Source organism: Staurois parvus, unplaced genomic scaffold (genome assembly GCF_062004578.1).
Source record: "Staurois parvus isolate SC_StPar_1 unplaced genomic scaffold, SC_StPar_1.0 ptg000393l, whole genome shotgun sequence".
Lineage (NCBI taxonomy): Eukaryota > Metazoa > Chordata > Amphibia > Anura > Ranidae > Staurois > Staurois parvus.
This window is the reverse complement of record NW_028318189.1, coordinates 2,033,159-2,609,874: the sequence shown is the minus strand read 5'-3', so window position 1 is coordinate 2,609,874 and position 576,716 is coordinate 2,033,159. Positions and strand designations below refer to the sequence as shown.

Below are 576,716 nucleotides of genomic sequence, written 5' to 3'. Positions count from 1 at the left end.
TACAGCCTCTTCCTCCCAGTGGGCCATAAACAGATTTGTGGCCCTGTGGGGTCATAGAGTGGAGGTGAGAGGCCATTGCAGCCAGACTGCCTTGGATCACGTTTGGAGTGTGCTGTGATTCACCTGCACGTTTTAAAGATATGAACTATGGACACTGCATTTTGCACTAAGCCACTATTATCTACCTGTTAAGGGTTTTTTGCCTGTTCCCATATCCCCCGGTGGATGTGGGTTATCTACTATCATATTTAGTTTATTATATGTGTTTTCTGTTAGCGCTGCATCATTTTTATATATTAGTTCTCATTGTCCTTTTTTTGGTATAGGATAGATGCTGGCGGCTTCTTTTAGCTGAATATTGTATCCACCATAGAAGCGCAGGAGGATTTATATTTACTTGTTTGTGTCTCTTACCATCCTACTTTCTGCTGCAGATTATGGATATCTTTGGATTTATTGATAGTAGACCCATTAATATTGAAGAGGTTTTCTCCAAATCCCCTGATGATCTTAATAACAACCTAGACACTCAGTTTAGGAGACTAGGTCATCTTATGGAGAAAAAAGTTACCACCTGGTGGGATATGATTACACATGAGAGATACCTCAAGGACAAACTAGTCCCTAGACGTCTTAGGTGGGAGGTCCCCATTAGTGATGGGTTGCTAGATGCTGAAGATAAGGATGAGTGGTTTAATTTCTTCCAAGAAAGAGGGTTAGAATTGGTCAAGTTCCTCATTAAGAGGAAACAGAAGAAAATGAAACATTTAGATACATTAATTTCCGATATTAAATGTGAATTAGACCCCCTCAAAGATAATCCGGAGGTTATTAACCTTACGAATAGATTATATAAGGACTTGGAAAGAGTAGACCAAGAGGTCAAATGCAGGAAAATTAAGAAATATCATAGAGACCTGAATGACTTTCAGAAAGATCAGGTCTTTAAGTGGCAAAATACCTTGGCCGAGACCGAAGTAGCGTCGATTAGTACTACACCTGTTAAAGAAATTAGATTCACTACGAATCAGGGATCTCAAGATAATGGTCCAAAGAATCCCCATTACTATCCGCCTAATCGACCTAAGAATTACACCCCTCAAAAAGGGTGGCAACCACAGAATGGTGGGACATATAAGAAAAAACCTTTCAAAAAGGGGAAACAATGGAAAAATAATAATTTTACACAGGGAAATGATTACCAGCCACCCTATCGGGAATTCCCCAGACATGATTATAATATACCCCCTAGACATAATTACCATCCCTATGAAGCTCCATCCCGATCATATCATGGACCCCCATATGGGAGAAGCCCTGGACCTACACATGGAAGAAATTCCGGCTCACATTACGGTCGAGGGAACTACCAGCATCCCTATACCAGTAGCCCAATACCTATGTACAATCAATACGAACCATTAAGAACTCAATATATGGAATCTTCAAAACCCCAACAGAATGAAGGTTTTTTAGAGAGGGGCAGAGCCAATCTCAGCCCGGTTCGGAGAAGTTTCGACAGAGGAGGGGATGTAGAGGGGGCTGGAAGGCCAAAAAGAAAAAGAGAGTTGTAGGCGAAGGGGTTTTCAACCTTAGCCCAGTTACACTCACTACGGAAGAATTGCTATTGTTAGATAAAGGTCTGAAGTATGCTCCCCCGAGAGCCGCCAATATCTTTAATGTTTATGTAGATACCCTTAAATATGTTAGAAAACTCAATATTAAGAAACACTTTGTTGGCTTGCCGGGAGCCAGTAATGTTATATCCAGGGCAAGTAGTGATGCCTTTATCCATACTGGATTAAGGAACAAATCTCTATTTAATCCCAAAGTAACCAACAATAACCAAATAGAGGTTTTTAAAAAAATGGTTAATAATGATATGAAAAATCTGAATCTTGGGAAAGTAGGGCAAAATAAAGCACTGTATATCGGACAGCAGAGGTTGTCCAAGAGGGATAATATAGTCATTAGACCTGCCGATAAAGGGGGGAGCATAGTGATACTCTCTAAAGAATACTATGAGAACGAATTGGAATCCCAATTAAGGGATGCCACTACATACCTCCCCTTATCAAAAGACCCCACTCATCAATTTAAAAAGGATCTTGTCGTATTGGTCAAGAAAGGAAAGGATAATAAGATACTAAATAAAAAAGAAGCCCTTTATCTGGTTCCAGATGTATGCAGATTACCAGTTATCTATACTCTACCAAAAGTGCATAAAGATCCTTTGCATCCACCTGGGCGACCCATTGTTAATGGGATACAATCTGTTATGTCTAGGATGGGTCAATATGTTGACACATTTCTTCAACCCCTTGTGATTAAAACTAAGGCCTATTTGAGGGACACCAAGCACCTCATACAACTTCTAGATGGTATTAGTAGCAACGATGGTATGTTGCTTGCGAGTGCAGATGTGTCTGCTCTATATACCATCATTGACCATGAGGATGCAATGGACTCAGTGGGATGGGGTATCGGTACATATGGGGACCTTCAGTGGTCGCAGAGGAAATTTGTCTTGGAAAGTTTGGAGTACTGCCTCTCCCACAATTATTTTTGGTATGGGAAGCAATTCTATAGACAAATGAAGGGAGTGGCTATGGGGGCGAGGTTTGCCCCCAGTGTGGCCAATCTGTTTATGGCCCACTGGGAGGAAGAGGCTGTATACCGTGATCCCCCTAGACAACTACTCCTGTACAAAAGATATATTGACGATATTGTCATTATTTGGGATGGAGTGGAATCTGATCTATTGAAGTTCTTGAATCAGTTGAATAGTAATGACAAAAACATTAAGCTTTCATGGGAAGTAAGCGGTACATCTATCAACTTTCTGGATTTGTGCATTTCTACTAAAGATAATATCCTGCATACTAAAACTTTTTTCAAAAAAGTCGATCGGAATGGATATATTCCACTAGATAGTTGCCATTTCCCTCCGTGGCTGATGAATATTCCGAAGGGACAATTGGTAAGACTTAGAAGGAACTGCACAGATATTAAGGATTACTATGAGCAAGCAACTATTATGGAAGAAAGATTCTGCAGTAAAGGTTATCCTAGAGTTATTGTTAAAAATAAGATTGCTGAAGTGGGAAAGATGGAGAGAAGCAATTTTCTTTTGGATAAACCCAAAATAAAAGGTTCTGAGGATTATATGGCAATTATTTTGGATTTTAACAGCAATTATAAACAAATAGAAAAAGTATTTAAGCGACATTGGCCGATTTTAATGACAGATCCTGTTCTTTCAAAATTATTACCTCCGATACCGAAATTCACATATAGGAAGGCTCCTTCTCTTAGGTCTAAACTAGTCCGTAACGTACTAGACCCCCCCACTAAGAGTCCTAAAGTTACGTTTCTTGATCATAAAGGGTTTTTCCCGTGTAAATCTTGCTATGCCTGTAAGGCCACTAGGGGTCTTAATCGTAGATTGAGTTCATTCACAGCTACTAGCAATGGAAGGGCCTTTCAGATCGAAGACTTTATATCTTGTAAAACAGAGGGGGTTGTGTACGTCCTTCAATGCGGTTGTGGTCTGCAATATGTAGGACGGACAAAAAGGCCCCTGTGGGTTCGGCTGAGAGAACATGTTCAAAATATAAAAAAGGGTTTTCCAAAACATAGTTTATCCAATCATTTCCGGCTTTGCCATAACCAAGATCCCTCTAGTCTTAAATTTTGGGGAGTTGCAAAATTCAAAAAACATTGGAGAGGGACCCATAAAGTGAGGTCTTTGAGTCAGGTAGAATCTAGATATATTTTTTTGATGGATACGTTTGCCCCTATGGGACTTAATATTGAGTTCGATTTGAATTGCTTTATTAGTGATCGGTAATTTACTTTTATAATTTTTATGCTGGTTTATGTCTGTTATTATGCATTAGGAGTGAGAGTCCATGCATGATCATAGGGGAGCTATATATGTTATATATATTTTTGTTCTTATTTTTTATTCTTTGGATTTACCTTTTTTAAGGTTTTTAGTAATATATTTTTTATGTATTTTATTAGTTTTTTATATATATAAATATTTTCTTTATATATATATTTTTACACACATTGTTTAATGTGTAGTGTATTTTGGCATGTCATGCATTGATGGACATGCGTTCAGATCGTATCTTATTTTTATCCCTTTTTTAATAAAGCATGTGGTTTCCACATCTGGTTTTAATGTTTGTGTCCCAGTATTAACATACCTTACAGAGTAATTGGTTTTTTTTCCCAAATTACTATATCGTTTGGTCCTATTGTGATTATTAGACACAATGGGAAAGTATCTGTGTACATTGGACTACAGTAATATGGCCGCGATGGAACCGCCCCTTGTCCTTGATTGGTGCGGTCCTCGGTCTTTATAAGGAAGTACTGTCGGCCAATCACGCTGTCCTGACGAAGTCACGAGTTACGTGACGCAACGCGTCGACGTTTATAGCGTGGTGACGTATTTCCGGCGTGGCGCCATTTTGGAACACCTTCTGATCATGCTGTACACCCAATCCATGGGGAAAGATACTGCCGTTATGTAAGTGTATGTCTCTCCTGTTTTTCTTGGCTTACTGTGATTGTCTGGCCATTAAAATCAGTAATACACTATGAGGATTGTGTTTCTCTCCTCATTTATGAGCATACGAGCTTTCTGACATCTGAGGAGGGCACACTCTGTATGTCCGCTGGTCCGGCTGGAGGTTATTCTTATTCATGTGATGTCCGCCCATGCCATTTCTCTTTGAGGAGCTACTGGTTGGAAAGGACCCAGAGGTGATCTGCAATATGCTTTGTGGCCCTGTGGGGTCATAGAGTGGAGGTGAGAGGCCATTGCAGCCAGACTGCCTTGGATCACGTTTGGAGTGTGCTGTGATTCACCTGCACGTTTTAAAGATATGAACTATGGACACTGCATTTTGCACTAAGCCACTATTATCTACCTGTTAAGGGTTTTTTGCCTGTTCCCATATCCCCCGGTGGATGTGGGTTATCTACTATCATATTTAGTTTATTATATGTGTTTTCTGTTAGCGCTGCATCATTTTTATATATTAATTACTTCAGAGTGCCTTCAGTTACAGAGGTAAGTGAGGGCTTGTTGTAAAGCTCATTTGCTGTTTTTCTTTTTAGTTTATACACATAGTTTGATGTCTACAGTCTAGTCACAGGTTTCCTTCAAGAGCCAGAAGTACTTTGTCTTGACTATGGCTTAGGTGTGGAGGGATATGTCATGCTATTTTGGTTTATATATGTTAGAATGTGATAAGACATTTATACACGACCTTTTCTTATTATTCATGATCATTGCTGGTTTAACTTGAAATTCTGGAGACTTTCTTGTAGGTTTGCTTAATCCTGATATGTTCTTTGAATTTTGTATCCATTACATTGAAAATACTAGAATAAATATCCTTTCCATCTATTTTTGACTACATGTATAATATGATGCATATGTTTGATTATTTCCAATTCATGCTTAGGATTTCTCTTTTGTTCATTTTTAGAAAACAACATTTTTAAGGACTATAGCCATGGGTAAATAAAAAGAACATAGTGCTTAGTACATAGAACATATCAAAATTAGGCAAACCTTCCAGCAAGTCTCCAGAATTCCAAGTTAAATGAGCAACAGAGTAATAAGAAAAGGTAGTGTATAAATGTCTTATTTATGTAGCACCTCCCAGATTGATGCTAGGTGTAGATAGTTAGATTTAGGTGTCCGTTTATGACACAGAGAATAGCTGCGATTCAACGGATCTCAGCTATTCTCTGATCATTCACAGTTTATGACACTCAGGAGATCATGTCAGCCCTTCACTGGAGATCTGTGTTCTCCCTCCAGATTCTCCAGCCCAGAGCTGGAGAATCAGAGGGACCGCAAACTAAGCAGAGATAATTTACCTCTGCTTATTAAACTGATCTTTTACTGTAATCTCACGAGATTATAGTAAAATCAGCCGTTTTCCAGAGTTTGTAGACCGTTCTCGAGCGTTTGGAGATCGTTCTCCCTTCGTTCGGAGAACTGCTTCATAAACTGCATTCCCAGGAGAACTGTGTTCACCAAGAATGCCGGAGAACTGAGCAGCGATCTATTACCGCTGGTTCATAAACGGACACCAGAGTTTGTATTTTGAAAGGTAAATTTAGTTGTCCCACTGTAGGCAGTGTGGATACAATTGTTAGGTAAAAGTATAACATGCACACTGTAATTAGTGCTGCTGTGTTCTGCTGGTTAGGTCTGCTCAGTTTGCTCAGTTGCTGCCAGCCTGATAACTCCCTCTAAGACCCCCAAGAGACTGTGTGCTACTTAAACCCCTCTGGTACTAATAAGTCAGCTGTGGGTCTGAACTAAAGGGGATACCCGCTGGTGTTCTGAAAAGCCTAGTCCATTTAACCTCTTGCTACAAAGGACTCTGCTAAAGCTTGCTACTACTTTTACTGCTACTGCCTTAAAGCCAAAGTCTACTGTTTACGTCAAACACAGACATCTTCATAGCTTATCCAAGAGATTACTTAAAGTTCTCAGCTGTACATAGTTCTTATTTCTGGAGTATCCCACCTAATTCCCCATCCCTATCCAAGTTCTCCAAAAATAAGAACAACAAAAACAACACCCCTAGACTGATTATTGGAGACACGAGTGAATGAGCCTATGTGCCTGGCTGCGGAGCAAAATGTTTGTGGAAGGCCTGGAGAGTATTCCTGTGGATCCTACGGAGGAACACTGCATCTAACATATATAAGCCAAAATAGCATGACAGATCCCCCCACATCTCTGCCATAATCAAGACAAAGTACTTCTGGTGCTTGAAGTAAACCAGCCTTGCAGCTGGGCACATAGAAGATTATTGAAAATATAAATATCTATATATAATAACTTAAGACCCATCTCCCTGCTCCCGTTTTCCTCTAAGCTTCTTGAGAGCCTTGTCCACAACCATATGAGTTGCTACCTCACCTACATCAACCTTCTCGATCTTCTACAGTCCGGCTTCCGCCCACAACATTCCACTGAAACCAACCTACTAAAACTCACCTATGACCTACTAACTGCTAAACGCAATGGCCATTACTCTATACTCATACTCTTAAACCTTTTTGTTAGCTTTGAGTTGCTACCTCACCTACATCAACCTTTCTCGATCTTCTACAGTCCGGCTTCCGCCCACAACATTCCACTGAAACGGCCCTACTAAAACTCACCTATGACCTACTAACTGCTAAACGCAATGGCCATTACTCTATACTCATACTCTTAAACCTTTTTGTTACCTTTGAGTTGCTACCTCACCTACATCAACCTTCTCAATCTTCTACAGTCCGGCTTCCGCCCACAACATTCCACTGAAACGGCGCTACTAAAACCACCCGTTTCTGCTCAGTAAACTCCACTCTCTTGGCCTCCATGACTCTGCTGTTTCCTGGTTCTCCTATTACCCTTCTCAGTGCACTTTCAGTGTCACATATAACACCAACTCCTCCACTGCTGTTCCTATTTCTGTTGGGGTACACCAAGGCTCTGTCTTTGGGCCTCTCCTTTTCTCTCTCTACACCTTCTCCCTGGGGCAACTGATAACCTCCCATGGCTTCCAATACCACCTATACGCTGATAATACGCTGACAACACCCTGACAACACCCAGATCTTTCTCTTTACTCCCCAGCTCACCCCCTCAATTTCCTCAATCAATCTACAGAGCAACATATCAGTATGGATTTCACACCACTTCCTCAAACTCAATTGTTGTAAAACCAAGCTTTTAATATTTCCTCCTCCCTGATCCCCCACTCATGACTTTATCATTAAGATCAAGAGCACAACCATTTGTCCCTTCCCACATGCCAGGGTGCTAGGTGTAATCCTAGACTCTATCCTCTCCTTCGGGCCCCACACCCAATCACTGGTTAAATCCTGCCATCTTAACCTCTGCAACATTTCCAGAATTCACCCCTTCCTGACTAACAAACACCACAAAACAACTTATCCACACCTTGGTTTTATCCCACCTTGATTACTGCAACTCCTCCTCATTGGCCTACCTTTACACAGGCTATCCCCCCTTCAGTCTATTATGAATGCTGCTGCTAGACTGTCACAGCTTTCCAACCGATCAGCAACTGCTGCTCCTCTCTGCCAATCCCTTCACTGGCTTCCACTAGCCCAATGTATAAAATTCAAAATTCTAACCACAATGAACTAAGCCATCCACAGCACTGCCCCTAGCTACATCACCAACATCATCTGCAGATATCGTCCAATTGTTCACTCTGCTCCTCCCAAGACATCATGCTCTCTAGCTCCTTTGTAACCTTTTCTCATGCTCACCTTGAGGACTTCTCCAGAACCTCTCCCATCCTCTGAAACTCCCTACTCCAGTATGTCTGGTCAGCCCCCACCCTGTCCGCCTTTAAGCGATCTTTGAAAATGCACTTAGTCAGGGATGCCTACCCTACCTCCACCTAAGAACTCTACCTGAGTCACCTCCACAAGATCATCCCTTGCAGCTATCACCTTTTGTACCACCTCCCCCTTCTTTAGATTGTAAGCTCCATAAGCAGAGCCATCCTATTCCTTCTGTATTGAACTGTATTGTAATTGTACTGTCCCCCTTTATATTTTAAAGCGCTGCACAAAGTGCTGGCACTACATAAATCCAGTATAATAAGCTCTTTTTTCTCAGAGAGTAGGTGCTGGGGGGGGAGAAGTAAAGAGGTGCTAAATATTAGGTGTGATCAAGACTCAGAACTTTGCATCACACAAGGCGCAATGTTTACGAATGTGTAACACACAGATTGCAGGACCCAGGAGTTTATAGCAAAACAGGGTAAAGGGCTCAGGAATGCGTACTGTGCATATCACAGAGGACACAGAAAAAAATCAGCAAAAGGGATGGTACTTACATTTAAGAAAAAGTGTCCCTTGTGCTGCTGGCTACAGTTTTAATTGAAATCTGAAATCCTCTGCCCTTGTGACAGGTGTTCTGCCTGTGACAGTTTCCTTGGCTCTGTTATTTCATGCAGCATCAGAAGATTAGAGCTGCAAAGAGGTGTGTGTTGGGGAAGCTGGCAGAGGACTTAGGATTTCAACTAAACATCAGCACAAGGGACACTACACCACCTAAGTATTAGGTGTTCCACAAATGAGAGTCCCACAGACACATATAAACCTTAGAACAATAATTTCTTAAAAAATGAAACTCTTTTATAACATATACTTTTCTGCACACAAAATATAGACAAAGAGCTAACACTCCGTCTAAGCCTACCTTAAGGAAGAACGTCATTAAAATAGTCAGACTACTTAGTAACTGGAAACTGTTGAGACAATAAACAGTTTGGTCAGCATTGTGTATTTACAATATAGGATATACAGTGCAGGGATGCAGTGGCCTTAATGTAGGATACAACAGTGAAAGGCATGTGCCACGCAACACAGCATAGAGAGTATGGTCAGGAGTATGTAATGTACACTATATGTAGGTATGTATGTACGTATCACCTCAGCAACCCCCAGCTGCACAAATGCCCCCTCCTCCCCAACATTTATCTCTTCACAAATCCCCCCCTTTCCAGCTCTCTCATCTGCACTAATTTATTTCCCCTTCCCAGCTTTCTGATCTGCACAACCCCCCCCCCCCCCCCTCTTTTCCAAGCTCTCATCTCTGCACAAATCCCCTCATTTCCCAGCTCTCATCTCTGCATAAATTCCCAGCTCTCTCATCTGCACAAATCTCTCCCCCCCTTTCCCAGCTTTCGTCTCTGCATAACTTCACCCTCTTCCCCAGCTCTTTCATCTGCACAAATCCCTCCCTCCTTCCCAGCTTTCCCATCTGCACAAATGCCCCCACCCTCCTGTCTCACCTCTAATGTCTGTACAAATGTTCCCCCTTCCTAGCATTCCCACTTCCACCTTCCCTTTCCAGCCATCGTCCTTGCACAAATGCCCCCCCCCTTCCCAGCTGTCATACCTGCACACATTTTCCCTCTCCCTTCCTAGCTCTCTCATCCACACAAATCTCTCCCCCCTTCCCAACTTTCATGTCTGCATAAATCCCCCCTCTTTCCCAGCTCTCTCATCTGCACAAATGCCCCCACCCCCTTTCTCACCTCTCATCTCTGCACATATTTTCCCCCTTCCCAGCATTCTCATCTCCACCCCCCCCTTTCCAGCCATCATCCTTTCACAAATGACCCCTCCCCCTCCCAGCTCTCATCCCTGTACAAATATTTTCCCTCTCCCTTCCCAACTCTCTTATCCACACAAATCTCTCCCCCCTTCCCAGCTTTCATATCTTTATAAACTGCCCCCTTCTTCCCAGCTCTCTCATCTGCACCAATTCTCTCCCCCCTTCCCAGCTTTTTCATCTGCGCAAATTTCCTCCCCCCTTTCCAGCTCTCTCATCTGCACCAATTCCCTCCCCCCTTCTAAGCTCTCTTATCCACACAAATCTCTCCCCCCTTCCCAGCTTTCATATCTTCATAAACTCCCCCCCTTTTTCCAAGCTGTCTCATCTACACCAATTCCTTCCCCCCTTCCCAGCTCTCTCATCTGCACAAATCCCCCCCCGCCCTTTTCCCAGCTCTCTCAACTGCACAAATCCCCCCCCCCCTTCCCAGCTCTCATCTCTGCACAAATCCTGCCCCCTTTCCCAGTTCTCTCATCTTCCCAATCTCCCCTCTTTTTCAGCTCTCACATCTGAACAACCACTCCCACACACCACTTTCCATCCACAGCTCTCACCTTCCATTGGCAGCAAGCCTGGAAAGGAGCAAAGAGATCCCAAAGCACCACTCGTGTATGAAAAAAAGAGGTGGTGGCGGCATTGGGACCAAAGGCACCAGGGGACAGTGCAGCCAGACGTTCCTGAAAAAAAGCCCTGATAATAATAATAATAAATAAATAAATAAATGTGAAAGCAATAATTTTCACAATGGCTGTATATGCTGGGAAAATGATGCATGGACTAACTAGGGAATGACTGTGTCCTTCTTTAGCTGGGTGGAGAGGTGACAGTCACACATCATACTGGAATATGCCCCTTAATTTACCACTGGGTGATGAAGCAAGTAGATAGATAGAACCATAAAAACTGTAGTGCACAATAAAGAATCTCACCAGGACATATCAATAAGAACAACAAAGTCTTTTACAGTATTTAGATCAAACAGCTTTCATACACTATGCGAAATGACTATTAGTCTGAATTAAATAAATTTGTGTTCACATTGAGGTGTGCCATTGATGGGGAAATTATATATTACTTACTTCCTTATTAATGCTGGCCTCACAAATGTTTAAGAATGCCTCCAAGCCTTGGTTTGCCCTATTCCAATGTACTTCTTTACATGCTCCCTGGAACACTTATTTCAGTACTATTTTTGCCCTCAGGTGTAAATTAGCATGCTTTGAAATTGGCCATCTTGGAAAGAGTACCAGACTCCTGAGTCATCATGTGCATTGTAAAGCATTATTTGGGTTTAGGATGTGTTTCTCTTACCTTTTTGCCTGAACTCCAGTGGCTGACCAAGACAAACTTCGCTCTAGGTGACCTTCACCTGCTTCGATATTTGTACAACCCTTGACCGTGATTCTATTTTTCTATTCCTTCTCTGATGCTTGGCTAGCAGACTTCCTAGTGCAGACCATTGCCTTGACCCTGACTACACTTTTACTTACCCTTTCTGGCTCTATATAGCTATATTGACAGATTTAGGTTGATATACTAAAGAAATATAGGCTGTTTACTTAGTAGGGGGCGAATTTTCACCTATCTTAGAGCATGACACTGTGCTGAATCCAATTATCCAATTATGTGAAAGCAAAAAAAAGATGTTTTAAAATTTGGACTACTGGATACTCTTTTAAGTGATCTTTCAATTAGCTTTACCTGTTGTATTATGCTGAATGAAAATTAATTTTGCAAAGCAAATATACTCTACACCTTTACTAAATCAACCCCATAGTCTAAGCCCAACCCCATTCCTTCTGGCCTTTTCGCACCACCTTACTTTCAGGTACTGACCTGTGTCTGCTTTAACTCATTTGGAATGGGCCACTTTGTTCAGATTACATATATCTTGTGCTAACATGAATTTTTTTAGAAAGGTGGCTGAGAGGGAAGGGCACAAGTGGCAAACTCTACTACACTTCTGCACTTCCAATTTAAATTTTTGGTACCCTCTGTACTGGTACCAGTGGGTGTTTGATCCAAATATTCTGCATCAGAATGTTTTAGTGAAGATGTATTATTATGCTTGACATCTACAATATCAGTTATCTTTACACCGCATTTATTTTTCCCTGCTGCCAGTTCCTTTTTTCCTTTATTTTAATTATAATTTCTGTATTGTAGACAATTCCTCTATTTCATATTTTGGACTGGTCTTAACTCTTATTTATAATTACTCTGTGTCTATAATCCTTTCCCAACAGGATTTAATCTATTGGTTTCGCTGTTCTGTTTTGTTTCAGAGAAGCGTTTTTATCTGGCAATCTTAATTTTTCATGCAATTATTTATGTACATCTTTTTATAACTGGATTCCCATAGTAGCCTATATAACTGCATACAGCATTGGGCCAAGTGAAAATTAAGATGCTTTGCTCATCAGAGAAATTATTATGAAAAAAGTCTGCTCTGATACAAAATCCTGACAGACACAAACAAAAGGTATACATTTGCATATTGGCATAGCACAGTTTCCTCAAATCTGCATGTCTGTCTTAATCCTGGCTACCATTTTATAACTCAGGTGTCAAGGCCATTTCTGCTATTTTTCACTTACAGCTTTGAAAATCAGTAATTAAAGACCCCTTAAGCCATATATTTTATGAAAACACGGAGTGTGCTTGTTGGGTGGTACTTGGATATTAGGTCGGTGATGTAATTTGGGGCAGTATGGTGGACAGCTTTGTACGTCAGCAATGTTTTTGAATTGTGACAGTGGATGCAATGAGAGTATCCGGTGTCCTCTGTCATACTGAGGGGGGAAGATCAGGAGGGGAGAGGCGGCAGGAGCTGGAACATGTTACATGTTTCACCCTAAATATGGTGGAACATGAAACATGTTCCAAAAGGTCAATTTATCCACTAACAGACATCATACACTGCTCGAACAAAATTAAAGGAACACTTTGAAAACACAACAGATCTCAATGGGGAAAAAATATCATGCTGGATATCTATACTGATATGGCCTGGGTAATATGTCAGGAAGGTAAGGATGCCCCATCATTTGATGGAAATGAAAATTATTAACCTACAGAGGATGAATTCAAAGACACCCCAAAAAATGAAGCAGCAGGCTACTACATTTTGCTGAAATTTCCTTGCAGCAACTCAAAATGGTACTCAGTAGTTTGTATGGCCCCCACATGTTTTTATGCATTCCTTACAACGTCGGGGCATGCTCCTAATGAGACAACGGATGGTGTCCTGGGGTATTTCCTCCCAGATCTGGACCAGGGCATTACTGGCGGCGTAGGATGGACCGAAACATGATAACCTAGAGGTGTTCTATTGGATTTAGGTCAGGTGAGCGTGGGGACCATTCAATGTTATCAATTCCTTCATCCTCCAGGAACTACCTGCATACTCTTGCCACATGAGGCCGCATATTGTCATGCACCAGGAGGAACCCACTGCACCAGCGTAGGGTCTGACAATGCGTCCAAGGATCTCATCCTGTTACCTAATGGCAGTCAGGGTGCTATTATCTAGCCTGTAGAGGTCTGTGCATCCCTCCATGGATATGCCTCCGCAGATCATCACTGACCAATCACCAAAACGGTCATGCTGATCAATGTTACAGGCAGCAGAACATTCTCCATGGCTTTTCCAAACCCTTTCCAGTCTGTCACATGTGCTCAGGGTGACGGAAGAACAGGAGGAGCCAGCTAAGTGCAGTATGTGTATAAAGATAGTTTATTAAAAGAAGTTAAAAACACTCACAAGATGGCTAAAAGCTTCAGACTTATCAGATATGAGGTCCTTAGCTTGCTCCTTTAGCAGGATCCGCCACTATCATCTAGGCTGGAAGATGGGAAAATGGAGCCGGAACATCAGGAAGTGCATTGGAATCAGTGTGGAACACACGGGTGGAAGAGAAGTCACCGGAAGGAGGAGAGGATCGGGACCAGTGTCAAGCTACGTGCTCGAAGTTGCTTGCTGGACAAGGGGAAGGGAGGAAGGGAAGGGGAAAAAGAGCAGTAGAACTACAAGAACTAGTGGCTTAGTATACGATTACAAATAAAAGAAATACTTAACAGAAAATAACCTCATTCCTGGAGAATACAGCTATAGCTGAAAAAAAAAGCATATATGTACAGACATCTATAAATAAGGAACGTATAAGACCATGATTTGGATAGAGAAAAGCTTGTGTTATAAACACACTATAATAACGGCATTATCATAAAACAAGTATGAATAAATTATAACGCACATACCAGTATATATAAGAGAATGGGGGAGAAAAAGACAAATTCTATAAAAATAAATATAATAAAATAAAAAAATAGAAATAATGCTTAAAAAAATGGATCATTATGGTTACAAGCAATTTTTGAGAGTATACATATCTCACATAGACATTTATAAAAAGTTATAGTACTTACTAGAAATGTGGTGTAACAGAAAATGAACCCCCATAGACCTTATGGGTCCGGTATCCCAAATTAGAAAGATACCATATAGGTCCACTGTAGAATAATCAGATGGAAGCAGCGATCTAGACAAGGTGTAGATGAAAAACATAAAATACTGTTTTTCTATCAAGTAATTATTAAATAGCAAGAGGAGACAGGTGGATCACAATAGTGTATGTGTTTCAATTTCTTCATTTAACCTCCCTGTGGGGAATAAATCTGATGTTTCTTGTTGGCGCAGACGTTTAAAACGTTCTGCCGCAGGGAATGTTTCTTTGTAGATAGCCTCGATCACCCAGACTCTGAGGCCTTTATGGTGATGTTCAAGAAAATGTCTAGGCACACTATGTTTATCACAGCCACCCTCAAGGAGGCATCTTTGTTCTGCAAAACGTTTGCATAGGGTCCTGGTGGTTCTCCCTATGTAAAATGACCCACAGGGGCAAGACAAACAATAGATCGCCTATTCAGTAGAACAATTGCAGAATTCTTTTATAGTGTATGTTTTCTCTTTTGCCGTAAATACTTTCTATCCATGATGCACGAATGAACAAGTGAGACAAAGTCTCTTTTTACACTGGGACATGCCCATGAGCAGAATTAGGTAAGTGGGTTGTATGGAGATATCAGCTAAACTTTTGATTTTTACTGGGAGCTATTCTGCTTTTGATGTTCCTAGCTTTATGGTAGGACACCCTTTTTTTTTTTTAACCGTGTTTAATAAGCCATCTTTGTACACATACTGCATTTAGCTGATGCCTCCTGTTCTTCCATTACTGTCTTTCCTACAGAGCTGGTCACACTCTGCAGATGGCTGTTTCCTGTGCTTCTTTGGATTTTTTGTATCTTGTGGAATTCTAGGACTTATAAGGACTTTGTATGAGTAATTAGGACTTTTAAGGACTCCCTTATATATTGTTTGCATTACAATTGGTCCTGGTTAAGAGCCAGATCATACTGTTCTCACTGTGCTCAGAGTGAACCTGCTCTCATCTGTAAAAAGCACAGGGCACCAGTGGCGGATCTGCCAATTCTTGTGTTCAGTGGCAAATGACAATCAAGCTCTATGGTGCCGGGCAGTGAGCACAGGGCCCACTAGAGAACATCGCGCCCTCAGGCCACCCTCATGAAGTCTGTTTCTGACTGTTTGGTCAGAGACATTCACAGCAGTAGCCTGCTGGAGGTCATTTTGTAGGGCTCTGGCAGTGCTCATCCTGTTCCTCCTTGCACAAAGGAGCAGATACCATTTCTGCTGATGGATTAAGAAACTTCTTCAGCCCTGTCCAGCTCTCCTAGAGTACCTGCCTGTCTCCTGGAATCTCCTCATTGCTCTTGAGACTGTGCTGGGAGACACAGCAAACCATCTGGCAATGGCACGTGTTGATGTGTCATCCTGGAGGAGTTGGACTGCCTGTGTAACCTCTGTAGGGTCCAGGTATTGCCTCATACTACCAGAAGTGACACTGACCCTAGCCCTATGCATAACTAGTTAAAACCAATCAGAAAAGATGAGTAGGGAGCAAAATGTCAGTGTCCTCTACCTGTAAAACCATTCCTGTTTTGGGGGTCATCACACTGTTGCCCATCTAGTGCACCTGTTGTTAATTTCATTAATACCAAAGCAGCTGTAACTGACTAACAACCCCTCTACTACTTAACTGACCAGATCAATATCCCAGGAGTTTAATTGACTTGATGCTAAACTCTGATTAAAAAGTGTTCCTTTCATTTTTTTGAGCAGTGTATAAAGTTCAAAGGTAACTTCTTTGAAGTTCACACAAATGAAACACAGTGAATCCAAAATAATAATGGTCCATTGTATTTCTTGGGCCTCATTCAGGGAGTATATAACCATGCAGATAAACACGGCCCCTCGATGGGTGTTCAATTATGTACACCCTGTTTGAACAAGGCCTCAGTCGCATCTAAACAGTATTTACAAACACTGCTCAAAATGTATGTGTTTACAGCAGCTGCTCCTGCTGCTACTGTATTACTGTTCCCCAGCACAGTGCTGAAAGCACTACTGAGAATGTTAGCATTCTATTAAAAACTGAAGGAGATCAGTGAATGTGAAAGACATGTTCAAGAATCTACCCGCTTACTGCAGATGAGAACAAAATAAGGACAGCAAGCCACAGTACTGTTAGCAGCAGCAGTGCCTATACCACCAAGGCTCCAGTATAGGAAACAAAACATTTCCCTGTATGTAATGTGACATGCAGCTAAACCCTCCTATTCTGTAATAAGCCAGAGTGAATGTAATATTGAAGCTTTATTAACAAAACAGGGTGGGATGAAACTATTAGGAAAAACAGATAATAAGTACATATAATCAATATGTGAAATATACAAACACAATGAAATGATTACGTTGTGGATGGCAATAAGTCCATGCTCACCATCGATGCTACCTGTAAGGGATGTAGGTTTAGTCGACAACATGTGCTCCAATGGCTGTTTCCTTCTTTCTCAGTTTCTAAGATGGAGTCTGAGTTCCCAGGATGCATCTGTCTCTTTTTCTCAGATTGATGGGAAGTTTTATTAATGCTTAGCTCTAAACAGTCTCTAGTTTCTGTAAAGCAGTAAATTTGCGGTGGGCTCCAACTAGTGTTCAAACTTATTATTGCAGGCTGAATTTCCCTGCTGGAGGCAGAACAGAGGACGGTGTACAACCAGGGGGAAATGACCACATGTCTTGGGGATGTAATTGGTAGTCATCTAGCTGCCGGGTCAGTGAACTTACAAATAGAAGTGGGGGACAGCGGAAGCAACAGGTGTCTGCGGTGCCAGGAAACTAATGCAGACAGGTGAGGCTAGCTTCTGTTTTTTTGTACCTGAGTATCATGTTCTGATTTCCCCTCTCTGTAACCTGTACTCAAACTCTAAATTGACCCGTTCATAAAGGACACACGTTTACTAGTTTTAGCATGAGATACTCTTTTTCTTAGACGGCTTGTTCTCTAAATTGCTTTATAGGAAGACATAATGTATATACTAAGGAAGAACTTGCAGTAATGGCTTAACCTCTGAACCCCCTGAATATGTACCAAGGTTGAATATGAATAGTATATGTGGTTCTGTATAATTCCTGTAAAAACATAACAATGGACATATCATACAGTCACAATCACTTCTCTCAAATTCAGAATGAATGTTTTTTTCCTAAATGCAATGTGGTTTGTACAACCTCTGTTCCCTGTAGAGAAGAGTGAAGATGTGATTGCACGGCAGGTAGAAATCAAAGTTCTGCAAGGTTGATAACTTTGTACAAGAATCTCTACTAATACTATACGTTTCATGTCAGTGACAGAATATAAGGGGAGATTGGGTGGCTGCCAGCGACCTTGGAGTCCAGGGAAAGTATACAGGGATGATAAAAATATTCTGTAGCTCAGCGCTCTTCATACAGAGCCAATTTCATCTTTCCAAGCCTTTAGATTTCTGTCAGAAGGTGATCAGTATTGGCAGCATAAGCCTCTTAGCAAAGGTTTTCTTTATGAATATGAAATGATATGTGTGCCAATTTACTGTACCTGAAATAATAACATTCCTATATATATTCCTTTTAATAATATCTATGGTGAAAGGTTTAACTCAACCAAATGTAATATGTTAGCTATAGGTAGTGGGTTTATTTATTTATTTTATTTGTTACAGGTCCTTATATAGCGCTGACAATTTAAGCAGCGCTTTACATAAATATTGTAAATTCACATTTTAGCCTCCAGATTTATTGCCATAATTTCTGGCTCTGCTTCCACCTACTTTGGGGTACTGTTTCTTTCCACCTTTTCTGACCATCTCCTCCTGTTTTGGTTTCCAAATTGTAAATAAAATTTAAAATGTAAAATGGGACCTTCATTTTATTGGCTACATACTATATTTATATATATTTATTTATTATATTTGTGAAAGAGATTGCCTTAACATATATATATATATGCCGTCACCCGACACCCAAGGAAGGCAGGCACATAAGTAAGGCAGTAAGGGATCGTGGATAATTTTAAACAAAATGCTTGTTGTTTCCAAATACATGTGAGTGCATATGGGCACATAATAAAGGTCTTTTATGTAAGGATAAGACACTATGTTTATGTCTCCTTTATACTGAGGAATATTCTTGGGAGGAGATTGAGCAAGGGATTCCTGCGGTGGTGTGAATAGGAGAGGAGAGTCAAGTTTCCAGCAGCAATTGGGAGATACTCACCACTATTGCTGAGATGCAATATATGATCCATAGTTCCAGTAGGTGAACAAAAGCAGTTTTGGCCTTTTAGGAGGCATCAAAGGAGGTGAGCGCATATTGAGATCATAATAAGAAGTCACTTGGAATGAAGATTTGTTCATTTTTGAATTTGTCACGTTTGGACTGATCAATTTTTTTTTTTATTTATTGCAATGGTCACTTATTATTCAGATATAATTTGTTTCACGCTAACACAAAGGACTTTATCACTAATGTATATTTTTTGAAAGATAATTGTTTTATTACATGTTATAATAGTTTTAGGAGCACGGCTTCTATTGTTTGTAATTTTATTTATACACATTGAGTAAATGTTTTTTGTGCTGACGCACCTTGTCAAACGGAAGTAGTGGCTCACAAGTTTTTAATAAAAAAAAAGAAAAAAAGAAAAAACACTGTTTATATATAATCTTATTAATATTTGTTTAATTGGTTCTAAAGGCAGAAGGTTTTTTTCCTTAATGTATTCTTTGCATTAAGGTAAAAAAAACCCTCTGTGCAGTTCCTTCCACCCAGGCCCCCCCCCCCCTTATACTTACCTGCGTACCAATCTTGATCCTGTGATGTGCAGAGGCTCTCTCAGTTCTTTCCCTCCCCATAGGCTCAGAGACAGCAGCGGTAGCCATTGTGTATATCCATCAGTGTGTTTCGTGAAGATAAATGTATCTCCTCGGGAGTGTATGCTACTGTCAAGATATCTATAAAGTATAAAAAAAAGACATACATGAACTTCAAAACAGTTTTAGCAGAAGGTGGTACTGATATAAAAGATCACCAACTTCCACTTCCAAATCAGCTTGAGAAAAACAAAAGCAAAACATTAAAGAGGGATGACAACAAAGGACATCTACCTTAGGAGCCATGGGGGGGGGGGGGGACGGACCTGGGACCCAAAGAGGTAGAGGGCATGAAAGTGGCACAGGAGTAAAAAATGGATGATCTGCCACAGACACATCTAAAACCTTATAAAATATGTATAAATCTAAGAAATGCTTATATTTCTACACACTCAATGCACATTAAAGTATATTGTATTTGTTCAAAAAAATATTCAAACACATATCACAATCAAACAATCAAACAAAAAGATTACTTACAAAAGGTACCTCATACTACTCTGCTTCTAAGCAAACTGGAATAAAACACCAAGGAATCCCACAATACTAAAATCTATTGTTTCAAAATCAATATATAATTATAAAGTATAATACAAATCTACCTAAAAATGTACTATAACTCATCTACCAGTGTCATCTAATATTCTGGGAGCCTGCTAATATACTGTATATACAACAGTGTTACAAATAAGTCCCATGGGAACAAAATACAACAAAAAAAGTAAAATATCTGCAGTGGGAGAGGCCCAGATGCAGGGGCGGACTGACAACTCATGGGGCCCCCAGGTAATAGGGGATCATGGGGCCCCTGTGTCCTTGCCCAAACTCAAAAAAGCCTATGAAAAAGGTACCAGGGGAATCTCATGGGGCCCCCTACTGACCCCGGGCCCTCAGGCAGTGCCAGAGTTTCCAAATGGTCAGTCCGCCCCTGCCCAGATGGTATATCACAGGTGTGTTCTAGGATCCCTTTCTTATTGCCTCCTCCTCTTATAGGTCCCCAGTCCCACCACAACATCAGGAGGCAACTCCTTTCCACCCCCCCTAATTATTTGCCCATATGACTACATGGTCAAAATGGTACTGGGACACAAGCACCGCATTGTTGTGTAATGATGTCATGCGAGTGCATGCGTACTTGACATCATGATGTAAACAAGATGTGATCAGGGGTGGACTGACAACTCATGGGGCCCCTGGGCAATAGGGGATCATAGGGCCCCTGTGTCTTTGCCCAAACTCAAAAAAGCCTATGAAAAAGGTACCAGGGGCATTTTATGGGGCCCCCTACTGACCCTGGGCCCTCGGGCAGTGCCCAAGTTTCCAAATGGTCAGTCCGCCCCTGATTGTGATAAGATGACATCACAATGTCATCACAATATATATATATGGTGTAATGACACTGATGACTAATGCTGTCATTGCATTGGAAGCAATGAGATGCACATCAGCTCACCTCCTAAGGACAGAATCAGCCAGATACAGTTTGATACAATGTATACAACGAATCAAGAGCATTTTAAACATGCTTGAATCTGATATACATCTATAATTATAAGAAAGATCTAAACAAGGTGGCTTCATTCAATCTTGATAGATAATAATATATAATAATAATATATTATTATTATTATTATTAATAATAATAATAATAATAATAATAATAATAATAATAATATATAATAATATTAGTAATAATAACAATAACATACAGATGGCAGTCTGTTAAGGATTTTGTGGTACAGAGAATGTACAAGTGTGAAGAAATAAGTGATAGATGCAAACAAAAGAGGTTTACCACATCATATATATTTGGTAAAGGATTTTGTTTTCATCTTACCAGGAGGCAGAAAAATGACAGCAAAACATTAAGGGAGGTGTGATGCAGAATAAATTAAATATTTGTTACTTTGTGGATGGTAATGGTCATGGTAATGCAAATATTTTTATTTAGTAAGACCTTTTAAAAGGAGGATTTATGTTCCATAATTTATATCATGGTATCCAACTGGCAAAAAAGTAAGAGTCTGGCACCAACACAATATGAGATAAAATTGCAGTAAACGTCATTCGTAATCCATCAAGACATAAGAAAATCCATCAAGTAAAAAGGCTGACTCATTTAATTCCAAACACTCTGGGCCTTACTCATAATAATGGGATCCCAGAAAGATGCAATTTTACATTCAGACACAATAGGAGTTTAATAATGGAAAATTTAAAATGCCTTGCCCTGGATAAATTCCATATGAGGAGAGGAGATTTCAATAAAAAAAAAATGTGTGTATACAAACTGAATGGATGTTCTGATTGAAGCTTAACTCATTTCAAAGGCTAAATAACATTTGTTATTTCACCTTCTTAGGGAGAAGCTATAGATATAATATACAAAATCCTGTTAATAGTGTAAATAAACGTTCTGTTTGGTTTTAAATTTGATATATAAATTGAAATTATAGATAGTAAAATATGTACTGTATATATTTACATAGGAAATGACATCTGAACATACCACGGTAAAGTATGAATTTGCTAAAATATCCAATAGAATTATTCATTTATAATCTGATAGCAAAATTGCTTTAAGACATTTAAGGAATTGAAATGCATTTTCTTTGAAAGTTGAAAGATAGACTTTAAATGAACAATTATTTGTACTGAAAGTTTGCTCCATGTAAACAGTTTGTTTTTTAAACACGAAACGAAACTTGCACACAATCACTTTGTACTTTGCACCAAAAGTTACAATTCCATGGTGACTCCTTATTCTTATTGTATATACAGTGCCTTAAAAAAGTATTCATACCTCTTGAAATTTTACACATTTGTTCATGTTACAACCAAAAACGTAAATGTATTTTATTGGGATTTTATGTGATAGCCCAACACAAAGTGGCACGGAATTGTGATGTGAAAGGAAAATTATAAAAATGGTTTCCAAACTTTTTACAAATAAATATCTGAAAAGTGTTGCTTGCATTTGTATTCAGCCCCCTAAGGCAATACTTTGTAGGACCACCTTTTGCTGCAATTACAGCTTTTTGGGGATGTCTCTACCAGCTTTGCACATCTAGAGAGCGACATTTTGTCCATTCTTCTTTGCAAAATAGCTCAAGCTCTGTCAGATTGGATGGAGAGTGTCTGTGTCAGGGCTCCCGGTATGACCAGAGGGGTGTGAACTGACACAGGGAACCACAGGCTGCAGATATGGTATAAATAAGACAATTTATTAAGACTAACAATACAAATATAAACGCAGTGCACCAAACCCCAAGTTAACACAAATACATACAACAAGGTGAAACAAACCCAAACCTAAACTGATATAGATACACAGGTACATACACATATAGAGCACAACGTAGTCAGGCAGGCCGGGTCGATAACTATCGGGCAGGTAAGTACAGGAGGAGCAGGCGGAGAGTAGTCAGGGTCACAAGCCAGGGATCAAACAGGAGAAGTCAGCAGAGGTCAGGATCAGGCAGGGTTGGCAACAAGTCAGGCAGGAACAGGAATGCAGGTTACAAGATACAGGGGCCCATGGAAAAACACACACCAAGGCACAGACTGCAGGTCTGGCCATCCCTTAAATACACCACCTGCAATCAGCCCCAGGTGATGGCTAATTGCCAAAGTGAACCTCTGGTTGTTGAGAGCACCCGCTGGCCAGCCCTGGTACTGCAGCCCACAAGGCTCCGGTGACTGGCAGGATATCAAAGACTGGCACCGGACAGAGGCACTTCGGGCTGGACACCGGACGGAGGCACTTCGGGCTGGACACCGGACGAAGGCACTTCGGGCTGGACACCGGACGGAGGCACTTCGGGCTGGACACCGGATCACCAGGCGGAGCAGCGGGCCCCGGGCTACCAGGCGGAGCAGCAGGCACCGGGCCACCAGGCAGGGCAGCAGGCACCGGGCCACCAGGCGGAGCAGCAGGCACCGGGCCACCAGGCGGAGCCGCAGGCACCGGGCCACCAGGCAGGGCAGCGGGCACCTGGCCCCCAGGCGGAGCGGCGGGCACTGGGCCCCCAGGCAGAGCGGCGGGCACCGGGCAAGCAGGCAGGGCGGCAGGCACCAGGCAACCAGGCAGGGCGGCAGGCACCGGGCCCCCAGGTGGAGCAGCAGGCATCGGGCAACCAGGCAGGGTGGCAGGCACCGGGCAACCAGGCAGGGCGGCAGGCACCGGGCCCCCAGGTGGAGCGTCAGGCACCGGGCCCCCAGGCAGGGCGGCGGGCACCGGGCCCCCAGATGGAGCGGCGGGCACCGGGGCATCTGGCTCGACAGCGGGCATCGGGTCACCAGGTACAACAGTGGGCACCGGGGTTATCAGACATTGGATCGTCTTGCTCGACCGCAGGCACCAGGTCATCTGGCTCAACAGCGGGCATCGGGTCACCAGGCAAGACACCGGGCATCGGGTCACCAGGCATCAGGTCATCTGGCTCGACAGCAGGCACCGAGTTATCTGGCAAGGCAGTGGGCACAGAGTCACCAGGCGTGACAGCTGGCTATGAGTCAACTGGCATGACAGCGGACATCGGGTCACCAGGTATGACAGCGGGCACTGGGTCATCAGGCATTGGATCGTCTGGCAAGACCGCAGGCACGAGTCATCTGGCAAGACCGCAGGCACCGAGTCATATGGCAAGACCGTGGGCACCGAGTCATCTGGCAAGACCGCGGGCACCGAGTCATCTGGCAAGACCGTGGGCATCGAGTCATCTGGCAAGACCGCGGGCTACGAGTCATCTGGCAAGACTGCGGGCCCCGAGTCACCAGGCACAACAGTGGGCTCCGAGCCAACTGGTGGAACAGCGGGCATCGAGTCGTCTGGCAAGACTGAGGGCACCGAGTCGTCTGGCAAGACTGCAGGCACCGAGTCATCTGGCAAGACTGCGGGCTCCGAGTCGTCTGGCGGAACAGCAGGCACCGAGTCGTCTGGCAAGACTGCGGGCACTGAGTCGTCTGGCAAGACTGCGGGCTCCAAGTCATCTGGCAAGACAGCGGGCTCCGAGTCAACTGGCAAGACAGCGGGCACCGGGTCGTCTGGCGGAACAGCGGGCATCGAGTCATTTGGCAAGACTGCGGGAACCGAGTCGTCTGGCAAGACTGCGGGCACCGAGTCGCCTGGCAAGACTGCGGGCACCAAGTCGTCTGGCAAGACTGCGAGCTCCGAGTCATCTGGCAAGACAGCGGGCTCCGAGTCAACTGGCAAGACAGCGGGCACCGAGTCGTCTGGCGGAACAGCGGGCATCGAGTCGTCTGGCAAGACTGCGGGCACCGAGTCATCTGGCAAGACTGTGGGCTCCGAGTCATCTGGCAAGACAGCGGGCATCGAGTCATCTGGCATAATAGGATCATCAGGCTGGATCAGTTCATCAGGCTGGGTAGAGACATCATGCTGGGTAAGGACATCAGGCTGGGTAGAGACATCAGGCCGGGTAGAGACATCAGGCTGAATTGTGGGCGCCGAGGCACCAGGCTGCACCACGGAAGGCAGGTTCTCAGATGGCAGGCTGACTGGTTTGGATACTGGCAGGATGGTATTGGTTGGAAAGAATTTTCGCCTTTTCCTGGTTTTAGTTACCGGAGCACTGTAAGTAAGCGCAGGTTTGTAAACGGATGGAGCAGCTGAAGACAGAGAAGAGCTGGAGGATGGAACAGAGGAGGGAGCAGTTGCTACAGAGGACTTCTTTACAGGGTTTAAGGCAGGATAGGTGCAGTGAGTGGGAGCAGAGGACTGATATGTGGTAGTTAGCAGAGTATACTGGGTCGTCACTGGGGGTGCTGTCGGGGATGCAGGAAGAGTGCCTTGAGTGGAGGAATGACGTTGTAAGCTGACTGAGGCTGGGTGCAACAAGTCTGACCATGTCTGCAGTATGGGTTGAACAAAGCTCAGCTTACACAAAGCCTGTCTGGTCAAAGACTGCACTGCGTTTATACAATCCCTTAATACCTGTTGTGAACATGCAGCATAATGCTCCAAGAAGCAATCCACATCATCCTCTAATAACCATACCAGGGACTCTACCTGGTCTGCACTAAATGGTGGCAAAAAGTCATTCCTGCATTCAGGGGTACCAGATAAAGCCAACTCTGCACAAACCTGAATCAAAGGTTGCACCTCAGAGAATTCTGTGCCCTGATCTACTAGAACATGAGCGACCCATATACATTCTAGCAGTTGATCCCGGGTATACTCCTTCAGAGTCTGATAAGCATACTCTCTGTCATCAAAAACCAGCAGCAACAAATACACCACCTCATCAAGATGCATCCTTCCCAGCAACAAGCCAAGATGGCTTCCCTGTGCAGCCACTTCTGGTCAGGATGGCCTTGGTGTAATGTCAGGGCTCCCGGTATGACCAGAGGGGTGTGAACTGACACAGGGAACCGCAGGCTTCAGATATGGTATAAATAAGACAATTTATTAAGACTAACAATACAAATATAAACGCAGTGCACCAAACCCCAAGCTAACACAAATACATACAACAAGGTGAAACAAACCCAAACCTAAACTGATATAGATACACAGGTACATATACATATAGAGCACAACGTAGTCAGGCAGGCCGGGTCGATAACTATCGGGCAGGTAGGTACAGGAGGAGCAGGCGGAGAGTAGTCAGGGTCACAAGCCAGGGATCAAACAGGAGAAGTCAGCAGAGGTCAGGATCAGGCAGGGTCGGCAGCAAGTCAGGCAGGAACAGGAATGCAGGTTACAAGATACAGGGGCCCATGGAAAAACACACACCAAGGCACAGACTGCAGGTCTGGCCATCCCTTAAATACACCACCTGCAATCAGCCCCAGGTGATGGCTAATTGCTGAAGTGAACCTCTGGTTGTTGAGAGCACCCGCTGGCCAGCCCTGGTACTGCAGCCCACAAGGCAGGTGAGTCCCACCACTATTGGCAAGTCCATTCCTGACAGTCTGTGAGCAGTAATTTTCAAGTCTTGCCATAGATTGTCAATTGGATTTAGGTCTGGACCATGACTGGGCCATTCTAACACATGAATATGCTTTGAACATTCCATTGTAGCTCTGGCTGTATGTTTATGGTCATTGTCCTGCTGGAAGGTGAATCTCCATCCCAGTATCAAGTCTTTTGCAGACTCTATCAGGTTTTCTTCTAAGATTGCCCTGTATTTGGCACCATCCAGCTTCTCATAAACTCTGACCAGCTTCCTTGTCCCTGCTGAAGAAAAGCATCCTCACAACATATTTCTGCCACCGCCTTGTTTCACAGTGGGGATGTTTTGCCCAAGGTGATGTGCAGTGTTAGTTTTCTACCACATATAGCGTTTTGCTTTTAGGCCAAAAGTTCAGTTTTGGTCTCATCTGACCAGAGCACCTTCTTCCACATTTTTGCTGTGTCCCCCACATGGCTTCTCACAAACTGAGACTTCTTATGGTCTTCTTATGATGGGACTTCTTATGGTTTTCTTTTAACAATGGCTTTCTTCTTGCTACTCTTCCATAAAGACCAGATTTGTGGAGTGCACAACTAATAGTTGTCCTGTGGTCAGATTCTTCCACCTGAGCTGTGGATCTCTGCAGCTCCTCCAGAGTTACCATGGGTTTCTTGGTTGCTTCTCTGATTAATGCTTTCCTTGCCCGGCCTGTCAGTTTAGGTGCACGGCCATGTCTTGGTATGATAGGATCAGTTTCTGTCTGTAGCCCAAACTTGTCCTCGAATATTTTCACCACCAGGCCCGGGAGAAATAAAGCTCCAGACACCGTAGTGTAAAAGCTAAATCTCTGAAATTTTAATGTAAAACAAGAAGAGAAACTCAATAAACGTTACCAGTCAGAATGACCAATAAAATATTCTACCCTTATCAATGTAGATACGTGAAGGAAAGAAACTACAAATGGCTGAGTAGTACCATATAAGGTGAATCCGTTTCCAATGAAATGAAACTACAGTCAGGAAAACGAGAGAACAGCTAAGAAGCGAAACTCAAAAACGAAACTAACTGTTAACACATCTAGAAATGGAGGCATTATACAAATTGGATGCCAGTTAAAAAGATGTATCTCCTTACAGTTCCTCTCTTTTGTCACAAAGTGACAACACACCAAATTTCACAATTGTTGTTTCCAATATGCATTTGGGTTCTTTCAAAATGCATATGCAAAGTTTAGCAACAACATAAAACACAAATATTAGTAAAAGACATAGCAAAATCAGCATGCCTACTTTCTTAAACCATCCAAAAAGTTCCAGCCATCCTAAGCTATGGATCGAGCTTGAGTTTGTAAAGCATTTACCTGGACTTTATGATTCTCAGTGACTTCATAGTAATCTGGAATCTCAGCAGATGTGTTATGTATCCATGTACAACATTCATAGTCAGAAGCAGAGTGACACAGCCCAGTCAGTGCTGCACCCATTTGTTCTATTTTCATTTAATTTATGAGCACCCACTTCCTCAATGCCCGTAGTTCAACATTGAAAAGACATTCAAGTTCAACATTCAAAAAACCACCTCTAGTTATATATTTTTTTTTCATCTATTCTTACTGGTATTTACTTGTACAAAGTTACCATCTTCAGCTATCTTCCCAGCAACATTCTTTCCCTTTATTTGATTTATTGCCTAAATGAAAACACCATTTAGGTTCTATCATAACTCCCAACACTTCACATTTAGCCCTTGTAGTAACATTTATAAGGATAATACTCAGATTACCAATAAACATTGATGTCACATTTGTTTGGTGCACAATATAAAGGAATGTTTATGGTTTCAGGGTGGAGCATACTGAAAACCTAACAACTGTCGAATCCCGAGAGCTTGGCATACCTGTACTTAAATTTCAACAGTGACATATTTCCAGTCAATGATCTTTTCTGCTCCTTTTTTATTAGTTCAGTGTTATTCACAGTCTCACTGTTGTAGCCACAAATTGGTGGCCATTCTTCTTGGTGATAGTAGCAGTGGCTAGTTCAGATCAAAAGAAAGTTCTTCCAAACCATCTCTGGATGAAACAGCATCCTGAAGATTAGAGGGTGTTGATAGCTCAGTCTCCTTTCCTTGTTTCATCTGTTGCTCCTGGCTCTTTGGTGATTCTGGGATCCTCTTTACTCTAGAAGCATGTATCCAGACATTAGAATCAACAGTCAGAACAGCAGTTCTTCTCACAGCTGTCACTATGGTGGGTTCCCCGTACAGTGGATCTCCTGGCTTGTACAGGTGGGTTGGATCATCTGTGGGAAGAGGAAACGAGAGAGACATCACCGTATATACCATTCAACACCCTAATCAATTCCTGGACATATCTTTTCTGGATTAATTCTAAATCACCTGGCAAAACTATCAAAGGGCCTCTTGTCCAGGGTGTGGGGAATGGTCTGCCCATAAGAATTTAAAAAGGGGAGAGTTTAGTGACTTTATTAGGTGTCATCCTCATCTCAGCCAGAACAGCTGGCAGGTACACCTCCCATCCCTTAAATGTCCCACCTGTTGCCTTCCTTAGTTTTTCCTTCAGAGTCCTATTTGCCCGTTCTACTTGAGCAGAACTCTGTGGATGGTAGGGTATGTGGAACTTCCAGGAAAACAGACAGACCGCTCCAGGTGAGTACTGGAAGTATATATACACTCTGCATACCTGTTGGTGCCGGCCCGATCCGTGATCACAGGAACAATGCCAAGAAAGAAAGGTTTGTTGCACTAGCAATGATGGACAGGCAATCCAAGACACCACATCTAAAATTGCCTTGGAAATGGAATCAAGTAGTAGATTGAAAATGAATTGGATTGAAGAAACTAGGGGACAGAGTTCTACCTAAAGAGGGTGCCCTTCTGGGGATATATCAATACCCTTGCTCAGAATTTTGGAACAAATATCATGATTATATAAGATTGGTAAATATCTATTGACAATATTGTTCACTTGTCTTAACTCTAAACTATAAGACAGAACCAAGGAAGGATGACTGAATTTATCTGCTTGTTTTTTCCGAGTACCTTTAAGAATCTCAGATCTGTCTTTTTTTTTGCAATTAAATAAGCTCTATCAAGAGCCCACTTAGGATATCTCCTCTCTGTAAACCTTTGGAACAGTAATTGCGATTCCCGTTCAAAGTCCAAAGTATCACTGCATATGCAACATAAATAGAGATGAGCGAAGAAATGAAAAATTCGATTCGACTGATTCGGCGAATTCGTGGACAATATTCGATTCGAGTCGAATAAATTCGCTGTGAATTTAACTTAAAAAAGGGTGTTTCTAGGCTTCAGAGAGACTTAATATTAGTGCAGAACACTGTACCTTTAATTTAAATGCCCTTGGAGTCTGCTGGGGAAGAGAAATAATACTGTCTGTCAGTATGACATGCAGATGAGTGCCGTCGATCTTAGAATCACTGCACACTTCACTCCTTTGGCCAGTCACGGGGCCAAAACCAGTGTTTGGAGCCACAGTGTGGCGGTGGAGGCAGCAGCAATGGGAGGCCATACAGCAACCTATGACAAAATGGAAACCAGCAGGAGCGTGAGGAGACCTGAAAGTGGCACATGGCAGAGTGGGAGCAATGGGAGGCGGTACAGGGACCCAGGTCACACTATGGGCCCAGCAGCAGCGTGACCAGGCGGTACGGGGGCCCATGGCCGATATGGGGCTTGGTGGCACCTATGGAAGGCCTGTAATCTGCCAGCAACCTATGACAAAATGGACAACCGCAGGAGTGTGAGGAGATTTCAAAGTGGCACATGGCAGAGTGGAAGCAATGGGAGGCCGTACAGGGACCCAGGTCACACTGTGGGACCAGCATCAGCGTGAACAGGCGGTACGGGGGCCCATGGCCGATTTGACCTCATTCATCCCATAGTCCTGCCGACTCACGAATAGCGTGGCCTCCTCAAAGGGCCTGAGCAAGCGCAGGTGTCACACATGAGCTGCCAATGGCTGACATCTAAGTTACACAGGGAGTACCTTTATCCGCTTTTAACATCAGGAAATCTGTGATGGCCTTTAGCTGTTCGTAAAGGCGGTCTAACATATGTAGGGTTGAATTCCACCTTGTTGCAACGTCACAGCATGAGGAGTCGGTACGGGGGCCCATGGCAGATTACATGTCTGGCAGCAGCTATGTGAGGCCTGTAATCTGCCTGCACCCTATGTCAAAAAATTTAACACACCAGCAGTGTGAAGAGACCTGAAAGTGGCACATGGCAGCAGAGTGTGGCGATGGAGACAGCAGCAATGGGAGGCCGTACAGGGACCCATGAGAGACTCTAGACTTGGCAGCAGCATGAGGAGGCGGTATATAGGGGCCCATGGCAGATTAGGGGCCTGGCAGCAGCTATGTGAGGCCCGTAATCTGCCTGCACCCTATGTCCAAAAATTTAACACACCAGCAGTGTGAAGAGACCTGAAAGTGGCACATGGCAGCAGAGTGTGGCGATGGAGACAGCAGCAATGGGAGGCCGTACAGGGACCCATGACAGACTCTGGACTTGGCAGCAGCATGAGGAGGCGGTATATAGGGGCCCATGGCAGATTAGGGGCCTGGCAGCAGCTATGTGAGGCCCGTAATCTGCCTGCACCCTATGTCAAAAAATTTAACACACCAGCAGTGTGAAGAGACCTGAAAGTGGCACATGGCAGCAGAGTGTGGCGATGGAGACAGCAGCAATGGGAGGCCGTACAGGGACCCATGAGAGACTCTAGACTTGGCAGCAGCATGAGGAGGCGGTATATAGGGGCCCATGGCAGATTAGGGGCCTGGCAGCAGCTATGTGAGGCCCGTAATCTGCCTGCACCCTATGTCAAAAAATTTAACACACCAGCAGTGTGAAGAGACCTGAAAGTGGCACATGGCAGCAGAGTGTGGCGATGGAGACAGCAGCAATGGGAGGCCGTACAGGGACCCATGACAGACTCTAGACTTGGCAGCAGCATGAGGAGGCGGTATATAGGGGCCCATGGCAGATTAGGGGCCTGGCAGCAGCTATGTGAGGCCCGTAATCTGCCTGCACCCTATGTCAAAAAATTAAACACACCAGCAGTGTGAAGAGACCTGAAAGTGGCACATGGCAGCAGAGTGTGGCGATGGAGACAGCAGCAATGGGAGGCCGTACAGGGACCCATGACAGACTCTGGACTTGGCAGCAGCATGAGGAGGCGGTATATAGGGGCCCATGGCAGATTAGGGGCCTGGCAGCAGCTATGTGAGGCCCGTAATCTGCCTGCACCCTATGTCAAAAAATTTAACACACCAGCAGTGTGAAGAGACCTGAAAGTGGCACATGGCAGCAGAGTGTGGCGATGGAGACAGCAGCAATGGGAGGCCGTACAGGGACCCATGAGAGACTCTAGACTTGGCAGCAGCATGAGGAGGCGGTATATAGGGGCCCATGGCAGATTAGGGGCCTGGCAGCAGCTATGTGAGGCCCGTAATCTGCCTGCACCCTATGTCAAAAAATTTAACACACCAGCAGTGTGAAGAGACCTGAAAGTGGCACATGGCAGCAGAGTGTGGCGATGGAGACAGCAGCAATGGGAGGCCGTACAGGGACCCATGAGAGACTCTAGACTTGGCAGCAGCATGAGGAGGCGGTATATAGGGGCCCATGGCAGATTAGGGGCCTGGCAGCAGCTATGTGAGGCCCGTAATCTGCCTGCACCCTATGTCAAAAAATTAAACACACCAGCAGTGTGAAGAGACCTGAAAGTGGCACATGGCAGCAGAGTGTGGCGATGGAGACAGCAGCAATGGGAGGCCTTACAGGGACCCATGACAGACTCTGGACTTGGCAGCAGCATGAGGAGGCGGTATATAGGGGCCCATGGCAGATTAGGGGCCTGGCAGCAGCTATGTGAGGCCCGTAATCTGCCTGCACCCTATGTCTAAAAATTTAACACACCAGCAGTGTGAAGAGACCTGAAAGTGGCACATGGCAGCAGAGTGTGGCGATGGAGACAGCAGCAATGGGAGGCCGTACAGGGACCCATGAGAGACTCTAGACTTGGCAGCAGCATGAGGAGGCGGTATATAGGGGCCCATGGCAGATTAGGGGCCTGGCAGCAGCTATGTGAGGCCCGTAATCTGCCTGCACCCTATGTCAAAAAATTAAACACACCAGCAGTGTGAAGAGACCTGAAAGTGGCACATGGCAGCAGAGTGTGGCGATGGAGACAGCAGCAATGGGAGGCCGTACAGGGACCCATGAGAGACTCTGGACTTGGCAGCAGCATGAGGAGGCGGTATATAGGGGCCCATGGCAGATTAGGGGCCTGGCAGCAGCTATGTGAGGCCCGTAATCTGCCTGCACCCTATGTCAAAAAATTAAACACACCAGCAGTGTGAAGAGACCTGAAAGTGGCACATGGCAGCAGAGTGTGGCGATGGAGACAGCAGCAATGGGAGGCCGTACAGGGACCCATGACAGACTCTGGACTTGGCAGCAGCATGAGGAGGCGGTATATAGGGGCCCATGGCAGATTAGGGGCCTGGCAGCAGCTATGTGAGGCCCGTAATCTGCCTGCACCCTATGTCAAAAAATTTAACACACCAGCAGTGTGAAGAGACCTGAAAGTGGCACATGGCAGCAGAGTGTGGCGATGGAGACAGCAGCAATGGGAGGCCGTACAGGGACCCATGAGAGACTCTAGACTTGGCAGCAGCATGAGGAGGCGGTATATAGGGGCCCATGGCAGATTAGGGGCCTGGCAGCAGCTATGTGAGGCCCGTAATCTGCCTGCACCCTATGTCAAAAAATTTAACACACCAGCAGTGTGAAGAGACCTGAAAGTGGCACATGGCAGCAGAGTGTGGCGATGGAGACAGCAGCAATGGGAGGCCGTACAGGGACCCATGACAGACTCTAGACTTGGCAGCAGCATGAGGAGGCGGTATATAGGGGCCCATGGCAGATTAGGGGCCTGGCAGCAGCTATGTGAGGCCCGTAATCTGCCTGCACCCTATGTCAAAAAATTAAACACACCAGCAGTGTGAAGAGACCTGAAAGTGGCACATGGCAGCAGAGTGTGGCGATGGAGACAGCAGCAATGGGAGGCCGTACAGGGACCCATGACAGACTCTGGACTTGGCAGCAGCATGAGGAGGCGGTATATAGGGGCCCATGGCAGATTAGGGGCCTGGCAGCAGCTATGTGAGGCCCGTAATCTGCCTGCACCCTATGTCAAAAAATTTAACACACCAGCAGTGTGAAGAGACCTGAAAGTGGCACATGGCAGCAGAGTGTGGCGATGGAGACAGCAGCAATGGGAGGCCGTACAGGGACCCATGAGAGACTCTAGACTTGGCAGCAGCATGAGGAGGCGGTATATAGGGGCCCATGGCAGATTAGGGGCCTGGCAGCAGCTATGTGAGGCCCGTAATCTGCCTGCACCCTATGTCAAAAAATTTAACACACCAGCAGTGTGAAGAGACCTGAAAGTGGCACATGGCAGCAGAGTGTGGCGATGGAGACAGCAGCAATGGGAGGCCGTACAGGGACCCATGAGAGACTCTAGACTTGGCAGCAGCATGAGGAGGCGGTATATAGGGGCCCATGGCAGATTAGGGGCCTGGCAGCAGCTATGTGAGGCCCGTAATCTGCCTGCACCCTATGTCAAAAAATTAAACACACCAGCAGTGTGAAGAGACCTGAAAGTGGCACATGGCAGCAGAGTGTGGCGATGGAGACAGCAGCAATGGGAGGCCTTACAGGGACCCATGACAGACTCTGGACTTGGCAGCAGCATGAGGAGGCGGTATATAGGGGCCCATGGCAGATTAGGGGCCTGGCAGCAGCTATGTGAGGCCCGTAATCTGCCTGCACCCTATGTCTAAAAATTTAACACACCAGCAGTGTGAAGAGACCTGAAAGTGGCACATGGCAGCAGAGTGTGGCGATGGAGACAGCAGCAATGGGAGGCCGTACAGGGACCCATGACAGACTCTAGACTTGGCAGCAGCATGAGGAGGCGGTATATAGGGGCCCATGGCAGATTAGGGGCCTGGCAGCAGCTATGTGAGGCCCGTAATCTGCCTGCACCCTATGTCAAAAAATTAAACACACCAGCAGTGTGAAGAGACCTGAAAGTGGCACATGGCAGCAGAGTGTGGCGATGGAGACAGCAGCAATGGGAGGCCGTACAGGGACCCATGAGAGACTCTGGACTTGGCAGCAGCATGAGGAGGCGGTATATAGGGGCCCATGGCAGATTAGGGGCCTGGCAGCAGCTATGTGAGGCCCGTAATCTGCCTGCACCCTATGTCAAAAAATTAAACACACCAGCAGTGTGAAGAGACCTGAAAGTGGCACATGGCAGCAGAGTGTGGCGATGGAGACAGCAGCAATGGGAGGCCGTACAGGGACCCATGAGAGACTCTAGACTTGGCAGCAGCATGAGGAGGCGGTATATAGGGGCCCATGGCAGATTAGGGGCCTGGCAGCAGCTATGTGAGGCCCGTAATCTGCCTGCACCCTATGTCAAAAAATTTAACACACCAGCAGTGTGAAGAGACCTGAAAGTGGCACATGGCAGCAGAGTGTGGCGATGGAGACAGCAGCAATGGGAGGCCGTACAGGGACCCATGAGAGACTCTAGACTTGGCAGCAGCATGAGGAGGCGGTATATAGGGGCCCATGGCAGATTAGGGGCCTGGCAGCAGCTATGTGAGGCCCGTAATCTGCCTGCACCCTATGTCAAAAAATTTAACACACCAGCAGTGTGAAGAGACCTGAAAGTGGCACATGGCAGCAGAGTGTGGCGATGGAGACAGCAGCAATGGGAGGCCGTACAGGGACCCATGACAGACTCTAGACTTGGCAGCAGCATGAGGAGGCGGTATATAGGGGCCCATGGCAGATTAGGGGCCTGGCAGCAGCTATGTGAGGCCCGTAATCTGCCTGCACCCTATGTCAAAAAATTTAACACACCAGCAGTGTGAAGAGACCTGAAAGTGGCACATGGCAGCAGAGTGTGGCGATGGAGACAGCAGCAATGGGAGGCCGTACAGGGACCCATGACAGACTCTAGACTTGGCAGCAGCATGAGGAGGCGGTATATAGGGGCCCATGGCAGATTAGGGGCCTGGCAGCAGCTATGTGAGGCCCGTAATCTGCCTGCACCCTATGTCAAAAAATTTAACACACCAGCAGTGTGAAGAGACCTGAAAGTGGCACATGGCAGCAGAGTGTGGCGATGGAGACAGCAGCAATGGGAGGCCGTACAGGGACCCATGAGAGACTCTAGACTTGGCAGCAGCATGAGGAGGCGGTATATAGGGGCCCATGGCAGATTAGGGGCCTGGCAGCAGCTATGTGAGGCCCGTAATCTGCCTGCACCCTATGTCAAAAAATTTAACACACCAGCAGTGTGAAGAGACCTGAAAGTGGCACATGGCAGCAGAGTGTGGCGATGGAGACAGCAGCAATGGGAGGCCGTACAGGGACCCATGAGAGACTCTAGACTTGGCAGCAGCATGAGGAGGCGGTATATAGGGGCCCATGGCAGATTAGGGGCCTGGCAGCAGCTATGTGAGGCCCGTAATCTGCCTGCACCCTATGTCAAAAAATTTAACACACCAGCAGTGTGAAGAGACCTGAAAGTGGCACATGGCAGCAGAGTGTGGCGATGGAGACAGCAGCAATGGGAGGCCGTACAGGGACCCATGAGAGACTCTAGACTTGGCAGCAGCATGAGGAGGCGGTATATAGGGGCCCATGGCAGATTAGGGGCCTGGCAGCAGCTATGTGAGGCCCGTAATCTGCCTGCACCCTATGTCTAAAAATTTAACACACCAGCAGTGTGAAGAGACCTGAAAGTGGCACATGGCAGCAGAGTGTGGCGATGGAGACAGCAGCAATGGGAGGCCGTACAGGGACCCATGAGAGACTCTAGACTTGGCAGCAGCATGAGGAGGCGGTATATAGGGGCCCATGGCAGATTAGGGGCCTGGCAGCAGCTATGTGAGGCCCGTAATCTGCCTGCACCCTATGTCAAAAAATTTAACACACCAGCAGTGTGAAGAGACCTGAAAGTGGCACATGGCAGCAGAGTGTGGCGATGGAGACAGCAGCAATGGGAGGCCGTACAGGGACCCATGAGAGACTCTAGACTTGGCAGCAGCATGAGGAGGCGGTATATAGGGGCCCATGGCAGATTAGGGGCCTGGCAGCAGCTATGTGAGGCCCGTAATCTGCCTGCACCCTATGTCAAAAAATTTAACACACCAGCAGTGTGAAGAGACCTGAAAGTGGCACATGGCAGCAGAGTGTGGCGATGGAGACAGCAGCAATGGGAGGCCGTACAGGGACCCATGACAGACTCTAGACTTGGCAGCAGCATGAGGAGGCGGTATATAGGGGCCCATGGCAGATTAGGGGCCTGGCAGCAGCTATGTGAGGCCCGTAATCTGCCTGCACCCTATGTCAAAAAATTTAACACACCAGCAGTGTGAAGAGACCTGAAAGTGGCACATGGCAGCAGAGTGTGGCGATGGAGACAGCAGCAATGGGAGGCCGTACAGGGACCCATGACAGACTCTAGACTTGGCAGCAGCATGAGGAGGCGGTATATAGGGGCCCATGGCAGATTAGGGGCCTGGCAGCAGCTATGTGAGGCCCGTAATCTGCCTGCACCCTATGTCAAAAAATTTAACACACCAGCAGTGTGAAGAGACCTGAAAGTGGCACATGGCAGCAGAGTGTGGCGATGGAGACAGCAGCAATGGGAGGCCGTACAGGGACCCATGAGAGACTCTAGACTTGGCAGCAGCATGAGGAGGCGGTATATAGGGGCCCATGGCAGATTAGGGGCCTGGCAGCAGCTATGTGAGGCCCGTAATCTGCCTGCACCCTATGTCAAAAAATTTAACACACCAGCAGTGTGAAGAGACCTGAAAGTGGCACATGGCAGCAGAGTGTGGCGATGGAGACAGCAGCAATGGGAGGCCGTACAGGGACCCATGAGAGACTCTGGACTTGGCAGCAGCATGAGGAGGCGGTATATAGGGGCCCATGGCAGATTAGGGGCCTGGCAGCAGCTATGTGAGGCCCGTAATCTGCCTGCACCCTATGTCAAAAAATTTAACACACCAGCAGTGTGAAGAGACCTGAAAGTGGCACATGGCAGCAGAGTGTGGCGATGGAGACAGCAGCAATGGGAGGCCGTACAGGGACCCATGACAGACTCTAGACTTGGCAGCAGCATGAGGAGGCGGTATATAGGGGCCCATGGCAGATTAGGGGCCTGGCAGCAGCTATGTGAGGCCCGTAATCTGCCTGCACCCTATGTCAAAAAATTTAACACACCAGCAGTGTGAAGAGACCTGAAAGTGGCACATGGCAGCAGAGTGTGGCGATGGAGACAGCAGCAATGGGAGGCCGTACAGGGACCCATGAGAGACTCTAGACTTGGCAGCAGCATGAGGAGGCGGTATATAGGGGCCCATGGCAGATTAGGGGCCTGGCAGCAGCTATGTGAGGCCCGTAATCTGCCTGCACCCTATGTCAAAAAATTTAACACACCAGCAGTGTGAAGAGACCTGAAAGTGGCACATGGCAGCAGAGTGTGGCGATGGAGACAGCAGCAATGGGAGGCCGTACAGGGACCCATGACAGACTCTAGACTTGGCAGCAGCATGAGGAGGCGGTATATAGGGGCCCATGGCAGATTAGGGGCCTGGCAGCAGCTATGTGAGGCCCGTAATCTGCCTGCACCCTATGTCAAAAAATTTAACACACCAGCAGTGTGAAGAGACCTGAAAGTGGCACATGGCAGCAGAGTGTGGCGATGGAGACAGCAGCAATGGGAGGCCGTACAGGGACCCATGACAGACTCTAGACTTGGCAGCAGCATGAGGAGGCGGTATATAGGGGCCCATGGCAGATTAGGGGCCTGGCAGCAGCTATGTGAGGCCCGTAATCTGCCTGCACCCTATGTCAAAAAATTAAACACACCAGCAGTGTGAAGAGACCTGAAAGTGGCACATGGCAGCAGAGTGTGGCGATGGAGACAGCAGCAATGGGAGGCCATACAGGGACCCATGACAGACTCTGGACTTGGCAGCAGCATGAGGAGGCGGTATATAGGGGCCCATGGCAGATTAGGGGCCTGGCAGCAGCTATAGGAGGCCCGTAATCTGCCAGCACCCTATGTCAAAAAATTAAACACACCAGCAGTGTGAGGAGACCTGAAAGTGGCACATGTTTGAGGCATGATTCATGGCGGATTTAGTCAGTTGTGTCAGGAACTGGTGGTTTGAAATCCAGACTAATCCACGCCTGATTCATTTTCACAAACGTGAGTCTCTCCACACTTTGGGTGGACAGTCGTGTCCTCCGCGGAGTTACAATACCTCCTGCCGCACTAAACACGCGCTCCGATGCCACGCTACTGGCCGGGCATGACAGCCTTTCAAGGGCAAATTCAGCTAGTTGGGGCCAAAGGTCAAGTTTCGTTGCCCAGTAGTCAAGGGGATTGTCTACCTCGGTTGGCAGGGTGCTGTCCAAGTAGGCCCAAGCCTGTTGTTTGAGCTCCTGCTCCAGGTCCACCTGATGCTGCTGCTGCTGCTGCGGCTGGTTAGTAGTTTCCTCACTGCGCTGGTGAAGAAAGCTACTCATCATCGACTGCAGACTGAGGCAGCCACTGCTGGTGGAGCTGCCACTGCTCCTACCACCCCACCCCTCCCCTGCTGCCATGCCAGCGGAACGCAAGCGCACAGGGCCCACAGTGTCTGAGGATGGACGTTGGCGCACAAAGGCAGAGACCAACTGACTACATAGGTGGTTTTTATAGTACGTAATTTTGGCCTCCCTCTCAGCAGGTGTGAAAAAGGCCACCATTTTGGACCGGTAGCGAGGGTCCAACAAGGTGGACAGCCAAAAGTCATCCCTCTGTCTGATGGTTATTATTCGGCTGTCGCTACGCAAGCAACCGAGCATGCTATGGGCCATTTGTGCCAAGGAATGCGAGGGACTCCCTGCCTCCATCTCCACAGCATACTGCCACGGTGCGTCTGGGTCCTCTGTCTCCTCCTCCTCCTCCTCTACCAGATGCTCCTGCTCCTCCACTCCTGTCCGCTGAGTGGAAAAACCACCCATTTCACTCAATAATTCCTGAGCACAAATGTCCTCCTCTACCTCCTCCTCTTCTTCCTGTCCTGCCCCCACAGGGGTCATGTGGCGTTGAGATCTGTGCGCCACGTCTACCGCACCCTGACCAGCCATTGTTAACAGCATTTGTTCCAGGACGTGCAACAGAGGAATGACGTCGTTCATCCCATAGTCCTGCCGACTCACGAATAGCGTGGCCTCCTCAAAGGGCCTGAGCAAGCGGCAGGTGTCACGCATGAGCTGCCAATGGCTGACATCTAAGTTACACAGGGGAGTACCTTTATCCGCTTGTAACATCAGGAAATCGGTGATGGCCTTTCGCTGCTCGTAAAGGCGGTCTAACATGTGTAGGGTTGAATTCCACCTTGTTGCAACGTCGCAGATCAGGCGATGCTGTGGAATTCCGTTCTGCCGCTGCAGCTCAATGAGGGTGTTCTTTGCGGTGTAGGAATGGCTGAAATGCATGCACAGTTTACGTGACATTTTAAGGATGTCTTGCAGTGGGATGGTGGATTTTAGGAACCGCTTGACAACCAGATTGAACACGTGAGCCATGCATGGCGCATGGCACAACCTTCCTTGACGCAGAGCAGACACCATGTTCTTTCCGTTGTCAGTCAACATGGTTCCGATTTTTAGTTTGCGCGGAGACAGCCATCTGTCGATTTCTCTGTTCATTACACTCAGCAGTTCCTCCCCTGTGTGACTACGTTCGCCAAGGCATACCAGGTGCAGCACAGCGTGACACCGTTGCGCCCTGCACATGTGATATGCCGGTCGGGTAATGGGACTTGGCACGGGGGTGGCGGCTGAGGACACGGCGGAAAAAGAGGTGGTAGAGGCGGACATGCTTGCTGGACCAAGGACGTGCAAACGTGGAGGCAAAAGCGTCGTGACCTGTCCAAGTTGCTGGTGCGGCTGTGCCGGCACCACGTTCACCCAGTGGGCCGTAAATGACATGTACTGTCCCTGACCGTAGTTACAGCTCCACACGTCGGCGCTGCCGTGCACTTTGGCAGAGACCGACATGCTCAAAGACTGGCCCACCATCTCTTCTACATGTGAATGCAGGGCTGGCACTGCCTTTTGGGCAAAGAAATGACGGCTTGGCACTCTCCACCGCGGCGCGGCACAAGCCATCATTTCTCGGAAAGGTGCTGAGTCCACCAGTTGGAAAGGGAGGGACTGCAGCACCAGCAACTTGGACAGGAGGACGTTCAGCTTTTGCACCGTCGGGTGCGTGCTCGCAAACTGTTGTCTCTTGGATACGGATTCCAAGAAAGACTGTTGACGGAATCCGAGAAGAGGAGTAGCAGGAGAAGGAGCATCTGAACGAGCGGAAGATGCCAATGAGCGACAACTCCCCTCAGCAGAGGTGTTGGAGCCTTGACTGGCTGATAGAGGGCGATTGACGACGTCGGGTGACGGAGCAAGTAACGGAGCGGGTGATGGAGCGGGGGCTGGGGCAGGCAGAACCGCCGTATGTTTATCACGGTTTTCCCAGGCCACCGAATGGTGACGCTGCATATGCTGACGCAACGCTGTAGTCCCAACATGGGCCCCCTGGCCACGCTTGCATTTCTGGCCACATAGTCGACATACGGCTACGTTTACTTCCTCGGGCGGCTTGAGGAAAAATTGCCACACCACCGAGTAGGAAACTTTGCCCCCGCTACTCTTCACTGGCTGACTGCTACTTCCTCCGTGCGCAACGGCACCACTACTGGCCGTGGTGGTAGGCTGCAGTGGAGCTGGTGCTCTACTCCGTGGACGTTTGGCTCCACTGACACTGATGCGACCCTGCTGCTGTCTCCTGGGCAACCCACCGACTGTTTTGCTCGCTGCCAAGCTGCCACCCTCTTCTCCTGATGATGCGGAAGAAATTGCCTGATGACGACGAGGCTGCCAAGTGCGATCAACCTCCTCATCATCAAGTAGGGTCTCCGCCTCACTACTAGCCCCCTCGGCTGCGTCTGGGTCAGGAGACAGACCTGTCTCTAGACCGGCTACCGAGCCACTCTCCTCGCCAGTACTTGTTCGCTTGGCTGCTGAAAAGGCCGATGTCTCCCCCCGTTCCTGACCGCCCTCTGTTAGCTCTTCCTCACTGTACAGTGGGGCTGAGCCCACAGCATGCGATACTTCGCTTGGTGAGGGAACAGCAAAGGACAGGGGCAGGTAGAGGACACGTGATTTCAGTGGGCTTGGTCCCGGGCCATGCCAACTAACGGTTGTGTCTGACGTACCCACCGACCGTTGGCTGTAGGTGTCAGAGGTGACCTGGGAAGAGGAAGACGACCGAGCCAACCAATCAATGACGGCAGGGTTGTCGGTGGAGACACGACCGCTGGATGACACCGGGAGCACTGGCCTCTGGCTGCGAATACTGCTGCCTCGACCCCTTCCTCTGCTGCCACGTCTGCTCGCTCCTAAAACATTGCCTCCTCTGCCACTCCTCTGCATGTTGTCTGACATACTATTTAATTCAACGATTAGGTGTCCCTGAGTAACAATTCTCTGGCACTCAGTAACAATTCTGTCTGTCCCTGAGTATGAATTCTGTGGCCCTGAGTAACAATTATGTGTCTGTGCGAGTAACAATTCTGTGTCTGTGCGAGTAACAATTCTGTGTCTGTGCAAGTAACAATTTTGTGTCTGTGCGAGTAACAATTCTCTGGCACTCAGTAACAATTCTGTCTGTCCCTGAGTAACAATTCTCTGGCACTCAGTAACAATTCTGTCTGTCCCTGAGTATGAATTCTGTGGCCCTGAGTAACAATTCTGTGTCTGTGCGAGTAACAATTCTGTGTCTGTGCAAGTAACAATTTTGTGTCTGTGCGAGTAACAATTCTCTGGCACTCAGTAACAATTCTGTCTGTCCCTGAGTAACAATTCTCTGGCACTCAGTAACAATTCTGTCTGTCCCTGAGTATGAATTCTGTGGCCCTGAGTAACAATTCTGTGTCTGTGCGAGTAACAATTCTGTGTCTGTGCAAGTAACAATTTTGTGTCTGTGCGAGTAACAATTCTCTGGCACTCAGTAACAATTCTGTCTGTCCCTGAGTAACAATTCTCTGGCACTCAGTAACAATTCTGTCTGTCCCTGAGTAACAATTCTCTGGCACTCAGTAACAATTCTGTCTATCCCTGAGTATGAATTCTGTGGCCCTGAGTAACAATTCTGTGTCTGTGCGAGTAACAATTCTGTGTCTGTGCAAGTAACAATTTTGTGTCTGTGCGAGTAACAATTCTCTGGCACTCAGTAACAATTCTGTCTGTCCCTGAGTAACAATTCTCTGGCACTCAGTAACAATTCTGTCTGTCCCTGAGTAACAATTCTCTGGCACTCAGTAACAATTCTGTCTGTCCCTGAGTATGAATTCTGTGGCCCTGAGTAACAATTCTGTGTCTGTGCGAGTAACAATTCTGTGTCTGTGCAAGTAACAATTTTGTGTCTGTGCGAGTAACAATTCTCTGGCACTCAGTAACAATTCTGTCTGTCCCTGAGTAACAATTCTCTGGCACTCAGTAACAATTCTGTCTGTCCCTGAGTAACAATTCTCTGGCACTCAGTAACAATTCTGTCTATCCCTGAGTATGAATTCTGTGGCCCTGAGTAACAATTCTGTGTCTGTGCGAGTAACAATTCTGTGTCTGTGCAAGTAACAATTTTGTGTCTGTGCGAGTAACAATTCTCTGGCACTCAGTAACAATTCTGTCTGTCCCTGAGTAACAATTCTCTGGCACTCAGTAACAATTCTGTCTGTCCCTGAGTAACAATTCTCTGGCACTCAGTAACAATTCTGTCTGTCCCTGAGTATGAATTCTGTGGCCCTGAGTAACAATTCTGTGTCTGTGCGAGTAACAATTCTGTGTCTGTGCAAGTAACAATTTTGTGTCTGTGCGAGTAACAATTCTCTGGCACTCAGTAACAATTCTGTCTGTCCCTGAGTAACAATTCTCTGGCACTCAGTAACAATTCTGTCTGTCCCTGAGTAACAATTCTCTGGCACTCAATAACAATTCTGTCTGTCCCTGAGTATGAATTCTGTGGCCCTGAGTAACAATTCTGTGTCTGTGCGAGTAACAATTCTGTGTCTGTGCAAGTAACAATTTTGTGTCTGTGCGAGTAACAATTCTCTGGCACTCAGTAACAATTCTGTCTGTCCCTGAGTAACAATTCTCTGGCACTCAGTAACAATTCTGTCTGTCCCTGAGTAACAATTCTCTGGCACTCAGTAACAATTCTGTCTGTCCCTGAGTAACAATTCTCTGGCACTCAGTAACAATTCTGTCTGTCCCTGAGTAACAATTCTCTGGCACTCAGTAACAATTCTGTCTGTCCCTGAGTAACAATTCTCTGGCACTCAGTAACAATTCTGTCTGTCCCTGAGTAACAATTCTCTGGCACTCAGTAACAATTCTGTCTGTCCCTGAGTAACAATTCTCTGGCACTCAGTAACAATTCTGTCTGTCCCTGAGTAACAATTCTCTGGCACTCAGTAACAATTCTGTCTGTCCCTGAGTAACAATTCTGTCTGTCCCTGAGAATGAATTCTGTGGCCCTGAGTAAGAATTCTCTGGCACTCAGTAACAATTCTGTCTGTCCCTGAGTAACAATTCTCTGGCACTCAGTAACAATTCTGTCTGTCCCTGAGTAAAAATTCTGTGGCCCTAATAACGTTTCTGTGGCCCTAAGTAACAATTCTCTGGCACTGAGTAACAATTCTGTCTGTCCCTGAGTATGAATTCTGTGGCCCTAACTAGCGTTTCTTTGTCCCTAAATAACGATTCTGTGGCCCTCATTAACAAGTCTGTGTCCCTGAGTAATGGTTCTCTGTCCCTAAGTAACTTCTCTCTGTCCCCAATTCTCGTTTCTGTGGCCCTAACTCTGTCCCTGTCCCTAGTACAGAGCGGTCTGCCTCTGTTCAATGACTGCAGGCAAATGAAGATTTCCAAAATGGCCGCTATATATACCTCGACCATTACACAGTGCTGGCTGGCTGGCTGCTGATTGGCTGATGCGATCACATGTCGTTGAGGAATGCATTATGGGGCAGCGCGCCTTGTCTGCGCGCCTTCCCCGACATCCCCGCTCCGTCGCCGCACATGTCAGCCGCCATTTTCGGAAAAATTTCGATTCGCGCGTCCGAATTAGGCTGTTTTTCGGATTCGGCACGAATCGAAATTTTTCCGATATTCGACTCGAATTCCACTTCGGATACTTCGATTCGCTCATCTCTAAACATAAACACAAGAACTGTCCTTACGGAATACCTCACTCTGGAAAGAATCCCTCATGGCTTGAGAATCAAAAAGTTTCCTACTTTCGATCTGTTCAATGAAGATCTTAAGAAAAAATAGACTGAAGTACTTTCAGCTTGCTCATTTGATTTGCTACACATCATTATTGCATCTAAAACCATGGAAATTGATACATTGCAGTCAAAGATAACTGCAATACAACAGGAGCTTTTGCCTCTTAAAGAAATTCAACAATTTGCAGAGTTACATAAAAGTGAAAGATGAATTGTATGGAAAATTAGATAATCAGCAACAAGAAAGAGAAAATGATGCGTGATAAACTAGACTATGAAATGAATAATGTGTATATCTGGAAATATACATAGCATTTTTGGGTCCGCTACCAGCAACCATATAAAAAGTGAGTTAGCTTTTCAGATCCAGAAATGGAAATAGTAGATCAGACTATGGCTACTATGGTGACAGATTCATCATCTTCTGAGCAACCACATACTTCCAGAAATATACAAGGGGCTAGCATTCAAATCCCCCCTGAAAAAATGTCTCACAACAGTACAAAAAGAAGAAAAAGATGATACAGCAGGAATACAAAAAGACCCGGAGAAGAGGGAGGAGGAACTGACAATGAACATTTAGACCGATAAACCCTCTGAACGCATCCCCGCAAGAAGCAACGAAAGTATCTAATGTATTGAATATCTCAAGCAGAATTGTGACTTTAGATGAAATATCTTTATTGCCCAAAGGTTTTAATTTTTGTCTGCATAGACACTTTAATCTCTTTGAAACCATAGTTGTTATAACTATTTCCTGCTCCCACATAGTTATGGGAAGCAATTTTTCTTCCACCATCAGTGGAAAAACAATCCCAATGAAGAAATTTTTCAATTGTAACACCAAATATGTGATTTATTTAATCACCTGTCACGTTTGCCACATACATGTTCATGACAGGCTTCATGAACATTTGGGTGATATGATAAGCAATCGCTCCACCACTGTGTCCAAACATTTTAATTCTTTACATGAAGGTGATTGATCTGCAATTGGCATCCAAGCGAAAGGGTTTAAAACTCCTGTACAAAGGGATGATAATTTCCATCTTCTGTGCAAGCTGGAAGTGTTCTAGATTTTTCTTTTACAAAGAATTGTATTGCAGAATAGATAACATCAGAGAATCAGTCAAAAACAGATGCACTGACCGATAGAAATAAAACATACACAAGTTTTCTGATGAATAATATAGAGTATGTACTGATGGAAAGACAAAAAAATAAACTTCGTACACAAGTGCCGTATATAAAAAAGGAAAACAAAACAATAAGTTGCAAAAATGGTACACATTGAGAGACTAATGACATAATAAACTAAAAGAAAAAGTTGTCACTATATCTGCATACAGAAGGCGAGAAAGATGGAAAATGAAGCCTCACTGAATGCATATTGATACTCCATATTCTGGGCTCCCAATGGAGTCCGGCATATGGATATAATATTGCTGGTATGATACTCAAGGCAGAAATCACAATCAGCACAAATATCGTAAAGACAGACTAAACAGAAGGAAAGAGAGGAACGAAGAGAAAGGAGACAAAAAAAACAAAGAAAAGGGCTCCAGGGGGACCGCGATGGGAAAAAAAAAAAAGAAAATAATATGTAAATCTTATAACGACAAGAGGGACTGGTCGAATCTCGATGGTTGGGCTATTTCAAGCCAGGGACGCCAGGTCTGCAGGAACTTTGTATGAGTGTCTAACAGTATAGCCGTCAGCTTTTCATTAACCATGAGAAAGTTCATCTGATTTTTAACAGCCTCGAAGCTGAGGAGGGGAGTCTTCCAAGCCTTCGCGATCGTCAGCTTGGTAGCCATGAATAGATGCGATGCCAGCTGCCGTTCGTGTTCTAGATTTTTCATTTACAGACCCGTATTCCTCAAAGGTTAAATGCTGAATGGGATTATACTAATTTTTATGAGTAAGATTTCTTTTATTTCCATTTTATTTATTTTTTAATTTATTTGTGTATTTGTTATTCTATTTATTTTTTTCTTTTTTGTTCTCTCTTTTTTGAGAATGTAAGTGTGTATATTAAACATTGATGCTTTTTAGGTACGGCATTGACTAGAGGTGGTTTTCCTTTTCTTCTTTTTTGCATTATGTTTTTAGTGATGTGCTTTTCTAATTGCATGGATTGCTGTTTCTGAATGAAGTTAAACCGCTAATTGCAATCAGCTGTTACATGCTATTTAAAGCTGTTTCTGACAAGTGAAACTCAGTAATGACTAAGCACGTGTTCATGTGAAATGTGTTTACTGTTTCTCTGTCTTGTCTTGGAGCTGTGATGTTCTTATTACACTGTTTGTGAAGATTCCAATACAGGATTTTATTCTGCTACATCGTTGTTTCTTGGCATACAATATGTGGAACTTCCAGTCAATGCTCATCAGTTTGGCTACCTGTTGTGTAACCTTTGATGTGAATGCTGGTCCTTTGTCTGAGTCTATACTCACCAGACATCCCCATCCAGGGATGATTTCCTTTCCAAAAAATGTTTTCTTTATTTCATCTCTGACTACCTACCAACCTCTATTTCCTAAGCCATGGAACTGTACTATAAGAAGAGGAGCACTGTGGGAAGTGGAAATCCTATTATACCTCCCTTTGACATTAGACCATTTGGGGTTTATTTACTAAAGCTGGAGAGTCCAAAATCAGACTCCCTTCTGCATAGAAACCAATCAGCTTCTAACCTCAGCTTGTTCAATGAGCTTTGGCAATGAAACCTGGAAGCTGATTGGTTTCTATGCAGAAGGGAGTCTGATTTTGGACTCTCCAACTTTAGTAAATAAACCCCTTTGCGTCTAATGTCAATCCTTTTTGTTGCCAGTATGTTACATCCTCCTCAGTTGCTGTATATTGCAGTTCCTTGCTTACAAACAACAACAGTTGCATTCTACTCTTCCAGATGTAATGTATTCCGGCTGTCACCTCCAGCCACACCTTTTTCTGAGTGTCTTCCTTCAGCCATGTATGACTGGCTGCTGGGATTTAAGGATCAACTAGAACATGTATTGTAGGCACCTTTGTCCAGTCAAACCCTGAGTTCATGTCATATCCCACAATTCTGTAAATTATTAATTTCATGTCCTGCTGTGAGCACTGTCTGCCTCATGTAACTCTCTTTAAATAATTTATGCAGTTGGATTCTTTCTGAGGTCTGGACTATATATCCCATTTAGGGTCCCCTGAAAACCACAGGAAAACTTCCTTATCTCCCAAACACAGTCCCCCTATCACGCATATATGAAACTTATCATTAGACCCATCTCTAGGAAATTAACTATTGCTTTTCAGACCCAGGACCACTTGGCAATATTCTCTATGAAAAAAAAACACATAATAATCATCCCATTGCAATACTCTTATAACATATTCAGGGGCGGACTGACCATTTGGGAACTCGGGCACTGCCCCATGAGATGTCCCTGGTACCTTTTCATAGGCTTTTTTGAGTGTGGTTTGAGTGTGTTGGCGAGGACACAGGGGCCCCATGATCCCCTATTGCCCGGGGGCCCCATGAGTTGTCAGTCCGCCCCTGAACATATTCCTTACAAGGTACCATACTTTGCACTCCATAAGACGCACCTGACCATAAGACGAACCTAGGTTTTAGAGGAGGAAAACAAGAATAAAAATATTCTGAACCAATGGACTGCAGACATAGTACAAGAGATGACCAGAGACTGCGGACATACTACAGGAGATGACCAGAGACTGTGGACACAGTACAGGAGATGACCAGAGACTGCGGATATACTACAGGAGATGACCAGAGACTGCAGACATAGTACAAGAGATGACCAGAGACTGCAGACCTTTGGGGAGTGAGAATTTGACAGGTACCCGCTCCCACTTCCGCTGCGATCGCTTAGGCTATCGGAAGCGGAAGTTGTCCTCCCTCCCCGTAGTCTTCTGGGACACGTGACAGGTCCCACAAGACTATGGGGCCATTCACAAAGCGCAGCACTTCTTGCGCATGCGCAGTGGGCACCTGGCTGTAAAGCTGCAAGCTGTCACAGCTGGGTGCCCACACTAAAGATGCTGGCACCAGGGAGAGAAGACAGCCGGTGAAACCAGCGGTGATGAGGACACTGCTGGAACGAGGAACAGGTAGGACCGAGGAGCAGGTTCTGCTGCACAGAACAGCCAAGTGGTCGGCCCAGTATTCTAACATGACGGCGGTGACGGGGGGAATACCAGGCGGCTGCTCCATATTCGCTAAGACATGTCCCCCCATTTTTTTGGGGGAAAAAGTGCTTATGGAGCGAAAAATATGGTAATCTAAACAATTCAGGATTTTCTTGTCTTTCTTTCTTACCACTTTATGCAGAGGCTTAGGAATGATGGGAAGAGGTCCCTTACCGTGGACTATACCCATCTTGAGGCAAAACAGTTGTTAGGCAAAGCACTAATTATTACAGTGTCTGTACTTACTCTCTCTCAACTGGAAAGGCTGTAGCGCTGGCAAAACCTCTCAACAGTTTAGGAGTTTAACACTTAAAAGCACAGACACTGCAATAACCCTATTCTGTTACTTACTCAGTAACACAAATATTCTACATAACAATTTATTAACATGCAGCAAATAAGCACTTACTGTATACTTCTAAAATCTAGATAAATGAGGACTCATGTTAATTCACAATATTATTCCTGCCTAGGCAATTTTTCCCCACAGGTTCCAAACTTCTGACAATTCCCTTTGAGGTTCCAAACCTCAAAGACTCCCCACAAGACTAAGCGATCTCAAATGGGTAATTTGGCTACTATACCCAGGTTTCAAAGGGGTACGGTCAAGGTAAAGACTAAGACATATAGCTCAGCATACCTGATCGGCCACACCTTTGTCCCAACATCTGACACCAAATTGATAGGATCAATTTCTGTTTGTAGCCCAAACTTGTCCTCGATTATTTTCACCACTTGGCCTGGGAGAAATAAAGCTTCAAACACTGAAGTGTAAAAGCTAAATCTCTGAAAGTTTAATGTAAGTCAATAGGTGTTATACAGTAACTCAATAGGCATTGCCATTCAGAATGATGCTCTTATCAAAGAAGATACATGAAGGATAGAAACTTCAAATGGCTGAGTAGTACCATATACGGTGAATCCGTTTCCAATGAAATGAAGCTACAGTCAGGAAAATGTGAGGACAGCTAGGAAGCGAAACTCAAAAATGAAATGAACTGTTTACACATCTAGAAATGGAGGCATTATACAAAATGGATGCCAGTTAAAAAGATATATCTCCTTACATGGTAAGGTTTGCAGTTGTGTAATACTCTTTCCATTTTCGGATGATGGATTGAACAGAGCTCCGTGAGACTTTTTTTTATAACCTAACCTTGCTTTAAACTTCTCCACAACTTGATCCCTGATGTGTCTGGTGTGTTCCTTGGCCTTCATGATGCTGTTTGTTCACTAATAGTCTTTAACAAACCTCTGAGGGCTTCACAGAACAGCTGTATTTATACTGAGATTAAATTACACACAGGTAGACTCTATTTACTAATTAGGTGACTTCTGAAGGCAATTAGTTCCGCTAGACTTTAGTTAGGAGTATCAGAGTAAAGGAGGCTGAATACAAATGCACGCCACACTTTTCAGATATTTATTTGTAAAAAAAGTTTGAAAACTATTAATTATTTTCTTTCTACTTCACAATTATTTGCCACTTTGTGTTGGTCTATCACATAAAATCCCAATAAAATACATTTACTTTTTGGTTAACATGACAAAATGTGGAAAATTTCAAGGGGTATGAATACGTTTTCAAGGCACTGTATAATGTATAGAGTCACTTTAGAGGACATGATGAAATATAGTTTATACAGAGGACTACGGTGTAGGGATTGTGTATCATGGCAAATTTGCAGTTTGAATTTACATAATGAAGTAAGCTTGCACATTTTAATGTTTAAACACTGCAAATGCATGTCTTGATGCCTAATTGTGATCAGAATAAAAAAACAGGTTGAGTGCTAAACCCACTGAGTTGGATCTGATTCACAGATAACAATTTGCGGTGCACCTTGTAGTAGAACTAATTAACATACATATTGCCAACACACAAGGGATTTTTGAATTAATGTTCAAACAACAATTCAAGGTGATCACATCACAGCAGAAGGGTGCAACATTTTAGGGTCACCATTCTGCTGTGGTGTAGTCAACCTAAATAAACGTTTGGATGTTAATTTGAATATCTTTGGTGTGTTAGCAATATGTACATTAATTTGTGATGTTACCAGCTTCCAGCTGGCAGTTGCTGCAGCACCCACCTACCTCTTAGCCTGTTCCTGGAAGTATAGTCTTTTGTTGTGGTTGTTGTTGGAGACACTAAGGGAGGGTTATAACTCCTGTCAGATTTTCAGGATATTATGACATTACAATCAAGGGTTAATAGGACATATTCACCATTTCAATTTGCTTGTACAGAGGGTGCCTGCCACAGACACAGTTCCATGCACACAGTCAATACAGGCTTAGTCTAGGGGATGTCTCTTTAGAATTTATTGCTGAATAACATGAAACAGGAGTAGGGTTCAAGGGGTTTTCAGGATACTCCAAAATGATCAATTGGAAGACCAGCTTCTATTGTCTTATAGCACATGAAATTCCCACAGTAGGTCTTATTTCCCAGGAGCTGACTGCCACCCAGCTTCCATGGGTAGATCCTCAGTGAGGCAGATAAAACAATCCTTCTCCAGACCAGGACTTTAGGACAGTGCTCTTCAGGAAAATCCACTATTAGCCTTCTCCAGGCCCTCAGCCCAGCACCTGCTGAAGCCCAAACTGTAATTTTTGTCTCAGGACAGCTGTCTCCCAGTGGAACTGGAACCCTTCTAGCACAAGAAGAACCGTCTGGAAAGGCGGTTATTTATCACCTCCCAGCCTCTTTCTGGACACCCCTTCCAGGGATTGGCTAAGGCATGATAAATATTCATAACTGGATATTTGACTCCTGTCCTATATTCTGGAATCTTCTCCCAGAAGCATTTAGGAGAAATCATACACCCAGCTTAGAAAGCCCTGACCAGAAAGAAACAAAATATAACTGCTCCAATAACTGCAGTGTGGCCAAAAACTAATTTTAGCCTAACAACCTAATTAGAGGAGGGCGTTACAGCAGTATTAAATATAGAGTGCTCCTCAAAGGGCAAAAAGGAAGAAGTTTTGAGGCACATATCATTAGCTGCAATAATCCATGTATGAAGTTCAGATAAATGAATAATATATTTAATATTTACTCTGTAGAATTGTGATAAGATGGGTCCTATTACTATATTGTATTATTTTAACCTTCATATAACTCTGATGTACAGTAAGACTTACTTAAAGAGTTAAGTTAGACTTACCCTTCAATGCTTCCTTCTAAGTTTAGATACAGCTTTCAGTTAAAACATTTTTCAGAAAGTTTAACTTAGGCTACGCCAGCCATCCAGGACCACAAAAAATGTAAGGACATTTGATTGCCTTCTACAGTACCATTTATTTCTATAGTGAACATCTTTTGGTAAACATTAAGTCACTGCCAAGTTGTAAAAGAAATGCAGCTAAAGTTGGTTTGGCAGATGAGAAAAGAACAGAAAACACAGACTTTGCTATTTACAAAATGATAGAAGAATAAGAAAAAATGAAAGGCTTGATGAAAGCTCAGCCTGTGATGTTTACTGTAACATTGTCCAAAATGTACACTGGAAATATAAAATTAGAAAGGAATTCAGACATTTTTAGGACAGTTTATGTGAGTGATATAATGTGTATATAAGGTACAGTAAGTACTTGTGGGTTGCTTTGGCATTGCACAGCGTTTGATTCTCTCCATAACCACATTATTAGCTATGGTACCCCAAAATGTAACCATCTAGTATTTTTGTGTGTACAGCTAGTATAAAGGGGGATTCACTTGTATAACTGTGCAGGTTTACTTATATAAGATTTATACTTACTGTAACCCTTTAATTAGCCTTAGTACTTTGTCCAATCTGACTATTCAGCCTGAGATGAAGAAAGGAATCACCGCTAGCACTCAACCCGCTAAATAGGGAAGCTCTGCCAGTCTCCAGATGAGGATAACTGCTTGCTGACCAACCCATGCAGATAAATACCAGATCATGTACGTGTATGTGATCTGGCACAAAAGAGCCACCAGCCCACTGGCTGGCAGCTCTTCTGTGCCAGATCACATACATGTACATGATATGGCATTTCCGGGTGTAGGGCTCACCCGCCTTCCCATCTGTGCTGTCATTCGCTACAGCACAAGCCGAACAGTAGGTCAATAATTTATGGCCGAGACCTGCAGATTGGCTGAGTGAGTGACAGAACAGAGCTTTGTGTTGACAAACAACACAGAGCTCTGTACAGACAGCAGCGATGTGCTGGGTTTTTTTCCTCCCTGCAAAGCAGGAAATAACAACAGGTACATTGCTTAGCAAAAGCAGCACATGCTACTAACTGCCACTGACATCACCTGTGACAATAATACAGTGATCAATGTTAATACTATACACTGTCTCTGTGCTAATCACACTGGCTGGAAATGGGTTAACATCTAGGGACAATCAAAGGGTTAACTGTGTGTCTAAAATGTGTACACACACTGTATTACTGGCACTGGTGATGTCAGTGGCAGTTAGTAGTATGTCAGTTCCCACAAAGTGTCAGTTAGTGTCTGATCACCGCCATTACTAGTATAAAAAAATAAATAAAAATTCCAGCATATATTCCATAGTTTGTAGCCGCTATACCTTTCACGCAAACCAATTAATATAGACTTATTGTGTTTTTTTTTTATCAAAGGACATGTAGCAGAATACATTTTGGCCTACATTTATGAAGAAATTTGATTTTTGTTTTACATTTTTTATTGGATATATTTTATAGCAGAAAGTAAAAAATATTGGGTTTATTTTTCAAATATTTTGGTCTTTTTTCGTTTAAATAATATAAACAAAAAAACCTAGTGGTGGTCAAATACCACGAAAATAAAGCTCTATTTGTGTTAAAAAATTATATATATTTCATTTGGGTAGTTGCACGACCGTGCAATTGTCAATTAAAGTAGAGCATTGCCAAATTGCAAAAAATGGCCTGGTCATAGGAGCTAAAATCTCCTGGAGCTTAAGTGGATACATAGGGTTGTGAGTCTTGATTAGAAAAACAAGAAGTCAATGCATGAGTCAGTATTTCCTAAAGTGATGAAGCCTTTAAAATTGATTCTCCTCATCTAACACTTAAACCTAGAAAGTAACCCACTAAAGCCCTACCTCAACACTTAGGTTCACTACTCCCAACCACAATCTAGCACAAAGTAACACTAAACAATATCCTTATTCTCTAAAAATAATCCATACTCACCGTCTATTTAAAGGTGTTGTAAAGTTTACACATTATTTACCTTAATGCATTCCCTGCGTAAAGGTAAAAAATGTTTCAGAATGTATATTGCCCCTTCACCCCCCCTTATACTAAAGATCTAGGATCGAGCCCGCATTCGTGTCACAATAGGAAGCTGCTTACTATGGTTGCACATTTATTTATTTTTTATTTCAGGTATTTATATAGCTTTGTCCATTTACGCAGCACTTTACATATATATATATATATATATATATATATATATATATATATATATATTGAACATTCACATCAGTCCCCAACCCTCAAGGGGCGCACAATCTAAAGTCCCTAACTTACATTCATACATACACATACTAGGGCTAATTTAGACAGGATCCAATTAACCTACCAGCATGTTTTTGGAGTGTGGAAGGAAACCGGAGTACCCGTGGGTGGGATTTTAACCAATGACCAGGCAGAAGTGCTAACCATTTAGCCACTGTGCTGCCCCATTGAGAAGAGGAGGAGCCAGCAGCACTGGCAGGGACACCAGAAGAGGAGGATCAGGGCTACTCTGTGCAATACTGTTGTGCAGAGCAGGTAAGTATAACATGTTTGTAATTTAAAAGAAAAAAAAACACTTTACAAAAGCTTTAATGGCCCTGTAATCTATTTTCTATTAAATAGTTTTTTTACTGCATTTTCCTTCCTCCATGTAACGCCCTCCATGAGCTCCAGAACTTCTTCTTTTTCCCCCTCACTTCTATTTGTTTGAAACCAACAGTGTACATTAGTTGTGCACTGCTCTATACACACTACAAATCCCATAGTTTATAGTTCTTAGTCATTTAAAAACATATATCAAATAGTGACTGCTCTAGGAAGATCAAAAAAACCTGCAGATGATACAGTTTATTGAATATGATAGAGGTACGGTACACACAGTTTGGTCACAAGAGGATAAACGTTCACTTTGGACAGGATGCAGCTCTTTCAATACAAGCGGGACACCAGATACTGCAAAAACACAATCAAGAGAGAAAGAGCACAAATCACTCTAGTGCAATTTTTCCTTTTAATAAATAAGTTAGAATCACAATATGTTATGCGTTCACAAAATCAAATACTTAAAGGCTCATCAAAAGTACATGTCAGTCTATAACGTCCACCTAGATGAAGATCCCAATGTAATGATCTCTCCGCACGGTGTTGGACTGATGAAGCAAGCCTGATGCTACAGTATATCACACGTGCAGGCCATTGAATGGATCTGGCATTTAAAAGCAGGTTTGAAATTCGTTAGCTAGGTACTGCCCCAGAAGGGAGGTTCAGGGTTAACTTGGTTCTTTTGGCGGGATCTTTGGGTCCAACCCACTGCTCCTGTGGATATAAAAGGGAAGAGAACAGAGAGGGAGTGGAATGTGAAAATGTGGAATGTGAGAAGTGAAGCTACTGAGGAACCTGTGAGATGTAGAGGCATGGAGACCTGGTGTTTGCCCACCAGCCACTGGGGAATGCCACAGACCTTTTAGCACATGGACTCTATCTTTTCAGGTATGCCGAGGCAGCACATAGCCTGAGTTAGGATTAGGGATGTAGGGACAAGAACTCTTTGCCTGGTTTGAAGTCAATTAAAGGAGGGCAATGCAAGTAACTAACAGATTTCTACAGATGTTGGGTCACTAGCATATTGGGGTGTGAAGACACAGCACTTAAGAGTCATACTGATGCAGTACGACAAGCGGTGATCATGGGTAACAGAAGTTTACATTTCGTTCATGCAGCCTGTCTGTAGCATGTACCTGTTATAAGTGGAACAGCCTCTAGCAGCGATGGAGATGTTGCAGACACTCTATCCACTGCAGTCTGTCTCCCACAGCAGTGGGAGCGGACTGGCGCCACAGAGGTCCCCATCCTGTACAGACATGCGGAAGCTCAAGAGTCAAGTCAAGTGCACATGTGGAACCCGCGCTGGGTGCAACTTGGGTCCCATTCTGCTACTGGGAACATTAGTGGAAAACCCTGGACAGGTGATTGTGGACAAGGCTCAGCATACCCCTCCTAATTACACAGTACAGTGGAAGGATGTACATATACATGGGGACCCAAGAGTTAACTTGAGAGCAGTTGTTATACAAGTGTACATGGTGTACGTTCATTAAGAGTAGGGGTCTGCCTTAAGGTTGAGTATTCTCCAAGGCCTGAGCCTTGTCCCAGGGCATTGATGAAATGGCACAATAGTAAAGGTACCCCATATGTGTGGTAGAATGATCCTGTTACAAGTGCATAGCTTAGCCCAGAAGAACCTACGCCCTGGGGCAGACCTCTTATGTAACCTAGACTTGGCATCCAACCAGTTAACTGAGGAAACATGAAGGAGAGAAACACCAACCCTGCCCTGCCACCAACACATTCACAGCTTCAACACAAGCCCATGCCACTCACTGGGGATACCAGAAGGAACATGCAGTGACAAGGAGGAGGTGGGAAGCATCGAGTTGCAAAGACAACAGGGGGCTTCCTTTTGCAAGTCAAACAAGTCAATGTAAGAGCCACTATTTATGCAGGACAGTACTGATGCAGTTAATCCCATGTGCACCAAATATCAAAAAAGCTCTGCATTAGTACACATTGAGATGATGTAAAAGATACATTTAGAAACATAGTAAAAGGAAAACAAATAATATTTGTGACCAGATCTCTGTGCATATGCATATGGAGTTAACTACATCAGCACTGTGCTGTATAAATAGTGAAAATTCATTTATACTGGTTCTCTTTAACCAGGCAAGCTAAAGCAATGATCAAAATAAGTCTGCTTACATAATATTATTCTGCAAATATAGTAAATGTGCTATAAGCCTGCTATTTTGACATTGGTTTTCATTAATCTGTCTTGTGCAAAGCTGATCAAAGCTAATGTATGATTACTTACTTGAAGTGCAGCTCTTCATGAATAACATTATTAAAGCATGAGAGGAAGTACAAGCTCATCACCTTTATATCTTGCTTAATTGGATCAATTTTTGGCTCTGTTAGTTTAAAGGGCAATTTCCACAAACTAGTATGTTTCTGTAGTGCTATCCTCTTTAGTTTAACAGGCTCTTGCCTAAAGCTGTGCAGAGGCAGCCAGGCACACAGCAACAGTCCTTACACTCCGTCTCAATAAACACTCTAGGGGTTGTCGTTTTTTGGATTAGGGTGTAGGTTAGTGTGGGATACTCCGGAAACACCACATAGGAACAGGAGGACACGCTACACCTTGCTAAGCTTCTCTGAACAGTCTTTAAGCCAGAAGCAAAGTATGATAGCCAGAACTGAGACCTTGCAAGGGCTGTTTCAGCCAGATTCACCACTAGCACTCTTACCCACAGGACACCAGCACTCACTAGGGAGTCACTAGGGCCTTGAGCTCAGGTCCGTACTCACAATGTCACAGAATAGTCGAATTCTTCCTTCCAGTATCCACCATTTAAAAATGGGCATGGCTTAAAAAAGGTGTGGTTAGATAGTTTCTGAGATGGCTTACATAGTGCAGAATGTGATAATGTTAAATAGGGAATGTACAGTATGGAGTGTATGACAGAGGGTAGTATGTACAGGGAGAGGAGTGTGGAGTGTATGTCGATGGGTAGTATGTACAGGGAGAGGAGTGTGGAGTGTATGGCGGTGGGTAGTATGTACAGGGAGAGGAGTGTGGAGTGTATGTCAATGGGTAGTATGTACAGGGAGAGGAGTGTGGAGTGTATGGCGGTGGGTAGTATGTACAGGGAGAGGAGTGTGGAGTGTGTGGCGGTGGGTAGTATGTACAGGGAGAGGAGTGTGGAGTGTATGGCGGTGGGTAGTATGTACAGGGAGAGGAGTGTGGAGTGTATGGCGGTGGGTAGTATGTACAGGGAGAGGAGTGTGGAGTGTATGGCGGTGGGTAGTATGTACAGGGAGAGGAGTGTGGAGTGTATGGCGGTGGGTAGTATGTACAGGGAGAGGAGTGTGGAGTGTATGTCAATGGGTAGTATGTACAGGGAGAGGAGTGTGGAGTGTATGGCGGTGGGTAGTATGTACAGGGAGAGGAGTGTGGAGTGTGTGGCGGTGGGTAGTATGTACAGGGAGAGGAGTGTGGAGTGTATGGCGGTGGGTAGTATGTACAGGGAGAGGAGTGTGGAGTGTATGGCGGTGGGTAGTATGTACAGGGAGAGGAGTGTGGAGTGTATGGCGGTGGGTAGTATGTACAGCGAGAGGAGTGTGGAGTGTATGGCGGTGGGTAGTATGTACAGGGAGAGGAGTGTGGAGTGTATGTCGATGGGTAGTACGTACAGGGAGAGGAGTGTGGAGTGTATGTCGATGGGTAGTACGTACAGGGAGAGGAGTGTGGAGTGTATGGCGGTGGGTAGTACGTACAGGGAGAGGAGTGTGGAGTGTATGGCGGTGGGTAGTACGTACAGGGAGAGGAGTGTGGAGTGTATGGCGGTGGGTAGTACGTACAGGGAGAGGAGTGTGGAGTGTATGGCGGTGGGAAGTATGTACAGGGAGAGGAGTGTATGGCGGTGGGTAGTATGTACAGGGAGAGGAGTGCGGATTGTATGGCAGTGGGTAGTGTGTGCAGGTTGGTGTCAGTAGGGCAGTGGATGCTGTAATTAGTTCTTTATTTTTATTATTTTTTTTTTACAATTTAATATTTGATGACACAAAACTAAACATCTTTGGCTGCACTCATGAATGCTATTGCTGGAGTACAAAATAGAAGAGAGGAGAAAGAGAGATTTGGGGGCAGAAAGAAAAGGAAGGAAGGAAAGAAAGAAAGAAAGAAAGAAAGAAAGAAAGAAAGAAAGAAAGAAAGAAAGAAAGAAAGAAAGAAAGAAAGAAAGAAAGAAAGGAAGGAGGGGAGTGAGGAAAGAAGGAATGGAGGGGATGGAGGAAGGAAGTAAGAAAAGGGGGGGAGGCAATGGATGGAGGAAGGGAGGAAAGGAGGGAAGGAAAGGAGTGAAGAAAGGGGATGAAGGAAGGAAGAAAGGGGATGGAGGAAGGGAGGCAAGGGAGGAAGGGAAGGAAGGGGATAGAGGAAGGAAGGAAGAAAGAGGATGGAAAAGGGAAGGAATGAAGAGAAGGAAGGGAAGGAAGAGAAGCATTGAAGGAAGAAAAGGGAGGGAATGGATGGAGGAAGGAAGAAACTGAGGGAGGAAGGAAGGAAGAGAGATAGGAGGAAGGAAGGAAGTAAGAATAAGGAAGGGAAGGAAGGAAGGCAGGGGAGGAAGGGAGTGGAGAAAGGAAGAAAGGGGAGGAAGGAAGGGAGGGGAGGAAGGAGTTAAGGAAATAAGGAAGAAAGGGGAGGAAGAAAAGAAGGAAGGAAGGTCAGACTTACATGGCTGGTCCCCGGCTCACTGGCTCAGTCAGAAGCATTACAGAGCTGTCAACTGTTCTGTATTCAATTTCCCACCAAAACATCCTCTTCTGCACGGCACAGACTAGAGTGTGGGTGTGTACAGGGGGAGGCAGAGCAGATCCAGCCTCTCTTTCTCCTATTGTTGCTGAGAATGGGGAAGGGCTGGGCACTGAGGAGCACACAGGGGGGCCTACAAAGAGAAATTCTGTGGATGGCAGGGGATGATTGGTGCAGTGGTGGGGGCAGTGACAAGTACTGTTCTTCTTGTATGACTTTCAATGAAGCAGCTGAAAGCCACAGGAGGGAGAGGAGGCGATGCGGCTTGTGTGTGTTTTTCACAGTTTGCTGTTAGAAACACACATATGCCGTACACACTTCTTTATATGTGTTTTATTCGTGTTTGTTATAATTTAGATCACATATAAGTGGTTTATTACAGCGCCTTTCTATCTATTTACTTATAAGACTTTATAGTGTTGGTTCACTTTATAGTGGCAGCTGTTATTAACAGTGGTGTTTGGACTGCGTCTAATATTTTAGAAAACAAAATTATCCTATGAGGGCACTGTGTATCTGGAAAGTTAATGAGTGTATATATGCATGTGTAATATCAAAGGATAGTGGCAACTTCTACAGTATGTCTTCATTAAGGCCTCCAGGGGACAAGGTGTCTGTCAGGTACCTGACTGGAGGATGAGGTGATGAGAGGGCTCCCCTTACGGCTAAGTGCAACGCACCCCTGAGGGTAGTAACAGGGGGTGCAGTGCCCAAAGAAGCACGGGTTGCCAATGATGTAGTTGCCTGGTGATACCCGATAAGATGACACCTGTGGGTGGACAGGATACAGGAGTGGGCTCTCCAGAGGACTAGCGGATCCAGGCAGATGGGCAGAGCAGAAAGTGAAGTCAGAAGCCAGAGCCGGTGTCAAACACAGAGCATCAATCAGGAGTAAAGACAGGAGCAAAGTCAGGAGCAGGCCGGGGTCAAACACAGAGCACCAATCAGGAGTAAAGACAGGAGCGAAGTCAGAAGCAGGCAAGGGTCATGCACAAGTCATCAATCAGGAATAGCCAGGAGCAGATCCAAGGAACAAGCTGGGGTAAGAGCAAGGAGAGAAGCCAAAGCAGGTCAGGGTCAAGCCAGGTCGGTAACGAATAATCAGCTGGGTAATTTGCACAGGAACAGGAGGCTGACGATAATCCAGCAATTATTATGAGGGGCTGCAGTCCTTACAAAGGCCACTGGGTGCCAGCAATTATCACTCCATGCGTGTGCCAATGCGCTGTCGTGCACATGAATGCACGACTGTGTGCTGTGCGACTATGCACACGCGCACATTTTTACACAAATTAGTATGGCCATATTGGGCATAGGTGCATTTGTCAGGGCTTCCTCATTTCCTTCCCTGACAGTGTCTAAGATATACATAGATCCAATAGATCTCTGTTTGGCAAAGCCTGCCTCCAAGAGGTGTCTAGGCATGGATTCTATAGCCCAGATATGCAACTCTGCTGTAAATTTCTTGTGAGCCTCAAGAAATTCGGGGAACACTATGTTCATCTTTGCCTCCTCCTATGAGGCAGCGATGATCCCCTAACCTCTTTCTGAGGGTGCATATAGTACGCCTCACATAAAGGAGGCCACAAGGGCAAGATAAGCAGTATACCACAAAGTCAGATGAGCAGTTATAAAAGTTGTCCAAAATGTAGGTTTTACCATTAGTAACAAGCTGCTTCTGGCCATGTGCTTCTGGCCAAACTGACGTGTTGATACATGCCTTTGAGAGGAATCGTGGTCATAGAGGAGGTGGGACTGAATGGAGGGATCTTAAGTTTACTAGGTGCTACCTTATTTATGAGGTTGGGAGCTCTCCTATAGGTGACCCTAAGTTTACAAGAGATCACAGTTTTAAGATGAGGGTCTTCAAATAAGATGTTCCAATGGTTTTTTTTTTAAATATGTTTCATTTGATGATGTGTATGAAATTTCATAGTGAACTTGGTAGAATGATCAGATTCATCCTAAACTCTTTTTATGGGTTTGCCTTTCAGATAAAAGGTACAAGCTTCAATTAGGGATTCAGGGTAGACTTTTTCTAAAAATGTATTTTTTAATAGGGAACTTTGTTGTACATAATCAGAATCTTTGTTACAGTTTTGTCTTAAGTGACAAAATTGTCCCTTAGGGATATTGGTAAACCAACTTGGGTAGTGGCAGCTGCGAAAAATGCAATGATCCTACCATTTGTTTGTCAAGTCTTTAGATCCAAAAAAGCTAAGTGATTAGGGTCTTTAACATGAGTAAAATAAAGGCCATAGGGATTCTGATTATAATGGATGAAAAACTGATCAACTAGATATGTTGGGCCATTCCCAAATTAATATTATATCATTGATATAGCAACCAAAAAAGATGATGTTACCAGCGGTGGTATTCCCAATAACCCATCTCTAAGTTTGCGTAAGACAAATTATAATAGTAAGACTGGGTAAGGCTGATTCCTGGGACACCGCCCAGCCAACCTATGCTGATTCCCGGGCCCCTAGCCCCATCCAGCCTGGCCAATATATTCTGTCATCTAGCACCCAGTGATTTGTTATCAGCTAATTTACTGGGTCCTGCTACTGTCTAAACTGTGAAAAAATAAGAAACACAATGCCTCCAATTCACTATGATATTCAAGCTGTTTGCCAGACAAAAATCCCTCATTCCAGGATATTTTTTGAGTCCTTCAGAAGATGTACTCTGTTGAAACTGTGCTAGAAAAATAAAAGCCCATTCCCCTATTGCATTTTAGTTACTATTGAGGCTCTGTAATGATATTAATATAAATATAATTTAAAAATATTATTAATACTATTAACTCAAATAGGATTTAAACTAGCTGGAGATATATGGATTTACATTTTATGCTTTATAGAGGTTGGTTTGTATAGTTTTTGTATTTATTATATTTTTATTGACACATTGCCTCAAACCACTTTTATATTTAATCAATAATTATTTTAATTGAACCATGCAATATTATGATTTATAGGATCAAAGAAACAACTCCCCACATTCTACCTGATATCCCATTTAGGCTAAAAAAGGTGTCAATGCTCTGACGTGGACTCCTGTTAACTAGAAAATGTCAAAATCATCCAAAATAGTTGTCACTCAACAGTATTCTAAATAAAATCTGAAGCTTTATTGATGTAGAGGGGTAAAATCTATGAACATAGCTCCGCTTACGTTTTTCAGTCATTAAAGCCATTAAGCTGAAACACATACGTTGGGCTATATTCACGGATTTTAACTGTATGCATGAATTCAGCTTCATATTTTGTGTAAGATTCTGTTAAGTGCCAACTATTTTGGATGATTGAAATTTATATAATTATTATAGGAGATTTGGCCAATGAATATGATCAGTCTGCATGCCCAATACCTATTTTACTGTTGAATATAGTTTGGTGTATTTCTTGTATGCTAACTGAGACTTGTGGATGAAAATGTGTATTATATACTGTATATCTGTATAGTATTTTGTGGGTTTGTTTGAGATAATGTCATTTAGTTTAGAAACATGTAAAAGTGACTGCAGAAAAAGAACAAGTTGTCAACTGAGTCTGCTGTTTTTTTTTTTTTTTTGTTTTTTCTTTTTAATTTATATATGTTTTTGTATTTTTTTCTTAACTTTTTTTGTCTTGAGTATAGATCTGTGATGATCCCAAGCATGTTTGAAGCCACTTACTGTTAACTGACTCAGTACCTCAACTTAAAAAAATACTTTCTAAGATTAGATTTGAGCTTTCTTCCTATTAGTTTGAGGTATTTTCCCTGTGTTCTTGGTTTCATATTGAAAATAGTACCCTTTTTCACCCCTTTAATGGGGTTCTGGCCCTTAGTGGCAGTGACTGATAGAAGCAGTATTTGTGGCTAGCAGGCTGATCAGTTCATGACCAAATAAAACCCATATATTGGCTATTTTGCAATTCTGGGTAAATTCTAGGGATCCATGTACTTTCGATGAATGAGGAGGATGAATGATTTCTTTGTAAAAGTTTTAAAATCTTTATTTTTTTGTTTGTATAACACTCCTGAACAGAAAGCGCTGGTGTGCTCTGAAATGCGTTGAGGTAAAGAAAACTATGGTACATGTTGGACCACCAAGGCTTTTTACAAGTGATATATCTCCTTTGTGATTTCAAGAGCCAGCCCCTGTGGATGTTTTACCCTACAGTACTCTGAGGTGAGACATTCACTGTCAGCTACATGTTTCAAGTACTACTACAAGTGAATACACTTACATACAATCTTTTTCTAGCACTGCTTCAACAGAATACATCTTCTGCAGGACTCAATAAAATATCCTGGATTGAGGGATTAGTGTTTTTTTGGCAGTTTGGATACCGTAATGCACCACCGGTGCAATTTTGGCCACAATAGAAGGTGAGTATAACTGTTTACCTGGAACTTTATGCAATTATATAGATACTCTTAGAGGTGCTGTGTTCCATCTCTTTTTTCCTAGTTTCTATACCCCATGTGGTTTATTGGAATGAACTAGCAGCTCTGGAGAACTATTATTAAACGGAGTGTTTTTTTCCTGCACTGTTCTGTGTGAGGGACTATCTGCTGCTCCCCTTTTTCTTTAGGGGTATACTTTGTATGGACTGCTACCACCTAAAGGCCTGTCTTCCTACACCAATTGTCTGTATTAATCTTGGGTTATAGTGTAGGTTTGACAAACTCTCCTACTGACATTGGGCAGGGAGTAATCGCTTCTGATACAAACTCATTATACATACCCACATGGAAGAAAAATATATTTGAAATATATTTAAAAAATATTCTTCTCAAATATATTGACATATACCGGTATTTGAAATACTACAATTTTGGCCGTATTCAATATATTTCAAAATATATTTCAATACATATATATATATATATATATATATATATATATATACACTGCATGTTGAAATCTGTTTTTTATATATTACAAAATATATGAAAAATATTTTTAAAAATTTTTTTTTTTAAATATATTCTTCAGATTTTTGTTAACATATAAAAAAGTAATTTTAACATATATTTTTACATATATATGTAAATGCATTCCAATGTAGATTAAATGTATTTTTAAAGAAATACAGTATATTTGAAAAGGTGTTTTTAAAAATATTTTTCACATATTTTGTAATATATTGAATACGGAAAAAATTGTAGTATTTCAAATATATGTCAATATATTTGGGAAGAATATTTTTAAAATATATTTCAAATATATTTTTCTTCCATATGGGTATACCAATGTGTCAAGACAGTTTTTGACACATTGGCATAAGCCAATTTGTATATTTCAGATGTAATCTGGGTATTTGCCTGTTTTCACTACATATGAGTCGTGGTGCCATTTAAAATGAATATTGCAAATACACCCCAACACATTGGCATTCCAGTGTAGTGCGTTAAGCCTTCCATAGATGATTTGAATCTCAGAAAGTTCAGCAGGAACCAGCCGAGATTCACATCATCTATGGCCAAGCTGATTGTGTCCAAATCGATTGTTGTATGACTTAGGTACAACAGGCCTGTTGGGTTTTTCATGAGATTATAGCCAGCTGCTTTAGCAGCTATCAATAATCACTGTGCTGGGAGAACACAATAGCTTTATGGGAAGGACGGGGCGGACTGACAACTCATGGGATCCCTGGGCAATAGGGGATCATGGTGCCCCTGTGTCCTTGCCCAAACTCAAAAAAGCCTATGAAAAAGGTACCAGGGGCATCTCATGGGGCCCTCTACTGACCCTGGGCCCTCGGGCAGTACCCAAGTTTCCAAATGGTCAGTCTGCCTCGGGGAAGGATTCCCCCATCAACACTGACTTTGTTGATGGGGGAATCGAGCAATGGTTGCATTGCCTAAGGTTGCAGTAAAGAAAATCACATCACCTATGGCCAAATTTAAAAAAGCATCTTGTCCAATTTAGGTGTGTTAAAAGGTTAGTTCACAATTACCATAGAACTGCCTACACAGGAAAGGGGCATATTTAGATAAAAACATACTGTGCAGCTATGACCAAAGTTAAATTATGCCCTTGCTAACGGAGTAAGCCATTTATGTACCTACCAAAGCCTGGCCAAAAAACTCCTAGAGAAGTAAGCATTCTGTCCTGCTCTTTAGATAGGCCATTGTAAAGACATCCCCAGTTGATTCTCATGTGCTCTCTCTCAATCCCTTGTCACAATAGTTTTGAGTTTAGCATTTCTGCAACAGAGGAGATAGTGGACCACACATGTGCGTTGGTCTGAGAGCTCATTTTCAAGATGCTGGGGGTGAGCAGTAACAGCTGGGAGTGTCTTAATAATATCCTACCAACAAGGCAGGTAGGGGTGATGCCACCTCTGGGAGTGTTTCATCCAGGCTTCGGGAGGTACATAAATGGCTTACACTTGTAGCAAGGGCATCATACAATTTTGAATCAAAGCTGAACAGTTTGTTTTTATCTACAGGCGACCATTACTTGCATAGGCATCTTTTTGGTAAAGATAAACCAACCCTTTACAGTCTTTGCAGTAATGCACCAGATAAGTATTAGGAGGCTATATAGCTTAATTTGCTATACCCATAAAGAGCAAATAAAACTGAAATGAACTATATAAAAAAAACCAGAGGTATTATACTGTGCTGTGTTTTAATTTATTCCGAATTAGGAACTCCTGCAGTCCTGATAATGTAGCATACAATGTCAGTACAAATACTGTTCAACTTTTAATTTGGCACACTAACAGGCACTATGTCATGTGTGTTGCTTAATGAACTGAGGTGTCAGTTGAATTAAACTGCACTTCGTTGTGGTTGTACCGCAAAGCTGTTAAACTTTAAGCATTCCCGTCCTTTCCCACAAGACTCCACATGCTGGAGTAGAATAAACCCTCACAACAACCAATCGAATATAAATAACCAATAAAAGAGTTTATGAAAATTATGTAATTTAGCAATTGTTGCCAGCATTCACGAATAAATGTCAACGTTTCTAGACATTGTCAGAACAGATACATTTTAACACCAGGGTGGCAAAAGCAGAGAATATTTTTTTTCCAAAGCAGTTAGCTTCCTGCCTTGTAATCCCTAAGAAAGAAAATTATCAGCTATCATTTTTTAACTCATTCTGCCTCCAGTGATAAACTGCACAGCAAGATTATATAAATGTCATGCATCTGAATTTCTGTGTGAGCTCTGGAACAATTTTCAAGCATAGCTGTCACTGTTAGCAGTAGTTTTATCATATCTTGCATACAATGTCAGTTTTGTTTGAGGATATAGTGATATTTTGCATTTTCAAATTGCAGTTGTTTTTTTTAGAGAAGGTTTGAAGTTAACCAGTTTGTATGAGGCATCATAGACATTTCTACTTGCAGGTACTTTGATATATATCAAAAATATATATCCCAGCGCCAAAAAGAATCAAAATCAAAAATCTTTCTAGTGACCTAGCAGCCATGGATATATTTAATTTATTCACTTTGATACATATGTCTATGTGGATTTTCATAAGCTCTAGAGAAGAATGAAGATAGCACAGCTCTAAAATACTGTATATATTTACATAAACATAAATAATATTTACATACTTGTTGGCCCTTAAAGGCAAAATGCTACTGTTCAGGGGCAGACTGACAACTCATGGGGCCCTCGGGCAATAGGGGATCATGGGGCCCCTGTGTCCTTGCCCAAACTCAAAAAAGCCTATGAAAAAGGTACCAGGGGCATCTCATGGGGCCCGCTACCGACCCTGGGCCCTCAGGCATTGCCCGAGTTTCCAAATGGTTAGTCCGCCCCTGCTACTGTTGTTAGAGTAGAGAGTAGAATTTTACTTTATAGTGGAACTGAGCACCACAAACTGAAAACGCTATTTACTTAATTGTTCATATTCAATTCACCCATCCATCCATGTCTCCATGCTTCATTTTGTTAGGAAAAACACCCCAGTAGCTTTTCTAGCTGAGGCCATCTTAAGTAAGGGCAGATGATTCCTGTAGCATTTACTTTCTGTAATCCATCTGACTTTAGCTCAGGTATGCAGGCTGGAGGATGTGCTCATGGCTGCTGTTAGAAACCATGGGGCCCCATACAGCCAACCTGACAGGGCCCCCCACCCCAAGAAAAACAGTTTACTAGGCTTTATTTATGAATGAACACAGTGATTGATTGGTACCAATCACTCGTATTCATTCAGGAAAGGAAGGGGCTGGTAAATGTGACTTATTTATCGCACCCTTCCCCCACTCTCCAGCCTGAAGGATCCTATTTTGTGCTTGCAGCTGCTGGTGGGAAGGAGAGGAGGGAATCCGGCAGAACTGCAGGAGTAGGGGCACACAGGGGAAACTAGCAGGGTGAAATGTATGGTGCACAGGTAGGGTGATGGGTGCAGCGAGGGGGGGCAATTACTGGAACTGATCCCCTGTATGGTTTTCTTTACAGCAGCTGAAAGCAAACAAAAGGAAGAGGAGAAGAAGCCAGCTTTCAGCTGCTGCAGAGGGAGCCATACAGGGGATCGGTTCCAGTAATTGCCCCCTCCCGCCATACATATCACCCTCCCTGCCCACATCTGACTCACCCAGCTGCCTGGGTCCCCCTGCTGGCCTGGGCCCATACAGGAGGACTGGTGCTACCCCCTTATCCACAGCCCTGGGTGTGCTTAGTTGAGAAAGCACCTCATCATCTTCTCCAGATGAAAGAAAAAATGCCCATAAAGACTCCTGGCATGCTTGACATTATTTTGGCTTAGGTCAGAAACTAGGAAGCAACTAAAGAAATATATAAACACAGGTTAAAAAAAGAACATATAATATACCTTCCTATCAATGTACTAATGCTAGCAGCATCAGAATTAAATAGTTAATGTTAATTGAGAGAGTTTAGTTCTGCTTTAAAGTGGAATGTTAAAGTGGATTTTTTCTCTATCTTTCACCACCTATTCCTATATTTAAAAAATCCCAATTTGTTCCTATCCTCTTCACATTCCTTCGCTGTCCCCAACTCCCTCTTAATCAACTTTGAAGGCACTCATTAGGGCAAAAGTACACTTTATCGTGCAGGCTGAGTTCACAGTATGCCAAGACTAAGTGGCAATCACATACCATTATGCTTGTGGAGAAGAAAAAGACTAAAAGGTTTGATGAAAAATTGTATATATAGTATAGGGGTATAACTGATGGCTAGTTGAACTTTATATAAAAAGAGAGATCTCAGCAATCTGCAAACTCAGAAGGCTTCTGTTTTGCTTGTGTCTTTTATGTTACTTTGCGGTACAAGCCAAGGAAGCAATTAAAATTCTGTAGTGTAATAATTTGCTTTACTAAACAGAAATAAACTGCACATATGACTGCAGGATACACAAATCTTAGCATGAAAAGCATAACAAAATATGCCTACAACATGCGCAAGCTAACTATCTATGTGATATGCATACACTAAAAGTTACTTAACTTAGTTCTTTCTGGTAATGATGCCTGCTCAAGGTTCCAGGATCCTCCTTTAGAGTCCAGGAGAAAAACATCTTCCAATCCAATCTTCAAAGTCTTCCAATACACGGTTTATTTTTCCAAGTCTCCAAAACAGCTGTTGATTCTTTGTCTTTCAGAACAACTTTGTCTTTGTCCCTCACCACATGGTTGTCCAAAGTCTTTTCCCCTCCCCCCCATTTCATGTTACATCATATCTCTGCTGAGCTCATAAACCAGTCTCATTGGTTCATTTCAATAGTGGAGACGTAGCTTCTAAAACAACACATGGTCTTAAAATCTAACAATTTAACATCTAAGCTATAAAACGGTCTTAAAATCTAACAATTTAACATTATCTAAGCTATAAAACCACTAAATATCCATAGCAATACTGACTTATAGGGTACCTCGTTGCTAGGCATGTGTGGGATGAATGAAGAGGGAGATGTGTAGTGTGGGTGTGGCTTCTGGGAAACATCACCTCACCCACTAGACAGACTGTTGGTTTTTTATGAGGCTTCTTGGCCGCATGGGTAGGAGCCAGAAAAAAGGAGTGTGAGAGCCAGTGGCGGACTGACAACTCATGGGGCCCCCGGACAGTAGGGGATCATGGGGCCCCTGTGTCCTTGCCCACACTAAAAGCACACCCAAAAAGCCTAAAAAAAAGGTACCAGGGGTATTTCATGGGGCCCCCTACTGACCCTGGGCCCTTGGGCAGTGCTCGAGTGCTTGAATGGTCAGTCTTCCCCTGGTGAGAGCTGCTTTGGAAGGTTCTGGGGGAAGTGAGCAGAGATCAGGAGAGAGGGAGTGGATGCACCATCCAGGAGCTCTGAGCCTATGAAAAGATCTGCGCAATCTGCAACACAACTTTCTGCTCTGGAGCCTCCGGATATATGGGGAATCTTACTCACTTCTAGTCAGTCTTCAGAGGCAAGTTGTCAGTCAGAATTGTTAACCAGATATTTCATGCATACTTTGTACTGATTACTAAAACTGGGCTTCACCAGCAATCTGACAGCCAGTAATCGCAAACAGGACATCAGCCAGTTGCCTCAGAGAAACTCTAGGTACCATAGGCAAGTGATCAGCTAGTTAGCTCATGTGAGATGTCAATCAGTTAGGAAAAGCTCAGGAAAGCCCCTTCTACTGAGTACTAGAGACAAGAAGTCATTTGCTTAATTTAGTTGAATTAATATCTGAGTAAGATATCAGTCATCCACTTCTAGAGAGGCACCAGCTCTTCATCAGATAAACTGATAACTTCCTGAAGTGAGATTAGTAGCCATTGTAGCAATCTGCGATCTATGGCATTAAGGAATTTAATTAAGATAAATCAAAAAATTTCAGCTAAAAAGTGTCTATTTCTGAAGCTTTTGGTCAAGCTGTGAGAAATAATTGATTATATACAACATTTCTAACACACTATCTATATTAATCCCTTCTTCAATTTACTTCATATTATGTCAGTTCAGAATGCATATTTTTTCTGTTACTTAAGTTTGACAGAAGATATAAAGAAATAAATAAACTATATTTCATAATCTAAAAATACCTTCAAAAGGGCCCACCAAAGCAAACTGAGAACTGGTTCTGTAAATTAGGAATGCTTTTGGAAACAGAAGTGTTAGTTTATTTTTAATCAAATTACAATATAGAAAGGAAAGGAACAGAAGAGAAATCCAAATCAATATTTGGCGTTACCACCCTTTGCCTCCAAAAACAGCATCAATTCTTCTAGGTACACTTGCACACATTTCTTGAAGGAACTTGGCAGGTTAGTTGTTCAAAAACATCTTGGAGAACTAACCACAGATCATCTGTAGATGTAGGCTGCCTCAGATCCTTCTGTCTCTCCATGTAATCCCAGACAGACACAATGATGTTTAGATCAGGGCTCTGTGGGGACCAAACCATTACTTCCAGGACGCCTTGTTCTTCTTTATGCTGAAGATAGTACTTAATGACATTCACTGTATGTTTGGGGTTGTTGTCCTGCTGCAGAATAACTTTGGGGCCAATCACACCCCTCCCTGATTGCCATGTCATGGTTGATCAGTATCTGCCTGTATTTCTTACAACTGATCCTGTCCAAATCTCCAACTCCATTTGAAGAATGCAGCCCCAAACTTGCAAGGAACTTCAACCATGCTTCACTGTTGCCTGAGGACACTCATTATTGTACCACTCTCCAGCCCTTCATGAACAAACTGCCTTTTGCTACAGCCAAATATTTCAATATCTGACTCATCAGTCGAGTGCACCTGCTGCCTTTTTTCTGCACCCCAGTTCCTATGTTTTCGTGCACATTTGAGTCATTTAGCCTTGTATCCACGTCCTATCCATGAAAACATGAGGTGCAGAAAAATGACAGCATATGCTCTGGCTCTATTTATATCCAGCAGGAATATTGTATTCTTTATCAATAAAGCCCTGCAGGCAAATTCAAGCTTAACTAGACCGCCATAGATTTGAGCTATGTTATAGACTCAAAATAACTTTTTTATATTCTTGGTGGTTTTGTTATAGTATTATTTTACATTGCATTTCTTGTATAACTGGGCCCAGATATCTGTCTTGTTTTAGTGTATTGTGGGTTAAGAAATATAAACTTTGTATACTTTTACAAATTATTGTCCAAAATATTGTTCAATATATTTAATGACAATTTAAATTTGTGTGGTTTATTTGTTTTAAGGGTGTGTCAGAGTAATTGATATACCCCACTATTTAAACATTGTAGTTCTAGAAAAAACTATTTAATTAGTGGTTCCTAAAGGAGTGAGCCACAGGGCTGGGGGTTGTTGGGTGGGGGAAGGCAAGGGAAATCATATAGTTCTTCCTTACCTGAGGATAAAGTGAGGATAAAGGTAGGCATACACTACTATAAAAATTTTATTATTACCAACATACATTCTGAATATATAACATAACAATAATATACTTGGTTTCCTTTAAAGCAAAACAAACATTGTGTGACTGTTCATACATTAACATACAGTAGCATCTCTGACAGCATGGCTTGAAATATTCAACATTTGCACAGAGATTTATACCACATAAAATTCTAAAAGACATGAAATATGCATCTTTTATCTCCAGTGAGCCCATATAAAGACACAAAAATACCTATGATAAACAATTTAATTGCAGTGCACAGCAACTTTTTACAATCACTTCAGGAAATGTGTGATACTAAATGCTTCTCTGAAACAAAAATTTATTTCAGCTCAGTTAAACCATGAATACATTGTAAGCACAGTTGTCAGTATCCTTTGAAGATCATAAAGCAGTTGTGTGTTGGTTCTATGGCAAAGCCTAATCTAATTCAATATATTTACACATTGTGTTTAACAATTTTCAGTGTCTAGCTGCTGGATTCATGGTTCAGAAAAAGCTGGTGCCTGCAGTATAACAAAGACTATCTCAATTCTTTCCTTATCTGCGGAAAGGAAAATTAAAGTTTAAAATGCATTCTGCTCAGAATATTGTATTGGCAGAATATACAGAATCTCAGTTGCAAATGTGTCCATTGCTATAAATATTACATTTGCTATATGAACTTTCTGATCTTAAAGTAGTATTAAATACTCAGAATTTTAGCTTAACACATTAAGCACAATAAAATAAACATTCCCCAGTAAACCATTTGTTAAAATTCATATCCCAACATTTGCAGTTTACAACTTTTAATACTGCTGGCTCCTGCTCTCTTGGTGCTGCTTCCCGGAACCTCCAGTCTTTACAGAAAATAGTTAACAGTGGACAGGGCAAATCTTGAGTCAGTCTTTTAGCTTGGAGAAGGAAGGAGGGAAAAGCAAGGCGGTACCTTGCCATCCTAGGCTATGGGGATGTGTTTTTCTGTTGATGCATACAGTCAGTGTAGGAAGATGCAACTCTAGTCCCAACATGCAAGGGTGGCTCCACTTAATGTTGTACAGAGAAGACGCCACCCTGGAATAGGAAACCTGGGGCAGTAGTCATGGTACCAGTTTAAACTAAAACATAGGCAAAGATTAAAAGATGAAGAAGCTGCATACTGCAAAATGGTTGCACAATCTTTTTTAAATTAAAATAATAAATGTGTTATACTTACTTGCTCTGTGCAATAGTATTGCACAGAACAGTCCTGAACCTCTCCTTTTTGGGGTCCCTTGCCAGCACTCTGGGCTCCTCCTCTTCTGTGTCTGCCCCCAAAGCAAGCTGCTTGCTATGGGATCAGATGTGTGGGCTTGCTCCATAGACACACATAGTGTGGCTCAGCTCCCTCCGCACTGAATTTGATTGACAGCAAAGCCTGTGTGCCCAGGAAGGGAGGGGGAGGGGTGGTGGGAGCCGAGAGTGCAAGGTTCTTTACCTTAATGCAGAGAAAGCATTAAAGTAAAAAACCTTTAGTGTTTTGAACCATTTTTATAAGTGATTATGTAAGACGCTGAAAGTCTTTTAAAAGTCTTTTTAAAAAAACAGAGGGTTTAGACTCACTTTCATTTATTTATAAACAGCTCTACCGGAGCTCCTCCCCCTGCCGATACGTCACCGCCGGGCCCGCGGCCTGCTGTAAGCAAAAAATAAAAACCTCAGTGGTGACTACTATAAAAAGACGCCCACCACTCGGTCTTCGATGGATCGGATACTTGGGATGATTATTCCTATATGCGCATAATCCATGCGTTTCTGGTGAGTGCGCATTGCTGTTATTCCAAGGCAGTACATACCTCGGAAGTATATTCACTTTATCAGACAACACCGCGGATATTGCATAGACTTTATATATGTATATATATATATATACAATTTTTGTCTTCATCCAGTTATTAATTCTTGAGCGCTGCACTGTTCTTTGTTATATTGATATACGTATATTTTAAAGGTATTGTGGTTACCTGAAGTGTTCTAGCTGCTGTATACATTTGAGAGCGCTCACTACATATTGCTTTTTATCTATTGAAATCTACTGTCAACTTCTCAGCTACAGTGCCATGAAAATGTTTTCATAGCCCTTGAAATTTCCACATTTTGTCATGTTATAACCAAAAATGTAAATGTATTTTATTGGAATTTTATGTGATAGACCAACACAAAGTGGCACATAATTGTGAAGTGGAAGGAAAATGATAAATGGTTTTCAAAGTTTTTTACAAATAAATATCAGAAAAGTGTGGCGTGCATTTGTATTCAGCCCTCCGGAGTCAATACTTTGTAGAACCACCTTTCACTGCAATTACAGCTGCAAGTCTTTTTGGGGATGTCTCTATCAGCTTTGCATATCTAGAGAGTGAAATTTTTGCCCATTCTTCTTTGCAAAATAGCTCAAGCTTTGTCAGATTGGATGGAGAGCATCTGTGAACAGCACTTTTCTTCTTGCCACAGATTCACATTTGAATTTAGGTCTGGACTTTGACTGGGCCATTCTAACACATGAATATGCTTTGATCTAAACCAGCAATGGGCAAACTACGGCCCGGCGGACCTTTTAATCCAGCCCGCGGAGCTAGGCTCCTCTCACAGTCCGCCCTGAAGACCGGTGTAGCATGAAAATCTGTCTCCTATGAGGATCTGTCCCCTCGACGTATCTGCGCATGTGCCGGAGATCGCCGATCGGCTGCTAATGCCTGAAACTGGCACATGCGCAGATACGTCGAGTGGGACAGATCCTCATAGGAGACAGATTTTCATGCTACATCGGAACGGCGCGGGAACACGGCGAGAGGAACGCGCAGAGCAAAGGTAAGTGAATTGACACAGGGGGGACTTGGGGACTTAATATGGGGGATGAATTAATATGGGGAATGAATTACTATAGGGGGGATGAATTACTATATGGGGGATGAATTACTATGGGGGATGAATTACTATGGGGGGTGAATTACTATGGGGGGATGAATTACTATATGGGGGATGAATTACTATGGGGGATGAATTACTATATGGGGGATGAATTACTATGGGGGGATGAATTACTATATGGGGGATGAATTACTATGGGGGATGAATTACTATATGGGGGGTGAATTACTATGGGGGGATGAATTACTATATGGGGGATGAATTACTATAGGGGGGATGAATTATTATAGGGGGGATGAATTACTATATGGGGGATGAATTACTATAGGGGGGAATGAATTACTATATGGGGGATGAATTACTATGGGGGATGAATTACTATGGGGGATGAATTACTATATGGGGGATGAATTACTATGGGGGATGATTTACTATATGGGGGATTAATTACTATGCTTACTATGGGGGAATATTACTATACTTACTATGGATGACACATACACATCATTCATCTACTCTTGGTCCGGCCCCCGGGTCCAATATATGAACCCATTGCGGCCCTCAAGTCAAAAAGTTTGCCCACCCCTGATCTAAACCATTCCATTGCAGCTCTGGCTGTATGTTTAGGGTCATTGTCCTGCTGGATTGTGATTGGTGATTGGTGAATGGTGATGGTGATTCTAAGATTGCCATGTATTTGGCTCCATCTATCTTCCCATCAACTCTGACCAGCTTCCCTGTCCCTGCTGCAAAAAAAGCATTCCCAGAAAATGATGCTGCCACCACCATGTTTCACAGTGGGGATTGTGTGTTCAGGGTGATGTGCAGTGTTAGTTTTCTGCCACACAGCGTTTTACTTGTAGGCCAAAAAGTTCAATTTTGGTCTCATCTGACCAGAGCACCTTCTTCCATATGTTTGCTGTGTCCCCCATTTGGCTTCTTGCAAACTGCAATTGGGACTTCTTGTGGCTTTCTTCTTGCCACTCTTCTATAAAAGCCAGATTAGTGGAGTGCACGACTAATAGTTGTCCTGTGGACAGATTCTCCCACCTGAGCTGTGAATCTCTTCAGCTCTTCCAGAGTTACCATGGGCCTCTTGGCTGCTTCTCTGATTAACGCTCTTACCTGTCAGGTTAGGTGGACGGCCGTGTCTTGGTAGCCTGGCTTGACAAAGGAGGCGGAGCTTCTGAAATGCATTGCGGCCCGCCCTCCTCTCATTCACAGAACCTGTCACATCTCCCTACCATTCATGAGCAAAGCATGGAGAGACGCCAGGGAGCCCAACGCAATGGGTCTCTCCTCAGGCAATGCACTGATCATCAGCTCCACTCTTCTGGTGCCCCTGGCTCCACTGTCCCTGCCTGTTACACATATCAAGGGAGTTTTAGATGTAAGTGTTTTTATAATAAAGTTCAATTGTTTTTATCCACGTTGTTGTGGCACCCTGCTTGTTGTTCCTTTGCATGTCTCTGAGAGATTTCCCCATCCTTGGCGAGGAGCTGCTGATTTGTTGATGTGTTTCACAGCTTCCATTGACCATCCCCTTCCCATTCTGCACATCACTTGGATGAACTTACTGTTACACTGGAGTTCGTCCAGTACTTTGTCTTCAAGTTATTCAACATTGTGGAATTGCTTATTTCCAATCATTCATTCATACATTCTATCATTTGTGTGAGCGATGGATATGTTTGTTCATTGCACTAGAAGATCATCATACATACCATAAATATTATACACTGATTTGGTTTATATTTACCAAAGAAAGGTAGCAGCATATATTTTGGACTAAATTCATAAAGTAAGATTTACTTTTAACATTTTTACTTTTTTTTTCACTTTCAATAATTTTTTATTGAGAAAGAGACTGTAAGATATTATATAAAACATAGCGTAAGAAAAAATTTTTTATTAGCCAAGACAATGTTGGGAAGGAAAAACATCCAATAGCATAAATAGCATGTTATTAAGCAAAACGTGTAGCCTGTAGGGTAAATTGGTTAACAATGAGCTAGGTAATATTTGCAGCAGCCCACAAAACATTAGGCAGGTCATCACTTTAAGTCTGAACAAACAACATGATCTGCAATGAATTTATTGGAAAGAAGGAGAGAAGAGGGAAGTATATCCATTATAGGAAGGTGGGAGGAAAGGGTGAGTGGAGATGGGAGTGGGAAAAGCACAAGAAAGTAAAAAGAGGGGAAGGGGGAAGAGAATATATAGGATGTCCAAAACCAACCCCCCTTTAAAGCAGGACTCCTATAGCTCTCCACAGAAAGTGATGAGTGGGAGTATCATATCCATAGGGACCATATCTGAAAAAATATCTATTTTGTGTGTTCAGTAGGAAACTGGTTAGTTTCTCATTGATGGAAAACCCATTGACACGTTGACAAACCTCAAAGGAGACAATTTGTTTCTTCTAGGCTTTAGCGATAGTCTGTTTTGCCACTAACAGAATGTAGGTCACCAGTTTGAATTGGGTTTTAAAACTTGACTTTTTTGCTATCACAAGGGGACTGGCAAGCCCCCAATGTGCTAACATAGTGCAGGTTAATGGCTTCTCTGTTAGACTCCTAATGTCACCTATGCACTCTGTGGAAGCTGACTGTGCTTGATAACCTCTTTCCCTGGTCAGAGCAGCTGGATTTGACAGCCCCAAACCCAGAAGTACTTAGAGCCAGGGGCGGACTGACCATGTGGAAACTCAGGCACTGCCCGAGGGCACGGGGTCAGTAGGGGGCCCCATGAGATGCCCCTGGTGCCTTTTTCATAGACTTTTTTGAGTTTTGGCAAGGACACAGGGGCCCCATGATCCCCTATTGCCCGGGGGCCCCATGAGTTGTCAGTCCGCCCCTGTTTAGAGCTGAGCACGTCTGGGTTCATATTAGCCAGGGGAGATCAGCAAGCAGATGTTCACTCATCTCGCACCACTCTCCCTCCTGAAACCCAGGAGGGGCACAGAGAACTGATACACATGATGGGGAAATCAAGACAGGCAAATGCAGGGCTGTCATCCCTATCCTTGCTTTGCTACTTTGAGAGTCTCTGACCTGAAACTTGCATGTGCATATCAGATGTCACCTAATATGTACATTACATGCTTGGTCTCTGTCAGGGATTCACTATGTAGTGAAGCAAGGATTAGGATGCCAGCCCAGGTCCATACAATTAAAAAAAGCCAGCAGATCCCATATTTCTTCCTAAGAGGTTCCCTTTAACATTACCTCTACCACAGATTTCCTTGATAGTGAAAAAAGAATGAAACTAAAGCCTGTGCTAATAGTGCTTTGTACTCTGATCATGACTTTTGGTGTGTTGTGTACTGATGTGCCCTCTAATGTTTCAAAGTTACCTTAATGCTAATATCAACCTATTGTAAAACATACTTTAGGTGTGATTTCATATGGACTTCAGCTTCTTTAGGAGCAGTGTGAACAGCAAGCTTTTACAAAGCATTTACAGAGTTTTAGGAAACTTTATTGTAGCTTTTAAAGCTCACACAAGCTCCACTTTGTAAAAGTTGAACACAGACCTTAAAAAAAGTGCTGATTGCCACTGTAACCTCCCTAGCGGTCTGATTATGTCAGTATTTCTGTGCTCAAAGCGGTACATTTTTTTTGCATGGAAATATGTTGTTTTTTTATTGTAGGCCTGTAATTTTTAGGAATAACTCACTGAAATCTGTCCAAGAGTCTAGTAAACATCCCGGGTATGTTAAAATTTGAAACATGAAATCATAAATTATAATTTAATAAATAATCATAAAAAATAATAATATAATAATAATAAATTTAATTCAATAATACAATCAAACCAAAAACACTGAAATTTGAAATAGAGCTCCAAGTTCGCACATCACTGAGCAAAGTCGCAAAATCGTTTTCAGTGTCTGATGACGAATTTCCCCACAAATCATTATCATTCAATTCTGCAAGTGGTTCTAATTTACTATCGCTGTTCTCTAGCTGGTCTAAAACCGCTTTTGACCTAAAGGGACACTTTTTGGACGCCATGGACGTTTCTCAGTTTCCAGGCAGAAAGAACAGTAAAAATGCAGGCAGGGCACAGGACAAAGCACTCGGGACAAAATGTATGTGGAATGGTTTGATACAGTAATGTTTTACTATGTGATTTTAGTGTATTTAGTGAATGACACTTTTTCACATTTTTAAATTTCCCGTTGTTCCGTCCCCCGTACGTCCCGACGTCGCAGGGAACGGAACCCAGAAGACAGATGTCGGCTGGAGGACATTGCCAGGGACACTGCAGGAGAGACATCGCGGGAGCGCAGGACAAGGTAAGTGAATAAGAGATTCTGGAGCAGGGTATTCCCGAGTGTAGCTCGAGGTTACCGCTTGTGGTGCTGAAACTTTACCCCGAGCTACGCTCAGGAATACCGCCAGGGAGGTTAAAAAAGTGCTGATTGACACTTTAAACAAGCTGCTAACAGTCTTTAGCACTTCTTGAAGCTTGTTGAAAGCCTGCTGAAGCCTGGGAACAGCTTGTTTAACCCTTTCACTGCCAGAGTTTTGCATTATTTGCACACATTTAAAAAATTGCAAAGATTGCATAAACCCTAAAACAGTGTATATTTTCTGAAAGCAGACACCCTAGAAAATAAAATAGTGGTTGTTTCAAAACTGTATGTTACATGATATTAGCGCAATGGTGTGGGAAATGCAAAATTTCTGTAAAAAAACTAAACTTAATTTTAGGGCACACAAATGCAAAAAAAACTTAATGTTTTGATAAAATCTAAAAGATAAAGTTGCACTGACTAAACAGATACTCAACATGGCAAAATGTAAAAATTGTGCACCAGTGCAATGCCGACAAACTTCAATACCCTATATTTTTCATCACCAATGCTTTAAATGCCTCTACAACTCATCACTTTAGAGTTACCCAGGTACGTTGGTGCTAGAATTATTATTCTCACTTCAGCATGTGCTGTGATATGTAACATGTGTAACGCAATCAATGTAAATGTACATGCGTGTGCGGGTGGGTGTCCTCAAATACTGTTTTTAGGGGTATTTAAAGTGCTTCGGTTTAACGTTAATGGTTTAAAATTAACCCCTTGGCTCCACACCTCCTGGCCCTTTAAGAAGCTTGTGATGCCAGGAGACAGGGCAGGGTTTACAATTATCTTACTGCCGTGATTGGCTGTCACAATGGTCACATGATTGGAAAGCCTTCCTAAAGGTATTGGGAGCACACAGGGAGCATGCTCTCCGCACATGTTTGTTTACATTTAGAAAGCAAATATACAGCCTCTTGGCCTCTCGTCAAGACCCACCTGCTGAAAGGCCAAATATTTGTGCACTGACGGTGCCAAGAGTTTAGAAAAAAAAAATTTTCACTTAACTTTTTTCCATCACATAGGGGACAAAACGTCCCGTATGTGATGTTTTTTGGTGATAGGTTCTCTTTAATGAGACAACAGGGATTTAAAGCAGATCTCATTCCATCAACTTTGCTAAAAAGGGACCTAGAACTGATGTTTTACACATCATTTCCAGGTCAGCAAGAAGAAGGGCATGAGAATAGATCGATGTCCACTCTGCTCTCTCCCCTCTAACCCATGGCACCCACCTTGCCAGTCCCAAGTGGTGGAGCCTGGGATACATAGCGGGAGAATGCACAGAGGGACAGCTGCTACTGTGGGGGGTATTTGAAAGCTGTCAGCCGACAGTCAGCTTGTCAGATATACACACACTGTCAGTGGCTACAGCCATCAGGAGTGTTTGTAACCCCCCCCCCCCCATCCTCCTCTGTCACTTCCTCTGTATAACATTTCCAAACAGAACTTGAAGGTACTTTAAAAGCTTAGAAGGTATTTTCGAAGTTTGCCAAAAGCTTACTGGAAGTTTTATAAAAGTAATTGACATGTATCAGTCTGGAAAGGATTGCAAAGTCAATTCTAAGGCTTTGGGACTCCAGCAAACCACAGTGAAGCCATTATCCACAAATGGAGAAAACTTGGAACAGTTGTGAACTTTCCCAGGAGTGGTGGCCTACCAAAATTACTCCAAGAGCATAACAACTCATCCAGGAGTTCATAAGAACCCAGAACAACATCTAACGAACTGCAGGCCTCACTTGCCTCAGGCAAGGTCAGTGTTCATGATTCAACAATAAGAAAGAGACTGGGCAAAAAATGGCATCAATGGGAGAATTCCAAGGCGAAAGCCACTGATGACCAAAAAGAACACAAAGGCTCGTCTCACGTTTGCCAAGAAAAAAATCTTGACTATCCTCAATACTTTTGAACAAATATTCTGTGGACCGATGAGACAAAAGTTTCACTTTTTGGAAGGTGTGCGTCCTGTTACATCTGGAATAAAAATAACACAGCATTTCATAAAAAGAACACCATACCAATAGTCAAACATGGTGGTAGTAGTGTGATGGTCTACGGCGGCTTTACAGCTTCAAGACCTGGACAACTTTCCTAATTGATGGAACCATGAATTCTGCGCTCTATCAGAAAATCTTACCATCAGTTTGTGACCTCAAGCTCAAGTGCACTTGAGTTATGCAGCAGAACAATGATCTGAAACACACCAGCAAGTCCACCTCTGAATGGCTAAAAAAAAAAAAAAAAAAGTTAAGGTTTTGGCGTGGCCTAGTCAAACTTAAATCCAATTTATATGATGTGGCATGCTCGAAAACTCTCTTGTGTGGCTGAATTAAAACAATGCTGCAAAGAAGAGTGTGCCAAAATTCTCCTCCACAGTGATGGGAAAGACTCTGCCAGTTATCTTAAAGTCTTGATTGCAGTTGCTGCCAAGGGAGTCAAAACCAGTTATTAGGTTTAGGGGGAAAGTACTTACAGATTTACAGACATCTCTATATGACTGCACGATATTGTTATAATATATTATGTTGTGACATCAGGAGAATATGGAAGCCGGAAACTAAGGACTTGCTATCTTGCTAAATCTGACAACAGAGCAAGCAAAGAGAAAATATAATATTGCCAGGAAAAGGTTATCTGTTTAGCATATGAAACTGGAGTTATTTTACAAAGAGCATGATAGAAAAAAAACCAAGCCATTGAAATATATTTCATGCAAGCTGGACCTAGTAATCAAGGGTTCGCCTGTCTGCATCAGAGCAGTAGCTGCATGCAAGGTGCTACTAGACAAAGTTACAGACATTATTTTTTTCAATTTTGGCTGCAAGAAATAAAATTGCCCAATTCCCCCATCAACACAGTCAGTGTTGATGTAGGAATCCCTCCCTCAGTGCTCTCGTGTTCTGCTGGCAGGAAGCCTTCCCAGCCAACAGAACACAATGATCACTGCTAGAGACTATATCCGGTAGTGATTGCATTAAAAAAAAATGACATGCTATAGCCGGCAGTGATTGCATTAAAAAAAAAATGACAGGCAGGATAGATCGATTTCAGTGCAACTAGCCTGCCCATAGATGGATTGAATCTTGGCTGGTCCCTGCTGAACTGGCCAAAATTCGATCCATCTATGGCTGGCTTAACTGACTGACTCTTTTTGCTGCTTTTTCTTCTCACATTACAGTTCTGCTATACAGAGACTGCAAGGAGCTGATATCAGGACAAAAGTAGGTACTTACAATGCTTACATTAAAAAAATACATTTAATAACATATTAATAGTTACAATGTTGCATTAAAGCTATTGTAAGCCTCTGAAATGAAAAATGATTAAAACATATCCATCTATAGCAGGTGTGGGCAACTGTGGCCCTCCAGCTGTTGGTGAACTACAAGTCCCATCATGCCTCTGCCTTTGGGAGTCATGCTTGTAACTGTCAGTTTTGCATTGCCTCATGGGACTTGTAGCTCTACAACAGCTGGAGGGCCACAGTTGCCCACCCCTAATCTATAGTGTTTAATTGCCTCTATCCAAAACACCTAGTGTGTTTTCCTTCTCCTCTTTCCTTCTTCTTTTATTTCCATAAGTCACTTATGATAGTCTATGCCAATACCAAACGATCCTCTGAAACTGCCCCCCTGCCCCACCACCAGCCCTCCATTAGCACACAGTAGGTGTTTGACAGCCTCAGCCGTGCATGTTTCATTATGAGGCTCTGTAGAGGGGGTTGTTTCCTTTCCCTCCACTCAAGTCCCAGATTACACTCAGGTTTCTGCTCTATGCTGTGCAGTGTGTGACATCAGATCCTTAGCCCCTGCCTTCTGGAGCTGAAAAATGCTGTCCAAATTCTGCTAATTGAATGGCTGTAGAGAAGAGAAGGCTGTAGATTATCAGATACAACTTATATGGAAGGAATTGTTTCATCCATAACCCAATTGATGACTCCCCCTCTGCACTTCCCCCTTTGTAAACTAAACACCACTAACTCCTGTTCACAGTGAAGGAAATCGTGCAAAAAACATTGAATGCACTGAGCAATGCATTGAATTTGATTTGTTTACATGCCCTCACTTTTAGGGCTGATTTATACATGATGTACTGAAATTAGCAGGTGGTATCACATGTTGTTTAATGTGTAGCACCCTGTGCTTCAAAACAGTTGGGTGGTTTTGGGTCAAGAAAGGGTAATGCATGTTTTCTTTTCTTTCATTTGTATGTGTGTATATTTTTATATTTTATGCCTAGTACGCTACATTTCTATTTTAGAAACTATTTAACATATGTTACATGTCTAATTTAGAATCTATTTAAGTAAATTGAGTGTTTCTTGTGACATTTAACAATCTTCTCAACACACTTGTTATGATTGAGATGATAATTCCTTATGCTGATCAGCAGAAAGATCACAAAGGCAACATTTTCTATAATTGTGTAATTTTGGTTTCTTGAATGAGAAATAAAAAGTGCTTCAGAGAAAAAAACAGTTACAAAATTGCAAGTTTTTTGATGAAGCCCTTTATTGTTTGCTGAAACTTTAGCAAAAAGGGCTGTAATTATGTGCATAATACATTATTATGCATAAATGCAAAACTAAAAAAGATAGTTTAACCCCTTCATGGGCATTTTGTGTTTTTGTGACAGGAGTTAGAAGTGTTGTTTTTTTTTAAACAGTGGCCTTGAGTATTATGCACTACCTTGACAGTAAGCCTCAGTTCAGACTGTGAACTGCATATGAATTGCACAGGAACCGCACCACATGGTATTTAGTGCGGTGCAAAATGGGCCCATTCATTTTGAGTAAGGTCAAATCGCACAGCATGATCAGTCATATTTTCAATATCAATGCCAAAACTTCACAGTTTCTGCTAGGGTATGTAAACTTTTGAGCACAACTGTGTATATATATATATATACACATACACATTACATGCTAGCTACACTTTTGTCAGTTAAGTACATGTTTTAAAAACCAGATTTTTGTACATACTGTACAATCTTTTTTCATGAGGTGATTAAGGGACTCCGAGATCCTAGGAATTCTTAAACAGTTGGGTTATTTTTCTGCCTTCAGGAGGCTGGGACACTGGCAAACAAAAAAACCCCATTAAAGCGGCCCAGTATAAATCCACCACATACCGCCATGCCTCAGGTTTTTGAGCAAGCAGTGCATAAAGCCAATAACACAGAGAAACCTGCGTCCCTCAATGAACTTCAAGAAAAAGCTGCCATCAGGAGACTGGGAAGTTGGCAAACAAAACAAAATGTTAAACTAGCCCTCATATAACCCATATAACCTTATACTGTCATGCCTCAGTTTTGTTAGCAAGCAGTACATGAGGACATTAACACAGAGGGACAGGACCTGTATCCCTCAATGAAGATTTTTGGTAAGCAAAACAATCTTATTTTCTTTATCTCCCATTGAGGGACCCAGGAATCATAGGAATTTTTATACAGTCAGGTTGTCCAAAAGCAGTCCAGCTGAGGAGTGAGCAAAAGCTACCGAGAGATCCAGCAGTTGTTGAGTCTTACTACAAAGAGTATCTTGAGGGATATTGAACCAAGGTTAGATGAAGAAGGCCCAACCAAATATGTGAATTGCTATGACCAAGGAGGGGGTCTGAGAATCAACCTGGTGCTCCAAATCAGGACAGATAATCACCACTAAGAGAATGCTACTACCAGAAGGAATCATGGGCCTTCATAGTAAAGCAGAGGACAAACAACTCTTCACCAGAAAAAAAAGCTGTTACAACATACAAACTGATCCATAGAAAACTTAGACCAACAGCTAATGTGGTCAACAAAAAAATGTTTAAGTCCCAGAAAAAAAACAAATTCCTAAGGGGAAGTTTAAAATGACATACTATGTCCAAAAGAAAAAAAAAACATTTGTACAACTGGAAATAAGACTCAAGCTTAGCATACCTAGCTCTTGACTTCAGGGAAAACAAAGATAAAACAGACAAGCATGTCTAAAAAAGGCTATCCAGTCAACAGCCAGAGGCTTAAGTAAAATACCCTTAACCTTACATTCAGGGAAAGGAAGGTTCACAATGAGAATTATTTTAACTGATGGACAACTAATCACTTAAAGATATATTCATGGATGTGAGAGCCCTCACAGCATAAAATCTGAATTTCGAGAGGAGGAAGAAACCCTTAAGCTACGAAAACTGAGTAGTAGTAACCCTGAATCTTTCTTAATTTTGATGATGGAGTGGTCAATAACAACTGTATAGAATAATAGACAAGGGTAATGATATATTGTATTGCAAACTGGCATATTAGGACAGTAGGATCAGAAGGTTGGGAAACAGTTCTGTTATAGGTGTTTACAAGATGCGGTAGCCCACTGCAACCTGCCTAACCAGTTATTAAATATATGATTATCAGAATCATCCAGCTTACCCCTGTAATGGCAAAACTCACTGCTGAGCAACTAGGAGCAGAAATCTTAAAAATAGCACTAGAAATATTCACCTGATAGAGAATAGCATAGAGGAAAGAATCTAAGGAGATGTCCCCAGATTAACACAGCTCAATACCAGAAGAGGATCTATCTTCCAGTAAGAGAGAAAAAGTCTAGAATCCACTGCACTTCTTCCACTTTGTTAATATATTCATAAGAAATATTACATGCAATGTCGGGAACAAAAGAAGTTAATGTGTTTTGCATTTAAAACTAGCGCTTACTCATAACCAATTTATCTTCCAGTATTCAGGTCCCATGAAGACCTTCACACCTACATTATCCCTACTTCTTAGTCTGTAGGAAGGTAAAAGAGTGTCCTGCCTACTAACCCTCTCTGGAAGAACAGGGCTTCCAGCGATGGATACTTCCTTACAAAGAACAATAGAAGGCGCACTCACATGCAGAATCCCCACTCTTCAAAGTGGGTATCATCAGATGAGGGATCTGGAAGTCAAGTCCAATGAATCATTTCTGAGACTTCTTGATTTAAAAGACCAGCTTGGTGCCTTGCCCAAAGTCTAGTCTCTAACTCAGAGGGGGTGCCAAATAGAACTGAAAAACATATTACACTGAAATCCTCCTACAATCCCACAAATATGAAAGGAGAATGGGAAAATCTGAAACTGACTCTCTTCAGGGAAGGTCCCCTGAGCATTCCAGAGCAGGGTGCCATGAAAAGGCAAAAGGCAAAAGGGTGAAGATGAGGATCAGCACCATGAACAAGGTCCAGAACTGTCCAGATGACAGTAAAAAAACAGGTACTTACTAGGGAAGAGAGCAGTGGAAAATTAATTTCTGTTGACCCTGCAGGTTTTTCAGGAGAGGGATTAGGTAAAAAAAAAATACCACAGCAAAGAGAAATGTGAGGTTGAATGGTATATAATAATGAGTGCAGCGCTAAGGTCAAGGTAGAGTCATGAGGTCAAGTGGTATACAGTTTATAAGATAATGTCCTACAAGAATAAGAATCAAAGATCCCAGGGTGCAGGAAACCCCCCAAAAACTGGCAAGATGTACATTGGGTTGCATTAATATCAGAAACGTGAGAAGGGGCAGCAAGAAAAGCTGCCTAACTCAAGGGAAGCAGATGCTACAAAGGGAAGTCTGAGTATTCTTACTGGACTCTACCAAGGGACCCCATTGAATGAACAAAGATATCACCACCTGTAAAAGTGGGGGCGCACCTGCAGAGGGCTGAGCAAGAGCAAATGAGACAGAGGACTCCTGATCTCAAGACCTATGGCTTGATGAAGGATAGGGTTGCTCCGTTCTGTCCACAGGTCTTCTGCATTGAGGCAAGTGCACACTATAACCACTAGTGGCATCAGAAATGAAACTGTCAAGGGCAGATCTGAAGAAATGGCTTTCCTTAAAGAGCAAGTGAGTCAGAGGTTCCTTGGCCATATCTTTGACATTCCAGACATGTATCCAAAGTGAGAAATACATATGAACAGACATCACCCCCATACGAGAAGCAAAGAGAAAACCATCACAACTAAAATCGCAGCACTCCACGTATCTGTTCCAATAGCTTCAGGACACAATGGTTTGTCTATGAGATGGAGTTTTCCCCTTTAAGGCATTTGATCCACATCAACATAGATTCACAAATCATACGTCGCCACCAGGGTCGAAGAGTCATTTAATAAGTTAATTCAAACTGAGTCCCACTGTCTTTCATTGAAATTAATAAATGAACATCATTAACGTTTGGGGGTATGCTTGTTATGGTTGATGACTAGAAAAAAAACTCCATGATGCTGTCAGGAGAGACCTATGATTCTATAGGTGATTTCCAATCCTTGTACAGGAAAGTTTTAAATACAAAGTGTATTGGAAATGCCTTGCATCCATAAGAGTTTTAAAAACTCTCTTCCTGGAACAGCAGGATGATCCTCCAACTTCAGTGTAGAATGTACTGCATCATTCAGACTGGAAAAAACTCCTTGTAAATCAGAGTCATATGGAATTTGCTGAAATACATTCTCTTCAGGAGTAGTTTGCTAGAAATCTGAATCAGAGATGATAATAGGGGCCTCAGGCATACTTAAAAAGGGAAACCCAGTAGGGTCAGCATTAGATTTTGTCATGGATGATGCCAGAGCATGCTAAAAGACTCAGTGAGCAGATTGCTCCATTAATTCTGTAGAAACCAACAAAAGGAAGAAGTGGACATAAGAGAATCTTGTGGACACAGTGGTGGTCCCAGCCTCGTGCAGTGGAACTAAAGAAGACTCCAATGAATATGACCCTAAAATAAGTGGTCACGGGATCTATTTGTAGAAAAAAAAAATAATTAAATGGCTAGTAAGACAAAAAAAATATAGTTAGTTTTTATTTCAGCAAAGCCAAGGAAAAGGTGCACAAGCTCCTGGGACACTATCAGAAAGCTGAGGCATGACTGTTGCAGGCTGGGTTAAATGGGGGCTGGCCTAATGTTTTTTGTTTGCCAATGTCCCAACATCCACAGGTGCCATTTACGCTGACTATTCAAGAATTCCTTTGATACCTGTTTCCCTCAATGGATGAAGAACAATGTTTTAAAAACGGATTTATCTTTATGAAGCTAATGCTTGTTTACCAGCATAACCATTCTTTGCAAATGGCACACAACATAATTTATTTTGCAGACATTTTTTTCACTTTTAAGTTAATCATTGAACTTGCAGGAACAGTTTGAGAGGTAGGGGTTGCAATCAAGGCCACCTACAGAAGCTTTTATGGTTTATTCAGCTACCTGACAAAGCACGCTCATCAAAACCCAACATGGAAAATGAATATTGCTGTAATTCTCTTCTTCGCCCACTTTAATATCATATCAGAATAAGAGAAAAGTAGATACCAGCAGGAAACATTTTTGTTGCGGACATGTATTGCAGACAATTTACAACACGGAGATTGCAAAGATGATTGTATTAAAAACAGTACATAAAATTGGAATGGAGAGAAGTGGAATTTCACTTTAACACCTTAACTGGGGATAATAGGTGGTATGTGCTACTATAAAGACTTTAAAATTAACAGTGTACTGCAAAACACATTCTAATTTTATGAGAGCAGCAACTCTTGCAGATAGGCTATATTCAAGGCCCTGAATTTATGCAATATTTGTAAAATTTTTATAAGATGTATTGTAGGTTGGAAAAGAGAGTCTTGAGGATGAAGGAAATGAGCTTGTCAAAGTAAGTTATAGCTTTAAACTCTTTTAATTATTTTTGTTGTTATAGAGTCTATGTTTATTGTAGCAATAGGTTCTCTTTCATCAGTCACATATTTCTTTGAAATAAATATTTCAGGGAACATTAAAAAATGGTTTCCTGCTTCTGTTCTTACAGTAATATGCAGTAGTATCTCTGACAGCATGGTTTTAAATATTTAACATTTCACACAGAGAATAATACAAAATGTAATTCTAAAATACATTAAATACACATCTCTTATCTACAGTACACCATATAAATACACAAATCACCTACTGTATACCAATTAACAGGGGCGGACTAACCATTTGGAAACTCAGGCACTGCCCGAGGGTCAGTAGGGGGCCCCATGAGATGCCCCGGTACCTTTTTCATAGGCTTTTTTGAGTTTGAGCAAGGACACAGGGGCCTAATGATCCTCTATTGCCCAGGGGCCCCATGAGTTGTCAGTCCACCCCTGCCAATTAACTACAGTGTATAGCACTGTAGTTAATTGGCAACTTTTCAACAATAGTTTCAATAAATGTGATACTACATGTTTCACTAAAACACAAAAGAATTTATTTCAGCTTAGTTTAAACCACAAACAAATTGTATACACAGTTGTCAGTATCATTTGAAGCTAGCAAAGCAGTTGTGTGCTGATTCTATGACAAAGCCTAAAAAAAGCAATATATAAAACATTTAGTTTTAACAATCATCAGTGTCTAGCTTGCTGGATCTATATTGCAACAATGCTTACAGTATAACAAAGACTGAATATTTCATTTTTGTTCTTCTCTGCAGAAACGGAAATTAAAATATAAACCGTATTCTTCACAAAAAGGTTTTTTTGGCAAAATATATCTTCAGAATCTCTTGCAAATATATCCATTACCAAAAATATTACATTTTCTATATGAACTTGTTGATTGTAATTCAGGTATCTGAAATTAAATTTGCAACCCTTCTTAGCTACCTGGTGCCTACACAGTTGTATCTACATACTGTTTGAAGTAAATATGAGCAAGGTCTGCTTATTCAGTAAGGGGTTCTTTTTCTACCCTAATTCACTGCTCAATGTAAAAAAAGCTTTTGGGGGAAACAAAATTAGATGATATGGGTACGTTTCCGCCTGCTTCCAAATATGACACCTTAGTGAGGGTGGCATCATCATTCTTCTGGGGAATTCCAAGTTGCCCAAATTTTGCAAAAAGTCACCACTATACTTTACTGTAGCATCATCTTGCAAAATTCTGGGTACCTAGCATTACCCCAGATTTAATTGGAAGGAGGGTGACGTCACCCCCTGCTGTACAAAATATGTAGGAAAGGTAATTATATTAACTAACTCCCTCCACAGATATTTTCATGTATTTTTCTGAAGTAGATTAAGAGAGGGGAGGGGTACTCACTGAATGAGTGGACCTTGTATTTTGCGCAAAGTCTGCTCGAAGTTATCAGAGAGATTTGGGGTTCCTGAGCTACAGGTTGGGTGTTTCTGGTTTATGGGGCCAGATAAGGGTAGGCGTTGATCAAAAAAGCAAGTTTCCCATTGCTTTCTCTAAACAGTATACATTAGGCAAAGTAACAGGCTTTCTATATACCCACATGGAAGAAAAATATAGTTGAAATACATTTAAAAAATATTCTTCCCAAATATATTGTCATATATTTGAAATGCTACAATTTAATTACATATTCACTATATTTCAAAATATATTTCAATATAAAAATTTATATATATATATATATATATATATATATATATATATATATATTGCATGTTGAAATACATTTTTATTACAAAATATATGAAAAATATTTTTAACATACATTTCAAATATACTGTATGTCTTTAAAAATACAAATCATTTTTGGTATGCATTTACAAATCTATGTTTAAATATATGTTAAAATGACTTTTTTATATGTTAAAAGAAATATATTTTTAAATATATTGAATAGGGTCAACATTGTAGCATTTAAAATATATAGCAATATATTTGGGAAGAATATTTTAAAAATATATTTCAAGTATATTTTTCTTCCATATGGGTAGAAAGCATAATAAGTATTGTGAACTTACTATCCCCATGTTCCACTGCCATCCTGGTTAGCTGCCAAAACCCTTAGTAATTCCTGGTTAAGTTTCAACTTTCTATGACACGTGAGATTTACACACGGTGATGCTCATTTCGAGCCCTCAAATGACAGTAAGAGAGGGTGTTCATGTGACTCTTCATACTTTAGCACAGACATGTGCTTGTGTAAACAGAAATATGAGTGAATAGCTCTGAGTTTGGGGTGTTAAAACATTAGCTGATTTTAATACAAAAATGGAATTGTACATACATGTTTGAGTTCATATTCTCATCCTTACTATGGCATGTCACATATTTTCAAGATCCTGGCTACATACAAGAATCTTGTTTGTTGAATTCTGAATGTTTATTGGAATATGCTACATATTGAGCCTGCCTATACTTGAGCCTGCCCATACTTTTGTCAACCTTATATCTTTGTAAAAATGATAAAGTGACTATCACTTGATGTACCAATTGTATATGTTAAAACAAAAAATTGCATTTTTTCTGATTTTCCATCAGTGGCTTCTTGACTGGAGAAGCAATAATGTAGTGGCTGGTGCAGGAGTATAACACAAGTGCATCTAGCGGTCATGTGCATATAGCTTTAAAAATATTTTTAAAAAATAACTTATCCATATAAAGCTACAGTTTGTTTACAGCACAACCTTTATGTGTACTGGTACACAAAAATTTATTTTGCAGAAATGTTTTTTTTCACTTTTCAGGTTAATCACTGAACTTGCAGAAACAGTTTGAGAGATAGGGGTTGTAATCAAGGCCACCTACAGGATCTCTCATGGTTTATTCAGCTACCTGGCAAAATATGCTCATCAGAACTCAGCATGAAAAATGAATATTGCTGTAATTCTCTTTTCCACCCACTTTAGTACAATAACAAAACAGTAGGTACCAGCAGGGAACATTTTCCTTGACAAGTATTGCACACAATTTACAATACAGAGATTGCAAAGGATGCTTGTACTACAAACACAAGGCAAAGGTATACAGACAACTTTCAAACACATTAAAGAAGATAAGAAAATGAACAGTTGGCAAATAAATAAATAAATATATATATATATATATATATATATATATATATACTGCTCAAACAAAGGAACACTTTTTAGTAGTATAGTATAGCTATAGTAGTATAGTCTCAAGTCAATTAAACTCCTGGGATTGACCTGGTCAGGTAAGTAGCAGAGAGGGTGTTATTCAGTTTTAACTGCTTTGGTGTTAATGAAATTAACAGGTGCACTAGATGGGCAACAATGAGATGATCCCCAAAACCGGAATGGCTCTACAGGTGAAGGTCACTGACATTTTATTCCCTACTCATCTTTTCTGACTGTTTTTCACTAGTTTTACATTTGAGCAGTATATATATATATATTAGGGATGGGCTTGATATTTCAGTCGAATCCAACTTTGGCCATTCGTTCGCTGAACACACATTGCATTGTGAGAGCCATGATTGACCAAAGCAATGCACCTGACCACAGCTCGAATGTTCGGTGTTTGGATCAAGGGTCTGATAGCATTTTAGGGGGGACCCCACATTTTTCCCCAACACTTTCTGGGGGTGGATTTCCTCTTAAAAGTAATTCCAGGCCTAAAGGGCCTGGTATGGCTTTTAGGGGGAATCCCACGCACTTTTTAATTTTTTTTTTAACTGTGGGGTCCCTCCTAACCTTCTTATCATTCCTGGATTGGGGGGGGGGGCATGTTGTTTGTTTTTTTTGTTAATTTTTATTATAAAAATTAATTTTTTTAAAAAATATCAGTCCTGCTGCAGCAGGTCCTATACATTGTACAGATGTGCAACTTTGCAGGTAGTTTAAGGGGACCCCCCAGGTATGATATTTAAATATTCATTTTTTGAAGTTCGTGGTCAAACAAAAAAACAGGGTCAAACGTCCAATCACGAACCAAATATGGGGGTGTTCGGCACATCACTGATATATATACATATATATATATATATATTTTGTGTATTTTTTTCCATGTACTCTGCATAATCCTTTGTTGTTTTGCAATGTACTTGATGTAATCTTCTGAATCTCTCATTCTGTAGTTCTGCAGTAAGGGGCAGACTGACGATACTGAGTTATTATTAGGATTAATACAGCAACATGGGAGGACTGGAGTTCTATAGACTGGGGGTGTCTATAAAAACAATTTTATATTGACAAAGCACTTCTATACTTGCAAGGTATATGTTGGGCTAAATTAAGACCTATCTCCCTCTTAGTACAAACTATAATTTTTAAAATATGACTGTCCCAGAGTACATTTGCTCTTGCGCTTCTGCTAGCCCTTGCTTGTGAGGAAATAAAACAACTGTCCATATGTATTGTTCTCTATAATTATTTTTTATAAATTTTGAGATAGAAACACATAAAGACCTCACTTTTTGCATGAAATAAAAATGCCTTGTGCCAGACCTCATTGGACATCAACCTCATTGGAAGGCTTCTTATAACCCTAGGCTGGAGTCACATTTTTCTTTGCACATTTTATATTCATTATTAATAATCAGCATGGGGCGGAATTCAATAAAACTGCTGCACATCTTGTTAATTTCTCTTGTTAATGTTTTGCGCCTAATTCAAACCACATCTGTGACAGTTTTGGTTCTGACAGCAACTTGTGCCAAATTCAGGTAGTTCTAATTTGCTTTGTGTTTGGTTTGTCTTTGGGGTAAATCTGAGGCTCAGTAGCCTTTTTTCCCACCCTGCAGCTGACCCTCTGAAGCATCCAGAACTTTGGATTATTGTACACTTGTGTTATCCTCTGAACAAGCATGCGTGGTTGGTTGGGTTTCAGAGGACGTTTTACAGGCAGTAAGGAAACGTTATATTGCTTCCTCACTGCCTGATTTGACCTCTAAGAATCTGCGCCATTACTCTGCTACTGCAAGCATTGTAGACGATTGAAGGGGCAGCCTATTCAGTGAATACTTTTTGCCATGCTGAGAAGCATTGCGGCTGCAGCATGAGTACATCCCCATCCACTGCCTTTGCAGTCTTTGCTTGTATGTTACCATCTCCTAACCCTTGCACTCTGTAGGTTATATACTTTTTACCACTGCACTCTATGTGTTACCCATTCCTAACCCCTGATCTGTATACATTACCTACTCCTGACCCTTGAACTATCTACATTACATAAATGGCCCCTGCTTTCTATATGTTACCCATTCTTGACCCCTGAACAATGTACATTAGGCACTTAAGACCCCTGAACTATGTACATTACTCACTCCTGACCCCTGCACTCTATGCATTACCCACTCTTAACGCCTGAATTATGTACATTACCCACTCTTGACCCCTGCACTCTCTACATTATATTCTCCTGACACCTGCATTTTGTACATTATATGAACCTGATACCTGCACATACCTTTGTCCCCTGTGCTCTGTAAAAGATTTTATTTTCTCCGACTGTTAACACAATTTTTCCACACCCAAATTTTTCCACAGTGCACACAGCCTGTAGACTAAGGAGAGAAATGGTTGGGCTCAGGCCCTAGCCCTGTCAGGTAAGCTGTATGGGGCTTCATGATTTCAAACAGTTGCCCTGCATAAAACTTTGCCCAAAATAGGATAGATTCTACCTCCATTGCTCCAAAAACCACAGCCATGGCATTGTAAGCTACAGCCATGGCATTGTTAGATTGCACAACAACCATATGACCAGCCAGAAAGTAAGTCCAGTGAAGTGATGACTGATGAAATGTTGATTTGGAGTAATGATTCTTCCTGGGACCAGTGACAGGGGCTCAGATCTCCCTCCATTTCAGAAGACTCCATCCTGCCAATATACTAAAGCAGGGGGAGAAGAAATTTGCCTTTCATCAACACCCAGAACAGCAGTCAGCAAATCAGTAAAAATGTGGTTTAATGATGCAACTGAATCAACCTGTTCGGGTATGGGAAGACTTGTCCCATTCAGTGAGGGTGTTTTGCTGCTCCTTGAGTAGAGTTAAGCACATTGGGCTGTTTGAAGTTAGAGATCAACAATACCAGAACTTAAATACAGTGTTTGAGGGAGGAATGACTTTGGGAGGGAAGTTGGGCTACTTGTGTCAGAGTTTTTTTCAACTTCCCATGGGATAGAAATACTTTTGCCTAAATGCCATCCTCCAGGTTCTTCAGAATGATTGACACATGGTCACTGCCTACTGCAAAGTGAAGTTTTCCCCAATGAGCTGGAAAGACAGGAATGTGTAGTTATGCATCCCTTTATATCAATAGGTACCAAAAAGTCTCTGCGATGAAAGGATTAAAAAACTGAGAGAATAGATTCCATCCAGAACTCTTGAGGGTAGACAAAGGCATTGAAAACCTAATTCTTGTTACCTAATTACCTATTCTGCACCCCCTCATTTTATATGCTATGCTGTATGTTCCTCCCTATTCACACCACATCATTCCCTATACCACACTGACTCATTCCATGTGCCATGCTGTACAGTCCCTATTCTGCACTACATTATTATTATTATTATACAGTATTTATAAAGCGCCAACAATTCGCTCAGCGCTGTACATTACAATGGGAGACAATACATGCGACAGTACAATAACAATACAATGCGGTACACAAGGGGTTCCTCCTCCCATGCCCACCTCCAGGAACCACGATGCTTTCCTCCATGAGGGCCCTGCTCTTTGGAGCTTACAATCTAGGAGGGAGGGGATAGTGGTACAGGAGGAGATAGCCGTGGGGGATGGAGTGGTAGGAAGAGTGGAGGAGGTCTGAAATTAGCAAGGGGTGTGGTAGGCTTCCCTGAAGAGGTGGGTTTTCAGGGAGAGGAGAGTAGGTGATAGTCTGATGGGTTGGGGTAGGGAGTTCCAGAGGATGGGAGACACCCTGGAGAAATCCTGGAGGCGGGCATGGGAGGAGGAGACCAGGGAACTAGAGAAAAGGAGGTCTTGTGAGGAGCGGAGTGCGCGTGTTGGGTGGTACCTGGATATCAGGTCGTTGATGTAACTTGGGGCAGTATGGTGGACAGCCTTGTACGTTAGTGTTAGGATTTTGAATTTGATCCGTTGTGCAATCGGAAGCCAGTTGAGGGATTAGCAGAGGGGGGTGGCGGAAACGGAGCAGTTGGTAAGGTGAATGAGTCTGGCTGCCGTGTTCAGGATAGACTGAAGCGGGGATAGCCCACGGCGAGGCAGGCCAGTGTGGAGGGAGTTGCAGTAATCGAGTCGTGATATGATGAGGGAGTGGATGAGCTGTTTAGTGGTTTCTGGGGTTAGGAACGTGCGGATTTTGGTGAGGCTGCGGAGGTGGAGTCTGCATGAGTTTGTTAAAGATTGGACTTGGGGCTGGAAGGATAGGTTGGAGTCCAGAATTACACCAAGTACTCTGGCCTGCGGGGCGGGTTTGATGGTGGCATTGTTGGACATGATGGAGAAGTCAGTAAGGGGTGGTGTGTGGGCTGGGGGGAAGACAAGGAGCTCGGTTTTGGAGAGGTTCAGTTTAAGGAAGTGGGGTGACATCCAGTCTGATATGTCGCTCAGTAGGTTTGTGATTCGGGTGGAGACTGAGGGGGTGAGGCGAGGGGTTGAGAGATAGATTTGTGTGCCGTCAGCATAGAGGTGATAGTTGAAGCCGTGAGAGTGTATGAGTTGGCCAAGGGAGGAGGTGTAGATGGAGAAGAGAAGGGGCCCGAGGACAGAGTCTTGAGGGACTCCAACTGAGAGGGGGAGTGAGGGGGAGGTGGTAGCGTTGTAGGTAACGCTGAAAGAGCGTTGTGACAGGTAGGATGAGAGCCAGGAGAGAGCAGCATCTCTGAGGCCGAGGGAGTGTAGTTTTTTGAGGAGGAGGGGGTGGTCGACAGTATCGAAGGCTGCAGAGAGGTCAAGGAGTAGGAGCACTGAGTAGTGGCCATTAGCCTTGGTGGTTAGAAGGTTGGAAGGTTGTTGGCGGTTTCGGTGGAATGTAGGGGACGGAAGCCGGAATGTAGGGGATCGAGGAGGTTGTTGTCGTTGAGGTGAGAGCTTAGGCCAGTGTAGACTAGGCGCTCGAGGAGTTTGGATGTGAATGGGAGCACGAAGATGGGTCTGAGGTTGTTCGGGTCATTGGGGTCCAGAGAGGGTTTTTTAAGTATGGGGGTGATGTGTGCATGCTTCAGAGGGGAGGGGAATGTGCCGGAAGAGAGGGAGAGATTAAAGATGTGGGTGAGGGAGCGTAGGATGGAGGGGGGGGTCGTAGGAGTTGTGAGGGGATAGGGTCGAGGGGGCAGGTGGTGAGGCGGGCATCAGAGAAGACCTTGGAGACCTCCTCAGTGGTAGTAAGGTCGAAGGTGTGGAGTGTTGAGGGGGCTTCAGTGGTGTGAGGAATGTTGGATGGGGTGGAGGTCAGAGCAGTGGTGGGGCCGTGGGAGAGGGGTGATGAGGGGGTAGCTGTGTGAGAGGGGACGGGGTTGGAGGGAGTTTGAGCAGCGACGAAGTCTCTACGGATTGTGTCGAGGGAGAGGGATAATGAGGGGGTAGTTGTGTGAGAGGGGGCGGGTCTGGAGGGAGTGTGAGCTGCGGTGATGTCCTTGTGAATTGTGTCAATCTTGTTTTTGAAGTGATTGGCAATCTCAAGGGCGGTGAGTGACGTGCTGGGTGGAGGTGGGGGCGGAGAGAGTAGAGAGTTAAAGGTGGAGAAGAGTCGGCGAGGATGGGAGGAGAGGGTCTTCATGAGGGTCAGGAAGTAGGCTTGTTTGGCGGCGTGGAGGGAGAAGGTGTAGGTGTGGAAGGCAGATTTATAGCGGGTGAAGGCTGGTTGGGATCTGGTTTTGCGCCATAGTCGCTCCAGGGCATGACTGTGTCATTTGAGAGTATTGGTGTGATCAGTCTGCCGGGTCTGGAGCGGTCGGGGTCTGAATACATCATTCCATATGCCATGCTTTATGTTCCCTATTCCACACTGCCGCATTATATATAGCATGCTCTACATTTCCTAATCTGCACTGTCTCCTTCCGTACACCATGCTATATGTTCCTTATCTCACACCGTCATATTCTGTAGTGTTGCTGCCGGGGGATTTATTGTTGTTGGTGGTGAATTTATTATTGCTGTGGAGGGATTTATTGTTGATACTAGGTTGGCTTTTATTGTTGCTGGAGATTTTTTTGTTGCTGCTAGGGGACAAATTGATTCTACTGGGGATTCAGTGCTGCATTGCTGCTGCTATGGATTTATTGCTGCTGCTAGGGAGAGTATTGATTCTACTAAGAGATTTATTGTTGCTGCTAGAGAATTTAATGTGGCTGCAGGGGGAATCTATTGTTGCTACTAAGGTATTTATTAGTTAAAAGGGGTTGTGCTGGCAGTTGGATAGGGATCAGAGAGAAGAGTGATCCATGAGTGGTGGGGTACCTGCACCTATTCTCTGAGAAACAAAGCCCTTATAGTAAATACACACTGTTGATCTGTAAGGATTTCCACCTTTTAGACATGTGCTCTGAAAAAAAAAATTAATGGATTCTAATTCTTGTGTCACATTTTTTTTTATCTCTAAAGCTGGCCAAAGACTGATTAAAATTCGGTTGATTCAGAAGAAGATTGTACACCCTTTGAGGGTTAGGGACTGATGTGAATGTACAATATATATATGTAAAGCGCTGCATAAATTGACAGCACTATATAAGTACCTGAAATAAATAAATAATAAATAAGGATTGGCCAAATGTTGATCAGTGTGTGGTTACCCCTGCTCCACAGAAAACCTGCTGTTAGAATACAGAGGGAGATTTACTAAACTGGAGCACTCAGAATCTGGTGCAGCTGTGCTTTGTAGCCAATCAGCTTCTAACTTCAGCTCGTTCAATTAAACTTTAAAGATCCAGTGCTAGCCACAATCTTGCCATATGTTGTACGGGAAAGACTGAAGTGACTGGAAATTCTGGCACAGTGTTGGTTATTGTATATTTCTCCATAAATCCTAATGAACCATCATAATTAATGACGTGTTGTAAGTATATAATTCCCTTAGCAAAGTATATTCTTAAACATTGGTATGCATCTTCATCATTCAACTGTTGCCTCTTCATAATATTTTGTGTAACCAAAACCACTACAGCACAGTATCAGGATTTCTTTTTTAAAAATGTTCTAAGGCTCTCCTTTCATTTTGTGTCAGATTATCACCTTTGCAGAAATATCTTTCTTTGCCTCTTGGCGAAATTCAATAATGCTCTGTACATGTTTTTGAAATGTGTCCAATACTTTAGCTTTATGGGGTCAGATCTCTTAATCGTTTTAATCTTTACTTCTGAGGGATGCAGCACTACCTGCATATGAGATCTTTTAGACTCCATCTAAAGAATTCTAAATCCCTATCATGCTTATACTTCACGTGAATTAATACAACTATCAGTCAAGTGCAATTGTGAAGAATCATAGGGGGTTATTTACTAAAACTGAAGAGTGCAAAACCCGGTGCAGCTGTGCATAGTAACCAATCAGCTTCCAAGTTTAATTGCTAGGGCTTAATAGAACAAACTGAAGTTAGAAGCCGATTGGCTACCATGCACAGCTGCACTAGATTCCACACAGGGGGAAATGGGCTTGAGGTTCATTCCTCCCCCTTCTTCGACGCAATATTTTTCTCCCCACTTTTGTTACGCAATCTATGTTTGGCTATATATGATGACTTATAGGAATCTATAACACAAAGTATTTTTCATGGTCTCAAGTGAATATTGTTTTACCAGTTATTCATTAACATCTATCATGTCATATGGTTATTTAAATTAGATGCCCTTTTGTGTCTATGTTTGACTAATTTTTTCCACCGATGGGTGGTGTTTTAACCCAATAAAAGGTGTTCAATTTTATCTACTGTTTTCTCGTTTTCACATTATTTGTATTGATACAGTGTGGTAATTTCAAAGCCCCATTAGCTTTTGTGGTTAGATTTTTCTTTTCACTTGTCTGTCAAGATATGTTTATAGACATCATGGTAGAAAAATGGTTAAATCAAGCTCACAGCTGAAAGCTGTGAAGCAATAATGGCTTTAAGAGCTGCCAAAGGACTTTCTGATAAAAGTGATTGGGTGGCTCTAGGGCCGCATGAGCACTTTTACTGGGCTCTCAAAGGGGCACCCCCTGCCGGCGGTGTCAGTGGTACCCACAGTGGTTCCCAAGCTCTCACGTTCTTCCGGGGTGCTAGGGACCACAGGAAACTGATTCCCTGGTTAATATCCATTCCCTGATCCCTTCTGCGACAACTTATGTTGGAAATTATGTGTATTACATCACTTCCAGGGGTCACAGCTGTCATTTCTCAGCTAGTGTAGCCAAACATTCAAGGGCAGGAGTACCTGTCACCTGCCTATGCTATCACATAGGGGGATAACAAAGCCCCTTATGTGGTGGCAATAAATGAGAAAAGAAAATTGTATAAAATACATAAAAACACCAAAAAATTTAAAGTATCCCTGTCACCCCCACACACCTTCCAAAAAAACCAGTGTACACATGCACCACACAAGTGAGGTATCATTGAGAACGTTGGAGTGAGAGCAATAATTCTAGGGCCATAGTTCATAGTTATCTCTAAACTGATGACCTGCAAAGGCTTTTAAAGCATCACCTACGTAGAATTATGGGTACCATAGCTTTTTGCGATTCCATGAGCGTGCACAATTTTAAGAATTTACATGTTTGGTACCTATTTACCTGATGCCACCCAATCTTTTATTTTTTGCCAAAAATAGGTATAATATTATTTTTGTTTGCACTAAATTTTTCCTGAAAATATGTGTTTCATAAATAATGCACAAATATTGTGTGAGAAAAAATTGCAACTACCACCATTTTGTTCTCTAGGGTCTATGCTTTCACAAAATATATACTTTTTGAGTTTAGGGTTTAAAGTAATTTCTAGCAAGACATGTGCAAAATGTGGAAACAATGGCCATGTATTAAACATGTTTTCATTGCTGTGCCACAAGCAAGAGTCTGACAGACATAGATATGATCAAAAGTTTGTGGACACCTGACCATCACACCTGCAATATACAGGTTTATTAACCGCTTGCCGACCTGCCGCAGTGTTTTTACTGCGGCAGGGCGGCACCTGTACTCACAGCGCCGTCTTTTAACGTCGCTGTGCAAAAAAGGTAGGGGGCGCACGCAAGGCATGTGCCCGCCCTACCCATCCCGCCAATCATGGCAGGGTGTCCATCTACGGTTCCCGGCGGGTCATTTCCCGCCAGGTGCTGGCGATTACAAGTAATCACTGACAGATAGCACGGCTATATTGTTTACATTGCAGCTCTGCTATCTGTCAGTTCAGAGCACGCTGAACCTGAGAGAAAAGACTTTATCTCTCAGGATCAGCGTGTTCCTGTGAAGTACACACCCCCCGCCCACTAGTAAAACACTCCCCTCACACAGTTAACCCTTTCATTACCTAATAAAAGTTAACCCCTTCCTCCCCAGTGCCATTAGTACAGTGTCAGTGTTTTTTTTTTTGCAGTGATCACTGTATTGGTGTCACTGGGGATGTCAGTGACCCCAAGTCAGTTCCCCCCCAGTGTCAAAATGTCCACCGCAGTCCCGCCATAAGTCGCTGATCACCGTCATAAATCGCTGATCACCGCTATAAGTCGCTGATTGCTGCCATTATTAGTATAATTTAAAAAAAAATCCCAGTATCTTTCCCGCCATTTGTAGATGCTATAACTTTCATGTAAACCAATTAATTTACATGTATTGGGATTTTTTTTAAGCAGAGACATGTCGCAGAATGCATTTTGGCAGAAATGTATGACTAAATTTGATTTTTACATTTTTTTACTGGACATGTTTTATAGCAAAAAGTCCAAAATATTGTTTTTTTTTCTCAAAATTGTCAGCCTTTTTTTTTTATAGCGCAAAAAATAAAAAATGTACAGGCGATCAAATACCACCGAAAGAAAGCTCAATTTGTGGGAAAAATAGGATGTAAATTTCATTTATGTACCGTATTGCATGACCGCGCAATTGTCCCAAACTAGCGCAGCGCTGTATAGAAAAAAAATGGCGTAAATTGCAGTATCTATACCATAGTTTGTAGACGCTATAACTTTCACACAAAGGAATCAATATACACTTATTGGGATTTTTTTTACCAAAAACATGTAGCAGAATACATTTTGGCCTAAATTTATAACTAACTTTGAGTTTACTATATATTTTTTATAGCTGAAAGTAAAAAATATAGTTTTTCTTCAAAATGTTTGGTCTTTTTTTGTTTATAGCGTGAAAATTAAAATGCGCACAGGTGATCAAATACCACCGAAAGAAAGCTCTATTTGTGTGAAAAAAAGGAAGTAAATTTTGTTTGGGTGCAGTATTGCATGACCATGCAATTATCAGTTGAATTAGTGCAGCGCCGAGTAGCAAAAAGAGGCCTGGTCATTAAGGGGGATAAATCCTCAGGAGGGCAAGTGGTCAAATATGCCATTACAAAACCATGAGCATTGATATACAACTGAACAACACTTGGGCGCTGTGTTGCCTTCACAGGCTAATTGAATTAAAGTTACTTATATGGGACATGTAGTGTACCACTGCCATCTAGTGGCAAACGTGTATGGCAGTTCTCCTCTGGATATGTAAGCTCTCAGACAGGAAGTGACTCTTGGTTTAGGAAGCTCGTCAGCCATTTTATACTTCTATTAACTGTGGATGCAGTGTGCTTGCTTCTCTCCCAAGGGGCTTGAGACATCATCACCTGTAAGTGCCTTTCTTCTGTGTCATCTGTCATTTATGTTACACTAGTTATTCTATGTATACTGAAATGCTGTCATTGTATTGTGTTTCAGTTTCACCTATAAAATAAAGTTGGATTCTTTGGTAGACAACACAAGCAGTGGGCTTCTGTTTGCTGGAGATTCTGACAAGGGTTTAGCTGTCCGTTTAGAGCCACACATAGTCAGTGTTTTGAGAACGGAACAGTGAAAAGGTGCAGCGCAACAAGCCTGGAGATAGGAGTCACTGCACAGACAGAATGAGTCTAAGATCAGGAAGACAGTATAAGGCTGAAGATCAGTCACCCGGGACACATCAAGGCAGGGAGAGCATGCCAAGTGTCCAGCAAGATGATGCACGCTCACTCTCGTCTAGATCAGCAAGGTCCAGTCAGATTTCATCAGCAAGTGCCCTTTTAGCCAGAGCTCGCGCCAAAGCTGAGGCAGCTCGTGTTCAGCTAGAATTCGCTGAGAAAGAGGCCACCGTTATGAAGGAAATTGCTGAGAAAGAAGCCGCAGAGGCTGCCATTATAAAAGAAAAATCAGAACAAGAAGCAAAGTTGCATATTCTTCAGCGGCAGTGTGCAGCCGCCGCCGCCGCAGCAGAGGCCGCAGCTTATGCCGAAATGGAACGGTATGGAAGTGGGTCTATCCACGAAGGCCCATATGTGCCTGAGAAACCCCTCTCCTCAGTAGAACGCACAAGGGAGTATGTCCAAGAACATTCAAGCAGCAATGCAACAAAACAGTTCCCTAATCCAGAGTCAGCTGAATCTAAACCAAGACCAGCAGAATCCCTGAGTGTACAAAAACAAACCAATCCAGAATCAGCTGAATCTAAACCAAGACCAGCAGAACCCCTGAGCGTACGAAAACAAACCGATGAGGCCAGCAGTATCAGAGCGATTAAAAATGAATCCTTAGTACAGCAATCCAAACACCAGAGTACACAAGATGTCACTAAATATCTTATCCGTAAAGAAATGGTTAATTCGGGCTTTCTCAAGTTTGATGACTGCCCTGAGAATTACTGGGCATGGAAGTCTTCTTTTCTGTATGCAGTCAAAGACTTAAGCTTATCAGCAGCCGAGGTGCTGGACCTGATGATAAAATGGCTTGGGACGGAGTCAGCAGAACATGCAAGAAGGATGCGCAGGGTACATATATTTAACCCTCCAGCAAGACTTGATATGGCCTGGCAAAGGCTAGAGGAAAGATATGGATCACCAGAGGCAATTGAAGGTGCTCTAATGAAAAGACTTGAGTCTTTTCCCAAGCTAAACAGCAAAGACAACTTGAAACTGCAAGAGCTGGGTGATATTCTTTGGGAAGTCCAGTGTGCCAAAGAAGAAGGCTATTTAAGAGGACTTGCACATTTAGATACCGCCAGCAGTACTAAGCCAATAGTGGAGAAACTACCTCACAACCTGCAAGAAAAATGGGTGAGTGTTGGAGCCAAATACAAAGAAGAATATGATGTCCCCTTCCCCCCTTTCTTTGTGTTTTCTAGATTTGTACAGCATCAAGCAAGGGTCCGGTGTGATCCCAGCTTTTCCTTCATCACCAGCAGTCAACTGCCAAAGGCAGAAAAGCCACTTAGATCCTACAATAGGACTTCAGTGATTGCCCACAAGACAACGGTTCCCCCTGAGGACCCAGGCTGTCCAAGCAGCTACAAGGTAAACACTTTTGAAGGCCCTGACAGACTTTGCCCACTTCATAAAAAGCCCCATCCTCTAAACAAGTGCAAAGGGTTCAAAAGTAAACCCATCAAGGAAAGGAAAGACAAAACGGCATCTGCTTCAAGTGTTGTGGATTCACTAAGCATCTAGCAAAAGACTGCAAAATACAAGCGGATTGCTCAGAATGTGGCAGTAACACACACATTACAGCTTTACACCCTGATACATTGCATCAACCACTAGAGGTCGCTGAAGAGCAGAAAGATGAGGGCAGGGAGCAAAAGGATAATTCAGCTACCCCAGTAATGTCCAAATGCACTGAAATCTGTGGCGACAGTACAAGTCCACGCTCATGTGCCAAGATCTGCCTAGCAACAGTGTACCCCACAGGGAAAAAGGAGAAGGCAGTTAAGATGTATGTAGTTCTGGATGAACAGAGTAACAGGTCACTGGCAAGGTCAGACTTTTTTGATGCCTTCAACATTACATCAAGTGCTATCCCATACACCCTAAAGACATGTGCAGGAATGATAGAAACTTCAGGAAGAAGAGCTACTGACTTTACTATTGAGTCTCTTGACAAGAGAGTCCATCTCTCACTTCCCATTTTGATAGAGTGTGATATGATGCCGGATGATAAAACAGAGATCCCTTCACCAGAAGTAGCCCGTCATCATCCTCATCTCAATTCAATATCTCACCTTATTCCAGCTATCCAGACAGATGCCTCTATTCTTCTACTTCTTGGGAGAGACATTCTACAAGTACATAAGGTACGCCAACAAATTAATGGGCCCTTTAATGCCCCCTATACCCAAAGACTTGACCTAGGGTGGGTCATAGTAGGAGAAGTTTGTCTAGGAGCAGTACATCGGCCTGACAGTGTCAATACGTCAAAGACATCTGTGCTACTGAATGGACGCACATCCCTTCTAAGTCCATGCCAAAACAGCTTTGTTGTGAAAGAAACCCTTAACATCCCAAAACCATACTGTGACTTTCCTTCTAGTTACAATAGAGACATTAGTAGTGGCATGGAGTCTGACACTTTAGGGAACTCAGTATTCCAGAGAACAAAAGATGACGACAAACAAGCAATGTCTATAGATGATCGAGCTTTTCTCCATATCATGGATAAAGAGACTTTCCAAGATGAAAACAACAATTGGGTAGCTCCCTTACCCTTTCGCACACCAAGGTGTTATTTACCCAGTAACAGAGAGCAGGCCATGAAGCGCCTGAACACACTATGTAAAACCTTGCAAAGAAAACCTGAAGTGAAAAAAGACTTTACAGAATTCATCAAAAGGATGCTTGATAATAATCATGCTGAAGTAGCACCGTAACTGGATGAAGGTAAAGAACACTGGTATCTGCCAATGTTTGGCGTTTACCATCCACACAAGCCAGACCAAATAAGAGTTGTATTCGATTCCAGTGCTCAACATGGAGGTGTTTCATTGAATGATGTACTACTGAGTGGCCCAGATCTAAATAACACACTTCTGGGTGTCCTCTTACGCTTCAGGAAAGAGCCTATTGCTTTCACAGGTGATGTGCAACAGATGTTTTATTGTTTCCTAGTGAGAGAGGACCATCGTGACTACCTGCGTTTCCTGTGGTACAAGGATAATGTCAGGGCTCCCGGGTATGACCAGAGGTGTGTGACTGACGCAGGGAAACGCAGACTTCAGATAAGTTATAAACAATTTATTAACACTAACAATACAAACATAAATGCAGTGCAATACTAAAACATAACACAGTGCAAACGAACCAAACCACCCACAGATAACAGTACATACAGTGCAAGCGTCAGGCAGGCCGGGTCAATATCAATCGGGCAGGTAGGTACAGGGGGAGCAAGCGGAGAATAGTCAGGTCACGAGCAGGGTACAGCAACTAACAGGCAGGTAGGTACAGGGGGTCAGGCAGAGAATGGTCGGGGTCACAAGCCAGGGATCAGAACAGGAGAAGTCAGCAGAGGTCAGAATCAAGCCGGGTCAGCAACAAGACAGGAACAGGAACAGGAACAGGAGCAGGATGCAGGAACAAGATACAGGGCCCAGGAAAAACACAACACCAAGGCAGAGTCTGCAGGTCTGAATGTCCCTTAAATACACCAGTATAATTAGTTCCAGGTGTTTGACTGGCTGCAAGGTTGAGTCTCTGATTGCTGGGAGCACCCGCTGGCCAGCCCTGGTACTGCAGCTCACAAGGCAGGTGAGTCCCACTATTGCTGGCCAGTCCATTCCTGACAGATAATGACATAGCTAAAGAGGTGACAGAGTACAGAATGAGAGTACATGTTTTTGGTAACAGCCCGTCTCCTGCTGTTGCCATATACTGCATGTGCAAAGCTGCCCAGAAAGGTGCAGAATGTTATGGTCAAGATGCCAAACACTTTGTGATGAGACATTTCTATGTAGACGATGGACTTGCTTCAGCTAACACACCTGAAGGAGCAGTCGACATTCTCAACAAAGCAAAACAGATGCTGGCGGAGTCTAATCTACGACTACATAAGATTGCCTCTAACAGCAAACAAGTCATGGAAGCTTTCACCGCAGAAGATAGAGCTAAAGATCTCAAAGACCTGTGCCTGGGAACAGACACCCTTCCTTTACAGAAGAGTTTAGGCCTAAGCTGGGATCTAGATAAAGACTGCTTTGTGTTTCAGGTTTCTTTAGCAGAAAAGCCATTCACAAGAAGAGGGATCCTATCCACTGTGAACAGTCTTTATGATCCTCTCGGGTTTGTAGCACCAGTCACCATAAAAGGTAAGGCCTTAGTTCATGAACTGTCAAGTGGAGAAAGTGAGTGGGATGCCTTACTTCCACAAGAGAGACTCCACGAGTGGGTCCAATGGACAGAGTCTTTACAAGCTTTACAATGTCTTCAAATTTCCAGATGTTATGTTCCTGTTTCATTGTCACAGGCCTTCAAGAGAGAACTATACATCTTTTCAGATGCCTCCGTTATAGCAATAGGTGCAGTCGCTTACTTGAAGGTAAGTGATGCAGGAAATGTCTGTCAAGTTGGATTCGTAATGGGAAAATCCAAACTGAGCCCTAGGCCGGCACATACAATTCCACGCCTAGAGTTATGTGCAGCTGTACTAGCGGTTGAACTGTATGAGCTAGTGAGAGACGAGATAGACCTGAGCCTAGATGCTGTGAAATTCTTTATAGACAGTAAAACAGTTTTAGGCTATATCTGCAACACTTCAAAGAGATTCTTCTTGTATGTCTCCAATCGGGTGAATAGGATCAGACAAACAACCTGTCCAGAGCAGTGGTTCTACGTACCCTCAGAACAAAATCCTACAGATTATGCTACCAGGCCTACACAGATAGCTTGCCTTCAGAACTCCATATGGTTCTCAGGTCCACCTTTTCTGTATCAGACAGCTGTAGATTCTCCTGATGACAACAATGTTTATCCTTTAGTGGATCCTGAAGCTGATCCTGAAATTAGGTCAGAAGTAGTAAACTTCAGTACTAAAGCCTTTGACACCAGACTACGGCCGTATTGTTTCGAAAGATTTTCCAACTGGAAGAGACTAAGCAGGGTTATAGCAAAATTAATTCATGTTGCCAAAAGCTTCCAAAAGAAAACCAATGATGATCAACCCGGAAGCTGGGGAGTTTTCCATGAAAGAGTCAGTTTAGAAGAACTTTCACAGGCCAAAACAGTTATAATTTCTTCTGTACAACACGCATGTTTCAGACAAGAATATGACTGTATTGAACAACAAAGGACACTTCCAAAACAAAGCCGTCTTACAAAACTGAGTCCCTTTGTAGATCAAGATGGACTATTGAGAGTAGGTGGCCGTTTATCCTTTGCCACGCTGCCAGATGAGGAGAAGCATCCTGTCATCATTCCTCATGATCACCACATTGCTACATTGAGCGTAAGATATTATCACAACCAGATAGTTCACCAAGGGCGCCACATAACGGAAGGTGCAATCAGAGCTGCAGGTTTCTGGATTCTTGGTGGAAAACGTTTAGTGTCTGCAATTATTCACAAATGTGTCGTGTGCTGTAAGCTCAGAGGGAGATTGGAAAGCCAAAAGATGGCAGAGTTGCCAAAAGATAGAGTCAATCCTGAACCTCCCTTTACTAGTGTGGGTGTTGATGTGTTTGGCCCCTGGGCAGTTGTAACACGACGAACTAGAAGAGGCAGTGCTGACAGTAAACGCTGGGCTGTTCTTTTCACATGTCTTTCTACAAGAGCAATGCATATAGAATTGGTTGAGTCCATGTTGGCATCCAGTTTCATTAACGCTCTAAGAAGATTCTTTTCTGTTCGTGGTCCAGCTAAGTTGATTCGCTCTGATAGAGGTACTAATTTTGTAGGAGCATGCAAAGAGCTGCATATATGCTCAAACGATACAGAACTTCTAGATTATCTTCAAGACAAAGGATGCACATGGATCTTTAACACTCCACACTCATCTCACATGGGAGGTGCTTGGGAGAGATTAATAGGTGTAGCTAGGCGCATTTTAGATGCAATGTTACTCCAAGCTAAACCTACTCGTTTGACTCATGAGACTTTGAGTACTTTCATGGCAGAAGTTATGGCTATCATTAATGCAAGACCTTTGGTACCACTATCTACAGATCCTGATAATCCTACAGTTCTTACGCCTGCCATGCTCTTGACCCAAAAGGTAGACTCTTTATCGGCCCCTTATGGGGACTTTAGTACAACAGAACTTCATGTAAAGTAATGGAAACAAGTCCAATGCCTGGCTGATACGTTTTGGAAGAGATGGAGGAGAGAATACCTGTGTACCTTACAAAGTCGCAAGAAATGGACTGAGACCAGTCCCAACGTCAAAGATGGAAATGTTGTTTTATTGAAAGATTGTCAAGAAAGCAGAAACAACTGGCCTGTGGGAATTGTCACAAATGCATTGCCAAGTAAAGATAGTAATGTCAGAAAGGTTGAAGTCAAAGTGACAAAACAAGGGACTGCTAAAGTGTATACTAGACCAGTTTCAGATGTCATTGTTCTCCTTTGAATAGCATTTCTGTTGTGTAGCTAGCACAATACATAGCAGAGAGCTCCTCACTGATAGCGTTCAGGCGAGACATTCGCCATTGAGTTAAATTCCATCCTGTGGATTACAATTGGGGTTGGAGATAGTTTGGCCTTGGGCGGCTACTCTAATCAGAAGATGGGTTTATGGACTAAACTATTTCTTCATGTGGGCCATAAGCTTGAAGTACCATAACCAAAAGACCCTGATATGTTGTGGACTCATGTTTTAGTTTATGTTACCAATTTAGGCTGGAATGTATTTTCTTATGTGTTTTCCCTGTACAGTAGATATGCATGGGCAGTGATATAATATATTATATCAGGCAGGGAGTGTGTTGCCTTCACAGGCTAATTGAATTAAAGTTACTTATATGGACATGTAGTGTACCACTGCCATCTAGTGGCAAACGTGTATGGCAGTTCTCCTCTGGATATGTAAGCTCTCAGACAGGAAGTGACTCTTGGTTTAGGAAGCTCGTCAGCCATTTTATACTTCTATTAACTGTGGATGCAGTGTGCTTGCTTCTCTCCCAAGGGGCCTGAGACATCATCACCTGTAAGTGCCTTTCTTCTGTGTCATCTGTCATTTATGTTACACTAATTATTCTATGTATACTGAAATGCTGTCATTGTATTGTGTTTCAGTTTCACCTATAAAATAAAGTTGGATTCTTTGGTAGACAACACAAGCAGTGGGCTTCTGTTTGCTGGAGATTCTGACAAGGGTTTAGCTGTCCGTTTAGAGCCACACATAGTCAGTGTTTTGAGAACGGAACAGGGGCTATAACAGGTTCCACCGGAAAGCATGTCTGTGGGAATTTGGCCCATATAGTAAAAAGAGCCTTTGTGAGGTCTAGAACTGAGATTGAATGAGAAGATCTGGCATGCAATAGGCATTTGAGTATATCCCAAAGATTTTCAATAAAGTTGAGGTCAAGAATCTGTGAAGGCAACTCAGTTTCCTCTACACCAAGCTCATCAAATCATATAAATTTGGACCTGACTTTTGGGCACAGTCACATCCTAAAACTGTCATCACAAGGTTGGAAGCACACAGTTGTTTAATATTTCTTTGTTTGCTGTAACATTAACAAAAACCTCCATTTGGAACACCTCCACCTAATAATTACTGTAGGAGGGTGTGTTGCAAATTTTTTTGCCATATACTATGTGAGATTATCAGGTGTACACAAACTTTTAATCATACAGTGTATTTAAACCCCAGCACAATCATTTTTAAGAAATGAAGCACTTTCATTACAAAATGTAAGCTATTTAGATTTTATTAGTTCTGTTATTGCTGACTCCCTTTATTTTGGGGGCAATCTATCCACCAAAAGAAATTGCATATACAAAATATAGCAAATTAAATTAATAAACCTCCCAGTAATGCTATTAGTAGGCTGTAGCTAGAGGGAGCTCTAATGATGTGTAGTGTGACATCAGGAGACTTATACCAACAAGCTCACATTATAGTGGTTCTAAAGGCTTAAGGTGTTTTACCTTCATGCATTGTATGCAGAAAGGTAAAAACCCTTCAGCAAGCAGCGGCTCTCCAGCCACCCCAAATACCTGAGCCTGATCTCAGTCCAGCAATGTGCACAGGAGACTCAGCTTTCTTGGGTCTCTCCATCCTCATTGGCTGGGAGCCATTCACTCTCGCTGCTGTCAATCACAGCCTGTGAAGAACGAGCCAAGTCCCACTTAGCTGTGTCTTATGGACGCAGAGATTGGGGCTCATGGACGAGCACAAACCAGTGCCCCCATAGCAAGCGGCTTGCTGTGAGTGCACTGCTTGGGGGGAGGAGCCAGAATTGCCAGAGGAGGAGGATTGGGGCTGCTCTGTGCAAAACCACTCCACAGAGCAAGTAAGTATGACATGATTACATAAAAAAAAAAAACACAAGGGTTTAGTCTCACTTTAAACTCGGAATGAGAAAGTGAGCAACATCTGTTTATGCTCTCCTCTTGATAGAGATACTGCAGGCTGCATCTTTGTCATACCTCGCACTCAGATCACCTATAATTCTGTAAAAAAAAACATAAACTAGTAAATATGGTGGAAAATGATCAGTCAGCCTTATGCCAGCATCAGGGGCGAACTGACAACCCATGGGCCCCCGGGCAATAGAGGATCATGGGGCCCCAGTGTCCTTGCTCAAACTCAAAAAAGCCTATGAAAAAGGCACCAGGGGCATCTCATGGGGCCCACTACTGACCCCGGGCCCTCGGGCAGTGCCCTAGTTTCCAAATGGTCAGTCCGCACCTGGCCAGCATGAATTTCATGTGTTCACAGAGATACATGTTATTTAGCTAATTGGTAGCAATGCCGCTTGCACTTCCTCTGTTTATGAGGTCTGAATTTGCCTCATTTTGTTATATGTCTTATTACGGTATAAATACGGTATATTTATTATTATTTTTTAATGGTTGAACTTGATGGTCTTTATTCTTTTTTCAGCCAGACTAACTATGTAACTATATATATATATATATATGTAGAATAGATCAAGGGTCTCCAAACTCTCTAAACAAAGGGCCATTTTTCTGTCCTCCAGACTGTAGGGGGGCCGGACTGTGACCAGTGCAAGTAGAAAATGTCCTGGTGTCAGTGAGAGTGAATAATGCCCTATTTTTGGTATTGTTGGTGTAGGTGGGAGGAATATTGCCCCATTGTTGATGTCAACGGAAGGAATCATACCCCATTGTTGGAGTCAGTGGGAAGAATAGTGTCCCATCATTGATGTCAGCGAGAGGAAGACTGTCTCATCATTTGTACTAGTGGGAGGAATAGTATCTCATCATTGGTGTCAGTGGGAAAAATAGTACCTCATCACTAGTGTCAGTGGGAGGAATTATGTCCCAATGTTAATGTCAGTGGGAGGAGTAGCACAGCAAGGGAAGAAAAGGGAGGCAAAGGGCCACATCTGGCCCCTAGGCCATAACTTGGAGACCACTGGGCTATATCCATGAAGGGGATGTTTCCCACGACTACAGGTAATTCCTTGTTATTATGATGCTTGTGCTTATTATAATTTTGATTAGTATAGAATACTTCTTTAGTTTATAGTTGTGTGTATACAGTATATAAAGATATTATTGGTGATTGATTCAGTGCTCTAAGTGAAGGTGAATACATTTCTAAGGTTTTAATAAGGCCACTTTCACATGGCAGGTCCAATCAGGTCTACCTGTCAGTTTTTCAGGTGGACCTGATCAGATGGTCCATTCACCTTTATGGGTAGGTGGGTGTACACGGACATGTGTCTGTTTACACCCGCCTGTCTCTGAGTCCAATCCAGTGTGCTAAAAACCTATAAGGGGATTTGTCCTCTTCCATTTATGTGGAACAGATCAGAGGGTAGGCAGGTGTAAATAGATAGCGGATTCCAATTACTCCTGGCTGGTCATAGAACAGGGCGGGCTCTGTCTGTGTTTGCTCTGCATAAACTGAGCAGACACAGATGTATCATCTACACCCTCTGCTCTGATCATCAGGGGATATGTGAATGGATCCCCTGCAAATTGGGATGGAGTATGCCCTGTCTAAAAGGGACCTTAGTGTTGGGGGAGGGAAGATATTTGTTTTCCTATATATGTATTAGTATGAAAAATGCAACATTGTAAATATAATAGTGTCTGGGATTAAGCATATTGTTCTAATAAGAAACATGCATTGGATGTTGTTTACGTGAAGCTGTAAGCAGCACTAGAGATGTTTCAACAGCTGACGGCCCTTATTTTGCATGTTTAAAAGACAATTGCGGAATTTAAAGACTGATCTCTCAGTTATCAGTTTTCAGAGAGCAGAAAGTCTTTGACTTTTAGTTGCCGCTCTTTGCTCTGCCCTTTCAGTGCTCACTGGAGCAACAGGCTGTGGAGGGGGCAGGAGTGGCTGGCTCGGCCTCTCTATGGCACCGAGCCAGCTGCTGCTCAGGCATCTGGGCAGATCTTGATATTAAAGTTGGGATCCCTCCAGAGTCTGAAGAGGCTTTGTGACATCAGCCCTCTGCCAACTGAATCTGGGTCACATTCTCCACATTACCTTTCCTAGAAGGTAACTATTTTATTTAAAGGTACAGACTAGCACAGACTCTCTGCATATGAGATGCTATTAATCTCTGGGTGGGATGTCTGTAGTTATTATGTCTTAATGTAGAGCAAGCAGGCACAGCTTGCATGAGAGTGTCAACTCTGCTCTAAATGTAGGAGCAGTGCAGCATCCAAACCATGACAAGAAGCTGTCTTGGTGGACTTCACTGCAGGGGCCAACAGATATTAGTGGAATTTTGCAGGGGGCCTAAGGAAAAACTGTAAGATACACTTATCTGCAGGGCCAGGACAAGGAGGGGGGGCATAATGAACCCCTTTGTGCTGCGTTACTGGCACCAGTGTCAGTGTTAATAACCCATTTATGCTGCAGCATGAAGGGGTTAATAAACACTGACATTGGTGCCAATAATGCAAATGCCAGAGTGAGAACAATCATTTTAGGACCAGACCTCTTGTATGACACCTATGGAGATTTTTAGGTACTGTAATAGTGTGGCAATGTTCCACGGGCTTACGCACTTTTAGTGACATATTCTGTATCTGTTTACTCTGTGTAACATTGTATTTTATATTTTACTAAACAATTGGGTATTATATTGTGTTTTTGTGCATTAAAATTCTTTAAAGTGTATTTTTTCCAAAACATTTGCATTTGAAAAACTGCTGTGCAAATATTGTGCAACATGAACATGAAGTACCCACCATTTTATTCTCTATGGCCTTGAATTTAAAAATATATAATGTTATGGGGTTCTAAGTAGTTTACTAGCAAAAAATGGAGGAGAGGAATGTCAAAACTGGCCCAGACTGGAACTGGTTAACATAGATTTTCACTCAAAAAAATGTTTTATAACCCCTGCTTACCTAGCTCTGTGTTCATTTGCACTTGTTAAGTTTCTCTAATAAAATATATATAATTAAAATAAGTGAGTCAGCTCTGTTTCAGATTAATTAAACCTAATTTAATTTGTATTGTTTGAAATATTTTATTTTGAAATGACGTTGACTCTTTCCTAAGAACCCAGGATGACGCAGTTTGCCATTTTTCCCCTGAGCACTGGATGATCGTGTCCTGGCACTGCTTATCTGTTATCTAAAACTGTAGCACACACACACACATACAGTATATATATCTATCTATCTATATATATATATATATATATATACACATATATATATTTATATATATATTTTTTATATATATATATTTGTATATATATATATATATATATTGTGGCAGTGCGGTATCCTGCCATGGTGAAAATCATATACAGGTTGAGCGGCTCCAGGCAGTTCTCTTAATGCAGAGGAAACTGGTTTATCAGTTTCCTCTTTGGTTTGTAAAGCCTGTTTTGGGACCTGGCGCCTGGAGATCTCTAAGAGATTTGGAAGGGATGAAATCTCCAATCTTGGGTCCAGGTTTTGAAAGCAGCCAGCACACTGATTGCGCAGGTGTGTGCAGGCCTTTTTGTAGAGGCCCAAACCATGATTCTGGGCTCCACCCTGGCAGACAGGAGGTCATTGCCAGCAGTCATGAGGGCTTCACCTAGGAGAGGTGGAAGCCAGAGAAGCAAGGGGCTGCTAGCTGTGTGCAAAAAGCCATATTTTGGAAGGAGGCTGTGTGCATCCAAAGAGTCCAATGCTGTGTGCTGGGACTAGCCAGTGGTCTGGGAGACCATATAAATAGAGGTACTACTAACCAGCAGGGCTGATAAAGAGAGCCAGGAGGCTGAATAATTTTGTTTGTTTTAATGGTGAACACCCCTGCTTGGGAAGCATGTTACTGAACTTTCTTTTAAATAAAATTGGGCAAAAAGGCCCTTAAAAAGAAGAAGCGAGTGGCTGTGTGCTGAAAAACCTTACAATTGGATCCTAGTTCTCACAATATATATATAATTTTATATATATATATATATATATATATATATAAAAAATATTATATATATATATATATATATATATATATATATATATATATATATTTAATATTTTATTAGAAGACAACAGCTCTGCTTTAATATACTGGGGTTCAGGGGCTCCTGGCACACTGATGAAGGCATAAAAAGTATGCTCACAAGCACCAGTTTGCTGTCTCTTCATTTATTTAGTCATCTACATTTTCATCCCATTACTGTTTGTAATGTCCACTTATACTATTTTTATTAGTATTAAATAAAATATAGAAATATTGTGTGTGCATGTGTGTAACTGTGTCTAAATCAGTCTGATGTCTTAAGCATTTTTTATTAACAGTTTGTGACATTATACATTTTACAGTGTACCTACATGAGTTCCATACGATTTTCATGTGCACCCATGGAAACTGTTAACATGCTGGCGTTTTGCTTAACAGCATTAGAAAACGTGACAGCTGTTTTCTATCTTGATGCAGCCCCACTTTTCCTTTGCACTAGTTTTCATAAATTAGCTTTATGGTGATTTAATAATCTTAAAATACATTTAAAAAATAAATAGAATGTCAAAAATCTGTATAAACATGTACAATACTATACAGCAGGGCAAACATATTTTTAAATAAGCATTAATTGCTGCTTTTTAGATCACAAAATATTTTTACCCTTGTTTAAAACTCATTGTGTTTTTTTGATTGAAGAAAATGTCAGAAAAGGTATAAACGTACATTTAAAAGCAAGATTTCCTTAAAGAAGGGTAGCCTCTTTTTAAAAAAAGTCATGCTATGCAACTTGTAGAGACACATAACAGGCAATCTTTGAAGCTAAAAAAATGTCCAGGGATTGTCTCGACATATTTAATAGTAGAGTGGTCCCATTGACCTTACAGTGCTCTCTCTGCATAGCACAACAGAGAGAATAAGCATGGCCAACTCTTTTGCAAGACCATAATGTGATTCATTCAATAGAATATGTAAAAAGATATTCCACGCACATAACACATATCTTTTAGCTCACCGTATTTCATCAGAAAACCTACTGAGATGTGTTTGACAACTTACTGTAACCACTGTGATAATGGTGTATGAAAATCTCATCAAATGTTGATAGCTGATTGCACGTATCACCTGAAACATATCTGTAGACTGGTGCAAATTATATGTAAAGATTCCACTGGCTAGAACTTTATGCTGTCATATGAAATAAATACAGTAATATGATGTCTTTTTTTAGGAGCCCTGTTCCAACATCCAGAGATACACACCATCTCTGTAGTTATAATGTCCTATTTGTGCTGCAATAAGAATTTTCATATATCCCATGCTGGTATGCTGACAGTATTATTGGAGCTTTTATTGTCTAATTCTTCAACCACCAATCCATGATGAGCAATTCTTCCACTTCTTAATGAGAACATACCGGGCTTGGCAGTGGTACTGTTGCACGAGTCTGAACCTTGAGCTGAATCACTGGGCTGCACTTCCACAAAGATTCGGTTACGTACTCCAAAGACGAACCCACTGTTCTTTCTCTCTGAATATGTTTCCTTGTGCTCTCGTTTCATTGAGCAGTACTGTACTTTGAAGGCTTCCTGGAAACCTCGACGGAAGTTCTCATTAAAATAACCATAGATGATAGGATTAACACTACTGTTGAAAAAAGCTAACCAGTGGGCAAAGGGGAAAATATACACAGCAATTATGTTCAATTGATAATCATTGAGATTTCCATAATCTGTAAGCAACATGAGGGTCCAGAGGGGGAGCCAAGACAATGTGAAAAACAACGCAACCATAATTAGCATGTTTATTACCCTTACTTTCCTTTTGGAAACTCTTCTACCTTCATGTTCTTCAGAGACTGATCCTCGGATAGGGGCCGAAGACTTAAAGAGTTTGAATGCAATGCGAGCATACATGATAACAATCAAGGTGAGAGGAGCCAAGTAAATGTGGGAGAAGAGAACAGTTGTGTATATTTTACGCATTTCCTTGTCTGGCCAAGCTTCCCAACATGAGTAGAGAGGGTAGAAGTTATTGTAGTCATCTACCATAAAATGGTAGTCATCCCTGGTCACTGTAAGAGTGACAGCTGATGGGCACATAATAATCAGAGCTAGAACCCAAATAACAATGATGGTGAATATGGCTTTTCGTAGAGTCAGCTTCTGCCTGAATGGATAAACAATGCATCGGAACCTGTCAAGATAACAAAAAAGATAAAAACAAAATGAATAAATATTACTTGTTTCAGTTAGCATACCTGTAGGTAAAGGAAATCATATACAAATTTGTAGAAGGACCAGCAAAGAATGTAACGTTTTATGTGCACTAAATAAAATATAATTTTTATTTTATTTTTATTATTTAAAATACAATCATAAAACATGGACTAAAGGCATGTAAAATAAATGTAAAAATAATGAGTAAAATAAATGTAACATTTTAATAATGAATATATCTGGTTCAATTATGATATCTGGAATGGGCTCTTAAAGAGGAACTGAACTTTGAAGGCAGTGCCCAAAAAAGGCAGGCAAACGGCAAAGGATCTGTAACCATTATTGGCTGTGAGCTTTGTGCAGCAGATCCTTTCCCTGTTAAGGATTTACATTGCTTTGCTCCCCACTGTGGCCTCTGCAGGGCTTCTGTTAGAAACCATGGGGCCTATACAGCCAACCTGATAGCCCCCTCCACCAAAAAAAAATCCCCACAGTTTAACTATGCTTCAGTAATGAATGAACACAGTGAATGACCTGTTCCAATCACTATTATGTTCATTCATTTAGGAAAGAAGGAGCTAGTAAATGTGACGTATCTACCAGACCCTTCCCCCACTCTACATCCTGTAGAATCCTGTTGTGTGCTTGCAGCTGCCGGTGGAAAGGAAGGGAGGAAAGCTGGCAGCACTGCTGGGGTGAGTGAAAGGATCTAGATAACTTCCATTTTGTATTATGTACGCCATTTTAAGTATTAAGTTAGCTTTTTGCAGATATATTAGAAGTTTAATGAAACTGTTTTTGGTTGTTCAAGGATGTATCAACAGAAGCTAACATGACCCTGACAATGTCTTTGTCTGGCTGTTTTCCAGAAAGTTAGCCAAAACAATTTGTACCAAGAAATGTATATGTTATGTTTCATGTAGTTAGCTCATGATGGAAATTTACAAGTTACAGTTTTGAAACTCGCTCCCCCCCCCCTCCTTTATTTTATCTGTAGTCTATATAATCTTTTTAATGTCTAATAAACTTTGAACATCTCTGAACATAAGCTGCCGTTATTCCCGTGTTCAAGGGGTGTTCCCAGAATTCTGCTGATAAACCAGGAATCTCTCCACAGACCGGGGGTCTCTGAGGGGAAAGAAAATCATTCCTTTCAGCTGGGGGCTCAGCCCGGGATGACCACCCACCTCACTTGGTAAGTAAACCTTTTGTCTTTTTATGACTAAAAGCTCTTTCTTGCCCTGTGTTGAGGGAAGGTCTTGAATCATTCTGTATTGTCTATATAGACCCGTGATAACCTGTAGCTGCTTTTGGTAAGCAGACTTAACTCTTTGGTAGAGTTACAAAATAGTGCACTATAAAAAAAAAAGGTGTTTTTGGTAAACACAGATTGTTCTCTGGTAGAACACACTGTTTTTTGGTAAAACAGTGAAGAGATAACTTTTGGGAAGTTATTAAGAGGTTAATAAGTCTGTGGAGCAGATTCTGGTTTATCTGTCTTTTGCTTTTTCTTTCTGTTGCGTAGAAGTATAAGATAATTTGTTGTGTAGAACAAAATAAGATTTTAAGGTAAAATTGTCTTATCCACTGTCTAAATATGGGTCAAGGAGGTAGTTACCCACCAGGTCCCCCAGAAAAGGGAGAAAATTGTAAGGATTATGTTGCTAGAGTTTGTGGAACGGACTATTATTTAATAAATCCCTGGGTGGATTGTATGGCAGGCTGGACAGAAGCTATGGGGAGTACAGACCCATTCCCAAGAAAGGGGGCAAATGATCCTTTTCATACAGACATGGTTAAGGGATTATGTTTGGGGGACAAACAAGCCTTTCCTTGGTATGAGGGGGACCCATAATGGGACCAAGTTTATATGAAGAAAGGGGGAGAAAACTGGTTAAAATGGTCACCGTATTGGGTTGATAATAGCAAGGGAAAGTTCAATTTGATTTTCTCTTTAAAACAAAAGAGGAAGTTGAAATTGGATACATTAAAAATATGCCAGGAAAAGCATCAATCTGAAAAGACATGCAGACCCAAGATTGGACTGAAAACAGTTCAGACACCAATCCCACCCCCTCCGCATAATATATATCCTTCATTAAGTGGTTTTAAAAATGCTGCTGCTGATGATTTTTTGATTAGTTTGGGGATGACTACTCCCCAGCCTAATGCCCCTCCAGCCCCTGCCCCTCCAGTCCCTGCCCCTGTCCCTGCGCCACTTCCCGTCCCGGATCTACAATCAATACAGCCAGGCCCCTCCACTAGACCCAAACAGATTATTAGTATAAAGTCACCAGAAGAGGGTAGCCAATTTCAAGGCATCCTTACGGAAAATAATGACAACGAAGGAGAGTTGGAATACGAAGAACAGGGACAGGTAAATATAATAAAATTACAGAAAAAGGATGGTCAATGGAGAAGAAGTGACACCAGTCATAGAAAGGGCAGAGATGTGGAGGAATTTAGAATGCAGCTTAGATCCATGGATAAGAAACTAGAGGGAAAAAGAGAAGATGAGGGGGCCGTAGGAGGAAAGGAGTTGGCTATATTGACACTACCTTTTCTCACAGCAGGAGAACTAATTCTAAAAAAACCCATAGAATTAGAAGATATTAATAAGATTGTTAAACATTGTCCCAAGCCTACAGTATCTCCTGGAGGTACACTTGCTTATTTAAAAAAGGCATGTTTAGGAAGAAATTACACACAGGAAGATATGAGATTGATCATTGATGGTATTCTGGGAAATAATCCAGCTTGGGATTGGATAAATGTAAAAAGCATTAGTCACATAGAACCAAGTAATACACAGGCTACTGTCTATAAACTAAATACCACAGAAGGGAGAGAAACTATGTGGGGGGAGCTTGACACAGAATTAAAAAGGGTTTTCAAGAATAAGGCTTCCCTCCCTATTGCTACAGCATGTAAACAGAAGGTAGAAGAAACTGTTTCTCCTTACAACACACCTATCAATTCTGTTAAGAAGCCGGATGGCTCTTACAGGTTTGTACAAGATTTGAGGGCCATAAATAATTTGGTGGTTCCATTAGCCCCAATAGTGCCTGATGTGCCATCACTCCTCACCTCCATTCCGTCCGATGCAGAATATTTTACAGTGATTGATTTAACAAATGCATTTTTTTTCGGTTCCTGTGGACCACCAGACAAGGGCGCTATTTGTATTTATATTCTGAAAATCGCCAGATGACCTGGTTTAGAATGCCCTAGGGCTATGTAGATTTGCCTGCAGTCTACTCACTTGCCCTCCAGACCACTCTGAGGTCCTGGACCCCTCCCAATGGTTCGGTCCTCATTATATATGTGGATGACCTATTGATTTGTAGTTCAAGTCAGGCGGCCAGTCAGGAGGATAGTTGGTCTCTGTTAGAATGGTTGTCAGGGAATGGTCACAAAGCATCTAAAAAGAAATTGCAATGGTGCCAAAAACAGGTTGAGTACCTTGGTTTTATTCTAAGTCATGGTGAGAGGAATGTCAGTCACAAAAGAGCTGCGGCTCTCGTGGGTCTGCTCCGCCCACAAACAAAGAAGGACATGCTAACTTTTCTTGGTATGATTGGTTACTGCCGCCAATGGATACCTGATTGTTCATTCTATGATCACACTCTGAGGTCTGCCACACTTTGACATTCTCACATGGTCAAATGAAATGGTTGATGCCTTTGTGTACCTGAAGAATGCTATGGTAACAGCCCCTGGTCTTGGACTACCTGACTATAAGAAAATGTTTCATCTGTATGCTAGGGAAAATTGTACAACCATGGCGGGGGTCCTGGCTCAGGAACATGGAGGCAAGCTCCGCCCTGTAGCTTTTTTTTCCAAAGTAGTGCCAACTCAGGTTCAGGGCATGCCTGCTTGTCTGAGAGCTGTTGCATCGTGCGCAATTCTGGTGGAGATGGCTATTTCTTTCACATTGGGACATGAAACTACCCTACACACCACACATCAAGTGTCCTTACTACTGAAAAACATACACACTCAACACATGTCAGCACAAAGGTTGAGCGGATATGAAGTGATTCTTCTATCTGATCCCAACTTGATTATTAAATATTCTTCAGCAAATTCAGGTCCTATTCCAATTTTGAATGCCCTACTGGGGCTAAAGGGGGAACAGGATGAAGTGGCACCAGAACACAACTGTATAACCCACATACAGCAAGACACTTCCCCTATGTCCGACATGTCAGCTGTGGCTCTTGATGGGGCCCCAGATGTGTTTGTAGATGGCTCATGTTCTAGGCCAAATGATAGTGCTTACCATGCAGGATATAGCATTGTGCAACTTCCTGACAAAATACTCGAGGCAAAGCCAATTCCATATCAGTCAGCCCAAGCAGCCGAACTGATTGCCCTTACAAGAGCATGTCAATTATTTGCAGGACAGGATGTCAACATTTACACAGACTCCAAGTACGCCCATGGTGCTGTACATGATTTTGGGGTCATTTGGGAGAGAAGAGGATTCATTGCTGCTGATGGCAAAACCATATCTCACTCTTTTTTGATATCTGATCTACTCAAAGCCATACAGTTACAAAAAACATTAGCCATTCTTCATTGCAGGGCACATACAAATTGCAGAGATTATATTGCCAAAGGAAATGCATTAGCAGATAAGGTAGCAAAGGAATCCGCATTACAACAGGTGGCCAGTGAGCAGATGCCTTTGCTCACTTCAGGCGTCACAACTACCCCACATGACCAGATGTATGCAGATTTACAAAAATTTGCTACAAAAGTCGATCTAGCAGACTGGGATGGTTCTGGAGCACAACTAGATCCAGCTTCTGGTCTAGTGTGCTTAGAGGGGAAACCATGCATTCCCATGTCAAGTACCCCATTGTTTATTGCACAGTACCACGGTCTAGGACATAGAGGATGGAAAACGACATGTGAAACATTATTGCAGGATTTTTACATTACAGGTTTATCTAGGTTGGTGAAAGAATGTTTCCAGGTGCATTACATGTATAAGGAACAATCCACAGAACCCAAAGAAATCACAACACCAGCATCTAGTGTACCCAACTACACCTTTCACCCATTTACAAATAGATTTTACCCACATGCCAAAAACAGGACAGAGGCAAGAGTTTTTGTTGGTAATGGTGGATATGTTCAGCAGATGGGTGGAAGCATTTTTTCACTAATAAAGAAGATGCACAAACTGTAGTCAGAATTCTTACACAGGAGATAATACCCAGATGGGGATGTCCGCTGCAGATAAATTCTGATAACGGACCAGCTTTTGTGGCCAAGGTATGTCAAGATTTGTTAAAAGTACTTAAGATAGATTGGAAGTTTCATATTCCCTATCATCCTCAAAGTTCGGGTATAGTAGAAAGGATGAACAGGACAATTAAGGATAAGTTGAGGAAGGCCACTGGAGGTACCTATACCCACTGGAAGAAGATGTTACCTGCAATTCTAGCAGAGGTAAGAATGACACCTAATAAGACTACAGGGTTATCTCCTTTTGAAATATTAATGGGCAGACCGTTCCCCACTCCTTGGGCTAGACAGCCACTTATGTTAGAAAGAGGGGACCTTGACCTGGTACAACAAGAATATGTGAGAAAATTGATTCAGAGTTTAGATAAGGTTAAAAGAAATGTTGCTCACACTTTTTCTTTTATTTTTCAGGAACCAACACACCTTTTCCAAGTGGGAGATGTCGTAGTGGTCCGCCAACTCGCTAAAGACAAGGAGCAAGGCTACCCCTTTGGACCACCTACTACGGTGATAGCGGTTACCAGAACGGCTGTTCTGGTGGAGAATTCCCAGTCCTGGATCCATGCTAGTCGAGTGAAGAAGGTGAACCAAACACCTGAGAAACATGAGATGGAAAAAGGAGGTGAAGTATGAGAGGAAAATCCTCGAAGAGCGGGTGAAGTAAGTGAGAAAGACCCTGAAGATGACATTCCTTACTGCCCCTCATGGTGCTTTGAAGCTCTGGGTCCTATCGGGCACACTGACTGTGCTCTTTTTCCTGCCAGTATGGATCCTAACTAACTGTATTTATCACCCTGAGGACTTGGGCCTAATAAAAGGTATCTGTGGTCAAGGACTAGTTTTAAATGAGACCCAGATAACCAAAAGTGAAAGAAAGTCAAAAAGAAAGTTTTGAAGAGAACAATCCTTTTTCAGGAAAAATGTTGATGATGCAGTTTAAATCTGCTTATGCTCAAAAGTCAGGTTCTGATAAATGTTGGATATGTAGTAAGTTACATCCTAGCACATATGAAATTCCTCTTCTGGCCGCCCCAGTCAAAATATTTTTGTTAATAAAAGGGAATGTAAGTATTGGTTTGACCAATATTACTTCTAATGCCACCATATCTTTTCCAACTCTGGGAGTCACTCAACTCCCCGATTGGTGTTTTAGACTGGGGAATACTTCCCACAAGGGAAAGGGAATGTGCTCTCAGTCCATATTAAACATATCTGATCCTGGAAGGAGGGATGGAACTTCTTCTGTGAAACTGGCAAGTAAATGGTAAAACCCTGAATGAAAGTTTAGAAGGGATACAAGATAATGTGGGGAAAACTATGTTTGGAAAACTTCTTTTTTATTTTACACTTGTTGTCACCCCTGAATTTTGCTCTGCAATACAAAAATTGCCGATCTCCTTGGGAAACAATACCTATATCTGTTGTGGTAAGATCTGTTACCCTTGGATACCGAGTAATGTCCAGGGCTGGTGCTATGTAGCCCAATTAGTGCCAATTATGGCAGCTATAGACCAAAAGGTACATCAGGTAAAAGCCAGTACATACCCAAAATACCAACTAACTCTGAGACAGAGAAAGGAAACCAAGCAAGAAAAGGTAGATCTATTCTCTACAGGGGATAAGGTTTGGTCATGGTTTCCTACCTACACGGGATGGGGAATAACACTTATGAACAAAATAAATAATTACACAAACATTATTGATGATATACTGGAGAGGAACTCTAAGGACATGGGGTTGCTAAATACTGAGACCAGAGCTATTAGAAAACAGCTGGAGATGCAAGAATTAGCTATTGAAAGTATGAGTGCTGCTCTGACAGGTTTGTGTGAGATGACAGAGGATTATGAATGTTGTACTTGGATATATAATACCACAATGACTGTTCCAGATTATTATGAAATAATAAAGCAACACAGGGAACAGGTAGATGGTTTGATGGAAGAAGCTAGAGCTATAGGAAAAGATGGATGGACTCCTTTTGATTGGTTAGGATCAGGATTTGGTTCCATCTTTTCATGGATGAAAGGTATCGCTGTAAGCATAGTCATGATATTGTTTTTTGTTTTATCTTTATATCTGTTTTAAATGCTCATTATATTGCATTGCTAGAGCTACCAAGCCGCAAAATACAAATGAAGGTTATCTGGCTATGTACAAAAAGATGAATGAAGTAAAGAATTGAGATCATGTTCATGATCTCAGAGGGGATTGAAAGGATCTAGATAACTTCCATTTTGTATTATGTACGCCATTTTAAGTATTAAGTTAGCTTTTTGCAGATATATTAGAAGTTTAATGAAACTGTTTTTGGTTGTTCAAGGATGTATCAACAGAAGCTAACATGACCCTGACAATGTCTTTGTCTGGCTGTTTTCCAGAAAGTTAGCCAAAACAATTTGTACCAAGAAATGTATATGTTATGTTTCATGTAGTTAGCTCATGATGGAAATTTACAAGTTACAGTTTTGAAACTCGCTCCCCCCCCCTCCTTTATTTTATCTGTAGTCTATATAATCTTTTTAATGTCTAATAAACTTTGAACATCTCTGAACATAAGCTGCCGTTATTCCCGTGTTCAAGGGGTGTTCCCAGAACTCTGCTGATAAACCAGGAATCTCTCCACAAACCGGGGGTCTCTGAGGGGAAAAGAAAATCATTCCTTTCAGACAGCAGGTGGAAATGTATGGTGCACAGGGAGGGTGATGGGTGCTGCATGGGGAGAATTACTGGAACCGATCCCCTGTATGGCTCTCCCTGCAGCAGCTGAAAGCCAGTGGGAGGGATGGAAATAAAAAGATGCCAGCTTTCAGCTGCTGTAGACAGGGGATCAGTTCCAGTAATCACTCCTCCACCGCGCCGATCACCCTCCCTGCCCATATCTGATTCACCTAGCTACCTGGGTCCCATACAAGAGGACTGGTGGTACCCCCCTTATCCACGGCCCTAGTCCTATTTATGGAGGTTGACATCTTGACAGAGGCAGAGTTTTGCTTCTCATGTCAGATTTTCCTCCTCCAGGAGAGCAGTACAGAAGTGACATCACCAAATTCTCACTCCGAATCTCTTCAGATTGGCAGTCAGATGCAGTGGTGCCTTAGATTTCCAAATGCATTCATACAGCTATGAGAGTGTAGGCACAGGAGCGCCTAGAAACCCTCACATACAAGGAGGTGAACTGCTATTTTTAGGAGGAAGTGAAGACAAAAGGTTTATTTTTCAGGTACTGCTTAGGCACAATTAACATTTTCTAACATAGCAAATTTTCACTTTTTGAGTTCAGTTCCACTTTAAATTTTTAACCATTTGTTGCCACAATTACCAATTTACGTTGTTCTTTACATTATTTCTTAGCATATAAAAAAGATACAGGTGTACCTCAGTTTACAAATTTAATGTGTTCTCCGGGATGTTTCGTATTGCGAAAAATTCGTAAACCGAAATGTGATTTTCCATAGGAATGCATTGAAAACCAATTAATCAGGAGGTCAGAAAAAAGTAGAAAAAAAAGTCGCTGTCACTATAGGACAGTGCTGGTTTTTAAATGTAATTACCAGCTTCTTTTTTTCTTCACTATAGCTCAGAGAATTAGCTGTCACTTCCCCCTGAGCTAAAAGAAAGAAAGCTTCCTTTTAGTTTATTTTCCTGAGTTAAAAGAAACAATATTTCCTTTTAGTTTGTTTCCTGAGATAAAAGAAACAAAGTATCCTTTAGCTCCAGGGAAAGTGACAGCTAATTATGTGAGCTATAGTGAAGAAAAAAAAAAGCCGGCAATTGCATTTAAAAATCGGCACTGACATACACTTCGTATTGCGAAAAAAATTTGTAAAAAATTCGGCATTATTTTTAGTGGATTTTCATTCGTAAACCGTAAATTACATTAACCAAGGCGTTCGTAAACCGAGGTACACCTGTATAATATTTTAAAGAGAAAATCTGAATTTTTGTATTTGGTTTTTTTTTTATAATATAGTCGCTGCTTCAGACCTGATTCTGTAGTAAAAAGGTAAGTTTCCCATATCCATATGTAAGTGGCCATGATATGCTCATGATGTTTACATTCAAAAAGGGTAACATACATATTACCAGAGTACTCCTAATATTCAGTATATATCTGCAGTAGGTATTTTAAGGTTTTTTTTTCAATAGAACATTGGAGGTCAGTATAACGTCCTCCATTACATTTGAAATGTCCATGTTACATTGATGGTTAGTGTAAATAAATTTTTTCATTGGTATTCAAGTATAATCCCTTGTTATACTGGTGGTCAGTGTAAATTTCCCTGTTATATTGGAGGTCAGTATTAACTTCCCCACTAAGTTGGCAGTTGGTGTAAATGCCTTCATTACATTGGTGTTCAGGGGGCAGAAGGGCCCTGTTAAATTGGTTTTAATTAGAGTGCCCCCAGCTAATAATGTTCAGTGAGAGAAAGCCCTATTAATTTGGTGTCAATGGGTAAAGGATCCCTTTTCACTGGTATCAGTGGCTTATTTTCTATGAGCTAATATAATGTGGTAGCATACTAATATCTAAGATATCCAGGTGTGTGCGGTCATCAAATTATATAGCCAGCTGTGTCAGAGGTGATGGAATGGTTTACAGAATCATGGCAGAACAGGGAACCCATCATACCAAGTGGCTCCTGCTGGGGGTAAGCACTACATTAACTTGAGAAATGAATGCTTTGGAAGTAGCTCCCCTGCATTTCACAGCGTTGTTTATGTAATTTTCAGTTATATTTGCCAGCCAAGATCTGGTTATTTTCCAGCAAATCCATGTATGAAGAATGTTTTTTTTTTTAATGTTGTAACAATTCTTGAACAATGTAGATCTCAGAGAGTTTTAGAGTTGTTAAATATTGTACTGCAATTTTAGGTGTATTTGTCAGTTCAGTAGCTAAAACTAACAAGCCAAAATACCTGTATGATGTCAGTGTATGTCAGGGGCGGACTGACAACTCATGGGGCCCCTGGGCAATAGGGGATCATGGGGCCCCTGTGTCCTTACCCAAACTCAAAAAAGCCTATGAAAAAGGTACCAGGAGCATCTCATGGGGCCCCTTACTGACCCCGGGCCCTGTTTTTGTTTGCCAACCACTATTCCCACTAATGACCCTTTTCAGCTTAGCACTACCGATCCTGTATTGGTAGTAGAATCACTCACAGTGTGCTTATGATTGCTGCTGTGATTATCTACTTTTAAAGCTGCTGTGAAAAAGATAAGCAACAATTCTCAGTAATATCTTCATACAATAAACATAAAATAAAAGTTCATTAATCTCAAATGGAGGAAAAATCCCCAAATATTTTCAGCTACCAGACCATAGACACTAGGGAAATGGGAAAAGTCACAATCACATCTAAGTATGTGATGTTGGCAGTAAAACTCAGTTTCTTATCTCTAAATGTTCAAATGTTATAATGCTTTTCTTTCAGAGAAGTAAAGCTAGATTTGGTAGTCCACTCAATACAAATTGTCTATTCAGTGCCACTCCAGCCAGGGAGACATAAGGGGAGACCTCTGAATCTAGGAAGGAGGAGATTCCTATCACATGTTTATTAGAAATTCTGTATATAACTTCACAGAACAGACAGTGCGCAGTCTACATTTTCTGCTTCACTGCAACGAGGAAACAGGAAACTTTATCCAGAGAAAAGACATAGAGTATACCATAGATGCAGCTAAAAATGTATAAACACTGCCATCTACTGGCTTAAGAATACATCTCTACTGAATACTGATGTTATTTCACAAAATACATGAACACTGTATTCCAACAATGTTCACTGTTTTGTGGCTCAAACAAAGAATCTGTGAGTTTTGGAATATGCTTTAATTGATTGCCCCTTTCCTTTTTCACTACTATTTTTGACCTGGAAGCAGGGGACCAGGGGGAGGATTGTTCCTTCCATTGGTCCCCTGTGGCCCTCTCCTCTGGATAGAGTCCCAAGTAAATGTTCTTCTATATCTTGTCCTGTAATGTCTTGTGTGGTGAAGAGCAGAAATGTTGAGGATGATTGTGATTGAAACTCCTTCACCAGAAATTCTAGAGCTGTGTTTTTGCTTCTATGCCTCTGTGTTGATTTTTATTGTTGCTAAATAACAATCACATTTTCTGAATACCAAAGTAAAAAAACTGCCCCTCATTTCCACTGTCTTAGCTGAAAAAAAGAACACAACACACATATTTTATAACACAAAAAAATTGGTATTCCCTAATTGTGCTCCCAAGAACTTGGAAGGTCCACTAAGCACTCTCTGTATTTGTTATTCACTTGAAGATTTAGACAGAACTTGATAATTCCACTGACTGGAGGTTACAGAATGGATAATCGGTCAAATGATCAGACAAGGAGTAAATGTAACTTGCAGTTTAGTAAACAGACGCAGTATTAAAATAATGTAGAACAGGCCCAGGATGGCAAAAATCCTGCATACAATTCAGAATAATGAAAACTGCACAAACATGAAAGTTGCACCCTGATTCTTCACAGCAATATCTCTGTGGCTCAATCAAGGTAGCATGTGCTGCATAGCATAGTCTCTATACGTTTATATAACAACAGAGTCTAGATGAGAATCACTACATCAGCAAGACAGTACTTGTGATTGTCTTCAGAAACAGTATTCCTTACAATGAAGTTCAGGGTAGCTCTGGTAACACAGGTGAACAGCTGGAGGGAACAATTGCCCAAGGACAAAAGGACACCCTACATGAACTGAAGTACAATTAAGGAGGGGATCCCCACAGTAGCTGGGTCTTCTGAAAGAGCTGCGCGATATTAGGTTCTGGCATGGCTGCCAGCACATCGGTTATGACAGTGAAGGGCCTTCGCCTGGCAGCAGATTTCTTGCCCAGTTGCCTCTGCCTCATCAGGTGTGGCCTTGTCCAGGAGCCCAGGATTTATGGAAATAGAAGCTAAAGGGTCCCGCGTCTGCATCTGAGAAAGGTGGGTAAAATGAGCACTTCCCTACACTGGGTGTAGCTGTTCAAGTGAACTGGTATTTCAGGTGCGTGATTGGAAAGAGTGTCTTGTGGTAATTTTACCAACACAAAACTAAGTTAAACAGAAAGTTTATGTGCTTTGCTATTGTATACTACATCATGTCTGATTATTTATACTACAGCTGGTATGAGCTATGAGATTGAGGAGGGAGTATACAATATACTCTTAGATTGTAAGCTCCGAGGAGCAGGGCCCTCCTAACCCTCTTGTATTGAACTGTATTGTTGCTGTATTGTCTCCCGTTATATTGTAAAGCGCTGAGCAAACTGTTGGCGCTATATAAATCCTGTATAATAATAATACGACTACTAATAATATGCAGTATATTTCATCTATGTGCATATAGACCAGTGACAGGACAAAGTACATATTGTAACAATTCCTTATTCGTAAGTTCAAGTGTCATCTGAAAAGAAAATGGCAATCTACTACAAATACCAGCTAGCTTGCACCACTAAGAAACATCATGATCATGGTCATTACAGCAATAGTTCTGCTTGGCTAGCTGGAGCACAACAAAGGTAGTTGTAGATACTCAGTGAGACAAAATAAACTTTGCACTATACATCAAGTTATTTACTCTGCAATAATTGCCATCAACACCTAATATCAAGTAAAATGTAACCCAGCAGAGAAAATTATTTTAAATATGAGAATGCAGACCTACACTGATCCTTTATATCTGCTCACAGATGGAAATACACATGTAATATTTCACATCAACCTGCAATAGTAATGATACACCTTGCAGAGCACAATCACATCTGTCTTATTCAGGACTTGCTAATTCAAAATGGTATTATAAGGCAGAAAGGATTGATTATTGTATTATTATTGCTTTATCTGTGTAATTATTAATACCCCTCCATATTTCTGTGCTTTAATTTTTATTACAGGTAAATGCATAGTATTTAAAGGCAATTTACGATTTCTAGTCTGATAAATCAATTTATGATTTATGCTATAATTCTTATCACCAATTTTATTTATTTGGAATGTTTAGACATTGAATGCTGTTTGCGCTCTGTAGGACTGGGGAATGCACATAGCAAATGAATACCATAGCAAATATTTAATGTACAATTTGTTCATCCTTCTGACAGAAAAATATATTTAATAAAATATCTTGAAGCAATCTGTCACAATTAAATTTCTGGATTAAAGGTCAGCTGTTCAGGAAATATTCAAACCTGTACAGGACACTGTAAAACCTGAGGATTACCTATCAGCTGATTTCAAGAGAAAAAAAAAAACATTTAAAAGAAAACTGGAATATAAATGTCAACAATTTAGTTGTTTAAGAGGCCATTTAGTCTCCAGCATAGTAAACGTTAATGTTATTTTCTGTGCTATAAATTTTCCTACCTGCCATAGGTTCACATGCCATTCCTGTGCATGATTTAATAGCAAGAAAAAAACTCCATATAAAATGTGCACTTCCTCCTTAATGGCAAATTTCATCTTTTGCAAACATTTAGTAAATGCACCCACATTAATAAAAAGCATGCGTTTATTATGTTATTCACTGTTATTCATTCATTATATCATTGGAGTTTGCAGAGCATTGCAATTGCAATTAGTGCATTTTAGTTGCAATGCACAGGCTCCTATAGACTTTTCCTCCAGCCCCAGGCCCGTTTCTGCTGTTGTGGGGCTGGAAGAAATATACAATGGACTAAAATTGAAGTGACATAGCCGTGGTGGCAGATTTCAACTTGTAGTTTGTCCATTTACAGATGTCTGTGAATGGACAATGTGGATGTGATGGGGAGATCTTCACAGCTGTGCCAAGTCAAATTAAACAGAAACTTGCAGGGAAAAGGATGCCACAGCTCTGGTAAGTGGGAAAGCAATTTGCTGGTGAGGGGCTGGAATGTTATCATATTTCAGGTTACATTCTAACCAGGGGTGGACTGATTATTTGGAAACTCGGGCACTGCCCGAGGGCCCGGGGTCAGTAGGGGGCCCCATGAGATGCCCCTGGTATATTTTTCATTGGCATTTTGAATTTGGGCAAGGACACAGGGGCCCCATGATCTCCTATTGCCCGAGGGCCCCATGAGTTGTCAGTCCGCCCCTGATTCTAACTAAAGATGAGAAGGCCTGGAGAAAAAAGAGTTTTTACTGTTTTTTTCCCCAAAGCTGTTCTTTTTTTTCTAGAACAACTGAAAAAAAGGAGTGTGGAATATGTTCTTTTAAAATGATAAATAATATGTCTATGAAATGGTATTCAAACAATATAACATGAAGACCTTGATGAAAGATGTGAGACTTCATGTAAACTCTTAAATTAAATTAAGTTCTTCCAGCTGAAGACAAGCAAATCCTGGAATACAATTCAAGTAACACTGTACTTCTCAATGCAGTTCTCAAACAAGAGAAATATACATTTCTCCTACTAGGGACACTGCAGGGGAAAGGCTCCAGTTTAGTTTACATGTCTGCGACATTGTGTACCTCCTACAGTTGGGTGATTGGTGGGCTACAGAGATTTCTGTACTCCTCTTAGGTCTTAATTGACAGGTAAGAGGGTACATGTGTCTGACAAATTAGTTTTATTTTTATAATCTTTAAATGATTCTAATTACTGTCCTCCAGCATCACAGCATAATGTTTCCTATAGTCTGGTCAGTAAATTGTTTTTTTCTTCCGCCTCTCAGTAAAATTGTGAGATCTACATCTAGAGTATGGAAACATTTCCACAGTGCTTAGAGCAAAGCTGCAATTTGCAAATATTGTGAGAAGAAATGCAAATGCTACAAGGATAACCAAACACATCTTCCCATGCCAGAGATGTCCTAAGACATTAAAAAATACTTTATAGAATTAAATGATGAGGGCCATAAAGAAAGTGCAAGTAGCTTTTCCCTCCAGAGTTCTCTTCTGGATCATCACAAAATTTTAAAAAGCAAGTTTAGTTTATTTACTGAATAAACTGTACTTTGTTTCAAGCCTAATACTTTTATATACACTACATTTCACATTCCCAGGGTAACAAAATGACTTTCAATTTGTAAAACTACTCCACACTGAGTTTTTCAAAATTTTTCCAAAAATCTCCATTTTGAAGAAAAAACAGGAAAAAACTTTTTTTTCTCATGGCTTCAAGATTTCCAGATATTTTACATCTCTAATTCTAACCCTTAAGATGTACCCGTATACTGGGATGATAAAAAAAAAGACAAACATCGCACAGCACCGCCCCTTGGCCCTTGGAAGATGTCCCGATGGATGAAGCGTGTATGGAGCAGAGTTTAGCAGTGACGTCACCACGCCATCCCAGTTGGCTGTGCTGTGCGATATGCTTTTGATACTATCTGTTTTGTGAGTGCATACTTAGTTTATTAATAAATGTTTTTAAATGGTACTTCGCTATGGGATTTCCTTTCCCTTTCCTTGGTATGCGTTTTTGCTGCTGAGTCCAGTATATGAGAAGTGATCCAGTGACCTCTTTTGGGGCATGCCATTCATAAGACGGTTAGGCTTGAGGCTTGCTGAGGTGTGATCGGAAGAGAGCTGGCGCCATCCATCCATCCATGTGGGATTTGTAATCTTTTAAATGCTGATTTACACCTCTTGAGCTGTGGGGTCTAAGGATTTGGTAAGCTGCAGTATAATCACTTGGTGGTTGGTGCACAGCTGCTGCATAAAGACTTTGCACACTTTTGGTGGACTTTGACGCTTCATCTATAGGACTTTATTTTAATTTTTTTTTATTATTTATATGTCTATGCAGCTGTATGAATGCTATGACTTAACATTATATAGTGCTTCTTATTTCACAAAGTTAGGGTCAATGCCTCCTTCACAACATTTTCATGTGCCAAACATATAGTATAAATAGCATAAAGTGCAAAAATCAACAATTTTAAAATGCAGCAAATATTGTGACAGTGCATGGCCCTGCCACTGTGAAAATGTAAGAGAACGCTCCTTCATATTTTCTGGAACTGCCCAAAACTTGACGCCTTCTGGGATGAGGTAGAAATTACGATTAAGGCCCTAACAGGAGTGACCCCAAAAAAAGACCCAGCTGCTTACCTACTAAACGATACTCCTTTACCCAATAACAAATGTAAGCGTTCTCTACATAAACACCTATTAACAGCTGCAAAGGTTTATATTCCAGCATTATGGAAAAGCCCAATGACAATAGCCAATTGGAAGGCAAGGATTGAGGACATTCAGGAGATGAAGAACCTCACCATGATTCTGAAGGAAAGGGAAAACAAATATTGGAAAATGTGGACTCCCTATTTCTTTTGCAGAGATCAGACCTTTCTTGCTTCCCAATTATGACCTGCTCCAGTAACAAATGTCTGGCAAAATCTGGGACGGGGCGTTGTCCGAGAGAGAGACTGTTTTTTTTCTTTCTCTACATTGACATTCTATTTCCCTCCCCCCACCCCCTCCATATTTTTTTTCTTATACTTTCTATGACCCCCTTTGGGTAAGTCTTTTCTGTACTATATTGACTGCAGAACCATTTGCATAAATTTACATCATAAACATGGTCTTGGAATTAGACTCTCACTATTGAATGTTCCCAGCTCCTGTTTACCTTTAGTGACATTTATATGGGCTGCATAGCTTACCCTTTTGTATGTATTTGATTTGCATTCTTTATCTTCTGTAATGCCCAATCTTACTTGAACATATGGAGCTGTCATATATTCTTGCCACTCTGTTTTATTTTTTATTGTGAAATTCCTTAAATAAAGAATTCATTAAAAAAAAATGTAAGCGAAAGTGACACAGGATTTGTACATATGCGGAGTGCAAAACTCCAGAATGTCAGTTCTAATTGGATAAAGGTAGTTTTTCATCTAGTTTTGTAATTTCCAAAGCAGGGGCTGGAGCTTGGAGACTCCAAAGTGCTTTGGAAGGGAAGGTGTCTTCAACCCAGTGTCTGATTTTTGACGGTAACCAGCAGGCCAAGAGTTCAGGTGTTCGTAGCCGTTATAAATTGGGACTTGACAATAGTTCAGGGCTCCACTCCAGAGACAGGAGGTCTATTCAAAGGAGTCAGGAGTCCTAATTCTTCCCCAGGAGTCAGAGAAGCTGCAGCCAGAGCACATATGTCTGCATAGTGTAGGAGCAGATGGTGACAAAGTAGTATCAATGAGGTGCTATATTTGGAGGACCAAGGCAACAGCCCTGAGCAGTGGTGCTGTTAGAGAGAGCCAAGAGGCTGAATGTCGTTTATGTTTGTATTGATGGTGGAAATCCCTGCGTATAAAACTGATTTTCTGTAGGAACTTTTTCTGTTTTATTAATAAAAGTGAGCCAGCAAGCCCTTAAAGTCTAAATTCCCCCTTTTTTTTCTACATTTCAGCTTCCCAATGCACCAATATACCATTAATTTTCCTTTTTGTGCAGAAAAGAAAAAGCTTTCCCTGTTCTCTAGGACAGGCATTACCTCCTGTGTGCTCCATAGAAAACTCCTCCATTACTTCCTGTTCTGTCCTGAAATTTGTTTTTTGGGATGTAGCAACCGTTGACACCAGCTGACCTTATTAACACTTCTGTACTCACACAGAGGAGTAATCATTATCAGACTATATATCATTATCTGTTCTCACTAAATACACAGCCAGTGATTGATTGTTTTGTACCGTCATCTTGCACAGATTGTTCATTTGGCAGAGTGTGCAGGATTGTATGATTAAATAACTGCCTATGTGGAGCAGAACTGTAGCACTGAAAACCGGAGAAGTGTGTTCCTGGAAGTCTGTAAAGCTCACCATACACTATACAAGAGCCTGCCTGATTGGATACAAAGTGATTAAATGGATAGGGGAATTCTCTTCTTATATAGCTTTGGTAAATCTAAAGGAGATTGCACAATCAAATTGTATAGTGTATAGCCACCTTTATACACCTAAATGAACTAGTCGCACTTTTGGTGCCATTATTTGTTAACTACACCCCAAACGCAGAAGAAACACACCGTTTTCCATATGAAAAAATGAGTGGCAAAATGCAGCAAAAAAGCCCAGTAAATAACTTGCAAAATGCCAAAAATCATGCCAAAATGTTCCATGAGCTACTTTGCCATGTGTAGGGAAGCGGATTGAAATCAATGGGCTGCCCTATGCGTGTTGCAGGAAAAACAAGCCAAAAAACCCATACTTCCACTGGGTGTGAATGGGACCTGAAATTGGTGTTTACACAAGAACAATGAGGTTCCATTCACATATGCACATTTCTGAATACATGGCAAACTACAAAAAACTAAAAAACTACAAAAAACGCAGTCTTTGCCATGCATTCTGTAAACGACCTGCAATAAATCTGCACGTTCCTAACCCCAGAAACCACTAAACAGCTCATCCACTCCCTCATCATATCACGACTCGACTACTGCAACTCCCTCCTCACTGGCCTGCCTCGCCGCTGGCTATCCCCGCTTCAGTCGATCCTGAATACGGCTGCCAGACTCATTCACCTTTCCAACCGCTCCATTTCCGCCACACCCCTCTGCCAATCCCTCCACTGGCTTCCGATTGCGCAACGGATCAAATTCAAAATCCTAACACTGACGTACAAAGCTGTCCACCATACTGCCCCGAACTACATCACTGACCAAATATCCAAGTACCACCCAGCACGCACACTCCGCTCCTCACAAGACCTCCTTCTCTCTAGTTCCCTGGTCTCCTCCTCCCATGCCCGCCTCCAGGACTTCTCCAGGGTGTCACCCATCCTCTGGAACTCCCTGCCCCAACCCATCAGATTATCACCTACTCTCCTCTCCTTTAGACGCACCCTGAAAACCCATCTCTTCAGGGAAGCCTACCCTACCCCCTGCTAACTTGCCGACCTCCTCCACTCTTCCTACCACTCCATCCCCCTCAGCTATCTCCTCCTGTGCCACCATCCCCTCCCTCCTAGATTGTAAGCTCGAAAGAGCAGGGCCCTCGATCCCCTCATGCTTTGCATTGTATTGGTATTGTTCTGTCAAATGTTCTGTCCCCCTTTGTAATGTACAGCGCTGAGCGAACTATTGGCGCTTTATAAATACTGTATAATAATAATAATAATTGCGCATCGTACTTGCCATTAAATGTATAAGGTATTCCAAGCGCTAAATAGCTGATGGAAGATCTAAAGGAGATTGTACAATCAGATTGTATAGAAAGTGGGTGGAAATAAAACAAGAGGTGATATAGTAATGAGAGAGGTGTAGTCCAGAGTGGTAATACACACCCTTTTCTGTGATGAATAGGGCAGTGAATAATGGGATATGATGTACAGGAAGTGATGGAATTGGAAAGCTTTTTATAAAATTTCAAACAGAAAAGTGAAAATTCAAAGCTTTCGTGGATTAGGTAAGTGAGAGATAAGAACATTGGGATGGCTGGGGTAGAAAAAACATTAGAAAAGACTTTTATGTATTACAAAAAGTGACATTCTGCCCAAAAAGGTGAACTTAGCCTTTAAACAGCATTTCTGGAGTGGACTAAACTCACTGAAAATCACTACCATTGAGCTAACAATCCCCAAACCATGACAATATCTACATAAATATATATCCACATAAATTCATAAAATATCCTTTATTATAAAGTGTTCCATGCTGCAAAGCAAGTGCTTCATGCTCAAAGTCCTCCACTGCTTCAGTGCCAATGTGTGAACAAATCACTCCACTCCTTTCCTCCACACATTAACTTCAGGCAACATGTCCCATATAACAAAGCACTTTTCACCTGCTGAGCAAAACCCCTCCAACACTGAAAGAACTTATCAGACACTCTGGCCAGTTTGTTTTACAAATGGATCAGGTAGCGCTTTGTTTCCCCCAAGCAATACCTCCACCGGTCTCTTCAATGCTCTCTCCTTTTTATATATTTCCTTTCCATGTGCCACAGGGTAAAGAAAGAAATGCGAATATAGTGTAAAATCCTTTATTAAAACACACTTAAAATACAAAAAAATCAGTACATTAACATCTTCCAGCACTTCGATATGACAGCTTATTCCTATGCAGTAGCCAGCTCCATTTACTGCCCAGTGCAAGCGTGGCATCCATGCATGATGACCTCAGTTTCAGTAGTTTAATTTTAGAATATTATAGATTTTTGTAGACAAATTCCACCCAAGATTTCATAAGAAAATTGGACAGGTTGTTGAAAAAAGGGAGACAATTTTGAACAAAAAGAGACAAGATACTTGATCCCTAATGCCCCCAAAATGCCGACTATGTATTATACACCAAATATACATAAAGATAAGAAACAACCACCTGGGAGGTGAATAATCAATGGTATTGATTCTATATTGAGCAGGTTAGGGGAATGTATTGATTATTATATAAAATGGTGATTACAAGCCCCTCATTCCTAAAAGGTAGTGACAAACTAATAAAAATGTTACAGAATATTTCATATAAAAGAGGTTGTATATTAGCTACAATAGATGTAAATTCTCTCCACACTAGCAGTAAAATGGAGTTTTGAAAACAAAACAAACTAAAAAAGAACAAAGGGACTTCAGAGTAGAGTGTTTAGAACTTGCAATGACAAACAATTACTTCTGGTACAATAATAAATACTACCTACAAACAAAAAGTGTCAAAATAGGAGTCAAGTACTCTCTCAGCATAGCAAATTTATTTATAGCAAAATTAGAAGCAGAAGAGATAAATGTTTTTGGTTTGACAATATTTACAGATGGTAAAAAGTTGCACACTAAAATATTCCTGAAAGAAACAAATATGAATAGCTTTATACTTACGAACAGTTGCCACCAGCTAAAACCAGCCATAGATGGATCAACTCCCAGCCGGTTCAGCAGGGACTGGCTGAGATTTGAACCATCTATGGGCAAGCTGATTGTACCCAATTCGATTGTTGTACAACTTGGGTACAACCAGGCTGTCAGATGTTGCATGCCATTATTGCCAGAGGCTATAGTCGCTAACAATTATCACTATGTCCTTTCATCTATGGCCGGCTTAAGTGGCTAGAAAATATCCCTAGGGGACAAATGGTTAGAATGGAGAAGGAATTGCCACTTAGAGAAAGATTATGAAGAGAAGTTAATAGAGAAATTTGCCAGAAAAGGATATAAAAGGCGAAGATTGGAAAGAATAAAGAAAGAAGTGGGCGAAATTGATAGGGAAGCCCTTTGGCAAAGAAACAAAGGAATAAGAATAAAGATGTGGAATTTGCATTTATTACTGAATTTAGAAGGGATTATAGGGTGGTTGAAAAAATTTATAAAAAATACATTAGTCTATTTCTGTCCTGCTCAAAGATAAAATACTGGTGAGTGTTATCCCCAGGCAACACAGACTTATATATAGAAGGGCCACAGCATTGAGAAACAAGATAATGAGAAATGTCACTGACCCCCAAAAAAGAATAACATTTTTGGATACAAACAGGTTCTACAGATGTAGGAGATTCTAGCTAGGTGCTGGGCAACAGCAATATTGAGACATTGCATTTTATTCTTCTCTCCCTCTTCTGAGATACTGATGTTATGCTACACTATTATAAGGCCAGCAAGGGGAGAGCTAAAGCCAAGCACCCCCACAGGAGACTGTGCAGAGCACCAAGACTCTGTGGGGTTGTATATTGAGATGGCAGCTATATAATGGGAAAAATAGAATCCTTACACTACAGATATCTTTAGGCACTGTGTAGCAAGAGGGGAGAGATGAGTTTTATTAAACTACCTGAGAAAGCTGTTCCTCCTGGCACTAAAGGGGGTTATCCACTTCCATCTGGATATTTGCCTGCCATTAGGAGACCATACCAAAGGAGATCCGTGCCTGAGACTGGGAGTGAGGACACCCAGGGGCAGCGCAGCACTGTCCACTGTCCGTTTCGTCACATCCGGACTCACATCCCTGTTGACAAAGTCTGGATGTGACGAAACGCGTCCGGGGCACGTGACGTATTGACGTTTCCGGAAGTGCCTTGGTGGCCATTTTGGATTCTGGAACACATGGTTGTCCATATCCCTGGGACTTCCAGTTACCACCTGGCTCCCCTCTAGAGCTGAATGGCCATCTTTTTGGAGCTACCGCTGAGTATTGTTGCTGTATATACAGCTTTATGACCTGGAAGCTGATTTTATCAGTTTTTAATGTAAGTTGCTATAATAATATTTGTGTGTTATGGGAAGTGTCTGGAGAAGATGATGTAATTTGGAGGAAACTCCATTCTTACTATGGATTCTATGCTGGTTTCATTTATTTTAGGGTAATTATGCACTTTTACTGTATTGTTTGCAGTGGCTTAAATTGTGTTTATTTGAATCCCTCACGATTGCTGTGGCACTTTAGTGTTTGCATGTTGCATGTGTGGCACTTTTATGAGACCCAAGATAATACACTATGTCTAGGTTTATATTTTTTTGAGGTATATGAAGAGTATCTGGGATTCATCATCAATCTTCATTAGGATCCGAATCAGTGTGTATCTACCTACCAAGATTGTGGACTTAATCTATATTTTTTTTTTTGGACTTTATGTTGGACTTTGGGTTGAATTATTATTGATTTATTTATCTTTAAGTCTGTTTTATATGTTTTAAGTAGGAGTAGCATTGTCCTTATCGCTCCCTGAAGACGTCAGATGATGAAACTCGCAGGGGCAGACACTGACGTTATCATGCATGGAAGCTGCGCAGTGAGTGGAACCAGCTACCACATAGGAACAAGCTGTAATATTCAAGTGCTAGGAGATAGCAGATATCATGATTTTAGTGTACTGATTTTTATGTATTTTAGGCACGTTTTAAAGATATTTCACTATATTAAAGTTTCTGTCTTCACACTGTGGCACATGGAGAAGAAATATTTAAAAGGGAGAGAGCATTGAAAAGATCGGTGGAGGTATCCCTTTGGGGGAAAAAAGCGCTACCTGACCCATTTGTAAAATAAAGGCATCGAAGTGTCTGGTAAGGGGCTTTGCTCAGAAGGTGAAAAGTACTTTATGGTTTGGAACACATTGCCTGAGTTTGATGTGCAGAGCAAAGGAGTGGACTGATTTGTTTACACATTGGCACTAAAGCAGTGAAGGACTTCGAACACAAAGCACTTGGTTTGTAGCACGGGACACTTTCTAATACCAAAGAACACTTTATGAATTTATGTAGATATATATTTATATAGATATTTGTTGCATTATAACATTGTTGATTTTTGCACTTTATGCTTTGTTATACTATATGGCAATTGAAAATATTGTGAATGAGATATTTACACTAACACTGTGCAGTAAGAAGTGCTGTGGCCATCATCCCAGTATCAAAACTAGCAGCCAGCGATAAACCTTCCTGTAGAAGTGATTCGAGCAACTGCCTGCCGCTGATCAGACCAGAGAGCCGGGGACCACTGCAACAACTCTATCCAGCTTCTAGAAGAGGAAAGGCAAGTACATTCATATTCGTCCCTCCTTGTCCCTCCTCTATGGCGTCAAAAACTATTTTGAAACTTCCAGTTTAGTTTGTTGTTTACAAGCTGCTACCGGCTCGTAAAGAATCTGAATAAACTAATGTCAGTTTGATCAGATGCTTTTGAGGGAAGAGGAGAGATCTGCCTTCAATGCAGTGCATTTTTAAAAAGGCTCCTGTGCACGTTTGGAGTGTTGTGATTCAATGTTGAGCTCAATAGAGTTGAATAAAAAACGCTTATCTGTTCTAATGCAAGGTGATTCCAGTGTGTTTTTATGTGGTGTAATGCAATGAGTGAGAGACTCTCTTGACCAGGGGTGGACTGACCATTTGGAAACTCGGGCAACGCCCGAGGGCCCGGGGTCAGTAGGGGGCCCCATGAGATGCCCCTGGTACCTTTTTCATAGGCTTTTTTGAGTTTGGGCAAGGACACAGGGGCCCCATGATCCCCTATTGTCCAGGGGCCCCATGAGTTGTCAGTCCGCCCCTGCTCTTTACTAGGGCATCAATGCAAAATCAGGCAAACAGTGCATAATTACATTTACTTCTATTTACTTCAACCTTAAAAAAAGCATGTGCATCCTTAAAAATGTACAAATACCTTAAAATGTGGTCCAATATACCTGTGAAAAAGAAATCCTTCCTGGCTTAACGTTCTACCATATACTGTACAGTATATTTTAACTGTAACAGACTCTGTATTTATTATTTCAAGGAAATCAGCCAATACTGTTATTTTAGTTGCCTTCGTATGCTCCTTATTTAGCTCCAGACATGCTTTTCCAAAGTGATGCCCTTTATACTAGACTGCATATTCAAGGTGATACAGTATTTTAGTCTTGTACTTTACTTTTCTCTCCTAAAGGCATCTTTCTTTTATCACTAGATCTTGCTAGCTGTATGCTGCAGATTGACACTGCTTGCTGTTTTTACTGTAACAAGTTAGTGGAAAAAATTCATCAGTTACTGGCATCCTTCCATTTACTTCTAGGTGCATATTCATCCTCATTCTACTCAGTTCAAGAAATAAAATCATCACAGCTGGCAGTCTCCAAAACCAACCTGTGTCATTATCCACAGTCGTTCATGTTTCAGTTGAGTCTCTACAACAACTTACTTAGCTGTTGGCCCATGCACCTACTCTTCAGCCATGCTTCTGTCTGGAGACTGGAAACCTCATTGATAACCTGCTTGTCACTGTGAATGCCATCTCCTGCTCAATATTCTGGGGATCCCCAGCTCTGAAAGAGGAATCTTGAACCAGTGCCAGATACAGTTTGAGCTTCTTTTGGGACTCTTTCCTTCTGACTGAACCAAAGTTCCCTACACTATCTCCCTGCTAACTGGACAAGCACTGACTTGGGCTTCTCTGCTTCTCGAGAAGGATCACCTGCAGCTATCAACATAAATATCAGCTATTCCTAGAAAATTTTAGAAGGGTGTTCAACGAATCTGCACTTGCTTCCTTCCTCGGGTTTGGAGATTCTTCACTTATGTTAGGGATCTTAGACAGCTAAGCAATATTCTGTACGTTTATGGACTCTGTCTTCAGAAATAGCCTGGAACAACCATCCATCAGTGTTCTGGCAAGACTTATCAGATCACATCAAGAATGAGCTGGCTGGCAGAGACCTTCTACCTTATCTGGACAATTTGTTTACCTTTTGTATCAGAGTTGAGATACATAAAGTAATAAGAATGCCATCTCCTACCACAACCTGTTTGGCTGCAAATTTTCAGAATCCCCTTCTTCCCAATCAGAAACCCTTTAATGGTAGAGTGCTTGCAGCTTTCTTAAAAAGAGCAAGCTCACTCTTATGACAATATCCTCTGTTTCATATTTTCTGTTCTGACACTATCTGCTCCCAATGAATAAGTGGGCATGTTTAATCATGGTTGATGAGGACCTGCATTGCTGGATTATGTGATTGGCGACGAATTGTGCAACATCATTTTTCAGATATATGAATTGTCAAATTGTGTGATTATTTACTATGTATCCATTACTCATTTATTTGGAAGGAAGAGATATCTGGGGCCCCTTTATTTTAAAGGGGGCTTCCAGATTTTGATAAGCCCCCATCTGCAAACCCTCACAATCACCAGTTAAAGGTTATGAGGAAGAGGCCTATCAACATATAAACAAGAGGCTTCGCTAGAGAGATCTCTCTTGGCAAGGTACCCTACCCATGTTGAGGGTCCAGGATGCAGGGGGCACATGCTTTTCCCCCCTTTGCTGGACAGCGAGGCTACATTTTCAAATTAGTGTGCGGTAAGAATTTTATGGGGGACCTCACTGTTTTTTTCTTGGTTTTTGCATGAGCTCCCTGCTGCTTTTTTTTTTTTTTATGCATTGGATCCCCCTTAAGATTTCAGACCTGTTTTTACATCATTCCCATCCTTTGTTTACATTCACCTTGGCTAACAGCTGAATTGGCTGAATGGGGACACATAAATGGTTGCTAGAAAGCTAGTGACCACCAGCTCCATAACAACCAGCCTGAGCAGGACACAAATGGTAGTATTAGAGATGCAAAAAGTTTCACTTCCCAATGCATTGAGTCAGAGGGTCATCTCGGCTGAACACCTCATGGAGCACGGCTGTTTTCTAAACACTGAAAATTCACAAAATTCAAACAAAAAATGGGTTTGGTGTGAATTCAACACGCATCCCTATTCCTGAATGACCTTCAATGGACTTTGTCACATCCTCCTGTGGTTTTGATCTATTCTCCAAAATGGTTCACTTTACCTCCTAGAATGGCTTTCCACTTGTCCTTCAAATGGCAAAAATTTTGTTTATAGAACATTTCTGGCTGAATGCTCATATTGACTCAGGTAGGGGAATGCAGCTCACTTCAACTTTTTTTTTAAGGTGGTCTGCCATCTTCTGGAGATTCATCTGGATCCTGCTTGGCCTATCATCAACAATCTAATGGTTAATGGCAACCACATTTTTTAGAAATTGCTTCAAAATTAAGTTTCAGCCCAATATGATGATTGGGCAGACCACCTCCAGCATGCTCAAACAACCATGTTGGTGAGTTCACTGGCCACAGCCTTTTCTACATTGCTTATGGCCTTTAAGCTATAGTTCCCTCTTAAGTATCACTGGCCTCCAAAGTTCATCGTCTGTTAGAATAAACCTGGAACAACTTTGGGAAAAGGTTTTCCTAACCTTTCAGTGAACTTCACCCCAAGAAATGGGCTGATAAAAGTGTACGGTGCTCCAAAGTTTTCTCTTGGAAAAAAGGTTTACAGAGTGCTCCTTAATTGGACAATGAAAGACTGCACTACTATCCTATTCAAACTTTAAAAATGTATCTACATTGCAGTGAAGCAGATGTTGTTAAAAACTTGGAAATCAACCATAACTACAATAACTTAAGTCAAACAAGAGAGGATTTGGTATCTAATAAGTTAGAAACTCTTGGCCAGCCTCCATGGATCTGTAAACAAATTTGAAAAAAACTAGTCTCCTTGGATTGAACACTTCATTCCCAAAGACTTTGTCCGCACACTGGTGTACTTTAATTAATTTGCTAAACCATTGGTGTACCCCTGCTAAGTACATCTTATACCCTCCATAACCTCACCTCCATAACCTCACCTCTTCTGTGTTATACCTCTGCTTTTCCTGTAGATTATTTATCATGTGTGGCAATATACTGTACATTCCTATACAAAAACTTGTGTACGCTCTAGGCTGATGGTAGGTCCTACCCAGGGGCGGACTGACAACTCATGGGGCCCCCGGGCAATATGGGATCATGGGGCCCCTGTGTCCTTGACCAAACTCAAAAAAGCCTATGAAAAAGGTACCAGGGGCATCTCATGGGGCCACCTACTGACCCCGGGCCCTCGGGCAGTGCCCGAGTTTCCAAATGGTCAGTCCTGGTCCTACCATAGGAAATAATGGCTTTTACCTGAGGTAAAGCCAGCTGCAGTCTGTATTCTGTATGGGGATGGAAACTAGGAATGAGGGCTTGGTGAAGCTAGTGCAAATACTGTGAACTTAAAATGTATTTCTACTTTTGCAGCCAATTTTGAGAAAAGCACAGCATACCTAAGAAGGTGTCATGGCTAAGAATTTCTGGGTAGACTCACAGTAGGAAATTTACTAAAACTGGTGCACACAGAATCTGGTGTAGCTGTGAATAATAACTAAGCAGCTTCTAGGTTTTATTGTCAAAGCCTAATTAAACAAGCTGAAGTTAGACGCTGACTGGTTAATATACACAGCTGCACCAGATTCTGCGTGCACCAGTTTTAGTAAATCACCCCCACAGTGTCTTTGTCCACACACAAAATCACTGACATGCACTGCAGGAGGGTGGGTCATTTTTAACCCTTTATTAGGAAAGACAGTGTTACAATATAGTTTACAGTGGATACAGGATACAGTAGCTCTCAACTCCGAAAGGTCCTTTGGATTCTACAGGTCCTTCCCCTATGTTAGTGCAGAAGCAACCAGGCACACAGCATTAGTTCACTCACTCTAGCTCAGTAATCAGTCTAGGGGATGTTTCTTATTTCTAATTTATTTCAGAAACTTGTAGATAGGGAGGATAGTGTGGTATGGGATACACCAAAATGTCTAGGTACAAAGGTGCAGAGGACACTTCTCTAGGTGACAGCAACATTGTTTTTCACTCCCTGCTGTGGACCAGGAGAACATTAGGCAAATAATTAGTATAGGTACCTTTCCACTAGGTAGTAGCAACAGTCTTTCACTCTCAGCTGTTTACTAGGAGAAGGATAGTAAATAAATAGGTTTGGGCTGTCATTAGGAACAGACTGGAGCAGTCTGGGTTCTTGCAGCTGAAGAACACAAGATAGAATAGCACACCAGGCACACTGGAGCAGTTTTTAATATCCACAGCTGGGAACCATAGACAAACTGCAGCTCAGGGGATTGGGTTCTCTTCATGAATCCCAGCAGAAGCAAAGTAATAGGCTAATTCCAGGGGAGGGAGTAGTCCAGAAGCCAGCCAGAAGGCTTCAGGGCTTAGCAGACCCCCGAAGCACACATTTTCCACCCTTCCTGCAGGGGAAGAACAAGTCTAAACAAGTTCCAGCCTATTTACCCTCTCTCTCACCACCTACTGGGCACACCTCCCCATGGATTGGTCAGAGGGTAGTAAATATAAAAGGTGAGAGATTAGAATTTTCTTCCCTCAACAGTGGAAGGCTCTCAACAGAAACAGGGGGAAACAATCTCACCACCCTGGAAACCATATACAGAGCCAAGCAATCAAATCTAGCTCCTCTAGCTACAAGGGAAACACAACATTTTTCTAGCATCCTAGTCTAAGAGGGTGCTACAAGAAGAACTGTGAGCACAATACAGACTGTGTTAATTATGTTAAACATCATTCCAAAACCCCCTCCTTAATATTACAAAGCTGGGATGGCATATAAGGGTTTTTAAGCAAGTTAAAAACACTTAAAAAGGTAACCAGCAAGTTTTAAGATTTTGTGCCATGTTAATGGAAACATGAAACACATATAAAGTAGGTGCTATCGCAATTTGGCTTCATAACTGTAAATACTCTTTAATATTGAACAGCACTGAAGTCTACGGTAGACAAATTTTGAAAATCAATGCTGGCTATTCAAAAAGCTAATAGGCATGGAAATATGAAAAAAGAGCATGGGGAGCTCGTGCCATGGGGGACATCTATCTATAATAATAATAATTAAAAAAATGTATAAAATACCGTGCAGTGTGGAAAGGGTTCTTCTGGTAATGCAACCCCATCCCGATGTCTACCTGTCAATTGGGGAATGACGTGACCCATGGAGAGACACTTGCCCACTGACTTGTAGACATGGGGCAGGGTCACCTGATTACATCACAGGGTGTCCCTGCCCCTTTATTTACCTGCCATTAAGTATGTGTCCCTAGGTGGGACACATCATGTTCGGCAGGCATCGGGTCTTTTTGAGGGTTCATCTTAATTGACATGGGATCTACTTTCGTGGATACTTATTTATTTTTTTAAAAAGGACTTGTCAAAAACTGTGTTTGTTTGTTTTTTTAAATTTTGAAACTTTTTTGGTGGCTGAGTAGAGGTACTATGTAATCCATACTCATTCACATGTGGAGGGCAGGATCTGGAGCCAGATGCAGATTCTGATTAGTGTTGGGCTGAAAGTTCAAGTCGAACCTAAGTTGACCATTTGTGAACACTACGGGTGTTCGGCAGGCTGTGCGCCCTGAAAGTGCATTGTGATTGGTCAAAGCAATGCACCTGACCACAGGTCAGGTGCAATGATTTGGCCAATCACAGCACAGGATGATGTGACAAGGGGGCGGGGTGAACCCTGTCCCTTGTGATGTCATGACAGTATTTAAGAACTGTCATCGTGGTGTAGCTCTCAGATGGTGGGAACCAGCGTCTTGAGCGGAGCACATTTCTTTTTTCGGGTAGCGGCGGCGACAGACAGTGTGATTGACATTGGATATACTTCAGGGGACATTTTTTCATTTTTATTTTTAATAAAAGACTTGTCAAAGACTGTCTCCTATCTTTTTTACACTACACTTTTTTTTGTGAATAGGTAGTGGTACCATGTACAGCATACTCATTCACATGGGTGGGGGGACAGGATCTGGGGGCCCCCTTGTTAGAGGGGGCTTCCAGATTCTTCTAAGCCCCCTGCCTGCAGACCCCCACAACCACAGCCCCAGGTTGTGGGGAAGAGGCCCTTGTCCCCATCAACATGGGGACAAGGTGCTTTGGAGGGGGGAGCCCCCCTGGCCCAAAGCACCCCCCCATGTTGAGGGCATGTGGTCTGGTTCAGGAGGGGGCACTCGCTTGCCCCCCCCCTTTCCTGACCTTCCAGGCTGAATGCTCGGATAAGGGTCTGGTATGAAATTGGGGGGACTCCGACAACATTTAAAAAAAAAATTATGGCGTGGGGGTTCCCCTCAAAAATCAAACCAGATCCGCAGGGCTTGGTATGGATGGGAGGGGGGACCCCACTTCATTTTTAAAATCTTTTTTGTCAGACAATACCGACAATTCTTTTCACATTCAGCTGTCAGTGGGGAACCTTGTTGACAGCTGAAACATGAATGAATGTTTCACTACTAAAATACTGCATGACTTAGTGTTCAGGAAGGAATTTTTTTTCCCAGCAGGAGCAAAGTGGATCGTGCTTTGCTGGGGGTTTATTTGCCTTCCTCTGGATCAACTGTGGGTATAGGATTATAATTTTAATTTTTTCTATGGTTGAACTGGATGGACTTTTGTCTTTTTTCAGCCAGACTAACTATGTAACTATGTATCCATGTAACTCATGCGATATTTTAGTAACTGAGCGGTATCTTTACCATATCCATGAGCTGCAACCATACTCGACCAGAACCTGAAGTTTATTTTAGACAGGACCTAGCCATGGCTGATAAACACAGCACAAGGCAGCTCAGGCAGTGAAGAATATCTTGTGAAAGGACATACTGCATGCACTTTTCAAATTTGATGCATGTACAGGAGAAAGGGTTTTGATCTTCCTATTTCAAGTGCACTCATCTTTTAAAAACATCTTTTGTACACCTAGCTTTCTAAATACTTATCTTTTGTCAATACCAGTTAATCATTGCTGTAGAAACAAATTCATTGTAGAAACAAATTATAATGAAAGCATTACTTTTCCAACATTTGCTATTATTTGTGTGTATTTATGTTTTATAGGACATGTTTTAAAATATACAAAAAACACGGGACTTTACTTGTACTGTGTCTCTCTTTCAGTTCCGGGTGCTGGAACACAGAGAGAGATCTAGCTCCTGGTACCTTGCTGCTAGTCTGCAATCTTACTGGTGCCCATTAGCCCATGGGCCACATGTAGAGGTTTAGCAGGCTGTATGTTGTGCACTTGGTGCCTTGAGGCTATGTTTTCATAAGTACCTAGGTCTGTTGAAACCTACATGGGACTGAAAGGAACACTGAAAACTAGAGCTTCTTGAAGCTGGAACTGTTAGGCTTGGTGTGATCAATCATTGAATGCTTTGTTTAGTACCTTACAGGTGTCAAGTTTGAGGTCTGGATGGCTAACAATCCATCAGTGCATCTCCAAACAGGTGCTGTGGAGCAAAATTGGGCAGCCTATCTAGCAATGTGTGAAATCTTCTTGGATCACCCTATCACATTGGAAAGCGCATCAAGATGGCTTACATCCTATCATGGTACCCCCAAGCCAGGCCTCAGTGAGGTGTGGATAAAGAAGCTGAAGAGATAGAAATCTATTACTTGATAGGAGAAAGAACTGGGATTAAGCTTCAAACCTCATCATGTACTGGAAAAGTATTACTGGACAGAGACACAGTGAGCCAGTCCCAGAGAAAGATGAAAGCTTTAGCCAGAAACTAACAAACTGCTCAGCGTGCATTCCCTTCTCATCCTGAGGGGTGGTATAATGTACCAAAATAATAATTTTTACCCATGACTCTTCAGTGACCTCTCAATTCATAGTCACTCTCCTACTGTGTTATGTTTAGCTTACTCTCAGGGGGCCACAGACCTATGAGCCACAGTGCCCACAGAAGAACCTACATTCCTACTTCCTGGATTCAGTAGTGGAAACAATGCTTGTCTGAAGTCCATTAGTTTTTTATAGACTAGTCAAGGATGGAGCAAGGAGAGTTAAAGGTGTCAGACTTTGACCCTGAAACCTAGGGACATAGTGCCAGTCTGAGGTACAGGCCCACAGGAGCAAGGAAAACGTAAAACACAGAGTGATGAAGTCCCTGGAATTTTCCTACAAAAGCTTAATCCAGCAAGTTTACATTGTCTGTAGAAAAGGAACCTAAGAAAAATGGAGATGCTTACAACATAAATTCTCTTTCACAAGAGGTTTAATGGTGGATACCTTCTGCTCTTCCACCATTATCTCCCAGGAGAAGCCACTGATGTTACACAGTCCAGTAGTCACCAGGTCTATGCTCCTACTGGGTTTCTGAACATGCCCAGGGAGTATAAATTCCTCAGCTTTCTTCCCTCTGCAGCTCAGAGTGCCCCACCTGATGAGACAGAGGTAGCTGTGCAAGTGATCTGCTGATATGTGAGAGGTCCTCCACTGGCACAACCAGTATGCGAGCAGCTGGGCTGCATCCTAATGGCATGTGGGCAGGGCTTACTGTGCCCACTGTGCCCATGTGAGAAATAGCTCGCTAGTACCCCCAAAGACAGGCTTAAGCTGCTGTTTAAAGCAAAGTTGGCATTAAGGCAGTACTCCAAAATAAAAGCTATGCTTCTCTATGAGAATTAACTCCTTGTAATTTGTGTCTCAACTTCTGTAACACGTCCATTGTTTACTACGGACATCAGTTCATCATTACACTTCATAACTCTTCTCTCACTTTGGTTGTGCAGCATTTCTGAACTGGTACTACTAAGCCTGTACCGGACTCCACCAGCCCAGTAACCTGCCACCTAACTCCCAGTGACATTAATTCATATATTACACTTGAAAACTTGGAAGCTAAACTTGTGTACATATCCCATGCTTATTCTTCTCCCTCACTTCATCTTCCTTGACTTCCAAGTTGGGCCCTGAAGGTGTCTAATGCCTCAATGTCGAGACCAATTAGTGGGGTTCCTTTGCTAGGGAAGGAGCTTAAGCGCACAATCTTCTTCACTATCAGGGCATTCCATCACTTATGCCAAGTCACATCTCTTCCCGACTGGCTGACTGCTTATGCACTCAACGCTAGTACTGTAGTCATTAGCAATGGCAATAGAACCTATTCTGAATCGCTTTACTGCACATTAAACGTTTGTACTACATCTTCTCAAACTCGTCTTATTCCCTTAATAAGCCCTTTTCTGGTGATATGCTTGCACCTCGTCAAATAACAATAAACATTCTTTATTGAATTTTTAGGAATAAAATATATGAACAGTTCTACAAAGATTTTAAAAAAATAGGTTGCGCTTAAATACATACAAAAGTGTAACAAAAAATGTAACAAAACAATAAGAAACAATATTTTAAATCAAAATAAAATCCAGCAAAAATGAAAAAGTCCAAAACGTTCAAATAATCAATAATGTCCAAAATAATTAATCACCAAGTGAATCCACCACCAAAAATGGTTAAATAGAACTCACCAGAGTAATATACTGATTGTTGAAAAACCAGCATATAGCACTTGTTACTCTGGGAGCAATAAATAATATGGTGACAGCAACACTGAAGAAATGAGGGATGAACTCCAACAGATGATGTGCTGCAAAGCTGAAAATCCACTCCAAAGGTGATTTAGTATCCAAACTGAGAGCTGATCAGACCGTCACTCGAAAGAAAAAAGTGAACAATCATGGTGCAGTATGTTTTAAAAAGCATCAAACTTTAGTGAAGAAATGCACTTACAAGCAAGGTGTCCAGACTGACACCAGTATAGACAGCATGTGTAATGAATACAGGCGACTCAGACCCAGCTAAGCATGCACATGCAACGTGCAGACAAACCAGGAGTATTCTGAACCTCACATCTAAAGGCACCGCCCTAAGCTTTTCGTCATCGACGTCCTTATTTGTACTTTTTGTACTTTTTTGTTTTTGCTGGATTTTATTTTGATTTAAAATATTGTTTCTTATTGTTTTGTTACATTTTTTGTTACACTTTTGTATGTATTTAAGCTCAACCTATTTTTTTTAAGTTTTGTATATCCTATAAATTTATAGGCTAGGTTTTGCAGCTTACTGATGTCTTATACAATTTCCGTGGAGCTGGTTCTTTACTTATATATAGTTCTACAAAGATGTCTTCAGTACACATTCCTGTACATGATCTTCTAAGTGCCGCTTAGTTAGCCCACTGATGCCCCTGATTGCCCTATGAGGTAGTCACGCCTTAAATAGATGAAAAAATCCTTACAGTCCATTGGTCAAGCCTGAGTCCCCACCCTTGGAACCCTGACTTGACTCCCACAAGGGGTAGTTAAGTGCAGATTGGAGGATCACACCCATAGCAGCATGTCCTTGGCTGGGGAGACCTGGAACCAAACCTCTGGCTGTCTTACCCCAAAAGAGGGCGGTACCTCCCCAAAAAGCCTATGAAAATCTGACCAGTGATCTTAACCCTTACCTCTCAAGGAGCACCACCTCAGTAGGGCAAGCACAACTAAACCGTGCAATATTCTAACACAAAAGTCTAACCATAGACATCAACTGAACAACAGTAGAACATTTTAATAAAACAAACATTTGACAACCACCTGCTAACAAGCACACAACTTCTATAAAAGACCCAGCTACTGTGAGGAGTCTCTCCCGATTGCTACCAGAGTACTCCAGCTCTAGAGTAGTGGCCCTTTGTCCTTGGATCTTTCTAGCTGTTCACCTGTGTTACCAGTCCTACTCCAAACTTTACGTTTTGTTTTAGGATAATTGCATGTAACAGTGTTCTGAACTGTTTTACTGGAAAATGATTCTCAGCTTTACCCTGATTGAGTCACAAAGAGATATCAGTAAATAATCTATGTTTGTGCAGTTATCCTAATCTGAGTTTCATTTTTCGACATTGCATGCATGTTTATTTTGCCAGTTTTGCATTACTACTTCTATCTTTGCACCTGTTTAGTAGTAAATTGCAAGTTACAGTTTCTCCCCATTTGGTCAATTACCTATTCTGTGAAAGTACTATCATGTGTACCTAATGTGTACCATGTGTACTATGCTATACCTAATTAATGCCATGTTCTCCTTTTAATCAGCAATTACAATAAAAACATTTGTTGTAAGCTGCATGTTATGAAAACATCATGAGGCCAAAATAATCACTGTGAGTTTAAACGTTGTTGATGCACAGAAACACTGTGTCTATTTCAATACATCTTTCAAAAAGTATTCCATGCTGTTTATTTTCCAAATGTGACCATCTTAGTCACATTAAAGTGGCCTATCACTGCAATTCACACTTTATATCAGTCTGTCACATATCAGGATTACCAAATCTTATTACTAGAGATGAGCGAAGTATTCAAAAATTCGATTCGACTGATTCGTCGAATTCGTGGAAAAATTTTGATTCGAGTCGAATATATTCGCTGTGAATTTAACTTAAAAAAGGGTGTTTCTAGGCTTCAGAGAGACTTAATATTAGTGCTGAACACTGTACCTTTAATTTAAATGCCCTTGGAGTCTGCTGGGGAAGAGAAATAATACTGTCAGTCAGTATGACATGCAGATGAGTGCCGTCGATCTTAGAATCACCGCACACTTCACTCATTTGGGCAGTCACGGGGCCAAAACCAGAGTGTGGAGCCACAGTGTGGCGGTGGAGGCAGCAGCAATGGGAGGCCATACAGCACCCTATGACAAAATGGAACCCACCAGCAGTGTGAGGAGACCTGAAAGTGGCACATGGCAGAGTGTGGCGATAGAGACAGCAGCAATGGGAGGCCGTACAGGGACCCATGACACACTCTGGACCTGGCAGCAGCATGAGGAGGCGGTACAGGGGCCCATGGCAGATTACGGGCCTGGCAGCAGCATGAGGAGTCGGTACGGGGGCCCATGGCAGATTACGGGCCTGGCAGCAGCAATGGGAGGCCGTACAGGGACCCATGACACACTCTGGACCTGGCAGCAGCATGGGGAGGCGGTACAGGGGCCCATGACAGATTACGGGCCAGGCAGCAGCATGAGGAGTCGGTACGGGGGCCCATGACACACTCTGGACCTGGCAGCAGCATGAGGAGGCGTTACAGGGGCGCATGACAGATTACGAGCCTGGCAGCAGCAACTTGGACAGGAGGACGTTCAGCTTCTGCACCGTCTGGTGCGTGCTCGCAAACTGTTGTCTCTTGGAAACGGATTCCAAGAAAGACTGCTGACGGAATCCGTGAAGAGGAGTAGCAGGAGAAGGAGCATCTGAACGAGCGGAATATGCCAACAAGCGACAACAGGGGCCCATGACAGATTACGGGCCTGGCAGCAGCATGAGGAGTCGGTACGGGGGCCCATGGCAGATTAGGGGCCTGGCAGCAGCTATGGGAGGCCCGTAATCTGCCAGCACCCTATGACAAAAAATGGAACCCACCAGCAGTGTGAGGAGACCTGAAAGTGGCACATGGCAGAGTGTGGCGATGGAGACAGCAGCAATGGGAGGCCGTACAGGGACCCATGAGAGACTCTGGACCTGGCAGCAGCATGAGGAGGCGGTATAGGGGCCCATGGCAGATTAGGGGCCTGGCAGCAGCTATGGGAGGCCCGTAATCTGCCAGCACCCTATGACAAAAAATGGAACACACCAGCAGTGTGAGGAGACCTGAAAGTGGCACATGGCAGAGTGTGGCGATGGAGACAGCAGCAATGGGAGGCCGTACAGGGACCCATGAGAGACTCTGGACTTGGCAGCAGCATGAGGAGGCGGTATAGGGGCCCATGGCAGATTAGGGGCCTGGCAGCAGCTATGGGAGGCCCGTAATCTGCCAGCACCCTATGACAAAAAATGTAACACACCAGCAGTGTGAGGAGACCTGAAAGTGGCACATGTTTGGGGCATGATTCATGGCGGATTTAGTCAGTTGTGTCAGGAACTGGTGGTTTGAAATCCAGACTAATCCACGCCTGATTCATTTTCACAAACGTCAGTCTCTCCACACTTTGGGTGGACAGTCGTGTCCTCCGCGGAGTTGCAATACCTCCTGCCGCACTAAACACGCGCTCCGATGCCACGCTACTGGCCGGGCATGACAGCCTTTCAAGGGCAAATTCAGCTAGTTGGGGCCAAAGGTCAAGTTTCGTTGCCCAGTAGTCAAGGAGATTGTCTACCTCGGTTGGCAGGGTGCTGTCCAAGTAGGCCTAAGCCTGTTGTTTGAGGTCCTGCTCCAGGTCCACCTGATGCTGCTGCTGCTGCTGCTGCTGCGGCTGGTTAGTAGTTTCCTCACTGCGCTGGTGAAGAAAGCTACTCATCATCGACTGCAGACTGAGGCAGCCGCTGCTGGTGGAGCTGCCACTGCTCCTACCACCCCACCCCTCCCCTGCTGCCATGGCAGCGGAACGCGAGCGCACAGGGCCCACAGTGTCTGAGGATGGACGTTGGCGCAGACAGGCAGAGACCAGCTGACTACATAGGTGGTTTTTATAGTACGTTATTTTGGCCTCCCTCTCAGCAGGTGTGAAAAAGGCCACCATTTTTGAACGGTAGCGAGGGTCCAACAAGGTGGACAGCCAAAAGTCATCCCTCTGTCTGATGGTTATTATTCGGCTGTCGCTACGCAAGCAACCGAGCATGCTATGGGCCATTTGTGCCAAGGAATGCGAGGGACTCCCTGCCTCCATCTCCACAGCATACTGCCACGGTGCGTCTGGGTCCTCTGTCTCCTCCTCCTCCTCCTCCTCTACCAGATGCTCCTGCTCCTCCACTCCTGTCCGCTGAGTGGAAAAACCACCCATTTCACTCAATAATTCCTGAGCACCAATGTCCTCCTCTACCTCCTCCTCTTCTTCCTGTCCTGCCCCCACAGGGGTCATGTGGCGTTGAGATCTGTGCGCCACGTCTACCGCACCCTGACCAGCCATTGTTAACAGCATTTGTTCCAGGACGTGCAACAGAGGAATGACGTCGTTCATCCCATAGTCCTGCCGACTCACGAATAGCGTGGCCTCCTCAAAGGGCCTGAGCAAGCGCAGGTGTCACGCATGAGCTGCCAATGGCTGACATCTAAGTTACACAGGGAGTACCTTTATCCGCTTTTAACATCAGGAAATCTGTGATGGCCTTTCGCTGTTCGTAAAGGCGGTCTAACATATGTAGGGTTGAATTCCACCTTGTTGCAACGTCACAGCATGAGGAGTCGGTACGGGGGCCCATGGCAGATTACGTGCCTGGCAGCAGCAATGGGAGGCCCGTAATCTGCCAGCACCCTATGACAAAAAATGGAACCCACCAGCAGTGTGAGGAGACCTGAAAGTGGCACATGGCAGAGTGTGGCGATGGAGACAGCAGCAATGGGAGGCCGTACAGGGACCCATGAGAGACTCTGGACCTGGCAGCAGCATGAGGAGGCGGTATATAGGGGCCTATGGCAGATTAGGGGCCTGGCAGCAGCTATGGGAGGCCCGTAATCTGCCAGCACCCTATGTCAAAAAATTCTACACACCAGCAGTGTGTGAGGAGACCTGAAAGTGGCACATGGCAGAGTGTGGCGATGGAGACAGCAGCAATGGGAGGCCGTACAGGGACCCATGAGAGACTCTGAACCTGGCAGCAGCATGAGGAGGCGGTATATAGGGGCCTATGGCAGATTAGGGGCCTGGCAGCAGCTATGGGAGGCCCGTAATCTGCCAGCACCCTATGTCAAAAAATTCTACACACCAGCAGTGTGTGAGGAGACCTGAAAGTGGCACATGGCAGAGTGTGGCGATGGAGACAGCAGCAATGGGAGGCCGTACAGGGAACCATGAGAGACTCTGGACCTGGCAGCAGCATGAGGAGGCGGTATATAGGGGCCTATGGCAGATTAGGGGCCTGGCAGCAGCTATAGGAGGCCCATAATCTGCCAGCACCCTATGTCAAAAAATTCAACACACCAGCAGTGTGAGGAGACCTGAAAGTGGCACATGGCATGAGACACTGTGGACCTGGCAGCAGCATGAGGAGGCGGTATATAGGGGCCCATGGCAGATTAGGGGCCTGGCAGCAGCAATGGGAGGCCCGTAATCTGCCAACACCCTATGTCAAAAAATTCTACACACCAGCAGTGTGTGAGGAGACCTGAAAGTGGCACATGGCAGAGTGTGGCGATGGAGACAGCAGCAATGGGAGGCCGTACAGGGACCCATGAGAGACTCTGGACCTGGCAGCAGCATGAGGAGGCGGTATATAGGGGCCTATGGCAGATTAGGGGCCTGGCAGCAGCTATAGGAGGCCCGTAATCTGCCAGCACCCTATGTCAAAAAATTCTACACACCAGCAGTGTGTGAGGAGACCTGAAAGTGGCACATGGCAGAGTGTGGCGATGGAGACAGCAGCAATGGGAGGCCGTACAGGGACCCATGAGAGACTCTGGACCTGGCAGCAGCATGAGGAGGCGGTATATAGGGGCCTATGGCAGATTAGGGGCCTGGCAGCAGCTATAGGAGGCCCGTAATCTGCCAGCACCCTATGTCAAAAAATTCTACACACCAGCAGTGTGAGGAGACCTGAAAGTGGCACATGGCAGAGTGTGGCGATGGAGACAGCAGCAATGGGAGGCCGTACAGGGACCCATGAGAGACTCTGGACCTGGCAGCAGCATGAGGAGGCGGTATATAGGGGCCTATGGCAGATTAGGGGCCTGGCAGCAGCTATAGGAGGCCCTTAATCTGCCAGCACCCTATGTCAAAAAATTCTACACACCAGCAGTGTGAGGAGACCTGAAAGTGGCACATGGCAGAGTGTGGCGATGGAGACAGCAGCAATGGGAGGCCGTACAGGGACCCATGAGAGACTCTGGACCTGGTAGCAGCATGAGGAGGCGGTATATAGGGGCCTATGGCAGATTAGGGGCCTGGCAGCAGCTATAGGAGGCCCGTAATCTGCCAGCACCCTATGTCAAAAAATTCTACACACCAGCAGTGTGTGAGGAGACCTGAAAGTGGCACATGGCAGAGTGTGGCGATGGAGACAGCAGCAATGGGAGGCCGTACAGGGACCCATGAGAGACTCTGGACCTGGCAGCAGCATGAGGAGGCGGTATATAGGGGCCTATGGCAGATTAGGGGCCTGGCAGCAGCTATGGGAGGCCCGTAATCTGCCAGCACCCTATGTCAAAAAATTCTACACACCAGCAGTGTGTGAGGAGACCTGAAAGTGGCACATGGCAGAGTGTGGCGATGGAGACAGCAGCAATGGGAGGCCGTACAGGGACCCATGAGAGACTCTGGACCTGGCAGCAGCATGAGGAGGCGGTATATAGGGGCCTATGGCAGATTAGGGGCCTGGCAGCAGCTATAGGAGGCCCGTAATCTGCCAGCACCCTATGTCAAAAAATTCTACACACCAGCAGTGTGAGGAGACCTGAAAGTGGCACATGGCAGAGTGTGGCGATGGAGACAGCAGCAATGGGAGGCCGTACAGGGACCCATGAGAGACTCTGGACCTGGCAGCAGCATGAGGAGGCGGTATATAGGGGCCTATGGCAGATTAGGGGCCTGGCAGCAGCTATGGGAGGCCCGTAATCTGCCAGCACCCTATGTCAAAAAATTCTACACACCAGCAGTGTGTGAGGAGACCTGAAAGTGGCACATGGCAGAGTGTGGCGATGGAGACAGCAGCAATGGGAGGCCGTACAGGGAACCATGAGAGACTCTGGACCTGGCAGCAGCATGAGGAGGCGGTATATAGGGGCCTATGGCAGATTAGGGGCCTGGCAGCAGCTATAGGAGGCCCATAATCTGCCAGCACCCTATGTCAAAAAATTCTACACACCAGCAGTGTGAGGAGACCTGAAAGTGGCACATGGCAGAGTGTGGCGATGGAGACAGCAGCAATGGGAGGCCGTACAGGGACCCATGAGAGACTCTGGACCTGGCAGCAGCATGAGGAGGCGGTATATAGGGGCCTATGGCAGATTAGGGGCCTGGCAGCAGCTATGGGAGGCCCGTAATCTGCCAGCACCCTATGTCAAAAAATTCTACACACCAGCAGTGTGTGAGGAGACCTGAAAGTGGCACATGGCAGAGTGTGGCGATGGAGACAGCAGCAATGGGAGGCCGTACAGGGAACCATGAGAGACTCTGGACCTGGCAGCAGCATGAGGAGGCGGTATATAGGGGCCTATGGCAGATTAGGGGCCTGGCAGCAGCTATAGGAGGCCCATAATCTGCCAGCACCCTATGTCAAAAAATTCAACACACCAGCAGTGTCAGGAGACCTGAAAGTGGCACATGGCATGAGACACTGTGGACCTGGCAGCAGCATGAGGAGGCGGTATATAGGGGCCCATGGCAGATTAGGGGCCTGGCAGCAGCAATGGGAGGCCCGTAATCTGCCAACACCCTATGTCAAAAAATTCTACACACCAGCAGTGTGTGAGGAGACCTGAAAGTGGCACATGGCAGAGTGTGGCGATGGAGACAGCAGCAATGGGAGGCCGTACAGGGACCCATGAGAGACTCTGGACCTGGCAGCAGCATGAGGAGGCGGTATATAGGGGCCTATGGCAGATTAGGGGCCTGGCAGCAGCTATGGGAGGCCCGTAATCTGCCAGCACCCTATGTCAAAAAATTCTACACACCAGCAGTGTGTGAGGAGACCTGAAAGTGGCACATGGCAGAGTGTGGCGATGGAGACAGCAGCAATGGGAGGCCGTACAGGGAACCATGAGAGACTCTGGACCTGGCAGCAGCATGAGGAGGCGGTATATAGGGGCCTATGGCAGATTAGGGGCCTGGCAGCAGCTATAGGAGGCCCATAATCTGCCAGCACCCTATGTAAAAAAATTCAACACACCAGCAGTGTGAGGAGACCTGAAAGTGGCACATGGCATGAGACACTGTGGACCTGGCAGCAGCATGAGGAGGCGGTATATAGGGGCCCATGGCAGATTAGGGGCCTGGCAGCAGCAATGGGAGGCCCGTAATCTGCCAACACCCTATGTCAAAAAATTCTACACACCAGCAGTGTGTGAGGAGACCTGAAAGTGGCACATGGCAGAGTGTGGCGATGGAGACAGCAGCAATGGGAGGCCGTACAGGGACCCATGAGAGACTCTGGACCTGGCAGCAGCATGAGGAGGCGGTATATAGGGGCCTATGGCAGATTAGGGGCCTGGCAGCAGCTATAGGAGGCCCATAATCTGCCAGCACCCTATGTCAAAAAATTCTACACACCAGCAGTGTGAGGAGACCTGAAAGTGGCACATGGCAGAGTGTGGCGATGGAGACAGCAGCAATGGGAGGCCGTACAGGGACCCATGAGAGACTCTGGACCTGGCAGCAGCATGAGGAGGCGGTATATAGGGGCCTATGGCAGATTAGGGGCCTGGCAGCAGCTATAGGAGGCCCGTAATCTGCCAGCACCCTATGTCAAAAAATTCTACACACCAGCAGTGTGAGGAGACCTGAAAGTGGCACATGGCAGAGTGTGGCGATGGAGACAGCAGCAATGGGAGGCCGTACAGGGACCCATGAGAGACTCTGGACCTGGCAGCAGCATGAGGAGGCGGTATATAGGGGCCTATGGCAGATTAGGGGCCTGGCAGCAGCTATGGGAGGCCCGTAATCTGCCAGCACCCTATGTCAAAAAATTCTACACACCAGCAGTGTGTGAGGAGACCTGAAAGTGGCACATGGCAGAGTGTGGCGATGGAGACAGCAGCAATGGGAGGCCGTACAGGGACCCATGAGAGACTCTGGACCTGGCAGCAGCATGAGGAGGCGGTATATAGGGGCCTATGGCAGATTAGGGGCCTGGCAGCAGCTATAGGAGGCCCGTAATCTGCCAGCACCCTATGTCAAAAAATTCTACACACCAGCAGTGTGTGAGGAGACCTGAAAGTGGCACATGGCAGAGTGTGGCGATGGAGACAGCAGCAATGGGAGGCCGTACAGGGACCCATGAGAGACTCTGGACCTGGCAGCAGCATGAGGAGGCGGTATATAGGGGCCTATGGCAGATTAGGGGCCTGGCAGCAGCTATGGGAGGCCCGTAATCTGCCAGCACCCTATGTCAAAAAATTCTACACACCAGCAGTGTGTGAGGAGACCTGAAAGTGGCACATGGCAGAGTGTGGCGATGGAGACAGCAGCAATGGGAGGCCGTACAGGGACCCATGAGAGACTCTGGACCTGGCAGCAGCATGAGGAGGCGGTATATAGGGGCCTATGGCAGATTAGGGGCCTGGCAGCAGCTATAGGAGGCCCGTAATCTGCCAGCACCCTATGTCAAAAAATTCTACACACCAGCAGTGTGAGGAGACCTGAAAGTGGCACATGGCAGAGTGTGGCGATGGAGACAGCAGCAATGGGAGGCCGTACAGGGACCCATGAGAGACTCTGGACCTGGCAGCAGCATGTGGAGGCGGTATATAGGGGCCTATGGCAGATTAGGGGCCTGGCAGCAGCTATGGGAGGCCCGTAATCTGCCAGCACCCTATGTCAAAAAATTCTACACACCAGCAGTGTGTGAGGAGACCTGAAAGTGGCACATGGCAGAGTGTGGCGATGGAGACAGCAGCAATGGGAGGCCGTACAGGGAACCATGAGAGACTCTGGACCTGGCAGCAGCATGAGGAGGTGGTATATAGGGGCCTATGGCAGATTAGGGGCCTGGCAGCAGCTATAGGAGGCCCATAATCTGCCAGCACCCTATGTCAAAAAATTCAACACACCAGCAGTGTGAGGAGACCTGAAAGTGGCACATGGCATGAGACACTGTGGACCTGGCAGCAGCATGAGGAGGCGGTATATAGGGGCCCATGGCAGATTAGGGGCCTGGCAGCAGCAATGGGAGGCCCGTAATCTGCCAACACCCTATGTCAAAAAATTCTACACACCAGCAGTGTGTGAGGAGACCTGAAAGTGGCACATGGCAGAGTGTGGCGATGGAGACAGCAGCAATGGGAGGCCGTACAGGGACCCATGAGAGACTCTGGACCTGGCAGCAGCATGAGGAGGCGGTATATAGGGGCCTATGGCAGATTAGGGGCCTGGCAGCAGCTATGGGAGGCCCGTAATCTGCCAGCACCCTATGTCAAAAAATTCTACACACCAGCAGTGTGTGAGGAGACCTCAAAGTGGCACATGTTTGAGGCATGATTCATGGCGGATTTAGTCAGTTGTGTCAGGAACTGGTGGTTTGAAATCCAGACTAATCCACGCCTGATTCATTTTCACAAACGTGAGTCTCTCCACACTTTGGGTGGACAGTCGTGTCCTCCGCGGAGTTACAATACCTCCTGCCGCACTAAACACGCGCTCCGATGCCACGCTACTGGCCGGGCATGACAGACTTTCAAGGGCAAATTCAGCTAGTTGGGGCCAAAGGTCAAGTTTCGTTGCCCAGTAGTCAAGGGGATTGTCTACCTCGGTTGGCAGGGTGCTGTCCAAGTAGGCCCAAGCCTGTTGTTTGAGCTCCTGCTCCAGGTCCACCTGATGCTGCTGCTGCTGCTGCTGCGGCTGGTTAGTAGTTTCCTCACTGCGCTGGTGAAGAAAGCTACTCATCATCGACTGCAGACTGAGGCAGCCGCTGCTGGTGGAGCTGCCACTGCTCCTACCACCCCACCCCTCCCCTGCTGCCATGGCAGCGGAACGCGAGCGCACAGGGCCCACAGTGTCTGAGGATGGACGTTGGCGCACAAAGGCAGAGACCAACTGACTACATAGGTGGTTTTTATAGTACGTTATTTTGGCCTCCCTCTCAGCAGGTGTGAAAAAGGCCACCATTTTGGAACGGTAGCGAGGGTCCAACAAGGTGGACAGCCAAAAGTCATCCCTCTGTCTGATGGTTATTATTCGGCTGTCGCTACGCAAGCAACCGAGCATGCTATGGGCCATTTGTGCCAAGGAATGCGAGGGACTCCCTGCCTCCATCTCCACAGCATACTGCCACGGTGCGTCTGGGTCCTCTGTCTCCTCCTCCTCCTCCTCTACCAGATGCTCCTGCTCCTCCACTCCTGTCTGCTGAGTGGAAAAACCACCCATTTCACTCAATAATTCCTGAGCACAAATGTCCTCCTCTACCTCCTCCTCTTCTTCCTGTCCTGCCCCCACAGGGGTCATGTGGCGTTGAGATCTGTGCGCCACGTCTACCGCACCCTGACCAGCCATTGTTAACAGCATTTGTTCAAGGACGTGCAACAGAGGAATGACGTCGTTCATCCCATAGTCCTGCCGACTCACGAATAGCGTGGCCTCCTCAAAGGGCCTGAGCAAGCGGCAGGTGTCACGCATGAGCTGCCAATGGCTGACATCAAAGTTACACAGGGGAGTACCTTTATCCGCTTGTAACATCAGGAAATCGGTGATGGCCTTTCGCTGCTCGTAAAGGCGGTCTAACATGTGTAGGGTTGAATTCCACCTTGTTGCAACGCCGCAGATCAGGCGATGATGTGGAATTCCGTTCTGCCGCTGCAGCTCAAGGAGGGTGTGCTTTGCGGTGTAGGAATGGCTGAAATGCATGCAAAGTTTACGTGACATTTTAAGGATGTCTTGCAGTGGGATGGTGGATTTTAGGAACCGCTTGACAACCAGATTGAACACGTGAGCCATGCATGGCGCATGGCACAACCTTCCTTGACGCAGAGCAGACACCATGTTCTTTCCGTTGTCGGTCAACATGGTTCCGATTTTCAGTTTGCGCGGAGACAGCCATCTGTCGATTTCTCTGTTCATTACACTCAGAAGTTCCTCCCCTGTGTGACTACGTTCGCCAAGGCATACCAGGTGCAGAACAGCGTGACACCGTTGCGCCCTGCACATGTGATATGCCGGTCGGGTAATAGGACTTGGCACGGGGGTGGCGGCTGAGGACACGGCGGAAGAAGAGGTGGTAGAGGCGGACATCTTTGCCGGACCAAGGACGTGCAAACATGGAGGCAAAAGCGGCGTGACCTGTCCAAGTTGCTGGTGCGGCTGTGACGGCACCACGTTCACCCAGTGGGCCGTAAATGACATGTACTGTCCCTGACCGTAGTTACAGCTCCACACGTCGGCGCTGCCGTGCACTTTGGCAGAGACCGACATGCTCAAAGACTGGCCCACCATGTCTTCTACATGTGAATGCAGGGCTGGCACTGCCTTTTTGGCGAAGAAATGACGGCTTGGCACTCTCCACCGCGGCGCGGCACAAGCCATCATTTCTCTGAAAGGTGCTGAGTCCACCACTTGGAAAGGGAGGGACTGCAGCACCAGCAACTTGGACAGGAGGACGTTCAGCTTTTGCACCGTCGGGTGCGTGCTCGCAAACTGTTGTCTCTTGGAAACGGATTCCAAGAAAGACTGCTGACGGAATCCGTGAAGAGGAGTAGCAGGAGAAGGAGCATCTGAACGAGCGGAAGATGCCAACGAGCGACAACTCCCCTCAGCAGAGGTGTTGGAGCCTTGACTGGCTGATGGAGGGCGATTGACGTCGGGTGACGGAGCAAGTAACGGAGCGGGTGATGGAGCGGGGGCTGGGGCGGGCAGAAGCGCCGTATCTTTATCACGGTTTTCCCAGGCCACCAAATGGCGACGCTGCATATGCTGCCGCAACGCTGTAGTCCCAACATGGGCCCCCTGGCCACGCTTGACTTTCTGGCCACATAGTCGACATACGGCTACGTTTACTTCCTCAGGCGGCTTGACGAAAAATTGCCACACCGCCGAGTAGGAAACTTTGCCCCCGATACTCCTCACTGGCTGACTGCTGCTTCCTCCGTGCACACCGGCACCACTACTAGCCGTGGTGGTAGGCTGCAGTGGAGCTGGTGCTCTACTCCGTGGCCGTTTGGCTCCACTGACACTGCTTCCACTGACACTGCTGCGACCCTGCTGCTGTCTCCTGGGCAACCCACCGACTGTTTCGCTCACTGCCAAGCTGCCACCCTCTTCTCCTGATGATGCGGAAGAAATTGCCTGATGACGACGAGGCTGCCAAGTGCGATCAACCTCCTCATCATCAAGTAGGGTCTCCGCCTCACTACTAGCCCCCTCGGCTGCGTCTGGGTCAGGAGACAGACCTGTCTCTAGACCGGCTACCGGGCCACTCTCCTCGCCACTACTTCTTCTCCTGGCTGCTGAAAAGGCGGATGTCTCCCCCCGTTCCTGACCGCCCTCTGTTAGCTCTTCCTCACTGTACAGTGGGGCTGAGCCCACAGCATGCGATACTTCACTTGGTGAGGGAACACCAAAGGACAGGGGCAGGTAGAGGACACGTGATTTCAGTGGGCTTGGTCCCGGGCCATGCCAACTAACGGTTGTGTCTGACGTACCCACCGACCGTTGGCTGTAGGTGTCAGAGGTGACCTGGGAAGAGGAAGACGACCGAGCCAACCAATCGATGACGGCAGGGTTGTCGGTGGAGACACGACCGCTGGATGACACTGGGAGCACTGGCCTCTGGCTGCGAATAGTGCTGCCTCGACCCCTTCCTCTGCTGCCACGTCTGCTCGCTCCTAAAACATTGCCTCCTCTGCCACTCCTCTGCATGTTGTCTGACATACTCTTTAATTAAACGATTCTGTGTCCCTGAGTAACAATTCTGTGTCCCTGAGTAACAATTCTGTGTCTGTGCGAGTAACAATTCTGTGGCCCTAAGTAACAGTTCTGTGGCGCTCAGTAACAATTCTGTGTCCCTGATTAACGTTTCTGTGGCCCCAAGTAACAGTTCTGTGGCCCTCAGTAACAATTATGTGTCTGTGCGAGTAACAATTCTGTGTCTGTGCGAGTAACAATTCTGTGGCCCTCAGTAACAATTCTGTGTCCCTGATTAATGTTTCTGTGGCCCCAAGTAACAGTTCTGTGGCCCTCAGTAACAATTCTGTGTCTGTGCGAGTAACAATTCTGTGGCCCTAAGTAACAGTTCTGTGGCCCTCAGTAACAGTTCTGTGTCCCTGAGTAACAATTCTGTGTCTGTGCGAGTAACAATTCTGTGTCTGTGCGAGTAACAATTCTGTGGCCCTAAGTAACGGTTCTGTGGCCCTCAGTAACAGTTCTGTGTCCCTGTGTAACAATTCTGTGTCTGTGCGAGTAACAATTCTGTGGCCCTAAGTAACAGTTCTGTGGCCCTCAGTAACAATTCTGTGTCCCTGATTAACGTTTCTGTGGCCCCAAGTAACAGTTCTGTGGCCCTCAGTAACAATTCTGTGTCTGTGCGAGTAACAATTCTGTGTCTGTGCGAGTAACAATTCTGTGGCCCTAAGTAACAGTTCTGTGGCCCTCAGTAACAATTCTGTGTCCCTGATTAACGTTTCTGTGGCCCCAAGTAACAGTTCTGTGGCCCTCAGTAACAATTCTGTGTCTGTGCGAGTAACAATTCTGTGTCTGTGCGAGTAACAATTCTGTGGCCCTAACAGTTCTGTGGCCCTCAGTAACAATTCTGTGTCCCTGATTAACGTTTCTGTGGCCCCAAGTAACAGTTCTGTGGCCCTCAGTAACAATTCTGTGTCTGTGCGAGTAACAATTCTGTGTCTGTGCGAGTAACAATTCTGTGGCCCTAAGTAACAGTTCTGTGGCCCTCAGTAACAATTCTGTGTCCCTGATTAACGTTTCTGTGGCCCCAAGTAACAGTTCTGTGGCCCTCAGTAACAATTCTGTGTCTGTGCGAGTAACAATTCTGTGGCCCTAACAGTTCTGTGGCCCTCAGTAACAATTCTGTGTCCCTGATTAACGTTTCTGTGGCCCCAAGTAACAGTTCTGTGGCCCTCAGTAACAATTCTGTGTCTGTGCGAGTAACAATTCTGTGTCTGTGCGAGTAACAATTCTGTGGCCCTAAGTAACAGTTCTGTGGCCCTCAGTAACAATTCTGTGTCCCTGATTAACATTTCTGTGGCCCCAAGTAACAGTTCTGTGGCCCTCAGTAACAATTCTGTGTCTGTGCGAGTAACAATTCTGTGTCTGTGCGAGTAACAATTCTGTGGCCCTAAGTAACAGTTCTGTGGCCCTCAGTAACAGTTCTGTGTCCCTGAGTAACAATTCTGTGTCTGTGCGAGTAACAATTCTGTGGCCCTAAGTAACAGTTCTGTGGCCCTCAGTAACAATTCTGTGTCCCTGATTAACGTTTCTGTGGCCCCAAGTAACAGTTCTGTGGCCCTCAGTAACAATTCTGTGTCTGTGCGAGTAACAATTCTGTGGCCCTAAGTAACAGTTCTGTGGCCCTCAGTAACAATTCTGTGTCCCTGATTAACGTTTCTGTGGCCCCAAGTAACAGTTCTGTGGCCCTCAGTAACAATTCTGTGTCTGTGCGAGTAACAATTCTGTGTCTGTGCGAGTAACAATTCTGTGGCCCTAAGTAACAGTTCTGTGGCCCTCAGTAACAATTCTGTGTCCCTGATTAACGTTTCTGTGGCCCCAAGTAACAGTTCTGTGGCCCTCAGTAACAATTCTGTGTCTGTGCGAGTAACAATTCTGTGTCTGTGCGAGTAACAATTCTGTGGCCCTAAGTAACAGTTCTGTGTCCCTGTGTAACAATTCTGTGTCTGTGCGAGTAACAATTCTGTGGCCCTAAGTAACAGTTCTGTGGCCCTCAGTAACAATTCTGTGTCTGTGCGAGTAACAATTCTGTGTCTGTGCGAGTAACAATTCTGTGGCCCTAAGTAACAGTTCTGTGGCCCTCAGTAACAATTCTGTGTCTGTCCCTGAGTAACAATTCTGTGGCCCTAACTAAAGTTTCTGTGGCCCTAAGTAACAATTCTCTGGCACTCAGTAACAATTCTGTCTGTCCCTGAGTAACAATTCTGTGGCCCTAATAACGTTTCTGTGGCCCTAAGTAACAATTCTCTGGCACTCAGTAACAATTCTGTCTGTCCCTGAGTATGAATTCTGTGGCCCTAACTAGCGTTTCTTTGTCCCTAAGTAACGATTCTGTGGCCCTAATTAACAATTCTGTGTCCCTGAGTAATAGTTCTCTGTCCCTAAGTATCGTTTCTCTGTCCCCAAGTATCGTTTCTGTGGCCCTAACTCTGTCCCTGTCCCTAATACAGAGCGGTCTGCCTCTGTTCAATGACTGCAGGCAAATGAAGAATTCCAAAATGGCCGCTATTTATAGCTCGACCATTACACAGTGCTAGCTGGCTGGCTGCTGATTGGCTGATGTGATCACATGTCGTTGAGGAATGCATTATGGGTCAGCGCGCCTTGTCTGCGCGCCTTCCCAGACATCCCCGCTCCGTCGCCGCACATGTCAGCCGCCATTTTCGGAAAAATTTCGAAATTTTTCCGATATTCGACTCGAATTCCACTTCAGCTACTTCGATTCGCTCATCTCTACTTATTACGTTAATAAAAAATGTATATCTAGCTTGCAATGAATAAACAAAAGGTAACACAGTTGTTTCCAAACCTAGGCAGCTTTAGGGTTGCCACCTCATCCCTTTAAACCCAAACACATATTATTTACACAGGTTGTGGGGCTAATTTAATACAGATAGGGCACTAAGTAAACTTTTAAAACAGTGGGCCAGTTCACTGTCCCTCAGACCGTTGGAGGGCCGGACTATAGTTTAAAAAAAAAAAACTATGAACAAATGTGGACACAGTACAGGAGATTACCAGAGACTGCAGACATAGTACAGGAGATGACCAGAGACTGCGGACACAGTACAGGGGATAACCAGAGACTGCGGACGTAGTACAGGAGATGACCAGAGACTGCAGACACAATACAGGAGATGACCACAGACTGCAGACAGCACAGGAGATGACCAGAGACTGCGGACACAGTACAGGAGATGACCAGAGACTGCGGACACAGTACAGGGGATGACCAGAGACTGCGGACGTAGTACAGGAGATGACCAGAGACTGCAGACACAGTACAGGAGATGACCAGAGACTGCGGACACAGTACAGGAGATGACCAGAGACCGCGGACACAGTACAGGGGATGACCAGAGACTGCGGACACAGTACAGGAGATGACCAGAGACTGCGGACACAGTACAGGAGATGACCAGAGACCGCGGACACAGTACAGGGGATGACCAGAGACTGCGGACACAGTACAGGAGATGACCAGAGACCGCGGACACAGTACAGGGGATGACCAGAGACTGCGGACACAGTACAGGAGATGACCAGAGACCGCGGACACAGTACAGGGGATGACCAGAGACTGCGGACACAGTACAGGAGATGACCAGAGACTGCAGACACAGTACAGGAGATGATCAGAGACTGCGGACACAGTACATGAGATGATCAGAGACTGCAGACACAGTACAGGAGATGATCAGAGACTGCAGACACAGTACATGAGATGATCAGAGACTGCAGACACAGTACAGGAGATGATCAGAGACTGCAGACACAGTACAGGAGATGAACAGAGACTGCAGACACAGTAAAGGAGATGACCAGAGACTGTAGACATAGTACAGGGGATGACCAGAGACTGCGGACACAGTAGAGGGGATGACCAGAGACTGCAGACATAGTACAGGAGATGACCAGAGACTGCAGACATAGTACAGGAGATGACCAGAGACAGCAGACATAGTACAGGAGATGACCAGAGACTGCGGACATACAACGGCGGCGGGAATACTGGGCCGGCCGCTCCAAAGACACACAGACATTTCCCCCCAAGTGTGTCTTATGGAGTGAAATAGTGCCCCATCATTTGTGTCAGTGGGAAGAATCATGCCCCATCATTAGTGTCAGTGGGAGGAATAGTGCCCCATCTTTGGTGTCAGTGAGAAGAAACGTGCCCCATAATTGGTGTCAGTGGGAAGAAACGTGCCCCATCATTGGTGTCAGTGGGAGGAATAGTGCCCCATCATTGGTGTCAGTGGGAAGAATCGTGCCCCATCATTAGTGTCAGTGGGCTGAGGAATAGTGCCCCATCGTTGGTGTCAGTGTGGGGGGGGGGAATAGTACCCCGTCATTGGTGTCAGTGGGGGAAGGGGATAGTGTCCCAACATTGGTGTCAGTGGGAGGAATAGTGTCCCATCATTGGTGTCAGTGGGAAGAATAGTGCCCAATCTTTGGTGTCAGTGGGAGGAATAGTACGTCATTGGTGTCAGTGGGGGGGAATAGTGCCCCGTTATTGGTGTCAGTGGGGGGGATAGTGTCCCAACATTGGTGTCAGTGGGAGGAATAGTGTCCCATCATTGGTGTCAGTGGGAAAAATAGTGCCCCATCTTTGGTGTCAGTGGGAGGAATAGTATGTCATTGGTGTCAGTGGGGGGGAATAGTGCCCCGTTATTGGTGTCAGTGGGGGGGATAGTGTCCCAACATTGGTGTCAGTGGGAGGAATAATACCCCATCATTGTTGTCAGTGGGGGAAGGAATAGTGTCCCATCTTTGGTGTCAGTGGGGAGTGGAATAGTGCCCCATCGTTGGTGTCAGTGGGGAGTAGAATAGTGCCCCATCGCTGGTGTCAGTGGGGGGAGGAATAGTGCCCCATTGTTGGTGTCAGTGGGGGGGAGGAATAGTGCCCCGTCGTTGGTGTCAGTGGGGGGAGGAATAGTGCCCCATCATTGGTGTCAGTGGGAGGAATAATGCCCCATCATTAGTATCAGTGATACCAATGATGGGGCACTATTCCTCCCACTGACACCAATGACACTTAACTTGCTGACCCCTGCTCCAGCATGGTGCTACTGCAGCCAGCATACCTAGTTGCAGCAGCACCATCAGCATGGCACACTTACCTGTCAGCTGTCCTTCTTCACTCTGGCCTCTCCCTCACTCGATGTTTGCGGGGCCGCTTGGCTCCGCCTCCTCGCAGGTGATTGGCCTCCTGTGTGCCTTTCCTGAGCTACAGTTCTGGCACCCAATCACCGGTGAGGAGGCGGAGCCAAGTGGCAGGAGTGAGGGAGCGGCCGGAGTGAATGAAGGAGCAGCACTTCCTGGACTGCATCGTCCTGGGACTGGGACACGGAGCCAGGTAAGGTACAGCAGCCCCCTGCCCACCCCTGTACTTAGTGTCCCTTCCTCGCGGAAAATACGCCCCTGCCGGCGGGCCGGATAGATGGCCTTGGCGTGCCGCATGTGGCCCGCGGGCCGTAGTATGAGGACCCCTGTCTTAGACTATCAGTAGCATTGTGAGTTTTACACATAATTAGAGACTACGGGGAGTCTAATGTTATCAATCAGAAGACCCCAAGCGGCTTGCAGTACAATAAAATCAGCAAAGCACAACACAGTTTGGCACTACTGTGTAAGAAGCAAAATCTGAATGTGTAATGGGAAAAGAAGTCTGCACCTATGTATCCATGTAATTACAAACAATGAATGATAACCTGGTCTCTAATACTTAAATAGACAGTACACACATTAATTGAATTATTTGCATACTTTTTTATATGTTTATCTAGTAGTGAAATCACACAGAAGCAATGTCACCCTGTGGGTAGGGTAGGGAAACCTTTAATGGACTTTAAGTAAGACACAAACAAATGAAAGCCCAATCCCAGCAACAGTTATTTGGAAAAAGATTCACAATGTATCAATAAAAGCTTGGTGCTGTAAGCTTCCATGCCAGTGTACTCTGGTTTGTTCCAACCATATACTGTAAGTGGCACTTTTCTGGACAGCTTTGACTGTTGCAGAACGGGCAGCACGGTGGCTAAATGGTTAGCATTTCCGCCTGGCAGTACTAGGGTCGCTGGTTCAAATCCCAACCATGGCACCACCTGCCTGGAGTTTGCATGTTCTGTGCCTGCGTGGGTTCTGTGCCTGCGTGGGTGTCCTTCCGGGAACTCGGGTTTCCTCTAACACTCCAAAGACATGCTGGTAAGTTAATTGGCTCTTTTCTAAAAATTGGCCCTAGTATGTGTATGTATGAATGTGAGTTAGGGACCTTAGATTGTACACCCCTTGAGGGTTAGGGACTGATGTGAATGTACAATATATATGTAAAGCGCTGCGTAAATTTACAGCACTATATATGTACCTTAAATAAATAAATGTAAAGATCTAATAATAAAACTATGTTGCAGGAGGACTCAGAAATACAAATGTTATTGTGATAAAGCTATTGGCAGTTTGCATCATATACTGTATGTTGTTTTTTTATTATTTTGAATTTGAAATTTTTGAGAAGAGCCAGATATGGGGAGGAAAGGGACATCGGAAGAGAATCTTTGGAAAGAAGACTCTCAATTGGGTCTGTTACAAGACCAGGTGTTTGTGGGAACTGAGATTGAGCGGCATGTGTCAATTGGAGATAGCGGAAGTGCATCCACCTGGGTAATCCATACACAGAGGATAATTCCTGAAATGACAATAGCATACCAGCAAGCATATTATTTTGCAGCATTTAAATTGTGAATCTTTCCCACACTTGAGGGTAAGGCAGAGATCTGAAATGAGGCAAAATAGGGTTACTCCACAGAGGGTGGTGGGGTGACCGATGATTACGTTTAATAAATCTCTTCCAAGCAGGCACAGTGAAGGAAATATGTATTTGATCCCCTGCTGATTTTGAATATTTGGCCACTCACAAAGAAATGATCAGTCTAAAAATCAAATGGTAGGTGTATTGTAACACTGAGAGACAGAATAGCAAAAAAAAATTCAAAAGAAATGCATGTCTAACAAATTATGCTCTGATTTGCATGTTCATGAGGGAAATAAGTATTTGATTCCCTTCACAAAACATGACTTAGTACTTGGCGGAAATGTCAATCACAGAGGTCAGACGTTTCCTGTAGTTGGCCACCAGGTTTGCACACATCTCAGGAGGGATTTTGGCACACTCCTCTTGGCAGATCCTCTCCAAGTCATTAAGGTTTGGTGGCTGACGTTTGGCAACTCGAACTTTCATCTCCCTCCACAGATTTTCAATTAGATTAAGGTCTGGAGATTGGCTAGGACACTCCAGGACCTTAATGTGCTTCTTCAGCCACTCCTTTGTTGCCTTGGCCGTGTGTTTTGGGTCATTGTCATGAGGGAACACCCATCCACGACCCATTTTCAGTGCCCTGGCTGAGGTTAGAAGGTTCTCACCTAGGATTTGATGGTACATTTCCCCGTCTATCGTCCCTTTGATGCAGTGCAGTTGTCCTATCCCCTTAGCAGAAAAACACCCCCCCGAAGCAGAATGTTTCCATCACCATGTTTGACAGTTGGGATGGTGTTCTTGGGATCATAGGCAGCATTCCTCTTCCTCCAAACATGGCGAGTTGAGTTGATGCCAAAGAGCTTGATTTTGGTCTCATCTGACCACAACACTCTCAACCAGTCCTCCTCTGCATCATTCAGATGTTCAGTGGCAAACTTCAGAGGGGCCTGCACATGTGCTTTCTTGAGCAAAGGGACCTTGCAGGCACTGCAGGATTTCAATCCTTGTCGGCGTAGTGTGTTACCAATTGTTTTCTTGGTGACCTTTAAGAGACTGCTTCTAATCTCAGCTTGTTACCTGTATGAAAGACACCTGGTGGCCAAAAATCCTGCTGAATGATAGGGGATCAAATACTTATTTCCCTCATGAAAATGCAAATCAGTGCATAATTTGTTAGATATGCATTTCTTTTGAATTTTTGTTGCTATTCTGTCTCTCAGTGTTACAATACACCTACCATTCGATTTTTAGACTGATCATTTCTTTGTGAGTGGGCAAACATTCAAAATCAGCAGGGGATCACATAATTATTTCCTTCACTATACTTATACTTGGAGAGTCATTCTAGTAGGACTTGGGAGGTTGGTATAAACTCTTCAACACCAGATTTCTAAATTCTGTAAGCGAACCCAGAATGGCCTCCTCTAAACAGTCCCATTAGGCCTGAACTAACATCTAACCTTAATTAGGAAAGATGACCAATAGTAAATCTAAAACTGGGTAATGCAAAGCCCCCACATTGAACCGGTAAGTGCAGGGTACATTTTGCCAAATGAGAAAGGACACCATTCTAAATAAAGGAGCTTACACACTGGTCAATGTTTTTAAAGAAGGATCCAGGTACCAGGCAAATAGAGACGCTCATACACCAGTCAATGTCTTTAGAGAAGGAACTAGGAAATATATATATATATAAGTCCCAAAAGAAGCCCAGTTAGAGCAATAACAGTGGAGACAACGTGAAAAGAAAAAGGTACCCAACAGGAGATGTTGGAGAAAGTAGTATACTTCTTTATCACCTGGGCTAAGCCACGGGCACAGACTTGAACTCCGTTTCCAGCTGACGGCAAAAAATGAATAAAAGAAACTGTAAACAGTATAGGTACCATGAAATATCAGCTGGTACCAATGCAGTAGAGCCTGATTGCTTTCAGAATGATCGTGTTAGAATCCGTGCAAATAAGACGACTCAGAATCCCCACAAAGCTTATAAGGAAGGCAACAGCAGGCAGAACATACCAGGCAAACTAGGCGGAAGACCTAGGGCATCACAAAAGTCACATCTGTGAGGCAAGAGGCCTCAGCCAGGCCATAGCATCCTTAGGGGTATTGAAAAAATGGATAGTCTCTCCATCCAGCACATATACAGTAGTTCATCAGGAAATAAAACATTCTATTTAATTCCATTAGCCCTTATAGCAGCATTGACTATATCAAATGATCTGCGCAATGTCTGGGTTTCAACAGAATAATATGTGAAGTCTCCCACTATGATAGGATAGGTCACCAGCAGCACAGACAGCTCTGAGGATCTCATCCCAGTCTCGAATGTTCATCACGTGGAGAATCGGCGTGTGAGGTGGTGAGCCTACTGGCCAGTTCTGGGCGGTGTGCACACTCCACTGTGAATTAGGGGGAAAGCTGGGTGGTAGTAATTCCTCCATAAGCAGGGTCAGAATCATCATTCCTTTCAGCCCCACTATCACCTGCTTTGATTCTTAGCATCCTCTGCTCTGCATTCCAGAGCCCTAAGTTTCCTTTGCAAGGTGCAAATAGCAGTTGTGTGCTCTACCATAGTGAACCGAGAACAGATTTTGTCAAAGATTTGCCAAATCAATCCAATATTCAAGTGAACAGCCTCTATCTTAGATGCCAGAGCTGCCAAGCAGGTGGTTATAGCCACCATATCATCAGGGATACCAGGCGCTGGAGGAACTGTCTCCTACACAGGATCAGTCTGGGAGGCCATATTGGGAAACCTTCCTGTGAGTGTCACACCTCTGTACACATCGATCCGGTGCTGGGTCTTGTCTCCTATCCAAGTTGCTTGGGTTTCTGCCTATCTGCCCTGAACCTAGGTATTATTAAGCCTTTGCACCTATGTATTAGTGTCTTCATGTGGAAGCCAGACCCCTATGGTTTCTGTGGTGTTCACCGCCATTTGAGTATTCCCATATTTTGTGTATTTTTTGATCCTGTCTTTGTTCTTAGTGTTTTCCCTCTGGCTGTGCAGTTATATTCCCTTTGGTTTCTGTCTCTGGATCCCTTCAGTTCCTGTTGCTGTGTGTTTCCTTCTCAGCATTGTTTCCTGTTGTTGTTTGCCCTGCAGCCCTTTCCAGCTTGCTGAGTCTCTCTCTCTGCATCATTGCTCAGCATCACTCACTCTCCTGTGCTTTACACTTGTTCCCTGTGTCCTCTCTCCTGGCATCCCTTCCTGGCTTGCTGCAGTAGCTTATCTTGGTTCCTAGTAGTTTGTGCATACACTGTGTCCTTCCAGCGTGCTATTTGATCCCATTGTGCCCGCACGGGTGTGTTAGAGAGTCGCAACCTGGGACTGCCACGCAGTGCAACAGCCACACCTCCAGTGGCTCTGATGAAGACTGGGTGGCTCCTTAGAGCCTGTGACTCTGATACACCACTGTTTGCGTGCAGCCACACTGCTCCTACATCTCTGAGAACTGGTACCCAGGTACACCTGTTTAGTTGTTTCCACTGGCCCGCTAGATCTTGAGTTTACAGTCCCAGGTGCTCATATCCTCTGATCGTGACATTGACTTCCTGCCACGTAGGGCTTTAAACTCACTAATTCCTTAATGTACAGGGGGAAATGGTGTTTTGTACACCCTTTAGGTCATCCCAAGGGTTTATGAGGAATCTGGAGCATGTACACCACCAAGGTTGGGAGGAAAATCCAGGCACAGTAGAAAATCTGGATCAGTCTTCTGGAGAAGTGTCTGTTCAGCGTTCCATCCTGGCCACGCCCCCCATGCATTTGCTATTTTAGCTTCACCTCTTATTGCAGTGTTCCCAAATAATGTTAAAATGAAGTGTATAGCAGAGACAAAATCTTGTGATAACATTCTGCTCTCATATTTTGTTTCAGAACAAAGGATTTCTAGATAATATCCTCGTGTAATTATACTGTTAAGTCTCACCTCTATAATATCACTAGGTCTTGTTGATACAACACTGAAAATAGTATTCACAGATATAAAAATAAATTGAACCAATATCCTTTAAAATGCTACAAGATGGGGTTGACTCACCTAACCACTGAACATAACATACTGAGAACAACTGTTTACGCATGACTTTAAACTGGGTATACACACAGTTGGTTTGTGTACAGTCATCATTAATGTACTTAGTGTCTAGCAGATGGTTAGCTATAGCTGATGTTACAACGCCTTCACAAAAAATATCAAGGCAAATGAGGTATAATTCTTGGTCCGTGTGTTTTTATGAATCTACTATCAAATGTTTCTCAGAGGTGTTTTCAACATACTGTAGCAACAGCCACTACTCCTTATAAGAAAACCTAATTACACTGATGATAATGAACTTTAAATTAATTCAAGGAATGATCTCCAAATTGATTATAGGAAAGAATCCCATATGAAATAAAGGATCAAAATGACATTATATTGATATACCTCTTGGCTGTAATCCATTTCTTATTATTCAGCGACAGATTGATCGCTGCCTTTCTGAAAGGCAAATGTTATAAATTGGGCACAGATTTAAGTGTTCTCCTTCTACTGATGAAACAAACAAACATAACAAAATGTATTCAAGAGCATTCTGTGTTTAGCCAGTTTTTCCCTAAAAGGTTGCTCTATAAATATGTAAGCATGCCATTGAATACAATTTACACAATTTTCTCCACCTTTGCAGTCATTATAATTACAGCATAATTTTGCCACGCATTAACACAGCAGGACCAGGAGTGTTATGAAAAAAGTTTGTGTCACAAAGGTTTAGCAAGGCCCATGAATCAATTTTCAAAGCTTAGATAACTTGCGTTATATGTGAAGTACAAGACTTGATGTACAATGAGTTGTTAACATGAAATACCATGTGATATGAATGCATTCTATTTTTGTGCCATGTAGAATTCTAAAGTCACATTATGTGCTTTTCACAGAAATAAAGCAATACGTTAAAAACAGTGCAACTTGTTTTTAAATACCTTTCCACTGCAATTGCTACCAGGGTGAAGACTGAGGCAGAAACAGACATTCCTTGCACAAGGCCGCTCATTTTGCACATGATGTTGTCAAAAGGCCACCCTATAAGACAACAACAAAGAAAATGTTATTATATTTAGCAAGATTCTATGTTTTCCTTGAGGGTATATATTAGTATATTTTGCCCTTACTGTTCACCCATAGAACATCATGCTGCCAAAGTGTTTGGATGGGGCGGGGGGCTCTTATTTGTGATATCTGACTCCAGCGCTGGTTGAAATTTTATCTATTATGTTTCTAACTATTAATACTCATAGATTTACTACAGCGATATCCCAATATCTACATTTCACAGCAAGGAAATTCTTATATTCACATACTACATACAGTATTTTTATGGCTTTTGGCCTAATGGCTAGTCAGACACTGCCATGAAAAATCAACAAAGTGGCTTGTTATGTCCAAAGGAATTCATTAGGAGTATCTAAGACACACTTAAGAATTCCAATGTGCATCCACTTGACAAATGTCAATGCGGGCAACAGATTCATGTACCTGTTGTAGACAGGTACATGAATTAGGAGTGTGTGGAGGCGCTCGGCCAGGCTGTCCATACAGGCATTCTGGCCACAGTGAAACTCCACTTCCTCCCACCGCTCCAGCTGCGCAGAGGTTTGAATCTGGGTGGGCACAGCCAGATGGGAATTCACAGACACTAGTTTCTCATCAGTTCCACTCCCCGTGATTGAAAGACTGGTATTGGGTATAGAATCTGTCCACTGCCTTCTGCCAATCATAGGAGAGAGCTGAACTGATGGGGAAATAATGTCTCAGCTTGCCCATTGGGCTCTGCATACTGAGTGTCACAGATTGTTAGGAGGCTGTTAGTTTACAGCCTCCCTAACAACCAGTGATAAGTGGGGTGGAAGATGAGGCGGAAAACATGCCACTCTGCTACACAGCATACAGCACTCTGCCTGTCTCTGTACTCCAACTTATACTTATGTCTTAATTACCTCCATTTTTAATATCTATTGGAGGTAATTATTTTTTTATTAAATGCATTAAAACCTCTTGCACATGTGCAAACAAAATGCCACATTTGTGGCTGTGTAGCATTTTGTTTATGGATCTGAACACAGGTGTATTTTTCCTATAGGGAGTAAAGTTATAGATATATTTTTGTGCATTTATTTAGTGGAATGTTTTAATTACTTGTGACCATCAAGGCTTGTATCTGAAATGACTTGTATTCTGCCCTGTTTACAGCCCAGACCAAACGGAAGGAAAACATATATGACCACTGTGTGCAGAAGCTCATGTAAGTTGGAGCAGTGTATCCACTGGCATGATCTCTAATTCTATAATTACATTTACAGAGCTTATAGTAGGAGCTACATAGTGAGCAGATCATAATTTCCTGAATCCCTCTGCTAGATCAATATGTACAGTACCACTAAAATAATTAAAACAGCTATTTATTAAAATTAAAACAATATGCTGTATTAAATGTTATTTTCCAGATAGCTACATATCAGCTCTAAAATTATAAATGCATTTACTTTCCCCAGCTGTATGTACTTACCTTTCTTTCCTTCTTCTGTTGCTCCATTGTACTTACCTTTCCTTTCTTCTTCTGTTGCTCCTTTCAGCTGTCAAGATTGAAAATAAAAAAGACAGCCCTGTGTGAGCTCCTACCCAGTGCAGCTCGAGCTGCACAGAGCCAAAGGCTCTCCTTGCCACCATGCAACAATGTCGGCCCAGTCAACAGCACTCTTACATAGGATGAATCATATGCTCCTTCATATCTGAAACTACCAGTTATTCGCTTCAGTTGCCAATACATACAGCAGGGCTTGTAAAAGCCACTCGCCCGCTCGCCAAATGTGAGGAGAAATTCCTCTGTGGCGAGCACAGATGAAGAAGCATGGAGCGACTGCACATGCGCTCCAAGCCTCATTGTGAAGCCGAGTTCCGGTTTACAACTTCTGGTTTCTGCGGCATCGCCATTACAGTGGCAGCGTCGCTGAGGGGACACGTGCAGGAGAGGTCCACTCTCCTATGCTGAGAGGAGACACCCTCTCCACCACTGCGGGGGACTCGAGGCCCGCTCTCCACCGCCATGGGGGACACGAGGCCCGCTCTCAACTGCCTTGGGGGACACGAGGCCTGCTCTACATCTCCTTGGGGGACACGAGGCCCGCTCTCACCCGCCTTGGGGGACACGAGACCCACTCTACACCTCCTTGGGGAACACAAGACCCGCTCTCCACCACCTTGGGGGACACGAGACCCACTCTACACTGCCTTGGGGGACACGAGTAAGGTTTGTGCCTGGCTAGTAGTTCTGGACTCAAAATTTTAACCCCTGCATACAGTAATATACAAACTTACAGTACTTATGAAAAAAATGCTGTAAAGTGAGGATGTTTTAAAAAATAATGCAAATAATATTTTTTATTTATCAAGTAACAGCCTTCAAAGTGCAAAACAAAAAATAACTAAATCAAAGCACTATGTACTGTGTCCACTGTCAACTGTCCACCCTTTGACTTTAAAACAGCATGAATTTTCCCATGTAGACATGCACACAATTAGGGATTTTACATGCATATGGACTGATATGGACATGATGAAATAATTATACCAAACAATTGGAAATGATCAACAAGATAACACAACATTTAAAAAACGAATCATTTAAGGTAAAACAAATCAGTGTTTCAGAAATGAAAGTGGGTGAAGAAAAGCCATACTCTTCTAACAAGTTGAAGTCATGGAATCCAGTTCCCTGTACAAAATCATACACAATCTTGATCAAGACTCAGCACAGTAATAAGACACATAGTAGTGTTGGTTATGTGTTAGAGAAGACACTGGTAGTGATAGCAGAATTCAGGCTTTACTTGTGTGGCTTAAGTTACAAACATACAGAGCACATTTCTCAGCAGACATATTACAGACAGATTACTTCCTGAAGAGATGATAGAGAAGAAGAAAGAACCAGCAAGTTTTACACATACACAACTGGTAACCTTTAGCGTACAGTGCCATCTACTGGTCAAGTGATATTACCACAGAATACTGTATATAGTACATTATAGTACATGCTGTTGTATTCCCAACACCCCTTCTCAACGGCATGTGCATAATTATATGACATTTAGTCTCTTTTGTAGAAAACAATGACGTTCTCTTGGCAAAGGTTTGGTGAGTGCGTCTGCAGTCATCTCCTCTGATGGGCAGTACTGGATGTCGATAACCCCTTGTTCTTGCATGTCTCTGAGCAGATGATATCTTACATCAATGTGCTTGGTTCTTGGGTTAATCTTCTCAGAGTGCGTAAGCTTTATGCATCCCTGATTGTCTTCAAAGATGGGTGTGGGTTGTGACATATTCAGTCCCATGTCTAGTAGAAGTTGACGAATCCAAATGGCTTCTTGACATGCATGTGCTGCTGCTATGTATTCCGCTTCAGTTGAAGAGAGTGCAACAGTCACTTGTTTCCGACTAGACCAGCTTATGGTTCCTTGTCCATACTGGAAGATGTAACCACTTGTAGATTTGCGGTCAGTGGTGTCTCCAGCCCAATCGGCGTCCACATATCCAATCAGTTTTGGGTTTGACGATGCTGGAAGTCGCAGCTTCATCCGATTTGTTCCCTTTAAGTATTGCATTACCCTTTTTACTGCATTCCAGTCGCGTTGACACGGTGTTGCGACTTTCCTGCAAAGTATTCCCACTGCTAGGGCGATGTCTGGTCTTGTCACGGTGGCGATGTATAGCAATTTTCCGATTGCCCTGCGGTAATAATCATTGTTAGGTAACAAGTTTTCTGTTCCATTGTTTTTGAGATAATCTGGTTCCATTGGTGTTTTCACTTCCTTTGCATCTTGCATGTGAAACCGTTCTAACATTTCTGTAATTTTCTGACTTTGGTTAAGAAGATAGCTTCCATCCTGTTCCCGCTCTATTTGAATTCCTAGGTAGTGAGTAATGTTCCCCAACTCTTTAATTTCAAAATTTTGTTTCAGTTTGTGAACTATTTGGACATAGTCCCCTTCTTGTTCAAAACACGTCAAGATGTCATCGACGTATATTAGGATGTATGTCCATTTGTTCTCTTGATTCTTTGAATACAGACATGAATCTGCTTTACTTTTTGAGAACCCTTCTTTTCTGAGTATTTTGTTCACTTTTTCATTCCATGCTCTCGCCGCTTGCTTGAGCCCGTAGATGCTCTTTTGCAGTTTGCATACAAGGTTCTTTTCTTTCTCAAAGCCTGGTGGCTGGTCCATGTACAGATCCTCCTTGATGTCTCCATACAAAAAGGCAGTTTTGACATCTAGGTGCTTTACTTGCATTCCCTTTCCGGCAGCAATACTAAGGAGTGTTCTTATGGTAGAATGTTTCACAACTGGAGCAAATGTCTCATCGTAATCTTCTCCAAATTTCTGGGAGTATCCCTTGGCAACTAATCTTGCTTTGTATCTATAGATCAGTGTCTCTTGCCGATTCAGTGTGTAAATCCTCTCCACATTTTTCAAGAATTGTATTATCTGGTTCTTCACTTTCATTAAAATAAACACTGTGGCTTACTGTGACCTTGTTGGTCTTTGGACAAAGGATTCTATATCCCTTACTCTGCTCACTGTAGCCAACCAGAATGCCTTCTATGGCTTTGTTCTCCAACTTGGAGCGTTTCTGACTTGGAATGTGGGCATATGCTTTACAGCCAAATACTCTGATATGTCCTACGTTAGGTTTTGATCCATTCCACATTTCATATGGTGTACTCTCAATAGCTTTTGATGGGAGCCTGTTTTGTAGGTATGTTGCAGTCATTATTGCTTCTCCCCAGTATTTGTTATGTAAGCCAGCGTCCGTAATCATACATCTTGTCATTTCTACAAGAGTGCGATTCTTTCTTTCAGCTACACCGTTTTGCTCAGGAGTGTATGGTACAGTTGTTTGGTGTATAATACCTTGTTTCTTTAGGTATGATTCCATCTCTTTATTCATATATTCACCTCCATTGTCAGTGCGTATTATTCCAGGTTTCCTTTGAAACTTGTTGCTTGTCATAGCTACAAACTCTTGAAGTTTTTCTAATGTCTCACTTTTGTGCTTCATTAGATACGTTATTGTGTACCGGGAATAATCGTCGATGAAAGTCAGTAAATATCTGTTCCCGCCAGGTGTGATGGTTTTCATTGGTCCGCACACATCACTGTGTATCAGTTCCATGGGTTTAATGGTTTTACTCTGACTGGTCTGTGGAAGAGAGGTTCGGGTGGCCTTTGCTTTGATGCAACACGTGCACTTGCTGAGTGTGTGGCAAGGCAATATTTTCATGTCTTCTGATAGACCTCTCTTTGCAAAGTCCTTTATAGCTTCTGGGTTTTGATGCCCCAATCTTCTATGCCACAGGTGGATGCACTTGTCATGTGGGTTATGAGTTGCCACATTAGCCTTCTCACTTTCAGTGATGAGTTTGTACAGATGCTCATGTAATCTTCCTCTTGCTAAAATTTGCTTTCCATTTTGAATTGTGCATTCATTACCTCTGAACTGGACAGTGAGTCCATTGCTTGCAAGGGTTTTAACTGATAGGAGGCTTCCTTCTAGGCTTGGAACATATAGAACATTCTTTACAAGGATGCTCTGCTTGCCTCCTGATGGTGTTTTGCAGTTCAGAAATCCCTGACCTTTACCTTCCGCTGTAATACTTTTCCCATTTGCTAGGAAGACTTTATCTTTTACACTAAAATCAATTTCTGTGAAGAATGTCTCATCGCTTGTCATGTGACTTGTTGCCCCTGAATCAATGTACCATCCGTGTGAGGTACTATTCTGAGTCACTTTAAAAGTACCACTCCATGATGCACTTTCATTTTCTTTCATGACTGCTTTAGCTCTTTCTCTTGTGGGTAGCTCCCGCTTTCGCTGCTCAGCTTTCCAGATTGAACAGTTCTTTTTCAGATGACCGGCCTTTTTGCAGCGAAAACATACCCTGGTTTCTTTGCTTTGTCTTATGCCTTCATGCACCTTCAGAACTGCCTCTGGTCTCTTGTTCTCTTCACTATGCAAATTTTTCTTTCTTCTGCTGTATTCATCAATTAATTTTCCCTTAACATCTAGCGTCAGTTCAGTTTCCGGTCTAGTTTCTAGAGCATTTATAAGGGCACTGTATGATTCTGGAAGGCTGCACAGAAGTATTGACACAACATGGTTGCTTTTTAATTCTTCACCTATTGCACCCAGCTGGTCCACAATTTCTAGCATGGCATTTACATGTTCACCCATTTCCTGCCCTTTTTCCAGCCTCTTCTTATACAGTTTGCGTAGCAGATATAGTTTACTGTTTAGGTTTGCACGTTCATGCAGTGTTTGTAATGCAGTTCACATACCTTTAGCTGTGCTTTCTTTCCTTATATGAATGAGTTGATCGTCCTCCACTAATAGGCTTATGACTGCTTTCGCTTGCCTGTTTTTTCTGTCCAATTCTTCCGGGTTGTCATTGGGTCTGTGTGTATCTAGTACCTGACACAAGTCATCTTTGGATAACAGCATTTCAAGCTTAAACTACCATAGCTGGTAGTTGGTATTGTTGAGCTTTGCTATTGTAAACTTCATATCTGAAGCACTTGCCATCTTTCAGTGAATTGGATTGTAAATGCAGCACTTACTTGCTTGTAGTTTTCCTTTTTCCAGTGTCTGGAGCTGGGCCCATAACCTGTTGGTTATGTGTTAGAGAAGACACTGGTAGTGATAGCAGAATTCAGGCTTTACTTGTGTGGCTTAAGTTACAAACATACAGAGCACATTTCTCAGCAGACATATTACAGACAGATTACTTCCTGAAGAGATGATAGAGAAGAAGAAAGAACCAGCAAGTTTTACACATACACAACTGGTAACCTTTAGCGTACAGTGCCATCTACTGGTCAAGTGATATTACCACAGAATACTGTATATAGTAAATTATAGTACATGCTGTTGTATTCCCAACAAGTGGCTGTTCTGAATTAACAAGGTTTTTCACAGGCAGAAATACCAAGGAAGACAGGTGTTTCCCGATGTGCTGTAAGAGCTCTTGTGCAGAAGCACAAAGAAACAAATGATGCTGGGGACTATGCAGTGGTCAGGCAAGGAAGCATTGTGCAGCAGATGAAAAACACATAATAACAGTAAGTATCCTCCTGCGCTTAATGCGGAAGTCGCAAACCTAACTATAGCTGCTGCCACTTAACTTAAAACCAATAAGTGATGATACAAAGTAACTGTAAATAGTGAAGCTCTATAAATCCTATCTATTAAATATGGATAAATATTATATATTACTAGCCGTGCACACACAATAGTGCTCAGTGACAAATAATTGCAAACAAATAAATATCTCTTTCCACAAGTATAAGTGAAACATGACCTTAAATATGTGACAAACTACAGATAATTGTGAAGTGATTCTTTAAGAAGAAAAAATTCCTGTGCTATTTATCAATATCTCTAAAAACACACCGTGTATATACAAACGTCAAAACAATCTAATTATTTATGTGTTCATTGAGAACATAAAGTCCATGCAAGTGAATCTGTGCTGATGTGATCTTCACTCCAGTGAAAAATGAACAGAAATCCTCAAATGGCAGCAATGCCCGCTCACCTCCGCACATTGACCCACACAGGGCCACAGGACTATAATAAACAGTAACAGATCCTCTCCACTCCACTCCTCATACAGGGATCATAGGATAGGAAAAAGACCTCTGCTCAGCGCACCTTATTCACTCCTCCTCCACTCAAAGTAACATATATAGGGTATAAAGCAAGAAACCTTCCATGGTGCAGTATCTTTTTATTTAAATTGCAGATAAAAGTTTGTAAAGCACTCACATGTATCCCCAGTAACAATCGCCTTTCACCACATGCTATGGGTGTACTGCATGGTATACTGGGTGTAGCAAGATGGCCGCTGCCGGAAGTGCGTCACCACGTACCGGAAATGACATACTGACGCGTTGCGTCACGTGACTCGTGACTTCATCAGGGTTAATGTTAACCCTGATGAAGTCACGAGTCACGTGACGCAACGCGTTAGTACGTCATTTCCGGTACGTGGTTAACGTTAACGCTGATGAAGTCACGATTCACGTGACGAAACGCGTCAGTACGTCATTTCCGGTACGTGGTGATGCACTTCCGGCAGCGGCCATCTTGCTACACCCAGTATACCATGCAGTACACCCATAGCATGTGGTGAAAGGTGATTGTTACTAGGGATACATGTGAGTGCTTTACCAACTTTTATCTGCAATTTAAATAAAAAGATACTGCACCATGGAAGGTTTCTTGCTAGTACCTACTGCATATTGCACTATCTCCAGCCAGTGGTACTTCCTTGACACTAAGCAGTCCATGGATATAATCACTTGTGACAGCTTGCAGTCCCTGCCTGAGTTTGGTGTTTGCTTGATCAAGGAACAGAGGGCCTAAACGGTTACTTCACCTTTATCATAAAGCTACCTATGCAGGTAAGATGTGCCTTTAAATAAAAACAATCTGTTCCCTTTCACAAAAGTTGAATAATGCCTTTGCTATAGGTGTAGGCCATTTACATACAGTATCTGCCATATCTTGGTTGCAAAACTCCCAGGGATGGCATAATCACATTCTGCCTTGTTGCTAGGACGTTGCTAAGACACTCCCAGCTGTTACTGCTCAACTCCACTATCATAGCAGTGAGCTTGCAAATCCCCAACGCCCCCCCCCCCATATGTGCAGTTCATTATCTCCTTTGCCTCAGTATCACTGAGCTTAGAACTACTGCAACAGTGGAGAGAAAGTGCATGCAAGGAGGTTTTGAATCACCTGGTAGTACTTTAGCAACATCCCAGCAACAAGGCAGGACAGAATGATGCCTTACCTGGGAATTTGTCAGCCAGGCTTTGGGAATTATGTAAATTGCCTACACCTACAGTAAAGGGGCATTATTTAACCTTGGCCAAAGCTGCACAGTTTGGTTTTATCTCCAGTCATCCCTTATCTGCATAGGCAGTTTTTTTTTGTAAAGGTGAACTAACCCTTTATGAGGACTTTTGTGATTCTAGTTTCAACCAATCAATTATACTGAAGAAATCAGAACTATTATCATTCCGCTATGTGAACACTCGTGCTGTTTTATAAATTCTTCTGTGGAGACAAATAAAGCATTTTAGCTGTTTTTTCTTACAAAATCCAAAAAAAGAATTGTTCCCCGTTGATAAATGAATACTAATGCTTATCTTACCTCAGATATAAGAAGTAAATGCAAACAGCTATGGAAATGTCAAGGGCATCAATGGGGCTCATCTAAAGGTAAAGCAGCCTAATTATGGAAGGAGGGAAAAAGCAAGTCTGTCAGCAGCATTCTCTTACTATGTACATACTCATCTATAATGCACAGACTCGAATATTGATTCAGGTGAAACAAGTAATATTGATATTGGTCTTCTCTTGATAAAATCAACAAAAGCAATTCCAATAAAAATCAAGAATATAGTGTTCAGGTGTCCTTCAAAGGACCTTGTAGATTCAGGCCAGAGCTACAAAAGCAATTTCAATCTAATTCTACTTAAAGACTTGCTTGAGATCACCCCCCATTAAACCAGAGCTACACAGGAGATGGTAAATAGTAGCTCACTGTGCTACTAACATTGGCCCTATATACAGTATATCACGGGTGTCAAACTGGTGGCTCTCCAGCTGTTGCCAAACTACAAATCCCATGAGGCATTGCAAGATTGACAGTTACAAGCATGACTCCCAAAGGCAGAGGTATCATGGGACTTGTAGTTTCACGTTTGACACCCCTGCAGTATATGAAGGAAACTACTCAAGAAGCATGTAGATCAATCAGCGTTAGGCTTCTTTTACACAGGCAACTGAGAAGGGGTGGGGTAGGGAAGTAAAAACAGGGGGTTGACCCTCATTTTTTCTGTCCCCCCCGACCACCCATCTAAATAAGACCTGGTGTTGCTTGGATTAGCACTCCCTATGAATAAGTCTGGATGTGACGAAATGCGTCAGATTTTGGTTGAGCAAAAACCAGAAGTGACAATCTTTGGAACCGAAAGTGACACACATTGTTTGAGAGTGAGGATCGGCAGCGGTGAGAGCGTTGTGCGGTCTTCCCTCTCTGACATTACCTTCACTGCATTTAAAGAGATATACAGTCAGGTCCATAAATATTGGGGCATCGACACAATTCTAACATTTTTGGCTCTATACACCACCACAATGGATTTGAAATGAAACAAACAAGATGTGCTTTAACTGCAGACTGTCAGCTTTAATTTGAGGGTATTTACATCCAAATCAGGTGAACGGTGTAGGAATTACAACAGTTTGCATATGTGCCTCCCACTTGTTAAGGGACCAAAAGTAATGGGCAATTGGCTTCTCAGCTGTTCCATGGCCAGGTGTGTGTTATTCCCTCTTTATCACAATTACAATGAGCAGATAAAAGGTCCAGAGTTCATTTCAAGTGTGCTATTTGCATTTGGAATCTGTTGCTGTCAACTCTCAAGATGAGATCCAAAGAGCTGTCACTATCAATGAAGCAAGCCATTATTAGGCTGAAAAAACAAAACAAACCCATCAGAGAGATAACAAAAACATTAGGCGTGGCCAAAACAACTGGAACATTCTTAAAAAGAAGGAACGCACCAGTGAGCTCAGCAACACCAAAAGACCCGGAAGACCACGGAAAACAACTGTGGTGGATGACCAAAGAATTCTTTCCCTGATGAAGAAAACACCCTTTACAACAGTTGGCCAGATCAAGAACACTCTCTAGGAGGTAGGTGTATGTGTGTCAAAGTCAACAATCAAGAGAAGACTTCACCAGAGTGAATACAGAGGGTTCACCACAAGGTGTAAATCATTGGTGAGCCTCAAAAACAGGAAGCCAGATTAAAGTTTTCCGTACGACATCTAAAAAAGCCTTCACAGTTCTGGAACAACATCCTATGGACAGATGAGACCAAGGTCAACTTGTACCAGAGTGATGGGAAGAGAAGCGTATGGAGAAGGAAAGGAACTGCTCATGATCCTAAGCATACCACCTCATCAGTGAAGCATGGTGGTGGTAGTGTCATGGCGTGGGCATGTATGGCTGCCAATGGAACTGGTTCTCTTGTATTTATTGATGATGTGACTGCTGACAAAAGCATCAGGATGAATTCTGAAGTGTTTTGGGCAATATTATCTGCTCATATTCAGCCAAATGCTTCAGAACTCATTAGACGCCGCTTCACAGTGCAGATGGACAATGACCAAAAGCATACTGCAAAAGCAACCAAAGAGTTTTTTAAGGGAAAGAAGTGGAATGTTATGCTATAGCCAAGTCAATCACCTGACCTGAATCCGATTGAGCATGCATTTCACTTGCTGAAGACAAAACTGAAGGGAAAATGCCCCAAGAACAAGCAGGAACTGAAGAAAGTTGCAGTAGAGACCTGGCAGAGCATCACCAGGGATGAAACCCAGCATCTGGTGATGTCTATGCATTCCAGACTTTAGGCTGTAATTGACTGCAAAGGATTTGCAACCAAGTATTAAAAAATGAAAGTTTGATTTATGATTATTATTCTGTCCCATTACTTTTGGTCCCTTAACAAGTGGGAGGCACATATGCAAACTGTTGTAATTCCTACACCGTTCACCTGATTTGGATGTAAATACCCTCAAATTAAAGCTGACCGTCTGCAGTTAAAGCACATCTTGTTTGTTTCATTTCAAATCCATTGTGGTGGTTTAGAGCCAAAAATGTTAGAATTGTGTCGATGTCCCAATATTTATGTACCTGAGTGTATCTTTGGGCTTTTCTTGAATTGTGTTCTTGTAAGTGAGTTTCTTTGAGCAGAGATTAAAAGGTTTTAAAGGATACTACACTATGTTGGGTCTCTATTTCCTCTCTTTCGCTTGATATGGAGAATCACCTCCAAGAATTGTAGGTCTGGAGTGTTGGAGCCATTCTGGGGAAATTATTGTGGAAAGTCTGATACTGAGGCTATTGAATTGAAGTGTTGGAATCACTCTGGAAGGAGTCGATGCACATGAGCGAATATCCTGATCTGGAGAAATATATTTTTATTCAAAAGTGCATTTTGCCAACCATGAGAGTGGGAGGCAAATAAAGCTGGTGAGTGCACACCTAAAAGGAAGCACAGCACAAGTTTGGAGATTTTTTACAGTCACGTGGTGATTTTATTTTGAATAATTCCATTCACATGGTGGATTCAGTGAGGACTTTTTTGATGGACTTTTTGTTTATTTATTTTTTATTATATAATGTTTTATTATACAATTTATTTTTCATGATTTACAGAGCGTTGCATATATTTTGGGATTTTCAAAATATTATTTTGATCACATTCTTTATTTATAGAAGAAAGTAGCAGCTTTATATGCTTTATTTGTTCACATATTTATTTATTTATATTTAATTTTACCATTGGGAGCGCGGTTTATGTTCAGAGAGTGGATTATACATACATGGTATTTGTACTGCATGTATATATCTTCCACTCGAGGATATACAGTTTGAGAAATACAGTTCAATACAAGTGGGATAGGAGGTCTCTGCTCCTTGGAGCTTACAATCTAGGAATTAATGACTCTTTGCCATTTCAATATGAAAAAAAAAGCAGGTAAACAGTGCCTTGTGTCATCACACAGAATCACCAGCTAACAGCTAGCAGGCTTGCTCAAACAGATCGCTTTAGTGTGATTTGCTAAAGGTAAATAGACTGTGCACTCTGCAACAGCAGTTGCTCGAGAGCTTAGTGAATTTAGTAATGATTCACTTTGCAAAGAAGACTCAATCACATGCAAGGAAAATAAAATAAACAGCATTTTTGCTTGCGCATGATTGGATGATGGAAGTCAGCAGAGCTTCTGCTCCCTAGATTGTAAGCTCTAATGAGCAAGGCCCTCTGCTTCCTCTTGCACCAAATTGTATTGTAACTGTAATGCCTACCTGCGCAAACTGTTGGCTCTATATAAATTCTGTATAATAATAATAATAATAAGTGTGAGGCTAGGGTGTCACACAAGTAATCTAGATGCTGGCACTAACTCACTAGCATCAGCATTGCAAAGAGACCGATTGTCCCCCTGCTGGCTGGGCCAACAAGATGGAGGGAGCAATTAACAATGATAAATGGAAGACTATCCAGCATAGGTATTGATGTGTCACTAGCGCAGAGTCTCCTTTGTGACATCAGCCTTAGGCTTACATTTAGTAGCTGTCAACAATCCTGTAGAGCTCTGAATTGCTGAAAAGCCTGCAAGTGTGGTTTAGTGCAATGTGGTGCATTCACACAGGGAGAATCTTTCTACCACCATTCACATCTTGTGTATGGCCAGCAGCCATGTGGCCAGATTTGTACAAATCAATAAATTGTTTTACCACTCTTCTCCTGTAACTGCTCATATTAATTGATGCATGAGACTAAGGCTTCTGACCAGCCCAGACACAGACAATTTGCATGCAGACCTAGTGGTTCTGGTCCCATACAGGGGCGGACTGACAACTCATGGGGCCCCCGGGCAATAGGGGATCATGGGGCCCGTGTCCTTGCCCAAACTCAAAAAAGCCTATGAAAAAGGTATCAGGGGCATCTCATGGGGCCCCCTACTGACCCCGGGCCCTCGGGCAGTGCCCCAGTTTCCAAATGATCAGTCCACCCCTGGTCCCATACAACCTGAGCAAAGCTAACTTCCAGTTTTGTGAGCATAGAGATTGCTGTTTCATCCAGATGCTGGCTTTTTTTTACATCTAGCCTCCTGTCTCAATGAGCCCTTATAGTGGTATTTAACCCAAAACTGTAATATATTTATTCTTACCAATCATATGAGAAGTGGCTGCATTCCTTTTCTTTCTTAGGCTTTTTCTCTCTGTTTTCACCTGGTGATCTGGCCGGTAACACACCTCCTGTATTAGAGTGCCCCCACTCTGGATGAAGGAGCACACGGGGTACCTTTGGACAACATCTTTGTCAGTCTGGGAGAAGGGGAGTATTAGATGTACTGCCAGATTTAAATACACTAACAAATTGAAGCCACATTCCAGCTAACACTTTTTAACCTTTTACAGCAACAATCTGGTTCTCTTTTATACTAAAGTTTTACATAAGTAAATACAAGCTGATCATTGTAAGCACCCCTTTCAGTGTTAAGTGGTTTGTCCCAACCCATTAACTGCTAGATCTGCAGAACAGTCTTGCTGGATCACCAGTTGAAAATATGGTAAAGAGCGCCTAAAAAAAAACCTAATGCAGTCACCTAGGTCATCTAAGAATTGGTAAGCTGCAATGTAATAAACGCTTGCTTTTGGGTTTCATATTACTTTAATGCATGCAGATGTGAAGGAGCCCTTAGAGAAGAACTTCACCCATATTAAACAAATTACAGCAAAGGTGCCTTTAGAACGTACAAATTGATACTTATAGATAATAGCAGGCTTTTTTTTCTTTGCACATCATATTTTTCTTTTCCTTGCCATTCTTCTCACAGTGGCCACTATCATTAATGAAAGGTGAATCCATCTACCTTTACTTCTAGAACTCTGCCTAGAACTCTGGGCGGGATTTATTAAAATTGAAGAGTTCAAAATCTGGTGCAGCTCTGCATAGAAATCAATCAGCTTTAATTTTTTTTCTTAACCAGTTCATGTCCAGACACTTTCACCCCCTTCCTGTCCAGGCCAATTTTCAGCTTTCAGTGCTATCACACTTTGAATGACAATTGCGCGGTCATGCAACACTGTACCCATATGAATTTTTTTGAGACAGATAAAACTTTATTTTGGTGGTATTTATTCACCACTGGGATTTTTATTTTTTTTGTTATGTAAATGAAAAGGTCCAAAATTTAAAAAAAAAAGTGTTTTTCTTATAAAATGTTGCTTGTGCTTTTCAAAGATGAGAGCACGTTCCCCCTGAGCACCTGAAAGGGTCTGGAGAAGCTGTGGAGAATGTTCAGCATGACCGTTTTGGTGGTGGGTCAGCGATGGTCTGGTTAGTCATATCCATGGAGGGATACACAGACCTCTACAGGCTAGACAATGGCACCCTGACTGCCATTAGGTATCGGGATGAAATCCGTGGACCCATTGTCAGACCCTACGGTGGTGCTGTGGGTCCTGGGTTCCTCCTGGTGCAAGACAATGCCACATGTGATGAGAGTATGCAGGCAGTTCCTGGAGGATGAAGGAATTGATACCATTGAATGGCCCCATGCTTGCCTGACCTAAATCCCATAGAACACCTCTGGGATAGCATGTTTAGCCCCCAGGTTGCAACTCAGACTGTCCAGGAGCTCATTGATGCCCTGGTCCAGATCTGGGAGGAAATACCCCAGGACACCATCCATTGTCTCATTAGGAGCATGCCCTGACATTGTCAGGCATGCATTCAAGCACGTGGAGGCCATGCAAACTACTGAGTACCATTTTGAGTTACTGCAGTGAAATTTCAGCAACATGAACTAGCCTGCTGCATCATTTTTTCACTTTGATTTACGGGGTGTCTTTGAATTCAGTCCTATGTAGGTTGATAATTTTAACTTCCATCAAACGATGGGGCTTCCTTAACATTCCTAACACATTGCCCAGTCCATATCAATATAGATACCCAATTTTTTTAGGTAGTGTATATACACTATATTGCCAGACGTATTGGGACACCCCTCCAAACCACTGGATTCAGGTGTTCCAATCACCTCCATGGCCACAGGCATATAAAATTAAGCACCTAGGCATGCAGACTGCTTCTACAAACATTTGTGAAAGAATGGGTTGCTCTCAGGAGCTCAGTGAAAGTGGTACTGTGATAGGTTGCCATCTGTGCAATAAGTCCATCCATGCAATTTCCTTGCTACTAAATATTCCAAGCCCAAGTGTAATAGAGTATATTTATTGTTATTAGCGTTTTATACACATTTTGCCATTTAACATGTATCTGTCCCTTCACGGCAGCCCTAACAACATTGATCGATTATATATTTCCTATAATGCAAGAGCATTCCTCTTGGTATCATCTATGGGGCCTCTATTGTTACCAGTTTACATTTCCTTCTTTGGAAGCTGGGACGTTCTATATGATATACTTCTGGTTCCAGACTTCCGGTTCCAGCGGGCACGTTCCGACTGGCCAGTTGTTTGCTCTCCAGCATCAGAAAGCTTGGCTAGCATGGGTTCCACTACAAGGAGGCACACATCTTGCTTATCCTGACAGTAGATCTCCAGCAACAGGTGGCAGCGGTTATGATTGTTTATTGCAATCACGCATATATTCATCTCCCAATTAGCAGGGTTCATCGGGTGTCCTTAAAGATGGACACTGTCTAGCCCCACATATCAAGGGTGAGTAATCACTGGTCGGGAACAGAGGGACAGATCAGTAGTCTTTATCAGTCATTTTTTATGATGTTAATAGGACTGCCAACACAATGTACCACTAAGTAGGTCATGTTTACACATGTATATATACTTTTATTTGGGGTTTTTATTAATGATATGAATTTCTTGCATTAGCATTTATACACATTTATCTAATTTTATCTGTGACATTTATATTAATTTTACCTGTGGTGGTCAGGTAGGCTATTTATGTATTGATTATATGTTTGTATGTTCTTACTATCCATTAACATAGAGAATAAATATAAGTCTGTATCCCCTCTAAAGCGGAGCTCCACCCAACAGGGGAAGTTCCGCTTTAAGGACTGCTCCCCCACTCCCCATTAAGGATTGGCACCTTTGGGGGGCGGTTACCCAAATTTCACAGGTACCCATTCCCACTTTCGGTCCGATTGCCTAGGCAACTGGGGCAGAAGGTGTCCTCCCTCCCTCCCTGTAATCTTTTGGGGCAAATGACAGGTCCCAGAAGTCTACAGGACCATTCATGAAGCGAAGCGCTACTCGTGCATGCGCAGTGGGTACCCGGCTGTGAAGCCACAAGCTGTCACAGCTGGGTGTCCACACTGAAGATGCCGGCCTCCTGGAATACAGGGCGACCAGTGAAATGGGCTGCGGGGGACACACCGTGGGACCGAGGGACAGATAAGTGGCTGTTTTTTTAAAAGTCAGCATCAGCAGCTACAGTTTTTGTAGCTGCTGACTTTTATTTTTTGACAGGGAGAGTGGAACTCCACTTTAAAGAACTCCCTCCCCCTTTCCCCTGCCCCCTGATGGTAGGTGGGCTGTGGGATTCACACATTCTATTTAAGGGGTTTGAGTCCTGGGGGGCACCAGCCTTTGCTCTGAGGAAGGGGACAGGATTCCCGAAATGTGTCAGCAGTTCACACCATCTTGTTTTCAATTTTCAGTTGTGTGTTTATGCAACCACATGCCATTATCTACTTGGTTTGTGAGTAAAACCTTTGTCTTTTATTTTCAATACTTTTTTTTAGGTATGTGCTAGGTGTTTGCGCTCTCTTGGTTTTCATGTTTTTGTGCAGTGTTGGACTTCCCCGATCTGAAGAGGGGTGCACCACCATTTCTTTCCAGTCCTGGTTGTGAAAAGTCCATGGGATCACACCTAGAGTGATGGCATCCATTTCTGAGCACCAAGTGTGAAGTTTGACAGTCTTTGTACTTGCTACCAAATATTCCATGGTCAATTGTTAGTGGTATTATAAGTGGAAGCAACTGGGAACAACAGCAACTCGGCCATGAAGTGGTAGGCCGTGTACAATGACAGAGCAGGGTAATGCATGCTGCAGAGCACGGTGCACAGACGTTGCCAGCTATCTGCAGAGTCAATAGTTAAAGACCTCCAGACACTGTGCAGCCTTCAGATTAGCGCAACAACAGTGCGCAGAGAGCTTCATGAAAAGGGTTTCCATGGCTGAGCAGCTGCATCAAGCCTTACATTACCAAGTGCAATGCAAAGTGTCAGATACAGTGGTGTAAAGCACGCCACCACTGGACTCTAGAGCAGTGGAGATGTGTTCTCTGGGGTGGCAAATCACACTTCTCTGTCTGGTAATCCGATCTACATGTCTGGGTTTGGCGGTTGCCAGGAGAACGGTACTTGCCTGATTGCATTGTACATAGTGTAAAGTTTGGTGGAGGGGGGATTATGTTGTGGGGTTGATTTTCAGGGGTTGGGCTTGGCCCCTTAGTTCCAGTGAAGGGATCTCTTAAGGCATCAGCATACCAAGACATTTTGGACAATTTCATACTCCCAACTTTGTGGGAACAGTTTGGCGATGGCCCCTTCTTGTTCCATCTTGTTCTATCATGACTGCGTACCAGTGCACAAATCAAAGTCCATAAAGACATGGATGAGTGAGTTTGGGGTGGAGGAACTTGACTGGCCTGCACAGAGTCCTGACCTCAACCCGATAGAACACCTTTGGGATGAATTAGAGTGGAGACTGCGAGCCAGGCATTCTTGTTCAACATCAGTGCCTGACCTCACAAATGTTCTTCTGGAAGAATGGTCAAACATCCCCATAGACACACTCCTAAATCTTGTGGACAGCCTTCCCTGAAGAGTTGAAGCTGTTACAGCTGGAAAGGGTGGACCAACTCAATATTGAACTCTAAGGACTAAGACTGGGATGCCAATAAAGTGTATGTGTGTGTAAAGGCAGGCATTCTAATACTTTTGTCAATATAATATATATTTTTTTTTGTTTTTTTCACAGCATCATTGGTTGTTATGGTGCAAAATAACAACCAACTACTGTGCGGCTGATATCCATTGCTAGGACACAGGGACCAGTCTACACAGTGTCTTTGTTATCTATGACGCAAGTGTCAACAGTGTCTTAACAACAAATGACGCTGCATGCTCACTCAACAAGATGTTGTGATTTAGCAATTTACTGATGCTAATAATACCACTAGAGATGAGCGAATTATTCAAAAATTTGGTTCGGCTGATTCGCCGAATTCGCCGAAAAAATTCGATTCGATCCGAATATATTCGCCGCGAATTTAACTTATAAAAAGGTGTTTCTAGGCTTCAGAGAGCCTTTATATTAGTGCAGAACACTGTACCTTTAATTTAAATGCCCTTGGAGTCTGCTGGGGAAGAGAAATAATACTGTCAGTCAGTATGACATGCAGATGAGTGCCGTCGATCTTAGAATCACCGCACACTTCACTCATTTGGGCAGTCACGGGGCCAAAACCAGAGTGTGGAGCCACAGTGTGGCGGTGGAGGCAGCAGCAATGGGAGGCCATACAGCACCCTATGACAAAATGGAACCCACCAGCAGTGTGAGGAGACCTGAAAGTGGCACATGGCAGAGTGTGGCGATGGAGACAGCAGCAATGGGAGGCCGTACAGGGACCCATGACACACTCTGGACCTGGCAGCAGCATGAGGAGGCGGTACAGGGGCCCATGACAGATTACGGGCCTGGCAGCAGCATGAGGAGTCGGTACGGGGGCCCATGGCAGATTACGGGCCTGGCAGCAGCATGAGGAGGCGGTACAGGGGCCCATGGCAGAGTGGCGGAGCGTAAGCAGCTAAAATTGAAGGCCATACAGAGGCCTATGTTAAAAAGTCCCCCCAGCAGCAGCGTGGGGAGACGACTATCAAGAGTCCAATGGCAGAGTGGCGGAGCAGAAGCAGCTTCAATTGAAGGCCATACACAGGCCTAGGTTAAAAAGCGGAAGCCGTCAGCAGCGTGAGCAGACGACAGAGACACATGGCGCAGGGTGGCGGTGGATGCAGCAGTATTCAGAAGCCAAACACAGGCCTCGGTTAAAAAGCGGAAGCCGTCAGCAGCGTGAGCAGACGACAGAGGCACATGGCGCAGGGTGGCGGTGGAGGCAGCAGCAATGGAAGGCCATACAGCACCCTATCACAAAATGGAACCCACCAACAGTGTAAGGAGACCTGAAAGTGGCACATGGCGCAGGGTGGCGGTGGAGGCAGCAGTATTCGGAAGACATACACAGGACTAGGTTAAAAAGCGGAAGCCGTCAGCAGCGTGAGCAGACGACAGAGGCACATGGCGCAGGGTGGCGGTGGAGGCAGCAGTATTCGGAAGACATACACAGGACTAGGTTAAAAAGCGGAAGCCGTCAGCAGCGTGAGCAGACGACAGAGGCACATGGCGCAGGGTGGCGGTGGAGGCAGCAGTATTCGGAAGACATACACAGGCCTAGGTTTAAAACTGGAACCCAGCAGCGGGAGCAGACGACAGAGGCACATGGCGCAGGGTGGCGGTGGAGGCAGCAGCAATGGAAGGCCATACAGCACCCTATCACAAAATGGAACCCACCAACAGTGTAAGGAGACCTGAAAGTGGCACATGGCGCAGGGTGGCGGTGGAGGCAGCAGTATTCGGAAGACATACACAGGACTAGTTTAAAAAGCGGAAGCCGTCAGCAGCGTGAGCAGACGACAGAGGCACATGGCGCAGGGTGGCGGTGGAGGCAGCAGTATTCGGAAGCCATACACAGGCCTAGGTTAAAAAGCGGAAGCCGTCAGCAGCGTGAGCAGACGACAGAGACACATGGCGCAGGGTGGCGGTGGATGCAGCAGTATTCGGAAGCCAAACACAGGCCTCGGTTAAAAAGTGGAAGCCGTCAGCAGCGTGAGCAGACGACAGTGGCACATGGCGCAGGGTGGCGGTGGAGGCAGCAGTATTCGGAAGACATACACAGGACTAGTTTAAAAAGCGGAAGCCGTCAGCAGCGTGAGCAGACGACAGAGGCACATGGCGCAGGGTGGCGGTGGAGGCAGCAGTATTCGGAAGCCATACACAGGCCTAGGTTAAAAAGCGGAAGCCGTCAGCAGCGTGAGCAGACGACAGAGACACATGGCGCAGGGTGGCGGTGGATGCAGCAGTATTCGGAAGCCAAACACAGGCCTCGGTTAAAAAGTGGAAGCTGTCAGCAGCGTGAGCAGACGACAGAGGCACATGGCGCAGGGTGGCGGTGGAGGCAGCAGCAATGGAAGGCCATACAGCACCCTATCACAAAATGGAACCCACCAACAGTGTAAGGAGACCTGAAAGTGGCACATGGCAGAGTGTGGCGATGGAGACAGCAGCAATGGGAGGCCGTACAGGGACCCATTACACACTCTGGACCTGGCAGCAGCATGAGGAGGCGGTACAGGGGCCCATGACAGATTACGGGCCTGGCAGCAGCATGAGGAGTCGGTACGGGGGCCCATGGCAGATTACGGGCCTGGCAGCAGCATGAGGAGGCGGTACAGGGGCCCATGGCAGAGTGGCGGAGCGTAAGCAGCTAAAATTGAAGGCCATACAGAGGCCTATGTTAAAAAGTCCCCCCAGCAGCAGCGTGGGGAGACGACTAATAGGCCTGTGTATGGCTTCAGAATAATGCTGCCTACACCGCCACCCTGCGCCATGTGCCTCTGTCGTCTGCTCACGCTGCTGCCAGGTCCATACTGATTCATGGCCCCCTGTACCGGCTCCTCATTAACGTGGTTCAGCGGGTTTGCATCACTTAACGGCAAATCGTTGACAAACGCTGGGACGTTCAGTGTTGTGCGCAATAAGCCAGACACCAAAGGGCAGCACAGACCTGTTATTACTCGCTCAAGCATGGCTGAACAAAACCAGTCTCTACCACAAATTGGACCCAGACCTGCCCAGGGTCTCGTAAGTAGAATGCACGGAGGAGTAGAGTTCGTTATTGGAATTAACTGTGAGGGACTTTTAAACCTAGGCCTGTGTATGGCCTTCAATTGAAGCTGCTTCTGCTCCGCCACTCTGCCATTGGACTCTTGATAGTCGACGACTGGCCCACCATCTCTTCTACATGTGAATGCAGGGCTGGCACTGCCTTTTTGGCGAAGAAATGCCGGCTTGGCACTCTCCACCGCGGCTCGGCACAAGCCATCATTTCTCGGAAAGGTGCTGAGTCCACCACTTGGAAAGGGAGGGACTGCAGCACCAGCAACTTGGACAGGAGGACGTTCAGCTTCTGCACCGTCGGGTGCGTGCTCGCAAACTGTTGTCTCTTGGAAACGGATTCCAAGAAAGACTGCTGACGGAATCCGTGAAGAGGAGTAGCAGGAGAAGGAGCATCTGAACGAGCGGAAGATGCCAACGAGCGACAACTCCCCTCAGCAGAGGTGTTGGAGCCTTGACTGGCTGATAGAGGGCGATTGACGTCGGGTGACGGAGCAAGTAACGGAGCGGGTGATGGAGCGGGGGCTGGGGCAGGCAGAACCGCCGTATCTTTATCACGGTTTTCCCAGGCCACCGAATGGCGACGCTGCATATGCTGACGCAACGCTGTAGTCCCAACATTGGCCCCCTGGCCACGCTTGACTTTCTGGCCACATAGTCGACATACGGCTACGTTTACTTCCTCGGGCGGCTTGACGAAAAATTGCCACACCGCCGAGTAGGAAACTTTGCCCCCGCTACTCCTCACTGGCTGACTGCTACTTCCTCCGTGCACACCGGCACCACTACTGGCCGTGGTGGTAGGCTGCAGTGGAGCTGGTGCTCTACTCCGTGGCCGTTTGCCTCCACTGACACTGCTGCGACCCTGCTGCCTCCTGGGCAACCCACCGACTGTTTTGCTCGCTGCCAAGCTGGCACCCTCTTCTCCTGATGATGCGGAAGCAATAGCCTGACGACGACGAGGCTGCCAAGTGCGATCAGCCTCATCATCATCAATTAGGGTCTCCACGTCACTACTAGCCCCCTCGGCTGCGTGTGGGTCAGGAGACAGACCTGTCTCTAGACCGGCTACCGAGCCACTCTCCTCGCCAGTACTTCTTCGCCTGCTGCTGAAGAGGCGGATGTCTCCCCCCGTTCCTGACCGCCCTCTGTTAGCTCTTCCTCACTGTACAGTGGGGCTGAGCCCACAGCATGCGATACTTCGCTTGGTGAGGGAACACCAAAGGACAGGGCAGGTAGAGGACACGTGATTTCAGTGGGCTTGCTCCCGGGCCATGCCAACTAACGGTTGTGTCTGACGTACCCACCTGTAGGTGTCAGAGGTGACCTGGGAAGAGGAAGACGACCGAGTCAACCAATCGATGACGGCAGGGTTGTCGGTGGAGACACGACCGCTGGATGACACCGGGAGCACTGGCCTCTGGCTGCGACTAGTGCTGCCTCGACCCCTTCCTCTGCTGCCACGTCTGCTCGCTCCTGAAACATTGCCTCCTCTGCCACTCCTCTGCGTGTTGTCTGACATACTCTTTAATTCAATAAGCACCCCAAAAATAAAACCGCATTTAACTCTTTGAACGTACAATAGTGGTTGTGAAGCAGAAAGTCAGTTTATTGTACACAATCGGTCAATTGCAGCTTGCCGTTGGCTGGAAACTGTACGTTTGTGTCACTGGAATGCACTATTCACCCAAAAAATATTACCGCCAGCCGGCGTGTAAATGGATTTAACTCTTTGAACGTACAATAGTGGTTGTGAAGCAGAAAGTCAGTTTATTTAGCACAATCGGTCAATTGCAGCTTGCCGTTGGCTGGAAACTGTACGTTTATGTCACTGGAATGCACTAATCACCCAAAAAAAATTACCGCCACCCGGCGTGTAAATGGATCTAACTCTTTGAACGTACAATAGTGGTTGTGAAGCAGAAAGTCAGTTTATTGTACACAATCGGTCAATTGCAGCTTGCCGTTGGCTGGAAACTGTACGTTTGTGTCACTGGAATGCACTAATCACCCAAAAAATATTACCGCCAGCCGGCGTGTAAATGGATTTAACTCTTTGAACGTACAATAGTGGTTGTGAAGCAGAAAGTCAGTTTATTTTGCACAATCGGCAAACTGCAGCACCAACTGTGCACGACAGCCACCAAAAAAAAAAAGGGTGTATGTCACTTTAAATTTTCGATTCTTTGATAGCTGTGGCCCTAAGTAACGATTCTGTGTCCCTGGGTAACGATTCTGTGTCCCTGAGTAACGATTCTGTGTCCCTGAGTAACAATTCTGTGTCCCTGAGTAATGATTCTGTGTCCCTGAGTAACGATTCTGTGTCCCTGAGTAACAATTCTGTGTCCCTGAGTAACGATTCTGTGTCCCTGAGTAACGATTCTGTGTCCCTGAGTAACAATTCAGTGTTCCTGAGTAACAATTCTGTGTCCCTGAGTAACAATTGAGTAACAATTCTGTGTCCCTGAGTAACGATTCTGTGTCCCTGAGTAACGATTCTGTGTCCCTGAGTAACGATTCTGTGTCCCTGAGTAACAATTCTGTGTCCCTGAGTAACAATTCTGTGTCCCTGAGTAACGATTCTGTGTCCCTGAGTAACGATTCTGTGTCCCTGAGTAACAATTCTGTGTCCCTGAGTAACAATTCTGTGGCCCTAAAGTCTCTGTGGCCCTAACTCTGTCCCTTCATACAGACAGGTCTGTCTCTCTTGAATGACCGGAGGCTAATGGAGAATTCTAAGATGGCCGCGATTTATAGCTCCACCATTACACAGTGCTGGCTGGCTGGCTGCTGATTGGCTAATGCGATCACATGTCATGAATGAATGCATTATGGGTCAGCGCGCCTTGTCTGCGCGCCTTCCCAGAGATCCCCGCTCCGTCGCCACACATGTCGCCGCCATTTTTTGGAAAATTCGATTCGTGCATCCGAAGTGTGCTAATCTTCGGATTCGGCGCGAATTGAATTTTTCCAAATCTTCGGAACGAATTCCACTTCGTCATGTTCGATTCGCTCATCTCTAAATACCACCAGTAAATGACTTCATGCAGTTCATTAGGTTTGCATGTGTGAACAGAACACATTTGGCTATTTAGTTTGCTCATTCAGCAAACCCTGACAGGTAAATCTTGATGTGAACTTGAATAACATCGCTAGTCAAGGACTAGAACAAGTAAAAGATGATAATGCCAATATTGACATATAAGTACGGTACTTTAAAACGAGGAATGTAAATGCATTGGTGTACAATAAGTGCTTATAAGAGTCTCTCAGGCAATCTGCCTGGAATCTTTTTAGCACAAAAAGACAGCAGCCATCCTTGGAGCAAGCCAGCTCTGTATGCAGGGACAGAAGAAAGGAGATAGGAGGTGCCTGTCTGAGTGCAGTAATAACACTGTATTTAATAGCAAAGGATCAAAAACACTCACAAAGGTAGTAATAAAATAAGCTCATCAGTGTATATGAGAGATGACCGTTCTTCAAAACGTCCTGCAGGCGCCACTGGTGGTTAGTGCAATATCATCTGGGCTGATGGAGATGGTAAGAGACACTGTAATGGTTAACCCTGCAGAATGGTGGTGTTGTGGAGCCGATCTAGCGGCATTTGTGCAGGAAGAAGCCTAGTAACCAGCATGGAACACACCTGCAGGATGTGACATCACAGGAAGAGGCGGAGAGTCAGTACCCAACTGACTGATATGGCGCATGAAGAGGAGTTCAGTCTATAGTTGGAGGATATGATCCTTGACAAAGGAGCGCGCTTCCGCCCTCGGAGGTCTAGCGCATGCTTTGAAATGCGTCGCTATGCATGCTGGTCCTTGTACGTCATCACGCTGACACCAATGTCATGCCTCAATGTGCATTCCAGATGCCATTTTTAGGAGACTCCACATGCCGGCTGGCTTTTTCTCCTACAACCGCAATCCCCTGAGCACAGACGCGGCTGTCCTAGCCTGGACACAGCCGTTCTTCTATCTCTATGAGCCTGCACCTTATGAGCCTGTTTTACTATGATACAAAGTGAGTTTTTCTACATTTGTTACTTATTAAATGTGGTCTATACTGCACTTAGAGGCGCTTCTTCTCTTCTTCATTTTATACAGAGTTCTGCTACTACCATTATAGGAGGCTTGCCCTAGTGCTACATGGACTTTTTTGCAGCCTTATATTGGACTTTATGGACATTTCTATTTAATTTGCATGGTGGCAGTTTTTTCGCTGATTGTTCTTTATTTAGTCTTTTACTTGTGCTGCCTATCAGTGCCCATCAGTGCTGCCTATCAGCGCAGACTAATCAATGCACATCAGTGAAGGACAAAAATTACCTGTTTGCAAAATTTTATAATAGAAACAAAGAAAAAAAATTGTTTTCAAATTTTTTGCTGTTTTTTTGTTTATAGCACAAAAAATAAAACTCCCAGTGGCAATTAAATACCACCAAAAGAAAGCTCTATTTGTGTGAAAAAAATGATAAAAATTTCATATGGGTACAGTGATGCATGACCGCGCAATTGTCATTCAAAGTGCGACAACACTGAAAGCTGAAAATTGGCCTGGGCAGGAAGGGAGTATACTGTAAGTGCCCTGCAGGCAAGTGGTTAAAGAAGGAATCAGGTCAGCCTTCCAATTCAAAACTATGGCATAAAAAAGTAACAAACCGAGTAATGTTTTAACTGCTCTAACATTGGCTAAGACATTAACAAGATCCAATAAACATACATCCACTGTACAAAGGATGTTCATGGTGGTTAAGGTATATATGAAACCCAGAACTTCCTCCCAGAAAATGCATATATGTGGGCAATGCCAACAAATATGCATGAAATCAGCGGCAAGGTCTCCACACTGCCAACAAGCAGAGGGTACTCATGGGTATATTCTATGAACTTTAGACGGGGTCACATAAACCATGTGCAATATTTTAAATTCGATTAGTCTATTATCTCTGGTTGCCACTAAGGGGGAAAGAAGATAGTCCCAAACGTCCTCCCAATCCTCACCATCCAGCTCAGAGACTTCCACCCTCCAGTTCGCTTGCAAGGAGTCTAGACCAGCATGATCTGAAGGAGGGACTCCAGCTCATCAGGTAAGAGATGAATAGGTTCTGTACCAAATTGAAACCGAAAGGCATAACGGAGTTGGAGAAACCTGAAAAAGTGAGAATTGGGGAGGGTGTACCACAATTTCAGCTGATCAAAGATTGACAGAGCGCCTCCAATACAGATGTCATCTAAATATTTAATTCCCTGCAGGGCCCAAAGAGAGGGCTCCAGCAAGGATTGAAATTCAGCTAGATTGGGATTAAACCACAGTGGGGTATGAGGAAACCAAAAGACAGAAGTTGAAGGACAGAGGGTATGGTCAACCACCAGGCCCTAAAGACTGCTCTCATAGTTAGGGTAAGAGATAGGGCCCTGGCCTTCTCCCCTCTGTATAGCATATTTTTAAGTGTTTCAAAGGAGCCTGCATAAGCCGCTTCCAACACATGGATCAGGTGGTATCGTCAGATATTAACCAATTGTCGGCGTGTGTAAGAATTACAGCAAGAAAATAGGTATGGAAATCAGGGCACACCAGCCCTCCCTGAGTCCAGGGCCTGCAGAGAGTTTATTTGCTAACGTGACTGCCACAGGAAGGAACTAAGAAGAGAATGCAACTGGTTAAAAAATGTCCTCAGTATCCACGTGGGTGAATGTCTAAGTACATATATCAGTACAGGGAGCACTTTTATTTTAATTAAATTAATTCAACCAATGATGTTCAGGGGGAGATTACCTCAGACCTTCAACCTCTGTCTGATGACCTGCATTTTGGGTATAGATTAAATTGGCAATACTCTCATGCCAAAGCCGAGATAATAATGGCCAGGTATTTCATGGAGGAAGCCTAAGTCAATGGAATGGTTGGGTTGGCCAACTGCAGTGCCTTGATCTGAGGTGTTGTTTTCAAACTATTGTGTTGACTTAAACAAAGAATTCACATTCCATTCAAATGAACTTATTCCTAGTCCTAGAATAAGTGAAGAAAAAGAAACTTTGTTTTATGGTAGCTTAAAACCAGTGCAGCTGGATAACCAATAAAATGGCTTGAAATGCCCTCTTCACCCTCCTCATAAAAATAACACAAATCTCAAATGAGACATTCTAGTGGTTCATAACAAATGAAAGAACATTGATTTGTGGTCTGTGTTTATGAATTTCAAGATACTAGTGGTGAGAGAGGGGGTGAAATTCAAGCTACTTGTTTTCAGTTCCACTTTAATTTTAACTTTATGCTGCCTTTTTTAAAAATAAAATTTAGAGCTGGCCTCCTTCCCTTCATTACATTTGCAAACTTTTTTTTCAAATACCCTTTTATTTATTTATTTCAGGTACTTATATAGCGCTGTCTATTTACACAGCACTTTACACACACATATATATATATTGAACATTCACATCAGTCCCTCAAGGGGTGCACAATCTAAGGTCCCTAACTCACATTCATACATACATATACTAGGGCCAATTTAGACAGGATCAAATTAACCTACCAGCATGTCTTTGGAGTGTGGGAGGAAACTGGAGCACCTGGAGGAAACCCACACAAGCACAGGGAGAACATGCAGACTCCATGCAGGGGGCACCATGGTCGGGAATTGAACCAATGACCCATTTACTGCAAGGCAGACGTGCTAACCACTAAGCCACTGTGCCGCCCATGGGGCTGGAATGACCTGGGCCCAGCAGCCCACAGCCTTCAGGGATGTCATACATCCCAGGAAGCTTCAGGCACAAAATGCCACACTGCATGTGTCAGAATATTTGCACATCTTCTGAGAAGTAGCTGGTGCCCTGTGCATGTGTAATGGTGCATGATCAGGGGGCTGCAGGAAAAGATAGTAGCACGGAACTCGGATCAATGAATTACAGCCCACAAAGCTAGATTCGCTGAGATGGTAAGTACTGTGTGGTTTTTAAAGACAACTCAATGGATAAGGTGGGATATGATAGGGGGGGAATGTAAGAAGATAGTGAGGTTCTTTTTCAAAACTCTGTTGAATCCAATGTTTAAATCAGCTAAATACAGTACATTCCACGTGCATCAAAGTAGAAGGCGTCTAAGGGCCTGTGTACACTTGCAGCTGGAGGGTGGTAAAAATTTACAGTTGAGCAGTGTTTTTATCACCCAACCCCCAAATTGCTTCCCTTGAAGCTGCAAAGGCAATGGATTAGGGTATATACAGTACATGCCATTGCCACAAATTCACCTGTATGGGGCAGAACCACTACTGCCCTGCAACTGTGTGCAGGTTGGTAGGAGATAAAACAGGCAGTGAGGTGACAATGCCCCTCAGTGTCTGCCCTCTGAAGAGTGATCAACCACCGATCGATCTTTAAGGGACTTATGCTAGTGTAAACTAGCCTTTACAGTCCTTTTTCTATCTCTAAAGCAACCATGGCTTCAGTAGAAAAGCGTGGGTGCTGCCAGAATGCTGTAGAGTGGGGTCCTTGCTCTCTGTGGGGAAGCAATGATACCTCTATAGATGTACAATGCACCCCCTACTGAATCAGACTTATATTACAGTCAGCAAAGCTCATGTTCCCCACTGGTTAAAGAGCTTTGACTTAGCAGGGAGTGTCGGGCTGCTGCAGAGAGACAACTACAGTACTTCCTCACAGCGATCAAGGGTCCCACTCTGCAGCATGCTGGCAGCAAACTGGCTTTTCTGCTTCGGCTGATGCAGATTTTTTGAGAAAACAAACTGTAAGACTTAAATTGGGCCGTAAACTTTCAGCATAATAAGATTTGGTAACCCTGTCTGCTGCAATAATTCATTTTGTTGTCACACATTTAATATATTAAATAGAACTGTTATCCAAAGCTATACAAAATTAGGCATATGTCAAGTGCCAGAATATCTCACTTTGTGCTGCCTATTACTATGCTAATATGAACAGTAAGCTTGCTTGGAAAACTCTCATAATTTTCTTAATTCTCATGAATATGTAAAATAAATTCAGTACAGGAAAAGACTCCAGACGAGATCTAAATATCTTTTTTTAGTAACTGACGTAAAACTGAAAATACTAACAGAATAAATTTGTTTTAAGTTGCCTTGCCTTTTCTTGGGTATCTGAGAAATTCTGGTTAATTAGAGGTTTGTTCTGAAGATGTTTACTGAATGTGGCTACATGTGAGCAGAGGTCTTCCCAAATATTTCATCCAAAAACCTAACTAAAAGGGTGCAGTCTCAGTACATCTTTCTGGCTAAAAAGAATATTCTTATTGCAGGAAATACTTTTCATTTGCCAAGAAATTAGCAGTCTTTCTAATGACACCTACATATTCCAATCTACCTGTTATGTGTGTGAGTAGGTGCAGTGTGGTGTGGCAGCTGTAAAGACACAGAGACTGGCTGCAATAAGATTTGGAACTTGTATTGAAGAGAATGCCAAATTACAAACACCCCAGAGGGAGAGCACCACTAAGGGAAACACTAACATTTCAGTTTAACTGCGGAAATGCAGCGGGAAGAGATGCACCGACAGTGTCTGTTCAGAAGCGGTGCTGCCTGGCTGGTCGGGTCCCAAAAAGGGGAGGCTTCCTTGAGTATAGTGAGTCCCTAGTCTGTCCCTACTCATATAGAACCTTTCCCTGCTGCTAGTCACCTTCCTCATCAAATGGGGCCTCTCTCCCTACAGTATCCACAATGCAAATGCACCCCAAAACCTGAGGGTGGGCACTTATAAAGGCTCTGCTGACCCAAGATGGCCACCAGAGGTTGCCTGGATGCAGGGACCAGGAAACCATAGAGAAACCATGTTTCTCCTGACTTCCTCTCCAGGCTGTGGTACCACTTAGGTTGAGCTCCACCTACAGTGGAGAAAACAGACTGCACCTGCCTACATACAAGTGGATAATGTTTGATTGGTAATGTCAAAGGCAGTTTATATACATATTGGTAATTGTCCTAGAGTCTACAGTCATCCTTTCCTACAACATTCTAGATGTACATGGCCATACTTTTTTTTTTTAATTAAACTACCCTCTAAAAATCTGTAGCAATAACAAACAAGCTTTCTACAGCTTCCCAAATTCATGGATACTAAAAGGGACATTTCAACATTTTCCCCCAGTGTCAACAACTAGCTGGAACCCTCCCACACCTTACAATAGGCTTGAAACTATGACCAAAAGCCTTACTGGCCAAAATGTAGTAAAATGCAGAAAAAATTGCAGGGAAGTATGGAAATTTTCATATGGGAGCACCTCTTTTAGTAACAGTGTTTGCTATAGGAGGTCAGTAAGAAACAATGGCTTTTGAGGGATACAGCAATAAAAAAGCAATTCGGGGAGGCTAACTGGCCTCTTCTGGTGCAGGGGGCCATGCTGCTTATTTCTCACTAGGGCCATCAGAGAGTGTGTTTTACATGTTCCTTGAGGAACATCAGGGATTTCATATGAGAATTCTGTAAAGAAGGAAGCACAAAATCACCAGTCTTTCGCCACAGCAAATAATACTCAAATTGTTATGGGATCATTAAAAACCTCAATGTACTTGGCAGAATGTAACTGTACAATGACTATCTGCATCAAGTCAATCAGGAGAATCTGTCGTTGGGCATTCTTATGTTGTGTGGATTAGACCGGTCCACAGCATTATTCCCTGACAACTGGATTTTGTTTATCTAATGGACATTGCTAGATTTGGGCACCAGGGGAACAGGCCCTGGGTCTACTCCTTAGTACCCCAGGTCAGCAAAGTTTACCATTGACTGATATGCAGGAATGTCTTCTACGTCCCTGTTCAGCTCTCCTAGAGTAACTGCCTGTCTCCTGAAATCTCCTCCATGTTCTTGAGACTGTGCTGGGAGACACAGCAAACCTTCTGGCAATGGCACATATTGATGTGCCATCCTGGAGGAGTTGGACTGCCTGTGAAACCTTTGTTATCGACTCATGCTACCAGTAGTGTCACTGACCCTAGCCAAGTGCAAAACTAGTGAAAAACAGTCAGAAAAGATGAGTAGGGAAAAAATGTCAGTGGCCTTCACCTGTAAAACCATTCCTGTGTAGGGGGTTGTCTCACTGTTGCCCATCTAGTGCACCTGTTGTTAATTTCATTAACACCAAAGCAGCTGAAACTGATTAACAACCCCTTCTGCTACTTACCTGACCAGATCAATATCCCAGAAGTTTAATTGACTTGATTCTATACTCTGATTAAAAAGTGTTCCTTTACTTTTTTTGAGCAGTGCATATTTATTATATATACTTCTTGTCTGATTTCCTAATAGTTTTACCCACCCTGTTTTGTTAATAAAGCTTCAAGATTACATTCAGTCTGACGTATTGCAGAATAGGAGGGTTTAGCTTCATGTCGAATTACATAAAAGGAAACGTAGTGAGGACAGAACAGTAGCTGCTGGCGGAGAAGCAAACGGGAATAATGTGTCATTTTGTGACAGATTCAAATCTGGTAAGGCTGAACAACATGCAAAAAATACTTTAAGGCTGAACTCTGACCAAAAACAATTTTCAACCATGTGCACTGTAAAAATAAATTAATACTGAAAAAGAGTGTGCAGTGTACAATGTGTGGCCGCTGCTGTGTCATGTAATGCACTTACTGAACCCATACAGCAAAGTCAGCTCTGAGCACAGCCCTGTACACAGGCCATCCATTCAAGAACGTCTTGCATTCCTATAAGTGAATATAAGGTGTTCTGCAGGGAGAGGAAACCGAGGTTCACTTACACCTTCTTCAGCCACAGAAAGTCTTATGGGAAGATCAGGGGCGGACTGACAACTCATGGGGCCCCCGGGTAATAGGGGATCATGGGGCCCCTGTGTCCTTGCCCAAACTCAAAAAAGCCTATGAAAAAGGTACCAGGGGCATCTCATGGGGCCCCCTACTGACCCCAGGCCCTCGGGCAGTGCCCGAGTTTCCAAATGGTCAGTCCGCCCCTGGGGAAGATGATTGTTGATGAAATGGATTGCCTAAGGACAGGGTTTCTTTAGATCAACCATACATGTTACGTTTTTTTATTTTAACAAAATTCATATTGACCCCTTATTAACCCATTTCTTAGCCCTAATTAACTCCTTTGTCTCCTTTTAACACCCTGGTCACATTGGGTGCAACTTGGCATGCGATTTGCATGCTATGCGACTTGCAAATCGCATGCCAAGTTGCACCCTGCTGTCCGCAATTAGAGCGGTCATATCGGTGTGGTTCTGACTTGGTCGGAGCGGCACTGATTTCTAAAGTAGTGCATGCAATTTGCATAGACATCTATGTCAGACGTTTTGCAAATCGCACCTGAAATCGGCATCTCACCCGACTTTGAAATCGTACGACTTCACTGTAAGTCGCACAATTTTAAAGTCGGGCTTGATGTGACCAGGGGGTTAATCTAGCTATTTTTTTCTGCAGACATTTTGCCTTTTTAACTAATACTTTTAAACTTTTTTTTTTTTGCTATTTTTATCTTAAATGGGAGAAACCCATTCAGTAGCAGACGCAATATGAGACAATAATTATAATACATGCAGCGCTTTTTCATATACTTAGTCAAAGCAGAATCTCAAAATAAAACAAAGTAATAGAAACAATCCAATAACACAATTAGGGAAAAAAAACACAATTTAGGAAACATCACCCAGTGTCAGTGTGTCCAAATAAACAAATGCAAAATAGTGTCCCAACAGTAAATCACTCTGAAATCTTCCTCCTCTTATAAGACCTTTTTAAAAATCTTCCTCTGAAAGAAACCACACCAGTGCTCCTCTGCCTGTAATTGGAAATGTACTCACCCTTTCCTTCGCCTTTCTTTTTCAAGATCGCAAACTCGCTTTAGGGATTTAAGGAGTCCCCTGACTCAATGAGTAGCTCTACAATAATCCCCACCACTGTATCATCTCTTGATGTTCCTCCAGTTCATAGTATGCACACATATTAAAAAAAGGAGGAATCACCAAATATTGTAATAAAATTTTATCAAATTTTCATAACAAGATAAAAACAAACTCATATGATTCAGGTGCTACATAGCACAATAACATTCAGCATTGAGATCTCCCTGTCACTACAGTAGCCTACTGTACGATCTCTGCTTACAGCTTTCACAAACTTCCTGTGCAGACCTTCAGAGTCACCTCTACTCCATGTTGCTTTCCTCTACACTATTTAAATCTGAAATGTTAAGGTGCAGGTGCGTACAGTGTGTTGCTAGATTTTTACCAGCTCGGGAGCAGATACCCACATGGAAGAAAAATATATTTGAAATATAGTTAAAAAATATTCTTCCCAAATATATTGGCATGTATTTGAAATACTACAATTTTGGCCATATTCAATATATTTCAAAATATATTTCAATAAATATATTTCTATACTGTACATAAATATATTTCACATACTGTATGTGGAATGTGGAAATGTGTTTTTATTACAAAATATATGAACAATATTTTTAAAAATATATTTTTTTAAAATATATTCTTTAACATATACAAAAGTCATTTAACATAAATTTTCACATATATTTGTAAATGCATTCCAAAATGTAGATTTGTATTTTTTAAGAAACACAGTAAATTTGAAATGTATAATTAAAAATATTTTTCATATATTTTGTAATAAAAATGCATTTCAACATACAGTAAATATATATATATATTTATTTTTTTTAATATATTGAATATGGCCAAAATTGTAGTATTTCAAATATATGTCAATATAATTGGGAAGAATATTTTTAAAACATATTTCAAATATATTTTTCTTCCATATGGGTAACATGGGAGGCCAGAACCATTGGAGGAGCAAATTTGGAACTTCAAGGAGGTAAGGAGCACAGCTCTGTGCATTCAGGAGGACTAGGGAGGGGAGCTAAGGGATTTGTGATTGTGAATAATCAGATTTTATGAGGAGGGCAAAAGGGTTCACAGGTGGCAAAATGGTTTTTACATTAATCTACTGTACACAGACACATGTTATTTTGGTCCAGTTCAGCTTTACAAAGCTTTTTCTTTGATTTAACATTTCATATAACCTTTATTTGGATTATTAAGTAAAAGGATTTACCTATTATAGTCTAATTGATTGTTTGTTGATTAGTAAGTGATTTTTCTTTTCTTTTGCAAATACATTGATGATATTTTAATCAGTTAAATACCTATGGCATATGAAGTCCGAAGATATCTTGTTTATCATGTAATAACACGCACGGGTTGCAAATGTCTGAAATAAAAAAGTCTATCACACTTAGTGTGGTTCCCATCTGGTCTCTCCTTCCTCTGCTATCTGCCACTATCTGTCACTTCTGACAGTTTGACTGGACATCAGGCAAACATTGGAGATTGCCCACCACCATCTATTTTATTTACTTATTACTGATACTTATTTAGCACCATCAATTTACGCAGTGCTTTACACATATATTGTATGTAGCACTACCCCATTAAACGTTGGGTCCCCCTAAAGCTCTGCACAGCCAGGGAACATGCATTTCTTCCACACTTTGCACTCAGAGTCAGTAAACAGTCCTTGAGCTTGTTTTTGTGATTTTATTAAGGGGTTTAGAACTTGGATAGGGTTGAGGGGTGTATGGGATGCCCAAGGAAACTTCAAACTTCAGGACAAACTCCTTAGTGACTATGTACAGATGTGGACAAAAATAGTCTCTTTTTAAGAGAAATCCAGCTCTCTGGTGTTTCTCCTCAGACCAGATCAGATCAGATGAATCCTCCTCTTCACCCAGCTGTACTGAGAGTATTCCCTGGACAAGGGGACCCAGAAACTGCCAATTCAGCACAGCAGCCCCAGATGAGAAGCTAGTTGGGTTTTCCACCTGACAGCTCCCCCCCTTATCTGGCCCAGGGTGTGTAGCAGTACTCACATTGTCCTCTCCTGATAGCCTAATGGATTGGTGACTGCCTTCAGGCCTTTTATTGGGCTGGCTTCTTCCCTGCTGCTCAGGATGTCTTCCCTTGGAGACGGTGGCACAGTGGAGATCCTCTTCTCTAGCACCTGCCTGTAGGTAGGACCCTTCCCTGGGCTCCCTCCCAGGCTCCACACTCCAGCCGCTCACTCCATCTTCCACCCAACATTGCTCTCCTTCCTCCCAGGCTCTTCCTTTGTCACCATGCCCAGCCTCCTGCTAGGGGATTGGCCAAGGTCACTCAAGTATGCAGATCAGGGTTCTATTGAGGAAAGTAGCAGAGTCTGAATCCTTTCAAATATGTGAAGCACCCTCTAATGTGCTACTAGGGTAATGTTGGTAAATTTATTCATGGCAGCTATGTAAGTCTGTAATTAGGTAAGGCTGGACGGTTTAACAGATTGGGACTCTATCGCCTCCACCTAGTTCTGGAGGACCATGGAACCTTCCAGAAGCCAGTGGGCAGAAGGTGTGGAGACCTAATCTGCATTTTTTATCGGAGTCTAACTTAGCTCAGGTTTAGAGTGGTGAGACCAACCAATAAATATGGGAGAGTTAGGCTGGCAGGAGAGTTGGGTGGAAGATAGAATGCTGCGGAGACTGTTGGTAGCCTGGGAGATATCCCCTAGGTCTAGAGGGGGGGCTGGCCTCCAGGCTGGGCTTGGGCTGGCTCAGGAGGGTCCATTCAACTTCACGGCAAGAACAGGATCAGCCTAGGAGCAGTGGGAGCAAGGATGACAGAGTGAGTATATCAGCACACCCAGATATGTACAAGGGGAGAGACTCCCATGTATAGCAAGTTTTCCAAGGACATAATTGTGCTTAATAATTTATCTTTGTGCTGGGAGATCTTCAGAGCATCCAGGAGGACTGATAGTGTCTGCAGGCTGTGGAGCTGGGAGCAGTTCTACAGGGGAGAGGAGACATCTCTGCATGTAGTTTGCAACAAGCTAAGCTAACTTTCAGAGGGGGCTGCGAGTCCCTAGCCCAGGGGTGGGCAAACTTTTTGACTTGAGGGCCGCAATGGGTTCATATATTGGACCCGGGGGCCGGACCAAGAGTAGATGAATGATGTGTATGTGTCATCCATAGTAAGTATAGTAATATTCCCCCATAGTAAGCATAGTAATTAATCCCCCATATAGTAATTCATCCCCCATATAGTACTTCATCCCCCATAGTAATTCATCCCCCATATAGTAATTCATCCCCCATAGTAATTCATCCCCCATATAGTAATTCATCCCCCATAGTAATTTATCCCCCATATAGTAATTCATCCCCCATAGTAATTCATCCCCCATATAGTAATTCATCCCCCATATAGTAATTCATCCCCCATAGTAATTCATCCCCCATATAGTAATTCATCCCCCATAGAAATTCATCCCCCATATAGTAATTCATCCCCCATATAGTAATTCATCCCCCCTATAGTAATTCATCCCCCATAGTAATTCATTCCCCATATTAATTCATCCCCCATATTAATTCATCCCCCATATTAAGTCTCCAAGTCCCCCCTGTGTCAATTCACTTACCTTTGCTCCATGCGTTCCTCTCGCCGTGTTCCCGTGCCGTTCCGGTGTAGCATGAAAATCTGTCTCCTATGAGGATCTGTCCCCCTCGACGTATCTGCGCATGTGCCAGTTTCAGGCATTAGCAGCCGATCGGCGATCTCCGGCACATGCGCAGATACGTCGAGGGGGACAGATCCTCATAGGAGACAGATTTTCATAATACACCGGTCTTCAGGGCGGACTGTGAGAGGAGCCTAGCTCCGCGGGCCGGATTAAAAGGTCCGCCGGCCGTATACGGCCCGCGGGCCGTAGTTTGCCCATTGCTGCCCTAGCCTGTAGGGGGCTGTTGCTACTGATCTGAAAAGACTGACTGCCTTCATGAAAAAGGAATGGTCCAGGATCTGTGTCTGTAAATAGGGAGGAAGTTGTCCCTGTGCATTGAATCAGTCAAGTTGGGCATCTCATAATTTCTATTACCCTTTCTAAGTTATTTTCCCTAATAAAATAACAAAAAGCAAGCTCATGGACTGTTCACTGACTGTGGATGCCAGTGTGGAAAATGCATGTTGCCTGGTTGTCTGGAGCTTAGGGGGACCCAGAAACACTGCGACCCTCAAGATAGTAGCGCTACACATGATTAACCCTTGGGGAGTATCTCACCAAAACTAAAATGTTTGTTGCAGAGTATACGAGGATATCAAAAATCTGATTCGTATCTTGCAAACGTCTGAGCCAATCACACAAGCAGGAAATTACATTTCTGGGGGACTCTCTGTACAACATCTGTGTACAGAAATTCTCCAGGTTGCCATTTTGTACTGCATGTTACGGAAAATTACAGATTGAAAAGGAAAGGTAATTTTTTTAAATAATGTTATATTACAATATGCCTCATGTCTCAGTTGTATATGCTATATATTTTTTTTTATTTGCCATATTTTTTTCCCACGAAAGTGGAGTTACCCTTTAAATGATTCTTTTTGATTATCTTCAGTTATATTAAGCCTATCGCACATGATTTTAGTTGGTGTACACAGTACATTGACTGATTTGAAAGAAAAGTGTTTCTAGAAATAAATAAAAGATAAGAAAGGAAATAAAAACTATAGTAGCATATGTTGCCACTATAAGAAAGAACTGTAGATTCTGTTGACGTCTGATTTTTTTCATCTACTGATGCAAGCTACATTCTGACCTTTTATTAAATAAGTTATACTTATTGCATCATTATTGAAATATATTCATCTTTGTTATAACCCATCTCCTAAAACTGCAATAAATTGAAATAGAAAAGACAGAGGAGTCATCAGGGGCACAGATGCTGTACACTTTTCTAATAAAATACCAGGGACAGTGGGGACCCATTATGTTCAGTTCAGCAGGTTTGTTGCACAAGGGACGTGACAAAATAATTGGAGACTTCTCAGAAATAACACTCATGCCTAATGCTTATAAATGACACCAATTTTCAGCAAATACATTTTCTTGCTTATAGCTATTTCCATAATTGTGAGGGGTCATGGGTCATTTGTGCAATTTGCTTGACAGACAGTGAAAAAGTGGTTTTGCATTGTTGACTTTTCTTCATTTGTAAACTTAGGTGATGTGGTTGAGTTTCCATTTATGCTCTTGGCTTTTCATAACATCAACATGGATTTAGCCTTTCTTAATTTTAAACTGTAAATAAAAAAAAAGAATCGCTAAAACTAAAAAGACTTATATAGTAAAATCAATCATAAATACAACGTCTACTAATTATTTCATTGCTGGTAATTTGACAAAAATGTGTGAAGCTGTATTTGTTTTAACCATGCATTTACTTCACATGTTACAATAAAAATGTTTCAAAGGCATTTTTTTCCTATTGCGAGAGAAAAAGATGAACGTGATCTTGCTTTGCGTGTAAAGGCTGGAGATGTGTATTAGGAAAAAAGAGTGAACATTGGGCTGTTACTAATAGAAGGCAAGTTTAGAATTTTGTTTCAGAATGCCTCCTCTGTAATTGGCATAAAAAGAGGTTTGTACAAGTCTCATTTTATCATAGCAGTACCCTTAGGGAGATATTTATAAACAAGATTGCATAGCAGTTCGTTCAGTGAAAGGGCATATACATTCATTCTATGTTTTTCATTGATTTAACTACTTGTCCTTCAGAGGATTTACCCCCATTCCTGACCAGGCCATTGTTTGTGTTATGGTGCTGTGTTATTTTAACTGATAATTGCACGGCCATGCAATGCTGCACCCAAATTAAGTTTATATCCTTTTTTTCCAACAAATAGAGCTTTCTTTTGGTGTTATTTAATCGCCTGTGCGGTTTACATTTTTTGGGCTATAAAAAAAAACTATTTTGAGAAAAAGACAGTATTTTTGACTTTTTGCTATTAAACACGTCCAGTAAAAAAATAAAAAAAATCTAATTTCATAATAAATTTAGGCCAAAATGTATTCTGTTACGTCTTTGCTAGAAAAAAAAAAATTCCCAATATGTTTAAATTAATTGGTTTACATGACAGTTATAGCGTTTACAAATGGCAGTATAGATACTGGCATTTTTGTTACTAGTAATGGCGGCGATCAGCGACTTATAGCAGGACTGCGGCAGGCATTCTGACACTGGAGGGAACTGACTTGGTGTCACTCACATCCCCAGTGACACCAATACGGTGATCAGTGCTAATAAAAAGCACTGATACTGTATTAATGGCACTGGTCAGGAAGGGGTTAAAATGTGGGGAGATCAAAGGGTTAACTGTGTGCTGTTTCACAGTAAGCTGTGTCTGTGCTTTCAACTGTAAGCACACTGCTTTGTATGGCTCTGCAGCAGTGTGCTGGAGCTGACAGGGGAGAGAACTGTATTGTTTACATACAGTTCTCTCCCCCCGTTGGTAATACTCGGCGATTACTGGGTGCCGGTGAGTAATCACTGGCTGGGACTCGGTGATTGACAGCCAAGGCATGGGTAGGATGCTTGTGCGCCCCCTACCCGGAAATGCAAAATCACGTAAATATATGTGATTTTGTGCACCATTGCCACCCTGTAGCAGTATATCTGCTATAGGGTGGCGGGAAAGTGGTAAAATGTAAATTTGGCCTCTAGATGGTGTTAAGTATTTCCTATGATATGCATTACCTAGTGGCCAATTGCAGTATTGTCCATTTTATATACACAAACATTTGACCAGCACATAAAATAGCCTAATAACATTTGTACCCCTATTTGCACATAATGAATGCACATTTCCCTATACTGGGACAGATTGCTCTGCAATTATTTTTATAAATACACCCCATAAAAAATGTAGGGATTCAGAACAAGCATCTCTTGCATAGAGAGTGCTGAGGCCCATAGTCCCTGAATAGGCTGTGTGTTCATGTGGCTTGTACCTCCAGGTGGTGGGTAGCCTACCTAAAGGCAGGTAGCCCATTTAATTCTATGGGGACGCCATGGCTGTGCGGACACAGCTGCTTATCCCAATTCCGCAGGCGTGTGGGCGGGCGGCCCCAAATATAGGCAAGTGTGCATAAAACAAATAATTGTTTATTAGTTTTTGTTTATTGATTTACTTTTTTTAAACAATGTATTTGTATATACTGTATTAAACAAGAACATACTTTCATGTTCAGGTTGCAGCAGCATCTACATTGCCATCAACAGGCTAAAGACTTATTTTCTCAATGAGACCTCCAGCTTGCATGTGATCACATGAACAAAGCTGACATTGTTATCACATGATTGGGAGTCACTCTAGTTCTGGTTTCTGTCATTACTGGGACTGGAGATGCCCACAACAGACAGGTCTGACAGGTAGCAACTAGACACTGTGTTGGCTGCTCCCTGTCAAAGATAGGATAAACATAATGTAACCTGATGAGTATGGAATGTATAATGTACGGATTGCTGGTAGTAAATGGTTAAGCCTAACAGTCGTTATCACCTCTTTTTGACTATCTCCTACTGCATGGTTTTTCACCGGGTGTGCAGTGGTACCCTGTGTTGTTGCAGAGTCCCCAGGGGTGCAGTCAGGGGTGGACTGACCATTTGGAAACTCGGGCACTGCCCGAGGGCCCGGGGTCAGTAGGGGGCCCCATGAGATGCCCCTGGTACCTTTTTCATAGGCTTGAGTTTGGGCAAGGACACAGGGGCCCCATGATCCCCTATTGCCCGGGGGCCCCATGAGTTGTCAGTCCGCCCCTGGGTGCAGTGGCAAACTTACAGAAAGCCCCGTACAGTCCGCTGATTAAAGGTTTCCTCTGTTAACTTCTGTGAACAGAGAGCAGGAAGAGCATTTCCCGTTCCTCATCCCTGCTGCCCTGCTGCTATATGTACTATTGCCGGCAAAACTGAAAGCTGTGCAAGCTGCCTGCCTGCGTCCTACCAACCGATGACATCATCAGTTGCTAAGGAGGGGTTGGTCTGCACACAGAGCTCTCTGTTTTTTTTTTCCATCACTGGACTGTACAGGGCTTTCTGTAATTTTGCTAAGGGGGGTTTAGGAGGAAGGGAGGATTTGTACTAGAGGGGGAATTTTGCAGGGGGGATTTGTGCCTAGGAGGGGGCATTTTGGAAGGGGAGGGTTGTGGCCAGTGTGTATTTTGGTTTTCTGCTGCCCTAGGCAAGACTAAAATCGGGCACCCCCCCGCATCTAAATTTGTCCCACCCTTTCATCTGCAAACTCCACCCCTTCCTCTTTAGGCTCCACCTCGTTCTATTATAGCTTCACCCACTGCCAATGGGGCGCTATTCCTCCCACTGACACCAATGATGGGGCACAATTCCTCCCACTGACACTAGTGATGGAGCACTATTCCTCACACTGACACTAATGATGGGACACTATTCCTCCCACTGACACCAATGATGGTGCCCCATCATTAGTGTCAGTGTGTGAGGAATAGTGCCCCATCATTAGTGTCAGTGTGAGGAATAGTACTCCATCATTAGTGCCAGTGGGAAGAATCGTGCCCCATCATTGGTGTCAGTAGGAGGAATCGTGCCCCATCATTGGTGTCAGGGGGAGGAAGTGACCCATCATTAGTGTCAGTGGGAGGAATAGTGCCCCATCATTGGTGTCAGTGGGAGGAATAGTTCCCCATCATTGGTGTCAGTGGGAGGCAGAGTGCCCCATCTTTGGTGTCAGTGGGAGGAATAGTGTCCCATCATTGGTGTCAGTGGGAGGAATAGTGCCCCATCATTGGTGTCAGTGGGAGGAAAAGTGCCCCCTCATTGGTGTCAGTGGAGGAAAAGTGCCCCCTCATTGGTGTCCGTGACCTCCCACACTGACACTAATGATGGGGCACTATTACTCCCACTGACACCAATTATACTTACATCGCTGTGCTGACCCCTGCTCCAGCCCGGGCTCCCTCCTTCAGGCACAGACACATACCCATCAGCTGTCTTCCTTCTCCAGCCGCTCTTCTTCTCTTCACCTGCTCCAGCTGCTCCCTCACTCGATCTTCAATCTTCGCGCTGCCGCTCAGCTCCTCCTCTCCAAGCTCCGCCTCTTCGCCTGTGATTGGCCACCTGTGTGCCTTTTCTGAGCTACAGATCTGGTGGCCAATCACCCGCGAGGAGGCGGAACTTGCAGAGCGAGGGACAGGCTGCCATAGGCTGCCCAGTGATCCCAGGGGTGTGGCCAGATTCGAGGGGCCGCTTGTCATCCCGCCCACATCATGATCAAGATCCAGGAAGATGAAGACATCAGACGAACACCCTCTGCACCCCTCCTCCAGCAGCGCCTTGTGGACCAGATTGATGTGGGACACGGAGTCGCGGACACAGGTAGGACACAGCAGCCCCTGTCCCTTTCCCACAGAGGTGTCCCTTCCGTGGGAAAGGGGGGCGGTGCTGCCGCCATGCCGCCCCCCGAAAAGTGCCACCCTAGGCAAATGCCTTGTTTGCCTCACAGCAAATGTGCCCCTGGTTGTGGCTAGCAAGGGGAAATTTGTGGTAGGAGGGGCGCATTTTGGAGGGGGGAATTGTGCTGTGGGGTGGTTGTGATACAAGGGGGGATTTGTGTTAGGAGGGAGATTTTGGAGGAGGGATGTGTACTAGGAGGGAAGTATTTGTGCTAGCTGAGGGGATGGGGGATTTACAACCTACTGACCTCTTAACTCTTTCTTACAAACTATATTTTGGGGCTTATTCTCACCAGGTGCAGTGTGGTAATGCTTGTTTTCACACACCATGCAAAAATGTATTACCTTTTGCAGTTGCATGCAGGTACCCTTAATTCTTAAAGGCACCCCCACGCATCCACCAATTGCTTGCATGTTTGCACCCACCAAAATGCATGGTACTGCAGTACCATGCATTTTTGTGAGGCTTAATTTAAAAGTCATGTGTACCTTTTGTGCATGTTTCACAAGCATACAGCAGCCTAATTAAAAACGCAACACACAAAGAAGCGCTCGCACTCAGACGCACTTCCTTGTGTGAACAAGCCCTCAGACTGGTGTGCCATGGGATTGTGCGCAATTTTAAATGGTGACTTGACTGAAGATAGATTGAAAAACACTGTCCTATAGTATCCACCTTCAGGAGATCCCTGAAAATTAATTTCTTCAGGGAATCCTTTCCTGTCTTCATCTAAAAACTGTATTTCTACTGCTACTTTTTCCATCTGCTCATCCCTTACAGTTGGTATCGTTTTTTATCACTTGCCCTTTCATTTTAGATTGTAAGTGCCTATGAGCATGGCCCTCCTAGTGCTGTTGTTTTGAATTGTATTGTAACTGTGAAACAGTGCTATATAAACTATGTGTAATAATAACATAACAATATGGATTATATGAAATATAGGGAATACAAAAGGAAACACAGAGTTGCAAGTATTCATGCACAATATTTGACTTGCAATATCATAGTAATAAAATATTCCATGACATCATATGTATCTTTCTACAGCTGATCATAAATTTTGTGTCAGTATTTCCCATACTCAAGCAAAATCTGAGACGTACAGTAGGCCCTGGTTCACACCGGTGTGACTTGGCCTGTGATTTGACAGTTCCAAATCATGTGACAAGTCACACCTTATTGTTGACAATGAAACCATTCAAATCATTGGGTCATCGAATTTGTGGTGCTGCACTAATTTGAAAAAAAGGTTCCTGCACTATTTTTTGTGATTTCAGGTGTGACTTATTATATTATTATTATACAGTATTTATATAGCGCCAGATAAGTTTGCTCAGCGCTGTACATTATAGTGGGGGACAGAACATGAGACAATACAGTAACAAAACAATACACGAGGGGTTCGAGGGCCCTGCTTCTTGGAGCTTACAATCTAGGACTTGCATAGATATCTGCATATGAAGCCGCACAGATGTCAGCCAAGTCACATCTGAAATTCCACTGACCTGTGGCTTTGAAATTGCGCGACTTCAAGTGAAGTCGCGCAATTTCAAAGTTGGATTCAGTGTGAACCAGGGCTTAGAACTGGACAGAGTTGTATATTGCAGATTGTTCCTATTTAACCTATCATTACTGTCTTTTTTACTTAGAAACACTGTCTCCAGACCAATCATTTCAACAAAAATCTTCCCATAAGTTTATTTTGTGCATTTAACATATTTTATGCTTGTTATTTACCCACAAAAGCCTCCCTTTTCTAGACATCCAAAAAGCCTGAGACTGTTGCTAGTTGCTGCCATCTGATGCATTATAGTATTTCCCTTCACTTTTCCCTCAGCAAATACATTACATTTATGTAGGGAGTTGGTGGGAGGGTGAATATGTTGGGTCAGCACAGAGAGGCTGGATACACTAGTAGATTTTTGAATGAAACACGTACACTGTTCACATGTGAAGTCCCCCCTTCACATGATGAGTGCCCCTTTTACACAATGAGTCCCCCCTCCCCCTTTCACATCTAGACCCTCCTTCACATCAAAGCCTTTAGCTCTACTTCACATCAGGAGCGGACTGACCATTTGGAAACTTGGCACTGCCCGAGGGTCCAGGGTCAGTAGGGGGCCCCATGAGATGCCCCTGGTACATTTTTCATAGGCTTTTTTCAGTTTGGGCAAGGACACAGGGGCCCCATGATCCCCTATTTCCCGGGGGCCCCATGAGTTGTCAGTCCGCCCCTGCTTCACATCACGAGGTACCCCTAAGAAGCGTGGCTTTAGCAGCCTTAAATTCAGTCCAGCATTCTGGTGTAAAATATCTTAATCTCAGTCTCCCTACAGGGAAGTGCAGAAGCATAGCAAAAGAAAAGGAGCTGAAAGGATTGGGCAGGTCTCTTTGGAGTGACAGAGTTTGGTATGACTACAGTCGGAACACAGGTGGACTTCAATCGTGCAAATTCCATCCTCTTTTGGGGCAAGGATTGCACTGTGCAAAGCAGTGTGATGTCATTAGTTCCTATGACACTGGAAGCTGCCAGCAAATTAACACCCAAGAAAAGGGAAATGCTGCTATGTGAAGAATACACGCAGGTGGTAGACCCTGCTGACCCAGTGGTAACCCCAAGCAGCAGTACATATGCAGCCTGGCAGGGCCACCACTAGAACTCCTAGGGCCCCATACATCCTACCTGAAAAGACCCCCCACTGGAGCAGTGAGTAATGTGTGGTTAGGAAGCTAACAATGTATGAGGGCAGTGATCACTGTATAGATGCAGTGCGCAGTTTACAGAGGGTAGTAAACTGTGTACAGGGGGCAATAGACAGTGTACAGTGGCAGTAAGCAGTGTACTGGGAGCAGTAAGCAGTGTACAGTGGCAGTAAGCAGTGTACTGGGAGCAGTAAGCAGTGTACAGAGGGTCACTAAGAAGTGTATTGGGAAGCAGTAAGCAGTGTGCTGGGAGCAGTAAGCAGTGTACAGTGACAGTAAGCAGTGTACTGGGAGCAGTAAGCAGTGTACAGTGGCAGTAAGCAGTGTACTGGGAGCAGTAAGCAGTGTACAGAGGGGCACTAAGAAGTGTATTGGGAAGCAGTAAGCAGTGTACTGGGAGCAGTAAGCAGTGTACAGTGGCAGTAAGCAGTGTACTGGGAGCAGTAAGCAGTGTACAGTGGCAGTAAGCAGTGTACTGGGAGCAGTAAGCAGTGTAAAGAGGGGCACTAAGAAGTGTATTGGGAAGCAGTAAGCAGTGTACTGGGAGCAGTAAGCAGTGTACAGTGGCAGTAAGCAGTGTACTGGGAGCAGTAAGCAGTGTACAGTGGCAGTAAGCAGTGTACTGGGAGCAGTAAGCAGTGTACAGAGGGGCACTAAGAAGTGTATTGGGAAGCAGTAAGCAGTGTACTGGGAGCAGTAAGCAATGTACAGTGGCAGTAAGCAGTGTACTGGGAGCAGTATGCAGTGTACAGTGGCAGTAAGCAGTGTACTGGGAGCAGTAAGCAGTGTACAGAGAGACACTAAGAAGTGTATTGGAACGCAGTAAGCAGTGTACTGGGAGCAGTAAGCAGTGTAAAGAGGGGCACTAAGAAGTGTATTGGGAATCAGTAAGCAGTGTACTGGGAGCAGTAAGCAGTGTACAGTGACAGTAAGCAGTGTACTGGGAGCAGTAAGCAGTGTACAGTGGGGCACTAAGAAGTATATTGGGAAGCAGTAAGCAGTGTACTGGGAGCAGTAAGCAGTGTACAGTGGCAGTAAGCAGTGTACTGGGAGCAGTAAGCAGTGTACAGTGGGGCACTAAGACGTATATTGGGAAGCAGTAAGCAGTGTCCAGAGGAGCAGTAAGCAGTGTAAGGAGAGCACTTATCAATGTTACCAGCTTGATTTTGAAGAACAGCGGAGAAGGAAGTCTGGTCTGGACACACAGGTGGTAGCTCATTTTTATTGTAGTTGTCGGTTTTAGGCAGGGAACTATGGGCAGTGTTCCATGGAGGTACATCCCCCAGTCAGCTCTCACCTGCGTCCTGCTCTTCTAGCTCTCTCCCCAGAGATCTCTGCACTAAAAGCATCCACTAGCAGGCTTCAGCCCCGGGAGTGGCAGCCAATCACAGCAGAGCAGGGGTGGGACTCTTAACAGGTAGAGCAAATCAGGGCAGTGTAGTTTGGAGAATATATATATGGGCAAGCCGAAGTTTGAGGATAGATCCTACCTATGCCCCAGGTCCAGCCTGCTGTCCCCCCAATCCCTGTTCAGGAGGGCTGCCTGTGCCCCATCAGCAGCAATGAAGCAAGAACCTGTGCCACAGGTGTGGGTACAGAGTACCAGCATATCGCAGCTGAACATATTATTCCAACAACATTAGTTAGAATTTGATGAGTTCTAGTTAGTACAGCTCAATGTGGGCATAAAATGTAGTTAGTACAGCTCAATGTGGGTATAAAAACAGTTAACAAGCAAATGGGAACAAAAGTGAGAAGTGACCTAATTTTATAATGACCAATTATATTTCTTCCTTTATTTCTGGGAAATGGAACCAAGTTACTTTATAGAACAGTTTTTTTTTAATAGGCTGCGGAAGGGTTACAACATATAAGTTTATGTCCTCTTTCTGGAGATTCCCCTCACTTCCTATCTCAATGCTGATGAAACTTAGAACTGTTGCAAACCTGGCACAGAAAGACTATTGCTGAAATTCATGGTTACTGTTTTGCCTATGAAAGGATTTGAGATTAAGAATTAGTCTTATTCCTTTGTTTAATAATGCAGCTTTAAATTTTTTCTGTCTGCTTCTTGCCTTTTTACAGGACAATTAATTGGCAGTAATATTATATCTGCGGACCCACCAGCTTTAGCCCAAAGATTCCAGTTAATGAAGAAGAGTATTTTTGGCTCTCTGTGTGTTTGAGATAAGCAGCAACCCAACCATGTCCGGGGGTTGGAAGCTTTTCTTTACTAACCTTCCTATGACAGTAAAGGCAATGTGTAGCTGGAGGAAGACAAAGAAGATTATGTTGTGGAATAGAGATAGTTAGAGAATGTAGGCAGGAGACAGACCAGTGTTCCTGTATATTGACAACCATCACACATGAGTTGCCACATTTTCTAAGTCATGTATAGCCAAAGTTGCCCAACCATGTATTGCCAAAATAGTGCCACAGTTAGCCAGCCATATTTTGCCTGTGGTTGTGTGGACAACCAATATATTCCCATTGTACACCACACCAGAGTTGACATTGGTAATGAAGCTGTTGTAATGACCAACCACTGGTGCTGTGCAAGAGAAATATGTTGCCAACACACCTCAAATCTTACAGAAAGTCCAAAATTATTTAAACATGTAAAATACAGTAGCTTTATAATGCAAAATGTGTTACTAAATATTTAATTTTGTAACAGCAGCACCTAACTTATGCACAAGTTGTACAGTTTCTTGCTCTGTTCTTGGGATCTTTATTATATTATGGCCAGTGCATAGGTTAAGGGAAGGATTCTGATAAAATAGGCTTCACAAGGTTTTTATAGGTGACTACCTCTGCAAGTCCAGACTGTTTCACCCCATTCCAGTCCAGGCCACTTTTCAGTTTTCAGCACTGTCACACTTTGAATGACAATTACTCAGTCATGCATCTTTGTACCCAAATACAAACAGTATAAAATGCAAACTGCGCTAAATGCTAGTTAGAGCTTGTGACCAACTCCCATCACCTTCTTGGCACAATTGACATTATTAAACACATAAAAGACAGCACTCCTGAATCCCCTTTTCTCCCTTTTGAGACAGATAGAGCTTTCTTTTAGTTGTATTTAATCAACTCTGAGCTTTATTGCTATATAAAGGTAAAAAAGACCAACATTTTAAAAAAAACTGATTTTCTTAGTTTTGTTATAAAATTTTTCAAATAAATAATCTTTCTTCATAAATTCGGGGCAACATGTATCCTGCTACATTTCTTTGAAAAAAAACAAATAGGTGTAAATTATTTAGTCTGCATGAAGCTTATGTAGTATATACAGTATGTCTGAAAATTTATCAATTCTGGTGTACTGACTGCCTCTCATTTCTAAAGCCCTAAAATGCCAGGACAGTACAAATATCCCCAAGTGATCCCTTTTTGTAAAGTAGACAGTCCTAGGTATTACCGAGGAGGCACGCTGAGTTTTTTAAGTTGTAATTTTTTGTCAGAATGTTTTGGAAAATGAAGAAATTAAATAAAATGTTTTTATTTTTCTGAAAGCTGTCATTTCAACAAGTTATTTCTCACACATAGCATGGACAAACTTACAATTACACCCCAAAACACATTCTGCTACCACTCCTAAGTATGGGGATACCACATGTGTGAGACTTATGCACAGCCTAGATGCATAGAGGGACACAAAAGCCAAGGAGCACCTTCAGCTATTTTAGGGACATGAATTATGCGTCTAATTTTCTGACTACCTAACACATTTTTGTAGTCCCTGGAGCACCAGCACAGTTTACACATCCACAAAAATACCACATTTTGAAGAGCAAACACCTTAAGAGGCATAATGAGTCTTTTGAAAACTTTTTTCCCCCACAAATGTTTGGAAAATGTGGAAAATGTGGAAAGAAAATTAAAATAATTTTTTTACACAAAGTTGTTAATTTAAGATATTTTTCAGACACAGCATGGGCATACCTAGAATTGCCATCGATAACACATGGAGACACCACATAAACTGAAACTCAAATTCTGTACTCTGATTATGTGATGTGTAAAATAGCAAAAAGCAGCTAGCACAAGGTTTTAAAAGGATAATGTAGCCAGGGACGAAATGACCATTTGGAAAGTCGGACACTGCCCGAGGGCCCAGGGTCAGTAGGGGGCCCCAAGAGATGCCCCTGGTAACTTTTTCATAGGTTTTTTGAGTTTGGGCAAGGATACAAGGGGCCCCATGATCCCCTATTGCCCGGGGGCCCCATGAGTTGTCAGTCCACCCCTGAATGTAGCGCCTTATCATAATAATTACACCAAATTCAATAAAATGCATAATGACAAAAACAAATATTGTGCAATCAATGAATTAAAAAAATTATTGTTAGCATAAACATAAAATATTCATGCAAAGTGAAAAATGATCAATCAGTGTATTATTGTGCCACCAATCAGTTCCACCTATCAGTGCCCATCAGTGCCCATCAGTGCTGCCTTTCAGTGCCCATCAATGATGCCTGTCAATACCCATCAGTACATATCGGTGAAGGAGAAAAATTACTTATTTACAACGTTTTATAACAGCAACTAGGAAAAACATAATTTCTTTTCAAAAGTTTGTATTTTTTAGTCTGTTTAGAAAAAAAAATAACCCCAAGTGGTGATTAAGTACCACACAAAGAAAGCTCTGTCTGTCTCAAAATAATGATAAAAATTTGTTTCGGGTACAATGTTGTATGACCATGCGATTGTCATTCAAAGTGTGATAGCGCTGAAAGCTAAAAACTAGCCTGGGCAATTCATGTCTACATGCATGTTCTCCAGCAATGGCTGCATAGCATTTCCTCCCAGCTTTAGATTTTCATTAAAAGAGACAGCCTGGAGGAGAAATAAATACAGAAATGCTGGCCAGTGGAAGGGTTGGCGGTCACTGGGAGAAAAAAATGCCCAATGTTATTGGTCAACAGTAGAAAAATGAAATGCCCCACTGTTGGTTTTCAGTGGGAGAAAAAAATGCCCTGCTGTTTGTGGTGAGTGGGGGAAAAATGCAAGGGTTTATAGGTCAGTAGGAGAAAAATGACTGATGTCAATGGTCAGTAAGAGAAAAATCCTCAGTGTTATTGGTTAGTGTAAGGGGAAAAAAACATCAACTTCAGTGGGAGGAATAATAGTTTTTCTGTCAGTGATCAGATGGAGTATAAAAGTCAGTCGATAATAAATAATCCACTTTTACCATTCAGATCTCAGATCTGCCCCCCTTAAATTCCCCTTGAGACCTCAGATCAGCCCCCTTTAAACTTTTCTTAAGACCTCAGATAAGCCCCCTAAACTTCACTTCGGATCTCAAATCAACCTCCCTTAAACTTCCCTTCGGATCTCAAATCAACCTCCCTTAAACTTCCCTTCAGGCCCCAGATCAGCTCGCCTTTTAACTTTCCATTAGACTCACGATTATCACTCTGTAAGGGACCGCCCGGCGGTACCACTAGCACTCCACTGATCGGATGTTCCCAGCGCACGGAGTCTAAGCCCCAGAGTACTTGTTCACCAGGGCCCCTGATGGTGGGGATGGACTTGGAGTACCCCAGGACCAGGTCGTGACTACTGAGGACACCCGTCAGTGGTAGGGGTATTCGCCAGGGGCTCCCACGGGAGAGAGCCAGGTATGAGGAGGTCTGGAGACCCCATAGAGAGGGACGGATGGATGGATGGATGGATGGCTGAGCAGGAGCAGGGTCATACAAGCCGGGTCGGTAACTATGGGGACGGTGCGGTACAGAGCAGCGGGCAGAGAATAGTCGGGTCACACGCCAGGTCAGCAACAGCAGGTCAGATCCAATAGGGGGCATTCAGGAGAGAGGTCAGGCAAGCAAGGGTCAAGAACAGGAGAAAACAGCAAGGTCAGGGCACAATCCGGGTACAGGGAGGTGTACTGCGCCTGCGCCGAGCCCAGCGGCGCGACGATCTCCGACATTGCCCCCCCCCTACGGGCAACCTCCGGATGCCCACCCGATCTCTCCACCACGGGTGATTACGAAGAAACTCCCGGACTAGTCTAGGTGCGTGGACATTATGAGCCGGTTCCCAGGAATTGTCCTCAGGACCATAGCCCTTCCACTTAATTAGGAATTGGGTCTGGCCCCCCCTTCTTCGGCACTTAAGGATCGTTTCCACCTCAAATTCCTCTTGTCCTTCGACCGTTATGGCCTCTGGGGGTCTGGATTCTCGTTCTGGGAAGGCATCTGGGATCACTGGCTTCAGCAGGGATACATGGAAAACTGGATGAATTCTGAACGTGTCCGGAAGGATCAGCTCATATGCCACTTCGTTGACCATCCGCTTTACCTGAAAAGGCCCCACAAATTTAGGTCCCAATTTTTTCGAGGGACAAAGCATCTTTAAGTTGGTTGTGGCCAACCACACCTTCTGCCCAGGCTGCAACGCCAAATCCCCTCTTCGTTTCTTGTTAAACTCCTTCTTATTGTCCTCTTGGGCCCGAGCGATGGCTTCCTGGAGTAATTTGTTATTGACGGAGAAGAAGGTCAACGCATCCTGCGTTGCTGGAACTGGGCATTCAGAGACCAAATCAGGGAGAAAGACAGGGTGAAACCCATAATTCGAAAAGAATGGGGACTGCCCCGTTGCCGAATGGCTTGCGTTGTTATAAGCGACCTCCGCCAGGGGTAAAAGAGACAGCCAATCATCCTGCAGGAAAGACGTGTAGCAACGCAAGTATTGCTCCAGGGTCTGGTTCGTCCTCTCGGTCTGACCGTTGGTCTGAGGGTGGAACGCGGAGGAGAGGGACAACTTGATGTCCAGGGCCTTGCACAGAGCCCTCCAAAACTTAGATGTAAACTGGACCCCTCGATCAGAGACGATGTCCTCGGGTACTCCATGAAGTCTAACGATCTCCCGGATAAATATTCGCGCCGTCTCGGTTGCTGACGGAGTCTTCCTTAGTGGCACGAAGTGAGCCATCTTGGATAGGCGATCAATGACCACCAGAATTGCTGTGTGGTCTTGTGACGGTGGGAGCTCGACTATGAAGTCCATCGCGATCTTCTGCCAAGGCCGTTCGGGAATCGGCAAAGGTCGCAACAGCCCCCAGGCTTTGCTCCTTGACGGTTTGCTCTTCTGGCAGATGGTACAGGATCTCACGTAGCGCTTGCAATCCTTAGCCATGTTTGGCCACCAAAACGAGCGCCGGAGAAGCTCCAGAGTCTTGACTGGGCCAAAGTGACCTGCCAGCGGGTGATCGTGGCAATGCCCCAAAACCAGGGTCCGGACTTCCTCAGGTACCACGATAGAATCCTCCTTCCACAGGAGTCCCCCTTTGTTCTGGAGGGATACCCCAACTGGGGTTGGTGTGGCCGTAGATGCTTCTATTAACTTGGAGCAAAGGTCCGTCTGGAGCGCCAAGAAGTTCCCTGAGGACAAGATAGTGTCGGGTACCAGTTCTTCTTCGGAGTCCTCAAACATACGAGATAGCGCGTCAGGCTTCGTATTTTTAGATCCGGGCCTGTAAGTAATATGAAAATTGAATCTGGAAAAGAACAGGGCCCATCTTGCCTGCCGTGGGCGTAGACGCTTGGCAGTCCTCAGATATTCCAGATTCTTGTGGTCTGTGAAAATCAATATAGGGTGTGAGGCACCTTCCAGCAGGTATCTCCATTCTTCTAGTGCTGCTTTGATAGCCAGCAGCTCTCGATCCCCGATATCGTAATTCTTCTCTGCTGGGGTGAGTTTCCTCGAGAAGAATGCTACGGGATGGAGTAACTCTTTGGTGCCTTTCCGCTGAGACAGGATGGATCCTACCGCATTCTCCAATGCATCTACCTCCAAGATGTAGGGCAGGGCCGCATCCGGGTGGCCCAGGATGGGTGCCGAGGTAAATAGCTTTTTCAGAGCTTCGAAAGCTCTTTGAGCCTCTGGTGTCCATTTGAACCGGGTTCCAAGTTTGGTTAGTTGGGTAATGGGGGAGACCAGACCCGAGAAGTTTTTGATGAACTTCCGATAAAAGTTCGCAAACCCTATAAACCGTTGGACACCTTTTTTGTCCGTGGGTTCAGGCCAATCTAAAATTGCAGAGACCTTCTGGGGGTCCATCGCGACCCCCGCAGTGGAGATAATCAGGCCTAGAAACGTGATGCTAGATTGCTCAAAGCAACATTTCTCCGCCTTAGCATATAACCCATGCTGCCGCAATCGCCCCAAAACTTTTGCCACATGTATCCTATGATCCTCTAGAGAGGGTGAAAAAATTAGTATGTCGTCCAAGTAGACGATAACGAAGACATCCAAAAAATCCCTGAAGATGTCGTTCACAAAGTGTTGGAAGGTGGCTGGTGCATTGCACAGCCCAAATGGCATGACCAAGTATTCAAAGTGGCCAAACCGGGTACGGAAAGCAGTTTTCCACTCGTCCCCCTCTCTTATGCGTACCAGGTTATAGGCCCCCCTTAAATCAAGCTTTGTGAAAATAACCGCAGCCTTTAGGCTCTGAAACAGTTCTGGTACCAATGGCAATGGGTAACGATTTTTGATCGTGACCCTGTTCAGCTCCCGGTAGTCAATACAAGGTCTCAGGGTTTTGTCTTTTTTCTCCACGAAGAAGATTCCCGCTCCTGCTGGAGAAGTGGAGGGGCGGATGAATCCCTTCTGGAGGCTGTCCTCGATATATTCCTTCAGGGCCCCCAATTCAAGCTCAGATAGGGGGAAAATACGCCCAAAAGGGATTTCAGAGCCTGGTAACAGGTCGATTGGACAGTCATACGGGCGGTGGGGGGGCAGAGTATCGGCTCCCCGCTTACTGAACACGTCCAGGAACCCATGATAGGCTGCGGGAATAACCTGTTTCAAGTCGGAGTCTCCTTCGGAGCAAAGGAGAACTCGGGGCCCTGCGGGGCCCGAAGTGCGACAATGTTCCCGACAGTATGGGGAAGGGAACGAGATTGACCCGGTCTCCCAGTCAATCTGGGAGTTATGGGCCCGTAACCATGGGAGCCCCAGAATGACTGGGAAAAGAGGTGATGCAATAGCGTCCAGGCGGAGGAACTCCTGGTGCTGGTTGGCAATGATAGTGGCAATGGGGGGAGTTTCCTGATTAACTACCCCCGATTTTATCTGGGAACCATCAGCCAAAAAGATGTTGAAGCCCTTCTGTCTGTGTTGGAGAGGGATACCCTGTTGGTGAGCAAACTCTAGATCCAGGAAACAGCTGCATGCCCCTGAATCAACTATGGCTGTCACCTCCACGATCTTTCCTGGAAGCTGAAAGGAGAGGGATACTACTAAGTATTGCGAAGGACAGGTATTGCTAATAGACAAGGAAGAAAAACGGGTGCACTTACTCATTTTATGAGGGCAGGATCGCACCATATGACCAGCTTCACCGCAGTAAAGGCAGAGGTTCTGGGCTCGTCTGCGCTGGCGTTCCTCCGGTGATAATTTAGGCCGTGCCAGACCTAGCTGCATAGGTTCCGGAACATCTCCTGGTGGTGGGTTCTGGATGCTTTGTCGGGTTGGTGGGCTGGGGCCTAGGAATGGACCCCAGGTATTTCCGCGACCCTGGCCGGACCTCTCAAGCCTGCGTTCCCGCAGTCTTCGTTCAATCTTAATTGTCAGGGCAATAAGGTCTTCTAGAGACTCGGGAACCTCCACCCGGGCCAGCTCATCTTTCAAGGGATCGGAGAGCCCCATACGGAACTGGTGCAATAGAGCGAACTCATTCCAGCGTGTGTCCCCCATCCACCGCCTGAAATCAGAGGCGTATTCCTCTGCCGCCCGCCGGCCCTGTTGGAGCGCATATAAGGTCGCTTCGGCAGAGGCTGCCCGCTGTGGGTCATCATACAAGATGGCCATTGCTTCAAAGAAACTATTGACCGATCCCAGGTGAGGATCATTGTTTCCCCTTAGCCGGTGGGCCCAATCCTGGGGTTCACCCTGTAGTAGTGAAATAATGAATCCTACCTTCATGTTTTCGGTCAGGAAGGTACGGGGTTGTAGCTCAAAGAACAAGAGACAGGAATCACGGAATGACCGGAAGCGTGTGCGGTCCCCGTGAAAACGCTCCGGTAGGGGTACTCGGGGTTCTGCCATAGGGAGCGGGGCGGAAGCCCCTGAGACTGGCTCCTGAGCTACCAGGGCCGGGGGTGCAGAAACCGGGGCCTGTGGGGCAGGGTCAGAAATAGAGCCAGTCTGGATGCGATTCTCCAGCTGCATGCATCTGTCCTGCAGGACCGTTACGGCCTGCGTCAAATTAGCTAGGTGCCTGCAAATTTCCTCTAGCGGGGAGGGCCCTCCTCTAGGCTCAGTCATGGCCTTTTGGTACTGTAAGGGACCGCCCGGCGGTACCACTAGCACTCCACTGATCGGATGTTCCCAGCGCACGGAGTCTAAGCCCCAGAGTACTTGTTCACCAGGGCCCCTGATGGTGGGGATGGACTTGGAGTACCCCAGGACCAGGTCGTGACTACTGAGGACACCCGTCAGTGGTAGGGGTATTCGCCAGGGGCTCCCACGGGAGAGAGCCAGGTATGAGGAGGTCTGGAGACCCCATAGAGAGGGACGGATGGATGGATGGATGGCTGAGCAGGAGCAGGGTCATACAAGCCGGGTCGGTAACTATGGGGACGGTGCGGTACAGAGCAGCGGGCAGAGAATAGTCGGGTCACACGCCAGGTCAGCAACAGCAGGTCAGATCCAATAGGGGGCATTCAGGAGAGAGGTCAGGCAAGCAAGGGTCAAGAACAGGAGAAAACAGCAAGGTCAGGGCACAATCCGGGTCAGCAACTTACTTCAAACAGGTTCACAGGTTCACAGGATACAAGAGACCAAAAGGCACTGAATGAAAGCTCAGGGCCGTTTAAATATCCCGCCCTGCGCTGTCATTGGTGCCAGGCGCGCGCCCGTGGTCACTACTGCGCATGCGCGAACCTGATTGCCGCGGTCGGCCAAGTCCCGGCGCTCGCGTACAGGGAGGTGTACTGCGCCTGCGCCGAGCCCAGCGGCGCGACGATCTCCGACACACTCCCTTTAAACTTCTCTTCACACCAGTCCCCAATTAAATTTTACTTAAGTCCCGAGATCAGCTTCTCTTTAGACCCTAGATCGGCCATGTCCCTTTCCCTTCCACAAATCCGTTCTAACCTCAGACCAGTCTGAAGGGCTCAGAGCACACTAAGGGGGTCTGTTACCAGACTTCTTTTGTGGCTCTATGTCATGCTATGTGTTCAATAAATGAGCAGAAGCAGGAAGTGGGGATAGCTGTATGGGCTTCGAGCTGGTCAGAGATCTGATACTGACACTAGGTGCTGGATTGAGTGTTCCAGCACCTGGCACCATGACATGAGGTGCGCCTGTGGAACCCCAGGATTTAGCCTGGGTCAGTCCCATGGGAATCAGAATGATTGGGAGGTATGCATTTTTAGGGCACATTTCCTAAGGGTGACAAAATTGGACCATGCTTACGTGATGTGTGTTGAAGCAGCAAATAGTATGAGATCTTCAATTATTTGAATTCACAATTAGCTTGAGCTTATTTGATTTATTTAGAAACCCCCAACAATCAATTGTAAAAGATATTTAATAGAACTCTCATTATATACTATAAAGCTGTTTTCTTTTGTTTGTGCTGTTGGACATGTCTTCAAGCAGACAAAATGTTCAAGGTCTAGTGAAAAGATTGCCGGTTTCAATTTAATCCTCTGTTAACAGAAGCACAAGACTTTTAGTGCTGATGACTGCTGTTTTAGCTGAAGTTTTGTGTAGGTTTGTCTGAATACCAATAGATGTGTTTGCGGTTTTCTTCTCTTTTATAACTTGTGCCTTTATGTGCCAAAGACATAAATCCTTGTAGTAATTGCTTCTGAGATTGTTTCTTAGATGAACTGAACTTGTTACAATGAGAAAATAATCTGTACGCCCCAAAGCTCACCTGTGTTAGTCATTTGAAAATATGCCAGCTTCAGTGATCTAAGAAACAAGATGAGTTATAAACTTCAAAATCCCACAGCCAGTATTGTTCTTTCAAATGTGTTTACTTGCAAATGACTAAAATGAAGACTGTGAAGTTTGGGTTGAAACCATGGAGGGAAAGAGATGTGATCTGTCATATTTCTAAAACTCATATTTCTGTGCTAAAATTTTCTCAACCTTGTCATGTTTGAAATAAAAACTGGACAAAGTTGACCAGACAAAGTCTTTTAATAGTTTTAAAGTTTTCTGTGTTTATGTTCCGTGTCAGTGTTTATACATTTGCTACAGCCCAGTTACCTTTTCTAGGGTTCAACAACCTTCCCTCACTAATCCTTACTATGATATACAGTGCATCCAGAAAGTATTCACAGTGCTTAACTTTTCCCACATTTTGTTATGTTATTCCAAAATGGATTAAATTCATTTTTTTCCTCAACATTCTACAAACAGTACCCCATAATGACAACAGGAAAGAAGTTAGTTTTGAAATCTTTGCAATTTATTAAAAATAAAAAAAATTAAAAAATCACATGTATATAAGTATTCACAGCCTTTGCTCAATACTTTTCTGAAGCACCTTTAGCACCAATTACAGCCTCAAGTTGTTTTGAGTATGATGCTACAAGCTTGGCACACCTATTTTTGGGCAATTTCTGCCATTATTCTTTGCTTTACCTCTCAAGCTCCATCAGGTTGGATGGGGAGTGTCGGTGCACAGCCATTTTCAGATCTCTCCAGAGATGTTGAATTCGGTTCAAGTCTGGGCTCTGGGAGGAGGGGTGGAGGAGGGATGGGAGGATGGGTGGAAGGAGGGTATGGGGAGAGGATAGGTAGTTTAAGACTCTGCGAAATAGTGGGAGAAACATCAGTCTGGAGAAATCCTAGAGATCAAAGGGGAAGATGTGGAGGGAAGAGGCAGAGAGAAGAGATGGTGAAGACAGAGGTGTGGATAGGAGAAGAATGGAAGAGATTCACTTTGTGACTTGTAATGTTAAAGGATTAAATAGCCCTGGGAAGAGATTTGGGATTTTTAAAGAAATTCAACATAGATTTTCTTCAGTGGTTTTTTTTACAGGAGACACATGGTGCAAGAATCAAGTGTGAAATTAAATTCCAGATATTATCAAATGTGGTTTTATGCAGATTCCTTAATTAAACGTGCCAAGGGAGTGGCAATAGGTTTTGCGAAAAATATAAGGTTTAAGCTGGAAGACAGGTGGGTAGATCCGGAAGGGATATTTCAGTTTCTGAAAGGAAAATTACAGGAAATAGACTGTACATTAGCAAATATTTATTGCCCGAATAAGAAACCGGACGTATTCCTAAAAAATACTCTGAGGATGTTAATGGATTTCAAAAAAGGCAATTTAATTTTGGCAGGTGATTTCAATCTCTGCATGGATCCCCAGATGGATATGACGTCCCCTGTGCAGAGAGATGGCAGTAGGTCTCTGAAATCCTTGAAAAAAATTATATACCAGTGTCAACTTGTAGATATATGGAGAATTAAGCACATGAAGGACAGAGACTATACGTTTTATTCTCATGCACATGAGATGTATTCAAGACTGGATTATATATTGCTGGACCATCGACTTATCGAGTCTCTGGTCAAAGTAAAAATAGAAGTGATGTCAATATTGGACCATGCCCCTGTCACAATGCAATTATTATGGGGAAATGATCAGATCGGGTGGAAATTCTGGAGGTTAAATAAGACACTTCTCCAGGATTCAGAGGTGGATCAAAGAATTAAAAAAGAAATAGAGCAATTTTTTGAGGAAAATGATTCTGAGGAAGTGTCCGTAGCAACAGTGTGGGAGGCTCATAAGGCCTATATTAGAGGAATCCTGATAGCGATTGGAGCAAAAAAGAAGAAGGAAAGAAGAGAAAAAATAAACACGCTTCTTAGTGAACTCTGTGAGTTAGAGCAGATACATAAACATAAAGTAATCAAAAGAGATTATGCAGAGGGTAATAAATAAAAAAGAAGAATTAAATACATTTCTGGAAGAAGATAAGATAAGAGAAGTGTGTTCAATAAAATAATAAATGAGAGATACAGATGGGGAGATAGGTCAGGAAAGTATTTAATGAGGGCTCAGAGAAAAAAAAAATCTAGGAACTATATAGAGAAAATAAGAGACCACAAAGGAGAATTAATGTATTCAGCTAAAGATAATAACTAAAGTGTTTAAAGAATATTATAATAAGCTATATAATATTATCCCCCACAGCTCCATCAGTAAAGATGAAGTAGGAAAAATAGAAAAAAGACAGACATATTTAAAAAAGGCAGGATTACCAAAATTAAGTGCGGTGCAATTAAAATCCCTAGAATCAGCAAGAACGCAGGAGGAATTACACTTAGCATTAAAGAGCACTATAGCCTCCGGACACAGTGAAACACCGATCGTCGGACGGGACCTCTGTACGAGGTCCCGATCATGTGATCATTGATTGACCAATCAGTGATCACATGCAAAGTAGTAAGCAAGATGTCACTTGTGACATCATTGCTTACTACATGTGAAATCTGTGAATGATCACAGAGGTCACAAGGTACAAGGCTATTCACAACAGCCTTGTACCATGTGACAAGCTGTGACCAATCACAGCTCACTCAGTACTTCTCAATGAGTGCAAGAATGCACACAGAGAGAAAAAGAAATGATTGCTTTTACATCCTATATGGGTGTAAAAGCAATGTGTAAAAAAAAAAAAAAAAAAATCTTCATCACCCCTACAAGTAGTACAGTGTCACCATGGTGACACTACTGCTAGGGGACAGTATGTAAAAAAAAAAATAATAATATAAAAAAATAAAATAAAAATGTAAAACAAAATGTTTAAAAATTTAAATGTTTGGTTATAAACTAATTTGGATTTTTTTTTTACTAAAAAGATAATGGAATAAATGTTGGCAAAGATTTATGATGAAATATTATTTATTTGCAAAAATTTTATAAAAAAAACACTTTTTTTCAAAATTTTTGGACATTTTCATTTACATAGCAAAAAAAAATAAAAATCCCAGTGGTGAATAAATACCACCAAAATAAAGCTTTATCTTTCTCAAAAAAATGGAAAAAAATTCATTTGGGTACAGTGTTGCATGACCGCACAATTGCATTCAAAGTGTGATAGCGCTGAAAGCTGAAAATGGCCCTGGTCAGGAAGGGAGTAAAAATGTCCGGTCTGGAAGTGGTTAATGCCCTTAAAGTCCACAGAGTTTTTCCCCCCTGGGTAAAGAAGGTATCACAGGGAAGTGGATTAAGAGGGAAGATGCACAATTAAGGGATAAAAGGGTAGGAAAGGGGAAGATCACTTAAGGAACTGGGAAAAAAAGAAGTTTTTACGAGAATGGATGAGTGGCGGAATAGATGCGGAAAAACAGAGGAAAATGTATAGAATAATCCACGGAAATATAAATATGCAGGAGGTAGAAATGAATTATAAGTGTTTGGAAAGATGGTATATCACACCGAGCGTGGCACACAGATTGAGTGGAGATAATTCACCTTTATGTTGGCGTGGATGTGGAGGTAGAGGCATAATGTACTACATATGGTGGGAGTGTTCTAAAATACAAGAGTATTGGGGGAAAATAGTAAGCTTGATTCCGAAAATTACAGAGGTTGATATTCTAGTAGACCCAGAGATTTGCCTATTTCATAGTACTAAGCTTTCAGTTAAAAAATACAAAGAATCCGGTTTATTGTACTATTTGAATGCAGCAAAGGGACTGATACCCAAGTATTGGAGGAGACAGGAGGTGCCGAAAATAAAAGACTGGCTGGATAGGGTGGACCAAATATGTAAATTGGAGGAACTTTATCATTTGAATGAAGATAAGATAGAGAGTCACCATACAAGATGAAACAAATGGGAGGAATTCAAAAAGTCAAGGCTAGCCTTAGAGGTTATGGTGAATTAACCTCCCTAGCGGTATTCCCAAGTGTAGCTCGGGGTAGAGTTTCAATACCAAAAGCGGTAACCCCGAGCTACACTCGGGCTTACCATGCAGCGTTGCATAGGGAGTCCCTGCAGCGCTTACCTTGTCCTTCGCTCCCGTGATGTGTCCCTGCAGCATCCCCGGCCATCTCCTCCGGCCGATGCCGGCATCTGGCTTCCGTGTTCCTGGTCCCTGTGATGTTGGGACGTACGGGCACCGGAAACGGCGGCAAATTTGAAATTTTTAAAAAATTTCATTTTTTTAAAAATGATTATTACATAGTAAAACATTGCTGTTTCAAACCATTTCACATACATTTTGTCCCTACTGCTTTGTCCTGTGCCCTGCATGCATTTTGACTGTTCTTTCTGCCTGGAAACTGAGAAATGTTCATGGCGTCCAAAAAGCATCCCTTTAGGTCAAAAGCAGTTTTAGACCAGCTAGAGAACAGCAATAGTAAATTAGAACCACTTGCAGAGTGATAATGATTTGTGGGGAAATTCGTCATCGGAAACTGAAAACGATTCTGCGACTTTGCTCAGTGATGAGCAAACTTGGCGCTATATTTCAAATTTCAGTGTTTTTGGTTTGATTATATTATTTAATTAAATTTATTATTATTATATTATTATTTTTTATGATTATTTATTAAATTATAATTTATGATTTTGTGTTTCAAGTTTTATCATATCCGGAATGTTTACTAGACTCTTGTTCGGACAGATTTCATTGAGTTATTCCTAAATTACAGGCCTACAATAAAAAAAATACATATTTCCATGCAAAAAAATGGTACCGCTTTCAGCACCAAAAATCTGAAATAATCATACCGCCAGGGAGGTTAATATAGAATAATATGGAAAGATATTTTGTTCTTCTTTTATAGGGATTATGATCTCCAGAAATAAACAGGAAAATGCAGAGCAGAAGGGGTTAGGGACTGGATGGGGGGGGATGGGTGGTATATAGGTTGGGGGGGGAAGGGGGGGGGGGGATGAAACGATAAAAGTTTTGATAATATGCTAAGGTTATAATGAGTATGTTTGTATAACTTGTTTATCTGAAAAATGTATAAATATTTAAATTTAGAAAAAAGTCTGGGCTCTGGCTAGGCCACTCCAGGACATTCACAGAGTTGGCCCATAGCCACTCCTTCGTTATGTGGGCTGTATGCTTAGGGTCGTTGACCTGTTGAAAGATGAATCGTTGCCCCAATCTAAGGTCCAGAGCACTCTGGAACAGGTTTTCATAAAGGATATCTTTGTACATGGCTGCATTCATCTTCCCTTGATCCTGAATAGTTCCCCAGTTCCTGCCTCTGAAAAACATCTCCACAGCATGAAGCTGCCACAACCATGCTTCACTGTAGGGATGCTATTGGCCAGGTGGTGAGCAGTGCCTGGTTTCCTCCAGGCGTGATGCTTGGCATTCAGGCCAAAGAGTTCAATATTTCAAACTGTAAAATGGACTTACACACAAGTTAGTATAGACAAATATGAAGTATATTTTAGAATGAGTGGTAACTTAGTCAAAAAGAACAAAATTACACTGATATATGCAGCAAATATAAACACTCTTAGTATTGTGAGCAAAAATAAGGACATTCACAGTAAAGCAACAGTAACTGTTAGCAGGCCTGCTTTCAGAAATAATCCACTGCCTCCAATCTGAGGGGACCATTGAATCCCCAGTGAGCAGGAGCAACTATCAAGAAACAAGTAAGCTCGCTGTGCATCCTTAGAACTAAATGACAAGTATTAGATGTGAAGGAAAGAGAATTCTCATTTAAAATTTAGCACTGTCCCTTTAAGAACACTATAATGTCTTCTGCATGCTTGTTGGGGCCCAGTTGGTATAGAGTTAAGTTGAGGTGTAGAATATAGTCCCTTGGGATGGTAACACAAAGATAGTGAAGGAACAAGGGAGATTTGACAATTTTCCTCTTGATGGTAGCGAATTAGGGTGGGGTTCCCTTTAAAGCACTAATCATAGGGCAGGCTTGAAGTAATGAATAGCAACAATTGGCATAAACGTCTGCAGGCAAAGACAGCTCCCTCTGAACATCAAAGGCAAAAAATAAACAGTAATGGGAATCCTTCTTTGCTGAAGGGAAACTTGTGGTTTTAGTTGGCACTGCTGTATCCTGGCCTGCAACTGTATGTCCTCCGATCAGCTTGTACAATAAACTGTAATGCAGATGCACAGTGGCTAAATGGTTAGCCCTATCAGCTGACAGTACTAAGGTCATTGGTTCAAATCCCAACCACGGCACCACCTGCCTGGAGTTTGCATGTTCTCCATGTGCCTGCGTGGGTTTCCTCTGGGTACTCCGGTTTCCTCCCACACTCCAAAGACATGGTGGTAGGTTAATTGGTTCTTGTCTAAATTGGCCCTAGTATGTGTATGAATGTGAGTTAGGAACCTTAGACTGTAAGCCCCTTGAGGGTTAGGGATTGATGTGAATGTACAAGATATATGTAAAGTGCTGTGTAAATTGATGGCGCTATATAAGTACCTAAAATAAATAATAATAAATCTCAACAATGGTGGCTGCAAGAACTAGGCTGCATAGGTAACTGCATGTAATGTTCACAACTATGTGCAGGTAGATAGCTGAGGTGGCTTCACTTGTTTTTTGGGTGCATGGGTCTCTCTCACCTGATCAGAGTAGTCCGGCAGATCGTAGTGTCCTGTCTGGTCTCCTGCTATCAGATTGGCCTGCTAGCCAGCGTGGCAGACTGGGTGGTCTGTAGGCTCTTTCCGCTCTTCCTCCCTCTAAAACCCTGGCTCTATGGCATAGTTCAGCTGTCAGCGCACCCCTTCCTCTTCAGTCTCTCCCCTCACTCTTCTGGCCAATCTCCCGAGCTTTTGATATTTCACCATACAAGTTCCAGAGGGCTGTTCTGTCCATGTGAGTGACTGTGAATGGCAGACCGCAGCCATCTAATTTCCATTTTAATGTATTGCAAGTAATACCATTTCAATGGGTTACATGTAATAAATGCTTGACCCATGCAGGAGCAGATAAATCAAAGCAGATAAATAAATATACCTAACAGGCAAATTTTAGGATGTAATATATTAGGTAAACCCAGTACAGTGAATAGGAATGTATTGACTGCTGACCAGAATGTATGAACTATAGCACAGGACCAAAAACAGTGTAAAAAATCAGCTGCTTCCTTGCAGCCTCTAAAACAGTCAGTTGTAGGGCGTAGAGAAAGTCTTACTGAATAGGGTCACAGAGGAGATGGTTAGAAAATGCTTTCTGGACCTCAGAAGAGGTGACCAGAGACTTTGGTAGATTTGCTTACAGGGGTACAGAAGTCAGACTCAGAATCCAGGATATACTGTAACTGCTGTTAAAGGGTCACATATAGTATTTGTCTGGCTGTCCACTGTCCACCAGCATCTACTTTTGGAGGTTGCTCTCATAAGACCTATTGCTGATACAGTATCTCTGCCATCCTTTTTTGTTCTCTTGGTATCTTGCACCCCTAGCCCCTAGCCCCTCTCTCTAATTTGAGTACTGCAATACATCGTAAAGAGACCCTAGTGACTGGAGCCTGATTGTCAGAGGTTTGTTGGTTGGATCCAGATACAAGGCAGGTAGGCACAGGACAGGTAGGAGAACCCAATTATTTCCAGTGGCTCCCCTATTGCTACACTAGGATTCTTTTAAAGTGTTACTAAACCCAGGACCCTGCATTCACTATATCTGGTCTCCCACAGTACACACTACATGGAATTGCAATAATTGTAGTAAATATAAACTGCTAAATACCTTTTCCCATCAGCAGTATATAGCAGTCTTGTGACTTGTATTAGTGTCCAGCTGAAAACTGGTTAAAGATTGTAGTAGGAGTTTTCATTCTCCTCTGACCATCCTATGAGGCTTCATAACCTCTGACCCCCTGTCTGGACAGAGCTGATTGGCCCTGTGCTGATCAGATGCACCCTCCCCCCCAAACAAAAACTCTCTAGCAATATCCACTAAACTGAGCATGTGCAGAGTGAGTCCTAGAGTTCTTTACTATCATCAGTTGGATTGAGGACAGTAGAAGAAGGGGAGGATCAGAGAAGGGAGAATCGAGCAGCCTTTTTACACAATGCAGAGGATTAACCCCTTAGGTTCCACATTGAGCATAACATGCATGCTTTACTGCATATACAAACTGATTTTACTATTGTGGGTTTAGTAACACTTTAAAATCTCAACACATTCCCATAGAATCTAGGACTGTTGGGAGGTAAAGGTCCAGTAAAATACTCTTTCTCTCTTACTTTTTGCCTGCTTTGTGTTTATATTGGAGATTAGAAGGCTGGCAGGCAGCCACTTACTGCTGGCAAGAAATATAATAAAAATATTATTTGCAGAACTATGAGGATAATTTTTCCCAGGGTGTCTACAGATACAGAGGTCAGTGAAGGCTTGTTTTAGATGTTCTTGTTTTTTACTGCTTGTTAAGAATATGTAAATCCTCTGTTCTATCTCTAGCATTAGGCCAAGACTGTAACATTTTTTTTTGGATGACAAGACGCTCTTTTCCAGAGGATGTAATTTTAATGGCCCTTTTAATTTACAGAACAGTTATTTAAATTGACTCTTAGAATGACTGCCTAGAGGCTTTATGCATATTAATTACAGGTATGTATGTAGTGGCAATCATTTACACAGCTCTTTACATATGTTATACATTCATATCAGTCCCTGGTCTCAAAGAGCTTACAATCTAAGGTCCCTGTTTCACAAACATACACATACTAGGGTCATTTTAGACAAGAACCAATTACTCTACCAGCATGTCTTTAAAGTGTGGGAGGAAACTGGAGTACCTGGAGGTAACCTACAAGGAAAATATGCAAACTCCATGCAGGCAGTGTCTCAGTTGGGATACAAATCGATGAGGCTAGTGCTGCAAGGCAGAAGTGCTAACCACTAAGCCACAGTGCTACCCATATATTGTATAGAGGTTTTTTACCTTTTTATTATGACCAGAACTAAAAAAATGCAATTTAACATTTTTGTTTTGGCCATCAAGTAAACATGAAATACCGTATTTTTGCTCCATGAGATGCACCTAGGTTTTAGAGGCAGAAAACAGGAAAAAAAATATTCTGAACCAATGGACTGCATACATAGTACAGGAGATGACCAGAGACTGCGGACATAGTACAGGAGATGACCAGAGACTGCGGACATAGTACAGGAGATGACCAGAGACTGCAGACATAGTACAGGAGATGACCAGAGTCTACAGACATAGTACAGGAGATGACCAGAGACTGCGGACATAGTACAGGAGATGACCAGAGACTGCGGACATAGTACAGGAGATGACCAGAGACTGCAGACATAGTACAGGAGATGACCAGAGTCTACAGACATAGTACAGGAGATGACCAGAGACTGCGGACATAGTACAGGAGATGACCAGAGACTGCGGACAGTACAGGGATGACCAGAGACTGTGGACAGTACAGGAGATGACTGCTGATCTTTGGGGAGGGAGGGGAGCGGGTACCTGAATTTGACTTACTTCCACGGAGATGTTCTTTGGTTAATGTCCACTCTGCAGCGAGACCTTACCTGTTCCTCTATCCAGCGGCGCGCTGTCTTCCCGGCTTCTGTAGTGTGGGTGCTCGGCTTGACAGCCGGGTGCCCAGTGTGCATGAGCGAGAAGCGCTGCGCTTTGTGATTGGTCCTGCGGCTTCTGGGACCTGTCATGTGTCAATAGCAATCAGACTTCACTAACCTGATCAATCACTGTTTTTGGTAGAAGCGATATTTCTACATGGCAAATAATTTACTAGCAGGTGTAGTAGAGTAATAGAAATCCAACAGACCCAACAGTCATGACATGCATGCTGCTGATTCTGTGTAATTGAATCACTAATTGAAAGGGGCATGTTCAAAATAATAGCAGTGATGAGTTCTATTAGTGAGGTAATTCATTCTTTGAAAAACAGGTGGCAATTATTGCCCTTATTTAAGGAAGGAAGGCAGCAAATGTTGTACATGCTGGTTACAGTGCATTTCTCTCTGAAATTCTGAGGAAAATGGGTCGTTCCTGACATTGTTCAGAAGAACAGCGTACCTTGATTAAAAAGTTGATTGGAGAGGGGAAAACATATAAAGAAGTGCAGAAAATGATAGGCTGCTCAGCTAAAATGATCGCAAATGCTTTAAAATGGCAACCAAAACCTGAAAGACGTGGAAGAAAGCGAAAAACTACCATTTGAATGGATAGAAGAATAGCCAAAATGGCAAGGACTCAGCCAACAATCAGCTCCAGGAAGATCAAAGAAGGTCTAAAGTTCCCTGTGAGTACTGGTACAATTAGAAGACGCCTATGTGAAGCCAAGCTATCTGCAAGAAGCCCCCGCAAAGTCCCACTGTTGAAAAAAAGACGTGCTGAAGAGGTTACAATTTGCCAAAGAGCACATTGACTGGCTTAAAGAGAAATGGCGCAACATTTTGTGGACTGATGAAAGTAAGATTGTTCTTTTTGGGTCTAGTGGCCGGAGACAGTTTGTCAGATGACCCCCAAACACTGATTTCATGCCACAGTACACTGTGAAGACAGTGAAGCATGGTTGCGCAAGCATCATGATATGGGGATGTTTCTCATACTACGGTGTTGGGCCTATTTATCGCATACCAGGGATCATGGATCAGTTTGAATACATCAGAATACTTGAAGAGGTCATGCGGCCTTATGCTGAAGAGGAAATGCCCTTGAAATGGGTGTTCCAACAAGACAACGACCCCAAACACACCAGTAAACGTGCAACATCTTGGTTCCAGACCAACAAGATTGACATTAAGGAGTGGCCAGCCCAATCCCCGGATCTTAATCCAATAGAAAACTTGTGGGGTGACATCAAAAATGCAGTTTCTGAGGCAAAACCAAGAAATAGAGAAGAACTGTGGAATGTAGTCCAATCATCCTGGGCTGGAATACCTGTTCACAGGTGCCAGAAGTTGGTTGGCTCCATGCAACACAGATGTACAGCAGTTCTTAGAAACAGTGCTTATACAACTAAATATTAATTAAGTGATTCAAAGGAAAGCAAAATCTTCAAACATTTTTCAGTTTATATAGTGAATGTTTGAGTTTGTAAAGAAGAATACAAACACTGCTATTTTTTTGAACAGTCTAATATTCAATTTTTTTAGAGGAACAACACAAATTTGATATATTTTTCTTCATGTTTTGATTTGGAATAGAATGTGTAGTGTTCCCAATGCATTTGTGTGTATGGAAATAAAAGCTATTAGAAGGATTTTGAGCTTTATTCACTTTTTTCAACACACTGCTATTATTTTGAACACAACTGTATATGTATGTATATACTGTATGTATATATATATATATTATATACACACACACAAAAAGTAATCAAGCTTTGATTTCTCATATATATATATATGAAATCAAAGCTTGATTACTTTTTGGCAATAACATTGTGTTGGAAGATTTCTGCCAGTCACAGGGTGTGTCATGCCCCTTGAGCCTGTGTCTTAGAATACCAGGGATGTGAAGCCTCCATCAATCAAGATGTAATATCCCTCCCCCATTGTGTTTAGCTGGTTAGTGGCCATTTTTTCTGGCTCAACACATGAAGTTTACTGACAGAGCGAACATTTCCACTGACACTTCAAAAAAGTAAATAAACTGACATGAATTCAGTGCAAAACAGTGCAAATATCAATATTTAGGCAACAAACATGTAGCTAGTGCTGTTAGCAAAGTGTTTAAGGTATAACAAAAGGTAAAAAACATATTTTTCCATTTACGTGAAGATCAGGTTAATATACCATAGTAGTTTTGTCAACTGCGTTCAGCTGGAGAGATTTCCCTTCAATTTCAGTTCCATAGCCATAGAAATAGGAGGGGCTATTGCCAGATGTGTGAGCCATGTTGGCATCAAGAAAAATAGTTTCATGTCCAATTTTAGCTTCATTGTGGTCTTTTAGCAGTCCATTCAAATTAATTTGCTGCATTAGTGCAACACATATTTACTTGCAACAGTTTTAAATTCCCTAAACATATCTATGTTATGTCAGTTGTGTTATGCCCAGTCATGTCCAGTAATTTCTGTACTTAGTTTAACACGTTTATCTTTTCTGAGATCCATCACCCACTCTAGCTACTGCGCCCAGCTATCTACATTATCATCCTGGGAGTTCTGCCTGTCAACCACATTTCTCCAAATTACTGCCATCTGAGTGATGAAAAGAACGTCCTTTCAGACAGTCTCTCTCAATGCTGCAAATTCTAATTCTAGATCTAAGGGAGCTTCTATGGGCTTGTTTACAATGCTGTAAAATGCAGCAGTTGAGCCATGTTTTTACCGCCCCCTTAACTGCCCCTCTTTAGCTGGGAAGTTAGCGGCCAGCGATGTACACATGCAACCATTATCAAAAAAATGATTAATATATGTCGCGCTCCCAATCTGAGTGAAAATATATATAAATCAACTCAATAAATCTCTAAAACATAATCTAAATAATAATCCCCAAAAAAACATCTTAATGATCAAATCCAAAAACAAAAAACAATGTGATCAAATAAATGTATAGTGACTACTATAAAAATAAATATTGAATAATGCAAAGAAGTCTCTGTTGAAATAAGGTGACAACTCCCAGTGATGTGATTCAAATAAAATATACATTTCCGGTGATTCCTTAGTGTGATTAAGTTGTGTGCTCACCTCCTTATTAGCCTATGATAGGCTTACTGTGCTTTTTGTTCACTTATTGAACTTTTGAAACCTGTGTTGCATCATATGAAGTTGGCTTCCCGTACTCCTATCCCCGCAGGGATCTTTCTCTCCTGCAGCTACTCTCTTGTTTTCCTCCTTAGGTGTTCCTCAGTGGGAGAAAAATGCAAAAATAGTGCCTTATCCTTTTAAGGTTACATTACTTTATTATATGCCCAAATGCACTCACATTCAATATAATTTAAAATCACTTTGTCAAAATCAATAGCCAATAACAGCGTACTCTGTGTATATTCGCTGGTCTGTGACGTCGTAGCCCCTCCCCTACACGTTATACCGCAGGTCACGCGGCTTCATCAGGGGGTTGTGATTACATATATTAATAATTTTTTTGGTACTTATATACACATGAATAGAGGATGTGTTTGATGTCAGCGCACCTGTATTGATTTTAATTAGTGGCTCACAAGTAACACTCAATTCTTGTACATGAAGCAATTATACCCCCTGTCATGCTGCATGGGCACTATCACCCACTGAACTCGACCTATTCAAGGTAATGGGGCTGTGCTGAAGCTGCCCTGCAACCACACACAATGCACACAGTCCATTTCCTCTCTGCCTGTCAAATACTCTCTGAAGAGTGATCTGAACGTGGATCACTCTTTAGAGAGCAAAGCAAGTTTAAACAAGTGCACCATACCACAAACCTTCTCAACTGGAACCAAAGCTGTTCAGCTTACCAGACTGGGCCCCCCAATCTCTACTAAACACCTTCCATGGCTCCTCGGAGAAGTTCAAGCAGCCAAATTTGTCAGAGTACTTGGTCTTCATACTGTTGTTGGTGAGTTAAATGACACACTTGCTGTCCAGATTCAGCCTGTTCACCACCTCTGGAGTCACTGGGACCACAGTGCCTTCCCGCCAGAGCATGCTCTCATATCCAAAGAGCAGGCTATGTTGTCTGCTATAGCAGTGTTTCTCAATCGTTTTTCAGTCAAGGCACCCTTTAAAATTACGGACAGTCCCGAGGCACCCTTTAAAATAATGGACAGTCCCGAAGCACCCTTTAAAATTATGGACAGTCTTGAGGCACTCTTTAAAATTATGGACAGTCTTGAGGCACCCCATTCTAAAATGGGGTGCCTCTAGACTGTCCATAATTTTAAGAGCACCCCATTCTGAAATGTGAAAAACTATTCTAAAAGTTGTATATAACACAGCAACATCCACACATGTTAGGACACCCAACATTGGAGGTGATTTATTCTTCCAAATCACATACACGTTTGCACACTGGTACTGTTTCCAGTGTTTCTCTTCTCCCTCAGTTTTTCTCCATCACTGAGCTAATGTGACACCAATACTGATGGAGACGGACAAGGGAGGGTCAAACTAGGATGCTGTGTAGGCAGCTGACATCCTCCTTATCAACTGATGATGTCATTGGTTGTCAGGACACCGGTGGCTAGAAGGTTGTATATGGTGCGCAATGAAAACCTGTGCCTTTGTGTAACTAAAAGGCAGGCTTGTTCCACCTGCCAGCTTGTATATGGGTTTCGGGCAATTTTTAGACATTTTGCCAAGGCACCCCTGAAGAAACCTCACGGCACCCCAGGGTGCCTGGGCATCCTGGTTGAGAAAGACTGCGCTATAGGTTGACCAACGTAACCTGGTAGGGCTCAGCCCTGTCAGACCTCTGCTGACCCGATCAGGAGTAATTGGAGTAATGCCTGGAACTGTTGCTTCAGTTATACACTCATTTTCTGCATGCTGTGTGCATTGAGCACATTTTTCAACCTTGTTCCTACATTCTTTCACCTTTTTTTTTATAGCATATTCATTAACTCTAAAAAAGACTGGAATTACATTAATACATTTTTAATTTTTTAAGTCTTCTTATTCCCAAAGCAATTAGTTCAGCAAGCCACACAGTTACCCAATTATTGCTTCCATAGCTTTTGTGCTAATGTCTTATGTTCATAAACAGGTACAGGTCAAGATGATTACATATTTTTAGTTTAGCCATGCAAATGGTGAGAGAGCAAAAATAAAGTGAGCTCCAAAACAGTTGCCTTGCAGAGTTATAATTCATAGCAATGTCTGCTTGGGGCTATTCTGCTGCTAAAGAAAGATCTGTTCTTTTGATAGAGCGGATAAGAAGAGATAAAGTCAGTAGTGGAGCAGAATGCCTCATTGGAAAAGTCTCAGAGAAACAGGCTTTTGGCAGAAAAACGTTCAACATCTAAAGGATATCTGATGACAAGCAATTAACATGTGCTGCAGTAAACCTGTTACTGATACTGAAACTGTAAAAGAAAGATTTCTAGTGAATGGTCAGCCTTGTTTGAGGATTTCCTGAAATAATGTGCCTTTGTTTTAGGCTTCCCTAACAGGGAGGTTTGTATGCAGGGGCGGACTGACAACTCGTGGGGCCCCCGGGCAATAGGGGATCATGGGGCCCCTGTGGCCTTGCCCAAACTCAAAAAAGCCTATGAAAAAGGTACAGGGGCATCTCATGGGGCCCCCTACTAACCCCGGGCCCTCGGGCAATGCCCGAGTTTCCAAATGGTCAGTCCGCCCCTGTTTGTATATTTAAATAATTAATGTATTCTAAGGGGTGCAATCATTCATGTTGTGAATACATATTTGTGCTCTGGGAAAGTAATTATATATAACATGCTTCATCACCTTCTGCTGTATGCTTCTCCTTCTGCTGTCTTGATAATTTTATTACAGCTAAGAGGGAAGAAGGTTGAAAATGCTGCAAAGTCCAAAATAGGATTGGAGTAAAAACCTATAAGAACAATTCTGTATTAATATGTAAACTATTCTGTTCACTTGGTAAGTGCATTTTTGAGTGTTAAGTTTTATGTAAGTTTTTATTTAGCCGTAGAAAAACTAAAATGTGCGTTAAGTGCAGCAACCTTTGGCAATTAATAACATTTTTCCAACCCAATTTATAACCTAACCAGTAAAAATAAATCTAACTGGTCAGCACACAATCCTCTGTGCCTTCTTTACAGTAGTTGAAAATCCTTACATATATGCACTGACATGACTAGTTGCAGGTGATACACAGAGATTAAATAAATCCTCTTAAATAAGTTGTACCTGTTTATCTGCCGCCCTCTTTTCTCTACAAGTTTCTAAAACACACAGATCCAATGCTATTTTCTCAGATTCAGCAGGCAGGGGTGGAGATCCGCCATCACACAGTGCACAGCATAGAGTGAAGAACTGAGTGTAATCTGAGACCTGTGTGAAGGTAAAGGACACAACTCCTCTACACAGTCACATAGGGAAACATACACAGCCGAGGCTGTCAATCTATGTCTGTGTGCTGGGGGTGTGGCATCCCTTGAGATTCTGTGGTGTCAGGATAACCTTTCAGGAGGGACTAGTGAAGATAGCAGAACTATGTAGAACTATGAGCCAAGTCCTTGTACAGGTAAAAGGATGAACTAAGCATTTAAGTAGCAACTTGGGAGGATTAATCTTCCTCTCTGGAGAGTCCAAGCAAAGTCCATTCACTAAGAATAAAATAGACTGACTCTTTAACTACTTCCTTACCGCGCTGTAGCCGAAAGATGGCTACAGTGCGGTCATCCAGTTCTGGGAGGGCGTCATATGACGTCCTCCTAGAATGTGCTCCCCCCAGTGGCTGCGCACCTGGTGCTGTCAGTGATCGCTGTGTCCTATGGACACAGGTGAGCACATGACATGGTAAAAGACCAATTACAGCGACCTTTTACCATGTGATCAGCTGTGTCCAATCACAGCTGGCCACCATGTAAATACACTTGCTGGTTATCGGCAGTACTTTTCCCATGCTGTCACAGTGTGAGGAAAGTACTGCCAAAGGAGACATTATCAGTTAAATTTTACCCCAAAATTAGGTAATATATTTTGTTTGTGTGCACTAAATTTCATCTTAGTGTAATTTTTCCTCAAAATTTGCGCAAAAACTGTGTAACAACAAAGTTGAAACAGCCTCCATTTATTCTTTACTTTCAAAAAATGTGTAATGCTTGGGGGTTCTAAGAAATTTTCTAGCAAAAAAGTATGAGTTTAGTAGATGTGTGAAAAATGAAAGTGGAAATGTATCCATAACAACTTGATAAAAAATAATGTTCTTTAGCAAGGAACATACATTCCACATTAATAATTATGCAACTTAAATTAGGGTGTGCTGTAGTTTGTCTCCCGCATTACTCTTGTTTCTTGCTTGAGGCTGCCATTTTGCTGAAGCCCAGAGCCCCTGAGCAGGAGTAAATCATAAAGCAGAACTAAACCCATCAAATTAACGGTTTAAAAAAACAGTTAAAATCCTGAAATGACAGGACTGCTGACTGTCATATTTGCTTGTTTCCTTAACAAAACTGTCAAACCATCAAATGGCTTGTGTCATAACCGATCACATTTGCAGTATTATGGCAGCTTCAGATCAAGCAGAAGCAGCCTCTTTGGCTGTAAAGGATAAGATGGTTTAATGCAGCTTTAAGGCTCTCAGCCGATCGTGCTCTACAGTTTCGTCAGTGCCTAAAAATAGAGAGTAAATGAGCATATGCAAAATACAGTGAGACAGTGTATTACTGGATTTTAAACAGTGTGGACACTTTTTTTTAATAAAATAAAAGTGCAGCGAGAAAATATATAAATGTGACTCAATATATAAAAGTGATCAGAGAAAGTCCCAACAACGGTGACCTAGGGTAACAATGCACACTAACCAGAAGTGCACATTAAAAGTGCAGTGTAGGAAGGATGGAGTTCATAAAGTAGTCATCAGCATGGGAAGGGTAGATGTATTCCCTTGGTCAGTGAAGGTCCACATGATCGTACAGAGCTGGGCAGAAGAAATCCACTAGATGGTAGAAAACGATCGCTGCTCCACCAAAAAAGCACTGCTCCTCCACTGTGCACAAACGATATCTGGGAGAAAAGGTGCTCCCTGGATAGTGAGCCTGACGTGAAGAGGCAGGCTTCCCGTACAACTCCGGCTCAAGGACTGCTGATGGTGAGACAGCGGTCAAAGGGGCACGGTGGGGTGCCTGTGATCAGTCCAGTAATAGTAGGTGAGCTGATGAGTTGTAGGCCAGGAGCAAGGTTCTGATGCAGCCGTGCGGGATGGATGGATACTCGAGTGCAGCGTGCTGAGGATGCAGGGTCAGATGAGCTGGGTTTGGTATCAGTCAGGCAGATCAGGCTTACAGCGGCAGGAGGAAGAGTAGCCAGGTCACAGGCCAGGTCAGCAACGGAAGATCATATAATATTATATTATATTTTCATATAATTTAGCCACCTATAACCGCTTCCCATCCAGTGTACATATATAAACATCCTGGATGAGAAGCTGTTATACCAGGATCATAGCTGTCATTTTTTAGAGCCGGCAACCAACGTTCATGTACAGGTGATCAAAGCGACTTTATATCCACTTTTCCAGCAGGGAGCTTGGGACTGCAGCAAAGGGTTGGACCAGCTGCCCACAGAGAAGATAGAGGAACATCTGCCCCCCCCATCCTCTCTGTGATTAATTAAGTCAGAAATGACAAGGATTTTGTCACTTCTGCTTTTGGTGCTGTGTACCAGCCAGGGAAGCAGTCAATCAATTAGATCTCTGCTTGTTCGTCTGCCCTGGAGGCCAGAGTTGAGATCAAAGGTCTAATAAAGAGGAACTATCACTGCCCAAGTTATTACAAGGGATGTTGTTGAACAAGAATGTTGTTCATCACTTGTGATAGCAATAACGTTAGAAAAAAAAGAGGAAAGTGTAACATTTTTTTAAAATAAATAAAATATTTAAAGCACCCCCATCCCCACATGTTCATGCACAAATGCAAATGGACATGTAGGTCCTGCAGGCCTATGTAGACAGTGATTGCACCACACAGGTGAGATATTGCCACAAACATCACAGTGAGAACAATAATTCCAGTGTTAGACCTCACATTTAACTCTGAGCTTGTAATCTGTGAAGGATTTTAAAGCACTGCCTATGAACAACTTTAGGTTCCGTAGTTTGCTACCTTTTCATAGATGTGTGCAGTTTTAAATCTTGACATGTTTGTTATCTATTTACTTGGCACAACATCATCTTTTACATTTTACAAAACAATTGAGTAATAAATTGTGTTTGTGCGTGTAAGAGTATTTTTACCTAAAAATTTGCATTTGATAAATGGCTGCTCAAATATTGTGCTACATGTAAAATTGTAACAACCCCCTTTTATTCTCTAGGGTCTCTGCTTTTATAAAATATATAATGTTTGGAGGTTTTAAGTAATTTTCTAGCAAAAATACTGATTTTAACATGCATGTGAAAAATGTCTAAATTGGCCTGGAGGGCAAGTGGCTAAATGTGTTCTCAAATGCGGCTTCACTAAAAGCAGCCACTGATTATGATTTTTTTAATCCCAAGCCCAAGCTTTTGAATTTTATTTTTCATTAAATTGTATCCAAAGGCAAAATCTTTTCATGGTTTTGAAAGAGTAAGTGAAAGCTAGACCCTTTGCCATGTTTTATTGACGGTGCTCCAATTGTGGAGATTAACTTATTCTTTTGTCTTGTGACCATTGTAATGAAGACTGTAAGTGAGAAGAAATAACTAAATTTTGAATTGACATCAGAGCAAGAGGTGAGGGGGAAATTCTTCATTGGGAACATCTGTTTCTGAATAAGAACTTGTTCACTCTGGGAGATTTCCTCTCCTTCCTTTTTTTTTCTACATGACAAGAAGCAGAGAGAAATCTCCGCAGTGGGACGCAGGACTGAATAATAACACGATTGGTGTTTTAATCCTTCCTTATTGTATTTAAAACAAACAAACAAAAAATTGTTTTGACTTGATATACATTTTGTTGAAAATAGTACCTGATCAGAGTGACAGTTCTACATGTAAATAATACATTTTAACATTTGCCAATTCATTTTACAGTTGCAGCACAATAGTCAATGCCTAGGTTTACTGTTTATGGCTTACTGGTACAGAGTTTTATTTCCTGAATGGAGGGGCTCTATAAGACCTATCCATCATCCATGTATAGCTGTTTACAATTGAAGTGAAGCATGCAATTTATTCCATTTTTTTATCCATACAGCCTAGGGCACAAAATTTACAACACAACAGCAATCTCCAAGATAGTTTGAAAATTATTGGCATGCTGAAGGGTTACTTTTGCAAGCACTGCTTACTATACAGTATATATTCATGCACTTATTGAACATATCCTTTCACAATCTGCAGTATTTAGAGAAAATTACTGTCATAGACAAATTGCAATATTAGTAAACTTAACATAAACTTTTCAGATTGTGAGTTAGTATCTTAGATTCATACATTAAACAAGGAAGAAAGTACTTGATTCTGTTTTTCAAAACGCGTTTACAAACAGTCAAGCTTATCATTAGCCAGAGGCTAAAAATCGATGAACTAAAAATGTTGCCATTTATAAAATCATACTGGATGATTTGAACAAGTATAATAATATGTATTTTATTGACAGGCAGGAAAACAGGCTAACAGGGAGAAAACTTATTTAAAAAATTAGAACACCGTAGGTTTTTAAAAGGCAACACACACTTTGCAGTGGCAAAAAAGTGAAAAACAGGAGGCGCCAGCTAAGTGCAGTAATTGGATGCTGTATTTAATAATATAGGATTAAAAACACTCACAAGAGGCAAGAAAATGACAAGCTCATCTGTGTAGGGGGATGTGGCCACTCCTCTCCATCCTGCAGGTACCACTGGTCGTACACTTAGGGTGCCATGGATGTAAGCTGCAACAGTGTGGAGCTGTGTGTGCTGGTTGAGAGACCACCCAGATGTTATGGGGATGCAGCAGAGCCGGTCCAATGCCGTCTGGACCAGGAAGAGTCCACGCTGACCAGCGTGGACCGCCCTGGCGGAAGTGACGTCACCGGAAGAGGCAGAGGGCCGCATATGAAACACAGAAGACACAAAGAGTACAGGCAAAGAACACAGGCTACGCGCTTGGAGCCTCTCGCTTCTTCTACAGCTCCTTCTAAATACAGCATCAAATTACTGCACTTAGCTGGCGCCTCCTGTTTTTTTATTTTCTGTGTTTGTATGTAGACTTGGCTTTGCTCTATAGGATGGCTGCCGCTATCTGACACCCAGTGTCCCAGAAACTTTTTAAAGATTTAATTATGTCTATGGACATTGTATGATTTTTTCTTTTAATAGTGTTGATTTACATTCTACCCGTGCCTGTCTACAGCATGGAGTTATATGTATAAAAGTTATACATATATGCACGTCATTTGCCTTGCAGGCATCTGACACTATTCATATTGTTAATAATCCATATTGTATTACATTGGAATAATCTTACCTCTGTGCACCAGAATTTCTCCTTTGCAGTGACCCAAAGCAGCAAATCAGCTGTCATCCCTCACTAGTCTGGCTTATTGTGCTCTACACAACATGGTTACTCTATGCACTGAAATATTCAAAGATTACCATAGCTGTGGTCCCTCTCCTGCTGGTGCTGCCAGTTTGATATATTTAATTACCTGCATCAAAAAGTCTGTCCCTATATAATGTTTTATAGGTATATATTGTATATATGTAATTAGGCATATGTGGAGCCTAACATTGCTGACTAATTAGTATTACCTTCATGTTTCTTTATTAGTAATCTAGTATTCTTTGCATGACAATCTTCTGATATCCATGTTCAGCTTTACTGCAAAGAAAATTTCAGAAACGAAAACTGCTTGATGATTTTCCAGCATTGCCTAGGAAACTGATTAAAGGACCAATTTCCCACATATACATTAGAATTTGATAGAGTGAGCTCTGAATGTTTTGGAAGTTTAGACTGTTAATAAACCTAGTGGAAATTTTCAGAATTTTTACTTATTTATTCCTCCAGCCAGTTTGAATTCAGTTAGTTAAACCCAGTGGACATTTTAGTCTTTAAAATCCAATACAGTTTCCCTGTAAGACATTTTGTTGATTTTATACCAGCTTTGAAAAAATGTTTTAATTCTGAACTCTGCGTATCCTTACATTTTCCGCTTTCTACTTACACTTCGAAAGTCAAATGCTCATTTTGTCTAGTGGGTGAGAAGTAAGGTGGGATAATTACCTTTATCCTCACTCCTGCAGGTTTCCTTCTCTCTGTATGACCAGTTACTGTATATGAAGCTGCATCTTTTCACTGCTCAAGCAGTAGCCTTTCCCCAATGTCATTGTGTACAGGTCCTGCATTGTACCTGAGGACACCAAAGGCTTGCTCAATTCCAAAAGTGTCAGGGAGCAGAGAAGAATGCTGGGTAATGGGGGACTGAGAAAAAAGTTATTGGAATAACTATTGTGCCTATTCCAAACCCCAGACTGGCAGTTCTCAACTATAGTGAGAGCAGGGCCAGGCAAATTCTTGCCAAACCCCATTCAAAACTTTCCCTACTCCATCCAAAAGAGAAAAAAAGTCTGAACTATAGATACACTTTACCCATTTCGCTGCCATAGCGGTTTTGTATTTTTTGCACTCATGTTTAAGAAATCCTTTTAGGCCCAGAGATTACTTAAAACCCTAAAAACATTGTAGATTTTCTGAAAGAATACACTTTGCAGAATAAAATAGTAGTAGTTCCAATTTTGTATGTCATGCAATATTAGTGCAACAGTTTATCAAGTGCAACATTTCAGTACTAATATACTAAAATCAGTTTTTGGCCACTCAGACTCAATATGTTACCCAATTGTTGGTAAAATATAAAAGATAAAGTTACACTGAGTAAATAGATACCCAACATATTAAGCCTTAAAATTGTTTGGGCCTTTGAAATGGCGACAAATGTCAGTACTCTAAATTGTTCTATAGTCAACACTTTAAAAGGCTAAAGCTTATTAATTTAGAGGTAACTGTGAATAATGGGCCTAGAATTATTGCTCTCTCTGTGCATGACGGTATGTAACATGTTTATCACAATCATGTGTATCAATCATATGCTAACAATGTAAACAACCTGTCATAAATAGCTTTCCATTCATGAACAGCTTGCTTACTATTGTGATATGTGATTGGCCCACAGCAATCACATGGTACCTGGTTACCTGTACCATGTGATTAGCTGTAGCCAATCACAGATCACAACCATATGCAAGCTCTTCATGAATAGGAAACCCATTCATGACAGCTAAAATTATTGCTTATACAGTGATCATTACTGTATAAGCAATAACAGTGTAAAAAAAAAATCCCTGATCAAATCCCCACCCCCATAAGCCCAACCTAAGTAGTACATTGTCACTATGCTGATACTGAGCTACTCTGATAACAGAATGTATAAAAAAATAGTAAAAAAGAATGTTAGAAATACGTAGATTTTTTTACATACTGTCATCAGTCAGTAAGTATCCCTGATCACTGCCACACACTTCATGTGATGATGTTGTATATAAAAAAAAATGTGAGAAAAAAAAACATTTTACTTAAATTCTTCATTTTACAAAATTGGACAATAGAAGATTGGAAAAAAATTTTGCCTAGTCTGATGAGTCTCGATTTCAGCTGCGACATTCAGATGAAAGGGTCAGAATTTGGCATAAACAACATGAAAGCATGGATCCAACCTGTCTTGTATCAAGGCTGATGGTAGTTGTGTAACAGTGTGGGAGATATTTTCTTGGCACACTTTAGACCCCTTAGTACCAACTGAGCATCATTTAAATGCCACGGCCTACCTGAGTATTGTTGCTGACAATGTCCATCCCTTTATGACTATAGTGTACCCATCTTCTGAGGGCTACTTCCAGCAGGATAATGCACCATGTCACAAAGCTCAAATAATCTCAAACTGGTTTCTTGAACATGACAATGAGATCACTGTACTCCAATGGCCTCCACTGTCACCAGATCTCAATCCAATAGAGCACCTTTGGGATGTGCTGGAACAGAGATTGTTTATTGCAGCAACATACAGGCGCAGTATGTGCTTGAAAAGACATGAAGAGTAAATAAACAGATTAAACACACAAAAAACATATAGATATATAAAAAGTGAGCGCTCCAAAATCAGCAGCAAATGCACTCAAGGTAATCACAACAAACCTCATAAGATAATAAATAAAGTATTGTGCATCACTAAGTAATAGCAATGAATGTGAGAAGTATAAATGAATAATAAATGTCCCATAAAATATCTGGAAGCGCAAATGAACCGTTCATAAAATATATAAGATGATCCACTCGTAGAAGTATACCAAGGCAAGTTGTGACAGGAACAAATGATAAAGTTGCGCAGTCACCGGACGTGCATAAATATTGCGCATGTAATCAATATCCACTTGGTTTACTTAAGATTGGCCTCCCCTCTGATGATGTGCTCTGCATGAAAGGCCTAAGGAGGAGCCAACAGAGCGTGACGTCACAGCCGCCCGGAGCCACGAGGAGGATCTTTACTAAGGGGTCAGTACTACTCTTCACTATTACAGATATATGTATAGTGTATACTACTCTGTTTTATATATATACTTTGAATAAAGTCTTTATAAATACTACACTATGGGCACCTTTTTGGCTCCCATTGGAGCTAATTGATTTCCAGGACATCTGATTGCAATCCACTGCCACCAGAGGGAGGGAGCTCTGTACCCAGGCTGTGCACCCATCCAACCTTACCAACCTTAAGGGGACCTCTGGACCTAGCAGTTTAATTTTACCAAGACAAGATTACCTACCTTTAGATGGAAGCTCACTTACTCCGCCTTCCTAAGTGATCCCGGTGGACATTGATTACATGCGCAATATTTGTGCGTTCGGTGAGTGCACACTTTTATAATTTGTTCCTGTCACAACTTGCCTTGGTATACTGCTACGAGTGGATCATCTTATATATTTTATGAATGGTTCATTTGTGCTTCCAGATATTTTATGGGACATTTATTATTAGGTGTTAGGTTAGGTGTTAGGTGAGGGTGGGGTAGGCTTCCCTGAAGAGATGGGTTTTCAGGTGCGCCTGAAAGTGAGAAGGGTAGGTGACAGTCTGATAGATTGGGGTAGTGAGTTCCAGAGGATGGGGGAAGTCCTGGAGAAGTCCTGCAGTCAGGCATGGGAGGAGGAGACCAGGGAGCTAGAAAGTAGGAGGTTTTGTGAGGAGCGAAGAGTGAGGGTTGGGTGGTATTTGGGTATTAGGTCGGTGAGGTAGTTTGGGGCAGTGCTATGAATAGCTTTGTACGCCAGTGTTAGTAGTTTGAATTTAATGCGTTGGGCAATCGGAAGCCAGTGGAGAGAATGACAGAGGGGGTGGCAGATACGGAGCGGTTGGTAAGGTGGATGAGTCTGGCCGCTGAATTCAGGATAGACTGAAGCGGGGATAGCCTGTGTTGGGGTAGGCCAGTGAGGAGGAAGTTGCAATAGTCGAGTCGTGAGATAATAAGGGAGTGTATGAGTTGTTTAGTAGTGTTTGGGGTTAGGAACGAGCGTATTTTGGAGATGTTGCGGAGGTGGAGCCTGCATGAGTTTGAACATGGGGTTGGAAGGACAGGTTTGAGTCTAGAGTGACACCTAGGACTGATGGTGGCGTTGTTGATCGTGATGGAGAGGGTGGGGGTGAGGGCGAGGGCTGGGGGGAAAATTAGGAGCTCGGTTTTGGAAAGGTTTAATTTGAGGAAGTGGAGCGACATCCAGTCTGAAATGTCGTTCAGTAGGTGGGTGATACGGACGGAGACTGAGGGGGTGAGGCGAGGGGTGGAGAGGTAGATTTGTGTGTCATCGGCGTAGAGGTGGTAGTTGAAGCTGTGGGAGTGTATCAGTTGGCCAAGGGAGAAGGTGTAGATGGAGAAAAGAAGGGGCCTGAGGACAGAGCCTTGGGAAACCCCAACTGAGAGGGGGAGAAAGGTGGAGGTGGTAGCGTTATAGGTAACGCTGAAGGAGCGTTGGGATAGATAGGAGGAGAGCCAGGAGAGAGCGTAGTCTCTGATGCCAAGGGAATATAGTTTATTAAGGAGGAGGGGGTGGTAAACTGTGTCGAAGGCCGCGGAGAGGTCAAGGAGTAAGAGGACTGAGTAGTGGCCATTAGCTTTGGCGGTTAGCAGGTCATTAGTGATTTTGAGTAGGGCGGTTTCGGTGGAGTGTAGGGGACGGAAGCCAGACTGTAGTGGATCGAGGAGGTTGTTGTCATTGAGGTGGGAGCTTAGGCGATTGTAGACTAAGCGCTCAAAGAGCTTGGATGTAAATGGCAGCAGGGAGATGGGTCTAAGGTTGCTCCGGTCAGAGGGGTCCAGGGAGGGTTTTTTGAGTATGGGGGTGATGTGCGCGTGCTTTGGGGGGGAGGGGAATGCGCCAGTACAGAGGGAGAGATTGAAGATGTGGGTGAGGGAGCGTAGGATGGAGGAGGAGGGTGACCGTAGGAGTTGTGTGGGGACAGGGTCAAGTGGGCAGGTGGTGACGCGGGCTTCTGTGAAGACCTTAGTGACCTCTTCAGTGGTAGCAGGGCTAAAGGAGTGGAGTATTGGGGAGGCTTTAGTGTGCGGGATGTTAGGTGTGGTGGGGGTCAGGGCAATTGTGAGGTCAGAGGAGGGGAAAGTTGCAGGGGTTATATTGGGAGGGAGGCTAGGTGAGGAGGTAGATTGAGCATTGGTGATGTCCCTACGGATTGCGTTGATCTTGTTTTGGAAATGGTTGGCAATCTCGTGGGTGGTGAGTGTGGTGCTGGGTGGAGGTGGGGGGGAGAGAGTAGAGAGTTGAAGGTAGAGAAGAGCTGGCGAGGGTTGGAGGAGAGGGAATTGATGAGGGTTATGAAGTAGGCTTGTTTGGCGGCGTGGAGGGAGGAGGTGTCGGTGAGGAAGGCGGATTTGTAAAGGGTGTACGCTTGAGAGGATCTGGTTTTGCATTATAATCGCTCCAGCGCGCGACTGCGTCGTTTAAGATTTTTGGTGCTGTCGTTCTGCCAGGGTTGAAGCGGTTGGGGTCTAATGCTGCATGTGGTTAGGGGTGCTAGGGAGTCTAAGGCAGCTGACAGCAGGTAGTGGCCAGGTCAGGGCAGGACAGTGGAAGGATACTGTCGAACAGACATCACAGCTTATCACACTGAGGCCCAGACTGTCCAGCCTATTCTGTATGGTGGCCTACTAATTAGTGCTGCATTAACATCCTGAGTAACAGGACGTGGCTAAAGTATATGCACCCTGCAGACAGAATTATATTAGTGTCTTCTTTTAAGTCTCTTCTAACTTCAAAGGAATTTGCTTCCTCAGACTAGCTCAACATATTTTTAGGAGAAGTCAACCTCTGCTAAAGTCTGTTTCCTCCCCTATCTACAATCTCAGTAAATCTTTAACTTCATTGTTTGTGCTAAAGAAATTTCACTTAAATTCAACATCTCTCCAAGGGGGAGTTTTCTTTTTCTGAGATTACTCCATCTGGAGGGAAACTTGCTTTCACACAAGGAAGGATCTGAACCTTAATGTGCACCAACTAGGGACCCACCAAGCACGCAGAAGTTTGGATACTTTTGTAATAGAGAAACAAAAAAGGGACATTGTTGCTTTTCACCAAAGAATGTATCTCTAGAGTTAAACCCAGTCACCAGTAATTGAGAGCTCAAAAGTGAGTTAGCCTGTCATCTCAGAGGCTGGGACTGATGTTAAATCTTGATCCTGCACGACATTTGGGAGTTGCTTAAAGTGATACTGTGTTAGAATACTTTGTTGAACCTTCTAGAGCAGTGGTCTCCAAACTGCGACCCGGGGGGCAGATGTGGCCCTTTGCTTGCTTTTATCCTGCCCTTGGGACACTATTTTCATCCACTGATAGCAACAATGAGGCATAATCTCACCCCCCCACTGACACCAATGAAGGGGCAGAAATACACCAAATGACACCAAAGATGGTGTACAATTCCTCCCAATAACACCAACAATAAGGCCCACTGGCACCAACAATGGTGCACTTTTCCTCCCACTAACACCAAAGATGCAGCATTTTTTATTCCCACTAACATCGGGACCTTTTCTACTCCCAATGCCCACAGTCTGCCCCCCCTTACGTCTGAAGGACAGTAAACTGGCCCTTTGTTTAGAAAGTTTGGGACTCCTGTTCTAGAGCATTTACAGTAACTCTTATTTCATGCATATCTACTGGTATCTTTTTGTTGTGCCTGCATTCTTTATACTCTGACCTCAATATAACCAGAAAACCTGTTCACCCTAAACTAGTGTGTTTATTTTATGGTTACAAGCCAGGGTGTCCTCCTGGTCAAAGGTTTATGGTGGTGTCAGTAGGGGTTGAGCTTTCAAAGCAGGCTCAGAACAGGCAGGGAACCCAAAATACTCAGCGGTCCTTAAGGGGATAGCTCTATATAAGATTCAAATTCTGTTCTGTGTGTCCAATCTAAGCATTGATAGTGTGATCTCTGTAACTTACAGTTGTGATGAGATAGGGATAACTTCAACCTCAGTTGGGGTCTGCAGTCAGTGACTCAATGAGAATGACATCTTGTGAAGTTTAATCCATAAACTGAGAGAATCTTACAATGAAATGTCATAGGTCAAATGAACATGCTGTTTCCTGCTCCATGCCATGAGGCTTACTGCAATGCATCTCTGGGAAGGGGGGAGGGCTATCTATGCAACATTAGCTAAACTAAACGAAAGGGAAGAGCAGAGACAAAACACTGAAAACATTTAAAGGCATATGACAGTCAACATGACAATCATATGAAACATGACAACATCTGTTGCACCTCTCAGTGACTCTGTCAGGGAACGTGAAGATCGCCACGGCGCATGAATCTGCACATGCATAGGATCCCAAGACATACAGGCAGGCGGGCACTAGGACCCAGGCGCGCCTGTCACCAATGACGGCACAGGGCAGGAACTAGGCCCCGGGCGCGCCTGTCGGCGCCGGGTGGGCTATTTAAACTGGCCATTGCAATGTCCAAGTTGCTGTATTGTCTTGATCCTCTGCTTGTGTTCTGATCCTGTGAGTGTACCTTGTTGCCGAAACCAGCCTGATCCTGATTACTGCTGACCGTCTCCTGCCCTGACCCCTGGCTTGCCTTTGACCACTCTTCTGCCTGCTCCTGATCGTCTGACCTCCTGTTGCTGAACTTGGCCTGTGACCCGAATATCCTCTGCCTGCTGCTCTGTTCCTTTCTGCCTCCACAGTTACTGACCTGGCCTGCCTGACTCCGCTACTTGCTTTACGGTGTGTCCGCATCCATCCATCCTGCACGGATCCATCCGTTTACCGCTCACGTCTGCCCTGCCTCTTCACATCAGGGTCTTATCCAGCTACGTCCTGCTGGCGGTCCTCTCTACTACAGTTGGGTGTACCCGGGGGCCGCGACCTGGTCTCAGCCTGCTCCAAGTCCATCCCCACCACCAGGGGCTCTGGTGAACAAGCAGATTGGGGCTTAGACTCCGCGCCCTGGGGAATCCCAGACTGTGGATTCATAGAGCTACCGTTAGCGAGTACGTGACAGGCTCTTGCCTACTCCCCAGTTGGACTGCTTTCAAATGTCCCATGTGTTTAGGAATTACCATATCTCTGTGCTCCTCAATGGACAATAAAGAAAATAAGATTTTTTTACTTACTATAAATCATTTTCTTGGTGTCCGTGAAGAACCACAGGTCACGCCCATCTGTATTATTGAACCTGCCTGCTCACACAACTGAGGCAGGTTACTTAGAGTGGTTATACACTCCACTCCTTCCACTCCTTCAACCTTGCTACCACTGAAGAAGTCACTAAGGTCATCTCCGAAGCCTGCCATACCACCTGCCCCTTTGACCCTGTCCCCACACAACTCCTACGGTCACCCTCCTCCTCCATCCTATGCTCCCTCACTCACATCTTCAATCTCTCCCTCTCTACTGGTACATTCCCCTCCCCCCTAAAGCACGCACACATCACTCCCATACTCAAAAAACCCTCCCTGGACCCCACCGACCTGAACAACCTTAGACCCATCTCCCTGCTGCCATTAACTTCCAAACTCCTTGAGCGCTTAGTCTATAATCGCCTAAGCTCCCACCTCAACGACAACAACCTCCTTGATCCCCTACAGTCTGGCTTCCGTCCCCTACACTCCACCAAAACCACCCTACTCAAACTCACCAATGACCTGCTAACCGCCAAAGCTACACCTCCTCCCTTGGCCAACTTCCACGGCTTCAACTACCACCTCTACGCCGATGACACGCAAATCTACCTCTCTACCCCTCGCCTCACCCCTTCAGTCTCCGCCCGAATCACCCGCCTACTGAATGACATATCAGATTGGATGTCACTCTACTTCCTAAAACTAAACCTTTCCAAAACCTAGCTCCTACTTTTCCCCCCAGCCCTCGCCCCTCCCCCCCCAACCTCTCCATCACGACCAATAACTCAAACCTGTCCTTCCAACCCCATGTTCAAACTCATGCAGGCTCCACCTCCGCAACATCTCCAAAATACGCTCGTTCCTAACCCCAGACACTACTAAACAACTCATACACTCCCTTATTATCTCACGACTCGACTATTGCAACTTCCTCCTCACCGGCCTACCTCATCACAGACTGTTCCCGCTTCAGTCTATCCTGAACTCTGCGGCCAGACTCATCCACCTTACCAACCGTTCCGTATCCGCCACCCCCCTCTGTCATTCCCTCCACTGGCTTCCGATTGCCCAACGCATAAAATTCAAACTCCTGACATTGACGTACAAAGCTATTCATAATACTGCCCCAAACTACCTCACCGACCTGATATCCAAATACCACCCTACACGTACTCTTCGCACCTCACAAGACCTCCTACTCTCTAGCTCCCTGGCCTCCTCCTCCCATGCCCGACTCCAGGACTTCTCCAGGTCTTCCCCCATCCTCTGGAACTCACTACCCCAATCCATCAGACTGTCACCTACCCACCTCACCTTTAGGCGCACCCTGAAAACCCATCTATTCAGGGAAGCCTACACTGCCCTCACCAAACTGCCGATCACCTTTACTCCTCCTACCACTCCATCCCCCCACATTTCCTCCTGTACCACTATCCCCTCCCTCCTAGATTGTAAGCTCCAAGGAGCAGGGCCCTCGAACCCCTCGTGTATTGTATTGTTACTGTATTTTCTCATGTAATGTTGCCCACTATAATGTACAGCGCTGAGCAAACTTTTTGGTGCTATATACAGTTGCAAGAAAAAGTATGTGAACCCCTTGGGAATATGTGGAGTTTTGCATGAATTGGGCATAAAATGTGCTCTGAACGTCATCTAAGTCACCACAATAGAAGAACACAGTCTGCTGAACATAATACTACACAAACATTAGATGTTGCCATGGTTTATTTGCACATAACATGTAAACATTCACAGTGCAGGGAGGAAAAAGTATGTGAGGCCCTAGCTTAATGACTTCTCCCAGAGCTATTTGGAGCCAGGAGTGAGCCAACCTTGACTCCAATCAGTGTGATGATATTGGATGTGTTGCTGACAGCTGTCCTGCCCTTAAAAAACACACACCTGTTTTGGGTTTACTGGTTTCAAGAAGCACTGTCTGATGTGAACCATGCCTCGCAGAAAAGAGCTCTCAGAAGACCTACAATCAAGAATTGTTGACTTGCATGAAGCTGGAAAGGGTTACAAAAGTATCTCCAAAAGCCTTCATGTTCATGTGTCCATGGTAAGACAGACTGTCTACAAATGGAGAAAGTTTAGCACTGTTGCTACTCTCCCTAGGCGTGGTCGTCCTGTACAAATGACTGCAAGAGCACAGTGCAGAATGCTGCATGAGGTAAAGAAGAATCCCAATGTGTCAGCTAAAGACCTACAGAAATCTCTGGCACATGCTAACATTTTTGTTGACACAGCTACAATAAGGAAAACAATAAACAAGAATGGAGTACATAGGAGGACACCACGGAGGAAGCCATTGCTGTCCAAAAAGAATATTGCAGCACGTTTGAAGTTTGCAAAGGAGCACCTGGATGTTCCACAGCACTACTGGCAAAATATACTGTGGACAGATGAAACCAAGATTGAGTTGTTTGGGAAGAACACACAGCACTATGTGTGTAGAAAAAAAGGCACAGCACACCAACATCAAAACCTCATCCCCACTGTAAAACATGGCGGAGGGAGAATCATGGTTTGGGGCTGCTTTGCTGCCTCAGGGCCTGGACGGATTGTTGTCATTGATGAGGAAAATGAATTCCAGAGTTTATCAAGACATTTTGCAGGAAAACGTATGACCATCTGTCTGCCAACTGAAGCTCCGCAGAGGATGGGTGATGCAACAGGACAATGACCCAAATCATACAAGTAATTCAACAAAACAATGGCTGCAACAGCACAGAATATGCCTTCTGGAGTGGCCCAGTCAGAGTCCTGACCTCAACCCGATTGAAATGCTGTGGCATGACCTTAAGAGAGCGATTCACACCAGACATCCCAAGAATATTGCTACACTGAAACAGTTTTGTGAAGAGGAGTGGTCCAAAATTACTCCAGATCGTTGTGCAGGTCTGATCTGCAACTACAGGAAACATTTGGTTGAGGTTATTGCTGCCAAAGGAGGGTCAACCAGTTATTAAGTCCAAAGGTTCACATACTTTTTCCTCCCTGCACTGTGAATGTTTACATGTTATGTGCAATTAAACCATGGCAACATCTAATGTTTGTGTAGTATTATGTTCAGCAGACTGTGTTCTTCTATTGTGGTGACTTAGATGACGTTCAGAGCACATTTTATGCCCAATTCATGCAAAACTCCATGTAATCCCAAGGGGTTCACATACTTTTTCTTGCAACTGTAAATGCTGTATAATAATAATAATAATATAGTGAGTGGGCAGTTTTTTCTTTCTGTTTAGAAGTGTCCATTTACTGAAGGCAGCTGCATATAGCACACATCCACACATCACAAATTATTATATCTCTGTATGTCTTCATGGACTCCAAGAAATAAAAGATTTTACAGTAAGTGCCAAAAAACATATTATTCTTAACATCCCATCTTTAACCCATAGGTGCTTTCTGTCTGCCAATAACTTTTTCAGAGATAGTTTTAGGGTTAAAATGAAATCTAGGGACACATGGAGCAGCCCTGTCTTATTCCATCGCAGCTGTAAAAGGCATCCAGCAGGTGGCCAAAGACTTTGAAATATCTAAAGAATCTGGCACCAAAGTCTGTATAAATTAACCAGCATAAAAAGCCCAGATAGAGTTCCAGTGATCATCCACAGCTGCTACAGGTAAAACCACTGGGCGGGTTGGAAACAGTCACAGAAACAATGATTATTCATAAGCGCTCAGGATTTATAGAACTCACAGCTGTCCACTATAAAAATACTGTGTCTTAGGCCAGTTTTAAAAAAACAGCAGACACCATCAGCTTGATCAATGTGCAAAGTTTATTGGACTCCAGAAAAGCTATTAAAGGACTTTTGTAAAGGATAAAAATAGATATTCAAATGCCCCGCAGCCATGTGATACTGATGTCGGCACTTACATGACCCATTGTGCTGTAATGATGCTGTAAACAGCTTTTCCCAAGCCTGCTGTGTGGATGGATATACTGTGTGCGGCTCTGCCCAATGAGAAGTGCCGATCTACCTGGACTGGGACCACTCGAGTCAAAGACCTTTACTTGGGCCTGCAGGCTGTAAAATATTCCAATATCCTGGGTTTTATTTTGCTTCTGATTCCAAGGTACAGAAGAGTTGCCGACATACTGTATTGTTACAGGCAAATCTGTTGAACACCTTTCTCTGCATCTGTAGAGAGAAAGAAGCTCTCTTTATGTAGTTTATTCACCCAATAAAAAGGATTCATGTTATCCTGTGCCCCCTTCCCTGAAAAAGCCTACTTGATCTACTGAGATACGAACTTTCAAGAGGCTAATTTACATTTTAGCACTAAAGCCATACATAACCTGTCTGAACCTTCTGCATTTACACTATTAGCTCAGCAACCGTGTAATTTACTGTGTTCTAGCACAATTGCTGCAAACTGTAGGTCTCCATCACCAACCATCTGTTAGGTGCCCTAGGAGGTTAAAGTAACTATTTTACTTTATAGCATTAGCATATATAACCCTTTATTTATTTCAGCTGTTACGCACCTTTGAGAAAACTCTTCATAAAAGTGCTCAATATGAGAAATTGTATGTAGACTCTAATCAGTTTTACTCTTTTGTGATTTGATCATATTTCTCAAAGCTGAAAAAAACTTTGCTGTGCTTGAAAATGTTTTGTCCTTTAGATGCTTGAATTTCAAAGCAACGGTTCTTTTTAACTGCTTACCTGCCGCTGTATAGCAGATATACTGCTACACGACGGCACGGGTGTGCAAAATCACGTATATATTTCTTAATCTTGCATTTACAGGTAGGGGGTGTATGCGAGCCGCGTGCGTGCCCTACCCGCTCAGCCGTTTGCGGCCGTGGATGTCAATCACCGGGTCCCGGCCGGTGATTACCCACCAGCGCCTGGTGATTACTGACAATCCGGTGATTACTGACAATCACCGACGGGGAGGAAGACTGTTTTGTTTGCGGGGAAAGGCGCTGTAGTGCCTGTGGTAGTAGGAGAAGCTGTGCACTGTGTATGGGAGGGTTGTATGCATTCATAACATCCGTCACCTGCTCAGTCTGAGCCATCCGCTGCGAAGACAAGGCAATATGCTGCTAGGACACAGCCACCTATCAGTGTGCTGCCAGAGCTGGGTGTACAGAGCATGCTGACAGCCTAGAGCCGCTATTCTCTCCATTGTGTGCCTTCAGCATCCCTCTCACCCTGCTGCTGATCCATCCTAGGGAGGCTGGTCAGCAGCTCTGAGGAAAGGGACTCGTCCCCGAAACGCATTAGCTATTTGACCGCACTGACAGTTGGAACACCTTGCTTGCCGTTGTGGCCATCTTCTTAATGCAAAAGCTTTTTATATACATGCTTCATCTGTGAGTATGTTTTTATCTTTTACACCTTTGAATATACCTTGGATAATGCACTAGGTGTGTGCGCCACTTGTTTATTTTTTATTTAGCATATGCATGTTACACTTGCCCCTGATTGGCCACTGTCAAATGTCAGTGCTACTTTGCATTATGGATTAAGTCAGCTTTGCAATTTAAATTTATGTGCAAATAGAGGAATTTGCTTTAGGAATCACGAAAGGTCTCAATAAAATTATCCATTTTTATCCATAGTTTTCCTTCCTGCAAGCTGTGTTGTTTTAAATGACAGTCATGGTCTCACACATTTATGAGACAGTAGCCTTCCTTCCTACGGTAAGTGGAGGGAAATAGAATGTGATCGACAATTTCTTTTTTGACTAGGAACATTATTAGAAAAAATGTAAAGAAAGGTACATCATATGCTATGCCATAGTGAAACTAGAACTATGTATCTGTACAGTGTAAATAGTATGAAACTTGTACAGTATGCCCTTTCACACGTCATAGACAGACCTTTGAATTGAGCTTTGAAAACAAATTACAGAAGAAGATAGATAGGTTGAAAACTCTACCTCTTGTAACGCTACGCCCTCAGGGGCTGCATGATAATGTTTGTCCCCAGTGGATACCGTGACCTTGCAAGCTTCCTGACACTTCTGACACTCTGGGTTCAGACATATTTCAACAGTATCGAATAATAATAATGCAAGAGACACAATTCTTTAATAAAACCTCTATTTTAGGCTTGTAGTAGGTATATAGTAGGTATAGTAGGCTACAGGATTAATGAGTTTAGGATATACAACCCCAGTTATCAAATAAAATCAGAACACTGGTAAAAAGGGAATAATCAATTAGCAATGTTTAACAGGTTATACAGTCACGAGTAGTAAGCTTCAACTATTTAATTGCAACACCAGCAGTATGAGGGGGAAGAAGAGGCTTGTTGACTTATCAGCTCCCTCTGTGCCATCAGGGCCGCAACGGGGAATACAGAGAATTATGTAACAGTATACTCTGGCATAAATAGATATAAGCAACCTACGTTGAATAACAATGGCTTTAGAAGATAAAAGGTCGCTTTAAGTAGAGATAGCAACTTGAGTTCTACAATGTTTAAAGTTCCTGATATGGTGGTATCTGCTGTCTTCTGCTAGCAATGGTGGGACCCATAAGCTTTAGTGAATACTGGTAGTTCAATGAAGTTAAACAGATAAGTCATGGTACTGCTCAAAGCAAGGGTCTCCTGGTAACTTAGGTGTAAAGCTGTCTGCATGCAGTGTCTCTAAAGTAATGACAGAAAGACATTGGTTATCTGCCCACTCACCAATCCCATGGATATCATGGTCTCCTAGGAACGAAAGTTCTTGGCTGTTTGCAGAGATATGCAGAATTATTGGCTGATGGCCTGTCAGAGAGGTGAGCAGATATGTCTGTGTGAAGACTGGATAGTGACAGTTCTGATGCAGGGAGGCTGATGTGATCCTGGTGTGGCAATTGGTGTCACTGCTGTACTGGACTGATTTGCAGAGTCCCTCAGCAGTAGGCCAGCAATCTGTCTCTGGAGGAGAACGGCAGTTCCCCTGTGTTCAGCTCTGAATCTCACACCAAAAGAGAGAGAGCCAGTCTCTCGCTGTAGAATATATCTACAAGTATGCTTTACCAGCATCCTTTTCACTCATCAGCTCTCTGGTAGTTGTAGTTTAATCAACACTCAGGAATACAGCATTGGCTGTATCCTGCGATCCTCTGCTGTCAGAAAAACTGGATCCACTCTGCTAACAGGAAGTGATGTTGTGGTCCCAGTACTGGGAACTAGGGTGAAGGATTAGTCATAGTCTCATCTATAAATGTCCCTGAATGGCATAATGATATAGCCACACTCTAAAGGGAAAATAAGAAGAAAATGCAGGTGTACCTCGGTTTACGAATTTAATGTGTTCTCCGGGACATTTCTTATTGCAAAAAATTCATAAACCCAAATGCAGTTTCCTAAAGGAATGCATTGAAAACCAATTAATCCATTTCAGAGGTCAGAAAAAAGTAAAATATAGTCTGTCACTATAGGTCAGTGCCGGTTATTAAACGTAATTACCGAGTTTTTCTTCACTATAGCTCAGAGAATAATCTGTCACTTTCCCACCGGCTAAAACAAACAAAGTTAACTTTTAGTTTATTTCCCCAAATTAAAAGAAACAATGTTTCCATTTACTATTTTTTCCGAGATAAAAGAAACAAAGTATCCTTTAGCTTAAAAATTGGCACCGACATACACTTTGTATTGCAAAAAAATTTGTAAAAAATTTGTAAACCGAGATATTATTTTCAATAGATTTTCATTCATAAACCGACAATTACATTAACCGAGGCGTTCGTAAACCGAGGTACACCTGTACTGTGAAACAGGAATCTCTGTAGGGAGGGAAATCATTATGGTGTCAGCTCACCTGCTTCAGTTGTTAGGTGAAGACTGGTCATCATGCTTAAAGGTACTCTTTAGGGCCCATTCACACTATAGCAGAGAGCTACATTTTTCTACATAAGAGAAACGCAGCTCTCTACAAGGGCACACAGAAAAGAAAGCATTTGTCGCGGCGGAAGATTCTGGCCTGGTGAGGCCTACCGCAGCCTACCGCGCACAGCCCGGCCCGGATCTGAAGGTCATCCGACCCCCCATGAGTACAGTCAGCATGGGAGAGGGGGGCCAACACTCATCAGGTCCCCTGTAGGTGCTCTGGTAGTGGGGGCTGGTGTCTGGGGCCCCGGAGGCCTGTAACATTACCTGTGCAGCCTTTATTGGGCCTGGGGGCTTGCAGTGGCCCGGGAGTCATACATCTGTGCTCCTTTTAAACCATCTATCCGGCTTGGGGTCTTGGAACCTGGGAGATCCAGTGTCTTTTAGTCCCCTGTGCCTTAACTGACCACATAACAGTCTTTGGGCTGACATCTAATTCCCTGGTTTCTATTATGTAAAACCATCACAGTTGATATCCATCCCTCACATCCTACTGTTGAATTTCATTTTTACAATATGGAAATTATACAATATTGAAGTGGAAGCTTGATTGCATCTATGTAACTACTTACTTGCACCGGTACCGAGCGCTATAGGTCCCCTGGGGTCATTACTACCTTTGGTTATACGATATTCAATTGATCACCCCCAGGAGACTTTCTGCATGCCGTCCACCAAAAAGAAAAGTAGGGGTAATGCTCAAAAATCCCTTACGACATATTTAATGAAAACGCACAAGATTTGAAACATGTCTCAGGATATCACAGAACGAGCATCCCATCCTGTTCCACACAGGATGCCGCAGCCCATCCAGTTCAGGACAGTGAGAATGCACAGCGACTTACAAAGGGGGATTTGGAATCTTGCTTGGAAACTATGTACACCAAGTTAGCCGCTAAATTCCAATAAGAACTTCACAAGAGCACAAACGTCCTCTCTCAGGAAATAGCTGCGCTGGGCTCCAGAACTGACCGCTTAGGAACCAAACACGATGAGCTCAACCTAGCTTATGGTGAGCTGTCCAGAGATCACGATCATTTACAGATGGCCTTTACACAGTTGCAGGCACAAGTCGAGGATCTTGACAAACGCAACCGCAGGAATAATCTGCGAGTTCGTGGAGTCCCAGAGACTGTGATTGACCTTTCACAAGTCATTACCAAGCTATTCAGGTCCCATCTTCCGGACCACGATGCTGGGTCCTTTGTTTGTGATCGCATCCATAGAGCCCTCCGCCCAAAACCTCCTAATGATAAACCGCCTCGTGACATTGTCCTTTGTCTGAAAGATTTCCTGATCAAAGAAAATATATTCAGGGCTGCCCGCAACACCCCAACGATCACTTTTGAAGGTTCAAATTTGCAAATATTCCTAGATGTCTCTCCGGCTATGTTGGAGAGACGCAGAAAAATGAAGGAAATCACATCCACCCTTTTTCAGCTTGTATCCGCTACAAATGGGGCTTCCCCTTCAAGCTGATAGTCCCACACAATCGCAGCACATACATAGCTACATCTCTCCCTGAAGGCCAGGATATTCTAGCCAAATTAGGCCTGGTGGAGGCTCCTTCACCTCGACGCCCTCCTTCTACTCCTGGGGTATCTCCGATATGGCATACTCCATCTCCACAAAGAGAAAGGAGGAGAGTCAGCAAGAACCGGTATGAACGGATTCTGTTCATTTACATGTCATTCACTCTTTGGATGGTTTTTGCAATCTCTTCATACTCATATATGTATATTATGTTTGATCTCCTTTTCATCTATATGGATGAGTAAAAGTTTTGCAAGGGTCATTAGGCTCTTATTTAACGCCCATATGCTGGTGCTGTGGGACTCTTGGACATGTGACCCCACCCTGCCGCCTGGCATGGCCGGAGATGTCACTTCCCAGTTGCGTGGTGACTGCTCCGCCTCCTGTGTTTTACAGCTGCAGAGTTTGGGCCCGATTGGCCCTTTGATGTTTAATTTTTCTGTCTTTTCAGGAAGGGCAGATGGCCTACCTGATCCATGGTTGATTACGATTTCTTTAGTTGTAGGGGCTCTTAAAGCTCCAATTCTATTGCTTTATGTTTCTATTTTTGTGACAATTTCGGTACATGATGCTGCTTATACACCAATTTGTGGACGTCCCGGCCGTCATATTGTGACTTGGATGCGCCATAAATTGCTGCTGGCAGATTTTATATTATCTGATGTGGATCCGGATGCTCCACTAACTAGACAAACTATATTGGATACTTGTCAGCTGAATACCATAATGATGATTGATGTGATTCTTGTTTGACATGGTAATCCAGTGTATTTCACATAATGTCCAGGGTTTCAACTCACCAAATAAACGTAAAACTGCCTTCCTTCAGTATAGACGCCTAGGGGCAAAGGTTATCTTGCTACAGGAAACTCATTTTGCAGCTGCTAAACACCCGACATACTTTCATAGATCCTACAAACAGGGGTTCTACACCTTACATTCTACTAAAAGTAGATATGTGGCTATTTTTTTACACAACTCATTTACCTTTGATATTTAACATGTTTATCGCGACCCTGAGAGCAGATTTATCATTATTAAAGGCACCCTCTCGGGTTGTGAATTCACAATCGCTAATGTCTACGCACCAAATTCGGCGCAAGCATCCTTTTTCTCTCACTTTTTCAAAATTCTTGATGGGTTCCTATCTCATCACTTATTGGTGGGAGGCAATTTTAATTTGGAAGCCAATCCCCTTTTAGACCGCAGTTTGTCCTCACCATCCTCCCAAGCCTTCCCAAAATTCCTTACCAAAAGGTTAGACACACTTCAACTGGTAGATTCTTGGAGGTCACATAATGTAGGAGCCAGAGATTATTAATTTTACTCCCACCCTCATGACTCTTATGCTAGGCTAGATTATATTTATTGTTCCCCCATTCTACTAGCTAACTCTAGGAAAGCTTGCATTCATTTAAGCCCATGGTCGGATCATAATATTATTGCACTCATCTCTCACTTTCATAGGTTTAGCACCTACTCCTTACTCCTGGAGACTTAATGACTCTATGCTTACAGTTGCTAACTCCCGTCAAGACATAATTATTTCCATTCAAGAATACTTTCAGTCAACCGCAACTCCTGATATCTCCCTGGCCATTTTGTGGACAGCTCATAAGGCGGTCTTACGAGGCTGCCTCATTTCCATGGCTTCCTCTAAAAATAGAGAGCAGTGGAAACAAATTCAGAAATTAACCCGAGAATTAGAAGCACATTATAGAACCCATGTGGCAACCCATCTCTCCTAAATAAAACGATGTTATCGCAAAAGCGCCTAGAATTGAATACTTTACTTTCCCAAAAAACAGAAAAAGCTCTGCGCTAGTCAAAGGCCTCACTTTTATTACATAGTAACTCTGCCTCTACTATGTTCGCACGGAAATTAAACCACTCTATACGACACCCACATCTCTACAAATTACGCACTAAATCTGGCAGCATTTCCTCTCTTTCCCGTGAAGTCCTGGGAATTTTTGAAAAATGTTATTCCAACTTATTAGCGTCCCCACAACCAACCTCCACTTCTCCAAATGGCTCATGGCTTGATTCTATACCCCTCCCTGCTATCACACCCTCTCAGATATCCTCTCTTAATGCCCCATGCACTTTGGAGGAAATAACTCGTGCAATTAGCGCACTAAAAACTTCCACAGCACCAGGCCCCCGATGGGTTTACATCCAGTTATTATAAACATTTTGCCCCTACATTGGCTCCCTTTTTGATGTCCTTATTCAATGATGTTTTGCAGGGAGGTAGGTTTCCTGAGGAGATGCTGTTGGCTAACATGTCTCTATTACCTAAACCACTAAAAGATCATCATTTACCTCAAAACCATAGACCATTCTCGGTAATGAACAATGACTTGAAAATATTCAGCCACATTCTGGCAGATAGGTTGGCCCCTATTATCTCCTCTTTGGTCTCTCCGGACCAATCAGATTTTATCCTGGATAGATTTATTACGGACAACATTCGTCTCACATTAAATGTTATTCAGGATGCCAACTTACATTCTAAAGAGGTTTTGCTGCTTAGCCTGGACATCAATAAGGCCTTTGATAGTGTCCTCTGGCTCTATTTGTTTTCATTATTGCAGAAGATGGGCTTTAGTGCAGAATTTCTATCTGTGGTACATGCCTTATAAGACTCCCCCAAAACAAGAATAAGACTTTCAGGCTGTAATTCAGACTTTTTACACTGGGCAGGGGCACCCGTGAGGGCTGTCCTCTTTCACCCTTATTATTTGCGCTAGTGTTGGAACCCTTGGCAATTGCAATACGATCACATTCAGACATTTCTGGTTACCCGTTATTGGTTTCACATTTCAAATTATGTATGTATGTTGATGCTGTTATGCTTTTCCTTACTAACCCGTCAGTTTCATTGCCTAATTTATGCACAGTGCTGAATGATTTTGCTACAGTGTCAGGTCTTACTGTAAATTTTACTAAATCAATAGTTATGCCTATCGATGTTCCTGATTCCCTAAGTGCATCTCTCCGCGATTCTTTTCCATTTCATTGGACCACAGATCAGATTTCATACCTTGTTATTAACCTCACTCCCAGATACTCAAAATTATTTGCTGCTAATTATCCACTATGTGTGTCATGCCTCTCCACTCTGTTGAAAATCTGGCATGGATACCCTATCTCATTTTTAGGCAGAGTCACGGCAGTCAAAATGAATATCTCACCTAAATTACTTTATCTATTTAGGGCACTCCCAATCCCTATCTCTAAAACATTCCTAGATCGCTTTCAACGGCTGATTAACAATTTTATTTGGCATAATAAACGTCCTCATGTTGCCTCATTGGTCCTATACCGGTCGCAACGGGCGGGAGGTCTCGGTTCTCCCCAATTTCTGGCTTTACTACCTGTCAGCCAGTTTCGCACAATTATCACAATGGGCGACCATTAATTACCAGATCTCGTGGATCAGATTTGAATCTCAGTCTATACCTCCGTTCTATTTACCAGGCATATTGTGGTCCAAAATCCCCCCCCCGCTCATTATGCACCCATAATTCCATTATGGCTCATTCATTGACGCTTTGGTTTCGGTATAAACTTAGATTAAATCTGGTTTCCCGTCTCTCCAGGTTCAGCATTTTTTGGTGACCCGGATTTTATTGTGGCTTTTTCATCTACTTTACATGATTGTACTTTCTGACACACACATTTCAGTTGTGCCTTGTTTCTGTTTTATATACTGTTTGAAGATGTAATGCTACTTTGCAGTCTATTTCTTGAAAAATAAAACAAAAAAAAAAGTATATAACACGTTCCATGCAACATTCCATGCAATAGCGTTTATACTCTCCAGTTTTATCATGTGTTCTGGAATATTAGCTCTGTTTGGGAGCTACAGCTACCTGAAGAATCTCCACACCTGCACACTTCTGGATGTGTCAAATGTCCAGTCCCCACCCATGCACACTAGTTCCATCTGCTGGGTCTATGTTTGTAGCGGACACAGGATTGATAATAGGCTCTGACTGATTGAGCCATGGTTTGTAGGAAGGGGATGCAGGCATTGTATACTTCTGGACCTGTTGAATGCGAAAATTCTTTCTAACATCACAATTTTCCAGTATATTTAAACATCAACCCATATGACTCAAGCAGGGAATTTAAAAAAAAAAGCATGGTGTCAGTCACTTTAACATAAGGTGGAATTCACAAATTATTAATGAGATTTTTTTTGTTCTTTGATGCAGAGTTGAATACGTCCTCCCTTTACTTAATGATGCTAGGTGCGCACATTGCTTAGAAAATATTGATTTAGTGGCCATGACTTTAGATGTCTGCCTTTCTCAGAATGCTGGCATAAAGGTAGATGACTAAAAATTGAATTATTGCATTCATTATTGCTAGGTGCGCACACTGCTTAGAAAATATTGATTTAATGGCCGTAACTTTAGATCTCTGTCTTTCTCAGAGTGCTGGCATAAAGGTAGATGACTAAAAAACTGAATTATTGCATTCAATACATGTGAGTCATACAGCATAATGTGAATCTGCAATACAGTATGTCAGTAAAGGAAATGTGCAGTGTATTTGTATTTTTTTCTCTTCTGGTTGTGGCAATGTTAAAGTAATACTTAGGAGCAAGGAGTATAACTGCTGCATAATTAGCATCTCCTTCTGGAACCGAAGAGAATCATTAGGGGATGGTTTGTTTAGGAGAAAGTTCAATACAATGCCGAATGTTTCAACTTATCTTTTTTATGTGCAAGCCAAAATTGGGCCCATGAGTTCTTTGCCTGGTTTTGATTATAGTGTTGTGCATATAGTTAGAGAGCCATATGGCCAAGTATTGTAAAATAAAAAGAAAAGATGAGATAATAAATTAAAAGTGAGCGCAAACAAAAATTAAAGAAGAAAAAAAGGGGGTGATAATAAGGATGTGGGGAAGGGGTGAGGACACTGAAGGGATTGGACCATGGACTTGAAGGTTTAAAAGTTTTAGGGGCAGTAAAGCTGATCTCCAGATTATTTTTAAGTTTTAGTAGTTTGTGTGGACAAAGCTGGTCCAAATTAACTATTTACTTCCATAACAGTTCCAGCTGCTGGTAGCGCTGTGTAAACTATATGTAGCCTTAGCTATGTTCTGGTAGTGAGACGAGACCTGACCCTCCAGTCCTGCTCCCAGAAACAAAATCGAGTTGTCCTGAGCACTGCTCAGCCATTCAAAGGAAGATTTGTACAGTTCTGGAAATTTTATAGATAGGCAACTCCTATCATCATATTGATCAGTGGTTCCAAATTAATAATAACTACTGGAATAGGGAACAGAAACAAAAAGATACACTCAGCATCTTTCTAAAAAACCTGTTTATTTGGTGGAACTGAAGTTTTTCATACACATGCTTATGTATGGTATCACATTTATATTACAGTTATACTTTTATGGTAACAAGGGGCATAACAAGGCTAAGGCTAATTTCTCATCAGGACTCTAAATAATTCAAATATTAAAACATTATTAGTGCCGTACACAGTGGGGTTTATTTACTAAAGCTGGTTCACTCAGAGGTTTGTGCATCTGTGTATGGTAGCCAATCAGATTCTAACCTCAGCTTGTTCAATTAAGCTTTAGCAATAAAATCTGTAAGCTGACTGGTTTCTATGCAGAAGTGCATGGGATTCTGAGTGAACCAGCTTTAGTAAATAAACCCCAAGGAGTGCAGTGTGCAATACATAAGTAAAGCATTTAAAATAAAACACAATTATGTACAAAAAATACAATTTCTCTCACAGTATTTTATGAATGAATAGAAAAGTTCCTCTGATTGGCTAAGGCAGGGGTCTAATAATATCATGAACTCCAGTTCAGTCAATCAGAGGAAGCTTTTTATTTTGGATCAATTTAGTTCTGAGAGAGGGACAAGAAGTTATCTTCCTGTTGCCAGAACACAGCACTGTAACCATATGTAATGGAAGCCAAACGTAGTTTACACAATGCTGCCAGTCACGGAGGAAAAATATTTGGACCCTCCTGGTCCAAACGACTATTTAAAGTTAAATGAAACCTGGAGCTCAGCTTTAAGGCACTGAATAGTTTAATGTGTTAAAATGTTAGTGTCACACTCAGAGATCAGGCTCAGAGACCAGTAGCTATAGAAGTAGAGGCTCCCACCCACCAACTAGATAAGTACACAAGCAGGTCACCCTAGCAGAGAACGCGAGCTCACCTAAGGTGTGGGGTCCAAGCACTAACCGGTATTCACAAGAGCTCCTGTTAGTAGAGATGGGTTTTGCTGCATGTTAGTGCCAGGCTGCGGTCCTCAACATTGCCCAACCAGGAGGTGAGCAAGTTGGGGTCCAGTAATAGATATAGCAGGCAGGGATCAAGCAGAAGTGTAGTCAGCAAACAAGCCAAAGGCCAGTAACAAGTGGTTGCAGATTGTGATCAAGCGAAAGCATAGTTGAGGAACAAGCCAAAGGTCTGTAACAAATGGTAGTGGTGATAAGGACAGCTGCAAGTATGCAAAGGAGCAAGATATCGGTTGGAGAGAGAACAATAATTTGGCAATCGGGAAGTGCAAATGTATGGCTTAAATAGTAAGTTCATGGGAGGAGCAAGGTGCTGTCTGGAATCCCAGGTGGCTCAGCAAGAGGAGCCACTGTTGGACGCAGCGGAGGCCATGGGTTCAGATCCTGGTCCTGACAGTTAAAGATTTGGACCCACTCAAGAGTTATTGGACAAATTAAGGCCCCCATACTTTTTGGGAACTTAGGGTATCATTCTGTATTTCATTATTTTTTTTAAATATTATGAGTTAAGAAATTTGAGGTTTTCCGGGCTCAAGGTGTGACCCTTTTGGGTGAATATGTGGGTTATAAGAAGAGACTGGCAGTAAGTGTGCGCTTACAGAATGTACGTCACATCAAAGGTACCTTGTGTGTGTGATATTTGCTCAGTTGTATCTGACTCTTGTCACTTCTATGGGCGACATATTTATTATGCTTGAGAGCTTTGCAAGGTAGATCACAAGGTCTTTCCCCAATCCTCATTTGCATGGGCTTGGGGCCAGCATACTAGGTCCAGTGTGGGAGGAAACCAAAGTACTCCCCTGTAAGACTGGATAAAACTGATAAAAACGTAGCTTGGACATGTGAACAATATGGCTTCTCCAGGATCAAAATGTAAAGGACTTTGATTTGAGGCAGATGACAGTTTTCACTACCAGCCTGCAATACACACTAGATGAATGTATGAGGTCATTACCATTTGACCAGTAAGACTCTGAGGCTATTTATGGACCCCACACCTGACCAGCATGGTTCCTGAAGGGGAGGGTGGATTGGATGGGCATCAACTGCTCAAAAGAAACTCCTCTCTGAAGTCTGGGACAGGAATTAACTTTTGTGACCTTTGGTTTGAGATATCTTCAATGACTGTGATTTATTTCAGGCACTTATATAGTGCTGTCAATTTACATATATATATTGTACATTCACATAAGTCCCTAGCCCTCAAGGGGCATACAATCTAAAGTCTCTAACTTACATTCATACACATACTAGGGCCAATTTAGACAGAAGCCAGTTAACTTACCAGCATGTCTTTGGAGTGTGGGAGGAAACCCACGCAGGCACTAGGAGAACATGCAAATTCTAGGCAGGTGGTGCTGTGGTTGGGATTCGAACCAATGCCCCTGGTACTGCCAGGCAGAAGTGCTAACCATTTAGGCACTGTGCCATGATTACTGATACTACTTTGAGCGCCAAGATTGGACAAGAAGCCTTGGTGTGTATTTAAGATTCAGTGTTGATGTGTGTGTGTTATGGTAGAGAATACATTTTCCCCCTGTCCCCATACCCTTCCTTATATGTAACTAAAATACCTGTATATTCCTATTTGTAAATAAACACATTTTTTATTTTAAGACCTAGTCGTCCTTCATTACAAGCAAGACACCCCAAACAGAGCACATTTTACACCACCCAAGCACAGGGAGAACATTCAACATCTATGCAGTTAGTGTCTAGGCCAAGATATACTGTAGACCATGTGCTTATTTTTTATCCATTGAGTATAGCTTGTCTTGCATTTTCATATTTTCCAGAAACTATTTAGCAGCCTTTTGTAAGACACCTGTTGTTTACAGGGTTCTCTAGCTCAAGCTGCAATTGCGAACAGAGGTGAATGAATCATCTCTTATCAGACAACACCAGTTTTAAACAGACAAAACCAGTCAAAATCAATGCTGCTACTTCTGTGTTCTCTTTTAGTTAACATGAGGTTTCTTAACCAGGATTCACAGGCTTACATTTTAACCCTGCAGCTACCACTAATAGTTCTGGGCTGCCTGAGGAGTTTGAAAGCCATTGGCCAGCACTGCCAGGGTGTGATTACAGACCAACAGCTAGAAAGTATAGTGTGTGACTGTGAACCGAGGAGAAGGTATCTTTTCCAGCCTGTCAGCGCTGGCCAGAGGCTTTTTCCTGAGGTTGCATGGCCTGCCGGAGGAGATCTATAACTTCATCAGATATAAGATGGATAGATGACAAAAATGAAGCAAGTAAGAGGCACAGCACCCTGTACCCTAGACACAATCATTGTTCACCACTAATGCAGTTTTTCTCTGGGCACCAATGCATAATTCTTTCCTTTCCAATGCAATGTTTTTACCCTGAGCACAAATATAAAGTTTTTGCTTTGAGCACCAATGCAAATTTGGAATTTAGCAATGGGCACCAATTAAATGTTAGTGTTGTTGCAGAGCACCTGTGGAAAGTTAAAGTGAATCTAATGGCTTACAGGTATTTTTTTTAAAGAAAAAATAACAAGCATGTTATACTTAGCTGCTCTGTGCAGTGGTTTTGCACAAAGCAGCCTGGATTCTCCTCTTCTCGGGTCCCCTGCAGGCCCCTCCCTTCTGTTGGGTGTCCATTCACACACAGAGCCTCCATTCGGCCCACCTCCTCTCTCTTCTCATTGGCTTACTGGCTCCCACTTCTGTCTCAGCCAATGAGGAGAGGGAGTCCAGGATAGCCAAGACTCCAGTGCACATCGCTGGATTGACAGGAGGCTTAGATGAGTACTAGGGGGGCTGGGGGTGATGCTGCACACAGAAGGTTTTTAACCTTCATGCAGCGTTTTACACCACTCCACATGTGACCCTGCATTTTTATGTGCGGTTGCCCACGCATTCAAAAGAATGGAATGTGACTTTGTGATGTTCCATTAAATTTGAGAAAGAAAAAAAAATGGTGCCTGTAAAAAAGCAAGCCCCCAACTGTCAACACCTGCAATCACTACCCACAGAAAAACATTTGTCTCTGTGGGTAGTGTGAACCTACCATAAAATAAATTTGGCCCCAAACCATTATATTACCCTTTGACAACATTCCATCTTTATTTAGGCGGATGTTAAAAACAGCAGAGTGGCTTAGTGGTTAGCACTTCTACCTTGCAGCACTAGGGTTTACCAGGTTGACCAGGATACTGTCTGCATGGAGTTTGCATGTTCTCCATGTGCTTGCTTGAGTTTCCTACAGCTACTACGGTTTCCTCCCACACTCCCAAAGACATACTAGTAGGTAAATTAGATCCTGTCTAAAAGTGGCCTAGTATGTGTATGTATACAAGTGAGGTAAGAATTTTTCCTTGTAAGCTCCTTAAAGGCAGGGACTGACAGGAACATGTAGTATGTAAAACGCTGTGTAAATTGCCAGTTATAAAATATTACATGTAAAATAAAAGCTTTACTCACGTGGTCCATTTGTATGTTTCAGGATCAAAGGGGAGATGAAATGGTGCGGTTCACACCATTGTGTCACAGTAATACACTACTGTGTGTTGAAGTGTGCTGTGTGGGAAAAATGATGCTTGCTACTTTCTTTGTGCTCTGCGCTGCCTGGCCTGGGATCAGGGTTTGCACTTGCAGGATGTACCCCCTTTCACAGTGCTTCCTGGATATATGTAATGTCAGCAGATGGACAGGTCTGCCTCAGTTACAGCCATATATATGAGATTTTTCACTTACTCAGAAACCTTTTCTTTAAGCTAACCTATTAGTTTTTTACCTGCGAGGTGTATCATTTGATACATTTTTTAGTGTCTTTATCTGAAATACAAAATGTTTGATGAAACAGTAGACTGTGATTTTGGCAGCCAAGTTTACCAAAAGCCATATAAATTTACGTTTCATAAACATGTTCTGGAGAGGTTGCATATAGGCTAACTACACAAGTGATTTTGTCGCTGCAACTAATTGCTACTATGTTGCTGCTACAAAGTCACCTGTGTAGCTTAGCCGTAGTAAAGAGAATAGGGACCCTTAGGAAATCTATGGTCTGATGGGAAGCTTGTTAGAGAACTGTAAATCAAATACTACTGAAAAAATATGCACATAATTGTCACAAACCCAATCAAAATACTGATCCATTGCATACAAAAATGTCCATTAGTTACACAATGAAATACCACAAAGTGTGTCCAATGAAATGCAACAGAATTCTAATTCAAGCCACAATAAAACAACACAATAAGACTGTTGTTTAATGCTGGAGTAACAGTACCAAACAGTGCCATAAAGTGCCAAAGCTTTAGATCCCAAGTCAAGGTACAGCTTGTATGAACAAACAGGAGGTATTCCCCTAGGTTGCTTCTTATATTTTTTGCTCAGGTAATCTTTGCGTATTCAAGTTTTTAATGTATTTTGATGGTACCTTGTCTGGATGATAATATAACTTTACAGTTGTCCTCATTAGTAGAGGAAAGTAAGTGTTTGTATTTGAGCTTTAGCTGATAAAATCACTAGTGTGGCTGATAACACCGCGGTCGCGCTGGGTGCGACTTGGCATGTGATTTGCATGCCATGCGACTTGCAAATCGTATGCCAAGTTGCACCCTATTGTCCGCAATTACAGCGGTCTAAAGTAGAACATGTACTACTTTTTGTGCGATTTGTATACACATCTGTGTCAGATGTCTTGCAAATCGTACCTGAAAGCGGCAATCGGGCGACTTCACTGGGAGGCTATGTGTGTTTTGCAGTAATATTGCTCAGTTGTTCTGTAACCAGAATATGTTCTTGCACAATTATGATATGAAAATGGGATGTAGATGCATGAATGCAAAATACAGATGTAAGTCACCTAGACTATTTTGCATACGATTGTTACGCACAAGAATAGGAAATGAAAAGGGAGATTTAATAGGGGCCCCCCTTTTCTTATGGGACTGTGGCAGGGGAAATAAAGTTTCAAATCCCCCCACTGTATTTATACAGTGGGGGAACATTCTAGAAGGTCAGTAGGTTTTTTTAGTCCCCCCTCATTGGTGTGAGGAGAAAAATCCATTAAAGTTTCAAGTTCCCCCATGGTATACTAATATAATGGGGAAACTTCTAAAAAATAGGAGTTTTGAGAGGGCTATAAAAAGGGGGTCCGTTAATGGAAAAAACAGAAACCTGGGAGGCATCTCTGTGGTGCTCCCCTCCCACCCACCCCTTTTTTCAACGCAGCCAATTATTATTGGTAAGTATCATATTAAATGATAGTAGATTACATAAGTATGTTAATTGCAAAAAGCTGTATGGTTAATACATATGGTTGAATAATGTTGTGTTAATAAGTACAGCTAGAGTCGTAGTGACTAAGCTGGGGTTTTGAGTAATATTAATTTAAGTAAAAATGTTTTACAATTAATAGTAAGCTAATAGTAAAAATAAAGAGTTATTATAAAGAATGATATTTACACTAATAATACAATGGCCGCAGCCAAATTAGCACCAAACAATAAGAGTTGTGGTCTTTTATTGTTATAGAATAAAGAATACTGCCTACAGTTCCATAAGGATTTCTATTTTCAACCATGTGACTGTTATTTTCACATCTGATTTGACTTCTGTAAAATGACAACTGTCATTTCTTGGAAAATAAGGATCTTCATCCTGGCATTTTTAGCTTTGTTAATTGATCCTTAAATATGTTATTATTTATTGTTGCCCATTTTCCAGATTTTTAAAGTGTGGATCTCAGATTCTTTATTGTGGTAAGTATTACAGCTGTAGCTTTGAATAGAGTAGTTCTGTACTCTTCAGTTTTTAAACAAAGTATTATAGCATCCATTCTTATAGTTTTCCATTGAACATGACAGATGGCTCTGCTCTCTGCATTACATACAGAATGTACAGTATATGCCGAACATTTTGCTGTGTGTCAAGTATCGTTCAGGCTATATAAAGTTGTAATGAAAAACACAGTTTCAATAACTTTTTTTCTCCAAATGAAAATCCAAGTGTATTCACTCATCTAGTTGGCTTAAAATGTAAATTCAAATTTTGAACTGCTGAACAACCAAGCAAAATAATATCATTGTCTGCAGTGTACAGTGTGTTTCATCCATTCAAACTAGTTGAACATTTCTAACATTAAAGACTGTAAAGTTAAATTCTAAAGCGGATTTTTCAGCCTGGTAATCTTGGCAAGGAGGGAACATTTTGTAGACCTTTTGTTATTATGGTACTAACTTTAGGTCTTTCCATGTGTTGGCACATTAGGATTTTAGATGTTCAATTATCAATTGGAATTTAAATTTGTCACTGACTGTGCTTTTTGTATTGGTGTATAGCAAGCTGTCTATATTGTTTAGTTTATTAATTTTGTTTTCCACAGTTATGTGCTTAAATATCTCCCAAATGTATGGTACATTTGAAACAAAACAGCCAATACACTTTTGTTGAGATTTTGTCAATTTATAATTTTTTTTATTGTCTTATCTTTTCCTTAATTTGGTAAGAATGTATTTTTATATGTGGATTTCATTTTTGTGGATAATTCCAAGTTATCATCACAGCGTGGATGGTTCCAACAGCATCACAGTTCACATGCACAGAAATGACAGCGCTGACCATGATTTCATGCTCTGCTGCTTCTGATCAGGTTTCCGGTGATAAATACCTACTACAAATATATATATTTTTTGCTCCGACAGCACGGTATATGGGTTTTTGAACTTGCTGGTTTGCTGGACCCATGGACATTTCATTGCTTACCAACCCGGTCACATTTTTTGTGTAAATTGTTGAGACGCACATGCCTTAAAGTGGTTGTAAACCTTAGCTATACCCAGTGACTGGCATCAGGTGATACACAGATATAAAACAAATCCTCCTACATAAGTTGTACCTGAACATCTGCAGTCTTCTCTTCTCTACATCTGTTAAAAGTGCTGAATTTATAAAGCTTGCCTGAGAGTTCATGAAAAGGGGAGGAGAGCAGAAATTACACACTGCAGACCTCAGTGAGGAGAGCTCTCAGAACTGATTGGAGGGAAGGGACACACGCCCCCTCCACACAGCTCACAGGAACATAACTGAGGCTGTCAATCTGTTGGATGTCCCTCCCCTGTCACTAATTTTCTCTTGGTGTCAGGAAAACTTGTCAGGAGTGACTCATGCTAATAGCAGAGGAACGAAGCAGCAGACAGAAATGACACTTAGTGCACTTAATTGAGAAAAGTACACACTATAGAGGGATATACCTGGTTGGTATTTCATGTCTGAGGTTTACAACCACTTCATGCCGAGACTACACATATATGCAGCCTCTCAGCGGGTGGGCTTTGATGTTGAAAGGCCGCATATATGCATACCCAAAAAGAAACAGAACTGTGCTGAGAGCACGCACCGTGCGTGTTGCTAGCACAGTTAACGGCACCTGATGGAAAGCTCCTGATCACTACTTGCAATCATAAGCTTTCCAAATCATGTAACTGCTATGACAGCCAATCATGGTCACATGAAGTCTCATGATCATTAACCCCACCCCGCCTTCTGGCATCAGAAACCCCCTAAAGTGCCAGGAGGTGCCTGCATTAAGGGGTTAATGCAAATTATCAGAGCCAAATGTGCAAAAACATTATTATTTGTATGTTCAACATGCATAAAAACACTAGGACTACACTGTACACTTTAAACATCATTGTATATCAGTACATAGATTTAGGTATCACATTCACTTTGTGCACATACTTTTCAAGGTATAAACATATCGGAGTGATTTGTTATCTTTTTGTAGTAAATCAGGTCTTTTGTCTGTACTAGAGATGCAAAATGGCATCATGTTTTTTGAAAATTTTCCACATAGAGCAGTAAAGGTAAAATAGAAATAGAAGCAAGGCTCACATTACATTACTGTTTGTTGAGTAGAATAGCTAAACCACCTTTCATTTTGAAATATTTTTTTAGAACAATAAGAGTAACTGAATCCCTTGCTAAATTCAAATTCAGAATGGTCAGATTTTTTTCCATTTGTTCAGTATGTTTCCAGGGAGTGGTTTTGTCTTTAAAAAATAAAGGAATCCTGCCAGTATCTTCAATAAATGCAGGAAAAGGATTTAATCAATTTGGAATTACCTTTATTTAAAGCTGAGCTATGGAGGAATTCAAAAACAACTCGTGTAGTACCCTCCCACACACACACTCTGCATGGGATGAATTCATGTTTTCTTCTGGGAAAACATTAAAAAAACTTTTATTTGCCGTATTCCTTGCTCCCCCACAGTGGCTTTGGGGGATGGGCCACATGAAGAGGAGGAAGGCTCTGGTAGTGAGGCATTAGCTAAGTAAAACAGCTTTTAATGTATCCAAGACAAAAATGAGTTTTTACTTCTTGTAGTGTAGTGGGGAGCTGCACTGCAATGGTAGTTATTTTTACATTTCCACACAGTTCACTTTTAATAATTAATACATGAATATAAAAAAAATACTGAAATGCTATAAAAAATGTTTTAAAACGGTGTTAAATCCAAAACCAGAAATGTAGTCATGAGATGTGGTGGCTGCATTCATTTTCTTTTTTATGCTTTCATCCCACTGTTTTCACCTGTGATCTGGCCGGTAACACACCTCCTGTATTAGAATGCCTACATTCTGGATGAAGGAGCACAGGTGCACCTTTAGGCAGCAGCCTACACTCTGGATGAAGAAGCAGAGGAGCACCTTTTTACAGCAGCATTGCCAGTTTGGGGGGGGGGGGGAGGGGAGTGTTATATGTACTAACAGATTTAGATACACTAACAAACTGAAGCTAAACTCCAGCTAACACTTCACAAGCAGTTACAGCAACAGGTTTTTTTTCCTTTTTGGGGTAAAGGTTTTACATAAATATAAGCTAATCATTGTAAGCACTACTGTCGGGGGTAAATGGTTTGTCTAAGCCCTCTAACTGCTACATCTGCAAGAGAGCTTGTTTTGTTAAAAAAACAACAGCCATATCACCAGGTGAAAATAAGGGAAAGAACCTAATAAAGGAAAGTAATACAGCTACCGCATCTACGAATTGGTGGGCTGCAGTTTAATAAATGTTTGTTTTTGGGTTTAAATTTGCTTAACTTATGTTTTATAAAACTTAGCATCCATTTTGAATTTTCAGTGTAATACAATTTAATGTTACAGCAGGGCTGGAATACACCTTTGTGGTACTGTGTGTTGCCGTACTGTTAGTTTTTAAGGGCATCTCAATGCACTAAAACAATGCAGCTCCAGCACTTGGGTTGCAGCACACCATTAAGGGACAGTACCAGGGGCGGACTGACAACTCATGGGGCCCCCGGGCAATAGGGGATCATGGGGCCCTTGTGTCCTTGCCCAAACTCAAAAAAGCCTATGAAAAAGGTACCAGGGGCATCTCATGGGGCCCCCTACTGACTCCGGGCCCTTGGGCAGTGCCCGAGTTTTCAAATGGTCAGTCCGCCCCTGGACAGTACACACTTCTGTCATCAACAAAATTACTGCATTCCATGGCTTTACTGTGTATTGCTGGGTGAATTTGTTTGTTGTTGCAGCGTAATATAAAATGATTACTTGACTAGATACAATTCACAAATTTAAATGTCATGTAAGTGGGGAACTTTGTTTTTTTCCATGAGCAATGAATTGTTAAATGCCTTATTTTTATTTTATCTCAGATATAAAGACTTAATGCAGTAAGCTGAACTGTGGGTTTTATTTGCCATTGTTCATTTCAACCATGTGACTGTTTCAGCTCTCCTTGCTGTAACCATTGGTATGGAAAATAACCATTCTTATAGCTTCGGGAGGAGCCATGCAGAGCTTTGTCTGTCTGTGTCATTCAGTGTAGAAACAGTATTTGCTGGAGATCTAAGACACGTTTTAATGATAAAAGCAGCATGTAATTACACTGTTACTGTATAATGTGAGGAAATATATGTCACCTTGTAAAACTGTTTTGTTCAGTAAGGCCTTGGATTCACTATGTATTTGATTATTGTAATCTTTAAGAACTGTATCGTTTTATTCAATAAAAATGCTGTTGTTTAATTGTAAAATCCTGGATTTTAACCCCAAGCATACGTTTTTAGTCTCTCTGTACATCAGATGCTTGTTTTTATTATTATTATTTTTCAATTTATTTTTAATTAAAAAGACATTTTACATTCTATGGGGTCTATTTATAAATGTTTTAACACATAAACCACACATCTTTCCAATTAAAATGTGTGAATTTTTACTGAAATCTGTGTGAATATTGGGTGACAGATAAACAGATCCTTTAGAGTCACAAGCTCATGTGTCTGTTACAGAAACTGTTGTAAATATTTCTATATCCTTGTTTAGATTCCACCTTACAAGGCTAAGCACTTATGTCCAACATACTTGTACTGAGTTAAGATACTGTTAAAGATAATCTGAGAAACAGTTGTGCTCAAAAGTTTACATAACCCTGGCAGAATATTTAGGATGTGGACCATTTTGAAACCATGAGCGATCAGACCAAATACTTATTTTTTAAAAATGATTCAAATTAAACTATGATGCAACACAGAATAGCAATATTAACCATTTGCCACCTGGCCAATAGCCGTTTGGCGGCCGGCAAAATGCTTTAGCTTTCTTGGTGAACACCATTTGGCGTCCTTCCGGGCATGCGCAGTTTTCAAAATCTTAAAAAAAAGAAAAAAAATGTAATAAAAAATTAAAAATAATAAAAAAATTAGAAAAAAATTAAAAATATATATATATATTTTTCATACTGTCACCAGTCAGTGTCCCTGATCACCGCCATGCCAATTATATGATGACGCTGTACTGCACTGGTGACAGTATGTAAAAAAAAAAAATAGTGAAAATAATTTTTTAAATTTTTTAATTTTCCGAAAAATTATGACAAAAAAAATACTTCAAAAAACTCGCCATGCCTGTTATGAAGTACGTCGGACTGTCTACTTTGCAAAAAGGGGTCATTTGGGGGATATCTGTACTGTTCTGACATTCTTGGACCTCAAGAAATTAGATTGGCCGTCAGTACTTCAGGATTGATCAATATTCAGATATATACCATAGTTTGTAAACGCTATAACTTTCCTACAGACTAAATAATACATCCTAATTTGGGTTTTTTTCACCAATGACATGTAGCAGAATACATCTTGGCCTAAATTTATGAAGAACAATTATTTATTTGTAAACTTTTATAACAGAAACAAAGAAAAACCGTGGTTTTTTTCAAAATTTTTGGTCTTTTTTTGTTAATTTAGCAAAAATAAAAACCCCAGCGGTGATTAAATACCACCAAAAGAAAGCTCTAGTTGTGTGAAGAAAATGATAAAATTTTAGTTTGGGTACAATGTTGTATGACCGCGCAATTGTCATTCAAAGTGTGAGAGCGCTGAAACGTGAAAAATGGCCTGGGCAGGAAGGTGTAAAATTGCACGGTATTGAAACGGTTAAAAAAAACCCATAAATAATAATATTAAAAAAAAAATTTTAATTAAAAAAAATTCAGAAATATTATAATTTTTGGTTTTAAACTAATTTGGGTTTTCTTTTTTTTTGCTAAAAAGGTAGCTGAATACATTTTGGCCAAGATTTATAAAGAAAGAATATTTATTTGCAAAATGTTATAAGAAAAACACAATTTTTTTTTTGTGAATTCTATAACTTTCCTACAAACTAAAAAATACATCCTAATTTGGGTTATTTTCAGCAAAGACATGAAGTAGAATACATCTTGGCCTACATTTATGAAGAACAATTATTTATTTGCAAACTTTTATAACAGAAACAAAGAAAAACGTGTTTTGTTTTCAAAATGTATGGTCTTTTTTTGTTAATTTAGCAAAAAATAAAAACCCCGGCAGTGATTAAATACCACCAAAAGAAAGCTCAAGTTGTGTGAAGAAAATGATAAAATTTTAGTTTGGGTACAGTGTTGTATGACCGCGCAATTGTCATTCAAAGTGTGAGAGCGCTGAAACCTGAAAAATGGCCTGGGCAGGAAGGTGTAAAATTGCCCGGTATTGAAATGGTTAACCACTTCAAGTCCAGACACTTTTACCCCCTTCCAGCCCAGGCCAATTTTCAGCTTTTAGTGCTATTGCACTTTGAATGACAATTGCACGGTCATGCAACACTGTACCCATATGAATTTTTTAACATTTTTTTCGAGACAGATAAAACTTTATTTTGGTGGTATTAATTCACCACTGTGATTTTTATTTTTTGCTATATAAATGAAAAAGTCCAAACATTTTAGAAAAAAAAGTGTTTTTCTTAAACAAATTTTGCAGATAAATAATCTTTCCTCATAAATCTTGGGCAAAATGTATTCAGCTATCTTTTTAGTAACAAAAAAATAACCCAAATTAGTTTATAACTAGAGATGAGCGAAGAAATGAAAAATTCGATTCGACTGATTCGGCGAATTCGTTGACAATATTCGATTCGAGTCGAATAAATTCGCTGTGAATTTAACTTAAAAAAGGGTGTTTCTAGGCTTCAGAGAGACTTAATATTAGTGCAGAACACTGTACCTTTAATTTAAATGCCCTTGGAGTCTGCTGGGGAAGAGAAATAATACTGTCACTCAGTATGACATGCAGATGAGTGCCGTCGATCTTAGAATCACCGCACACTTCACTCATTTGGCCAGTCACGGGGCCAAAACCAGTGTTTGGAGCCACAGTGTGGCGGTGGAGGCAGCAGCAATGGGAGGCCATACAGCAACCTATGACAAAATGGAAACCAGCAGGAGTGTGAGGAGACCTGAAAGTGGCACATGCAGTGGGAGCAATGGGAGGCGGTACAAGGACCCATGTCACACTGTGGACCCAGCAGCAGCGTGACCAGGCGGTACGGGGGCCCATGGCAGATTACAGGCCTGGCAGCAGCAATGGGAGGCCCGTAATCTGCCAGCACCCTATGACAAAAAATGGAACACACCAGCAGTGTGTGAGGAGACCTGAAAGTGGCACATGGCAGAGTGTGGCGATGGAGACAGCAGCAATGGGAGGCCATACAGGGACCCATGAGAGACTGTGGACCTGGCAGCAGCATGAGGAGGCGGTATAGGGGCCCATGGCAGATTAGGGGCCTGGCAGCAGCTATAGGAGGCCCGTAATCTGCCAGCACCCTATGACAAAAAATTGAACACACCAGCAGTGTGTGAGGAGACCTGAAAGTGGCACATGGCATGAGACACTCTGGACCTGGCAGCAGCATGAGGAGGCGGTATATAGGGGCCCATGGCAGATTAGGGGCCTGGCAGCAGCTATGGGAGGCCCGTAATCTGCCAGCACCCTATGTCAAAAAATTGAAAACACAAGCAGTGTGTGAGGAGACCTGAAAGTGGCACATGTTTGGGGCATGATTCATGGCGGATTTAGTCAGTTGTGTCAGGAACTAGTGGTTTGAAATCCAGACTAATCCACGCCTGATTCATTTTCACAAACGTGAGTCTCTCCACACTTTAGGTGGACAGTCGTGTCCTCCGCGGAGTTGCAATACCTCCTGCCGCACTAAACACGCGCTCCGATGCCACGCTACTGGCCGGGCATGACAGCCTTTCAAGGGCAAATTCAGCTAGTTGGGGTCAAAGGTCAAGTTTCGTTGCCCAGTAGTCAAGGGGATTGTCTACCTCGGTTGGCAGGGTGCTGTCCAAGTAGGCCTAAGCCTGTTGTTTGAGGTCCTGCTCCAGGTCCACCTGATGCTGCTGCTGCTGCGGCTGGTTAGTAGTTTCCTCACTGCGCTGGTGAAGAAAGCTACTCATCATCGACTGCAGACTGAGGCAGCCGCTGCTGGTGGAGCTGCCACTGCTCCTACCACCCCACCCCTCCCCTGCTGCCATGGCAGCGTAACGCGAGCGCACAGGGCCCACAGTGTCTGAGGATGGACGTTGGCGCAGAAAGGCAGAGACCAGCTGACTACATAGGTGGTTTTTATAGTACGTTATTTTGGCCTCCCTCTCAGCAGGTGTGAAAAAGGCCACCATTTTTGAACGGTAGCGAGGGTCCAACAAGGTGGACAGCCAAAAGTCATCCCTCTGTCTGATGGTTATTATTCGGCTGTCGCTACGCAAGCAAGCGAGCATGCTATGGGCCATTTGTGCCAAGGAATGCGAGGGACTCCCTACCTCCATCTCCACAGCATACTGTCACGGTGCGTCTGGGTCCTCTGTCTCCTCCTCCTCCTCCTCTACCAGATGCTCCTGCTCCTCCACTCCTGTCCGCTGAGTGGAAAAACCACCCATTTCACTCAATAATTCCTGAGCACCAATGTCCTCCTCTACCTCCTCCTCTTCTTCCTGTCCTGCCCCCACAGGGGTCATGTGGCGTTGAGATCTGTGCGCCACGTCTACCGCACCCTGACCAGCCATTGTTAACAGCATTTGTTCCAGGACGTGCAACAGAGGAATGACGTCGTTCATCCCATAGTCCTGCCGACTCACCAATAGCGTGGCCTCCTCAAAGGGCCTGAGCAAGCGCAGGTGTCACGCATGAGCTGCCAATGGCTGACATCTAAGTTACACAGGGAGTACCTTTATCCGCTTTTAACATCAGGAAATCTGTGATGGCCTTTCGCTGTTCGTAAAGGCGGTCTAACATATGTAGGGTTGAATTCCACCTTGTTGCAACGTCACAGCATGAGGAGTCGGTATGGGGGCCCATGGCAGATTACGTGCCTGGCAGCAGCAATGGGAGGCCCGTAATCTGCCAGCACCCTATGTCAAAAAATTGAACACACCAGCAGTGTGAGGAGACCTGAAAGTGGCACATGGCAGAGTGTGGCGATGGAGACAGCAGCAATGGGAGGCCGTACAGGGACCCATGAGAGACTCTGGACTTGGCAGCAGCATGAGGAGGCGGTATAGGGGCCCATGGCAGATTAGGGGCCTGGCAGCAGCAATGGGAGGCCCGTAATCTGCCAGCACCCTATGTCAAAAAATTCTACACACACGCAGTGTGTGAGGAGACCTGAAAGTGGCACATGGCAGAGTGTGGCGATGGAGACAGCAGCAATGGGAGGCCGTACAGGGAACCATGAGAGACTCTGGACCTGGCAGCAGCATGAGGAGGCGGTATAGGGGCCCATGGCAGATTAGGGGCCTGGCAGCAGCTATAGGAGGCCCGTAATCTGCCAGCACCCTATGTCAAAAAATTCTACACACCAGCAGTGTGTGAGGAGACCTGAAAGTGGCACATGGCACAGTGTGGCGATGGAGACAGCAGCAATGGGAGGCCGTACAGGGACCCATGAGAGACTCTGGACCTGGCAGCAGCATGAGGAGGCGGTATATAGGGGCCTATGGCAGATTAGGGGCCTGGCAGCAGCTATAGGAGGCCCATAATCTGCCAGCACCCTATGTCAAAAAATTCTACACACCAGCAGTGTGTGAGGAGACCTGAAAGTGGCACATGGCAGAGTGTGGCGATGGAGACAGCAGCAATGGGAGGCCGTACAGGGACCCATGAGAGACTCTGGACCTGGCAGCAGCATGAGGAGGCGGTATATAGGGGCCTATGGCAGATTAGGGGCCTGGCAGCAGCTATGGGAGGCCCGTAATCTGCCAGCACCCTATGTCAAAAAATTCTACACACCAGCAGTGTGTGAGGAGACCTGAAAGTGGCACATGGCAGAGTGTGGCGATGGAGACAGTAGCAATGGGAGGCCGTAGAGGGACCCATGAGAGACTCTGGACCTGGCAGCAGCATGAGGAGGCGGTATATAGGGGCCTATGGCAGATTAGGGGCCTGGCAGCAGCTATAGGAGGCCCGTAATCTGCCAGCACCCTATGTCAAAAAATTGAACACACCAGCAGTGTGAGGAGACCTGAAAGTGGCACATGGCAGAGTGTGGCGATGGAGACAGCAGCAATGGGAGGCCGTACAGGGACCCATGAGAGACTCTGGACCTGGCAGCAGCATGAGGAGGCGGTATATAGGGGCCTATGGCAGATTAGGGGCCTGGCAGCAGCTATAGGAGGCCCGTAATCTGCCAGCACCCTATGTCAAAAAATTCTACACACCAGCAGTGTGTGAGGAGAAATGAAAGTGGCACATGGCAGACTGTGGCGATGGAGACAGCAGCAATGGGAGGCCGTACAGGGACCCATGAGAGACTCTGGACCTGGCAGCAGCATGAGGAGGCGGTATATAGGGGCCTATGGCAGATTAGGGGCCTGGCAGCAGCTATAGGAGGCCCCTAATCTGCCAGCACCCTATGTCAAAAAATTCTACACACCAGCAGTGTGTGAGGAGACCTGAAAGTGGCACATGGCAGAGTGTGGCGATGGAGACAGCAGCAATGGGAGGCCGTACAGGGACCCATGAGAGACTCTGGACCTGGCAGCAGCATGAGGAGGCAGTATATAGGGGCCCATGGCAGATTAGGGGCCTGGCAGCAGCTATGGGAGGCCCGTAATCTGCCAGCACCCTATGTCAAAAAATTCTACACACCAGCAGTGTGTGAGGAGACCTGAAAGTGGCACATGGCAGAGTGTGGCGATGGAGACAGCAGCAATGGGAGGCCGTACAAGGACCCATGAGAGACTCTGGACCTGGCAGCAGCATGAGGAGGCGGTATATAGGGGCCTATGGCAGATTAGGGGCCTGGCAGCAGCTATGGGAGGCCCGTAATCTGCCAGCACCCTATGTCAAAAAATTCTACACACCAGCAGTGTGTGAGGAGACCTGAAAGTGGCACATGGCAGAGTGTGGCGATGGAGACAGCAGCAATGGGAGGCCGTAGAGGGACCCATGAGAGACTCTGGACCTGGCAGCAGCATGAGGAGGCGGTATATAGGGGCCTATGGCAGATTAGGGGCCTGGCAGCAGCTATAGGAGGCCCGTAATCTGCCAGCACCCTATGTCAAAAAATTCTACACACCAGCAGTGTGTGAGGAGACCTGAAAGTGGCACATGGCAGAGTGTGGCGATGGAGACAGCAGCAATGGGAGGCCGTAGAGGGACCCATGAGAGACTCTGGACCTGGCAGCAGCATGAGGAGGCGGTATATAGGGGCCTATGGCAGATTAGGGGCCTGGCAGCAGCTATAGGAGGCCCGTAATCTGCCAGCACCCTATGTCAAAAAATTGAACACACCAGCAGTGTGAGGAGACCTGAAAGTGGCACATGGCAGAGTGTGGCGATGGAGACAGCAGCAATGGGAGGCCGTACAGGGACCCATGAGAGACTCTGGACCTGGCAGCAGCATGAGGAGGCGGTATATAGGGGCCTATGGCAGATTAGGGGCCTGGCAGCAGCTATAGGAGGCCCGTAATCTGCCAGCACCCTATGTCAAAAAATTCTACACACCAGCAGTGTGTGAGGAGACCTGAAAGTGGCACATGGCAGAGTGTGGCGATGGAGACAGCAGCAATGGGAGGCCGTACAGGGACCCATGAGAGACTCTGGACCTGGCAGCAGCATGAGGAGGCGGTATATAGGGGCCTATGGCAGATTAGGGGCCTGGCAGCAGCTATAGGAGGCCCGTAATCTGCCAGCACCCTATGTCAAAAAATTCTACACACCAGCAGTGTGTGAGGAGACCTGAAAGTGGCACATGGCAGAGTGTGGCGATGGAGACAGCAGCAATGGGAGGCCGTACAGGGACCCATGAGAGACTCTGGACCTGGCAGCAGCATGAGGAGGCGGTATATAGGGGCCTATGGCAGATTAGGGGCCTGGCAGCAGCTATGGGAGGCCCGTAATCTGCCAGCACCCTATGTCAAAAAATTCTACACACCAGCAGTGTGTGAGGAGACCTGAAAGTGGCACATGGCAGAGTGTGGCGATGGAGACAGCAGCAATGGGAGGCCGTACAGGGACCCATGAGAGACTCTGGACCTGGCAGCAGCATGAGGAGGCGGTATATAGGGGCCTATGGCAGATTAGGGGCCTGGCAGCAGCTATAGGAGGCCCGTAATCTGCCAGCACCCTATGTCAAAAAATTCTACACACCAGCAGTGTGTGAGGAGACCTGAAAGTGGCACATGGCAGAGTGTGGCGATGGAGACAGCAGCAATGGGAGGCCGTACAGGGACCCATGAGAGACTCTGGACCTGGCAGCAGCATGAGGAGGCGGTATATAGGGGCCTATGGCAGATTAGGGGCCTGGCAGCAGCTATGGGAGGCCCGTAATCTGCCAGCACCCTATGTCAAAAAATTCTACACACCAGCAGTGTGTGAGGAGACCTGAAAGTGGCACATGGCAGAGTGTGGCGATGGAGACAGCAGCAATGGGAGGCCGTAGAGGGACCCATGAGAGACTCTGGACCTGGCAGCAGCATGAGGAGGCGGTATATAGGGGCCTATGGCAGATTAGGGGCCTGGCAGCAGCTATAGGAGGCCCGTAATCTGCCAGCACCCTATGTCAAAAAATTGAACACACCAGCAGTGTGAGGAGACCTGAAAGTGGCACATGGCAGAGTGTGGCGATGGAGACAGCAGCAATGGGAGGCCGTACAGGGACCCATGAGAGACTCTGGACCTGGCAGCAGCATGAGGAGGCGGTATATAGGGGCCTATGGCAGATTAGGGGCCTGGCAGCAGCTATAGGAGGCCCGTAATCTGCCAGCACCCTATGTCAAAAAATTCTACACACCAGCAGTGTGTGAGGAGACCTGAAAGTGGCACATGGCAGAGTGTGGCGATGGAGACAGCAGCAATGGGAGGCCGTACAGGGACCCATGAGAGACTCTGGACCTGGCAGCAGCATGAGGAGGCGGTATATAGGGGCCTATGGCAGATTAGGGGCCTGGCAGCAGCTATAGGAGGCCCGTAATCTGCCAGCACCCTATGTCAAAAAATTCTACACACCAGCAGTGTGTGAGGAGACCTGAAAGTGGCACATGGCAGAGTGTGGCGATGGAGACAGCAGCAATGGGAGGCCGTACAGGGACCCATGAGAGACTCTGGACCTGGCAGCAGCATGAGGAGGCGGTATATAGGGGCCTATGGCAGATTAGGGGCCTGGCAGCAGCTATGGGAGGCCCGTAATCTGCCAGCACCCTATGTCAAAAAATTCTACACACCAGCAGTGTGTGAGGAGACCTGAAAGTGGCACATGGCAGAGTGTGGCGATGGAGACAGCAGCAATGGGAGGCCGTACAGGGACCCATGAGAGACTCTGGACTTGGCAGCAGCATGAGGAGGCGGTATAGGGGCCCATGGCAGGTTAGGGGCCTGGCAGCAGCAATGGGAGGCCCGTAATCCGCCAGCACCCTATGTCAAAAAATTGAACACACCAGCAGTGTGAGGAGACCTGAAAGTGGCACATGGCAGAGTGTGGCGATGGAGACAGCAGCAATGGGAGGCCGTACAGGGACCCATGAGAGACTCTGGACCTGGCAGCAGCATGAGGAGGCGGTATATAGGGGCCTATGGCAGATTAGGGGCCTGGCAGCAGCTATAGGAGGCCCGTAATCTGCCAGCACCCTATGTCAAAAAATTCTACACACCAGCAGTGTGTGAGGAGACCTGAAAGTGGCACATGGCAGAGTGTGGCGATGGAGACAGCAGCAATGGGAGGCCGTACAGGGACCCATGAGAGACTCTGGACCTGGCAGCAGCATGAGGAGGCGGTATATAGGGGCCTATGGCAGATTAGGGGCCTGGCAGCAGCTATGGGAGGCCCATAATCTGCCAGCACCCTATGTCAAAAAATTCTACACACCAGCAGTGTGAGGAGACCTGAAAGTGGCACATGGCAGCGTGTGGCGATGGAGACAGCAGCAATGGGAGGCCGTATAGGGACCCATGAGAGACTCTGGACTTGGCAGCAGCATGAGGAGGCGGTATATAGGGGCCCATGGCAGATTAGGGGCCTGGCAGCAGCTATGGGAGGCCCGTAATCTGCCAGCACCCTATGTCAAAAAATTGAAAACACAAGCAGTGTGAAGAGACCTGAATGTGGCACATGGCAGAGTGTGGCGATGGAGACAGCAGCAATGGGAGGCCGTACAGGGACCCATGAGAGACTCTGGACCTGGCAGCAGCATGAGGAGGCGGTATAGGGGCCCATGGAAGATTAGGGGCCTGGCAGCAGCTATGGGAGGCCCGCAATCTGCCAGCACCCTATGTCAAAAAAATTGAACACACCAGCAGTGTGTGAGGAGACCTGAAAGTGGCACATGGCAGAGTGTGGCGATGGAGACAGCAGCAATGGGAGGCCGTACAGGGACCCATGAGAGACTCTGGACTTCGCAGCAGCATGAGGAGGCGGTATAGGGGCCCATGGCAGATTAGGGGCCTGGCAGCAGCTATGGGAGGCCCGTAATCTGCCAGCACCCTATGTCAAAAAAATTGAACACACCAGCAGTGTGTGAGGAGACCTGAAAGTGGCACATGGCAGAGTGTGGCGATGGAGACAGCAGCAATGGGAGGCCGTACAGGGACCCATGAGAGACTCTGGACTTCGCAGCAGCATGAGGAGGCGGTATAGGGGCCCATGGAAGATTAGGGGCCTGGCAGCAGCTATGGGAGGCCCGTAATCTGCCAGCACCCTATGTCAAAAAAATTGAACACACCAGCATTGTGTGAGTAGACCTGAAAGTGGCACATGGCAGAGTGTGGCGATGGAGACAGCAGCAATGGGAGGCCGTACAGGGACCCATGAGAGACTCTGGACTTTGCAGCAGCATGAGGAGGCGGTATAGGGGCCCATGGCAGATTAGGGGCCTGGCAGCAGCTATGGGAGGCCCGTAATCTGCCAGCACCCTATGTCAAAAAAATTGAACACACCAGCAGTGTGTGAGGAGACCTGAAAGTGGCACATGGCATGAGACACTGTGGACCTGGCAGCAGCATGAGGAGGCGGTACAGGGGCCCATGGCAGATTAGGGGCCTGGCAGCAGCTATGGGAGGCCCGTAATCTGCCAGCACCCTATGACAAAAAATGGAACACACCAGCAGTGTGTGAGGAGACCTGAAAGTGGCACATGGCAGAGTGTGGCGATGGAGACAACCCACCGACTGTTTTGCTCGCTGCCAAGCTGCCACCCTCTTCTCCTGATGATGCGGAAGCAATAGCCTGATGACGACGAGGCTGCCAAGTGCGATCAGCCTCATCATCATCAATTAGGGTCTCTGCCTCACTACTAGCCCCCTCGGCTGCGTGTGGGTCAGGAGACAGACCTGTCTCTAGACCGGCTACCGAGCCACTCTCCTCGCCACTACTTCTTCGCCTGGCTGCTGAAGAGGCGGATGTCTCCCCCCGTTCCTGACCGCCCTCTGTTAGCTCTTCCTCACTGTACTGGATGACACCGGGAGCACTGGCCTCTGGCTGCGAATAGTGCTGCCTCGACCCCTTCCTCTGCTGCCACGTCTGCTCGCTCCTAAAACATTGCCTCCTCTGCCACTCCTCTGCATGTTGTCTGACATACTCTTTAATTAAACGATTATGTGTCCCTGAGTAACAATTCTGTGTCTGTGCGAGTAAGAATTCTGTGTCTGTGCGAGTAACAATTCTGTGGCCCTAAGTAACAGTTCTGTGGCCCTCAGTAACAGTTCTGTGTCCCTGAGTAACAATTCTGTGTCTGTGCGAGTAACAATTCTGTGTCTGTGCGAGTAACAATTCTGTGTCTGTGCGAGTAACAATTCTGTGGCCCTAAGTAATGGTTCTATGGCCCTCAGTAACAGTTCTGCGTCCCTGTGTAACAATTCTGTGTCTGTGCGAGTAACAATTCTGTGGCCCTAAGTAACAGTTCTGTGGCCCTCAGTAACAATTCTGTGTCCCTGATTAACGTTTCTGTGGCCCCAAGTAACAGTTCTGTGGCCCTCAGTAACAATTCTGTGTCTGTGCGAGTAACAATTCTGTGTCTGTGCGAGTAACAATTCTGTGGCCCCAACAGTTCTGTGGCCCTCAGTAACAATTCTGTGTCCCTGATTAACGTTTCTGTGGCCCCAAGTAACAGTTCTGTGGCCCTCAGTAACAGTTCTGTGTCTGTGCGAGTAACAATTCTGTGTCTGTGCGAGTAACAATTCTGTGGCCCTAAGTAACAGTTCTGTGGCCCTCAGTAACAATTCTGTGTCCCTGATTAACGTTTCTGTGGCCCCAAGCAACAGTTCTGTGGCCCTCAGTAACAATTCTGTGTCTGTGCGAGTAAGAATTCTGTGTCTGTGCGAGTAACAATTCTGTGGCCCTAAGTAACAGTTCTGTGGCCCTCAGTAACAGTTCTGTGTCCCTGAGTAACAATTCTGTGTCTGTGCGAGTAACAATTCTGTGGCCCTAAGTAACAGTTCTGTGGCCCTCAGTAACAATTCTGTGTCCCTGATTAACGTTTCTGTGGCCCCAAGTAACAGTTCTGTGGCCCTCAGTAACAATTCTGTGTCTGTGCGAGTAACAATTCTGTGGCCCTAAGTAACAGTTCTGTGGCCCTCAGTAACAATTCTGTGTCCCTGATTAACGTTTCTGTGGCCCCAAGTAACAGTTCTGTGGCCCTCAGTAACAATTCTGTGTCTGTGCGAGTAACAATTCTGTGTCTGTGCGAGTAACAATTCTGTGGCCCTAACTAACAGTTCTGTGGCCCTAAGTAACAGTTCTGTGTCCCTGAGTAACAATTCTGTGTCTGTGCGAGTAAGAATTCTGTGTCTGTGCGAGCAACAATTCTGTGGCCCTAAGTAACAGTTCTGTGGCCCTCAGTAACAGTTCTGTGTCCCTGAGTAACAATTCTGTGTCTGTGCGAGTAACAATTCTGTGTCTGTGCGAGTAACAATTCTGTGGCCCTAAGTAACGGTTCTGTGGCCCTCAGTAACAGTTCTGTGTCCCTGAGTAACAATTCTGTGTCTGTGCGAGTAACAATTCTGTGGCCCTAAGTAACAGTTCTGTGGCCCTCAGTAACAATTCTGTGTCTGTGCGAGTAACAATTCTGTGTCTGTGCGAGTAACAATTCTGTGGCCCTAAGTAACAGTTCTGTGGCCCTCAGTAACAATTCTGTGTCCCTGATTAACGTTTCTGTGGCCCCAAGTAACAGTTATGTGGCCCTCAGTAACAATTCTGTGTCTGTGCGAGTAACAATTCTGTGTTTGTGCGAGTAACAATTCTGTGGCCCTAACAGTTCTGTGGCCCTCAGTAACAATTCTGTGTCCCTGATTAACGTTTCTGTGGCCCCAAGTAACAGTTCTGTGGCCCTCAGTAACAATTCTGTGTCTGTGCGAGTAACAATTCTGTTTCTGTGCGAGTAACAATTCTGTGGCCCTAACTAACAGTTCTGTGGCCCTAAGTAACAGTTCTGTGTCCCTGAGTAACAATTCTGTGTCTGTGCGAGTAAGAATTCTGTGTCTGTGCGAGCAACAATTCTGTGGCCCTAAGTAACAGTTCTGTGGCCCTCAGTAACAGTTCTGTGTCCCTGAGTAACAATTCTGTGTCTGTGCGAGTAACAATTCTGTGTCTGTGCGAGTAACAATTCTGTGTCTGTGCGGGTAACAATTCTGTGGCCCTAAGTAACTGTTCTGTGGCCCTCAGTAACAGTTCTGTGTCCCTGTGTAACAATTCTGTGTCTGTGCGAGTAACAATTCTGTGGCCCTAAGTAACAGTTCTGTGGCCCTCAGTAACAATTCTGTGTCCCTGATTAACGTTTCTGTGGCCCCAAGTAACAGTTCTGTGGTCCTCAGTAACAATTCTGTGTCTGTGCGAGTAACAATTCTGTGTCTGTGCGAGTAACAATTCTGTGGCCCTAACTAACAGTTCTGTGGCCCTCAGTAACAATTCTGTGTCTGTGCGAGTAACAATTCTGTGTCTGTGCGAGTAACAATTCTGTGTCTGTGCGAGTAACAATTCTGTGGCCCTAAGTAACGGTTCTGTGGCCCTCAGTAACAGTTCTGTGTCCCTGTGTAACAATTCTGTGTCTGTGCGAGTAACAATTCTGTGGCCCTAAGTAACAGTTCTGTGGCCCTCAGTAACAATTCTGTGTCTGTGCGAGTAACAATTCTGTGTCTGTGCGAGTAACAATTCTGTGGCCCTAAGTAACAGTTCTGTGGCCCTCAGTAACAATTCTGTGTCTGTCCCTGAGTAACAATTCTGTGGCCCTAACTAAAGTTTCTGTGGCCCTAAGTAACAATTCTCTGGCACTCAGTAACAATTCTGTCTGTCCCTGAGTAACAATTCTGTGGCCCTAATAACGTTTCTGTGGCCCTAAGTAACAATTATCTGGCACTCAGTAACAATTCTGTCTGTCCCTGAGTAACAATTCTGTGGCCCTAATAACGTTTCTGTGGCCCTAAGTAACAATTCTCTGGCACTCAGTAACAATTCTGTCTGTCCCTGAGTAACAATTCTGTGGCCCTAATAACGTTTCTGTGGCCCTAAGTAACAATTCTCTGGCACTCAGTAACAATTCTGTCTGTCCCTGAGTATGAATTCTGTGGCCCTAACTAGCGTTTCTTTGTCCCTAAGTAACGATTCTGTGGCCCTAATTAACAATTCTGTGTCCCTGAGTAATAGTTCTCTGTCCCTAAGTATCGTTTCTCTGTCCCCAAGTATCGTTTCTGTGGCCCTAACTCTGTCCCTGTCCCTAATACAGAGCGGTCTGCCTCTGTTCAATGACTGCAGGCAAATGAAGAATTCCAAAATGGCCGCTATTTATAGCTCGACCATTACACAGTGCTAGCTGGCTGGCTGCTGATTGGCTGATGCGATCACATGTCGTTGAGGAATGCATTATGGGTCAGCGCGCCTTGTCTGCGCGCCTTCCCAGACATCCCCGCTCCGTCGCCGCACATGTCAGCCGCCATTTTCGGAAAAATTTCGATTCGCGCGTCCGAATTAGGCTATTTTTCGGATTCGAATCGAAATTTTTCCGATATTCGACTCGAATTCCACTTCGGCTACTTCGATTCGCTCATCTCTATTTATAACCAAAAATTATAAATTTTAAAAAATGTTTTAATTTTATTTTTTTATATTAATATTTATGTTTTTTTAACATACCATCACCCTAGCAGTACATTGTCAATATAGTGACACTGTACTACTTGTGGGGGTTGATGAAGATTTTTTTTTTCTAGTATTACACTGATTGCTTTTACCCATAAAGGCTATAAAAGCAATAATTTCTCCTGCTCTTTGGATGCATTCTTGCAGCCATTGTGAAATGCTGTGAGAGCTGTGATTGGTCACAGCTTGTCACATGGTACAAGGCTGTTGTGAATAGCCTTGTACCGTGTGACCTCTGTGATCATTCACAGATTTCACAAGTAGTAAGCAATGATGTCAGGAAGTGACAACTTGTTTACTATTGTTCATGTGATTACTGATTGGCCAATCAGGGATCACATGAATTGGGACCTCACACAGTGGTCCCATACAATGATTGGTGTTCCACTGTGTCCGGAGTGGATCACGGTGCTGTGTGCTCCCAAGGAGCGTGCACAGGCAGTGAATGCGGGGGCCGTTTATAAACGGCAACCCGCTTTGGCACTGCTCCCATCCGGCCATTTATGTACATGGGCCGGACAGGAAGTGGTTAAGCAAACTATAGCAATATTGCAAAAGTTTGCAAACCCTTAATACATATTATCATGTTTGACATCAATGATGATTTGCATTGTTTCCGAAGAGTTGTGAATCAGGTCCTTTATTTTCCAGTTCTTAGCAAAAAGGCTTTAAATTCTTAAATTCTTTGGTTGTCTAGCATGAACTGCATGTTTGAGATTTTCCTAAATGAACTCAGTGATGTTTTGGTCAGAAAATTGTAATCATCACTCTAGAACAGTGGTTCTTAACCTGGGTTCGATCGAACCCCAGGGGTTCGGTGAGTCAGTCTCGGGGGTTCGGCGGAGGTGAAGACCCACACCCGACTCATATGATTCGTGCAGTAAATATTCATTATTATGTTTTTGTTTTTGTGTGAAAATCATGTTTTAATGGTTTTGTTCTTTGTTCTTAATGGTTTTGTTCATTTTGTGCACCTATGTATAAATATATACCTAAATATATACCTATGTTTTGAATTTTAAAAATCATATTTTATTTTTCCAATTAAGAAGGGTTCGGTGAATGCGCATATGAAACTGGTGGGGTTCAGTACCTCCAACAAGGTTTAGAACCACTGCTCTAGAACCTCAAATGTTTTCTGCTGCAGCAACTGAAGGGTCGACTTGGCCTTGTTTCAAGTAACTGTTCTGTTGTAAAGTCCAAGTGCACCTTGTGTCAGCTTCAGGGCTGATGAATGCAAGTTTTCCACCAAACTTTTCTGATAATCTGCTACATTAATCTTGCCATCAATTTTGACAGTATTCCTTGTGTCGCTGTAGCTCACATACCTCAAAAACAGCAGACATCCTCTTCAAAGTTCAATAGGGATGGTGCCCTCTTTAGGGGCCTTGTTGATGTCTCCAAACATAGCATTTATGGCTGTGACCAAAAAGTAAACATTTTGTCTCATCACTTCAAATGATTCTGTTGCAGAAGTTCTGAGACTTCTCTAGGGGCTGTTTGGCCTAATGTAAGTGAGCTGTTTGGTGTTGGTGCAGCAAAAATAGCTAACATTTAGAAAATTCTGTCAGTCCTTTATAAACCTATGAACACAACTGTAGGAAAGAACAACACTAGAATAAAATGTTCCTTTTTTACTTAGACCACCATATAACTCACCAGTAATAAGGTTGTCCACCAAAGTTGTCGGCATACAGAAAATTCCCACCAGCAAGTCACTGACTGCAAGGTTCAGAATGAACATGTTCGTAACTGTACGCATCTGACGATTCTTTAGTACAATGAAGCATACCAACATGTTTCCAATCATACACATAAGAAAGATGAAAGTGTAGGCCAAGATAAACATGGCAGCTACAGATGAGGAGTGCTGGTAGTAGAAGGAGAATGTTAGATTATCTCTGGAGACATGGGTCTTATTCCCAAAGCCAAGGGAACTGATGTTGAAAGGAGGCACAACAGGTCCTGAAAAAAAGAAAAGAATAAAAAATTAGTATTTTGATCCCTTAATGTTAAGTAATGATCAAATGACTTTCATGTTAGTTATTCACAATCATGCTTTTATCTTCAGAGACATTTTAGAAGAGCCCAAACCTTTTGTTTCACATGAAAAATCGGCGGAATTACTTTGTTGTTTCATGCTAGATTCTCTAAAAAATGTTTATTCTTTATTCTTATGGAAAGAATGCTGCATTTTTCATTTACTTTAAACGTCCTGTATTAAAAATAATAATTTAGTCTTATGAAGGGTTACTGCCTGTTTATAGAACTTGACTATACTATAAAATAATTATTTTTTGCTTATTTATTTTTATGGTCTTTTTATTTTAACAGATATGTTAGAGTTATATGAGAACAGCATGTGAAATGTATAACCAATGTTCAAACCTAATACCCACCTGCTTTTTGACTAATTTTATGATCTAAAAATTATACAACATGTCCTAGACCTATAACCCAGTAAGCAAAAAAAGAGTTAAACATTTGTCAGTAAAAATACATTAAGTGAATGAATAAATCAAATGATCATGTGTTTCCTACAACCTTAAGACAATAAATGAAATAAACAATGCCTGTGTCCAATAACTACCAATATATAATGGTGTATAAATCTACATGCATCAACCATAAATCAACAAGCAACAGTGCAATAAATGCAGTCCAAAACAGATATAAATTTCTAACTTCTGGTATCCAATAGCAACTACTTTTTATCCAATGTAGATGCAACCGCCACTTTCGCAGCCAAATTGAGATAACACCTGCTTTATATTTGTTACTTGTCTCCATTCACATAGTATAACTTGAATAAATAAATAAATAAATTGCAGCTTCCCTTATTTAGATGCTCTAATCTGGACCCACCAGAAAGGAAAAATGCTACTATAGTTTCTTTTGCCATAATAACCCTATCTGTCCTAACATCTGATCAAATATGTAAAAACCACCCTCCAACATTGTATTTTAAAGAGGGAAGACGTTGGGACATAATTAAAAAAATCTTGCAGTCAGCCATGACACCTTGTCCTGAGAAACATTAAAAGGTATAAAATATTTCAAAAAAATGTTTTGGCATGCTGCATAAATCTGGAAACATAACAAACATATAGTGGGTTTTCTGGAAATTAATACTGCAATTTTATAGACAGGCAACTCCTATCCTCATATTGTTCAGTGGTTCCAAATTAACAATAACTACTGCAGTAGGGAACAGGCACAAAAAGATACACTCAGCATCTTTCCAAATAACTGTTCTGTTTATTTGGCGCAATTAAGAGTCTTTCATACATATGATTACATAGGTATCACATTAATATTACAATTGTACTTTTATGGTAACAAGGGGCATTACGTAGGCAGGCGAATTTCTAATCAAGACTCGACAGAATGCAAACATGTAATGAAAACATGAGTGCAGTGTGCAATACATAGGCAAATCATGCAAAGTAGAATACAGTTTTAACAGAATTTACAGGTTTCGTTTACAGTGTGTTTTTCTCAAATTTGACTGCAAAAGCTTAAATACGCTTTAACAGCTTCCCACCTGGCTACTGCAAATAAACATCCGAATGGGACAAGCACCATTCTGAGTGGATGTGGTTGTACATCCTCTCAGAACGTGGGTGTTGTTGTGTGCTCTCAGTGTGCCTGTGTCCCCTGGATATAGCGCATCCCCAATCTAAAAATGGGCTCTTTGATAGGCCCAACTAATCACATGATGGCTATGTTCGATCACAACCATCATAATGTAAACACAGGACGGTATGTACTTGATCGGCTCTGTTTCTTCTGACACATAGCCACCATAAGGAGAAGGAGAGCTGCTCTGTGCCTACCAGATGGGGATCAGTGAGTTTTTGCAGCATTTTAACTGCTTTTACACACTGGTCATTTAGCCAGTGTCCCCAATGTGCACCAACATCTGTCACATCTGTCACAGTGCCCCATGGACATCTGTAAGAGTTTACCAGTATCTAATCAACATCTATTACAGTGTACCAGTATCCCATCAACATCTGCCACAGTGTACCAGTACACAACATCTTCACTAGTGTCTCATTGCAGCATCAACATCTGTCGGTGTCCATAGTGGACCGTCAACATCTGTCGATGTCCGTAGTTGACCATCAATATATGTTGGTATCCATAGGGGACTGTCAACATCTGTAGGTGTTCTAGTGCACCAACAACATCTGCCATAGTGTCCCAGTGGATCATAAAAATCTGTTGCAGTGTCCAAGTGCTAAATTAACATCTGTCAGTGTCGCAGTGGATTATCAACATCTGTCAGTGTCCCAGTGAACCATGAACATCATTCACAGTAACCAGTGTCTGTTCAACATCTGTCACAGTGTCCTTGTGCACAACAACAACTGTAATAGTGTCCCATTGCAACATTAACATCTGTTGGTGTCTGCAGTATACCGTCAACATCTGTCAGTGTCCCAGTGCACCATCATCTGTCACACTGTCCCAGTGCACCAACATCTGTCACAGTGTTCCAATGCACAAACATCTGTCATAATATCGCATCTATCATAATATCGTCAAGGCACCATCACCATCTGTCACGGTGTCAGCAGTGCAGCATCAACATCTGTCATAAAATCAGCACTGTAGCATCAACATCTGTCATAATATTAGCAGTGCAGCAATAAACACCATGTCTAAAAAGTAAACCACCATGGAGTTGTTCCAGATTCTGAGTATGACAGACGAGAGTAGCAGGGAACTCTCTCTGTCAGACTCAGATTCTGAATATGAACCAGTTGAAAGCAGTGGATCAGTATTGGATTCTGAGAAGAAGAGTCTCAACAAAGAGATTCAAGTGATCTGAGGAAGAACAGGCAACCACCAGTAGCGCTGGTACAGTGGCGAGCACGAGCAGCGTAGCACTCCCAGATGATAGGCCAGGTACTATCAGCGGAGTGACACGTCCACAACAATGAGATAAGGTCCATACTAGCCTCCTAGACTTGCTTTTAAGTCCCAGATGGCTGCCCGCCAATTTGGAAGAGCCTAAAATCCCCCCTTTTACAGCGCAGCCATGCCCTCAGATAGAAACAGAAAATATTACGCCGATTTATTTATTTAATTTATTTTTTGATGACGATTTGCTGAATTCCATTGTGGAGCAGTGTAATCTGTATGCCAACCAATACATTGCCAACAATCTCAATTCATGGTATGCCCATTTATTTCTGTAGAAAGCTGTCACTGTGGAGGAATTTAACATTTTCTTGCACTTACATTGAATATGGGGCTGACAAAAAAACATGAAGTCCATGCCTACTGGTCCACTCAACCTATACATCACATGCCAATCTATTCTTCTTGTATTCCCAGAACATGCTATGAGATGACCATGAGGTTTTCACACTTGAATAATAATACCCAGGGCCTTCCATAAAATAATCCTAATTGTGACAAGCTGTTCAAAATTCAACCACTCATTAATTTTTTTCTCATAAGTTTTCAGAAATGTTTATTCCCAACAACGATATGTGCGGAGGAGCCCCTCGACCCAGTAAATGGCCAAAATATGCTGTAATGTTTAACAATGTATGCGACAATGTCACAGGATATACGTATAACTTCACAATTTATGAGGGAATAAGACAGTCATCTAGACCCTTCTGGATGCCCTACCTATATGGGGACTAGGGGCAAAATTGTTTGGCAACTTATACAACTGCTATTCGAGAAAAGTTACCATCTATACGTCAAAAATTTTTACACAAATCTCCCACTATTCTGCCATCTCTATCTTAAGCAAACTGTGGCCTGTGAAACAGTGCAGGCCAACCGCAAGGGCTTCCCACAAAGTTTGGTGACCACAAAACTCAAATTTTGGTCAAAATGTATAAAGAAAAATTACTGATTTGCAAAATTTTATAACAGAAACTAAGAAAAATTCATTTTTTTTTCAAAATGTTCAGTCTTTTTTTGTTTATTTAGCACAAAAATAAAGACCCAGTGGTGATCAAATACCACTAAAAGATAGCTCTATTTGGGTGAAATAAATGATAACAATGTCATTTGGGTACAGTGTTGCATGACCGTGCAATTGTCATTCAAAATGTGAGCGTGCTAAAAGCTGAAAATTGGCCTTGGTGTGTAGGGGGGGGGGGTAAAGTGTGCAGTATTGGAGTAGTTAAACAAGAATCCCTCTCATTGGCTCTTCCCCCCCCCCCCCAAGGTCACCAGATTTTGTTGACCTTACAGTGCTTTTCTGCAAGGGCAATGCAAACCCCGTTCAGCCATTCTGTTCCCTTCTGGATTGCTTAACCAGTACTCCACATTAACAAATTAGAATGAAAAAGAAGAGAATGGAATGTACATAGAGCATCACTTCTTCAGGAGTGGCATATTTTATGCAAATAATCTCTCTCCGCTTTCAACCCATTTTCTACTAAACATAAGTGGTTTATTCTAGATAACATGTAGGCAAGTGCAGTCTGCTTTCTCCACTGTAGGTAGCACTTGACTAGAGCAATACTTCAGCTGGACGGGAATTCACGAGAAACCTGGTTCTGGGCCTCTGTGGCTACACTGAATCCAAGTGACCCCTGGTGGCCATCTTAGGTAAACAGAAGCTTTTTAGGTCCCTTCATTTACAAAGCAGACAGAGTAGGGAAAGAACATCCGTCTCTCAGGGAAAGCAGTTAGTATCAGGGAGAGGTTCTGGATTAGTAGGGACAGCCTAGGGACCCACTATTCACCACTGAAAACCCTTCCCATTAAGACCAGATTGACCAGGCCAAATTCCTCCCTCTGAGACAGATGTGGTCAGTGCATCAGAACCTGCTGTATCCTGGAATAGCACAGAACAGAGAGTGTTTCCTGGCATGGTGCAGTCCCACTGGGCTGTTAGTAAATTTAGGCCTTTCCATTAATACAAGTTTTTGTTATCTGCAATGGATTCTTTGTAATTGCTTCCACTGCACCATGTTGCACCTTCCCACAAACTGGCCTCAAAGTTGTGTGTGCCTGTGAAAGGGGGAATTGCAACAGTACCCAAAATTGTCCATATATGATGCTCTAAAAGCTTTTATGGCCCTTCAGTTTTGAGATAACAGTGAAGGTTTGCCCTGGAATTATTCTTCTCACTGTGGAATGGATGGTGATGCCCAAAGTGTGTGAAGCAATAGTTTTTTTCATATGCATGTGAGTTTGATGCTTTTGTTTTTGTATGTATGTGTGTGTATGAGGAGGTCTAGATGCTCAATTTATCCACTGATATATATACTCCCAGTTGGAGACTGTCATATATTAGAGTTTAGGACCACACTACACAGAGAGTAACATGTTCTGTGTGTCTTTCCCGCACCACATTCAAAACGCACATGCAGTTGCGATCTGCAGTGGGTGTCAATGTTAAATTAATGACACCCCAAATGCAGGTTGCAAACAGTGCATTTGCCAGCACCAGATCACATTATACAAAAGTAACATGCAAGCTGTTGCACTGAGTTTTCAAAAGTAGTGCATGTACTATTTTTTGGGAAGTGCAGTGCGATATGAGGCTAGTCATAGTGTTCTGTGCGATTCCCAGTGTAAACCAGTGTGTGCAGAGGGAGAGTTACACAATTCTTTACAGTGCCACTGAAACTTCCTATATTTGTAGTCAATGTGTGTTGGGGACACTTGGAGTAGATAGGGAGTGATCACACAGTGTTTGCAGAGAGGGCAGCCAATTGCTGTTTAGCTGCTGCCCCCCTTACTTTTTTTGGGGTGTTGTTTTTTTTTCCATATTTTCAGATTTGTTTTATCAGTTAGGTTTAAATACATAAAGGAGTTGGTGTTTAGAGTTTTAGGGTGGAGGTTTAGTGTTTTAATTTTTTTTATTGTATTATTTTATTGTAATGTAATTCAGCAGGGAAGCAGAGGTTACACGCATGCAGCTATAATGGAATGAGCTGGTTCTCCATCTGATAATGAAAAAATGTGTATAAACCATATAATTCACTCTTTGAAGTAAGGAATATACTCCATAAATTGGGTATCCAGGTTAAACCATTGGCTGTAGCTTTGCACAATATGCTCTAATTTTAATTTTAAGATAAAATCTCTCCTTTCGAAAATGCAGCCTACTAATGACACTTAGTGCATAGCATCTATACAATTTTTGGCTTTTTGTGTGAAATATACAGCAATTTAAATTTTTTTTATAAAAACCTGGATGGTTTCTCACTTAAATTCAGTGTATGCAGTTACCACAGTATTATGGTGCCTTTTTTTCCAGTGAAATGAATGCATGATACTTATTATTTTGATACTTATACTTATTTTTTTTGTGTTCCTTCAAAAATACAGCATAGTAAAAGTGCCTAAATACTGTTCATGTAGTCACTTCGGTATGTTAGTGCTTCTGTTCAGTGAAAAAATTACTCTAATGTTGATTTTTTTTATTAAAAGCTGACCAATTTGCTAACCATGTGGTTCTGCATAGGTGACAACATAAGGTCGATGGAAGACCACATTCTCTGCTCCCAATACAAATATGAAACCTACTGAAAACATAGTTTTATTGGGTTTGATTTCATGTTCTCTGAGGAAGGCAAAGTCCTTTTGCATAGAGACACATGAATCCTCTGACAATCCTTCAGAGTTCACCTGATATGTTCCCCCCCCTCCCCATTTTTTATTGTTCTTTTCTCTTTTGTTCCCCTTTTCTATTCCCTTTATAACTTCTTCAGTAAAATAAATACACTCTAATGTTGAATTTTTTAAATTAAAATCTGACTGGTTTATATCCTGTCTAACATGTCACCTAATACAAGTGCTTAAATATTGTGCACATATATTTAAAATGTTTGGGGGTGCTTCTTTTCAGTTCAATAAATTAACTCTTATTTTTGATCCACTGACCCTCCCCTGGTGGGTTCTACACTTAGCTTGCCCCCTGCAACATCGCTCCATTGCAGTTGAAGAGAGGTCTATGCAGATACAGTATCTTCCCTTTTTTTTTGCTCGTGGATCTAATTTCTCTTTGCTCTTCAATTTGGAGTTCCAGAGCATACCCCCATTTTCTTCTTTTTTTTTCTCCTTTCCTTTCCCAATTTTCTTCTCTGTCATTTGGTGGATCCAAGATTGATTGTTCCATTATCTAATAGTCATCGTATTGCACCTTTACTGTTAGTTATGCCCATAACAATGTTTTCTGAGATTTTCAGACCATTTTATTACTGATGTTATTGTAGTCTCTGTGAAAATACTTTTACTATTACCTTTGTCCTATAATGACATGCTTAAAACTGAAATAAATATATATTCAACTCTAAGATATCCATCATCTTTCCAGCACAGTGACATATATTGGCATACATGCTGTGCATTGACTTATTTCTGGCTATTTCCTGTGAAATAGTTTTTTTAATTCAATACTAGATGCACACTTAATTTATGGCTTCAGTATGAAAAATGTTTTTATTGATCTGCTTTAAAACTCTGTTATTTTATTTTAATGATTATTTCCTGTCCTCCTATATTGGGTTTCAAAAGTGAGAATTCCAACTCCTTCCAAGTTACTGAACATTGGTCTTATCTTAAAAACCCCCATAAAAATCTACTAAAATATATACATTTAAAAAATTGCTTTGGAGCACACCTCTGTTGTGCAGAGACATTCTACTTTGCCTATTTCAGCAACAAGTGTGGCACCAAGGCTTCCCTCTAACACGGCAGCCAACCTTTTCCCATTAGGTGTTCCCTTTCACCCATGCTTCCAGTGAAGTGGAATAAAGCCACCAAATATAATAAATGCAATGTCAGCTATCACAAAAACAGAAGGAGCAGGGATAGGGGTGCTTTAGAGCACAGAAGTGTGCAGTAATGTGCCACATGCAAAGTGCAACTTTGCCTGTTACAGCAACAAATGCAAAGCCAAGGCCACCATGTGGGAAGGAAGGCAGCCTTTTCCCATTTTGTGTTTTCCCTTCAACTATGCCTACAGTGTGGTGGATCCAGCCACTATCAGGAGATGTGGAAAGTGTTATTTTGGTATGCTTTTTAAGAATGGGGCACTTTAATCTATGGTGTTGGCAATAGTTACCTGTATGATTTTCCACTTGGATTTGGGAGAGGTGAAATGTCTTCCTTAAAGCTGCCCCATATTTCCTCTTCATTATAGCAGAAACTAAGAAAAGGGTTTTTTTTCAAAATTTTCAGTATTTTTCCTTTATATAGCAAAACATAAATTAAATAAATACCACTAAAAGTGAGCTTGATCTGTCTAAAATTTTTTTTTAAAAATCTCATTAGGTTACCGTGCTACATGACTGAGTAATTGTCAATCAAAATGTGAAAGCACTGAAATCTGAAAAATGGCCTGGACTGGAAATGGTTAGAGAAAGGAGCCTGAAAATATACTATAATGTATATATATATATTATTATTATTTTATTATTATATTATACAGTATTTATATAGCGCCAAAGGGTATGCTCAGCGCTGTACAGTAGCAAGGGGGACATATATATACACAGTATCTCACAGAAGTGAGTACACCCCTCACATTTTTGTAAATATTTTATTACATCTTTTCATGTAACAACACTGAATAAATGACACTTTGCTACAATGTAAAGGGCAGTATTCCAACCATATTGAGCATCTGTGGGGCATCCTCAAACAGAAAGTAGAGGAGCGCAAGGTCTCTAACATCCACCAGCTTGGTGATGTCATCATGGAGGAGTGGAAGAGGATTTCAGTGGCAACCTGTGAAGCTCTGGTGAACTCCATACCCAAGAGGGTTAAGGCAGTGCTGGAAAATAATGGTGGCCACACAAAATATTGACACTTCGGGCACAATTTGGACATTTTCACTTAGGGGTGTACTCACTTTTGTTGCCAGCGGTTTAGACATTAATGGCTGTGTGTTGAGTTATTTTGAGAGGACAGCAAATTTACACTGTTATACAAGCTGTACACTCACTACTTTACATTGTAGCAAAGGGTCATTTCTTCAGTGTTGTCACGTAAAAAGATATAATAAAATATTTACAAAAATGTGAAGGGTGGACTCACTTCTGGAAGTTGCTGTATATATATATATTTATATATATAAACACTCTTTGTAAAAGCTATAAGTATTTGAAGAAGGAAGGAATCAGATGATTATGGGCTCTGGCCGATAATAGATAGGAACAGAAAAAGATCAAACGGGCAAATGAATTTTTCTGTTCGATACCAGCTTTGAGTTTGCATCTCTCAAAATTTTGTAAAATATTTACTATGGTATACCAGAATATGGTATGTTTTCTATACTTTTATTTAATTGTGTAATTGTCAGATACAGTTGCATTATCATAAATAGTAACAGATTAAATAATAATAAAAATAACATATTTTTCAAAAATAGTTTTGTACATTTGTCAGCCTATAATAAAGACGTGTTTTTTGTTCAAGTAGTGTAGATAACAAAACCCTTATACTGTATGTCCTTGAAAAATATATAAAGATTACTTCTTTATTCAAGTTATTTTCAAGTTAATATTAAGAATTGCTGCCCTATCAATAAAAACAGCTGTGTGAAACAGTGTGCAATTTATTATCTTACTCAAATCTATATTCTTACAACTTTAAATGTGACATAAGTAACTAAATAGAAATAAAAAAAATCATATAGAATTATATACAATAAAAGTGTATACTATTAAGTACAATTAAAGTGTTACTAAACCCAGGACCCTGCATTCACTATATCTGGTCTCTCACAGTACACAGAACATGGAAGTGCAATTATTTTAGTAAATATAAGCTGCTAAATAACTTTTCTCATCAGCAGTTTGAGTAGTCTTGTGACTTCTATCAGTGTTCAGCAGAGCACTGGTTAGGCTTGTAGGAGGAGTTTTCTAGGAAGATACAGAACCCCTGACCTCTGTCTGGACAGTGCTGATTGGCTCTGTTCTGTTCAAGTGCACTCTGCCAAGAAAAAAGAAAACCTCTCCAGCAATACACACCAAACTGATCATGTGCAGACTGCTCCACACGTTATGTCTTATCAGGAGATAAAAGGGGGACACTAGAAGAAGAGGAGGATCAATGAAGTCAGGATCAAACAGCCTTTTTACACAATGCAGAGCATTAAATCCTTCCACAGTGAGTATATCAAGCATGCTTTACTGTATATACATACTGATTTTATTGTTGTGGTTTTAGAAACACTTTAAATACCATCCCATTTAGTGCTCACAACTTCAGTACTTTATCTTTTGAGTTTGCAATATATGAATTGGAGGAGTAATATTAGAGGTACGGACACATGACAATAGTTAATGTATATATTGTACATGATTTTATGCCAGTATAGTACTGGAGTTGTGCACTGAATTGAATGCTTTTTAATTGTATGGAATGTTTTATTTTATTTCTATTTAGGTACTTGTGTCATATTTTAAGCTGTAATAATATAGATTTGACTATTAAATTGCATACTATTTTGCGCAGTTGGTTTTATTTGCAGCTCAACAACTCTAAATATTGTCTATTTACATGTATGTGAGAATATAGGTGATTGCTAGCTGCAGCTGACAATATTTAGTTTTGGAGACAGAGAGTGTTAGTGCAGGAGCCTCTTGATATATTGTTTATTATTTTCAAGTTAACTGAAGCACTCCTGACACTGCTATATTGGATCTGGACAGCTAGACGCCAGTGACTTCACCCAAGGGTTAGAAAACCAGCTAAGAAATTTGGTGCAATGTATTTTACACATTTATGTGAAGCAGCAATGTAATATGCACTTTGCTACAGACAATAGTCTACCTATTATTTATAGCATATTCTGTCAATAAATTAGAAAATGTCTGCATATGCCTAGAAAAGCCTCATGCCATATTATAGGGCAGCCAGCATACAATTTTACAACATATTTTAACATGTCAACCAGTTCAGGAGAAGCACGTTATACTGCATGTTTAGTTTTTTTGCAAAAAATGGGTCTAGTTATAAGTGGTTATAAAACAAAGTGTAATTACCATTGAGAGTGCACATTATAGCTTTAAATGGCTCAGAGAACTTATCTTTCCTTTCCTAGTCATTTTATGTGATGTATTACAGGATGCTGATATCAAGTCAAGTTAGATTTAAAGCTTTAACAATAAATAAACTTTTATCAAACTTTAGGTGCCCATTCATACTTCACCATTTTTGTGCATTGCATTACCGTACAAGCATTGCTATAGGGCAACCTATTCATTTTCAATGGGCTTCTAATGCACAGTGGGGATGAAGCATTTTGTCTGGTGGTGGGCAGCACAATGCTTGGTAGTGCACTACCATGCGCTGTGATGCCTGCAATGCATGTGAGTCAGACCTTTAATGCATTGGGATGCCATTTAAAATGAATGGCACCACAACCTGCTGATGCATATAATGTGGTTAACATGTGTAGTGCTACTCCCATAGGAGCCACAGAAATACTGTCCAGGTCTTCCCCAATAGTTTTGCTCCACAGCCAGGCACATAGGTTCATTCAGGACAGACTAAAACATTTAATGTGAAAATGGCTTAATGTAGCTTAATGTGTAATAAACTGCCTAAATCTCAATCAATTGACTTGAAACTTTGCACAGCCCACGTTCTCAACGTCCCAAACAAGTCCTAGAAGTTTCATAGATTTAGAAAAAAGAGCCTAGATGTCTACCAATTTCCCCCAAACTTCACACATTAGAAGACTCTATCAATAGCAACATATTCTGAAAATTTCAGGTCATTTGGTAAATCACACCAAAAGTTATTCACATTCAGCTATATTTCACAGTGCTAAAACATTTAATGTGAACAGCTTAATGTAAAAAGAGCTTAACGTACCATAATGTGCCTAAATCTCAATCAATTGACTTACAACTTTGCACAGCCCAAGCTCTCAACTTATCAAACATGTCCTAGAAGTTTCATAGATTTTAGACTTCCACAAAGAAAATGGGGGACATTAAGCTTGTTTTTTGGGGAGCTTCATGTACAAAAAAGAGCTTAGATGTTTACCAATCTCCCCCAAACTTCATACAATAGAAGACTCTATCAATGGCAACATATTCTGAAAATTTTGGGTCATTTGGTAAATCACACCAAAAGACATCACATTAAGCTATATTATACAGTGCTAAAACATTTAATGTGAACAGCTTAATGTAAAAAGAGCTTAACGTACCATAATGTGCCTAAATCTCAATCAATTGACTTGAAACTTTGCACAGCCCACGTTCTCAACATCCCAAACATGTCCTAGAAGTTTCATAGATTTTAGACTTCCACAAAGAAAATGGGGGACATTAAGCTTGTTTTTTAGTGGGCTTAATGTGGCTTAACGTACAAAAAACAGCTTAGATGTTTACCAATTTCCCCCAAACTTCACTCAATAGAAGACTCTATCTATGGCAGCATATTCTGAAAATTTTAGATCATTTAATCAATCACACCAAAATTTATTCACATTAAGCTATATTTCACAGTGCTAAAACATTTAATGTGAATAACTTAATGTAAAAAGAGCTTAACGTACCATAATGTGCCTAAACCTCAATCAATTGACTTAAACTTTGCACAGCCCAAGTTCTCAACTTACCAAACATGTCCTAGAAGTTTCATGGGTTTTGATCTCCCACAAAGCAAGTGAGTGACATTAAGTTTTTGTAGACCCTACCACATTGTGTAGTGGCCGTAGCGTGGGACAGCCAATGAGGGAATATTATGAGTGTGTGTTTGTAGCTCACCAGCTAATCACTGGGGAATTCTTGGCTTGTGGTGCATGCTTGGGAAGTGCATTCTTCCAAGTTCCAAATACCAGTCAATATCAGCACAAAACCTTCAGGCTTCTGCTAGAAAGCTGAACATGAAGAGGAACTTCATCTTTCAGCATGACAACGACCCAAGCATACATCCAAATCAACAAAGGAATGGCTTCACCAGAAGATGATTAAAGTTTTAGAATGGCCCATCCAGAGCCCAGACCTGAATCTGATTGAATATCTGTGGGGTGATCTGAAGAGGGCTGTGCACATGAGATGAATTCACAATCTGACAGATTTGAAGAGTTTTTGCAAGAAAGAGTGGGCAAATATTGCAAAGTCAAGATGTGCCATGCTGATAGACTCATACCCAAAACGACTGAGTGCTGTAATAACATGAAAAGGTGCTTCAACAAAGTATTAGTTTAAGGGTGTGCACACTTATGCAACCATATTATTTTAGTTTTTTATTTTTACTTGCCTCCACCGAAAATATTTCAGTATGTTTTTCAACTGAGTTGTACAGTTTATAGGTCACATTAAAGGTAGAAATGTTTCTGAAATTATTTTTCTTTGTCTCATTTTCTTACATCACAGAAACCTGACTTTTTTAATAGTGGTAGGTCGACTTTTTATATCCACTGTATATATTCATGAGAATTGCTATGTGCTCAATCTTAGTACAGTCTACCTCCAGGCTTGGCCTGGGGAGGTAATGTTTATATGCGGGAAAGGTTTGACTAGGCCTCAAGCCTAGAAGGGGCCTCACATGCTGAGTGAGGAGGAGAATGAGAGAAGCTGGATGGCTACTGGAGGTACCTGGTACTAGAATAGACCTAAGGGGCAAGTCTGTCTGACCTATTGAAGATCACATGACTATCCATATTTAGCTGTTCCTCTAATAACCAGTGCCGGCTTGTGCTCCTATTGATTCTGCACTGTGAAATACTGAAAGGGTCTGGTGAGTCTGGAGTTCTTTTCTAATATAGTTTTGACATATATGTTCTAAACCCTATGTCCTATCTCCCAGTTATGAAGTTTCCCAATAAAGAATTCAAAGATGTACTTAAACTGACTGGCGCCCAACTTTTCTTTGATAGCACATCTCTTCACTGGCCTAGGATCTGCACGAAAACAAAATGTCAGCCTTCCTTGCCTTTGAGGGTTCACGCTATGCCTCGGGGGGTCAGGGGGGTGCTGTGCTTATTTTTAGGGGAACTAATTGTGGCTTAAAGTACAAAAGAGAGCTTGGATGTTATCCAATTTCCTCAAAATGTATACAATAGAAGACTCTATCTATGCCAACATATTATAAAAATCTCAGGTTGTTTGGTAAAACAGACTAAAGATTATTAACATTTAAAGGAGAACTCTGGGCAAAAACTTTTCTACATGTTCTTGTTGCTTATCTCCTGCCTTCCCTAAATATGTAATCCATATTCTTGTTATCTAAGTAGTTGTTCTGATATAGCCTGAGTATTTTTAAATCAAACCCTTAATTCCCAGTGGTTTTCTTCTAGTAAGACCAATCACTGCTATGCCTCCTATTCCCACAGACACCAGTCATGGTACGTCCCATCTGTAGTTCTGTTCTCCAGCAAGCTGGAATGTATTTCCATCCCTGCTTGTTGCAGTGGGCGGACCAGGATACACAGACTGCCGGTCTGTAGCGTCCATGGAGGTGGTGTCATAGGAATGACAGCCCCCCTGGGCTGCTCTGAAAGGCTACATCCAAGGGAGTCTGAAACCCATGCTGCCTGCACATTGGGGTAGCATCACAGCTGGCACAGAATCCTCTGTTTGCTGTACCATCCGAAGACCAGCTTTCGGAAGACCAGCTTTCCGGTTCTGGTAGCGGCTGCCCAATGTCCCCCAGTGAAATCACTGGTTGCTAGGACCGCCTGGTATCTAGCAACCAGTGATGTATATGCAAAGCCACAGAATTCACAGCCAGGAGGCTCCAACTTTATTCTACTGAGCTGCTCCACCTCCTCCATTGTCCGCCCTGCTTACCATGACTACGGAAGAGTCTGAGAGCTGTGAGTGATTAGGGGAGCCAGGAAGAGAGCGACAGAGGCATTCTGTGCTGGAGGAACAAGAGAGTGCAACTAGAGATGGGGGGGGGGGGCAGCCTGAGCAGAGCAAACAGCTGGAGAAAGCAGCTGAACATTCTACACTGGCAGACCTGCAATATCCTCTGTGAAAATTCTGCCTCCGCTGCTGTTCTGCACCAACAGCCCTTCTCTGCCTTTACTGACAACTGAGAGTACGGGAAAGGCTGACGGGCTTTAGTGATCACTTTGCTTCGTCTCCTTGTGCTGTGAGCTGAGCAATTGGAGCCTGTCAAGTCTTGATATGTAGTGGCATTGAGAGTCTCGTCCCCTCCCTTCTTTCTCTCTCCCTCTTTCTCTCTCTCCCTCTCTGAATAACTTTTTCCATGTTTTATGAAGCAACCTGAAATTTTCACAATTTGTTGGTACATGTAGAGCAGGCTTCACTAAATGGCGGACTGCACACAGACCAAGAGATAGTGATAATTCAGTCCGGACCTCGGCCACACCACCCAGCAGCCTGAGCGGACTCCTTTCCTCCCATCACTGCAGATGTTAAGGATTACTGTCATACAGAGGGTGGGAGAAATGGCAAGATGGATGGGGACCTGGATCCCCCATGCACCCGGCCACTGCAGCAGAGTGGATGGAAGGAATGGAAGGTCTACAGGGGAGCAGCAGTTGCCCAACCCCTCCCACTGAATACACTTGTCGCCACTGAACCCACAGCAAGGGGAAACCGAATCCCCTCCCCCCCACATTCACTCACCTGCCACCTCTGTTGAAGTCACAGCAGAGTGGGCTGCAGGAAAGTAAGGTCTACAGGAGTATGCCCAACCTCTTCCCCCCAATGCAATCGTCCGCCACTGAACCCACAGTAAGGAGAAGGGCGGGAGGCAAGGAGCCTAGTGGCAGCAGCAGGTGTGCGTACCCAGAAGAGGAGTCTACCCTGCCACTCTCCATGCCCTCCACAACACTGAGTTAAGCTAGGGGAAGATTATGGGGGGGCTGTGATGTCAGAGAGGGAGCTGTGATATGGGGGGCTGGGAAGTGAGGGGGGGAGCTGTGAGGGGTGCACTCTGATATGAGTGGCTGTGGGAGAGGGGAATTGTAATAGTTGGGGAGCTGTGATGTGATAGAGAGAATCTGTGATATAGGGGGCTGTGATGTGAGAATGGGGAGCCGTGATATAAGGGGCTGTGATGAGAAGGTTTGTGAGAGGGGGGCAATAATGTGAGAGGGAGAAGCTGTGGTATGGGGGGCTGTGATGTGAGAAGGGGAAGCTGTGATGCGGGAGGGGGGAGCTGTGCTATGCCAGGCTGTGATATGAGAAGGGGGAGCTTTGATGCGAGATGTGGAGCTGTGATATGGTGGGCTGTGACGTAAGATGGGGGAGCTGTATTATGGGTGGGCTGTGATGTGATATGGGGGGCTGTAATGTGAAAGGGGGGCTGTGATATGAAGGGTTTGTGATGTGAGGAGGAGGGCTGTGATGTCAAGAGGGGGTGAGCTGTGATGTGGGGGGTTGAGATTGCAAAGGCAACTGTGATGTGAGGGAGGGGTCTATGATTGCAAGGGGGATGTGATGTAAGCATGGCTGTAATGTTGGGGGCTTTGATGTGAAAGGGGGTTGTGATGTAAAGAGGGGTGTGATTGGAAAAGGTGGACTGAGGACATTAATTGAAAAGGGGCTGTGACGTTAAAGACCTGAGTCATAGAAGAAAAATGAGATTCAGACCTCTGCAGAAAGAAAGTATTAACAACCAGACATTTGTGTGCGGCCGGCGCAAAGGGGTTAATAAATATGGTACTACACTATTAGCACCATTCTTTGTCCTGGCTTGCTTACTGCGAGCCTCACAATGTGGAGCCCTTTTGGGAGTGTGGAGCCAGTATCATAATCTGTGTGATGAGTCGATGAGTGGAGTGTGACCCCGAGTGCAAGATTCCATCCTGTGTGTCCACTGTTGAGCCTGATGACACCACAGCCGATGACCAGACCTAGATGTCTTCATCATTAGGATTATACATATAACGTTCATATTATATGTATTTCTGGTAAGTGCATCACCTTACCAGATCCTGGCACTCATATTACAAGTCACGGAGCGCCTACTACAGTCTTTGGATATAATCTTTATTGAACCTTTATAATATTAACGTGGAACTCTTATCACGTTGTTATATATAGACATAATATCGCTATATCAATTGTTCCTATTTTCACTGCCTTTTTTGTCATGCTATACACTTTTAGCGCTGCATATCTATTTATTTGATTCTTCTGAGGTGTTGAGGTTTGCCTTTTATGCTAGCTGCTTTTATAAGATCAATACGTGATTGCGCTCGCATTTACTCTTTATACCTTGTTCACATTAAATGTTTTAGCACTCTAAAATAAAGCATAATGTGAATAACTTTTGGTGTGATTTACCAAATGATCTAAACTTTTTAGAATATGTTGCCATAGATAGAGTCTTGTATTGTGTGAAGTTTGGGGGAAATTGGTAAACATCTAAGCTCTTTTTTGTACGTTAAGCCACATTAAGCCCCCCAAAAAACAAGCTTAATGTCCCCCATTTTCTTTGTGGAAAGCCAAAATCTATGAAACATCTAGGAAATGTTTGGGGTGTTCAGAAGTTGGGCTGTACAAAGTTTCAAGTCAATTGATTGAGATTTTGGCACATTATGGTACGTTAAGCTCTTTTTACATTAAGCTGTTCACATTAAATGTTTTAGCACTGTAAAATATAGCGTAATGTGAATAACTTTTGGTGTGATTTACCAAATGATCTGAACTTTTCAGAATTTGTTGCCATAGATAGAGTCTTGTATTGTGTGAAGTTTGGGGAAAATTGGTCAACATCTAAGCTCTTTTTTGTACGTTAAGCTACATTACACTCCCCAAAAAACAAGCTTAATGTCCCCCATTTTCTATGTGGAAGGCAGAAATCTATGAAACTTCTAGGACATGTTTGGGACGTTGAGAACTTGGGCCGTGCAACGTTTTAAGTCAATTGATTGAGCTTTAGGCACATTATGGTACGTTAAGCTCTTTTTACATTAAGCTCTTCACATTAAATGTTTTAGCACTGTAAAATATAGCTTAATGTGAATAACTTTTGGTGTGACTTACCAAATGACCTGAACTTTTCAGAATATGTTGCCAGAGATAGAGTCTTGTATTGTGTGAAGTTTGGGGGAGATTGGTAAAAATCTAAGCTCTTTTTTGTACGTTAAGCTACATTACACTCCCCAAAAAACAAGCTTAATGTTCCCCATTTTCTTTGTGGAAGTTCAAAATCTATAAAACTTCTAGGACATGTTTGGGATGTTGAGAACTTGGGCTGTGCAAAGTTCCAAGTCAATTGATTAAGATTTAGGCAGTTTATTACACATTAAGTTACATTAAGCCATTTTCACATTAAACGTTTTAGTCTGTCCCGGTTCATTCACATGTTTCTTCAATGACCAGACTAGAGGTGTTGTTTTTGTTGTTTTATTGTTGGAGAACTTGGATAGGGTTGAGGCAATTAGGTGAGAAATTCCAAAAACAAGAACTATAAAGAGTTGAGGACTTAAGGTATTCTTTCGATAAGCTATGATGAAGTCTGTGCTTGAAACAAACAGTAGACTGCACCTTTAAGGCAGCAGCAGCAGTAATAGTAGCAAATAGAGATGAGCGAATCGAACCAGGCGAAGTGGAATTCGTTTCGAATTTCGGGAAAAATTTGATTCGCGGCAAATCCGAATATTAGCATACTTCGGGTGCGCGAATCGGATTTTTCCCGATCAGCCGGCAAAAGTGTCCCTGCAGAGAGCTCCGCTATTTCTGACAGTTCTCTGACAGTTCCTTCACATGTACAGCGGTTGAAACATTGTATCTATTTGTTTCCATTTAGGATACAGATGTTTTTATTCGGAAACAGATACAATGTTTCGAACCGCTGTAAATGTGAAGGAACTGTCAGAGAACTGTCAGAAATAGCGGAGCTCTCTGCAGATACACTTTTTGCTGTACTGGAATACTTCTTCTTTTCATTCTTCTTTTCATTCTTCTCATTCTTCTTTTCATTCTTCTTTTCATTCTTCTTCTCATTCTTCTTTTCATTCTTCTTCTTCTTTTCATTCTTCTCATTCTTCTTTTCTTCTTCATGAAAAGAAGAATGAGAAGAAGAATGAAAAGAAGAATGAAAAGAAGAATGAAAAGAAGAATGAGAAGAATGAAAAGAAGAAGAAGAATGAAAAGAAGAATGAGAAGAAGAATGAAAAGAAGAATGAGAAGAAGAATGAGAAGAATGAAAAGAAGAATGAGAAGAATGAAAAGAAGAATGAAAAGAAGAAGAAGAAGAATGAAAAGAAGAAGAAGAATGAAAAGAAGAATGAGAAGAAGAATGAAAAGAAGAATGAAAAGAAGAAGAAGAATGAAAAGAAGAATGAGAAGAAGAATGAAAAGAAGAATGAAAAGAAGAATGAGAAGAATGAAAAGAAGAATGAAAAGAAGAAGAAGAATGAAAAGAAGAATGAGAAGAATGAAAAGAAGAATGAAAAGAAGAAGAAGAATGAAAAGAAGAATGAGAAGAAGAATGAGAAGAATGAAAAGAAGAATGAGAAGAATGAAAAAAAGAATGAAAAGAAGAAGAAGAAGAATGAAAAGAAGAAGAAGAATGAAAAGAAGAATGAAAAAAAGAAGAAGAATCTTTTCATTCTTCTTCTTCTTTTCATTCTTCTTCTTCTTCTTTTCATTCTTCTTCTTCTTTTCATTCTTCTTTTCATTCTTCTTCTTCTTCTTTTCATTCTTCTTCTTCTTCTTTTCATTCTTCTTTTCATTCTTCTTCTTTTCATTCTTCTTCTTCTTCTTCTTTTCATTCTTCTCATTCTTCTTTTCATTCTTCTCATTCTTCTTTTCATTCTTCTTTTCATTCTTCTTCTCATTCTTCTTTTCATTCTTCTTCTTTTCATTCTTCTTTTCATTCTTCTCATTCTTCTTTTCTTCTTCATGAAAAGAAGAATGAGAAGAAGAATGAAAAGAAGAAGAAGAATGAAAAGAAGAATGAGAAGAAGAATGAAAAGAAGAATGAGAAGAATGAAAAGAAGAAGAAGAATGAAAAGAAGAATGAGAAGAAGAATGAAAAGAAGAATGAGAAGAATGAAAAGAAAAATGAGAAGAATGAAAAGAAGAATGAAAAGAAGAAGAAGAAGAATGAAAAGAAGAATGAAAAGAAGAAGAATCTTTTCATTCTTCTCATTCTTCTTTTCATTCTTCTTTTCATTCTTCTTCTTCTTCTTTTCATTCTTCTTCTTCTTTTCATTCTTCTTTTCATTCTTCTTCTTCTTCTTTTCATTCTTCTTCTTCTTCTGAGGATGAGGATGAAGAAGAAGAAGAAGAAGAAGAAGTAGGATGAAAATAAGAAGAATTCCAAGCCGGCAAAAAGTGTATCTGCAGAGCTCCTCTATTTCTGACAGTTCTCTGACATTCACATTTACAGCGGTTGAAACATTGTATCTATTTGTTTCCATTTATGGAAACAAATAGATACAATGTTTCAACCGCTATATGGAGTGAATGTCAGAGAACTGTCAGAAATAGCGGAGCTCTGCAGATACACTTAGCGGAGCTCTGCAGATACACTTTTTGCCGGCTTGGAATTCTTCTTATTTTCATCCTACTTCTTCTTCTTCTTCTTCTTCATCCTCATCCTCAGAAGAAGAAGAAGAGGATGAGGATGAGGATGAAGAAGAAGAGGAAGAAGAAGTAGGATGAAAATAAGAAGAATTCCAAGCCGGCAAAAAGTGTATCTGCAGAGCTCCGCTAAGTGTATCTGCAGAGTTCCGCTATTTCTGACAGTTCTCTGACATTCACTCCATACAGCGGTTGAAACATTGTATCTATTTGTTTCCATTTATGGAAACAAATAGATACAATGTTTCAACCGCTGTATGGAGTGAATGTCAGAGAACTGTCAGAAATAGCCTATTTCTGACAGTTCTCTGACATTCACTCCATACAGCGGTTGAAACATTGTATCTATTTGTTTCCATTTATGGAAACAATTTGAAGGGGCAGGAAGTAAAATTTTTCATCAAGTGTATGTGTTTATTGTTCAGAAATTACATTAATTTAAAGTGGAATATTAAAAGCAAGACAAAGAAAATTTTTTACATTTTTGAACAACATTTGTCCATTTCTTGAATGTGCAAAGAATTTTCATACAACTTTTCTTACGAATATTCTCTCCTGAAAATCTTCACATGTATGGACAGCTTTAGACTGTGTTCTCCCAACTGAGTTACAGCGTTCCTCCCACAGAGGGACCTCAGACTCAACATGCAGGGCAGAAGAGAAGGAGCATGTATGGGAAAGAGGAATGGTATTGACAATAGTTTGCCCCTCTGCTGGGAACATTTTCAGGCTATCAATATAGCAGGCATAATTGAAATTAAAGCACCACACCTCTGCTAAGAGGTCCAGATATAACTGTATTCTATTAAAGGTCAGGGGTATAATTCAAAAATTAGCCAATATAGCAGGCATGGTAGTGATAAGGATACATGGATATGAAGGATAAAAAGAGTAAAGTATTTGGAAAGATAGAAATAATAAATTATTTTAGAGCATAAAATGAATAAGACTAGAAAATGAAGAGAAGGAGGAGGAGTGGGGTTGTGCAAGTGTTTATGTGAAACTTGGGGGGTGGAAAGATATGTTCTCTGAGACCTGAACAGTTTTCAAGGTTAACATGAGCTGCTTCAGACAATTACAGTTCTTGATATGTGTGTCTTTCAGAAATGTAGTGTCTTTATCACAATGGTTCTAGTTCAAGGAAGTAGTCAATATATCTACATAATCATGCATTTATTGAATTTATTCCACTGAAATGTGTATCTTTCAGAAATGTAATGTCTTTATCACAATGGTTCCATGTCAAGGAAGTAGTCCATATTTCCACATAATCATGCATTTATTGAATTTATTCCACTGAAATGTGTGTCCTTCAGAAATGTAATGTCTTTATCACAATGGTTCCATGTCAAGGAAGTAGTCCATATATCCACATAATCATGCATTTATTGAATTTATTCCACTGACTAGGTTCTATAGGTGTTCAAGCTTTATTTTTATTACATTTTCAGAAGATATTATGTAATAGGTTTTTTAGCGGCAGTTCCAATCAGATTTCTAGATTCTTTTGAAGTAAAAATACTTTTATTAGCACTTTTGTTTACTAAGTACTTTGGTATTTTTTATAGCCTAACTCCAGGTTTCTTGTGACTTTAACCACTTCACTTCTGTCCGGGCCAATTATCAGCTTTCAGCATTGTCGCACTTTGAATGACAATTGCACTTCCATGCAACACTGTACCCAAACTAAATTCTTATAATTTTGTTCACACAACAAGAGCTTTCTTTTGGTGATATTTAATCTAAAATTTTATAAATAAATAATTGTTCTTCATAAATTTAGGCCAAAATGTATTCTGTTAGCTTTCTTTGATGAAAATAACCCAAATCAGTGTATATTATTTAGTCTGTAAGAAAGTTTTAGAGTCCACAAGGTATGGCATATACTGTATATCTGAAAATCAATCAATCAATCCTGATGAATTGATGTCCTATCTCATTTCTTGAGGCCCAACAATGTCTGGACAGTACAGATATCCCCTAAATTACCCCTTTTTGGAAAGTAGACAGTTCAAAGTATTTTGTAAGAGGCATGGCAAGTTTTTTGAAGTTGTAATTTTTTGTGCTAATTTTTTGGAAAATGAAAAAATGAATTTTTTTTTTTACATACTGTCACCAGTTCAGTACAATATTGTCATTTAACTGGTGTGGCAATGATCAGGGACACTGACTGGTGACAGAACATTTTTTTCTTCTTTTTTTCCATTTTTTTTACACACTGTGACCAGAGCAATATAATGTTACCATAGTAACATTGTACTACTTTGGGGAAGTGATCAGTATTCATTTTTTTTATACACATTATGATTGCTTATAGCAATGAATTTCATTGCTATAAGCAATCATTTTACTAAATTAAATTGATTCAGTCAGTTTTTTTGTTGTGATTATTTTTATTTATATTGGCATATCCCATAATGTCTTACTATTACACTGCAGCTTGGTCTCCACTAAGATGGCGGCCACTGCTTGTTTGTGAGTAGGTTGTCTCTTTTGATATATCTGCTTTACTAGTCATAAGACTCAAAAGTAAAAAAAAAAAGAATCCATTCTGTGATATAAATACAAAAGCCAATTTGGTTTTAATATAATATACTGAGCTTGTGCTTATGTTTTTTATACACTAAAGAAGACCAACTGCCATTGCTATAAAGCAATATTTTAAAAGGGTTACAAGAATTATATCAGCAGATTTGCTACAGAGGCTTATGGTTTTAAATGCATTATAGAATATAACACTAACTGTGTCTGTGTCCTTTGTTTAGCTCTACAAACTTTATTTATACCCACGTTTCTTGTGCATTTTGCAGTCACCAGTATTGTGGTAGAAATGATTTGTGGGCTCATAGAGCCTCTGCACCGTTGCCACCACACTGTGCATACTCCACTCCTACTGCGTAAGGAAACCATGTTTATACATGTCTCACTGTGAATGATATTCCATAACTGGCCTGGGTTGCGGGTGGGGCTAAGCAAGAGATAGTCACATATCCTGTAACCTCACCTCAGTTTTTTCAGGCCCTCCCCCCAGTCAGTGCAAAGTAGGCTGGCACTATCAGTCAAGGATCTGATTCACCCGAAAACATTTGGTGGGGAGATCAGATTCTTGAATGACAGATCTACCCTTCTTTACACAGCCTGGGGAAAGGGGCCTGAAAAAGCTGAAGCGGCATCACAGGACATGTGACCCGTTCTGGTTTAGCCACGCCCCCAGGTCAGGATATGCTGCAGGGGAGAATAATACATACACAAAGTATTTAACATTGAAATAAGTAGTTGTTAGTGTGCCAAACAAGGTTTAAAACCACTTTAATAAGATATTTCTCTCATACATCATGGGCATATGTAGAATTAAATTCTAAAACACAGTCTGCTGCTCCAGCTGAGTATCAGGATACCACGTGTGAGACTTTTTTCTTGCATAAAAAGGCAAAAATCCAAAACACATCTTTAAGCTTTCAAGGGGCATAAATGACATATCTAATTTCCTTATTTTTAAGACCTTGAAGTACCAGGACCATAGAAAAACCCCAAAATTACCACAATTTGGTGCACTGAGAAAACTGGAAACACTAGTGCTGGCTATGATCAGCAAACTGGAAACACTGGCACTTACTGTAATCAGGTGCTGGCTGTAACATGGCCCGTATGTAATATGACACATGTTCCAATCTCACGCAGCTTATAATTCTGGCTGTGATAAGGCAGGGACATTGTGATCAGGTGTACTGGGGCACTGAGGTCATGTGGGGACAATGTGATTTATATACTACACTGCTAGTTGCAATAAGCAGCCAGTTCTCCCCTCTCCCAATCACTGTGTGTGTCACAAGAAGGGGAGCGCTGGCTGCTTGTGACAGTACACATATGATCACTGTGATTGGTCACAGCAATCACAAGGTACAGAGCCACTCTTGTTGGTTGTGTATTTTCTGCCAGTGACAAAAGCAATCACAGCCAATTTTTTTGGAAATATACTATGTATGCTTTATGATCCTTTTACATAGCAACACCTGGGATTTTGCTGGAGTACTGGATAAATGGACGAGAGGAGGAGCACAGCACAATCCCTGCACCAACAAAGAGTTGTTTGCATAGTTGCACTTTTGTCATTGGACTGCACCTTATTTATGGACTGCACTTTATTTATGGACTGCACTTATTTCTCTATATTGAATCTCTAAGCACGTGGATAGGAGTTGTGTTTTCATGTAAAATAAGAGAATAAGAGCAGCGCTGTTAAATTGTATGTATTAAACACAGCCATTGTTTAATATTCTAATTGTCGTGAATGGTCAATAAAAAGCAATAAAGAAGCAATCATTTAAATAATAATATGGTTTCCATTATATGTCCAGCCTTACATATAGGAGACTGTTGCTTTGCAACAATAAAAATCAGAAATTTTCATCCATGCTATGCTAAACACTATACTTTCAGCACCACGGACAGCACACAAAAGTCTGCTTATAGTACATTTCCAATTAGATACAGTGTCTAAATATGGATGGATAGAATGTATGGTGCATTTCAGCTGCTAGCTTATTTTATCTTCGGAAACAATAACTTTTGTGAACTTTTATGGCCCTGAGGCAAACTTTCCATTTAACAAATAACTAAAGCATGTGTTGGTATTTTAAATTTCTCCTGGGGTCTAAGAGAAATACATATTTTAAGTCATGATTGGAAAGTTTCCTAAAAATGTTTTGCATTTAACCAACTGTTTACAAGTGCATTTTTTTTTGCACACTTTGTAAAATCTGCTTATTTTTTTAGAGATTACCTTAAAGTACAGTTGAAGGCAAAACTTTTTTTTTAGTTTTGGATGGAGTGCAGAAGGATTAGAACACCTGTCAATTTTTATTGCTGTCTGTGCCCCTGTTAGGGAGATTCACTCCCTGTATTTGTACTGTTTACCATTATCATTGAAAGTGAAGGTAAAAGAAAATCCCCAAATTTTGGGTTGTCACCAGGGGATTCTCTTAATTTGCAGGAATTTCCTCTCATTTCCTGTTTTGGGTATGGGGCAGGAAGTGAAGGGAAATCTTCCAAGTGGAACAGAAAATAAATTTGGCAAGGGTTATAACCTTGCCTTACTCTATCCAAAATGAAAAACAAATTTTACTTTAAATCCCCAACACAATTATATATTTTCTGAAAGCAGAGGCCCTTTATAATAACATGGTTGCAATCGGAATTTTTTATGTCCCACAATATTTTCAGGAGAACATTAACTAAACCAAATTTTAATGCAAAGAAACACAATACAATACCCACATTTTTTGTAAAATATAAAAGAGGGGCTTGGGTCACGGCAGAAGATAACAAACATGTCAAGCCTTAAAATTGCATGTGTTTGTGAAATCATGAAAAAGATGGTACCTAAAGTAGCAACAATTTGAAAACCTATAGAGGTTATCAGCGATACCTGTTTGTCTAAATTTATGTTTATATACTGCAGGGCAGGAGTAGCCATGAGCTTGCTTTAGTTCTTTCAATACTAGGACATTTAGAAACATACCTGAGACAAGGGGTTTCTGATGCTGCCAGAAACCACTTTAAGTAGTATTAAACCCAACATTTTCTTGTATTAATTTTCTTTTTTAGGATTTCTTTCTTCTATTTTTATCTGGTGATGCAGCCAGTAAGTCTGTTGTTTTTCAAAAGAACAAGCCTCTTGCAGATTGTATCGGTTACAGGAATGAGGCAAACCATTTGAAACTAGCGTGGGTGCTTACAATGTTTATTAAAATTTGATCTGGAGCACCATTTTTTGTGATGTGCCTCCATCCCTAAATCAACTTATACACACATTTCAATACATTTGCCCTGGGTCTCTGAAAGACACACATATCAAGAAATGTAATTGTGTGAAGCAGCTCATCTTAACCTTGTTCAATGAAGGAACCATTGATAACTATTTAGGTCTCAGAGAACATTCCCTTCTTCCCCAAAGTTTCACATAAACACTTGCACATCTAAAACCCAACTCCTCCTCCTTCCCTGCATTTTCTTGTTTTATTCATTTTAAGCTCTAAAATAATTTATTCTTTCTATCTTACCTAATACTTTACTCTTTTTATCATTCGTATCCATTTATCCTCATCACTATCATGGAGGCACATCACACACAGAATACTACATGATTAATACACGATTGCAAGTTTATTAATACATGGATATAAATCTCATCACGATAAAATCCAATTAAAATAGTATTAAGCTGATATGTAGTATATATTATATGTCAATTTAAATTCATTCAAATCATAATTTCATACCATACATACAATCCAAATGCTGGTACATGATTCTCTGACAAATTGCAACTGAAAACTCAAGATGTTTTGTGAACCTCTGTTCTCTTCACAGGAGTAGATGCAAAATACATGTAAATCAGGTTGAAGTAGAACATGGCAACATTTGGGAGTGTCAGGGACATGTATCATGGGAGCTGACCCACAGGGCCCAGAGGGGCAAACGGAGGGCAGATTCAGTACTAGTGGAACACATATCCATATACAGCAGTCCACAGTAACCCCCACAGTGGGTACCAACAATTTCTGTAAAGAATGTACATTATAAGTATACATTACTATCAATATTGCTGATGTAAAACATATGACTACTGTGTAAGCTATAAAAATGAAAAAAAAAGTCCTGAAATAGGACTGAAATGGAAGAAAAAAACTAAAACTGAGAGTGGTGCTAAACTTGACCTAAAAAGTGGCTCTATCAAGAGAAAGAGAGTAGACAGGAGTAGATGCAAATATAAGTATATCTGCACACCTGGGTGAGGAAGTGAACAGAGATTCACGAAATGAGTCAAGTTTTCAGATGCAATTTGTCAATCATATACCAACATTTGGAATGTATATCTGTAACAGCATTATGACTATGAATTAAGTTAAATTGACATGCTGTATGATATATACTACAAATCAGCCTAATACTATTTTAACTGGATTTTATTGTGATGGGATCTACAGTATATCCATGTATTAATTAATTGCAGTCATGTGTATTAATCATGTAGTATTCCATGTGGGATGTGCCTCATTTAAAGTCCCAGGGCAAATGCATTGAAATTTGTGTATGATCAGGTTTTATTTATTTATGTAAAGACATATGAAATTGACTTCAATTTGTTAGTGTATTTATATCTGCTAGTACATCTAATTCTCCCCTCCCCAGACTGACAATGCTGCTGTCTAAAGGTAACCCCTGTGTTAATTCTTCCAGAGTGGAGGCTTTCTAATGCAGGCGGTATGTTACTGGCTAGATCCCCGACTAAAACAGAGGGGAAAAAGCCTAAAACAAAAAAGCCTAAAAAAAAAAAGAAAATGCAGCCATCACATATAATGATTGGTAAGCTGCTATATAATATATTACATTATTGATTTTGAGTTTAACCACTTGCCCTCTGGAAGATTTTCCCCCTTCCTGACCAGGCCATTTTTTTCTATTCAGCATTGTGCTCTTTCAACTGGTAATTGCGTGGTCATGAAACGCTGTACCAAAACAAACTTTATGTCCTTTTTCACACAAATAGAGATTTCTTTTGGTGGTATTTGATCACCACTGTTTTTTTTATTTTTTGTGATATAAACAAAAAAAGACTGGAAATAAAAAAAAATAATTAAAAATAAATAAATGAATATATATATATTTTTTTTTTCTACTTTCAGTCATAAAAAAATCCAATAAGCTCAAAGTTAGTCATAAATGTAGGACAAAATGTATTCTGCTACATGTCTTTGGTAAAAAAAAATCCCAATATGTGTATATTAATTGGTTTGTGTGAAAGTTACAGCTTCCATGGGATATATACTGGAATTTACGCAGCTTTTACTTTCTGACTGCCTATCACATTTCTTGAGGTGCTAAAATGCTAGGGCAATATACCCCCCCTAAAAAAAATGACCCCTTTTTGGAAATTAGAAAACCCAAGGAATTTTCTGAGAGGCATGTTGAGTCCATGGAAGATTTTATTTTTTAGCCACAAATTTTTGGACAAATGGCAATTTTTTTTTTTAACACAAAGTTTTCACTTAAATGATATATTGCCTGTATATGGCTAAATGTGGAATAACACCCCAAAATACATTCTGCTACTTCTCTTGAGTATGGGGATACCACATGGGAGAGACTTTTTGGCAGCTTAACCACATTTAGGCCCCCAAAATCCAATGATCACCTTCAGGCTTTCAAAGAGCATATTTCCTCATATCACTTCCTCACTACCTATCACAGATTCAGAGACCGTAAAATGCCAGAATAGAACAAATACCCCCTCAAATGACCCCTTTTGGAAAGTAGACACCCCAAGGAATTTGATAGGAGGCATGATGAGTATTTTAAAGATATCATTTTTGTCAAAGGATTTTGAAAACGAAAAAAAGGAAAGAAAAAATATGGTATTGTTTTCTTTCTTCATTTTCCAAAAACATGTGGCAACAAATGAGATCTGCAAAATACTCACCATCTGCTTTCATAAAAGGGGTCGTTTGGGGGGTGCTTCTATTATCCTGGCATTTCAGGGCTGAAATTCAAAGCTTATGCCACGCATCACCCACTCTTCAAACCACTTGAAGAACAAGCCTTTTCTGACACTTTTTGTTTACATAAAAAAACTTTTTTTTTTGCTAGAAAATTACTTTGAACCCCCAAACATTAAACATTTTTTTAAAGAAATGGCCCTAGAGAATAAAATGGTGGGTGTTGCAATTTTTTTTATGTCACACAGTATTTGTGTGGTGATTTTTCAAATGCTAATTTTTTGGAAAAAGTTTGTTTCATCTTACAGTCACATCTTTACAATCATCTCAACAGAATTTTCAGGGGTCTGTTGATGTTTATCAAGCAAACATACATTTCTGAACCAGGCTTCCGCAGGAGCCCTAGGGTTCAGTCAGAGGTCCACAGGGGTTCTGCCACCTCCACCATTACAGCAGATTCCTATTCACTCAACAGTGGCTTTAATATCCCTCCTGAAGTGTGCAAGAGAGAATAGGTGTTGGGAAGGGAGGGGAGGGACAAGGGAGAAGGAGTAAAGCTAGCCATACATGTATAGATTTTTGTTTGAAAATATTAATTTTAAAAATATTTGTTTGGTTTTCTAATCGTTAGTGGGGTCAAATCGATGTTTGTTTTTGACATCAGTGACGGGAAAATTCGAAGCGGCAGGAAGTAAAATTTTTCGGCAAGTGTATGTGTTTATTGTTCAGAAATTACATTAATTTAAAATTCAATGTTTAACCATTAGACGCCCGGCCAATGGCCGTTTGGCGGCTTCAGATGTGTATCTGCATTCCGGGTGCACGCCATTTGGCGTGCTCCCGCACATGCGCCGTTTGCGCTAGTGCAGAGCGGCGCAGCAGTGCGACCTGTCATCAGCCGTGCACCTCGGACACGGCCGATGACAGATCCGAGTACCGGCTCCCGTTGCTGGTACCATGTGACCTGCTGTGACCAATCACAGCAGGTCACATGACAGTTGTATACAATGGATGGCTTCATTCATGATGCCATCCATTGTATACTAGTGCCTAGCTGTAAATGGTCACAGCTAATCACATGCACATGTCATGTGATTAGCTGTGACCAAATCACAGCTAAGCACAAAAAAAAAAAAAAAAAAAAGCTGAATGAATCGATTTCATTCAGGTAAATGCTTGCTTATAGCAAAGTAATTCTTTGCTATAAGCAAATTGTGTAAAAAAAAAAAAAAAAAAAAAATACTGATCACTTCCCCAAAGTAGTACAATGTTACTATGGTAACATTGTACTATTTTGGTCATAGAAAAATATGAAAAAAAATCTTTAAAAAAATGTAATAAAAAATTAAATATAATAAAAAAATAAAAAAAAATAAAAAAAAAAAAATATTTTTTTTTTTTCATACTGTCACCAGTCAGTGTCCCTGTTCACCGCCATGCCAGTTATATGATGACGCTGCACTGCACTGGTGACAGTATGTAAAAAAAAAATAGTGAAAATAATTTTTTTCATTTTTTCATTTTCCGAAAAATTATGACAAAAAAATAGAACTTCAAAAAACTCGCCATGCCTCTTATGAAGTACTTCGGACTGTCTACTCTGCAAAAAGGGGTCATTTGGGGATATCTGTACTATTCTGACATTCTTGGACCTCAAGAAATTAGATTGGCCGTCAGTACTTCAGGATTGATCAATTTTCAGATCTATACCATAGTTTGTGAGCTCTATAACTTTCCTAAAATCTAAAAAATACATCCTAATTTGGGTTATTTTCACCAAAGACATGTAGTAGAATACATCTCGGCCTAAATTTATGAAGAACAATTATTTATTTGTAAACTTTTATAACAGAAACAAAGAAAAATGTGTTTTGTTTTCAAAATTTTTGGTCTTTTTTTGTTAATTTAGCAAAAAATAAAAACCCCAGTGGTGATTAAATACCACCAAAAGAAAGCTCTAGTTGTGTGAAGAAAATGATAAAATTTTAGTTTGGGTACAGTGTTGTATGACCGCGCAATTGTCATTCAAAGTGTGAGAGCGCTGAAACCTGAAAAATGGCCTGGGCAGGAAGGTGTTGAAAATTGCACGGTATTGAAACGGTTAAAGTAAGGCAAAGACAATTTTTTGAATTTTTGAACAACATTTGTCCATTTATTGAATGTGCAAAGAATTTTCATACAACTTTTCTTACGAGTATTCTGAAAATCTTCACATGTATGGACAGCTTTAGACTGTGTTCTCCCAACTGAGTTACAGAGTTCCTCCCACAGAGGGACCTCAGACTGAACAATGCAGGGCAGAAGAGAAGGAGCATGTATGGGAAAGAGGAATGGTATTGACAGTAGTTTGCCCCTCTGCTGGGAACATTTTCAGGCTATCAATATAGCAGGCATAATTGAAATTAAAGCACCACACCTCTGCTAAGAGGTCCAGATATAACTTTATTCTATTAAAGGTCAGGGGTATAATTGAAGAATTAGCCAATATAGCAGGCATGGTAGTGATAAGGATAAATGAATACGAAGGATAAAAAGAGTAAAGTATTTGGTAAGATAGAAAGAATAAATTATTTTAGAGCATAAAATGAATAAGACAAGAAAATGCAGAGAAGGAGGATGAGTTGGGTTGTAGATGTGCAAGTGTTTATGTGAAACTTGGGGGGCGGATGGGAATGTTCTCTGAGACCTGAACAGCTTTCAAGGTTAAGATGAGCTGCTTCAGACAATTACAGTTCTTGATATGTGTGTCTTTCAGAAAAGTAGTGTCTTTATCACAATGGTTCTACTTCAAGGAAGTAGTCAATATATCCACATAATCATGCAGTTATTAAATGTATTCCACTGACTAGGTTCTATGTGTGTTTGAGCTTTATTTTTATTAGATCTTTAGAAGATAATATGTAATAGGTCTTTTAGCAGCAGTTCCAATCAGATTTTTTTGAAGTAAAAATACTTTTATTAGCACTTTTGTTTACTAAGCACATTGGTATTTTTTATAGCCTAACTCCAGGTTTCTTTAAGCACTTCATTTCTGCCCGGACCAATTATCAGCTTTCAGCATTGTAGCACTTTGAATGACAATTGCACGGCCATGCAACACTGTACCCAAACTAAATTCTTATAATTTTGTTCACACAACTAGAACTTTCTTTTGGTGGTATTTAATCACTGCTGGGGTTTTTATTATTTGCTAAATAGACAAAAGAATTACCCCTTTTTAGAAAGTAGACAGTTCAAGGTATTTTGTAAGAGGCATGGCAAGTTTTTTGAAGTTGTAATTTTTTATCCTAATTTTTTGGAAAATGAACATATGAAAAATATATTTTCTATGATTTTGTTTGTTACATACTGTCACCAGTTCAGTACAACATTGACATTTAACTGGTGTGGCGATGATCAGGGACACTGACCGGTGACAGAACATTTTTTTCTTTTTTTTTCAATTTTTTTACACGCTGTGAGCAGACCAATATAATGTTACCATAGTAACATTGTACTGCTTTGGTGAATTGATCAGTATTAAGTTTTTTTATACAAATTATAATTGCTTATAGCAATGAATTTCATTGCTATAAGCAATCATTTTACTGAATGAAATTGATTCATTCAGTTTTTTTGTTGTGATTATTTTTATTTATTTTTATTTATATTGGCATATCCCATAATGGCTTGCTATTACACTGCAGCATGGTTTCCACTAAGATGGCGGCCACTGCTTGTTTGTGAGTAGGTTGTCTTTTTTTATATATCTGCTTTGCTAGTCATAAAACAAGAATCTATTCTGTGATATAAATACAAAAGCCAATTTGGTTTTAATATAATATAATATGCTTGTGCTTATGTTTTTTTACACTAAAGAAGAACAACTGCCATTGCTATAAAACAATATTTTCAAAGGGTTAGAAAAATTATATTAGCAGATTTTCTACAGAGGCTTATGGTTTTAAATGCATTATAGAATATAACACTAACTATGTCTGTGTCCTTAGTTTAGCTCTACAAACTTTATTTATACCCACGTTTCTTGTGCATTTTGCAGTCACCAATATTGTGGTGGAAATGATTTGTGGGCTCATAGAGCCTCTGCACCGTTGCCACCACACTGTGCATACTCCACTCCTACTGAGTAAGGAAACCCTGTCTAGACGTGGCTTACTGTGAATGATATTCTATACCTGGCCTGGGTTGGGGGTGGGGCTAAGCAAGAGATAGTCACATATCCTGTAACCTCACCTCAGTTTTTTCAGGCCCTCCCCCCAGTCAGTGCAAAGTAGGCTGGCACTATCAGTCAAGGATCTGATTCACCCAAAGACGTTTGGTGGGTAGATCAGATTCTTGAATGACAGATCTACTCTGCTTTACACAGCCTGGGGGAAGGGGCCTGAAAAAACTGACATGTGACCCACTCTGGATTAGCCATGCCCCAAGGCCAGGATATACTGCAGGGGAGAATAATACATTTCTCCAAGCATTTAACATGCAAATAAGTGGCTGTTAGTGTTTAGGTTTAAAACCACTTTAAACTGGGCAGCACAGTGGCTAAATGGTTAGCACTTCCACCTGGCTGTACTCAGGTCGTCGGTTCAAATCCCAACCACAGCACCACCTGCCTGGAGTTTGCATGTTCTCCCTGTGCCTGCATGGGTTTCCTCCGGCTACTCCGGTTTCCTCCCACACTCCAAAGACACGCTGGTAGGTTAATTGGCTCTTGTATAAATTTGCCCTAGTATGTGTATGTATGAATGTGAGTTAGGGACCTTAGATTGTACACCCCTTGAGGGTTAGGAACTGATGTGAATGTATATGTAAAGCGCTGCGTAAATTGACAGTGCTATATAAGTACCTGAAGTAAAAATAAATAATAAGATATTTCTCTCATACATCATAGGCATATGTAGAATTAAATTCTAAAACACAGTCTGCTGCTCCAGCTGAGTATCAGGATACCACGTGTGAGACTTTTTTCTTGCATAAACAGGCCAAAATCCAAAACACACCTTCAAGCTTTCAAGGGGCATAAATGACATATCTAATTTCCTTATTTTTAAGACCTTGAAGTACCAGGACCATAGAAAAACCCCAAAATGACCACAATTTGGTGCACTGAGAAAACTGGAAACACTAGTGCTGGCTATGATCAGCAAACTGGAAACACTGGCACTTACTGTAATCAGGTGCTGGCTGTACCATGGCCCTGACTGTAATCTGACACATGTTCCAATCTCACACAGGTTATAATTATGGCTGTGATAAGGCAGGGACATTGTGACCAGGTGTACTGGGGCACTCAGATCATGTGGGGACAATGTGATTTATATGCTACAGTGCTAGTTGCAATAAGCAGCCAGTTCTCCCCTCTCCCAATCACTGTGTGTGTCACAAGAAGGGGAGCGCTGGCTGCTTGTGACAGTACACATATGATCATGGTGATTGGTCACAGCAATCACAAGGAATAGATTCACTCTTTGTTGGTTGTGTATTTTCTGCCAGTGACAAAAGCAATCACAGCCATTTATTTTGGAATTACACTCTGTATGCTTTATGATCCTTTTACATACCAACACCTGGGATTTTGCCGGAGTAATGGATAAATGGATGAGAGGAGGAGCACAGCACAATCCCTGCACCAACAAAGAGTTGTTTGCACGTTTGCACTTTTGCCATTGGACTGCACCTTATTTATGGGACTGCACTTTATTTATGGACTGCACTTATTTATGGACTGCACTTATTTATGGACTGTACTTAATTCTCTTTATTGAATCTTTAAGCAGGGGAATAGGAGTTGTGTTTTTATGTAAAATAAGAGAATAAGAACAGCGATGTTAAATTGTATATAATAATCACAGCCATTGTTTAATATTCTAATTGCCGTGAATGGTCAATAAAAAGGAATAAATAAGCAATAATTGAATTAATAATATGGTTTCCATTATATGTTCAGCCTTACATATAGGAGACTGTTGCTTTGCAGCAATAAAAATCTGAAATTTTCAATCATGCTATGCTAAACACTATACTTTCAGCACCACGGACAGCACACAAAAGTCTGCTTATAGTACATTTCCAATTAGATACACTGTCTAAATATGGATGGATAGAATGTATGGTGCATTTCAGCTGCTAGCTTATCTTATCTTTGGAAACAATAACTTTTGTGAACTTTTATGGCCCTGAGGCAAACTTTCCATTTAACAAATAACTCAAGGATGTATTGGTATTTTAAATTTCTCCTCGGGTCATAGAGAAATACATATTTTAAGTCATTATTGGAAAGTTTCCTAAAAATGTTTTGCATTTATTATTGAAAGTGAAGGTAAAAGAAAATCCCCAGATTTTGGGTTGTCACCAGGGGATTCTCTTAATTTGCAGTAATTTCCTCTCATTTCCTGTCTTGGGTATGGGGCAGGAAGTGAAGGGAAATCTTCCAAGTGGAACAGAAAATAAATTTGGCAAGGGTTATAACCTTGCCTTACTCTATCCAAAATGAAAAAAATAGTTTTACTTTAAATCCCCAACACAATTATATATTTTCTTAAAAGCAGAGGCCTTTATAATAACATGGTTGCAATTGGAATTTTTTATGTCCCACAATATTTTCAGAAAAACATACACTAAACCAAATTTTAGTGCAAAGAAACACAATACAATACCCACATTTTTTTGTAAAATATAAAAGAGGGGCTTGGGTCACGGCAGAAGATAACAAACATGTCAAGCCTTAAAATTGCATGTGTTTTTGAAATCATGAAAATGATGGTACCTAAAGTAGCAACAATTTGAAAACTTATACAGGTTATCAGCGATACCTGCTTGTCCAAATTTATGATTATATACTGCAGGGCAGGAGCAGCCATGAGCTTGTTTTAGTTCTTTCAATACCACAACGTTTATAAACATACCTTAGACAAGGGGTTTCTGATGCTGCCAGAAACCACTTAAAGCAGTATTAAACCCAACATTTTCTTGTATTAATTTTCTTTTTTAGGATTTTTTTCTTCTATTTTTATCTGGTGATGCAGCCAGTAAGTCTGTTGTTTTCCAAAAGAACAAGCTCTCTTGCAGATGGTATCAGTTACAGGAATGAGGCAAACTATTTAAAACTAGCGGGGGTGCTTACAATGTTTATTAAAATTTGATCTGGAGCACCATTTTTTGTGATGTGCCTCCATCCCTAAATCAACTTATACACACATTTCAACACATTTGCCCTGGGTCTCTGAAAGAAACACATATCAAGAAATGTAATTGTGTGAAGCAGCTCACCCTTGAAACACTTGCACATCTAAAACCCAACTCCTCCTCCTTGCCTGCATTTTCTTGTTTTATTCATTTTATGCTCTAAAATAATTTATTCTTTCTATCTTACCTAATACTTTACTCTTTTTATCATTCATATCCATTTATCCTTATCACTATCATGGAGGCACATCACACACAGAATACTACATGATTAATACACGATTCCAAGTTTATTAATACATGGATATAAATCTCATCACAATAAAATCCAATTAAAATAGTATTAAGCTGATTTGTAGTATATATTATATGTCAATTTAAATTCATTCAAATCATAATTTCATACCATACATACAATTCAAATGCTGGTACATGATTCTCTGACAAATTGCAACTGAAAACTCAAGATGTTTTGTGAACCTCTGTTCTCTTCACAGGAGTAGATGCAAAATACATGTAAATCAGCTTGAAGTTGAACATGGCAACATTTGGGAGTGTCAGGGACATGTATCATGGGAGCTGACCCACAGGGCCCAGAGGGGCAAACGGAGGGCAGATTCAGTACTAGTGGAACACATATCCATATACAGCAGTCCACAGTAACCCCCACAGTGGGTACCAACAGTTTCTGTAAAGAATGTACATTATAAGTATACATTACTATCAATATTGCTGATGTAAAACATATGACTACTGTGTAAGCTATAGAAATAGAAAAAAATAAGACTGAAATGGAAGAAAAAACTAAAACTGAGAGTGGTGCTAAACTTGACCTAAAAAGTGGCTCTATCAAGAGAAAGAGAGTAGACAGGAGTAGATGCAAATATAAGTATATCTGCACACCTGGGTGAGGAAGTGAACAGAGATTCACGAAAGGAGTCACGTTTTCAGATGCAATTTGTCAATCATATACCAACATTTGGAACGTATAACTGTAACAGCATTATGACTGTGAATTAAGTTAAATTGACATGCTGTATGATATATACTACAAATCAGCCTAATACTATTTTAACTGGATTTTATTGTGATGAGATTTACAGTATATCCATGTATTAATTAATTGCAGTTTTGTGCATTAATCATGTAGTATTCCATGTGGGATGTGCCTCATTTAAAGTCCCAGGGCAAATGCATTGAAATTTGTGTATGATCAGGTATTATTTATTTATGTAAAACCTTTATCCCAAAAGGAAAAAAAAATGTTTGCTATAACTGTTTATAAAGTACTAGCGGGAGCTTGGCTTCAATTATTATAAAACCTTTATTCCAAAAGGAAAAAAAGTTTGCTATAACTGTTTATAAAGTACTAGCTGGTGCTTGACTTCAATTTGTTAGTGTATTTATATCTGCTAGTACATCTAATTCTCCCCTCCCCAGACTGACAATGCTGCTGTCTAAAGGTACCCCTGTGTTAATTCTTCCAGAGTGGAGGCTTTCTAATGCAGGCGGTATGTTACTGGCTAGATCCCCGACTAAAACAGAGAGGAAAAAACCTAAAACAAAAAAGCCTAAAAAAAAAAATAAAACTGATGCAACCATCACATATAATGATTGGTAAGCTGCTATATAATATATTACATAATTGATTTTGAGTTTAACCACTTGCCTTCTGGAAGATTTTCCCCCTTCCTGACCAGGCCATTTTTTTCTATTCAGCATTGTGCTCTTTCAACTGGTAATTGCGCGGTCATGAAACGCTGTACCAAAACGAACTTTATGTCCTCTTTCACACAAATAGAGATTTCTTTTGGTGGTATTTTATCACCACTGGGTTTTTTATTTTTTGTGATATGAACAAAAAAAGTCCGGAAAAAAAAAATATATATATATACAGTTGTGTTCAAAATAATAGCAGTCAGACATCACTAACCTGATCAATCACTGTTCTTGGTAGACATTATATTTCTACATGGCAAATAATTTACTAGCAGGTGTAGTAGAGTAATAGAAATCCAACAGACCCAACAGTCATGACATGCATGCTGCTGATTCTGTGTAATTGAATCACTAATTGAAAGGGGCATGTTCAAAAGAATAGCAGTGTGGAGTTCTATTAGTGAGGTCATTCATTCTTTGAAAAACAGGTGGCAGTTATTGCCCTTATTTAAGGAAGGAAGGCAGCAAATGTTGTACGCGCTGGTTACAGTGCATTTCTCTCTGAAATTTTGAGGAAAATGGGTCCGTCCAGACATTGTTCAGAAGAACAGCGTACCTTGATTAAAAAGTTGATTGGAGAGGGGAAAACATAAAGAAGTGGAGAAAATGATAGGCTGCTCAGCTAAAATGATTGCAAATGCTTTAAAATGGCAACCAAAACCTGAAAAACTACCATTTGAATGGATAGAAGAATAGCCAAAATGGCAAGGACTCAGCCAACAATCAGCTCCAGGAAGATCAAAGAAGGTCTAAAGTTACCTGTGAGTACTGTTACAATTAGAAGACGCCTATGTGAAGCCAAGCTATCTGCAAGAAGCCCCCGCAAAGTCCCACTGTTGAAAAAAAGACGTGCTGAAGAGGTTACAATTTCCCAAAGAGCACATTGACTGGCCTAAAGAGAAATGGCGCAACATTTTGTGGACTGGTGAAAGTAAGATTGTTTTTTTTGGGTCTAGTGGCCGGAGACAATTTGTCAGACGACCCTCAAACACTGAATTCAAGCCACAGTACACTCTGAAGACAGTGAAGCATGGTTGCGCAAGCATCATGATATGGGGATGTTTCCCATACTACGGTGTTGGGCCTATTTATCGCATACCAGGGATCATGGATCACTTTGAATACATCAGAATACTTGAAGAGGTCATGCTGCCTTATGCTGAAGAGGAAATGCCCTTGAAATGGGTGTTCCAACAAGACAACGACCCCAAACACACCAGTAAACGTGCAACATCTTGGTTCCAGACCAACAAGATTGACGTTATGGAGTGGCCAGCTCAATCCCCGTATCTTAATTCAATAGAAAACTTGTGGGGTGACATAAAAAATGCAGTTTCTGAGGCAAAACCAAGAAATAGAGAAGAACTGTGGAATGTAGTCCAATCATCCTGGGCTGGAATACCTGTTCACAGGTGCCAGAAGTTGGTTGACTCCATGCAACACAGATGTACAGCAGTTCTCAGAAACAGTGCTTATACAACTAAATATTAATTAAGTGATTCAAAGGAAAGCAAAATCTTCAAACATTTTTCAGTTTATATAGTGAATGTTTGAGTTTGTAAAGAAGAATACAAACACTGCTATTTTTTTGAACAGTCTAATATTCCCTTTTTTCTTCAATTTTTTTTAGAGAAACAACACAAATTTGATATATTTTTCTTCATGTTTTGATTTGGAATAGAATGTGTAGTGTTCCCAATGCATTTGTGTGTATGGAAATAAAAGCTATTAGAAGGATTTTGAGCTTTATTCACTTTTTTCAACACACTGCTATTATTTTGAACACAACTATATATATATATATATATTTTATTTTTTTTTCTACTTTCAGTCATAAAAAATATCCAATAAACTCAATGTTAGTCATAAATGTAGGACAAAATGTATTCTGCTACTTGTCTTTGGTAAAAAAAAATCCCAATATGTGTATATTAATTGGTTTGTGTGAAAGTTATATACTGGAATTTACGCAGCTTTTACTTTCTGACTGCCTATCACATTTCTCGAGGTGCTAAAATGCTAGGGCAGTACACCCCCCAAAAAAATTACCCCTTTTTGGAAATTAGACACCCCAAGGAATTTTCTAAGAGGCATGTTGAGTCCATGGAAGATTTTATTTTTTTTGCCACAAATTTTTGGACAAATGGCAATTTGTTTTGTTTACACAAAGTTGTCACTTAAATGATATATTGCTCACGTATGGCTAAATGTGGAATAACACCCCAAAACACATTCTGCTACTTCTCTTGAGTGTGGGGATACCACATGGGAGAGACTTTTTGGCAGCATAGCCACATTTAGGCCCCCAAAATCCAATGATCACCTTCAGGCTTTCCAAGAGCATATTTCCTCATATCATTTCCTCACTACCTATCACAGTTTCAGAGGCCCTAAAATGCCAGAATAGTACAAATACCCCCTCAAATGACCCCTTTTTGGAAAGTAGACACCCCAAGGAATTTGATAGGAGGCATGATGAGTATTTTAAAGATATAATTTTTGTCAAAGGATTTTGAAAAAGAAAAAATATGGTATTGTTTTCTTTCTTCATTTTCCAAAAACATGTGGCAACAAATGCAATCTGCAAAATACTCACCATTCCCCTTAGCAAATACCTCAGAGTATCTACTTTCATAAAAGGGGTCATTTGGGGGGGTGCTTCTATTATCCTGGCATTTCAGGGCTGAAATTCGAAGCTTATGCCACGCATCACCCACTCTTCTAACCACTTGAAGAACAAGCCTTTTCTGACACTTTTTGTTTGCATGAAAAAAAAATTTTCTGCTAGAAAATTACTTTGAACCGCCAAACATTATATTTTTTTAAAGCAATGGCCCTAGAAAATGAAGTGGTAGGTGTTGCAATTTTTTTTATGTCACACAGTATTTGTGTGGTGATTTTTCAAATGCTAATCTTAATGCACAAAAACACAATGTTTCCCAATTGTTTGATAAAATATAAAAGATGATGTTATGCCAAGTAAAAAGATACCAACCATGACATGCTTTAAAATAGAGCATGCCCATGCAACAAAGACAAACTACGTAAATATTTAATATCAATAGGAGATCTAGTGCTAGAATTACTGCCCTTGATCTGACATTTGTGGTGATACCTCACAAGCATGGTGCAATCTCCATTTACATATCAACACGGGACTGACGCTTGCGTTTGCCTTTGCGCATGAGCACGGGAGGGGGTGATTTTTTTTTTGCATTTTTATTGTATTTATTTTATTTTATTTTTTTTTTTTTTACATTGTCCCCTTTTTTTCTTCTTTTTTTTCATTCTTTTATTGATATCACAGGAAATGTAAATATCTCCTGTGATAGCAATAGGCAATGACAGGTACTCTTTTTTGAGAAATCTGGGGTCTGTTAGACTTTAGATTTCTCCCCTGTCCTTTAAAGCATCTGATCACCCCAATATCAGTGTGATCAGATACTTTCCCAATTTAAAATGGTGCTGTTAATATCCGGCAAAATGGAAATGATTAAATGCTCGTAGCTTCCGGTTTCTTAGACCATAGAGGTGATTGGAGCCATTCTGGTCTACAATCATCTCTATGGTCAGCTGACAGAACTGACAGCTGCATTCTCAGATTCCCTTGTGAGACGGGAGGACCCAAGAAACCCATGGAAGTGATGTCCCTTCCCCCTGCTTGTATAAACAATCCAGAAGCTAATTAGCCTCAAGGATTGCTTTTACATGAAAGCTGACCACCAACTGGAAAAAAAAAATACCAGGATGATGACTGTAGCTGCAGGCATCATCCTGTATAACCACTCAAAGTCCAGCAATGTACCAGTATGTTGCTGGTCCTTGTTGGACATATACGTAACAGCAGAGAACATGGACATATGATGAATCTGATCTGTGGACCAATATGACCGCAATTCATTCTTTTTTGTAATGCCCGTGTCGAGAGTTAGGCCCAAAAAAGTTTTAAATTCAGAAACCGGGATAGGTTTCCATGCGAACTGTCTGGAAAGAGTTTGGGTGGGCGGAATGTATTGTTGTGCGTTAAAATTGCGCTGGCCTACAATCAATTGATACAAATCTTCCGTGAAAAACAGCGGAGGGGCTAAATGCTAGTGCTGGCAGTGAACGGGGATGATCCTCCTAACACTGCATTTTTGTGGACTTGATACAATGGAGGCACTAGTATAGTTCTGTTTGTGATCAGTATATTGATCCATACAAACCCTATACTAGTAATGGTGGTGATCAGCTACCTATAGCGCGCGTTGATAGTCTACGTACAATCTAACGCTTGCTGACCTGGCTGGGAGTGGAGCTTACAGACCCTGAAGCTATCTGATGTCACTAGTGGCAGTAATACAGTGATCAGTGAAAAATTCGATACACTGACACTATACTAAAGGCACTGGCTGGGTGATGGGGTGATCAAAAGGCTAATAGGGGTGATCAAAGGGTTAAATGTGCTAATCTAACATAAGTGTGTAAAATGTAGTGCTTTTACTCACAGTGCAGTATTCTCTCTCCTCTCCCTGGGCCGACAGGCGTGGCAGCAAGGGGTGCAGGTGTGTTCACACCTCGAAATAGAAACTGATGTAAGGGTACGCTGCTTTGCCCTTACATTTTTTTTAATTCTCAATACTGTATTTTTTATTTCATTTTGTTCTTACATTTTTTTATTTATTTTTTAAATACTTTTATCAGAGTAGTACATTGTACTACTCTTGGGGGGTGATCAGGGATTTTGTTTTTTACATTTTGCATTGCAGGAACAATAAAGATTATTGATCCTGCAATGCATAGCTTGCGTTGAACTGTCATGAATGGGTTAAAGTGATACTAATCCCACCGTACCAAAACCTAAGGATCCGCACTAACACAGGACAAATAAAATGTAAACAAATTTTTGTTAGTTGAAAATAAACCGCCATTTACCTTAATTTAAAGGTTAAATGCCACAATTATGTGACCCCCAACTGTGGCTGGCCGAGCACTCAGTGCTCCTATAGGAGGAGACTTATTTTTCCTCTGACATCTCCTGTAACCCCTGACCCCTTTTCCAGCCAGTGCTGATTGGCTCTGTGCTAATCACATGTTAACAAAAAAAAATTAAAACAAATTTTAATAAAACGCTTTATAAAAACAATAAAATGATGTGTATTCATCCTATATAGTGATCTGTAAACCCACAAGTTAATATAAAATATTATTAAAGTCGTGTGGGCAGAGTTACATGTGATTGACACCCACTGTGGTCTTTTTTATGGACTGGGCATGGAGGAGGAGGAAGGGACTGGGCTGTCATTTAGGATCTGTATACACGCCCCAATGTGTGATGTCAATGCCATGTGACCTGCCTAGCTCCGATCAAACAGGAAATGTTCTCTACAGCAGAAGGCACCAAACTGAGCATGTTTCAGCATGGCTATGGATCAGTCTGTCTTATCAGAAGATAACATGTGGACATTTTGACAAGAGGAGGAGCAGAGAAGTCAGGATCAAATGATCTTTTTACACAGTGCAAAAAATTGACCCCTTAGATCCCACAGTGAGTATAACAAGCATGCTTTACTGCATATACAGACTGATTTTACTGTTGTGGGTTTAGTAACACTAAGTTCATAATAGTTCAAAATAATAGTGATATGTGATTGGCTGGAGCTGGTCACATGGTAACGTGCTATGATTGGCCCCATATATCATATGAGAGCTGTGGTCGAATCACAGCTCACCAGAAGCAGAGCTGTAATGAATCAGATTTATAATAAACTTTATTTAAATGTAACACTGGACACTGTTACTGAGTTGCAGAATTGTATTTGCCCACAAGATAGCAGTGTCAACTAGTCTTCCTTATCTAAGATCAGAATACAATTGCCAGGGGCAGTCTGGGAGATGTAAACTCAAAGGAGGATTCTCGACACAGCTGAACTTAGTTCACAGCTTGATGGCCCATATTCACCTGGATGATATATAAATAAAAGCCCGGCAAGGAGTCAGGCAGTTGGGGGGAGAGACGCACCAACCAGGAAGGAATGTATGAACTGTACTGTGCTGAACTATGTCAGGATGGACTGCATCAGACAACTACACAAAAAATGGCAACCGTCCCAACCTACAACCACCCTTAGCAGTAAGGTGCACATGGAAGGGCAATGCACATCACAAACAAACAAAGGATTTACCAGCAACACTTACCAGCCAGCCTGTATGCCCAGTATACATAGGACCCTTGGCTTGGGACTGTGGCTTATGCATGTATTTGCAAATGTGTGCCAACAAAACCCTCTGTTTTTAACGCAAACTGTTAGATAGGGCCAAATTGGTTGTTTTGCAGGCTGGCTTGTAAGTGTTGCTGGGAAATCCTTTCTTTGTTTGCGACCTGCATCAGACAAGGCTGTGCCAGAGCCAAAAGATGGACTACTGTGCTGAGCCCTTACTGCTGAGCAGGGGAGTTATTCTGGTGTGTAAGCAACCATCTTCCATAATTGCAGTTCAAGTTGCCTTTGTCTCAGCCGCCATTGCTTCACTGTTGTTTAACAGGGATCCCCACTGAACAGACTACTCATGGTCGCACATGGACTGCCACAGATAAATCTAATGAAAGGGTCCCTGACCCACACAACAAGCACAATGAATTGTTACCCTTTGTTCATTCCAAATCTGAAGGAAAGCCATTATCCTCCATTGACACAATGCTATTAGAGGTTTAATCACACCCGCTGCCACTTTCACCTGGCAGCTGTAGCCACCAATGCCAGAGACAGAGTCCAAGCTGTTAGTACCCCAGAATGCTGAGTTTGATTGCTCTTTCTGCACCTATCCTCCTTGAACTACCTTATATCTGCCTAGCTACACCAAGGGGTCTACATCCTTACTGAGCCTACCTCTACAATTGACTGCAACTGAACTTCATCCTTAAGACATCTTCACTGCTTTGCACACCAGCATTAAAGGGCCACAACACTGCCAGCAGGAGCCTACTTTAAAGACTGTTTCACATTGCTGCATACCTGAGGGAAGGACTGAATTGCTGTTAGTGTCTTAACCTCACAGGTGTAAGCCTAACCCTTGTCTGAGACCCCTAAAGTGACTGGGGGCTCCATGAGGGTTCTATCCCTCCCTTACTCTATCCAAAATGAAAAAAAAGTTGTGCCTTTAGTTACATTTTAAAGTAATTTTTATTGTGATATTTGGAAAATTCATTGCTATATCTTTGAACTTGTCTGTTTTGTCTTGCTAGAGAATAGCCATTAGGGGAGATTTACTTAAACGGGAGCCCAGAGAATCTATTGCAGCTGTTCATAGTAACCAATCAGCTTCTAAATTCAGCTTGTTAAATGAAGCTTTGACAATAACAACTAGAAGCTGATTGGTTATTATGCACATCTGCACCAGATTCTCTGTGTTTCAGATATAGTAAATTTCCACTCTTGCCATTCCCTGATGTTCTTCAAAGTCTCACTCTGGTATCCATCTGCCAAACCTTCAGATTGAAGACACCCCTCTCCTAACAGCCCAGGTTCCACACTTTTGTAAGAATACTTGCCTATTCCTAATCCAATTCTGTCTTGCTAAAAAAATTAGCAAAATTTCTCCAAATATCTTTGTGAAAAAATAAAGTATTTCCACTACATAAGACATATGTTCTAACAAGGGATTAGACCATTGTGATATGTATGTACATTGTATTATGTTTGGAGCGATTGGGATGTGTATGCAGCAAATGCTGTATATGCTTGTAAATACACAAAAAAGTCTCTGGAAATTTGGCGAAATAGCAGGAGAAAATAAGTATATAATTCACTAGATGTAACATTTCTGTTTTTTTATCCAGATTTTGGCTTCTATGCAATACTGTTGAGAAACTACTGATCCAAATAGGTATTGACTACTCCAAATTGGCTATTATATTTTTACATTCCTTCAATATCATATGCCTGGACCACTACTTATTTAACGCAATGCATTTATTTATTTTCTTTAGTGAATTGACTTTAAAATCATTTTGTGCTGTATTTACTGAACTTTTTTGAGATTTTGAGGTAATTCCACATAAGGGGATAGTGAATTAACGTTTTCAGCATGGCATGCAATATTTAGGCAAAATGTGTCAGATCATCTAAATATCGCATGTGATCTGCTTTAGTTAATGGAACCCTTAGTCTATTATACTTTTAGTAATTCTCTTCTGTCACTTGGGGTGTAATCTCTCAGTTGGAGAGCTACTATTTAATCTTCTAGTACTGCAATACATTCTGAGTCTGGCCTTAAGGGTACTTGGGTCAATACATTCGTATTACACTGTTTTTTACGCATTGACATTGAACTTCTGATCTAGTTGTTTTGTCTTAAATTTGGCCTGCTAATACAGTCTGTTTATTTTCTTAAAAGGTTGGCATGTGCCCTCTTTGTGTGACTGCTGGGAGTTCCTGACCAAAATATTCTGGTGGTGTCAGTGGAAGAGAACAGAGAACCCCATACTACCAGCAGCTCCTTTGATGTACCCCCACCACTAAAATCTCATATAAGCTATAAAAGCTGGTGATATGACCTTGTTTGAGCGGTTCACATTATGTGGTGACAACGCTCTGCTGATGCACATCACCCAGGAATAGAACAGTATTTTTTTTAAAAGAAAAGGCCCTTAAAAAATTGCAGCCAGCAAAAATAAGAAAATATATCCTGTGAAAAAAAACACATTGAGCTGGTTTTTAGTGAAGTGCATGTAGACAGCGACTGTTTTTGAAAAACACAAATTGCAGCCAGCAAAAATGAAAAAATATGCCCCATGAAGAACATATAAAGGTTTCTACAACTAAAGCACATATGGACAGGGCAGGCACCGAAAACATCTGCAGCATTAAGATGTAAAAAACCTTCCATCCTCCATCCCCAAAGTTTCCCAAGATACACAGCATTTTGCTACCCTTACGTTCTGTAGGGGTTTACAGATATTTGACCAGTGGCTACAAGCCTTACACCAATTTGTTTCCATGCACTTTATCAGCAGGACTCCCTATGCTTTCTCACTCACAGCTAAGCAAATATGGCCACTGGGAACCCAGTCTTTTATAGTAAGGGGCTGGCATATAACAAAGCCCCTGTTATTGGAAATTCACAGCCACCTGACCTAGGTTTAAAGGCCTGGGATTGCATTATTCATAGTTGTTTTGCCAAGGCATGAACAGCAGATTTAGTTTGGCATTTACCAAACTGCACATTGATTTGGTTTGCTTTGAACCCATGCTCAACCCAATCCTCATCCCTAATTAGGATGAAGAGTACATTGAAGGAAATCAGCATTGTTTGTTCCTGACCATCTCCTGCTAATCTGAACCCTGGAAGAATTGAGCTACTAAACTCTGAACTTACAGTAACAAATAGAATTAAAAAAAAACAAGAAAAAAGGCAAAATCTAATTTATTAATATAATAAAGAATAAAAAAGAACTCCCTCCCCCCACAAACACTCATATACATCACAAAAGCAGTCAGGATGCACATACATACATAAACCATAATTACACATTACACAGCTTCCTGCATGCCAGAGGTAAAAGGATACTTTTAGTGTTGTTTTCTCAGTTTATCTTTGGATTGATGACATATAACATTTTTATGCATTATCTGTTATTAATTTAGGGTGTCTTTGTTTTTTGTTTAGCAAAAAGCATTCAATCTTTAGCCTAGGTGATGTATTTTAACGCTTAGACAGTCTCATTTTTATTTTACCCATTTCCAAAAGCCCTGCTGTACATTATCAACTCAAGGCGACCAGTAAACAGCCATTGGAATGGAAAATGCCCAGAAATCCAATTTATGCACTTGTTTATCAACCATACAGCAGTGATGTTTGTATCAAACCTACATACAGTATTGGAGATGACTGTATTATGTATAAATTGGAGGAAGTAATTTAGTTAAAATATTTGAAGTATTAAATATACAGAATACATTATTCAATAAATAAACAAAAACAGTTTTTAGCATTCTTTTCTCTGTTTACAATTAAAAATTTTTTTTAAAAACAAACAACTCAGGGCTGATTGACACCACAGAAATGCATTATGGATGCATTCTGAATGTGTTTCTGCATGAGCGGTTTTGATGCGTTCCGGTCTGTTTTTGATTTAGATGAATGTCAAATATATAATTGTTGAGCAAGTCAAATGTTGAGCATAATGGTGGTATTAATTCACTATTGCACATGATAGCTTCCCGCTGTTAATGGTTATTAAGAGGCCTTACCAACCAGTGACATTGTCAACCCCATTCACTTGCATGGTTGGGAATTATTGGCCATGCTGTAAGCAAATGGAAATAGATAGTTTAAAAGAAATTACATGCCCCCCTTCATACTAGGATTTTTAGATCTGGCATTGATTTTAAGACAAAAAATGCATGAGGTCCCCCTAAAAATCCATACCAGACTTCGAACCCAAGCATACAGCCAGAAAAGGGGGAGGAGATGAGCATGTGCCCCCCCCCATTCCTGAACCATATCAATCACATGCCCCCAACATGAATGGGATACATTTCAAGAGTGAACCCACCTGGCAAAACACCTTGTTGTTGAGGGCAAGGACCTTTCCCCACAACTCTGGCCCGTTGGTTGTGGGAGACTGCAGGTGGGGGCTTATCGGAGTCTGGCAGTCTCCTTTTCATCCCAAATGTGATTAAGTGTGGCATACATAGTAATCCACAATCAATAAGAAAAATGTGAAAAATATTCAAATCACAAATAATAGCACAAACCAAATCACACAACTAAATATAACCACCACCAAATAAGTGCATATTAATAGTGCAAACAAAAAATCAATAAATAGGGAATCTCAATATAGTCAGCATACTACTATGTATCCAGCATATCAGCTCTGATATAACAAAACCCCTTGTTTTTATTTGCTCATTGTGAGTGTGATTTTAAGGGGGGTTTGTTTGGCAATAAATTTGTTAGATGATACTGCACTATGGCGAGTATTTTCTTTACCCACATGTGCTAATCTGGATATGAGAGGATCTTCTCTGGAGTTTGTTTGGTGATATGCTGGATACATAGTAGTATGCTGAGTAATTACCAACACATGAGGATCGTCCTTTGAAGTCTGTTTGGTGAATGCTGGATATATACTAACATGCTGGTTAATTACTAGCACATGGTGAGTGTGCATTCTGATGGGGTGTTTTTGAGCACTGAATACCACATTGCTTATGAAGGAGGATCTCATTACTTCATTTACTGAGGATCATGTTTATATGGACTTTTCTGAATGGACTATATTGAGATTCCCTATTTATTGATTTTTTGTTTGCACTATTAATATGCACTTATTTGGTGGTGGTTATATTTAGTTGTGTGATTTGGTTTGCGCTATTATTTGTGATTTGTATATTTTTCACATTTTTCTTATTATTTTGAGTTTTTTAATAATAGCAGCATCCAGTGAGTGTATTTCCTCTCTTTATTACATTGGCGCAATGATGTTTGTTATAATAGAAGTGTTGTATTTATTGGAACATTTCTTTGGTAACTACGGTAACTTTTTAGTAATCCACAATCAATGTTAACAGTAAAATAAAAACACATTTTTTTGTCCTTTAATAAAAATAAAAACCCCAATGTTCCATGGAGTACATGCACCATCAATCACGGTATCCAGTGATGTAGATCTATGTCAATCATGATATCTGCCAAAATAATTTAAAAAACGAAAAACTGCCACTGCAGAGAGACATATCCAGTCTGTTCACCATTTCACAACTGCGCTGTGCATTTGTCTTGTATATACAAAGTATTCCTTGAAAAATATTTATCGCTGAAACATAAAAACTCTTTAGTTCTTTGGTCATAGCAACTTCCACGTTTGACATTATTTACATTGTAATGTACTGTATATAGTATGCTTGAGTATAATGCCCTAAAGCACCTTGCACATGTAACTACCAATTCTCAGTAGCCCTGTGCTATATAGACACTTACATATGGGAATTCAAATTAAGGTACATACTTGGGGTTCGAACATGTTGATATAGAGTGAAGGTTTCATAAGACTTCAAAGAATGAGTTTATTGTATGTAAGTTCAAACAGGTGCACCGGAGTGTGAACAACTCATTAACCACCAGGCTTAAATGATTCCTTTGTTACAAATGATCTCTTCAATAACAGCTTATATTTGTTGTGCATTTCTTGTGAATATTATAAAAAAAACTGCTATTGCCAGATTTCACATTAACTAGCTAATGGCATAATAAAGCTGAAAGATATTTTGAGTCTGACTAGGTCAGCATTATAGAGGCAGGCAGCTTTGTCTTTTAGTTGCCTGCAGGCAGGTTTCTAGCTTGTAGTTATGACGTTCTGCATTACAAATCATAGCAATGGTGAGTTTAAGACATAGAAAAGTTAATCTTCCTATCATAGATAATTATGGTATGCATTATTAGGGTATAATTTATTTTATGCGGCTTTTATACTCTGAATGTTGCTCTTACAAGTCAAAATGTGATGTTGTCACTAATGTTGCATGTTAATGATTTGGAGACAGTGTAAATTATACACAATCTCTTTAAGAATTATCTCTGCAAAAAATCTCATTGGTGAGTTTATTGAAAGATTTACTGAAAGGTTTAAGACCTTAAAGCGTATTTCCATATTTGCAGTAAAATTTGGCAAAACTGCACTATATGTTTGTTATGTGTTCCTATTCACACAGATGGCTCCATTCATGAAGCGGTATTGAACGCTTAAAGAAATGTAGTAAAATACCGCTTAGGGTTTTTCAAACTTTTTTTTGGCATTTGCTAAAAACGCTTCTAAAATACCACCGAAATATGCAGTATTTATCTCATGAAACCATGCTTTATTTTAACTTGTGCAATATCCAGTGGGATGGATACAGTGGAGAAGATTAGATCCCCTATCAGATTTTATTGCTAATAAAGAGGTAAAATCGTTTAAAACGTAGACATATGCCAACTCACTAAGTCAGTGCTGTCCCTGCAGTGTATGTATGAATACAAAAGAAAAAAGGTGACTAGAATATCAGTCCATGGGAAGCTGCTTTCACAGGACACAAGTGGCCTATCGAAAACAACACTACCAAGTTAAATTAGGTAAATACAAAATAGCTACATAAATGTCAAATATTGAATGAAAACAGTATAAAAAATCACACACATATATAAATACCCTTCTTCCACCAAAACAAAATACAATGTTGTCTTTTTTATTGGCGGAAGAAGGGTATTTATATATGTGTGTGATTTTTTTTATACTATTCTCTTTCAATATTTGACATTTATAAAGATATTTTGTATTTATTTAAAGTATAACTAAAGGAAAATATTTTTTTTTTTCATTTTGGATAGTGTGAAGAGGTATTAGAACACCTATTAGGTTTTTACTGCTGTCTGTCCCGATTAGGGAGATTCACCCTCTCTATTTGTCCTATTTATCATTATCATTGAAAGTGAAATGAAAACAGAGGGGGAATATTACAATGGGGACACAGATGGCAAAAACTTAAAAAAAAAAAGATGATAGGGGTTATAACCCTCCATTACTCTATCCAAAATGAAAAAGAAAGATTTGACTTTAGTTATACTACTACTACTATATATACTACTTATATTAAAAACGTAAGCAGGCTTACTCAACCTTTTCAACACAGATGAACCCTTGAAATAACTCACCAGTCTCAGGAAACCCCTGCTAAAAATGACTACATCTACAACTCATGATACATTAGTAGGATGATCAGAGGGAAGAATACTCTTTACACTTGTGGTCAGTGAGAAGAATTACCCCCTTATAGATAGTTAAAAAGATCAATTATGTCAGTGGGAAGATATCTCTAAAAATAGTTGTAAAAAAAGTAAAGTATCCCCGCTACATATATGGCCTATATTCTAACAAGGGATTAGACCATTGTGATATACATGTACATTGTATTATGTTTGGAGTAAGTTGGAGTTTTTTTTGCAGCACATGATGTATATGCTTGTATATACACAAAAAAAGTATCTAAAAATAAGTACATTTTACTACATGTAATGAGGTTTATTTACTAAAGGCACAAACACTGAGCACTTTGCAAGTGAAGTTGCTCCAGAGATTAGTACATGAGAGTGAGCTCTGCTGACTTCCATCATCCAATCATGTGCAAGCAAAAATGCTTTTTTTTTTCCTTGCATGTGATTGGGTATTCTTTGTAAAGTGAAGCTTTGCCAAATGTACTAAGCTCTGGAGCAACTTGCAAATTGTATAATCTATTTCCCCTAAAGTAGTACTGTAGGCAAAACTATTTTTTTTTATTTTGGATAACGTAAGATAGGATTATAACCACGTTAGTTTTTTTTTTATTATTTTTTGCCATCTATGTGGCAAAGATGTCCCTTCTATTACTTTTCTGTGGACAACACAAAATTTGGGATTTTCTTTTAATTTCACTTTCAAAGATAATGGTAAACAGGACAAATAGAGAGGATGAATCTCCCTAATGGGGGCACAGACAACCAAAAAAAACTCCACCTCCACTCTATCCAAAACTAAAAAAAAAAAAGTTTCTTTTAGTAAATCAACCCTAATGATTTCCATATTTAGGTTTATTTGCATTACTGTTGAGAGAACTGATCCCAAAAAGCAAAGACTACTCAAACTATTATATTTTTACATTCCTTAATTTCTTGTCACTGAGCGAATACAAATATGATACCTCTAGGCAGCTGGGCCTTGGCGCCGAGGGGCCGCATATTTGCGTAACCAATGTAAACAAAACATGTGCTGAGAGCACGCACCGTGCTCACTCCCAGAACATTTACCCTAGCCTCATCACAAGTAGTGATCGGGAGCTTTCCGATCATGTGACCACCATAACAGTCAATCACGGCGGTCACATGACCCTAAACCCTACCCCATCTACCGGCATCTCAAACCCCTTAAAGGGTTGAGAGGCGCTGGCTCCAAGGGGTTATGTACCGCATGCCAGGACCACTACTTAATTACCATATTCATGTAATTATTTATCTAATTTTGTTAATTGAGTTGACTGCCTTTTCATGCAGTATTTACCAAGCATTTTTAGCTATTTGTAGTAAATACAGCAAAACAGTATAGTGAATTCACAGTTTCAGGATTGCATGCGATATTTAGGGAGAATGTGTCCGTACACCTAAATACTGCATGTGAGATGCTTTTGTGAATGGAGCCCAAAATGCCTAAAAAGTTTAAAAAATGTTTCTTACCTTTTAGATGGATCTCAGGAGGAGATATCAAGGCTAACTGCAAGGTATTTGGTTAGTGAGCCTGTTCCAAGTCTGTCCTCAAGAAGTTAACAAGAAGTTCAGCCTGTACAAATTTAACAGGCTAATTTACTAAAGGCTGGTTGATTTACTAAATGCAAATAGACTGTGCACTTCTGCATTTGCTGCAGAACTTAGTAAGTGTGATGAAGTTTCATTTTGCAAGGAAGACACAATCCTATGCAAGAAAAATAAAAGGAAAATAAAAAAAACAGCATCTAAGTTGCACAATTGAATGATGGAAGTCAGCAGAGCTTCCCCTTATTTACTGAGCTCTGAAGCAAATGTCCTTGCAGAGTGCACCTGCACTTACAAAGCTCACAGTCTGTTTGGCTTTAGCAAATCAACCCCATAGTGTTCAAATCAAGTTACAATTGACAATGAGGACCTACCTGCAAAGCACAGAAAGGGATAATTAAGGCAAAAACAGCTGCCTAACCTCTTCATAAACAAAGAGAACTACCTAGCATTTTTCCTTGCTGGATGGTCCAGAGTAGAGAATCTAAAAAAGGTAAGCTGTAATTTTTTCATATTTATTTTTAAGTTATGCTATGTGAATGGGGACATGTAACAAATATAAGCAGCTGTTATCCCAACTTGGCTGCAAAATTAGAAAAACTCTTTAACATACTGTATATGTTGAAAAATAGTAGTGTTATCTTATCTAATAGTAGTGCAGTTTGAGAGCACTGTGCGGACACAAAGCAAGGCGGTTACTAAGACATGACTCAATATAACCTCTTTCCGTCCAGCCCATGCCGATAAATGGCCAGAGGGGAGCATTGCCGATGCGGGGGGACAATTCTAAACAACCCCCCAGATCCATTGCCTGTGTGTGCTCCCTGGGAGCACGCAGCACCGCGGTCTGTGCCCGCTGTGACCGGACACAACGGAACACAGATTGCTGTATAGGACCGCTGTGTGAGGTTCCAATTCATGTGATCAATGATTGGCCAATCAGTGATCACATGAACAGTAGTAAACAAGATGTCACTTCCTGGCATCAATGTTTACAACTTGTGAATTCTGTGAATGATCACAGAGGTCACATGGTACAAGGCCATTCACAACAGCCTTGTAATAAGCTTTGACCAATTACAGCTCTCACAGTATTTCTCAATGGCTGCAGGAATGCAGACAGAGAGAAGGAGAAATGATTGCTTTTGCAACCTTCTTCATCACCCCCCCCCCCCCCCACAAGTAGTAGTGTCATTATGGTGACACTGTACTGCTAGGGTGACAGTATGTAAACAAAAAAAAACCCATAAATAATAATATTAAAAAAATAAAATAAGAATGTAATTTTTTTTTATTATAATTTTTTTAATAAACTGATTTAGGTTATTTTTTAACAAAAAAGTAGCTGAATACGTTTTGGCCAAGATTTATGAAGAAGGATTTTTTTTTAAATGTAATTAGCAAAAAAATAAAAATCCCAGTGGTGAATAAATACCACCAAAAGAAAGTTGTATCTGTCTCAAAAAAATGCTAAAAATTTCATTTGGGTACAGTGTTGCATGACTGCACAATTGTCATTCAAATTGTGACAGCGCTGAAAGCTGAAAATTGGCCTGGACTGGAAAGGGGTGAAAGTGTCCGGACATGAAGTGGTTAATAAGCAGGATCAAGGTAAATATGTTAGGACTGGATATTTATGTTTGTGGACAGATATACAAGACTACTAATGTGTTTGAGTAAAAGTTACCAATGTAAGGACCAAGTATATAGGTACAAAATCAAATAAAAAATAAGGTTTGTAAAAAGTTAAAGAAACAAGTCAGTTCAAGGTGAGGTTATAGGCATAGTCAAGGAAAAAACAGAAAAAACAGAAATTGAGGTCTTATATCAAGCTGGGTCAGAAACCAGGTAACAGAAATTGAAGATTTGAAACATAAGATATGTGCTGTCAAAGACTGGGTAAGGTTAGGTTCATACTTAAGTGGTTTCCTTGTGGCCACGTTTACACTGGAACAGTAGCTTATTCATTTGAAAATCCACGGAAAATGAAGGGAAAAGGTCCCTGAACCTTTTCTAAAACCGCAGCTGCATGGAAACCACATGGTGTTATGTATTTTCATGGGACAGACCCCCTCACACCACACAGGAATAGAGCTGAGACTGTCAATCGCAGGCTGTGTGATGGAGCACCCTCCACCGTCACCTTTTTTTCTTGTCAGAAAAACTTGCCAGAACTGACTCCTGCAGGTAGTAGAAGAACGAGGCAGCAGACAGAAATGACAGTGCTCTGAATTGAGGCAAGTACACACTATAGAGGGACATGTTTTGTTCATATTTCATGTCTGAGGTTTACATCCACTTTAAATCTTGTTCTCATTCTCCACTAACTGAAATACTCTACGTGCCAATCCCTGCTGCAAAATTCCAACACTGCAACATGTCAAGACTAAAAACTTTTCAGTGCTCTTGTACTTTTAAGCCCGATCATGCTAAAATTTAATTCATTATTTGTCCCTCCCATAAGTAACCTGATTTTTCAACTGCCAGCTACTGCATTATTGGCAGACCACAGAAATGTCAGGACAAACTAAAGGGCAAATGTGATAAGTGGTGAATGATCAGTTTGCTACAAATATACTGTCAAATCTCCATTGGATTGTTTTAGTTAGAAAACACATTTGTGCTCGCTCGGTTTTAGGATTAGGTGATATATGCCAAACAATGAGATTTCTTTTTTTACTGGAAATCCAGCTTCCAGTAACCTTAGTTTTACCTAAGGAAAAAGTGTAAGTGAGCGCTCTGAGAAGTAGCTGCTAGCACAAAAAAGGTCACACACCAAACTTGCAAAACAACAAAAAAAATATGTAGTGCAAGCTTTAAATCTAATCATATCACTGCAACATAAACATAGACTGTGCAGTGCGAATAAACGCTAATCTGTACACCAATATTAACAGAAATTGTCTCCGATCAATATTATTATTATAATATAGGATTTCTATATAGCGGCAACAGTTTACCCTATGCTTTACAACATAAGGGCAGACAGTACAATTACAATACAAATTAATACAGGAGGATTCAGAGTGCCCTGTTCATTAAAAATTCATATCCCAAATGAAGCATAAATCAATATACTGTATAAAGGGTTAATGCACCATGAAAGACAATGACCGCATGAACAAATCCATCAAATAGTGCTATTTAGAGATGAGCGAATCGAAGTATCCGAAGTGGAATTCGAGTCGAATATCGGAAAAATTTCGATTCGTGCCGAATCCGAAAAACAGCCTAATTCGGACGCGCGAATCGAAATTTTTCCGAAAATGGCGACTGACATGTGCGGCGACGGAGCGGGGATGTCGGGGAAGGCGCGCAGACAAGGCGCGCTGCCCCATAATGCATTCCTCAACGACATGTGATCGCATCAGCCAATCAGCAGCCAGCCAGCCAGCACTGTGTAATGGTCGAGGTATATATAGCGGCCATTTTGGAAATCTTCATTTGCCTGCAGTCATTGAACAGAGGCAGACCGCTCTGTACTAGGGACAGGGACAGAGTTAGGGCCACAGAAACGAGAATTGGGGACAGAGAGAAGTTACTTAGGGACAGAGAACCATTACTCAGGGACACAGACTTGTTAATGAGGGCCACAGAATCGTTATTTAGGGACAAAGAAACGCTAGTTAGGGCCACAGAATTCATACTCAGGGACAGACAGAATTTTCACTCAGTGCCAGAGAATTGTTACTTAGGGCCACAGAAACGTTATTAGGGCCACAGAATTTTTACTCAGGGACAGACAGAATTGTTACTGAGTGCCAGAGAATTGTTACTCAGGGACAGACAGAATTGTTACTGAGTGCCAGAGAATTCTTACTCAGGGCCACAGAATTCATTCTCAGGGACAGACAGAATTGTTACTCAGGGACAGACAGAATTGTTACTGAGTGCCAGAGAATTGTTACTCAGGGACAGACAGAATTGTTACTGAGTGCCAGAGAATTGTTACTCAGGGACAGACAGAATTGTTACTGAGTGCCAGAGAATTGTTACTCAGGGACAGACAGAATTGTTACTGAGTGCCAGAGAATTGTTACTCGCACAGACACAAAATTGTTACTTGCACAGACACAGAATTGTTACTCGCACAGACACAGAATTGTTACTCAGGGCCACAGAATTCATACTCAGGGACAGACAGAATTGTTACTGAGTGCCAGAGAATTGTTACTCAGGGACAGACAGAATTGTTACTGAGTGCCAGAGAATTGTTACTCAGGGACAGACAGAATTGTTACTGAGTGCCAGAGAATTGTTACTCGCACAGACACAAAATTGTTACTTGCACAGACACAGAATTGTTACTCGCACAGACACAGAATTGTTACTGAGTGCCAGAGAATTGTTACTCAGGGACAGACAGAATTGTTACTGAGTGCCAGAGAATTGTTACTCAGGGACAGACAGAATTGTTACTGAGTGCCAGAGAATTGTTACTCAGGGACAGACAGAATTGTTACTGAGTGCCAGAGAATTGTTACTCGCACAGACACAAAATTGTTACTTGCACAGACACAGAATTGTTACTCGCACAGACACAGAATTGTTACTCAGGGCCACAGAATTCATACTCAGGGACAGACAGAATTGTTACTGAGTGCCAGAGAATTGTTACTCAGGGACAGACAGAATTGTTACTGAGTGCCAGAGAATTGTTACTCAGGGACAGACAGAATTGTTACTGAGTGCCAGAGAATTGTTACTCGCACAGACACAAAATTGTTACTTGCACAGACACAGAATTGTTACTCGCACAGACACAGAATTGTTACTCAGGGCCACAGAATTCATACTCAGGGACAGACAGAATTGTTACTGAGTGCCAGAGAATTGTTACTTAGGGACAGACAGAATTGTTACTGAGTGCCAGAGAATTGTTACTCAGGGACAGACAGAATTGTTACTGAGTGCCAGAGAATTGTTACTCGCACAGACACAAAATTGTTACTTGCACAGACACAGAATTGTTACTCGCACAGACACAGAATTGTTACTCAGGGCCACAGAATTCATACTCAGGGACAGACAGAATTGTTACTGAGTGCCAGAGAATTGTTACTCAGGGACAGACAGAATTGTTACTGAGTGCCAGAGAATTGTTACTCAGGGACAGACAGAATTGTTACTGAGTGCCAGAGAATTGTTACTCGCACAGACACAAAATTGTTACTTGCACAGACACAGAATTGTTACTCGCACAGACACAGAATTGTTACTCAGGGCCACAGAATTCATACTCAGGGACAGACAGAATTGTTACTGAGTGCCAGAGAATTGTTACTCAGGGACAGACAGAATTGTTACTGAGTGCCAGAGAATTGTTACTCAGGGACAGACAGAATTGTTACTGAGTGCCAGAGAATTGTTACTCAGGGACAGACAGAATTGTTACTGAGTGCCAGAGAATTGTTACTCAGGGACAGACAGAATTGTTACTGAGTGCCAGAGAATTGTTACTCGCACAGACACAAAATTGTTACTTGCACAGACACAGAATTGTTACTCGCACAGACACAGAATTGTTACTCAGGGCCACAGAATTCATACTCAGGGACAGACAGAATTGTTACTGAGTGCCAGAGAATTGTTACTCAGGGACAGACAGAATTGTTACTGAGTGCCAGAGAATTGTTACTCAGGGACAGACAGAATTGTTACTGAGTGCCAGAGAATTGTTACTCGCACAGACACAAAATTGTTACTTGCACAGACACAGAATTGTTACTCGCACAGACACAGAATTGTTACTGAGTGCCAGAGAATTGTTACTCAGGGACAGACAGAATTGTTACTGAGTGCCAGAGAATTGTTACTCAGGGACAGACAGAATTGTTACTGAGTGCCAGAGAATTGTTACTCAGGGACAGACAGAATTGTTACTGAGTGCCAGAGAATTGTTACTCGCACAGACACAAAATTGTTACTTGCACAGACACAGAATTGTTACTCGCACAGACACAGAATTGTTACTCAGGGCCACAGAATTCATACTCAGGGACAGACAGAATTGTTACTGAGTGCCAGAGAATTGTTACTCAGGGACAGACAGAATTGTTACTGAGTGCCAGAGAATTGTTACTCGCACAGACACAAAATTGTTACTTGCACAGACACAGAATTGTTACTCGCACAGACACAGAATTGTTACTCAGGGCCACAGAATTCATACTCAGGGACAGACAGAATTGTTACTGAGTGCCAGAGAATTGTTACTCAGGGACAGACAGAATTGTTACTGAGTGCCAGAGAATTGTTACTCAGGGACAGACAGAATTGTTACTGAGTGCCAGAGAATTGTTACTCGCACAGACACAAAATTGTTACTTGCACAGACACAGAATTGTTACTCGCACAGACACAGAATTGTTACTGAGTGCCAGAGAATTGTTACTCAGGGACAGACAGAATTGTTACTGAGTGCCAGAGAATTGTTACTCAGGGACAGACAGAATTGTTACTGAGTGCCAGAGAATTGTTACTCAGGGACAGACAGAATTGTTACTGAGTGCCAGAGAATTGTTACTCGCACAGACACAAAATTGTTACTTGCACAGACACAGAATTGTTACTCGCACAGACACAGAATTGTTACTCAGGGCCACAGAATTCATACTCAGGGACAGACAGAATTGTTACTGAGTGCCAGAGAATTGTTACTCAGGGACAGACAGAATTGTTACTGAGTGCCAGAGAATTGTTACTCGCACAGACACAAAATTGTTACTTGCACAGACACAGAATTGTTACTCGCACAGACACAGAATTGTTACTCAGGGCCACAGAATTCATACTCAGGGACAGACAGAATTGTTACTGAGTGCCAGAGAATTGTTACTCAGGGACAGACAGAATTGTTACTGAGTGCCAGAGAATTGTTACTCAGGGACAGACAGAATTGTTACTGAGTGCCAGAGAATTGTTACTCGCACAGACACAAAATTGTTACTTGCACAGACACAGAATTGTTACTCGCACAGACACAGAATTGTTACTCGCACAGACACAGAATTGTTACTCAGGGCCACAGAATTCATACTCAGGGACAGACAGAATTGTTACTGAGTGCCAGAGAATTGTTACTCAGGGACACCTAATCGTTGAATTAAATAGTATGTCAGACAACATGCAGAGGAGTGGCAGAGGAGGCAATGTTTTAGGAGCGAGCAGACGTGGCAGCAGAGGAAGGGGTCGAGGCAGCAGTATTCGCAGCCAGAGGCCAGTGCTCCCGGTGTCATCCAGCGGTCGTGTCTCCACCGACAACCCTGCCGTCATTGATTGGTTGGCTCGGTCGTCTTCCTCTTCCCAGGTCACCTCTGACACCTACAGCCAACGGTCGGTGGGTACGTCAGACACAACCGTTAGTTGGCATGGCCCGGGAGCAAGCCCACTGAAATCACGTGTCCTCTACCTGCCCCTGTCCTTTGCTGTTCCCTCACCAAGCGAAGTATCGCATGCTGTGGGCTCAGCCCCACTGTACAGTGAGGAAGAGCTAACAGAGGGCGGTCAGGAACGGGGGGAGACATCGGCCTTTTCAGCAGCCAAGCGAACAAGTACTGGCGAGGAGAGTGGCTCGGTAGCCGGTCTAGAGACAGGTCTGTCTCCTGACCCAGACGCAGCCGAGGGGGCTAGTAGTGAGGCGGAGACCCTACTTGATGATGAGGAGGTTGATCGCACTTGGCAGCCTCGTCGTCATCAGGCAATTTCTTCCGCATCATCAGGAGAAGAGGGTGGCAGCTTGGCAGCGAGCAAAACAGTCGGTGGGTTGCCCAGGAGACAGCAGCAGGGTCGCATCAGTGTCAGTGGAGCCAAACGTCCACGGAGTAGAGCACCAGCTCCACTGCAGCCTACCACCACGGCCAGTAGTGGTGCCGGTGCGCACGGAGGAAGTAGCAGTCAGCCAGTGAAGAGTAGCGGGGGCAAAGTTTCCTACTCGGTGGTGTGGCAATTTTTCCTCAAGCCGCCCGAGGAAGTAAACGTAGCCGTATGTCGACTATGTGGCCAGAAATGCAAGCGTGGCCAGGGGGCCCATGTTGGAACTACAGCGTTGCGTCAGCATATGCAGCGTCACCATTCGGTGGCCTGGGAAAACCGTGATAAACATACGGCGGTTCTGCCTGCCCCAGCCCCCGCTCCATCACCCGCTCCGTTACTTGCTCCGTCACCCGACGTCGTCAATCGCCCTCTATCAGCCAGTCAAGGCTCCAACACCTCTGCTGAGGGGAGTTGTCGCTCGTTGGCATCTTCCGCTCGTTCAGATGCTCCTTCTCCTGCTACTCCTCTTCTCGGATTCCGTCAACAGTCTTTCTTGGAATCCGTATCCAAGAGACAACAGTTTGCGAGCACGCACCCGACGGTGCAAAAGCTGAACGTCCTCCTGTCCAAGTTGCTGGTGCTGCAGTCCCTCCCTTTCCAACTGGTGGACTCAGCACCTTTCCGAGAAATGATGGCTTGTGCCGCGCCGCGGTGGAGAGTGCCAAGCCGTCATTTCTTTGCCCAAAAGGCAGTGCCAGCCCTGCATTCACATGTAGAAGAGATGGTGGGCCAGTCTTTGAGCATGTCGGTCTCTGCCAAAGTGCACGGCAGCGCCGACGTGTGGAGCTGTAACTACGGTCAGGGACAGTACATGTCATTTACGGCCCACTGGGTGAACGTGGTGCCGGCACAGCCGCACCAGCAACTTGGACAGGTCACGACGCTTTTGCCTCCACGTTTGCACGTCCTTGGTCCAGCAAGCATGTCCGCCTCTACCACCTCTTTTTCCGCCGTGTCCTCAGCCGCCACCCCCGTGCCAAGTCCCATTACCCGACCGGCATATCACATGTGCAGGGCGCAACGGTGTCACGCTGTGCTGCACCTGGTATGCCTTGGCGAACGTAGTCACACAGGGGAGGAACTGCTGAGTGTAATGAACAGAGAAATCGACAGATGGCTGTCTCCGCGCAAACTAAAAATCGGAACCATGTTGACTGACAACGGAAAGAACATGGTGTCTGCTCTGCGTCAAGGAAGGTTGTGCCATGCATGGCTCACGTGTTCAATCTGGTTGTCAAGCGGTTCCTAAAATCCACCATCCCACTGCAAGACATCCTTAAAATGTCACGTAAACTGTGCATGCATTTCAGCCATTCCTACACCGCAAAGAACACCCTCATTGAGCTGCAGCGGCAGAACGGAATTCCACAGCATCGCCTGATCTGCGACGTTGCAACAAGGTGGAATTCAACCCTACACATGTTAGACCGCCTTTACGAGCAGCGAAAGGCCATCACCGATTTCCTGATGTTACAAGCGGATAAAGGTACTCCCCTGTGTAACTTAGATGTCAGCCATTGGCAGCTCATGCGTGACACCTGCCGCTTGCTCAGGCCCTTTGAGGAGGCCACGCTATTCGTGAGTCGGCAGGACTATGGGATGAACGACGTCATTCCTCTGTTGCACGTCCTGGAACAAATGCTGTTAACAATGGCTGGTCAGGGTGCGGTAGACGTGGCGCACAGATCTCAACGCCACATGACCCCTGTGGGGGCAGGACAGGAAGAAGAGGAGGAGGTAGAGGAGGACATTTGTGCTCAGGAATTATTGAGTGAAATGGGTGGTTTTTCCACTCAGCGGACAGGAGTGGAGGAGCAGGAGCATCTGGTAGAGGAGGAGGAGGAGGAGACAGAGGACCCAGACGCACCGTGGCAGTATGCTGTGGAGATGGAGGCAGGGAGTCCCTCGCATTCCTTGGCACAAATGGCCCATAGCATGCTCGGTTGCTTGCGTAGCGACAGCCGAATAATAACCATCAGACAGAGGGATGACTTTTGGCTGTCCACCTTGTTGGACCCTCGCTACCGGTCCAAAATGGTGGCCTTTTTCACACCTGCTGAGAGGGAGGCCAAAATTACGTACTATAAAAACCACCTATGTAGTCAGTTGGTCTCTGCCTTTGTGCGCCAACGTCCATCCTCAGACACTGTGGGCCCTGTGCGCTCGCGTTCCGCTGGCATGGCAGCAGGGGAGGGGTGGGGTGGTAGGAGCAGTGGCAGCTCCACCAGCAGTGGCTGCCTCAGTCTGCAGTCGATGATGAGTAGCTTTCTTCACCAGCGCAGTGAGGAAACTACTAACCAGCCGCAGCAGCAGCAGCAGCATCAGGTGGACCTGGAGCAGGAGCTCAAACAACAGGCTTGGGCCTACTTGGACAGCACCCTGCCAACCGAGGTAGACAATCCCCTTGACTACTGGGCAACGAAACTTGACCTTTGGCCCCAACTAGCTGAATTTGCCCTTGAAAGGCTGTCATGCCCGGCCAGTAGCGTGGCATCGGAGCGCGTGTTTAGTGCGGCAGGAGGTATTGTAACTCCGCGGAGGACACGACTGTCCACCCAAAGTGTGGAGAGACTCACGTTTGTGAAAATGAATCAGGCGTGGATTAGTCTGGATTTCAAACCACCAGTTCCTGACACAACTGACTAAATCCGCCATGAATCATGCCTCAAACATGTGCCACTTTCAGGTCTCCTCACACTGCTGGTGTGTTTAATTTTTTGACATAGGGTGCTGGCAGATTACGGGCCTCCTATAGCTGCTGCCAGGCCCCTAATCTGCCATAGGCCCCTATATACCGCCTCCTCATGCTGCTGCTAGGTCCAGAGTCTCTCATGGGTCCCTGTACGGCCTCCCATTGCTGCTGTCTCCATCGCCACACTCTGCTGCCATGTGCCACTTTCAGGTCTCTTCACACTGCTGGTGTGTTTAATTTTTTGACATAGGGTGCAGGCAGATTACGGGCCTCACATAGCTGCTGCCAGGCCCCTAATCTGCCATGGGCCCCTATATACCGCCTCCTCATGCTGCTGCCAAGTCCAGAGTCTCTCATGGGTCCCTGTACGGCCTCCCATTGCTGCTGTCTCCATCGCCACACTCTGCTGCCATGTGCCACTTTCAGGTCTCTTCACACTGCTGGTGTGTTAAATTTTTTGACATAGGGTGCAGGCAGATTACGGGCCTCACATAGCTGCTGCCAGGCCCCTAATCTGCCATGGGCCCCTATAAACCGCCTCCTCATGCTGCTGCCAAGTCTAGAGTCTCTCATGGGTCCCTGTACGGCCTCCCATTGCTGCTGTCTCCATCGCCACACTCTGCTGCCATGTGCCACTTTCAGGTCTCTTCACACTGCTGGTGTGTTTAATTTTTTGACATAGGGTGCAGGCAGATTACGGGCCTCACATAGCTGCTGCCAGGCCCCTAATCTGCCATGGGCCCCTATATAACGCCTCCTCATGCTGCTGCCAAGTCTAGAGTCTCTCATGGGTCCCTGTACGGCCTCCCATTGCTGCTGTCTCCATCGCCACACTCTGCTGCCATGTGCCACTTTCAGGTCTCTTCACACTGCTGGTGTGTTTAATTTTTTGACATAGGGTGCAGGCAGATTACGGGCCTCACATAGCTGCTGCCAGGCCCCTAATCTGCCATGGGCCCCTATATACCGCCTCCTCATGCTGCTGCCAAGTCCAGAGTCTCTCATGGGTCCCTGTACGGCCTCCCATTGCTGCTGTCTCCATCGCCACACTCTGCTGCCATGTGCCACTTTCAGGTCTCTTCACACTGCTGGTGTGTTTAATTTTTTGACATAGGGTGCAGGCAGATTACGGGCCTCACATAGCTGCTGCCAGGCCCCTAATCTGCCATGGGCCCCTATATACCGCCTCCTCATGCTGCTGCCAAGTCTAGAGTCTCTCATGGGTCCCTGTACGGCCTCCCATTGCTGCTGTCTCCATCGCCACACTCTGCTGCCATGTGCCACTTTCAGGTCTCTTCACACTGCTGGTGTGTTTAATTTTTTGACATAGGGTGCTGCAAGATAACGGGCCTCACATAGCTGCTGCCAGGCCCCTAATCTGCCATGGGCCCCTATATACCGCCTCCTCATGCTGCTGCCAAGTCCAGAGTCTCTCATGGGTCCCTGTACGGCCTCCCATTGCTGCTGTCTCCATCGCCACACTCTGCTGCCATGTGCCACTTTCAGGTCTCTTCACACTGCTGGTGTGTTAAATTTTTTGACATAGGGTGCAGGTAGATTACGGGCCTCACATAGCTGCTGCCAGGCCCCTAATCTGCCATGGGCCCCTATATACCGCCTCCTCATGCTGCTGCCAAGTCTAGAGTCTGTCATGGGTCCCTGTACGGCCTCCCATTGCTGCTGTCTCCATCGCCACACTCTGCCATGTGCCACTTTCAGGTCTCTTCACACTGCTGGTGTGTTTAATTTTTTGACATAGGGTGCAGGCAGATTACGGGCCTCACATAGCTGCTGCCAGGCCCCTAATCTGCCATGGGCCCCTATATACCGCCTCCTCATGCTGCTGCCAAGTCCAGAGTCTCTCATGGGTCCCTGTACGGCCTCCCATTGTTGCTGTCTCCATCGCCACACTCTGCTGCCATGTGCCACTTTCAGGTCTCTTCACACTGCTGGTGTGTTTAATTTTTTGACATAGGGTGCAGGCAGATTACGGGCCTCACATAGCTGCTGCCAGGCCCCTAATCTGCCATGGGCCCCTATATACCGCCTCCTCATGCTGCTGCCAAGTCTAGAGTCTCTCATGGGTCCCTGTACGGCCTCCCATTGCTGCTGTCTCCATCGCCACACTCTGCTGCCATGTGCCACTTTCAGGTCTCTTCACACTGCTGGTGTGTTTAATTTTTTGACATAGGGTGCAGGCAGATTACGGGCCTCACATAGCTGCTGCCAGGCCCCTAATCTGCCATGGGCCCCTATATACCGCCTCCTCATGCTGCTGCCAAGTCCAGAGTCTCTCATGGGTCCCTGTACGGCCTCCCATTGCTGCTGTCTCCATCGCCACACTCTGCTGCCATGTGCCACTTTCAGGTCTCTTCACACTGCTGGTGTGTTTAATTTTTTGACATAGGGTGCAGGCAGATTACGGGCCTCACATAGCTGCTGCCAGGCCCCTAATCTGCCATGGGCCCCTATATACCGCCTCCTCATGCTGCTGCCAAGTCTAGAGTCTCTCATGGGTCCCTGTACGGCCTCCCATTGCTGCTGTCTCCATCGCCACACTCTGCTGCCATGTGCCACTTTCAGGTCTCTTCACACTGCTGGTGTGTTTAATTTTTTGACATAGGGTGCTGCAAGATAACGGGCCTCACATAGCTGCTGCCAGGCCCCTAATCTGCCATGGGCCCCTATATACCGCCTCCTCATGCTGCTGCCAAGTCCAGAGTCTCTCATGGGTCCCTGTACGGCCTCCCATTGCTGCTGTCTCCATCGCCACACTCTGCTGCCATGTGCCACTTTCAGGTCTCTTCACACTGCTGGTGTGTTAAATTTTTTGACATAGGGTGCAGGCAGATTACGGGCCTCACATAGCTGCTGCCAGGCCCCTAATCTGCCATGGGCCCCTATATACCGCCTCCTCATGCTGCTGCCAAGTCTAGAGTCTGTCATGGGTCCCTGTACGGCCTCCCATTGCTGCTGTCTCCATCGCCACACTCTGCCATGTGCCACTTTCAGGTCTCTTCACACTGCTGGTGTGTTTAATTTTTTGACATAGGGTGCAGGCAGATTACGGGCCTCACATAGCTGCTGCCAGGCCCCTAATCTGCCATGGGCCCCTATATACCGCCTCCTCATGCTGCTGCCAAGTCCAGAGTCTCTCATGGGTCCCTGTACGGCCTCCCATTGTTGCTGTCTCCATCGCCACACTCTGCTGCCATGTGCCACTTTCAGGTCTCTTCACACTGCTGGTGTGTTTAATTTTTTGACATAGGGTGCAGGCACATTACGGGCCTCACATAGCTGCTGCCAGGCCCCTAATCTGCCATGGGCCCCTATATACCGCCTCCTCATGCTGCTGCCAAGTCCAGAGTCTCTCATGGGTCCCTGTACGGCCTCCCATTGCTGCTGTCTCCATCGCCACACTCTGCTGCCATGTGCCACTTTCAGGTCTCTTCACACTGCTGGTGTGTTAAATTTTTTGACATAGGGTGCAGGCAGATTACGGGCCTCACATAGCTGCTGCCAGGCCCCTAATCTGCCATGGGCCCCTATATACCGCCTCCTCATGCTGCTGCCAAGTCTAGAGTCTGTCATGGGTCCCTGTACGGCCTCCCATTGCTGCTGTCTCCATCGCCACACTCTGCCATGTGCCACTTTCAGGTCTCTTCACACTGCTGGTGTGTTTAATTTTTTGACATAGGGTGCAGGCAGATTACGGGCCTCACATAGCTGCTGCCAGGCCCCTAATCTGCCATGGGCCCCTATATACCGCCTCCTCATGCTGCTGCCAAGTCCAGAGTCTCTCATGGGTCCCTGTACGGCCTCCCATTGTTGCTGTCTCCATCGCCACACTCTGCTGCCATGTGCCACTTTCAGGTCTCTTCACACTGCTGGTGTGTTTAATTTTTTGACATAGGGTGCAGGCAGATTACGGGCCTCACATAGCTGCTGCCAGGCCCCTAATCTGCCATGGGCCCCTATATACCGCCTCCTCATGCTGCTGCCAAGTCCAGAGTCTCTCATGGGTCCCTGTACGGCCTCCCATTGCTGCTGTCTCCATCGCCACACTCTGCTGCCATGTGCCACTTTCAGGTCTCTTCACACTGCTGGTGTGTTAAATTTTTTGACATAGGGTGCAGGCAGATTACGGGCCTCACATAGCTGCTGCCAGGCCCCTAATCTGCCATGGGCCCCTATAAACCGCCTCCTCATGCTGCTGCCAAGTCTAGAGTCTCTCATGGGTCCCTGTACGGCCTCCCATTGCTGCTGTCTCCATCGCCACACTCTGCTGCCATGTGCCACTTTCAGGTCTCTTCACACTGCTGGTGTGTTTAATTTTTTGACATAGGGTGCTGCAAGATAACGGGCCTCACATAGCTGCTGCCAGGCCCCTAATCTGCCATGGGCCCCTATATACCGCCTCCTCATGCTGCTGCCAAGTCCAGAGTCTCTCATGGGTCCCTGTACGGCCTCCCATTGCTGCTGTCTCCATCGCCACACTCTGCTGCCATGTGCCACTTTCAGGTCTCTTCACACTGCTGGTGTGTTAAATTTTTTGACATAGGGTGCAGGCAGATTACGGGCCTCACATAGCTGCTGCCAGGCCCCTAATCTGCCATGGGCCCCTATAAACCGCCTCCTCATGCTGCTGCCAAGTCTAGAGTCTGTCATGGGTCCCTGTACGGCCTCCCATTGCTGCTGTCTCCATCGCCACACTCTGCCATGTGCCACTTTCAGGTCTCTTCACACTGCTGGTGTGTTTAATTTTTTGACATAGGGTGCAGGCAGATTACGGGCCTCACATAGCTGCTGCCAGGCCCCTAATCTGCCATGGGCCCCTATATACCGCCTCCTCATGCTGCTGCCAAGTCCAGAGTCTCTCATGGGTCCCTGTACGGCCTCCCATTGCTGCTGTCTCCATCGCCACACTCTGCTGCCATGTGCCACTTTCAGGTCTCTTCACACTGCTGGTGTGTTTAATTTTTTGACATAGGGTGCAGGCAGATTACGGGCCTCACATAGCTGCTGCCAGGCCCCTAATCTGCCATGGGCCCCTATATACCGCCTCCTCATGCTGCTGCCAAGTCTAGAGTCTCTCATGGGTCCCTGTACGGCCTCCCATTGCTGCTGTCTCCATCGCCACACTCTGCTGCCATGTGCCACTTTCAGGTCTCTTCACACTGCTGGTGTGTTTAATTTTTTGACATAGGGTGCAGGCAGATTACGGGCCTCACATAGCTGCTGCCAGGCCCCTAATCTGCCATGGGCCCCTATATACCGCCTCCTCATGCTGCTGCCAAGTCTAGAGTCTCTCATGGGTCCCTGTACGGCCTCCCATTGCTGCTGTCTCCATCGCCACACTCTGCTGCCATGTGCCACTTTCAGGTCTCTTCACACTGCTGGTGTGTTTAATTTTTTGACATAGGGTGCAGGCAGATTACGGGCCTCACATAGCTGCTGCCAGGCCCCTAATCTGCCATGGGCCCCTATATACCGCCTCCTCATGCTGCTGCCAAGTCCAGAGTCTCTCATGGGTCCCTGTACGGCCTCCCATTGCTGCTGTCTCCATCGCCACACTCTGCTGCCATGTGCCACTTTCAGGTCTCTTCACACTGCTGGTGTGTTAAATTTTTTGACATAGGGTGCTGGCAGATTACGGGCCTCCCATTGCTGCTGCCAGACATGTAATCTGCCATGGGCCCCCGTACCGACTCCTCATGCTGTGACGTTGCAACAAGGTGTAATTCAACCCTACATATGTTAGACCGCCTTTACGAACAGCTAAAGGCCATCACAGATTTCCTGATGTTAAAAGCGGATAAAGGTACTCCCTGTGTAACTTAGATGTCAGCCATTGTCAGCTCATGTGTGACACCTGCGCTTGCTCAGGCCCTTTGAGGAGGCCACGCTATTCGTGAGTCGGCAGGACTATGGGATGAATGAGGTCAAATCGGCCATGGGCCCCCGTACCGCCTGTTCACGCTGATGCTGGTCCCACAGTGTGACCTGGGTCCCTGTACGGCCTCCCATTGCTTCCACTCTGCCATGTACCTCTTTGAAATCTCCTCACACTCCTGCGGTTGTCCATTTTGTCATAGGTTGCTGGCAGATTAGCGGCCTTCCATAGGTGCCGCCAGGCCCCATATCGACCATGGGCCCCCGTACCTCCTGGTCACGCTGCTGCTGAGCCCACAGTGTGACCTGGGTCCCTGTACGGCCTCCCATTGCTTCCACTCTGCCATGTGCCACTTTGAAATCTCCTCACACTCCTGCGGTTGTCCATTTTGTCATAGGTCGCTGGCAGATTACAGGCCTTCCATAGGTGCCACCAAGCCCCATATCGGCCATGGGCCCCCGTACCGCCTGGTCACGCTGCTGCTGGGCCCACAGTGTGACCTGGGTCCCTGTACCGCCTCCCATTGCTCCCACTCTGCCATGTGCCACTTTCAGGTCTCCTCACGCTCCTGCTGGTTTCCATTTTGTCATAGGTTGCTGTATGGCCTCCCATTGCTGCTGCCTCCACCGCCACACTGTGGCTCCAAACACTGGTTTTGGCCCCGTGACTGGCCAAAGGAGTGAAGTGTGCAGTGATTCTAAGATCGACGGCACTCATCTGCATGTCATACTGACAGACAGTATTATTTCTCTTCCCCAGCAGACTCCAAGGGCATTTAAATTAAAGGTACAGTGTTCTGCACTAATATTAAGTCTCTCTGAAGCCTAGAAACACCCTTTTTTAAGTTAAATTCACAGCGAATTTATTCGACTCGAATCGAATATTGTCCACGAATTCGCCGAATCAGTCGAATCGAATTTTTCATTTCTTCGCTCATCTCTAGTGCTATTATATAGAGTATATAAGAGTCTAATCCATAATGTGTGTATCCAGATGAAAAGTACATTAAATTTCTCCAGATGAGATGTACAAAGTGTCCCCAGATGCAGAACAAACCTCTCCAGTTTGTCGCCAGCATTGTGTAATCCTCCACCCTTATGCACTCATCAGAGAGCTGGCATGTATTATAGCTAATGCTGCATTTCCCAAGTAATCTCCGCAGCATTCAAGTCTCTGGCCACCAATCAGGTTCCCTGGATAGAAAGGAGCTCATACCACTGAGCCTGGTCTGTTTCATATTTCCCCTGCTGTTTTGGCAATTCAAAAACCCCTACCATTTCCAAAACTTTACCCTCTGGTCTATTCTGAGAGTCGAGTGCCTACTCCAGCTGGAAGCAGCAGCCGCACACAGGCCTCAGCAGAGCAGGTAGGGCCTGCAGGAGCTTTGATGTACCTGCTGGTGACAAAGTGGAGAGGTTTTTTCTGCACCTGGGGACTCTTCATACATCACATCTGGAGTGATATGATGTACCTCTCATCTGGATATACACATTATTGATTGGACTCTCATATATAATAGCACTATTTGATGGATTTGTTCATATGGTCATTGTCTTCCATGGTGCATTAACTCTTTATATATTAATTTATGGTTAATTTGGGATATAAATTTTTAATATTGATTGGAGACAATTTCTGTTAATACTGGTGTACTGATTAGCGTTTATTTGTACTTCACAACCTTAGTTTTATGTTTATGGAAACTCAATGCCTGCTCCTGCTTTCTCATTACCAAATATATTTGATGGGTGTCCAATGTCATGCAAATCAGGATAAGCACCCTAAAACCCTCATTTGCATTGTGTCAGTGTTCTCTGAAGAAAGATAAAGCTCCCCAAAATGTAATGGGCGAAAAGACATATATTGTGTAGATTTTTTACATTGTTAACAAAACTGCAAGCAAAAATGTGTTACTTTTCCACTAAAAATACCAATAAATTGTATACTCGCTTTTACTTTACAACCAGGCACTGATAAATTAATTGTGTTATGCTGCAGACTAGCAACTATGAAACGTGAATTATTCTATGTATTCTAACAGTGTCTTTGTTGGCCTGCTATTGAATGTCGTTTGAATGTAATCTACTACTTAAGAATACCTCTCGGGCACATCTTAAGAGCTATAGCCAATTCAGCATGATGAATGCTGTACTAGACAACCTAAAGTGCCCACATCATCCTGATAGTTGTGATGAAGATATTCTCATTGAAATAAAAATGAATCAGGGAAAATGTATCATTTTAAAAATACAGCATTTTAAAATTGTAATACTCTCAGTGCCCTGGCCATTATTTATTTCTCTTATTAGGACTGTGGATTACCTTTATACTATTGCACTTATTCTCATCAGGAAAGATTGCATAAGGGCCAAACTGAAACTCTAGAAGTCAAATGTATCGGGGGGAAAGCTAGCATAATGTAAAGAAAGTATTAACACAACCTTACTGTTTTATGGGATTTCCACAGCCATGGTTGCCATAAGGCCTTCAGTAAGCTTAAATTAGCTGTAAACCCTAAAAATCCAAATTAAAATGAACACACTACCCTTTTCAGCAATGCAGAACAAGTCTTCTGTCCCCAGTCTGGCTGTGAAAGAAGCAGGCAGTCACCTGAAATCCTCCTTGGTTTCAGTCAGTGAAAATATCTGACACAGTAAAAAAAAAGTGTCGCCATGCCCCTCTCCTTGGCAGACTAAATTAGTTGACTCATGCACAAGCATGAGAGAAGGGGCCTTGTCTCCCGCAGCCACATGGACAAATATCCCTCTTCCTAACTCCTCCTGTTCCCCCTGGATTGGCTGCTCAGTGGCTCAGCATTGTGGGATTTGAGGAAGTGGAGAAGAGGGATGGAGACAACTGGTTGATATCTGCACCACCAAGTGGATGCAACCCATAATCACAAAGAGAGGAGAATCCAAAAAACTGTCCAAAGATATTGCTGATATGTACTTGTTACTTTAATATTTAATATTTTACCCTATTTGATAACTGGCCCCTTGCATTATTTAATAAGATTAAAAAATCTGAAGAAAAACTGTCAATAAAAAAATTAAGACATTAGGGCGAGACCTGGATGATTACAAACATGAGTTTTTACATTGGCAGCCTTGAGACATACTACTCGCTTTAGATCCCTTCAGAATATTCTCATTTCCTAAAAACCTCCCTCACAGATGTCTAGAATTCAATGTCTCACTCCTTTTATCAACCATGTTCTAGTTACACCAATACCTCTAATGAATCTTCAATTGCATGCCAAGCTGCAAAAGTCTCTACCATATGGTTCTCTTTTGAATTAGAGGACTTCCAGAGCACCCCCTCTGCTTCGTTCCTTTAATAGATACAAGCCTCGATTGCCCTTTTAGAAAAAGAAGAGTTCTCTTAATTCTGGGACAAACAGCTCATACATACATCTGCACCATCCAATACCACTGTTCTTGTTGATACCTCCAGCAGTTCCAAAACTCACAATCATCGGACAATAGTTCCATCAGCTCCTATAGAGGAGGAACTGACTACCACCCCCAATGAAGAAGAGCTTCCCAATGACCCAGGACCTAATCCACCCCCCCTCATCTTCCCTGCACAGTAACCATGAGAAACTTACCTTTAGCTCCTGCTAATGTTTCTTTGTTAGTAAAGGCCCCACCTCGTTGCCCAATAGTGAACACAAAAAGAAAAGAAAGAGAAGAGGAAGACAAGATGGGAAGCGCAAAAAGATCAAAACACCTGGATCCCTCCCCACTGACACAGTAAAGATTTTTAATCTATCTTCCCATACCCTTACTCTTACGAAAGGGACTTAATTTTGCCCCCACCTATCTACCTAAATCCTTCACTTTATTCTTTGATCTTCATAAGTTTGTATGCAAACTTACACTAAAACATTATTTTCCCAACCATCAGCATCCAATATTTGTGTTCCCACTCCTGCCTCAGAACCTAGGCTTGTTCTCTTAAGTGAAGATGATGAGCCCATTTTAGATATATAATGGAGGACCTGTATTCAGACTTCAATTGTATTGATTCTCATAGCAACGTTGAGTACATGGAGGCTCTCATTTTACACACTGATCTCTGCCCCCTGTCCACTATTAGTCCTGTCCATGTAAAGGGGTCATTCATTGACACATTCTATCATGTCATTTTTTTCAGATATTCTAAAATAATGTTCAGCAGCCCACTCCTCCAATTCCAAATCCTTCAATCTTACTGGACCCCAGAAAAAAACTCTTGGCTTGTCTTGGCTTGTCTTGCTGACAACCAAGAACTCATCATTAGACAGGTCAACAAGGGGGGTGGTATAATCCTCCAGAATAAACTGACTATCTGGCTGAAGTCAGTAGGCTACTTTCAGATGACTCCACCTAACTCCCCGGTACCCTCTACCTGGTTTTCAGTAAGAACTTATATCCCTTTTGGATTCAGCCCTGGCTGGAAAGATCATTAGTAAAAGTGAATATTCATGTATCATCACCTTCCTAAGGTGTATAAGGATCCCTTACATCCACCAGGGAGACCCATTGTAGCCAGCATGGAGAGCATCACTAGTGGGCTCTCTCAATATATCTTTTTGTATCTACAATCCATTGCACAGTCTTTACCTTTGTATGTCAGAGATTCCCTACAGCTACTAGACATTCTCAAAAATTATCACTGGGAATTCACCTATCTCTGGTTGTCTCTGGATGTCTAATCATTCTATACCTCCATCCCCCATGAGGTTGGTCTCACTGTCCTCAGTCATTTCTTCACTAAGGAATCCCACTTAAACCCTGTGCAGGCCCGTTTCATCGTGGAGGGGACATACTTCTGTTTGGAGCATAAATGTTTCTCCTTTCAGGGTGATTTCTTCCTCCAGATAGAGGGCATGGTGATGAGTGCTTCTTTTCCCACGATATCCCCCTGATGAAGCCACGTGACCCGGTGGCGTAACGTGTAGGGGAGCGGCTCTGACGTCACAACGCCATTCAGACCATACACACAGCGAGTACAGACAGTGTGCAAGAGCACACACTGAGGCAAATTTTATTCTGAAAAGCGTATATTGGTTTTTAATGATGTGAGTGCGCATTTGGATGTTAAATAAAGCTTTTTCTAAAAAGGATAAGGCACTATATATTTATTCTCTTGCATGATAACCAAAAATATGGAGGATTAAAGAGGAGAGGTGGAGGAAGTGCATAGACCCCTGGAGGACAGAGGGAGAAAACCCTATCCATCCATTACACAAACAGGGATCAGCAAGTCCAGGAGACCCCAAGCGGGAGAAGTGCAATAGCATGAAAATTACCATCTTGACCACATAAGGACATAACAGTGATTTTAGCCTTACTTAACGGTTTAGCTAAAAGTGAGGTGAGCGCATAAATAAGCTATATATATTCAGATTACAATCACGGAGTGGACTACAATTGGAATTGTTTGATTTGCAGATTTGAACACTATATTGTGTATTTATTATTTATTACATTGGTTTATATATATGATTATTAATTTTGAGCACATTAATGTATTTGAGCACAGATTGCACTATTATTTATTTTTAAAGATTGGCACAGGCATATAATCAATTTTGTAGATTGACTCAGGCATATTATTAATTATTACTGATGTTATAAACACATATTTTTTCATAAAGTTAATAATTTATTAATGATGGAGCGCGACACTTATAAAATTATATATTTTTCATAAAAAGGCTGCTTTTAAATATTTTTTTAAGTTTTTATTTTATTTTCCTGCTGTCAATTGTCCCTATTACCCCCCCCCTTTTTTTTTATTCCTGTAGCAGTCTAATCTTCTTACTGACTTTTTCTTGCTAACGTTATTAGTTATTTAGCTTCAACACATGTTTCACATACATTTTGATGGAATTAATTTTTTTTCTTTAGTTCTATTCTGTCATTCCCCATTCTTCCTCCCCCCTTCTTTCTGAGATTATGCAATATGAGTATTTTTATGTATCCTGTATAGTCTCTACATTTACCAGGTCCCTCTGTACTCTTTCATCCCCATATATTGACAGTTAGTTACTTAATATATCACAGTTTTATTAATATTTGTTAACATAAATGTTGTTTCATCCTTGTTCTCTTTTACATTTGCCGATACAGCACTTTCTAGTATTGTAGTTTACAAATGTTATCAGTTTCACGCATGCTTCTCTGTGTACACTTTGTGGATTGCCTACCATAATGTGCCTGTATATTGTTTTATTGTGACATTGCAAAGAATGCAGCAGCTCGGTCTCTGTGCCTTCCCCTCCCCCCCTTTCCTGCCCCATCGGCTATTTAAACTAATAGCTACAGACTTTCTCTATGCTTTGAAAAAGAGGGCTGAGACCCTTGAAACACGTTATGCTTGCCCCTCCTGACATCACCTACAATTCTGATATCCTCAAAGTGGGGCTGGAGATGTCACCAGCTCTTTTTATCTACACTATCTGTTGGCCCATTGGAGCCCCTGCTGCTGCATGTTTGGCGACCATTTATTGCCTCTGTGTACCTTCATCTGATTGGATCTGTCTCAACCTACTGTGCCATCCACTGGTGGATTGATGATTTCTGAAATGTAAGTGTACTGCTTTTAATAAAGTTGTATTAACCTCAGCTCCTTGCTGTTATCTATTTCCTGCTTTAAAAGGTAGAAACAATGCAATTTACTTCCTTATGGTACACACTACCAAGTTATGTTAATCTTTCCTATTTGTGGCGCATGGGGATTATGACCACTTTAAAGCTGAACTGCGGGCAGATATAACATATATAGCTATGTAATGTTATTTATTATTATTATTATACAGATTTTATAAAGCGGCAACAGTTTGCACAGCGCTTTATTCATTTATTTATTTATTTCTACATTTAAGCAGTTTATTGCAAGTACCTGAATTAGACCTAGCATCATCCTCTCCAGTTTTCTTTACAGCAGGCTTTAGAGAGGTGGGCGATAGCTCAGGTGTGCTGTAGTGCATGTGGCATGCTGTTAGGAGAAGAGAGCAGAGTAATAGAGAGATGAGTTTATCAGTGTGATGCTACACTTTTCACTGTACATTCACATGGCTGGTGTGGGGAAGAGACCTGTACAGTCAATGCATCATACAGGTATTCTACATCAACAATAAGAACATAGGGCATGAAACCTCAGTCTGTTGCAGATGTGTAGTACAGCCTCCAAACAATAATGGTAAACACACTTCCTAGGTGTGCACATCAAGTTTCTTGAGGGTTTATGGGTATGAGGAAAGAAATGGCAGCAATATAAAAGAGGAGGAAAGAGAGGGCAAACATGAGAACAGATAAAGGAAATGACAGGGGATGAACAAGCGGGGGGGAAGTATTAATGACAGTAATTTCAATAGTATTAGTGTAGGGTGCAAGGACCGTGTCCCATAATCTTTTAACTGGGGTATAAGACCACCAGATATGAAACATGGTTCCTAATTTATGTACCTTTTACGTGTCTAGGAGAATAAGCATAAAAAGTATTTTGTGTATTTTGTGTTCTGCTGAAAATAATGAAAATGTTTTGTTAAGAAGAACAACAAAAAGGTCACACATGAATCTTTAGATTGTGTTGGCACACACATCAAAGAACGTACAAGGCTACTTGTGTTTGGGATCTAAATGAATTAGAATTTAGTGATACAGAAATCCTAGACTTTGGTGAGACATCAGAAAAACTGTAAACATGCTAGGTTATTTGATACCAAAAAAGACACCAGAAGGATACGAAAAAGACCTGTCTAAACCTGACATTGAAGGATGAACTAAGTGTATGGCTGGAAGGAGCAAAGAAAGAAGGAAAGAAAATCTACCACCAGATAAAGTGTTAAAAGACTGTTGCACAAGCAAGGGGTACACCAAATCTGGTGAGTGTGGTTTCGATAGGGGGGTCACTGAAGAGCACTTTAAAAAGCACCTGCCATCTTTTTGAAGAGCACTAGTAACTTCTTATGCTGATTTGATCATCGAGCACTTTTAAGAAGATACACGAACAACATTATGGATTAAGTTTTCATTATTGGACGTTTTTATATTATTGGACTTTCATCTTGGATGATTTGTTAATCACTGTACATGCTACACTGTTGAGCGCTGTTTCTAAAATTTATTTTGAGTCTTAGTGGAGCACATTTAAACAGCTGCACCAGGTGAATTTAGTGGTTTGCAATTTATATTATGTGTAGCCATAGCGCGGTTCATACTTTATTTTTTTTTTTTAAAACCAATATAACGTTTATATTGAATTTAAATGTAGCTTGATCAGAAAGAACAAAATAACATTGGCATACGCTGCAAATGAGATCACTCTTGTCAGTTTTTAGTAAAAGTGACAGCATCCACAGTAAAATACCAATGACTATTAGCAGGCCTGCTTTCAGAAATAATCCAATCCCTCCAATCTGAGGAGACTGTTGAATTCCCAGTGAGTGAGAACAACTATCAAGAAACAAGTAAGCTCACTGTGGATCCTCAGAACCTGATGGCAAGGATTAGATTTGAAGTGTAGAGAACTCTCATTTATAATTGACCAAAGTCCCTTTAAGAATACTATGGAGTCTTCTGTGCGCTTGTTTGGACCCAGTTGATATGAATGGTTTAGATGATAGATCCTCAGGATGATAACACAGAATAATAAGGGAAGAGAAAGATTTAGTACTTTTACTTTTGATGGTAGTGAATTAGTGCAAGGTCCACTTTAAGGCACTAAGGGCATATTTGAAATGGTGAGGTGTAACAATTTGCATAAGTGTCTATGTAGCAAGAATAGCTCTATCTGGGTGTCAAGGGCCAAAGGCAACAGTAATAGAAATCCCATTCTTCTGGGAAGGGTAAATTGTTGTTTCAGTTGCCACTTCTGTAATCTGGCCTGCAGCTGTGTGTACTGCGGTCAGCGTGAATGATGAGACTGTAATGCAGATGTATCCCAATAATAGAGGATGGAAGAACTAGGCTGCAAACTGGGGCAACTATGTGTAACGTCGACAATTATGTGCAAGTAGATAGCTGATGTGATGAAACTGTCAGTGTTCACTTAATCTGTGGATGTAATGGACTCTCTCACCCGATCAATGACAACCAGCAGATCATATGGGTCCATCTTTTTCTGCAGATGGGGCCCCTACAGACTCTCCTGTCCTGTTCCGGCATCCCGTCTGGTCTCCTGCTAATAGATTGGCTTACTGAGCAGCGTGGCAAGACTGACGACTAACAGGCTCGTTCTGCTCTTCCTCCCTCTCTTCAGCTCTGGCTCTGCGGCCTGGTTCAGCACTCCAGCCGTCAGCACACTTCCTTCTCTCTTGATATTCATATGCCCCCACCCACACGCAAGCCCCTCTGGGAGAAGTGATAAACTGATAGATGAATATATATATATACTGTATATATATATAAATAAATATACTGTAACACATATATATAAAACAGTAAATGCGCTGTGGAGCTCTAAAATAGTGGTGGTGATACCGTCCAAATATGACGTATAATAATACAGCATAAAGTGCCATAGTGACAAATAAATAAATATATAAAAATTCCAAATGTACGATGATCAGATCAATAAAAGTGAATTCTGTGACTCAGGTGACTGGAAGCCTATGTATAATATTGCACTAGCAAGAAGCGCAATAAAATCACGCATTTGAGTATAATAAACCACTCCTGGTCATCTGGATCCGAATGTATATCTCAGGGGATCATCTGGCACACGTCAGCACATCAGGTGATCAGTAGACTTCACTCTCCGGTTCCAGGGACATCACATCCGATAATAAGGACCAGCCATGGGCATGTAGTAATAATGGCAGGAATCCACCTTAGGAGCTCATTGAAAAACGAGCCAGAAAAAGATCTGGGTGACTGGCGCTGCGTCTGTACCCGCCAGGGCCCCACCAGGCCCTTCCAGTATCCAAGCAGCTCCTCGGAGCAGGCTTCTAGTATTGCGCTTGGTCAGTTATGCTTTGACAAAAAAAAAAAACCTAGAAGCTGAATTGTTTCTATGCAGAGCTGCACCAGAATTTGCACTCTCCAGTTTTAGTAAATCATTCCCTTTAAGTCACATTATATACTGTACATGTATACACCATCTTTTTGGAATTAAAGTTTGTACTTTTTTTACAATAAAATTTTGTTGAATCACAAGGATTTTTTACTGTTTAACCACCTCAATAACTGCATGTTACACCCTATTTCAGTTTCCAGTGCTGGTATAGGCTGTCAATTAATTGTTAATGCAATAGTTTACCCAAATGTATTTCATATAATTCTTGAGACAGGTAGAGATTTTTCTTGCAAGTATTTGTTAACTACTTGTTTTTTTATTTTTTACTCTTTACAGAAAAAAGGCACATTTTTAAATATCGAAAGTATTTACCTTATTTTCTGTTATAAAACCAGTGCCGGTTCACGTATATGCTGATTGGACTAGGTTTGAACCACGTCCAGTCCACATGATATATGAAAAAACATTGCTTCCTGTGATGCCTGTTCACATATATCCGGTGCATTGGCGGTGCGGATTCAGTGCGCTTTTAAAAAGAGTCATGTCCAATTTCTGAGCAGTGTCTTCAGGTTCAGGTGCGGATTACAGGCTGTTGACTTCAAAAGGAACCGTTTTCTAAACTGCATATGTGTGAAGAGGATAATCCTGAGAGCTAATCCTGTCCTAAACCTGATGTAAACATGATGTGAACCAGTGAACAACTACTGTATCAATTAACTGAGAAACCTGAGCTTCAATCCGCACTGCACATGTGTGTATCAGCTCTGAAATAAATAATCCTGCTTCAAAAATTTAGACCAAAATGTATTCTTTTGGGGTCATGTGAGAAGGAGTAGGCTGTTTTTTTGTTTGATCACAAGTATACAAAGTATAGTAGCAAAGTGATTGGTCACAACAATCATCAAGGTACAGAGCCACTCTCAATGGATCTTTCACATCGCCTGTAATCTGTGTGACAAACGTAGGTGAGAACACTGCTCTTTTCACCAACTTGGGACAAAAAGGCTGGTCAACATCACACCGCGCTGTCACTGATTCGCAACAGTGACAATCTCAGTCTCACCCTGCACAAAGATTTTCCAGTTTTCAGGACCACAATCTAGGTGACAACAGATTGAGACCTATTGTCACCGGGTTTAGTTAACTAAGCAATTAACCCTTTAAACTGCCACCAACTACTTTTATAGAGAAGTAGTAAACATTTACAATATTAGCAATAGCAATTATGACTTTAGAATAAGCGTCTATAACATATACTGTCACTTCAGACAGGTATATGCAGAGATTTACCAGGTAGTAGCACTCTTCAAGAAATAGGGATTCTTTAAGTTTTGAGTTTATGCATTAGAGACAATTTTAACACTTTTCAAAATATGGTTTGATAATTAAAAAGTAATAAAATGGTACAAAAAATATTTACAGAAAAAGGTATTTCAAAGATAACAAAGAGACAACAGTGCAACAGCAAAAAAAGGGTTGTGAATTGAGAATGCTTGTCCTGTGTTTCAGAAGACTTCAATCAATGAGCAAAATGGTACAGTTGCTCTCATAACTTGATAGATCTTCCTTCTTTTGATGAAAAGAGAAAAGAGAAAAGGGAAGCACTTCTAAAAGTGTCCAAATCATCAGATGACACAAAAAGTAGATTATTTTCCTCACCTGATGTACAAATGTATTGCACCTTTATTAGCAGATGTTACTTTACATCCATTCTTACAGTCATAACCTGACTGATCTTCCTTCTTTTGATGGTACATGAAAGCTGTCACCTTGCAGGGCATCCTCTCGTTTCTTGTCCATGAGGGGGATTGTTAATAGAAACTAGAAAAGCTACAATTTCTGCCGAAATTGTGTGAAGTGTTCTTGCCTCCACCAGTAGTCTACAACTGGAGTGGCGGAGTAACTGGGTGGAGTGGGTTGAGTAACTGTTGTGTGGTTGGAGTGGCTGGAGTAACTGTGAAAAGGTTGGAGTCGGCAGAGTAACTTTATGGAGTGGGCAGAGTAACTGTGTGGAGTGTTTGGAGTGAGTAAAGATAGTAAACATTACACTAACCAATTGATTGATCAAATTTAAAAAGTGCACATGGCAAGCTTGATAGAGTGAGAAATCCATTTCAACTTTTAATTATTTATATAGCACATTTATTTGCAATGTTGTTGCCCAAAGTGCTTCACAGTTACATTAAAACATACATTTATAAAAATATTAGCAGCATTATCACCTCAAATACTCTCTACTGTAGAAAACGTATTTCCAAACCTTTAACCAGAAGTCGGCCAAACTGTCACGAATTCAAAACTAGATTTCAAATAGGGGAGTGATGGCAGCTTAGAAATCATGTCCTGATTTTTCAGCTCACACTCTGCTTTTGTCACTCTGCTGCCTGCTCACACACCTGGGTTCCTTTGACAACTCACTCTACAGCAAGGGCAGAGAAGAACGGTTAAAAACAAACTGCTCCAACTTGCTCACTTCACTGGTGGTTGCCATCTTCAAATGGTTGTAGTTTAAAAATTATAAATCCTACACCGAAGAGCTTTATATTGTGATAATCACATGACCCAGATGTCTCTGAAATATTACAAATGAAGGCACAGTCGCAGTTTAGATATTGCCCTTCAAATTTGAGGTGGCTAGAGTGGAGTTTCAATGAATGTCAATGGGCGGCGTGAGTTGCAAACAAATGGTCATATTGTGATAACTATCAGAACTATGGCTTAGCCATGGACATTTTTAGTGGCAGCAGGGATAGCTGAACGTTTTGATATAAGATTTGTGTAGGTGGGCTTAAAAATGAGGGAGTGATGGCAGTTTAGAAATCATGTCCTGATTTTTCGGCTCACATTCTAGCTTTTGTCAGCTCCCACTCTAGTTTTGAACATTCCGCCATTCATTCCTACGGGACCAATTTCACCACAAAAATGCCGATATTTCGTGAACCATTCGGCGAAACGTTCCACAAAGTAATAGCACGCCAATCGGGAACAATCCGCATGTTTCGGTATTTTACTGTCTATGTAGTGTAAAAACTGTGGGAGGAGTTAGGGTGGTAAATTTGGCTATAATAATAAGAATATATATGTGAGATAACAGTAAGTGGTCTTGCCATGCAAGAACACTTAATGATCTGACCAATCAAGAGGCTAAAGGGTGGTCATGGGATGTCTCTGTGTTTATGATCATGCCACAGATGCAGTTTTCTATAAGTATTAATTTCTTTGAATACCTACATGTTACAGTCTGTTAACTTGTATATTATTTTCCAGCATGCAATTACTATTATTAAGTGTTCTTGCATGGCAAGACCACTTACTGTTATCTCACATATATATTCTTATTCTTATTATTATAGCCAAATTTACCACCCTAACTCCTCCCACAGTTTTTACACTACATAGACAGTAATATACCGAAACGTGCGGTTTGTTCCTGATTGGTGTGCTATTACTTTGTGGAACATTTCAACAAATGGTTCACGAAGTATCGCCGTTTTTGTGGTGAAATTGGTCCCATAGGAATGAATGGTGCAATGTTCAAAACTAGAGTGGGAGCTGACAAAATCTAGAGTGTGAGATGAAAAATCAGGACATGATTTCTAAACTGCCATCACTCCCTCATTTTCAAGCCCACCTACACAAATCTTACATCAAAATGTTCAGCTATCCCTGCTGCCACTAAAAATGTTCACCGCTAAGCCATAGTCCTGATAGTTTTCACAATATGACCATTTGTTTGCAACTCACGACGCCCATTGACATTCATTGAAACTCCACTCTAGACACCTGAAATTTGAAGGGCAATTTCTAAACTGCAACTGTGCCTTCATTTTTAATATTTCAGAGACATACTATGCATACTATCAACATGTAGGTCTGGGTCTTGTGATTCTCACAATATAAAGCTCCTCAGTGTAGGATTTATAATTTTAAAACTACAACCGTTTGAAGATGGCAACCGCCAGTGAAGTGAGCAAGTTGGAGCAGTTTGTTTTTAACCGCTCTTCTCTGCCCTTGCTGTAGAGTGAGTTGCCATAGGAACCCAGGTGTGTGAGCAGGCAGCAGAGTGACAAAAGCTTCTCCGCCCACTCCAGTTGTAGACTACTGGTGGAGGCAAGAACACTTTACACAATTTCCCCAGAAATTGTAGCTTTTCTAGTTTATTATTATTATACAGGATTTATATAGTGCCAACAGTTTGCACAGCGCTTTACAAAATGAAGGTAGACATTACAGTTACAATACAATTTGGTACAAAGAAAACAGAGGGCCCTGCATTTTGAATGGATATAAATATGACAGGTTTTGGGTGCCCAGTTCACCTAGCAGACGAATTAGGCCAGTTTTTTTCCCAGTACTCCTAGGATAGCTGTGTTGGGGCTCAAAATGCTATTAACTGATGGCGGAAAATGTGTCATGAAATACACTGAAGCTTTTGAGTCTTTGCTTATAACCAGTCAATTAGGAATGTGTATTGGCCCTCCCACCAGCTGAGCTATTTATGACTGCTAAACAACAATATGTCTGAGCTCAGGACAGGTATCTGTTAAAAGTCTAGTTCCTCAGGGTTGCAAGTCTGATGTTTTTATGAGGGCCCCTAGACTGAAGTGTGGATTCAGGTAATAGGTGTGAGAGGGTCTGCATGTGTCCTCCCAAGGAACTGATAAGGATATTCTGGTATGCAGCCTAAAGTTTGTGGTGCTTATCAAATGCCTTCCTGTGGGGATGTAGAGGGAACTACTGCTGTTGTTATGTCTCCTTATTGTTTCAAACTGTCATGGCTGTTTGAGGACCTCTGAACAACATGTCTGTTTGGGATGGTCAGTACGTTTTACCATTACAGTCTGTTCTATCCAATGACAGCACAATCACAAAAAGGACTGTTAATTTGCCCAGGTAGAAAAGGATGTCTACCAGTGAGCCCTTTAGTAACAATGGCCAGTCATGGGGTGGATAAAGCTTATCTCACAGCAAGCGGCTAAGACACAGATAAAATAATAATAAAGAAGAAGCTGTCTTACATGTGAAAGGTTTAGTATTTCTGCCCATCAAGTCCTGAGATCTTCAGCTCTGCCACACAATACAGTCTTCTCTGGAAGGGGAACAGACCTGATTTTTCCTTTGCTGTATTTAAAGTATAACTAAAGGCAAAACGTTTTTAAAATTTTGGATAGAGTGGAGATGGATTAGAATGCTGGTCAGTTTTTATTGCTGTCTGTGCCCCCATTAGGGACATTCACCCTGTCTATATGTCCTGTTTACCATTATCATTAAAAGTGAAAGTAAAAGAAAATCTAAAATTTTGGGTTGTCTCCTGAAAAGTAACAGAGGGTAAATCTTCCAATGGAGACAATATTTCTGGTGACCTGGTGGTCCCCAAGGAAATCTCTTAATATGCACGGATTTCCTGTCACTTCCTGTTTGGCTATAGGACAAAATCTCTGCAATGGGACACAGATGGTGAAACAAAATTTGACAGGGGATATAACCCTCCCTTGCCCTATCCAAAATGAAAAAAAAAGTTTTGCCTATAGTTCTACTTTATGCAAAACCTTAGGTCTCCTCCCAGCCCCCAGTCTGTGACTGGACAGGGAAAGGGTAAGCAGAACACTGATTAGCCCATCTCTTCATCACTGCTCATTGCTATCAGCATACATAAGTCTTTTTAACTCATGAGCACTCCAGCACAACTGATGGGCTCCTTGTGCTGCTTCTGTGCATTGATTGTAGGAGTCTGATACTAAGTCAAGCTCAGGTAATTAAATTGCTTGCATTTAAATATATACAGTATATCCAATGTGGATAGAAGTTGTGGTCAAATATTTCTCAACTGATTGAGGGCTCATCCCTCACTCATCACTAACCCCTTTAAATTGCCTACTTGGAGGTTTTGATAAGGAATCATATACTCCTAATACCTACATTGCACTCATTAGGTTTCTTTTTTTTCTATATAATTAATAGCATGCTTCTGGTTGTCCTCTCATCCTCCTACTTGCAAGCAATGGATTCAGCAAGTCAACACAATTCTCATACGGAAGAAAAATACTTATCAACACAGAAATTCCCCTAAAAAAATGTAGGAATATATGGCAATGTTCACTAGACACCCCTGGGGTGGCCAACCACAACTTATACTTATTAGGCTGCTTCAACTTTAATCTATTAATGTCCCTATGGGCTTTCAGCCCCACCCTGCATTATGTGTGATGATGGCAACAGCTATAGGTAATGAGAATATTTGTAAGTGTCTGTTACATACCAGTTGACATTCCTTTTTAGAACTCCACTATGTATTATATTTGTACAACTCACTCTAGGTCAGGGGCGGACTGACCATTTGGAAACTCGTGCACTGCCTGAGGGCCCAGGGTCAGTAGAGGGCCCCATGAGATGCCCCTGGTACCTTTTTCATAGGCTTTTTTGAGTGTGGGCAAGGACACAGGGGCCCCATGATCCCCTATTGCCCGGGGGCCCCATGAGTTGTCAGTCCGCCCCTGCTCCAGGTGGTTATTGTCTTGTTTGTTTTATTGTTTTTAGGGTTTTTGTTTTCCTGCTGAAGGCTGCCGTAAAGGTGTATTGTCGCCTATAACATATATACCTGGTGCACTCAATGCTATTTATAATGTTACATGTCACTGGGGCTTGTACGCAACATGCTTATTTTCCATTTTCTTTTTATTGTTCTTCTTTTGTTTCATAAACTTTTTCCTGGTTAAAATATATATAATTATATGTTAATAAATAGAAAACTGAATTAATTTGTGTCTTTTGTATCTGCCTTAGGTTCAACTATTACATTTGTTTTTTCAACAACTGCAGGTTAAGGGGGCTATTTCTGTCATGGATTATGCATACCTTTGTTTGGAAATGAAGATAGAGTTGAAGATTTATTGACATCATATGTATCTGAGCTATGTAGCAATGTGGCTCTAGAAAATAGATGAGATGGTAAAGTGTTTGTGTACACTTCTATTATTTGTTCCCTTTGGTCTACTAACTCAGTGAAATCAGTTACATTGTCCCATCTATTGCTGTAGACTACAGCCCCCTGCCCTATGTTTTGTTTTGTTTTACAACGGAAGAGAGGGAGTTGTGCAGCCACCACATCCAAAGCCTAGTACACATGGGCTGAATTTTGGGCGCCACAGGCCAGTTCAATAAAAACCATCTCACAATTGGCCCCTGTATACAGATGTCAAAGGGGCATGACCGAAAAAAGGTCTGCTGATTGGCTCCTGATCAGAATTCCTGGCCAATGGCTGAGAGTGCTGACCGCAATGTTCTGGTGGGAGGGGCGTTCCCCAGTCAGAACACAACAGCTCAGTAGGGGTGATCGCTGTACTAACATCGGATTGTTAGTATAGTGGCTCCTTCAAAGCTCTGCAGTTTTTTTTCGTTCAGCCCTCTGGGTTGCAAGAAAAAACACTGCTATTGTGTACTAGGCTTAAAAACTGGAAAGCTTGTAATATATTAAATTTTTGTTCTTAGGAATAGATACTCTTTAACAGTTTAGAAGATCCCTTTTAACTGAGTTAGAAAAGTTTATGCAGCTGTTAAATCTAAATTTCTGCAATGTTTTCTTAACCTATACACCAAACAGGACTTTCTCTAATATTTGACTCAAGATGAAAAATAGTTGTTCATACACTAGCAATTAGCAAAACTGCCTGCAGTGAACACATTTTTCTATGCCTGTTGCCCTAAATCCACCATATCTTTTGTGTGGGATTCAGGTGGGGCATTGTTTGAATGTTCATTGCAGCTGCACCACCATGACGGAGTTTGATAATGAGCCCTGTGAGTCTGTGGCCTCTATAAATGGTTTCATAAGAAAGGATTTCCAGATTGGTTGCTGAGATCAGGCTATTATAAAGAATGAAATAAGCTTTATGTTCCCCAGTGAATATAAAAAGGTGTAAACTAATTTATAACAAAGCATTCTTTACACAGTTTTGATATTTCTTGTGAATACAAGATTAACTCTTTCATTAACTGTACTACCTTGGTAGTACTATTCACCCATTGCAACGTCACTGTCAGAAATATATTGAAAAGAAAACTTATAAGAGAGACCATCTCAGCAACATTGTTGGTAAAAAATTTAAAAGCTGCATTGATAGAACATTTTTGCCAATAAACGAACAAGGGGATTTTCTGTAAATCATATTTGCTACATTATCCCTTTTCTGTCAAAAGGCATATTGACTTTAAAATTTACTAAAGGCTTTTAAACTACCGTATTTGCCGGCATATAAGACGACTGGGCGTATAAGACGACCCCCAACATTTCCACTCAAAATATAGAGGTTTGTTATATACTCGCCGTATAAGACTACCCCCTCTTCCGCACACCTTCCACACACCAAATAAAACGTAAAAGAACATCAGATTTGATTTCAACATCTTAATTTATATTCGCAATATACCCCTGTGTGCATTTATTGTTACCGGTTTCACATGAGTGCCATTAGTATTAGTGCCACTACAGTACCTGTCATTGTCACCATTGTACGCGACCGCAGCGCCTCCGGCCAGTCCCTGCATCTCCCTGTAATTGGCACTAGTGCGCATGTGCGAGCTCTGCATAGACAAGGGGCGGGCCGGAGCGCCGCTGCTTCCCGCCGAGCAGAAAAGGCTGGCACCCCTGTATCGCTGCTGATGCTCGCCGCAGCCACGCTGATGACCCGCTGCGGCCGCACTGGATGGTATGTAGAATGAGGTGGGCGGGCGGGCATCGGGAGGCCACTATGGCAGCTATATCTATCCCAACTGAAGTGCACCCGGCGTATAAGACGACCCCCCCACTTGGAGGCATGTTTTTCAGGGCAAAAAAGTCGTCTTATACGCCGGCAAATACGGTATATATTTTCTAAAAATAGGATCTAAGTTATAGTACTTCTGATACTAATATTAAAAACAGCCCTTTTAGGCCAACTTTGCAGAAGCTGTTTGCTAGTTTTCCATTATTTGATTATAGCTGAAACTGGACAAGCTGGTGAGAGGGATAGGAGTAGTTGTCTGTAAGAGTAAGGTGATCAGTTTTTTCTCTGTATGCTTTGTAGGTTCAGTGGGTGCACTGGACTCCCTAGCTGCCGTTGTGCAATAGGCTGGGTGTCAGGTGCGCTCCCATAACCTTTTTAATGAAGGGTGGGGCTCCCCTCATGTTTATTTGCCCTTGTTTCTATCCATTTAAATGCATGTGCCTCCACTGTGAGGACTCTTTAGACTTGTAGAGTTAGGACCACAGATACTCAGGGTGCCGTGACGCGGCTCTGTGGCTTACGTATGTATTTGCAAATGTGTGCTAACTAAACCCCTGTTTTTAAACGCATGTTTCCAGACAGGTTAATTTGGTTTTTGATAGTTGGCTAACTGGCTGACAGTTTGAACTGGCTTTTCTTATCCCCCTTGTTGATAAGATGTACATATCCTTGTTCCTTGCCAATAAAAGCCGATATTAGATTGGGGTAGGCTGGCAAGTTGAACTGGATATTTTTACTTATTTGGAAATTTTTTCACGTAGTGACAGCTCCCCATGTTCACTGTTTAAAAAGCCAGTTATAGACCTGGGCAGGTGATCAGTTTTTTCTCTCTATGCTTTGTAGGTTCAGTGGGTGCACTGGACTCCCTAGCTGCCGTTGTGCAATAGGCTGGGTGTCAGGTGCGCTCCCATAACCTTTTTAATGAAGGGTGGGGCTCCCCTCATGTTTATCTGCCCTTGCTTCTATCCATTTAAATGCATGTGCCTCCACTGTGAGGACTCTTTAGACTTGTAGAGTTAGGACCACAGATACTCAGGGTGCCGTGACGCGGCTCTGTGGCTTACGTATGTATTTGCAAATGTGTGCTAACTAAACCCCTGTTTTTAAACGCATGTTTCCAGACAGGTTAATTTGGTTTTTGATAGTTGGCTAACTGGCTGACAGTTTGAACTGGCTTTTCTTATCCCCCTTGTTGATAAGATGTACATATCCTTGTTCCTTGCCAATAAAAGCCGATATTAGATTGGGGTAGGCTGGCAAGTTGAACTGGATATTTTTACTTATTTGGAAATTTTCTCACGTAGTGACAGCCCCCCATGTTCACTGTTTAAAAAGCTAGTTATAGACCTGGGCAGGTGATCAGTTTTTTCTCTGTCTGTAAGAGTAAGCTTGAGCTACTGAAAACTGTAAACAGGGAGCTTCTTTTAACAAATATAATAAGGGTGAACATATAAACATATTAAAAGAGACTAGAGCTCCACATGCTGGCTGGAAATGAGAAAAAGGGGCTTGAATTCAAAAAGTGAAGATTTGCTATGTTATAGGGAACATCTAGAGGTGTAATGTGTGCCTAAGCAGTACCCTGCAAAATGTATCTTCCTTGTCCTAAATTCCCCATGAAAAATAGCATGCAATACTGGTGACTAGTTATTTGCTCTTTGCCTGAATGTGAGTTCAGTTACTATTTAAAAATATAAATGATATTTTATTATTAATCCCTGTCCATAATAAATACATTATAAATAAAGATAATTCTTGTCTGTGACCATCAAAATTAGACATTCTGTTGTTTCACATAACTTTAATTTCAGATATGGAGATAATAAGGTCGAATGATAAACCTGGTATGGTATACTAGTACAGTTGTGAGGGGTGGTAAGAAAGTTTGGTGCAATTTCATAATGATTTTTTACTTGAAACACACACATCATAGGCCAGATGTGCATTTTAATCGATGCAAAGCTATGTTTGGCTCCTCTATAACTAGAAATGGCTTACAGAAACATAAAGATATTTGGTTGCTTACTAGAAAAGAATAGATGGACAAATGACAAGAAAACTTTAGGAAGAAATTATCTGCTTTCAATAATTTAGGTTAGTTTATATTGAATTTAATAACTGATTGCATTCACAATGATCTGTTGGAATTCTATTTTGATTTGTGGAGTCCTAATGGAATATAGACTGGAATAGTTGAATATGGGTTAGCTGAAATATATTTTGGCTTAGCAGATACTTAAACTTTATCTGTTGGCATCATGTGCTTGCAATGCAGTTTAGGGGAAGCTTATATGAGAAATATATAGACTTGCCATTACTGATGTGCTTCAGCAAATACCAGGATTTTGTTTAGACACTTAAGACACATTAACCCGAGTCAAGTATGCAGATCTGCAGTTCTGGCTTTCAGTCTAGCCTAGTCAATAGTCTAATTGTCTAATGTCTAAAATAATGCCACCACTTTAGTTTGTGCCTACTGTTCAGAAGCACTGCTCATGTAATACAGCATTATAACTGTTTTCTGAAGAGCATTTGTGACTGAACTGTTCAGTCTTCCAGTCGATTACACACCCATTTCTATTTATTTAAAAATCACTGAATGCTTTCAGAACAGTATGATACAAAATGACATTAATAAAACAAGCTATAATTAAACTGGTATATATATATATATATATATATATATATATATATATATATATATATATAAACTAAAGGGTATTGTTATAAAAACTGTACTGTTTTGCCATATCCCAGTTTGATGCTCACTTAGCTAAAACTGGAATTTTTTTAGCAATTTGTATTCTTTTATTACTAAAAAATTCTTGTGCAGCTCAGTGTTTGATCATTTTTCTTGGGTACAAGATGTTTGCATTGCAAGTGACAGAATTATGTGGGTGCAGTGCAATTGTATTGCAATTTCACTGAAAACAAAAGAGGCCATGGTAGGAAGGAAGCTAGTGTCAGCAAATATATTAACAATTAAAGATATGGGCACTATTTTTCGAAGGAGTCCATTATTCCAAACAAATCACCTCAGAGTGCTTTTTGACTTTGGTATCTTTGAAGAAGTTTTCTTAAAACTAGCTCCGGGAATGTGACAAAAACAACCTTTGCCACGTCCCCAATCCCCGACACTCCAATGGTTAAATGCTTGTTTAGTCCCTCCCTCCTAGATTGTAAGCTCCAAGGAGCATGGCCCTCCTTTCCCTCTTGTATTGAACTGTATTGTTGCTGTATTGTCTCCAGTTATATGGTAAAGCACTGAGGAAACTGTTGGCGCTATATAAATCCTGTATAATAATAATAATAATAGTCTAAACAGGCTGTGTTATCTACCTTAACAACCCCCACTTTCCCATTCCTGGGCCCCTCTACTGACCAGCTCTCCTTTTCTCTCTGAAGCTGCAATGGTTAGGTTAGGGTTTTGGCTTCATCATGTGAAATGCAGGGCATGCAACTGCAGCCCAATGCACCGGTGCAAGGAAGTCGTGGAGATTGTCGTGTAGATGGAGGGATCCTTCCAGAGCCAGGAATAAGGTAAGTATTTCTCCCTACCTCTAGACTAAACAAGCATTTATACTGAGGGGAAAGGGAATGGGGAATCCCATTGCAACGGTCGTTTTTGTCCCAAAGTTTAGCTTTATGTATCAGACCTATTAGCCCCAAAGTTGTGTCTAATACTGTGGACCTGCAGTCCTAGCAGAGATTTAACTCTACTGGGAATATCTTAGACATCTGAGCAAGGTAGCAGTTGGTATGAAGCACTAGAAACCACAGCAAGTCTAAATTCTAATGAAGTATCTGGTTGTTGTGTAATCATTGGTTATGTTTGATCTATTACGGGCACTCTGAACTGTGCTCCTGTCATTTATGTCCTCTCCCGCACTTGCAATTTGACCAATTTATTAATTCATTTCTTCTGTGAGAGACTCAACACACTCAATTACTCGAGACCACAGTGTATCCATATATTCTTTCACCCATCATAATGACGACAACTCCAATTGTTATTCTATGCTTTAGTTATAGAGCAGATATTGGACTTCTGCAATTTCAACAGACTCACAAAATGCCACCAAAGGGAAACTTTTCAGATGTTTCATCTTAGTATTTTAGTCCTCAACATTCTCAATGATTGTAATTGAAATGAAGCTCTAAAAACCTGATAGATGATTCAACCTTCTCCACTAAAAAAAAAAAAAAAGTAAATAATAATAAAGTGATTCTAAAGGCTGAAAGTTTTTTTTTTTATCTTTAAGCATTCTCTGCATTAAGGTAAAAAAACCTTCTCTATGCAGCCCCACCCACCCATTATACTTATCTGACACCTATCTCAATCCAGCATTGTGCACAAGAGCACTCCACTCTCTCCCTCCTCATATGCTCAGAGACAGCAGCAAGAGTCATTGGCTCTCGCTACTGTCAATCACAGCCCGTGAGGAGGGAGGGTGAGGCAGGGCCGATACGGTCTCTTTGTGTCTATGGACCCAAAGAGCCAGCTCAGGATTGAGCCCACACAGGTGCCTCCCATAGCAAGTGGCTTATTATGGTGGGCACTTGGCAGGGAGGAGGAGCTAGGGGTGCCAGCAGGGGAGGCCAGAAGAAAAGGATTGGGGCTGCTCTGTGCAACACCATTTCACGGAGCAGATAGGTGTGACAGGTTTGGTATTAAAAAATAGGTTTACAATCACTTTAACTGGATTTACACAGTGACTATTTTATCTTTCTCAAACTGTAAGATCAATAAAAAAATAATAATAATAAAAATATTTCTAAACTCCACAGTAAAAGTTTGATGGCTTTGAAGACATATAGAGAGTTTGAAAGCTAGAACTTTATGTCACAAGCTTTTAAAAGGATTGTTTAGGAAACTCTTAGGCTTGGAAGGAAGATGTTGAATAACAGTTTTTTTTACAGTTTAAGAAATGAAGTATGTCTGTGGAAAGATAGTTGTCATTCAAAATAAGGATTAAAGTAAATTTTGATGTCTATGTGTGTGACTATCTCTCTTTGCAGAAAAAGGAGGCTATTTGTGGTGCATTTCCAAAGTACTCTGAAAAATTAGTATTCACATAATGTACTAAACTCTTATCTTTTCACTGTCATATGTGATTTAGAGGGCTTTAGTAAACCACGGGTACCTTTGTAAAAAATGGGGATTAAATAATATGGGCTGAAGAAAAATTTAATATATTGATTTGCAATCCTGTGTGGAAATAGGATAAAATAAGTTGTAAGCAGTTATCATATAGAAGACAGTATGAAGGAATGTGGTTATTTGTAACATATAGTATGTTTAAGTGTTCAAGAAACCAGAACTGACATTACTAATTCTTTTGTCTAGACTCTAGACAGTCAGTGCATGAATCTTTGAATGTTTCTGCATTGGGGTGTAAAGCAAAACACCCACAAATACTTCGGGCCTGTATCTATTAATGGATAACTGTATACACTTGTATACCTTTTCCCTATTTGATGCCTGTTATCAAAGGACCCGATCATTGTAAACATTGTAGAGTACTGTGATGAATGGGTGTGGCCCTGTAACTCATCAGTAGTGGTGTGGATTCCCACAGGGACATGCTGGAGAGAGGAGCTGGTTGGCCAGTGTTTCTGTCCAGATTGAAATGCAGACTTTCTCTATGTCAGCTATAAGAGGGCCCAGGGATCATTTAGCTATAGTGGTCCAAGAATCTTTGTAAGGCAAATATTGTGTCAAAGGTCTGATGGTATATCTGGATACATTAAAGGGGCAAATGTGTTTAAAAAGTATAGGTATTCTCTGAAGAATGAATACAGTTCTTAAAAAGAATGTACTCATGGAAGATAAAAGATATGATGCTGTCAAAATGGGTAGCACATTGGATTGGTGGTTGGCACATCTGCCTTGCAACACTGGGGTCACTGGTTCAAATCCAAACCATGACACTACCTACATACCTAATTGCCTCCTATCTAAATTGGCTCTAGAATGTGAGTTATGAACTTTAGATTTGAGGGCAGGGGCTGATGTGAATGTACAATATGTTTAAAGAGAAAATTTACAGTGCTTTATAAGTGCCTGTAATAAAATAAAGTAGATGTAAACCTTAACTGCATGACATTTAGTTTGCTAAAGTATTGTTTATTATAAATGACTATGTAGTTTTGTTTTTCTTTAATATGGTTTCCACCTTATTTTCATCTTTCATTGCATATCTGACTGATCTTCTGCAGCCACTTCCAGTCTACATGCATGCTCTCCAGGGATGACTGCACAGCAATTCTCAGAGCAGGTCTGAAGAATTTGACAACAGTGGATTATGCCTGTGTAATACTCTAGTACTGTACATGTTGAAGTTGTAGCCTCCATCAGAAGCGTGGGTAAAAGAATGGCCATTGAAATCCTGTGTGCAAGGGTAAAAGGGTAAAAGGGTACTGGACACATAGCTAAGTCCTGAGGACACATAAATTACATAATTCCAAGAGGTAGCAGTAGAGAGGCACTGGAAAGTGATTTTCACAGTTTATCAAAATGTAGATAAAGGCATTACTTGTGCCCAATTGGCCTGTATTTGGCAGCTCACCACAAAGAGAGCGTCAAATGAAAAATCCTTTGTAGTCCAAAGTCATTATTGTGTTGTCACAACAAGGAGGGCGAGACAGCCAATGCAGTTATTTTTTTTGTTTCCCCTGAAACCCATTGGCTATCTTTTGCCCTGCTTGCTGTACCCAGTTGAACAATAAAGATTTTGTACTAATACACTATACAAACATTAATTGATTTTAAATGCAAAAGTTTTTTTTTCTTCAATCTATTCTCTGTAAAAAAAACTTTCAATAGCAGCTCCCACAAACACCTCCTCCCCAAAATACATACTTGAGTCCATTTTTGATCCAGCGCTGTCCTATATGAAGTAGCTCTTCTTCCCTCCTGGTCTCACAGGCTGTGCCAATAGCGGAGCAAGTTATTTGTTCCTGTTGCTGTTAATCAAATCTTGTTAGGAGGGAGTGGGGGGGGGGGTGGAGCTGAGCCACGGTGTGTGTGTCTACAGATGCACACAGCCCAGCTCAAGAGTGCGCTCACATGAGTGCCCCCATAGCATGCAGCTTGCTATTGGGGTACTTCCAGAAGAAGAGCAGAGAGCACAAGCGGGGGACCCCAGAACAGGAGATTCAGGGCCGCTCTGTGCAAAACCATTGCACAGATCAGGTAAGTATAAAGTTTTTCATTTTAGGAAAAAATATTTGGGTTTAAAAATGTTGTAAACATAGTTGCAAAACTACCAATCACAGTATAATCTATAAGAATGATTGTTGCACATACAGTATGTCTATTTGAACAGCATACTTACATGGACTTGATAAAGTGCAACTGAGCGAAACATGTCGTCTTGGTAACCCTACACACGCTCCCAGCTGAAGCCAACGCCGAACATTGCCTTCGCTTGCCATGGTGACACCACCCGGGACGCCGGGACGCTGACACCACGTGATTTGAAGCTAGCAGGAGCGTTCTCCGATACCAGCTCCCTTCAGAGCAGACGGGCCGTCCGTTGGAGTCACACTGTTCACTTCAGGCTGGTCATATTTTATTATATTTGCTACTTTGTCTCACCCAATAAAGATGCACCTTCATTAAGGTGCTTGACTGAGAGCATTTTCCACAGCGCCTATTTTTTTTAGTTCTCTTCATCGTGCAAATGATTAACAAGGCAGCAGTGGTGAGCTCATGATTCACTGTTCACATGTTTCCACCTGGAGTGGCCCCTCTGCGCTCATTTGTATGAGTTTCCCTTTACTTACAGTTGCAAGAAAAAGTATGTGAACCCCTTTGGATTACGTGGAGTTTTGCATGAATTGGGCATAAAATGTGCTCTGAACGTCATCTAAGTCACAACAATAGAAGAACACAGTCTGCTGAACATAATACTACACAAACATTAGATGTTGCCATGGTTTAATTGCACATAACATGTAAACATTCACAGTGCAGGGAGGAAAAAGTATGTGAACCTTTGGACTTAATAACTGGTTGACCCTCCTTCGGCAGCAATAACCTCAACCAAACGTTTCCTGTAGTTGCAGATCAGACCTGCACAACGATCTGGAGTCATTTTGGACCACTCCTCTTCACAAAACTGTTTCAGTGTAGCAATATTCTTGGGATGTCTGGTGTGAATCGCTCTCTTAAGGTCATGCCACAGCATTTCAATCGGGTTGAGGTCAGGACTCTGACTGGGCCACTCCAGAAGGCGTATTCTGTGCTGTTGCAGCCATTGTTTTGTTGAATTACTTGTATGCTTTGGGTCATTGTCCTGTTGCATCACCCATCCTCTGCAGAGCTTCAGTTGGCAGACAGATGGTCGTACGTTTTCCTGCAAAATGTCTTGATAAACTCTGGAATTCATTTTCCCATCAATGACGACAAGCCGTCCAGGCCCTGAGGCAGCAAAGCAGCCCCAAACCATGATGCTTCCTCCGCCATGTTTCACAGTGGGGATGAGGTTTTGATGTTGGTGTGCTGTGCCTTTTTTTCTCCACACATAGTGTTGTGTGTTCTTCCCAAACAACTCAATCTTGGTTTCATCTGTCCACAGTATATTTTGCCAGTAGTGCTGTGGAACATCCAGGTGCTCTTTTGCAAACTTCAAACGTGCTGCAATATTCTTTTTGGACAGCAATGGCTTCCTCCGTGGTGTCCTCCCATGTACTCCATTCTTGTTTAATGTTTTCCTTATTGTAGATGTGTCAACAAAAATGTTAGCATGTGCCAGAGATTTCTGTAGGTCTTTAGCGGACACTCTGGGATTCTTCTTTACCTCGTGCAGCATTCTGCGCTGTGCTCTTGCAGTCATTTTTACAGGACGACCACGCCTAGGGAGAGTAGCAACAGTGCTAAACTTTCTCCATTTGTAGACAGTCTGTCTTACCGTGGACACATGAACATCAAGGCTTTTGGAGATACTTTTGTAACCCTTTCCAGCTTCATGCAAGTCAACAATTCTTGATCGTAGGTCTTCTAATAGCTCTTTTCTGCGAGGCATGGTCCACATCAGACAGTGCTTCTTGAAACCAGTAAACCCAAAACAGGTGTGTGTTTTTTAAGGGCAGGACAGCTGTCAGCAACACATCCAATATCATCACACTGATTGGAGTCAAGGTTGGCTCACTCCTGGCTCCAATTAGCTCTGGGAGAAGTCATTAAGCTAGGGCTTCACATACTTTTTCCTCCCTGCACTGTGAATTTTTACATGTTATGTGCAATTAAACCATGGCAACATCTAATGTTTGTGTAGTATTATGTTCAGCAGACTGTGTTCTTCTATTGTTGTGACTTAGATGACATTCAGAGCACATTTTATGCCCAATTCATGCTAAACTCCATGTAATCCCAAGGGGTTCACATACTTTTTCTTGCAACTGTACATACCCTCTCAACAGCTAATTCTCATCTAACTTTGGCTTTGGTAGTTATTTTGTCATAGTAGTATCCAGTATCATCTTATCAGTTTCCCAGTATTCCAGCATATTTTGTTCCACAAGGTCTCAAAGATAATGGTATCCAACATCAGTATGCTAGGTTCTGGCATTGATCTTCTCACTCATTGGAAGCTTTACGCATCCCTGACTGTCTTCATACAAAACAGTTGGCTAAGACATCTCTTCTTGACAAACATAAACTGTCAAGATGTATTCAGCTTTTGGAGAAGATAATGCCATTTGTTTGGCTAAATAATTGCTATAATTGCAATAAACAACCACTTGTAGATTTGTGAGTACTGGGATCACCTGCCTTATCGAAGTCCACATATCCAATGACTTCTATGTCACCATTTACAGATAATCTTAGATTCATGTTTTTCCTCTTTTAGGCATTGTATGACTCTCTTGAGTGCATTCCATTTTGCCAGGGTATACATACACATCTGCAGAAAAGTGACATAGTAGCTCCTATATTTGCAATTGTAGTAATTGCAGTGCACAAAAGTGTCCCCAGTGGTTGTCTGTACTGTACACTGTTAGTCGGAAGATCTTCTCTTTGCTACTTTAGGTAAGTGGTTTCTTCTGATGTACTTTTACCTTTGCATTCTGCCATACCGAACTATTTAAGGATCACATAAATTAGTACTTTGATTTAGCAGGAAACTTCCATCTTTCTTACCCTGCATTTGAATACCTAGGTGTTAGGACACATCTCCTAGGTCCTTATTTTTAATGTGTTTGTTGAGTGCTGTACTCATTTTTGCAATTTCCTCATCCTCTCTGTGAGCAATAATCAAGTCATCAGCATAATGCAGCAAATACATCCACTTCCCATCTGTACAATTAGAGTATAGACCTGGATTAGCTTTACATCTTGTTAATCCTTTGGCTAACAAGAAGTTATTCAATTTTAAATTCCATACTCTAGCTGACTGTTTCAGTCCATACAGTGATCTTTGTAATTTATAAACAAGATGTTTTTCCCTAGCTCTTATACAGCATACCATTCTGCTTGTGTCACGTACAATTCCTCTTCAATGTCACTATTGAAAAGAGCCATTTGATGTCATAACATTCCACAATTTTATGCTCATGGGCTGCTATAGGCAGAAGGTTCCAATAGTACTGTTATTCAACTGGAGCAAAAGTCACATCGTATGATTTCATTTACTAAAGGTAAATAGGATGTTAGCTTTACAAAGGAATTTTTTCCGTTGACTTAGTAAGTGGAGTAAAAATTCACTTTGCAAAGAATACCCAATCACATTCAAGGAAAAAAAAACATATTTTTGATTGCACATGCATAAATGATGGCAATCAGCAGAGCTTCACTTCATTCAATAAGCTAAGAGAAAAATCCCACGCAGAATAAAAATTCCTTTTCAATGTGAAAAGCCAATCTGCATTTAGTAAATTGACCCAAATCTAAAAACCCGGGAGAAGTTCTCCTCTCTCCTTCTACCCACAGGGAATTGTGGGTGCTGTAGTTCTGCAGTCGTTCACTTGTATTGTCCAGCATCCATGATCCTTAGTGTAATTTCCTACACTAGGAAACCATGTAATTTCACTAGGAAGATCAATACATTATACAAGCATTAAAGTAGTTCACTCCTGTGTGCGGGTACCTGGAGCAGTGCGGACCCATTGCTGGGGTGACCAAAGGACTGAGAAACTGAGAATTCTTCTTCTGTGCTGGAACCCAAAACTGGAGGGACCCATTGCAGTGCATGCCTACAGTCATGAACAACCAGTAAAGAACTGATTGTGAGGATTGCAACTTCTAGAACAGCTGACCGCCAAACATAAGGGACCAGACCTGCTGCCTGCTAGGAATGGTGAGAAGAAATACAACACTTAATCCCTTGCTACACACAGCTAGTGCATCAGTGAACTTAACAGCCTATCGACCACACATTAAAAACTCTTAAAGGGACAGCTTCACATGCACCACCTTACAGAAGGGCCCCATGAAACACTGACAATTAGGTTGCAGTACTATATAGACATCTTCAGGGGTATCCCTTCGTCAGGAACACATATGCACCACCCACTATTGTGGTTGTTTGCAGTGTGCACACAAAGACTTTTATTTTTTGAGTTAGTTAATGCCGTTACTATTCACCCTGTTTGCTCCAGTTATAATTTAGATTAACATTATTGCAGCTCAATACCATGTTATGGGTCAGTGTTCACATTATCTTGTGCTACATCTTTACAGCTGTTCAGTTGTCTGCTTGTTGATACACCTAATACACCTGTTATATACTATCCAGTTGACCTTTTCCCATTTTTTGTGTACCATTATAGGGTTGTAGCCTAATAACACTTAAGTTACACAGGAATGAATGGACTTCACCCTATAACCAGGTGTGTCAGTGGGGACTGAGCAGCCTAAAGAGTCATAAGAGGCAAAACAGAGAACCCATCATCTCAAGCACCTCCTGCAGGGAAAATGCTACAAATGGAGTCAAGAAAAACACCGATCTCTATCCACCTGTGTGCTGTCTGACATGTGATAAGCTCAGGTGAAAGGTCAGACAGGTTCTTGTCACCAGTTTTCATTTTTTATAGAAATATATGGCTATAGTGAAAGACAGTGACAAGTCCCCCCTCTCTCTGCCCTCTCTCTCTTCTTCTCTCTCTCTCTCTCTCCCTCACTCTCTTCTCTTCCCCCTCTCTTCTCTCTATCTCTCTGCCCTCTCTCTCTCTTCTCCTCTCTCTCTTCCCTCTCTCTGCCCTCTCTCTTTCCTCTCTCTTCCCTCTCTCCCCCCTCTCTCTCTGCCCCCCCCCTCTCTCTTCGCCTCTCTCTTTCTTCCCTCTCTCTCTGCCCTTACTCTCTCTCTTCCTTCTCTCTCTCCCCCCTCTCTCTTGCTTCCCCCTCTCTCTCTCTCTGCCCTCTCTCTCCCCCTCTCTCTCTCTTCTCCTCTCTCTCTCTCTCTGCCCTGTGTCTAATCACAGCTGATCACATGTAAATAAGGAAATGCCGGTTATCAGCATTTCTCGCCTCACGAGATGTCACGCTGACAGCTTGTGAGGAGAGGAGAGCAGGTAATCGGCATTCCTCAGAGGGGACATGTACACAGATCATCAGAGCACTGATAATCAGTGTGCCCTGATGATCAGTGTAGCCCCAGCAGTGCCACCTGTCAGTGTCCACCAATGCCACCAGCCAGTGCCCAGCAGTGCCACATCAATGCCACGTATCAGTGCCTACCAGTGCACATCAATGCCACATATCAGTGCCCATCTGAGATGCCTTTCAGTGCCACCTATCAATGCCAGTCAGTGCCGCCTATCATTGCTGCCAATCAGTGCCAGGTATCAGTGCCAGTCAGTGCTGCCTATCAGTGCCAGTCAGTACCCCCTATCAGTGCGCATCAGTGCCGCCTATCAGTGTCCATCAGTGCCACCTAACAGTGCCAGTCAGTGCCACCTATCAGTGCCACCTGTCAGTGCCACCTATCAGTGCCATATATGAGTGCTGCCTTTTAGTGCCCATCAGTGATGCCTGTCAATGCCCATCAGTGCCACCTACCAGTGCCTCCTCATCAGTGCCCCCTATCAGTGCCCCCTATCAGTGCCCATCAGTTCAGCCTATCAGTGCCCATCACTGCAGCCTCATTAGCGTACATCAGTGAAGGAGAAAAATCACTCATTTACAAAATTTTATAACAGAAACTAAGAAAAAAACATATTTTTTTCAAAAATTTCAGTTGTTTTTGGTTTGTTTAGCAAAAAATAAAAAAAAACCAGAGGTGAATAAATACCACTAAAAGAAAGCTCTGTCTCAAAAGTGATAAAAATTTCATATGAGTACAGTGTTGCATGATTGCACAATTGTCATTCAAAGTGCGACAACAGTGAAAGCTGAAAATTGGCCTGGGCAGGAAGGGGGTATAAGTGCACTGTAGGCAAGTGGTTAAAGTAGTTGTAAACCTGAGACATTAAATATGAACAAAGCATATCTCTACATAGTGTGCACTATTCTTAATCCAGAGCACTAAGTGTCATCTCTTTCTCCTGCTGCGTTCCTCTGCTATCTTCATGAGTAATTTCTGACAAGTTTTCCTGACACCAAGAGAAAAATGGTGATGGAGGAGGGAGCTCCAGCCAATTGCCTCAGCTCTGTTTCTCTGTGCTGTGTGAGGGGGGGGGGGGGGGTGTCCCTTCCCTCCAATCAAGGCTCAGTGCTCCCCTCAATGAGCTCTGCAGAGTGTAACTACAGCTTCCCGCCCCCTGCATTTCAGAGCTGAGAGATCCTGTGTAAATTCTGTGCTTTCAGTGCATGTAGAGAAGAGCAGGCTGAAGTTAATCAGGTACAACATATGTAGGATGATTTGTTTCATCTCTGTGTATCACCATTGGCTGGTCACTTCACTGGGTATATGAGAAGGTTTACAATCACATAAAGTTAGGGCTTTTTTCAGCGGGAACACAGGGGAACATAGTTTCTGACACCTCCATCACCTCCTGCACTGAATGTATGTAATGGCAAGGGGTGCGCTGGGAGGTCTATTGATGCTGCCTGATGGGGAATGCATTGTCACTGGAGGGGATCTATTGTTGCTGGGGAGGTCTATTGTCACTGGAAGGGATCTACTATTGAAGGAGGGGTTTATTGATGCTGGCTGCTGTAGAGTATATTGATGTTGGCTGCTAGCAGGTCTGTTGTTGCTGCTGGGGGTCTATTGTTGTTGGAGTGATATTTTGGTGCGGGGGTTCATTGTTTCTGGGGGAATCTAGTCTTGCTGGAGGGGGCTCTATTGCTACAAGGGATATATTTTACTGCTTTTCATTAACAAATTCCATACAAATTGTTTAGCACCACAAAATGATACTTGTGTAGTGGATTGTGATAGACAGTCCACGTTTTATTAGATGATCAGTAAAATGACAATTTTATAGTCTTGCTACTTTCTGCTTCTTGCTCTTTAAATTCCTTACTCTCTTAAGAAAACAATCAGATATAAGTTGACAGAACAATGATAATTAAGATGGCGCCCATCCGGAGTCTCACCCTAGGTGACTTTAACGTAAACAACCCCCATAAAAGGGAATAATTCGTTTTGGGGACAATGATTGGAAGATATCAACACGGATGGAAGAACACGCAGAAACCCAGTGGACTTTTCACCCAATCAATGTATATGCTTTGCCTGCATCATAAGACCTATAAATGATACTGTTAGTTCCTCAATAAAACAGAATTTTAGGAAGTTGGCAAACTGCAACAGTGTCAGTGTCTTGCTTCCATGTGCACGTAATTTTATATTAATTTGGCTCACTGGTAGATCACGGTAAATGGTCTGTAGGTGACCTAGTCCAAAACACTTGGCTCTGTATTCTCTAAAAGGAATAGTGCTGGGAGGTGAGTAGGGGGTGGAACCAAGGAATGGTGCTCAGAGGTGGATACAGTTGTGGCCAAAATTATTCAACCCCCAATGCTGTAAAGGGGTTTAGGGACTATAGTGTACATTTGGAATTGTATTCAGAATCAAATCCTACAAGGACGTTGTAACTACCCAAATGCAACTAAAATGACATCAATTGTTTATGTAATACAGTAGTAAATGGTTCTTATGTGGTTTCTTCATTGCCACAATTATTCAACCCCTTAAAGACTACCACTCTGAAGAACAGAGGTTCATACAGGTGCTTTCCATCAGGTATTGAAAACACCTGTGGATGTCACCGAGCAGCAATCAAGCATAATAAGCACCAATTAGGCAGCTTTAAAATGACTGTGATACTCAGCTCCTTCTAGACATTTACTGGTGTGGTTACAAACATGGTGAAGGCAAGAGAATGGTCCAGGAAGACAAGAGAAGAGGTGATTTCTCTTCACAGGAAGGGCAATGGCTATAAGAAGATTGCAAAGATGTTAAACATACCAAGAGACACCTTAGGAAGCATCATTCGCAAATTCAAGGCAAAGGGCACTGTTGAAACGCTACCTGGTCGTGGCAGAAAGAAGATGCTGACTTCGACTGCTGTGCGCTACCTGAAGCGTAGAGTGGAGAGAAGTCCCCGTGTGACTGCTGAGGAACTGAGAAAAGATTTGTCAGATGTGGGTACAGAAGTTTCAGCCCAGACAATAAGACGCACACTGCGTAATGAAGGCCTCCGTGCCAGAACTCCCAGGCGTACCCCCTTGCTGTCTCCAAAGAATAAGAAGAGTCGACTGCAGTATGCCAAAAGCCATGTGGACAAACCACAAAAGTTGTGGGATAGTGTTCTGTGGACTGATGAAACAAAATTAGAACTGTTTGGGCCCATGGATCAACGCTATGTTTGGAGGAGGAAGAACAAGGCCTATGATGAAAAGAACACCTTGCCTACTGTGAAGCATGGTGGAGGGTCAATCATGCTTTGGGGCTGTTTTGCTTCTGCAGGTACAGGGAAGCTTCAGCGTGTGCAAGGTACCATGAATTCTCTTCAGTACCAGGAGATATTGGATGGAAACGTGATGCAGTCCGTCACACACCTGAGGCTTGGGAGACGTTGGACCTTTCAACAGGACAATGATCCCAAGCATACCTCCAAGTCCACTAGAGCATGGTTGCAGAGGAAAGGCTGGAACATTTTGGAGTGGCCATCGCAGTCACCAGACTTAAATCCGATTGAGAACCTCTGGTGGGACTTAAAGAAAGCAGTTGCAGTGCGCAAGCCTAAGAATGTGACTGAACTGGAGGCCTTTGCCCATGAAGAATGGGCGAAGATACCCGTAGATCGCTGCAAGACACTTGTGTCAAGCTATGCTTCACGTTTAAAAGCTGTTATAACTGTAAAAGGATGCTGTACTAAGTACTAAGATTGAATGTCACTTGGGGGTTGAATAAAACTGATAATGCTGTGAGCACAGAAAAGACATTTGTGGTTATTTCATTATAACTGTTATGTTATATTTGTCTGACCTACAAGTGCCTCTTTAATGTAAATGTAAGCAAGATGACTGAATGATCAAAAGCAATGTCAAACTGGCCAAAACACTCAATTTCAGTGGGGGTTGAATAATTTTGGCCACAACTGTAAGTAGGGGGGGGGGATGTACTGTAAAATCGGAATAGTCCTCAATAAATGTGTGAAGATATATTTTCTTTCCTAAAGTCTGAGCTTGAGCTATCATAGAACCACATAGGGCTGTTGGGCTCTGCTTTTGCTATTTTTGGGAGGATTTCCTGGTTATTTTTATGGAACTAGTACACTTTACTGTACTTTATTGTTGATTTTCAGCAATGATTTGGGTCATCACTAGGATTTTCAGTTTCTTGGGGTGTTTATCCCCGATGCATGAGATTCTATCGTTTAGGTGCAGGCAGAAGACACAGGAGCACCATTCAGTCCAGCTACCAGCAGCCTGTTAATCTCTATGAGAGGCTGACAGCTTCTGGGGCTGGATGGTACAATGAGCACTACTAACATTTAAGGCAGTCAGGATGCATACAAATGTCAGTAGCATCTGGTGCACCATCCAGCCACAGCTAGATGCCGGAGCTTCATGCATTGGGGATTAATACCCAGTGTGCATTGGGCCTTATAATTTCAGGATGTCCAATTCAGGTTCATACTAGCATTGTGTATTAAAGTACTTTTTTATTTTTTTACTTTATTTGAAGTGTCATTGCACAGCAACAAGGTGCATTGCATTGCAATGTGTTGACATAAGTTGTCATCCAGTGCACTATGGAAAAATGCAGACATGGTGCATTGTTCTGCACTATACTGCACCATACATCACACCATATCGTCGTGTAAAAAGTGCACATAGAAAACAATTGTTTTTATGTGCCCTAGTGGCGACCTGCTTTTATTCATTGCAGAAAAATGTGGTCATCATAGATAGTGTGAATGAACCCATCAGCTTACTTGAAAAAAAAACTCTTTTAATGTTTTTACCATTGCCTGTTTGCCATTCATTTTTTCCAACAACCTCCTAGATTCCTTCTCATGTGCTTCATGTGGTTTACTTTCAATTTCTAAAGACTTCATATCCCATTTTACATCGCTGCCTGCAAGTAGTGTTGATGTCATATGTGAAGCTTTTCCTGTACTCACTGTGCCACCTGACGTTCATCTTCAGCAGTTCTATGATGTACAACATAAGCATGCCATCTGTCCATGTCGATCAGGAACAGTTGTCCCCGGCATCATCTTTGGGAGCCTGGTAGCATACGGTAAACCTTGCAATGTGCAGGTACCAACTCAAAGGCAGCACTAAGCACGTGTCAGTCCAAATTGACAATGCTGGAGCTATCACTTCACATGTACACATAAATCCAGCGGCGCCATTTTTGATTAACACTTGCACAATGCAACTGTTGAGATATTGCCTGCACACTGCAAGAAATACTCTGCCTGGTGCCCAAGGACAATGCCTAGGATGCCCACAGTATATTGTGATATCTACTGGACAGACTGACCTCCATACTCTGTAAATTACTTATTCATGACCTCTGCACCTTCTGCTGTAGCACCCCCCTAGTCAGGTTCTAAGATGTGTATAGTTAGGTTAAGTATAGCTGTGTTTCTCTGCTTACCAGAGAGGCAGTCAGGTAAATTCAGTGTGGTATTCTGCTTTACAGAGTGCTGTTATTGCTTAGTTAGGTCTGCTCATGCTGCTCTGGTGCTTTTGGAGTTTGTTTGAGGTCTGCCCGCCTTCAGGAAGCTATGAGAGCCTTTTGCAAGGGAGGGTAGTCCCATTGCATGTTGGGAGTGGTATTTATATTCTGAGAGCACATAAGCGCAGTGGGCTTTCTCAGGGGTGGGTTGCACTAGCCAAGCTGGAGGCAGGCTGCCTCGCCTGGCACTTGTTCTTGTTGCCATGTGGCCTCAGGTGGGTCGATCTGAGGGTCTGAAGTTTGAGAGAGTGATCCTGGTTTTGCAGGAAGCTGACTGAGGGGAGTTGTCTGCCAAGGCTCTGTCTGGTATCTCTGGAGGGTTTTTCTTCGAAGATTGGAAGGAGGCATCCATTCTATCCTTGGGCCTTGTCAGTACTGAGTACCGTGAGTACTGACATTGAGGAACTTGGGGTCACTGTGTGCTTGCTACCTCCCCTGGGGTTTGATCGGCAGTGTGTGTCTGGAAAAAGAGAACACTGACTAGTGTTCCGAAAGGATTGTCCAAGTGTTGCTACTGCAAAGGACTTTGCTTAGCTACATTACCTTTGGGCTGTCATAGTCTGTCGTAACTGGCATATACTTGAGGAGCTCAGCCCTGTAACTACTACTACTGCTAAAAGGACTTTGCTCACTCCTAAACTACTTGCTGCTATATGTGACAAAGGGAAGTCTGCTATCTACTGACAGGCAAGACTTCAAGTGTTCAATGAAGAGATCGGATAGATGTCCTCAGTGTGAATCGTTCTAATTTTGGAGTATCCTACTACAATTCCCAATCGTATCCCCAGTTCTACAATAAACTCCAAAAACAAACATCCCCTAGACTGGTCATTGAAGATAATGAGTGTGTGTATTTGGCTGCAGAAAGACACTGTGTCTTGCTGCAGGGCGAAGTAAGGGGAAACCGGGGCAACAAACAAGTGGCTCCTGTGGGGGTAGCTGTACACTGCATTATTTAAAGGATACGTTCACCTTTGGGAACATGTTACATGTTCCACTTGTTTTTAGGGTTGGAACATGTAACATGCTCCCATAGTTGCGACCATGCCTGCTGCTCCCTCCCTCTGACAGATAGTACGGGGAGAAGTTTCCCCATACTATCTGTCATATTTGAAAACAGCCGTGTGGGGCTCCACCCATATTCTGCGAATGAATGCCTACAAGTCCCTGCAGCCTTAGCAGCTGTGGGCTTGTAGTTTTCAATAAACTACCATGGTGCTGTGGAGTGCCGTGGTAGTTCATTGAAGCTTCCTGTCAGAATATCTGCTTGCTCGTACATCCCGTACGACAAGCAGATATTTTGAAAGGTCTGCAGGAGACCTGCATGCCATCAGTGATCTACTGATTGCTGGTGCCATGCTTTCCAGGCTCTTGCAGACAAAAATAATAAATGCACATTTTTTTAAATGTAAAAAAATGTGCATTTATTATTTTTGTTAAAAAGGTGAACTTATCCTTTAACCTTGACCTGCTTTTTCTGTATCACTTACTCCTGGGCTCTGAACTCTGCAGGTTACTTATTCCTGAGTTCTGCACTCTATATACTCTTGACCTCTGCTCCCTCTCTGCACTACTTGCTCTTGATCTCTGAACTCTGTGCATTACTTAATCTTGACCCTTGCACTCTCATAACAGCATGGGCTCAAGTTTTAACTAAACCCCTTTAGACCCCTTCCACTATGAACACAATTTTGTCACACTTACAATTTTCTGCTATGCATGCTGCATCATTACCCTTCCCATTGTGCCTCAAAAAATGTATATTTATATTATACTAGCTATACTAAATTTATATACTATAATTTCTACCTCTTGTTCCAAAAGTCTGTGACTGTTTGTTTCAATTTGTTTCAGGGTTTGTTAAAATGGGAATGTAATTTTGTGTGTGGCATGATTTTTGTTGATTTGGTTAAAAGTGGCTAAGGTCAGTGGGGTGTCCCCAGATTTCATTTTGAAAATCTGATGACCTTAAAACGTAAAGCAGGGAGAAGAAACAGAGATATTTAGTAAAAAGCAGCACACATAACACATTGTTAGGCACACATTTAACCTCTTGATTACCTGATATGTTAATCCCTTCCCAGCCAGTGTAGTTAGTATAGTGACAGTGTATAGTATTAACACTGATCACTGTATTAATGTCACTGGTGATGTCAGTGGCAGTTAGTCAGTTCACACCCAGTGTCAGTTACAGTCAGACTGCCCACTGCACTATCACAGTCCCACTATAAGTCGCTGATCACCTCCATTAGTATAAAATAAATCCATAAATAAAAATTCCAGTATATACCATAGTTTGTAGATGATATAACTTTCACACAAACCAATAAATATACACTTATTGAGAAGGACATTTAGCAAAATACATTTTGTTCTAAATTTATGAACAAATTATTTTTTTTATTTTTTTATTGGATATGTTTTATGGTAGAAAATAAAAAATATTGGGTTTTTTTTCCAAAATGTGTGGTCTTTTTTCAATTATATAACAAACAATCCTAGTGGTGACCCAAAACTGCCAAAAGAAAAATCTATTTGTGTGAAAAAACTTTACAAATTTTGTTTTGGTACAGCATTGCATGACTGCAACTACCAATTAAAGTGCTAAATAGCAAAAAATGGCCTGGTCATGAAGGGAGTAAAACCTTCCGGAGCTGAAGTGGTTAAGGGCATGGCCAGGGGCGGACTGACAACTCATGAGGCCCCCGGGCAATAGGGGATCATGGGGCCCCTGTGTCCTTGCCCAAACTCAAAAAAGCCTATGAAAAAGGTACCAGGGGCATCTCATGGGGCCTCCTACCAACCCCGGGCCCTCGGGCAGTGCCCGAGTTTCCAAATGGTCAGTCTGCCCCTGGGCATGACGTTTAGGCAAAGGCAAAGGTTCCAACAAAGATTCCGAAGCAGGGGATCTTCCAGCTTCAGCAAAACACTGAAACTACCGAGCGACTTGACTCTCTTGTCAGCTACTAAGGACTACTGCTCTCTTTGGTCTCCCAGACAATGGGTTAGTTAGGCTCACTCAGCCTTGGTTGCAGCACCTCAGTGTACAGGCCCACTCCTCTCCTCTAAATAGAGTTCTCCAGCACCCTGAGCTTTCTCTCTCTTCCAGAGAATTCCAGACTCCTTCCAGCCTTCTAGACTCACTAGCTGTCTCAGCGCCCTCATTCCCCCTGACCATCTCTTGATCTCCCAGACTTTCGTAGCTGTCCTGACTTTCCCTGTCTTTTGGCAAGGAACACCCACACAAGTGATGAGGTCTCCAGCAGGAACACACAAATTAAATACAATTTTATTTTAATTCATAGTTGTCATTTTACCAGTTATTTCTCAGGAACAACATAGGTATACTTACAATTACACCAAAAAACACATCTACTCCCCCCTAGTATGGGAATACCACATGTGTGAGGCTTTTTGCTGCCTAGCTGCACAGAGGAGCCCAAAATCCAATGAGCCCCTTTAGGCTTCCAAGGGGAATATCTGATTTCCTGACTACCTACTGTATAACACTTCTGGAGGCCCTGAAGTGCCAGTACAGGAAAAACATCAAATGACCACATTTTTCAAAGTAGATTGTCCAATATATTTAAACAGAGACATGGTGAGTCTTTTGAAGATTACATTTTTTTGCCACAAGCTTTTGGAAAATGAACCACTTGAAGTCACTCCTGAAATCTTTTGTACTGGGGAGCACACTTTCAAAGAGTGGTGACAAATAAACTTCTATTATTCACTGTTGACACTGATTATACACTGATTAAAAATATGGCGTAAACTGATGGGTTGTTTATTACTGAATAATATGTTGCAGCCAAAGTTCAGCAAAACAATGAAGATCCAAGGCTTGAGCAGTGTTTGCTGACCACTTTTGAAAATAAGGCAGTAAGATTTCATCTTTTCCATGCTGGGGTGCTTGTGTGTTGAGTCATAGTGACATGGGAGAATGTGTTACACAATTCTGACGTAAGTGGGGAGGATTTAAGTTATGTTCCTTCTAGATAATAAAAATTATCATTTCTAGGACCACAACTCCATATGATTCCATGGTTCACAACACTGTGTATAAAATAAGTGTATAATAAATGTTTGAAATTATACTGTGTTCATGTTTATGCTGGTATACTTACAGTATTTAGCAACAAAAGTGACACTAATTAGTATTCTGTTTATTAGGGGCCTACTTTTTACACAAGGTTCATATAACTTACAGTCAGGATTTACATATTTTTCCAAATGAATCCAATAAGAAATTGTGTGAATTTTGTATTAAAGTAGTGTAAATCTTGGATGAAAACATTTATAGATAGACCCCCTAATTACATATGTTTCAATTACAACATGTTAAAATTTGCTTCCTGACAACCCCAGTTTTTATTGTTTTCTCTTAATAAGTGCAGCTAAGTGACTGACTGTTCACAGCAATAGATTTGTTATGCAGTGTAGCACTACCCCCCTTAGGAGTTGCTGAGTTATTTTCGGGCTCCCTGTCACTCTGGACCCCTCTCTGTAAACCTGCTGACACCACAGTACTCTGCTGACTAAATTAAATTATCACCAGAAAATAGATTCACACACAGATTAACCGATTCCTGACCGCCCCATAGCAGAAACATTGCTACAGGGCGGGACGGGTGCGCAAAATCATGCATATATATATATATATGTGTGTGTGTGTGTGATTTTGCATTTCTGCGTAGGGGGACATGCGCACGCCCTACCCGCACCACCATTCGCGGCCGTAGCTGTCAAACACCGGGTCCCAGCCAGTGATTTCTCGCTGGCGCCTGTTGATTCCCAAGGATTTCCGATGGGGAGGAGAACTGTTTTGTTTACTAACAGTTCTCCTCCCTGTCAGCTCCGGCACACTGCTTTGGATGGCTCTCTTCCTCTCTCTCTCTCTCCTCCCCCAGCAAAAAAGAGATCCCCCACCTGCAACAACAGACCTCCCTGCCAGCAATAGACCACCACGCAAAAATAGATCCCCTTCAGCAACAATAGACTTCCTCAGTAGCCAGCATCATTATACATTCCAACACACACCAGCACCCCTTGCGATTACATATATTCAGTGCTGGAGATGCTTGCAAGAACCATTCTTTTCTAAGCAATAATCTGTAAAGAAAATGTTTTATGCTTGTTGATGTATGCAGTCTTTAACAAAAGTTAGTAATCATAATGGAAACAAGCAATCAAAACATATAAAATGTAACAATGTTTATTTATTGTGTAAATTCACATCCCACCTGTGGTTTAACACTTAAGAAATCCTGGAAGGCATCATGAAAATCATTCCATGCAAGTCATGCCTTTTTGGAGCTGGAAAAATCTATTCTATTCAGAGAGCGGTAAGAGGACATGCACCCTATGGTAACTTTAAAAATGTCCAGATACATTTGGATTAGGAGTAGCAGTGGGATTTTGGCTCTCATAAAAGTGACCCCAGTTTTCATTTAGAGATATCAGAAAGCACATCCCACTTACAGTATTGAATGTTACACTTTGAACATAATATAACATACACTACATTTCTGATTCTGCATTTTAAAGTTTTCTGCAGTGGAAATGTTTTTCTCTAACACCATTGAACAATCTACCTTAGATATTGTATGCATGTCACAGTATCTGTATTTAAAGAGCTATATAGAGAACCACATTGATTTATATACTTTTTAAAGTAGCATAGATCCTAAGGTTGGCTCAAAAATTGACACTCATTTTTTAAAACTGTATATAGTTGCCTGAATATAAGATTGGAAGATGGTGTAAGAAAATTACAGTGTATTTGGGCAACCACATATTGCAAGCAATTTTTTGTAGATTTGATCTTTAAAGGGAATCTGTCACATGCATAGAGTTGCCACCTCATCCCTTTAAACCTGAATACGTATTAATTAGAGAGGTTCTGTTGCTGATTATGTTGGTAATTAACCACTTGACCTCCAGAGGATTTACCCCCCTTAATGACCAGGCCTCTTTTTGCTACTTGGCGCTGCACTAATTCAACTGATAATTGCGCGGTCATGCAATGCTGCACCCAAACGAAATTTACGTCCTTTTTTTCACTCAAATAGAGCTTTCTTTTGGTGGTATTTGATCACCTGTGCACTTTTTATTTTTCACGCTATAAACAAAAAAATGCCAAAAATTTTTAAGAAAAACAATATTTTTTACTTTCAGCGATAAAAAATATATAGTAAACTCAAAGTTGGTTATAAATTTAGGCCAAAATGTATTCTGCTACATGTTTTTGGTAAAAAAAATCCCAATAAGTGTATATTGATTGCTTTGTGTGAAAGTTATAGCGTCTACAAACTATGGTATAGATCAGCAATGGGCAAACTACGGCCCGCGGGCCGTATACGGCCCGGCGGACCTTTTAATCCGGCCCGCGGAGCTAGGCTCCCGCAAGGCCAGTGGTCGGCAAGCCGCGGCTCTTTACAAATTTAGATGCGGCTCTCCTGTGTGCCGGGCGCCCGCTCCCCTCCCTCCTCTCCCCTCCTCTCCTCTCGGATGGCCGCCCCCCCTCTCGGATGGCCGCCCCCCTCCCTCCTCTCGGACGTCAGGACTCTGCAGCTGTCAGGATGTAGGCGGGGCAGCCAGGATGTAGGCGGGGCAGCGTGACGAACTCCTCTCACAGTCCTCCCTGAAGACCAGAACGGCGCGGGAATACGAGAGGAACGCGCGGACCAAAGGTAAGTGAATTGACACAGGGGGGGGACTTACTATATGGGGGACTTACTATATGGGGGATGAATTACTATAGGGGGGACTTACTATATGGGGAATGAATTACTATATGGGGGACTTACTATATGGGGAATGAATTACTATATGGAGGACTTACTATATGGGGAATGAATTACTATATGGAGGACTTACTATATGGGGGATGAATTACTATATGGGGGACTTACTATATGGGGAATTAATTACTATATGGAGGACTTACTATATGGGGAATGAATTACTATATGGGGGACTTACTATATGGGGAATGAATTACTATATGGGGGACTTACTATATGGGGAATGAATTACTATATGGAGGACTTACTATATGGGGAATGAATTACTATATGGAGGACTTACTATATGGGGGATGAATTAATATGGGGGATGAATTAATATGGGGGATGAATTACTATGTGGGGGATGAATTACTATGTGGGGGATGAATTACTATGGGGGATGAATTACTATATGGGGGATGAATTACTATGGGGGATGAATTACTATAGGGGGGATGAATTACTATGGGGGACGAATTACTATATGGGGGACGAATTACTATATGGGGGACGAATTACTATATGGGGGATGAATTACTATGGGGGATGAATTACTATATGGGGGATGAATTACTATATGGGGGATGAATTACTATATGGGGGATTAATTACTATGCTTACTATGGGGGAATATTACTATACTTACTATGGATGACACATACACATCATTCATCTACTCTTGGTCCGGCCCCCGGGTCCAATATATGAACCCATTGCGGCCCTCAAGTCAAAAAGTTTGCCCACCCCTGGTATAGATACTGCAATTTACGCCATTTTTTTGCTATACAGCGCTGTGCTAGTTTAACGGATAATTGCGCGGTCACGCAATACGGTACATAAATGACATTTACATCTTTTTTTTCCCACAAATTGAGCTTTCTTTCGGTGGTATTTGATTGCCTGTGCGGTTTTTATGTTTTGCGCTATAAAAAAAAAAGCCTGACAATTTTGAGAAAAAAAACAATATTTTGGACTTTTTGCTATAAAACATGACCAGTAAAAAAAAATTTAAAAATCAAATTTAGTCATAAATTTCTGCCAAAATGCATTCTGCGACATGTCTTTGCTGAAAAAAACCCCAATATGTGTCAATTAATTGGTTTACGTGAAAGTTATAGCGTTTACAAATGGTGGGAAAGATATTGGGATTTTTTGGGGTTTTTTTATATTAATAATGGCAGCGATCAGTGACTTATGGCGGCAATCAGCGATTTATGGCGGGACTGTGGCGGACATTCTGACATTGGGGGGTATTGACTTGGGGTCACTGACATCCCCAGTGACACCAATACAGTGATCAGTGCAAAAAAAAAAAAAACACTGACACTGTACTAATGGCACTGGGGAGGAAGGGGTTAAGTTTATTATTCAGAGAAAGGGTTAACTGTGTGAGGGGAGTGTTTTACTAGGGGGCAGGGGTGTGTACTGCAGGGAACGCTGCTGATCGGGAGAGAGAAACTCTTCTGTCCCGATCAGCGTGTCCTGGAGCTATCAGAGAACTGACAGAAAGCACAGCTACTGCAGCAGTGCTCTCTGTCAGCGATTGCCGCCAATCGCCGGGACATAGCCGGTAACGACTTGCTGTGACCCGGCGACTGACATCCGCGGCTGTGATCGGCAGGACAGGTAGGGCGGCAGCGCACCTCGTGCGCGCCCCCTACCTGTTTACAAAACACACGTTTTAAAACGTGCTTTTGCCCAGCCGGGCCGCCCTGCCGCCGTATTTCTACAGTGGCTGGGCGGCATGTGGTTAAACTCGCCTTGTCTGCATTAAATTAGCCTCAGAACTTGTACAATTAAAAAATGTTCGGTTTTAAAGGGGTGAGGTAGACACCCTACACATGCATAATCAGGGCAAATTTGCAAGCTCTCTTAAAAAAATCCCCAACACACACCAATAATACCTTCACTGTACTTGACTACACCGCATTCATCAGTCAGAATGGTGAGTATAAATCTAGTCTAAGCTTCATAAATGTCCCAGCCTACACAGGTTTATTGGCCTACTCCTGCCTCTAACATGACAATCTGATGTTAAGTGGCATTTAGCCACTTAGGCCTAGGTTCTACCTCCTGGGACTAAATGAAGAAGGTTGCATGCTTTCCAATACCCAGAAGCACCAGATATTTCCAATGGTTCTTACTGGCAAATGGAGAGGTGGGTAGGTGAGTATCAGTGAATGGGGGTTAGCAAACTGACAGATGAAGTAATATATTGTGTAACTTTGGTATTCTTACATGCATTGTTTCTCATATTTTTATTATATTATTACATACACACACACACAGACATGAAATTAACTTGGCCAGAAACTACTGACAAATTTCAGCAAATTATATGTGTAATTAATAAAGTGTGAATATGCTGATCCTGTCAATTGCTATTCTCCACTCTCTGCTAGGTTATCATTTACTATATTTGTAGACTTCTGCTGCTGACATTTGTTTGATTTCATTATGCTTTGATTTGAAAACTACTTTTGGTTTTGATGGATATCTGTTCTTTAACATACCGTATATACTCGAGTATAAGCCGACCCGACTATAAGCCGAGGTACCTAATTTTACCACAAAAAACTGGGAAAAACTATTGACTCGAGTATAAGCCGAGGGTGGGAAATGAGGCACCTACTAGTCAATGTAAAAAATTGGTGTCAGTGGGAGGAATAGTGCCCCATCATTGGTGTGAGTGGGAGGAATAGTGCCCCATCATTGGTATCACTGGGAGGAATAGTGCCCCATCGTTGGTGTCAGTGGGAGGAATAATGCCCCATCATTAGTATCAGTGGGAGGAATAGTGCCCCATCATTGGTGTCAGTGGGAGGCATAGTGCCCCATCATTGATGTCAGTGGGAGGAATAGTGCCCCAGCATTGGTGTCAGTGGGAGGAATAGTGCCCCATCATTGGTGTCATTGGGAGGAATAGTGCCCCACCATTAGTATCAGTGGGAGGAATAGTGCCCCATCATTGAGGTCAGTGGGAGGAATAGTGCCCCATCATTGGTATCAGTGGGAGGAATAGTGCCCCATCATTGGTGTCAGTGGGAGGAATAGTGCCCCATCATTGGTGTCAGTGGGAGGAATAGTGCCCCATCATTGGTATCACTGGGAGGAATAGTGCCCCATCGTTGGTGTCAGTGGGAGGAATAATGCCCCATCATTAGTATCAGTGGGAGGAATAGTGCCCCATCATTGGTGTCAGTGGGAGGAATAGTGCCCCATCATTGGTGTCAGTGGGAAGAATAATGCCCCATCATTAGTATCAGTGACACCAATGATGCGGCACTATTCCTCCCACTGACACCAATGACACTTGCTGACCCCTGTTGCAGTATGGTGCTGTTGCAGCCAGCATATGTGGTTGCAGCAGCACCTCTGCACTGCACACTTACCGGCTTTTCCCTCACTCGATTTTCACGGGTCCGCTCGGCTCCGCCTCCTCGCCCATGATTGGCCGCCTGTGTACCTTTCCTGAGCTACAGTTCTGGCGGCCAATCACCGGTGAGGAGGCGGAGCCGAGCGGCAGGAGTGAGGGAGTGGCCGGAGTGACGGAAGGAGCAGCGCTTCCTGGATGGATCATCGGGAGCCAGGTAAGAGACAGCAGCCCTCTGCCCACCCCTGTACGCGCCCCCCCTTGACGGAGCCTCGCGCCCCCCTGGGGGGCGCACCCCACTATCTGCAGATGTTGACTCGAGTATAAGCCGAGGGGGCCGTTTTTCAGCACAAAAAATGTGCTGAAAAACTCGGCTTATACTCGAGTATATACGGTAATACAGTAACTTTAATAGTAAGTTTGCATGTTCTCCTGGTGGTTTTGTGAGATTCCTCTGGGTTCTCAGGTTTCCTTGCACACTGCAAAGACATGATATTTGGTTAATTAGCTGCTATCTAAATTTGACCTAGTGGGGCTAATTTACTAAAACTGAAGAGTGCTAAATCTGGTACAGCTTTGCATAGAAACTAATCATCTTCCAGGTTTACCAAAGCTTAACTGAACAAGCTGAGTTAGAAGTTGATTAGCTACCATTCATCGCTACACCAGGTTCTGACTGCTCTAGTTTTGGTAAATCCCCCCTAGTATGTGTATGTATACTTGTATGATAGGGATATTATACTGTAAGCTCCTTGAGGGCCGGTACTGACGAGATTGCACAATATGTATAGCACTGTGTAAATGTTTGGAGCTATATAAATACCTATAATAACGATAATAGTAAATGTTGGCCCAGATTAAATAATCCACCTGAAATTTGCTATAAATTCACTCTAAAACTGATGCTTTTTTTATTGTAAAAAGGTAACTCCACTTTCGTTGGAAAAATAGCAAATAAAAACAATATATATAATATAGCATTTACAATTGCGACACAAGTCATATTATAATTGACTGTTATTAAAAATTACTTTTCCTTTTCAATCTGCACTACTGTAACATTTCTGTAAATGTGTATAGAACACCCCCAGGAAACATCATTTCCTGCTTGTGTGATTGGCTTACTGATACAGGCAGTCCCCGAGTTAAGTACATTTGGCTTACGTAATACTCATACTTACGTACACTTCCCTCGGGACCGGAAGTCAAGCTGTCAGCATTCTTGTGCAGCAAGCTGATAAGAGACTAGCTGATAAGAGACATCAGAGAGACATAAGAGACAGAGACATCCATTGCTCGTTACTTGTGGGGCTAGCAGTGTCTGCCCACTATCTCCAAAGTGATTTAAGACTGTCTGTCTGCACCTCCGGGGAGAGGAAAGGAGAGGCTGTCAGGCTGCTCACTGAAGTGATCCTCCGTCTGTGCAGGGGGGAGGGGGCAGCGTGTGCTGTGTAAAGGAGAGCAGAGTTCTCTCATACAGTACATTACAGTACAGTGTAGTTTAGCCAAGATAGTTTAAAGTTGTACTCTACACTGTACAAGAGTTTACAGTATAATATTTGAATGTTGAATTTGATGTTTAAACATTTACATGCACATAAAAGTTAAATATGTTAAGGCAAACATGTGTCCAAGCTGCAGTTCTTATGCAAAACACCAGTTTAGAGCCTCTTGAGGTTTTACTGCTTTCTGTAACCTTATTACAAAAACGTAATCTAATATCCTGTCGTTTGGTTAGTAGTTAGTGCTTATAAAAGTGCCTGATTCAACTTATGAACAAATTCGACTTATGAACAAACCTACAGTCCCTATCTTGTACGTAACCCGGGGACTGCCTGTATTCCCAGAAGACTGCACTAAGATTCAATTCATATTTTTGGCATTCCCTGCAACAAAAATGTCATTTTTGGTGCGATAGATGAAAAGGAAATCATGTCTAAAGGGACGGAGACCTTGCAATTTTCCTTGTTAGAGCTCTGCAGGTGCAGCAGCTGACTCATAATTATGAAATCATTTCATTTTACACATGGACACAGTCAAACAGCTCCTCCTTCAGAAAAATAAAAGGTAGAACTCTGCAAGAAAGTTTGTTAGAATCCTTGCAATGTACATAGATCACCCAGAGGGGAATGTTTTTTCTCAACAAAAGTGAAGTTACTCTTTAAAACGGATCTTCAATCTACCATTAATAAATTGATAGGAAAGAATATCATATTTACCTGTTTTAGAATTTTATTTTACATTTCTTCAGTTACTTCCTGGTTTCTAGGCCTAGACAAATGATGTCATACATCCCAGGAGTCTTCAGGAGGAGAGGAGGGTTTTTGTTCAGCGAAGAACACTCTCCTGAATGTGTGCCTGTCACGGTCAGGTGTCAGATTCGGAGACCAGTAGCTATAGCAGCAGAGAGACTCCCACCAACAAGCAGGATAAGTATACCAGCAGGTCACCCTGGCAGATGACGCGGACTCACCTGAGGTGTAGTGTCCAAGCACTAACCCATATTCACCAGAGCTCTTGATGGCGGAGATGGGTTTTGCTGTTAGTACCAGATCAAGGTCCTCAGGATCGCCCCTGGGTCCAGTAGGAGATATAGCAGGTAGGGATCAAACAGAAGCATAGTCAGTAAACAAGGGGTTACAAGTTGGGATCAGGAAGAAGCGTAGTCAAGGAACAAGCCAAAGGTCAGTAACATTGGTAGCGAAGGTCTGGATGGCAGCAGGAGAGATAAGAGTGAGATATTGGCTGGAGAAGGAACAATAATCTGGCAAACAGGAAGTGCAGAGACATGGCTTAAATCAGGAAGTTCATAGGAGGAGCAAAGGGTTCAAGGATCATGTTAAACAAGGTGAAGGTAGGATCATTCAAGGAGTTGTCCAGGGAGCTGTCCAGCATTCTAGGTGGCTCAGCAAGAAGAAACATTACCAGACACAGCAGAGGTCCCAGGTTTGAATCCAGGCCCTGATAATGCCTGAGCTAAGGGCAGAAGGAGTCCAGGAAGTAAATGCTACATGAATTATCTGCCCTTACTCAAGATGGCCACAACCAAAATTGATAGGGGATGATTTTCAAAGTGATTTCTCAGCAAATAATGGATAGTGAGTTTATTTTGAATATTAAAAAAATGAATTATATAGCATTCTTGGTTTGTAGTGCTCAGATGCAGTGTTGTTCCACTTTAACCTCTTGCCCTCCAGAGGATTTGCAACCTTGCACCCAAATTAAATTTGCGTCCTTTTTTCCCACGAATTGAGCTATCTTTCCTTGGTATTTGATCGCCTGTGTGTTTTTTATTTTTTGCGCTATAAATAAAAAAGCCCAACAATTTTGAGAAAAAAACAATAATTTTGACCTTTTTGCTATTAAACATGTCCAGTAAAAAATGTAAAAAATCAAATTGCATCATAAATTTAGGCCAAAATGTAATCTGCGACATGTCTTTGCTAAACAAAAAATCCCAACACGTGTAAATTAATTGGTTTACGTGAAAGTTATAGCGTCTACAAATGGCGGTATATATACTTGGATTTGTTTTGTTTTTTTTCATTTTTACTAGTAATGGCGGTGATCAGTGACTTATAGCGGGACTGCGGCGGACATTCTGACAATGTGGGGAACTGACTTGTTGTCACTGACATCCCCAGTGACACCAATACACTGATCAGTGCCAAAAAATAGCGCTAACACTGTACTAATGGCACTGGGTAGGAAGGGGTTAAAATGAGGGGAGATCAAAGGGTTAACTGTGCGCTGGAAGTGTTTTACTAGGGGGCGGGATGTGTGTGATTCACTGTAATCACACTGCTGTGGATGGCTGTGCTACGCACAGCCATCCACAGCAGTGTGCCTGAGCTGACAGGGAGGAGGTCTGTTAGTAAACAAAACAGTCCTCCTCCCCATCGAAGATCTTCATAAATCACCAGGCGCCGGCGAGTAATTACCGGGCCGGGCCTGTGATTGACAGTCGCAGCCATGAACGGCAGCATGGGTAGGGCCCCCTACCCAGAAATGCTAAATCACGTATATATTTTTGATACTTTTGCACAGTAAAAAACGTGCCCCATCTCTGGCGGCTGCAGCATTTGTATAAACTGACTTGTATTTAGACTGTCAGCAACGAGCGACTGGCAATGAGACTTGTAGTTCTGACTGTAGTACAGACATAACACGAGATTGCTCACTTAGCACCTCTTTTATTCAGAAAAAATCTTGTATTCTTTTTGCTGAATGCAAGGCATTTTGTGATTAGAGGAGGGAGATTGTGATGGTCATCCACAACTCCACCAGAGGTTTAGAGCTGGTGCTGACAGGAGGCTGCAGGCTTAAAAATTAGAGTTTTACAAATGCATCAACAACCAGAGGTGTGTCAAATTTCATTAAAAGTAACTGAATTTTTCTGTGCAAATGTACAAAAATAGTTTTTGACCATACTTCAGCTTTAACATTTGCCAATAAGACAGTATAACTATAGCTTATGGTCAGAAGGGACTAAAGGAATCAAAAGGCCCTCCAACCTAATCTGCATAGAATAATAAATGCTTCTTTGAACCAAAGGTATTCACATGGTATGTTACATTTCATCACATATCTCAGTTATAGGATTATTCTTTTTTCAGGACAGTGGGTGAAGCCATGCAAATAATTGTTAATTCATATTAAGAACTGCTCACGTATAGTAAAAATATAGCTTAATACTATAGAGCCTGTGGGTAGGTGCAGGGTGGTGTGTCGGCAGTGATGACACAGAGTCTGCTGCAGATAATTCAGAAACTTCTGGTAAAACTCTCAGTTCAGTGCAGAGAGGCAGCGAGTAAGATGCACCTACAGCATCTGTTTTCAGAGGGTGGAATAAGGCCTGGCCAGTTCAGTCCCAAAGGGGAGGCTTCCATGCAAGATTGCGTGTCCCTAACCTGTCCCTACCCATCAGGTACCTTTCCCTGCCGCTTATCGCTTTCCTTGACAGATGGGTGATCTTGTCCTACTCTAACCACTTCGCAAAAGCGTAACAAAACCTGGAGACAGGGACTTATAAAGGCTCTGCTGACCCAAGATGGTCACCAGGATGCAGCGTAACCAACTGGAACACTGCCCTCAGGGACCAGAAAACCATAGAGAAACCAGGTGTTTCTTGGCTTTCTCTCCAGCTGTGGTTGAGCACCACCTACAGTGGAGGAAGTGGACTGCACCTGCCTACAAGCCATTTATTTCAAACTGCACACATCTGTTTCAGGCTTTTAGCACATCATTAGTGCAGGGCTTGGGACCCAATGAAACAGCATAACCATACAGGTTAACATTTGCCAACATTTTTGAAAGCAGCTTTGATGTGCTTCTCATTATACAATTTATAAGTAGTGGAAATTTTGTAAGTAAAAAAAGTCAAATGTGCAGCATAGCTGGCCCCATGGGAATATTTAATAAAATGTAGCACCCTCCTAGTCAGCTATGGGGAGCTAGACTCCAATTGTTAGTAAGAAGGGCTGAGTAGCAGCCTGGGTGTGATAGTTAGCAGGGGTCAAATTATGGTCAGAGCTGTGAGGCTCTGCAGTCCAGCCCTCTGGAATTTCCACCTGCTCAAGAACTTTGGAGAAAGGCCTAGAAGCAGTGGGTGGATCTGAGGAGTGGCTGATCTTCACTTTTGAGAGATCCTGGCCAATCCCCAAAAGGAGGCTTGGCAAGGGGCCAGTACAAACCTTAAAAATGAGAGAGCCTGCTCTGCAGCAGGAGAGTTTGGGTGGAAGATAGAGAGGATGTGAGGCTAGAGAGAGGAGCCTGGAAGGGTGCCCAGATGGAGTGGGGCTCACTTACAGGCAGTAGAGCTTGGAAGGAGGTAAGCTTGGACCTTCACTGGCCCCCAGAGTGAGGACCGCCTGTGTAGTAGGGAAGGAGCTGCCCAGCTAGAAGGTCTGATAGCAGCCACCTATCAGCCATCACCCATCAGCCACACAGAAGAAGGACTGAGTCAGTACACTTGCACCTACTTGGCCAGAAAGGGGAAGGCGGCACTCTAGTGGGGAACTGGATTAGCCTGCCACCCAGGGCTGTTTCACTATTTACGTGACAGACACCAAATCCCATGCTTAGGGATTCCTCCAGACAGCTGGGTAAAGAAGAGGAGTTATCTGGGGTCTGGGATGGTACTACGGGAGATGCTGGTTAGCTCTCCAAAAGAGACTATTTTGTTGTAAAGACTGGTAAATAGTTCCAGGAAGTTGTCTTTGGTTTCTCAGTTCCATTGGGCACCCTATACACCCCTTACCCCATCCAAGTTGAAATCCCCTTAATAAAATCCAAAAAACAAATTTAAGGACTGGTTACTGACTCCTGGATGCAAGTCAGTGTGGAAATGCATGTTGCCGGGCTGTGCAGGACTATAGGGGACCCAAATACTCAGTAACTCGTAAGGGGGTAGTGCTACAAAATTATCAGACTGTCTGGCGGACATGCAGTAATACAGAATACTCGAACTGCATTTAAATCAATGGGGATGAATCTATCAAACTAAAAATGCTCATTTTCTGGGCTAATAGGCAAGGATGTGTCAAAAAAACTATACGGGGGGGGGAACTGCTCTGGGAAATATGTATCAATGGAAAAAAATGTTTTTCAAACTTCCACGATCAGTGACATTGACATTTAGAAAGGGAAAAAAAGTTTTAAATGTCTGACCTTATGTTCGGACTGAGCACTGGGCTCATCCCTAGTGTTTGGGAGAATCACCTTGAGTCACTTGCATGCCCCTGAAGATGCGCATGCGCACGAAACACGTTGGGTGAGCCTTACATGCTGACGTCACGCGGCCGGAGTTCAGAGCGACGGCCATCTTGGTAAGCTTTTATACATTTAACTCTTTGCTGTATCCATGTGGATTACTTTTAACTATTTACAATAAATACTACACTATATTGCCATAGCTTCGGCTCCTGTGGTGAGCTTCTCCCCCTAGGAGGATCCTTTGCTGGTTTTGCATAGCCCTGACTCTGCAGAAGTCCGGTCCCTATTTATGGCTTCCTGAAACCCCCCATAAGGATTAGCATTAATGCTATTATACAAGTAGCATTCTGGTGAGTGCACATCCATATGGTGGTGGATTCCTATGTTGGATCATGAGCATCCTAGCTGGTATTGCTGCACCTTGTAGTTCCACAATCACCGGGCATTGCTGTGACCTGTAGTGCCACGGACTATGTATAATCACTAATATTGCTAAAAAGCACACACATATCACTTGGCACTTATGTGACCTGTAGTGCCACGGACTATTTATATTCACTATTTATGTTCAGATTTTTAGATTTTTTATGATTCTATGATTTTTTATGATCTGAGACGTTTATATTGTATGAACACTTCTATTCACATAAGCACTCTATGATTGCATTTGTCACTTATGCGTTAGCTCTGAACTTACATTTGAATTGATTACTGTGGGCTTGTTACCTTGCCTTTTGTGCTAGCAGCTACCATATTATCTGTGCTCGACTTATATCTTGTGTTATAGAAATAGCTGCTGTTTGAGCTGAAAACACCTGAAAAAACACTTGACAAAATCCTGAAAAAATGCTCATTCCCACTGTATGGGTGTTTTACATTCAGGTCTATGTAGACCAAATGCTCAGATCTACCTGAAAAGTAGTGCAAGTACTTGTTTGAGTGACATGTGTTTTGCTACAGGCGAAAGAATGCTCAAGTGTGAACAGGCGCCATTGGAAATAATGGGATTTTACTTGAGCGTTTCTGAGCATCGGTCGAACGGGGTCTGAAAACATGATAGGGGATAAAATGAATCTCTGTTCGATCAAAGCTGAAAAGAAGTGTTTCTGCTCCTGTTATAATTACGTATACATAGGCAAGGCTTTTAAATTTTTAGCACCCATTGATAAGATTATTAACATAATAAATTAAACTGATCACTAACAAAAATTTAATTAACCATATGTGGACATTGGGTGTGACAGGCATGCTAAAGAAATTTTATAACAGACAGTGTGTGTAGTATGCCACATCCTCCCTGCCTCATCACATTATGCTGGGATCTGGGGGCACCTTTCATAAAGGGGGCTTCCAGATTCTGATAAGCCCCCCGTCCACAGATCCCCACAGTTACCGCCCAGGGCTGTGGTGAAAAGGCCCTTGTCCTCATCAATATGGGGACAAGGTGCTTTGGGGGGAGGAGCCCCTTCTGCCTCAAAGCACCCCCCCATGTTGAGGGCATGAGGCCTGATATGGTTCAGGAGCAAATGCCCCCTCTTTCCTGGCCTACAGGGCTGTTTGCTCAGCTAAGGGTCTGGTATGGAGTTTGGGAGGAACCCGACGCCATTTTTTTCCTGAATTTTTAAATACCGGCAATTCTTCTGTTTACATTTTGCTGACAGCAGAGAAGAGTCATGGTTGTTAAGGACGCAGTGGCCACCCGCTCTTTAACCTCCCTAGTGGTATGATTATGTTCATATTTCTGTGCTGAAAGCGGTACTTTTTTTGCATGGAAATATGTAGTTTTTTTATTGTAGGCTTGTAATTTTTAGGAATAACTCACTGAAATCTGTCCGAGTCTAGTAAACATCCTGGGTAGGATAAAACTTGAAACACAAAATCATAAATTATAATTTAATAAATAATCATAAAAATAATAATATAATAATAATAAATTTAATTCAATAATGTAATCAAACCAAAAACACTGAAATTTGAAATATAGCACCAAGTTCGCACATCGCTGAGCAAAGTTGCAGAATCGTTTTCAGTGTCTGATGACGAATTTCCCCACAAATCATTATCACTCAATTCTGCAAATGGTTCTGATTTACTATCGCTGATCTCTAGCTGGTCTAAAACCGATTTTGACCTAAAGGGATGCTTTTTGGATGTCATGGACTTTTCTAAGTTTCCAGGCAGAAAGAACAGTCAAAATGCAGGCAGGGCACAGGACAAAGCATTAGGGACAAAATGTATGTGAAATAGTTTGCAACAGTAATGTTTTACGATGTTATTTTAGTTTATTAGAAAATTAAATTTTGTAAATTTTTAAATTTGCCGCTGTTTCCAGCCCTCGTACTTCCCATACGTCCCAACGCTCGCAGGGACCAGAACATGGAAGCCAGATGCCGGCATCGGCCGGAGGAGATGGCCAGGGATGCTGCAGGGGACTCATCGCGAGAGCGAAGGACAAGGCAAGCGCTGCAGGGACTCCCTATGCAGCGCCGCATGGTAAGCCCGAGTGTAGATCGGGGTTACCGCTTTTGGTACTGAAACTTTACCCCGAGCTACACTCGGGAATACCGCTCGGGAGGTTAACAACCAGTTAAAACCAAACACATTCCTTAAATATTGCATGCCGGGACCACTACTTAATTACCACGTACATTTGTTTATTCATTTTCTTTTGTGAATTGACTTTAACGCTGTTTTATGTAAGCAATGGTGAACTGACATTTTCTAGATCGCGTGTAGTATTTGGGAAAACACCTAAATACTGAATGTGATCTGCTTTAGTGAATAGAGCCCACTATCACCAAAAATAAGCATTAAAAAAGAAATTTTACTTTTTTCCCTTAATATTAACTAAAGACAAAATGTTTTCAAATTTCTACATAGGGTCTGTTATACCCCCTTGAGGCTCTCCGGGATATACCCGAAATGGGACCCTACCTGTCCTTGTTGCCGATTACATCCAGGTACCTTCTTACACATGTTCTGGACCTGCCCTAGAATTGTTTTGTTTGATGTTTTTGATTTGATCAATGTACAGCTGCAGCTGTCCCTGACCCATTCACCTGCTTTGGCATTGCTGTTGCTTCATGATGATGAGCAATGGTCCCACCACTTGAAATTGCTGATCTCATATCTCCTCTACTATGCCAAAAAAGAGATTCTATTAAAGTGGAACTCTGGGAACCCCCCAGTAAAATCGTCCTGGGAATCAGCTGTGGATGGGGCCCTTCTAATGTACAAGCTTACCTGTGTTAATACGGGCTGTTCCTGGAAATATGATAAGGTATGGCTCCCCTGGACATCTCGCTGAGGTACTGGGGTGGTCACTGTTGACCCACTGCCATCTGCTAAGATTTTTCAGAGGGGACTTGGTAGTCTTTCCTTCTTTTCTCCCCTTCCCCCTCTTTCTCCCCCCTTCCCTTCTCCATCTTCCTCCCCTTCCCCCTTTGCTGCCCCCTCCTTTTTTTCTTCTCTCCCCTCCTTTCCTCTACTTCTTTGGATGTCTGTTTCCTGCTTCTTATACCCCTGCGTTTTCCCTCACACTGCCTCCAACAAGGTACTATTGGGCTAATTTTCCATGATTACATGATTTTCTTTTGTCCTACATTTGATGTTGTGCAACTTATTTTTAATGTTTATCTGTATTGTATTATGCCTACCATGTCAAATGTTTGCATTGCTTTTCTGCTGCAGTGTTTTTGCACTTTTCTTTTACAATAAAACACCCTGTATTGTAAAAAAAAAAAAGACAAGATATATCCTCTCTGCTAGTCTAGTTTACCACTATCACCGAAAGTGAAAATAAAACTAAAAGAAAATCCCAAATTTTGGGTTGTCCCCAGAACAGGAATAGTGGGGATGTCTTCCAATGGGGACCCTAGTTCTGGTAATCCTGGTGAAAACTAGGGATTCCCTCACTTTATAGGGATTTTCTCTCACTTCCTGTTTTGGCTATGGGATAGGAAGTGAATAGAAATCTCCCCAATGGGACACAGATCATGTAAACCTCACCAAGTTATAACCCTCCCTCGCTCTATCCAAAATGGAAAAAAAGTTCTACATTAGTTAATGAAAAAGTTAATGTTGAATAAACAGGCCCGTAACAGAAGTGTAAAAATTGCTCTGGTCCAGGGTGTACAGGTATGAGAACTGAAGTGGTTAAATAAAAGAATATGATTTTCAATAAACAGTTCACAGGAAATTATCTTGTTGCTCGACAAACACAAACTCGGCAGCTTAACGTACAACGCAGTGCCCATTCTCTGATAGGGTAGTGTACAATGAAACCTTTATTGCAGGAGTCTCCAAACTATGGCCCTCCAGTTGTTGAAGTACTACGAGTCCCTTCATGTTTCTGCCTCTTGGAGTCTTGTCTGTAGCTGTCAGAGTCTTGCAAGGCCCCATGGGACTTGTAGTTCCTCAACACCTGGAGGGCCATAGTTTGGAGACCCCTGCTTTATTGTGATGTCTTCAAGTTCATAGCCTAGTAGCTCACTATTCAGTAAAGCTCTAGAGACTGTTCCCTGGTGAATTGTTGCTTATTCACAATGGCAAATTGAGCAGAGAAACCAGGTAACCTCTATAGGAAGAATTAATATATCCACACACAAGTACAATTATTACCTGGCTACTCAAAGAAAAATGACAAATTATTCCAGTAGGATCTACAAATATAGACGTCTCCAAGTAATAAAGGTACAGTGAAGCTCATTATCAAATCAAGTTGCAGTTCATGATCTGTATGCACCCTATAAAAGTTGTAATCAGCAGTTTGTCTGAACATGGCTTATAACTGTAGCGCCCCCCCCCCCCCCCACACTCCCACAAGGGCCCGCTGTTTTAGATCTCAAGGTTCTTTTGCAGTATGTATGCTAGCAGTCAAGCACACTGTCACAGTCACTTTTCCGGCTCAATAATCAGCCTAAGGGTATTCTTTTGATTCTTTATTGCAAAACTTGGATGGGCGCAGGGTAACTGTGGGATACTCCAGCAATATTAAGTAGTCACTTGAGGACACCTATGTTCCTACTAAAGAATCTGAGCACAATCTTTGCAACAATAAATTATGATGGGCTGAGCAACACTAAGGCACCATGAACAGTGTCCTCTTTAAATGATACTGATTCTAAGACAAGAGGGATAGCAGCAGCACACAGTCTGTACATAATAATGACCTTGGATAATTGGATATCTCCTTTCACTATCTTCCAAACACTTTTCTTCAGGTTTCAGACCAGATCCCCCAAAAAGAAGTCCCTCAGTCAGTTCCAGCAAATTTCAGTAGAATAGGCCCCCCATTCAGCATATCTGGGGGCCCAATGAGCAGTAGAAGCATAAATGGACTGGACACACATGAACTGTATCTAGCAAATATAATTTAAAAATGTAACTGCACTAAATTTAAAAAAAAAAGCTCAAAGGAAAGGCTAGTAGTTGCAACTAATGTGTAATCTCTATGTGGAAATCACATAATTAGCTCCTTTACAACTGCATATTTGAAATAGGTATTTTTGTTGACATTAACCATTTTGTGTCCGGGGCTATTTTTACATTTTTCACAGCATTTGTTGCTAAAATGTACTTATAACTCCTCAAAAAGCAGAGACCCTATATAAAAAAATGTTTGCAGTTGCAAATTTTTATGAAAAATAATAAAAATAAATAAAAAGATGGGGTTGCATTGACCAAATGAATGTCAACTCAAAACTTTGCACGCTCATCGAGTTGTGAAAAAACTATATTACCTACAATTTTTCATAGACTACGCATTAAAAGCCTTTACAGGTTTTCAATTTTGAGTTAATATGAATTATGGTCCTGTAATTATTTTTTTCAGGCCAATATTTGTGCCACAATCTCTGTATGTGCATTTGCACTATGTGTATGCATGGGAGGGATGGAGGAGCTTTTAATGAAAATATTTTTTACAATTTTTTAACAAGCCCCCTATGTGATAGCATCAGCAATATGAAAGAAATTTACTCCTAATGGGGCTTTAAAGGCAATCTACTACAATTGTGTTAACAATTTAAAGGACATTTAAGGGATAAGTTCACCTTTCTACAAAATATAATAATTGCAAATTTTTTTGCAGGTAAGAGAAATGTGTATTTATAATTTTTTCGTAGTAGGAGCCTGTAAAGCATTACACCAGCGATCAGCAGATTGCTGATGCCATGCAGGTCTGCAGACTGTCAGTGTATCTGCTTGCTCATACACCCCGTACTGGCAAGCCAATACTTCTGACAGGAAGACTCAGTGAACTACCACAGCGCCATTGCGGTTCATTGAGAACTGCAAGTCTGTTGGGACTTGTAGTTCATTTATTCCCAGAACACTGTAAATGAATGATGCAGCCATTTGGGCAGAGCCTCGCATGGCCAGATTGTTTATAAAAAGTGACAGCTAGTACAGGGAACTTTTCCCTGTCACAGGAAGGGGAGGATCGTGTGGCAGCTGCAGGATGTTGCATGTTCCACTCTAAAAACGGGTAGAAAATGTAACATGGTCCCAGTGGTGAACTTCTCCTTTAAGTCTTTAAAGTCTCATCAGGAGTCAGTTTCTTTCTATTGTTTATAGCAGTTTAAGGGTTGTTGTCAATTTCAGGTTACACCTCATCATCTTAGTTATGTCATAGCATGGGCAGGTGACAGATCCTCTTTATGAAGACATCAGGGTTCTATCAGACCCCAAATGTCTCCCTTTCTCTTCACTCCATCTAAAAAAGCACATATTGTGCTTAACTGTTTCTCCAGTGCCGTAAGCTGGGTATCAATGAGCTGACAGCAGAAGTGAAGAAATGCTCGTAGCTTCATTACTAGCAGAGAAGATCCGGGAACAGATGCCCCTATATATTCTCCTGCTTTTTCAGCAGGGGGAGATTACAGCAGGTGAAAATGTGAAACAGGTTGAGGGGGAGTTATTCCTTTTCACTACAGTAAAAGTGATCAGGCAGATGTAGAGCAGATGTTTTAACCACTTGAAGTTCAGGATGGTTTAAAATGTCCCGAAGATGGCAAATGGTTAAACACATAGTGCTCTCCATATAACACTTTATTATAGCCCCACTAAAACAACACTTACAGAGTAAAAGATAAAACTCGCATAAAATAAGTCCACATCCAGCTCACCGCTCCGCTAGCAAGAAGGTGGTGGCGTGACTTCCCGGGCTCTGCTCCTCTCCCCTAGATGTGTTGCTCCCCATCTCAGGGCTTCCTCAGCAGGCAAGCCTACTGAGGAAACCCTGAGAGGGGGCGCAACACATCTAGGAGAGAGGAGTCGAGCTTGGGTGAGCTGACCAAAAGGAGGATGAGAGGAGTAAGAGGAACATTTGAATCTGTATGGAAAAAGGCTGTGAATATCCTGAAGAGCGTTAATTATTTAATTTGCAGGTGAACAGGTTTTTCACCTGGTGTGGTGGTGGTGCACTGAAGTGTGAAAAGAAGAAGACATTCACAGTGTAGCATATTAATACCAATTGGTGTATTGTATGGATTTTTATGTTGATGAGACTATTTAAAGCACGAATGTTTGCCATTATTCCATTATTGTTTAGGATAACGGTTCTGAGGGATTTGTGCTGCACTCTTATATGAAATTTTTTTTTTTTTACACTGCATGGATCAGCTGCTTGTTTTTTCTAGGGGTGAGGACTCATACTCATACTCATCTGACCCGCCAATCCTACGGAAAACCATTCTCCCCCACGGTCCAGCGGTGGATTGTTCCTGAGCACACATTGAGCATGCGGATGTCAGGAACAGTGCATTTACAAGACCACTGGACTGTGGGGGGGCAGGAACAGAAAGGGCCAGTCTTGTGTAGGGAGGACCGGCAGGTAAGGTGAGTATATCTTCGGCGTCCTCTCCTCTCAAACAAAACGGGCATTGAACCCGTGCAGTGCCCCAAGATTTCTACTTTATGGTAAAACATTTGTTGGCTTTAGAAACACTGTAAACTAAGAAGATGTGAAATTATTTAAAGTGTATGCATAGCCACAATGTTGTTTTTTTATAGTGTAGGAACTTAGCTGTCAGTTTATTTTTTTTGTTGTCTGTGTCTAGTTGTCGAGATTTTCTTTCACTTTCTATCCCAGAGAGACACACTGAAAACAGAAAAATAATTTTGGCTTTACATACACTTGGGTAACTTTCTATCCAACACATTTCTGAAAGTAATTAAAAAGTGGTCCAGGACCTGACAGTTGTGTGGCGCAGGATATGACTTGGATCATCAGAGACACTGGGCTTCAAACAATATTTTTGGTCATGGAAAGGGTTGTTGGTTTTGGATATAGAGCTGGGACTATGTTATTTGTCTAGTTTTGTCACTTATAGAGCATAAGAGTGATCTTTTCAAAAAATGTTTGGAATAAAATACAGCATCTGACAGCCAAAAGCTGTTGATTGTTTTGTCTTCCATTACAGATTAATTTGACAGAAAGATATACTGCTTTCTTATGAAATTTGCAAAATTTGCATTTATCTTATTTAGAACACTTTATGGCAAGTCTAAATATTAGTCATTTTCAGATAAATAAGATGTTCTTAGATAACCAAAGTATAAGTAATGAATGTGCCTTTCAAATCTCTACAGAGACCAGTAAAGCTTTTCTGAGGCAGAATTTGTATTCAGCATACAGATGCAACCTGCTGACCTGTCTCTGTGATTTAAACAGGGAAACAATATTATAGACTACTGTGTATTCCCAGATATGAAATAGTTGCTGAATTAGCAGAAGGCCTCATGGACACAAGACATTTATTAACCACTTCAAGTCCGGACACTTTCACAACCTTCCTGTCCAGGCCAATTTTCAGCTTTCAGTGCTATCACACTTTGAATGACAATTGCGCAGTCATGCAACACTGTACCCATATGAATTTTTTTTGTATTTTTTTGAGACAGATAAAACTTTATTTTGGTGGTATTTATTCACCACTGAGATTTAAATTTTTCTGCTATATAAATGAAAAAGTCCAAACATTTTGAAAAAAATTGTGTTTTTCTTATAACATTTTGCAAATAAATAATATTTCTTTATAAATCTTGGCCAAAATGTATTCAGCTACCTTTTTAGCAAAAAAAAAAGAAAACCCAAATTAGTTTAAAACCAAAAATTATAATATTTCTGAATTTTTTTTAATTTAAATTTTTTTTTTAATATTATTATTTATGGTTTTTTTTTAACCGTTTCAATACTGTGCAATTTTACCCCTTCCTGCCCAGGCCATTTTTCACGTTTCAGCGCTCTCACATTTTGAATGACAATTGTGCGGTCATACAACATTGTACCCAAACTAAAATTTTATCATTTTCTTCACACAACTAGAGCTTTCTTTTGGTGGTATTTAATCACCGCTGGGGTTTTTATTTTTTGCTAAATTAACAAAAAAAGACCAAAAATGTTGAAAAAAAACACGGTTTTTCTTTGTTTCTGTTATAAAAGTTTACAAATAATTGTTCTTCATAAATTTAGGCCGAGATGTATTCTGCTACATGTCTTTGGTGAAAAAAACCCAAATTAGGATGTATTATTTAGTCTGTAGGAAAGTTATAGCGTTTACAAACTATGGTATAGATCTGAAAATTGATCAATCCTGAAGTACTGACGGCCAATCTAATTTCTTGAGGTCCAAGAATGTCAGAACAGTACAGATATCCCCCAAATGACCCCTTTTTGCAGAGTAGACAGTCCGACGTACTTCATAAGAGGAATGGCGAGTTTTTTGAAGTTGTATTTTTTTTGTCATAATTTTTCGGAAAATGAAAAAATGAAAAAAATTATTTTCACTATTTTTTTTTTTACATACTGTCACCAGTGCAGTACAGCGTCATCATATAACTGGCATGGCGGTGAACAGGGACACTGACTGGTGACAGTATGAAAAAAAAAAATATATATATATTTTTTATTTTTTTATTATTTTTAATTTTTTATTACATTTTTTTTATTTTTTTTAAAGATTTTTTTTCATATTTTACTATGACCAAAGTAGTACAATGTTACCATAGTAACATTGTACTACTTTGGGGAAGTGATCAGTATTTTTTTTTTTTTTTTTTTTTTACACAATTTGCTTATAGCAAAGAATTACTTTGCTATAAGCAAGCATTTACCTGAATGAAATCGATTCATTCAGCTTTTTTTTTTTTTTTTTGCTTAGCTGTGATTTGCTCCCAGCTAATCACATGACATATGCATGTGATTAGCTGTGACCATTCACAGCTAGGCACTAGTATACAATGGATGGCATGAATGAAGCCATCCATTGTATACAACTGTCATGTGACCTGCTGTGATTGGTCACAGCAGGTCACATGGTACCAGCAACGGGGGCCGGTACTCAGATCTGTCATCGGCCGTGTCCGAGGTACACGACGGGTGACAGATCGCGCCGCTGCGAGGCTCTGCATTACCGCAAACTGCGCATGTGCGGGAATGCCGATGCGCTTTTGAAGCCGCCAAACGGCCATTGGCCGGGCGGCTAATGGTTAACATACCATCACCCTAGCAGTACAGTGTCACCATAGTGACATTGTACTACTTGTGGGGGGTGATGAAGATTTTTTTTTCTTTTTTTACACCGATTGCTTTTACACCCATAAAGGCTGTAAAAGCAATAATTTCTTTTCTCTGGCTCCACTGAGAAATGATGTGAGAGCTGTGACTGGTCACAGCTTATCACATGGTACAAGGCTGTTGTGATTAGCTTTGTACCATGTGACCTCTGTGATCATTCACAGATTTCACAAGTAGTAAGCACTGATGTCAGGAAGTGACCTCTTGTTTACTACTATTCATGTTATCACTGATTGGCCAAACACACAGATGTGTTCCGCTGTGTCCTCCAGTGCCGCGCGCTCCCAGCGAGCACGCACAGGCAGTGAATGCGGGGGCCATTTATAAACGGCGACCTGCTTCGGCACTGCTTCCGTCCAGCCGTTTATGTACATGGGCTGGACGGGAAGTGGTTAAACTCTCCTAGAAGCCAACAGCATTTTTGCAGTAAAAATGCCTGAGGCTTCTAAAAGTGTTTAAAGCTTTTACAAGCTTTTAGGAGCTTTTATAGGCGTCAAGCTCATGGGTGTTAATTCATTTTATTGGCCAGAATAAATAATTTATTCTGGTCATTGAAATGAATTAAAGCTCAAGCACTAATGTTTAGGTGCATTTAGAAGCTTTTAGAAACTTCTAGCACCTTTTAGTAGCTTCAAGCGTTTTTGTCTGCCCAAACTCTGCTGCTCCTGGATGCACTGGAAGTGGGTTTTTTTCTGCCTCTAAAAGCTCCTGCCACTAAATGCTGCTAAAAGCCTATGTGTGCATGGACACATAGGTTAACATGGAGGGGCGTTTAGAGACAGGAGAATAAAATGTCAGAGGTCCCTAGAAGCAGCTGGAAAACCGTTCTGTGTGCATGAGGCCTTAAGACTCCATTATCTATGTATGTAAAAAAAAGCTTGTGGAGGTCAGCAGATTTATAATATTTAGATATCGTCATGACTGCTGATTTGGTGTATATCCATTTTTTATTATTACCTCAAGTTATACATGCCCACAAATGACACAGCAGTTCTTATGGAAAACACCTGTTGCAAGATGAACAGTTCAGGCCAATGTACATTCTATATGGACAGTAATTTAATAGATCCTCATTAGGTAGTTGCTGGGACAAGAAATTTCCAATAAATGCTAATACAAATTCTCAACAATTTCTTGATTAAAATACTGTATACACAGGCCACAAAATACACATTTAAATTGGGAAAATCTTTATTGTTGGGATGTTAACACTTGTCATAATAGAGATGTGTAGACTGCCTTTGGGGACCTCTCTTTCTGAAAATGCTAGACACTTGGCTGACATGTTTTGCTTTAATATTTGAATCAGTGACCCAGAAAAGTGTAGATATAAGAAATTATTACTTAAATTTTCTGTACTTTTGAAATCAGGCAACTAGCATTTTAGAAGGAGGTGAGACATGCAACCTACATATTTACAGGTTTACTTTAAGTTTTAAATAGGTTCAGGGGTGCCATGGAACAAGCATATACATTTTCTGTATCAGGACACCTGTAATGTACTTGCTTGTCCCAGGTCAATAACTAACTAACCTTTTGCCGCCCATGCAAAGCAGGTATGAGTCAGAAAAGAGGGTGAGTTTTAACACACACATGCTGCACATATGTCTCCATGGGTAGCAGAGCTTTCTGTGCTTATAGCATGCTCCCAGCACAGTGACAAAGCTGTCAAAGACATCTCTTGGTCCGCATTAATGATTGAGAGCTGGCAGAACTGGCTCCAGATCACGCTAAGCAGCAAAAAAAAAAAAAAAAAAAAATCACAAAACCTTGGACTGCACATCTTCAAAAACAAGTCAGTACTGGCACTGTTTCTGTCCAGACAGGTTTTTTTAGGTTATTCTCTAATCCCATGATAGGTAATGCTTATGTATATGTCACCACTAATGGAACCAAGTAGAATCCAGTTCATCTTCCTAGGACACTCCAACATGATCAGAAATCAAATGTTTTTTGTTGATTTGGAGAGTCTAGACTTTTAATAACATTCAATCCTCATAGTAAGTGAGAGGGAGCAGTCCATCTGAGGGATGACAAATGATCGCTCTTACTTCCCATTTTTAATATTTGCAAGCTGGCACCAGTCTGTACTGCGTCGTACTAAAACACAGGTTGAACTAATTACATATAACAGTTTGAATTTCTAAAGGTAATAGAGCACAGCAGTGGACTCTCGGTTTTATTTCAGATACAGTAAGTCTGGTGTAGTTCAGTTAACTAGAGTTTGTTGTAAAAGAGTTCTCAAGCTTCTTGCAAATAATCAAGGCTACTTTGAGGTCTGACAGATCTCTAATTACATGGACTCAATAAGGCTCCCACTCTGCCTGTAATTATAAATGAAGAGACAATCATGGTTGTGGTTGTACGGGTTAGCCAGCTGGATGTACGTATTTTAGTTTTTGTCTACTTGAAAAAGCTGCCTTGAAAGAAGCATGTTGTGTTTTATGCTTCACACACCATATGTTTAATATCAGGGGCTTTATATGCTATTAAAAATGCACATGCCATCGCTGGCTTCTAGAAATTCCTGAGAGATATTAAAGAGAAATGTCTGTTCTTAAATAACGAAGTTCAGATTTATGCAGAGAGGGGGGCATTAGATGACTGAGAACCAACCTCCCCCCTTTACTGTGCAAAAGTATTCCCTTGAATTTCTATTGTTTGCTGCTGGAATGAAAACATTGTATTTTGCATCCATAAATCCCATGTTCACTGATCTTCTTCTGCCTGTGAAGGAACATAAAAGTTCTCAGTCTTCACAGCTTCTGCCTTTAAATTCACTTCCATGCTGGGAGCTAAGGGAGAAGGAGGGTAAGGACTCAGTTGTAGCAATATGTTATGTGCTGTGTATGGCCTCTAGGGGTCTCACTACTTAGATACTGGTACAACTGTGTTATTGCCTCTCTTTGGTTGTAGTTCTAGGAGCAGACACATGTTTAATGGCAGCTATGAGCACCTAATAAAATGTCTGCTACTGACTACAGTGTGTGAGCATCTGAGCAGGATCGACTAACAGAACATGGTAGCAGCTGGGCACTGGACCTCTGAATAGCAAGTCTTCTGTCTACAAATACAGATTGTGTGACACTAGAACTATACAGAGAATCAGCAACTGTAAGTACAGAGTCCCTATCAGACTGCACTATGGAGAGTGGCCTGAATCCCCCTCAGAGACTGGATGTCACTTCTTCCAATCTCTCACAGACATGGAGACACTGGAAGGAAGAGTTTACTCTGTATGTGGACCTGACAGTGGCACCCAGAGATGAGCAGAGGGAAGTAAAGCTGTTTTATTACTTGATTGGGGAAAAAGGCAGAGAACTAGCCGAGACCCTGCTCACAGACAGCATGGCACTGACAGACATACTGCAAGCATTTGATAAGCACTGTGACCCCAAAAAGAATGAGACAGTGGAGAGATACAAGTTCTTCTCAAGGAATCAGGAGATTGGGGACAGTGTGCACAGATATGTGACAGAGCTGAGGAGACTGGCTGCAACCTGTGGATTTGGGGACATCAGGGACTCCCTTATCCGAGACAGGATAGTGTGTGGCATCAGAGACTCTCACCTCAGAGAAAGATTACTGAGGGAGGAAGAGCTGGCTTTGGAAAAATGTATACAAATCTGCAGGGCTGCTGAGCTGACTAAAGACAGGCTGAAGATGATGGAGGGAACCAGAGATGCCTCAGTACATGCAGTATCTGTGAAAGGCAGAGCAAGGTCCAGGCTCCCTGTGAGCTCAGTCCTGTGTAAATACTGTGGCAAAAGACATGAAAGAGACAAAGAGAAATGTCCAGCGTATGGGGAGTCCTGCAGGACTTGTGGCAAGATGAACCACTTTTCAGCTGTGTGCAGATTCAAAACCAGCAAACAGTACAGACAAGTCCACACAGTGACCCAGGACACAGACGAGGAAAGCACAGAGGGCATCACATGGCTGCAGCTGCAGTCTGCAACAGAGAACGTCAATGTAGTCAAACAGCCAGTGGCCAATGATGCAAAGCAGCTCTTTGCCATATTTATGGTGAATGAACAGCCCATAAGATTTCAGCTGGATTGTGGAGCAAGCTGCAATGTCATTCCATTTACTCTGCTTAACAAACAAGTTCCCATTGAGCCCACTGATAAGGTACTGGTCATGTACAACAAAAGTGTTCTGAAACCCATGGGAACATGCAAGCTAAAATTAAGAAATCCACGTAACAGAAAGAGCTACAGAGTGGAGTTTACTGTGTTGCAGGAGGACGATCACATTCCTTTGCTGGGAGCTAAAGCAGTTCAGGCTATGGACTTAATAAAGGTGCAGTCCCATAACATCATGGCTCTGGAAGTTTCTGAGAATACTCAAAATCCTAAACAACAGGCAGAATACATTTTGGATTTTCACCACATAAAAACAGAGTATGCTGATTTATTTGAAGGTGATGGGTGCCTGGAAGGTAAATACAAACTAGAAATTGATCATACAATACAGCCTACCAGACTGCCTACAAGAAGAGTACCTGTAGCCTTAATGCAAGAGCTTAAAGAGGAACTGCAGGATTTGCACAGCAGAGGTATGATAGCACCAGTACAGGAAAGCACAGACTGGATAAGCAGTTTGGTGGTAGTGAAAAAACCATCAGGCAAGTTAAGAATATGCATTGATCCTAAGCCACTGAACAAGGCCCTTAAAAGAAATCACTATCCAATGCCAACAATAGAAGATATTCTACCAGATCTATCAAAGGCTAAAATATTTTCGGTATGCGATGTGAAAAATGGGTTCTGGCACGTGGAACTGGATAAAGAATCAAGTTTATTAACAGCATTTTCTTCCCCATTTGGACGCTGTAAGTGGCTGAGAATGCCAATGGGATTAAGCCCGGCTCCAGAAGTGTTCCAACAAAAATTGATGCAAGCTTTGGAAGGACTGTCTGGAGTAAAAATAATAGCAGACGATATACTAATAGTTGGGGAAGGTGATGATCTAGAATCCGCAACAAAGGATCACGATGAAAAGATGATACAATTCTTAGACAGATGTAGAAAAAAACAAATCAAACTGAACCTAGAAAAATTCAAACTAAAAATGACAGAAGTACCATATATTGGACATCTTCTTACCTCAAATGGTGTTAAAGTTGATCCAGAGAAGGTGAGGGCAATACAGGACATGCCGACACCTACAGATATACGTGGAGTACAACGATTCCTGGGCATGGTGAATTATCTTTCCAAATTTTGCAAATATTTATCAGACATGTGTGAGCTACTGAGACAGCTAACTCACAAAGACGTACTCTGGGAATGGATAGAAAGCCATGAAACTGCTTTTCAGTCAGTGAAAAATGCTATTGCAGACGCAGCAACGCTAAAATATTTTAATCCAGATCAAGCATTGGTAGTACAATGTGATGCCTCAGAAACCGGCCTTGGAGCCACACTAATGCAGGATAAACAGCCAATCACATATGCAAGCAGAGCTTACTTACCCATCACAAATGAAGAAGAAAAAGACATTGAAAGCATCAATATGTGTGAATATCTGTCTGTCTCAAAAGACAGACTGAAACAAATACAGACCTGCACAGCGGAAGATAAAACTCTACAGATCCTAAAGACTGTCATCTTGAAGGGATGGCCAAAACACAAGCAGCATGCTCTAATGGAGGTTTCTCCATTTTTTCACATAAGAGATGAACTCTCTGTGCAGCATGGAATCATCTTTAAAGGAGAAAGGGCTGTCATACCAAAATCCCTTAGAAGAGACATTATAGAAAGATTGCACTCGACTCACTTAGGTGTAGAAGGATGTCTACGTCGTGCACGAGAATATGTTTATTGGCCTGGAATTAATGACCACATAAAAAACTTTATAGCACAGTGTGAAATATGTGCATCGTGCAATGATAAGCAACCGAAAGAGACATTACAACCGCATCCAATTCCAAACAGACCATGGTCAAAAGTAGGAACAGATCTGTTCACTTCGAACGACAAGGAATATCTGGTAACTGTGGACTATTTTTCCAACTTCTGGGAGATAGACTACTTACAGGACACAAGGGCCAAAACAGTAATTAAAAAACTCAAGGTCCATTTTGCCAGATATGGCATTCTGGATATTGTGTTCTCTGACATCGCAGCTCAATTTACATCGGAAGAATTCAAAAAATTCAGGGAGAGGTGGGAATTTGAGCACCAGACATCATCTCCTGGATATCCACAGAGTAATGGTAAAGCTGAGTCAGCAGTAAAAACAGCCAAAAGACTCATGCAAAAGGCAAAACAGGCAGGTACAGAGATATACCTGTCTATACTGGACCACAGAAACACACCCACACAAAGCCTAGACACCAGTCCAGCACAGCGGCTTATGAGTAGACGTACAAGGACTCTCCTACCCACTGCAGGTCAACTACTAAAGCCAAAGCTTGTGGGCAATGTTAAAGCCAAACTAACGAAGAATCAAGATAGGCAAGCTTTCTATTATAATAAATCTGCAAAAGATCTGCCTGTTCTCCGGAGCAATGAAAATGTACGGATTCAGCCAATAGGCAAATATGACAAACACTGGAAAAAAGCGAAGGTTGTACAGAAATTGGGACCACGGTCCTATGAAATTATAACAGAGGAAGGAAGAAGATGGAGGAGAAATCGGAGACATCTGAGAAAAACACAAGAAGGAGATGATACAGGGCCCTGGGAACAGTATATGGACACTCAAAGCGATGAGACTATGAATACCAGCAACAAAGAAACAGGGACTGCTGAGGAGCATAGATAGGTCTCTAGGCAGAGAGAGACAGTCCCAGAAAATAGACTGCCAGAATCAGAAGAACACCAAGATTTCTGTGAAGAAACCTCATATGGTACGCAAGCTGGCACACCAATCAGAAAGCCGGCTCACCTCAAGGATTATATCTAACTTATAGCTATGTTCTACTTCACCAATTTGTGTTTGTTATATTTCATTGTTCTTTTATTTAAAAGAGAAAGGATGTAGCAATATGTTATATGCTGTGTATGGTCTCTAGGGGTCTCACTATGTCACGGTGTAAGGTCAGGTTCAGAGACCAGTTGCTATAGCAGTAAAAGGCTTACCTGGAACCAGCAGGATAGGTACACCAGCGGATCCCCCTGGGAATGACGCAGGCTCACCTGAGGTGCGGGGTCTAAGTATTAACCGGTATTCACCAGAGCTCCTAATGGTGGAGATGGATTGGGCTGCGTGTTAATACCAGGTCGCAGATCTCAGGATCACCCCACCAGGGAATGAGCAGACTGGGAACCAATAGCGGATCAACAGGTTAGGGATCAGACGAAAGCAGAGTCGGTCACAAGCCAAGGGTCGGTCACAAATGGTAGCAGATCAATCGTGGTCAGGAACAAGCCAAAGGTCAGTAGCGGAGGTGTAGACAGCAGCAGGAACAGTAGCAGGATATTGGCTGGAAAGGCACAATAATCTGGCAAGGAGGAAGTCCAAGGACATGGCTTATATAGGAAGTTCATGGGAGGAGCAAGGAGTTCAAGGTTCAAGAGCAAACAAGGCACAAGGCAGGATTATCCAATAGATGAGGGAAAGTGTTGTCCAGCATCCAAGGTAGCTCAGTGAGTAGAGTTACTGCCTGACACAGTAGAAGTCCCAGGTTCAAGTCCAGGCCCTGACACACTACTTAGATACTGGTACAACTGTGTTATTGTGTCTCTTTGGTTGTAGTTCTAGGAGCAGACACATGTTTAATGGCAGCTATGAGCACCTAATAAAATGTCTGCTACTAACTACAGTGTGTGAGCATCTGAGCAGGATCGACTAACAGAACATCAGTGACAGTATCTTCTTCTGCAACCCATAGGATTCCTTAGAGTGGACAGGGGGACCTGTCTCCAACTGTGCATACTATTACCAGGTGGCTTGTTAGCTCTTTGATGACAGCAATTAAGTGAAGTGGGAAAAATAAAATGGATAAAATATAATTAGATATTAACCCCGCCCCCCTACCCACACATGAAACACCTGCCTACACATAACATACACATAAGCACCATTCAAGTGCATGGGTATACATCAGATTCTAATTACACAACATATATTTGGTGTCCCCACACATGTTAGAGGATTGAAAATAATTTTAGGGGCTTCATTTTAGAAGAACACTAAATAGATTAGGTTGTAAAGGTGTTTAGTCCCCGCTCACATTATCACATAGTGGGAAGGAGTGTTCCCAGTATGTGATTTTGACAGCACAATTATCACACAATTTTGCCTGTTGCATAGGACAGCCCGTTCACGAGAATGGTCTTCCCTATGTGTGTTTGTCACCCAAAAAGAAGCTCCTGCTACTTTTCAAGTGAACAAGCTTCACATGATTTTTAAAAAGGCTGTTTGCTGCAAATGCAGCACGAAATTTGCAGGAGAACTGCATAGCGTTTGGGATGCCATTGAAGGATAATGGCATCCAAATGTGAGCCATGAAATGGAAATAGAGCTTTAGCGTCTGTTTTTTTACAGTTTGCCTTTCTTTGATCAAATTTGTTCAAATATCATTTGCTGTACAAAATCAAATTGTAATTCTATAGGTCCTGTTCCATTAGAAATATACACTATATTGCCAAAAGTATTGGGATGCCTGTCTTTACACGCACATTATTATTATTATTATTACATCGAGTTTATATAGCGCCAAAGGGTTTGCTCAGTGCTGTACAATAGAGGGGGGGACAATACATGAAACAGTACAGCAACAACAAACAGCACACGAGGGGTTAGAGGGCCCTACTCTTTCAAGCTTACAATCTAGGAGCATGAACTTTAATGGCATCCCAGTCTTAGTCTGCAGGGTTCCATAATGAGTTGGCCTGCCCTTTTTAGTTATAACAGCTTCAACTCTTCTGGGAAGGTCGTCCATAAGGTTTAGAAGTGTGTCTATGGGAATGTCTGACCATTCTTCCAGAAGTGCATTTGTGAGATCAGGCACTGATGTCGGATGAGAAGGCCTGGCTCGCAATCTCTGCTCTAATTCATCCCAAAGGTGTTCTATCAGGTTGAGGTCAGGACTCTGTGCAGGCCAGTCAAGTTCCTCCACCCCAAACTCGCTCATCCATGTCTTTATGGACCTTGCTTTGTGCACTGGTGGGCAGTCATGTTGGAACAGAAAGGGGCCATCCCCAAACTGTTCCCACAGAGTTGGGAGCATGAAATTGTCCAAAATATCTTGGTATGCTGATGCCTTAAGAGTTCCCTTCACTTGAACTAAGGGGCAAGCCCAACCCCTGAAAAACAGCCTCACATCATAATCCCCCTCCACCTAACTTTACACAATGCAGTCAGGCAAGTACCATTCTCCTGGCAACTGCCAAAACCAGACATGTCCATTGGATTGCCAGACAGAGAAGCGTGATGGTCACTCCAGAGAACACGTCTCCACTGCTCTAGAGTCCAGTGGCGGCATTCTTTACGCCACTGCATCTGACACTTTGCATTGCACTTGGTGATGTAAGGCTTGGATGCAGCTGCTCCACCATGGAAACCTATTTCATGAAATTTCATGAAGCTCTCTATGCACTGTTGTTGTGCTAATCAGAAGGCCACATGAAGTTTTGAGATCTTTAGCTATTGACTCTGCAGACAGTTGGTGACTTCTGTGCACTGTGCACTTCAGAATGCTCTGACCCCACTCTGTAATTTTACATGGCCTACCACTTGGTGGCTGAATTGCTGTTGTTCCCAGTTACTTCCACTTTGTTATATTACCACTAACAGTTGACCGTTGGAATATTTAATAGCAAGGAAATTTCATGGATGACTTATTGCACAGGTGGCAACCTATCACGGTACCACACTTGAATTCACTGATCTCTGAGAGCGACCCATTCTTTCACAAATGTTTCTAGAAGTAGTCTGCATGCCTAGGTGCATGATTTTTTACACCTGCGGCCATGGAGGTGATTGAAATACCAGAATGCAATGATTTGGAGGGGTGTCCCAATACTTTTGGCAATATAGTGTATATGGTTGTGATTTACAAGCTTTTAGGTGTATTTTGTGTATATGCAAAATTGCAAAAAGTTTGACTACCTGAGGGGCAAAATGGAAAGCATCGCCTAGCAGCAAAGGGTTACATTAAATGTAGAACTGCAACATACCCCTCTCCTCCACTCTAGGTAACATGGCATATGTTATTGTCTGTTGGGGAAATACACCCCCTTCCTTTGATGTCGAGGATGACATAAGATAGCACTTTACTCTTCCTTTCACTTGTGGCTGTGACCTGTGCTGGGTTCTGAGATGCATAAATGTTTGAACTCCTATCCACTGTGCCCTGGGGGGCTGACATTGAATTGGTCAGTATATTGAATCAGTCCCTGCTGAACTGACCGAATTTTGATCCATGTGTGGGCGGTTTATTTCTGTTATTTGTTCACTTCCCTAGAACCACCGTATTATTTCTGCTGGCAGCTTGTTTGAACAAGCAAAAACACAACATAAATGTGAGCAAGGGACCATGCACATTGCAACAGCTTACTGCAAGTAAGTACTGAGGTTACAAGTGTACAAGATGGAGCCTAGTTATATCTGAAAAATTGTGCAAAATGTATCTAAAACCTAACAGTACTAAGTGGAGGATTACAGTAAGAGCAGCTAGTTATGCCACTCTGGACTATGGCTTCCTGCCAATTTGCAGACAAAAATGCTATTTATTTTCACTTTAAATGGTTGGCTTGGTTTAACTTGCTTGCCTGGTGTTCCTGTGGTACTCTGAGCTTTACCGACCAATTTGTCTGATTTTCTATTGGGAACAGAAAGGACTTTCTCATAGGAAAGCAGGGAGTAATTCAAATCTTCAAAACATATTCCCTAATTGGAATTTGTTTTCCAGAGTCTCCAATACAAACCGTTTTCTGCTGACTGGCTAATGTTTCTGTTCTAAAAACTTACTTCAGGTATTGATTGTATTGCTTGCACCTTGTAATTGTCTCTTGCAGAGATATGACACAAAGTCATTATTTTAGAGGCATCTGGGCACATGCCTATTTTTTAATATAAAGTGTAATTTAGGGCAAAAACATGAATAACATCACTGCCATACATGCATATTATCCAATTTTGTATACCTTCAAAGACCCTGCAGGTACAGAAAAATAGCTGTTGTGCTTCCAGAAATGCATTCAGCTCATCGATCCTGTTGTGAGCTGACAATGCACAGCATTTTTGTGGGCTGAGAGGTGTCAGCTCTGCCCAACTGTCTTTTGCTAAAACATTCAAACCCCCCTCCATCCTATTCTCTACAAGACAGACACTCATTACTAAGAAACTGATATTACGTAGCTCAGATAAATACAATAAGGGTTATTTAGTACTATTGCATGATGCAAAGTCTGGTGCAGTTCTGCATAGAAACCAATCAGCTTCAAGGTTTTATTGTCAATGGTTAATTGAACAAGCTGTAGTTAGAAGCTGATTGTCTAACAGATTCTGAGTGCAAAGGTTTTTGTAAATTCCCCCCAATTTGTTTGCCAACTCACTAATTTTAGTGTGGTAAACGTCACCCAATATACTAGCACAAGAAAAACTCAGGTATAGGCACCCAAGTTGTCATAGTCGTGGCTTATGTGAAAAAATGAAGTACAAAACTTATATTAAAGCCAATTGGTATCAAAAAGATATACATAATAGTGAAAACTGAAGGACACACAACACCCTATTCCACTTACATATAATAGATACAACTAAACAACTTACTGTAATGTGTAGAGACATCTGTATCAATTACTAATGGCTGCTATGTGAAAGGGGATCAACAATCCTTCAATGCAAGATACATCAAATTTCACATAGCCATCAGTGGTACTTGGAGCTCCCTTTAGAGTCCATCATAAGTCACATAAATTGGCTCATATGTGAACTTGTTAAAATAGTGATTGATGATAATACTACACATTGCAATCATTTGATGGAACTGACAATATTATTATCAGGCTAGCTCAATATATAAATGTAACCACTATGGTCACAAGCACCGTATTACCCCATGGGTAATCTTCCCCGCAAAGCTCATTCATCTTACCCACTTGGCTTGAATAGTCTCTGTGGGCATAGGGTGGATATAGAGTTTAGATCCTGGGGATGAGATAGACACAAGCCCTTAGGCTGGTGCTTGTTCAGGTTCTGTAAAAAACAAGCCACAATAGTCAGACTGTATTTGTCTGTCAACCTCCCTACAAAGCTCTTGCCCCTGCCACTGATCTTGTCACTCTGTATGTGTAAAGCTTTCATCATGGGGATCAGGCAAGTAATAGCCCTCAAACTAGTGCTTTTCCCAATGCTACAATTGTTGAGCCACAGTAATAACATGCACCACATACATGCGCTACACCCCTTAGGAACTTTATTGCCAGAGTCATATTGTTAAATGACAATAGGCTTTAAGGTATACATGAGCAACCATTATGAGGGTGCAATGACCATTAGCCTGGTAACAGATGGTAAACACCACTATGTACCCTGCAGGCGCAGAAAAATAGCTGTTGCGCTTCCAGAAATGCATTCAGCTTATCAATCCTGTTGTGGGCTGACAACACACAGCATTTTTGTGGACTGAATGGTGTCAGCTCTGCCCAGCTGTCTTTTGCTAAAACACTCAAACAGTCCCCCCATGCTATTCTCTACAAATTAGACACTCATTACTCTGTAGTCCAAGATAATAACTAAGAAGGCTAATTAGACGCTTTAAAGGTAACAGAATAGGGTGGGTACAGAGGGATGGAAATTCACCCAGTTCAGTAGGAACTAGCCAAATTTTGATTTGTGCGTGGCCCTTTCTGTTTCACAGATGTCAGTTGGTAGATCGACTTCTGTTGAACGTCCATGCTGGGTAACTTTGATCAATGTATTCTGACGACGGAAAGTCTCCACTGGCAGAATACAGTATTGCAGCAGGGAGGATACCTCCATCCACCTCGCTCAGCGGATCGGATGGGGGAATCCGATTATTTTCTTTCATTCAGCTTGCTTGCTGAACAAAAAGAAAAAAACGGTGTGCACCCAGCTTTAGTGTGCACAGAACAATTTGAATGTCTGACCTGATAAACAGATATAACACTTTTATTACACTTAGGAACAGATATAACACTTTTATTGCTCTTAGGGTTAGATATAACACTTTTATTACACTTAGGAACTGATATAACACTTTCATTGCTCTTAGGGACAGATATAACACTTTTATTGCTCTTAGGGACAGATATAACACTTTTATTGCTCTTAGGGACAGATATAACACTTTTATTACACTTAGAAACTGATATAAGACTTTTAGTGCTCCTAGGGTTAGATATAACACTTTTATTACACTTAGGAACTGATATAAGACTTTTAGTGCTCTTAGGGACAGATATAACATTTTTATTTCCGTTATAAAAGGGAGCAAATAAGAGAAATTCATTGTTAGGGTTTTCATTAATTTTTAGCATCTGCTCCTGACGAATTGTCTGTGCATCCCTGGTGCTTTATTTTTGCTTCACTTACATATAGCTTATGTGTATTCTCACACCCATACGCTCTTTTCAATAAGCATCTATTGTTGACTACACTGTATAGCCTTAAGTTGTTTATCGACTGTATAACTCAGCCTTCACCACTCACCAGTACTGCCATTTACCAGCCTCTGGCGTGCCTAAAACTGTTCCTACAGTTTAAATCTTATGGGGGAAATTTACTAAAACTGGTGCACTCAGAATCTGGTGCAGCTGTACATGGTAGCCAATCAGCTTCTAACTACAGCTTGTTCAATTAAGCTTTGACAATAAAACCTGAAAGCTGATTGGTTTCTATCCATAGCTGCACCAGATTTTGCACTCTCCAGTTTTATGAAATAACACCCTATGCCTCTCAGAAGACTTAATGCATTCAACAGAAATAAAGAACAGAAGTTCCACCAACAGGGTCCCCATGACTCATCAGACTTTTGCCAATTCAGAGTTCACATTACATGAGTGAAAGCAATAAAAGAATGTTTCTCAATGGAGGAGGAAGGGGTGAGGCCTTGTTGGGCATGTTTTCACAGCACGCAGTGCTGGAGCTTCAGACAGGAAGAGGATGGGCACCCCTTCACTGTAGATTCCCAGAGGATCCAGCTGCCTGCATTATGTGGGAAATACTTAATCACGTTTGGCTTACTAAAGCTATAGAGAATGTTTGTTTTTTATGACCAAACCTTTAAATGATGTGAAATGCAGTCTGAGTTTTGAAATGGACCTTTTAGAGCTATATGCACTGAAACTGCCCTCCAATGCCTCTGTACACTATACTGGCCACACATAGGCTATTTTCTTTTGCTTTTCCTATGAGCAAAATCAAAAATGACTAAACAGGTCTATACAACTTGTTACTAGCTGTCGGCATTGTTATGAAGGGAAAATTATGGCAACATTCATCTTGACTGTTTTTTGTGTTCAAAAGCTGGTTACTAATGGCCATGATTGGCTTTAAATTGTTGTGTGTGTATGGTCAGTATACTCCACCTAATGGGCTTTATCTCTCAAATTTTAGCAACCAACAAATTTTGTTTGAGGTGTTGTTACAAGGAAGTAAAGCATAAAGAAGGCTGAAAATCTTAAAGTATAACTAAAGGCAAACATTTTTTTTTTATTTTGAACATAGTAGAGATGGATTAGAACACCTGTCAGTTTTTATTGCTGTCTGCGTCCTCGTTAGGGAGATTCACCCTCTCTATTTGTCCTGTTTACCATTATCATTGAAAGTAAAAGAAAATACAAAATGTTGGGTTGCCCAATGGGGAAATCCTCCAATGGGGACACTAGTTTTGGTGACCTGAGGGGCCCCAAGGGATTCCCTTAATTTGTAAGGATTTCTTCTCTTCTTCCCTTGTTTTGGCTATGGGACAGGAAGTGAAGATAAATCTCCAGAATGGGACACAGATGGCAAAAAATAAACTAATAGGGGTTTTAATCCTCCCTTACTCTATCCAAAATGAAAAAAAAAGTTTCGCCTTTAGGTATATTTTAACACAGAAATCAAATTTGCTTTTAGATGAGACTGATAAACTGGGCTTAGATATCAAACAAATATGTGGATGAGGGGGCCAAAATAATCAGTGGCCTAAAAAAAAATAAAAAATGTTGTTAAAATATACCCCCTGGCCTCCTCCAAGTGCCTTTGCATCCAAGCAACTGAGAGCATAGAAAGAAAGAAAAAGGAAAGAAGTGGGAATAAAATCAAGAAAAAGGGCTTAAGAAAATAGAGGGGGAGATGGTGTGGAAAGAGGGAGGGTGGCAGTGAGGGACTGGCCAGGCATCGCCACTCTAGGTGACAAATTGCCTCTCAGAGAGAGATGATAAGTGATCAAGGTTGAGATACTGAGCAGACAGCCAAATTAAAACATGTGATAAAAATAACAGTTGGATAATTAGCTTCAATATACAGTAGCTGCTAAAAGTTATGTAGTCTGAGGAAGCTGTTTGATGGGATACTTTTAAAAAATGAGGTATTCTACGCAAATGATATCCCAGTCCATTGACTATTTGTCTCCAGTTTGAGGATAAGCATGTAAACTGAATAGCTAGCACAACCCCTTGGAATAGACTGTATGGCAACAGCTATTGACCAGCGTTTCTATACAAATATGTTCAATCCACCTCATAGCAGCTGTAATACAGAACTTGAATTTCAACCATTTTCATATAACGAATTCTGTTCATTTTTGTTGTTTTTTTGTAATCCATAGAGTGGAAGTGACTTTATACAGCTGTAATATGAGTATTGTATATGTATTGTAGCTATAGAAGCTATGGATTAATCAGGGTGGCTGATAACCTCAGCTGGTTTAGGTCTGTAGGAAAAGCTAGATTGCTTCTACGTAACTGTAGAGCCATAGCAGACACACAGGAGGTCTTGAATGATATGTAAGCTGAACATGTCATATTCCTGATATGTGCCTGCTGTACTATGTACTTGTATGAAAAAGTATCCTTTTCTCTTTGTATTGCCTTTGTGTGAAATCTCTGTTGTTCCTGCCATTCCCTCTCCTTTCCTATTAAAAACTGACTACACCAGGCATGAGAGCACAATGTGGTCAGTTCTCTAGCATTCTCCTCCAATGATCAGACTTCTGCTGACATGCCCCCTCTGCACAGCCATTCATTGGGAAGTTTAGTGTGCTGCTCTTTCTCATCTCCCAGTTCTCTGTTCTCAGCTGCATGAGGAGCTTAGATGGTATGTGATCACTTATAAAACAGGGGAAAAAAGGTATATATAACTGTTTTTTATATCTATACAGAAATGTTTGCCTTTTATTTTTTTTTTAAACTGAATGGGTTGTTTTACAAGGTGAGGGTTTACACATGCTTTAATATAACATAATACAGACAGTATTGATTTCCAGTCACCAGGCATAGCAAACAGAAATCATTTTAGGGTGTCCAGATATTTAGGCAGATTTTTCACTTACAGCAACCTTTGAAATTTTCTGTGATCTACCTGACCTGGTTGACAAATAGGGTGTATTTCTAATTGAAGTTTTAATGCCTTCTCTCCATTGGGGGAAGAGGATTTGCAGCAAGGGCAAAGGGATTTATAACATGTCAAAATGTATCTGCAATTGATGAGTGCTCAGAGGTGCTTTTTATTACTTTTTCAATAATTCAACACATAATACTATTGTCACTAGTGATGCTCATATCTGCGACATAGCTTGGTTTTATCAACCTAGTAGACAGACTAATAAACGCTTATATCTGGTTATTAAAAGTTTGCATCATTGGAATTTGTACTGTGGTATTTAGGGATGAAAGTTGAATAAAGAAATTTGGACGACCATCGGGTGGCTGAAGGTCACAACCAAGGGAATGTCATGGTGCCACATCCCAGTTAGAGGATCAAATTGTATCTAAAATGGTTATGGACCTTTTAGGCACATAAACTCACTACAAAAAAATATAAAAAAAACAATTGTTACTTTAATAACATGCCATATCTTTTGCATATTTAAAAATATTAGTATGCATTGCACATAGAATCAATTCTGTGTGCAATGCATACTAATATTAATAAAGTAACAATTTTTCAATTCTTTTGTACTGAGTTTATGTACTGTGGGAACTCGCTTCAAATGGTAGAGCTCTTCATGTTAAAGCACACAGCAACTCGCTTCTTTAAGGGCTTTTTTGCCCACTTTTATTTAAAAGAACAAAGTTCAACAAAAATGCTTCCCACGCAGGGGTATCCACCATCAAGCAAATTAACAGTTTTCAGCCTCCTGGCTTGTACACAGTTTTAAGTCTGCCTCCTGCAGACTCTTCCCAAAATATGTCACTAGCACACAGCTAGTCTGGCTTCCACCTGACTCCAAGGCAGAGACCTCCCGTCTGCCGGGGTGGAGCCCTCCTGACTCCGTTTGCCGGGGTGGAGCCCAGAACTATGGTTAGGACTCTATAAAAAGGCCTGCACACACCTGTGCAATCAGTGTGCTGGGGGTTCTCAAAACACGGACCCCGAATTGGAGATTTCATCCCTCCCAGATCTCTTTGAAATCTCCAGGCTCCAGATCCCAAAACAAACTTAATGAATAAATGAGGAAACCGAAAAGTCAGTTTCCTCTGCAATACATAAACTCTCTGGAGCCCCTCAACCTGCCTGGTTGAGAATCCAGGGTTTTCAGCTTTACTTTGACCGTGGCAGGACACCGCACTGCCACAGTACCTAAAAAGTCCATAACCATTTTAGATACAATTTAGGGATGAAAATCGCATTATGTTTCATCATGAATGGCACCCTATTGTACTAAGGTAACACAGCTCTGATGCACGTGTTACAGAAACAATGCTGCACGTCTGTTTTTTTGTTACCTTGTTGTAGATTTGCAGGCCATTCAGAGTGAAAGGGTTACTTAATGCAAGTCAATGTTATGCATGACACAAGTGTTAATGCATTGCAAAAGTACATGGGTCCTAAAGAAAACCTGATATTAGCGAAATACAAAGTCTACCACTAATGTCCTGCTTGGAGATGCTAGTTACCTGTTACATTGTCCCTGGATTTATACTTACTGAGTTACTGACCTGAAACAAGTATTCAGATCGATCAAGAGTTCTTACTTTTCTTGCTCCATGCTTGTGTAGCATAACAAACTGTTGCCATTTCTCTTTTTTTTGTTTTGTTTTTAGAAAATACTGGGGTTGATTTACTGGAGAACTGGAGTGGAGTGCAAAATATGGGTGCCTATACCTGAGTTTTTGTTGTGCTAGTATATTCGGTGATGTTAATCACACTAAAATTAGTTAGTTGGCAAACAAATTGGGGGGAATTTACAAAAATGTTTGCGCTCAGAATCTGGTGCAGCTGTGCATGGTAGTCAATCAGCTTCTAACTTCAGCTTGTTCAATTAAGTTTTGACAAAAAAAACCTGGAAGGTGATTGGTTTCTATTCAATGGTGTACCAGATTTTGCACTCTCCAGTTTTAGTAAGGCCCCTTTTACTTGGGTGTTCCGTTTTTTCATCAGTTCAGTCACGTTTTTCCAAGGAAAAAAACGGATCAGTTCACATCGGTTTTTCATCAGTTCACATCAGTTTCATCAGTTTTTCATCCGTTTTTTCATCCGTTTTCATCAGTTTACATCCATTTTTCATCTGTTTTAATCTGTTTACATCCATTTTCAGCGTTTTTTTCATCTGTTTTTTCATCAGTTTACATCCGTTTTTCATCTGTTTACAACCTTTTTTGTCTGTTATTTCCGTTTACATTTGTTTTTGTCTGTTTACATCCATTTACATCCATTTTTGTCAGTTTACATCTGTTTTTCCATTTACATCCATTTTTTCCGTTCCATTTTTTTTAACGGAAGAAAAATAGGGTTTTCTTCCGTTCAAAAAAACAGCTGTTAACGGATGTGGACATTAACGGATGCAAATAGATTATCACCCGTTTACATGTGCTAGTCCATAGAAATACATGGGTGTCCGTTTTTCATCTGTAAACAGACAGATGAAAAATGGACATACAGAATGCCCAGGTGAAAGGGGCCTAAATCAATCCAATTCTTTTTACCTCTCTCCCTCCCCTTTTCGTTGGCACCTCAGTGTTGCTGATCTCCCACAGACTATTTTTAGACACTTCCTGTCTGCATACACTCACTCGTGACTACATGGCATTTCGCAGGGTGTATTTCACAATGACAACAGCGGAACATGGTTTGTTTTCAGGAAAGTTTAGATGTAAAAAGATTTAATATGGATTTTGAAATTACTTTAATATGTTAAGGATTATATGAGATTTAAGTGAATGGATGTACATCTACTTTAAAGCCAGAAGATATGCTCAGAGGTTGAAAACATAACATTTTCAGTAAAGGGTCTGTAAAAGCATACTCCATTATTTCTCCATGCAGGTTTCATTTATAGGAAATGCAGCTGTCATGTATCATTCTGCAAAGGCTATTTGCAAGTATGCATGTAAGAATTATTAAAAAATGCGGCACCCTCCTAGGTAGCTAGAGGGAGCTAGAGTCCAATGTTTCGATAGTAGGCTGGGTAGCAGCCTGTGGTAATAGTCAGAGGGAGGTCAAATTTCGGACAGAGCTGAGAAGCTCTGCAGACCAGCTCTCTGGAACTTCACCCTGCTCTAGAACTTTGTAGAAGTTATAGAAACAGTGGGAGGGGATGAGGAGTCGTTGATCTGCACTCTCAAGGGATCCTAGGCAATCCCCAAGCAGGAGGCTTGGCATGGGGTCAGGACATCCCTTAAGAGTGAGAAAGCCTGCTCAGCAAGGGGAGAATTCGGGTGCAAGAAGTGAGAGACTGGAGAGCAGGAGCCTGGAAGGAAGCCCTGCTGGGAAGGGGCATACCTACAGGCAGGAAGCTAGAAAGAAAGAAAGCTCAGGACCTTGTTGGCCCCCTGAGTGAGGACCATCAGTGGAGCAGGGAAGGAGCAGCCCAGCAGAAGGCATGAGAGCAACCACTGTCCCATCCACTCACAGATGGAGGATTGAGGGAGTAGACCTGCATCCCCTGGGCCAGTAAGGGGAAGGAGCACTCTAGTAGGAAATTGGATTAGCTGCTACTCGGGTCCATACACTCTTTACCACATCCAAATTAAAATTTTCTTAATAAAATAAAAAAACAAGCTCAAGGACTGATTACTGACTCCTGGATGCAAGTCTGAATGGAAAATGCGTGTTGCCTGGCTATGCAGGACTATAGGGGGACCCAAGACTTTAGCGACTTCTAAGAGGGTGGTGCTAAACAAACATTTCCTAGCACACTTACCAGCTACCCTGCAAACAAACCAAATTGACCCTGTCTAACAATTCACGTTTCATTGCGTTTCATTGATAAGAATTCTTAAAGTGGTTTTAAAGGCTCAAGGTTTTTTACCTTCATGCATTCTATGCATGAAGAAAAAAACCTTTGGTGTGCAGCAGCTCCCCCTAGACCCCCAATACTTACCTGAGGCCCACTGCAATCCAGCAATGTGAACAGGAACCTCGGCTTTCTGGAGACTCTTCCTCCTCACTGGTTGAGACAGCAGGGGGAGCTATTGGCTCACACTGCTGTTAATCACAGCCAGTGAGCCAATGAGGAGAGAGAGGGGTAGGGAGGGCTGAGCCACTGTTCTGTAAGTAAATTGACATGCAGAGCAGCGGTTTAGGAGAGAGCCTGCTTGGGTGCCCCAATAGCAAGCTTCTTGCTCTGGGGGCACTAGGCAGGAGGAAGGGGCCAGGAGCACAAGTGGAGGACCTGAGAAGAGGAGGATTGTGGCTGCTCTGTGCAAAATCACTGAACAGAGCAGGTAAGTATGATATGTTTTTAATTTTTTAAAAAATGCCTTTAATTTCATTTTAACTGTTCTCTCACTTTTCTAATATGCAGAGTGTTGAAACGAGAGAGTCAGCATAACAACCAGCAACTAGCACTGGAGGATATGAGTGATGGCTTACCCCATATTTCTTTTAGGACAAGTTTGCAATCTACATTCCATGAGCGTCATTGTAGGACATTTGATATAGAAAAACAGTTAAGTAAACGAAATTAAAAATTGTGAAAAAAAGTTCCACTTAAGCACTTAACCCCCCCAAACGAAAAAAAAAAAATGTGATGACCCACCTCTACATACATACAAATGTAAAGGTACACATCGGGGAGCCTATGCACAGAAATGTTGATTGTGGTACACGTTACATCACCGTGCATGCCACATCACCGTGCATGAGAATAAATAATTCTAGCATCAGAGTTCCTGGGTAACTCTAAACCAATGACCTGTAGGGACGTTTAAAGCATTGCCTATGGAAAATGTAGGGCACCAAAGTTTGTTGCATGCAGTTTTAAGGTTTGACATGTTGGGTATCTATTTACTCAGCGCATCCTCATCTTTTATATTTTACCATAAAAAAATTGCTTTTGTATGCTCTAAAATTAACTATAGTGTATTTTTTTATTTTGCATTTCTTAAACAATTGTGTTAATACTGTATTTTATAACATAAACAATTTGAACTAGCACTATTTTATTTTCTAGTATACCTGCATTCAGAAAATATACACTGTCTGGGGTTTTATCTAATTTTAAGACATAAAGTAATTTTTCAAACGTGTGCAAAAGATGCAAAAAGAGCTTTGCCAACATAAGGTTTAAATAAACATTTAATGCAAAACCAAAATGAGATTCCGTGTGCTTAGTGTGCAAATAAAAAATATGTGACAATAGCAACACTGAAGTATCTGAATACTAGATATCAAAACATACTTCTCACTAAATAGGTGCACTGTCACTTTAAGTTGCTATTCATACTAATGTACATACAACAACAATGTATTATTAATACAATTAGTGCAAAAATATGAAGAAAAGCAAGAATTAAAAACAATTAAAGAGTCCATATATGTGAAAGAGAGTGCAAAAAGTCCTAAAGTTGACAATATCAAACTGTGAATCAAGCCAAATGATAAGTGCTCTCCAAGAGAATAACATCAGTGCTCAAACAAACACTCCTTACCAGATGGAGAGATCTCAATAAACAGAGATCAATTGCGCTTTCTGTGATACAGCCACAGCACCCCCAATGGAAAATCAGGTTTGATATGACTCCAGACAGATGGAAAGACAGCAACATATAGAGATCAAATGTGCCTCTTGGTGACCCAGCCACAATATCTCCAACAGACACGTTAACTCAACACTCGTCCTGCTAAAGATCAACTATATCCATCCAATTTAATTGGATCGTATATTGGGCTATGTAATAAATGCAGAAAAATGGCCAAAGGACATCCGCACAGGCAGGCTAGGGTGAATAGGTCTATTTAAACCTGAAAGCAGATGGGTAAAGGATGATGTCAACCTCTATCAAGGATACAATGAATAAAAGATACAATGTTTAAAAGCAATAATCCCGGAGTTATGGGTTGATACCAAGCAGCCTCTGGTGCAGTAATAATTTTATTGGATATATTATGATGTAAAAGATAATATTGCACTTACAAATGTCTCAAAGTGCCGGCATGTAACAGCAAAGATGAGTCCAAAGCCAGGGAGTGATGGATATGTCCTTATGGGAGCCACTGTACTCATCGAGGTGCTGGTAGGAATTGTCAGACCAACTGTCAGAAATGCCGGAAACGCTGTAGCCAATCAGGAATGGATTTCGAAGGCAAGCCCTGCCTTCATCGCTCCCCAGCTTTGGACTTACCTTTGCTGTTACTTTGAGACATTTGTGAGTGCAGTATTATCTTTTACATCATATTATATCCAATAAAATTAAAACTGCACCAGCTTTTGCTTGGCGCCTCTCTCTCCCCTTCCCTTCCTCTTTTACAATATCTCCAACAGCTACTCAGGTCTGCAATGGCTCCTTTCACACAAGCCTAGACTCTGCCCAATGTGTTTCCACCACATGGTCATCATCAGGGAAGGAGAAACGTATAATGGGCTTCAAGTAGAAACAATACTATGTAGCTGTGAACTCATTGCTAAGCTCCAGCTAAGGCCAAAGAATGAGCAACCACATTGTTTTAAAGTGGCAAAGGTTGAAAAATGTCTTTTCTCCCTTTGGGGGAGAATCACCCTTTATTTTTGCTTTAGTGACCTTTGTCAGTGGAATAAAAATGATAAATTCTAAATTTCACAATGTCACTAGAATGGGAGATATTTCCCTTCACTTTCTTTTTTTAAAGATTTCAACAATGCCTGTCATGTTTTAGGTGAAATAAATATCTGAGGAAAGTTGGAGTTAATTATCCATTTACTTGTTCTGGCTCAGTGACTCAAGAAGTATTGTGCCAAAGCATCAATATGATAGTCAGAAAACAGGCTTTTTTTTTTTAAGTCAGCAATACCAGCACACATATTTTTTCATAACAAATGTACTTTAAAGTAGAACTGTGGGCAAAATTTAAAAAATAAATCATCATTGTAAGACTTGTAACGCAGATCAAACTGCATATTTTTATTACATACAATTTCATATATTTCTGTTAAAGCTGTAGTAAACTGCACCTAAAAATAAATAGATAAATAAATGCCCTGCAAGGAAATGTCATAATGTGCTAGTATGCACTGTATACTAGCACATTTTGAAAGACTTACTTTAAAACGAAGCCCTCCAGTGGCAAGCTGTCACCGCTGCAGATGCTTCCATCTTCACCCAGTTTTCCTTCTGGGTTTGCAAGCTCTGGCCATCTGATTGGCCGAGCCGCGATGACAACACTCCCATGTGTGCAGGAGCCCCAGGCCATGGCACAGTGCTCTGAAGAAACGGTACTAGTATGCCACGGTAAACGGTGATACTCACTTTCACGCAGATGGTCCAATCGGGTGCTCCTGTCAGTTTTTCAGGTGGACCTGATTGGACCATCCATAGACCTCTATGGACAGGTGGGTACCAGTGGACAAGTGTCCGCTGACACCTGCCGGCATCCCATCTGATCCTGTACGCCAAAAACAGATAGATGGGGATCTGTTCCCCATCCATCCGGTGGATGGGATCAGATGACAGTTGGGTGGAAGCGGTCCGTTTCCATCCTACCGCCCCATAGAAGTCAGGGGGCTGTGTCTGTGTATGCTCTAGAGCAGCGGAGCAGAAACAGACTTGTCATCCACCTGCTCAGCAGGGATCAGCGGAGAGATTCCCGGCTAAGCAGGTGGATCCACTGACAGGTCCGTCCAGTCTGAAATGGGCCTTGGAATGCCAACTCAGAGGTATATTTCAAAAACCCACTTAACGCAAACACAGAAAACCTGCACACAGTTGTCATGCTGGAGCCACTGAAAAGCTACTGACATAGTATAAAGGTCTACTGAATGAATCAATTGAGCAGCACATCACTGAGCAGATTAAAAGCAGCCATCCAATAATAAAATTAAGAATTATAAAAGAGAAGATGCCTTCTGAGCCAACCAACTGCATCTGAATTAGATAAATAGGAAACTCACAAGATATAAACAGAATGAACGCGATAACTGTGTTCAGAAGGATTTTTCAGATTTAATAGATATGGTATGCTTAACTGGTCATATCAGTGAGGAAGAAAAAACCTACAGACATACCCTGGTATGCTGTCCTATTACCTGAATAGGCTACACTAAACTATATTGGATGCTGACTGTACCAAGTCTAATATGCAAGGATGTATTTGATTGCTATGCATTGTGCTTGAGCTATGCCCTGGCTCAGCAGCCTCCCTAACCCATAAGCTTTGGAGGGTGGTGAAGCCTGACTTTTACAGGTAAAGATAACACTTGAATATACATTACATATAAGTTGCTTAGATTTCATATTGAATTGCTCAGTTTTGTAACAGATTTACTTTAAAGCTGAACTCCTGACGAACAGTTAAATACCATGCTGAAATACACGTAAGATAGTACAGCCAGGTTAGCGACCTTACTTTTATGTACTGTAGGTAAAGCAACAGTGTTACTATTATAATAAACTACAAAGAAGTACTCCACTAAAAGAAAATAACAAATGATTACCTTTCCTGCTGCTAGATTTTGCTGTCTTTAAGAGATAAGCTTGCTAAGAAATCTTGATCATCCAGAACACTTCTGGTTGTGTTGGATGTCTGCAGTGACTCCAGGGCCAAGGGATGAAACCACAGAGTGGAGCAGAGAACATGCACTCCCAGAGGTGCTGAATACAGGAGATTATCTCGGAAGCACAGATGTTTTTTTTTTTTTTTTTTATGCTTGTTTTTATTTATTTATTTTTCTTTTTCTTTCATTATGACAGAGGGCTGAAATCACTAACAGTTACATATTACATGTGTTTTTGTGTAAATTTAATGCATTTATTAAATATTTCATGTATTATCAATTCACTAAAAACATGCCTTATTTAACACATGTGGTAAATATTTCTATTTAGAAAAATGTAGTGTATAATTTAGTATTATTTTTTGTTGTTTTATCTAATGTTTTTACAGACTGTAACAGTGTACCACAGTGAGATCAATGAAGACACACAGTGGAATTCATTAAGAGCGCCGACGTCACTCTTTAGAATCCTGTGCTTGCCCCAAATACGTGTACCTGTTGAAAACAGGTCTCAATGGGTTCTGCCACCTCCAATGATGCAACAGCTTCCTTTCCCCCAATGGTGGCTTCAGTATTCACTCAGCAGGCTACTGCTACAGAAAACATGAATGGTACATTGAATGGCAGTAATCTACTACTGCGGGGCAGATTGATATCAGCCCAGTAATACTCTTGTGGAATGAGAGGATCAGTTGCTGTGAAAATGGAAGGTATGAAGAGCTGGAACTTTTTTTTTTTTAATTTAATTTTAAGTAGTAGTAGTTTAGTTCGAACACGTAAAAAAAGCAAGAATAAAAGAAGTAATTATACTGTAGTGGACAATCACAAAACAACTAGTTACAAGAGAAGACAAAAAAACTTTAAAAAATGAAAAAGTACAAGCCTTTCTAACCCCGTCCATTCGCCATAATTAATAATAAATTATTCAGAGTCCCCTCACTAAAGTCTTTCCTTTCTAGTTGTATTAATATTAGGTTACAAAAGAACAGTCTAGTACTGATGCTTTCACATGGAGGTCTGAGAAACAGATTGGTTGAGAGGACAATTTCATCAGGCAAGGACAGCGATGAAGTAACAGATCACTTTTAGGTAGAAGGTAAAATGAAGGTAAAATGGGAACACTAGATTTGAATCTCTGTATTGGTGGTTTTGTGTGCTGGGTCCCGATTATTCTGTTACCAATAAACCAGCTGCAAATGCAATTGCAGTGCAATGCACTGTTTGTATTGCCATTGAGCACCAATACGCTGTTAGTATTTCTGCTGAGTACCAATGCTCTCTTAATGTTGGTGCTGAGCATCAATACAATATTAGTGTTGCTGCTAATCACAGATACAATATTAGTGTTGCTGCTGACCACCAACACATGGTTGGTGTTTGCACTGAGCACCAGTGCACTGTTGGTGAATTCTCAACTTATTATCCATGCTGAGATGCAGGCACAGGCCCATTTACTAACATTTCCCACAACTTCATAGATTCCTGGACATGCTCAAGGAAGATAGGTTCATCAGTCTCCTTCTCTCAGCAATGGGGGAAGAAAGAAGGTTAATCCTGCCCCTCTTTGCAGTTGACTAGGATTTCTTTGACAAGATAAATAAAGCAGAACTAAAGTCCCACTTTCAAATATCGTGAGCAGGCAGGCTCTATATTGGTTACTGAGTGAACTATTGGCGCTTTATAAATACTGTATAATAATATTAATAATAATAATAATTGCAGAAGAGACATGTAATGGAATAAACCTACCTGCCTGCTTGCAGTCTTCTGGGCCTGAGTGAGATCATCCCGTGCCGGCCAATGAAGATGGCTGTTGCACGGCACCCAGCAGCTGGGTAGAAGATACAAAAAGGGCCGTTGGTCCATTAAAATATAGCACCCCTCAAGTTTAGCTAGGGGAAGCTAGTTTGTTGTTGTAGACAGAAGCTGAGTAGCGGCCTCGGATAAGTCAACCTGGGATGAGTCAGGCAGGTAATTTTAGGTCTGGGCTAATGTCTCTGCAGGTCAGTTCCCTGATACCTCCCCCTGCTTTGAAGCTTCAGAAGTTTCTGGGAGCCATTGGGTGGAGGTGAGGAGGGGCTGATCTGCATGTTCAAGGGACTCTGGCCAATCCCCAAGCAGGAGGCTTAGCATGGGGTTAGGGTGGCCCTTAAGTATGAGAGAGCCTGGTCATCAGGGAGCAGTGTAAGTTGAGATATGGAGTGAGAGGCTGGAATGTGGAGCCTGGGAGGGGGCCCAGGGAAGGGGCCTACCCAGGGGCGGACTGACAACTCATGGGGCCCCCGGACAATAGGGGATCATGGGGCCCCTGTGTCCTTGCCCAAACTCAAAAAAGCCTATGAAAAAGGTACCAGGGGCATCTCATGGGGCCCCCTACTGACCCCGGGCAGTGCCCAAGTTTCCAAATGGTTAGTCTGCCCCTGGGTCTACCTTACAGGCAGGTGCTGGAAAAGAGGATTTCCACTGTACCACTATCATCAAAGGAGGATATCCTGAACAGCAGGGAAAGAGCCAGCCCAGAGAAAGGCCTGAAGGCAGCCACCAACCTACTAAGCTATCAGAAGGACAGTGTGAGTACACTTACACTCCCTGGGAAGAATACGGGAAAAGAGCAGTCAGGTGGAGAACCCAACTATCTTCTCATCTGGGGATGCTTTACTAAGGAGCAGTTCTGGGTTCCCTTGCCCAAATATACCCTCAGGCAGCTGGATGAAGAGGAGGATTCATCTTGGGTCTGAGGTGGTACACCAGGAGGGCTGGAGAGACTTTTTGTCCACAGACTTGTACATAATTGCTAAGGAGTTTGTCCTCACAGTTCCCTTGGGCATCCCATGCATCCCTCAACCCCATCCAAGTTCAAAACCTCTTAATAAAATGTCACAACCAAGTGCAAGGACTGTTTACTGACTCCAGTGTGCAGGTGTGGAAGAAAATGTGTGTTGCCTGGCTGTGCAGAGCTTTAGGGGGACCCAAAACTCAGTGACCCCTAAGGGGATAGTGCTAAGGTAGTGTAGGAGAGTATCATGGAGTTAGCTCCATTTAAACCTTAATAGTGGGATATAGCCAAGTGGTAACATTAGGGGACCTTAGAAACCATTTCACTGGCAGAATTAAGAGAGTAAAAGAATCCTTTCTGCAATATGCATCGGTAAACTGCAAAGTCCAGAGGCACACCAGCCACTCCGGAATCCTCTAGCCTTATTCCAAAGTTCAAAATTAGCAGAAGACACTAACAACTGAGAAAAAGATAGATGGTCCAGGTTCACTCAAAGCAAAAGTGTAGCTGAATTAATGTCACACTGGGCGCATGCACGGCCGACGGGACGGACATGTCCCGATAGAGCTCCGTCTCCCCGTCGGGTGACAGAGCCGAAGAACCGCAGATCCCGGCCCGCACCGCAGTATAGGAGGACCCGACCCTCACGGCGGGCCTCCCCTGATCTGAATCGCCCCGTTCATGGCTGATTCATAGCTGCGGGGCACAGTAGAGAAGCAGGGGTTTTATCCCCATAAAGCGCCACACTAAGGCCCGCCCACTGATCAGCACGTACTCCGGGACACAGGGAGATAAGGGGGCTGCATTTTTGGTGACAGCTCCTTCCTTGAGCAAATTGCACCATGGTTAAAGGGGCACCCCGACACCAGGCTCCTCCATCAAGCAAGTCCATTAAGGAGGACCTGGCAAAAGCCTCCACAAAGAAGGCCACAGCACCAGCCCACGGAAGCAAGCAGGCTGCAATCACCTACGCAGCCTTACAAGAATCGCAGCCCAGCCATCCCTGCACTTCAGAGGGTGAGTCAGACATTGAACCGGACACCCCCACTCATACTCCGACATCTGACTGTACGCCCCCTGACCTGCTAGCACGCTTTGAAAGAATGCTGCATAAGGCTTTGAAGCAGACCTCTGACCGCATCACTACCACACTATCCAGAGAAATCCGCGAGCTAGGACAACGCACTGCTGATCTAGAACAGAGAGTGGATGGTCTCGATGCCTCACTTCGGACACACACGGACGACATTGACCTCCTACGGGACGAAAATGCAACACTATTAATGCAACTGGAGGACTTTGAAAACCAAGCAAGGCACTCTAATCTGCGTATCCGTGGCCTCCCGGAATCGATTGTTGACGTTCAGTCAACCGTGACAGCTCTATTCCAAGAGCTAGCCCCCGCTATCCCGATTGAAAGATTAGAAATGGATAGAGTTCATAGGGCGCTAGCTCCACGACGCGCGGAGGGCCCACCCCGTGATATTATAGCCAAGCTCCACTTCTACCGCACTAAAGAGCAACTCCTCCAAGCAGCTCGCAATAAGGACTCTCTACAGTTTCAGGGTCACACCTACCAACTATTCCAGGACCTATGCCCCACGACCATCGCCAAACGCAGGGCTATGAAACCCCACCTGCAGGCACTTCAACAACATGGCATATTGTATAGGTGGAGCTTCCCTTTCGCAGTGCGTTTCCGATACCAGACCCGAGACCTTTCCTGCAAGACTCCTGAAGACCTACTGGATACGCTGCGACATTTGCAACTACACTCCCCAGCAACGCCGTCAGAGAGTACTAAACGGAGATCCACGTCCTGCTCACCACGGAAATCTTATCCCTTACGCGCCACTGATAGCCAACTCAGCTTCCACAAGCGAGGGCGCTTCTCATCACCAGGCCCATCTCCTCAAGACACAATAGACTGAACTACGCTCCATCATCCTTCTTTCACCACGTACACCAGTCGGTGTACCCCTTTGACCAGCATCGAGGTTCATACCCAAGCTGTTCTCTTTCCCTACCTGTTTGAACTCAGTTGCCCCACTGGTTTGGGGCTGTTTGGGATTTTTGTCAATCTAACGCCTCGAGGAGTCCGCTGACCTTAGAGAATTATGTTCTGTCTCATTTCTCCCGGACAGCCTCTCAATTTGTGTATGGGACGCCTTGGCTCTGGCGACATGGAAAATGTCACATCCTTACCCATGCTGTTCCATCTGTGCGACTAACGCCGCCTAAGCCTAGAGCTATCCTGGATTCCTTGGGTGGTCACCTGTTCATCATCCGGGATCGCGCCATCGCATACTTCTCTTTATACTGTCACCCCCACGGTCCACGTATCTGCGCACTCTATATTAGCTCCTGTGCTATTAACTATTTTATAGCACTTGAGCTATCTTTGCTCCCTGGCCCACCCTACGTTAGGGTGCCCTCAGGGACCACCTCCTAGGCCTTGAATGGCCACCTATACCCCTCTCCTATTACCCTTCCTGTATTATTCCCCTCCTCTCTTGCCCCCAAATGACTCCATGACCTCGCGCTATCCCTTACATAGACAAACAGTCCCCCGTTGTAATCTTCTGGCTTTGTCCCAGCAGATGTTGCCATATTACCCAAAATTTCAATCACTCTCCCCATGGGCTTGTTAAACATCTTTACCCTGAACGTTCAGGGTCTTAATATACCACAGAAATGTAACAAGGCCTTCCGTACCTTTGCATCCCTTAAGGCTCACGTAGTCTGTCTACAGGAAACACACTTCACCCCCACGTCCACTCCAAAGTTTTTTGGTCCCCGTTACCCACAGGTCTATATGGCCTCCGCCACCACCAAAAGTAGGGGGGTGTTAATAGCCTTCCATCGCACGACACCCTTTACCCTTAATACTGAAGTTAAAGACCCAGAGGGTCGCTATCTCCTGTTAGTAGGGCAACTCTTAGATTTCGACGTCACTATCGCTACATATTATGCCCCGAATCAAGGTCCATTACCATCTCTTTCCCACTTATTTTCGGTTATAGATCACCATAAGCGAGGCACCTTATTCGTCTGTGGAGACTCTAACACAGCCGTTCTCAACCTGGGGGTCGCGACCCCTTTGGGGGTCGAACGACCATTTCCCAGGGGTCGCCTAAGACCATCGGAAAACACATATTTCCGATGGTCTTAGGAACCGAGACACCGCTGCTGTCTCCGGCGATGTGTGGGCGGGATGATATGCTGCCCCTGTCACCGCCTCCTCACCGCTGATTGGCCACCGGAACTGTAGCTCAGGAGAGGCACACAGGCGGCCAATCACCGGCGAGAAGGTGGAGCTTGGAGAGGAGGAGCCGAGCGGCAGCGCGCGGAGATCGAAGAAGATCGAGGGAGCTGCAGGAACGAGTGAAGAGAGAGGCCAGAGAAGGAAGACAGCTGACAGGTAAGTGCAAATTTTGCTGCTGCAGCCAGGTATGCAGGCTGTAGATGGGAGAGGGAGAGAGCGAGCCCAGGCTGGAGCAGGAGTCAGCAAGGTAAGTATCATTGGTGTCAGTGGAAGGGATAGTGCCCCATCATTTGTGTCACTAATACCAACGATGGGGCACTATTCCTCCCCCCACTGACACCAACGATGGGGCACTATTCCTCCCCTCACTGACACCAACGATGGGGCACTATTCCTCTCCTCACTGACACCAACGATGGGGCACTATTCCTCCCCCCACTGACACCAACAATGAGACAGTATTCCTTCCCTCACTGACACCAACGATGGGGCACTATTCCTCCCCTCACTGACACCAACGATGGGGCACTATTCCTCCCCCCACTGACACCAACGATGGGGCACTATTCCTCCCCCCACTGACACCAACGATGGGGCACTATTCCTCCCCCCACTGACACCAACGATGGGGCACTATTCCTCCCCCCACTGACACCAACGATGGGGCACTATTCCTCCCCCCACTGACACCAACGATGGGGCACTATTCCTCCCCCCACTGACACCAACGATGGGGCACTATTCCTCCCCCCACTGACACCAACGATGGGGCACTATTCCTCCCCCCACTGACACCAACGATGGGGCACTATTCCTCCCACTAACGCCAATGATGGGGCACTATTCCTCCCACTGATACCAATGATGGGACACTATTCCTCCCACTGATACCAATGATGGGGCACTATTCCTCCCACTGACACCAATGATGGGGCACTATTCCTCCCACTCATACCAATGATGGGGCACTATTCCTCCCACTCATACCAATGATGGGGCACTATTCCTCCCACTCATACCAATGATGGGGCACTATTCCTCCCACTCATACCAATGATGGGGCACTATTCCTCCCACTCATACCAATGATGGGGCACTATTCATTCCACTGACACCAATGATGGGGCACTATTCCTCCCACTCATACCAATGATGGGGCACTATTCCTTCCACTGACACCAATGATGGGGCACTATTCCTCCCACTGATACTAATGATGGGGCACTATTCCTCCCACTGACACCAATGATGGGGCACTATTCCTTCCACTGACACCAATGATGGGGCACTATTCCTCCCACTGACACCAATGATGGGGCACTATTCCTCCCACTCATACCAATGATGGGGCACTATTTCTCCCACTGATACCAATGATGGGGCACTATTCCTCCCACTCATACCAATGATGGGGCACTATTCCTCCCACTCATACCAATGATGGGGCACTATTCCTCCCACTCATACCAATGATGGGGCACTATTCCTCCCACTCATACCAATGATGGGGCACTATTCCTTCCACTGACACCAATGATGGGGCACTATTCCTCCCACTGATACTAATGATGGGGCACTATTCCTCCCACTGACACCAATGATGGGGCACTATTCCTCCCACTGATACCAATGATGGGGTACTATTCCTCCCACTCATACCAATGATGGGGCACTATTCCTCCCACTGATACCAATGATGGGGCACTATTCCCCCCATTGATACCAATGATGGGGCACTATTCCCCCCACTGACACCAATGATGGGACACTATTCCTCCCACTGACACCAATGATGGGACACTATTCCTCCCACTGACAACAATGATGGGACACTATTCCTCCCACTGACACCAATGATGGGACACTATTCCTCCCACTGACGCCAATGATGGGGCACTATTCCTCCCACTGACGCCAATGATGAGGCACTATTCCTCCCACTGACGCCAATGATTGGGCACTATTCCTCCCACTGACGCCAATGATTGGGCACTATTCCTCCCACTGACACCAATGATGGAGCACTATTCCTCCCACTGACACCAATGATGGGGCACTATTCCTCCCACTGACACCAATGATGGGGCACTATTCCTCCCACTGACACCAATGATGGGACACTATTCCTCCCACTGACACCAATGATGGGGCACTATTCCTCCCACTGATACCAATGATGGGACACTATTCATCCCACTGACATCAGTGATGGGGCGCTAGTCCTCCCACTGCAAAATTACAGTTATGAAGTAGCAACGAAAATAATTTTATGGTTGGGGGTCACCACAACATGAGGAACTGTATTAAGGGGTCGCGGCATTAGAAAGGTTGAGAACCACTGCTCTAACAGTACGCTATACCCATACCTTGACAAATCCCCTCAACTTTCCCCCCTCCCCACCTCTAAACAAACCCTCCAAGCCATCCTGCAATGTTACTCCATGATAGACACCTGGAGGGAACTTAACCCGGCCAAGCGCCAATACACTTTCTACTCCCACCCCCACAAGACTTTCTCTAGGATAGACCACATTTTTATCACTGCTAGGTCCTCTTCCCGGCTCTTGACCTCTGAAATACTTCCAATTCCCTGGTCAGACCACTGTGCTGTATTCACATCCATGGCCTCTCTGGCCCCATCCCCATCTGAGTCCTCTTGGATCATCAATGACAACTTACTTACAAATCCAATACACTGTTCGGAAATAGAAACCGCCCTCAAAGATTACTTATCCTTTAACCCAGTGTTTTTCAACCTTTTTTGTGCAAAGGCACACTTTTTTCATGAAAAAAATCACGAGGCACACCACCATCAGAAAATGTTAAAAAAATTTATTGAAAAACTTGTTGACTTGAGGGCCGCAATGGGTTCATATATTGGACCCGGGGGCCGGACCAAGAGTAGATGAATGATGTGTATGTGTCATCCATAGTAAGTATAGTAATATTCCCCCATAGTAAGCATAGTAATTAATCCCCCATATAGTAATTCATCCCCCATAGTAATTCATCCCCCATATAGTAATTCATCCCCCATAGTAATTCATCCCCCATAGTAATTCATCCCCCATATAGTAATTCATCCCCCATAGTAATTCATCCCCCATAGTAATTAATCCCCCATATAGTAATTCATCCCCCATAGTAATTCATCCCCCATAGTAATTCACCCCCCCTATAGTAATTCATCCCCCATATAGTAATTCACCCCCCATATAGTAATTCATCCCCCATATAGTAATTCATCCCCCATAGTAATTCATCCCCCCTATAGTAATTAATCCCCCATATAGTAATTCATCCCCCATAGTAATTCATCCCCCATATAGTAATTCATTCCCCATAGTAATTCATCCCCCCTACAGTAATTCATCCCCCATAGTAATTCATCCCCCATAGTAATTCATCCCCCATATAGTAATTCATCCCCCATAGTAATTCATCCCCCATAGTAATTCATCCCCCATATTAATTCATCCCCCATATTAAGTCCCCAAGCCCCCCCTGTGTCAATTCACTTACCTTTGCTCCGCGCGTTCCTCTCGCCGTTCCGGTGTAGCATGAAAATCTGTCTCCTATGAGGATCTGTCCCCCTCGACGTATCTGCGCATGTGCCAGTTTCAGGCATTAGCAGCCGATCGGCGATCTCCGGCACATGCGCAGATACGTCGAGGGGGACAGATCATCCTGACAGTATCACGCTCCGCGGGCCGAATTAAAAGGTCCGCCGGGCCGTAGTTTGCCCATTGCTGTTCTAATGATTGGTCTATTTGTGAGCCGAGGCCACATGTTACGGATGAAATTGCAATTTTTCCCACGGCACACCAGACAATATCTCACGGCACACTAGTGTGCCGCGGCACAGTGGTTGAAAAACGCTGCTTTAACCAAACTCCTGACATTTCTCCCCTCCTACTATGGGAAGCACATAAGCCGGTGATACGAGGTTTCTGCATTAGCAAGGCGTCCTTTTTAAGCAAATCAAAAAGACAACAGCTGCTTTCTCTAGAACAAACCTATGATCGCACCCATCAAACCTTCCAAGCGACCCCCTCACCGGCTAACCGTGAAGCCCTAGAACGTTCACGATTAGCTCTAGACCTTTTCCTTACGGACCAAGCAGAACTTTCACTTCGTAGGTCTAGAAATAAATATTATACTAAGGCCAACAAACCCAGTACCTTTTTGGCCCTCTCGCTTCGTAGGCTGGACCAGATTACTAAACCTATTCGAATATGCACCTCCTCTGGCAACCTTACAAGTAATCCAGATCGTATCCTCCGAACTTTTTATAAACATCTCTCACGGCTTTACTCATCCCATACTCCTTTTGACCCCTTACAAGCTGACACTCTTCTAGCCTCCATCTCCTTTCCGAAATTGTCAGAGCATCAATTAGCAACGTTAGAACAACCCATCACCCCAACCGAAACCTTAAATACCATTAAAAGTCTAAAACCTCATAAGCGCCCAGGACCTGATGGCTTCTCAGCCACTTACTACAAAAAATTCACTCACCTCCTCACACCCATCCTCACCAACGCCTTTAACCACTTGAGCCCCAGAGGATTTACCCCCCTTAATGACCAGGCCTTTTTTTGCTGTTTGGCGCTGCACTAATTCAAATAATAATTGCGCGGTCATGCAATGCTGTACCCAAACAAAATTTATGTCCTTTTTTTCACACAAATAGAGCTTTCTTTTGGTGGTATTTGATCACCTGTGCGCTTTTTATTTTTTGCGCTATAAACAAAAAAACCACGAAAATTTTGAAAAAAAACAATATTTTCTACTTTCAGCTATAAAAAATATATCGTAAACTCAAAGTTAGTCATAAATTTAAGCCAAAATGTATTCTGCTACATGTTTTTGGTAAAAAAATCCCAATAAGTGTATATTGATTGCTTTGTGTGAAAGTTATAGCGTCTACAAACTATGGTATAGATACTGTAATTTATGCCTTTTTTTGCTATACAGCGCTGCACTAACTCAAATGATAATTGCGCGGTCATGCAATGCTGCACCCAAACGAAAATTACGTCCTTTTTTTCACACAAATAGAGCTTTCTTTTGGTGGTATTTGATCACCTGTGCGCTTTTTATTTTTTGCGCTATAAACAAAAAAACCACAAAAATTTTGAAAAAAAACAATATTTTCTACTTTCAGCTATAAAAAATATATCGTAAACTCAAAGTTAGTCATAAATTTAAGCCAAAATGTATTCATCTACATGTTTTTGGTAAAAAAAATCCCAATAAGTGTATATTGATTGCTTTGTGTGAAAGTTATAGCGTCTACAAACTATGGTATAGATACTGTAATTTATGCCTTTTTTTGCTATACAGCACTGCACTAACTCAAATGATAATTGCGCGGTCATGCAATGCTGCACCCAAACGAAAATTACGTCCTTTTTTTCACACAAATAGAGCTTTCTTTTGGTGGTATATGATCACCTGTGCCCTTTTTATTTTTTGCGCTATAAACAAAAAAACCACAAAAATTTTGAAAAAAAACAATATTTTCTACTTTCAGCTATAAAAAATATATCGTAAACTCAAAGTTAGTCATAAATTTAAGCCAAAATGTATTCTGCTACATGTTTTTGGTAAAAAAAATCCCGCGCATTAGCGGGCAAACTGGCGCTATCTAGGAGGGGCGCTAACACTATCGGAAGTCACCAGTGACACTAATACAGTGATCAGTAAAAATCTGTTCACTGTAATCAATGACACTGGTGACAGGGCAGTAAAGGGGTTAACTGGGGGGGGGGGAGGGGGGCAATCAAGGGGTTAAATGGGATTTCTGGTGCACTAGCGGGCAAACTGGCGCTATCTGGGAGGGGCGCTAACACTATCGGAAGTCGCCAGCGACACTGATACAGTGATCAGTAAAAATCGGTTCACTGATCAGTGACACTGGTGACAGGGCAGTGAAGGGGTTAACTGGGGGGGGTGATCAAGGGGTTAAACGGGATTACTGGTGTACTGGCGGGCAAACTGGCCCTATCTGGGAGGGGCGCTAACACTATCGGAAGCCGCCAGCGACACTGATACAGTGATCAGTAAAAATTGGTTCACTGATCAATGACACTGGGTGACAGGGCAGTGAAGGGGTTAACTGGAGGGGGGGGGGGATCAAGGGGTTAAACGGGATTACTGGTGTACTGGCGGGCAAACTGGCCCTATCTGGGAGGGGCGCCAACTCTATCGGAAGTCGCCAGCGACGCTGATACAGTGATCAGTAAAAATTGGTTCACTGATCAGTGACACTGGGTGACAGGCAGTGAAGGGTTTAACTGGAGGGGGGGGGGGGGCGATCAAGGGGTTAAACGGGATTACTGGTGTACTGGCGGGCAATCTGGCGCTATCTGGGAGGGGCGCTAACTCTATCGGAAGTCGCCAGCGACACTGATACAGTGATCTGTAAAAATTGGTTCACTGATCAGTGACACTGGGTGACAGGGCAGTGAAGGGGTTAACTGGAGGGGGGGGCGATCAAGGGGTTAAACGGGATTACTGGTGTACTGGCGGGCAAACTGGCGCTATCTGGGAGGGGCGCTAACTCTATCGGAAGTCGCCAGCGACACTGATCAGTAAAAATCGCTTCACTGATCAGTAACACTGGTGACAGGGCAGTGAAGGGTTAACTGGAGGGGGGGGGCGATCAGGGGGTTAAATGTGTCCTAGAGTGTTCTAACTGTAGTGTAGTGCTTGTGTACTCACTTTTTGGATGTCTTCTTCTCTGTCTGGAACGGAATGTGTCCAGGCAGAGAAGAATGACATCATATCCTGCCCTGTGTGTATGTCAACACAGGATAGGATAGGACAGGGACCGATCATGTGATTTCAGCCAGAAATCACTGGCTGAAATCTAATGATTGATCCCTCCTGGATCAAATAGTGTCACCCACGGGTTGGCGGGAGCGCGCGCGCACGCCCCCTGCCGGCGAAAGTGTCGGGAGCACGGAACCCGTTTTTAAATGTGGTTTTGCGCTCCACTGCCGCCCTGCACACGTATATACACAGTGGCAGGGTGGCAAGCGGTTAATGCCTTACTATCTGGTCATGCCTTCAATCATGAAACGGTGCAAGCGAACATCTCGATGATCCCGAAACCAAACTCGGATGACACGCAGTGGTCCAATTATAGACCAATCTCTCTCCTCAACATCGACATCAAACTGCTAGCAAAAATCCTTTCCACGCGACTTAATGCGTGTATAGGGTCCCTTATTCATAACAACCAAGTAGGCTTTATTCCGACTCGACAGGCCAGTGATAACGTTAGACGTGCATCTCTTCTGGCAACTATAGCCAAAACCCGAAACATTCCCACCTGTTTCTTGTCCCTGGACATCCGGAAAGCATTTGACACAGTCTCATGGCCATATCTCTATTACATTTTGCATCACTGGGGTTTAGGCCCGCATTTTTTAACCTGGATTCACTCGCTCTATCGAGAGCCTTCGGCCAGGATTGGGTATCTGGGGCACAGGTCGGCCCGGTTTCCAATCTCCCGTGGCACGAGACAGGGTTGATCTTTGTCCTCTTTGCTCTTTGCCCTGGCCATAGAACCTTTGGCCCTTCTAATAAGAGCTAATCCGGATGTCAGGGGACTTTAGTTGGGTGGCACGCATCATAAGTTATGTCTCTTTGCAGATGACGTTTTACTTTTCCTCACATCTCCCTTAACTTCCTCTCCTCCCCTACTCTGGCTTCTTGAGTTTGGCTCACTTTCCGGCCTTATAATAAATCCAAACAAATCAATGGCACTCAACATTTCCCTACCCCCTAAAGAACAGGCCCACCTGAAACAGATTCTACCATTTCCCTGGTCGCAGCACCACATCCCGTTTCTGGGAATCAAATTGACCCCCAATCTGTCCGATCTCTATGCAGCCAACTACACTCCGATGTTATCTCACCTCTCTGCTCTTCTGACCAAGTGGTCCTCCCTACCCCTTGCATGGCTAGGTAGAATTGCAGTTATAAAGATGTCAATCCTCCCAAAAATGTTATATCTGTTCAGAGTCCTCCCAATCCCGGTACCCTCCCACTACCTTCGCATACTACAGCGCCGCATCTCCTCCTACGTCTGGGGCAAGGTCCATCCCCGTATACCTCACTCCACCTTATATCGCTCCAAGCTCAATGGAGGTCTAGGCCTCCCCGATATTGGTAAATACTACCAAGCAGCACACCTAGCACAGCTTCCAAAATACCACGCGACTTTCGAAATTCCCCAATGGGTGGTCCTTGAATCAGTTGAGAGTGACCCCCTGTCTACAGCTAACTTACTCTGGTTAAGGCCAATAGACCGCCGCTCAATAACAAACCCCATCACCTCCCACTTCCTATCATTATGGGATAAACTTAAAACCTGCTATCTCCTCCAATCTCCTCACAACCCCATGCTCTCGTTCCTTCGAAATCCAGCTTTTCCCCCGGCTTGGCAGACTCCCCTTTCATTTAAAGCATGGACTTCTGCTAACCTGATCCGTACACACCACTTCCTTCAGAGAAATAAGTTTAAATCCTTTACCTCGCTACGGGAAATTTATAGCCTCCCTGCCTCCGAAATATTTACATACTTGCAACTACGTCACTTCTACGCCTCGTACGCTACAACAACATGCCAACCTAACACCATGTCTCTCTTTGAACGGGCATGCTTCAAAGACCCACATAGGCGTGGCCTCATATCATGCTTATACTCCCTCCTCACAACTCCGGACACTACACCCCCTCCTTCATACACCCATAGATGGGAAACAGATTTAGACCGGCAATTAGACTTATCCGATTGGGAACACATCTGGGCCAATACTAAATCATCATCTCAGAACACAGTTGCACTAGAAGCTAATTATAAAGTCTTAATGCGATGGTATTTGGTTCCAGTGAGAATCGCGAAATACACCCCTAACTACTCGCCCAATTGCTTTAGAGGCTGTACAGACCCTGGAACGCATTTCCACATATGGTGGTATTGTCCAGTCGCACAAGCTTTCTGGGTTGACATCTTCACATACTATCCACACTCAGCGCCACCAAGTTACAACCCAATCCGGCTACAGCCCTACTCAATCAACGCCCTCCTGGTATTACCAATTCAGAATTTAAACTCCTTCTGCAAGTCACTACAGCTGCCAAACAGGTCATAGCGAAATCCTGGAAATCCTCTACCTTAAACACCACAGCCGTTAAATCCAGAATAACACAAGCTATGATACACGCAAAGGTGGAAGCCACGATTCTTGACACGATCCCTAAATTTTTAACTGTTTGGAGCCCCTGGCTAGAATGTTTCCTCCCACCTAACTTTGACGAATCCCTTCTTCTTCCTTGATTCCCATACAGTGCACATTGAACGATGCCCTTGGCCCACTTTATGTGACACCAGCTGTTCTTTACCACTCATGGAGTCATTGCTGTTACCCTTTTTCTCCCCCCTCCCCCTTGTCCTCACCTACCCTCTCTCCGATCCGCCTCTAAATCTCCTAAATTTTTCACGTTGTTCCAGTGAGTCATTATCCCAACTGATTGAATTTACGAATCCACCGCTGCCAACCCCTAATCACTTGATATCATAAGAAACTTTGCATTGTTTTTGTGATCTTCTCTTTCATCCTCACCATAAAGACATTGCAACTGTGTTGTCTATTCCCATTGTTATGTTGTCAGCACATTCCTTAATGTATACTGATGATGTCTCTCTGCCCTTGTTACATTGGTTTTATTGTTAATAAAAAGTTTGAACAAGAATTAATGTCACACTGGTAGTGAAAACCAAAGCCATGTGAAAAAAAAGAACATGACATCAGGTGCACAACTAGTGCATTGAGTGTGATGAGAACATGCAAATGCTGAACTCACGAATGTTCCACAATGGACAGGCATATCATCAGCAGTCACCAGAGGAAACCATAATCAGGTAAAAAGCAGAATAGGAGCTTATTGGATAAAGTAACTGGACATGTCGTGGCTAGTAGTCAGACTAGTATTCAGGCTCAGTCCTCCTATGTTGTAGGGGATCATGATTTAGCAGAGTCACCTAAGGTGTCTACTTCAAGGTATAGTTTCTAGGCAACACATTTTCAGATTTATCCCATTACCAAGTCTCCCAAGAACAAATTATTCATGGAACCTTATAGTATACAGGGGGGTGCTATCCACAAACAACATTAATGGCTCATATTTATAGAGGTGACATTTTTGGATGTCATTCATACATAAAAATGCCAAATGTACATAAATCTTGTATGACATGTAATATATATATACTGTATATACTGGCAAGCTTCTACTATGAGTGGAACTGCTGTGGACATAAATGAGGCTGAGTGAATGCAACATAGCCACTAGGTGGTGATGCAAAACCTGTATGAACACAGGATAATTCACTACAAACACAATAAAAAGCTGAAAATGTAACACAACTGTAGCTAAAATGTAACAATGGATGGAATAAAAATATATAATAGGAAAAATAGAAAGGACATGAAGGAAAAAATATATATGAAAGGAACATATGTAAATGGAACAGATGCATGAAGAAAGAATAAAGTATAACAGCAGTGATTGTGTGTTATTTAAAAGGCAATTATTGTAAATGGTATAAAACCTGTAGAAAAGAACCAAAAATGTAACCTAATATATTATTAGTCGCATGCAACATGGATCTTTAAAACAGTGTAAATGGTTGAAATTATATGTATATATAAACAATATGTATGAATAGGATCTAAGTATGGATAAAAAAGACTCTAGTTACAGTATAACACAGGCTTGTAGTATGGTCCCATTGTCCAACTCTTCATTTAGACCAAATGAGGTCATAGTGTTTAGTGTGTAGATGGAGATCCAAGATGTTTCCATAGTTGCAGGAACCTCTTTCCATTTGGAGAAATCATTTCAAGATAAAGTGTCTCAGAACACTGTGGTCTATAGAACCATTGTCAATAAATCTGCAGTGCTCACCAAAACAATTTCAATGGCTGTGTACTGCAGCCTCCATACATAAAATCATATGGGCTCTTAAGGCAATATATTTCATATTTGGACAATTTTGGAATTGGGTGATGGAGTAGTCTTGACCACTATTATCCTTAAAAGGTTTTTGTCCATGGTCTATAGAACTGCATTAAAAAAGATTTAGTTCAGGACTGTTTCTGTCCTCTTTATTTGCTTTGGGCTATTTTATTAGCAATGTTTAGGGTTTTTCTAAATACAGTTCTAGGGCAGAAAGAAGCATTGGTGCTAAGATGAGACCCTGTAATAAAATATGCCAATTTAATTTTATACAAATGTCAATAGATTGGAAGATGTAACTGATTTCAGCAGTGGTGTCATATTTTTGATTATAGTTGGGTGGAGTATTTTGTGATGGAAATTCTTTGTATTGTGAATAAGCGTATATTTCATCAATAGTGTATCCCTTGTTATGGATTTTTTTAAGCATGGCACTCTGCTTCTTATAGTCCTCTGAGCAACTACAATTCTTTCTGAGATGGTAAAAATGACTCTTTTTAATTCTTAGAATTTATTGAGAATACAAAAAGCAGAGTCCTGAACATAAATCTACCCTATCACCCAGTCACTAAACTAATTATCTCAAATATGTAATATATTGCCTTACCTGTCCGTGTAATTTATAGCACTACTCAACAATTCAGACATCATTTTGTTTTTTTAATCACTTGCCTACCGGGCACTTTCACCCCCTTCCTGCACAGGCAGATTTTCAGCTTTCAGTGCTGTCGCACTTTTTATGACAATTGCGAGGTCATTCAACACTGTACCCATACAATTTTTATCACTTTTTTTCACAAAAATAGAGCTTTCTTTTGGTGGTATTTAATCGCTACTGGGGTTTTTATTTTTTGCACTGTAAACGAAAAAAGAGCAAATAAATTGAGAAAAAAAGGTTTACTTTGTTTCTATTAAAATTTTGCAAACAGGTAATTTTTCTCCTTCATTGATGTGCATTGATGAGGCTGCACTGATAGACAGCACTGATGGGCACAGATGAGGAGGCTCTGATGAGGCGGCACTGGTGGGCAGTGATGAGGAGGCAATGATGATGCCCTGATATGCAGCAATGATGGGCACTGATAGGCGGTACTGATGGGCACTGATGGGCGGTACTGATTGATAGCACTAACTGGAGGCACTGACAGACGGCACTGCTGGACACTGACAGGAGGCACTGCTGGGCACCGATGGGGGGCATAGCTGGGCGGCACTGCTGGGCGCTGATGGGTGACACTGCTGGGCACTGATGGGTGACACTGCTGGGCACTGCTTAGGGCACTGATAATCAATGCCCTGAATATCAGTGCATATCTCCCCTTTCACATTTGCTGGTTATCGGCAGTACTTTCCTCACACTGTGACAGCGTGAGTAAAGTGCTGCCGATAACCAGCAACTGTATTTACTTTGTGATCTGCTGTGTCATTGCTGATCACGTGGTAAAAGGCCGCTGTAATTGGCCATTTACCTCATCACATGATCAGCTGTGTCCGTGGGACACAGCGATTACTGACAGTGCCGGGGGCGCGCCACTGGGGTGAGAAGAGGGTGTGTTCTGGGAGGACATCCATGGACACCCTCCCAGAACTGTACAACCATGCTGTATCCATCTTTTTCCTATAGCGTGGTTGGGAAGCAATCAAAATGGTTATATTCTACTTTTAAACATAAAACATCCACTAAGGGCCTAAAGGTTTTTGCAATATAAATAATTTCTCCAGAGTTCCTGCATGCACAGTGGTCAAGTGATTAGCTTTTTCCACCTAGCAACACTAAGGCCGTTGGTTCAAATCCCAGCCACGTCACTACCTGCTTTGGGGTTGCATGTCCTCCCTGTGCCTCCAAGGGTTTCCTCCACACTCCAAAAACATGCTGGTATGTTATTTGGCTGTCTAAATTGGCCCTAGTATGTGTATGTATGAATGTGAGTTAGGGACCTTAGATTGTAAGCTCCTTGAGGGCAGAGACTGATATGAATGCACAATGTATTTGTAAAGAGCTGCGTAAATTGATGGTGCTATATAAATAGCTGAAATGCATAATAAAATACATCTTAAAACTAAGTAACTGAGAAACATTCTTCATCTTCACACTAAAAATCTTGACCCCCCCCCCCCCATTTGGTCTAAATGAAGAACTGGTCATTTCATTAGGACCATATCACTGTGTAAGCCTGTGATATAACCTAGAGGCTTATTATCTACTCATATATCATATTCATACATATTGTTTATATGCGCACATCATTTTATCTATTAGTATTGTTTTATAGGCCCATGTTCTATCCTAATGTAGCACTACCCCCTTAAGGGTTGCTTAGTAATTATTTTGAGTTCCCTGTCAATCTGAACCTCTGGTTGGAAGCCCAACCTCTGCTGACACCACCGTGCTCTCGTGACCAAAGTAAATGGACTCACACACAAGTTAGTGTAAACCAATATGAAGTTTATATGGGAATCTGAGGTAACTTGGTCAAAAAAAGAATAACATAACATTGATATATGCAGCAAATATAACCACTCTGGGTAATTGCGAGCAAAAGTAACAACATTCACCATAAAGCAACTATAAATGTTCGCAGGCCTGCTTTCAGAAATAATCTACTTCCTTCAATCTGAGGGGACTGTTAAATCCCCAGTGAGCAGAAAACAACTATCAAGAAACAAGTAAGCTCACTGAGGGTCCTCAAAACTAGTTGACAAGGATTAGATGTGAAGGAAAAAGAGAATTCTCATATGAAATTGAACACTGTCCCTTTAAGAACACTACAATGTCTTCTGCATATAGTTCAGCACTTTAGCCATAAGCACACCTCCTTCTCTTTCAGTCTTGCTCCACACTCTTGTAGCCAATCTCAAGTGCTTTGATTTTTATATGCCCCTGCCCACATGCTACCATCTTGGGAAATGTAGTCCCTGACTGCCCTGCTGACCAGCTGAGTCCTGCTATACAGCATACAAGTTCCAGAGAGCTGTTTTGTCCATGAATCTCAGGTCACCACCATCTAAGGTCCATTTTAATGTACTGCAAGTAATCACATTTCAATGGGTTACACCAATAATAATATTTTAGGTTACTAATATATTTACAGTTTTCTTCCTAAATGTTAGCCATCTTTTATATTGCACTCATACAATGACTGATCTTATATTATTGCTTTATGCACGTGTTCCTTTCATATATGATCCTTTTATATATATTATTTTGCATACCTGTTTGATGTTACTGTACTGTTTCATGTATTGTCCCCCCTCTATTGTACAGCGCTGAGCAAACCCTTTGGCGCTATATAAACTCGATAAATAAATAAATAAATAAATACCTCGTCTGTTTTTCCCATGATACGTTCTTATCCATTCATTGTTAGAATTTTATAGAATAGTATAGTGGCTATGTGACATTAATTCAGCCCTATTTATGACCATAGCATTTCCACTAATAATATGAGCTTGCCAGTAATATATATATATATATATATATATATATATATATATATATATATATGGGCAGCACAGTGGCTAAATGGTTAGCACTTCCGCCTGGCAGCACTAGGGTCCTCCCACGCACCACAAACATGCTGGTAGGTTAATTGGATCCTGTCTAAATTGGCCCTAGTAAGTGTATGTATGAATGTAGTGTCCTGAGTGCATTTATAGTTTTATAAAATTAAACAGTTTGCTTGCTCGGTTGAAATAATTGAGAACTCAAAAAGGTTAATTTACTGATATAATACAAAAGACAACACTATGCAGTAACCTGACCAGATACTGCTCAACCTAACAGAAGCTGATATCAAATTTACTGCTTATGTGACTACACAGCATTGATTTTGTTCCATTAAACAAGCCCAATACTGTTGTGAAACCTATAAGACTTGATTGCATGTGTACATTGCTAACACACTGCATTAACATTACTAGATGACAAAACTCCTCCTTTAATTCATTACTCTTACCCCTTTAACACATTGGGCAGCACAGTGGCTAAATGGTTAGCTTTTCTGCCTGGCAGTACTAGGGTTGTTAGTTCAAATCCCAACCACGCCACCAACTGCCTGGAGTTTGCATGTTCTCCCTGTGCCTGTGTGGGTTTCCTCCAGGTACTCCAGTTTCCTCCCACACTCCAAAGACATGCTGGTAGGTTAATTGGATCCTGCTTAAATTAGCCTTTAGTATGTGTTTAACGGAACCAGACCCCGACTGCACTTGGGTATTTCTGTTAGACTCCTGCTTCCCTGTCCAAACACAAATCCACGGACACCACCGCTGACCTTGCAAGAAATAGACAGCACCAGACTCTCCTTAAAACAGGAAGTCAACTGTTTTATTTTTACACAAACACAAGATATATACATTCAAGGGAACAACCCACCTCCCTGCATAAGGACACAGGGCGGGGCAAACCAAATTTAGCAACCAGAGACACATCCCAACAGACAGTCCCATCAAAAGGGCTGCTGGAAACACCCCCCACCAAGTCAATACACAAAATAGAACAATGGGATACACCATGTGGCAGTAGACAATAGGGGAACACATGTATCCCATAATAGTTTGCTGGCAAGCAAGACACAATAGAACAATGGGGCAACCATGTGGCAGTGAACAATGAACAACCCCCACACCCAACCTATACATGTCTACACAATATCAGGACAGAGCACCCTGCGCCCCTAACAGGCACAGGGTGGGCTACACATAAGAGGAACAACAGGGGTCCCCCCACCCCCAAAAGTCACTCCTGTCACAATGTGTATGTATGAATGTAAGTTGGGGACTTTAGATAGTACATCCCTTGAGGGTTAGGGACTGATGTGAATGTACAATATATATCTATATATATATAAAGCTCTGCGTAAATTGATGGCGTTATATAAGTACCTGAAATAAATAATATATATACACAGTATTTATTTTTACATGATTATATGTGTTTTACATTTCATGTCAGGGCCAGGGCAAGGATTTTTGTTTCACACAGGTGGAGAGGCAAGAGGATCCCTGCATACACATGGGATCCGTCTACCACTCTGCCCTTCTCTGAATCGCTGCAGGTCCGCTCTGACATGCACACCACCTAACCTGCCTACTGCACTCTCCGTGCGCTCTCTCACAGCAGCCTAGTAAACAGCAGGCACGCTAAAACTTCTATGCTGCACACTCCCCTACCGAGTGCAGCATGGTTTTAATTTGCCTGGGGGGAGCATTAGACTAAAAATCTGAATCCCCAGCACATTTTACCCCCCGCCCCACCTGGCGGCGAAAGGCAGCTGCCTAAGCTGCCTTATGCTGGCACTGGCCCTGTGCCAGATCTATGTATTTTGGCAGTACATGAAGAATGACAGGCGCATGGTTCAGCAGTCCATGTATATAGTAAAATAAATTCTGATGTGGGCAGGGGTAATCCAGTAGGCACTAAGAGAAGGCAGCGATGGAGCAAATCAAACTCTGCAGTAGAAGAAACAAAAGGACACAGCGCCTCTAAGTGTAAACTGTGTGACAATATAGCAGCTCTAATCTTGGATAATAAAAACAGGCTGATGGGGAAGTGCTGTAAAACGTCTGTAGCCAGATGTAGATGACTGATCCAGAGAGGAGTGAACCTTGGTCCGCCAGCAGGTGGTGCTGCATCAAGTAAAGCATGGATGGTGAAGCCTGGCTGGGTCTCCAATATGTCTGGAGTTAGTCACGTTGGGCGCCTGATGTCATCAGGGTACGACGCATTTCTGAGCATACGCAGGACCAGTGGCGGGCGGAGCGCTCTTTCATCAGGCAAACAATGTAATTTGACATTTTTTTATATACACATAAAGTCCTAAAAATGTTCCCTTTATAAATAAGGGTCATTAATGTAGTTTGCAGATAGCATCCCCCAGTACATTTTAAAGGCGTTGGACAAATATGTCCATTAGAGGCTAGATAAGGGGTTGATCCTGAAATGCAAGACCTAGAAACCAGACCAGAAATAAATGCTCTTTTCCACAGCCATGAGGGTACTGGTGACTGACATACGCTTGTGGGTACCCTATATCATGATTCCCTGTGATATAGAAGGACTGAGCCTGGATACTACCCTGACTCTTGACCACAGCAAGTCTAGTTACTTTATCTATAGACTGTTACAAACATGATCTGCTTCCATTACATATAGGTTTAACCATTTTTTTCCATTTAATGCGCTATTCTGTCTGTTGATGTGTTTGTTATATAGTTACATAGTTAGTCTAGCTGAAAAAAGACAAAAGTGCATCCAGTTCAACCATAGAAAAAAAAAGTTATAATCCTATACCCACAGTTGATCAAGAGGAAGGCAAAAAAAAACCCCAGCAAAACACGATCCAATTTGCTCCTGCTGGAAAAAAAAAATTCCTGCCTTATCACCCGAGAGGCAATCAGATATTCCCTGGATCAACTTTACCTATAAATGTTAGTATCCAGTTATATTCTGTGTATCTAAGAAACAATCCAGGCCTTTTTTTGAAGCAATCCACTGAGCTGGCCAGAACCAACTCTTGAGGGAGTCTATTCAACATTTTCACAGCTCTCACTAAGAAGAAACCTTTCCGTGTTTGGAGATTACATTTCTTTTCCTCCAGACGTAAAGAGTGCCCCCTTGTCCTCTGTGATGACCTCAGGGTGAATAGCTCTACATCACGTTCACTATATGAATCACTGATGTATTTATACATGTTGATCATATAACCCCTAAATCTCCTCTTCTCAAGAGAGAATAAATTCAGTTCCTCTAATCTTTCCTCATAGCTGAGCTACTCCATGCCTCATATCAGTTTAGTTGCCCTTCTCTGCATAGTGTTAGAGTTTTACCTTAATGACTTGTAGGGAGATCAGTGGCCCCTAGGAGGTGACCTTCCAATAAACGTGACTAGCAAATTAAAGCAACACTTCAGCTCACACTTTTTAAGCAGTTACATAGTTAGTCTGGTTGAAAAAAGACAAAAGTCCATTCAATTCAACCATTAAAAAAAAAAAAAAAGATATAATCCTATACCCACAGTTGATTCAGAGGAAGGCAAAAAACCTAGCAAAGCATGATCCAATTTGCTCCTGCAGGGAAAAAAAAATTCCTTCCTGATCCCCTGAGAGGCAATCGGATATTCCCTGGATCAACTTTACTTATAAATGTTAGTATCCAGTTATATTCTGTGTATATAAGAAAGAATCCAAGCCTTTTTTAAAGCAATCCACTGAGCTGGCGAGACCCTCTTGAGGGAGTCTATTCCACATTTTCACAGCTATCACTGTGAAGAAACTTTTCTTTGGAGATTAAATTTCTTTTCCTCCAGATGTAAAGAATGCCCCCTTGTCCTCTGTGATGACCTCAGTGTGAATAGCTCTACACCGAGTTCACTATATGAACCACTGATGTATTTATACATGTTGATCATATCCCCCCTTAATCTCCTCTTTTCAAGAGAGAATAAATTCAGTTCCTCTAATCTTTCCTCATAGCTGAACTCCTCCATGCCTCTTATCAGTTTGGTTGCCCTTCTCTGTACTTTCTCCAGTTCCCCAATGTTCTTTTTGTGAATTGGTGCCCAAAACTGAACTGCATATTCCAGATGAGGTATTACTAATGATTTGTACAGGGGTAATATGATACCCCTCTCTCTGGAGTCTATACCTCTTGTAGCCTCCCTAGCGGTCTGATTATGTCCATATTTCTGTGCTCAAAGTGGTACATTTTTTGCATGGAAATATGTACCTGTAGTTTTTTTATTGTAGGCCTGTAATTTTTAGGAATAACTCACTGAAATCTGTCCAAACAAGAATATAGTAAACATCCCGGGTATGTTAAAATTTGAAACACGAAATCATAAATTATAATTTAATAAATAATCATAAAAAAGAATAATATAATAATAATAATAATAAATTTAATTCAATATTATAATCAAACCAAAAACACTGAAATTTGAAATAGAGCACCAGTTTGCACATTACTGAGCAAAGTTGCAAAATCGTTTTCAGTGTCTGATGACAAATTTCCCCACGAATCATTATCACTTATTTCTGCAAGTAGCTTTAATTTACTATCGCTGTTCTCTAGCTGGTCTAAAACTGCTTCTGACCTAAAGGAACACTTTTTGGACGCCATGGACATTTCTCAGTTTCCAGGCACAAAGAACAGTAAAAATGCAGGCAGGGCACAGGACAAAGCACTAGGGACAAAATGTATGTGAAATGGTTTGATACAGTAATGTTATACTATGTGATTTTAGTAAATTTAGTGAATGTCACTTTTAAAATTTTAAAATTTCCCACCAGTTCCATCCCCTTACGTCCTGATGTCACAGGGAACAGAACTTGGAAGACAGATGCTGGCATCGGCCGGAGAACATTGCCGGGGACACTGCAGGAGGGACATTGCGGGAGCGCAGGACAAGGTAAGTGCAGAAGAGATCCGGGAGCAACGCTGCAGGGTATTCCCGAGTGTAGCTCGGGGTTACCGCTTGTGGTGCTGAAACTTTACCCCGAGCTACACTCTGGAATACCGCCAGGGAGGTTAATACAAGAGAGGATTTTGCTCGCTTTAGAAACCGCAGCTTGGCATTGCATGCCATTATTAAGCGTGTGATCTACTAGAACTCCCAGATCCTTCTCCACCATTGATTCCCCCAGTTGTACCCCCCCAGTATGTATGATGCATGCATATTCTTAGCCCGCAAGTGCATAACCTTACATTTATCAACATTAAACCTCATTTGCCACATAGTTGCCCAATTAAACAGTGCATTGAGGTCGGCTTGTAAGTTGAAGATGTTATTCCACTGCACAGCTTGGTGTCATCTGCAAAGACTGAAATGGGATTTATAATCTCAGACCCTATATCGTTTATAAATATATTAAAAAGTAAGTTTGTATTTGAGCAGCTCAAAGTGCTTGTCTGCTCTTTGCCTAGTCACTGTTTCCCATGGTAACAAATATAAGCTTGTCCATCCTATGCTCCCTCACTCACATCTTCAGTCTTTTCCTCTCTAAAGGTGCCTTCCCCTCCCCACTAAAGCATGCACACATCACTCCCATACTTAAAAAGCCCTCTCTGGACCCCAACAACCTGAACAACTTAAGACCCATCCCCCTGCTTCAATTTACCTCTAAACTCCTAGAACGCTTAGTTTAAATCGCCTGAGCTCCCATCTCACCGACAACAACCTACTTGACCCTTTACAGTCTGGCTTTCGCTCGCTACACTCCACTGAAACTGCCCTACTAAAACTCACTAATGATTTACTAACTGCTAAAACCAATGGTCATTTGATATGGTTGACCATCCCCTCCTCCTCAAAAAACTCCACTCTCTTGGCCTCAGAGACTCTGCTCTCTCCTGGTTCTCCTCCTACCTATCGCAGTGCTCCTTCAGCGTTACCTACAATGCTGCCTCCTCCTCTTCACTCCCTCTTTCTGTTGGGGTCCCTCAAGGTTCTGTCCTTGGACCCCTTCCCTTCTCCATCTACACCTCCTTCCTTGGTCACTTGATAAACTCCCATGGCTTTAAGTACCATCTCTATGCTGATGACACACAAATCTATCTTTCTACCCCTCACCTCACCCCTTCAGTCTCCTCTCGCATTACTAACCTACTAAGTGACATATCGGCATGGAAGTGACATATCAGCATGGATGTCACTCCACCTCCTCAAACTCAATCTTTCCAAAATTGAGCTCTTAGTACTCCCCCAAGCCCGTGCCCCCTCCCCTGACTTCTCCATCAAGATTAATAATACAACCATCAGTCCTTCCCCTCATGCCAGGGTGCTAGGTGTAATCCTAGACTCCCATCTGTCCTTTCAGTCCCAAATCCAATCACTGTCCAAATCTTGTAGACTTCACCTCCGCAACATCTCCAAGTTATGGCCGTTCCTAACCTCGGAAACCACTACGCAACTTATTCACTCCCTTTTTATATCTCGCCTTGACTATTGTAACTCCCTCCTCATTGGCCTACCTAATTGCAGGCTATCCCCTCTTCAGTCTATCATGAATGCTGCTGCCAGACTCATCCACCTTACTAACCGTTTTGTATCTGCCACCCCTCTCTGCCAATCCCTCCACTGGCTTCCCATTGCCCAAAGGATAAAATTCAAAACATTAACATTTATAACTCTGCCCCAAATTACATAACCGATCTTGTCTCTAAATATCACCCAAACCATATTCTCCACTCCTCGCAAGACCTCCTACTTCTCCAGAGCTTCCCCCATCCTCTGGAACTCTCTACCCCAATTTATCTGACTATCGCCTACTCTGCTCACTTTTAGGCGATCTCTGAAAACCTATCTCTTCAGGGAAGCCTATCCTGCCCTCAGCTAATAATGGAATCTTCTACTCTTCCAACCCGTCCATTCCCCACAGCTACTACCTTTTGTACCACTAGCCCCTCTGTCCTAGATTGTAAGCTCCAAGGAGCAGGGCCCTCCTATCCCTCTTGCATTGAACTGTATTGTTGCTGTATTGTCTCTATATTGTAAAGCACTGAGCAAACTGTTGCCGCTATTTGATTCCTGTATAATAATAATAATATTATGGAACACTTGTGAGTGAAACATTTATTTATACATCTTCTCAGTGTTATCACACTTGATGCACTAGTAGCGTTCCCAATGTCCTACTGGACTAGAACATGCATTAGAACTAAAAAAAATAGCATTAGAGATATGTTATACAGAAGGGTGCAAAGTAGGACTCCCCAACTAGGTGATGCTGATGGAAGACTGAGAGAACAATCTGTAGATGAACTGTTCAAAAAGGTCAGAGAAACCTTGCAAGAGAAATGTAGAAGCAACCCTAATTTGAAGTTCCACAAACTGTTAGAAGCCATTGTCAGTGGGAGATTTATAGACACACCTGCACAAATGTTTCCATGGAAGGTGTCAATTAAGAAACTGACAGAATGGCTCAGCTCCAGACAGAGATAAAGTGCAAACAGAAAGGGCAAGGAGGGGATGTCCAATCATGAAGAATGTGAAAACTGCCTTGAAAGTGATCAAGGCAAGCAATGTTACCATCCCCATGCTGGGGTTATTGAGTTGGGTCATCTCCAGAGACACTACCCTAACAAGAATGCCCACTGCCAGAAGTGAAGCATTAGGAGGGCAAAGTGGAATGACTCCCCATCTAACAACCAAACGGTCTTGTGTGTAGAAGAGCTTGATATTGACTTGCAAGTAACTATCCTACCAGAACTGGCGTTCCAGCAATCATTTCCTTGAAAGAGAGTGAGCCCTGGTGTGTCATGCATTTGATTGAAAGCTGTTGATGAGTTCATGGCCGCAGGTGATATTGGGTATGATAATGCTTATGAGGAAGCCTGAAACTGGTGAAACAATTAGGGCAAGGTCAGCGATGTCAATAAGATTGGCTTCAAACTCCTAGCTTCCAGACAGACCAGGGGAGAAGGAGGAAATAAGGCTTCTTAGTGCCAGAAATAGCACTGAGAAATGTATGAAAATTTTTAATTGTTTTCATTCAATAAAAGGAATGGTTTTATGTTATGTAGATTTTGGTCCTCTCTTCTTTTACTGCACTAATGTGGAGGATTTAGAAGAGATAGAGGGATCCAGAGGCAGCAGATCTGAGTCTTCTAGCCATAACCCGGGAAAAGTGATTTCTGACCATTTTGATTGAACCACCTGTTCTGGAAGGTTTAACTAGTGAAGTTGTTGTGCACGTTTGACACCTGGGAGAATATTGGAGTTTTACAACTTGATTCTTGGTTGCAGTTATCACAGTTGAACATTTGTACAATATTAGGATCTGTATTTAGTTACCACAGATGGATACTTGCACAATGTTATTAATTGTATTGGTTGTTATGACAATTTTAAGAATGATGCTGGGCATTAGTGGTTGTTGTAGAAAGATATTTGCAAAAATGTGTGAATTAATTTAAAGCACTTTTTTTAAATTTGATTTTGCACCTTTTTAAGATATTTTATTAATCCCTTGCTGTTGACTGTATGCATATATGTGACCCCACTAAAGTGGGTCTTCTTACGTGGGGCCACATAAATGCATGCATTTGTGCTGGGAGCGAGCTGTACAATGTGCTCCGAGCACAGACACTGGGCTCTCATAGATGAGAAACAGGAAATGGGAGTTCTTGTTCCTGATCACCTGATCAGTGTGATAGCCTCTAACTGGGCTCACCCCTGTGTGTTTTCTCCTCTGAATCAAGAGAAAGATGCATTCTATCTTTTTATCATTACTAGAGGAGAAAATGTAAACAAACAAAAGTGCATGTAAAAAAAAAAAGAAATAGCTAGATCAGGGTTTGAGCTAGGGTTAGGGACAAAGGTCAGAGTTTTTTTCAACCAATTCCTTACTGGGCTATAGCTAAAAGTCAGCTACAGTCTGGCTCTATTGTTCTGGACGTCCATGGACGTCTTCCCAGAACCATGCTTCCCGCATGCCCCCTGTAGCATGCTCCCGGGAAGCTCTCTGATCACTGTCTCCTTTGGATACAGCTGATCCTATATCGTGATAAAGGGCCAATCACAGCTGTGATCACAGTGTAAACACACTTTCTGGTTATTGGCAGTACTTTCATCACGCACTGTCACAGTGTGAGGAAAGTAGAATCTGTAAGCAGCAAGTGTGACAGGGGCATGTACAGAGATAATCAGTGCCCATCAGTGCTGCCCATCAGTGCCACCTATCAGTGCCGCATATCAGTGCAGCCTCATCATTGCCTCCTCATTAGTGCCCATCAGTGTCACCTCTTCAGTGCTGCCTCATCAGTGCCCATCAGTGCAGCTTATCAGCGCACATCAGGGAAGGAGAAAAATTACTTATTTGCAAAATTTTATAACAGAAATGAAAACAATAGCAAAAAATAAAAACCCCACTGGTGATTAAATACCACCAAAAGAAAGCTCTATGTCTCAAAAAATTATAAAAATTTCATATGGGTGTTGCATGACCCTGCAATTGTCATTCAGCGTGTGACAGAGCTGAAAACTGAAAATTGGCCTGGTCTGGAAGGGGGTTAAAATTCCCAGTGGGCAAGTAGTTAAATTAGTATCAGTGTCAGCTAGTGTTGGTGTGTTTTAGGTAGGATAAAACAGCAAAATGCACACATTGTTTGTGAATCCTATGACAGGTACAAACAAAAAATACCATATGCATATGTGGTATCACTGTGATTGACAGGAGCAGAATTTATTTTGGGTTGTTCTTTAGTGGTAGGTTATGGTAATAGCAAGAAATATATAGCTAAATAAAAACAAAAATACTGTTTTGGTTCAGATTTCCTTTCCATTTACCAGCAATCGAAAGCCCAATTTGTCTTGAAAAAAATAAAGGTATGGTATACAGTACTTCAACTTGATACACTAAGTAGTTGTGATGATAAGTACAGATGTACTAGCACATGTTGAAGGTAAAAAATTGTGTTCAGACATTAGGATTTGTTTTATCCTCTGTCATGGAGGGTTAAGATTGTACAGAAGAGCACTTATTTACATTTATATGTCACACTTTTTGTTTTATATTTTTATTGGTATTATATACAGTATCCAGTCATTTTCTGATTTTGATTTTATTCAAGTAGTGTTAATCTAGACATTTTTTAAAAAGGAGTGTTAGTTTTCACATATACAGTACCTGCTGAATAATAGTCAGCAGCAGTAGACTACACACCTGAGTGCAGGGTATAACTACTGTATTTGTTTATCTAGACCAGGGCTTAAAATTTAAGTCCTTAGATACTAGCAGGCCTTAAGAGTTACTCGCCACCAGTTGCCCCACCCAACCCCTACACTTTCCCACCCCTAATTTCTCCCCTAAACATGCCCTCATAAATTATCTCATGAAATGACACTGTGAAATGTTTTATGCAAAATAAATATTAACAACAACATATTTAATATTAATAAAGCAATGTAAACACCTCCTACATCCCATGTCTTTCTCCTTCTCCAGTCCCATCTCCCTGTACCATCAGAGTTCCCATGTAACATCAGAGTCCCCCTGTACCATCAGAGCCCCCTGTGATAATTGTGCGTAGAGATATGGACGCTGACAATCGTATTTGTATCATACTCTGCAAATATCATTCTCACTCCGTCAAGTCCCCCCTCCCTCTTTGAACAGAATGTGGTCTGTGTGTGTGCACTGGGGGTCACAAGTGCATAGGGCACAGCTGGATAAGCTTCATGGTTGTAACCCCAATAAGCCTGGTTCCAGAGTGTCTGACAAACCCTTGCCTGGGTTTGGTCGTAAAGGCATAACTCAGTCGGTCACTTGACATGCAATAATTCCAGAAAGCCATAAAACGTACATCCCACTTGAATCACTTTTTCATACAAATTCATAAACTTCAACAGGAACAGGGCACATTAAAATAAAGCATATATTCAGACAGGTCATTTTGATACGAGTCACCTGACACCTTACATCCCTATATGCTGTCTACAAGAGAGTAGAAAACAATATATTTATATCTGGAATGGTAAGATATGCCATATTTGGTGTCTGGACGTTCAGAATATGATTCTACATATTAATCTGCCAGTGGCTAGGATGCTACATGTACCTATTGAAGGTTATTGACCATAGTATAAACTTGCAAGGGATTTGGTCATAGCCTGGGTCCCCGCCTAACACCCCTCCCCAAATGAGGCGATTGGCCCTTGGCTTCAGTAGACACCCCCTGTTGGGACACTAGAAAAAAGGCTGCCATGCCTGGAGAGAAAAGAAGAGATTCTCCCTTTTAACACCAGGAACCATCTTTGGGAAAAAAGACAACCCTTTCTTCGGACACTTGGACTCTTAAACCAAGGACTTCTGCAAGTATCCTACCTTCTGAAACTTCTTTCTGTTATGTCTCTGTTGTTCTATTGCTCTATTTATATATATATATATATATATATATATATATATATATATATATATATATATATTTGCTACATCTTTTTCTGTAAGTATTTTAATTGCACCATTTTGACCTTTTAAGTAATAAATCCTATTTTCTGAAAAGTGTTGAAACTGTCTCTAAAGCTTTTAATGCAAACTAAAAGAATCCCTGTCTCTGAAGAGTGCTACTGTATGTTTTAACTCTCTGCGTACATCTGTCTGTGGTGGCAGTGTGTATACAGACGCTTATTCATATATCATAGTGTTACTGCTAAGATTTGTGAGTTTCCTCCTTCTCTGTAAAAAGGTGGTGGTGGCAGTGTGCGGGGTTAATTGCGTAATTAACCTGACCCAGTAACAATCGCTCTCAGGCTGCTGGCACATAGATTGTGGTCCAGCGAGCTAGAAAATCTTTGTGCAGGCGCAGCTGAGAGTGGCATTGTTACGCAAGTGGCAGCGTGGTCTTAGATTGGCTGGTCCTTCGGTCACAAGTTGGTGAGAAGGGCTGGGGTCTTACGCTGTGCACAGTCACACCCCCGTTTACCATCAGAGCCCCCCTTTACCATCAGAGTCCCCACTTACAGAAGGAGCCCTCCAGCTGTGCTGGAACTGTGCATGGTGGGGAAGGAGAGGAGGAAAGCAGAGAACAGGTGTGGCTTGACTGAGACGGCAGAGAGGAGTAAAAAAGAAGACTGAAGCAGAATAGAACATCTACACTGGAGAGGAGGGGAGAGATTGTCGGAGAAGAAAGTGCAGCTGCAGCCAGAGCAAAGAGATCTAACCTGTCAGATGAGGAACAGCTTGTCAGGGACTCGAGGTTGGTGTGGCAGCACCATGTACACAGTGCTGGCCCGCACATGTTCCCCTTAGTGAGAAACCCGGAAGCACTTGAAACCAAGGCTGAGGGAGGAAAGCAAAACACAATGGGTGAGCATGGAGAGGGATGGGGGAATGGTGAGGGTGATTGGTGCACAAGTCTGGGACATGGAGCACCGGGGTCTGTCTACCCAGCTGCCTTAAAGTGGCTCCGGCTTTACCAGTGACTCGCCCTCACATTATTTCCACTCAACAAATGCGAGCAGGCGAGTGGAAATTTTAAGGCCTGATTTTCTGCCCCATTTGTAGACCATTTTGCACACTTAGATGCTGTGTTGGCCCAGCTGCACCAGTATAGACCACAACTCAAACCCAAGAAATGCCACCTATTCAAACTTGAGATTGAGTTTCTAGGATACATCATCTCCAGAGAAGATGTACTCCCCAGTCCTGGAAAAGTAAAGGATATATAAGAATGTAGACCACTGACAACCACGACTGAACTCAGAAGTTTTCTGGGGCTGGCAGGATATTGTAATTTCTTCAAGGAGTACACCCATCACTCTGTCCTGATTCAAATGCTGATGGAGGGCCACATGAAATGGGGATCAGAACAGCAGGATACATCTGACTCTGTGAAGCAGAAGCTGATGTAAAGTCTCCTGCTCACTTTTGCTGACTTCTCCCTTCCTTTCCAGCTAGAAACTGACAACAGTGCTCAAGGCTTGGGGGTGGTGGGGGGGGGGTTGTCTGTACTCTCACCAGTACAGGGTGGCTAGGAGAAATTTAACATGTACCGTCCATCTAAACCTATATGCAATCAAGAGAAACATTGTAAAGAACAGTTCCTTCAAGCTGGAGCTGTTGGCCTGCTGTGGATAGTCACTGAACGCTTTCATAGTACTTGAGAGGGGCCAAGTTTGAGGTCTCGTCAGATAATAAGCCATTAGTGCATCACCAAACTTGGCACTCTGGAGAAATGTTGGGCAGCTCGTCCAATAAAGTTTTAATTCTTGCATTATCACCCTGGAAAGAGCAAGAAGGCAGCATATGCCATATTTCAGTACACTCTAGCCAGGCCATACCAAGACGTAGATGAAGAAGCTGAAGAGATAGAAATCCCTGATTTGACTGGGGAAGGCCTAAATGTAGGCCTCAGGTGAACTTCATCCATGTACTGGAAGAGTACAACTAGGCAAAGACACAGAGAAAGTATCCAGTTGTTTCCCCTTTAATAGAAATTATATGGTTAAGATTAGAGATGAGCGAATCGAAGTAGGCGCCGAATCCGAAAATAAGCAGACTTCGGATGCGAAGATCGAAATTTTTCCTAAAATGGCGGCGACATGTGCGGCGACGGAGCGGGGATGTCTGGGAAGGCGCGCAGACAAGGCGTGCTGACCCATAATGCATTCATTCATGACATGTGATCGCATTAGCCAATCAGCAGCCAGCCAGCCAGCACTGTGTAATGGTCGAGCTATAAATGGCGGCCATTTTAGAATTCTCCATTTGCCTCCAGTCATTCAACAGAGGCAGACCTGGCTGTATTCAGGGAGAGAGTTAGGGACACAGAAACGTTACTTAGGGACATAGAAACGTTACTTAGGGCCACAGAAACGTTACTTAGGGCCACAGAAACTTTACTTAGGGACACAGAAACGTTACTTAGGGACACAGAAACGTTACTTAGGGACACAGAAACGTTACTTAGGGCCACAGAAACGTTACTTAGGGCCACAGAAACGTTACTTAGGGCAACAGAATCGTTACTTAGGGCCACAGAAACGTTACTTAGGGCCACAGAAACGTTACTTAGGGCCACAGAAACGTTACTTAGGGACACAGAATTGTTACTGAGGGCCACAGAACTGTTACTTAGGGCCACAGAAACGTTACTTAGGGCCACAGAATTGTTACTTAGGGACAGACACAGAATTGTTACTGAGGGACACAGAATTGTTACTGAGGGCCACAGAAACGTTACTTAGGGACACAGAATTGTTACTCAGGGACAGACACAGAATTGTTACTTAGGGACAGACACAGAATTGTTACTGAGGGACACAGAATCGTTACTTAGGGCCACAGAAACGTTACTTAGGGCCACAGAATTGTTACTTAGGGACAGACACAGAATTGATACTGAGGGACACAGATTTGTTACTGAGGGCCACAGAACCGTTACTTAGGGCCACAGAAACGTTACTTAGGGACACAGAATTGTTACTCAGGGACAGACACAGAATTGTTACTGAGGGACACAGAATTGTTACTGAGGGCCACAGAACTGTTACTTAGGGCCACAGAAACGTTACTTAGGGCCACAGAAACGTTACTTAGGGCTACAGAAACGTTACTTAGGGCCACAGAATCGTTACTTAGGGCCACAGAAACGTTACTTAGGGCCACAGAAACGTTAATTAGGGCCACAGAATTGTTACTTAGGGACAGACACAGAATTGTTACTGAGGGACACAGAATTGTTACTGAGGGCCACAGAACTGTTACTTAGGGCCACAGAAACGTTACTTAGGGCCACAGAATTGTTACTTAAGGACAGACACAGAATTGTTACTGAGGGACACAGAATTGTTACTGAGGGCCACAGAACTGTTACTTAGGGCCACAGAAACGTTACTTAGGGACACAGAATTGTTACTCAGGGACAGACACATAATTGTTACTGACGGACACAGAATTGTTACTGAGGGCCACAGAACTGTTACTTAGGGCCACAGAAACGTTACTTAGGGCCACAGAAACGTTACTTAGGGATACAGAAACGTTACTTAGGGCAACAGAATCGTTACTTAGGGCCACAGAATCGTTACTTAGGGCCACAGAAACGTTACTTAGGGCCACAGAATTGTTACTTAGGGACAGACACAGAATTGTTACTGAGGGACACAGATTTGTTACTGAGGGCCACAGAACCATTACTTAGGGCCACAGAAACGTTACTTAGGGACACAGAATTGTTACTCAGGGACAGACACATAATTGTTACTGACGGACACAGAATTGTTACTGAGGGCCACAGAACTGTTACTTAGGGCCACAGAAACGTTACTTAGGGCCACAGAAACGTTACTTAGGGCTACAGAAACGTTACTTAGGGCAACAGAATCGTTACTTAGGGCCACAAAATCGTTACTTAGGGCCACAGAAACGTTACTTAGGGCCACAGAAACGTTACTTAGGGCCACAGAATTGTTACTTAGGGACAGACACAGAATTGTTACTGAGGGACACAGATTTGTTACTGAGGGCCACAGAACCGTTACTTAGGGCCAAAGAAACGTTACTTAGGGACACAGAATTGTTACTCAGGGACAGACACAGAATTGTTACTGAGGGACACAGAATTGTTACTGAGGGCCACAGAACTTTTACTTAGGGCCACAGAAACGTTACTTAGGGACACAGAATTGTTACTCAGGGACAGACACAGAATTGTTACTGAGGGACACAGAATTGTTACTGAGGGCCACAGAACTGTTACTTAGGGCCACAGAAACGTTACTTAGGGCCACAGAATTGTTACTCAGGGACAGACACAGAATTGTTACTGAGGGACACAGATTTGTTACTGAGGGCCACAGAACTGTTACTTAGGGCCACAGAAACGTTACTTAGGGACACAGAATTGTTACTCAGGGACAGACACAGAATTGTTACTTAGGGCTACAGAAACGTTACTTAGGGCCACAGAATCGTTACTTAGGGCCACAGAATCGTTACTTAGGGCCACAGAAACGTTACTTAGGGACACAGAATTGTTACTCAGGGACAGACACAGAATTGTTACTGAGGGACACAGAATTGTTACTGAGGGCCACAGAACTGTTACTTAGGGCCACAGAAACGTTACTTAGGGCTACAGAAACGTTACTTAGGGCCACAGAATCGTTACTTAGGGCCACAGAATCGTTACTTAGGGCCACAGAAACGTTACTTAGGGCCACAGAATTGTTACTTAGGGACAGACACAGAATTGTTACTGAGGGACACAGAATTGTTACTCAGGGACACAGAATTGTTACTGAGGGACACAGAATTGTTACTGAGGGACACAGAATTGTTACTCAGGGACACAGAATTGTTATTGAGGGACACAGAATTGTTACTGAGGGACACAGAATTGTTACTGAGGGACACAGAATTGTTACTCAGGGACAGACACAGAATTGTTACTCAGGGACAGACACAGAATTGTTACTGAGGGACACAGAATTGTTACTGAGGGACACAGATTTGTTACTGAGGGCCACAGAACCGTTACTTAGGGCCACAGAAACGTTACTTAGGGACACAGAATTGTTACTCAGGGACAGACACAGAATTGTTACTGAGGGACACAGAATTGTTACTGAGGGACACAGAATTGTTACTCAGGGACAGACACAGAATTGTTACTGAGGGACACAGAATTGTTACTGAGGGACACAGAATTGTTACTGAGGGACACAGAATTGTTACTCAGGGACACAGAATTGTTACTGAGGGACACAGAATTGTTACTCAGGGACAGACACAGAATTGTTACTCAGGGACAGACACAGAATTCTTACTGAGGGACACAGAATTGTTACTGAGGGACACAGAATTGTTACTCAGGGACACAGAATTGTTACTGAGGGACACCGAATTGTTACTCAGGGACAGACACAGAATTGTTACTGAGGGACACAGAATTGTTACTGAGGGACACAGAATTGTTACTCAGGGACACAGAATTGTTACTGAGGGACACCGAATTGTTACTCAGGGACAGACACAGAATTGTTACTGAGGGACACAGAATTGTTACTGAGGGACACAGAATTGTTACTCAGGGACACAGAATTGTTACTCAGCGACAGACACAGAATTGTTACTCAGGGACAGACACAGGATTGTTACTCAGGGACAGACACAGAATTGTTACTGAGGGACACAGAATTGTTACTCAGGGACACAGAATTGTTACTCAGCGACAGACACAGAATTGTTACTCAGGGACACAGAATCGTTTAATTAAAGAGTATGTCAGACAACATGCATAGGAGTGGCAGAGGAGGCAATGTTTTAGGAGCGAGCAGACGTGGCAGCAGAGGAAGGGGTCGAGGCAGCACTAGTCGCAGCCAGAGGCCAGTGCTCCCGGAGTCATCCAGCGGTCGTGTCTCCACCGACAACCCTGCCGTCATCGATTGGTTGGCTTGGTCGTCTTCCTCTTCCCAGGTCACCTCTGACACCTACAGCCAACGGTCGGTGGGTACGTCAGACACAACCGTTAGTTGGCATGGCCCGGGAGCAAGCCCACTGAAATCACGTGTCCTCTACCTGCCCCTGTCCTTTGGTGTTCCCTCACCAAGCGAAGTATCGTATGCTGTGGGCTCAGCCCCACTGTACAGTGAGGAAGAGCTAACAGAGGGCGGTCAGGAACGGGGGGAGACATCCGCCTCTTCAGTAGCCAGGCGAAGAAGTAGTGGCGAGGAGAGTGGCTCGGTAGCCGGTCTGGAGACAGGTCTGTCTCCTGACCCACACGCAGCCGAGGGGGCTAGTAGTGAGGCGGAGACCCTAATTGATGATGATGAGGCTGATCGCACTTGGCAGCCTCGTCGTCATCAGGCTATTGCTTCCGCATCATCAGGAGAAGAGGGTGGCAGCTTGGCAGCGAGCAAAACAGTCGGTGGGTTGCCCAGGAGGCAGCAGGGTCGCAGCAGTGTCAGTGGAGGCAAACGGCCACAGAGTACAGCACCAGCTCCACTGCAGCCTACCACCACGGCCAGTAGTGGTGCCGGTGTGCACGGAGGAAGCAGCAGTCAGCCAGTGAGGAGTATCGGGGGCAAAGTTTCCTACTCGGCGGTGTGGCAATTTTTTGTCAAGCCGCCCGAGGAAGTAAACGTAGCCGTATGTCGACTATGTGGCCAGAAAGTCAAGCGTGGCCAGGGGGCCCATGTTGGGACTACAGCGTTGTGGCAGCATATGCAGCGTTGCCATTTGGTGGCCTGGGAAAACCGTGATAAAGATACGGCGGTTCTGCCTGCCCCAGCCCAGGGTTCCATTTTGTCATAGGGTACTGGCAGATTACGGGCCTCCCATAGCTGCTGCCAGGCCCCTAATCTGCCATGGGCCCCTATACCGCCTCCTCATGCTGCTGCCAGGTCCAGAGTCTCTCATGGGTCCCTGTACGGCCTCCCATTGCTGCTGTCTCCATCGCCACACTCTGCCATGTGCCACTTTCAGGTCTCCTCACACACTGCTGGTGTGTTCCATTTTTTGTCATAGGGTGCTGGCAGATTACGGGCCTCCCATAGCTGCTGCCAGGCCCCTAATCTGCCATGGGCCCCTGTACCGCCTCCTCATGCTGCTGCCAGGTCCACAGTGTCTCATGCCATGTGCCACTTTCAGGTCTCCTCACACTGCTGGTGTGTTCCATTTTTTGTCATAGGGTGCTGGCAGATTACGGGCCTCCCATAGCTGCTGCCAGGCCCCTAATCTGCCATGGGCCCCTATACCGCCTCCTCATGCTGCTGCCAGGTCCAGAGTCTCTCATGGGTCCCTGTACGGCCTCCCATTGCTGCTGTCTCCATCGCCACACTCTGCCATGTGCCACTTTCAGGTCTCCTCACACTGCTGGTGTGTTCCATTTTTTGTCATAGGGTGCTGGCAGATTACGGGCCTCCCATAGCTGCTGCCAGGCCCCTAATCTGCCATGGGCCCCTATACTGCCTCCTCATGCTGCTGCCAGGTCCAGAGTCTCTCATGGGTCCCTGTACGGCCTCCCATTGCTGCTGTCTCCATCGCCACACTCTGCCATGTGCCACTTTCAGGTCTCCTCACACTGCTGGTGTGTTACATTTTTTGTCATAGGGTGCTGGCAGATTACGGGCCTCCCATAGCTGCTGCCAGGCCCATAATCTGCCATGGGCCCCTATACCGCCTCCTCATGCTGCTGCCAGGTGCAGAGTCTCTCATGGGTCCCTGTACGGCCTCCCATTGCTGCTGTCTCCATCGCCACACTCTGCCATGTGCCACTTTCAGGTCTCCTCACACTGCTGGTGTGATACATTTTTTGTCATAGGGTGCTGGCAGATTACGGGCCTCCCATTGCTGCTGCCAGGCCCGTAATCTGCCATGGGCCCCCGTACCGACTCCTCATGCTGTGACATTGCAACAAGGTGGAATTCAACCCTACATATGTTAGACCGCCTTTACGAACAGCGAAAGGCCATCACAGATTTCCTGATGTTACAAGCGGATAAAGGTACTCCCTGTGTAACTTAGATGTCAGCCATTGGCAGCTCATGCGTGACACCTGCGCTTGCTCAGGCCCTTTGAGGAGGCCACGCTATTCGTGAGTCGGCAGGACTATGGGATGAACGACGTCATTCCTCTGTTGCACGTCCTGAAACAAATGCTGTTAACAATGGCTGGTCAGGGTGCGGTAGACGTGGCGCACAGATCTCAACGCCACATGACCCCTGTGGGGGGAGGACAGGAAGAAGAGGAGGAGGTAGAGGAGGACATTGGTGCTCAGGAATTATTGAGTGAAATGGGTGGTTTTTCCACTCAGCGGACAGGAGTGGAGGAGCAGGAGCATCTGGTAGAGGAGGAGGACCCAGACGCACCGTGGCAGTATGCTGTGGAGATGGAGGCAGGGAGTCCCTCGCATTCCTTGGCACAAATGGCCCATAGCATGCTCGCTTGCTTGCGTAGCGACAGCCGAATAATAACCATCAGACAGAGGGATGACTTTTGGCTGTCCACCTTGTTGGACCCTCGCTACCGTTCAAAAATGGTGGCCTTTTTCACGCCTGCTGAGAGGGAGGCCAAAATAACGTACTATAAAAACCACCTATGTAGTCAGCTGGTCTCTGCCTTTCTGCGCCAACGTCCATCCTCAGACACTGTGGGCCCTGTGCGCTCGCGTTCTGCTGCCATGGCAGCAGGGGAGGGGTGGGGTGGTAGGAGCAGTGGCAGCTCCACCAGCAGCAGCTGCCTCAGTCTGCAGTCGATGATGAGTAGCTTTCTTCACCAGCGCAGTGAGGAAACTACTAACCAGCCGCAGCAGCAGCATCAGGTGGACCTGGAGCAGGACCTCAAACAACAGGCTTAGGCCTACTTGGACAGCACCCTGCCAACCGAGGTAGACAATCCCCTTGACTACTGGGCAACGAAACTTGACCTTTGGCCCCAACTAGCTGAATTTGCCCTTGAAAGGCTGTCATGCCCGGCCAGTAGCGTGGCATCGGAGCGCGTGTTTAGTGCGGCAGGAGGTATTGTAACTCCGCGGAGGACACGACTGTCCACCCAAAGTGTGGAGAGACTCACGTTTGTGAAAATGAATCAGGCGTGGATTAGTCTGGATTTCAAACCACCAGTTCCTGACACAACTGACTAAATCCGCCATGAATCATGCCCCAAACATGTGCCACTTTCAGGTCTCCTCACACTGCTGGTGTGTTCCATTTTTTGTCATAGGGTGCTGGCAGATTACGGGCCTCCCATTGCTGCTGATAGGCCCGTAATCTGCCATGGGCCTCTGTACCGCCTCCTCATGCTGCTGCCAGGTCCAGAGTGTGTCATGGGTCCCTGTACGGCCTCCCATTGCTGCTGTCTCCATCGCCACACTCTGCCATGTGCCACTTTCAGGTCTCCTCACACACTGCTGGTGTGTTCCATTTTTTGTCATAGGGTGCTGGCAGATTACGGGCCTCCCATAGCTGCTGCCAGGCCCCTAATCTGCCATGGGCCCCTGTACCGCCTCCTCATGCTGCTGCCAGGTCCACAGTGTCTCATGCCATGTGCCACTTTCAGGTCTCCTCACACTGCTGTTGTGTTCCATTTTTTGTCATAGGGTGCTGGCAGATTACGGATCTCCCATTGCTGCTGCCAGGCCCGTAATCTGCCATGGGCCCCTGTACCGCCTCCTCATGCTGCTGCCAGGTCCAGAGTCTCTCATGGGTCCCTGTACGGCCTCCCATTGCTGCTGTCTCCATCGCCACACTCTGCCATGTGCCACTTTCAGGTCTCCTCACACACTGCTGGTGTGTTCCATTTTTTGTCATAGGGTGCTGGCAGATTACGGGACTCCCATAGCTGCTGCCAGGCCTCTAATCTGCCATGGGCCCCTGTACCGCCTCCTCATGCTGCTGCCAGGTCCACAGTGTCTCATGTCATGTGCCACTTTCAGGTCTCCTCACACTGCTGGTGTGTTCCATTTTTTGTCATAGGGTGCTGGCAGATTACGGGACTCCCATAGCTGCTGCCAGGCCTCTAATCTGCCATGGGCCCCTGTACCGCCTCCTCATGCTGCTGCCAGGTCCACAGTGTCTCATGTCATGTGCCACTTTCAGGTCTCCTCACACTGCTGGTGTGTTCCATTTTTTGTCATAGGGTGCTGGCAGATTACGGGCCTCCCATAGCTGCTGCCAGGCCCCTAATCTGCCATGGGCCCCTGTACCGCCTCCTCATGCTGCTGCCAGGTCCACAGTGTCTCATGTCATGTGCCACTTTCAGGTCTCCTCACACTGCTGGTGTGTTCCATTTTTTGTCATAGGGTGCTGGCAGATTACGGGCCTCCCATTGCTGCTGCCAGGCCCGTAATCTGCCATGGGCCCCTGTACCGCCTCCTCATGCTGCTGCCAGGTCCACAGTGTCTCATGGGTCCCTGTACGGCCTCCCATTGCTGCTGTCTCCATCGCGACACTCTGCCATGTGCCATTTTCAGGTCTCCTCACACACTGCTGGTGTGTTCCATTTTTTGTCATAGGGTGCTGGCAGATTACGGGCCTCCCATAGCTGCTGCCAGGCCCCTAATCTGCCATGGGCCCCTGTACCGCCTCCTCATGCTGCTGCCAGGTCCACAGTGTCTCATGCCATGTGCCACTTTCAGGTCTCCTCACACTGCTGGTGTGTTCCATTTTTTGTCATAGGGTGCTGGCAGATTACGGGCCTCCCATTGCTGCTGCCAGGCCCCTAATCTGCCATGGGCCCCTGTACCGCCTCTTCATGCTGCTGCCAGGTCCAGAGTGTGTCATGGGTCCCTGTACGGCTTCCCATTGCTGCTGCCAGGAGGCAGCAGGGTCGCAGCAGTGTCAGTGGAGGCAAACGGCCACGGAGTAGAGCACCAGCTCCACTGCAGCCTACCACCACGGCCAGTAGTGGTGCCGGTGTGCACGGAGGAAGTAGCAGTCAGCCAGTGAGGAGTAGCGGGGCAAAGTTTCCTACTCGGCGGTGTGGCAATTTTTCGTCAAGCCGCCCGAGGAAGTAAACGTAGCCGTATGTCGACTATGTGGCCAGAAAGTCAAGCGTGGCCAGGGGGCCCATGTTGGGACTACAGCGTTGCGGCAGCATATGCAGCGTCGCCATTCGGTGGCCTGGGAAAACCGTGATAAAGATACGGCGGTTCTGCCTGCCCCAGCCCAGGGTTCCATTTTGTCATAGGGTGCTGGCAGATTACGGGTCTCCCATTGCTGCTGCCAGGCCTTAATCTGCCATGGGCCCCTGTACTGCCTCCTCATGCTGCTGCCAGGTCCACAGTGTCTCATGGGTCCCTGAACCGCCTCCCATTGCTGCTGTCTCCATCGCCACACTCTGCCATGTGCCACTTTCAGGTCTCCTCACACTGCTGGTGTGTTCCATTTTTTGTCATAGGGTGCTGGCAGATTACGGGCCTCCCATTGCTGCTGCCAGGCCCCTAATCTGCCATGGGCCCCAGTACCGCCTCCTCATGCTGCTGCCAGGTCCACAGTCTCTCATGGGTCCCTGTACGGCCTCCCATTGCTGCTGTCTCCATCGCCACACTCTGCCATGTGCCACTTTCAGGTCTCCTCACACTGCTGGTGGGTTCCATTTTTTGTTATAGGGTGCTGGCAGATTACGGGCCTCCCATAGCTGCTGCCAGGCCCCAAATCTGCCATGGGCCCCTGTACCGCCTCCTCATGCTGCTGCCAGGTCCAGAGTCTCTCATGGGTCCCTGTACGGCCTCCCATTGCTGCTGTCTCCATCGCCACACTCTGCCATGTGCCACTTTCAGGTCTCCTCACACACTGCTGGTGTGTTCCATTTATTGTCATAGGGTGCTGGCAGATTATGGGCCTCCCATTGCTGCTGCCAGGCCCGTAATCTGCCATGGGCCCCCGTACCGACTCCTCATGCTGCTGCCAGGCCCGTAATCTGTCATGGGCCCCTGTTGTCGCTTGTTGGCATATTCCGCTCGTTCAGATGCTCCTTCTCCTGCTACTCCTCTTCACGGATTCCGTCAGCAGTCTTTCTTGGAATCCGTTTCCAAGAGACAACAGTTTGCGAGCACGCACCCGACGGTGCAGAAGCTGAACGTCCTCCTGTCCAAGTTGCTGCTGCCAGGCTCGTAATCTGTCATGCGCCCCTGTACCGCCTCCTCATGCTGCTGCCAGGTCCAAAGTGTGTCATGGGCCCCCGTACCGACTCCTCATGCTGCTGCCAGGCCCGTAATCTGTCATGGGCCCCTGTACCGCCTCCTCATGCTGCTGCCAGGTCCAGAGTGTGTCATGGGTCCCTGTACGGCCTCCCATTGCTGCTGCCAGGCCCGTAATCTGCCATGGGCCCCCGTACCAACTCCTCATGCTGCTGCCAGGCCCGTAATCTGTCATGGGCCCCTGTACCGCCTCCTCATGCTGCTGCCAGGTCCAGAGTGTGTCATGGGTCCCTGTACGGCCTCCCATTGCTGCTGTCTCCATCGCCACACTCTGCCATGTGCCACTTTCAGGTCTCCTCACACTGCTGGTGGTTTCCATTTTTGTCATAGGGTGCTGTATGGCCTCCCATTGCTGCTGCCTCCACCGCCACACTGTGGCTCCACACTCTGGTTTTGGCCCCGTGACTGCCCAAATGAGTGAAGTGTGCGGTGATTCTAAGATCGACGGCACTCATCTGCATGTCATACTGACTGTCAGTATTATTTCTCTTCCCCAGCAGACTCCAAGGGCATTTAAATTAAAGGTACAGTGTTCTGCACTAATATAAAGGCTCTCTGAAGCCTAGAAACACCCTTTTATAAGTTAAATTCGTAGCGAATATATTTGACTCGAATCAAAATTTTTTCACGAATTCGCCGAATCGGTCGAATCGAATTTTTGAATAATTCGCTCATCTCTAGTTAAGATGGTGGCCCAGTTTCGAAGAGAGATCAGAGCTACTATCAGCAACCAACAAAATGCTGAGTGAATGGTTTACTGTACCACAGAATAATATTCCCCCACTGTCATGTTTCACAGAACTTGAGACAGATGCTGAAATAGACTCCTTTGACTTTTATACAGACAGCAAAATAATGCTAGGATATATACACAATCGTACAAGACAGTTCTACATGTATGTCGGCAACAGAGTGGAATGCCTAAGGAAGTTCTCTACACCTGAACAATGGCACTGTGTTCCCACTAGCCTCAACCGTGCAGTCGTGCAGTACCTACTATTGCATTTCTGGACACATCTTGGCTATATTCACTAGAGATGAGCGAATCGAACTTGGCGAAGTGGAATTCGTTTCGAATATTAGGAAAAATTCGATTAGCGCCGAATCCGAAAATTAGCAAACTTCGGATACACGAATCGAATTTTCCCCGATCGGCCGATTTTCATCCCTTCTACAGCCGGCAAAAAGTGTCCCTGCAGAGAGCTCCGCTATTTCTGACAGTTCTCTGACAGTTCCTTCACATTTACAGCGGTTGAAACATTGTATCTATTTGTTTCCATTTAGGATACAGATGTTTTTATTCGGAAACAAATAGATACAATGTTTCAACCGCTGTAAATGTGAAGGAACTGTCAGAGAACTGTCAGAAATAGCGGAGCTCTCTGCAGATACACTTTTTGCTGGAATGGAATTCTTCTTATTTTCATCCTACTTCTTCTTCTTCTTCTTCTTCTTCATCCTCATCCTCTTCTTCTTCTTCTTCTTCTTCTTCTTCATCCTCATCCTCTTCCTCTTCTTCTTCTTCTTCTTCATCCTCATCCTCTTCTTCATCCTCATTCTCTTCTTCTTCATCCTCATCCTCTTCTTCTTCATCCTCATCCTCTTCTTCTTCTTCTTCTTCTTCATCCTCTTCTTCTTCTTCTTCTTCATCCTCATCCTCTTCTTCTTCTTCTTCATCCTCATCCTCCTCTTCTTCTTCTTCTTCTTCTTCTTCATCCTCATCCTCCTCTTCTTCTTCTTCTTCTTCTTCTTCTTCTTCCTCACCATCATCCTCTTCTTCTTCATCCTCATCCTCTTCTTCATCCTCATCCTCTTCTTATTCTTCATCCTCATCCTCTTCTTCTTCTTCTTCATCCTCATCCTCTTCTTCTTCTTCCTCATCCTCTTCTTCTTCTTCATCCTCATCCTCTTCTTCTTCTTCTTCATCCTCATCTTCTTCTTCTTCATCCTCATCCTCTTCTTCTTCTTCTTCTTCTTCTTCTTCTTCTTCTTCATCCTCATCCTCTTCTTCTTCTTCCTCATCCTCATCCTTTTCTTCTTCTTCATCCTCATCCTCATCCTCTTCTTCTTCTTCATCCTCATCCTCTTCTTCTTCATCATCCTCATCTTCTTCTTCTTCATCCTCATCCTCTTCTTCTTCATCTTCTTCCTCATCCTCTTCTTCTTCTTCTTCCGCATCCTCTTCTTCTTCTTCTTCTTCTTCTTCTTCTTCTTCTTCATCCTCATCTTCTTCTGCTTCTTCATCCTCATCCTCTTCTTCTTATTCTTCTTCTTCTTCTTCCTCATCCTCATCCTCTTCTTCTTCTTCTTCCTCATCCTCATCTTCTTCATCCTCATCCTCATCCTCTTCTTCTTCATCATCCTCATCCTCATCCTCTTCTTCTTCTTCTTCTTCTTCATCCTCATCCTCATCTTCTTCTTCTTCTTCTTCTTCATCCTCATCCTCTTCTTCTTCTTCTTCTTCCGCATCCTCTTCTTCTTCTTCTTCTTCTTCATCCTCATCCTCTTCTTCTTCTTCTTCTTCCTCATCCTCTTCTTCTTCTTCTTCTTCATACTCATCCTCATCCTCTTCTTCTTCTTCCTCATCCTCATCTTCTTCTTCTTCTTCTTCTTCTTCATCCTCTTCTTCTTCTTCTTCTTCTTCTTCTTCCTCATCTTCTTCTTCTTCTTCTTCTTCTTCATCCTCATCCTCTTCTTCTTCTTCTTCTTCTTCCTCATCCTCTTCTTCTTCTTCTTCATCCTCATCCTCTTCTTCTTCAATTGAAGCTGCTTCTGCTCCGCCACTCTGCCATTGGACTCTTGATAGTCGTCTCCCCACACTGCTGCTGGGGGGACTTTTTAACATAGGCCTCTGTATGGCCTTCAATTTAAGCTGCTTACGCTTTGCCACTCTGCCATGGGCCCCTTTACCGCCTCCTCATGCTGCTGCCAGGTCCAGAGTGTCTCATGGGTCCCTGTACGGCCTCCCATTGCTGCTGTCTCCATCGCCACACTCTGCCATGTGCCACTTTCAGGTCTCCTCACACTGCTGGTGGGTTCCATTTTGTCATAGGGTGCTGTATGGCCTCCCATTGCTGCTGCCTCCACCGCCACACTGTGGCTCCACACTCTGGTTTTGGCCCCGTGACTGCCCAAATGAGTGAAGTGTGCGGTGATTCTAAGATCGACGGCACTCATCTGCATGTCATACCGACTGACAGTATTATTTCTCTTCCCCAGCAGACTCCAAGGGCATTTAAATTAAAGGTACAGTGTTCTGCACTAATATAAAGGCTCTCTGAAGCCTAGAAACCCTTTTAATAAGTTAAATTCGCAGCGAATAAATTCGCATCGAATCAAATTTATTCCGCAAATTCGGCGAATCAGCCGAATCAAATTTTTGAATAATTCGCTCATCTCTATCATTCACCATGAAACAAGGTTCTGCACACCTTTACTGCAGGCCTATAAAGGAACTGGTACTTCTTTTGCCCAAAGAGGAAGACAAGTCATCAACTTGATTTAAAGGGAAGTAAGAAGGAATAGTGCATGTTGCTGCCTTCCCCTCTGAATATGGATTTCCATGTCTCAGCCTAGACTTTCGAGACCAACATCTGCAAGTATTATGCAAAATGTTTGCATTTTTTTCATTTGTTCTTACTTTCCTTCTTGTTTTGCAGATGTTCCTGGAAAGAATCTTCATTTCTTATATTGGACTAAAGTTTGTTATAATAGAAATCATAGATTTCGACGGGGAGTGTCATGTTCCACATGACTGTCATATGCCTTTAAGTGTTCTTTGTATTTTGTCTCTGCTCCTCCCTTTCCTCTGGTTTAGTTCATACTGTATAGATAGCTCCACCCTTTCCCAGTAATGCATTTCAGCTTCTAGCCTCATGTCTTATGGAAGCAGATCACATTATGATCTTTTCACCTATCTGATGTTCATTGTTGTAAGATTCTCTCAGTTTATGGAATAAACTTCACACGATCTACAAGGTGTCATCGAGATCGAGTCACTGCCTTTGTTATTCAACTAAGATTGGAGTTATCACTATCTCATCACAACTGTAAGTTATAGAGATCACACTTTCAATGCTTAGATTGGAGAGACAGAACACCCACAATTCATCAGTGATCTAGTAGGTTGTACTGTGAAGGTCCTTCTCTGACAGAAAAAGTCCACATAGAACTGGAGTGCTAGGATGTTCACAAAATGTTCACCTGGTACAAAATACAAGCCGTGGGACTGTTCCAGTTGATTGGACAAGTCTGCTGAAATGGTGTGGTTTGTATAGTGTCAAAAGGTGCTGTGACCCAAATTCTAACTCTGACTTGGCACATGTCTGCCCCACTGGAAGTACTGACTATCGACTTACACTTGATATACCCAAAGATGAATACCCTCATTAGAGATGAGCGAATTATTCAAAAATTCGATTCGGCTGATTCGCCGAATTTGCGGAAGAAATTCGATTCGATGCGAATTTATTCGCTGCGAATTTAACTTATTAAAAGGGTTTCTAGGCTTCAGAGAGCCTTTATATTAGTGCAGAACACTGTACCTTTAATTTAAATGCCCTTGGAGTCTGCTGGGGAAGAGAAATAATACTGTCAGTCAGTATGACATGCAGATGAGTGCCGTCGATCTTAGAATCACCGCACACTTCACTCATTTGGGCAGTCACGGGGCACGACGAGAAGAAGAAGAAGAAGAAGAAGAATGAAAAGAAGAAGAAGAAGAAGAATGAAAAGAAGAAGAAGAATGAAAAGAAGAAGAAGAATGAAAAGAAGAATGAGAAGAAGAATGAAAAGAAGAATGAAAAGAAGAATGAAAAGAAGAATGAGAAGAATGAAAAGAAGAATGAAAAGAAGAAGAAGAATGAAAAGAAGAAGAAGAAGAATGAAAAGAAGAAGAATGAAAATAAGAAGAAGAAGAAGAAGAAGAATGAAAAGAAGAAGAATGAAAAGAAGAAGAAGAAGAAGAATGAAAAGAAGAAGAATGAAAAGAAGAAGAAGAAGAAGAATGAAAAGAAGAAGAAGAAGAATGAAAAGAAGAATGAGAAGAATGAAAAGAAGAATGAAAAGAAGAATGAAAAGAAGAAGAAGAAGAATGAAAAGAAGAAGAAGAAGAAGAAGAATGAAAAGAAGAATGAAAAGAAGAAGAAGAAGAATGAAAAGAAGAAGAAGAATGAAAAGAAGAAGAAGAAGAATGAAAAGAAGAATGAGAAGAAGAATGAAAAGAAGAATGAAAAGAAGAATGAGAAGAATGAAAAGAAGAATGAAAAGAAGAAGAAGAAGAATGAAAAGAAGAATGAAAATAAGAAGAAGAAGAATGAAAAGAAGAAGAAGAAGAATGAAAAGAAGAATGAAAAGAAGAAGAAGAAGAATGAAAAGAAGAAGAAGAAGAATGAAAAGAAGAAGAAGAAGGATGAAAAGAAGAAGAAGAATGAAAAGAAGAAGAAGAAGAAGAAGAATGAAAAGAAGAAGAAGAATGAAAAGAAGAAGAATTCCAGTACAGCAAAAAGTGTATCTGCAGAGAGCTCCGCTATTTCTGACAGTTCTCTGACAGTTCCTTCACATTTACAGCGGTTGAAACATTGTATCTATTTGTTTCCGAATAAAAACATCTGTATCCTAAATGGAAACAAATAGATACAATGTTTCAACCGCTGTAAATGTGAAGGAACTGTCAGAGAACTGTCAGAAATAGCGGAGCTCTCTGCAGGGACACTTTTTGCCGGCTGTAGAAGGGATGAAAATCGGCTGATCGGGAAAAATTTGATTCGTGCATCCGAAGTTTGCTAATTTTCGGATTCGGTGCGAATTGAATTTTTCCTAATATTCGAAACGAATTCCACTTCGCCAAGTTCGATTCGCTCATCTCTAACCCTCATGTTCTAGTTATAGTAGACCACTTTACCAAGTATGCGGTGCCAGTACCAACATGCAATCTGACCACCGAGCCCACAACCCAGATGATGTGGAACCACTTCTTCCTTCCCTATGGCTGTTCACAGACATCTCATTCAAACCAGGGACCTTGTTTTGAGATCATGTTCTTCCAAGAATAGTGCCACTCCATAAGGCATTAATAATTTGCACACTACCCAGTAATACCCAAAAGGGGCACATGAGAGATTCAGTTGCATTGTGAAGCAACTGCTGAGACAATGAATCCATGAGAAACAAATTAAATTGACCCATAACTTAGCTTAAGTAGTCTGAAAAGACAAACAACACAGTACAGTCCTCGACAGGCCATCCACCCTGCCATGTTATGTTTGGTCATACTCCCGAGAAGCCCACAGACCTCAAAGAACTATAATGTGCACAGAAGAACTTGAACACACTCTGATTTCTTGGAAACAGGAGTGAAAAAGACACCTGTCTTAAGTTCATCAGTTTGTTAAAAATTGGTCATGGATGGAGTAAAGAGTTGGAAGCACCAAGCTCTGGGGAAAGAGTGCTAGTCCAATGTAAATTTACACACCAGCAAGGAAAAGTTCAAGCATCATGGGAAAAATGCACTGTAGTTGTTCTATGACAGTCCATTCCAGGCATGGTAGTCTGCAATAGCAAGGGAGAAGGAACCCAAAAAATCCCAAGACACCTACGACGTAAATTTCTCAAACTCACAGAGACCCACAAAAAGACCCACAAGGGGGTTTTGTAGAGCCTGTGCAAATTTGTAAGCCACAAATGTCTCTACCAAGGAAGGTTCAGTGGTAACTGCCTCCCGCTTTGCCACCATCATCTCCAGAACTCCCACAAGAAGACATGAATCCTGACAATATTACAGACCAATGGTCACTTTGCTCAGGTCCATGCCCCCATTGTGAAAGATGTCCTTCAGAGACTCCCTGTACACTTTGCACAGGATGAATATGACTGATGTGCCAACTTGCTAGGAAAAGCAAGTTCAAGTGAGGTGGAGTGTAGCAGAGTGCCCATTTACTCACTATGCTCAGATGCATTCACAGGCACCTTTAATTCCTTTTACCCATCTCCCTGGGTTCGTGGACATGCCCAGAGATGATAAGTTCCTCAGACCACACTTGATGAAGCAGAGGTAGCTGAGCAAGTGATCTGTAGATAGGTGAACAGCACTCAGCTTGGCTATGACAGCTCGGTTTGCCTAACCACGCATGCACAATCCACACTCTCTCTCAGCACCAGCTGAGCTCAATGCTCTGTGAGTGAAAGAAAAAGCAGTCTGCGCAAATTGAATTCTCATAGTTGGGCGCTTGTTCATGAGGTGCTGGGGCCACGTATCCAGGGGTCAGGCATCTAACCACCAAGCAGAAACTCATGGTGGAAGCAGCTTCAAAAGTAAGGATCATTTTTAAAAAATGGAGGACAACATTTTAATGTATACTCAAGTGAACAAAAGGGAACTAAACCTTTAAATTACACTGACACAACTCAAAGTACCAAGTATGTCTGCTTGCTTCTGTAGAGCTCAACATTTTTTCATTGTACTCTGTGTTTTAATGATCTAGTCAGGATATGGGCTGTAATAGTGTTTTTTAATTTTGTGTTACTGCAAAGATACTTACAGTAACTATGCATTTCACAAACAACATTTGCACAGATATATTTTCTACCATAACATTTAATATTTGCCAGCATGCTACAATATAGTTCTTGCAGTGGTACCCAGGAGCTTTTGTTGCAGTGTTATGGTCGGTAAAGCATGTTAGGTGATTAACCTACTTGTACAGCTTGCACTCCAATGAGCCCTCTAGTTTTCACCGTTCATATAATATTTAACTAGACATAATAAGTGAAACCTAACACTTGTTTAACCCTTCTTAGCTGTACAGGTATATATGATGTGCTTAACGAAAATGATCTTGTAAACTTGTGCTTCTTTTACGTCTATAGTTGTTGTTGTCTAAATGTTTGTTAATTACATGTAGAGGACAGTCATGTCTCCTCATTACATGTAGATTATAGTTCCAGCTTTACAGCCCTGTCTCAAATTGCAATCTATGAGTCAGCTTAGAATAATTGAAAAAAAAAATTGAAAACCATTGGAAGGATTCTAAATGCATAGCCTGACACTGAAGAGGAAATCTATAAATCTGCTGTGAAACACCCTTATGAAAAAAGAGAATGTCAAGTAAACTGTGGTTATTCAAAATAATAGTCATTTTCCAGTGAGAAGTACAAAATAAATTCCCTAAAGGTATCCTAGTGTTTTCCTTTAAGTACTGTTTCCAGGTTAATTTAATAAGAAATCATTTAGTTTGGGCTGTTATTCTCTGGGCTGGTGTTTTTATCTAGTATAATCCTCTATATTAGTAAAAGTTGTGTTTTTCAAGGTTTTCATTTTTGTTTCTGTTCTTTGTCAGCAGCAAATAGTGCAAATTAATCTGTAAATTAGCTTGAGGCACTAGTCCCTTAAAGTATTCTTTAATGTTCTGCTTCCATAGTAAATTCAAGGGAAGACAAAGCAGATAATCTCTCTCAGATTCTATGCTGTGTTCAGAATGATTAAGTACTATGTAAATTTTTCAATAAATATTGATTTTTATCATGGTTTATCTTTTTTTTACACGTTTATCTGCTGTGAAGTGATCTAATGATTTCTGGGGAAGTGTAGTAAATGTTACTGGCTTCCAAGTGTTTCTTCATTTGTAGATTAGGTATTCTCTTTGTATGTACTTCTCTCCAGCTTTTTGTGATTCATAGCAAACATTCCAGAGCTTTATAACTGTAATTAAACTTGACAAATTGTACAATCATCATGGGAAAGTAGTTGTTTACGCCTTTGTCACTGCAGTTCAGAACATGGCAAATAGATTTCCTGTGCACAAACTAAATGTTGCAAACATATTGCTTGCTATTTGACAATATGGAACTGACCCTGTAATTTAAATTTATTACAGGTACTCATATAGCACCATCAATTTACATATATATTGTACATTCACATCAGTCCCTAACCCTCAAGGGGTGTACAATCTAAAATCTCTAACTTACATTCATACATACATACACATACTAGGGCTAATTTAGACAGGATCCAATTAACCTACCAACATGTCTTTGGAGTGTGGGAGGAAACTAGAGTACCTGGAGGAAACCCACACAGGCACAGGGAGAACATGCAAACTCCAGGCAGGTGGTGCCATGGTTGGGATTCAAACCAACAACCTCAGTACTGCCAGGCAGAAGTGCTAACTATTTAGCTACTGTGCTGCCCAATTTGTTAAAGGGGTAAGAGCAATGAATTAAAGGAGGAGTTTTGTCATCTAGTAATGTTAATGCAGTGTGTGAGCAATGTACACATGCAATCAAGTCTTATAGGTTTCACAACAGTATTGGGCTTGTTTAATGGTACAAAATCAATGCTGTGTAGTCACATAAGCAGTAAATCTGATATCCGCTTAGGTGAGGTTGAGCAGTATCTGGTTAGGTTACTGCACAGTGTTGTCTTTTGTATTGTATCAGTAAATTAACCTTTTCTTCTCAATTTTTCAATTATTTCAACATGGCAAGCAAACTGTTTTTTTTTATAAAACTATAAGTGCACTCAGGACATGCTGTGAAACTGTAACTAGAACACAACAGGTTGAATGATGCACTGATGAAATCTTAAGTATGAATTGCAGATGACACCTGTGATTTCATTTATTAGATATACTAATAATATACTAATAACGTCAGTTGCTTTTAATATTAGTGACATATAGCTTAATCCTGGAATTGGCACAATTTTAATTTTTGTTTGATTTAAAGATCTCTAACTTAAAAATGTGTGACTGGTTTGTAACATCACTGCTAGTGCTCTAAATGAGCTGTCATCACTAGAACAGCTCTGAACAATGACCATAAAGAATAAAAACACAGTCGGAATTAAAAAACTAAATATAACAAAAACTCTATTGCTACTGCTTACTACCCCCACTGAGACAGTATTGCATGTTTTCATTTAAAAAACTGTTCCTAGAGTTCTCAGTAGTCCGGTTACACTTTAAAGGAATGTTTACATTATCATCAGAGGTGTGTATGGAACAAAATCAGTACTATTGTACTTACCTTCCATTGTGTCTCTGAATCCAGGAGGTTGTGTCTTCAGGCTGGTGTGGATTAGAAGAAAGCTTCCCTGTCTGGGTCCTGGTTTCTGGATCACCTGCAGCTACTGCAGACACACGTATAACATCCAGATTGCCCCAAAGATCCTTTAGTGGTTTCACTGCAAGATAGCATATCCAAATATTCCCTTGTCTGCACTCTGAAGAAACCGTGCTTCGGGAACTAAATTCATAGATTATTAGCAATGCATGTCTACAATAGCTGTTGGACTAAATACAACATGGATTTCCAAGTATTTTAAAGTTTCTGGCATGTGCAGAGGAAATTAAACAAAACATGGCAGTCAAAATATATCTTTTTGATTAACCCATCACTCATTTAATGAAAATTAGCAGTCATTTTTCCATCTAAGAAATATCTAGATTAAATCCACAAGGCAAGCTGTGCACTCAGTAGGTAGAAACGAGAGCAACTGTGAAGAAAGCTCATATGCAGCCTTAGAATGCTGTACCTGCCTTTTTAGACCGAGATACTGACAGTAGCAAGTGTTTTATGGCTGAGGATTCTCCTCCCCATCTTATTCACAGCTCCGAATTTCCTCCCTTCATTAGATTCTGACTCACCAACGTCAACGCAGAGCACATTGCTACCTCCCTATAGAGGCTGGGGTCTGCAGACTGATTGCTACTGCGTTTCCCATTGCTATGGATACCAACAATACATATTCACTGTGGAGCTTTGGCTCTTTCCCCCCTTTTCCTTACACAGGTAGCTGACCCCTTCGTATAGGTGTACTTTAAAATAAATGATGTCAAATCCTTAGGTTAAATGTATGTTTTCATCAGTTCTTTCATACTTTGCTTCTAAGGGATTCCTATACAAAAACTGTTAACTGATAAAATAGGTTAATACAGTAAGACAATTGTCTTGAAAGATTTGTTTTTAGAACTTGTACATACTAAAAAGAATAATGTTCAGTAGGATATTTATTGAATTAATTTTGATATTGATAGAGCTATCTACAGTTGTGCTCAAAAGTGTGCATACCCTGGCAGAAATTGCGACATTTTGGCATTGATATTGAAAATATGACTGATCATGCCAAAAAATGCTCTTTTATTGAAGGATGATGATTATATGAAGTCATTTATTATCAAATAGTTATTTGTCTCCTTTTTAAATCATAATGATAACAGAAATCACCCAAATGGCCATGATCAAAAGTTTACATACCCTGGAATGTTTGTCCTTGGTACAGACACACAAGGTGACACACACGGGTTAAAATGCCAATTAGAGGTTAATGTCCCACATCTGTGGCTTTTTAAATTGCAATTAATGTCAGTGTATAAATAGTGAATGAGTTTGTTAGTTCTTACGTGGAAGCACTGACTAGACTAGATACTGAGCCATGGGGATCAGAAAAGAACTGTCAAAAGTCCTGCGCAACAAGGTAATGGAACTTTATAAAGATGGAAAAGGACATAAAAAGATGTCCAAAGCCTTGAATATGCCAATCAGTACTGTTAAATCACCTATTAAGATGTGGAAAGTTTGGGGATCTTGATACCAAGCAAAGGTCAGGCAGACCAAGAAAGATTGCAGCCATAACTGACAGAAGAATTGTCCAGGATTCAAAGAAAAACCCATAGGCAACCTCATAAGAAATACAGGCTGCTCTGGAAAAATATGGTGGTTTTTTTTTCAAGGAGTACAATATGGTGATACTTGAACAAAAATGAGCAGTTTGGTCGAGGTGCCAGAAAGAAGCTTTTACTGCACCAATGCCACAAAAAAAGCCAGTTACAATATGCCTGACAACACCTTGACATGCCTAACCAGGTCTTTTTGCGCCATTGATGCAGTAACGGCTACTTTCTGGCACCTCGACCATGCAGCTCATTTTTGTTCAAGTGTCATATTGTGCTCCTTCAAAACAACCACACTGTCTTTTTCCAGAGCAGCCTGTAATTTTCTTGTGGTTACCTATGGGTTTCCCTTTGTATCCCGAACATTTCTTCGGGCAGTTATGGCTGCAATCTTTCTTGGTCTACCTGCTTCCACGTAAGAGCTAACAAACTCATTGACTATTTATACACTGACACTAATTGCAATTTAAAAAGCCACAGATGTGGGACATTAACCTCTAATTGGCATTTTAACCTGTGTGTGTCACCTTGTGTGTTTGTACCAAGGCCAAACATTCCAGGGTATGTAAACTTTTGATCATGGCCATTTGGGTGATTTCTGTTATCCTTATGATTTAAAAAAGAGACAAACAACTATTTGATAATAAATGGCTTCATGTGATCATCATCCTTCAATAAAAGAGCATTTTTTGGCATGATCTGTCATATTTTCAATATCAATACCAAAATGTCACAATTTCTGCAGGGTATGCAAACTTTTGAGCACAACTGTATCTTTTCCACACAATTAGATTTAGGGATTCATCTCATTTTGCTTATAATGATGGATTTATTGCTTCAGGTCTTTAATTACTTTAGTCCAGTGGCGTAGCATGGGTTGTCAGAGCCCAGAGCAAGGTAAGTCATTTTCACCCCCTAAGCCGTGGACTTTTAGCACTCTCTGAGTCCCTTCCACTTGTACAGTACTAAATCCCTTAACCCAAAATCATATGTAGTGATGGCCCACTTGGCCAACTGTTGGCCTCTCTATGTGCAACAAATGCGCCAAAGAAGCTCCACAACCTTTACAGGCATAGAGCTTTGAATGTTTGTTGTGAATTTTGTAGCACAGAGAAACACGTGACTGCTGGCTGCATTTGGGGTGCCATTAAGAACTAAGCTTTAAAGCATTTGTTGTGCATTTCTGGCACACGCAAGTGTGAATGACAGAAGGGGGATTATAGCACGGTGCCCAGTGATCAGAGCCCTGGGACTGGAACCCAGGATAAAGTTAAACATAGGAGGATGGAGACAGACATCCAGGTTCTGTCACAGCTGGCAAGCCATGCTGGCTCTTGCAGTACCGCACATGCTGCTCCTGACCTAGGATTCTCCAAACTATGGCCCTCCAGGTGTTGGGAAACTACAAGTCCCATGAGCCACAGTCATGACTCCCAGAGGCATGATGGGACTTGTAGTTTCTCAAAAGCTGGAGGGCCATAGTTTCCTCATACACAACACTGAGAATGGGCATTTTGTGTGCTGCTGTCATGGGACTCACACCACGGAACCCTTGGCAACCTCACTACCCACCCATAAGTCCCCACCTATGACCTCCCTCCCTTCACACCACTCCTCCTCCTGTGTCTATGGAGCTGGCCTATGTCAGCAGAAGCCTCACGAGAACAGAGGATGCCTGGCCATGTGACCACCCAGCTTTCCTAGTCCTTGAGGAAAGGACCTAGTCTGGGACATCCCCAGTGTATGTTGCTGGTGAGTCCTATGATGCTCCATCCTTACTACTCCTAAACCACGCCTCATTGCCTCTATTTACAAATATGCAGTCTGCTTCATCTCATTACTGTACCTGAACCATGTCGGGCGTGCCCTATGCTGCCCTGCTCCTACTACTCCTACACAATGCTCCAATGCCATTATACAGCTACTATGCAACATCCCATTATGCCTCTACTGTATCTTTCTACATACTGGAACAGTATCTGCTATGTCCAGGTAATAGGTTCTCTCTGCTGTACAGTAATTCCCAGGTGATCGGTCCCCTACAGTATCACCTACCTGTACAGTTTTCCTTCTAATCCCCCAGGTGATCAGACCCTATAGTGTCACCTACCTGTGCAGTGTTCCCTCTATGCCCTGAAGTGATCAGTACTCAGGGTTTCTCCTGTACATAGTGCATCAGTTTTACTCCCCTGCTATGTCCAGATAAGTTCTCTCCAGTATATAGTAATCCCCAGGTGATCAGTCCCCTATAAAGTCACCTATCTTTGCAGGGTGTCCCCCTACATACTGAACTCCACACTGTAGTCCTTGCTATGTCCAGGTAATATATCCTCTCCAGTATATATAATCCTAGGTGAAAGGTCTCTCCGGTATGTGTATATATAAAAGTGCAGCGCTATAAACACACACAATCTATTTACTAGTAAAGGTGAAGTAATAAATATGATAAATATATGTTAGGTCATTTTGTATAATCAAAGGTATATATAGAGAAGATAAAGTGCCAAACAGTGCAAAAAGTGCAATCAAGTGAATCAAGTAATGTCCGTAATACAATATAGTATTGAATATCAATCAGCAAATATCAATCCATAATTGCCCTTATATAAAGATCAAAATGCAATGTATCCAAGTGCAAAGTGCATGCGTGCAAATATTCACGAAGGGGATCCACCACTGTGGACGGATGTACACTCACCAGAGAATAAACATTAATAGGCTTCTGTTTTAACCTGTCACATCTGGAGGTGAAGAGGCAGCCAAGGGGTTAATCCTACTGCTTCATCCGGAAAGAGATGGGAAGGTCCCTTGTCCTCCTTGCTGCAGTGCTGTTCCTGATTCCCTTCACACGTGGTCTGTCTGTGCTCACCTACATACTGAACTCCACACTGTAGTCCTTGCTATGTCCAGGTAATAGATCCCCTCCAGTATATATAATCCTAGGTGAAAGGTCCCTCCGGTATGTGCTCAGGTCCCTTCCAGTGACAGGTGGTTTACCTGGCACATGTTCCCTGGATAACATCAGCTCTTCTCCAGCAGGTTACTCGGTGACAAGGTCGGCCAGTGTTATCATTGGGAGATCACCAGAGAGCAGTCCGTGTCCTGTCCCCTCTCTGTCTGACTCTGGGGGGGCTGGAAGGAGGACACAAGGACTACATGGGGGCCCATTAGATGTCAGGGATGGATGTGACAGCTGTGGGTCACATGGAATACAGGGAGGTCCTTCCTTTGGGACTTCCAGCAATGATCACTTACTAGGTGACATCCAGAATCAGTGTTACCTGTACATGATGATAAGTGTTCTATACTAACCCGGCTAAAGTTGTGCCCACCCACCAGAGACTGACAGACACAAGAGCAAATAAGAAGTAGAAGTGCCCTGCGGCCAGCTGGGGCTTTGGACCCAGTACACTCATGACAGCACAGGGCTCATTTCTGCGCCTCTCTAAATGTTGCGCCCAGGCCTGATCCATCTTACACCAGTGCTTTAGTCTTTAGACTTTTCTCTTCATATAAATCTGAATAGTGTAGCTTTGCCACTGTGTGCATCTAATGTTTGTAGCACAAATCTAGGACTGGTTTGGCTGCGTGGTCCCGGTTTCTATTCTGTGATAGGCACGTGGCAGCCAGGCACATGGTATTTCACAGTGACACAGTTCAGGAAACAGGTTGTACTTGTCTTTTTTGTAGTTTATTTGCTAATTAAAACATGGATGGGGTGAGGGTGAGCCTTGGGCTACTCCAAAACATCTAACAAACTGTAATGGAGGACTCTAAATCTGATCTACTCCTTAAGGGTGAGAACCACCCTGTTGAATGTGAAAGTAACTAGATTTCAAACAGGAACTCCTCAACAGGAGTATGCTCTTGGATACACTGCTGTAAGCTCTCCAAAATAGGGAAAATAAACATCTCTGGACTCCACATGGCAGGTACTCCTTGTGCCCTGTACACTGTGTTGCACTTGCAGTATCAGTCAGCTTCTGTACTTGTTGCCCGTCTCCTGGATTCTCAGATGAGATTTATGCATGCTTCCAGGAGGCTAGGCCAGAGGTCTACCTGCCCAAACAGGAGCTGGAACCCCAAAAGGATTTCTTTGGTGTTGCAGGTAGCCTCCCAGGGATGCCATAGCACTCATACTGGGTCTCACTCCCCTAGGAACAAGAGGAAGCTGTTCCAGGCCTCAGCCTATTTATGCTTCTCTCAGCCCCCTGTTGGCAACTCCCTCTGTTGACCAGAGATTGGCTGAAGAGGCATAAATATGCAAGCCAAGGTCAAACCTCTACTGCCCACTATATCTCAGCGTTCAGTGGGATGCAGTGGAAAGTTGCTGAGCCTGCACCAGCAGAGCCTAGACCAGACACTAACAAACAACTGATCTCCCTGATTACAAGGAGCTAAAAAACTACATTTACCTAACACTTTTAGCCTACTGAGGGGTGCTACATGTCATTTTAGCTCAGCTTAAGACTGGCATACAAAATATGTTAACATATGCATGGCCAATTTGTAAACACATACTGGGACCAATGTAGACAAGAGTCAATTACTGTAACTTTAGATGTCTTTGGAGTATGGGAGGAAACCAAAGAACCCAGAGGAAGTCCATGCAAACACAGGGAGAACTTGCAAACACCATGCAGATCTTGTCCTGGCCAAACCAAGGGCCCCAGTGTTGCAAAGCATAAGGTGCTAAGCCACTGTGCTGCCATAAAGAGTGTACCTTGTGTTTAACCACCTGGAACTTGGTGCTTTGCCTTCTCAATTAGAGTAGTGGGGGCCCATAGTATTTTTAATTTTAAGGGGTCCTCTGTCGCTGTCCTTGTGCAAAATACAGTCTCAGTCCCTGTAGTTTAATAGCTGGATGTGCATTTATTTTTTTTTTTGTGCAGTTGCCTGGAAAGCATTGTACCTGTGATCAGTAGATAACGGGTGCAATGTAGGCTCCTCCAGACATGTCCTCTGGCTTTCATCCTGTACCACTGTACGGGCTTTCTGTTTGAAAACCAGAGGGCATGTCAGTGGACTACAAGAGCAGTCAACAGTGCCCTCACAGCCCATTGAAACTACATGTCTGTCTAAAAGATATAATGTGGAAAATGAAGACATTGCTAAAGTAAAAAAAAAACTAAACTCTAGATTCTGGATATAGGGAGAAAATGATCAGCGTACAGTTAAGCTCTGTTCTCCATGGTTGTTACACATTAGTGACTGGGTGGTATTTGATTGTGAAGGCATATGGCTTTTTGCTGATACTGTTATTTGGTAGTTTTTTGTTTTTTTTTACTCTGAGCACTTGCTGTTTTAAGTAATAAACATATGCTGTTTGGCTTGTTTTTCTCTTTCTATCGTACTGTGTCAGTGATTACTCTATCCATCACCTCTCTTTATACAATTGTATAATAAAACCTTTTAATACCAAAACCTGAAAACATAAAGTGCTTCCAAATGGTTATACATATTCATTTTGTAGCACTAAAAAGAACACAACAGGTTGCTTGTATTAAATTGTTTGCTTTGTCACAGTACAGTAATATTTAGCCCTCTGTGTAGATAATGCACTAAATGGAATTTTCATATTTTATCTTTAAACTGATCCAGTCACAACAGACTTACTGATGAAAAAACCTCAGCTTTGTAAAGCAGTATATTTATACTTACCTCCTGTGGCCCCTGTCTTGAAATGACAGCTTCATCACTGCTGCCCAGCTGCAATGGGAGGAACATGTATTTAACCCTTCCCATTTCCTATTCCACACCACCGCATTTTATATATGTATGTTTCCTCCAGTAGACCATCAGACCACCAGTGATTATTACAATGCGGTGGGAGATATACACTAGTCTACCAGGTATTAGTAATGGAATGTATTCATATTGGTGCACTGTGCTACAATGTGAGCACTGATTTATATTCTTTTGTTTCACTATGCCGTATTTGTGCACAGTGTTATATTACATTCTGACAATGTTTTACATTGCGGTTAGTGTGGGCACCGCATAGTATTGTGCTATCATGGCCTCTGTTGAATTAAAATATGGGCTCTGGTGTACTTTTGCAGTAGCTAATCTGTGTTATGTGTCATAGACTGCTGTATTGTGAAAGAGACATTTTATAGTGAGCTTGTCAGCAAGGTCCCTTTTTACCTGTAGTATTACCATTTTTTTTACTGATAAATCCCTATATTGTATTATGAATCACTTCATATACTATGAAGGGAATTCATTCTATATCAGTACCATGCATAATAATTTGGCTTTTTGTTCTTTAAAAAGTATGCATATGGGTAGTGCTTGGGAGGTGGAACAGGAAAGGACTAGCACCTCTAGCACAAAAAAACATTGACTATAACAAATATTCATATGTGAAACAAATTCACAAATGATTGTTGAATCATATGAAATGTAATCTTATCTACATGATTTTTCTCGGTCAGTGACTGGGACTATTTTGTAATTAAGTGTAGCCCTCTTTTGAAGGGGTTATTAAAAATTACCCTCCCCAAGCAGGATATTGCGCTTAACCTGTAGGTAAATAAGAGAACCAGAATCTTTGCTAAGTGGAAGAGTGGGTTTGATAATAAAGTTATCAGTTACTCCACTCAGGACAGGGTTTCTGTGAACAAAGGGGATTCCCTTCCTGGGAAATTAACCAGCTATATAGTCAAAGTAATTGGCAGCAAAGGAACTACTGCAACCAGAACATAACATTAACCATAAGTACACAGCTACACACCAGTATAGAAATAATACAAGCTTTATATAAGAAAAGAGTAATAATAGTATATCCATCCATTGTACAAACATGTATTATCAGCGAAGGGCCCAACAAGAGTCCTGGTGGAATTGTGCACATATAACTGGGTACCTGGGTATACATAGGTATTAACAGAGATACCTCTAGATGAATGTTGCAGCAAAGTTCAGTTGCAGGGACCCCAATGATGATAGCAATGCAACATGTGTTTTGGTGTCAGAGACCTGAAGACAAGATCAGCAGTAATGGGAAGATCCTTCAACTGTTGTCCAACCAGCCAGGAGCACAGCTTCTCACACGCAGAAAAATCAGTGTGGCACTGGAACTCAAAATCAGCTTATTAATCTGTGCTTTAGTCCCCCCCTAGTAGTTTTTAGTCTGTCATGCAACCGGACCTCTAACTACCAGAATTGGTTGTCAGATGCCTAACCTGGCTCTAGCCTATGCTGGTTATTGAGCCCTGAGCTAAATCTAGCTATTGAATCCCACACCAGAAATGACAAGGTTGACTAAAATACAAGAGCTGTATTTATAAGCTATTGAAAACAAACAGGTTCATCTACTAATATACTGGAAGGTGATCACTATATGTATACTGTACCACAGACCTAACTCTTTGGCACTGTGCATGTGAGATAATAACAATAGGACAGAGATACTTTATCACAAAAATTCAAATTCATATTCAAGAAGCTATGAGCAGCTGTAGTTAAACTATTAGAACATAGGAATACTTGCATAATAGTTCCTTGGGGGCTGGATTTAGCAGCATGGACAGGACATGTGCTTGAGACTCTCTGTCTCTCTTCACCTCTTCCTTCTGGGGTTTTGTAAGTCATTTCTCCAGAGACAGGAAGTGCTAACACATAATTATACTTAACACTGTGATATTAGCAGCTAGCAGTAGGGGGCAGCTGATCCCTTAACAAGTAACTAGCATTTTCAAAAGGAGAGGTCAGCAGTGGCAGCCTCTATATTTAATTCAGTATAGGCTTTCTATTTGTTGCATTCACACATATATGTTACAATGCATATTTCCATTGAAATCAACAGAAATGCCTGAAAGTATATATCAAGGCATGTTGAAATGCATATCAACAACTATAATGAGTGTCAACGCGAGATAATATGCAATGCAAAGTGGATTGAGATGCATGATTTCCTGGGTTTCTATTAATTTTAATTAGGTAAGATTAGACCTCCCTAGCTGTTTTTAACCACTTGCCCTCCAGAGGATTTACCCCCCTTCCTGACCAGGCCATTTTTTGCATTACATGCAACACTACACCCAAATTAAATTGATGTCCTTTTTTTCCAACGAATAAAGCTTTCTTTCAGTGGTATTTGATCACCTGTGCTATTAAAATGTTCTGTAAAAAAAATTAAAACATCAAATTTCATCATAAATTTAGGCCAAAATGTATTCTGCTACATGTCTTTGTTGAAAAAAAAACCCAATACGTGTAAATTAATTGATTTACATGAAAGTTATAGCGTTTACAAATGGTGGTATATATACTGAGATTTTGTTTTATTTTTACTAGTAATGGTGGCGATCAGGACTTTGGTACTCCAACGGGCATTCTGACACTGGGGGAACAGACTTGGTGTCACTTACATTCCCAGTGACACCAATACAGTGATCAGGGCTAATAAAAAGCACTGACACTGTACTAATGGCACTGGGCAGGAAAGGGTTAAAATGTGGGGTGATCAAAAGATTAACAGTGTGCTGTTTTACTATGGGGCTGTGCCTGTGTGCTTCACTGTAAGCACACTGCTTTGCATGGCTGTGTTATGAACAGCCATGCAAAGCAGGGTGCAGGAGCTGCCCTGTAGCAGTACTTCTGCTATAGGGCGGACGAGAAGCTGTTAATGTGAAGTAATTTGTTCTCAAAGGTCATCACAACAAACACTCTAAAGTCAGGTTTCAGTCTGATTCTGGCACCTTAGACACTCCTACTGGTTGTTTGAATTACAGGGCTGGCAGGCTGCCAAAAATTTTATTTCCTCAAATAATGCTAAAGCTGGCCATTCACTAGCAGAATTTCTTATGCAATTTTTCATTGTAAGAACATTTCTAATTGTTAGTGGTGTCAAATAAATGTTTGATTTAGATCACAGTGACAAGAAAATTACTGTAGAAGAAGCAGGAAAGAACAATTTTCTTGAACAAACATATTTCTAACAATGTATGTGGTTTTCATATAGTAAATTACATTCATTACAAAATTGAGTGTTAAAAGCATATGACATTTTTAAGTTCTTTCAAACAACCTTCTTCAAGTCATCAAATGTACCAAGAATTTTTACATATGTTCATCCCTACTGGTATATGGTTAGCTTAAGATTTTAAAGCCTGCATTGTGAACTTTGAAGATGAATTTCTGCTCAGTTCTTATAGATACAGAGATGAATGAAGGTTTTGCTTTTCAGCATATCTAAATATTTCAGAGTGCAAAATTTGGATGCAGGTTTTCTTTAAATTGGAAAACTGTGGCTACATCCTTACACATGTTCCTTCAGTTAACAGAATAGTATAGTTTATCAGCTGAATTTTTCTAGCTTGCCACACATTTTGTGTATGCCACCCAACTCCTGAAGGTCTTCAGTGCAGGGCAGGTGGTAATCAGTAGCTCAGTCACACTACTAGTCCCAACAATTCATTTCTAGGAACAGCAACTTTTTGTTACACTGATGGAAAAATGCTTCCCTATGGTGGGAGCCAGGGCTGCTGTTAGAAACCACGGGGCCCCATACAGCCAACCTAACAGGGCCCCCTCAAATAAACACAGTTCACTATGCTTCAGTTATGAATGAACACAGTGAGCGATCAGTACCAATCACTCATTATGTTCGTTCAGGAAAGGAAGAGGCTGGTAAATGTGACATATTTACCAGACCCTTTCCCCACTTTCCATCCTGAAGGCTCCTATTGTGTGTTTGTAGCTGCCGGTGGAAAGGAGGAGGAGGAAAGCCAGCAGCTCTGCGGGGGTGGGGGCACACAGGGGCCCTGGGCAGTAGAGTGAAAGGTATGGTGCATAGGGAGGGCGATTGGTAAGGTGGGGGGGTAATTACCCCCTGATCCCCTGTATGGCTCTCTCTGCAGCAGCCATAAGCCAGCAGGAGGGAGAGGAGAAGAAACCAGTTTTCAGCTGCTGCAGAGAACCATACAGGAGATTAGTTCCATCAATTGCCCCCCCAGCCGTGCCGATCACCCAGCTGCCTGGGCCCCCCTGCTGGTCTGGGCCCTGTACAGAAGGACTGGTAGTACCCCCTTGTCCACGGCCTTGGAGGGAGCTACAGGAGTAACAAGTAGTCTCACATATTTTGAGCATTGTGCAAGTGTGTGCCGTTATTGTTACTGCATATAGGTTGTGTAGCTAACACAATAAAAAGCCACTGGTTCTCTATCTTTAGTGATTAACGCTTGCAGTCAAAATGATAAAAAAAAAATCAGCACAAAGGACATAACTTACAGTCAGTAGGATATGTCCCTTGTGCTGATGTCACTTTTATTAGATGAAATCCTCCATGGACCCCCCTACCCCCCCTTACTATAATCCCCTGGTGCAGTGGGGGTTAATAGAACTGTGGAAGCTGTCATAGGCTCTCATCAAGAATGCTTGACTGTGCCCCCACTTTCTGCCCAGCTGCTCCATTCATAGAAGTCATACTATAGCTCCTATGAATAAAACACAAACTATGAATGGAGGACAAGCAGATGTATGAAAGGTCCAACCTCTAATGTCTAGTGATTTTGGTATGGTAATTGAGCTACTAAAAATTGCCTGTGCGCCCCTGTGTCAGTTGTGATACACTGCACTATTCACTGTGCTGTGTTATCGGTCACTGTGTGGTGCAAGGCAGTGGATTGCTTTGTGCTGTGCTGTAAAACGTTTGACCTGCCAGCACACACCACCGCAATGTGTTGGTGTGGATCAAACTGGTAAGAGACAAGGCATTTGTCTTTTCTTGCGGTGGGTCTGTGGTAGGATTGCGCTGGAATTGCCACCCAATGCAGTCTTAATGCACCTGGTGTGAACAGATCCCAAAGGTTTAATTATTTAAACTCAAAATTCAAAAATGTTAGATATATAATAAAGATGTGAGTATCTGTTGCCTAAATTGGATATTTATGGGTAACAAGTAGTTAAGCACTGTTTCAGAGTAATAGGATTTCCTAGTATTGTGTAGCTATGAATTGTGTGTAGCCACACCATCATGAAACGACTTTTACTGGTAAAAAGCAATGCATTCATACTAGAAGCTTTTCATGCTGAACTATACCATCAGGATCACATTGTGGCAAGGCTACACTATTCAGGCTCATATAATAAAAAAAGTCTAAAGACTAACAGAAGATCTGAAGCACAAATACATCAGTGTAAACATACTGAAATGAATGATTTAATTTTCAAATTTAACAGTTTAGAGGAGATAGACAACTCAATCAATAGCAGTATAGGAAGGCACATCTTACTGAACATTTTTTATTATCTTTAAACCGGAGTTCTACTCACCCTATCAAAAAATAAAAGTCAGCAGCTACAAAAACTGTAGCTGCTGACTTTTAAAAAAACAGCCACTTACCTGTCCCTCGTTTCCGTGGTGTGTCTCCCACAGCTTGTTTCACCGGCCGTCCTGTATTCCAGGTGCCGGCATCTTCAGTGTGGGCACCCGGCTGTGATAGCTTGCGGCTTCACAGCCGGGTACCCACTGACCATGCGTAAGTAGCATTGTGCTTTCTGAATGGTCCTGTAGTTTTCTGGGACCTGTCACATGTCCCAAAAGACTACAGAGAGGGAGGCAGGGAGGACACCTTCTGCTTCCGATCTCCTAGGCAATCGGACAGGAAGTGGGAGCAGGTACCTGTCAAATTCGGTTACCTGCTCCCCAAAGGTGCCAATCCTTAATGGGGAGCAGTCCTTAAAGTGGAACTTCCCCTTTAGGGTGGAGCTCTGCTTTAATATGCAGGTATGAGGCATTAGATTATTGTGCCAGTCAAACAAGAATATATTGTTACCAGCTAGTATTAGTTTTTGATGATAAAACTTGTAACCGCAATGTATATATAACCCCTTTTTATTCTAACCAACATAAATAAAAGTACATTCAAGAGTTGAAAATATAAATCTACCGTAACATAAACCCATTCGAACTGAGTGACAAAGCCATGGAGTTAAAGCAATTCTTTGAAATGTTACATAATTAGTATTGTTTTTTTATTCACCAGTTCCTGACAGCCAAAAGATGGCTACAGCGCAGTGCGCTAGTTCTGGTAGGGCGTCCATGGACATCCTCCCAGAACCACATCCCTTGGGGAGCGCACCCTGCGTGAGCTGTGATCACTGTGTCCTTCGGACACAGCTGGTCACATGTTTGGGTAAAGGGCCAATCAGAGCTGCCTTTTACCATGTGCTCAGCTGTGTCCAACCACAGCTGATCACAGAGTAAATAGGAAATGCTGGCTATCAGCAGTCCACTCCTCACAAAGCGCGTGAGGAGAGGAGATCCGGTAAGCAGCAGTTCTCAGAGGGGATATCTACACTGATCATCAGAGCACTGATCATCAGTGCTCTGATGATCAGTGTAGCCTCATCAGTGCTTTGTATCAGTGCACATAAGTGCTTATCAGTGCTTTCTATCAGTGCCTATCAGTGCCGACCTATCAGTGCCCATCAGTGCCACATATCGGTGCAGCATCATCAGTGCCTCTTCATCAGTGCAGCCTCATCAGCACACATCAGTGAAGGAGAAAATCACTTATTTACAAAACTTCATAACAGAAACTAAGAAAAACGTGGGGTTATTTAAAAATTTTTGGCCTTTTTTTTCAGTGTATAGCAAACAATAAAAACCCCAGTGGTGATGAAATACCACCTAAAGAAAGCTCTATTTGTCTCAAACAAATGATACACATTTAGTTCTGGTACAGTGTTGCATGACTGTGCCATTTTCAGAAATGTTGTTGTATCAATTGGTTACCATGGTAACCAAATGTAAACAATGACCTGAACTGGTATTTCTTGGGGCATCATTTGATAACCAAGGTACAGTAGCTAAACATTAACAATGCCCCAGTTTTGTGGCATCATTTGATTGCCATGGTAACCAAATGTAAATAGACTTTGCGGGCATTTCTTGAGGAATCATTTGGTAACCGAACATAAACCATGTCCCAAGCTGGCATTTTTGTGGCATAATTTGGTTACCATGGTAACCAAATGTAAACAATGGCCTGAACTGGTATTTCATGTGGCATCATTTGGTAACTATAGTAACCAATGCCCCAAGGTGGCATTTTTGTGGCATCCTTCTGTTGCCATAGTACCCAGTGTCCCAAGCTGGCATTTTGTGGCATCATTTGGTTATCATACATAAACAATGTCCCAAGCTAGTAACTGGTCACCATGGTAACATAATGTAAACAATGGCCCGAGCTGGTATTTCTGAGGGCATCATTTGATAACAATGGTAACCAAACATTAAAAATGTCCCACGCTGGCATTTTTTGTAGCATCATTTGGTTACCATGGTAACCAAATATAAACAATGGCCTGAACTGGTATTTCATGTGGCATCATTTGTTAACTATAGTAACCAATGCCCCAAGCTGGTATTTTTGTGGCATCATTTTGTTGCCATGATAACCACATGTAAACAATGGCCTGAACTAATATTTCATGTGGCATCATTTGTTAACCATAGTAACCAATGCCCAAGCTGGCATTTTTTGGCATAATTTGTTGCCATGGTAACCAAATATAAACAATGGCCTGAACTGGTATTTCATGTGGCATCATTTGGTAACCATAGTAACCAATAGCCCAAGCTGGCATTTTTGTGGCATCATTTGTTGCCATGGTAACCAAATGTAAACAATGGCCTGAACTGGTATTTCATTTGGTAACCAAATGCCCCAAGGTGGCATTTTTGTGGCATCCTTTTATTGCTATGGTAACCAGTGTCCCCAAGCTGGCATTTTGTGGCATCATTTGGTTACCATAGTAACCATACATGAACAATGCCCCAAGCTAGAAATTTTGTTGTATCAATTGGTTACCATGGTAACCAAATGTAAACAATGACCTGAACTGGTATTTCTTGGGGCATCATTTGATAACCATGGTAACTAAACATTAACAATGCCTCAGTTTTGTGGCATCATTTGATTGCCATGGTAATCAAACGTAAATAGCCTTTGCTGGCATTTCTTGAGGAATCATTTGGTAACCGAACATAAACCATGTCCCAAGCTGGCATTTTTGTGGCATCATTTGGTAACCATAGTAACCAATGCCCCAAGGTGGCATTTTTGTGGCATCCTTTTGTTGCCATGGTACCCAGTGTCCCAAGCTGGCATTTTGTGGCATCATTTGGTTACCATACATAAACAATGTCCCAAGCTAGTTATTGGTCGCCATGGTAACATAATGTAAACAATGGCCCGAGCTGGTATTTCTTGGGGAATCATTTGATAACAATGGTAACCAAATATAAACAATGGCCTGAACTGGTATTTCATGTGGCATCATTTGGTAACCATAGTAACCAATGCCCCAAGCTGGCATTTTTGTGGCATCATTCTGTTGCCATGGTAACCAAATGTAAACAATGGCCTGAACTAGTGTTTCATGTGGCATCATTTGGTAACCATAGTAACCAATAGTCCAAGCTGGCATTTCTGTGGCATCCTTTTGTTGCCATGGTACCCAGTGTCCCAAACTGGTATTTTGTGGCATCATTTGGTTATCATAGTAACTATACATAAACAATGTCCCAAGCTAGAAATTTTGTTGTATCAATTGGTTACCATGGTAACAAAATGTAAACAATGACCTGAGCTGGTATTTCTTGGGGCATCATTTGATAACCATGGCAACTAAAAATTAACAATGCCCTCATTTTGTGGCATCATTTGGTTGCCATGGTAACCAAATGTAAACAATGGCCTGAACTGGTATTTCATGTGGCATCATTTGGTTACCAGAGTAACTATTGCCCCAAGCTGGCATTTTTGTGGTATCAGTTTGTTGCCATGGTAACAAAATGTAAACAATGGCCTGAACTGGTATTTCATGCTGCATCATTTAAAATGCCACAAATGCTGAAAAATTAAAATTGGCCTGGGTAGGAATGGGGTTAAAGTGCCCGGTAGGCAAGTGGTTAGCCACTTGCCTTCCAGAAGATTTACCCCCTTTCCTGACCAGGCTATTTTTTGCAATACAGTTTCTTTAACTGACAAATGCGAGTTTCTTTAACTGACATGCAATGCTGCACCCAATGAAATTGATGTCCTTTTTTTCCCACAAATAGAGCATTTATTTGGTGGTATTTGAACGCCTGTACGTTGTTTATTTTGTGCACTATAAACAAAAAAGACTGACAATTTTGTAAAGAACACCAATATTTTTGACTTTTTGCTATAAAACATATCCAGTAAAAAAATTTCAGCATAAATGTAGGCTAAAATGTATTTTGCTACATGTCTTTGCTAAAAAATTCCAATACATGTAAATTAATTGGTTTATGTGAAAGTTATAGCTTCTACAAATGGCGGTATATATACTGGAATTTTTTATTTTTTTTTAATACTAGTAATGGCGGCAATAGCAGGACTGCAGCAGGCATTCTGACACTGGGGGGAACTGACTAACTGCCACTGATATTCCAATTACACTAATATTGTCATGATCAGGGGTCAGGCTGAAAGGCCAGTTGCTATAGCAGCGGAAAGGCTCACCTGAAACCAGTAGGATAGGTACACAGGCAGGTCACCGTGGCAGAGGAATAGGCTAGTCCCGAGGTGCGGAGTCTAAGTACCAACCGGTGTTCACCAGAGCTCCTGATGGTGGCAATGGATTTTTCTGCGTGTTAGCACCAGGTCACGGTCCTCAGGATCACCCCACCAGGAGGTGAGCAAGCGGAGGTCCAGTAGCGTATTAAGCAGGTAAGGATCAAACGGAAGCGTGGTCAGTAAACAAGCCAAGATCGGTAAGGAGCAGTCGCAGGTTGGGATCAGGCAGAAGCGTGGTCGAGAGCAAGCTAAGGGTCAATAACGAGTGGTAGCAAAATATGATAATAACAGAGAAGACAAGGAGCAAGATACTGGCTGGAGAGCACAATAATCTGGCAAACAGGAAGTGCAGAGACATGGCTTACATCAGGAAGTTCATGGGAGGAACAAGGGGTTCAAGGTTCATGATAAACAAGGTCAAGGTAGGATCATCCAAATAATTGTCAAGGAAGCTGTCCAGCAATCCAGGTGGCTCAGCAAGAAGAAACATTGCCACTCACTGCAGAAGGCCCAGGTTTGGACCCAGGCTCTGACAGATACAGTGATCTGTACTGACACTGTACTAATAACACTGGGCAGGAAGGGGTTAACATCTGGGACTATCAAAGGGTTAACTGTGTGCTGTTTTACAGTATATGTTTTACTAGGAAAGCATGCTACTGTGTATTTCTCTGTGCAGAGAAGTACACAGCAGCATGTTACTGCTGGCAGGAGAGAGACCTGTCTTGTTTACACACAGGTCTCTCCCCTGTCACTGTTCCTTGGCCGGTGAGGAATCTCCAACTGGGACCTGGTGACCAACATCTGTAGCCGCCAGTGACAACTAGGGTAGGGCGGCAGGGGTATGTATATATATATATGTGTGTGTGGTTTTGAGCAGCCCTGCCACCCTGTAGCAGTAGTGGCAGGGTGGTGGGGAAGCGGTTAACATGTATGTTTTGTTAGGCACTTTCATTCTCAACATGCAGTTAAAGTGTGACTAAATCCACAACAGTGAAATCAGTCTGTATATGCAATAAAGCATGCTTCATACACCAATTGTGGAACCTAAGGGGTTAATCCTCTGCATTGTGTAAAAACACTGTTTGATCCTGACTTCTCTAATCCTCTCATTCTTCCAGTGTCCCACCCTCTTATTTCCTGATAAAACATATCGTGTGGAGTCACTCTGCACATGCTCAGTTTGCTGTGTATTGCTAGAGATTTTTTTTTTTTGGGAGAGTGCATGTGATCAGCACAGGACCAATCAGCACTGTCCAAACAGAGGTCAGGGGTTGCGCATTTTCCTAGAGCAGAATGAAAACTCCTGCTACAAACTTTAACCTGTGCTGGGCTGGACACTGATAGAAGTCACAAGACTGCTCTAACTGCTGATGAGAAAAGGTATATAGCCATTTATATTTACTAAAATAATTGCATTTCCATGTTGTGTGTACTGTGGGAGACCAGATAGAGTGAATGCAGGGTCCTAGGTTTGGTAACACTTTAAAGGCACTCCCGCCATTCATATCATAGCCCCACTCCCTCTGCAAGAAGATGCAACCTAAATAAATAAAAGTGCCACTAGGTTTAGGAGAGGGCTCTTTGACAGCTTTGTCCTGCAAACAGCATGCCACTTGTGGGACACTGCCTAAACACAGCTACATCTGACAGGCGGCAGGGACTGAAGCTGGCAGCTGAACTGGCCCAGGAACACTTACACCCATGCTACTGCAGCATCAAAGTTTAAAAAAACACATACAGTATATGGCAGATAAATGCAGCATCAAGTCTTGGGGTACTTGCCCTGGGTGCCCTAAGCTAGCTAAGCCTATAGCAATGATTGAGATCCTATTGCATTGTTAGCCAGATGGATAGCTGTTCTGTATGTGACTGACATGAGGCAGCCCCATACATATGTGCTGAGGGCAGAGGCCTGTGCCAGAAGGTGCTGGTGTTAGGACCCCTTTCCCCCCCGCTATAATTACTCTAAAATTACTGCATTCAAAATCCACTGCAGTTGTGATCTGCAATGAGTTTCAATGTTAAGTTAATGACACCCGAAATAAAAAACTAGACAATTTTTAATGAAACTTCTGTTGTGATCCAGTTATTATTTCACTAAAGTTGTACAAAGCACTTAGAAAATTTTATATCTCAGTCCAGATTTTTCATTTTATGTATCTATGCATACATTTTTACATACATGTATTATCTTTGCAATAGAAATTCTGTATATAGAAGACAATCTTCTAGAGATATTAGAAAACAAAATTAGAGAAGTTACTATATCACCAATATCTGCAGCCATTGATGCACATAATGAGAAATCAAGTAACAGTCCCATTCCCCTGAAATGCTTTTATCCTAGGGTCGATATCACTCCCATTTCTGATGGAAGGACACTAATACATGTTATTGCATTACAAGGTATTGGGAAGTGCTCTAAAATGAAACTTACCAGCAAGAGATCAATCAGTACCAACCGTGGAAGAGTTTACTTTGCTTAGTATAAGTCAAAATGATGATGCGCTCAGCCAAGCAAGAAATATTTGGTCTATATCAGTAAATAAGTAGACACCTTCTCTTGCATAAAAGCTTAAATGTAAAATTGAGCTGAATTGTTTGCATTTCCTTCATTATTAATACTTTAACACAGAGGCCCAAACTAAGTATAGTGCTGAGTTTGGGATGACCTGTGCGCTTTGAAGTCTGGATGTGTTTTTACGGCTCATGTAGACAGGCATTGTTTTCCAGTGTTTGAAACGTACATCAAACACAAGCCAACAGTTTGATATTTACTTCGATGATGTCGTACTTCACTTTGTGTTTTGTTTTCTGAACCCTTCCGGTGCTATTGAGATGTATTACATTGCAGGCAAAGCAGGTGAAATGCAGTCTTTTGCTGTATTTTACTTCAAACCTTAAATAGTATTTGATCATTGCTGTGTTCAAATGCAAGACACATTGGGATTGATTTACTAAAACTGGAGTAAATTCTGGTGCAGCAAACGTCTGGTGACGTTAACTTCAGCTTGTTCAATTAAGCTTTGACAAATAAAAATTAATTGAAGCTGATTGGTTTTTATGCAGAGCTGCACCAGATTTTGTACTCTCCAGTTTTAGTAAATCAACCCCAGTGATTGACAACAACACTCATTACTTTAAACCCCTTAACTGGTATAGTAGGTTAAAATATTGTTACATAGTTAGGTTGAAAATAGACAGAAGCTCATCTAGTTCAACCAATAGAAAGAAAAAAACAAAAACAAAATTAATAAACAAAAAAACTCCATATGCAAACTCATATACCCACAGTTGACCCAGAGGAAGGCAAAAAACCCTACAAAACAATAAATTCCTTCCAGATCTTCAAGAAGATAATCTGGTATTGCCAGGATCAACAATCGCTGATATTATTTCCTATACATGTTAAAACCAGTTGGCTCTTTAACAAGCCTATTCCACATTTTCACAGCTCTTACTGTAAAGAAGCCTCTGCTTATATGAAGGTTAACCACTTTAAGACTGGACATTTTCACTGCCTTCCTGCCCAGGACATTTTTTTTCGCTTTCAGTGCTGTCACACTTTGAATGACCATTACTCAATCATGCAACACTGTACCCAAGTAAAAAATTTTTCATTTCTTTAGACAGATAGAGCTTCCTTTTGGTGGTATTTAACCACCACTGGGTTTTTTGTTTTTGCTATATAAGTGAAAAAATACCAAATATTTTGAAAAACTAAAACATGTTTTTCTTAGTTTCTGTTATAAAATTTTGCAAATAAATAACCTTTTTTTCATAAATTTAGGCCAGAATGTATTCTACTACACTTTTTTTCTGGAGCACTAGGACAATGTAAACACCCACAAAATGACCACATTTTGGAAAGCAAACACCTCAAGGTATTTTTTAGATGGCATGGTGAATCTTTTGAAGACATTGTTTTGCAATAAGTTTTTGAAACATGCACAAAGAAAATGAAAATACATTTTTACACAAAACTGTAAATTTGTTAATATTTCTCACACACAGCATTGGAATACTTAGGATTTCACCCCAAAACACTCCTTCTAATATTCCTTCCGAATATGGTGATACCGCATGTGTGATTTTTTTTGTTTGTGCTGATAATATACTGGACATTGTATCTTGTGTATCACACAAATCAACCAATTATATAAAAATCTACTGTAATAGTCGCCTCTATATGAGTAGTCAGAGAATATAGAGTAGCATAGTGTAGTGCCACCTATAGCAGCCCCTGTTCCTATAAGCCAAGCAAGCCTAGCCTACTGGTACGTGGCTGCCCCCAGAAATGCCATATTCAGTGGCAAGGAAGTCCAGGAGGCTGAAGAAAGGAACAACAAAAGAGTTCCTGTGGTTCCAGGAGGGCAGTTGTCCATAAGGGATGGCTGGGACTGGTGTCTCATGGGAACATAGTTAGTCAGACTTGCAGATGGGTCAGTTCAGGCTGAAGGCAGAGACATGGTCAGCAAACAGGCAAAAGATCATTCCAGGCAACAGGCAGAAATGGTCAGGCCAGGGGTACTACTGGCAGCAAGCAGATGCAATATTGCACTGGTGTACCAATGATAAGGATACCGCTGCTGACTTACACTGATCTGGTGACTCTGCGACAGGTATGGTGACAATCAGTGACACCATTGCTGGCTTACACTGGTGTGGTGACATTGCAACTGGTGTGGTAGTAATAAGGAACACTGTTGCTGGCATACACTGGTGTGGCAGTGATCAGAGACACTGTAACTTGTGTGGCGATGATCAAGGACAATATGACTGGTGTGGCGGTGATCAGGGTCATTGTAACTGGTGTGGCAGTAATTAGGGACATCATAACTGATGTGGCGGTGTTCATGGACAATATGACTTTTGCAGTGGTGATTAAGAACAATATGACCGAAATGGCAGTGATTAGGGACACTGGGGCAGGTGTGACAGTGATCAAGGACACTGTAACTGGTGTGGTGGTGATCAGGGACAATATAACTGGTGTGGCGGTGATCAGGGACACTGTAACTGGTTTTGATGTGATCAGGGACACTGTAACTGGTGTAGCAGTGATTAGGGAGAATACGACTGGTGTGGCAGTGATCAGGGACAATATGACTGGTGTGATGGTGATCAAGGACACTGTAACTGGTGTGGTGGTGATCAGGGACAATATAACTGGTGTGGCGGTGATCAGGGACACTGTAACTGCTGTGGCAGTAATTAGGGACACCATAACTGGTGTGGCAGTGATGAGGGACCCTGTAACTGGTGTGGCAGTGATTAGGGACACCATAATTGGTGTGGCAGTGATCAGGGACACTGTAACTGGTGTGGCAGTGATTAGGGACTCCATAGCTGGTGTGGTGGTGATCAGGGACAATATGACTTTTGCAATCGTGATCAGGGACAATATGACTGGTCTGACGTTGATCAGGGACACTGTAACTGGTGAGGCAGTGATTAGGGAGAATATGACTGGTGTGACGGTGATCAGGGACACTGTAACTGGTGTGGCAGTGATTAGGGAGAATATGACTGGTGTGGCAGTGATCAGAGACACCGTGAGTGGTGTGGCAGTGATTAGGGACACTGACTAGTGCAGTGGTAATTAAGGATACTGACTGGCTGCACAGGTATGGTGACATTGTACTGCTGCAGGGGTGATCAGAGATAAAAGCTTTTTTTACGCGTTTTGCTTTTTTTTTTTATTGTTGCCAGGCTGATTTAAAACACAAAACGCAGCAAAAACGCACTACATGCTTCTCTGCAGCGTTTCCATTGAAGTCTATAGAACCAAAAGCGCAACATTTTGTGTTCAAAGAAGTCCCTGTCCCTTTCCAGAAAACTCACCAGGTGAAAACACGGAGATGTGAATGTGTCCCATAGGAAATCATGTTAAATGGACTGTAGTACATTTCTGCAAAATGCAAAACGCTGAGGAAAACGCTTAGCTGTGAACCTAAGGTAAAGGGGTGTCTGACGGCTGGAGGCGGGAATTGGTCATGTGACCGCTGTAATTGGTTGTCACAGCAGACATATGATTGGAAAGAAAGCTACTTGCGATTGGGAGCTTTCTGTGAGGTGCCGGTAACTGTGCCGGGAGCACACAGGGTGCACTCTCAGCACCTGTTTGTTTACATCGAGTACGCAAATATGGGGCCTCTCTGCGTCATGGCCCAACTGCCAAGAGAAAGCATGTTTACATACAACACCAAGGAGTTAGTATAGTGATACTGCACTACTCTGGGGAGGTGATTGGGTTTTTTTTGCACTATGATTGCTTATACAGCCATGATGGCTATGAAAGCAAATTCTTCTGACAGTTCTCAGCTGCGTTCATTCAGAGAGAACTACTGTGATAGCTGTGATTGGTCTCTTTAATCCAACTCTCAAATATCTTCCTGACTGAGAAGGTAACATAACCAGCCTTCTAGGTAGGTAGACTTTTCTAGGTAGAGACTTTGATCCTTTTAAAACCACTTCAATACTGGACACTTTCACCCCCTCCTGCCTAGGCCCATATTCAGCTTTCAGCACTGTCAAATTTTTGAATGACAATTTCACGGTCATGCAACACTGTACCAGTATTCAATTTGTATAATTTTCTTCACACAAATAGAGCTTTCTTTTGATGGTATTTAAATACCACTGGGTTTTTTTTAGTTTTTTTTTCTTAAATAAACTAGAAACGTTTGAAGAAAAAATACAAGTTTTTCTTCCTTTCTGTTATAAAATAATAATTCATCTCAATGTATCAAAAATAGTGCTGCACTAGTTCCATCATAATAAATGTGTTCCTAGACACCATAAAAAGTTCCACATACTATAACTAATATAATACTAATTTAATATCGCAATATATTCCTGTGCATATAAATCAACATATGTATATGTACAGTATATAGTGCCAATAAAAAATGTCCCAATCTCAAATCACAGTACAAAATATAGATCCTGTCATGAGCTATAAAACATGCCTCAAAACAAAACTTCACCTCCTTGTAGAAATATTCAACATGAATTCCAGTGCCAAACCATCACCAGGTGAACTCTCCTCTTAAAATATGATCTCCCACCAAGTGTTTAATCAACAGCATTTTTTGGTCCTACCAATGGGACCGGAATCAGTTACTCCTCTCCAGTTAAGGTTCCAATGTTTCTTACATGTCTCCTCCTCCTCTCAGCTCCGCTCCATAACATGTAAAGAATATTGCAAATTGCATCTTATCCTTAATATACTTTATTAATATAACCAACAAACATTATTACACTCACATATAGGGTACATGTATAGGGTGCCAGCCCGCACCGAGGTATACAGTCAATGGATAAATGTTACAATGTTCGTAATTGCCGCTGTGCACTATTCAGATCACTATGCCAAATTCCGTATGGATGTGATGACATAATGCAAGCCCCACTCCGATGTGTTTTGTCACAGGACATGTGACTTTTTCAAGGGGAATGATTGAATCATCGGTTACTCCACTATGCTTATATATGCTAGCCGGGTGCCATTTTCCCATAGTCCTATAATGATCGGCCATATTGCTGTAGACCCACGTGCTATTTCTGCCCCGACAGAAAAGCACGTACAATCTATTTCTCGGGAAATCTTACTACCTGTCCTTAATGAATATATTAATACCAAAAACCCTACAAGGTAAATGTACATTCGATTAATTATAATAACTCCCGCATCCATACTAAGGTAAAAGTGCACAGCGTTATAAAATTTCCACATCTTCACAGTTAAAATAACATAAATATAATTTCATAACTCCCCAGACTACATTCATACCTCAACCCCCATAATAGCAAATGGGTATAAAAAAAACTCAGAAAAATGAAAAAAATATAAAAATAACAATACCCCTCAATGTATTAAATTATATAATAGTAAAATGAAATAATAAAATAGTAACAAAATAATTGACCAAAGATATATAAAATTAAAAATACCCGCATAACTCCCCCCAACTCCTATCTACCCCCCATATTTTTGTCCCCCCCCCCTCCCAATAGGTACAAGCAATAATCGTAGGGCGTGTGCATCCAACTACATATAACTATACACTCAGCCTAAGACCCTCGATTTTTATTTTTCAAAGTCACTTAAAAACAATTAAGATCAAATTCTTTATTTAATCCTTTTGGAGCCAATGTACCAAGTTCATGGATCCAAAATGATTCCCTTTTACTTAATTCCCTCTCCTCCAATGACCTCTATAAACCTCAATACCCAAAAATTGTAAAAGGATCCTTATTATGTGCAGTTAAAAATTGTTTCAACAAATGATGCTTAGGATAACCTCTGCTAATATTATAAGCATGCTCCTTTATGTGTTCTTTCAAAGTCCTTTTAGTACGTTCTACATACTGGTACCCACATGAGCATGCTATCCCATATACCACTCCTTTTGTATCACATGAAATAAAAGCCTTTTACAGATATATCTTCCCTGTGGAAATACTAGTGAATTGATGTCTCCTTTTAACATGACACCTGACCCTTCTACAGCTATAACAGCATCCACACGCATAAAAACTTTTTCCAGTAAAAAATGTGTACTCATTCTTTTTCTGAGGAGGGTTAAACACATTTCTATCAAGAGTAGGTGCCTTTTTATAAATGAACCTAGGTTTCTCAGGAATGACTTGTCTTAAATGCCTATCCTGCCTACAGGAGTACACCAGTATTTATCAATAATCTGTTCCACCTTTTTGAACTGTGTATTATAATTAAACTCAATGGCCACATTCTGATCACTCTTGGTATTATCCTGTTTCTTATCTTTTAAAAGATCCTCTCTCTTCATACTCCTCACTAATTCCCTTTCTTGATCCATAAAATCCTTTTTATAACCTTTACCTATAAACATCTGGGCAATGACATTGGTCCCCTAGGGACATTAGTGAGCCAAGATTTATAGTGACAACTGTCACTGGGAATATATAAGTTTCTGTCTGTACTTTTGAAAAAAGTCTTGGTAATCATTGGTTCTCCTACTCTCTTAATTTCTAAATCCAGGAAGTGAATGCCTATAGTACTACTCTCCCAACTTAACCGAATGTTCTTAGCATTAATGTTCATGCTTCTTTTTAGGCTATCAAGATTATCTTGATTACCTTCCCATAGAATAATGAGATAATCTATAAATCTCCTGTATATTGTTAACTCAGGTATGTTCTGGCTGAGAACAGACTCCTCCTTCTATTTGGCCATATATACATATATTGGCAATACTAGGCACAAACTTTGAGCCCATCACCACTCCTTCTTTCTGAATATAAAACTTCCCTTCATACCAAAAGTATTTATGTTTGAGACAGAAGTTCAATGATTCTAATATGAACTTCTTATGTCTAGTACCAATATGTGTACTCCTGTTCAGTGCCCATTTCGCTGCCTCCATCACCCCTTCATGGTTGATATTGGTATAAATAGATGCCACATCCGCTGTGAGCATCACTGTATTATTAGTTACCCCATAGTTCTGTAATAATTGCAAGAAGTGTTTGGTGTCTTTTAAATATACTCTAGTTTCCTTGACCAAAGGTTGTAAAAAATAATCAATGTATTCCCCCAACCTAGCTGTCAGAGAATCAATACCATTAATAATCAGTCGTCCTGGCAGGTTTTTGCTATCTTTATGTATTTTAGGGATACTATAAATAACTGGTGTTATACATGTCTCCGGGAACAAATATTTTTCCTCATGTTTATGTAATACACCTTTCCTGGCTTCATAATCAATAATTTATTTCAATCAATTTTTATATTCCCTCGGAGGATTTCTAGATAGAACCCCATACATGTTAAAATCCTCCAATCTATTCATTTCATTAGTGTCCTGTTCTTTGGACAAAATAACGATCCGCCCTTTATTCACAGGGCGGATAACTATATCCTTCCTCTTCTCTAATGATCTAATTCCTTACAGGATACTCTGAGGGTCATAGACCTTTTTTACTGGTATTTTATCCAGACCATCAATTACAAGCTTCCTGAACACATCAATATATTGATTATCATTCAATTTGGGATTAAACTGGGACTTATTCCTCAAGTTGGTGTTCATGACTCCTGTTGGATGTGAGGTATGTGCTGATGGGTTAACTGCAAAATACTTCTTAATATTCAACTTATGAATTAGCTTCTGCACACCAATGAACGTTTCAAACTTGTTAAGACCTTTTTTAGGAGCAAGATTAAGTCCCCTATCTAATACTGTTAATTCCTCTTTCCTAAACTTCACCCCACTCAAATTAATATTCCCTCTTATTCTCTCCTTCTTATTCTGTTGGACCCTCCTTCCTGCTCTACACCCTCTGCATTGTCCCCATCTCTGTCTTTCCTTGGTGTAACATATTCTGGGTTCCTCCTTAAAAATGGAACTGGAGAGTATGTGTTCCTCATGTTGTAACAGTGCAAATCTATTATGCATGGTTATATGCTGTTGAGGTAAAGAAGGCCTCCTAAATCTTGGCCTTTGTGGTTTGGTTTTTTAATATTGTGGTGGTGGTCCCTGCCATTCTCCCCAATAGTTTGGCCCATTTCCATATTGTGGATCCTGCCCTCCTCAGTAGGATTGTGATCCATAGTATGGTACTCCACAGTGATGTTGTTGCCCTCCATCCCTATTTCTCCCATACTCCTGGTATGGGTATTTAGGTGCGGGATGTGGTGGAGCAGTTATATGCTGGGGTGTCCTTTATCGGATCTACCATTCTCTGCATAGCCATTGGAATGCTGATGAACTTTCCCTCTATTCCTATAATGTACAGGTGTGTAAGCCATGGGACTAGAAAGAAACCTAACTTCCATGGTGTTCTCCTTAACTGGCGTGGTATTCGTAGCAGTTTGATCTTTACCTGCAGCCTTGTTCTGCTACTTGAACACTGTTTTATTTTGATAATCACTCAAATCTCTTTAACATTTTTTCCTTTTCTTAGTTTTATTTTCCTGGTCTTTTATCTTTATGAGGCTCAATTTTTTCTTTCAGATCTTTCAATGCTGACTCTATCAGACATAATTTCCTCTGCTTTATCTTGATCAAACATTCCAATATCTCTCTTCCCTTGGTATTGAAAAAAATATACCACTCCTCCATATCCGCATTACTAATCAGCCCATCATTTATGGGGAGATCCCATCTCAACTTTCTTGAGACCATAACCTCCTTTGCATATGTTACAATAGTGACCAGATCCCACCATAGATTAATTTTTTTTATCCATTGTATAGCTATATTTCTGAAATATTCATGTGAGATCATCATTGCTTGTAACTTTACCTGTAAATATATTCTCCAACTGAATGTCCCTTTGATCAAAAAAGGAAAAAACTTCCATGGCTGCTGCAAATAGGGGTATGAGTATAAGAGAAATGCAACAATTCAATCCTTATGTGCTGCTATGAATATGAACCCTATTGTGCTACACACACCATCAGTAATCCATGATATAACTTGATAAAAAATATAATCCAAAAATAAAATATGGATAATATCTAGCCACTGTGCACTCAGTGACCTCTTATACTAGTCGTGCATAACATCAATGTATCAAAAATAGTGCTGCGCTAGTCAGATCATAATAAATGTGATCCTAGACATCATAAAACGTTGCACATACTATAACTAATATAGTACTAATTAAATATCATAATATATTCCTGTGCATATAGATCAACCCATGTATATGTATATAGCGCCAATGAAAATGTCCGAATCTCAAATCACAGAGTCTGCATATAGATCCAGTCATGAGTCATGACATAAAATGTGCTTTAAAACAAAACTTCACCTCCATGTACAAATATTCAACATGAATTCCAGTGCCAAACCATTACCAGGTGAACTTTCGCCTTAAAAATATGACCTCCCACCAAGTGCTCGCTCAGCGCTTTTTGGTCCTACCAACGTTTTTCTCATAATCTTAGGCCAAAATATATTCTGCTACATTTCTTTGAAACTTAAATCAATGTATATTATTTAGTCTGTAGGAAAGTCCACAAACTGTAGGATATACTGTATATCTGAAAATTGATCAATCCTGATGTAGTAATGGCCTATCTCACTTCTTGAGGCCCAAAAATGCCAGGACAGTGCAAATACCCCAAATGATCCCTTTTTGGAAAGTAGATAGTCCAAATTATTTAGCAACAGGCATGGTGGCAAGTTGTAATTTCTCATCACAATTTTTTTGAAAATGAAGAAGTTTTAAAAAAAAAGTTTCCCCGTTTTTTTTCACCAGTGCAGTACAGCGTCATCATATAACTGGTGTGGTGGCAATTAGGGACACTGACTGGTTACAGTATGCAAAAAAATAATAATCATTTTTATTTACATTTTATTTTTTTTATTACATTTTTTTTCTTTTTAAAGATTTATTTTTTTAACGTACTGTGTCCAGAGCAACATAGTAAGAGTGTACTACTCTGGGGAAGTAATCAGAATTTTCTTTTTTTTTTACACACTATAATTGCTCATACTGTACCAGTGAATTTCACTGTTATAAACAATCATTTTTAAAAAATGAAATCGATTAATTCAGTATTTACTATTGTTCTTAGCTGTTATTGGCCACAGCTAATCACATATTACAGATATGCTGTGATTGGCCCTTTCTGTACCATGTGATCACTGTGACCAATCACAGAGATCAATGCAATAATACAGATAGGATGGCATGAATGAACACAATCCATTGTGTACAATTGTCATGTGATCTGCTGTGATTGGTCACAGCGATCACATGGTACCAGCAACGGCCAGTACACTGATCAGTCATTTGACAACAGGCTGAGCGAGAACTGGTTAAACATAGGCACCATATTGGTCTTGCACCAATCTATTGGTACTGGGTTTTTAAAAATTAGAAACAATGGCTTTGAAATAACAGAGCTCAACTCTTTGAGGACACGTGTAGGTTAACCATCTGGTCTAGGTGCCTGTTTCTGTTTTATTTTGTCTAAATGTCTCGGGACCATATCAGTTTCGAGAAATGTGGTTTCTTGGTACTGTATCAATACTATCCCCATTGTGGACTTGAGCTCTCCCATTTACCTTTGTATTAGGGATGCACTGATACCATTTTTTGATCGTCGAGTACCGATACTTTCAGACAAGTACTCACTGGTACCGAGTACCAATACTTTGCAGTGCAATTTGCGTCAATACAAAATGCACCATAAAGAATAGCATGTGACTTGAACAGGAACGTGATTCCTGTCCAAATCCCTTGCGGTTTCCCCACTGCTCCTTTGTGAATCCAGGCTTGTCATATACTGAGTTCACACAGGTGCGTGGCGGGAAACCTTCCTGCACTGAACCCATGATGAGCGGAGAGTGGGAGAGAAGGGCATGTGGGGATGTGTATCTTGGTGTTGGCCATCAGAAGATGGAGGCACATACTTCAGATTCTCAGGTATACGAGAGGAGAGAAAGCAGCGGCAATGCACCAGATTCTTAGCTGTAGGAGAGGAGAGAAAGCCACAGGGATTTGAAATCCCTGTGGCTTTCCTTCCTCTCCTTGAAGGGATGAAAGTACAGGCTAAACGACTTTTGATTAGTCAGCACTGTCACTCTCCACAGAGGCTTTGAAAAGCCTGGGTTTGCACAGAAGCAGTGGGGAAATCGCAATGCGATTTGGACATGCTTTTCTTTTTGTATTTTTGTTTTGATGCAAATAGCACCGCAAAGTATCTGTTTGGGTATCGGGAGCATTTTAATGTACTCCTAAACTCGTGAAAATACTCAGTATCGGCACCGATACCGGTATCAGTATTGGTGCATCCCTACTTTGAATACACAGAAGATATTTAATACATTTGCCCACTAACTGACTCTAAATTGTCTTGTATAGGGTCTACGTGCTCAGACTTGACTTTTTTACTATTGATATATTTGAACAATTTTTTGAGGTTTCTCCTACTGTTTTTTAGAACCTGTCGTTTGTTTGTAATTTTTGTGGCCTTGATTTCCTTTTTACATATTCTGTTACATTCTTTGTAACTTTTAAAGTATGATAGAGTTCTTTCTTTTCATATTTTAAATGATCTTTTCTTATTATTTATAGCTTTGGATGTGAGACACATAGGTTTTATTTTTAGCCTGTTAAACTAATTGCCTATGGGAATATATTTTGCAGTGTGTTTACATAAAGTCGATTATAAACATTTACATTTCTGTTCTGGGCTCTTCGATGACAATAATTCCTCCCAGTCTTGGAGAGCATCCCTCAGCCTTGGAAAGTTTGCTCTTTTGAACTTTAGTGTTTTTTCTTTACAGTATGTGCTTCTTGCTACAGCTTAGAGTAAATTAAATCAGGTATGTTCTTTTTTAAGAATATTTGTAACAAGCTCCACTTGGTTTGAGATTACCAGTTTTAGCAGAGCCTCATTTCTGTTTGGGGCTTCCATAAACTGTACTATAAAATTGATTTGAAATGGGTGTATATATTTACACCCTTTTGCTGCTCCAGCAGTGCCATTACTACTGTCAATTTCAGGGATGTTGCAGCCCTTTCTATCTGCAGCTAAGTTTCCACCTCCTCATTGACATTGGGTGGCCTGTGATAAACTCCATTAATTAAATTTGAAGTACACACATCCATATGCAGCTCCACCCATAATTCCTCAACACCATCCCACTCTTCCCATCAACATCGATAAGATCCTCTTTTACACTTACTTTTAGATCACTTTTCACAGAGACAGACACCACCACCTTTTTTGAGCTCTAAAAATAGGTCTGCTTTATGCTAGTCTTGTGAGAACCGTTAGTGTCATCTCCACACCTGTAGTTAATGTGTTCAATCAGCTAGTAGTCAGTCTCCCTCTTTGTCTGGTTTGTTCGATCTTCCCAAGCATTATTTCCTTCTCTAGTGACCTCCCTTCTGATAGTGTGACCACAATAGGACAGTTGCAACTTCACCTGGTGATCTGGCCAGGAAGACACTTCCTGTTTTATGGGGGCTCATCTATCTATGGAGGAACTACAGAGAATACCCTTGGACAGCAGCATTGTCAGTTTGGGGAAAGAGTAGTGTTAGATGCATTAGCAGATTCAAGAAACTTGTAGGCAGGTGCCTACTTTATGTTTTTGGTTTGTGTATTTATTATTTCATATTGTTCTATTACTTTAAGCTTTTGTCTGATGCTGCAGGGGTTGGATCATTTGTGATACAGTTTCCCCTGTAGGTATGTAACTTTCCTTTGTGAAGGGCATAAATTCAGGGAGTCAAGCTCTTGTGCTGGAGTATGTTGTGGGAAGCGGACAGTGAGGACCTGTATCACCATGTAGCTATTCTTCAGGATGTAGAATCCTCCAATGAGGCCCGTTCTTTAGGAAGACCATGTGTTATGGATTTTTGTTGCTATGGACTACTGTACCTTAGGGTATGGATGCCACTATTCACCTACACACCATTTTCCAGAAGCACCTTTAGTGACGGTGAATTGAAAATTAACAGCACAGCCAAACAAGTTCAACCAACCATGCACAGCTAGTTGAATGGCTATTGATTGTGTATGTATGGAGAAGATGTACCGAATTGAAGTGATGTATCCATGTTAACTTTACCAGTCTACAAATAAAAGGACTTTTGTTAAATGATGAATTTGTTGGTGTCACTTAATCTTTATGGTTTTAAAGTATAAAGTTGATGGAGTATCGGCCTGCCTTCAGTAGAAGTGGGTGATGGTGGTGGGTTACAGGAACCCTAGTAGTGCAAGAACCAGTGTACTTCATGCTCCCCACCAGGGGCGGACTGACCATTTGGAAACTCGGGCACTGCCTGAGGGCCCGGGGTAAGTAGGAGGCCCCATGAGATGCCTCTGGTACCTTTTTCATAGGCTTTTTTGAGTTTGGGCAAGGACACAGGGGCCCCATGATCCCCTATTGCCTGGGGGCCCCATGAGTTGTCAGTCTGCCCCTGCTCCCCACCATCTTGAAGCCTGCTATGGTAAAGGATTTGCCTTGGGACCTCTCCTAGGATCATGTCATGCAAGGCTGTACAGAGCAGAAGTATGATGGCTGCACTGTGTGGGCCCAACAGGCAGAATCAGCTAAGGTACAAAGATGAGAGTGTTATCTAAAAGTGATAGTTGTCATTACCAGGATTTCGGCTGTACCTGTAAGACTGAGACAGCCCTTGCCTGGGATGTGACGGTTATTGGCCAGATAATTGCTGTTCACCTTTAAAACACCTATATCAACATACCACCAGTGCTCCTGATAGCATAGCTACCTTTGTGTGCTCCTACTTGACCCAGCTGATAATATCTCTGATCTACTTGTGTATGACCCGGCTTGTTTTGACCCTGCTCTTCCTCATTGCTGATTCAGTACCATTTGAACTCTGATGTTAATTTGTGTGACATGGCTTGTCTCGACTACACTTTTTCCTGACCCTTCAGTGTTACCAGTTTCATCACTACAACTCAGCTGTCCTGAACAGCACCTGCTACACCAGTCTCTTGTCTTGCCATTCTACCTACATCTGCGTGTACCACAAGTACCAGCCAGCCTGCTTTGTTTACAGTTCTACTCAAGGTATGTGCTCTTGCTACTGGACTTTCTGTGCAATCAGCACATCTGAACTGTTTTACCTGCTAACTAATGCCTGGCCTGACAATAGTGTCTTGTGAGGACTAGAGAGGGCTGGTTGACTTTGGGGCATACTCACTATTAATTATTCAAAATGCTATGAAGTCCATATGTTAGGGCAGGCAGGAACAGACCTAGCCGCTGGCTAGGGATGGGAAGCGATCCTTCAGTACGTACTGGTGTGTGTGTGTGGGACAAAGGTGTAAAGAGGCCTTTGAACTTAAAGTCTAATGCCCACACAAAGCATAGTGTTAGAGTTTTACCTTAATGACTTGTAGGGAGATCAGTGGCCCCTAGGAGGTGACCTTCCAATAAAGGTGACTAGCAAATTAAAGCAACACTTCAGCTCACACTTTTTAAGCAGTTGCATAGTTAGTCTGGCTGAAAAAAGACAAAATTCCATTCAGTTCAACCATTAAAAAAAAAAAAAGTTATAATCCTATACCCACAGTTGATTCAGAGGAAGGCAAAAAACCCAGCAAAGCATGATCCAATTTGCTCATGCAGGGAAATAAATTCCTTACTGATCCCCCGAGAGGCAATCGGATATTCCCTGGATCAACTTTACTTATAAATGTTAGTATCCAGTTATATTCTGTGTATATAAGAAAGAATCCAAGCCTTTTTTAAAGCAATCCACTGAACTGGCGAGAACCTCTTGAGGGAGTCTATTCCACATTTTCACAGCTCTCACTGTGAAGAAACCTTTCTTTGAAGATTAAATTTCTTTTCCTCCAGATGTAAAGAGTGCCCCCTTTTCCTCTGTGATGACCTTAGGGTGAATAACTCTACACCGAGTTCACTTTATGAACCACTGATGTATTTATACATGTTGATCATATCCCCCCTTAATCGCCTCTTCTCAAGAGAGAATAAATTCAGTTCCTCTAATCTTTCTCATACAGTAGCTGAGCTCCTCCATGCCTCTTATCAGTTTGGTTGCCCTTCTCTGTACTTTCTCCAGTTCCCCAATGTTCTTTTTGTGAATTGGTGCCCAAAACTGAACTGCATATTCCAGATGAGGTGTTACTAATGATTTGTAGGGGTAATATGATCTCTCTCTGTAGTCTATACCTCTTTTAATACAAGAGAGGATTTTGCTCACTTTAGAAACTGCAGCTTGGCATTGCATACCATTATTAAGTTTGTGATCTACCAGAACCCCCAGATACTTCTCCACCATTGATTCCCTGAGTTGTAAGGGTCCCAACACTGAACCTTGGGGTACAGCACCAACAACCCTAGACCATTCAGATTATGTATCATTAACCACTACTCTCTGAATACAATCTTTTAGCCAGTTTTCTATCCATTTACATACGGATTTTTCCAAGCCCATAGACTTTACCTTACACATTAGCTGTGTGTGGGGAACTGTGTCAAACGCTTTTGCAAAATCCAAGTATACCGTGTCCACCGCCACCCCTCTGTCCAAGGTTTTGCTGACCTCCTCGTAAAAAGAAATCAGATTTGTTTGACAACTTCTGTCTTTCATGAATCCATGCTGTTTGTTGCTTAAAATATTTTTTTTCCAGCAAGAACTCATCTATGTGGTCTTAAATTAAACTCTCCAGTATCTTCCCAACTACAGAAGTTAAACTAACAGTTCTATAATTACTTTTAAATATTGGCATCAGATTGGCCTTACCCCAATCCAGTAATACTATGCCAGTCATTAAAAAGTCCCTAAAAATGAGAAATAATGGCTTTGAAATGACAAAGCTCAATCCTTTAAGTACCCGTGGATGTATGCCATGTGGTCCAGGTGCTTTATTCACCTTTATTCTGTCTAAATATTTCTGGATCATATTGTGAGCCAATGTGGATCATCTGGAGCTGTGTCAATACCATGCCCATTATAGACAAGAGCTACCCCATGCTCCTTTGTATACACAGAGCTGAAGAAGGTATTTATTAAATTTGCCTTCTCTTTGTCCCCAGTCACCCACTCTAGATTATTTTGTAAAGGGCCTACATGCTCAGACCGAACCTTTTTACTTATAATATATTTGAAGAATTTTTGGGGGTTGGTCCTGCTACCTTTTGCAATCTGTCGTTCGTTTTCAATTTTTGTGGCCTTTATTTCCTTTTTGCATATTCTGTTATAGTTTTTGTAATGTTTAAATGATGATAGCGTTCTTTCATTTTTATATTTAATAAGAGCTCTTTTCTTATTATCTATAGCCTTTTTAACTTTGGCCTTAAGCCACATAGGTTTTTTTCTTAAAACTTGTTGCCCATGGGAATATATTTTGCAGTGTGTTCACATACAGTCTTTTTGAAGAACTCCCATTTCTGTGTTGTTTCTTAGATAGCAGCTCTCAGCCTTGGAAAATTAGCTCTCTTAAAATTGAGTGCTTTTATTTTTCCTGTATATGCTTGCTGTTTACAGCTAACAATAAATGAAATCATGTTATGGTCTCTGCTAGCCAGATGTTCTTTTATATGGACATTCGTAATAAGCTCTGCATGGTTTGAGAATTACAGCAACCTTTTTCTTTTTCCTTTTGGGATAAGATTTTGACCCAATTTTAAATATTGGCACCAGATTGGCCTTACCCCAATTCAGTGATACTATGCCAGTCATTAAAAAGTCCCTAAAAATTAGAAACAATGGCTTTGAATTGACAAAGCTCAATCCTTTAAGTACCCGTGGGTGTATGCAATCTGGTCCAGGTGCTTTATTCACCTTTATTCTGTCTAAATATTTTTGGATCATATCAATTGTGAGCCAATGAGGATCATCTGGAGCTGTGTCAATACCATGCCCATTATGGACAAGAGCTCCACCATGCTCCTTTGTACACACAGAGCTGAAGAAGGTATTTATTAAATTTGCCTTCTCTTTGTCCCCAGTCACCCACTCTAGATTATTTTGTAAAGGGCCTACATGCTCGGACCGGACCTTTTTACTAATAATATATTTGAAGAATTTTTGTTGGGGTTGGTCCTGCTATCTTTTGCAATCTGTCGTTCATTTTCAATTTTTGTGGCCTTTATTTCCTTTTTGCATATTCTGTTATAGTCTTTGTAATGTTTAAACGATGATAGTGTTCCTTCATTTTTATATTTAATAAAAGCTTTTTTCTTATCTATAGCTTTTTTAAATTTGGTTGTAAGCCACATAGGTTTTTTAAAAAAACTTGTTGTCCATGAGTATATATTTTGCAGTGTGTTCACATACAGTCTTTTTGAAGAACTCCCATTTCTGTGTTGTGTCTTGGAGAGCAGCTCTCAGTCTTCGAAAATTAGCTCTCTTAAAATTGAGCGCTTTTATTTTTCCCATATGTGCTCACTGTTTACAGCTAACAATAAATGAAATCATGTTATGGTCACTGCCAGCCAGATATTCTTTTATATGGACATTCGTAATAAGCTCTGCATGGTTTGAGAGTTACAGCAACCTTTTTCTTTTTCCTTTTGGGATAAAGGTTTTACATTAATGAATAGAAATTGACCATTGTAAGTACTCCTGTCACTGGTAAAGAGTTTGTCTCAACCCTCTAAATATCATTTTTACTGGACAACTTGTTCTGTTAAAGGAAGTAGAAGAATAACAGACTTAATAGCAGGGTTAACAATTGAAAATTAAAGAAAAACATTAATAAAGCAAAAAAAGAAAAGTAATTCAGCCATCTCATCTAAGAATTGGTAACCTGTAATTTATTAAATTTGTGGGTTTATTATAACTTTAAGATCTATGCTGCATTACTCTGGCATGGATGTGATTGAATAGTAATTGAGGAAGAATGTGAATGTTTACTGATACTGGTGTTTGGTAGTTGTTGTTCTTTGATTTCTAATTAAAGTAATTAGACTCTGAGCATTGATTGTTTTGTGTAGTAAACATATGCTGTTCTACTTGTTTTTATTGTATAGCTCTGGGCTCCTTAAATCCTGCCCAGCAGTGCTTAGACTAAACAGCAGACTGAGCAGGGCCCCTTTCTCAAAATGAAATAACGCCATAGCCCCGAAATGTTGGTTCATTTTACTGATGTGACATTGCACTAATAAATTAATGTATATGTTTGTAACAGAGTGCTGGTGACGTCTCATTGTTGAGGTTCAGTTTTCAGAGGTGGTTTACAGCCTGCTGAAAGATGTTCAGGAGGTGATTCACTGTCTTCTGAAAGCCTGCTTTTTAATCCCATTGGGGGATTTCATGTCAAAATTCTGCCAGACCATGCTGACATCGCTTGACTTATATGGGGCATGGTTGGCAAGCGGTGTCACCTGCCAAAGGCAACATACTGTAAAAAATCTTACACACCATAAAGTAACTGTGGCAACATGTACAAATGTTGGTTTGCAGGTAGACTATTGGGGGGATTATAGAAAATGCAGATCAATTGCCCATAGACATTATATGATCATCACCTGTTCCGCTGAAACATGTTTTATAATTATCTGAGTGTGTTGACTGCCCAGTGTTTGGGAGGGGGGGGGGGTGAGGAAATACTTGCTTATGTTAGATTTGGCCACTTGGTGGTTTCCGGACAAACGTGGAGCTCAAGCGGCCAGAAGTGATGCCATACTGCCTCCATTCTTAATGAGGAGTCATTCGTAACTCGGATGTTCATAACTCGGGGACTGCTTGTATATGTAGCCATTTTTCCTAGAAATTACCTTTAATCCCTTCATGATCAGGGTCAAAACAAACGTTAACCCCAAGCCCAATTTTGCAACCTTGACATGTGTTAATATAACTTTATATATCACTCAACTACTTAGTGTAAGGCCAATGTACTGCCAATATTTAAAAAGGGATCAACATCTTTACTAAGTAATTATAGACCTGTTAGTTTAAACTCTATAGTTGGGAAGATACTGGAGATTCTAATAAAAGACCACATAGAGGAGCTATTGCTGGAAAAAAATATATTAAGCAATAGACAGCATGGATTCGTGAAAGACAGAAGTTGTCAAACAAATCTGATTTCTTTTTATGAGGAGGTGAGCAAAATCTTGGACAGAGGGGTGGCGGTGGACTTGGTATACTTGGATTTTGCAAAAGCGTTTGACACAGTTCCCCACACACAGCTTATTTGTAAAGTAAAGTCTACAGGCTTGGAAAAATCAGTATATAAATGGATAGAAAATGGGCTAAAAGATCGTATTCAGAGAGTAGTGGTTAATGATTCATACTCTGCATGGTCTAGGGTTGTTAGTGGTGTACCCCAAGGTTCAGTGTTGGAACCCTTACTTTTTAATATATTTATAAACGATATAGGGTCTGGGATTAGAAATACAGTTTCAGTCTTTGCAGATGACACCAAGCTGTGCAGTGGAATAACATCCTTACAGGATGTCTCCAACTTACAAGCCGACCTCAATGCACTGTTTAATTTGGCAACTATGTGGCAGATGAGGTTTAATGTTGATAAATGTAAGGGTATGCACTTGCGGGCTAAGAATATGCATGCATCATACATACTGGGGGGGGTACAACTGGAGGAATCAATGGTGGAGAAGGATCTGGGGGTTCTGGTAGATCATAAGCTTAATAATAGCATGCAATGCTAAGCTGCGGTTTCTAAAGTGAGCAAAATCCTCTTTTGTATTAAAAGAGGTATAGACTCCAGAGAGAGAGATATCATTTTACCTCTGTACAAATCATTAGTAATATCACATCTGAAATATGCAGTTAAGTTTTGGGCACCAATTCACAAAAAGAACATTGGGGAACTGGAGAAGGGCAACAAAACTTATAAGAGGCATGTAGGAGATCAGCTATGAGGAAAGATTAGAGGAACTGAATTTATTAAGGAGATTAAGGGGTTATAGGATCAACATATATAAATACATCAGTGGTTCATATAGTGAACTTGGTGTAGAGTTATTCACTCTTAAGTCCTCACACACAACAAGGGGTCACTTTTTTTTACGTCTGGAGCAAAAAAGATTTAATCTCCAAACACAGAAAGGTTTCTTCACAGTGAGAGCTGTGAAAATGTTGAATAGACTCCCTCAAGAGTTGGTTCTGGCCAGCTCAGTAGATTGCTCCAAAAAAGGCCTGGATTCTTTCTTGGATACACAGAATATAACTGGATACTAACATTTATAGGTAAAGTTGATCCAGGGAATATCTGATTGCCTCTTGGGTGATCAGGAAGGAATTTTTTCCCCTGCAGGAGCAAATTGGATCATGCTTTGCTGGGGGGTTTTTGCCTTCCTCTGGATCAACTGTGGATATAGGATTATAATTTTTTTTTTTAATGGTTGAACTAGATGGACTTTTGTCTTTTTTCAGCCAGACTAACTATGTAACTATGTAAACACACTCACACTAAATATGATTTTTTTTCTTACCTAAAGCACATTTCTGCTAACTGCTACCAACACTGCCACTTACATTACCGCTAACTGGCACTAACACTACTGATACACTGGGGCTGATTTACTAAACCTGGAGGGTAAAAAAATTAGTGCAGCTCTGCATATAAACCAATCCACTTCCAGGTTTTTTGTCAATGCTTAATTGAACAAGCTGAATTAGAAGCTGATTTGCTACCATACACAGCTGCACCAGATTTTGCACGCTCCAGTTTTAGTAAATCAACCTCACTGAACCTACTGACACACTAACACTAACTGACATTTACACTGTCACTAACTGATACGAACACTGACACTGACAGCAACTGACACTAACTGTAACTGAAACACAGACACTAACTGACACAAACATTAACACCTTCATTAACAAGCATCTAGCTGTGTCTAAATTTCCCTTGCCTCTGAAGTGTGATTTGCTTCCAAATCATGCTCCAGAGGCTACTGACACTTGGTGAGGAAGTGATGCATTGCCTCCTCACTGCCCGTCTTAACCCCCTTTTTTGCCAACAATCGCAACTGACTGGAATGTTTAGCTTTCAGTGGGCTTGCCGTCTGCTATATGTTGAGTCAACCATGGTCACAAAGCGCAGCTTAATGGCCAATACATGTAAATATCCCCTTCTACTGCCCAATACAGCTTAAGGGGGAGGGGGGTGGTTTGCAGATGGCAGAAACATGGCTCAACTGCACATCTTTTCTACCCTCAACTGCAAGTCTACACAAGGCCTAACACTAAATGAGATCAGTCACTGAACAAGTCAAACTTTTTTTCTTTTTTTGAGACTACATTTTTTTTTCTTGTTTTCTACAAACTTCTGTAGAGGAAGAAAAGCTACACTATCTACACACTAACTTTTCCTCCTCTAAAAGCCTGTTGTTGCGTATGTTGACAAATGAGAAACAACACAGGGATGGGCTAAAGAATGAATGAGCACTGTGAGAGCCAATCAGAAATATCACAGCGCTAATGCGATCAGGATCTGACAGTCCGGTCTCAGTGCTCGGAGCATTCTTTTATTGCTCATTAAAATATTGTGACAGCTACCTTATCATTATGGAAATATGCAGATAGTGCCTGGTTCAGCAGTGAAAGCGTCACTGCTCAGGTCTGAGACTCCCAGGAAAGAGGTGGGGGTAGCCCACCAAAGAGAGTATCCTTAATTCAAGCTGGGTATACATGTATGCTTTTTTTTCGTTCAACTAGCAGGGTGTCCAAAAATAAATCTAACTGATCCCTGCATCAACACAATCAATCTTGATGCAGGGATCTCTCACACTGTTCTAATGTATTCTGACAGGCGATCTATCCACTCCCCCAAGTCAAAAACAAATACAACAATAAACCACTCACCATACTTTCATAAAAAAGTTACCATACAAAAAATGTAAAAGCATCATTAGGAACAAAACTATCACCAACAGAAATATCAAACAGTAAGAATCATAATGCATTAAATATTGTCTTCATCATGGATATAAAAATAACAGTTTAGCCATTATTAAGTAAGCATTTAATGTCTCCTTCAACTTTCAGCCCATAGGGGGAAAAGATTTTAACGCATACATCCATTTAGTCTCATAATTAAAAATTTCTCTTCTTATTACATCCATTTAAACTAGAAATAGACCTGTCAATGGCAAAACATTTTTTTCTGTAGTGTTAACAGGATGCAGTGTCATAAAATAAACATTTTGGTTCATTTGCAGAGTCCGTGTGGTCTCAAGATTGTTGGAAGGACACAGACACGGCAAATTCAATTAAAAGAATGCACCTACAATATTAGGAAAGGATTGAAATTTCATTTTCTATTCTTGAATTTGATCACAAAATATAACAACAACTCCACAGAAATATGCATTCTTTGCAAGTATAAAACCTGAGAGAAAAAAAAATTATTTGCTTCTTTTGTGGTTGCTGAACTACATTCTATAACTGGAGGGTGTTCAAGTAAAACCTTAGAAAACACTTGATCATTTCTTTAAATTGACCAGCGCTTATCTAAAATCTTTTTAATACAGAGTGGAGAAACTAGTGATGATTGCAAAATCGATTTTATCTTTTCTCTGTGCTTTCCAACTATTTAACAAAAAACTGCAATATTCAGTTTTCTTACATGAACTTATTCAAATCCCCCCTGTTCTAAGGGGGGATTTGGGGATTAAGGGGGACTTTAGCCTGTTCTAAGTAAACTGATAGTTTATCACTGTTTTCCCTCATCCTGATAAATTGCCGTTTAGGCACTTTCCTCATTGAAATGATGATAACTGTGGCATTACAACCATTACAACCTATGCTTTTGAAGTATGATTTTGCTTTAATTTCCCATTTTCTAAATAAAATAGTAAAATCTAAAAAGTTAACCACTTCTCTGCTAAATTAATAGGACAATTTGATGTTCTTATCATTATTATTCAATTCCTCCATCCCAGCTCCATGCAAAATTACATAGTCAATGTACCTTCTTCAATGATGATTGGTAGATGATTTGGAAAAGGTAAGTTTGAAAGGTAATATAAAGTACATTGCTATAATAAAAGGTATGAAAAAACTATCAGAAAGAAAGGATCTCATAATCTGTCCAGTGGATAAAGACTGTGGGATTGTCATTTTCATTAGGTCATACTATAGGGAAGAAATGTATCATTTTCTTTTATATGGACACTTCTTTTGAACAACGATCCTGCAATTCAATGTCAAAAAGAATTTCCATTTAAAGGAGATGTAAAGGAGAAGAGTTTCAAAAAATGAAACTAAATGTAAGTATGAATTGAAATTATATGTCCTCTGTGTGCTCTATGCTGTTTAATTGAATTAATTGTTTAACTGATTAACCTGTTGCTATTTTTCTTTTGTTACAAATGGTTTCCTAAAGATATCAAAAAGGTACTGTACAATCCTCCTATTACTGCAAAAACAATGAACAGACGGCACATCAACATAGCTTTATTTATGTAAAAAAACAGGTGTGTACTCACAAATAACATCGGGAACAAGGCACATCAAGATCCATAATGTACTGGGAGTGACCTGGTCACCTAGAAAAGTTCCAAGTGCAAGAAGACCTTCCAAATGCTGATGTGTTTCGAGGGCTATCCCCTCTTCTTCAGAGCCAATTATAGAAGATACATAAATAGTCATTATATAGTAAGTGGAACACATCACATGATGCCTCAAATAGGCACCTCCCATCCATGGGTGGGTATAAAAAGTCACAGATTTTACTACAAGCTTATACATGCTCTCATTAGATGTAACTCACATCATTAAATGCATAAAACTTGCATCTAAATCAGATACCACCCTGCTAGTGTCAGATAATATTAAATGTGAAAGCAATAGTAATAATAATTTGCTTAAAGCACATAGAAATGCATACCAAGCGAGATCTGGGATGATGAGGTATTGCAAAGAGAGCTGTCACGTATGTATGCAGGAATTTTCCATATCCACTGGAATATGGAAAATAGGATATTAGAAAGGAAAAGGCAGGTATATGCAAAACATCTGGAATGATGAGGAATTGCAAATATCGCTGTTGTAATCCTCCACTTGCACAGGAGGTCAGCAGCACAACTGATATATCAAGCGTAGGAGGAACATTCACCACACTGTAAAAAGGTGTGGTGAGCATTCCTCCTAGGCTTAATATATTGGTGGTACTGGTAGCCCCCTGTGCGAGTGGAGGATTACAATGCGGATGGATTTCCATATTGTGATGCCTTGTCTATGCTAAAAACACTGTGTGCTGCCTTTCTGATGCAACTTAAAAGCTGGTAAATGTGCAAAGGTGGTGGTTTGGAGCAACATGTGATGATATATTTGGACTGTTGCATGAATACTATACTACACACAGACAACTGTTGGAGGTATTATTTACCAATAAGAAGAGTCACATGTTTGTGGGACGATTTATGCACTTTTTAGAGTCACGGTGTTGTTGGTCATAAGTATATTATTTACACATTATTATATTCATTTTTGATCACTTAGGTGCTTCACTTTTGTTTTCACTTTTTGTATGGTACCTTTTTTTATGATAGTATGGTGACTGATATATTGTGTTTATTGCACGTAATAGCATCAATCCTCTAGCTCTCATAACATCTGTTTGGGCAAATAGACAAAGTAAATCATTCTGATGCCATCCAATAACCCATCCACCCCGTAATAAAAAATAAATCAAAGTAAAAACTGTCAAAAAACACACAAACCACAAGTAAGCTATAAATTGTTATGGGGAAGTCTGTATCTCTAAGTTAACAAATCTTGATTTTTTAAAATAGGATTATATTCAAATATTTGTATTTTTAAAGTGTAAATTAGGTAAAGTTATTATTTAACATTGGTATTGATAAATGCATTGTCCCTATATGGATTTCCTTATCAAAAGCAAAACTAACTGGAAAATACATTGATTTGAACATCTTTGTTGTTTTAACCAAGCAATGCTATGTGTTAGATCAGGCCTAACTGGGTACATTTCATAATACTGGAAAAGTGTATTGTTCATCCTAAATGTAAAATGATATGTGGATTTTTTATAATGATATACAGTATAGATACCTTAGATTTTCAGGCTTGTAGTTTTGTAAATTGAAAATTGCAGTATCAGGATTGGATACTGATTGGTGATTGTCACATCACAATTTAGTGTGAAAGCTAATCCAAAATTCTTTGATCTGCCAGATGCGCAGCATTATTTGTAATGGGATTCTTCTATTTAGGACTACAGATATAAAAAGCTATTCTTTTGTGACGCACAGTTAACTTTTTCTATATTGAAACACATGGACATGTTACAATAACAGCTAGCATAGAAAGCGGTATGGTCAAGTATAATATTAATATACGCAATGTGTTATAAAACCAGTCCACATAAATCTATACAAAGCTAGGTTCATAAGACACAGAGCAGCATCAATAAGAAATTATACTATTACAGTAAATTAAGAACAGAACCCAAATGAGGGAATAGAAAAGGGAGATGGGGGTAGTATGTCAGGTACCTAAAGGGAGCAACACCTACTGGGCTGTCCAAGGCTGCCGGACATTACCATACTGCTCAGGACAGTTTCAATTCAGGTATGTCAACTTTCTACATAAGCAGCACTGCCAAGGACTCCCAAGAGGACAGGGGAGTGAATTCCACTTTCAAAGAATTTCCATTTTTGCATGATATAATGGATATAAAATCAACAATCTCAGCTTAGAGGACATGGGAAAGGATAACTGCAGATGAAATTTAATGAGGTCAATAATCTCCATCCAAAATTGTGTTAACCTGGAGAAGTCCCAAAACATGAGAAGATACATGCCAGGGTCCCTCAAACAGTGCAAGGTGTGAAATACACCTTGTGTAGAAACTTGGTCTGAATCAGTTTATCTCTAGATGAAATAAAAATTTTTGGAAATCCTCAAAGCAATCCTTCCAGTCCTCCCAATCCACTTTTGAAAGATATACTCGCCACTGTCCTCACAATTTGTAAATGTTAGGAGAATGCATACAAAGAAGAGCCAAATATAGGGAAAAGAGGGGATTCAGAAGAGTACTGGGCAAGTAGACTAAGCAGCATGAGACAATTGGAGGTAGCAGAAGTGCATCCACTTAGGCAATCTATACCTGGAAGATAGGTCCTGAAAAGACAATAGCGTACCAGCAGGCATATAATCTTGCAGCGTTTTAACTCCAAATCTGAGAGATCTGAAATGGGGTAGGGAGGGATTACCTCAAAGAGTTTGGCAGGGTTACCAATGGTTAGGCTTAATAAATCTCTTCCTAGCAGATACCCATACTCGAAGAGTCATTTTGGTGGGACCTGGGATAGACTCTAGAACCCCTGGACATTAAAATGCTAAGCTTTATATGGGAACCCAGAAGGGCTGCCTCTAAACACAACTGCATTGACTATGGACTGTGTGAACCACCATCTAACTGTAACTAGAGCAGCTGAACAATAGTAAACCTGATAATTAGGTAACACCAATCCCCTTTGTTGGACTGCTAAATGCAAAGTAGATTTCACCACACACTGGTGAATGTCTTTAAAGAAAAACACAGGTCCATACACAGGACAGTTATGAAAAACATAGTTGAGTTTAGGAATAAACATAATTTTAAGAATGTTGATCCAAACCATCAGGTTAAGGGAGAGCTTGGCCCAAAATAAAAATTTCTCCAAAAAAGTGCAAGAACAAAGGATATAGATTAAGATTATAGAAACTAGATGGGTCCTATCATAGCTGGATACCTAAACTCTTCCACCCACCTCAGAGGGGAGGGGATTATAGAAACTAGATTAGCCCCGTCATACCTGAATACCTAAAATGTTCTACCAACCTCAGAGGGGAAGTGCCCTCCTCTGGGGAAATAAAACAGAAAGAAATAACTTGGACCAATTGATACAGATCCCCAAGAATTTGCCAAAAGTAATAAATATCAAGGGCAGCATGCAAGGATGGGACCAACAAACAGGCATTTAATGAGCTGCAAATCTTATACAAACATAGCCAGTGGTTCCAAGGCCAAAGCGAAGAGACTAGGTGACAAAGGGCACCCTTGTCAAGTCCCCTTCTGAAGAGAGAAAGCATCCAAAATCTTGCAATTAGTGCGCTCAGGCTTTGCAAGCCTGGTAAAGCATGTGTAGCCACAATAGGAAGCTAGAGCCAAACCTAAATCTCCGCAACATCTCCCAGAGAAAAACCCATTCAACCCAGTCAAAAACCTTCCTGGCATCTTATGAGGCCATAACTATGACTATGTACTGCAACAGGTGTGAGCAATCTCCAAAATTAAAAACAAAAGGTTTATATTGACATTAGTGCCCTTACCAGGCATAAAGCCAGTCTGGACAAGATATACAGTATATGATCATCTAGCACTCGGGATAGATGGTTGGTAGGATTTACACCAATATCTTTGCATCAACGTTGAGCAAAGAGATCAGCCTATATGATGCACAGTCCTCTGAATCCTGGCTTGGACACCAACATAATAATTGCCGCAGACATTGACCTTGATCCCTGGGAGGTGAATTGGTCAAACAGGGCATTGAGCCTGGGTGCTAGCAGCCCTATATAGTGAGAATAAAATTTTATGGGAATGCCATCTACTGCTGGACCTTACCCAGTTCGAGTTGACTTATCACTTCCTGCATGTCCTCAAGTGAGATATCCCCATCCTGGTTGTCTCCAACAGAGGTATCTAAAGTGGGGATTTTAATCCCATCAAGCTATCTACTACGGTCAATCTTACTATGCACCGCAAAATGAAAAACCTCCTGTGCTCAAGATGGATGTTCCACAATGGTGAACTTTAGGTCTTCAACAACTTGGAACTGAGTAAGACTTTGCAGCCCCCTGAAGACTGGGGTAGCCCAAAAAGAACACTGGAAAAACAAAAACAAAGGGTGCACCAGCCTTGTGCATTACCTTAAAAACCCTTTTATTGAATAAATAAAACAGATGCTAGTGGATATTGATGAGCTTGATATCATGTGTTGTTTTTGAGCAGACACCTGTTTTCTTTCTTCAGTAAAATAGTTTTTAAGGTAGTGTTTTTGTTTTTTCAGTGTTACTATACACAGCCCTAGAGTGACCAGTAGTATTCTGTAAATTGGTTCCCTGTCATTATCCCCAATCCTCCCTATATCAGTAATGGCAAACTGGTCCTTTTCCAACAAGGATTGCAGTGTTCCATTTTTTTCTCCATTCTCAAGCACACGTTGAGCTGTATGAAGTAGGGGCTTTTTAGTCTAGCCAATACACGATTACACCACCTCCCTTAAAGCATGTTGCTATGTATAATAGCTAGCTGAGTCTAGGATCTCAACATACGTCTCCTGCTTTTGCTGAAGGTCTCATTCCAATGACACAAGGGAATGCATAGAATCCTTTTTAGCAGAAGCAATAGGAGAGGTGTATTCTTCCCAGAGACAAGTTTTAAAGGTATCCCACAAAATTAAGGGACTGGAGAGTCCTCATTAGCAATCCAAAACTGACAGTGTGCTTCAGGAATAAAGTCCTGGCCCTTCTGGTCCATAATCCAGTATCTGGACAGTCTCCAAAGCTATAACCTGGGGACATGGATGTATGTGAGTGACAAGGGGACATGTTCTGAAATTCCCCTAGGGAGAATTTGAAAGGAGGTCACTCTCTGTAGAACAGCACAGAAGACATAGGCCAAATCAAATCAAGAAAATGTTCCATAAGTGGCTGAATGGCAAATATATTCCCTACTAGAAGGCTGAAAATGTCTCCACGCATCCCTTGGGGCAAAAGTGGACATCCATTGAGAAAGATTAAGTGATGATCTAGAAGTAGGGTGGAGTCTGTCCAGATCAGGATACGGTACCAGATTAAAATCACCTAAGACTAAGACATTATCAGCACCATATTGAGAAACCATCTGCATCAACGTATACAATAGGCTAGTATTAGCCTGAGGAGGTAAATAGAGGACAACAATCACCATAGCAATGTTATTAATTAGAGCATGTAATATGATATATTTGTCCTCTGGGTCTATTTTAATATGATTTGGCTAATAAAATAAAGATGTATGTACTAAGTTACTGACTCCCCTAGCTGGAGCAGGTTGCATGGTAATGGGATCCAACCCATGCCTAGAATTCGGGAGCCTAAGATGTGCGCTTTCTGGATCATACATAAATGAGAAGCCAACCTCCGAAGGTAGTTAAGTACTAAGGACCTCTTCATAGCTGAGATCAGGACCCATACATTTCATGACAGTATAAATAAAGTAGCTATATAATCAAGCTAATATAGTAATTGAGGACAGACTGAGTCACTAACCCATTAACTGCAGGCCAGGACTGTGACTGGGAAAATGATGATGCCCAGAAAGCAGACCAGCCTCTTGTAAATAGAATAACACATATCTCATTAACAGGCATTATATATCTAGTACATATAAGACCATACCACAAAATGAAGTAAAAAAACCCATAAAAAACAAAAACATGTGCTTAACTTCCCAAACTAAGCCAGTTTGTGCAATAACCTGAAGACATGAACTCATATGGACGTCCACAAGAGACTAACAGAAAGAACATTCTCAATAGAAGATGCTAGAGAAAGTAAAGTACTGTACCTCTTTATCTCCTGGACTAAGCCAGGGGCACAGATTGTAACTCCTTTTCCAAAGGCAAAAAACTAATAAAAGAATCTGTAAACAGTGCAGGTGCCACAAAATATTTACTGGCCCAAAGCAGCAGAGCCCAATGACCAAAAATAGTAAAGCACTTAGTGCTCCAAAAATCAATTGCTCACTCACACTCACTCACAGGGTTCCTGAGGAAGTCATGTGATACGTGATGCGACGCGAGATGTGGTGATGTCACTTTCGGCGTAGACGCCATTTTGGTACACCCAGAAAGTACACCCAGCATTTCACACACGAGGCTCTGTAAGCTTGTTTTTATCAATGCAAATGTGAGTGAGCAATTTGCTGGTTTATGACATGTAAAATAAACATACAGTATTACACTATGGGAGGATTTCTCTTCTTCTTTCCAATCTATATGTGAGTTCGCTGATTATATCATCCTGCCTAAAAGAAGTTTGGATATCAGGAGTGGTCATACCTATTGTTCCACAAGGGGGATACCACCACTACTGCTAAACCGGATTTGTATATGCTGATTGGCCGTATTGCTGTATCTTATATTGTGAGGACTTATTGGTCCTTTAGGGTCGCTGTATGAAAGTGAGGGGGCAATCCAGCCGGTGACGGATCCCAATTTTTTCACCTATATTACCGTGGAATTTTTCACTTGTTTGAAGAGTTCACATGGGGACATTTGTTGCTTATCATTATTATATTATTTAGTGACACATTATTTGTGGCATTACGTGGCTAGTAGTGTTTTTTTTTAATTTTTTTATGTTTTTTAATTTATTTTGCAGCACATTGTAATATATCGTTGTGACACTTTTTTGTGTTTGTGTTTACATAAATAAATCCCAATTAGGGATTTGATCACATGAGTTATATACTGTTTATTTTGGTCACTTATCACATTTTGTAACACATTTATGTGGAAGGACTTTGTGTGGTCTGAAATTTTTGTTTTGAGTCAGGCTTTTATCCTGACAGTCTCAATGTATATTATTCACGCCAGTTGTAAGTCTTCTGGTCACGGCACTTTTTTCAGGCATATTTTATACCATTTATTTATCAAAAAAATGTATTTGTGATTTATGTCACTTTTTTCCCCGTTTTAAGGGATGCATGTATATAGTCTCACCATTTTCGTCAGTGTGTGATGTTTATTTCTCGTTTACACATACCGTATTTGCCGGCGTATAAGACGACTTTTTACCCCTTGAAAATCTTCTCAAAAGTCGGGGGTCGTCTTATACGCCGGTATACGGCATACTGACACTTTTTAGGGGGGCGGCGTGTTGCCGCCGCTGCCCCCTCCCTTCCCCCAATGGAAGGGACACTAAGTACAGGGGTGGGCAGCGGCTGTTTCTTACCTGGTTCCGGTCCCATGACGATCCGGTCCAGGAAGCGCGGCTGCGCCTTCAGTTCGGCCACTGGATGTTCGTGCGGCTGCTCGGCTCCGCCTCCTCACCAGTGATTGGCCGCCAGAACTGTAGCTCAGGAAAGGCACACAGGCGGCCAATCACCGGCGAGGGGGTGGAGCCGAGCGGCCCCGCAAAAATCGAGTGCAGGACCAGCAGGTAAGTGGCCAGTGTAGAGGTGCTGCTGCAACCACATATGCTGGCTGCAGCAGCACCATACGAGAACAGGGTCAGCAAGTGTCAGTGGGAGGAATAGTGCCCCATCATTGGTGTCACTGATACCAATGATGGAGCACTATTCCTCCCACTGATACCAATGATGGGGCACTATTCCTCCCACTGCCACCAACGATGGGGCACTATTCCTCCCACTGACACCAACGATGGGGCACTATTCCTCCCCCCCACTGACACCAACGATGGGGCACTATTCCTCCCCCCCACTGACACCAACGATGGGGCACTATTCCTCCCCCCCACTGACATCAACGATGGGGCACTATTCCCCCCCCCCCACTGACACCAATGATGGGGCACTATTCCACCCCCCACTGACACCAATGATGGGACACCATTCCTCCCACTGACACCAATGTTGGGACACCATTCCTCCCACTGACACCAATGATGGGGCACTATTCCCCCCACTGATACCAATGATGGGGCACTATTCCCCCCACTGATACTAATGATGGGGCACTATTCCTGCCACTGATACCAATGATGGGGCACTATTCCCCCCACTGATACTAATGATGGGGCACTATTCCTCCCACTGACACCAATGATGGGGCACTATTCCTCCCACTGATACTAATGATGGGGCACTATTACTGCCACTAATGCCAATGATGGGGCACTATTCCTGCCACTGATACCAATGATGGGGCACTATTCCTGCCACTGATACCAATGATGGGGCACTATTCCTTCCACTGATACCAATGATGGGGCACTATTCCTGCCACTGATACCAATGATGGGGCACTATTCCTGCCACTGATACCAATGATGGGGCACTATTCCTGCCACTGGTGTGCATTGGAAGAGGGGTAGTCTTATACGGCGAGTATAGCTCAAACACTAAATTTTAGCAGGAAAAGTAGGGGGGTCGTCTTATACGCCCAGTCGTCTTATACGCCGGCAAATACGGTATATATATTTGTTGTATATTATCACATGATATTGTCCATTCTTGATGTATATATTTCCTTTGTTAGAATTCATTTGAGATTTATATTTATGCACTAATTATGCCATTTAAGTGTATTTAAGGTACTGTGTATGGAAGTGCAACACCATGTTCTTTTTATGTTTGCAACATACAGTCATGGCCGAAATTGTTGGCACCCTTGATATTTCTCCAGGAAATCATGTATTTCTCACGAAACGTATTGCATTAACACATGTTTTGCTATACACATGTTTATTCCCTTTGTGTGTATTGGGACAAAACAAAAAAAGGGAGGAAAGAAAGCAAATTCGACATAATGTCACACAAACCTCCAAAAATGGGCTGGACAAAAGTATTGGCACCCTTTCACAACTGCGGATAAATAAGAATGTTACAAGCATGTGATGCTCCTGTAAACTCACCTGGGGCAAGTAACAGGTGTGGGCAATATAGAAATCACACCTGAAAGCAGATAAAAAGGAGAGACGTTCACTTAACCTTTGCATTGTGTGTCTGTCTGTGCCACACTAAGCATGGACAACAGAAAGAGGAGACGAGAACTGTCTGAGGACCTGAGAACCAAAATTGTGGCAAAATATCAACAATCTCAAGGTTACAAGTCCATCTCCAGAGAACTAGATTTGCCTTTGTCCACAGTGCGCAACATTATCAAGAAGTTTGCAACCCATGGCACTGTAGCTAATCTCCCTGGTCGTGGACGGATGAGGAAAATTGATGAAAGATTGCAACGCAGAATAGTCCGGATGGTGGATAAGCAGCCCCAAACATGTTCCAAAGACATTCAAGCTGTCCTGCAGGCTCAGGGAGCATCAGTGTCAGCGCGAACTATCCGTCGACATTTAAATGAAATGAAACGCTATGGCAGGAGACCCAGGAGGACCCCACTGCTGACACAGAGACATAAAAAAGCAAGACTACAGTTTGCCAAAATGTACTTGAGTAAGCCAAAAGCCTTCTGGGAAAACGTCTTGTGGACAGATGAGACCAAGATAGAGCTTTTCGGTAAAGCACATCATTCTACTGTTTACCGAAAACGGAATGAGGCCTACAAAGAACAAAACACAGTACCTACGGTAAAATATGGTGGAGGTTCAATGATGTTTTGGGGTTGTTTTGCTGCCTCTGGCACTGGGTGCCTTGACTGTGTGCAAGGCATCATGAAATCTGAGGATTACCAAAGGATTTTGGGTCGCACTGTAGGGCCCAGTGTCAGAAAGCTGGGTTTGCGTCCAAGATCCTGGGTCTTCCAGCAGGACAATGACCCCAAACATACGTCAAAAAGCACTCAGAAATGGATGGCAAAGAAGCGCTGGAGAGTTCTGAAGTGGCCAGCAATGAGCCCAGATCTAAATCCCATTGAACACCTGTGGAGAGATCTTAAAATTGCTGTTGGGAAAAGGTGTCCTTCCAATAAGAGAGACCTGGAGCTGTTTGCAAAGGAAGAGTGGTCCAAAATTCCGGGTGAGAGGTGTCAGAAGCTTATTGATGGTTATAGGAAGCGACTGATTTCAGTTATGTTTTCCAAAGGGTGTGCAACCAAATATTAAGTTAAGGGTGCCAATACTTTTGTCCAGCCCATTTTTGGGGTTTTGTGTGACATTATGTCATATTTGCTTTTCTGCCTCTGTTTTATATTTGTTCCAATACATACAAAGGGAATAAACATGTGTATAGCAAAACATGTGTTAATGCAATACCTTTTTTGTGTGAAATACTTGATTTTCAGGAAAAATATCAAGGGTGCCAACAATTTCGGCCATGACTGTATTCAGGTATATAGCCAGGTGATAGCAGCTTCCTAATCCTTATAATTATCTTTATTCTGAGTATCACAGGTGGTTTACATACTATGGTATTAAGAATACTTTATCTTCTCTTTTTTTCTCTTTCTTTCTCCTTTTCCTTTACCTTGCCTTTTCTTTTTGATTGCCTAATGTACATACTGGTTGTTTGTTAGATGGTCTCCCCATTGCCATCTTTGTCTCAAGATGGGGCAGTGGATCTCATCTGTTAACTGTTCTGAATTATCAGGAACTCCCCTTGATTACAGAATTGTTTACAGTCAGGTCCATAAATATTGGGACATCGACACAGTTCTAACATTTTTGGCTCTTTACACCACCACAATGGATTTGAAATTAAATGAACAAGATGAGCTTTAAGTGCAGACTGTCAGCTTTAATTTGAGGGTATTTACATCCAAATCAGGTGAACGGTGTAGGAATTACAACAGTATGCATATGTGCCTCCCACTTGTTAAGGGACCAAAAGTAATGGGACAGAATAATAATCATAAATCAAACTTTCACTTTTTAATACTTGGTTGCAAATCCTTTGCAGTCAATTACAGCCTGAAGTCTGGAACGCATAGACATCACCAGACGCTGGGTTTCATCCCTGGTGATGCTCTGCTAGGCCTCTACTGCAACTGTCTTCAGTTCCTGCTTGTTCTTGGGGCATTTTCCCTTCTGTTTTGTCTTCAGCAAGTGAAATGCATGCGCAATCAGATTCAGGTCAGGTGATTGACTTGGCCATTGCATAACATTCCATTTCTTTCTCTTAAAAAACAGTTTGGTTGCTTTTGCAGTATGCTTTGGGTCATTGAGTTTGGGTCCAATGAGTTCTGAAGCATTTGGCTGAATATGAGCAGATAATATTGCCCGAAACACTTCAGAATTCCTCCTGCTGCTTTTGTCAGCAGTCACATCATCAATAAATGCAAGAGAACCAGTTCCATTGGCAGCCATACATGCCCACGCCATGACACTACCACCACCATGCTTCACTGATGAGGTGGTATGCTTAGGATCATAAGCAGTTCCTTTCCTTCTCCATACTCTTCTCTTCCCATCACTCTGGTACAAGTTGATCTTGATCTCATCTGTCCATAGGATGTTGTTCCAGAACTGTGAAGGCTTTTTTAGATGTCGTTTGGCAAACTCTAATCTGGCCTTCCTGTTTTTGAGGCTCACCAATGGTTTACATCTTGTGGTGAACCCTCTGTATTCACTCTGGTGAAGTCTTCTCTTGATTGTTGACTTTGACACACATACACCTACCTCCTGGAGAGTGTTCTTCATCTGGCCAACTGTTGTGAAGGGTGTTTTCTTCACCAGGGAAAGAACTCTTCGGTCATCCACCACAGTTGTTTTCCGTGGTCTTCCGGGTCTTTTGGTGTTGCTGAGCTCTCCGGTGCGTTCCTTCATTTTAAGAATGTTCCAAACAGTTGTTTTGGCCACGCCTAATGTTTTTGCTATCTCTCTGATGGGTTTGTTTTGTTTTTTCAGCCTAATGATGGCTTGCTTCACTGATAGTGACAGCACTTTGGATCTCATCTTGAGAGTTGACAGCAACAGATTCCAAATGCAAATAGCACACTTGAAATGAACTCTGGACCTTTTATCTGCTCATTGTAATTGGGATAATGAGGGAATAACACACACCTGGCCATGGAACAGCTGAGAAGCCAATTGTCCCATTACTTTCGGTCCCTTAACAAGTGGGAGGCACATATGCAAACTGTTGTAATTCCTACACCGTTGACCTGTTTTGGATGTAAATACCCTCAAATTAAAGCTGACAGTCTGCAGTTCAGCTTTCGTTTCATTTAAAATCCATTGTGGTGGTGTATAGAGCCAAAAATGTTAGAATTGTGTCAATGTCCCAATATTTATGGACCTGACTGTATATTTCATGTGTCTTATTGTTGATTCATGCTGTATATGGACCCTGCTCCGGCCATAGGTTTTGCCCTGTTTTTCTTTGCATATGTACTGTCTTTACATTTCCATACTCTCTTCTGATGCACAATGATATCATGCAAATGATACTTAAAATGAATGTACTCAAAATACAGCCATAAGTAGTTAGTGGTGCCACTCCAGGTTGAGGTGTAGAGACCCACTGGCCCTCAGGATAGTAGGAATGCCAGCTTCAGAAAAACACATCCAATGAGCAGTGAACATTTTAGCTTGAAACCGACTCTCACCTTAGCTGATCCTAGTATGGATGTGTACATGTGAAAGCCTCAGTCAATGCCGATCTTCGGGCCATGCCCCCTGACATATTTCACCCCACCCACCAGGGCTAAAGAATAAGGGTAGGGAGTAAGAGCAGAATAACAGAATATATACATCATCAAGTGTGAAGAGTGAAGGAATTACACTTGTACATGTGACTGCAATGAGAAATGTGTTGAACAAGTGTGACAAATAAAGTGACCCTGCCTCTAGAGTGAATTTAAAAAAAGCAGGGAAGATAAAAAAGTAAGAGAGACAAAGTAAAAAATATTTTACAAGAAATATTTTAAAGTGAAGTGAATTATTAGAGTGTGATGGAAAGTGCACGAGTGAAATGTGTGCAGAATGGATAAACAATGAGTGTATGAGTGAAAAATGAATGCATGAAAAACATAAAAAGTGTGAAAAATGAAAAAATGGAAAATTTGAAAAATTAAAACATGAGAAAAAAATTTAAAATGAAAGATAATCCATTATGCCTTATTGAATCATATAAAAACCTCAAAAAAGAAGCCATCATTGGACATCATTCAGGTTAGCAGAAACATGAGGAGATATGAGCAAAACATACAAGCAACATCAAAAATGCACACAATAAGTGCTATATTATAGAAAAGACTGATTAGCTTTTTAGATTTCTTCCTGCGTTTCTGCTTTTGGTGTCCAGGATATTAGGTAAAGGAGGAGTTTGTGCTATGATTAGCCCTCAGTCCTGTTTTTTTTTTTTTCTTAATCTTGTGTTACAATTAATAAAAAAGCAATACGAGGACTATGATCACTAGTAGAAAGAGTTTAACAGTGTAGAATTATGAATGGTTATTAGTAAAGATAATAAACACAAACCACTACTCCTAAAATACTAGTGAGCGCATGGCTAAAGGAGACTTGAATATATGTAATACTGCATAGGAGTGGATTAATGCTCCTATATAGTTGAATGAAAAG

The 576,716-nt window shown here is 42.5% G+C and overlaps 1 protein-coding gene and 1 long non-coding RNA gene across 2 annotated transcripts; both read right to left on the bottom strand.

Annotated features, from left to right (window-relative positions):
* Positions 1 to 55,160: 55,160 nt before the first annotated feature.
* On the bottom strand, positions 55,161 to 59,765 carry LOC149455484 (uncharacterized). The gene is made up of 2 exons (XR_016314054.1): positions 59,623 to 59,765; positions 55,161 to 55,280 (listed from the first exon to the last, which is right to left on the bottom strand). It is a non-coding gene; the product is annotated as an uncharacterized LOC149455484 (long non-coding RNA).
* A 55,931-nt stretch (positions 59,766 to 115,696) lies between these two features.
* NPFFR1 (neuropeptide FF receptor 1) lies at positions 115,697 to 520,134 on the bottom strand. The gene is made up of 4 exons (XM_089686193.1): positions 519,863 to 520,134; positions 306,380 to 306,685; positions 177,261 to 177,360; positions 115,697 to 117,676 (listed from the first exon to the last, which is right to left on the bottom strand). The coding sequence occupies exons 1-4, from the start codon at positions 519,867 to 519,869 to the stop codon at positions 116,788 to 116,790; spliced, it is 1,302 nt and encodes a 433-aa protein (XP_089542319.1). The 5' UTR covers positions 519,870 to 520,134; the 3' UTR covers positions 115,697 to 116,787.
* Positions 520,135 to 576,716: the final 56,582 nt, after the last annotated feature.

What these genes read in the sequence shown, in the direction of transcription:
- NPFFR1 (XM_089686193.1), bottom strand. An exon ending in GGTGGACAACCTTATTACTG is followed by an intron (nt 177,361 to 306,379) that starts GTGAGTTATATG and finishes GTTGTCTTATAG; the next exon opens with GGTGGCCTTTTGACAACATC. An exon ending in GTAGCAATTGCAGTGGAAAG is followed by an intron (nt 117,677 to 177,260) that starts GTATTTAAAAAC and finishes TTATCTTGACAG; the next exon opens with GTTCCGATGCATTGTTTATC.